The sequence below is a fragment of the Lissotriton vulgaris genome, chromosome 12 (genome assembly GCF_964263255.1).
Source record: "Lissotriton vulgaris chromosome 12, aLisVul1.2, whole genome shotgun sequence".
NCBI classification, from domain to species: domain Eukaryota; kingdom Metazoa; phylum Chordata; class Amphibia; order Caudata; family Salamandridae; genus Lissotriton; species Lissotriton vulgaris.
This window is the reverse complement of record NC_141700.1, coordinates 660,991,092-661,567,807: the sequence shown is the minus strand read 5'-3', so window position 1 is coordinate 661,567,807 and position 576,716 is coordinate 660,991,092. Positions and strand designations below refer to the sequence as shown.

The 576,716-nt window shown below is 44.7% G+C and overlaps 1 protein-coding gene across 1 annotated transcript; it reads right to left on the bottom strand.

Annotated features, from left to right (window-relative positions):
- Nucleotides 1-94,186: 94,186 nt before the first annotated feature.
- Nucleotides 94,187-382,092, bottom strand: WFDC1 (WAP four-disulfide core domain 1). The gene is made up of 7 exons (XM_086945836.1): nt 381,677-382,092; nt 235,309-235,504; nt 211,344-211,427; nt 171,701-171,841; nt 169,197-169,238; nt 111,970-112,044; nt 94,187-94,763 (listed from the first exon to the last, which is right to left on the bottom strand). The coding sequence occupies exons 1-6, from the start codon at nt 381,824-381,826 to the stop codon at nt 111,986-111,988; spliced, it is 672 nt and encodes a 223-aa protein (XP_086801962.1). The 5' UTR covers nt 381,827-382,092; the 3' UTR covers nt 94,187-94,763; nt 111,970-111,985.
- Between the last annotated feature and the right edge of the window lie 194,624 nt (nt 382,093-576,716).

The following is a 576,716-nucleotide window of genomic DNA, read 5'->3' as shown; positions in this document are numbered from 1 at the left end:
TTGTACTGGGGTGAATGTAAGACATTGTTCTTCATTCTGTCCATCAACTGTGTTTTTTGCAATTTTCACCCCGAGTGGGCTGGGCATGCTCAGACGTGAGTCCTAGGCTCTCCACATCACTGGAGTCAAGCTATCCAGGCTGAAGAAGGCTGATAGCCAGAAACCGGTCCTTGAATGCTTGATTCCGGTCTAGGAAAGACATGGCTTGGTAGTTCGGGCTGGACTGTTCCCATGAGGCACAGGGTCAAGGCTGATTTGCATATAGCCAGTGTCTGACCTAGGGTGGTGTGGAGTGCAAAAAAAACGATGGATTTAGGCCCAGATCTTTGTACTGGGGTGAATGTAAGACATTGTTCTGCATTCTGTCCATCAACTGTGTTTTTTGCAATTTTCACCCCGAGTGGGCTGGGTATGCTCAGACGTGAGTCGCAGGCTCTCCACATCACTGGAGTCAAGCTATCCAGGCTGAAGAAGGCTGATAGCCAGAAACCGGACCTTGGATGCTTGATTCCGGTCTAGGAAAGACATGGCTTGGTAGTTCGGGCTGGACTGTTCCCATGAGTCACAGGGTCAAGGCTGATTTGCATATAACCAGTGTCTGACCTGGGGTGGTGTGGAGTGCAAAAAAACGATGGATTTAGGCCCAGATCTTTGTACTGGGGTGAATGTAAGACATTGTTCTGCATTCTGTCCATCAACTGTATTTTTTGCAATTTTCACCCTGAGTGGGCTGGGTATGCTGAGACGTGAGTCCCAGGCTCTCCACATCACTGGAGTCAAGCTATCCAGGCTGAAGAAGGCTGATAGCCAGAAACCGGTCCTTGGATGCTTGATTCCGGTCTAGGAAAGACATGGCTTGGTAGTTCGGGCTGGACTGTTCCCATGAGGCACAGGGTCAAGGCTGATTTGCATATAGCCATTGTCTGACCTAGGGTGGTGTGGAGTGCAAAAAAACGATGGATTTAGGCACAGATCTTTGTACTGGGGTGAATGTAAGACATTGTTCTGCATTCTGTCCATCAACTGTGTTTTTTGCAATTTTCACCCCGGGTGGGCTGTGTATGCTCAGACGTGAGTCCCAGGCTCTCCACATCACTGGAGTAAAGCTATCCAGGCTGAAGAAGGCTGATAGCCAGAAACCGGTCCTTGAATGCTTGATTCCGGTCTAGGAAAGACATGGCTTGGTAGTTCGGGCTGGACTGTTCCCATGAGGCACAGGGTCAAGGCTGATTTGCATATAGCCAGTGTCTGACCTAGGGTGGTGTGGAGTGCAAAATAACGATGGATTTAGGCCCAGATCTTTGTACTGGGGTGAATGTAAGACATTGTTCTGCATTCTGTCCATCAACTGTGTTTTTTGCAATTTTCACCCCGAGTGGGCTGGGTATGCTCAGACGTAAGTCCCAGGCTCTCCACATCACTGGAGTCAAGCTATCTAGGCTGAAGAAGGCTGATAGCCAGAAACCGGTCCTTGGATTCTTGATTCCGCTCTAGGAAAGACATGGCTTGGTACTTCGGGCTGGACTGTTCCCATGAGGCACAGGGTCAAGGCTGATTTGCATATGGCCAGTGTCTGACCTAGGATGGTGTGGAGTGCAATAAAACGATGGATTTAGGCCCAGACCTTTGTACTGGGGTGAATGTAAGACATTGTTCTGCATTCTGTCCATCAACTGTGTTTTTTGCAATTTTCACCCCGAGTGGGCTGGGTATGCTCAGACGTGAGTCCCAGGCTCTCCACATCACTGGAGTCAAGCTATCCAGGCTGAAGAAGGCTGATAGCCAGAAACCGGTCCTTGGATGCTTGATTCCGGTCTAGGAAAGACATGGCTTGGTAGTTCGGGCTGGACTGTTCACATGAGGCACAGGGTCAAGGCTGATTTGCATATAGTCAGTGTCTGACCTAGGGTGGTGTGGAGTGCAAAACAACAATGGATTTCGGCCCAGATCTTTGTACTGGGGTGAATGTAAGACATTGTTCTTCATTCTGTCCATCAACTGTGTTTTTTGCAATTTTCACCCCGAGTGGACTGGGCATGCTCAGACGTGAGTCCCAGGCTCTCCACATCACTGGAGTCAAGCTATCCAGGCTGAAGAAGGCTGATAGCCAGAAACCGGTCCTTGAATGCTTGATTCCGGTCTAGGAAAGACATGGCTTGGTAGTTCGGGCTGGACTGTTCCCATGAGGCACAGGGTCAAGGCTGATTTGCATATAGCCAGTGTCTGACCTAGGGTGGTGTGGAGTGCAAAAAAACGATGGATTTAGGCCCAGATCTTTGTACTGGGGTGAATGTAAGACATTGTTCTGCATTCTGTCCATCAACTGTGTTTTTTGCAATTTTCACCCCGAGTGGGCTGGGTATGCTCAGACGTGAGTCGCAGGCTCTCCACATCACTGGAGTCAAGCTATCCAGGCTGAAGAAGGCTGATAGCCAGAAACCGGACCTTGGATGCTTGATTCCGGTCTAGGAAAGACATGGCTTGGTAGTTCGGGCTGGACTGTTCCCATGAGTCACAGGGTCAAGGCTGATTTGCATATAACCAGTGTCTGACCTGGGGTGGTGTGGAGTGCAAAAAAACGATGGATTTAGGCCCAGATCGTTGTACTGGGGTGAATGTAAGACATTGTTCTGCATTCTGTCCATCAACTGTGTTTTTTGCAATTAACATAGTTAATGGTCATGTTTTTTAAAGTTGTGGCTTTTTTGGTACGGCTGTGGACAAACTCACATGTCAGTGCTGTTTGTTTTGTTTAAGATGCAGACTTTTTTGCACTGAGCCTCTCTTCCTTGGATGGCCTACTCAGGGGTTCACCTCAAAGTGCTGAGCCATCCTGTGAGTGGAAATCACAAGAGGACTTGATCATCTTGGGTTTGTCTGTCTTTATAGAGGACTTTTGTGCCCTTGTTAAGTATGATCTACTCCCTGTCGTGAAATATCCAGAGAGGGAATTTAGTACCTGTCGGCCACACCCAATCGGATTCATGAAGTATACGTTATGTTATGTTATGTTAATAACACTTCTATAGCGCACATACCTTATGAAAATGCACCCCACATAATTAAAGGATACAGTATATTTTAGATTAGTGATTGCCCCCCGGAGTTAGGACTTCACAATGAATGGCAGTGGAATGAATACACCCTGCAACTAAGGTAACTCATCACCTCATACAACTGTTCAGCACTTCTTGTTTTGATACATAATATAAACACGTTTGTAATTATAGGCACTTGGCACTCTTCTGGGAGGAGGGAACTGTTCCAGTGAAGGAAGCTTGCCTCGTATTTAGACACACAAAGAATGTGACCAAACCGGTTGGGTGGAGAGTTTGGACTGCTATGAACAGCTATGAAGAGGGTTTTATAAGGCAGGGTTCTTCTATGCTGGAAAACCTTCCATGCTTATCATACACTACCCCTCTTTTTCTGTTTTTATGGCCATTTTATTGATGTATGTATGATACATTGTAACTTTGTGCTTTTAATATTACGTAGATTGCCGTAATTGCTCTTAAGTTCAGAAAAATTTTATTGAAAGAATGAGATAAGCTTACAAAGTATGACAAAGAAAATAACAAGCAAAAGTATACATCAAGATAATTAAAGCTATTAATATAAGCTACAAAAAGAAACATCAAAAATTGAGACTAAATATAAGCAAAATTGGCAACTGGTATGATATAAGGTAATAAAAGATATACCCGTAATTGCTCTTAGAGGTGCAGTTTGTTCTAGCTTAGTTTGCACTCTGAAAGTACCTGAATAAATAAAGACAGATACATATTCTGTAATACAATGTCTGCACATTAGGATTCCTAGAATTTCTGCGTCATTGTATGCACCTGTTTTGCTTCACTCCTCCCTCTGCCAATGTTTCCATGCTCACACTGTTAATTGTATTCTTTAGTCAATTGTTCTGTGTAACTTTGTGAGCACCACTTGTGTATTGTATTAATATTTTTTTTCTAAAACATCTTTGTAATAACAATCGCTTTTGGAATAATTAGCATCGGTATCTTTCTGTTATTTTCTTACCGTTTCTCTGTCTCTATATTACTTTATGTATAATTTTATTGATATTTTGTTTCGTATGAAGTGATACCTTGACCCATTGTAGCTGTTATAATATTTGTTGGCCTCAGGTTCTGGGATACAGGTCTGCCCCTGTTTTTGTAATCATTATAGGGCATAGATAAGGCAAACAGCAGTGTATTAGGTTGGTTTGCAAGCAGGTCAATAAATAGGGCACTCCAGTAGTCTAATCAGGTGTTCACTATTTACTAGAGCTCTGGATACTAAGATGTGCTTTTTTAATGACCATTTTTTGACAAATATTAGTTGGTTGAATGAAGATTTGACCACTGCTCAAAATTGGAAGTTGAGGATTAGGTTAGTATCTACCTAGGTTTTAATATTGTTTTGATAGGCAAAATGTATCCTAAAGAGGTGTGACGGGTCATACCATTTCTTTTCAGAAGGTGGAGAAGAGCTAGTACTGGATCTACGGTTTATACCTGTTGTGTTTTGGATTATTTTCACTGATCCAGGCTTCATTTGCTTTTAGATCAGTTGAGATGCCTCTGAATTGATTCTGAAATGCAAATGTATATTTGCATGCCATCTGCTTAGGAGTAGGACATGTAACTCTGGGAGCAAATGAGGTCAATGAGGGGATTTAAAAATATCCAAGAGTAAGCGAGACAGTAGGGGACCACAAAGTATCCTACAGGTCACTGGGTATGGGGGAGGCAAAGTCTCCTACATCACCTTTTTATGACCTGCCTTTGAGGATGGATTTGAATCACACTTGTCAATATATGACAATACAGTGACATTGTGGGCAGAGTATAATAAACTAGTCGAATTCCTGGGCCTCACTAAATAAATCTACCATTGGCTGTGGCAGGGTAGTAGTTGTCATTATGCTGGTGCCATTTTTAGCAATAGGAATGTAATCCAGGGCTAAAGGTATTTCTGTGAATGCATACTTGGGTCTGCAATAACATGGGTTATTGGGTGTGTACTTCCACCAGGAGATGAATGTTCTGCCTTAGTTAAATGATGAATTCCATGTTAGAAACTGAAGTTATCCGCTCCACATATCCTGTGGTGAGGTGCGGCCACCTGAAGCCTCCCATGTCTAAAAACTTCTCAAGCAGACCCACCAGTACTTCACACAGACACCACAAAGATTTAGACCAGGCTACGGACGATCTTATCTTGTGTGGTATTAGTCTTGCCTTTTTCTACTTTGTAAACCTTTAGATGGGTATACCCTCATTTAAAAGTGATCAGCCAGCTGAGATGATACCCCCTGAGATGTGCTCCTCACAACAAAGCCCCACTCACAGTGCTCCCACCCCTCACCAAGTCTTAGGTAATGGGGCCACTGGGCTGCTAGCAGAATACATTTATTTCCCACAACTTCAGTCCACTGCCCATTTTTCTAACAGATAACAATATAACCAAGCAAAGCACTAAGTCAAGATTGCCATACATCAAAGGAAACTAATACAGATGGAAAAAAAGAAGTCGCCAAGCTTTGATTTTGCATGCCCATTGGAATGAAGGAACTAAATCACCCAGCAGCCCTTGACATTGGGCGGTGTTTGATGTGTAGTACACCATGATCCACAATATGAAATGGCACTATCAGATCCATGTGAATGGACATGGAAAAGCTCCTTTAACTGCATATCAGAGCTGGCTTTCTCAATCAATAGCGGGGGTAGACTCAGTAATGTTTCAAGAAGGATCCTTCAATGGAAACAACACCCAAAGGAGGCCCCCTTTCTTAAAAGATTCTTGAGTGTCACAATTTGTAACCTCCAAGATACAGGCATAATCATCTACTGCTGTAACATATTGGTTGTCACATCAATGGGATTATAAGTGATGTTTGGGGACCTGGCCTGCTCGAGTCCAAGATGGCCACATTGTTTGTGGACTCTCACTGAAGCACCCATTTCTCACCCTGTTGGCGTGATGTGAATCCTAAGCTGCCGAGGACATTGCTTGTGGGGTAACCTCTGGCAGACTGGGCTGGGCAGCATTTTGGCTGCTTTGGTCCTTCTGAGAGTACTTAAGTATGCATTGGGGTGTGTGCTTCATCCATGTCAGTCTAAGTGATCTTTGATGTATTGGAGAGATGCAGGGGTGGCATGCTCGGAGACTCCCTGTTGTGGAATTCCAGCAATGCGATACCCACATAAACTCCTTATTCTGCCTGCTAAACGGAGATGCAGCTTAACGTATACCTTGAGAAGGTTGCCCAGTCTTGTTTCCTTTGATTCCTGTTTATGGTTACTGGTCTCGACTCGACTTTTGAAGCTGCAATTTATCTTAGCATTTTTTCATTTAATTCCTAAAGTCTGGGTGTGCTGGGATTATGCCTGAGTGCAATGGGTACCTGAGTTGCAGCCCTATGCCCTATCTAGCCAAAATTAAACTTTTATTGTGGCATATGGCGACAAAGACAGGCGGCTGACCCTGAGCCAAAAATGTCAGGGTCCAGGCATCATTACTACTGACTTTCCGAGGACTATCAATGACAATAGGGAGCTCCTTTGCGAAGGGGGCCCCCTCTCTAACAGTAAACCATTTCAAGATGGCCGCCCACCGTTTCAAAGATCTTCAGTACAATCACAAGTAGTTCTGTTGGACATCATTTAACATCTTTCAAACATCATACTATGAGGCTGCACAGCAATCCCCTTTCACGCAAATTGCTTTTTTCCCAGGCTCAGTGTTTGTTTTGGAAGTGTTTAAAATGCGCAGTATGAACAAAGTCACATTTCTTAAATCATTAGGTCAAGTTTGGACAGGATGTGCTTGTGCAAAAAGTAACAAATACAGTGCTTTTGCAGTACAAACGAGTGCTCCAAAAAGTCCTATGTCAAATTGTATCAAAGTTTGGCTAATTTACACTTGATCACATCCTTTGTATGTCAGGTCACTGTTATTTACATCTTTCCAACAAGGTGTGAGCAGTGCACACTTTATTTTGTAAAGCATCAACCTTTTGACCCCTGTAGTCCATATGTGTTACTAAATCATCCAATGGGATCTCCCTCAAGATTAAACTAAAGTATAAGCCCATCCTGTAGAGTATGAATAAACCAAAATTTGACATGGGCCAAGTACAAAACAAAATACTTCTCTTGTGTAAATTTTACATGGCAGTAATCCTCCTGATATGTATATGCCTCACCAGGTAGCATCATTGATTCAATTCATTGTAAGAAAATTATAAGAACATCTTTTTGAATTGGCTTGAGAGATACCAATGCTGAATAGTATGAATACATGAAATTCATTTACTGGACTCTGTAAATATTCTGTATTGATATGTGGAAGAGCCACGGAGGGGACCCTCAGTGGATCAACCGTCAGAAAAATTTGTGAAAACGTCACTAACTGCTAGATGCATCAACGTTCGATTTTGCGAGTCCTTAATTACGAAGTTTAAGGATTCGCATTTAGGGACTCGCAAAATCAGATGCATGTAGGATTTGCTAAAATATTAGCAATTCCTAAATATTCCTTATCTGCGACTCGCAGAGTGTAATTCGCAAATAAGGAATGACATCTCATTGATTCCTATGGGCCAAGAGGCCCGTAGGAATGAATGGGGAGGCATTCTCAATTTGCGATTAGCAATTAGCTAATCACAATTTGAGAATGCAATCTCAAGGGTGACGGGTGTCCAAAGGACACCATGTTGCACCCCTTAAATTGACCTGGACACTGGTATTGCGCACACACATGTCCCAAGGACATGTGTGTGTTTAACATACTAGAAGTACAAATTATGTCACCGGGTCTAAACAAAAATGTGGTACTACTAACAGTATGTGAGTGTACTTACATCTATGTGTTTGTAAGATTAGGTAGGCACCTCGTGAGCCTTAACAGGGTACCCATCAGTCACCACTCGGAACCGCCCTTCATCATTTGGGATTCCTGTATAGCCATTTGTTAGGAACAGCACAGTAGAGGAGATGTTGAACCTCTGATGTTACTAATGCCGTCCTGTATGGTCTGGGTCTCACAGGCTATTTTGAAGCTGGAAACAAGAGTGAGAGCGACTGAATGTGCAGTGCATGTGGTGAGAGTGAAAAGTGAAACTAAAATTGGGTGAGAGGGCAAAAAAATTTCTTTATTCCATGTTATGCCTGCTCCTCCAATGTTAAAAAGCAGTGGGGTAAATTAAACAAATATTCACCCAGATGTATTGGTCAACATGTTTCTGCAATTAGTGGACCACAGAGTCCGTTGCATTCATCAGGACCTATCTTGAGCTGAAGCTACTGCAATAATGTGAAGTAATAAAAAAGTGACTACAAATATTAATCTGCGACCTTAGTGGAGATCACCTGGATCCTTTAGGTGTCATCTGATTCCGCAGTTGTTGTATGTCACATTGTAGACAAAGTGGAAGGCTGCGCCTCGCCTGGCAACGGCTCAGGATACGAGGGAAGCACCGCTCTGTCCGTCGGTACCTCGCCGCCTTCCTCTGAGCCGATGTTTAACATACAACTTTGAAAGATGTACTTTAGTGCATTTTCAGAGTTTTCGCTATTTACCATGAAGTTTGATTTCCCGGTAAATAGCGACCCCTATCAGCCAAATCGCTAGCTATTTCACATTCATGCATTGCATTTAAGGAATCTCAATTTGAGATTCCTTAAATGCAATCGCAAATAGCGATTTATGCATTTGGGATGATGCATCCCAAATGCATAAATACCGGTCGCAGAGGAGCAGATTCTGAGAATCTGCCCCTTTGCGAACTGTATTTTGCTTGATGGATCTCGCTGTAACATCCCTCTCTCCTGGAGGCGACATGTAATGGCTAATGGTGCAAATTAACTTCATCCACCAGATGTATGAGCAATGGTTCCAATTCAGAGTGTCACAGATCATGTACAAAATAAACATAAAAGAAATTAGACTAGAGGTAAAAATTCTGCAAGGTCAGGTAGGTAACACATCAACATGGGTGAATACTGCTACACACTAGACATATCTGTTGAAATGAAAAGCCATGGCACCTACATCAACCTGCATGGTAGAGGAAAAGATACACAATATCTTCTTCCTTCAAGATGGCTGACTGATGACCGCGCACTAGTGCTACAGTGTATCTACTCATCTGCCCCATGAATGACAGCGCACCGGCAGGGAGAAACATCTCCACTGGGTTCCGTAACACCATAGTTAATGAATGCTGTTGCTCGAGACTATAATGTAATAGAGAATCCTAATATATAATAGATTCCTTGTACATGTCAAATATTTTGAAAACAGTTTCAGGAAAACAATGTAAATCATTGGTCACTGAGCATTTTTCAAATGTCATTAGGCACATTAGACTTCTAATATTTCTAGACCAGTTCGCATATTCATCTAATAAAGAAATAAACAAACACTCAGCATCAAATATCACACACAATATTTCCATATTACAATAAAGATATAATTCAAAATCGTAAAAAATGTCTAATTAGTTGACAACGAAAAATATGAGAAACCATTGAAAATGGCATTCCATTATTAGTTACAACCACAATACATATAGGGGTTGTGCCACTAATCAACCCAAGATACATGTGATCCGTTCTCAGTGCAATCATAGAGTGGAAATGTATAAAAAGAGTTCCAAAGCCAATTAAATGGGAATGGTCTAACATCCACAGTAAAAATATGGCACTGTTAAATAGTTTCTCCAAACTCATTCAGTCCATGCCATTATGTGTCTAAAGTATGTATCCACTTGCACTCTCTCATACTCAAAATTGAATTGATGTCATCACCCCTGGAATTGGGTTTGATTTTCTGTAATAATAGTCATCTGATGTCCAGATCACTGCATCCCAAGTTCATGAAATGCTCTACTAGCAGGGCATCTTGAGTTTTGCAACAGGTCAGAATACAATGTGGTCGGATTAGAGTCTTGATTTTGTGTACCAGATCACAGGGGTACTTGAGCACATGGATTGCTTCTGTGCTATTTCAATTCATCTGTTGTGTAAAAACACATTTCTTATCGTTGTGCTTGGCTTAATTGTGAATTAATATCCCTCTACAGTCGAAACCACAGGCTTTTTAGCCCCCCACACTTGTATCCCATGATAGGTAGTAGGCTCAGATGCACCCATAGGTCCAGTTGCTCTGCAGTGTACAATAATGTGCTCACCACATAGTCCTCCACATTCTTACCCTTACTGCAAGTGAAAAGTAGACTCTCTTGTGTGTCTAGTTCAAATGCTCAGTAATTACTTTTTTGATGTCATTGCTAAACGTGCAAAAAGCAGTGTGGCATGCCACTCTATTTAGTTTTTTAGGTCTCGCCTTTTCCATTCCGAAGGAATGGGAAATGGCGAGAATTCAAGTGCTCAAAATACTCGTGAAACCATGGGTTTTTTCGTGCGGTTTTCTTTGAGTTCACGTGGCCACAGGCACGGGCTTTTGGGACATAAACTTTCAGGCCATCTGTTCCCCAGCTCCAGCACCTCCCCTCTCTCTCCCCGCGCGCAGCCTTACTTTGATTTCTCCTCCCCCTCCCCAGCCAGCTTCCCCCAGGCTGTGTTCCCTCCCACCTTTCCTCCTCTCTGTCCCTTCTTTTTAGGTTTCGAACTTGGCGAGGGGCACGAAAGTGCCCCTCCCAGTTGAAAACTATTGTCTTCAGTATGGATGTCGGCCCCGCCTCTGCCTCTCATTGGCTAGCTCCATAAATGGAGGCTAGCCATTGGGAGACAGAGGCTGTCAATCGCGCTTTCTCTTGAAAACGCGATTCGGGGGCGTTTCTGGTGCTTTTTTTAAGCCCCGCCCCTTTGTCCCGGGCCGCGCTGCGATTGGCTGCCGGCCCGAGACACCCCCGTGACGTCATTCCAGGGCCGCGCTGTGATTGGCTGCCGGCCCGGGACACCCCCGTGACGTCAGCCAATCACAGCGCGGCCCGGGACCTGACTTGTTTTCGTTTCTTTTCACATTCTTCAAACACGCCCCCTAGTCTAAAGGACGTCTTGATGTGATCCGTGGGCGTTGCGTCTGTGTCTGTCTCTCGCCTTCAGCTCTTTCTGAAGCTGCTCGGCTCCGCTCGCCCCCCCTTCCCTTTGCCCGCAGCCCTCCTCTGTCCTGCTCTCGCCCCCTCTGCCCACAGCCCTCCTCCGTCCTGCTCTCGCCCCCCCCCCTTCCCTCTGCCCGCATCCCTCCTGAACCGTCTAGGTCATTTATATACCGGTGGTGTCGGTAGAAAAACGGTCAGCTGACAGCCCTACTTTGTTCGCAATTTCTTTACGGCCCGCTTAAAAAAAAAATGTAAAGACGTTCACATGACTTAACCCCTCGTGACTACACCTCTTTTCTGCTGTCACACCTTTGCCCACAACCCAATGTAAGGCATCCCGGAGTATTTTTGTTTCCCATTTTCATCGTTGCACGTGCCAAAAAACAAACACTTTTCGCAGGCCGCTGTGACGTATTGTGGCACGTGTCACGTGCCGAGTTTCGGTCCCAATTCTTTTTCGGATCACTGGGAAGCCGCCGCGCTGAGCAGAGCCTATAGGGGAAGTCTTGAAGTCGCTGGAGCTTCTGTCCAAGCAGGTGATGCGCCTCGGTAATGGTACTCAAAGCCCCGACTGCGCCAGCAAAGGTCGGCCAACGGCTTGGAATATTGTCTCGGACAATCCTGTGTTCGTTACTGGGATTTCCCGGTAGTCCTTGTACCGTCTGTTCCATCCTCCACGCGCTGCTTTTTGCGAGGGGGGGAGGGGGTCGGGTCGTGAGTGTGTCCCCGAACTGGGGCCTGATGGCCACCAATGCCCTTTCCGGTTATTTTTGGGGTGGGTGTGTGTGTGGGGTGGGGTGGGTTGGGGGTCCTTGACCGTGGTTACTTACTTCCATTGTATTGCCGGGAGGCTCCTTTTTTTCTAACTTTCAATGCTCCTTTACAATTTAATGTGGCGTTCAAAGAATTATTTGCAATGTTTCTACTTATTTACTGGGCTGGTATGGGAGGTACAAATACTTGATTTATATTATTTCTTTTGTGTCGGCGCCTTTTGGTTGAATTTCCGTAAATATGTTTCCTTGATTCCAGCAGACCCGATTCATACAGAAGACCCCTGAATTGTAAAGCCCAAAGTGGCTTTAATGTAGTTTTTTTTCTGCTGGATATTGTTCCCATTTCACTATAAGTCAATGAGGGACAAAATTCCCCCCGATTATTTTTTTAACTTATTCCTCTCACAGCTTTCCAGATGTAAATAATTAATTTACTCTCTTAATTTCTATGCAGGTAAGTACTTAATCAATAATAACTCAATCGAAATGAAGGAAAACAGAGTCCGTGGTGTAAGAGTTTCTAAGGGTTTTATTCCTCATAAAGGAATCAGGATATCATGTTCTGACCACCACACAGGATGTCAGAAGGGATAGATGAGCGCGCCGTCGTTTATTGACAATACATAGCTTATATACTTGATTTACATCATAATGTTCAATGTAAGAGGCGTAACAGCTGAGAGAAGACAAGATAACAGTATACACGTGGTGCTAGTACATCATCAAGAGGCGTAAACTAGGCGTGTGTGCTAGAAACGTCACTGATAGGTGACGCAAGTGGGTGGCACCAAGGGGTGGTGCTAACAGAATGTTGCAATGTCAGCGGAAATCGGAAGCTTGGATGCGCGCGCAGCTGCATGACGTGTGATAGACGGGGTGCAGGGGACTTGACATTTACACTGGCGGAAAGAGACAGAAGTCTGGCATGTCAGATCAGCTTGTGCTTCTATCATATCCGATATCTGATGTTTAGGAACTAAGCTATCTGGGCAGAAAGGTCTCTAGAGCAGAAGCTATTCTATACTTGCTGTGAGTGCGTGTATAAGCGCCTGAGTGTCTGTATGAGAAGCGTGGGGGCATGGGGCCTTCCATGGAAGCATGGCAACAGAGGCTATGAATTACTTGCATAAAGACAGGTCGGCCCTTTAGCCCTGTAGCTGAGGAAGGATGTTTACTGAAGCTAGCAGGCTGGAATGTATCTTCGGAAAGGAAAACAGATAACTCGAAGGTTATAGTCAATCTTGGCAGGCAGCAGGCTGAGCTGAGCACGGAGGGCCGCGCTAGAAGTAAGTCAGAGTTCACGGGTACGGGGGCTGCTTGGGCAGAGGCCCTCGCAGTCAGAAGCCAGAAAAGAGGCTCGGTGGCAGAGATTCAGGGCCTACTTTCAGCCAGGCTGAAAAACGTAGGAGTACACTTCAAAAAGACGTTGGCATAGCATACTTAGGAACGGACCATCAAACCCATTCATGGTGGGTCTGAAAGAGGACAAGTTAACGTTGGACGCAAATGTATTTGCGTCTTCATAGCTGGTACAGGAGGGAAGTTACATGCACTTTTAACTCGTACATGGAGTCGGTGGGGTACTCGCTAGGGAACACAACATGACCATAAAATTTATATTACCTCATTCCCTCCTTGTTCCCTACGGACCCTTCATGATATATCGATCCTCATAAATCGATCAGTTTGTTCTTGTAACATTATATGTTCGTCTTTCTTTCTTTGACTGTTTGAGAGGCAACTGGAATGCTCAATGCAGGATGTGGCACACAGTCCACATATCGCTGGCCCACACTGCAGGCACAGGCAACAACTGAATACTATAACAAGGCCAATGCCTAGGAACGATAAGATCTTCCATCCCCAAGCTGTTAACGTAGTCCAGAACCAACCGGACCAAGTCCAGGTGCCTGGATTCTGATGTATCTGATTTGCAATTTTATGTAAACGGGTGATAGCTTGGTAGACAGATGGTGCGTTTTGTGGAATGAAAACACAGCAACTTGACCCGATGACCTTACAAGCTCCACCTCTATCTGCCAAGATGACGTCAATCACAAGACGATTTTGAAGGACAACAGTCCGTATAGCAGACTGCTCCTCTGTTAAGTTACCTAGAGCGGAGGCAGTTTCGTTCACTACTGCTTCGAGTGTTCTCGTTAATCTGCGTATTAATTTACTGTTTTGGACAGGTCCTAGGAAGAAAAAGAATCCTTTATTGAAATCAGTGTACTGTTCCCATGCCGTTTCTGTGTAGTCGACAAGGGGAATATCTCTTTTGGGTCTATTCGGTGCTAGATTCGTATTTCTATGGTAATCAGGAGGAGCTAGGAAAACAGGTGGCAGAAGGAAGGCAATGTAACAGGTACCATCCCAATCTGGAGGCAAACGTATGTATGCGGTATGACCACAAACAAAGTAGGAATGACTGATAGCTTTAAAGGACGATTTACCATGGTCACTGAACTCGACCACAGTAGTGCATTTACTATGACCTACGTGTACTGAACCTTTCTTGCTAATACATAATTCACCTGTGACTGGTAGTACTAACATATGGGGCAGAACTGGAGCAGTTTCAGATTCAACAGTGAGGATCATAAGGCTAATTGTGTAATTACCTAATCCATATACTTCATTTTCTAGATCAGTTCCTATTCGAGTGGGAAGTCCTTCTTGATCAGGATAACAGACGTTGAGCAGGACTAAGTTCAAGTTTCCCCAAACCCAGCCCCCATCGAAAACAGCAATATCAGGATCTAAAGAATTAATTATTTTAAACCATGCTCCACAGGAGCCATTGTGAGTGAATGGGTACGGAAAGAGAGGCAGAGCTCCCTTGTAATTCTGGTAGGGAGGGAGTCGGCCACATATCCAACAGTCTGTAGCATTATTTGTCTGATGGGAATGGTGTAGCATACTAATGAATGTATTGTTGCGCAGCGCAAGTCTGTAAGAGAGTTCATGTGCAGGAAGTTCACTAAAAGTGTGTTCAGCAGAGACATTGTAAGCAGATTGTTCACGCCTGAAAATAGGCCAGTACATAGGAAGCAGAATGCTGGCAATAATAATTAGAATACTCAGAATAAACATGATTATTAGTGTCACTATGCAGTGACTACGAAGTGATTTGCAATATGTTCTTCTCTTTTCCTCTCTCTCTCTAACTCGATCTAGGGGATACATGTCAGAAACTATTTAACCGATTCACCTAAGGGAGGACTTAAACAATTAAACTGTCTGACTTGCTAGATCGAAGCTTCATTCGGTAAAGTTCTTGAGGAGTCTTTTCTCTTTTAGGCACAGTAACGTCTTGTGCTTCAACACAGTCTTTGGTGGGGGTGGACGAGTCAGAGTCCTGTTTCAGTCCGTTTTTTAGTTCATTGCATAGTTTGATGTGACTCGTGTGGACCCACCCCTTTCTCCCCTCGATTTTCACGGCGGTCCTAGTGGTAAGCAGAACGGTCTTTGGAGACTTCCAGCGGGGCTCCAGCGGACTTTTCCGGTCGAAATTCCGGACGACTACCAGGTCACCTGGGCGGACCTCATGCGCCTTTACATCGGTGTTGTCAGGGAAGGCTGCGGCAACCTGTGAACGACATGATTGGAGTGCAGACATCAAGGAGGCAAGGTAATCTGTCAACATGTTACAATCAATATCAGTGATCTTTTTCGGAACGGGCGTCCCCCACATATTCGGCGGTCTGCCAAAGACCACTTCGTACGGGGATAGCCCTGATCTCGAGTGGGCGACCATCCTCATGTAGAATAGTGCCACGGGCAGGGCGACTATCCAGTCGACCCCTTTTTCCTGACAGATCTTGGCAAGACGGATTTTTAGTGTCTGATTATGCCTTTCTACAAGGCCAGCTGCTTCGGGATGTCGGACACAGTGGAACCTCCACTGATATCCTAGCAAGAGGGAAACTTGTCTCATCAGCTCGGACGAGAACGGCTGTCCGTTGTCTGAATACACGACACGGGGCAAACCGTACCGTGGGAAGAATTCACGAACCAACTGTCTGGCAGTGGTCGGAGCAGTGTAGTCTGGGACTGGGTATGCTTCGGTCCAGCGGGACAGAGCACAAACAATTACAAGGACATACTTAAATCCTCTACAGCTATTCATCTGGATATAATCCATCTGGAGGACTTCAAAAGGGTGATCGGGAGGATGAAATCCACCTTGCTCAACAGGGACGCTTTTACCTGGATTGAACTGACAACAGATCATGCAAGTACGCACTTTCTGTTTTGCTGCTGCTCGTAAGTGTTTGTTGTACCAGAGATTCTGTAAACTGTCTAACATGGCTTTCTCTCCAAGATGGGCAGGACTATGTGCTGTATTTATCATGACTTGAACCATTGAGTCGGGGAGAAACCATATAGATTTTCCCTTCGTCACCCAACCTTGATCTGTCTGAATCCCTCCTAGTTCAGTCCATTTCTTTATCTCCTCTGGAGTAGCATGTGTCTGGATATCAATTACATCTAGGGCGGGATCTCTAACTGCCATACACTGGGTCTGGACTATTGTCTTTGTCACATCAGTAGTCTGGGTGTAAGTCAATGCTGTATGTTTTGCTGTCTGGTCTGCCAGGTCGTTACCCTGGGAAACAGAATCTGTGACTTTAGTATGTGCCTTACACTTCATGACTGATATGCCCGAGGGCAAATGTATTGCTTCTAACAGTGCTTGAATGAGGGGGCCATGTTGTATCTTGGCCCCATGGGAAGTCAGAAAACCTCGTTCTTGCCAGAGGACTCCGAAGTCGTGTACAACTCCGAAGGCATAGCGGGAATCTGTGTATATGTTAACATTTCTGTTCTTGGCTAGAATACAGGCTCGAGTCAGAGCGATGAGCTCTGCTGCTTGAGCAGACAGGGTGTCAATACGATGTGTTTCTTTAATTTCAGTTTCAGTGGTCACGGCGTACGCGGCCACTAATTCTCCTGTACTTGTTCTCATGCATGAACCGTCCACATAAAGTGTCAGGTCTGGATTTGTCAATGGGACATCTGTTAAGTCTCGTCTAGGCTTAGTTACTGCATTAATTATTTCTATACAATCATGCGGAGCTGGATCTGTCATAACTGTAGGTAACAGTGTTGCGGGGTTCAGGATGCTGCAACGTCTGATTTCTATGTGTGGCTGGAATAGTGTTAATTCATAACCTGTCAGTCGTGCTATAGTTAAGTGTTGAGTCTGGGTTCTGTTTAACAAAACCTCTACAGAATGTGGTACTTGAACTGTTAACTGATGACCTAAAACAATTGAATCACTTTGTCTTATTGCTAACGCTGTTGCTGCTACTGACTTTAAGCACGCAGGGAGTGCTTGAGCTACTGAATCCAATGTACTAGAAAAATAAGCACAAGGCTTATGTGAACCTGCTTGGTCTTGAGTGAGGACAGACAACGCTGTGCCATCACGTTCTGTAACAAAAAGTGTAAACGGTTTGCTGTAACATGGTGTCGCTAAAACTGGTGCTTGGCATAAAACTTTCTTTAATTCTTCAAAAGCTTGTGTGTGTTCCTGAGTCCAAGGGAGGACAGTCGAAGTCGCTGCCTCCTGTGTCGTTAACTGGATGAGTGGTTTAGCTAGAAATGCATACTGGGGGATCCATTGTCTGCAGTACGAGGTGAGGCCTATGAAGGCCCGCACTTCCTTTTGTGTCTTGGGTTGCGGCATGTTCACAATTAACTGAATGCGATCGGGAGTGAGCTGTCTCCCCACTTTGGACAGTAAGTGACCCAAGTACACAACTTGCTGAACACAGAATTGTAGCTTCGAAGGAGACACCTTGTGTCCCTTGTCGGCCAGGAAATGTAAAACTGTCAGTGATGCTTTTTCACATTCGGGCTCACTTCGTGCGGTGATCAGCAGATCATCGACGTATTGTAGTAAAGCGGTGTTAACTGGCATTTGAATACAATCTAGTTGTCTTTTCAGTGCTTGACTATAGATGCTGGGGCTTTCTGTGAATCCTTGAGGTGCGCGCGAAAATTTGAAACTGCGTCCATTTAAACAGAATCCGAAGAGATATTGGCTCTCTGGATCAATAGGCACGCTGAAGAAGGCGTTCTTGAGATCAATTACAGTAAAGAACGTTGCTTCTGAATCAATAGCAGTCAAGAGAGATGATATATCGGGGACCACAGGATACTGTGGGATAATGCATTTATTCAATTCTCGAAGATCAATCACCAGCCGATATACTGGCGGTGCATTGGGATCAGTACGTTTAAGAATCGGAATGATGGGTGAGTTACAGATATTGGAGTCGGTCTCGACGACCACTCCTTGGGCAATGAGCTCTTCAATGATTTTCAGTAAAGCCGCTACAGCATCGGGTGGTAACTTGTATTGTCTGATTCTGGGTAATACAACACCTGCCTTGAGGGTAACGCGGTATGGTGTAATGTGCATACATCCTACATCAGTTGGGCCTTTTGCCCACAAGTAATCAGGTACATTTTTCAATCTGACGTCAAACTCACGAAGGACGTAATGACCCTTGAAATCCCGCAGAAAGAGTCTAACTCCCTCCGGGGAGCAGCATATTATAGCCCCTAGAGCCTTCAGTGTTTTAATTCCTAACAGATTTTCCGGACATGATTTTGTTAGTAACAAGTCTGTAACGCGTGATAATGGACCCACAGCCAGGGGAACTGGTTCTGAGACTTCATTTACAATAGGTTGTCCTGAAAAACCAAGGGAAACATTTTGTGAGCCTGAGAGGGGTGCCCCTGGAACTTCGTCATGACTTATTGTAGTGCGACTTGCCCCTGTGTCAATTAAAAACTTTCTATCTTTCCCCAATACTTGACTGTGTACATAAGGACCTTCTTGATCTACAGGAATCTCGATAAGAGGCAAGCCACCTTCCCTCTCTAGGCTGTTTCATGTATATCGGGAATATTCGGGGTAAGCAGACTGGGCATACTGGTACATCTGTTGTGAGACTTGCTGAGTTGCAGCAATGGGCTGTGGCTGTGGTACTGCTACGGTCTGTGCTGTCTGTGCGGATGCATGCATGGGCTGTGTATTCTGTGTAGACTGATGCTGGTTATGGTCTTGTCTAGGCGGATGCGGTCTCTCTTTAGTTTTACCTGTCGCTATGTTATGTTTCAGAACTGCACATTCGTGTACGTAGTGACCTGGCTGCTTGCAATAATTGCATGTCCCTTTAACAGGAGCTGCAGCGTGACTTGTCTGGGTCGTACCTTTCCTGTGACTGTCGGATGGGACCGTCTGGGCTACTAACATTTTCATTTTCGTGTCTTTCATGCGCTTCTGTTCCTGATCTTGTTCTTCCCTAATTCTATTCTGGTGATATTGTAACATTTGTAACATCTGGGATGGCGTATTTGCTTGCCATGTACTCTCGACTTTATACACTCTATTTTTAACTAACGGTAGGGAATTCTCGACTAACTTTGATACAAAAAGATGTGGGTACGACTCGCTACTTGGCTGGAGGCCACTATTGATAATAAAACATTTCTCGAATCTTGAATAAAAGTCGCTAGTATCTTCATCATGTTTCTGTTTACAGGACGAGATTGCATCCCAATCCTCCTTTCTAGTTGTCAATAATCTGGGCAGGACCTGTACTATTAAACCTGGTAATGCTTTAGTTTTGTCCCCAAGGCCTAACCCTGGAACCCGTTTCTTTTCTTCATCCTCTATTTCTGCCCAGGCAATCTTTGCGTCTCCCACCTCCCAGTCCTTTTCCTTTAATTTCTCGAATATACCCGTAGGCAATAATACTTTCAACATTTTCATGATATCATCATATGTGTAGTCCCCCATCAGTAACATGTCTTTGAGCTCTCTATGAAAACCTGCAGGGTCTTTATCATGGCACGGTACTAATTTCTTCATTTCTAACAGTTCTAATTTAGTTAGAGGCGTGTGTACATACACGCGTTTCAAAATTTTATCCTCACCCATAACAGGGTGCACTTCTCGCAAGGGGTTCTGACTTTCAATACCACCCCCGCACTGCATATGGTACATTTTCCTTTCTGGAGGTGGGGCGGGAACATATTCAGGACTTACAAAGGTGTCATATCTGCGTCGTTGTTCTAGAATTATTTGAACTAATTTAGTGCTTAGGCCTCTCCATCTATCCATCAGTAGTGTTTCTAGTGTCTCATGTAAGGGACCTGGATCGGAATAATGTTTTCTGTACTTAATGAGAAGGTGCTGAATCATATATATACCTGCTAATTTCTGTTCGTCGGGGGAGAGGTTCAGAAATGTCTGTGCTACGGTGTCATCATTATATATGTCTGCATTTTCGGCCCATGATACCGCTGATCGGGCTAATTCTTGTTCATCCATAGAATTGAGTACATGGTACCCAACTCGATCTCGAAGCCGTTTATCAGTTTCCTGGAACTGATGTTCAGCAGAATTCGGATTCGTTAAGGCAGAGAAGAAAACTCTCTTGCTTTCTGGACGGATACCCTTCCTAAGATAAGTTCCCTTACCTACATATGCTATAGTGCTTGTAGTCGGTTCTAGTTCTTCAGATTCTTCTTCCTCCTCGGAGGGAGCCTTTTCTTTCTCTTTCTCGTGTACTGCTATCACTGCTTTCTTAATCTTTTTATACATGGCCTCTATGCAATTTTGTCTGTCATGTTTTCCATCGGCTATATTTTGACCCCACTTGTTCAATGCATCTAATTCACTCTGATCTGTTCCGGGCCTGTCTCGTTCTCTTATTAGACAATTTATGAAAAATCGTAGTATCAGTGCTTGCATGGTAACTTTCTGTTTCTCCAGGGCATCCTTAATACTGTCGGGGTCCTTTCCCGTTTGAACGAACTCATATATTCTATCTAGGTGCTCCTTCATTCCTGCATAACATAACAAACTATCAGTAGCAGATCTTAACCGTAAAGACGCTAATATCATTAAGTCGTCCTGTCCAGGTTCTGGATCATATCTACAAACTGACATATTTTCTTTTAGTGCATCAAGACGGGATGAATTAGAAGAACGGGGGGATCTGTGCGTAAAAGGACTCTGCATACCTCTGAGATTTAATCTGTGAGTCGGTGGCGGGGTCTGGAGACCCGCGGTCGCACCTCCTGAAGCGGAAACTTGGGCATTATCTCTGTGTGTAGTCAGTATCTGAATTTGTCTTTTAGTAGGATCTGATTGAAGTGGTTTCGGCAGATCAGTTTTAGGTGAGGGAAGTGGCGGAGCTGGCGGAACGGGACTAGTCTTTTTCGGTGTCGGCTGAGAGTGATCTTGGGGGGCAGTACCACCCCCGGCCCTGTCAGTAGGCAGGGCACGAACAGGCAGATTGGTGTAAGCTGGCGCTACATCTTCGAGATATGAATTTAGGAATATGTCTTTAGTAGTCTTATGCATTACTTTAGTTGGAACTAATGGTGACGGCAAATTTTTCGGTATTTCTGAAATGGCGTCAGGGGTACCATCGGCCAAAAGATACATGTTGTTCACTTTGCCATTTAGGATACGATCTATTTGTTCTACTTTTACTCGAATTCCCTCAGTAACTAATTCGTTTTCTTGGGCCTTTTCTGATTCTTTAAGCCTGTCTTCTCTACGGAGGGCTCTATCAGCACGCTTACGTGATTCCTTACGCCAAAATTCTATGGCGTCTTTCTGAGATTGTCTAGCTTTCTTTTTCCGTAATATTTCTTCTACCTTTATGATGCACTCGGCATCCCATGTTCCGTTAACTGGCCATCGGTATCTTTCCTCTAGGTGCTTGGTATAATCGGTCCATAACTCTAGATACAGGATGGCGTCTATGCCATGTTTATTGTACATGAAATTACCTGGAGTGTCCCTAGGGGGGATCGGAATCTCTTCCTCTAACATCCCTTTCCTAGTTCCTATCTGCTTTAATTTGTTGAAAAACGGCATTGTGCCTACTTGATACTGAAATGCTTGATCCTTAATACTTAATTTCGCCTGTAACTATTTAAACAAAAAAACACAATAATACACAAGAACAATCACATTCATACCACGACATTAATCACATGAAACATTTAAAGACATAGCTAACTTCCCCCTACTCTGAATGTACCGCTCAACGATACAGATACACTGCTGTAACAGTGCAGAAATTCGGAATACTTTATATACTGCTAAACAGTACAGATACACTGCCTAAAAACAGTGCAGACCGGACTTGCGTACCCAAACCCGTCTAGATACGACCCAGCAATGGTACTCACCGGGAAGCACGGAAAACAGAAGGCCTCGGAAACTCGACTGGACTCGACTCGGAACTTCGGAAAACTTCGGAAAACTTCGGAAAACTTCGGAAAACTTCGGAAAACTGGTGGGCCTCTTCACACCTCGGACCTTGCTTCCTTCGGCTGGGCTCTGGTCGGGATCCTCCGCACTCCTCACCGCCTCGTCTGGGCACTGATCGCAGTCTTCGTCACCTCCGTGTGTCAGAGGGGGATGCAGGAAATCCTGCCAGTACACGTGTTGTCCGTCTAACTGATGGCAGGGGACACGGATTGCAACGCACCTTCCGGCGCGTGAGGTGGGGGAGGGGTCCCTATTCGGGCGCCAAAATGATGTAAATAATTAATTTACTCTCTTAATTTCTATGCAGGTAAGTACTTAATCAATAATAACTCAATCGAAATGAAGGAAAACAGAGTCCGTGGTGTAAGAGTTTCTAAGGGTTTTATTCCTCATAAAGGAATCAGGATATCATGTTCTGACCACCACACAGGATGTCAGAAGGGATAGATGAGCGCGCCGTCGTTTATTGACAATACATAGCTTATATACTTGATTTACATCATAATGTTCAATGTAAGAGGCGTAACAGCTGAGAGAAGACAAGATAACAGTATACACGTGGTGCTAGTACATCATCAAGAGGCGTAAACTAGGCGTGTGTGCTAGAAACGTCACTGATAGGTGACGCAAGTGGGTGGCACCAAGGGGTGGTGCTAACAGAATGTTGCAATGTCAGCGGAAATCGGAAGCTTGGATGCGCGCGCAGCTGCATGACGTGTGATAGACGGGGTGCAGGGGACTTGACATTTACACTGGCGGAAAGAGACAGAAGTCTGGCATGTCAGATCAGCTTGTGCTTCTATCATATCCGATATCTGATGTTTAGGAACTAAGCTATCTGGGCAGAAAGGTCTCTAGAGCAGAAGCTATTCTATACTTGCTGTGAGTGCGTGTATAAGCGCCTGAGTGTCTGTATGAGAAGCGTGGGGGCATGGGGCCTTCCATGGAAGCATGGCAACAGAGGCTATGAATTACTTGCATAAAGACAGGTCGGCCCTTTAGCCCTGTAGCTGAGGAAGGATGTTTACTGAAGCTAGCAGGCTGGAATGTATCTTCGGAAAGGAAAACAGATAACTCGAAGGTTATAGTCAATCTTGGCAGGCAGCAGGCTGAGCTGAGCACGGAGGGCCGCGCTAGAAGTAAGTCAGAGTTCACGGGTACGGGGGCTGCTTGGGCAGAGGCCCTCGCAGTCAGAAGCCAGAAAAGAGGCTCGGTGGCAGAGATTCAGGGCCTACTTTCAGCCAGGCTGAAAAACGTAGGAGTACACTTCAAAAAGACGTTGGCATAGCATACTTAGGAACGGACCATCAAACCCATTCATGGTGGGTCTGAAAGAGGACAAGTTAACGTTGGACGCAAATGTATTTGCGTCTTCATAGCTGGTACAGGAGGGAAGTTACATGCACTTTTAACTCGTACATGGAGTCGGTGGGGTACTCGCTAGGGAACACAACATGACCATAAAATTTATATTACCTCATTAGCATGGTTCTCTCGAACGTGGACGTATGTGACGCCCTTTTGTATTTAGAGAATAATACAACTAGCAGCTAAAAATGGCTTTCATTTTAAAAATATATGAACTCTGTTAAAGTTGTGAGATGGTTTCTACAGGCTTAGAAGATACGTTTATGGCATATGTACAAATGGTGTTAAAGCAAGGCCTGCCTTAGGAAGGGTATTTTCGAAGGCTTTTCACCCCATTCTTTAAAGGGGAGAAGTGCAACTGCAAGGCCCATGATTCAAAGTTATATTGGTTTAAAATTCTGAGTGGCTGAAAGTGCCACATATAGAGAGCCACTTAGGAGCTAAGGTTGGTAGGCAGCAGAATATTCTTAGAGATCCCATTAAATGAGTGGCAGCTTCCTGTGTGCAGGAGGAGAGAATTAGACTCTGCCAAGACGTTGGGTTTATTAGGTTCATTCTAACTCATGATCCTTAGTGGATGTAGTCTAGAGATGTGAGAGGTATTCCGATGGCCATACAAAGTGGGTGTTTTAAGATACAAGAGACCGGTTCCGTAATTAATTATATCTTGTGGTCAGCCTAAATTTGCCAATTCCTGTGATGTAATCGTGGTGTGTGCAATTTCTTTAAAGAGTTTTTTAGGTTTCGAACCTGGCGAGGGGAAGTGCCCCTCCCAGTTTGAAAACTATTGTCTTCAGTATGGATGTCGGCCCCGCCTCTGCCTCTCATTGGCTAGCTCCATAAATGGAGGCTAGCCATTGGGAGACAGAGGCTGTCAATCGCGCTTTCTCTTGAAAACGCGATTCGGGGGCGTTTCTGGTGCTTTTTTAAGCCCCGCCCCTTTGTCCCGGGCCGCGCTGCGATTGGCTGCCGGCCCGGGACACCCCCGTGACGTCATTCCAGGGCCGCGCTGTGATTGGCTGCCGGCCTGGGACACCCCCGTGACGTCAGCCAATCACAGCGCGGCCCGGGACCTGACTTGTTTTCGTTTCTTTTCACATTCTTCAAACACGCCCCCTAGTCTAAAGGACGGCTTGATGTGATCCGTGGGCATTGCGTCTGTGTCTGTCTCTCGCCTTCAGCTCTTTCTGAAGCTGCTCGGCTCCGCTCGCCCCCCCCTTCCCTTTGCCCGCAGCCCTCCTCTGTCCTGCTCTCGCCCCCTCTGCCCACAGCCCTCCTCCGTCCTGCTCTCGCCCCCCCTTCCCTCTGCCCGCATCCCTCCTCCGTCCCGCTCTCGGCCAGACCCCCCCCGTGTTATTCTTATAAAGGACATGTGTCTCAGTCCAGGAAAATAATCGGAATAACCATTTCTTATCCGAGTATCCTTGAAGCTACACTGCAATGTGTACTCCTCAGCAGATCGCTCCAATCTGAAGCATAAAATCCCGAGCTGGAACTATAAAGTATAATTGTAGACTCAGACTGCAAGCATTCATCATTTTCCGTGCTACAATAATCATTTTAGCGAGTGGGTGATGGGAAAGGCAGAGAGCAAGGAAACGCGCCCCACGCGCTCAGAAGCATTTTGCAATCATTGAAACTGCCGGCGCATTTGCTACATGAAAAGCAGTAATCTCGCCCTGCGATGCCCGAGGATACGGAATGCCGGTAGCTGCTATCGCGTCACCGGCGTAGCTAGGGGGGGGGGGGGGCGAGGGGGCGAGGGGGGCGGTCCGCCCCAGGCGGCACCATTTTGGAGGCGGCGCCCGCGAGGCACTGCCTGGCGCGCGTCCAATTTGAACAGAAACTGCTGCTTTCAGCGTGCAGCGCACGCCACTCCACCACCACCTAGAATAGGCCCGTCGCATTGATTGCATGCAGCTTTTGAAACACGCTCCCAAGCGCTAGAATGGTAGCAGTCGGTAAGTTTACTCGTTTCAAGAGTCGGCAAATGCTTAAATATGATACCAAATAGAACTAAAAACAAAATCGGATTTATTAATTTGTAACATGCCATTTCTGTACTTGTTTACTTTTAAGAATTAGCCATGGATCAGCGCTAGAACACATTTAAAAGTGCTTTTTATTTATATTTGTTCTTTGAAGTACGTACAGATAAAAAAAATATATTTAACAGCTTTAGGTGATTTTTTTTTTTTGCACCAACGGGAACAACAAAATATCTACCCTCTGTTCTTTTCATCCCTGTAGCAAATGCTTACTTGCTAGGGTGCAATAAAGTGCAATGGCATGGGGATGTGAGACGTTTTATGATGATTGATTTACTTTTATGTCTTCTGGCCAGATGATAGGTTTATATCAGTATCTTATCCTTCCATTTCAAGGAATTTGAAGCAGTGTCAAGATATTTTGGGGCTTCCTTTTGCTCAAATGGGTTTAATTGCTAATGTTTGTTTTCTTCGTCTTCATTGCTTGACTTTGCTCGTGAGAAAGTGTCACTCATAGACGTTAAATGTCACTCATAATTACACAGAAATTATGAAAATGTCATACATAAGCAATCTGAAACCTTGGCAGCTATGCTGTCGTAGGTCTTACCAGTGAAGAGGCCCCACCTCTCTGCAGACACATTTATGCACTACCACACAAAACAAGCATTTACAATGCAACGGTTTCGCCTTTGGAAAAGTTTGAGCTATTGGCATTGTAAATGACAACATTTGTATTTATGTGTTGGTTTTGAAAACAGATAAATAAATGGCATTGTCATTTACATTGCAAATAGCTTTAACATTTCCAAAGGCGAAACCGTTGCATTGTAAATGCTTGTTTTAACTTGGCTTTATACGTATTTTTCATGGGCCTGCCCACCGTAGCCTTGCTGTGTGTCCGGCAGACACTCTGCTGTTTTAATGGCCCATTTCCTCTCCAGGGCTTCTCCAGCGCCTCCTTCCCACTCTCTCACTCTCCCGCCCCCCACCCGACTTGTTCTTGGCGTCTCTTGCCAGCTCGAGCCTGCCCTAAGCACGGGCTCGTGTTACACGCCACTCCCTCGCACGGCAGCCAGACCACTTCCTAATTACAATGCCGGCATGTGATTAGCAGGCACCGTAGCAGGCTACCCTGGACACGGCGAAGGACCTGCGCACGCACGAGGCGCATACCCAGTCATTAGGCAGCTTCTCGCCTTTCACTCGGCACAAAGGCGAGCCGCCATGCTCCTTTGTAGGGCCACGGCCTTGCCTTCAAACTACTCCCTGTCCAGGATGGCACTGTGAACGCGTCCTTGTAGCGCCTGACACGACAGCCACTGCCAGGTGGCGCTTTAGAACTGCAAGTGTCATGTTCTGCGGCTGGCTGTAAGCATGAAACCCGTGTCAGGCATCGACGGCTTCCTCACTACACATGTGCTGCATCTGTATACAGTCCCCCTCCATAGCCAGGCTACCTCGCTTCAGATGGATGCCTGATGCGTGCCTGCAGCTGCACACAGCTCATTTCAGATGGTGGCTCTTTCGTTGCATACGGGCATCTTCTGTAGGTACACAGTGAGTCTCACGTCACATGCCAGTCAACGTTGTAAGACCAAAAATAAGATCTGTCAGGTTTTAAAACTACTAATTAGCATAAGGATGACAGCAGAGAAAATTACACTTGTTGGTCAGAGGGTGATGTCACATAAAAATCCTGTGTTTTTATTCAACTCAATTAGTCTGCCCAAACCTTCCGTAAAAACAGAAACAGTAGTGTTGGCAAGCATGGTAATGCATCACGTGTACATGCAGACACTAACGTGTTAGGCCTCATTTTATATGTGCTGGCGATGCAGAGACAGGGCGTCCACGCTGCACAAAGTTTGTGTCCTTCTCTACTGCGTTTTTTTTAACCCCAAGTTGCTATATCTTTATTACATTTTCGACAAAAGGTATCAAGCCCAAGCCTCCAGAAATGGACTATCTGAGTTAACTTATTCAGCTGGTATGTTATGGTCGCAAAGTTGCAAATTCAATCCAATGAGTTGTCGGCGCAATTTCGTGTTAGAGATGTTTTTAATAAAACGTGTACTTTACTATTGCGCAGAACTAGCCTTCATGCAATGGAGCACTTTAAAATATTACACAGCACCCCCCAATAAAGTTATTGTCCCTATACACATATTTTAGAAGATACCATTGAGATTCAATATGGAAGCAATACTGAGACATTGTGGGTGGTCCTAGTTAGTGAAATTTAGTCAGCCACTATAATTATGACAGGGAAAGACCAGATTATGCAGCAAATCGCTGTCCTTTTTTACACTTCTAGCACAGTCTGAGCAAAGATTATGCTGGAAAATGCTGCTGCCACCAGGGCGCACAGTTCAGTTGTCCTGAGTATAGTTTATGATGTGTTTAACTTCTTTATAGAATGCCAGTAACCTAGGATTAAGTCTCTGACGGTCCAGCATAGAATGTCGTTGTATTGGAGCAAGGAATGTGAGGGCTTCTTTCTTATTCTGCCTTCTACATTGAACTGCGTTTCCCACCTATAAGATGCATTTTTGGAATATTATTTGAGTAATGTATTAGTTAAATTACGAATAACGACTTTGAAATATAGAAATAACGAGAAAGAACCTCTGCCAAGACAATGCATAATTGAGAAGTCGTTGTAGGTTTGTTAGATTGCTTAATGCATGAAAGAATCATGGAATGCACGCCTCCCTGTATAAGGGGGGTGGGGGGCAAATAAACATGAATCGAGCAGTCCAATAGTAATGCTTGGGTAGGAATTCATTGAAATTATCAATTTGTCCCGTAGTTTAAATAAAACCTCCAGGTCCATAATAAACCTACTCTACAGCCAAATAGGTTTTTTTCCCATTTGCTCCTGTTTGATGGGATCATTGAAAACCAGCATTGACATAGCAAATAGAGCTCGCCTTTGGAACCTTATAAGTGGTAGTTCCAAATTATAATGCCGTAAATACAACACATATTGCATTACAAATGCTATAGGTGTCACATTTGAGAAAGTTAAAACTATTGGCATTGTAAATGACAAAGCTATTAATTTAGCTATTTTCAAAACCAACACATAAATAAAAAATTCGTCATTTACAATACCAGTAGCTCAAACTTTCCGAATGCGAGACCTACTGGCAACGCCAGTGCTTGTCCTCCTTCTGTTTGTTGTGTGTTATTGCCGGGGGTAGTATCAAGTGCAATTTCTGGTGGGATAGGATAACTATTCTTAAGTAATCTGTTGATTAGGATATCCAATTCCTTTAAATAGTCTTCCCTCAGCATGCAATTTTTTTTCTTACTCTTAAGAATTGCCTTAGAGGCAAGTTGTCCCATTAGCTCCTGGTCGGAATGGCCAGAATACCTAAGAAGCTTGTAACATTCAGTTGGTTTCCAGTATATAGTTGTATCTAGTTTATGTCAGCTACTTTGATAGTAATGTCTATAAAATCTATAACACTATCACTGCGGGTTATTTTGAATTGTACGTCACTAAATCTTCCATTTAACCAGAATATTAATGTCTCCAGTTCAATCATGTTGCATATCCAGATGAAAATGTCATCTATGTACCTTTTACACAAGGCAACATCATTGGAAAAGGGGTTTGATTCAGGGTATATGTGCATATCTTCATAGTTGTCCATGGAAATGTTAGCAAGATCCAGAGCAAATCCAGCCCCCATTGCCACATCCTTTGTCTGATGGTAGAAATGACCCTGAAAGACAATTAAGTCTGTGTTTACCTATTTGGGATTTGGTCTTTTATCAAGGGTAACTCCTATGAACTTAAGTGCTCTCTGTGGTGGGATTTTGGTATTCAGTGAGGCAATGTCCATTGTAACTAATAAGTGGCTTCTGATCTCAAAAGGATAATCCTCAATTTGTTTGATGACATCATTAGTGTCTCCTACTTATGCTCTTTTTTCTGACACAAAAGCTTTGTATAAATATGTCTTTGTTTTTGCATAGTATTTTAAGGATGGATCCACAACCGAGCACAAAAGGTTCTCTGAATGGTTTGTCAGAATTCTGTTCATTTTAGAAACGGTGTATATGGTTGAAATTCTAGGATGCTCCTTATTCAGGTACTTGTATTCGAGTGCACTAAGGTATCCATTAGCCAGGTCCCTTGTCTTTGACTAATCTTATCAGTTGGCAGACTCCTGTGTTGGGTATGATCCTATTCTAATACAGAGTCTTTGCACATTCCATTGTTGGAAAATCTCATTCCTATAGTCCTCTCTATCCTGAATGTCTATAGCACCACCTTGGTATGTAGGCTTAACCCCTATACTGGTATTTTTCTTAAGTGCTTGCTGTGTCAAAATTTTTGACATGCTTGTATTATACTTTATGTATGTGCTCTTATATAATAACTGTGTAACATCATCCAAAACTACTTGTTGAAAAGACATTATCTCATGTGACATCAAGGGGGCTATTACGATGTCGGCAGTCCTGCGTCTGCCCAACACCGTATCAGAACTGGGACCAAGCTCTGGTCGGCGGTCCTGACCCCCTGGTTAGGATGCGATGGAATACTGTTCGGTCTCATTCCAACATTTCCCTATGGGAGCATGTATTACAGCCGTAAACTGGCCGTAGTATATGCTCCCAAAGGGAAACGGAAGGTGGTGTTAATCCATGCACCCCATGGCAGGCACTTTGCCTGCATGCCATGGAGGCACCTCAAGGTGCCTGCCATGGGTACAGGGATTAACAGGGGGGCACCAGAGGTACCCCTCGACCCCCAACCGGAGGTCGCGCACACAAGGGCGCCCTGCTAAGGGGCCCCCAAAATAGCTCTCCGACAGGCTTTCCATGTTGAAAGACAGAGTATTGTAATCCGAAGGGCAGAAAGACCACCCTTTTGGATTACGGGCCGACCTCCGACTGGCCAATGGGCTCCCTGAGCCCATCTGAAGCCAGCTGGAATGACCAGCCGCTTTAGTTTCTGACCGCCAGCATTGCAATGTGGCAGTCGGAAAGTAAACTGAGATGCAGCCCGGAAAGGCTCCGACCATCGGTTCCGGGCTGCATCGTAATTGGCCCCTCAATTTGCAGGTGGAGTAAATGAAGATGGGGGTCTTAGCTCTGCAGCATTCGTTTACCTTGGTAAGGGTGTTGGTTCTAATAATGTCTCAGTCTCACCTTCGTGAAGAAACTGTGATGCTGTCTTTTTTCCAGTCAGGACAAAGGAGAAGCCTTTGATTTCTGATTGCATTGGTGTGTACCACCTGTAATACTGCTGTTGGATCTGCCTCACCCCATGGTTCTCCTGATTGTAATAGCTCTTTGATTTCCATCCCCTGCCTCTGCCACTGCCCTGGCCTCTGTCCTGTGCCCTGCACCTTTGTGGTCTCCGTCTGCAATCACCCAAAAAAGGAGACCTGGTAGGATTCTTTATAGTCATTTGAAGTTGTCTGTGCCGTGGAACAAAGTACTGTCTGTATGTTCTCTGTTTCTGAACCACTTTCTAATGATGTCAGAAAAGGTGATATACCGCTTTGGTGACAGCTTGCCTCATTTCACGTCTCCCTTGATATCTTGTTGATAATAGTCATCCACTAAAAATAGATAGGTGATTTTTATCATAATTTTCAGACCCTTCTCTAATTTCTCCAATACCTTTGAAAGTATATATATATTTTAAGTCTTTAATTGTCTTTTCAAGTTTTTCCAGTGCCTCTTTCACATTAATGCCTCATTGTCTAATATTTCTTGTTTGATCTCTGCAAATTCATTTGTCAATTTCTGTACATATTCTAGGACAGTGTTCAGCCCTAGCACCATCCAATGCCCAGAACAATTATTTGCCACAAAACTGATCTCATCAATGAATTTGGGGTCATTGATAAAATGGCAGGCTCGTTCTACACCTGTAGACCAATAGGAATTATATTACATCTCTGAAAGGCAAGCATTTCAAGATGACTAGCTGCCATTTCAAGGGCCCGCACCGAGCCCAGGAAACCTATAGTTGCCTCTGAAATTATACAATTAAAGTCCACAAATCGCACCCACAGGTGGTTTGTCATCAGAGGAGGTGGGTGGTGAGACGATTTTGGTGAGTGATGGTTCTGAGGGAGATTAAATTATGCTGCAGGGTGCGAGAGCTTTAATGTTTCTTTGGTACGTTTGGAACTGGACAGCTAGACGCACTGCCCATATGGCCCACTGTAAGATAAATCACTATGAGGGAACAAACTATACAAAAGCTTCATTACTGTGACACCTGCTACCCTTGTGTGTTTACTGTAGTGGACCCCTGGATCTTGGTGTGCAATCTCCCACTCTCTCCATACCCACTAGGTGCCCTAGTGGACTGTACACCAGTGCCCTTGAATATAATCTCTTTGATTTGTTCTGTCTGTGAGGGATCTCACATGCACGTGTTCATAATTGGTGACACGCTGGGCCTTACAAGCTGTAATACTTTTCCTCAAATACTGCTGGTGTCGTGCCTCTTCCTCAATTACTCCTGGTAAGTGACAATGGCTGAAACAAGGGCTAAAGAGGCTACAAGTCAAGAGTTATCAAAGAGACCAAATCAGAGTTGAAGGTAATGGAACTTGTAGTATGGCAGACAGGATATCTGTCACTTGTGTGACAGAGTATCCGATCCAGCAAGATCGCAATCAGGCCTTGAGTCTTTGTCAATGTTTAGTACTGCCAGACCTCCTTCCCTGTGTCATCAGAAAATGCTGTCTACTGGCCCCTGTTGTGTAAAGTTCCATTATAATATGAATACAGACTATGTATCTGTGTTTATAACATGTATGTTACGTGAGTGTGTTGCACACGTATAGTAGTAGGACTGTGTTTGGTGAGAGTTTGAGTACTGGGATTAGTGGCATCGATTTTGGATGGTCCCTGATTCAGCATCCCACAACATGTAGGGGGGATTCAACTTCTCAGACAGTGAAAGTGAATTGACTGCAGTTCCGTGACAAGCATCTGGAGAATCATAGACTGAACTGAGGAAGAATGAGTCAGGGCTACCCTTAGAAAGTCAATCAATACCTTGTTGGAAAAATTCTATTCAGCACTTCTATTTTATAGGTGGTAGACATGAGGGCTGGGACTTCAATTTCTGTTGTAGACAAGAGAATTTTGTGGCAGGGACTTTCCTTCTGTCTGACCCTGATTACTGCTTCAGGTAGGCCGATAACACCAAGGCGCAGAACTCTCACTCTTCCTTTCACCCATGTTTTGGCTACTTCTTGGAGCCAGAAACATTGTGTTGTAATTTTACCCAGACTTAATAATAAAAACTTCCATCATTTCACTGTGGTCCTTGCCAGTCGTTCTCCCCCTCCCATTTCCTTTCCACATGGTATGTACGTTTGGAATTCTGATGCAGTACTTGAAATGGGGTCTCTAGTTGCCAGTGGTTTGTACCTTGTCCAAGAAGGGACACTCACTCTCAAGGTAAGGTAGTTACACAGCTAAGATAACCCCTGTTCAACCCCTTTGTAGCTTGGCACGAGCAGTCATGCTTATTTCAGGGGCAATGTATACACACACAGTAACATAGTGAAAACACTACAAAAGGAGTTCACACCAGTTTAGAACAATAGCCAATATTTATCTGAATAAAACAAGACCAGAATGACAATAATCCAACATACACAAGTCAAAATATCACTTTCAAAATATTAAGTAAGTTTAGTCCATAGAAATCAATTGATGTGTTCATTTTAGCACAAAAGTACCTTGGATGTGTCAAAAATCAAAGATGGGGCAAGGTGCAGGGGAGATGAGGTGCCAGAAAAGTCAGATGCTGAAGTGGCAGGTCTGGGAGATGTTTTAAGGGCTACTCATGTGAGTGGCACATTCAGTGCTTCATGCCCACTAGTAGCATTTGATTTGCAGACCCTGGGCAGCCCTGGTGCACTTTACTAGGGACTTACTAGTAAATCAAATATACCAATCATGGATAAACTAATCACCAATACAATTTAGACAGAGAGCATATGCACTTTAGCACTCGTTAGCAGTGGCAAAGTGCCCAGAGTCCTATGCCAGGTCCATTCGATGGATCACATTTTTTAACTCCTATTTAATAGCTATAGGTGGAGAGAAGTTTTCATAAGTGTGCAAACAGCATATTGTATTGCTCAATCTGGGGGTACAAGGCAGGAAAGTGTATTCATGCAAAAATAACAGTTGATAGACAGAATGCAGAACAATGTCATACATTCACCCCAATACAGAGATCTGGGCCTAAATCCATCGTTTTTTTGCACTCCACACCACCGCCACGTTCAGACATGGCCATATGCAAATCAGCCTTGACCCTGTGCCTCATGGAAACAGTCCAGCCCAAACTGCCTGTTCCCATGAGCCATGAGGCACAGGGTCAAGACTGATTTGCATATGGCCATGTCTGAACTGGGGTGGCTTGGTGAGCAAAATAACGATGGATTAAACCCAGATCTGTGACTGGGGGTGAATGTTTTGCCATTGTGCAACATTCCGTCCATCATCTTGTGTGTTTTGCAGGAAAGTGTATTAAGACATTGTAGAACATGACTGATGAAACTAGTGGAGAAGAAGATGTGTTTCAGTCCACGTTAAGTAAAATGGAAAGTAATTAACCGCATCGCTGCTAGAGAGTTTCCCCTGCTGTGCTGGACAGCAATAAAAACGGGTGTGGTCATGACGAGCTCAGCTCGTAAGGAGCACACGAGCACTGTGCTGCAGACGAGCTGAGCTCGTCATGAGCATGGAAGGGGTTAAAAAAATGACATGTTATAAAGACACAAATTCTTTAATACGACACAAGGGAAAAATAAAAAGGTATTAACATACATCACAGCACTTAAGGATATCTCAGCTACTTGCTAATTTGGCACCCTCACAACTCTTTAACTAGAGACCAAATTCTAAGATATACTAATGATAAGAAAGTTCAAGAGAAGTTGTTATCATTTAAATTCTCTCTTACGAAAGCCTTTAATAGTGTCAAGAGTATTGCGCACACAGCTTTATGTGTTATAGAAATAAGATTATTTGAGGGCACACAAAAATCAATAATGAAGTGAACAATCTCAATGAGGTTGAAGAGGTGTGTAAGGTAAAAGAAATACAGGCAACGTACTCTACATTCAAAATTGGTGGTAAGCATAAGTGTTTCAATTGTGGTTACAACAATCATGTGGCCAATAGGTCTAAATGTCCTGCAAAGGATGCAATTTGCTGGAAATTGAATACAATAGGAGATTTTGCCCAGTTAAGTAGGGAAAAGATATAAATATACATATTGTAGAGAATACTTAGGAATGTGAATAGCAGGACAAAGGGTGATTTATAGTTCAAGTTTCAGAGACTGATGCAAAGTGCCATGCACCACTTGCGAAATCTTTATTAGGTGGAGTAAAGATAAACGTATAAGCTAATTTGTGTTCCACATATACATTTACAGGTAGCAAAAGATTCCACGAGAAAATGGGGGATAAAGAATATGTGTCATAAACCCTAGATATTAAACCGGGGGGGGGGGGGGGTACAATACAGATCCCATTCCCTGAGAGGGCATAGTTAAAATGCACATCTCTTTTAAAGACAGTCACACAGTTGGTAAGATCTATGTTACTAAACTAGGGAGTAATTTATTGGAGTAGAAACACCAGACAGATTTAGGGATTCAATTAAATCCCAACAATGAAGAACACTTTATGTTGATAGACAGATTTGTGGTGGTATAGGACATCTGTTATAAGTTCTGAGAAGTGTTTCCTGAAAGGTTGGGCCTAATAAAAGGTGCTATGCACAAGATTAATCTGAAAACTGCTGCCTTTCCAGTGGTGCACCAGACTAGACCTGTTCCCTTACTCCTGAGGGCACAGTCAAATAAATCTCGACAAATTGGCTGGACAAGGAGTCGTAGAAATGATTAAATGTTCATAGTGGTTGGACCCAATAGTACTGACATCCAAGAGTAGGGGTAAGGAGATATGCTTATGTGTGATATATGGGTAGATTGTTATCTCTTTCCCAGATTTAATGAAATGCTCAGTTTCATACATGATGCCAAGTACTTCAATGTATTTGATCTATCATCTGCATGTCACCAGGTAATACTACACCCAGAGTCCTAACCCCTAACCTCGTTTGCTGTCCCTTTTGGAGCATATACGTTTCTTAGAATGACTTTTGATTTGGCCTCCACAGCGGAGACTTTCCAAAGAATTATGCAGTACATCTTGTGTGAAACTAATAAAGTCATGTGCTTCCAGGATGACATTTTAATGTATGGTTCCGCCGAAGAGGAACATAACAGCAACCTGCAAAGTGTACTTCACAAACTACATGATGCAGGATTTACCAGCAAAAAGTACAAGTGTAACAGTGGGGTTACATCCACATCCTCTGAATATTTGTGCCACGTAATTTTCAGTGAAGTCATAAAACCTAAAATAAACCTGATAGATGCTGTTAAAAAAATACTCCTTTCATTCAAATAAAGAAATTCATTATTTCTTGGGGTTAGTGTAGTTTAAAGGCACATGCATGAAAGGAAATTGCATTCGCAAACGGTGCGAATCGCAAAATTCGGCCGTTTGCGAATGCAATTCCCATTTTTGAGATGCATTAACATTTTTGTAATTTTCGCAATTTAAGAAATCGCAAAATTGCGATTTCTTAAATTGCGATTGCATTTAAGGAATCTCTAATTGAGATTCCTTAAATGCAATGCATCAAACTCTAAAACTTTGCAAATTCGCAAATAAGGGGAGCAAATTACCATGAAGTTGACCTTCATGGTACTTTGCGAAAACTTTAAAAAATGAACTAAAGTGCATTTTTCAAAGTTCCATTTTACACATACACATGCCCTTGGGGCATGTGAGTGTGCAAAATGTACTTCTAAGCAGATTTCAGCGGTGCAACAGGGTGTCCTTTGGACAGCCCTGCACCTTTGAAATTGCATTCTTAATTTGCGAATTTCTAATGGTGAATTGCAAATTAAGAATGTCTTTCCATTCATTCCTATGGGCCTCTAGGCCCATAGGAATGGATGGGGAGGTATTCCTTAATTGCGATTCTCAATTAGAGAATCGCAATTAAGGAATTTTAAGAAATCGCTTTTTTTATAGCGATTTCTTGATGCATTGCAGTTTGCAATTCCTTAATTGCGATTCCTTATTTTTCGCAATTAAGGAATCACAAAATGCAATATTGATGCATGTGCCCCTATATGTCTAAATTTGTAAAATATGTTGCAGTTCTAATAGAACCTATGAGAGCCTTACTCAAAAAAGGTACACATGTCAAATGGAATACTAAAAATGTTGAATCATTTGAAAAAATAAAAAATGCTATTGTTAGTGCTCCCAACATAGGAAACTTTGATGTGACGATGAGAACAATACTTACCACTGATCTTAGTAATAAAGGTCTTGGGGCCACTGTGTCCCAAATGTGTAATAGGTCAGACAGAATTATTGCATTTGCTTCAAGAACCCTTATATGCAAGGAACTTAATTACTCCGCTGTCGGAAGAAGCCTTAGCTTGATTTTGAGCAGTGAACATTTCAGGTTTTACCTTTGAGGTTTACCCTTTGATTAAAGGACAGATCATAAACCTCTGGTCTTGGTCTTTTCCACAAAAGACTTAGAGAAAACTATGCCTAGGATTGGAAAATAGATTTTTGGTTTACAAGGATTACATTTCAAAAAGGTATATCTTCAAGGTGAAAGGAATGGGGTAGCTGACTTCTTATCGAGAAGTTCATTACATCATGAAATCGTGATTTACAATGACCCTGATTTTCCCATTTTGGGCAGATCAGTTCCATCTTTAACTAAACTGAGTGGGAAGCTGCCATGTCAAAGGATGAGGATGCAGCTTCAGTGAGAGAGAAAATAGTAAAAGGATGACCAGAAAAAATTAAGAAGATTGCCAAGGGAATTTCAGCCATTTGGGAATGTTGCGAATTAGGTATCCATAAGGGGAAATGCCCGGTGCCCGCTACTGCCAGTCCGGCCCTGGTGCCATGGCCTAGCAGGAAGGATAGAATATCTTTGTTTCTGCCCCTCATGCCAATGCACATTTAAAATAAACTTACTGCGAGGGAGAAAAGCTGCATTTACATAACTGGTTTGCTGAGTAAATACAGAGGACTCCACGAGCCCCTTTCATCACCGAGCCCTCCTTCCCCCAGCAGAGCCCGTGTCGAAACTTCAAAGCGCTGATGAATCCAACTGCCTGAAGCAGGAGTCATCTCAGGATTTGAGCGCTGGCAGGTGAGGCATAAGCAGCTACTGGATGACATTCACACTGTAGTAGGCAATTTTAGATGACAGAGAAGAGAATCAACATTGTCTTGCCTCCCATGAAAGTAGCTCCCTCCGCACTGCAGTAGATATGCTGCCTGCAGCAAGCTAAGCTCTACAGAGATGACTGGACAATATAGCCAACTGATGCAGACTGTGCCCCACACTCAGCTGGCCAGTGACGACAACAAGCATTCAACTCCACATAATTCAACATGATACCACATAAGCGGCATGCAATTCCACAACACACAAATATACATGGCATAATTCCACTCCACACCACATAATCCCATGCAACACAATTAAACTCCAGATAACTCCACCACACACAATTCCACTCCAACCTACATAATTACACTTCATGCCACATTACACTCCACATATATCTATTCATATATATATATATATTCGCTGAAAAAACCATAGGTTATAGACCATATATAGTTAGGAATTAGCATTTACAAAACCTTGAAAATTCACTGAAAAAACCATAGGTTATAGACCATATATAGTTAGGAATTCGCATTTACAAAACCTTATTTTACTCCCACAAAACCATTGAAATTCCATATATAGTTAGTTGCACTAACTATATATCGCGCACCCGCAATCCACTGCTGATGATGTCACATATTACATCATTCATGACATGGTCAGTGACATCACTGATGACATCACTGATGACATCTCAAATGACATCACTGATGACATCTCAAATGACATCACTGATGACATCACTGATGACATCTCATTTGACATTACTGATCACATCACTGATGATATCATTCATGTGATAATACGATGAACCTCTTCAGACTCTAATATAACCTTAGATACAATCAGTGTAAACAGACACTCACAGACTGTCACTCATCCATGGAGTTACTCACACACCTAGTCAGTCATGCAAAGAATCAATCACACCTCCATTTCCACAACTATACAGTTATACAAACTTTACTTATTCAAACATATACTAACACATATTTACTCTCTTATACAATCCCTGATACAAGTTCACAATGATCCATACAGCCACTCACACATTCACTGGCTCTTATGCACAGTTATTTATATATGTCAACTCTCACATGTACTGTGTTTGACATATGTACTTACTTTGACATGTAGCACTGAGATATCCATTCACTCACCAATACACTCATGCACACAGTCAACCGCCCATACAGCTGTTTCCACATGCACTTTTGAAACCATACATCTAGTGAATCAACTGCTCACACATCTATGCACAGAGTCATACACCTCCCAGCCACCCACACACACACTCAGTCTCCCATACAAATACTTGGGCAACCAATCAATAACCCATATAGTTACTCATATAGCTACTTATCAACACATGCAACAGTTTACAGAACAACAGACATAATGATGCACAAATTAAGACAGTTTAGTCACTAACCCATGCACTCAGTGAGACACATTTAATCACTCACTCATACAGTCAGTCATGCACCTACTAAATCCTTCATCCAGACACTTATACATCCACTCATTCTTCAATATGTAAGACATATTTTAACTTTACAGAAACATACAGTCACTGGATGTTGTCATCAGTGATGTCATCAGTGATGTCATTTGAGATGTCATCAGTGATGTCATCAGTGATGTCACTGACCATGTCATGAATGATGTAATATGTGACATCATCAGCAGTGGATTGCGGGTGCGCGATATATAGTTAGTGCAACTAACTATATATGGAATTTCAATGGTTTTGTGGGAGTAAAATAAGGTTTTGTAAATGCGAATTCCTAACTATATATGGTCTATAACCTATGTTTTTTTCAGTGAATTTTCAAGGTTTTGTAAATGCTAATTCCTAACTATATATGGTCTATAACCTATGGTTTTTTCAGTGAATTTTCAAGGTTTTGTAAATGCTAATTCCTAACTATATATGGTCTATAACCTATGGTTTTTTCAGTGAATATATATATATACATACATATATAAACATATATCATCTGTATATCTATATAAATACAAACATAAATGCATGCATACATATACTTATATGCATACAGATGCATGTTATTCACATGAAAGTTGAAAAAACACTAATAAAAGCAAAGCTAAAAAGCCACCTCATTACAAACAGAATGGCTTTAACTTAAACGAGGGCGAGATCTATTGCATTTTCAATGCTTGTTTACTTTGGTTCCATCAAGAAGGCATTCAGATGTGTCACACATTTGCCATAAATTCTGAATGTTAGCACTCTAGTTGCACATTAGATCACTGTAGTAAAGCTACTGCTCACCAGGGACGTCTGCTGCTGGTATTCAAAGTGCATGTTTCAGTCTGCATGTCAGAATTTTTTTTATGAAATAGAAGAGGATTTGAGAAGTCACTCAAAATGATCCCTAATTTTTCTTTCTGAAGCACTAATCATACTTTCTATGGCAAAATTAACCCCCTCATGTTGTTCCTTTTTAAATTGAGTGTTTTCAGACTTACCACTTCATTCCAATCAAGATGGCTTCTGGTGTGCCATACTTTTGTCATAAGTAAGACTGTTAGCGCTCTAGTTGTTCTTTAGAACACTCTGGGACATTCTGTCATTGGGCTATACTTGGGGTACTCCTGGGTGATATTTGGGCTACATTTAGGCTCTTTTGTCTCTGGTGGCCATCTTGGGAGACTGTATGTCAGAATTTTTGAATGAAATTGAAGAGGGTTTGAGAAGTCACTCAAAATGTGCCCTAATTTTTCTTTCTGCAGCACTAATCATAATTCATATGGCAAAATATACCCCCTCATTTTGTTCCTTTTTAAATTAAATGTTTTAAGAGTTACCACTTTATTCCAATCAAGATGGCTTCAGGTGTGCCATACCTTTGTAATAAGTAGGACTGTTAGCGCTCTAGTTGTTCTTTAGAACACTCTGGGACATTCTGTCATTGGGCTATACTTGGGCTACATCTGGGTGATATTTGGGCTACATTTGGGCTCTTTTGTCTCTGGTGGCCATTTTGGGAGACTGCATGTCAGAATTTTTTAATGAAATAGAAGAGGATTTGAAAAGTCACTCAAAATGTGCCCTAATTTTTCTTTCTGCAGCACTAATAATACCTTCTATTGCATAATATACCCCCTCATTTTGTTCCTTTTTAAATTAAATGTTTTAAGAGTTACCACTTTATTCCCATCATGATGGCTCCAGGTGTGCTATACCTTTGTAATAAGTAGGACTGTTAGCGCTCTAGTTGTTCTTTAGAACACTCTGGGACATTCTGTCATTGGGCTATACTTGGGCTACATCTGGGTGATATTTGGGCTACATTTGGGCTCTTTTGTCTCTGGTGGCCATTTTGGGAGACTGCATGTCAGAATGTTTTAATGAAATAGAAAAGGATTTGAGAAGTCACTCAAAATGTGCCCTAATTTTTCATTCTGCAGCACTAATCATACTTTCTATGGCAAAATATACCCCCTCATGTTTCTTTTTAAATTAAATGTTTTAAGAGTCACCACTTTATTCCAATCAAGATGGCTTCAGGTGTGCCATACCTTTGTAATAAGTAGGACTGTTAGCGCTCTAGTTGTTCTTTAGAACACTCTGGGACATTCTGTCATTGGGCTATACTTGGGCTACATCTGGGTGATATTTGGGCTACATTTGGGCTCTTTTGTCTCTGGTGGCCATTTTGGGAGACTGCATGTCAGAATGTTTTAATGAAATAGAAAAGGATTTGAGAAGTCACTCAAAATGTGCCCTAATTTTTCATTCTGCAGCACTAATCATACTTTCTATGGCAAAATATACCCCCTCATGTTGTTTCTTTTTAAATTAAATGTTTTAAGAGTTACCACTTTATTCCAATCAAGATGGCTTCAGGTGTGCCATACCTTTGTAATAAGTAGGACTGTTAGCGCTCTAGTTGTTCTTTAGAACACTCTAGGAGGCTGCAGTAGAACACAAAGGAATCAACTGACAGTCTCTGTCCTTGTTGGATGTACATGTTTTACTGAGAATGTCAGACTTCATTTTCACATGACTGAGAAAGATAATGTGAATTTACAGAAAATATGCTTTCAGTTTTGCTTATAGATCCCCTTCCAAACCACTGTGGGAAAATCATGAGATATTAGTTTTCTTTCAAACAATATTCATGATATCACAGCAGAAGGTTTTTTCACATGGTAAAATCACCTTAGAACCCACCACAATTCCTAAAACGAGTATGGTACCATCAACAAATGATTTATAATGTAACTAAAGTCCTAAAACCCTCTATTAACTACAATGCTTTTTAATGAGGTGCTATCATGTATATTGGTCCCAAGATGGCTGCCAACACTTCTTGGATGAAGTGCTGACAGCCAATCAGATCAGATGTGTGGTTAGGCTCCGCCCAGATATATATCTTTTTTTGAACCTAAATTACTCAAAATCCACTGGAGCACATATATTGAGACCTAGCAAAGGCACATCGGGCTAACAGTCCCTACAATTTTGCCAAGTTTCGTGCAAATCCATTCAGCCGTTCGAGCTAAAAGTGAGGCCAACCGCCCTATGGAAATTAACATGGGAAAAACGCGTTTTGGGACCCCCCTTTGTTCTCGGCCCCCCCTTGATGAAACCCCCCCAAATTGTCAGGGGCTGCTCAGAAACAAAATGTTCCATTTTCCTGAAAATTTCAGCCAATTCTGTCCACAAACGCCAAAGTTATTAGACATAGAATTTTCAAAAATCCCATAAAGAAAAAATCCTAACTATATATACCTACTGGCGACCGCCAGTAGGTAATATATATATATATATATATATATATATATATATCTACTTAGCTTCAAAACACATAATTACACATGCCAAAATTCAAGTTGGCATCATGCCACATAATTAGACTCCTTATAATTCCACACTACACCATGCCACATAATTACACACAACATCATACAATTGCACAACACACAATTTAATGCTACACAGTTCGATACCACACAACATAATTACACTCAACATACAACTGAACACCACATAATTCAACTCCACATGATTACACTCTGCAAAAAATCCACTCCACAATACATAGCAACACTCACATAAATACACTCCACACCATGCTTCATAATTCCACTCAGCATAATGTCACTCAACACAACAGATTTCCACACCACAGATGTCAAGTCCACAGAATTCCATTCCATACCGCCAGTGCTTGAAATATAAGTGCAAATACTCTGTATCGGAGTACCTGCTTGTTTCTGAGTAGTACCGGTACTCTCCAATTAAAAGTATATAATTTCTCTTGAGAAGTGCTTGTACTCTCCCTCTCAAAATTAAAAAGTGCTGGTACTCTGTACCGGACAGTACCGGCACATTTACAGCACTGCATACCACATAATTCCACACTAAAACACAAACCACTCACAGACATGCGAGTGACCCCCCTCCGCCCAGAGCCGGACTGGCTACCGGGCGCTTTGGTGTGCTGTCATGATTTCGTTGATGGGGACCTGCGTGTGCTTAAAAACATTTGTTTTGCTTTGTTTATTTAGAAGCACACGCAAGTCCCCATCAACGAAATCAGCCCCCACAGCGGAGAAATCAGCCCAGAGTTTGGCAGCACAACAAAATGCCTGGTAGCCAGTCCGGCCCTGCCTCCGCCTATGGCTTTGCACAGGCACCAATACCTACCCCTTTTGGGTAATCAGACTTAGAGTTAGTTTATTTTGAGACCTGAAACATGCACGTTGCATTTCGTTTTTGTCATCTATGATTTCAACACAACATCATGTACTTCCCTCTTCATGTGTTGCACTTGTTGCCCACCACCCTCCCTGTTGTGCTCGCCCGTGTTTTCCTCCCATTGTCTCTCGTGCAGTGGTGAGGCTGCAGAGTCGGAGGAGCTCTTTATAAGCGCGCTTATTCCTTACTTCCTCTGCCTTCTGAGGTTGCACAGAGGTTGGATTTTTGTTCATTTTTGCGCTCCTCTTGTCGGAAGGGAGCTCTGCGGTAACCCAGTGGCTTTGAAAGTGCGGGTTTTGTGCAGGTCTTCACTCCTGACAGCCTTGAACCTTCTATATCCAAATTCAAAATTTCTTTATTCGGCATTTTACAGGAACACCATAAAAGTACAGTTTAAAATAACAATAGTGTACATTTTAAAAAGAATACGAAGACTATTCCTATTACAATTCATTGAGCCCCCGTCCAACCCCCACATGTTACTCATGATTTCGGCGGGGCTTCCTTCCACTGATCCCTCTTGTCTCTCTTAATTTGACTGCTAACCTTAAAAAAATCGTTATAGAAAGTAGGGTCAAGGGGTCTTGGGCCATTTGTAAATATAAAAGGGCCACCTTAGTGTGCCTAAATTTGTTTTTTTTCAGCAGACTGACTATAAAGCGGCGCCTGGGCAATAAATAAAAGGGGCATAATAGTACAAAATGAAGGGTATCCTGCGGAGATCGTTGATCGCAGTCGCAGGGACCCTTGGATTCAGCTGAACTAGTAAAACCTACCGGATCAGCCAGTAGATGATGTAAAAGGTTGAGCCTAAAACGTGTGATTAAAAATCTGTACTGAGCATTATGTATAAGGGGCAAGGTAAGGTTCCATTCCTTTACAGGTCCTCACTAAGCCGTGAGCTTTGACTGACTGTTTGCCCCATTCCCTATCTTCTCTAGATGAGGCTTTATAGTTAGAAAACATCTCCTTCACCCTGTCCTGATCCCGACCTATAATTCCGGTCAGGTTTAAGAAGAGATCCTTACAGCCAATTTTTTCAAAAACGACTTTTATATGCTTCAGCCATGGGATATTCATTCCCCTGTCCCTACCCAGGCAATCCGAGATTATATGCCTGGTCAGCATGGCTTCTGGGTTAACCCAGATCTTTAGCCATGCTAGCAAGGGCCTAACCTGCACCGTCTCCCCTATAAAACTCCATCCAGTTCTTCATGAGCGATGTAAGAGGGAACGCACTGTGGGACTTTGAGGAGCCTTCTCAAATATTTGTTCTCCTCGACCTGCAGTTTGTCGGAATCGACGAACCCCCATAGTTTTGCCCCGTACACAGCTTTAGAGTAGCAGATTGAGTTGTATAGCTTCATCATTTGTTCCGGGGATCACTGTCCTAGTCTGTGGCCAAAATTCATAATTACCCCTGTGCTAGACACTAACTTATTGCATCGCTCCTCAATTAATGCATTAAAATGTAAACCCCTATCAAATAAAATGCCCAGGTACGAGAAGGACTGCACCTTCTCTAGGCTGTGTTCACCTATTCTATAATTAAAAATTTTCCTTGATTTAGTCCCTGTCTCCATAACGTATGACTTGGTCAGGTTGGCAGACAGATCTAAATTATTCATAAAGTCCACAAAACCATCTATCAGTCACTGTAGTCCCAGTGGAGTGGGTGCCAACAAGACCGCATCGTCTGCATAAAGCAGGACAGCGATTGCTCTTCTGCCTACTGTAGGTGGACCCATATTTATGCTTCTTAGGGCTTGATCTAGGCACTTTATATACAGAGAAAACAAAAAACGGAGCCAAAATAAACCCCTGCTGTATACCACTAGTGCAAATAAAAGGCTCAGTGCTTCCGCCCTCTAGATTGTACCTAACTTTGGCCGAGGTGTTCCAATGTAGGGCTCTCAAAATCATAATTCTAGTGCGACATTCCACCACCCCATCCACTCCTCGTTATCATGTGCCTCACTATTCCCCCGATTATAGAGCCCTCTAAAATGCTCCATCCACTGTTCGGGCAGAACGTTGGATCCTATCTGCAGGCTATTTACATCTTGAAATCAGGGTTTGTTAACTATCTTCCAAAAGGTGGTCATATCTTTCCTTTCGGCAGCCCCTCCCAAGTCCTCCCAGGTTTGAGTTTGGAGTGCATTCTTCCTGTGCTATACTGCCTGCTTCTAAATTAACCTACATTGCCTAACCCTGTATTTGTCCCTTGGGTTAAGTCTTAGGGCAGCTCTTAGATTTCTTTGTGCAAGGGAGCACCCGCTATCAAACCATCTGGGATAATTTTTAGGCTGGCCTGTCGTCTGCAAGAGACCATCTATCAGGCGGCCTATTTCCTCAAATGCCTCTACTAAGGGTGGTCCTTCCACTGCTAGGTCTAGACATTCCTCTAGGAACTGTTTCCCCTCTTTCACAAAGGACCTACAGAAGCTTTCACCATTAATCCTTGACCATTTCAGGCGCCTGCCCTGATCCGTAGCCTTCTCTAAGTTTGTCCCAGCCCCCCTCCTTGTGACCCTACTTGCATTTATCTCTGCTACCGACAGTATTAGAGGGTTGTGGTCGCTAAAACCGCTCAACTGTATTGAGAATCCCAATAGCCACTTCTTAAGCGATTGGGACACTAGTATAAAATCAGTATAGGAGCTACAGCCCTTTCCTTTAAAGGTAGCATTGACCAGCTTCTTAGGCACAATGTCCAATAGATCCATCGAATGTTCAAGTATGTGACCTTTCATCGCCCTACTCAGCTCCCTGCCCTCCAGCGTATGCTCGAAGTGTGGTCCCTCCTCCAAACTGCATGAGGTCCAGTCTTCTTTGATGGGTAACAAATTTGGGCACAGATGACAATTAAACTCCCCCGCTATTAAAAGCATGGGTACAATTGTACCCTGCTTCTGCTCAATCAACAAACTAAGTCTTTCGTCAAGCTCTCTCGCTCTGGATCCTCCCGCATTATAGAAGTTGACGAAAATGATATTGAGGCCCCTATTTTCAAACCGGAGGCCTATCATGTAATCTGAATTCCATTTTAACCCAAATCACTTTCAAACACAGGTCTACGAATATTAAAAGACCACCCCTCGCTCTTCCGGCCATGGACTCACTTGCCGGAACCCCAAACGATTTATACCCGGCTAGATGGAAATTAGTGTGGTCTACCTCCCAGGTTTCCTGTACACAGATTATTTAGAATTTATTAATGAATTCAAACCATTCCTGGTTTTGGAACTTAGCTGACAGACCTGCTACGTTCCAGGATACTAATTCAAGGGATCTCTCTGGAGGGTTTGGGGGGGAAAGTACCTATAACAGGCCTATCACTGCTTTGGGGAACCTCAATCCTAGGTGGCCTTGTTTTGCCAATGGCAGGCTGGGTCACGTTCGAGGTAACACATCTTGGATGCTCCTCTACCTGCAGTTTTACACTTTGGAGGGGCCACATTTAACATGTTTTCTTGGCCTGATTCCTCTCCCTGTAGTCAGTCCACTTTGCTAAGATGTCTACCCCAGTGAAGTGGAGCATACTTATTGAATAATGGGAGTGCTGGCCCTCCGCCCTCCCTCTGGGGGGCTACCTGACGACCATGTATGTCTCCGCCCCCAGGTACTGCTGACAGAAACTCGCTCCTCTCCCCGTCAACCCCACCTCTCATCCTACATGCCTGGCCAATCCTATCCCTGTGGTACTCATAATGCCCAGAATCAGGCATATGATCTGGTGGAGTGTAAAAATAGCTTAAATTCCAAGGCTAGATAGTGGATCATGGATGTGTCCGACAAACATGGTCCGCTGCCTTAGGATCTTTAAAATTAATAACCATGCAGTCCCCTGCTATATATTTTGTCTTACATCCTACCCAGCTCACTCTCCTCACCAAAAGAATCTTACACTGTACATCTCGGGGCAATGGTCTGTTGTTATGTAGCCAGTGCGTTGTCTTGTTTTTAAGTTGGTCATAGGATTCAACTTTACTGTGTTCCAATTCAGGAACACCAGTCAAAACAGCAACGTAGGGTGTACAATCTGGGGGTAGATCTAGGTGGGGATGTTCTTTGCCTCATTCCCTTCCCTGTTGTTACTGCGGCTTGCCCCATATGTCTCTAGGGGAACTATGTTACCACCACTCACAGTTCCACCCCTTATCTTATTGGGGCCTATTAGTTGCACAGCCTGATCCACAGTGGTTGAAACAGTGATATTCGGGCAGGCTGCAGGGTCCCTTCCTCCCTCCCTCATCGACTCGTTAGCATGACCACAGCTCACTATTTTGTGATCAATACCTCCCAAGGTAAACATTATCAGTCCTTCTGATTTTTCAAGCCTGCTCTCAATTAATGAGAGTCTTTTCATTAGGGGCTCCAAAGAAGATGTTATGAGGGCACCTATTTTTAGCCAATACACTTCCTCAGTCTGCAGTAGTCCAGTTACAATTTCATCCATGCCATTTACTGCAGACAGAGATCCCTGTGAGACTTCAATAATTGGAGGGTCTATATTTGGCGGCTCTCTCTATTTACTTGGTTTAGAGATCTTAGGCTTCTTTCCCTTCTGCTGTTAACCTCCTCGTGTGCCTCCTCGTTTTCTCTTAGAGGCGACCCCCTGCGAGTAATCCATAGATTGTAAGGGCTCTTCGTGAACTTCTGCCACGCACATAACCCTGCTCTTAGGTAAATTTGGCAATGCGCTGCATGGCAGTGCTGTGGGGTTCGAAGGGTCTCCATCAATATTAAGGGATGCTAAGGTTTGCTGTGGATTTACATTCACGGTCTGGGAGCCATTGGCAGGAGCAGTCTGGCAGTGACTTTCTGGCGAGCGCACATTCATGATGCGCCCCAGAGATGATCTTTTTGAAAACACGTGGCCCATAGAAAGACGTCGCTCCGTGATGGCAATCTCATGGGCAAGCACAAATGTAGCCCTCGTTATGAATTGGTCGAGAGTTCCTGCAACATACCCAATTCCGGCTGCTTTCCTCCCTCTCCCCTCACCTGCTGCCATTTTAGTTCAAAAAGAAAAAGAGAATTGATATTGGCTCGGATATATAAGACCACTTACTGGAAAAGCAGGTCAACCGTTGATGCCGAAGGCCTTAGAGGGGATGCCCAGCCCAGCCTCTCCCTGTCTTGAACGGGCTCAAACGGGCCCGCCCTAGGCCCGGACTTCCCCGGCGGTCACCCGCGCACGTCCTGCGTAGTGTATAGAGTGGTCAATTATATCGCAGCTGCAGGTAGGCGGGGCAGGAGTGGGACAGCTGATGTGGGCCCGTGTGTTCCTGGGACCGGGAGTCCTTCACGTTGCCGGTAAGCCCCCACAGAAGTCTCCAAAACTGCGAAGCATCTCCCGCAAAGCGGGAGGCGTGAGACCTTGATATGCGGCTGCAGGTAGGCGGGGCAGGAGCGTGACAGCTGATGTGGGCCCCGTGTGTTCCTGGGACCAGAAGTCCTTCACGTTGCCGGTAAGCCCCCACAAAAGTCTCCAAAACTGCGAAGCGTCTCCCACGAAGCGGGAGGCGCGGGACGTTGATATGCGGCTGCAGGTAGATGGGGCAGGAGCGGGACAGCTGATGTGGGCCCCGTGTGTTCCTGGGACCGGGAGTCCTTCACGTTGCCGGTAAGCCCCCACAGAAGTCTCCAAAACTGCGAAGCGTCTCCCACGAAGCGGGAGGCGCGAGACGTTGATATGCGGCTGCATGGAGGCGGGGCAAGAGCAGGACAGCTGATGTGGGCCCCGTGTGTTCCTGGGACCCGGAGTCCTTCACGTTGCCGGTAAGCCCCCGCAGAAGTCTCCAAATCTGCGAAGGGTCTCCACGTTCTATATCAATGGGCTTCTGCTTTTCCAAACTCTAGTTGCCTGCTACCAGTCTCCCTTACCACAGTAGTAGCAGCCTCTTTGCTATTGCAGCACTTTGATGTATTGCAGGTTAAGTGCCTTGAGTGGCCTTCTCCGTTTCTCGGAGCTCCCTTTTGTTATTGATTGTTGAAGTCTGCTTGATCGGGGCACAGGATGTGTTGGTGAAATGTAGCTCTGCTCCTGCATATTTTGGCACTAGATGGATCTGGACAGGACAAAGGGTTAGGTGATCTCGAGTAGCACAAACCTTGAGTGCTGATAAAATCTACAGTTTATCGTGTGGCTCCTTCCCCTGCCACCTCCACCCTCCCATTATCCATGTCGTCCACCCTACATAAGAAAAGAAAAGCGCTATAATGTGTCATAGCGCTTTTATTTTTGGGGCCTGTTGGCCTTATTGTGTCTTCCTTATGTCACAGCGTGGAGGTGTGCGCGGTGTAAAGGAGCCCACACCATAGTCAGATTGCAGGCTGTTAACTCTTTGTGGTCACGTCACGTGACTCTTCTGTACTGTGGATATGCAGGCAATTTACTGAAATCGGGTCTAGACATCTTTAGCCTATAACGTGTACCGCGTCGACAGTGGCGGATTAAACCCTGTAGAGACCCATAAACAGTCGAAATCGCGGATCTCCCTCCCAAATGATCTCCTAATGCCTTTTTAATTTTACCAACACCGTTCTGATTACATAATGCCACTGTGCCTGCCAAAAATGGATCACTGTGAATGTATTTCACTCCACTTCCCTCTACCTGAGATTGTTAACGTGGCAGCAGCCAGGTCATGCCAGAACACTTCTTAGTACAGCAGGACGCATATTCAAGATGCGCCTTTAACCTTGCCAGATTGCAGTATGATGGGGTAACTAGAGTTGTAATACATGGTAATTAATAAAAGGCTGCTGTGCGACTTCTTAGGCAGGGCCACTGGAATTATGCGATTGTGCAGCTGCTGCGTTTTTTCGCATAGTTAGGATTTGTCGCATTTGCCATATAATCCATCATCTGCTGCATAATCTGCAGATTAAAAAAAAAAGTTTCTAGCTCAAACGGTTCAAAAGTTGCTAAAGATGCAACAACGGGTGTTGCCGCACAGTGCAACGCACTTTGAAAAGGAAACAAATTGCATTATGCCACATAATTTGCCCCTTCTTGCTGCATGATATGGCCCACCCCTGCCACAGAATTCCAGTGGCCCTGAGCTTAGGTCAGTGAAACCATAAACACTTGTGTATAGTTCAATTAAGAGTTGAATGTGCAGGGGCGTACTTGCTTGATGGCTGATGGTGCTGTAGCTTTGTGCTCATTGATACAGTAAGCTAAGGATTATACTGTGTGCTTGGTTGCTCAGTGGTAGAGTTGTAGCGCTTTTTAAAAATAACTTTCAGTCATGCTGCACAGACGCCGTGCTGCTGTACAACATGGCTCAGAAAGACATTGGCAATGCCAATAGCTCTTGCATAGGTGAGACCTATTGACTTTGCCGTTGCTTGTTGTAATTTACTGTTTTCAGATCAGTAAGCCATCCCAAATTATTAGATCGCCTGGAAAATAGGATGGGCTTATCGGGAACTGTACTGAAATGGTTCTACTCCTTCCTAGAGAACAGATTGAAAAGATTCCTGGTAGACAGCAAGCTATCCCCACCATCTCCGATTCAAATTGGAGTTCCACAAGGATCCACACTATCCCCTTCACTATTTAACCTATGCATCAAACTATTAACTGAAGTACTGCATAAGGCTAACATATTCTTTCACATGTATGCTGACAACACCCATCTGTATATGAAGATATTATCTCCGGAAGAGATTAACACCATGAACCAAGGACTCAAGAAAACCGTTGAATGGCTAGCTGACAATCCTCTTACGTTCAACTCACAAAAAAACAAATTCCTTCAGATCTCCCCTCCTAAAAGTAAAGCCAAGATTGAAGAATGAACCAGGATGATCACAGCACTAAATGCTACCCCGACTATAGTTGACTCAACCAAATCCCTTGGTATCACACTGGATAAATATCTAAACCTGCAAGCACACATCAACACAATGGCAAAAAACGCTTGTTTTCATCTGAATTACCTCAGAAAACTGAAGCCACTCATTGATCCCGGTGATCTGAAAATGGCAGTCCAGGCACTGGTAATATCAAGAAATGAGTATGGATGCACAACTCTCTCAGGACTCCCTAAGATCTCAACAGCACCCTGTGGCATCTTGAGCATCTTGGTTATGCAGCCTGCTGCTAGGTTGCCACATGCATTAGAATGCTCTGTACAGATTCTGTAGTTGTGATGTTTAGAGTATCTAGGCAGTTGAGCTTGGACCTTGCTACTGGTGACTCTTTATCCTGTGGATGGGATCCTATTCTACAATAAATACTTATTTCATCTTTAATCCACGTTTGAACTTCTTTACACACCCCTAAAAGCTTGTCTCATTGCAGCAACTAGACTTCTAACGGGAACAAAAAAACAAGACCATATCACTCCTTATCTGAAAGCGCTCAACTGGCTACCATACGAAGCAAGAATAGAGCTAAAAATTGCTTGTATCACACACAAGGCAATACACCACAAAACTCCACATTACCTAGCCCATAAAAGTACGCTATCCGGAGGCAGTAGACCCTCAAGGGTATTGGAGGATTTACTACTGAAACCAGCATTCTTCCGTAAGAAAAAAACTTACGATAGAGCATTCACAGGAGCAGCAGCAAGGATTTGGAATTCGCTCTCACCAGCCACGGCCCGTGGAGGGAGTTTCGGTGGAGCGGAGAGGCGGGTGGTTGGGTGCTAAAAACTGGAGAATGAATAATTGAAGGTAAATAAACAATTGAATTAATAAAACAAATTTAGTAGCACGCCCTGCATTGCAAAATGTCCTTTGTGTGTGTGCTGTAGGGCTTTGTAGGCGTGTGTGAGGAGCCATAAGGTGATCCTTTTGTTGACTGGGAGCCAGTGGAAGTCTCTCAGGTGGCTGGTGATGTGGCTGCAGTGGGGGATGTTGAGGATGAGTCTGGGGGAGGTGTTCTGGATGCTTTGCAGTTTCTTGAGGAGTTTCTTGATGATACTGGCGTAGAGTGTGTTGCCATAGTTGAGTCTGAGGCTGATGAGTGCATGGGCGACTATCTTTCTGGAATTAGTGGGGATACACTTGAAGATCTTTCGGAGGAAGCGTAGCATGTGGAAGCAAGATGATGAGACTGCATTGATCTGGCAGTTTATGGTGATTGAGGAGTCCAAGATGATGCTAAGATTTCTTGCGTGGTCTGTACGCGGAGGTCCAAGATATGCAGGCCACCAGGAGTCATTCCAAGCAGAGTCGGTGGAGCCCAAGATAAGGACTTCGGTCTTTTCTGAGTGTAGCTTGAGGCAGCTGTCCTTCATCAAGGTGGCAACAGCCTTCATCCCGTCTTTGCATCTTGACTACATTTTAGTTGTTTTTTTTTAAACGTATTCTTTAATTTTTGTCTTTGAAGGATGTGTAATCCAGGTTTACTGGATCTTCTTTATCTGTTGCTGTATTTGATTGTACTTTCTGGGATGGATGGGCACTTTTGTATTGGGTAAAACAGTCATTCCACATATTTCTGTCGGCCTTCAGATTGATTTACTTACTGTTTAGTGTTGTTTCCTTGTGTTATCCTTGTGTCAACTCACAAAACCTCCCCCTTGTTTTGTGATTGGGCTGCTTCTCCAGCATTTGTCTTTGTGATACTGTTTACATTTGCCTGCAGCTGTTCTTGCTCTGTTCTACTTGGAATTCATTTCCTGAAGCAGTTTCCTTATGAAAGTGTCCAGCAATTGTACTTTGGGTGTTTTTTGAGGCTTCTGCTGCATTGCAAGTTCCTTCAGGTAGCTTAGTTTTGTCCTCAGGTCTCTTCCTGATAGTAATTGCTTCCAGAGCACGAGCACCTGAACAGTAGCATAGCTTTTTCTGGAGCATGAGAGGTGGAAGGGTGCCTCATCACCACACAAAAGGTTAATTTGTTGCTTGTTGATACACAGTTGCGACAACACTATTTGGGCAGTGTTCGTGAGCATGATCAAACTTGTCACAAATCTGACAGAAAGTTGGCTGTTTGGGATATTTAAAAAAACATTTGATTCGGCCAATCATGAAAGAAGTAGCGGGGTACATGGTGCCACCAAAAACATTTTTGTTAGATTTAGAAGTCACAAAGTACTTTCTTTTCCAATTTCAAATGCCCATATGGCTATTCAATTCCATCCCTCCTTTAAGTGTTAGCAGAATCTATACAAGAACATGTCAATCTCGTTTTCTGGGAAAGAGCAAATCAATGGAAAGTCTTTTGGAAGATGCAAATTTGTAATCAAGATGTCATTCAACTCTGGTTTTTTACAATTAAACAGAAGGCTTCTCCAAAAAGTTCGCAAATAACTTTCAATAGCAAAAAAACCCCAAAAACCATTATACCGCCGCTAGGGCGCTTACTGATCTCTCCCACACCACAGTCTCAGATTTACACCATCCGTCTGGGCTTTTTGTATAAACATCCATTATATATAGTTCCAATACATATGACCTAAGCTGCCCCACAAAGGGTATTTTGACCATACCTTGTCAGTTGGCCAATAACCTTGTTTCCATTTCTAACAGGTTTCCCCCGTTGGAGGAAATGGAGTCCTGTGACTGACTTTCTATTCCTCCTAATTCTTTACTGTTCCCTAATGAGTTGGAATGTGTTAAAACAATAGTACCATCCGCTGTATCAACTGAGGGGAGCAGTCTCTTGTATTAGACCTACAAGGTATAGACACGCCGCCAAAATCACATAGTGTATTGTCTTTAATCCAATCGGTTGAGGCTTCTTTTCAGGAGCCATCTGGCTGCATCACGTTACTTTTATGGAACATAGTGGGGTATGAAAATAAGAAAGATAATTTGCATTGGTATAAGGAGTTGATGATGAACTTGGATATTATTTTTTTCCAGGAAACCTGGGTTAAGCGCTGTATATTTGTTAATGGCTATTGTTCTTTTTTTACCCCAGCACTCCTCTCACCTTCAGGTAAAGCTAAAGGAGGCTTACTTACCCTATAGCCAACAAGATCCCATTAGGTAAGGTTACCTTTATGAATAATTTGCCGTACTTCCACATAATTGTAGCTACACGGACAAGTAAAACTGATCTAATGCTGATACATTTCTATAACAACAATTTTACTAATCCTACTCAAATGGTTGAAGAGCTGGGGACAACACTGGAGGATTTGCTGTTTCACCACCCAAGACCAATTTTTATCACTTGGGCTGGAGAGTGTAGCACACATTCATGCAGTAGAACAGATCAATGCACCTGTGGGGTAACTGATTGTAGTGAGTCTTTAATTACCCATTTTAATAATTATAATTATGGTAATGTCTTAAATAGCATTCTGTTGACCTGGGATTTAGTGATATAGACCCTTTTCACCTCTCTAAGAGTCAATTGTTTCCAACTTTCCAACAGTCTTGAATTACCTCAACAATTGATTTTATAATTATTCCAGCAAATTTTCAGAGATATGTTAAGAACCCACTGGAGCAGTTGACTGAATTTAATAACCATGAGGAAATAGAGCTTGCTCTATCCCTTTTGCCAGCCCTGAAGATAGCAGGACCGGATGGTGTCCCGGTAGATAGGGGAACGGTAGTTCAGTACTAAAACGTAGCCCTAATTGCAGCCAAATATGTCTGTGCCAAAAAGGGGCAGTTTTACTTGTCCGTTGCCTTTGACTGTGTGAGCCACATTAAACTGTCGGATATCATGGAGTCAATGGGCATGAATAACTCCATAATTCTTTTTATTAGAGACCTCTATAAAGACACAGGGGCAGTTTTTAGATATGGAAAACAGGGAGAACGTACAAAATCGTTTAGAATTGAAAAGTGTGTTTGACAGGGAAGCGCATTCGCACGTTTTCTTTTCCAGTTATATACCAATGAATTAAGAAAAGATCTTAGGACTGAATGCAGGATGTTCCAGCAGTAGGTGGTTTATCTCTGACCACTCTTCTTTACGCAGACGATGCGGTCCTTATGGCTAGAACACCATTGGCCTTACAGCATTCTATGGGTATATATTCAGATTATATGGCAGAATTGAGACTGTTTGTAAATAAATTAAAAAACCTTTGTTATAGCAGTTGGTACCAGAAAGACAAAATTAATGCCCCTACAATTGTCTGGAGAATACTCGAACAAGTTGAGAATTTAATGTACTTAGGAATATTTTTGGATTCCAAATTAAATTGGTCTGCAATGGTGGCAAAAAGGAAATGGTCAAGAAAAACAGAAACTATTCTTTGTGGGACGCACTTTTCACATGCCCTGACGGTGCAATTTTTCGCTTAAACATACAAAGCTTATTATACAACTGTAATTCTAAAGCTTCACAATCTGTACATAATAATTAAACAACATAAACATGAATGTTATCACTCATGGACGAGTCATCAATCTTCTTTAATCTTCTTATATTTATTTCCATCAAATTAAACTTGTAGTATTCATATCGTTGAAATCATGCCAAACACATAGTTTATGACTTCTTCATAATTCCCAATGCATTTCGGTTAAATAACTTTCATTAGGGGAATACTACAAATTAACAATAAAAATGAATCAAAAACGAATCCTGATTCCAATCTAGGGATAGGGATAGACCCCAATTCACCACAATTGCGGTGTATGTTGTTAACATGCTCACCGAGGAGTGAATCCAACAGTGCAACTAAACCTAATGTGAAATTGAATGTGAAACCTATGTAGCCAAAATAAAATGTCTTGCACAAAGGGGCCTATTCCGATCCTGGAAGAAAAAGTCCGTACGATAATCATCCGGAGCCATTGCCGTACGATTCGTACCCGTCCGTCTGAGTCGCGTAGTACGATCCGTATTCCGTCAATCCGTCCGAATCGTCGCGATCTGTAGGTATTGCAAGGCTGAAACAGTGAACCGTACGACTCGTACACATGCCGTATGACCCGACGAGTACGATCCGGACCGGGGTATGAGGACGTGATTCGTACGGTCCACGTCAGGAAGGGCGATTCGTACGGAAAAGCACACAATCACTTACACACTGTACGTTGCGTACACCCCATGATCGCAGGGGTATGGTGCGTACCCCTGCAATCTTGGGGTGTACGCACCGTACTCCGCGATCGCAGTGTGTACGCACCGTACACCCAGCGAACATGGTGTATGGTGCGTACACCTCAAGATCGCGGGGTATGGTGCGTAAACCCCAAGAACGCAGGGGTACGCACCATACCCCTGCGATCATGGGGTGTACGCACCGTACCCGGGGGGCTGTTCTGTACCTGTTTTGGGGCGAACTCTGCTTTTACGGCTGTTTTCAGCTCCCGTAGAAAAAGGGTTGTACGGTGCATACCCGACACGAATCGTACTTGCCGGGTCGGAGAAACCAGCCACGAACCGTACAGATGTCGCGTACAGCAGGTTCCGAGGGAGATTTGTGCGGAGATTCGAGTCGTACAGTCATGCTCCTGGTACGAATCGTACTTCGTCATACGTACAGGGGACATTGCAGGGTACGATTCGTACAGGAAAAACGCTCCGAACGGCTATTTGGATCGGTTTTTCCCGAATCGGAATCGACCCCAAAGTGTCCAAAAAACCTGTCTAAGAAACCATGCTACACTCACCAATCATATGAACAAACAACGAAAATCCTGAAAAATGAGTAAACAAATGATATACAAACTCTAGTGAATACCTATCTAAGCAGTCCTACCCGATGTCTCAAATGAAACCTCTCCATACCTGCTTGCTTTACCCGCTCGCTACTCCCAGCTGTGTGTTTTCCCCGAGTCTTCAAACCAGCACAATCAGTAACGTGTATTCTACAAAGTGAATAAAAGTACACATCAATGTGTAGCCCGCTCGTTTGCTAGTTATATCGTTTGGTGGTGCAATTTTATCTTGCTAAATAAGTATCCTTAGCTTTCTAGGGTGCTGAGATTTGGGGCACAGCACAAGTGGATGTTTTGCAGGTTGTGGTGGATACATTTATAAAATGAATATTGTCAATCCCACCCTCCTGCCCGAGTTATATTGTTCATAAAGAACTTGGCCTCTCCTTTATAACCGATTCCATCAAATTCGCCCCACTTTTACTACGGCTTAGAATTTAGAAAAAGGAATTCTGTTAAATTAAATCAAATGGTGCTAGGAGATATATTACTCTTGACCGAGCATCCAGTATTCCTTGGTTTGCTTAGGTCAAGCAGACCTTTAACAATCTAGGCTTAGGGGCCCATTGCGATGTCGGGCGGATTGCCCCCTCCAGGCTGGCGGTAGCCACCGCCAGCCTGGAGGGGGCAATCCGCCCGCCATCCACACTCGTCTACACACTCATACTAATATGGCGGAGGGGACCTCGGTGGCAGGAAAGACCATCTGCCGCTTTTTGGCCCCGGTCGTGGTGTCTGTCAGACACAGCCTGTCATATTAGGATGCCATTGTACTAATGCCTTTCCGTGGCGGCATTGCCGCCACGGAATGGCATGCGGTCTTCACTCTGGGGGCCCCCTGCGGGCCCCCAGAGTGAAGGAGGAGTGGGGGTTGCACACAGGGGGTACCTGTGGTACCCCCCTTCATTTGCATAAACAAAGCGGCAGGCACCTCGCGGTGCCTGCCGCTTTGTTTATTCAAATGCGTTTATGCATTTATAGCATTGTGGCGGGCGGTGCAGAGAGCACCACCTGCCACAATGCTATAAATGCAGGATGTGCCCGCCACTGTGGCGGGCACATCCTAATATCCCCCACGGGACCCCCGCCCTAATGGCGGGCGGTCCCGATTTCCAACAGGATGGCGGGCGGACTTTGTCCGCCCGTCATCCTAATGAGCCCCTTAGTGTTTCGGTAAGATTCACCATGCCACTGTCTGCTGTATCCCAAACCGAAGCTAAGAGATCTTTTTTGTCAAGTTTGAGCATGATAGATGGCAACAAAACCAAATAAAATTAATGGTTTTAACTTACCAATCATTGCCCTTGGTGGCAGTAGGACATGCCTCCTACCTTTCCTTTGTCTCTAATAATATACACTGCTTTCTATTGATTAGGATAAGATTGAATATCTTCCCATTAATGGAAGGCTACCTGTTACAAGTATTCCCTCTTAATCAATTGTCTCCATGCCCTTGTGATGAGGGATCTATTCAATCTCCTTCCCATATCTTAATTTTTTGTTTGTTTTATAAAACGGAGAAGAACAAATGTATAATTCCAATGTTAAGAAAATTGAGCATATTCTCTTATTCCTGAGCTCTTGCAGTAATTAACATACTGGAAACACCTTTTATATGTTTTATGACAACAAGTTTTACAGACTAGGTTGAGGTAATCTGAAAGAGGGGTAGTTCAATATGAAGTTTTAACCTACAATAATATTTCTTAAAGCTTGTTAGTGCAATGTTTTAGCGCTATTTTTATTGTGTCCCATATCTGTCTTTTGCTCTTATGAGTACGTATGTGATACAGAAGGCCGATTTTTAACATTAAAACAGCTTTGCTGTATTTTATTCTGTCATTTATATTATTGAGCCATTTTTAAATGTTTGCACTTTTATGCATTTATCAAATGTGAATAAAGTCGATTTGATTGATTGATTGACTAATCATCATAAACCAGCTGTTGGTTTATTATTTATCCTACAGACCACAAGCACAAATTGTTAGAGTGCCTGAGTATATACAAATGTCTAGGTTAGAGCTTCACTATTTCAATAGTGTGAAGAATATTTGAAGAACTTGCATTTTTGTTGAGAGGGACACTTAGAACTTGAGGTACTACATGTTTGTAAAAGACGTTTCAAGCTATACCTCCTGACCCGCTCAGGACATCTATCAACAACTTGAGCAATAACAGCTATTTAGGGGCCGATTCCGATCTGGGCCGCAAGGGCACCAATGTGATCCGGACGGAAAAACTACGAGCAGTTCGTTTGTTTTCCGCCCGACTCGTACAGCTGTACGAGCGAGCATGTACGATGCGAGCTACGTGGGATTCACCGGCCGAGTCATTTCTGGGTCCGAACGGCTCCGTACATCTCGGCAGTAAGCTAACCATGTCGTGCAATGAATGCGATTTACGACAGAGCCAGTATGATGCACACGTTGGACAGCCGGTTCGAGCCGAAGTTTACGGCTGTCAAAACGTCCGAGACGCTGCCTTTGGAGGTCCACATCGGACCCCCTGTCACCCGCGGCCTTACGACTCGGACACAGGTGGAGACCCAAGAATCTCCCCAACACAGGTGTGTATGGTGCAGATGGCACCGATGCGTACCCACTGTAGGGGGCCCCTTTGTGCCAGCCGTACCCATTCAGACAATGGGAGCCCATGTACACGGCGTACGACCGGCTCCTATTGACTTCTACAGGAGTCCGGCTCGGTGGGAAAACACTCCGGATCCGGCTCGGTGGGAGAGCTTTCCAACCCTGATCAGAATCGGCCCCTAAAAGAGTCTTCAAATGGAAAGTGAGATATAGTAACAATCTGTTATATTGCAATTTTGTGTACAACTAGAAGCAGCTGAAGCTAACTTGAAAGGGACATTTTGTAACAGCGTGTAGGACTGCAAATTGTTGTGGACTTCATGCAGCTGGATCTGACTCGAGAGGAACCTTTAGTAAGCAATAGAACCTACTCCATATTTGTGGAATTCAGACAAAATATTGAGTAAAAAATATTAAGATGCAGAAATGTCGAATTTGAATATCGTGATCTACAAATATCATGATGCAGGAATATTGTTGAGAAGAATATCGATTTTCTAAGGAAAGTAATATCAAGTAAAAATATCTATGTTATTAATATAGGTTAAAAGAATATCTATGTTGCTAATATTGATGTTAAAAATATCTATGTTGTTAATATTGTTTACAAAAATATTGTTGTTAATAATATCATTTTTCAATACTTTTTCTGTATTTAAGTATCTGCTTTAATTGTATATGCTATAAATTGTTTGTGTAATTATTACTTTTCTAATATAGTTTAAAAAATAATTATTGTTTTAAAATGTTATATAATTTTTTATTGTAATGTTTAGTGTTGTAGCAGGTTGTGGGGTTTGTACGGGTACAGGGTAGGAAGTTATTTATTATAATTAATACGTTTATTTAATTAGTAACTATGCATTTGATAATTAATTATGCAAATTGTGTAATTAATTCATTTTTTTCGGTTGTATATGTGGTGGGAGGTAAATTAATAACAATGTATGTTAATTAGTAATTATTTAATTGATAATTATGTAAAGTATGTAACAAATATTTAATTTAATGTTATATTTCAGGTGCAGGTTGTGTTTGTAGGGTTAATTGGTGGGAAGTTAATTAAAATACCTAATTATTAGTTACTTATTACATAATTGCAAAATTGATAATTATGTTCATTTTTTAATTATTCAAATTTTTAGGATGTATTCTAGGTGTAGGTTGTTGGGTTTGTAGGGGCACAGGGTGAAAAGTTAATTAAGAAATACTTTTTGATACTTTGTTGTTAATTATTTTATTGATAATTATGTAAATTGGGAAATTATATTTGTTAAGTTGTATTTTAGGTCTGTGTTGTTTAATTTGTAGAGGTATGAAGTGGGGGATTATTTACATAATAATGTAAAATGATGTATTCTTTTATTTAAAATGTTGTTATTTACTTTGTAATATATTGATTGTGTTAGCATTTTAATTTCAATTCTAATTTAATTGGTGGCTGTTATGATTATGGTGTGGTATGATGAAATTAATATTATTTGTTTTAATTGATACACATTATTAAAAAGTGTCATACTTATGTAATTTGCTTAATTTTTGTTAAAATGTAGTCATATAATTTTACAAATTAATTATTTATATTTTTTGTTATTTAAAATAGTTGTTAAAATATGTTGATTGAGGTACACTAGTCTCTCTGTACTGTAGCACAGAATGGAGTGGGAATAGTAAATGTTACCCCTCTGGGGTTAAACACTTTCTCTAAACATATTTATTATTTATATATTTTCATTTTTTTAATTAATATTGCTAAAACATATTTTATGTGTTTCTATATTTAAATTTATATTATATATATATACATACATACATACATACATATATATATATATATATATATATATATATATATATATATATATATATATATATATATATATATATATATATATATATATATATATATATGTATATATATAATATATACACACACACACAGTTATGTAATTTCAAGATATTTTTAGTAAAACTTATTTTTATGTACGAGCGAGCATGTACGATGCGAGCTACGTGGGATTCACCGGCCGAGTCATTTCTGGGTCCGAACGGCTCCGTACGTCTCGCCAGTAAGCTAACCATGTCGTGCAATGAATGCGATTTACGACAGAGCCAGTATGATGCACACGTTGGACAGCCGGTTCGAGCCGAAGTTTACGGCTGTCAAAACGTCCGAGACGCTGCCTTTGGAGGTCCACATCGGACCCCCTGTCACCCGCAGCCTTACGACTCGGACACAGGTGGAGACCCAAGAATCTCCCCAACACAGGTGTGTATGGTGCAGATGGCACCGATGCGTACCCACTGTAGGGGGCCCCTTTGTGCGAGCCGTACCCATTCAGACAATGGGAGCCCATGTACACGGCGTACGACCGGCTCCTATTGACTTCTATAGGAGTCCGGCTCGGTGGGAAAACACTCCGGATCCGGCTCGGTGGGAGAGCTTTCCAACCCTGATCAGAATCGGCCCCTAAAAGAGTCTTCAAATGGAAAGTGAGATATAGTAACAATCTGTCGTATTGCAATTTTGTGTACAACTAGAAGCAGCTGAAGCTAACTTGAAAGGGACATTTTGTAACAGCGTGTAGGACTGCAAATTGTTGCTGACTTCATGCAGCTGGATCTGACTCGAGAGGAACCTTTAGTAAGCAATAGAAACTACTCTATATTTGTGGAATTCAGACAAAATATTGAGTAAAAAATATAAAGATGCAGAAATGTCGAATTTGAATATCGTGATCTACAAATATCGTGATGCAGGAATATTGTTGAGAAGAATATCGATTTTCTAAGGAAAGTAATATCAAGTAAAAATATCTATGTTATTAATATAGGTTAAAAGAATATCTATGTTGCTAATATTGATGTTAAAAATATCTATGTTGTTAATATTGTTTACAAAAATATTGTTGTTAATAATATCATTTTTCAATACTTTTTCTGTATTTAAGTATATGCTTTAATTGTATATGCTATAAATTGTTTGTGTAATTATTGTTACTTTTCTAATATAGTTTAAAGAATAATTATTGTTTTAAAATGTTATATAATTTTTTATTGTAATTTTTAGTGTTGTAGCAGGTTGTGGGGTTTGTACGGGTACAGGGTAGGAAGTTATTTATTATAATTGATACGCTTATTTAATTAGTAACTATGCATTTGATAATTAATTATGCAAATTGTGTAATTAATTCATTTTTTTTCGGTTGTATATGTGGTGGGAGGTAAATTAATAACAATGTATGTTAATTAGTAATTATTTAATTGATAATTATGTAAAGTATGTAACAAAGATTTAATTTAATGTTATATTTCAGGTGCAGGTTGTGTTTGTAGGGTTAATGGGTGGGAAGTTAATTAAAATACCTAATTATTAGTTAATTATTACATAATTGCCAAATTGATAATTATGTTCATTTTTTTATTATTCACATTTTTAGGATGTATTCTAGGTGTAGGGTGTTGGGTTTGTAGGGGCACAGGGTGAAAAGTTAATTAAGAAATACTTTTTGATACTTTATTGTTAATTATTTTATTGATAATTATGTAAATTGGGAAATTATATTTGTTAAGTTGTATTTTAGGTCTGTGTTGTTTAATTTGTAGAGGTATGAAGTGGGGGATTATTTACATAATAATGTAAAATTATGTATTCTTTTATTTAAAATGTTGTTATTTACTTTGTAATATATTGATTGTGTTAGCATTTTAATTTCAATTATATTTTAATTGGTGGCTGTTATGATTATGGTGTGGTATGATGAAATTAATATTATTTGTTTTAATTGATACACATTATTAAAAAGTGTCATACTTATGTAATTTGTTTAATTTTTGGTAAAATGTAGTCATATAATTTTACAAATTAATTATTTATATTTTTTGTTATTTAAAAGAGTTGTTAAAATATGTTGATTGAGGTACACTACTCTCTCTGTACTGTAGCACAGAATGGAGTGGGAATAGTAAATGTTACCCCTCTGGAGTTAAACACTTTCTCTAAACATATTTATTATTTATATATTTTCATTTTTTTAATTAATATTGCTAAAACATATTTTATGTGTTTCTATATTTAAATTTATATTATATATATATATATATATATACACACACACACACAGTTATGTAATTTCAAGATATTTTTAGTAAAACTTATTTTTATATATTGTTTACTTGTTATGTGTAATTAAAATGAAAATATTTTTGATTTTTTTGTAGTTTACGCTCACACATATATATATATATGTATATAAATAATCGCCATATTACTAGATTTAAAAACTATTCTAAGATTATAAATAATACATGTTAAAGTTAATATTTATTTAATAGTTTTATATTACAATAAACATACAGACTGATATATATGTGTGTGCCTGCTTAAAGTATATATATATATATATATATATATATATATATATATATATATATATATATATATATATCCAAGTTCCTGGTCGTCAATGTAAGACGAAAAGATACAGGTACGGACCTCTTGAAAACCTCTCAGCATTAATCGACCAGCACGCAGTTTCAAGGTGCAAAGCAGAATGTAGATTTTAATGGAAAAATCTTACGACAAGTGTCAATCCATGACACGTTTCGCTTCACGAAGGAGCTTGGTCACATGATGTGCCCCAGAAAGCATTACGTTTTTATAGTCAATATAGAAGGCTTAGTTAGCACCACAACCACAGCGATAGATATAAACACAGGCTAAATGCAAAAACGGCCTACAAATATATACATGATGGTATTGTAGGTAAATAACCCAAAAACATATTGCAAATGCTTCCTTAATCCACTGTATGGAATATTGTAGTGTAATATTTAAAGAAACAGAAAAATATACGTTCATGTAAATACACAAGGGGTTATATACTTTACAAAAAGCTAATTTAAAAAAATAAATGACCATAGTACACAATATGTATATTGACAAGTGTCACAATAAACAGATCTTGTAATTGAAATGGCAGAAAGGCTTAAAAATACATGGAGCACAAATGTAAATGAAAAATTGACGGCAAGTGCCTATATTCAATTCCACTTAGAAGAAAGACAAGAGAAATAAATAAACTTGCTGCATGGGAATGTCTAATCACATCAAAAAAGAAGATTATCAGATTGTATTATGTGCAATTTCACAAGTTAGTACCATGTGGAATCATCAAAAAAGTGCAAATGCCACCTTGAATGATATTTGCGGAAACGACGACCCAGCAGTGTTTAAAATCAAATGCAGTGATGGAATTTACTCAAATATACCTAAATAAGCCACATTTGAATCAATTGCCATAATTGTGAACATCAGAAAAATGTTTATTAAATCATCATGATAGATTATAAAGCCACAGCATTATAGTCAAAAGTCCTTGCGTGATATAAAGTGGATAAAATAAGTGCAAAGATAGTGCATAAAATATTATTGATCATTTAGTAGCAAAATGGAGGCTAAAGTACGAAGCATCTTCCTAATAAATTAAAAATTTCATTTGGACAAAAATGTATGAGTGTCAACAGGAGCACATATCAATGTATGTGTGTATGTTTAATCGTCAATTTTTCAGAGAAAATTACTGCTGTGCAGGGAAAAAGACCTATATATGAGTAAAGCTCATCAGGCGAGAAAGATACAGATAGACCGAAAATAAGGCAAACTCTAAAGAAAGTTATGTAAATCTTCAGTTATGTTTAAACCGTTTGGAGCTCTAGTGTCGAGGGATAGGATGAAATGGGTTTCTTTTTGTCCGAGGATCTTTTCACGAGTTCCACCCTGTCTGGTGTTGGGAACTGAACTCAAGACAGTATATTCAAGATCTTTTAATTGATTATTGTGGATGGACTTGAAATGTCTTGCCACTGGATAGTTGTTATCTGAATTCACGATGGCCCTAATGTGCTGCAAGATGCGTTTATGGATGGGGAGCTTAGTGCTACCTATGTATTCAAGTTTGCAGGTACATTTGAGTTTGTGTACCACAAATTCTGACCTGCATGTTAAATATTCTTGAATAGCTATTTTGTCCTCACTAAAAGCTGTCGTATAGTGGGTACCGTTCTTTGCAAAAGTGCAAGCACGACAAGACGTGCATTCAAAGAAACCCATTTTGCAGAGCCAAGTTTTTTTTAAAGGAACCTCAGGCATAGGTCTGTTTAGGGCATCACGCATTGAAGTTGTCCTTCTGAATGTAATGGCTGGCTGACTAGGCATAATCGGACTCAAGATATTGTCAGTCAAGACAATGGGCCATTCAGCGCAAATGATGTGATGATTAGCTCTTTCTTGGGCACAAAAGGTGGTGACAAGGCGCACTGAACATTGGGTTGTGTGCATGTCAGGTTCCTTGGACCTAGGTAACAAAAGGTCATCCCGAGTACGTAGTTTGGCTTTTGCTAGGGCTTGGGCTAAGACTTTGTTCTTATAGCCCCTATTGCGGAATCTTTGTACAGATTCTGCTAAACAAATGTCAGCAGTTGCCGTACTACTACATATCCGACGGATACGAATAAACTCTCCGTACAAGATGCTGTTGATGGTATGTACGGGATGTGCACTTTGGGCATGAAGAATGGAATTGCCCGCCGTGGATTTCCTATGAAGCCTAGTATGTAGCATGTCTTGTTCAATATAGAGTTGTACATCCAAAAAATCTGCCAAACTGTCATTTATGGTGGTCGTGAATTTAAGATTAAGTTCATTGCTATTGATGACTTGAACAAGTGCCATAGCCTCATCATTAGATCCTTTCCAGATTATACACACGTCATCGATATAACGCCAATAATGGACAATGTCTTGCCACCAGTGTCGGTGGGTAGCGCCGAGCACGTGCCTCTCCCACCAGCCAACGTGCAAGCATGAATAGTTGGGGGAGAAGCACGAACGCATGGCCACGCCACGTAACTGCTGGTAGATGTCATTCTGGAATCTAAAGAAATTGGTATTGAGACAGATTTGAATCATTTCAATTAGCATTCTATTATGGCCACAAAGGGACACATCACAGCTATCTAGAAAATACTCAGTAGCTCTAATGCCATGATGGTGATTAATGGAAGTATATAATGACTCTATATCCATCACCACGAATAGATAGTCAGGACACCAGTTTACACTCTTGATCTTAATTAAAAAATCTGTGGTATCTTTCAAATATGATGGTAAGTTGGTTGGAGAAAAAAATCAACATATTTGGAAATGTTCTCATTGATGCTGCAGAGATTATCGGGTGACCTGGGACAGGAGTAAACAGTTAATGGACTTTTGGGAGGAAATACAGGATTGGAGTTATCGGATGTTCCACGATCAAAAATTTGGATTCTTCTTTGGTGAGTAAGCCAGTTCTTTGCCAATTGTAGAGCTTCTTGTGAGTTATTTCCTCACTCTAATGCATTGCAAATTGAGTGGACTTGGCATAACATGAAGAATCAGACAAATGTCTTTCCGCCTCGATTAAATAACCGGACCTAGACCACAGAACAGTGTTCCCCCCTTTGTCCGAATTTTTAATGATGACATCATGGGTACCCTGTAATTTCTTAATCAGTTGATGGTATTGACTGTTGTTGTAGTCCGTCTTTCTGACTTTGTTAAGAACTTTCTTGTTAAGATCTTTAAGTTCCACAATAATCCTGTCACTAAAGACATCTACAGTGTCCTTGGGCATGAGGGGTAGAAAAGTTGATTTGGAGCGAAATGGACTTGGTGCTATTGTATTTACATTGATAACTTGACTGACTTTCGGAGCAGTTTGGAACTCAACTTCAAAAGCTAGGTCATACAAATTCTGTAAACCGGAAATGTCGCCCACTTGCATAGGTGTTACAGAACTATCATCCGAAGTGTTGATTGGTGTTTTTTTGCGAAATGAGTTAAGCTGAAAGTATTTGATAAGCTTAATCTTGCGGATAAATTTGAAAGCATCTATGCAGGTCTGATTGTATGAGAATCTATTCTTTGGGCAGAAGGTAAGTCCTAAAGATAAAAGTTGTTCTTTCGCTTTGCAGAGTGTCACATCTGTCAGGTTCACCACTGTATTCTCTACTAAGGCCGTTATTTTCTCCAATTCCTCTTTGTTTTGCCTTGCGTAGAAACTCTGTTTGCGCCTGTGTTTTCTGTTGCGCCTACTTTTATTGGTGGATTTCCTTGCTTGGGCTGAGGTTTGCGGGGCGCAGGGAATACCTCCGGTCCTCGCTGACAAAATTTAATTCATCTATCAATGAAAAATTAGCCAGTCCTGCCAACCCTGGATGTGGTATTCCAGGTCTGTTATCATCGGAGTCACTGTTGGAGGTTAAGGAGACTACATCTATCTCACCTTCTGCAGGAAACATTGCACTTGCTCCTTCTGTTTGAATGGGAGTTTTTTTAGTGTTACCTGTAGGTGCCTTGCGCTTGTAATTGTCATATTTACGCACAAATGTGAAGATTTTGCCCGTAGCATAATCATTTTGGACGCGGGCAAATTTGAATATTTACCGCTCCTTGATTGTTTCTTCATGTTTCCTAATGCGTGTTTCTATCTCCTTTTTACTTTTGTTAATGAACTCCGTCTCCCCGGTGGCCTCCAAAAGGGAGTTAATACAATCTATTTCCACTAGAAGAGCATCGCTGTCAGACTCGGCATATTTGATTAGAATATGAATCATATTCATTGAACTTTGCAAATTGTTTTCAGCACACTCTTGCAACATTTGAGGGTTTGGATTCTCATATGTTGGCACAATCAGCACACGTAAACCTCTAGTCACACGGTTTGCATCTCTATATTTCTCCAAGGATTTCTTCTCCCACCACTTGGATAATCTGCTGGGTAGCAGCTTCTCTAGTGTTTTCAATAAAGTTTTGGCGTCATTGTTAACACAAGTGGTGGCGTCAGTGCGTTGTTCATTGACAACCACAGGAAGATTTTCAAACAGCGCCTCCGCTGCTGATTCTCTAGTCCTGGGCGCGTCATATATATCAGCTCGTATTGTCCCAGTCACTCTCCTGCACTTCAGCCGGACATGCTGAGAAACGGACACCAAAAAGCTTCGTGGTTACAGCAGGTCTTAATTTATTATAGCCACAGTCAGACGTGGTTTGAATACCAAAGTATCCTTGTTCACTAGCGGAAACACAGTCCTCTTTCTATTTTTTGCTGTGTTTTTTCAGTGACGCTTTCACCCCATCACATGGTACAAAGACATAGAAAAAACGCACTTAAAGTCAATCCTTATATCGTTGCTAATGTGCCCAAGTGAACACATTAAAACACATTTCTGACAATCATTATGCAGACATCATGTGGGTTAATGATTATATAGTCCTTAAATGCAGAGCATGGTACCAGGTACTAGTCATTGATTTTGTATATGACTCTAACTGAAACATTAAACTGATTAGCCATTAAAACCAGTAATATAATAAATATATAAATACACATAAATATATAAATTTGATGGTATTTAAATAAATAACAATTCCATATATACAATGATTATGATATCAAAATTATTGTTATTCAGTTCACTTGTGTACCATTGGCAAAACGGTATCTTGGAGTAAATTCCTCTTTCTTATTGATCCCAAATAGGCTTCAATGTAGATGTGCAAAGATAGCGTAATGTGCAAAAATTGATGCCTAATTCAAAAAGCTACAAATGGTATTGGCTATAAAGTGCTATAAATACAGTACCAAAAATTGTGCAAAATGTGCAGATAATATGATTATATGTGGAGAGGATTAAAAGATATACATATTAAAAAGTCAATATGTATATTCAAATGTGATATTAAAAAACTGAATCATGGGAAATCGGGACAATTGAATTGCAGCAAATGAATGTTTAGTTTTTAATTTTTAATTTTTAACTTAACTCAGCTTGAGTGACATTTTGTTTACGGGGTCTGTTTTTATAGAAAGTTATGAAGATCCTTCATATTATTAAGCCCTCTGGGGTGCTTGCTGTCCAGTTCAAGAATGAACTTGGACTCCAATTTTCTTAATGCCTTTTCTCTATTGCCACCCCTAGGATAGTCTGGGATTGCAGTGATCACAAAATATTGCAGGCATTTTAGATCATTGCCATGCACTGCTCTAAAGTGCCTGGCCACTGGGTACGTCGTATCGTTGTTGACAAGAGCTCTCAGATGTTGGAGAATTCTGACATGTACCTGTCACTTGGTACTGCCCACATGATGGAGGCCACAGGTACATGTCAGAACGTATTCGGCGTATTCAATCTTGCAATTGTACGAACCATGGATTTTGGTTTCGTAAGGGCTGAACGGAGTTTTGCATTTGGTTGTAGAGGTACCAAATTTACAGGCCCTACATGATGTGCATTTAAGAAATCCTTCCCTGGGCTTGAGCCACATGGTTTTGGTGTTTTTGGCAGTTTCTGGATTGCTACGCACTATCTGGGATCTCATGGAAATTCCTCTGCGGTATGTGATGGTTGGAGTATTTGGTATCTCTGGAGCTATAACAGCATCCGTCAACATTATGGGCCAACTGTGGTTTATGATAGAACGAATTTGGCGGTGTTGTTTGTTGAACTTGAGAATAAGCCTGGGTGTATTGTTAACATTTGTAGGCTCTGCGATAACAGCAGGGCGGTCTAAAAGAGCTTCCCTAGTTCTCACGTTAACTTTGCTCAGTGCCTGATTGAGGGTGGAGGTCTTGTATACTCTTTTGCGAAATCTATATATAATAGATATATATGTATATAATTTAAACATTTAGTTGCCAATTAGGATGCGTCCCCTAAAGACTCTGACCGTTCAGGGCCCCTTCATAATGGCCCCCTTGGTTTCCTTTCTGGTCACCTCAATATGATAGGAGCGATCAGAAAGGAAACTGTCTGGTCATTCCGGCTTGCTTCCAAAGGCTCAGAGAGCCCGTCCTCCAGTCAGAAACTGGCTAGTAATCCTAAAGGCGGGTCTTCTGCCCTTGAGATTACAATGCAAGTTTCAGGCATGGTTTCCATGCCAGGCTGTCAGACATGGAAGCCATGTCAGAAAGCATTTTGGGGGCTTCCAGCATGGCCCCCTTTGATGCACGGCCTCCGGTTGGAGGCCGAGAGTGCACCTATGTCCTTACTACTATATGTATGTAAAGATGATATTTTTGTTATTGATATTTTTGACACAATATTTTGGTATCACAATATTTATGGTTCGATTTTGTGTTAGTGAACCAGTCTTCTCTTTAGATGTCCACTAGAAACCAGCAGATGTCAGCATCAACAGCATAATCATCAGTAGCGTTAATAATGGTGATAGCTGAGGTTGCCATTTTCCTCTCTTGTCCCATTTCTTTTTTCGCACAAAATTGCTAACCACAATATCACTATTGTACTTGATTGTCTGTGGCTACAGACAAGTTCAGAAACTTACACATCTCCTGTTTGATATGGAATTCAAGTTATTACAGTCTGACACTTTGATCCTATTTTGCACTGTGTGCTTCTGGTTTAAGCACATGCCAATAAGAGAAGCAATTTGTGCTGTTTTTTCAGAAAGGTGCAGCACAAGTGGATCTATTAACACCACCTTGCTAATTGCTCCTCCAGGGCTGTTTGCTGTACTTTCTACAGAAAACAACAGTCATGTAAAAAAAGCTCCAATTGATCTCAGCTATAGTTGATAATTTAAGCTGCATTGGGGCCCACTCTTTTTCCAGTTAGTTGCTCTACTTTCAGGAAATAAAATTGGCACTACAGTTACTTGTCCCACATCTCATGTCCAATGCTCCATTTTCATGTACGATTAAAGATGCTACAATTTTGCACCCACACTATTTGCAATACCCAGGTCAAATTTGTAGTTGAACACATAGTCAAACCATGATTATCCAGAGTTTGATAAGCTATGGGCATTCGTTAATTTATTAATTTATTTATTTACAGTATTGAAGGTCAAGCCAGATCCACCACTGCAGAAGAGCGTTTTGCATGGAAACAGACGTATATATGAGTAAATAAATATATAGGTAAATGTCAATGGGATCACTGACAGAATATCGACAGTCAAAATATCGACTTGCCAAAATATCGAGGTAAAAATATAGAATGCCAGAATATCGACTTCCTATCTACAAACAGGTAAGTACAATAATATCGACTCCAAAATATCGATAGGAAAAAATATAGACAGTCAAAATATCGAATTTTTTTAATATCTTAAAAGTAATTTAAAACTAATATAATAATAAATATAATTAATTTAAACATACTTAAAATACTTAAATAAACTTAAAATTCATAAATAATTAATGAAACTTAAAATAAATATATATATTTTAAAACATATATATATCACGTGATCAAGCCGAAAGGTGAAACGCGTTGTTTCCTGCCATAATTAAATTCTACGTGCACCAGCAACTTTGGAGTGTCGAGTACGTTCCTTTCTTTACAATGGGAATTTGGATTGAATTTGCGGGGTGACTGGGAGCCCTACCTCGGCCCACCCATAAATTACAAATTATATTTTAATTAATTACCAATTCATAATTAATTAACAATTAATTCTTAATAAATACCAATAAATAAAATAACATATTTAATTGTTTATAATTAAATTACTTCCCACCCTATTCCTCTATAAACCCACAACCCGCTACAGAAAATAAATTACTAAAATTAACATATTTATCAATTAATCAATTAAAATTAATTACCAATTATATTTTATTTACCAATTAATAATTAATTACCAATTAATTCTAAATAAATACCAATAAATAAAATAACATATTTAATTAATTATAATTAAATTGCTTCCCACCCAATTTCCCTATAAACCCACAACCCGCTACAGAAAATAAATTACTAAAATTAACATATTAATCAATTAATAAATTAAATTTAATTACCAATTATATTTTAATTAATTACCAATCAAGAATTAATTAACAATTAATTCAAAATAAATACCAATAAATAAAATAACATATTTAATTTAATTATAATTAAATTGCTTCCCACCCTATTCCCCTATAAACCCGCTACAGAAAATAAATTACTAAAATTAACATATTTATCAATTAATCAATTAAAATTAATTACCAATTATATTTTAATTAATTACCAATTAATAATTAATTAACAATTAATTCTAAATAAATAAAAAGAAATAAAATACCATATTTAATTAATTATAATTTAATTACTTCCCACCCTATTCCCCTATAAACCCACAACTCGCTACAGAATTTTATTACTCAAAAATTAAAAATTAATATTAACTTACCTTAAATTCGATATTTTTGTTGTCTATATTCTGTCTAGTCGATATTATGTCCATTCTATATTTTTGATTCAATATTATGTCCATTCTGTTCGATAATAACATTTTCTAGTCGATATTTTGGTAGTCTATATTATGTCTAGTCATTATTATGTCTATTCTATATTTTTTACTCGATATTATGTCTAGTCGATATAAAAAACTCGATATTTTGACTCTATACCATGTCAATGACAAATAGAACTTGAATGTAATACAGTAATAGGAAGAAGGTCATCATCCTTTAGATGAGCAGGGTAAAAATGTTATAATATCTAATATGAGGGAAGTTCAATGGGAGTAAAATAGCAAGGTCAAGTTCACACACTACACGCATCAAACTGATGTAACAAAAAAGGCTTTTTAAAGTGATTTCAGAGCTGGTCTTCAATCAATTTCCTATACGATAATCAAGCAGGTATTCCAATTTGAAAGTGACATCTTGATGGTAGGAGGAATGAAGTTCCAGACTCTGGTCTACTTGCTGAAAATGCTTGTTTGGTGTTCTTGATTTCTTGATGGTTGGCAACCATGAATACCCTTGTCTTGAATATGAACATAAAACATGATAGTCCCATATGCTGTAATACATAGGTTACCTTGGCAGAATTTAGCATCAAGATTTCCATATTACAGGGGGGCGTGGCTTGGATGCCGAGGAGGTAGGCAGCGTGAGCTCGGAGCTCCGTGCCCGATCCCGGAAAATATCCTGAAAATTCATTCGAACCCCGAGATAAAGGACATTATCCGGTACTAGACGGTACTGCGGAGGGTCCGGGACCCGCGGAAGACGACACCGAGCCTTCCCGCAGCAGTAACTTGACTTCGAAAGCTGAACTCGGCCGAGAAGTCGCGGACCCCAAAATGGCGGCGATGGCATGAGATCGCTTGTGACGGAGACATCTGCCCGGAGACCCACTGAAGACCGCTCCCGGACACGCTAGAGGTGCTGGCGGCCGCGTCGCGCCTCTCCCCAGGTGCTGGTAGATCTTTGGGCGCGCCCTTGGGCGGTGGTTGAGGACCGTCTCCTGATTGGGGCGACGACGGTGCGACAGTGACTCGGAGACGAGAACCCCGGATCTCGGGCACAACTGACGCTGGCCGAGCCACGACCGCTCGGTGCATCCCGCCTCTTGGTGATATTTCTGGACCTGAGAACCCGGCCGGAGGACGGTGCCCGGCGACGCTCGGAGGGCGACCAGGAACATATTTGAGGACCACCGCCCATCCCGGCCCAGATGGGGAAACCGAAGGGGAAGGGGGATGGCGCGACCGACACTGAGGCGGCGGAAGGAGCGGAGAGAGACCAGGCGGCGTTACAGCGGATGCAGGATCGCATCCTGGAAGCCATCGCCACCACAAAGGATGCCCTGCAGCAAGATATAGCTCAGGTGGCAACGGGCTTGGGCCTCCTGAAGGCCGACCACGACAAACTTAAGGACAGGGTGAAATCCGTGGAGGCGACGGTTAAGGACTTAGCCCCGGCCCAGGCAACAGTGAAGGCCCAGATGGCCGACGTGATGGACCGTCTGAAGGTACTAGAAAGGAGGGCCGAGGATGCTGAAAACAGGAACAGGCGCAACAACATACGCCTAGTGGGCCTGCCGGAGAAAATTGAAGGCGACGACATGGTGGGCTACTTGGACAACTGGCTGCGGACGGAGGTGGCACCTGAAGGCCTGTCCCCCTTCTTCTCTCTGGAGCGGGCTCATAGAGTTCCGGCGCGTCCGCCAGCCTTGGGCCTTCCTCCTCGCCCGGTGGTGTTCAAGTTGCTCCATTACCGGGACAGAGACTGGCTTTTACAGAGGGCGAGAGAGGCAGGGCCCTTTCAGGTGGAAAACAACAGAGTCACCATGTTCCCGGACTACACGTTTGAGACTCAGCGACTTCGGGCAAACTTCTTGTCCCTCAAGCGCGAGCTCCGCCAGGAAGGCATCAAGTACTCCCTGTTGTTTCCTGCCAAGCTAAGAGTGGTGGTGGACGAAAAGTCTTTATTCTTTACGACTTCCGCGGATGCATGGGACTGGTGGGATACTTATAAGGCAGGAACGGACGGTGCTAAGGCCAGGGAGGAAGAGGCCAAGATGGAAAAGCCGATCAGACAGTCCCAACGGATCAGAAAGAATCGTAAGAGGACCGGGAAACCATCGATGTCGCAGACGGAGGCGGAGAGGCAGGCGGCCCTACAGGCGGTGGTGGACTTATCTAGAGCAGCCAGGACTCAGTCTGGGAAGGGCACGGATTCGGAGGCCCCGGGAACAGGCTCAGTGACAGGACAATCGGAATTTGGTGGAGCCCGGGGCCCTATTGTGACGCCGCAGACCTCGGGAGAGATACTGGAGGCGTGTTGAACTGATTTGGCGGAATGGACTCGCTGGTTGGACACCGGGGCGATGGACCCGCAGCAATGGAAGGACATTGATTGAGGTTTTGGGGATCTGTAATGTGGGGATTGTGGGGTGGAGCGCGCGGGGCTGATTTGTTGGAGGTCTTATAGCATTGAGCCGCGCCTTACTGGCCCCTAAGGTCATCGCAGTGGGGACTGCGAATATTACCACCTTTCCTTGAGGGGTGGTCGGGAGTGTTGGTTTGGATGGGGGTACTTCCAGTTGCGGGGGGGCCTGTCCTGGGGGGGTGGGAGTTGCGAGCTGTTGGGGTTGCTCACGGGGTTGTAGTTGTTGGAGGGCTTTGGCTTCCTGTTTGGAGAGGGTGGGGGGGAGGGCCCGTGGTCGCGGGACTTAGGCGAACACTGTTCTTTGCTGTATGGTCCGGTTGTGTAGGGGGGAATGGATAGTACTGGAGCGTTGAAATGTGTGACCTGGAATGTGCGGGGCATGCAGTCCATGACGCGCAGACACAAGGTCCAGGCGTACCTCAAGCGTAGGGGGGTTCACATAGCGTTCCTGCAGGAGACGCACCTAAATAAGCAGGAAGGGGCGGCTCTACAAAGGCGCTGGAGGGGGCAGTTATTCTACACGACATTCTCAGCATTTGCGAGGGGGACATTGATTTGGATACGGGCGGGGGTCCCCTTCCAAGTCTCGAAGTCATCGATAGACCCAGAGGGCAGATATGTGGCGGTGGAAGGAAGGCTGAGAGGCAGGATGATATCGCTCTGCAATGTGTATGCTCCTAATGTAGACCTGCCCGCTTTCTTGTCTAACGTCTCGGGCAAATTGGCGGGTTACTTGGCGGGGCCGGTCCTCCTGGGGGGGGACTTCAACTCGGTTGAGGATGTGCTACTAGATAGGTCCCATCCCCCGCTACGCGCGTCCCCAGCACATAGGATCGCCAAGCGTAGATTAGAATGGCAGGAGAGCTGGGCCCTCACGGATGCATGGAGGGCGTTACACCCCACCACTAGGGATTACTCCTTTCACTCGCACCTGCATGATTTACATGTGAGGCTGGATGCGTTTCTTTGTTCGGAATGTGTGCTCCCTGCGGTGGGAGGGGCGGAATACTTGGCAAGGACGATATCGGACCACAACCCCTTGTTGATGTCTCTGGAATGGATGGTGACTGTTAACTGCGTGCCAACATGGCGCCTGCAACCTGACACCCTGGACGACTTGTTGTTCAGGGAGGCCCTGAGTGACCGTATCGAGAGATATTTTGAGGAGAACAGTGGTTCGGCGTCCACGAGGGCGGTTGAATGGGATGCTTTCAAGGTGGTGGTGCGGGGACACTGTATTGGGCACACGGCAGGAGCACGGAAGACTCTGTTGGATGACTTAGACAAGGCTGAGACAATGCTGAGGGATCTTGAGAAGAGGCGCCCGAATCACCCAGAATTGCAGGAGGGGCTTAGCGGGGCGCGGGAGGGGCTGGCGGTAGAGCTAGAGCGGCTGCGTAGCTTTGACCACAAGGCGTACGTGACGAGGGCGCATGCGGAAGGTGATAAGGCGGGGGCGATGTTGGCTTGGCTTGCTAACCCTATCCGGGGGGGAGGGCCGATCATGAGGATACAGGAGCCAGGGGAGGAGCCTTGCCACACCCAACCCGGGATCCTGAACAAGTTCCGAGCTTATTATGAGGGGCTCTATCTGAGTGGTGATACGGGAGGGACGGAGGAGCTTGAGGAGTTCTTGGACGGGCTAGAATTGCCGCGAGTGGAGGACTCGGAGGCAGAAGAGTTAGGGCGGCCAATCTCCCTCGGAGAAATAGGTTGCGCTGTAAAACAGATGGCTAGAAACAAGACCCCGGGCCTTGACGGTCTACCGATCGAATTTTATGGCAAATACCTAGAGCATCTTGCTCCACGGCTGCGCGACGTATACAATGAGGCGCAGGAGAAGGGCCGACTCCCGGGCTCTATGCGCGAGGCCCTTATGATCCCACTCTTGAAGCCGGGCAGAGAGGGTGCGGCGCTGTCCTCATACCGTCCGTTATCTATGTTGACGACGGATTACAAAATCCTCAGTAAAATTCTGGCCAACAGACTGCTAGTGCACATGACGAGCCTGGTTCATGGTGACCAGTGCAGTTTCATACCGACACGCAACACCACTCATAACATCCGCAGACTCACGAGACTGATGGGTGTGGACTGGCCAGACACCGTCTCCCCATTTGTCCTATCCATCGACATTGAGAAGGCATTTGACAGCCTCGAATGGGGATACCTGTATGAGGTGATGCGCCGCTTCGGGTTGGGAGACGGATATATACAGTGGACCAAGGTCCTCTATACTGAGGCGGTGGCGAGGGTCCGGGTGGGTGCGCTGATCTCGAGCCAATACCCGATCAGGCGTGGCACTAGACAGGGTTGTTCCCTGTCCCCGCTACTGTTTGCGTTAGCAATGGAACCCTTCGCTGCGGTAGCCAGACTGGGCCGCCACTACGCAGGTTTGCCTTTTAGGGGGAGGCCGCACCTCATCTCCCTTTACGCGGATGACTTGTTGATGTTTTTGGCCAATGCCGGCGCCGAACTTCAGGGGGCGCGGAGGCTACTGGAGCAGTTCGGTAGGTTATCGGGCCTGAGGGTCAACTGGCCTAAATCCTGTCTGTTTCCCCTGAGGCCGGGAGAGCCGTGCCCACTCACTGCTCAGGAACTCCGGTGGGAGCCGCGCTGCCTACATTATCTAGGGGTTTATGTTTACCACACCCCGTCTGACCTGCTGGACGGCAACGTAATTCGCTGTATTAACGCCCTGCGTGGATCTATGGACTTCTGGGCGACTCTACCGCTCTCTCTGGCTGGTAGAATTTCTCTGCTTAAAATGATAGCCCTGCCCAGGCTTTTGTACTATTTTAGGACACTGCCGGTATGGATCCCGAGTTCGGTTTTCAAACGCCTGAGGTCACTGATTATAGCGTTCCTGTGGGGCACGGGTAGGAGACGCATAGCGCTCGGCACGCTGCTACGCCCCAAAGATGAGGGAGGTATGGCAGTGCCGGACTTCGAAGGATATTACCTCGCTGCCCAGCTGCAGACTTTTACTCAGGAGGTGGCAAGAGTTTATAGAGGTCCCGAGGACGCGAGAGTCGAAGGCACCCCGCGACACGTTCTGGCTTATATCACGCTGCACCAGAAACTCCGAGTGGGAGACCTGACGGTCGAGGAGCAGACTTTCCGTCTATGTTGGGACCGGGCCCGTAAGCGGGCGGGTGTCCGCCTTATGTACGCCCCCGAAATACCGTTGGGAATGGTCACTGCCCTCCCACATGGAGGTGACTGGTCACGCTTGCTCGGGTGGGAGGAGGCGGGAGTACACGTGCTGGGTGACCTCTACGAAGATGGGGTGTTGCTGCCGTTTCGGGACCTGCAAGAGAGATTTGGCCTACCGAGGGGTGACTATCTGCTGCACGCAGCAGTCACAGGCGCCATGCGAGCCCACTGGGGGGAAGGGCTGCAGGAACCAGGTACCTCAATGGCCTGCCAGTACGCCATGATGGCGGCGGGAACCTTTAAGGCCGTCACATGCCTGTACTCGCGGATGCAGCGGGAGGCCTTGCAACCTCTGGCAGCCCTGAAGGCCAAGTGGGAGCTGGACCTCCAGGTGGAGATACCAGACACGACCTGGGGCCAACTGCTGAGGAGGGCGCGGAAGAGCTCGAGGAATGCCAGGTTCCAATTAATCCACTTCTATGTTATCCACAGGGCTTACCTTACGCCCGGGAAAATCCAACAGTACTTTGGGGCGACCGACGCTGCTTGCCCCAGATGTAATACAGCGGGGGCGGATTTCTGTCATATGCTGTGGGATTGCCCCTCTTTAGGCGACTACTGGCAGGAAGTTGGACGGGCCCTTAACGGGGCGACGGACAGGGATATCCAATACACTAAGGCAGTTGGCATCCTCCACTGGTTCCCACACACACCTAGAAATGCGATGTCTAGTAAGTTTATAGATTTAGGGCTTATCCTGGCCAAGCGGGAGATCACACGAAATTGGAAGTCCAGAGTGGGACCCACGTATAAAAGATGGTATGGGGAGTGTCTGAGATGGGCTGCGTGTGATAGTACCCTACGATACCAGATGGCCTGGAGGTCGAATGACGAGAAAGCACTGGAAAGGGCGACTGCATGGGAGGTGATGGTGCAGGCGCTCAGGGATGTGGACGATGAGGGGCAGGAAGGCGAGAGCGACCTAGACGGAGCAGACCCTAACACTATACAGGAGAACACACCTTAGCGATTGTTTGCTTCCTCCTGCAACACACCAGGCACTGATACATGGTTACTCAAGCGCAGCGCGACCACGGGGGAGGGCGGATAGGAAGCTGGTTTGGAGGGATGTTGGGGTACCGAAAATTGGGGAGGGGGAGGGGCGTAAATCACAAAAGCATTCCAGGGTTATGTGCACAATGAAGCGGTCAGACAATGTAAGAAGTAAGAGACCAAGACGGAGATGAGGCTGCCCACGTCGCAATCGGGGAGAGCCCCCCGGGAGAACAACGAATGTATTCAATTGAACTGGTCCGTGTCATGCTCATTTTGCTGAATATCTTGTCTGTACTTTTATATTGGTGATGCAATAAAAATGATGTTATAAAAAAAAAAAAAAAAAGATTTCCATATTACAGAGGTGACATGCAGTTTTGTACAGACCAAACATTGCATTGGAAAACTGATGCAAAAGATTGATTTTATGCCAAATAATTGATGCACCCTCAGGCTCAGATAATTCCTAAGGGATCAATAAATGTAAACCAATAATATCTTATATGAAAATATTTAAATGAGAGCCATAAAATGCTGTATAACATTGTACATAGGTGCTCCTACAGCACAGTGCACGTGGTTTGTGAAAAGGTGACTGATAACCAAAGAACCAGGCACAGCAAATCTTCAAAGTAGGCGTTTTGGCTGTTCAATGAATGTTGTTATAAGTGAGCTTCTAATCATTCATACTGCGTACTTTAAAATCAATAACAGACAAAGGGGCTAATTTAGATATTGGCGGACAGGTTACTCCGTCACAATGGTGATGGATATCCCGTCCACCTAAATATAAATCCCATAGGATATAATGGAATTTATAATTTGGCGGACGTGCTCTCTGTCATAGTTGTGACGTAGTAACCCTTCCGCCAAGGCTCTAAAGCAAGCCCAAAGTCTATGCATCTACTATTCGTCCTGTCCATTATTGTTTCTTTGGGCACACAGTGCCACCACTTTTATTGCCTTGCCCTGATGAAAACACTTTTAAATGTATTCTCAGGTGACTGAACATCAACTAAACATTGATACTTGAGTTTTGGACTGTGTCCATTATTGGGCATTATGAATTATTCGAAGCTTTGGACATTAAATCTTATAATTTTAGAGCTCATGTACCTTTTCTTTGCTATTCCTTGTTGCATTGTTCATTCTGCTCTACATTCCTTTGTAGGTCAAGCCTAGGCAGCGCGCATGCGCTATGTGGAAGACCTGGTGTAATCCCTATACGCAGTGTAATCTCGAATGGTGCTCGCTATTGGGTCTCTCCAGCAGTGTTCTGCTTGCCTGGTCCCTTATTGGCTGATGCTCTCAGACGCCATTTTCGTTTCATGGCAGGGAGCACCGACCAACTACAGTTTAGTTACGCTGCTTGGCTGTATCTTTTCATTTAGGGACTACTTCATTGGGTTTTTTTTTAATCGCCATGGCGCCTGGTTCACAAACGCCATGCGCATACACTTATAATGCACCAGCGCTTTCATCTTTATTACTTTTGCATTACCATTTATGTGCACAGCCGCCAGCCGTGCTTTGTTTAAGCAGTAACATGTGCAACACGTTTTAAACATGGTAGATGCTGAGACGCTCTTTTCAGCATAATTCCGTGCACTCCACCCTGAGCAATTTTGTGCTGTTTCTCGATCTGGTTACATTTGGATTGTTGCGGTACAGACCTAATTTTTAAAATAAATAATGCATAGATGCATGTATTTGTTGGGCAATATTGCTATGTCTGGAACTTAACTGTTTAGGAACTCGGAGCAGCAGAGAGAGCCCGGGCACAGCCTGGCGCCGCTGGTGGCACGTCTGGCAGCAGGTGGCAATTATGCGTGACAATGCATTTCAGTGCGGTGATGCGGATCACCGCACTGAAATGCGTGAGCGTCACACCTGTTGGGTGACGCTTGGCAGGACTATAAATGTGTTCGTGGCATACCTTTGTTCTGTTATCAGCCTGCAGCGAGGTGCTCCGGTGGCCGGTTGCATCTTTAAAATGCACAAACACACATTTCTCGCCCCGGCCAGTCCTGTTAGGCTAATAAGTAGAACAGGAACATCTGCCAGGTGGCTCCTTTTAATACAAGCACTGTTATTAGATGGCCGGCCAGCGCTCTGATGCAACACATATTTGAACTGGCTGCCTTCCTTAACACGCGCAGCTTCGTGTGGGGAATAACCTTTCTCTTACAACGGCTGACAGCAGTTGCTGCACTGTCGGTTCCCCGAGAGATCCTGTCCATTGCAAAAAACCGAAGCTCTGCCAACAACTTCTGCTTTGTTTCGCAAGAATAATCGAAACCAGTATCTGGAGAGCACAGAACCTTTTTGAAAGCATCCCAGCTAATTTTCCAGTAACTTCTTCGGCAGAAGCACGCTAACAACTCTTCGATCTGAAGTGCACTGTTATGAAATGGCCTCTGATTTGCAGTGAAACGATTTATATTTAGTGATTGGCTCTACATTTAATTATTGTTTTAATAAATACATTTTTATTACGTAAAAACCTAAGTGCTTACCCATCGAACTTTTACCAAAGCAACAATTTACTTGTTTCCCTCACTTTAAAATTGAATTCCTGTTGTAATCCCCCTATAAAAGCATTAACACTGGCTTTTGAAAGGGTGTGATTGCCTGCTTTATAAATTAGTTTTAATATGGCTGTAACGTCTCCGTGGTCCGTGATTCAAAATGGCTGACACTGGAGGTCTGTCGAGAATTTCAGTGAGGCACTTGTTCTCGATCAGATGCAGAAAGCAAGTTTGCCTTTTCATCACGGAGTTGCCATGTGGACAGGTCGAGTTATTGCCTGCTTTGATTCTCTGGAGGTAAGTGTAATGCCCAGCACAAGTCAGCATTCTAGTGCTGAGCCTGTAACTACACTGAACACCCACCCACCACTGATGTCACAGGTCATGTGACACAGTACCAATAAAAGAGGCCGAGCGCACGTGCTCCGGGCCAGTTGCACCATACATCCAGTGTGTCCTGCGTCTGTGCGTGAGTGCTTGCCAGCATGAGGGCCTAGGGCCCACCACAGCCCTTTACAATGGCGACGAGGGTAGCTGTGCCCATGCGTGCCAGCTAAAAGAAACATCGAGGAAAAGGGAAGAGGAGAGCTGCCTGCATCGACAGCACACCCCCTTTGAAGCGTGCCAGCCGCCGAGAGGCCCACGGGGCGTGTGTCGAGCCCCGGGCCTGAAAGGAAAAGAGAAGGTGACCGGGAGCTCACTCCGCACCTCTGCAGCCTGCCGTAGCCCGCCCTGCCGAGGCGGTGCCCCGAGAAAGACAGAGAAGCCATCGCGGTGCCCACCCGCATGAGAACAGGCCCGTCGGTCGAAGGTGAGCCCAGAATGTACAGCACCAAAAGCGGAGCCCACCCGCTATGAGCCACGAACACAGACTATGCCCCCTGAAATGAGAGCGGCGCCAGCAATGACTTTAATTAAGCAAGGCTCGCGGAGCCCACCCGCGGCCTGCCTGTTGCGACGCGGCGTCAGCCGCAAATGCCCCCGTTAATTAAGACAAAGCTCACGGAGCCCACCCGCGGCTTATCTGCAGCGACGCGGCATCAGCCGCTCTAGCCCCGTTAAAGAAGCAAGGCTCGCGGAGCCCACCCGCGGCCTGCATGCAGCGACCCCGCCGCGTGTGTGATGTGCGGCGGCGGGGTCAGAAACTACCATAGAGCGCCCGCAGCGTGAGGGGAGCTGCCAGGCGCCAAATAAGTTAAGCGGAGCTCACCCGCAATCAACCGGAGTTAAAGCGGAGCCCACTCGCAAAGCACTGTCACCCCCACCCCACGCCGCGTGTGGCTGCAGCGGTGGGGGAAAGGAAAGAAGAAAAACTAGCACCCGGCCCGCAGCCAGCAACAGCATCAGTGCACCACGTTCACAGCCGCGGTAACAACCCTGCACGGCTACACACCACACCGTGCCCCCGCCCCCCCCCTGCCTGCGCGAGGACAGTGACAGGCTGCCGCAGGCAGAGGAAGGTGACAAAATGCGGGATGTGGCCGCAGGGAGGAAAATGAAATGCACCCCCACCTCCTAGGTCCCCAGCAGGAGTGAAGCGCCAGCAGCGGGAACCAAGCTGCTGGGACCGATCCGGACACGTGAAGAAACACAAGAGACTCACCACAAGGAGGAGAAGAAGCCTGCAGTGGAGTCGAGCAGCATGTGTGTCCCTGGTGACAGGCAGAGGCCGTACCTGCATGCCGAGAGGGTCTCCAAGTTCACAAGAGACACGAGAGTGAAAGCTCATCACCGGCAGCAGTGAGGAAATGGAAACACTGCCACCTAGTGGGCATTATCAAGATATGCAGCAAATGGCGAAAACGAGCCTTTAGCAAAACAAGGAACTGACACCAGTAAGAAACAAGCCTGGGACAAAGTAAAGGGGACAACAAGCTGTGACAAGCCAAAAGCACAGCGCAACAGCGCCCAAAGGAAAAGCAAAAAAATGAACACAGCCCAGCCAAGGATGTATAAGCCCCAACATGTAGGAATTGAGCAAATGATGGCAGAGTGAGAAGCTCCAATGAAAGAAAGGACATGTAACCCGTTCGGGACAGATCTGCTCCAGGTACCAAGGAACAGCCCGCAGCATCCCTGAACACCTTTGCCCGAGTGACGCACAGAGACTGATAGAGAACCACCTGCTGGCAGGTGGCTACTCGCAAGAAGAGAGGAACGCGCCACAAAGCACAAGGAAGAACGATTTACAAAAAGGGGGTGGTGATGAACAGAGTGTCTGAGTTAAACAGACCACTCTTACCCAGTCCAAAGATCAGGGCTTGATCCATCACCGTTATTTATCTCACTGCCCCATCCCAGCTCAGAACCTGGCTATATGCAAATCAGTCTGTCCCTGGCCCAGTGCATCATGGGAACAGGGCAGACTAAACTACCAAGCCAATTCTTCACCAGAAAGGAGACAAGCTACCGGGGACCGGTTTCTGGCATTTCAGCCTTCTTCGGCCCGGCTTGCTTGAATCCTGATGGAGCAGTGAGAAAGGGACTCATGTCTGAGTATACCCTGCCACACCTATAGTGGCCAAAAACGATTTACAAAAAGGGGGTGGTGATGAACAGAGTGTCTGAGTTAAACAGACCACTCTTACCCAGTCCAAAGATCAGGGCTTGATCCATCACCGTTATTTATCTCACTGCCCCATCCCAGCTCAGAACCTGGCTATATGCAAATCAGTCTGTCCCTGGCTCAGTGCATCATGGGAACAGGGCAGACTAAACTACCAAGCCAATTCTTCACCAGAAAGGAGACAAGCTACCGGGGACCGGTTTCTGGCATTTCAGCCTTCTTCGGCCCGGCTTGCTTGAATCCTGATGGAGCAGTGAGAAAGGGACTCATGTCTGAGTATACCCTGCCACACCTATAGTGGCCAAAAACGATTTACAAAAAGGGGGTGGTGATGAACAGAGTGTCTGAGTTAAACAGACCACTCTTACCCAGTCCAAAGATCAGGGCTTGATCCATCACCGTTATTTATCTCACTGCCCCATCCCAGCTCAGAACCTGGCTATATGCAAATCAGTCTGTCCCTGGCCCAGTGCATCATGGGAACAGGGCAGACTAAACTACCAAGCCAATTCTTCACCAGAAAGGAGACAAGCTACCGGGGACCGGTTTCTGGCATTTCAGCCTTCTTCGGCCCGGCTTGCTTGAATCCTGATGGAGCAGTGAGAAAGGGACTCATGTCTGAGTATACCCTGCCACACCTATAGTGGCCAAAAACGATTTACAAAAAGGGGGTGGTGATGAACAGAGTGTCTGAGTTAAACAGACCACTCTTACCCAGTCCAAAGATCGGGGCTTGATCCATCACCGTTATTTATCTCACTGCCCCATCCCAGCTCAGAACCTGGCTATATGCAAATCAGTCTGTCCCTGGCCCAGTGCATCATGGGAACAGGGCAGACTAAACTACCAAGCCAATTCTTCACCAGAAAGGAGACAAGCTACCGGGGACCGGTTTCTGGCATTTCAGCCTTCTTCGGCCCGGCTTGCTTGAATCCTGATGGAGCAGTGAGAAAGGGACTCATGTCTGAGTATACCCTGCCACACCTATAGTGGCCAAAAACGATTTACAAAAAGGGGGTGGTGATGAACAGAGTGTCTGAGTTAAACAGACCACTCTTACCCAGTCCAAAGATCAGGGCTTGATCCATCACCGTTATTTATCTCACTGCCCCATCCCAGCTCAGAACCTGGCTATATGCAAATCAGTCTGTCCCTGGCCCAGTGCATCATGGGAACAGGGCAGACTAAACTACCAAGCCAATTCTTCACCAGAAAGGAGACAAGCTACCGGGGACCGGTTTCTGGCATTTCAGCCTTCTTCGGCCCGGCTTGCTTGAATCCTGATGGAGCAGTGAGAAAGGGACTCATGTCTGAGTATACCCTGCCACACCTATAGTGGCCAAAAACGATTTACAAAAAGGGGGTGGTGATGAACAGAGTGTCTGAGTTAAACAGACCACTCTTACCCAGTCCAAAGATCAGGGCTTGATCCATCACCGTTATTTATCTCACTGCCCCATCCCAGCTCAGAACCTGGCTATATGCAAATCAGTCTGTCCCTGGCCCAGTGCATCATGGGAACAGGGCAGACTAAACTACCAAGCCAATTCTTCACCAGAAAGGAGACAAGCTACCGGGGACCGGTTTCTGGCATTTCAGCCTTCTTCGGCCCGGCTTGCTTGAATCCTGATGGAGCAGTGAGAAAGGGACTCATGTCTGAGTATACCCTGCCACACCTATAGTGGCCAAAAACGATTTACAAAAAGGGGGTGGTGATGAACAGAGTGTCTGAGTTAAACAGACCACTCTTACCCAGTCCAAAGATCAGGGCTTGATCCATCACCGTTATTTATCTCACTGCCCCATCCCAGCTCAGAACCTGGCTATATGCAAATCAGTCTGTCCCTGGCCCAGTGCATCATGGGAACAGGGCAGACTAAACTACCAAGCCAATTCTTCACCAGAAAGGAGACAAGCTACCGGGGACCGGTTTCTGGCATTTCAGCCTTCTTCGGCCCGGCTTGCTTGAATCCTGATGGAGCAGTGAGAAAGGGACTCATGTCTGAGTATACCCTGCCACACCTATAGTGGCCAAAAACGATTTACAAAAAGGGGGTGGTGATGAACAGAGTGTCTGAGTTAAACAGACCACTCTTACCCAGTCCAAAGATCAGGGCTTGATCCATCACCGTTATTTATCTCACTGCCCCATCCCAGCTCAGAACCTGGCTATATGCAAATCAGTCTGTCCCTGGCCCAGTGCATCATGGGAACAGGGCAGACTAAACTACCAAGCCAATTCTTCACCAGAAAGGAGACAAGCTACCGGGGACCGGTTTCTGGCATTTCAGCCTTCTTCGGCCCGGCTTGCTTGAATCCTGATGGAGCAGTGAGAAAGGGACTCATGTCTGAGTATACCCTGCCACACCTATAGTGGCCAAAAACGATTTACAAAAAGGGGGTGGTGATGAACAGAGTGTCTGAGTTAAACAGACCACTCTTACCCAGTCCAAAGATCAGGGCTTGATCCATCACCGTTATTTATCTCACTGCCCCATCCCAGCTCAGAACCTGGCTATATGCAAATCAGTCTGTCCCTGGCCCAGTGCATCATGGGAACAGGGCAGACTAAACTACCAAGCCAATTCTTCACCAGAAAGGAGACAAGCTACCGGGGACCGGTTTCTGGCATTTCAGCCTTCTTCGGCCCGGCTTGCTTGAATCCTGATGGAGCAGTGAGAAAGGGACTCATGTCTGAGTATACCCTGCCACACCTATAGTGGCCAAAAACGATTTACAAAAAGGGGGTGGTGATGAACAGAGTGTCTGAGTTAAACAGACCACTCTTACCCAGTCCAAAGATCAGGGCTTGATCCATCACCGTTATTTATCTCACTGCCCCATCCCAGCTCAGAACCTGGCTATATGCAAATCAGTCTGTCCCTGGCCCAGTGCATCATGGGAACAGGGCAGACTAAACTACCAAGCCAATTCTTCACCAGAAAGGAGACAAGCTACCGGGGACCGGTTTCTGGCATTTCAGCCTTCTTCGGCCCGGCTTGCTTGAATCCTGATGGAGCAGTGAGAAAGGGACTCATGTCTGAGTATACCCTGCCACACCTATAGTGGCCAAAAACGATTTACAAAAAGGGGGTGGTGATGAACAGAGTGTCTGAGTTAAACAGACCACTCTTACCCAGTCCAAAGATCAGGGCTTGATCCATCACCGTTATTTATCTCACTGCCCCATCCCAGCTCAGAACCTGGCTATATGCAAATCAGTCTGTCCCTGGCCCAGTGCATCATGGGAACAGGGCAGACTAAACTACCAAGCCAATTCTTCACCAGAAAGGAGACAAGCTACCGGGCAAAGCACAAGGAAGGTCTGCAGTAAAAGACCACGAAGGGCAGCAACCTGCCCGCCGTCACATCCTAAGAAGTACACAAGCCATCACACCGCCGAGGAAGAGACAAGGTAATGGCGCAGGAGCGCGCCAGAAGCACAAGAACGCGACAGAACCTAAGAACAGGGACAGAAATCCCAGAAGCGCGCCAGGAGTGCAGCGACTCCTCACAAGATATTCAAGAGAACGCGCGACAAGTGCGCCCATAAGAAGATCACAAGAATCGCAACTAGCACCAAACGGAAGAAGCACGACCAGGAGAAGATCCATGGAGTGGTGACGCAACCCTCCAGAATCAAACACCCAAGAAGCATCTACGCCACGCCAGAAGAGAAGACAGCAATGCCTAGTGGCCACAGGCCATCGCTGCAGCAGAATGGCGAAAGTAAGAACACCCCCACACAAACCAACGATGGTTCTGGAACCCAGCACCAGGACGTGCGAAAGCGCATGACGCAAATGCGCAACAGTGCGGACAGCACTAGCCCAAAGCAGCAAGTCGCAAGGGACCACCCGAAGAGCGCACCCAGTTGCGCACCAAAGAAAGTAAACTGCGATGAAAGGAAAATGGCTGCACAGCCAGCACGCAGCATTGAAGATTCAACACAGAAGCAACCTGACCACTCAGCCTGGTCACAAAGCACGAAGTCGACCAGCCAGATGGTCGCACCAAGAATCCTACCTGCCGGACATCGGCAGAAGGGACCAGCACGAGGTCCAAGAAGCTCAGCACCACGAAGCCTACCTGCCGGACATCGGCAGAAGGGACCAGCACGAGGTCCAAGAAGCTCAGCACCACGAAGCCTACCTGCCGGACATCGGCAGAAGGGACCAGCACGAGGTCCAAGAAGTTCAGCACCACGAAACCTACCTGCCAGACCTCGGCAGAAGGGACCAGCACGAGGTCCAAGAAGTTCGGACAAGGCGCGGTCCGAGGACCTGGATCCACGAACTTCAACCACACAAATTAACGAAACCGTCAGGAAGAAGATGTGAAGGTCGCGACGCTAACCCTGGAAGTGAGTGACAAGAAGACAGTGTCCTAGGACTAGGACAAGACCAGGAAGACACGTGCAGAATGCGCGCGCTGCAGGGGGAAGCCTGGCCAGAGAAGATGAAGAAGATTGGACCAGAGTACGTCGCGAGAAGAAAGAGGAGGAAGAAAGATCTAAATGGCCACCGCCACTAAGAAGATAAGGAGGAAGAAGTAATCAGAGTGGCACGACTGTCAGGTTAAGAAGAAGGAAGAAAGAACAGAGTGGCCGCCGCCACTAAGACAAGAAGAAAGAAGCCACCCCTGCGGAAAGAAGGAAAAGAACAGGCACTGGAACACCTGAGTGCAATAGAAGACAAGCCTGGCAAGAGCACCGGCAGCGCAGAACAGAGACAACCACCTACGAGCCATCCATCCACACGGCGATCGCAGAAGAGAGCAAGATAGACTGTTGGCGACATCTACCTCTGGGGTCTGAGCGGAAGATTGGATGGCGAGACTACTCAGGTCTCCGGAAGTTGAGGACCTGACCTACCTCGCACCAGCCCGTGGCAAACCAGAAGCAGAGACCTCGAGGGACTCTGGTGGCAGCAAGTCCCGCACGAGAGACAGACCTACTGAAGCATGTCTGCAGGACCCAAGAGGATGCAAGCCTCGCGAGCAATGAAGAGAGTCGACAACTCAACCTTCAGGTGGAACTAGGACACAACGGTGAGGCTCGTGGAGCGCCCTGCTCACGGCCCGAAGGCTATGGTAGAGCAACGCGACCAAAAACACCAGTCCAGTGGAAACCTGGCAAAGAGGTCCTCCCGAACATCTTGTGGCAGAAGAAAACCGGCGAGAGGGGCATCCTAGTGAGAGGGATGTTCGCACCTACTCTTTTCACCTGCCAAGAAACACACTGAAGCCTGCCCGGAAACATCGCGCAACCAGCATGGAGAAAAGAAGCTGGAAGACAAACAACAACCATGTCATCCATCTCTCTTTAACTATTCATCACCAAGAGAGCAAAGCAAAATGCAGGGCTGAGAACAGCGGACAGACAGCACAGACAAAGAATGAACCCGCCGAACAACTGCGAATCGTGCCACCAAGAACTGTTTAATCCAGAACACAAGAACTATACTGCCTGCGGCTTGCAAGCAGCCAAAGAGACTCGTTTTGAAAGCGCAAGTCCAATGTTATTTTCTGTGTTTTCTTTCCCCCACAGGTTTTTGGACTTTTCACGTTTGGTTTAATTTTTAACCAATTTGGGGAGGGATGTAATGCCCAGCACAAGTCAGCATTCTAGTGCTGAGCCTGTAACTACACTGAACACCCACCCACCACTGATGTCACAGGTCATGTGACACAGTACCAATAAAAGAGGCCGAGCGCACGTGCTCCGGGCCAGTTGCACCATACCTCCAGTGTGTCCTGCGTCTGTGCGTGATTGCTTGCCAGCATGAGGGCCTAGGGCCCACCACAGCCCTTTACAGTAAGTAAGATCAGTATCATTTGTTTTCCATTCTTTACTTGCTCTCTTCTACCTCGCCGCACCAATCAATCTTTTGAAAGTGGAACAATGATACATGCAATTATTAATGTCAGGTTCTTCCGCAAGTAGAATGTTTAGTGGAACTGAATGCACAGGGCGTTAATAGACTTCCAAACATTAACAATTTAGGTCTCAAATTTGTGAAAATTTGAGGCATTGGCATTGTAAATTATTTATGTGTGGTGCTTCTCGTAAGCAAGTACTATAAGTACAAAGTGCGTGTTTACGCACCACTTGCAGGTTTTAAAAATACATAAATAAAAAGGCATTGTAATATACAATGCCAATAGCTCAAACTCTTGCAAATGCGAGACCTTTTTCATTGCAAATGCTTGTTGTATGTGGAATTTGCATAGCACATTATACCAGTAGCAGTAATGAAAGAAGCAATAATGTGCAGGAAACACCCACCTGTCGTCACCAAAGGGAGAAAAGCCAGGTTTTGAGTTTTTACGTAAAACTGTGCGGGAGCTGCTACTATCAATGTTGGAAGGTAGCGCATTTCACAAGTTGACGGCAGCTACCAAAACGGTTCAAACTCCCCACCTATCTTTCTGCATCTTAGAGTCTTCAACTTCCTAAGAGAGGACAATCTCAACAGTCTGTTAGGAATGTACCATTGGAAAGACGATCTAAGGGCAAGCGGGCCTTGCGTGTGCAGGGCAGTGTGAACCAGACACAAAGCTTTAAACGCCACATGCTTTCTAAGAGTAATCAGCAGCCAGAGAAGAGACCAAATGCCCGCCCTAACCGAAAAACATTTAGGGACATCCAGAATCAAGCGCACGGCTGCATTTTGAGCACTCTGAAGTCTGTTAAGGGTAGGTTAATTGATATTTACATGCAGCAGGTTGCAGTATTTCAACTGAGAGATAACCAAGGCGATAACCTCTGCAACCCTAAGCTGGACAGGAATAAAAGGAAATGCCCTTTTCAAGATTCTGAAGGTCTCAACTACAGACAGCTTTAGCTGATGTTAAAGACCTATTGTCTACAATAAAATATAACACAGAGTGTGCTTTGAGCAACCCTTACACCTTTCTGGTATTTTTCAATTGTCTCTTTATTATTTAATTGGCTTTCCTTCCTATTTTTGTCATTGGCCCACCCCTGAAGCATTGCCAGTTTAATTGCTTCTGGCTGCATTAGTTGTGTTATTTCATTTCATATCTCAGGTGAGTAATTTTTTATTTTGCTTTCAGAAATCTATTGGAACAGATATCCTCTTGTCTTGCTGTCTTAACCATCCACTTGTACTTCCTACCTTCCCTCCACCGTCCGTTTCCTTCTTTCTTTCTTTCTTTTATTTATTTATTTAAAGAGTTTTATATAGCGCTGGCTAGACCCGGAGGTATCAGAGCGCTTTACATGAGAATCAACAATGTAACATAAAAAGTTCAATAATTACCCAATACATCCCCAAAAATAGGCAATACAATTAGGAGAGGTGAGAAAGGAGAGAGAAAAGTAGTGGAGGGGGCAGGGGAGGTGCGAAAGGGAGGAAAAGGGAAGAGACAATACAGAGAGATGGATAGAAGTCTGTCTAAAGACCGACTGGGTAGGTGAAGACCAAGGAGGGAATCCAGGTAGCTCCATCGGGCATCAGACAAAAAAGTTCAGTCTCAGTACAGCTTTGCCCATACTTGTTGCATCTTGGGATATATTTATGAGCCTTCTACAGTTCAATCTAATTTTCCCAACTGTCTGTGTCTATCAATAAATAAATCCATCTATTTATAAACCACCACAACTCCACAGACGCGTGAACGTGCTGTTATCAGCAATGGTCCTCTGGATCTTAAAACAAATTCATTTTTCATGCGTCCCTGAAAAGATGGGCTTGAGTTGTCTAAGAGTCTTATCTCATCTGTCAGGTCATTCCAGAGTGAATAAGCAATTGTTGGGTCAGGCCAACCACCAGACTTTTTCTTTTGCTCCCAGTTAGAATTAGTAGTATTTTTAGTAGAATAACTTTTGGGTCCTTACAAGTGGATACATCTGTAACCCATGTGCACCATGAAGTTTTAGACTTTCCCGTAAAAACTCTTTAGAGTAATGGTTAAGATATTAATTTGGATTATAGAGGCAAATCAATATCAGTACACTTAGCACCAGGGAGGACATCTTTGTTTTAATTATTAAACTGGTAACAGCCTGTGCAGTTGAATTTTGGAGCACCTGCAGTCTCCTGAAATTAGCTTTATGGGTCTGTCCAAGCAGAGATTCAAATTTACCCACCGTAATATCTATAATACTATCTTGCTAACTTAGGTCTGTTCTGTTCCTCCAAAATATAACATACACTTCTCAAGAGTTCTAGATGGTAAATTGAGTAGAAAACAATTATGCTTGTGTGGCTATCCAAGAGCAAGCAGGAGTCTATTGTTACGCCAAGAGTTTTTGCCATGTTCTTAATTTGGATCTCTGTCTCGCCCACTTGAAAGAGGCTGTGCTCTACTCTTCTTTTCTTTGAGCATACATTATGGTCTCTTCCTCAAAACTCACCACTAGTCTCATTGAGGCAGACTCAGATTCTATCCATTTAGAAATGGATTGTGGAAAATACGTCCTGTAAACTCGTATGATCCTGGGGTGGGTAATTTGTCTGATGTAAGTCAATCAGATGCATGACCATCTAAAATGTGGTATCGTTTGTATGTTTAAGCTAGACTCAGAAATACTTTTTTTGATGCTATTAGATTAGTTGCTCAATACTTTAAACAAAACACTTTAAAGTCTAAGGCAGTTTCAGCATTTACACTAAAGGGTAGGTGAAAATGAAATTTTCAATAGTTAATTGGAATTATAGCTAAATATCTTGTAGAATATGTAGGGATATTAAGGAATGGGGTAAAGAAAGGGTGCCATTGGTGCCTTTCTATATTATTTGCAGATATTGTCTGACAAGGCTATGATGAGTGTAATGAAAGAAGAGCAAAGGATGGCCAATAGGATTTGGTGCTGTGGTGCTATTTAAGTTCTAGCTATTTGGTTTGCAAGACCATATTTTCTGCACTCATGTGACTACTGTTAGTTTTTTTTGGTGAAGTTAACTTCTCCAACTTGATCCATGTCTGCAAAGCATGGTCACATTTTGATCCTTTCATTTTTCAAACTACTACTTTTTGTTGAATAGTCTGTGGTCTGGTCATGCTAGGTGCTGAATGACTAGGATATAACTGTACTGTAAAATCAAAGTTTATTTTGACAATAGTCTATAAACCATACACTGGGATATAGTGCAGCCTATGCCCCTGGTATCAGAAGAACAGATTTCCAGACAATGGGGGGGGGGGGGTGGTTACCTTGCCATCAATAATGTAGGCATGCAATCAGTAGCAGTCGTTGGGTCCAACTCCACATGCTTGGGATTCTTTCTATTGCACACTGGTAGTCTTGATCCTCTCTCCCCCACTCAACAAAGTCTAGACAGGGTCTTGTAGCTTTTCAAATTGGTCCTGTGTAGGATGAAAGCAGACATTCCAGCATATACGCCTATACATGGAAGCATCAAACAACACACCAAATACAAACACCTTGATGTAAGTATGCAGCATTTATTATAACAAATATAAAATAGGACCCTTGATGTTATGTTGTAAGAGAGAGGATCGTTTGATGAGGATTTCTTGCTAGCACCTTGTAATTGCAGCGATACATGTAAACAGGTGCAGTGTGAAAGGAGGTGGTGTTCTATAGGGTCCAGGAATTGGCAACTATGGTAAACACACTGCATCTCCAACGTTGAAATCCCTCAGTGTTAGTGCTGCGATTGTTTCATTGGGGAGATTCAAAGGGATTATTTGATCTTCTTTTGCATCCACTTTGTAGCAATAGCAATCAAATGTACTGTAGTGGAGTAGGTAGGTTGGTTAATATATCGGTGCCTTCAACATGTAGAAGAACTCTTGGACATTAAACCCTCCAGATTTATAGGATTTCCATTGTCCAGCGTTGACAATTTGTAGTAGCTCAGCTGTGGTCAGAGACTTCCTGTGAATGGATATGGAAACACAAAGCAGGTATCATAAGACCATTTGGACTGAATGTTGAAGAGGTTCATGGTGGCTTAGGTTTGAGCTCTGCTTCTTTGTTTAGCTTATTTTGGCCATGTGCTCCTGTAAGAATATATCAAGAAATGCATTAGTAAAACTGCCTTTTCAGTCCTGTACATACTTTTAATAATGACACTCTAGCAGATAAGGAGTAGCTGATTATTCATGCTGGGACACTACACACCACATTTTGAGTCGGATGTTTAGTTGAGCACTAATTAAAAATCCTCACAATGTTGGTAATGTTTGGAGAAAATGCTGGAATCCGAGGGGAAGCCACTAGTGGACTTTCTTTCACCCTTGAAATAATTCCACCAAAATGCGTCCTCAATGCTCCCACCAGAATACTTATGGAATTAAAAGGAATGATCACATCTTTCCTGCTTTATAAACTTTACTCCATTTCCCAAACACAACTAAATTAGGATATTATGAATGATCCACCACTCCTTGAATCATTAAGGTTCCTCCTTCCATGCAGAGAAACTTCCTTGGCATTGACTTCGTTTCTAGCACACTATCCCACTCACACTCCACTATCAATCCAGTCCCATCTCCTAGTCAACATTCCCTCACTGAACTAACAGCCCACTCTACAAGGGTAAACACTCCCAAAGTCCCATCAAATGTGTACTATAATATTCAAAGTGACCACACTCCCTTTCAATGCAGTACATTTTAATCATAGATTTTAACAACCCTTTAATATACATTATCCACTTTAAACATTTTTCCTCATTGCCCTACTTCCAGATCCTTGGATATCACATAGCATTTGAAGACTTAAAGCCAGAAAGAGAGAACTGTTCCCCGTGTGGAGCTGAAAGAAGCAAACTTAAAGACTCAAGAACTACAAACAAGCCTTATGCACACCTTATGGTGCCTTTACAATTCCAGGATGTCCTACTTTCATAGCCTTATCATCTCACTTAAACCTCTCCCACGCTGACTTGAATGCACTATCAATAATCTACTCTTCGCCCCCCACAATGATCAATGACCCATCCTTAGAAGGGTGCCAATTTAGCGTGTGAATTTTGGGACTTTTTCGGTTCTCACACTATCAAACCTTTCATCCTCATTCCCAGTGTTGCCCTTTGTCCATCCTTTACATTCTGCTACTTTGTAACATCTGGTGCATGCCCAACATGCTTTAAATCAGCAGTTGCCCCTCTTCTAAAACACTTCCTGTTGATCCAAAGTCTTTTTGCAACTATCACTTTACATCTCATATCCCCTTTTATCTCTACGACAAAGGGATGATTGGTCTTCAATCACCTCAAGCAGTCTACTTAATCCTTCTAATGGATTTGCAATACTTCCCACTCCGCACAAACAATGCTGTAACCTGTATCCAACTTTATCTTCAATGCTCTTCATAACCGGTTATCTTGCACCCTTATACTTTTGGACCTATCTTCTGGTTTAATTTCAAACTTATTGATCAAACTACTCTCCTTTCTAGACTCAGCAGGCATCACTAACCCAGTGCACAATTGTTCACCTCATACGTCTCGAATAGCTCATTCTAAGTCACCTGTGACTTACAGACAGCAACACCAACCCCACTTGGAGTGCTTGTCTTACAAGGCTCTGTAATTCACTCTTTCCTTTTCTGTGCTCCACAACATTTTCCTTGGTGACATTGCCTTATCATCCAGGTTCTCATGAAATGCCAATGCCAACGATCCCTAAATCTGTTTTGCCTTTCGTACATTTACGTTTTTCCGTCATGTATTTTAAACTGCTTCAGTGCCACTTAACATGGTTAGCACTATGGTCAGTCATGCTGTACTCACTCTACTTTCTTATCATTTCAAACTCTATCCAATTTGAATCTGAAACGGTAAAATGAACCCCTTTGTCCAGTGACCATATGGTTCTTTTCAAACCGGCCATAAAAATGCAATACTTCACAGTGTCGGCCTGAAACAAAAAATAGGCCCCGGCACCAAAATAAAAGTGGCCCCCATTAAAAAAACAGATAGCTAAAAAAGTTGCCCGGATGCAAATCTTGGTATGTTTAAACTTATTTGTGGTAAAATCTGAGAAATAAACAGTAAAACCCGTCTACCTGACCATAAAATATCCCCCCAACTGCTAAAAAACAAAAACCTGCCCATACTGATCAGTAGAGCTCTCAACTACCAGACACCTTCAGTAGAGCTCTCAACCACCATACACATCCAGTAGATTTCTCAACCACCAGACACTGCCAGTAGATGTTCAACCACCAGACACCTCTGGTAAAGCACTCAACCCCAGACACGTGCAGTAGATCTCACAACCAACAGACATCTGCAGTATATCTCTCACCCACCAGACACCCCCATTAGATCTCTCAACCACCAGACACCAGCAGTAGAGCTCTCAACCACCAGTCACCCACAGTAGATCCCTCAACCACCAGACACGTGCAGTATATATCTCTACCACCAGACACCCATAGTAATGCTTTCAACTACCAGATACCTGCAGTGTATCTCTCAGCCACCAGAGACCCGCAGAAGAGCTTTCAACCACCAGATACCTGCAGCAGAGCTCTCAACCACCAGGTACTAGCAGTAGAGCTCTCAACCACCAGGTACCAGCAGTAAAGCTCTCAATGACCAGACACCTGAGTAGACCTCTCAACCACAGGCACCTGCAGCAGATCCCTTGACCACCAGACGACTGCAGTACAGCTCTCAACCAACAGCAACCCCCAGTAGATTTCTCAACCACCAGACACCTGTAGTATATCTCTCACCCACCAGACACCTCCAGTAGATCTCTCAACCACTAGACACTTGCAGTAGAGCCCACAAGTCACTTCCAGTAGACCACTCATCCTCAAGACACCTCCAGTAGATCTCTCAATAACCAGGCAACTGCAATAGATCTCTCAACCCCCAGACACCTCCAGTAGATCTCTCAACCACCAGACACCTGCAGTAAAGGTCTCAACCAGACACCTGCAGTATATCTCTCAACCACCAGACACCTGCAGCAGAGCTTTCAACTGCCAGACGCCTGCAACAGATCTTCAACTACCAGACACCTTCAGTAGAGCTCTCAACCACCAGACACCTGCAGTAAAGGTCTCAACCAGACACCTGCAGTAGATCTCTCAACCACCAGACACCTGCAGTAAAGGTCTCAACCAGACACCTGCAGTAGATCTCTCAACCACCAGACACCTGCAGTATATCTCTCAACCACCAGACACCTGCAGCAGAGCTTTCAACTGCCAGACGCCTGCAACAGATCGTTCAACTACCGGACACCTTCAGTAGAGCTCTCAACCACCAGACACCTGCAGTATATCTCTCAACCACCAGACATTTGTAGTAGTACTCTCAACCACCAGAAACCTGCAGTAGGGCTCTCAGCCACCTGACACATCCAGTTGATCTGTCAACCAGACACCGCTAGTAGATTTCTCAACCACCAAACAACACCAAGGGATCGCTCAACCACCAGACACATCCAGTAGATCGGTCAACCAGACACCTACAGTAGATCTCTCAACCACCAGACACATCTTGTAGCTCTCTCAATCACCAGACACCGCCAGTAGATTTCTCAACCACCAGAAACCTCTAGTAGAGCACTCACCTACCAGACACCTACAGTATAACTCTCAGCCATGAGACACCTGCAGTAGATCTCTCAGCCATCAGACACCTCCAGTAGTTCTCTCAACCACCAGACACTCCCAGAAGATGTTCAACCACCAGACACCTCTAGTAGAGCACTCAGCCATCAGAAACATGCAGTATACCTCTCAACCACCAGACACCTCCAGTTGATCTCTCAACCACCACTAGTATATTGCTCAACCTCCAGACACCTGCAGTAGAGCTCCCAACCACCAGACACCTGCAGTATACCTCTCACCCACCAGACAACTGCAGTATAGCTCTCAGCCATCAGACACCCAGACACCTCCAGTAGATCTCTCAACCGTAGACATCTGCTGTATATCTCTGAGCTACCCGACACCTGCAGCAGAGCTTTCAAATACCAGACACCTGCAGTCGTTCTCTTTCTCTCCACCTCAGGTGCCTGCAGCAGATCTCTCAACCACCAGACACCTCCAGTATATCTCTCAACCACCAGACACCTTCAGTTGATCTCTTAACAACCACACTCATCCAGTATATCTCTTAACCACCAGACACCTGCAGTAGATCTCTCAACCACCAGACACCTGCAGTAGATCTCTCAACCACCAGACATCTGCAGTATATCTCTCAACCACCAGACTCCTGCAGTAGCGCTTTCAACTGCCAGACACTTGCAACAGAGCTCTCAACCGCCAGGTACCAGCAGTAGATCTCCCAATGACCACACATCTGCAGTAGATCTCTCAACCACCAGACACCTGCAGTAGATCTCTCAACCACCAGACATCTGCAGTATATCTGTCAACCACCAGACTCCTGCAGTAGCGCTTTCAACTGCCAGACACCTGCAACAGAGCTCTCAACCGCCAGGTACCAGCAGTAGATCTCCCAATGACCACACATCTGCAGCAGATCTCGCAACCACTAAACACCTGCAGTATATATCTCAAACACCAGACACCTCCAGTAGATTTCTCAGCTACCTGACACCTGCAGTACAGCTTGCAACCATACAGCACCTCCAGTAGATCTCCCAACCACAAGACACCTCCTGTAGATCTCTCAACCACCAGATTGCTGCAGTAGATCTCTCAACCACTATACACCTCCTGTAGATCTCTCAACCATCAGGCACCCCCAGTAGATTTCTCAACCACCAGACACCTCTAGTAGAGCACTCAACTACAGACACCTGTATTATATCTCTCAACCACCAGACCCCTCCAGTAGATGCACACGCTTTTGGACATGGATGCATTAACGATGTTGCTCGACTTCGGAAACAATGCATCACCTTCAACAGTGACGCATCCCCTCCTTTTTGCAATGCACTATCCTTGAGTTTCGATGCAGCCAAGGTACTGTCAGCGGGTGTGTGTACCCCCTGAATTTGGCCCATGCTTCGTCGCGGTCGGACTGAACTTTTGGATTTGCCTCTTTCAAAAACCAGACACCACCAGTAGATGTCTCAAGCACCAGAGACCTTGAGTAGTGCTCTAAACCTCCGGGCAGCTGCAGTAGATCTCTCAAACACCAGACATCTGTAGTAGACCTTTCAACTACCAGACACCTGCAGTAGAGCTCTCAACCACCAAGCATTTGCAGTAGATCTCTCAACCACCAGACACCTGCAGTAGATCTCTCAACCACCAAACATTTGCAGTAGATCTCTCAAACACCAGACACCTGAGGAGATCTCTCAACCACCAAACATTTGCTGTAGATCTCTCAACCACCAGGCACCTGCAGTAGATCTCTCAACCACCAAACATTTGCAGTAGATCACTCAACCACCACACACTCAAGCACACAAAAGGCGAGAATGGGAACTGTTCTATTATCTTGTAAGTATGTTTATAGCATTCCACCTGCTCCAGTATTTACAAAAATGTAATTGTCTTAGAAACATATGCCAGTTGTAGCTAATTCACACCACTACTGGAATGACTGTACTTTATGCTAATTACCCCACACAAGTACAATAAAATGTTACCCTTATGTTTTTGACAAGATGCGTGGCAAATGGAAGAGCTTAGAATTGTTAAGTCCTCGATGACCATGATGTATGTGTTGTAAGTGTAGGTATGTGTCCCGATGGCCTGGACCTCAGTCGGCCCTCCGGACCTTTACATGAGGCCTCCTGATGAACAGCAACAGTGGGCTGCTATCTACTGGACTCAGCACTAACAATAAAAATATATTAAAGAAACAGCAAGCTTTTATTGCAAGGTGAAATGGTGTTAAAGAAAGGAAGCCACTAGGGAGTCCTGCACCACTTAACTATGGGAACACCTTTATTTATTAAAGACATCTTGCAGCAAAAGTGTAAAAAATGCTAAAATTTATTTAAAATGTAAAACCCCATATTTAAGAAACATGCAGAACCTTTTCACCTTAGTACATCAGATTTATCAGTGCACTGAAAAGTATTACGTTAAAAGTGATAGTCTTCAAACATGAATTTAGAAACATTAATTCTTATCACAACCCTGACAACAATGCTAATAGTGAATTAAAGACGCAAGTCAGTTGTTATGCGCACTCTTTAGGTGGCCTGGGTTCCTATTTTACATGAACAACATTATAGTTTATTAAGTCCAACATAGGAGAGGTTTTTGTACAGCGGAGTTCGTGAAGTCATGTATTTCAAGGTCCTCTTATATGTGATCATGAAGAAAAAGAAAGGAGAGTGATATAAAACAGTTGCCTAGGATCACACAATTTGATAATGTGGGGAAGCCAGGATTAATCCCAGTTTTTTTTGTTTCACTTTGTTCAATTCAGTCACTATATATATATGTTTTGCTCCCGCTACACCCACCTTACCACTAATCCCCCCCTAACCCCTTGCCCGACCGCCACACCGATGGCATTACTGCGGCCCTCTGTCACATCACTGACCAAACATTTTGGCCCCTGGGAAAAGTTTTTCGAGTACCCATGTGTTGGAGAAATTCTGCTCATGGGTCTTTAAAAAGGTGTTTACACAGACAGTCTTTGGTTGGGGATTAACTATTGTATATTTGTGTAGGGTTTAACAAATTACCCATGAGCGCAAACAGAATGAAGAACACTAATTGTGTCACAGTGATACACTTCCTTAAGCAATGGGCAGACATTACAAAGAAGCTCTGTGTTACTTGTTGTTCCACCTCACATATGGTTGTACGTGTAAGGCAGCTACACTACATAGCTACTGTATGTATGCAGTGACCTTGGCTGCCCTATTTTACAGCTTAGTTACTACAGCAACCCTTTGCAAACCCAGCCAAGAAAAACACAAGAGTAAAACCTGTTCAAAGTTTGAGCACGTCATAGTGATCGGTGGTGGCTATTTTCTTTTAGAGACTCCTTCTTCAGTAGGCTGTGACATTTAAGATCACTCTCAAATGACGAAAACAGATGGGAACATTGTTCTAATTTTACCTCATATCTCCCATTCGTTTGCAGCTGCTTGGCGGGTGAGATTTCAGGATGTGGTCTCTTGCACAGCAACAATCACTTCAGGCAGAACCCCAAATTGGCATTATTATTAGAGCCTATTTGAACCCCTTTGTTTAAAGCACACTGGGCTTCGCAAATGATGTATTGCTGGGTTTTAGGCCTGGCATCTTTTGGCGTGGTTTCTTTTGACTTCTTTCTTGCATTTTGACCTCCTGTTTTTAATGTGCTCTGAAATTCATTTCAGCTTGCTTTAGGACTCTGTATACTTTTTCACTGCTGTCAAGTGCAAAGAGCTGTTCTTCTCTGAGGGACTGCCACTTTGCTGCTTGTTTGCTGTATTATCCTGCTGTCTGCTGCTTCTTGCCTGTGAGTGAGAGGACTGGAGTGGACTATCAACATCCTGCATCTCTAAAGGTTCTCCAAGGGCTTGTTGGGCTTGCCGTCTGTTTCTGAGTTCTCATGGATATCAAAGACTTCACCTGCATTTTGCTACCAGCACCTGGGCTCCCCTGCTGTGAATCCTGCTCCGTCATGTGGTGCCAAATCCAGTCCTGGGCCTTTGGAAGTGTGTTTGGTGCGGCAACCCAAGAAATCAAAGCATCAACACCGAAGCGTTGTTCTGAACTGGTGCATTTCTCTGGGGTATCGCAGCATTGCTTCTGCCTGCACTGAAGCCGTGGACACCGCTCGCTGTCTACATGACGCAACAACCACGTCTGACAATGTAGCCTGACTTAGCTGAGGCAGTGTGTCTGCATCATCACTGCTGTACAAGACTTGAATGCCGCATCGCTGATGTCTTTGATGTCCGCCCCCAAACTCCGACGCATCCCCGGTCCTGGCTGCTTCGCACCAATGCATCCCTTGTGTGCTGCATGCATCGCCTACATTCCAACAGTTCAAAATCAACATATTGGCCAAATGCACAAGCTTTTGGACATGGATGCATCAACGATGTTGCTCGACTTCGGAAACAATGCATCATCTTCAACAGTGACACATCCCCTCCTTTTCGCAACGCCCTATCCTTGAGTTTCGACGCAGCCAAGGTACTGTCAGCGGGTATGTGTACCCCCTGAATTTGGCCCGTGCTTCGTCGCGGTCGGACTGAACTTTTGAATTTGCCTCGGTCAAGCACAGCCAGATAGCCTAGTTGGAGCTATTGGTTTCCAAGCACTGCATTTTAGTTTAATCCTGCAAAATTCATAACTTGACTTGTGCATGTTGGTTTTTTATCATTTTGGTCTTGTTTTACTCAGATAAATATTGGCTATGTTACTAAACTTGTATGGATTACTTTTGTGGTGTTTTCACTGTAGTACTGTGCATGTGTGCACAAATACTTTACACATTGCTTTTTTAATTTAGCCTGACTGCTCTGTGTCAAGCTACCAGAGGATGAGAACAGGTAAACTTTTAGTGTGTACTACACTTACCTTGACTAGGATTGTGGTTCCTGCTTGGACGGGGTGCATAACTCTGTCAACCAGTAACCCAATTTATAACATTGGTGATCAGCGGTGGAATAGAACTTGAATTAATTTGTGCATTACATTCAGTGATTGGTATACACTGCTTCCATATCTCAGACCATCACGTTCCAGTACACTTTCTTTCTTTTTTGGCAGCTTTTTGAGTTTTTACAAGTAATGTCTCAATCTGGAGAGCCAAAAGCTGTACCTGCAGTATTGGAGTTTGAGCAGGAGAAGTTGGAAACCTACGCTGGGCGGAATTTGCGAAATTTGCTACTGCAAATTATCGCAAAATTGCTCAAAGTCTACGCGAGCACGTAAAACCTTTGGGAAGACGCAGAAATTGCTTTTCCCGCCCGGTCGCGATGTGTTTTTGCGTGCTTGCGGGGAAATTTATCTTCAACTTGCCCATGTGGTCACTAATGGGCGCAGCCATCTTGCTCGCGGTGCTTATTTCCTGTTCCGGGTCGAATGACGTGTTCGCGATCGCAAACTGGTGCGGGATTGCGCAACCGGCTACCAACAATCCAACATCTCGTGGTGCACGCAAACGGATAGGAAAACTCGTCGGCGAACGCAGGGACCCGTTAAGTCGCTACCACACACGCAAGAACGCATTTATAAAGCGGGAACAAGAAAATACTTCCATTTCGCGGCAGATTGCGATCGTTTTCAGATTTTCTCGCTCTCCGCAGAACACAAAAATGTCAAAACATCGCAAATTCCGCAAGTGGAACAAAATCTACCGCCCAGGCCTAAGATTGGTGACCCAGATCAAAGGTTTCTGTAAGGATTTCATGTGTCCTTTTAAAGGCCACACTAAAAAGAAGGAGCATCAAAAGGCGCTGAGGGCCTGGTTAGCAGCCAGGGATGCAGCTGTGCAGCCAGAGGAGGGAGATGATGTTGTGAATGATGGGGAGTAAAGTCTGCATCTGGAGTGGCTGGCGGAGCCAGCCCCACCTGTGAGGCAGGAGCTCAGCCTGATTTGAGGGAAGGCTCAAACCAGAGCAGGCAGCATTGTTTCCTCTAAAGGCCTGACCCCAGAGGAACTGGAGGACAGGTGTGAAGGAAGGAAGCTCATGTTGGAACTTGCAAAACTCAAATTGGATCTGGAGAAAAAGAAATTGGCCCTGGAGGAGAAGAACATTATTTTAGCTCAGGAGCAAAGCTTGAGAGAGCTGGATTTGAAGGCCAAGAGGGCTGAGTTCATCACAGATAGTATCAGCAAATCTTCAGTGTCCTCTGAAAAGAGAGTACACATACCCAAGGGTCTGGTGCCTGAGTATGGAGTGGGGGATGACATAAGTTGGTGGTTTGAGGCCCTTGAGAGAGATTTGCAAATGTTCAACATCATTGAGAGGGAGTGGGGGCAGGTTTGTGGAAGCATATCCCAACTGATGGGAGGTACACTTAACTGACCCTAAAGGGGAGTGACACGCTGAGATATCCCACCATGAAGGAGGCCCTTACCGGGAAATATGGATTGACCCCATAGAAATAGAGGCAGAAGTTTAGGGACAGTGTGAAACATTCCCCACAGGCCTGGGTGGATTGTGTTAATTATTTCTGCAAGGCACTAAATGGATGCGTGAAAGTCAGTGAGGTGACAGAATATCAGAGGTGGTACAATTTGATTATACACAAGCACATGTTCAGTCTCGGTTTTTACAGAGCTACACCAGCCCTTCATTGACAGTAAATCCTCTAACTCTAGGGAGCTGGCTATGGAGGCGGACTGCTGGGTCAACACCAGGGTCCACAAGAAGGTATCTAGGGGAGATCCAGCCAAGGGTGGGCAGGGTCCCCATCAGAAGAAGGGGGGGACAAAAACAAAAGTAAGCAGTTCCCTAAAGGGCCCTAAGCTAGTACCTAGGGTCAGGTTTCCCAACACCCTACTGAAAAGAAGAAATGGTTCCCTGCACGGAAGCCCGCAGGAAAGGGACCCCTTAAGTGTTTTGTATGTAATCAGAAAGGGCACTTTGACGGAGATCCCATGTGTACTAAGTGGACACAGCCTCCCACCAGTGAGAAGTCACTGGGGATGGATAGTGTAGCGCTTGGGTAGGAGTTGGTCCCATCTACTGGTGGGGATATAGCTGAGGTTACCCTAGTGCGGCTGTGTGACAGTGAAATGGTACAGATGTCCCTCATGCCTGACAATTCTAGCAAGTAGAGGCAGTGGGTTACCATTAATTGGAAAAGGGTGGAAGCTCTGAGAGACACAGGAGCCAGCATGAAGTCAGTCTGGTGTCATCTGGTATCTTCAGAGCAGGTAAGCCTTAATGTGGTCTACCAAATTATTGCTGTAAACAACCGTCAATGTTTAGTGGCAAAGGTTGCATTTGATTGGGAGGGTCTCAGGTCCCTTGAGGGTAGCTGTGAGTCTGCCCATGCCTGTAGATTGTCTGCTGGGCAATGACCTGGAGCAGACCACCTGGAAGGAGGTGGAGTTCAAGTCACACTTGGAGATTTTGGGGTTGCCTGAGTGGGTGTGCCTGACCACATGGCAGCACGTGAGGGTGATCAGAAGAACCTGGAGCCTGAAAGAGTGGCCCAGGTGCCTTCCAAGAAAAGAAAGGGCAAGGGGCATGGAAACCCACTCCTGAAATTCCCAAGGTCCAGGAGGAGGCTGACCCTGAGCGGGACGCCCCGGAACCTACAGGGAAAGAACTGGCTGAACTGAGGAACCAGCCTGAGCTGACCCATTGGCAGCAGGACGGAGGTCCCTCCAGGGAGGAGTTCAGCGTGGCACAGAGAAGTGCCCTACTCTTGTAGGTCTTCGGTGGAAGGCCAAGGCCCAGGCAGCTGGTGACACCTCCGGCAAACACCTGATTTACTGGGAGCATGGGCTCCTGTATAATGACCTCTCAGTTTGGTGAAGGAGGGCTGGGAGCAAGCTTCCAGGAAGCTACTCCAGGATGTATTCAGCTACGTGTTGGCGTTACCTAACCTGATAGCCCGTTGCTACTGGAAACTCACCCAGGAGAATCTGGAAGCTAAACAGGACATGAAACACTAGTATGGCCATAATACCACTCTAGTTGAGTTTCAGCCTGGTCAAAAATTGTGGGTAATGGTGCCCGTGGAGCCCCGTGCTCTGCAAGACCACTGATTTGGCCCTTTTGAGGTAACAAAATGTCACCTACCAGATGAACTAACAGACTCCTCGGAACCCTGTAAGGGTCCTGCATGTGAACTGCCTCAAGTCACAGTTTTAGAGATCGGAGTTGACCATGCGCTTGGTCACTGATGATGGGGTGGAAAGGAGAGAGAACCTCTCCCTGACCACCTGTCTGCCAAAGAGCTGGATGGGTCAGTAGAAGGTGTGAGCCTCTCCCCTACCTTGGCTCTAGAGCAGCAGAGAGACTGTCACCAGCTGTTGGGACAGTTTACATCTCGATTGTCAATCACCCCAGGAGTCACCTATTGGTGCACTCATGATGTGGATACGGGCGATAGCCTGTGGGTTAAGGACAAAACGTACATGTTGTCTGACAGATTCGGGGCCAGCATCAAGAATGATGTCTATAAAATGCTTTCCTTGGTCCAGCCCAGTGGTTTTGGTCCCTAAGGCTGCTCCGCCCTGTGTCACACCCAAATTACAGTTCTGTGTGGACTACCGTGGGCTCAATGCAGTCATCCAAACTGACACACACCCCATCCCCAGATCTGATGAGCTCATTGATTGGCTTGGAGCTGCCAAGTTCCTCAGCATGTTTGATTTAACATCTGGGTACTGGCAGATTAGCTTGACCAAGTGGGCATGAGAAAGGTCAACGTTCTCAATGCCAAAAGGACACTATCAGTTCTGTGTCATGCCTTTCGGGTTGAAGAACGGCCCTGCCACCTTCCAGAGGTTGGTCAACCAGATCCTGGGTGGGCTGGAGAACCTCAGTGCCACATGCCTTGATGACATTGCAGTCTTCAGCTCCAGTTGGGAGGACCATTTGTACCACCTCCGCCCGCCACCACCGCCCGCGCCAGGATACTCCCCAGTAACAGAGCGCGTTACAAAATGGTTTATACTTATACTTATACTTACCTCCAAGAAGTGCAGAGGGCACTGCAGAGTGCATGCCTCACTATCAAGGTCAGTAAGTGCCAGATAAGGCAGGGTTCTGTGGTTTACTTGGGACCCCAAGTAGGAGGCAGAAAGGTGTACCCCCTACAATCAAAAATTGATACCATTCTGGCTTGGACACCCCAAGACCCAGACAGAAATGAGAGCCTTCTTAGACTTCACTGGCTGTTACAGGAGATTTGTCAAGGGATGCAGCACAATTGTTGCCCCCTTGACAGAGCTGACTACCAAGAAGCAGCCACATCAGGTTATCTAGACAGAGGCATACCAGACCGCTTTTGACACCCTGAAGGAGGCCATGTGCACGGCCCCCATTCTAAAGGCTCCTGATTTCTCCCAAGAAGTCGTAGTGCAGACTGATGTCTCAGAGCATGCCGTGGGGGGTCGTGCTTTCACAGCTAAATGAAGAGGGCCTAGATAAACCTGTAGCCTTCATTAGTAAGAGGTTACTTCGCAGAGAACAAAGGTGGAGTGCAATAGAGAGGTGGAGTGCAATAGAAAAGGAAGCTTTGCTGTGATAAGGCACTGAAGAAGCTAAGACCCTACTTCTAGGTTCAGACAGATCACAGGCCCCTCAGATGGATTAATGCAGATGAGGGGTGAGAATCCTAAACTGTTGAGGTGGTCCACCTCACTACAGGAAATGGACTTTATGGTAAAACACTGTCCTGGAACAGAGTAGTTCCCCCCACTTTCTGCTGAGGGGTACATGTTTTAGACCTGGCGTCTTTCTGCTTTCTGACCTCCTGTTTTTGACTGTGTGCTGAACTTCGTTTTTGGCTAGCTTTAGGACTCTGCGCATGTGCTCTGTGTCTAAAATATAACGGCATTTGGTTTTTCTGTGATTGGCATATTTGATTTACTGATACGTCACTTGTAAAGTGCACTACATGTGCCCAGGGCCCGTAAATCAAATGCTGCTAGTGGGCCTGCAGCACTGATTATGCCACCCTCTTGAATGCCCACAGCGCTGAGACGCCTTCGGGCATTTGTTCGCGCTTTACAAATCGCATAAATAAATAAATAGCCTTTCAAAAATGTCTCAGGCCTGCTCCTACGGAGCCTGTATGTGCAGTTTAAACTGCCAGTTTACCTGACGAGGTAACCTACTTATCAGGCCAAACATTCCTCTTTATTACACATAGGTCAACCCTAGAGTAGACGCTGGTTGCTTCATCTAGTATACAGTATCTTTGCATGACGTCGCTTACCTGTCTCCTTCACCGCACTGGGCTGTTAGCAGTCTAGTGGGGGCGTGTTGGGCACGGCAAAGACCTGGGCTTTTCATCGCAGGAGGAGCTTTAGCGCGCTGCCTGGGGCTTGCCAAAGCAGGAGGAGCTACAATGTGAGTTGTCTACTGAGGAGCCTATGACAGTTTGGAGTTTGAGGCATTTCACACAGCGTGTGCGATGTCAGGTGAGGTGCACCTGCATTTGGCTTACTCCTTAGACTTTACAGATCTTCGCAGCAAGATTTCCTGCACTGGCAGTGACTGCAGTTAGTTTCTATTGGATGCGAGGTGAAGTGTTTTGTCAAGAAAAGCAGGTACTTGTCAGACCTCTTAAAGAGCAACATATATTTGAGATCCTTGGTATATAATAGCTGAAAACCTTGCAAGTCTATACTGTATAACAAGTAATTTCTTATAGTATTTGTTCTACCTTATTTTTTTTACCCTTCTTGTGAGAATGTGTGCATCCCATACTTTCTCTTTAACACCACCACAGCCGTTTTAAACAGGAATGGGGAATCCACCTATTAAGTGGAACCAATATTTCCTGAATTATATTGATAATATTGAAGATCAGGAGCTTTCACAGGTAAAAATATATATATATATATATATATATATATATTGCATTTGTAAAGAGATTATTGTGCATAAAGTAATGGAGAAAAAACCCCGAACAGGGAGTGAGTCGGATGTGTTCAAAAATGCTTTAGAAGATTTAGACAAATATTATTCCACTTCTGTTTGTATAGCTATAGACAGGCATCGTTTTTTTATGCGGAAGCCAAATAAGGTGAAACTTATGGAAGAATATGTGTCTGCCTTGAAGAGATTAGTGTTAACCTGTACATTTGGGCCCTTGCATGACGAGTTGATAAGGGATCAAATCATTATGCATGTGAATAATGAACACATTCAAGAAAGACCCCGGATTTATGGAGAGACTTCACTCAGTGAAGTAATTTCGGAGGTTAACCCCTTGCATGCTGATGACGGCCCCCAGCCGTCATGCACTACAGTGCTCGTGTGCTGATGACTGCTGGGGGCCGTCATGACCGCACCCGCGATCGGAATGTGCCGCACAGGCACAGAATCGCGGCAGTATGCAAGGGGTTAAGGAGGCTGAATTTTGATAAATTCTAAAGATGAGTGGAATGAAGTTGGTTGCAAGGCCAAACAGACAAAAAACAAGGAAGTGCGTAATCAAGTGGAGAGTAAGAAAAGTGCCAATACACAGCCTTCTAAACCACTCAGTGAGTTCACGAGTTCAAACCATAATAAAACCAACTCAGTTTTCTGTCCTTCATAGGTCAGTATTTGGGAGCTGTTTAATCCTGTAATAGTAACAACTCTTTACTTTGTTTAGAATTAGTAGATTTCTAGTATGAAGGGCAGTATAGCAAATGTAAGACTCCCCAAACTCTTTTCCTCACCCTCATTTTACATACTCAAGCTTAACCACATATTTCTAGAGCCAGAAAATTTGAATATATTACTTCTATCCTGTCTGCCTTTGACTGGCTCCATCCGTGGTTGTCCAACATTTTTACACAAGAGTTAGATCCATGCCAGAACTTCAGGATAACCACTGGTTATGAAAATGATTAAAATGTAGACTTTTTGTTGCTAAACATAGCCTATGTGAATATCCTAAATTTTTTCATGAATAATGTCCCTTTGTACCAATGTTGTACAACCTTGATTTTAAAGGTACTAATAATTTCTTAGTTTTATTTATCTCAGTGTCAGAGCTATTTTTCATCTATAATAGCCATCTCTCTGCATGAAAAACAAGGCTTCATGGTGGCTTTATGTCTCCTGCACCAAAATTGGTGACACTGCGGGATATCTCCTCATGTAAAAAAGGCAACAACTCAAGACCAACTTTTTTCAGTAAATACCCCTAATTTTCCAAATGATCTTCCTGTCTGCTTCCGTTTCTGTCATACATACATGTATATGTACAACATGCACGTTTAATTAGGTTTCTTCAACCTTGTTTTATTTATTTTTGTGTTTTTGTATTGCCATTCAAAGAAATAAAACATCAGCAATGAAACACAGTAAAACGGAAAAGAGTTGAATCTAGTGCATACATTAAGGCGAGTTTAAAAGTAAGGTTTAGAGACTGCTGTGATGAGTTTAGGAATTGTGAATACCTGAATTCAGACAAAACGGCGTTCTGCGAATTTGGCGCCCGAGTCAAGAATATCCACTCACCCAAAGTCTAGCATCTAATCATTGGGATCAACAGGCATGTACACTTGGAGGAAAATGGGCAGTGTTTCCAACCCTCTAGTAGCCAAACCGAGTTTGGCAATAGTGCAAACCATGACATTCAGCAATTAATCCATCACACTTTTTTTTTATAAAACCATTCTTTCCAGCAACGTTTATTTGATGATTCTTGCAGATCTATGCCGATGTAAATAACGAACAACTGTATTTTTCTCAAAAGTCCCATATTAGGATTTCCTAATGACGACGATGATTGTTAGAAATTGAAGATATTCTGATTCAAAGCCTAGTGTCTCAGTTAACAAACATCATGTCTTCTCGGAGCAACTAGTTTGAGGCCATGCCTTTGAGAGCTAATTTGACCTATGCTACATTACAACCAAAATATGGCATTTTCGGGATTTCAGAACTGTAAAAGGAAATCAAAAAGAATCTCTGTGATTACACCACAGCCATTTCCTGGTGAAGGCTCATGTATTTAATTTAGTGCCAAAACATATTGATATTGCGCAGGTTAGATATAAAGTACTGACTATATGACTCTGTAGCAGTGCACTACATGGTCTACAACAATACTATTATGAGTGCTTGTAAACTGATTTAATGTGTAGATTATTTTTTCCCTGCATGTATGAATCAATGCAAAAAGTGAATTTGATTTGTAACATGCACTATGTGCCTTGAGAATAAGTGGACTCCATGTTACCTGGTAAATGACATAGCCCAGTGATTGATTTTTGCAGCTGTAATTAGCAAAATGTGTTTATGTTTTCCTGCTGAGTCATATAGGTGGTTCAGTGTGTCATTATTGGTGGTTCAGGTTGGAATAACTAAAAGAGTTGAGTGGAAACCAATCTGGACGGAAGGGAGTTTTTTGCAAGACGCCTTCTCTGTATCCCATCTTAATAGAAATAGAAGACAAAGGGCTGTCTCATGTCTGTCTTTTCTCGGAATTGGCTAACAGCCCGAGAGTCTAAGATTTTTTCCTTCAGGCGGGAACATGAGAGTAACAAGTACTGCCAAGAAAGGTCAATCTGCCCATGTCTTTCAATGCCTAGATCTCCAAGCGCATGCAGAAGGGCACAGCTGCACTGGCAACAGTAGACCATCTTTAGTTGTAGCTGCTTACATGGGAGCCTCTGTACAGAGAGCCAGAAGATGACTTTACAGGTGCCAACTCTTCACTCATGCTTACCTGGACAGGGTCTTGGCTAGCCCAGATGCTTCTGTTGCTGCTTCTCGTAGCCAGCCACGTTATGTGAATTACTTCCTGCAAAAACAAGGGTATGTGATCAAAACAAGGAATTTAAATTGTATTCGGAGACCTTATGGCCCCCATGAATAAATTGTGGTCTCCTGTTCTGGACAGTAGATGTTCTTCCTGCCATTTAAGTGGATTGCCATTTTATCCTCAATAGGTTGGCAGAGGAGATGCCACCAAATTTTGAGTTTTCCTCCATCAAAGCAATTGTACTTTCTGTAGGAGGAGGCACTTTTTGGGGAGAATTACTCCTGAAGAAAATCCACCAATGGCCATCACTTTTGGCAGACGTTCTTTCACAAATAGTGATACTGGTGAAGAACCTCTAAAGTGGAGGGCACATTGGTAGTGCCAACATATTTAGTCTTCGCAATACGCTAGATGTGTTTCCCAACATGTAAAGGGTGCTATAGTCAACTTTCACTACAATTTCACCATCCTTTGATTGGAAGATTTTTGCATGTTAACAACTCCACAGGTGGAATTACCAGGCATGACAAACTCTAAGGACGCCCTTCAGAAATGTGCCATTACTAAGGCATTCAGTAATCCTTCATCCAATTCTGCTACGCATATTCCAAATTTCTCCCAGGTACAGGTGACATTTTAGCTTCAGCCAGAATGTTCAGGGGAAATAAACTGCCTCTTCAGAGTTCCCTCAGAGCTCGTAATCTCGAAGAAGCTGCTAACTCGCATTAAGGTCCCATCGGAATTAGGCACCTCTTCATCATAGGGTGCTAGTGTAGTGGACCTTAATGCAAGAAGGTAAAAACATAAAGAGTGGCAAAAAACTAGCTCAGGACAGGAAACAGCTAGATACATCACATAGCATAGCTTTGAAGAATGTGTGATTCCATTGATCTATATGCAAGATAGTCTTTTCTATTGCGTGTTTTTACCTTTAAGCAAACTACTGCTTCACATCTTGGATTGGCATAAAACCAGATAGACAGTTTTCCCCATTCTAGTCCTTTTTGCTATTTTGACAGGGGCATAGATATCATTAGTGCAGCAGGTGCATGGCACCAGGGCCCAGGAATAAGCGCCTTCTGAACTCCAATTTTGATTGTCTTTTACTTCTAATCTAGGTCAGAAGTACCCATTTTCCTCACTTGCACTAGAGATTATGGCACCTGTAGGAAGGGGGAGGCTCTAGTTGGCGCAGTGCAACACTAGCGACAAGCAGGGACTCTCTCTTCCTCGTCAGGGCTGAGGGTTACCTTCCAGACAACCTCTGCTTACCCTCTAGGTAGTGTGGCTTAAGCAGTCGTAGGCTAATCTTTGGGGCACATAGGGTTAAACACTTGCAATATTACACCATCACAACCAACCCACCACACAATGACACCAAACTGTATTCTGTAAAAATATATATCTTTATATAACTTTCAAGCAGGCTTGTGAATACAGTTATCAAACTTTCAAATAGCGGTTCCAAGTTACTTAAGTTTGGGTTGCCACAGTTCTTTCCAGCAATAAGCGTTCTTTAGGGCCTTCTGCCCAATTCAACAAAGTTCTTGTGGAGCAGGCGGCTTTCAGGGGAGCTGTCCCACGTCGCATTGCCTTCCCGGGGTCGCTGTTCGTTGCGGCTCTCAGCCGAGCAGTTCACGGGTCATCCGGGGCAGCGGTGTTCGGTGGCGGCAGGGTCCTTCCTTCGGCGTTCTCTCCAACCCGGGAGGCGGCGGCTGTTGTGGTGGCGGCCGGTGGCAGTACGGTCCCCAAGTGCAGGACGTACCCAGCCAAGGGCCGGTTGCAGCTGCGCGCTCACAGCTGGGCTGTCGGGCAGGATACCGACCAGAGGGGGGTTCTCACAGGGCGGTTGTCCGTCTTTGCAGGTGGGCTGACGGCTCGAAGCACAGTCAGCTCGGGAGCTTGGACCGGACGGGTCCTCCTTCGCTTTGCTCTCGGTTCCCGGTGCAGATGCGGTCACGGTGTTCAGGCCAGCGGCGGCTGGACCTCACTTTGCTCTCGCTGTTGCCTTGGGTCCCGGTCACGGTGTTCGGGAGGATATCGATGCCTTGGATTACGGGGAGCGTGGCAGGCTTGCCCAGTGCTCCCAGACCCCTCTGTCAGTACTGCAGCGATAAGCAGCACACACAGTCGCTTTCTTCAGGGGGTAGCGCCCACTGGTCCTGGGGCGCTGGTCAGGGGGCAAGTTCAGCAGCAAGCCCTTGGAGATCGTTTCAGCAGAGTTTGGCACAAAGTCTTGTCAAGCAAAAGTCTTCTCGCAGTCTTTCCTTTTTCCTCTCCTTCGGCAGCAAGGCACCAGACACAGGCAAGAGACAGCACTCTTCCTTGTCCTTCACGGTCCTTCTCGTCGGGCAGAGTTCCTTCTGTAGCCCAAACCGGATCTAACTTTCAAGGAGCAGGGCTCCTTCTTTTATACGGTATTTCTTTTGTTCTCGCAGGCCAGGGGGGCCTTTGCATAGCCACTCTCAGTCCTTGAGTACTCCGGTGGGTGTACTCCGGCTTCTGCTTTCAATGTGAGGGGCAGGCGCATCAGACGCCCCACAGGAGGTGGAGCCAGCATTGTGCGGACAGGGGCAGCCAGAGTACCTTGTTGATGGGGCTTCGCCCTTCCTGGGCCAGGTGTCGGCTGAGTCATCAGTCGCTCCCCAGGAGGGTGGAGCCAGCATTGTGGTGGCAGAGCACAGCAAGATTTCGAGTCAAGAGGCACTCCTACCTCCCACTAAGGTGTAATCTGCGCATTCACCACCTGTCATCCCCCAGCCCTGTCACTCACACATCCCAGACAGTCAGATACACATACCAGCAGAGGCGGGCTGAAATGGTTAGGCAAGCAAATGCTAACTTTCTAAAAGTAGCATTTGCAAACACAGGATACTAAAATAAACTTTACTAAAAGAAATATTTTATCATCCTGAGTTTAGGCATACTAAACACGACTCTCTACCATGCTCCCTGAGCCTGCTGGGATTATAGGGTGTAATAATTCCAGCAGCTCAGTCTGGCCTAACGGGAGCAGGTAGCCTTCAATAGTGAAATACGAATTTAGTTGTAAGTCACTACTAGGACATGCCATACACATCAGGGCTTGTCCTACCTTACACCTACAATGCACCCTGCCCGCAGGCCTACCAGAGGGGTGACTAATATGCAGTCAAGGGAAGGTTCAGGGGCTGGCAAGTGGGTGCACTTGCCCAGCTAGCGTGACAGTACGAGACTGCACGCGGGTTCTGCGGTGGCAGTCCCCAGACACATCTTACGTCTGCTTCTGTGGGTGGCGCAACCAGCGCTGCAGGCCCACTAGCAGTATTGGCATCTCCAAGCCCCGGCACTCCTAGTGCACTTTACTAGGGACTAACAGTAAATCCAATGAACCAATCATGGATACCAATCACATGTACAATTTACAGTAGGGAGCACTTGCACTGCGGCACGGGTCGGCCGTGGCGCAGTGCCCTGAGTATCGGAAAACCAGCAAAACATCAGAGGCACATCAGCAAAAAGTGGAAGGGAAACTCACGCCAAGGTGCCAGGTCTAACATGTGTCCCCTCCAGCTGAAATATGGGGGGAACTACTCTTCCCCAGGGAGTTCCACATCACTAAGGCGGAAAAATCTGGACAGACCATCAGCATTGGCGTGATCTGTGACAGGGCGGTGTTCCACCGTAAAGTCCATACTCTGTAGAGAAATGGACCACCTCAACAGTTTCGGGTTCTCACCCCTCATTTGCATCAACCATCTGAGGGGCCTGTGGTCCATCTGAACCCGGAAGTGAGACCCAAACAAGTAGGGTCTTAGCTTCTTCAGCGCCCAGACCACAGCAAATGCTTCACGCTCTATTGCACTCCACCTACTTTCCCGTGGAAGCAACCTCCTACTTATGAAGGCTACGGGTTGGTCAAAGCCCTCCTCAGTCATCTGTGAAAGAACAGCCCCTACACCATGCTCTGAAGCGTCTGTTTGCACTATGAATTCCTTGGAGAAATCAGGAGCCAGGAGCACGGGCGCCGTGCACATGGCAGTCTTCAGGGTGTCAAAAGCCTTCTGACAGGTGTCAGTCCAAATCACATTCCTGGGCTGCTTCTTCGAAGTCAGCTCTGTCAAGGGGGTCACGATCGTGCCATAGCCCTTGACAAACCTCCTGTAATACCCAGTGAGCCCCAGGAAGGCTCTCACTGCAGTCTGGGTCTTGGGGGGTTCCCAAGCCAGGATGGTCTCGATTTTGGGTTGCAAGGGTGCTACCTTGCCACTCCCCACTTGGTGTCCCAAGTACACCACGGAGCCCTGCCCAATCTGGCACTTGCTTGCCTTGATTGTGAGGCCTGCTCTGTGCAGGGCCATCAACACTTCCCAGAGGTGTCGCAGGTGTTCTGGCCAGGTGCCACTGAACACCGCGATGTCATCCAGGTAGGCGGCACTGAACTCATCCAGTCCAGCCAACACCTGGTTGACCAATCTCTGAAAGGTGGCAGGGGCATTCTTCTCCTCCGTTGTGTCTTGCTCCGCGAGGGCATCTTGATCCTCCAGGGCCTTTCTGGACTCTATCCAGGCTTTCAGGGCCTTGTAGAGCTGTGGCTTGTTCTTGCAACCGGTGTGTGGAACCTTGAGTTTCTTGCAAAAAAACTTCAGCTCCGTTCTGGAGTATTTATCCAGCTTTGTGGCGTCCCACTCCACCTCCAACATCTCAGAGGTCGTGGACTCCGCTCCATCCAGGCTCTTCGTGCCTGGCATGGTTTCCACACTCGGAATCTTCTTTCGGCAAGATTTCAAAAGCAAAGTCTGTGGCTAAGTAACTGGACTGTAATCACTGTGCAATGGTCAGCAGTTAAGGTATAGATACTGCAAGTGTAAATTCGAAAATCCTCACCGCTGCGTCCAATGTAGGAAGGGGGAGGCTCTAGTTGGCGCAGTGCAACACTAGCGACAAGCAGGGACTCTCTCTTCCTCGTCAGGGCTGAGGGTTACCTTCCAGACAACCTCTGCTTACCCTCTAGGTAGTGTGGCTTAAGCAGTCGTAGGCTAATCTTTGGGGCACATAGGGTTAAACACTTGCAATATTACACCATCACAACCAACCCACCACACAATGACACCAAACTGTATTCTGTAAAAATATATATCTTTATATAACTTTCAAGCAGGCTTGTGAATACAGTTATCAAACTTTCAAATAGCGGTTCCAAGTTACTTAAGTTTGGGTTGCCACAGTTCTTTCCAGCAATAAGCGTTCTTTAGGGCCTTCTGCCCAATTCAACAAAGTTCTTGTGGAGCAGGCGGCTTTCAGGGGAGCTGTCCCACGTCGCATTGCCTTCCCGGGGTCGCTGTTCGTTGCGGCTCTCAGCCGAGCAGTTCACGGGTCATCCGGGGCAGCGGTGTTCGGTGGCGGCAGGGTCCTTCCTTCGGCGTTCTCTCCAACCCGGGAGGCGGCGGCTGTTGTGGTGGCGGCCGGTGGCAGTACGGTCCCCAAGTGCAGGACGTACCCAGCCAAGGGCCGGTTGCAGCTGCGCGCTCACAGCTGGGCTGTCGGGCAGGATACCGACCAGAGGGGGGTTCTCACAGGGCGGTTGTCCGTCTTTGCAGGTGGGCTGACGGCTCGAAGCACAGTCAGCTCGGGAGCTTGGACCGGACGGGTCCTCCTTCGCTTTGCTCTCGGTTCCCGGTGCAGATGCGGTCACGGTGTTCAGGCCAGCGGCGGCTGGACCTCACTTTGCTCTCGCTGTTGCCTTGGGTCCCGGTCACGGTGTTCGGGAGGATATCGATGCCTTGGATTACGGGGAGCGTGGCAGGCTTGCCCAGTGCTCCCAGACCCCTCTGTCAGTACTGCAGCGATAAGCAGCACACACAGTCGCTTTCTTCAGGGGGTAGCGCCCACTGGTCCTGGGGCGCTGGTCAGGGGGCAAGTTCAGCAGCAAGCCCTTGGAGATCGTTTCAGCAGAGTTTGGCACAAAGTCTTGTCAAGCAAAAGTCTTCTCGCAGTCTTTCCTTTTTCCTCTCCTTCGGCAGCAAGGCACCAGACACAGGCAAGAGACAGCACTCTTCCTTGTCCTTCACGGTCCTTCTCGTCGGGCAGAGTTCCTTCTGTAGCCCAAACCGGATCTAACTTTCAAGGAGCAGGGCTCCTTCTTTTATACGGTATTTCTTTTGTTCTCGCAGGCCAGGGGGGCCTTTGCATAGCCACTCTCAGTCCTTGAGTACTCCGGTGGGTGTACTCCGGCTTCTGCTTTCAATGTGAGGGGCAGGCGCATCAGACGCCCCACAGGAGGTGGAGCCAGCATTGTGCGGACAGGGGCAGCCAGAGTACCTTGTTAATGGGGCTTCGCCCTTCCTGGGCCAGGTGTCGGCTGAGTCATCAGTCGCTCCCCAGGAGGGTGGAGCCAGCATTGTGGTGGCAGAGCACAGCAAGATTTCGAGTCAAGAGGCACTCCTACCTCCCACTAAGGTGTAATCTGCGCATTCACCACCTGTCATCCCCCAGCCCTGTCACTCACACATCCCAGACAGTCAGATACACATACCAGCAGAGGCGGGCTGAAATGGTTAGGCAAGCAAATGCTAACTTTCTAAAAGTAGCATTTGCAAACACAGGATACTAAAATAAACTTTACTAAAAGAAATATTTTATCATCCTGAGTTTAGGCATACTAAACACGACTCTCTACCATGCTCCCTGAGCCTGCTGGGATTATAGGGTGTAATAATTCCAGCAGCTCAGTCTGGCCTAACGGGAGCAGGTAGCCTTCAATAGTGAAATACGAATTTAGTTGTAAGTCACTACTAGGACATGCCATACACATCAGGGCTTGTCCTACCTTACACCTACAATGCACCCTGCCCGCAGGCCTACCAGAGGGGTGACTAATATGCAGTCAAGGGAAGGTTCAGGGGCTGGCAAGTGGGTGCACTTGCCCAGCTAGCGTGACAGTACGAGACTGCACGCGGGTTCTGCGGTGGCAGTCCCCAGACACATCTTACGTCTGCTTCTGTGGGTGGCGCAACCAGCGCTGCAGGCCCACTAGCAGTATTGGCATCTCCAAGCCCCGGCACTCCTAGTGCACTTTACTAGGGACTAACAGTAAATCCAATGAACCAATCATGGATACCAATCACATGTACAATTTACAGTAGGGAGCACTTGCACTGCGGCACGGGTCGGCCGTGGCGCAGTGCCCTGAGTATCGGAAAACCAGCAAAACATCAGAGGCACATCAGCAAAAAGTGGAAGGGAAACTCACGCCAAGGTGCCAGGTCTAACATGTGTCCCCTCCAGCTGAAATATGGGGGGAACTACCCTTCCCCAGGGAGTTCCACATCACTAAGGCGGAAAAATCTGGACAGACCATCAGCATTGGCGTGATCTGTGACAGGGCGGTGTTCCACCGTAAAGTCCATACTCTGTAGAGAAATGGACCACCTCAACAGTTTCGGGTTCTCACCCCTCATTTGCATCAACCATCTGAGGGGCCTGTGGTCCATCTGAACCCGGAAGTGAGACCCAAACAAGTAGGGTCTTAGCTTCTTCAGCGCCCAGACCACAGCAAATGCTTCACGCTCTATTGCACTCCACCTACTTTCCCGTGGAAGCAACCTCCTACTTATGAAGGCTACGGGTTGGTCAAAGCCCTCCTCAGTCATCTGTGAAAGAACAGCCCCTACACCATGCTCTGAAGCGTCTGTTTGCACTATGAATTCCTTGAAGAAATCAGGAGCCAGGAGCACGGGCGCCGTGCACATGGCAGTCTTCAGGGTGTCAAAAGCCTTCTGACAGGTGTCAGTCCAAATCACATTCCTGGGCTGCTTCTTCGAAGTCAGCTCTGTCAAGGGGGTCACGATCGTGCCATAGCCCTTGACAAACCTCCTGTAATACCCAGTGAGCCCCAGGAAGGCTCTCACTGCAGTCTGGGTCTTGGGGGGTTCCCAAGCCAGGATGGTCTCGATTTTGGGTTGCAAGGGTGCTACCTTGCCACTCCCCACTTGGTGTCCCAAGTACACCACGGAGCCCTGCCCAATCTGGCACTTGCTTGCCTTGATTGTGAGGCCTGCTCTGTGCAGGGCCATCAACACTTCCCAGAGGTGTCGCAGGTGTTCTGGCCAGGTGCCACTGAACACCGCGATGTCATCCAGGTAGGCGGCACTGAACTCATCCAGTCCAGCCAACACCTGGTTGACCAATCTCTGAAAGGTGGCAGGGGCATTCTTCTCCTCCGTTGTGTCTTGCTCCGCGAGGGCATCTTGATCCTCCGGGGCCTTTCTGGACTCTATCCAGGCTTTCAGGGCCTTGTAGAGCTGTGGCTTGTTCTTGCAACCGGTGTGTGGAACCTTGAGTTTCTTGCAAAAAAACTTCAGCTCCGTTCTGGAGTATTTATCCAGCTTTGTGGCGTCCCACTCCACCTCCAACATCTCAGAGGTCGTGGACTCCGCTCCATCCAGGCTCTTCGTGCCTGGCATGGTTTCCACACTCGGAATCTTCTTTCGGCAAGATTTCAAAAGCAAAGTCTGTGGCTAAGTAACTGGACTGTAATCACTGTGCAATGGTCAGCAGTTAAGGTATAGATACTGCAAGTGTAAATTCAAAAATCCTCACCGCTGCGTCCAATGTAGGAAGGGGGAGGCTCTAGTTGGCGCAGTGCAACACTAGCGACAAGCAGGGACTCTCTCTTCCTCGTCAGGGCTGAGGGTTACCTTCCAGACAACCTCTGCTTACCCTCTAGGTAGTGTGGCTTAAGCAGTCGTAGGCTAATCTTTGGGGCACATAGGGTTAAACACTTGCAATATTACACCATCACAACCAACCCACCACACAATGACACCAAACTGTATTCTGTAAAAATATATATCTTTATATAACTTTCAAGCAGGCTTGTGAATACAGTTATCAAACTTTCAAATAGCGGTTCCAAGTTACTTAAGTTTGGGTTGCCACAGTTCTTTCCAGCAATAAGCGTTCTTTAGGGCCTTCTGCCCAATTCAACAAAGTTCTTGTGGAGCAGGCGGCTTTCAGGGGAGCTGTCCCACGTCGCATTGCCTTCCCGGGGTCGCTGTTCGTTGCGGCTCTCAGCCGAGCAGTTCACGGGTCATCCGGGGCAGCGGTGTTCGGTGGCGGCAGGGTCCTTCCTTCGGCGTTCTCTCCAACCCGGGAGGCGGCGGCTGTTGTGGTGGCGGCCGGTGGCAGTACGGTCCCCAAGTGCAGGACGTACCCAGCCAAGGGCCGGTTGCAGCTGCACGCTCACAGCTGGGCTGTCGGGCAGGATACCGACCAGAGGGGGGTTCTCACAGGGCGGTTGTCCGTCTTTGCAGGTGGGCTGACGGCTCGAAGCACAGTCAGCTCGGGAGCTTGGACCGGACGGGTCCTCCTTCGCTTTGCTCTCGGTTCCCGGTGCAGATGCGGTCACGGTGTTCAGGCCAGCGGCGGCTGGACCTCACTTTGCTCTCGCTGTTGCCTTGGGTCCCGGTCACGGTGTTCGGGAGGATATCGATGCCTTGGATTACGGGGAGCGTGGCAGGCTTGCCCAGTGCTCCCAGACCCCTCTGTCAGTACTGCAGCGATAAGCAGCACACACAGTCGCTTTCTTCAGGGGGTAGCGCCCACTGGTCCTGGGGCGCTGGTCAGGGGGCAAGTTCAGCAGCAAGCCCTTGGAGATCGTTTCAGCAGAGTTTGGCACAAAGTCTTGTCAAGCAAAAGTCTTCTCGCAGTCTTTCCTTTTTCCTCTCCTTCGGCAGCAAGGCACCAGACACAGGCAAGAGACAGCACTCTTCCTTGTCCTTCACGGTCCTTCTCGTCGGGCAGAGTTCCTTCTGTAGCCCAAACCGGATCTAACTTTCAAGGAGCAGGGCTCCTTCTTTTATACGGTATTTCTTTTGTTCTCGCAGGCCAGGGGGGCCTTTGCATAGCCACTCTCAGTCCTTGAGTACTCCGGTGGGTGTACTCCGGCTTCTGCTTTCAGTGTGAGGGGCAGGCGCATCAGACGCCCCACAGGAGGTGGAGCCAGCATTGTGCGGACAGGGGCAGCCAGAGTACCTTGTTGATGGGGCTTCGCCCTTCCTGGGCCAGGTGTCGGCTGAGTCATCAGTCGCTCCCCAGGAGGGTGGAGCCAGCATTGTGGTGGCAGAGCACAGCAAGATTTCGAGTCAAGAGGCACTCCTACCTCCCACTAAGGTGTAATCTGCGCATTCACCACCTGTCATCCCCCAGCCCTGTCACTCACACATCCCAGACAGTCAGATACACATACCAGCAGAGGCGGGCTGAAATGGTTAGGCAAGCAAATGCTAACTTTCTAAAAGTAGCATTTGCAAACACAGGATACTAAAATAAACTTTACTAAAAGAAATATTTTATCATCCTGAGTTTAGGCATACTAAACACGACTCTCTACCATGCTCCCTGAGCCTGCTGGGATTATAGGGTGTAATAATTCCAGCAGCTCAGTCTGGCCTAACGGGAGCAGGTAGCCTTCAATAGTGAAATACGAATTTAGTTGTAAGTCACTACTAGGACATGCCATACACATCAGGGCTTGTCCTACCTTACACCTACAATGCACCCTGCCCGCAGGCCTACCAGAGGGGTGACTAATATGCAGTCAAGGGAAGGTTCAGGGGCTGGCAAGTGGGTGCACTTGCCCAGCTAGCGTGACAGTACGAGACTGCACGCGGGTTCTGCGGTGGCAGTCCCCAGACACATCTTACGTCTGCTTCTGTGGGTGGCGCAACCAGCGCTGCAGGCCCACTAGCAGTATTGGCATCTCCAAGCCCCGGCACTCCTAGTGCACTTTACTAGGGACTAACAGTAAATCCAATGAACCAATCATGGATACCAATCACATGTACAATTTACAGTAGGGAGCACTTGCACTGCGGCACGGGTCGGCCGTGGCGCAGTGCCCTGAGTATCGGAAAACCAGCAAAACATCGGAGGCACATCAGCAAAAAGTGGAAGGGAAACTCACGCCAAGGTGCCAGGTCTAACAGCACCCTTGCTGCAACACTGTTGTTTTGAGTACAGAGGCCCAAAATGACATTCTGAGTGATGCAACCTTGGTAACACCAGCATAGGAAAAAGATAGATGATGGGTGGTGGTACTGCCACTCCTCCCGGTTGTCTAACACAATACCCTGAAGACCCTCTGGTGCAGGAGAGCTTCATGGATCCCCCCCATTTAGCCCAAGGCGAAATAATATGTTAAATATAGGACACTCAGGCCCCTCATCACATTCTGCAGGGGGACCCCATTATTTTGCATTATGCCAATGACTCCACCCATGCTCCCATACCTCTGCCCTGTTCTGCCCCTCTGCAGAGATGTTACTCAGTGCATATCCTTGCTCCACAGCCTGTGTCCTGTACCCAGATAATGCAGGAGGCTCCGGAATATGGGAGCAATCTGCATCCTCCCAACTGAAGTCCTAAGAAGTCTGATTAGTAGGCTAAGGGATGGCACAAGGAGTTTGACTTTATATATCTGCCTTTGCCTCTAAGTTTGCAGTTGGTCTTGAGAGGACCTGCTACGGGAAGGTTTGCTTTTCCCTGTAGCTGTAGATGGACTACAGTGCGGCTTCAAGTCAAGCCATGTTGCTGTGGTCACATGGTCTCTGTGAGCCAGGGTCATGACACACTAGGCAGAATGCATTGAGTGAGCTGAAAGTAGGGAGAACTGACTCAGGTGAGCACATCAATGATGTGCATTCCTTCGCCTTCCTAGGGCCTGATATAACGGATGTATGTCATTACAGCGCATGCTTTTACTCCGCATGCCATTACAACGCAGTTTTTACAACGCAAGTCGTTACAACGACTTGCGTTGGGGGCGCTGGATAGTGGAATAGTTTAATTTTCTATTCCAACTCCAGTCCCCCTGGATAGTAGGGAAGGTGTTGGATAGAAAATTGAACTATTCCCTATCCTACAGCACCCTCCAGCGCAAGTCGTTGTAACAACTTGCTTTGTAATAGCTGTGTCGTAATGGTAGTGCGGAGTAAAAGTTGCGTTGTAAAGGATGTTTCCCGATATAAGGCAGTAAGTGGGCCATGGGTGGTGGGGCCACCAGCCAGTGAGAATGATGTAGGTGGAGCCTCACGGGGGCATGAGGACTGTCTTGAATCTGGTTCATTGGTCAGAATGTGCCACAGCTCTTAGAAGGGCAGCTTTGACTCACGTGTGTGCTAGTCAACCCTGGCACATCAGATGTCACCTGCCTCAAGTGCTTTTCTGAGCTCACTGGACAATGTATTACCGCACCTCGGTGGTCATTACACACAACATGGAAACACTTCGCACATAGGATCAAAACAAAAACATCCTTCCAACTACACATGCTGCAGCATGCTACTAATGTAGGTAAGCGATTCAGCATCCACATAGGGGTATTATGCGAATATAAATGCTGCAACACAATACAATGCAATGTGAGAAAACCCCCTAGAACTCTCAAATTGGATGAATGTGTCCCAGTCTTGATGTGAATCAAAATAAGGACCGTCTTCCTTGGAGTAAGGGGACTGGTTGAGCACACTGAATGGAGATGAATGAGATACTGGGGTGTGAAATACGTATATGTACTTCGGACTTCCGGAGGGCTGAGGTTATGTTCATGTAAATATATAGATTTTTGTGTAGCCAGCAAGACTATCCATGCTAGAGTCCTGTCTTTCAGAAATACCATCTGTAACAAAGACATATACATGGCTCATAGTCAATCATTTCACTTAAACTTCACAGCTCCTATACAGGCAGTGCCTGTTGGAGGCACTGCGGGTACAAGTTATGTTTTTGGGATGTGGAGACAGCTTTTACACAGAGCCCCATCTGCACACTGAAAACAGGCAGGGGAGCTATTACTGTTGTGGGAAACAAGTGAGTGCCACTCTAGTGCATGCTGGTCACCCTTCCGCCCCACCAGTGCTGTTGGCGGTTCAATATTGGGAATATAGCAGAAAGTTTTATATGGTCGATAGAGTATTTTGAATATCATGTTATCATCAGCCCTCTCTGCTCTCTTCTTCTCTTGTTTGGGAAAAAGTACAATATTTGCCAACATTTGTAAGACCAATATTGCTTAGTGTTGAACTTTAGGTAGTTGTCTGGATTTTTGTTGTTTCTGGCAGGTATCACTCACCTCTATTACATGTACATATCAGTTGTGCTGCCATCACCAATCAAACCTGCAATAATTATTAACCACATCGCTGCGGCGCTTATTTTTCCGCTGTGCAGCTTTTTTCCAAAAGCCGCGTTAGATGACGAGCTCAGCTCGTCATCCGCACACGACCACCGTGGCTGATGACGAGCTGAGCTCGTCATCAGCAGCGAAGAGGTTAAAAATCCAAATTCATATTTGCCAAAATTGCTAGCACCACACTGCATGCTCTGAAACCAGGCGGGGTGGAGTTCATGCTTCATAAGACAATAAATAAAACTCCATAGAACGAGGGGTCTGATACAGTAATCATGAATATGGAGGGAGGAACTTGCATTCCTGCATTATGTATGTGTTTGGAGGTAATGAAGCGTGCACGTAAAAGCTTACTCACTAATTTACACAAAGAGATACATAAAATGCTAAGAAATCAGTGAATTTGCTAAGCGTGGGAAAAAGCAACTTAAATGGTCCATGGTAGAAGAAACAGCAAAATATGCTTACCTAGGTTTCAAATTGGGCTCGAGGGCCTTCCATGCGGCACAAAAGAAGTTATTAGATAGAAAGCAAATGCACTAAACTTTTCTACTCAATTTAAAAGTCTCCAGGGCCACAATCTTAAGCTCTCATCAAGGTGATAAAGTCCAAATTGATCCTGACTTCATCCTACAGGGGTGAGATAATGCTTGGTTTAGATGCAAATCTCTTAGAGAAGCTCATAATATGGACATATGAAGGAGTGTTCCAATCACACCTTGATCACAACCTACCACCCCAACAGACAGCTGAGGTCGACCCATACCTTTCAAGTCATCAAACCCAGGTTCAAAAGAGAAAGGAGTGGAGGAAGAATGTTCTCAACAAACGCGGCAAGGCTCTGGAACTCCCTCCCAATCTTTATCCGCTCAGAACCTAACATTCTGCACTTCCAAAAAAAACTAAAAACCTTTCTCTTCAGCAGATAAAATCGACCCGCCCCACACACCTGTATGTTGCTAAGCGCTAGGACGCCTGCGGGTAGCTATCGCGCTATACAAAAACCAAATCCAATCCAATCCAATTGCTGGGGTCTGCCTGCCGAGCACAAGTCAGACTTGAATTTTCCCTGGTAAAGCAATCTTTAGTCAGTCAAGGGGCCTTTGCAAGATGTTGCCACAAAAGTAGGAAGGCCCCTAAAGATTTAATGGCACACTATTTCAGGACCAAAAAAATCCTATAAAGGGGGCGTGGATATTTCAATAAATATTTGCAGGATATCATCGAGAACCTTGGCCTTAGTGAACTATGGAAACTGGATACAAGCGAGCAAGTATTCAAGAAAGCAATGAACAAATGTATCCGGCTAAAGAGTTGATTCAAGGGTAAAATGACAATAGAGAAGCAAAGCAAGCACGTGGATGGCTGGTGTCAAACTTCTATGATGCCCAGCAGGAACAGTCTGATTTTGATGCAGCATAGTCAGTGACCGTGAAGAGGAAATTCATGGTAATGAGAAAATGTCTTATCTAGGCCTGAGCAGAGTTTGTGGAATTTTACTCTGAGGAACTCCGCAAAATGCCGGAAAAACTCCTCTGCACTCCCTGGAGTTCCGCCAGTGGCCGAGTCTGTTAAGTTGCGCTACTCTCACTGATTTTTAATGCCAGGAGTTTGTCCTGTGTTGTAAAATCAGTAGGAACGGCCCTACATATTGTGGCAGAGGGCGCTACTGCTTTCTGCCTCTCGAGTAGACATTCTACTTGAGGAGCAGCTTCCTCAATGTGAACCTCAGTTTTCTCAACACAAGAGGTTGCGGCCTGCCGCGACTGCCCGCTTTGAGAAATATCGGCAGGAGGAGGTCGAGCAAGCACGTTTTTTCTCGTGAGCGCTCACCAACATAACGTTGGCAAGACGCTTGAGAGAAAAATCTCAGTTCTGCGTCACTTCATAGAGATTTTTAGAACTCTGCGCTCTGCAGGGAGCACGGAGTAGGAAAAGCTCCACGAACTCCGGTGGCAGAGCAGAATTCTTCGCCCACCCCTAGTCTTCTTCCCTTCCTGGACTTTATTCCAAAGTGGCAGGAGGAGGGTCGCTTGGAGGGTAAGAGGTGTTGTTTGTATCATCGGACAAAGGCAACTTTTCCACACATCCTCTGCCTCTGCCCTAGTTTACTAGGGCACTGGAGAGCCCTGCTACGTAAAGACTTTCTAGCCCAAAGAATAAGGGGGCATATTATCAAGGGGGTTTATCTCTGCTTTTTTGGCTTTAAAAGCCAAGAAAGCGGAGATAAAATTATCTCCCTATTACCTAGCTGTCGCTAACACCAGTTAGCGACAGCTAGTAGGAGATAGCGACCATCTTGGGCCCAACTTTGCATGTCAGTGATATTTATCACTAATGACATGCAAAGTGGGCGTGCCAAGATGTTAGCGACTGAAAACAGTCGCTAACATCGCTATTTCCTATTACCAACTTTTGGAGATATTCGCGCTAAGCGCGAATATCTCCAAAAGCTAACACCTGCCCTGAGCAGTTCTTAGCCATGTTATCCAATGCGAGGTGGATAACATGGCTAAGAGCATTATCTCAGTAATGCATGAATATCGCTGACTTTTCAGCGATATTCATTCATTTGCGGCGATTTTTATCGCATTTGCGATAAACCTTGGTAATACCAAGGTTTATTTGCGGTAAAAATCGCAGCAGCTCAGCGGTAAATTTTTGTCTCTAACCAAGCAATAGCGATAATTATCGCTATTGCTTGGTAATATGCCCCAAGAACCTGTAGGTCAGCAGCTGTGGAGGTATTAAACATATGAATTCTTAAGTCGACTATTCCGTTTTTTGCGATTTTTAAGGATCAGATTAGGGGGCTGGTCAGTCCCAACCAGTGCCCCACTGTGTTTTTCTCCATGAAGGGTGTTATCAGCCAGGCAAAGCTGGGCGCAATGGTCTTGTGATGGGAGCGCAAGGAATACTTCCTTCTGTCCTGTCTGTGGGGTCCCCAGATCTATGGTTGTGGGGGGAGGTATCTATAGGAGCTTGTCAAAATATTAGTACAATGTTTGTGTCATTAGGTGATGTTTTCATTTTGCGAGACCCAAAAGTTGTGTACTATATTCCCTGCTTGGTTAATGGGGCTCCTATGCTTATACTGTTTTTATGTCTCTTTATGTTCATGCGGGTATTATGTTACTTTGCTCATTGCACCTTATAGGACGATATCTGTGTGGCTTCATTCCATTCTTTAAAATGTGCAGTTACTGTGGAGGGAGGTAGCAATAGGAGATTTTCCAAAATACAAGTCCTGTGCATATCTCATCATATGAAGTCTTGAATTTAGCGAAGCCTAAACATTGTTCCCCAACTGCTGCTATGGTTAATTAGATTTTTAAAAGTTTTTAAGTCTGTGTTTGTATTTGTTTTTATTTTTAAATGGGCTTTATATTGTGGTCTTTTGTATTCTGTATATTTATGTTTTTTATTAACTAATAAACTAAATGTCACTTAAAAAAAGACACATAAAATGCAGCTCCAGATTTTCAGTGAAAGGGAAAACTGTGTGCTTGCATCACACAACCATGTATTCCCATTTGTGCATAGTGTGTGATACAGCAGGGCCTGGGATGGAGCGGGCGGAAGCTTTCCATGTCCCATGCCTCCCTGGTACCCATCTGTGCACACATCTTTCCATCGGCTCTACCTCCCTGTGCCACTCTGGTGCACTACTGACCCTGTCCCCTCACTTCTCATTGTTTGTTCTCTCCCAGTGCCTCCAACGACTTATAGTGCACATGGGTGCTCCTTTCTTACCTTACTCTTGGAGTCTCAGTACCAGGGGCGGCTCCTCCATGTGGGCAGACGAGCATCGGCCCACTGCTTCCTCGCAGTGCGAGAAGCAGAAATGCAAAAAGGTATATATACCATTTTATGTTTCTGCTTCTCGCACTGCAAGAAAGCAGAATAAAGGTTCGATTGGGGGAGGGAGGGTCGGAGAGGAGTGGCTAGCCCAATGTTGTAGACGCTGACTGTTTGTTCAGCAGACCAGTCATGCACTGTGTCCCTTTTCTCCAAGTAGGAGGCATGCAGCCTGCATAGAGAAGAAGGCCTCCCAATAGGCGCCTGTGTGGTTGGCGTCCTAGCCAATCACAGCGCTGCAATTTGCAGTGTTGTGATTGGCTTAGGGGAGGGGGGGGAGGCTGCCTGCAGCTGCTTCCTGCAAGGACAGTGCAGATGTGTTGTGTAGTGGTCCTGGAACAATGGTCTGAGGTGGGGTGGGGGTGTTGCCAGAGAAATCCTGAGTAGTAAACCAATTTACGAATGCCAGGATTCCTTTTGTGAATTCCTGACAGGCGTAAATAAAGACATTTTACGGGGTAAAACTATGTTTTTGGCTGAAAATGGCCTTGAATTTTACCCAGTGAATTGTTTGGAGTAGCAAATGAGTTAATTTTAAATGAAATAGGACATAATGGAATTGGAGAAATAATAAATCAAATCAATTATATCATAGTATGCATTATATTAAGTAAACTTAAATGGTGTTTCATATTTTATTTTGAATCTTTTACATCGTTTTTCTCGTCCCTTTTCATAATTATAAACCAAATGCTTATCCAGCTGCTAAGACAATTTGAGGATACCTGCACAGTTCAATTTTATAACAAATGTTTTTATTTACCCATATGATAAAAAAACATGTGTCACAATGTAGCATCCTTTCATACATGCTTGCATCCCAAGGACAGTGCAACTAAGTTCAAGGACAGTTTTCAGTCAGAGAAAATAAAATAAAAAAGCTTGCTAAAATAGTTAATAGTGTGTCAGAACGTTGCCTGATATTTTAACCTATTTTTGAAAACACAGCAAATGCTGCAGAAGAAAAATTGGCCACTTGTATTGTTTATTGTTTATGCATACCTTCAGCCTCTCTCCACTATGCAGTTGCTTGTCTGCCTCCCCTGCATATGCAAGGGGTGTTCTTTCAGATCTTCTATACCCCTTCCCTCACAGCCAAGTAATGTTGTAGGCTAGAACAGCTTTCTTCGTTAGTTTGCCATCCCCAGCCTGTGACTAATTGACGTCTCAGGACCTCAGGACTTCACAATATGGCTGATGAGTGGTGACCCGTACGTCATCCTGCCAGAGGACCTGCCATTCCTGCCTTGATCTTTAGGAGTGACCGTTTTCATGTATGGAGCAACCACTGGTAACCAGTTGTGAGGCTGGGGACCGCAGTCTCTCTTAATCACCATCCACTCTGCATTTCTCTTCATACCCTCTTTCTCCGTGTACTACCTGGGCCCTCTCATGTTCCTCACTTTGTTCTTGACCTCCTGCTGTACTGTTCTATTTGTGAGGGTTGCTTGCAGTGTGGCCACCCATGCCGTACCTTGCACTGCTGCTGTCCTGCTGTACCTGTTCTATCCTTTCACGGCTGCTGTCCTGCTGTACCTGTTCTATCAGTGAGGGAAGCTTGCGGTAATGCTACTTACGCTGTACCTTGCAACGCTACTGTCCTACTCTGCCTGTTCTATTTGTGAGGGTTGCCTGCAGTGTGGCCACCCATGCCGTACCTTGCACTGCTGCTGTCCTGCTGTACCTGTTCTATCCTTTCACGGATGCTGTCCTGCTGTACCTGTTCTATCAGTGAGGGAAGCTTGCGGTAATGCTACTTACGCTGTACCTTGCAACGCTACTGTCCTACTCTGCCTGTTCTATTTGTGAGGGTTGCCTGCAGTGTGGCCACCCATGCCGTAACTTGCACTCCTGCTGTCCTGCTGTACCTGTTCTATCCTTTCACGGCTGCTGTCCTGCTGTACCTGTTCTATCAGTGAGGGAAGCTTGCGGTAATGCTACTTACGCTGTACCTTGCAACGCTACTGTCCTACTCTGCCTGTTCTATTTGTGAGGGTTGCCTGCAGTGTGGCCACCCATGCCGTTCCTTGCACTGCTGCTGTCCTGCTGTACCTGTTCTATCCTTTCACGGCTGCTGTCCTGCTGTACCTGTTCTATCAGTGAGGGAAGCTTGCGGTAATGCTACTTACGCTGTACCTTGCAACGCTACTGTCCTACTCTGCCTGTTCTATTTGTGAGGGTTGCCTGCAGTGTGGCCACCCATGCCGTACCTTGCACTCCTGCTGTCCTGCTGTACCTGTTCTATCCTTTCACGGCTGCTGTCCTGCTGTACCTGTTCTATCAGTGAGGGAAGCTTGCGGTAATGCTACTTACGCTGTACCTTGCAACGCTACTGTCCTACTCTGCCTGTTCTATTTGTGAGGGTTGCCTGCAGTGTGGCCACCCATGCCGTACCTTGCAATGCTGCTGTCCTGCTGTACCTGTTCTATCCTTTCACGGCTGCTGTCCTGCTGTACCTGTTCTATCAGTGAGGGAAGCTTGCGGTAATGCTACTTACGCTGTACCTTGCAACGCTACTGTCCTACTCTGCCTGTTCTATTTGTGAGGGTTGCCTGCAGTGTGGCCACCCATGCCGTACCTTGCACTGCTGCTGTCCTGCTGTACCTGTTCTATCCTTTCACGGCTGCTGTCCTGTGGTACCTGTTCTATCAGTGAGGGAAGCTTGCGGTAATGCTACTTACGCTGTACCTTGCAACGCTACTGTCCTACTCTGCCTGTTCTATTTGTGAGGGTTGCCTGCAGTGTGGCCACCCATGCCGTACCTTGCACTGCTGCTGTCCTGCTGTACCTGTTCTATCCTTTCACGGCTGCTGTCCTGCTGTACCTGTTCTATCAGTGAGGGAAGCTTGCGGTAATGCTACTTACGCTGTGCCTTGCAACGCTACTGTCCTACTCTGCCTGTTCTATTTGTGAGGGTTGCCTGCAGTGTGGCCACCCATGCCGTACCTTGCACTGCTGCTGTCCTGCTGTACCTGTTCTATCCTTTCACGGCTGCTGTCCTGCTGTACCTGTTCTATCAGTGAGGGAAGCTTGCGGTAATGCTACTTACGCTGTACCTTGCAACGCTACTGTCCTACTCTGCCTGTTCTATTTGTGAGGGTTGCCTGCAGTGTGGCCACCCATGCCGTACCTTGCACTGCTGCTGTCCTGCTGTACCTGTTCTATCCTTTCACGGCTGCTGTCCTGCTGTACCTGTTCTATCAGTGAGGGAAGCTTGCGGTAATGCTACTTACGCTGTACCTTGCAGCGCTACTGTCCTACTCTGCCTGTTCTATTTGTGAGGGTTGCCTGCAGTGTGGCCACCCATGCCGTACCTTGCACTGCTGCTGTCCTGCTGTACCTGTTCTATCCTTTCACGGCTGCTGTCCTGCTGTACCTGTTCTATCAGTGAGGGAAGCTTGCGGTAATGCTACTTACGCTGTACCTTGCAACTCTACTGTCCTACTCTACCTGTTGTATTTGTGAGGGGTGCTTGTAGTGTGGCTACCCATGCGGTTCCTATCATGGCTACTGTTCCTGTTCTGTCCTTTCACAGCTGCTCTGCTGCTGCACCTGTTCTATTTGTGAAGGAAGTTTCCAGTGCTGTTGCTTATGCAGTACCTCTCTGTGTGGGGTAGGTTTCACTGATGGTGCCTGTGCTAAATCTCTTATGTGTACGATGAAAGCTTGCACAGCTGTTTTCCTATTGTATTTTTGAGGGAAGCTTGCAGTGCTGCTTTCCACGCGGTACCTTGCACGGCTGCTGTATGTGTTCTATTTGTCAGGGATGCTTGCAGTGCTGCTTTCCACGCTGTACCTTGCACGGCTGCTGTATTTGTTCTATTTGTGAGGGATGCTCGCAGTGTGGCTACCTATGGAGCGCCTTGCACAGCTGCTGTGCTTGTTGTATTTGTGAGGGATGCTTGCAGCGTGGCTAGCTATGGAGCACCTTGCACGGCTGCTGTGCTTGTTGTATTTGTAAGGGATGCTTGCAGTGTGGCTAGCTATGGAGCACCTTGCACGGCTGCTGTGCTTGTTGTATTTGTAAGGGGTGCTTGCAGCGTGGCTAGCTATGGAGCACCTTGCACGGCTGCTGTGCTTGTTGTATTTGTAAGGGATGCTTGCAGCGTGGCTAGCTATGGATCACCTTGGACGGCTGCTGTGCTTGTTGTATTTGTGAGGTATGCTCGCAGCGTGGCTAGCTATGGATCACCTTGCACGGCTGCTGTGCTTGTTGTATTTGTGAGGGATGCTTGCAGCGTGGCTTGCTATGGAGCACCTTGCACGGCTGCTGTGCTTGTTGTATTTGTGAGGTATGCTCGCAGCGTGGCTAGCTATGGATCACCTTGCACAGCTGCTGTGCTTGTTGTATTTGTGAGGGATGCTTGCAGCGTGGCTAGCTATGGAGCACCTTGCACGGCTTCTGTGCTTGTTGTATTTGTAAGGGATGCTTGCAGCGTGGCTAGCTATGGAGCACCTTGCACGGCTGCTGTGCTTGTTGTATTTGTGAGGTATGCTCGCAGCGTGGCTAGCTATGGATCACCTTGCACAGCTGCTGTGCTTGTTGTATTTGTGAGGGATGCTTGCAGCGTGGCTAGCTATGGAGCACCTTGCACGGCTGCTGTGCTTGTTGTATTTGTGAGGGATGCTTGCAGCGTGGCTAGCTATGGAGCACCTTGCACGGCTGCTGTGCTTCTTCTGTTTGTGAGGGATGCTCGCCGCGTGGCTAGCTATGGAGCACCTTGCACGGCTGCTGTGCTTGTTCTATTTGTGAGGGATGCTTGCAGCGTGGCTAGCTATGGAGTACCTTGGACGGCTGCTGTATTTGTTGTATTTGTGAGGGTTGCTTGCAGCGTGGCTAGCTATGGAGTACCTTGCACGGCTGCTGTATTTGTTCTATTTGTGAGGGTTGCTTGCAGCGTGGCTAGCTATGGAGCACCTTGCACTGCTGCTGTACTTGTTGTATTTGTGTGGGATGCTTGTAGCGTGGCTACATATGGAGTACCTTGCACGGCTGCTGTACTTGTGAGGGATGATTGCAGCGTGGCTACCTATGGAGCACCTTGCACGGCTGCTGTGCTTGTTCTATTTGTGAGGGATGCTTGCAGCGTGGCTAGCTATGGAGTACCTTGGACGGCTGCTGTATTTGTTGTATTTGTGAGGGTTGCTTGCAGCGTGGCTAGCTATGGAGTACCTTGCACGGCTGCTGTACTTGTTGTATTTGTGTGGGATGCTTGTAGCGTGGCTACATATGGAGTACCTTGCACGGCTGCTGTACTTGTGAGGGATGATTGCAGCGTGGCTACCTATGGAGAACCTTGCACGGCTGCTGTGCTTGTTGTATTTGTGAGGGATGCTTGTAGTGTGGCTATCTATGGAGAACCTTGCACGGCTGCTGTACTTGTGAGGCATGCTTGCAGCGTGGTTACCTATGGAGTGCATTGCACGGCAGCTGTGCTTGTTGTATTTGTGAGGGATGCTTGCAGCGTGGCTAGCTATGGAATGACTTGCACAGCTGCTGTGCTTGTTGTATTTGTGAGGGATGCTTGCAGCGTGGCTAACTATGGAGTACCTTGCACGGCTGCTGTGCTTGTTGTGTTTGTGAGGGATGCTCGCAGCATGGCTAGCTAAGAAGTGTCTTGCACGGCTGCTGTGCTTCTTCTGTTTGTGAGGGATGCTCGCCGCGTGGCTAGCTATGGAGCACCTTGCACGGCTGCTGTGCTTGTTCTGCTTGTGAGGGATGCTCGCAGCGTGGCTAGCTATGGAGCACCTTGCACGGCTGCTGTGCTTGTTCTATTTAGGGATGCTCGCAGCGTGGCTAGCTATGGAGCACCTTGCACGGCTGCTATGCTTGTTGTATTTTTGAGGGATGCTCGCAGCGTGGCTACCTATGGAGCATCTTGCAAGGCTGCTGTGCTTGTTCTATTTGCGAAGGATGCTTGTAGTGCTGTTTCCCACGCTGTACCTTGAACGGCTGCTGTACTTGTTATATATGTGAGGGATGCTTGCAGTGTGGCTACCTATGAAGCGCCTTGCACGACTGCTGTGCTTCTTCTATTTGGGAGGGATGCTCGCAGCGTGGCTACCTATGGAGCACCTTGCACGGCTGCTGTGCTTGTTCTATTTGTGAGGAATGCTTGCAGGGTGGCTAGCTATGGAGCACTTTGCATGGCTGCTGTGCTTGTTGTATTTGTGAGGGATGCTCGCAGCGTGGCTACCTATGGAGCACCTTGCACAGCTGCTGTAGATGTTCTATTTGTGAGGGATGCTTGTTGCGTGGCTACCTATGGAGTACCTTGCATGGCTGCTGTACTTGTTCTATTTGCGAAGGATGCTTGTAGTGCTGCTACTCACGCTGTACCTTGCACGGCTGTTGTACTTGTTCTATCTGTGAGGGATGATTGCAGTGTGGCTACCTATGGAGTACCTTGCACGGCTGCTGTACTTGTTGTATTTGTGAGGGATGCTCGTGGTGTAGCTACCTATGGAGTACCTTGCACGGCTGCTGTACTTGTTCTATTTGCGATAGATGCTTGTAGTGTGGCTACCTATGGAGTACCTTGCATGGCTGCTGTACTTGTTTTATTTGCGAGGGATGCTTGTAGTGTGGCTACCTTCGAATTTCTACCATGTTCCCTTAGTCAGTTAGGATCGTAAGAATGTAATAATATAACTGCCTATTCTAGCCTATGGAGAACAGGTAGCCTTCAATAGTGAAAAACGGAAATGGCTGTCATTCACTATTAGGACATTTTACACACACCAGAGCATGCCCTCCCTTATACTTACAATGCACCCTGCCCTTGAGCCTACCATAGGGGTGTCTGATATGAGGCAAAGGGAAGGTTCAGGGACTGGCAAGTGGGTGCACTTGGCCAAGTCGACATGGCAGTACTAGACTGCCCACAGGTCTTGCAATGGCAGGCCTGAGACACACTTTACTAGCTGCTTCTGTGGGTGGCACAACCAGTGCTCCGTCCATTACCACCCCCTTTTGTCCGCTTTTGGCCGCCATAAGTGTGGCAGGGTATGCTCAGACATGAGTCCCTTGCTCACTTTGCCACTGGATTCAAGCAAGCCGGGCTGAAGACGGCTGGAATGCCAGAAACCGGTCCTCGGATGCTTGTTTCCGGTCCAGGGAAGGCATGGCTTGGCAGTTCGGGCTGGACTGTTCCCATGAGGCACAGGGTCAGACTGACTTGCATATAGCCATGTCTGAACTGGGGTGGCAGAGTGAGCTAAAGAACGGTGATGGATTAAACCCAGATCTTTTGACTGGGTGTGAGTGTTTGATTGGTTCAGATGCTCCGTTCATTCCCACCCCCTTTTGTACAGCCCACCAGCCGCATCTGATTTACAAGCCCTGGGAACACATGGTGCACTGTACTAGGCGCTGACAGGTAAATCAAATAACCCAATCATGGAATCACCAATTAGTACATCAATTTAACATAGGGAGCACTTGCACTGAGGCACTGATTAGCAGTAGCACAGTGCCCAAAGCATAAAACCAGCAAAAACATATCAAAACAGAGGAGGCAATCCATAAAAAATGGAAGGGAGACTCACGCCAATGATGCAAGGTCTAACAGACGCTCTACTTATACAGCGCCACGACTCACGAATTTGGAAGCAACAACTTGTTTATGGAATGAAATGGTTAAAAAAATGGTTTACTATGACAGGAGAAAAGGCAATTAGATCAGAGTTGTTACTTTGTTAGATAATATTATAATGTACTCTGGTCTTAAGCTGTGGTATGCTGAATTGTGTTACATTATTTTGTGTATTACTGCGTTGTGTTGTGTTATGTTACCTTAGTTTGTTCTGGGGTAATGACATTTTACTGAAAACTTTTTTTTAGACAAATGTTTGGGGGCACCTTTCACAATCTTGAGTATGCACTCTGTCGTTTCTGCAGTCAGCCAGGATTTTCTTGGTGTACTTACATAAAGACGGTTAGAATAATCAATCTCAGAGGCAAACCACCTGAGAAACCTGGGCACAGTACCTATTCCCACGTCACTGACTTCCAATGCCATCCTCAGATGTTTGACCACAGTAATTTGTTCCCACACCCACACAAAGGGCAGGTAACGCACATGGGATGGGCACAGAGAAAGCCTGACGCAGGACATGCTGAACCTTGAACAAACAGAGCTATGCACTTACTCAGACTGTCTCAAGGTCAACACCCTTTCCCTGTTTGGGCAGTAGCAGGGTGGGAGCACACTGCTGCACATCCCAGCACTCAATTTGTCCCAAAGCATCATGGTAAATGTAGTGCATTATAACACTTCCTGATGATGTAGCCTTTAATTTTTTTACTGTGTTGGTGCAACTTGTGCTGTGCAATTCTACACATGTGTTTCTGGATTCATTCCTTCATTAGTAGACACCAACAAGTCATTTTAGGGTGCTGGAAATGCTGCCCACAGTCTTCTCAGGTCTCTGTACTACTCACTGGGCGCAGGGGCATCAACACGAGCTCATCAGCTCAGTAGTTCAAGAGCGCTTTTGTAAACAGAAGGAGGGTGGGAGCACACTGCCTCACATCCCAGCACTCGGTTTGCCCCAATGCATCATAGTAAATGCAGTGCATGATAACACCTACTTCCGTAGAATTCTTTCTCTATTTATATCCATTCACACAGCCTTGGTTGGAGGACAACAGTAGTTATCTGGGCAAATACAGAAATCCCAGCCAAACAACAATAGGCCAGTTCATAAAGGCACACAATGAAGTTGCATATATGTCGCTGGGAAAACAAATGAAGACGTCTGGCAGTGGAATCAGGGACATGCTGTGGGAGGTAAACTGTAGTGTAGTTCCTAGTTTCCCACTAGGCCCTGCGCATTGGAATAACATAAACAGTAGTATCGACGTAGAAGTGCGGATCTTCCAGGCCTCCACTGACTATGCTAAACTTAATTGGGTTTGTTACCAACTAGCTCAGAGGTCACTGGAAACTTTCTTCACTGCATAGGAAGTGATCAGCTTCCCTGGCACAGACAAGAAGGGATTCAGCTTTCCAACAACCGTGCAACATGACAACTTTGCTCCTCAGATCAAGAGTCAATCTCTAGGGTTGTGTGAAACAATAGACATTTATTTCACTCAGTCAGGTTAGTGCAGTTTACTTTCACGATATGTAGAGAATAGAGAGACGGGCGTTTGTCAATAAAGGGTTTTTATTTATTGAACAGTCTTTCTTCTCGTACAAGAGAAATGTATTGCCACAATTGCAAGACTTGTTATTATAAAAAGTACGTACAGTAAGATAAGTATTGCAAGATAATACTGTAAAAGCATTGACATGGTTTCTTAGCCATACAATGGTTTAAAAGTAATAAAACATATATACAGTCATATATACATTATGCTAAAATACTCAACTGGTGCTTCTAACTAAGCCTACCCCGGTGTGCCTGACCTAAGCCTAACACGTGGAAGGGGAGTAAGTAAGTAGCTTTAAGTTAAGTTGGTTTTGCCAAGGTTTGCTTCAAGAATTCTCATCTAAGGGTTTAGTCAACACCATACCTCTGAATAGAATGATGGAGGTCTGGTATCTCCTTCAGGAGGCACTCGGTATCCCAGTCACCCGCGAGGGCAGACTAGAAACGCTGGAGCTGGATTTCTCAGCAGAAGAAAGGCCTTAAGCAATTGCTGGTGTCCCATTGCTGTTGTATGCTGTATGTAGTACGCTGATGCTGCTGCTGTCCCTTTGGTGGGGAAGCTACTGATACCATTATCGCTGCTAAAGCGCGAACAATGGTGTGGTGAGCTTAGGAGCTGAACAGCCGTCCCTCTGCGAAGAGCCCAGCAGATGCCAAGCTGCCCGCGGACGCTGTCCCCCCTCCTCCTCCTCGACGCGCTGAAGAGAGACGCTGCCTTTCTTCTGCTGAGAAATCCAGCTCCAGCGTTTCTAGTCTGTCCTAGGCTTAGGTCAGGCACACCGGGGTAGGCTTAGTTAGAAGCACCAGTTGAGTATTTTAGCCTAATGTATATATGACTGTATATATGTTTTATTACTTTTAAACCATTGTATGGCTAAGAAACCATATCAATGCTTTTACAGTATTATCTTGCAATACTTATCTTACTGTACGTACTTTTTATAATAACAAGTCTTGCAATTGTGGCAATACATTTCTCTTGTACGAGAAGAAAGACTGTTCAATAAATGTTAACCCTTTATTGACAAACGCCCGTCTCTCTATTCTCTACATATCGTGAAAGTAAACTGCACTAACCTGACTGAGTGAAATACATGTCTATTGTTTCACACGACCCTAGAGATTGACTCTTGATCTGAGGAGCAAAGTTGTCATGTTGCACGGTTGTTGGAAAGCTGAATCCCTTCTTGTCTGTGCCAGGGAAGCTGATCACTTCCTATGCAGAGAAGAAAGTTTCCAGTGACCTCTGAGCTAGTTGGTAACAAACCCAATTAATTTTAGCATAGTCAGTGCAGGCCTGGAAGATCCGCACTTCTACGTCATTACTACTGTTTATGTTATTCCAATGCGCAGGGCCTAGTGGGAAACTAGGAACTACACTACATGGCGCACAACAAAGATGTGTTCATCGAGAATTTATGTGTACTAGAAATCTGAGGCTAGCGTAGGCCAGATGGACTCTATCTGAGAGCCAGGTAGCACTGTAGAGGCATTTGCCAATTTGTATTTTGCAATTTTATCTCACATCACATGCGATAATTTCGATCAGAAATATTGAATGGTGGTTGCAAACAGCCTCCCTTTGGTCATATTCAGTTGGCGACAGCTTAAAACAAGATGGCGGGTGTCACATGCGCTTATGAAGGCGGGACACAATGCCTGGAAGAGCTGTCCAGCTCCCATCTTGAGGGTTTGGAGGAGCACGGCAGAGAGCCTGAATAGCTCCTGGCATACAATTCACTCTAATAGAGGAATAAACAAGTACCTGTGGACTATAGATTAGTGTCTGTCAATCTGATAAAATCACGGAAATAAAACAAATAGACACAAGGTGATATGCCTGCCTGCTGTCCTTCTAGTACTTCAATCAGCCGCATTGCTGGGTGTCATACTGCTTTCCCTGATGTCGTAGTATTACTCGTCCCTTTGTTTGATGTGGAACGCTCCACGGTTGTGCTATGTGAAGTGCTGAGTCTTGCATTGCAGTTTTGGTTGGTTACTGCTGTCATAATCTCCATACATTTTCTTTTTTAGCTATCCCTCTTTTCGATTACACATGTTCATTTATTTAAGTGTACGCTACAAATATAAATGCACAATTTTTTATGTCGGTGCGGTATTTGAGTCATCGGAACACGATCATTTTGCTTTCTTGATTTATTTTTGCATGCTTTTGAACTGTTGTTCTTGTAATTGTTTTTGCACAATGAACACGACTCCATAGAAATTGGTATCTTTATTTTTGAGTCATTACTTTCAAACAGTAAACACGGTTTCACAGTTTTAAGAAGGTGAAAGGACAGGGGGACTTTTTATTGTTGTTTTTTAAAAAAAAAAATGTTCAACAAATGTTCAGACTGAGTAAATGCACTGTAACGAATCATTATTACATAAATACGAACTTCGATCGAGGGATTTCAGAATAAGGGTCTTTGCTGAAGGCTGTGGGAAAGGCACATTGAGTCTTCCAATGAGCTTCTTTGCCAGTTCAAAGACAACATAGTAACTGAGAACAGACATAAGGACAGCAGCTGCTGTCTTGTTGAAGAGCACAACTTTTTTAGAAGGTATGAGGGTGATAACCATCTATGAGACTAGATCAGATTAGTTAACTAAGGGAGTGGTTGGGGTTATCAATGTAGAGAAACCCTAAAATAGAATGTTAGAATATTTTCTATTGTTATGCCTTTGAACAAACATTATTGATTATCTTGCTTTTTATCATAATAGTTACTATTCATATTGTATGAACAAGGATAGGATGGGGGCGTGGCTTGGGCGCCGATGGCGATGGTCGCCTGAGAGCTCGGCTCCGGGACTGAGCCCGGGATTATCCTGTTAATCGGAGGCCGCGGGGCACCCTAGCCCCCGCAAATCGTCGTTCGGCCCGACTGGACCCTACTGAGACACCTGGCATAGCCTGGACGGGTGGTGATCCGCCCGAAACTCGAAGTTTGTGATCCCGAGGAGAGCGACCCAACATGGCGCCCGGACCCCTTTGTCCCCTTGGACGGGACCATTAGCTTGGAAGAACGTCGCTGGTCGCGGCGGGCCCTCCGCTCTTTTGTCTTCCTGGAGAGTGAGGAGTTGGACTCTGCCCGGCTGAGACTCTGATATTGGTGACTGTGCCTGGACGGTCGGAAGCCCCTACCATAGTGAACCCCGGCACATGGACGCCTGGGGGTCCTGACGGTGGTGCCGACCCCCGACGCGGCGCTTGGCTGCATCCCCCGATCGACCCGGTCCCATGGGAAGCACAACCCCCTGGCGCCACAAAGTCTCTGGTGGTGTGGGTGGCCCTTGCTCCGGATCCCCGTCAACCAGACGGGCCTACCCGGTCTGGCGCCGAGTGTCTCCGCCTCCCCAGTGCTCTCGGACGACACGGCGGTGGCGCGAGCCGAAACAGTGGAGATCCACCTGGCCCTGGAGAAGAGGATCGCCGGCCCCCACCCCGAAGGCCAGCAATCGGGAGAGTTATAGCCGGCGCCCGCACTCGGTGGCACCTTCATCTGAGTCCACACTGTGCGCTTCCCGCGACATGGGGAAGCCGAAGGGGGCTAAGGGGACTACCCCGGCCGTCTCTGACTCGGAGGCCCCGGACAAGGAGGGCCTTGGAAACCCGGGAAGCGCTGGTGGCGCGCCGTTGCAGCAACAGTTTGATCGCGTCTTGGAGGCGATTGCGACCACACGCTCGGCCCTTCAGCAGGACATTGCCCAGGTGGTGACGAGCCTGGGCCTCCTCAGGGCGGATCACGGCAAGCTATCGGACAGGGTCAAAGAAGTGGAAGGCTCGGTGAAAACCTTGGAGCCGGCGCAGCGAACCTTGGCCGCGACAATGAAAGATGCCCTAACCCGGATTTCTGCCCTGGAGCAGCGAGCGGAGGATGCGGAAGGCCGTAACAGGCGCAACAACATCCGAGTGGTAGGACTGCCGGAGAAGATCGAAGATGGCGACATGGTGGCCTACTTGGAGGCCTGGCTCCGAGACACGGTGGCCCCGGAGGGCCTATCCTCTTTCTATACCCTTGAACGAGCTCATAGAGTCCCAGCAAGGCCACCGCAACAGGGCCGTGCGCCGCGACCAGTGGTGGTGCGCCTCCTGCATTTTCGCGACAGGGACCTCATCCTCAATGCTGCTAGACATAATGGCCCCTTCAAGGTGGAGAACAGCCAGGTGAACATCTTCCCGGACTACACCTATGAAACCCAACGCAAGCGGTTTTCATTCCTGGCGGTCAAGCGCGAGCTCCGGAGCGAGGGTATCCAATACTGGGAAAGATGGTTTCGCCTCCGCATCTCACCCAACGGCGGAGCCGGGACAGCGACGGCGATCTACGAGGGTGCGAAATCGCCGGGGCCGATCGGGCGGCCCTTCCACTGCGGAGACATCATCGGAGCGGAAAGGAGTACTGGAGGTGTTATCTGCACTGTCTGGTTCACGAGATGATACCATTGCGGAAGAAGAGAACCCTGGTGACGAGGGGGCATCGACGGACTCGGAGAACTCGGTGACGGACAGCATCGGCACACCGGTGATCACGCCGAAATCGGTTGAGGACCTTCTTGATGGACAGGGTTGACGGGGTGAGCTGCATCCTTTTGGGTGGGGGCCCGTAGCGGGGGTGGCGGGAGCCGATGGTTCAGCATGATCTCAGGAGAAGCGGGGGGTGGGGTGCCTTGCCTTTGCCCCGAGGGTTTCCGTTACTGTTTTGGGCTTGCTTTAGTCCTGGTAGCCAGGGCATCGAGGGCCCACTGCCACCACCCAGCCCGCACCTGGCCCTTAAGGCCTTCCTACGGTGGCGACCGTAGGATTAGTTGGGGACGAAGGGTTTTCTGAGGGCATAGTTTGGATGGGAACTAGATGGAGTTGTTTGGGTCCTGTTCTGGGGAGGGTGGGCTGGGGTTTGATTAACATAAGAGTTGTTGAGTTTTTGTTGGGGGAAATGGCCGCCATCAGTGCTGGGGTGATTGTTTTTCGCTCTTTGTGGGGACCCAGATGGGGAGACTCGGCACGGACAGTATGGGACAATGGCTGACGCTGCTAATGTAAAGTGTATCACTTGGAATGTGCGGGGGCTTCATACCATGTCTAGGCGGCACAAAGTCCACGCTTATTTAGTGCGTAGGGGAATACAAATGGCGCTGCTGCAGGAGACCCATCTGAACAAGGCGGAAGGGGCGGCGCTACAGCGTAGGTGGAGGGGGCAGGTCTTCTACACGTCGTACTCCGCGTATGCCAGGGGGGCGCTCATCTGGATTAGGGCTGGGGTTCCCTTCCAGGTCACAAACTCAGTGGTAGATCCAGAGGGGCGCTACGTGGCCATCTCGGGCACTCTGGGGGGGAGGGACCTGAACGTTTGCTGTGTATACGCTCCTAACATAGACCAGGTTGCCTTCCTTTCTAGGTTATCGGGCTCGTTGGCCCACTTTTTCACAGGGCCCCTCCTGCTCGGGGGGGACTTCAATTCGGTAGTGGATGTGGAGACCGATCGCTCGCACCCGCCCCTCCCTGATTCTCCGATCCGCCGTGTGGCTAAAGGTCGTAGGGACTGGCAGTCACGCTGGGGTCTGACGGATATTTGGAGAGCGCAACATCCCGACGCTAGAGACTACTCCTACTTTTCGGGCCTACACGAGTTGCACGTTAGGCTGGATGGGTTTCTTGGCTCGACTGAACTGGTTTCAGCGGCGACCCATTCCGAATACTTGACCAGGACCATCTCGGACCATAACCCCCTCCTGCTGGCCCTTCGCTGGTTTCCGGGGGCGCCGGCGGTGCCCACCTGGAAGTTACGCCCTGAGATCCTTGAGGACACTGTCTTCAGAGCGGACTTAGGTGATAAGATCGAGGAGTATTTCGCGTCCAACGGGGGTTCTGCGAGCTCGAGAGCGCTGGAATGGGACGCTTTTAAGGTGGTGGTGAGGGGCTATTGCATCACCAAGAAGGTAGGTATGAGGCGGGTTATCCTCGATGACTTGGACGTGGCTGATCGGAAGCTTCGTGAGCTGGAACTCCGCCGCCCCGGGCACCCTGAACTCCAGGGACGCACGGCAGAGGCGAAGGAGGCGGTGGCGGCAGAGGTCGAGCGGCTGCGCTGCTTCGACTACAAGGCCTATACGGTTCGGTCCCTCGCAGAAGGGGATAGATCGAGCGCATTGCTGGCATGGCTGGCTAACCCTACGCGCCAGACCTCACTGACGACGTCCATGCGCATGGCAGACGGGACCGTGGTGCACACTCAACCGGGGATCTTAGACTGCTACCGGCATTACTATGATCAGTTATATCGCAGCCGGGCTGCCAAAGACCCTGCCCTCCTCGAGGACTATCTGAGGCCCCTGGAGCTCCCAGCGGTGGAGCCTGACGTGGCGAAAGCCCTGGGGTCCGATATTGAACTGGGGGAGATCCGCAGCGCCATTAAAAAGATGGCGCGAAATAAGACCCCAGGTCTAGACGGTCTTCCTGTGGAATTTTACGCGGCCTATGCCGACCTCTTAGCGCCGAGACTGGTGATCGTATATAGAGAGGCGAAGAGGCTTGGCCGACTACCTGGATCGATGCGCGAGGCCCTGGTGGTTCCCCTCCTCAAGCCGGGGCGGGACTCGACCGACCCGGCGTCCTACCGTCCCTTATCGATGCTGACGGTCGATTATAAGATTCTGCGCTGCATCTTGGCCTCGAGACTGCTGGGCCACATGAGCTCCCTGGTACATGAAGACCAGGCTGGGTTCATCCCCAAGCGCAACACGACCATGAACATCCGTAGGTTGTTCCGCTTGCTGGGTGAACCGCTTGTGGACGCTCCGTGCCCGGTGGTCCTATCGGTGGACTTAGAGAAGGCATTTGATAGCCTGGAATGGGACTACCTGCACACTGTGCTGCGGCGGTTCGGCCTCGGCGAGGGGTTCATAAGGTGGACCGCGGTCTTATATACCTCCGTATCGGCCAGGGTTCGGGCGGGTCCGTTAATTTCCTCGCAGTACCCGGTAGAAAGAGGCACGAGACAGGGCTGCTCATTATCCCCACTTCTCTTCGCGCTGGCGGTGGAGCCTCTCGCACTGCTACTTCGATCGGGGGCTCATTACAATGGCTTCTGGACGCCTTCGGGCCCGCACCACATATCGTTATATGCCGACGACCTGTTGCTCTTCCTTGAGGACCCAGTCGAGGCCCTACAGGGAGCTGAGACGGCGCTCACGGCGTTTGGGGAGGTCTCGGGCCTACGGGTGAATTGGGCTAAGACATGCCTTTTCCCGTTTCGCGGAGGCACCCCTAGTCCAGCCCTCCATAGAGAGCTTAGATGGGAGCCTGACTGCTTCAGGTACCTGAGAGTGTATATCTATCATGACCCATCTGACCTCCTGGACGGAAACATTACCAGATGCAGTCGAGCGCTACGGGGCAATATGGACTTCTGGGCTACGCTACCGCTTTCGTTAGCGGGACGGGTCGCTCTCCTCAAAATGGTGGCTCTTCCCCGGCTGCTGTATTACTTCCGGGCGCTACCGGTTTGGATCCCGCCAGCCACATTTAGGCTCCTACGGTCGATGATAGTCGGATTCCTCTGGGGCTCGGGCCGCCGAAGAGTGGCCCTTAAAACCCTGATGCGGCCAAAAGCCGAGGGTGGGCTCGCGGTGCCGGATTTCGAGAAATACTATCTGGCGGCGCAACTCCAGACCCTCACCCAGGAGATTGCCAGGGAATTCCGAGGCCCAGAGGACAGGAGAGGTACGGGGATGGCCAGGCATGTCCTATCCTTCATAGCTCTACGCCAACGTTTGACCTTGCAAGACTTAACGCTGGAGGAGAGGACCATTCGCCTGTGTTGGAACCGGGCCCACGCCCGGGGCCAAGTGCGAATACCATATGCGCCTGAAATACCGTTAGGGATGTTGACGGCCTTGCCCCATGGCGGTGATTGGTCACGATTGGCGGACTGGGAGGACGCGGGGTTGCAGCTGGTCGGGGATCTTTATGAGGCTGGGGGACTCTTGCCCTTTCAGGAGCTCATTGACCGCTTCGAGATTCCCCGTGGAGACTTCCTGTTGCACTCGGCCCTGGTCAGAGCGATCCAGGCGCACTGGAAAGGCGGACAAGAGGAACCTCCTACGTCTCCGGTGTGCCAATATGTCATGATGTCTGCGGGCACGGTGAAGGCGGTCACCTGCCTTTACGGTAGATTGATCAATGAAGGGCTGACCCCCCTTACGACCCTGAGGGCCCATTGGGAGGCGGACATAGGCAAGGAGATCCCGGAAGCGACCTGGTCTCAACTCGTGCGGCGAGCTTGGAAGGGGACGCGCCACGCCCGTTTTCAGTTGGTCCACTATTATATACTCCATCGGGCGTACCTGACCCCGGCGAAAATCCAACAGTACTTCGCCACGGGCTCGGCAACCTGCCCCAGATGCCCGGAGCCGGAGGCAGACCACCTCCATATGTTGTGGGCCTGCCCGGGTTTGTCCTCTTACTGGGTGGAAGTGGGGAAGACCCTGACGGAGGTGACGGGGAGACACCTATCGGTCGATGCGGCGGTGGGACTTTTGCATTGGTTTCCACATACCCCCAAAAACAAAATTTCCAGTAAATTTATTGATTTGGGGCTTCTTCTGGCCAAACGCGAGGTGACCAGGAACTGGAAGGCACGAGCTGGTCCGACTGGTAGCAGGTGGCACAGCGAACTCTTGAAGTGGGCGGCGGGAGAAAGCACGCTGAGATACCAACTAGCTGGGAGACAGCGTAACGAAAAAGCACAGGAGGCAGCGCTAGAATGGGAGACACTAGTGCAGGCCCTCAGGGACTATTGCGCCCCCAGTGACTCTGATAGCGAGAATGCAGCGCGCCCCGAGTCCCGATAGGCGATTGAGTTTTTTGCTTCTGATACGCTCCTCTTGGGTCCTCTAATGAATCCTGCTGCGGTAGCTACCATACACTGATGGCGGGGTTGGGTTGGGGAGGGTTTTCTTTGTTATTTAGTGTTTTGTGGGTGGGACTTTCCTTTGGGTTTTGTGGGCTTGTTTAGAAAAGCAGATGACGGATAGTGGATCATCCGGACCAGCTTTGCTCTCCTGCTGAGCCCCCACTGGATTTTGTCGCCCGACATTTGGACTATGGGCTGAACGATAGTATATGAAAACATGCTGCAGGGGGTGGTTGGGATGCAGTTAATTGATTTTATTGAATTTATGATGCTGGTCATATATGTAACAGTTTGCTGATTCCTGCAATAAAAATATATTTCAAAAAAAAAAAAAAATGAACAAGGATAGGATTTATTTTGTATAAATACTGAAAATATATTACTAGTTTCCTTGTGTTCGTGAGTGTGTCTATTCATGACGACTGTAGTTTATTAGGGACTTTATTTTTCTTGGCACTTTGTCACTTTAATTCTGTAAAAAATCATATATCTCAAGATCCCCCTATTGGACTTTTGTCATTTTGGTAGTTTTTTACTCATAATTGTTTATTCTTTATTTTAAATTTGGTTGTGGAGTTTAATTGTGTTTTTGTGGTACCTTCTACTGTTTTTACACTGATTAGATATTTTCCACATTACCTTTGATTTAAGCCTGACTGCCAACTCAACACTTCCAAACCTGAGCCTTAGGATCGGGCCTACCAAACCCAGCTGGGTTGCTTGCCTGTACTGCATGCCCCCGACTCAGCTCACCCACCATTGCAGGCCAAGTAAATGTGTCTCTGTACAGCAGGAGATGTCGCCATTAGATTCGGGACCCGCTGCTAACTCTGGGGATTTTTTGGCCCAGCCTGTTCTGAGCTCCGCCTGCTTTATCTGGCTGGCCCGCTTCTGCCCGACCCTCTGACAGATCTTCTAAGCCACACCACTATCACACCAGCCTATATTACTGCTGTCTAGCTACCGTCAGAACTTGTGCACCGCTCCCCCTGCCTGCGATATGGCTGGGCTCCTACCTCAAACCAGCTCTCCCCGGATCGCGCTACAACGCGCACATCCCCTTGGGATTCCTGTCCTTTGGAGCCAAACCTACCTCATATGTTCAGCTCCCATCCTGCCTGGCATCCATTGAGGGCAACTCTAGGCCCATCTTTCGCATAGAGAGTTCTGGGGCCTCCTCCCCTATGGATATATCAATTTGTTGCAAGTATGCTTTACCCCTCCAGTGGCTGCCCCACACATTGTGATGCCCTGTGCCTCCAGACTGCATCCCTTCACTGTCAGTCCATTGCATCCAGACTTCAGGCCAGAAGCTTATAGATATCTTTTTTGCGCCCTGTGGCCGGACGGCCCACCACCAATGCTCACTCCTTGCCAGCATCTCTTCCAACATACACTCCACCTTCAATATGGGGCATGGCAATCCAAGTCAACTAAGCTCTCTTTTGAGCAAGTTAGGAACTCAAAATTTATGCCTATCAATCGCTGGGCCAATATTCAGTTGAGCCACCATCTCTTTTTGTCGATGTAGGAAGAAACCAAAATATTTGGCGGAGTCATCACAGCAGGTTAGGGTGCATTCTAGTGTGCTTTGTTACATGGCATCCGTAGGAGGAAAGTGCTCTGATTTATTCTAATTTATGGAGAGGACCGAGAGACACCCAAACCGGATAACTCCACAGATAAGAGGAGTGAGGTTAACGGTAAGTTCATGGACAAATAATAAAATGTCATCAGTGTTATGGATACCAGGAGAGGTCCATGTCAAAACCGGAGGCCACAGTGGAGTTGTCTAAAAAAGTGAGAGTGACAAGAGGTCCCTCATGTCTAGTTTCCCTGGACACTGGGAATAGGTCGGTAATGGAACCATGAATTTGTAACCGGGCCACAGAACTGGAGTATAGTAGCATGATAAAATCAATAAACCATTGTGGAGGACCCATTTTGGCCAGCCTTGCTTTCATAAAAGGCCATTGAAGGGGATTGAATGCCTTTTGAGCATCAAGAAAGGTGCTTGCAGCAGGAAGGTTAGGAGAGATGTGATTCAGCACAGCGAAGATGATCCGGAGGTTAAGGTTGGTGGACCTATGGGGAAAAAAGCCAGTTTGTATTGGCAAAATAATTTTTTCCATTAAAAGTGCAAGGCAAACGGTGATCATTTTGGAGTGGATCTTATTGTCATTTTTGAGAAGTCAGAGCGACCTGTAAGACATGCACAGGTGAGGGGCTTTACCGGGTTTAAGCAGCAGTGTTTTTACAGCCTCTCTAAGAGTGGTGTGGGGGAACCAGACTCAAGGGACTCCACCTGGACTTCTAGAAGGTGGGGCGCAAGTATGTTCTTGTAAGCCTTGTAAAAGCTACTGGTTAGATCTTCTAACCCCGTGACTTTAGAGCCATCCAGAGCGTTGATCGCTTGAATGTTTTCCGCACTGATGTAGGCGCTGCCAGAAACTGCTGATGACTGTCCATCAGCCAGACATTGTGCAGGGGGGCTGGCTAACTCCACTCCGCTGAGGAGTTGGAGTTTTGTTGAACTCCGTGTTCTCAACGGAGCGCGGAATAGGCAAAACTCTGCAATCTCTGCTGGTGGAGCAGAGTTCTCTGCCTGGGCTTCATGTTGAGGTCTCCACAAATTGGCTTAATGTTGAGATTTAACACTCCGTTAATTTGACGATATGTGACTACTTCATCAGTTTGCAGCATTTTCTTTATTACTTTTTACACCATCACCAGTCAGATTTTGAGATACTTGATAATCATTTTGTTACCAGTCTATTCAAGCGCTTCAATTAAATCATCAAATGTCTCTATCCAAGTAGTCAATCTATCACCAATACTTTGATTTTTGGAAGTATGGAACGATGGGGGTCGTTTCAGGAAAGCAGCAGTGTTGTACCCATTTCTGGGAGTACTCAATAATAAAAGCGGGGCTCTCTCTTACTCTCTCTGCTGTTCATCTTGAATCGGTTTAAGTGAACCATCTCCTTGAGATGTGCTGGCCTCACAATCATCCTTGAGGGCTTTCAGAAAGACAACCTTGGTCTTTGCCTCCTTTGGAAAAGCAACGTTCCACTATTTCAAAGATATCGGTGACAGTTCTGATTCTTTCCCACTGCTATGTTCCTGTTCTGACCACCTTCACAGCCCTTTAGTCAGCTTGACACGACCCACAAGTGTTGTTAGCACACCCCCTGTGCTTTTCCTGGGTTGCAGCACTTGGCAGTGAGAATGTACCAGCTCATTTTACTCAGGTTCTGTTGAGTAAATTACAGTTTTATTCTTTGACATAGCTTTGGGTACACGTTGTCTTCACCACTCAAGTTGTAACGTTATTTTGCAACTTGTGATTATTAATAGCCACTCTTTGAAAACTTGGTTATATCTGCCTGTAGCATTGACGCTCCAATTATGTATGACTGTATATTTCGTAGCAGTGTGGTACCTTTATGTACGGTCCATTGATCACTTTGCTACTGCATTCAAGCCAGCCTGGCTGATGAGGGGTGTTACCCCGAAACTGGTGCAAGGATGCTTGTTTCTGGTCCAGGAAAGACCTGGCTTGGTAGTTCGGGCTCCAATGAGGCACAGGGTCAAGACTGATTTGCATATGGCTGGATCTGAACTGGTATGTTTAAAGAATGGGCCAGCAAGGGATTTTGTTTGAAAAGTATCAATTTCAGCAAGAAAGGGGGACTCAGGTTGAATGGGGTACCCACAATATCATTAGTTAGTAGCTGGATATAATTTTTCTAATACAGTTCAATGAGTTACCACACTAACACAATAGATTGAAATGAATTGAAAAAAATACAAAAACCAGGTTGTTGATTCAAAAGATTATTATTTTCTTTAGAAAAGGAAAATTCAGTCAATGTTAAAAATAGGGTACAGAGAGATGCATTTGGGACATAGAAGGAGTATCTTATGTGCTCCAATCAAACATCACAAAATAAGTCTATGCTGCCACAAAATAGTAACACAATGATTTCAAATCAATACAAGAAAATCAATGATATCTGATAAGTAGTAAGCAGGATTAGACTTGGTAGATTCCCATCACCCCATTTCCTTGTGTTTGCTTTATAATAATAAATAATAATTTTGTATTTGTATAGCGCACATATCACCCCCCGGGGGGGTCTCAAATCGCTTGTACGCATACCGCTGTGGAACCCATCCTGGCTTTCCCTGTGAAGTGCCCACTCCTGGGCACCCCCCAAGTTGAAGCCAGGCATCCCAGAGCTGTTGGGGCCGTTGTGGATATTAAGCAAGCTATTGCCCAGAGTTGCAGAGTGGGACCCATGATTAGAGTAGGCACCGAGGCGAGAATTATCGAGTCCGCGGACACTGAGCCCAAGATGACAGAACATATCCAGAAAAAAACGATTTCAATTTCTGGTGGAGTCCAGTTCACCAGCCCATTGGACCCAGGGCAGCCCCCACTTACACTGCTTAAGTGGGGTCCTTCTCTACAGCTCAGTCGAGCAGCCCGGCATTCTGGTCGTCAAGCCTGTATCCTGCAGATTTCAGCCAGGAAGCTTAGGCTCTTTCTGAGCCAAATCCAAACATTGGTCAGATTATGAGGTGTGCATTGATTGGAGTAAACAGTAATTGCAGCAACACCTGCAGATCTTAAATACAGCTGGTACATTTTGTGCGCCAACATCTTATAAGTTATCTAGTGGCACAGTTTCAAGTGTTTCAGTTTGGCATTCGTAAAGCAAAAGAACGTCACATTTCAGCTATACATCACCTTGCATGAAATTGTTGGCGAGGAAGGAAGAAATATGCCAGTGCTCCTTAGAGGTGGCAGATTATGTGCACCACTTGTTGTACAAAGAAAAGATCAGTTTCTACAGCTACTGCTGTGTGTGAACATCCGCTCGTAGCACGCAGTCTTGCACCCAGATATAAAAAACAACCTGTTCTTTAGAAATATTTAGTGCCAATCCAAAGGCACTTACAGGGTACGAGCTGAACCTGTACCATATCTATTCAACTAGTGATTGCTACACTTTGCGGCTGGTCCTGGTTTATTCAAAGTCTTCTTAATTTGTAGATGGTGTTTGCTATCTATTTTATGAAGCCATTAAAGATGTTAGTAATAACTCATTGAGTTGTCTGGGAAAGTGTTCAGCTACTTAATCAAAATTCCTCCTCTGGTGTGAATATTGTCCCAGAGCCCTCCATTTTTGCTAATCTTGTTCCAAGTTCCTCCATTTTTGCTTTACTTTGTGAATATTATCCCACACGCCTCCCATCTGCTTTATTTCCTGCATGCACGCACAGAGTGTATGAGCAGCCGCCTTGGTGTCCTCAAGTGTCTGAGACAATTAGCAGCTGGGAAGGATTTGGTAATTTAATTAAGCCACAGGGATAGAAATGTCTTCAGTGAGCAGGGCGTTACAGTCTAATTTGAGGATAGTAAACATTGCAGCAGGTCAGGGATCTTAAGGTCAGCCAAAATGTTGCCTACCAAAATTTGGGGGGAAATCCGCCAAAACACAACAAAACTGGTTGCAAAAATATGTCCTCCAACCCTACTGGTATCATGCTTCACAGTGACACATCAACATAGAATATAGAGGAAACATCAGAACTCAAAAAAGAGTAAGGGGTCCATTAGGATGACGGGCGGACTTTGCCCGCTATCGTAAATCGGGACCGTCAGTCATAAGGGTGGGGGTCCCGGGGGTGCCATTAGGATGTGCCCGCCACAGTGGCGGGCACATCCTGTGTTTTCAGCATTGTGGCGGGCGGTGCTCTCTGCACCGCCCGCCACAATGCTGAAAATGCACTTTCACATTTTCATTTGCAAAGCGGCAGGCACCGCGCGGTGCCTGCCGCTTTGCAAATGACAATGAAGGGGTGTACCACAGGTACCCCCCATGTGCACCCCCCAACTGTACTTCACTCTGGGGGCCCGCAGGGGGCCCCCAGAGTGAATACTGCATGCCTTTCTGTGGCGGCATTGCCGCCACGGAAAGGCATTGAAAAATACCCATTATAATATGGCTGGCGGTGTCTCATAGACACCGCCACCATGTTATCCCTTTTCCGCCCCGGCCGCAAGGCGACCGGGGTGGAGAACAGGCGGGCGGGGTTTCCCACCGCTGCGGTCCCCTCCGCCATCGTAATATGGCGGGGGAATGCAGGGAAGGATGTCGGACGGATTGCCTCCGCCAGGGTGGCGGTGGCCACCGCTACCCTGGCGGAGGCAATCTGCCCGACATCCTAATGGACCCCTAAGTATCTCCACAATTACACTGTCATCAACATCACTGCAACTCGCATACAGTGCTTGCAGGTCCTACAAGCTTGCTCCTTTTTAGGTCTCGGCTAGCCAGCACTCGCGCTGTCAGTCAGTTGGTCAACTTTATTTCGGTTCGAAGGACCATAAAAGTGCACAGTACAAAGATATGTTAAATAAGTAAAAATTCATAGATAATGCAACTCATCCCAATGGCAGCATAACATATTAAAAGGAAAACTCAAGTCGTAATACATCAATTAAGAATATTCTGCCCCAAAAGCTAAGACCAGTGGGACAAAAACCTCAACAAGACAAAGCTTCAAAACGTGCTCCTGAGGGGTCCGCTGTGTCACCTCGACTTTCTAAAATGTTTTCTAATGAGGGCAGCTCAGTGACTCTATGTGATGCCTAAAATAAAATTATGCTTCTTCGTTCTTATACAGAAAAGATTATTTTTTTTTGTACTATGGAACTTTAGACTGTTGAATATCTCCCATCGATTCCAATCATCATGAAAATGTTTTGGTGAATTCTTCTGACAATTAGACATGTTGTTTACCCACAGTGGGCTTCCAGTTCGCCCATAGCTTATCATTGGTTTGCTTCAGCGTCGCTCCCATTTCCTTTGTTCCGATTTCTCAAGGCATACCTATGTCATGTTCTCTACTTGTATGTGGCCCTTCCCTAGAGCATGGACCAAGAACTTGGGACCTTCCACTGCTCCCGTTTTTGGAACTACTTTTTTGTGTTTCAGCACTCCATATAAGTGCTTGTGCTTTTCCCTGTACCCCCAGTCCATTACTTCTAAACTTTCAATCGCCCACTCCCTGTTTCATTAACTCCTCCCCACCTGCCCTTGTTTGTGTTGCATATGCGAACATTGCAGTTTTTTTGATATATAGCGCAAACTTGACCTGATAACTGAAACTATAGATGGACTTTTCATCTCCATGCCCTCTCTACACAAGCTCCTCTCCCATCAAGGAAATCGTCTCTACATGTCAGTTTTTAACCTCACTCCCTCATCTTGGCACTTTTACAACATTTTTCGTATGCATAGTAAGATCAGCAAGGTAAAGGAGCCTTAACTTCAATGTTTACACAGGTAATAGCGTTGCAAAAAAAGTAAACAAAAGTCGACGATCGTTTGCCTATAAGTGTCCCGCTCCAACTAACTTTAAAGTTCAAAACACAGAGGCTTCAAGAATTATGCACGCGCTGCTTTAGTTTCTACATGTCATTAATGACACAAGCTGCTGCAAGCTGTTCTGGCGGGACTCGGTCTGATGTGGCCTCCCGTAATGTGTGCAAAGCAACTCCTAGGCACTAGATCAGGAAACTGTAAAACAATCTGTGTCAAGGAATCATCTTAGAAGCATCTCGAGACTTGGTGAAATTAAGCTTCTCATCTATTTTTTCTACCTCTTAGATTATTTTCTTTAAAAAAACATATTTATTATATTTTTTTAGCATAAAGTAACATCAGCCGTACTGGCAATTAGGATACATCGGCGAAGCATATTATTTATTGCAAGTCTCAACCATATACATTGCAGTTGGATCTCATGATCATGGCATAGGAAGATAAAACTAATACTACTGCAGGAGCTGAGCTTGAGCCTTAACACCTACAGAGAATATGAACAGGGTTGAGGCATACAGTCCTGTTTCGTACCATCCCATGGTGGGATGGGGGGGGGGGGGGGGGGGAGAAGAGGAGGGGGTGAAGGAGCATGCCATACAAAGGGGGAAGCGCCATTTTAGAGAATTGCAGTACAAAGAGCTGCACAACATTCGCAATCAGGCTGACCTGTCATCATCCTCAGGAGGAGGGTCTCAGGGTGCACTGAGCAATGTATCCCACTCTGCTGCAATGGGAAGCTGTCATTGGCTCCACACTTCCTCCCAAGGCAAAGAAGGTGCCTCTGCTATCCTTCATTGCAGTCACCCACCGCCAGTACTCCACACCAGGGAATGCTGAGACCTTCTAGAGCACAGCGATGATCTGCTTAGCTAGTTAAAGTGCAATAATAATGACGAGAGTAGAGGCTCGCCCCATTCTACGATACCTGGAAAGACTCATCCAGCGATTTGTCATACTGTCCAAGTCCCCTCCACCCACGGTGTTCCAGCTGATGAACAGTTCCAAAACATATGTTCCATATCTGTCACCGGGGCCTGGAAACGAGGGTATATTCAACGAATTTTATCTGGTGGTAAATACGCCCTATGTAGTACATTAAATGGTATATTTTGGAAGAAAGCTTTCCGTGAAACCTTCCCAGGGTACAATAGGACCCAGTCACATTCCTATTGGCTTAACACATGTCCAAAATCCCCCCCCCAGGCCTCTTGCAATGTGCCCTACAGGTCTTGAGTGGCATAAGGGATGGCTTTAGTCAGCCATGCAACCAGTCTCCTACCGTTGCCCATGGTGTAAAGGACTTGCATGAGGGGGTGAGTCACGGGTCCCAAATCATTAATGCCCCACGTGAGCTCCATAGTCAACACAAGATATGTGTGCGTGCACCAGGAATTGCTCCACTGTGAAACCGGTTTGTTCAGTCAGGATATCAAAGGGGATCAGGGCTCCATATTGAAACAAAGCGCTCAGCGTATCCACCCCTACCACCTCCACAGATGGCCAATTCCTCTCTGCCGAGGTCCGATCAAAATGTATGGATGGAGCCAAGAGGTATCTCCAGGGCGTAGTGCGGCATCTCAGGTGCAACACTCATATGCCACTTGAATGAGGGCGTTCAAGGCCATGGGAAACACTCAACGCGGAAGAAATTGTTCCTGTTCCCACCTCAATGGCCTCTGCCCTGTCCCCAAGCCTACCTCTGCAAGATGGTGACCAGCTAGCCAATACGTTGGCCACTGCAGTTGTGCCATCAGGTAGTAGTGCTCGAACACCAGAACTCCCAATCCTCCAAGCTCCGTCAGCAGTTGTAACTTGGCCAGCACCACTGTACACGTTGTCCCATTTCACACTAGCCCACCCAAAATTGAATTCAGTATCCTAAAGGTGCCACGGGGGACAAGATTGGCAAATTAGTAGAATAGTATAGGAGCCTCGGTAGCATAACCATTTTTGAGAGTGCGACCTGGCCTTCCACCGTCAGCCGATGAGAGCACCAAAAGGCTACCTGGGGTCATAGGGAGGAGACTGCTCTCCCAAGATTACCCTCCAATAAGTCCTGAGGTATGTGATACATATTTATACCCAGGTGGTGAAAGCTGTGTGCTCCCACCAAACAATTTGCCTTCCAATCGCTATGGACCACGGTGGACAATCTGGATGGAATGGAAACAAAAAAGGTATTTTGACAGTTCCCCCCAAAACGTGATGAAGCGTTAAATTCAAACAATATATATGTGATAGCACCAATGCCGCTACAGATATACCTAATGTGCACAAGTACGTCATAATCATACAGTGAATCAGCATGCAGGATGCCACCAATTGGTATGGCCCAGTCACACAAAAAGCAGTTAGGAGAGGGGCAGACCTGCTCTGTGCCCCTGCTCAGCGAGATAGGTTTAAAAATATGCAGATCAATCCGGGCTCTCACTGCGGGGGTAGAGTAATTTGATCATCCATGATAACCTGTCATTTATGTCTATTTTTTGCAGAACCACAAACATTTATTCCCAGTCCAGGGTATCAAAAACCTTCTCTAAGTATAACACTAGGCATACCACATAAGGGCACTGCCTCCAGCTTCTGGTAGCAATCTGTGCAATCTGCAAATATTAAGGGTAGTGGATCCACCAGGTAGGAATCTATTTTGATCAAGTTTGACCAGTTATGGCATATATTCCATTAACCACATAGCAAATAGCTTTCTAAGTGTCTTATAGTCACAACTATCAGAGATAGAGGTTTGTAGGAAGAAACCTCCAACGAGTCCCTTCCCGGCTTCAGGAGAGAAACAAGTAGTTATTCTCACATAGATGGGGAAAAACACCTCTCTTCAAGGCTAGCAGTATAAACTTGGACTAACTTGGTAGCCAATAGGGCTTCATATGTTTTGTAAAATTCGACCCCTAGGCTGACCAACCCCGAAGTTTTGAGGTAGGAGAGTCTTTAATTGCACCGCGGGTCTCTCTTCCACCAGTGGGATCGATGACAATGTAACAGCAGGCAAGATATCACAAAAATATTAGATTGCCACTGCATTGGCCCCAGGATAAACAGGGCCCGGTAATGTGCACAAAAATCTGCATATATTGCTTTCTGAGTGAGCGCCACAAATTTTGGGGACAGACGGAGAGTGGTTCTTGGATCCGTCGGGGGGTAAGAAAGGTAGACGTATGGATACCTCCTACCAAGTATAAACTTTTTTCACATAATTGTATCCAAACCCATAATGGCTCCTAAAGCCTCTAAAACTCCTATTGGTGGTATTTACTGCTGTTGTGGAAAGGAAAAAATTCCTTTTGTTGTTTAACCCTCACACACCCTATTGGTGTCATGCTTCATCATCCGTACCAGTAGCGCTCTACATGAACAATGCCAACAGGCAACCCAGTCTGTCCCCCTCCTTATGGTGCCTCGCTTGGTACACCCTGTAGTTTACAGAGCATAAGGATTCTAAAAGGTGGGCAAGATGGTCCCATGCTCCAGTCAAGATCTCCAGAGCCGCGTCCCCGCTCAGTACAACCCTCTCAAGTTCACCCAATGAGGCCACCACCCGGGCTACTTCACGACTGATCTCTCCCTGTGCCCCAATGATCGCATGCATTCATTGGCCCCTTACCACATTATAAATGGCATCCCATTCTACTAATCTAGTGGTGGCTGTCACGTTATTTTCCGTTCTATAGTTGACTAGCGTTTCCCGTGTTGCTTCCTAGAGGACAGTGTCCACCAGAGCTGCAGGTTGCAAGTGCCAGGTGGGTACTGGAGGCGTAGGCTCTCCCCACGCGGTGCCCAGTAAAGAGGACAATGACTGGAAAGGCTCATCCCTAGGTATTCTGCTGCCATTACCTTTAGCTGTATGGTGGAGTGGCAGAGGAACCTATCCAGTTGGACTGGGGGAATGGAGGGGTGGTATAGTAAGAATATTCTCTGGTGTCCAGGTATATCGCCCTCCAGCTCTCAATCAGTGACCAATGCGTGGCCCACTGTGATGAACTGGATGCTGAGCACAGAGCAGCCGAGCAAGGGAGTGGTGGGTGTGATCCATCCTACTCAGGATAATATGCACAATTGAAATCCACTCCCAAAATCCAGGGTAAATGAGCCCATCTAATCAGTATGGACAACACATGTGCCAGGAATTGTGCCTGCACAGTGTTTGACACATACACACTCACCAGTAGTATAGCTGTACCCTACAGTCGGCCCTCCACAAATACATACTGACCCTCTGGGTCTACCAACATCAACATACCCGTAAAGGAGACCAAGGTCGCATCCATATAAGCATCTCCCCTTGTATATCCCAAATATACTGTACCAAAGCATCTTCCCCTACATCATGTCTGAAGCCTGAGTTCCTCCCAATTTGCCATATGTGTTTCTTGTAAGAAAACAATATTGGTCCCCATCTTTTTAACTTATTGGCAAGTAAAGTTCCGTTGTCTTGCAGTTCCCATACCTCGGACATTCCAGGTCAAGAATGTCAATCTAGTCATTTTATAATCACTAATAGTGTAATGTTAGAGGGCAGCAACAGCAAGGCAGGGGTCCCCAATTGCAGATGGGTCAAAACTGTTTGCCCTCACCCACCCGAGCTTCAACAGACACATGCTGCAAGGCTCAATAATAATGAGAAAACAGAAAAACCAACCACCCTTCCCCAGGGCACCAGAGTAATATCCGGCTGCCCTAACAGTGAACCATAAATCCTGCAAACCTGGCTCTTCCACATACTTCATGAGAGTACCATTACACCTCACACAAACAATGGAGTGGGGTTCACGGCTCTGCAGTGCAGCTGCATCGTAGAGGTCAGCTAGCAGGGCCTAAGGAGGAGCGGGAAGACCCAAAAGGGAGAATAATGGAAGGAGATCAGTTACATCTAGGTGGCCATGCGGTGACCGGCAGCCAAAGGTTAGCAGCGCCCTAGTACCTCAGGGGCATCAGCAATCTGGGGATGAGGGGTGGGTCTGAGAAAGTACAGCCCTCAGTCATGGTCAATGTCATCTGCTGTCTCTGGTGTTACCTTGGGGGTGGAATGAGGCCATACTAGATCAAGTTGAGTCTGACTCCCCCTGACAAAGCCTTCCCAGAATCATCAGTGACAGGATCCTCATTCCTGCAAGTACTCCAGCCAAAGTAATCAGTGCATGCATATGCTCCTGTTGCAACTGCATTGACATTGGAGCACTGGTAATTGGCTTCGGATGTTAAGGTTTTTTGCATTTATTTCAGGGTGGCAGTGGGAGCCCAGCACCATTGGCAGGTTCTGCCTCCGTTGGCTAGCAGCGCCACTGCTCCACTCAATCCCAGGCATCCACTGGCTCTGTGATGAAGCATGTTTTTTGGTGCACTGTCACTTTGAGTTTGCGGTAAAAAGCAGTGAATATGTGAGGCCCACTTCCCACAACATTTTCTTTATTTCAGGAACGTAAGCTGTCTGTCACTGGACCAACAGCTTGTAGTTCGGGAACAGGAGGATTCTTGCATTCTCAAAGACAAGCAGACCAGAGCGTCTAGTAGCCCGAATTATCGTGTTCCTGTCTCTGAAGTTAAGGAGCCGTGCCACCACCAGTCTTGGGGGGGCTGCTGGTAGAGACTGCGCAGGCACCCATTGAGCACACTCTTTGGCTAAGTAAGGAGATAACCCTTCTGGGGCCACAGTGGTGAATAGCCACATTTTGAAAAACGTAGTAGGGTCCGTCCCCTCCTCTCCCTCCGGGAAGTCAAATATGTGGAGGTTATTGCGCCTCAACCTCCTCTCTTCATCCTCCACTTGGCCCCGCAGGAATCAAAACATGAGAGTAAGTTCCTCCACTTGGCTAGTAAGTTCCTTGGTGGACGGTTGGAGAGATTGTATGGACAACTAGGCTTGGGAGACTCTGGCAGACAGCTTTTGCTGGTAATCTCCACGGAGGCCTACCTCCAGTGCCACTAAATCCACTCTCCCACCCAGGTTGGTTCTGGTGTCAGAAATGGCAGTGAGAATCTTGCCCAGTTTTACGTCCATAGGTTTCGGTGTAGCAGAAGACAACAGCACTGCTGTCTCCCTAGCCTCATGCCACCGTGATCATCTTGACCGGGAGGGAGAGGGCTCAGTGCCATTACACTTCATGCTACAGGCCTCACAGCAGCCCTCCACTTCTCCGGCAATGCGGCTGCTTGGCCCATCCCTGCCACTGCACGCTGCCATGCTTTGGCAGGTGGCCACATTGCTCCCAGTTTGGAAATGGTCTCTGTGGTGCGGCTCAGGCCTTCTTCTCTAGATTTACTTGACTGGAGCTCCCACACAGACCCTAAGCTACCGTCCACGATCCCGTCAGCTCCCCCACCGACCAGATAGACGCTGACGTTGGATCTCACACTGGAACAAGGAGATTAGACAACTTGTGGCTCTAAGCCACACCCCCCTCTTAACCTCTACGTTTTGCCAGGAATCCGGCTTCAGTTTCAGAGCCCAGTTTATAGAGATAACAATCATTAATAAGCTGCTGGGAACAAACAGGCTGTACTGCTTGTTAAATCCCGAGCAAATGGCAGTATGTGATAACATTGTCTTTGAACCAAATGCAAGGAATGTTGCTTTTCTAGAGAAAGGAAAGGGCAAGAAGGACAATGAGCATGAAGCAAAAATGTATCAGAGTACAGTGTTAAAGATAATGCTTAACCGGTGGATAAAAAAATAAGTTCTTAAACACATACATAAATAAATAAAATAATAATTTGAGGGGCCAATTTATTTTTACTCAGAAGGCCATTGCTCAGGCTGCAGAATTCTGGGGCACCACATACCAAGAATGCCTACTTTTAATGTCATTTATGCCTCTTCCATCTCCACATTTCCTACCTCTGTATCTTACTCTCTGGGTTCTTTTCCCATCTCTGCTTCTTCCATTTGTCACTGTTTTTCTGTGTTTCTCTTTCTCCTTTTTTCTTCTTCCCACTTTCTCTCTCCTACTCTGGTGTCCGGGAGTAACATTGTTTACATCGTATGCAATAAATCGCATGCCATTACAACGCGGTTGTTACAACGACTGCGTTGTTACATCGCAAACCATTACAATGCAAGTCGTTACAACAACTTGCTGTAGGGGGTAGAAGGTGTTGGATTTAAAATCCAACATCTTCCCTACTGTTGCACAAACTGGAGTTTGAATAGTAAATTATACTATTCCAACATCCAGCGTCCCCTACAGCAAGTCGCTGTAACGACTTGCGTTGTAATGGAGTGCAATGTAACAACGCAATCATTGTAACAACCGCGTTGTGATGGCATGCGATGTATCGCATGCGTTGTAACGTGACCTATTCTTGTCCGATGATGAAAAATAAGCTACAGCCCTCAATAAACATTGGCAAAGCCAAAAGGTCTAACTTATGAGTGCTATTGGCTTTGGCAATGTTTGTTAGCCATGCTGTACAACAGCGCAGATGCTTTGCAGTGTGTCTAAAAGTGCAATGCGAGGGCAATTGGCTCTCATAATGTCTTCTAGTCATGTTGTATAGCTACATGGCTGCTGGTCAACATGGCTGAAAGTCAGTCAAAGAAGCGCTATGATGCTATTACACAACATGGCTGACAGACGTTGACTGGCAAAGCCAATAGCTCTTACTCTATTTAATCTTTATGTGACCCCTCTTTCCTCACTCACCCAATCACTCGGCAATCGATTCCATACTTATGCAGATGACATCCAGATGATTGTTAGACTAGATGAGGACACAACTGGGACTGCTCACAACCTTGGACATTGTCTCCATGAAGCTTCAGGAAAGATGACCTTAAAATTGTAATTGTAATTGCACTTATGATGCGCTCAGCTACCCACATGGGGTCTCCCGGCGCCACTTGAGGTAGCAATGACATGAGTCCATCAGTTATCATTGAGGCAAGAGCCAAATTTTTAGATGTTTGCGAAATTTCATCAAGGATGGTTCTAGTTTCAGTGCAGCTGAGAGAGAGTTCCACAGTTTAGGAGCCAGACAGGAGAAGGAGCGTCCGCCTATTCTTGTCAATTTAAAACGTGGAATCAGAAAGTTCCCTTGAGAAGAGGATCTGAGAAGACGAGATGGAGAGTATAGTTGGACAAGAGACTGGAGGTAGGCTGGAGCTAGCCCCTGCTTAATCTTAGACATGAAGCAGAGGGCCTTCAATTTGATTCGGCTTTTGATGCGGAGCCAGTGTAGATCTTTAAGATAGGGGGAGATAGAGGATCTCCATGGGACATTGCATAGGAAATGGGCGGCCGAGTTCTGAACAAGCTGGAGTTCCCTCTGGGACTCCACGGTGGCTCCAAGGTAAAGCACATTGCCGTAGTCCAGGCGCAAGGTGACCAAAGCCTGGACCACAGTGCGCCTTGTCGAGTCCGGGAGCATCCAGAGGATTTGGCGAAGCCACCCTAGGATGGAAACTCTGACTACTTGGTGCCGCATAGAGAGCGAGTCATCCAGCAAAACCAAGGTTCCGTACCTGCGCAACAGGCAGTGTTGTGGGCCCCAAAGATGTTTATGCTTGCCCAGAATGACCACCTCCGTCTTATCTCCATTCAGTTTCAAGAGGTTAGTCTGCATCTACTCTGCCACTCGGCTAAGCCTTTGTTTGAGAGCAGACGGGGCACACGGTTTAGCCGAGGAGAGGGAAAAGATGATTTGGGTGTCGTCTGCGTATGAGTAGAGGGAAAGACCAGCGTCTTCCACGATGGTTGCCAGGGGCCTCACATAGATGTTAAAGAGCATAGGGCTCAGTGAGGACCCCTGGGGCACCCCATACGCAGACGAGCGAACAGAGGAGGAGGAGTTGGAAGAAATGACCTGGAATGAGCGGCCGCTCAGAAAAGAGGACAGCCAAGCCAATGCAGGACCAGTCACCCCGGCCGTCTTCAATGCTTTCAGAAGGACAGGGTGCGAAACCGTATCAAATGCGGTGCTTAAGTCTAAAAGAATAAGCGCCGAGGTTTCGCCCTGGTCGAGGCGAGAACGCAAATTCTCAGTAACCCCCAAGAAGGTGGTTTCCGTGGAAAAATGGGTGCGGAACCCAGATTGGGACGGGTGGAGGAAGCCTGTAGTCTCTACATGGGAGGTGAGATGTGTTTTGATGTGCCTCTCCAAGATCTTTGAGAACATAGGCAACAAGGAGATGGGGCGGTAGTTAGAAAGTGTCTTGGGATCCGCACCAGGTTTTTTCAAGAGCGGAACCCCCTTGGCTCTTTTCCATTCATCCGGGACAATGGATTCCCGTAATGAGGAATTCAGGAGCTCTTGAATGACCAGGAGTAGATCAGGGGAAAGCTGTCGAACAATATCAATATTTATTGGGTCCAGGGGTGAGCCTGAATTTACCTTGGCCATGCAGTCCCGAAGCGAGCTTTGATGAAACTGGGGCCACTCTGAAATCTGTAACACATGGGATGGAGAGCCATGTGTTCCCAGAATGGTAAGGTCAAGAAGTGTCCTGGAGGGAGCAGAAGATAGGGAATTGTAGATCGTGTCGACTTTAGATATAAAAAAGTCGGCAATTTCATTACATTGAATTTCCCCCAAAGCAGGGGGGGGTAGGAGAAGTGTTTGAGCCTGCTAGCTTCTTCACCATTGAGAAGAGAACTTTCGGCCGACTAATGGCACTGTTAATAGACTCCGAGACATGGGAGGCTTTCGCCTTTCTGCAGGCTCGGTGGTACTGCCTAAGCTCTGAGCAATATGTCTGTTTATCACTTAGGGTGTATGTTTTTCTCCAGGATCTCTCCTGCTGTTTACATTTGGATTTCAGAATTTTCAAATCGTCCGTGAACCACGGAGCTGGAGGAAGATGTGTGATGGGTCGTCTGGAGCTTAACGGCAGATGGCAGTGAATGTTAGAGGTCAGCCAATGGAAAACTTCCTGATTTAAAGAAGTACACATTAGGTTAGGGTCGGGCGGCTGGCAAGCAGTGCGGCGTTAAACGCAGGAATATTCAGCTTAGTCCAAGCTCTATAACTGCCCGTAGTGCCAGAGAGAGTCGCTTTCCTAGCGCTCTCTACAGTCAGGCTAAAATAGATGGCAAAATGGTCTGACCAGTCAAGGGGAAGAGCAGGGGCACTGCAGTCAAACAAAATATTTGATATAACTGGATCGAGTAAATGACCAGCCTAGTGAGTCGGGCCCTGGTTGCGTAGTATTAGGTTAATGGCTTCACAGTCAGATAAGAACATACTACTTAAGCTGTTTTGAGTGTCTTCTAAATGGAGGTTCAAGTCCCCCAGAATCGTGAAATTGGCTGACTTCAGCGCAAATGGGGCTACTCGCTCGGCAAACAATGATAGCCACTGAGTAGATTTATCGCGAGGGCAGTAAATAAGCATTCCCGATAGTGTCAATTGAGGGGAAACCGCGAGTTTAAACAAAGTGGCTTCACAGTCGGGGAATGGAAGAGCTTCCAATTGACAGGAGTGAGTAGCCTTAAAAATGATCGCTATCCCGCCATCTTTCCCAGAGTCTCTGTCTTGTCTAACGATGACATAGCCGGGTGGCAGGGCACTAGCCACATCCGGACCAGAACTGGCATGAAGCCAGGTTTCTGTCAAGAACAGAGCATCTGGTTGGGCGGAAGTTAGGAGATCGAAAATGTGGTCTCTGTTTTTTGGCAGAGAGTGGCAATTAATGCTCCAAAACTTGTAGAGTGAAGTTGATGGCACTAAGGGCACAGCATTGTGACTGAATACAAAGTTGCAGTGTGGACATTTCTCCAGGTCTTTAGCTGCTAGGTCGAGGGGCAAGCAGGTGGGAGAGTTACCTCTAATCCGCTTAACTCCTCAGATGAGTATGAGACAGGGTTACGATTTTCTGCTTTGGCTTGGACAGGGTTTCTGGCCGATGGGCGCTCTGGGGGGCGCGGAGGGCGCAGACGGGCTTGCCTTTGGCGCGCCGCCGGCACTCCCGCTCCACGCGTGCGCTGCGCGTCAGCACCATGCTATGAGTTTATAGTTTGATTCCCTGCAACCACTAGATCGCCAACCCTGCCCAAAATGGCCGCTCTAGTGTGTCAGTGCAGGAAGTGAGGGTGCGGTGGCCTCGAGAATACTCCCTCCACTCAAACAGCATGAACGGCTGCGGTGGAATGGGGAGAACGAGTGCACAAGGTGTGTGGGAGACTACGAGAGTATTTTAAAAAGGTGAGCGCAGGCTCTACAAAGTCTAAGTCACAATGTTTAAAATGAGCGCGGGCTCAACAATGTTTTAAATCACAGAGTTACAAATTTTAAAATACAATTTTTTCCGCTTTCAATCCGAAAAGAATAATGAAGTGCAGCAGAGCGCTAGCTCCAAGGACCCAAGCCCTACAATGCTTCAGGCAAATGTCCTTATTCCAAAACTGTAATAAAACAGAAATTATTGTGTTTGGGTCAGCTTCTGCATGCACCAACGGGTGGTGGTCTGAAACTTTAAGGGCTCTGGCATCTCTTTGCCCCATGCTCGATATCGACGAGTAATGATTGGCACAAGTCTATATTTCATAGAACACGTCAAATCCATCTGCACCACTGGTTTCCATCTCCTATGCATTATTAGGACAATATTGCCTTACCTACCTCCATACTGTTGGAAAGATATGATGCAAGTGCTCATTCTGTCTAGAATGGCCTATTATACTGCTTTGCCGGTTGATTGGCCTAGACATCTTGTGCACACATTGCAATTGCTTCAAAATGCAACTGCAAGGATGAATCTTGGGTTAAATAGGAGTGCTTCCCTCTCTAGCCACGCGCAAAAAACTTCCCTGATTGCTATTAACTAAAATATGTTATTTTAAGGAGCTTATGTCTCTGCCATAAGACAGTCTATGACACCGACAAGGATATATATTTTACAAAAAGGGGGTGGTGATGAACAGAGTGTCTGAGTTAAACAGACCACTCTTACCCAGTCCAAAGATCAGGGCTTGATCCATCACCGTTATTTATCTCACTGCCCCATCCCAGCTCAGAACCTGGCTATATGCAAATCAGTCTGTCCCTGGCCCAGTGCATCATGGGAACAGGGCAGACTAAACTACCAAGCCAATTCTTCACCAGAAATGAGACAAGCTACCGGGGACCGGTTTCTGGCATTTCAGCCTTCTTCGGCCCGGCTTGCTTGAATCCTGATGGAGCAGTGAGAAAGGGACTCATGTCTGAGTATACCCTGCCACACCTATAGTGGCCAAAAACGATTTACAAAAAGGGGGTGGTGATGAACAGAGTGTCTGAGTTAAACAGACCACTCTTACCCAGTCCAAAGATCAGGGCTTGATCCATCACCGTTATTTATCTCACTGCCCCATCCCAGCTCAGAGCCTGGCTATATGCAAATCAGTCTGTCCCTGGCCCAGTGCATCATGGGAACAGGGCAGACTAAACTACCAAGCCAATTCTTCACCAGAAAGGAGACAAGCTACCGGGGACCGGTTTCTGGCATTTCAGCCTTCTTCGGCCCGGCTTGCTTGAATCCTGATGGAGCAGTGAGAAAGGGACTCATGTCTGAGTATACCCTGCCACACCTATAGTGGCCAAAAACGATTTACAAAAAGGGGGTGGTGATGAACAGAGTGTCTGAGTTAAACAGACCACTCTTACCCAGTCCAAAGATCAGGGCTTGATCCATCACCGTTATTTATCTCACTGCCCCATCCCAGCTCAGAACCTGGCTATATGCAAATCAGTCTGTCCCTGGCCCAGTGCATCATGGGAACAGGGCAGACTAAACTACCAAGCCAATTCTTCACCAGAAAGGAGACAAGCTACCGGGGACCGGTTTCTGGCATTTCAGCCTTCTTCGGCCCGGCTTGCTTGAATCCTGATGGAGCAGTGAGAAAGGGACTCATGTCTGAGTATACCCTGCCACACCTATAGTGGCCAAAAACGATTTACAAAAAGGGGGTGGTGATGAACAGAGTGTCTGAGTTAAACAGATCACTCTTACCCAGTCCAAAGATCAGGGCTTGATCCATCACCGTTATTTATCTCACTGCCCCATCCCAGCTCAGAACCTGGCTATATGCAAATCAGTCTGTCCCTGGCCCAGTGCATCATGGGAACAGGGCAGACTAAACTACCAAGCCAATTCTTCACCAGAAAGGAGACAAGCTACCGGGGAGCGGTTTCTGGCATTTCAGCCTTCTTCGGCCTGGCTTGCTTGAATCCTGATGGAGCAGTGAGAAAGGGACTCATGTCTGAGTATACCCTGCCACACCTATAGTGGCCAAAAACGATTTACAAAAAGGGGGTGGTGATGAACAGAGTGTATGAGTTATTTTAAGGAGCTTATGTCTCTGCCATAAGACAGTCTATGACACCGACAAGGATATATATTTGGCATTTTAATTTTCTTGGTATCAACCATCACAGGACTTAAGGTCTAAACATACATGTCTGGCTAAAACTCCAACATTTCTGATTTCACGTCAAATCCATCTGCACCACTGGTTTCCATCTCCTATGCATTATTAGGACAATATTGCCTTACCTACCTCCATACTGTTGGAAAGATATGATGCAAGTGCTCATTCTGTCTAGAATGGCCTATTATACTGCTTTGCCGGTTGATTGGCCTAGACATCTTGTGGAAAAGCCTCGGTTGGACATCATGACCTGCACAATCAGTCAGACCTTCGGCACTTCACTAAAACATATCTCTTCCTCAAATACCTAACTTCAACACTCATAGTTGGCCCTTACCAGGACAATAGTGTTTCCCTGACTGCATAAGTTGCCCCGTGAACAGGAGTGTATCCACATACCCTCAGCATGTGCTTGTACCCCCACATGTACAAAGCACCTCGAGACGTACATCTTTATTGCACTCAATAGAAGAATCAGATGAATGTCCAATATTGGGATAGTAATACTCACCTGCCAATTTATCCTAATAAATGTATCATTTATCAACTTATCATCAAATAAATATATATAGGGATGCACATATTTACTATTTGAAAATCCATATATAGTAACCTTGACAATTTTTTGGTGCTGGTAGTCAAAAACATGGATACAATATTTTGGAAGTGTAATATTGAAACCTCAATATTGTGGTATAAAAACAAAGAATCAATAACAAATAAATCATAAGCAATAAGCATTTAAAGTTAAACTTTTTGACCTCTGGTTATTTCAAAGTTAAGTATACAGATAATAGTCTTTAACAAACTTATAATTAGGTGCAGAATTACCCAATCACACATACCCACCCTCATGACCCACTGTTCTCAGCCATTTTGTTTCAATTGGAATTTTCACAGGAATAGCATATGCACGCACATAAGTACCACTAAGACCCAGACACACACAACTTCAACAAGTGCCTGGTTAGTCAGTCCTGCGACATGACTCTTAAGGACCTAAGGCGCACACCACTTCAACAAGTGCTGGCCTAGCCAGTCCTGCAGTATGAACCCAATGCCACACTTTCAACAATTCAAGAAAGGCCAGCTTCTTGTGCTAGGTTGAACGTGTAAAGACGTTGATTCGTTTGATGAGTTTAATAAAACAATGCTTTCAGATAGAACAAGTCACATAATTTTAAACTATATTAACGATACCAATGATTATTTGCCAGCCATCATCTGTTTTTTCCATTTGAGAGTGTTCTAATCCCCTGAACCGTTTAGTTAAGGAGCAGTCTCAAAATGTAACAAATATTGATAAATGTTAGTCAATGTGTATAAATATTCTTACCTAAATGTTCCTTGTAATATTTATGCCTCAAGCTGCGTCCATCTAAAAGAGGGGAACACAATTTGAGAGACATCAGTGTTAGAGGTCACAACAAAGTGATGTTTGTGTCCCTGTTTGTGTTTTCTAGAGACTGGGAATCAACAGAAAAATGGATCAGATACACTGGGAACTCTATGTGGACAACTTCAAGTTCTGCATGTTTAACTCAAGGATCTACTTTCTGTAATGTCTCACAACCCTGGAGGACCAGTGTGAGAAGAGTGAGGTCACATCTTGTGCATTCTGGTACTTTTCCGTCCTCCACTGTGCACCCACGAATAAGATAAGCATGATCATGGCTGGCGTCCTGACACCTCTCCCTACATCCATCCAACCTCCAAAGGGAAAAAACAAATGAAGACCTCTCCTCTCCGTAAGAATTAAAGAGTTGAAGGTGCATCTCTTTAAAGAAGACTACATCATTGTGTATTAGCAGTCGACAAATTAGCAGTCGACAAATTAGCTACAGTGGAGTGGTGTGGCTCACTGGTTAGAGGCGGCAGATCCGGAAGCAGAGAACGGCCCGGGACCAGGGTTCAATTCCCGACGCGGCAGGGTCGTGGACCAGGGTCAACGGACTCGATAATTCTCGCCTCGGTGCCTACTCTAACCAGGGATCACATTCGGCAACTCTGGGCATTAAGCTTGCCTCATCTCTACAACAGCCCCACACAGACACTGAGGATGCCTGGTTTCACCTTGGAGATACCCAGAAGGGACCATCTCACAGGGAAAGCCAGGACGGGTTCCCCAGCGGTCTTCAGCGCCAGGACACCCCGAGATGGGGTAACAGTGTGCTTTACAAGTATCATCATTACATTTACAAATGCACTGCCTCTTGGCAAAGGCGCACTATAGAAATACCACATACATACATGCATACAAGTGACAGTAGGGTGATAATGGATTTTTCTTTATGCACTGCCCATTTCTTAACTTTGGGTGGAATATGATACTAGCAGAATACCTTCTGCTGTAAGTGGCATATACTGCCTGTCACCACCAGCTAATGCCATGAGCGATGGAGTATGTTATAATTAAGTAATCCCATCGTACATAAGTCCCCAGTGTCATCTGTCAACCATCTCGCTCATGGCTCCGCCCATTCAAAAACGCAAACATACAAAACGACCTGGTGTTTCCTGTCAACCTACATCCACACTATCAGGTTGCCTTCTTGCAGCCTCATGTGACAGCAGGTGGATCCCTTCTCTCTTTACAAGAAAGCAGGTAGCACCCAGCTTGCTCAGCAGTGATTCTGTATTACAGACATAACAGTTGCCTATCTTCACCATCTCTTATGTCCTAAAGACCTGCAGGAAGTAATGCAATCTTGGGAAGATGGCGCTGAAAGCTCTTTTAGTTTTGCTCTCTTCTTTCATTTTTAGAGACATAGAGAGGTGAGGAAGGGTGGTGCTGGCAGCATTTGCAAGTGTTGTTGTCCCATCACATCCTAGAAACTGAAGGAGGCAAAGGGAATTTGATGTCTGAAGTGGCAGCTTTGACCATTCCTCAGGTCCCTGATACTTGAATATTTGTAGAGGTGGAAAACAAAAGTATGGAGGAGACAAGCAGTTTCTCAATATGAGTCCGATAGACACCTTTCCATTAGTTCTCTTCAGGCTTTAGAGAACTCATGGAGGTAGGAGAAGGCAAAAAGGTTTTTACATAAAGAACCAACCTATCCTCTGATTCCACTGAGTCCCTGGTTTTCAAAGGGAAGATGGTGATGCCAGAATCAATAACCTTTCCTTTTCAGGCAAGGATGAGATGGATGAGGTGTAGGAGGCACACGCCGGAAACATCTGCCTTTACTATGGTTACTTTTGGACTTGAGAGATCTGCAGTAGAGGAATAAGGTGAGGGGCGTACTACCAGTATCACCTGATTTTCTTCCATTACTCTTAGGTCCTACAAACTAAAAGTTGGTGGAGTTAAAGGAGTAGGTGCAAGCAGCATTCACCTTTTTTATGATGCCGTTGGGTATCTGGAGACCCAAAGGAGAGCAGGCGTGGGTATCTTGGGCTCGAGAGATGACAAGGATGTAAGCAAAGGCAGCTGCAAACCGACTAGTTAGTTAAGTCTGAGCACCAAGTTGTATGCTTCTACAATATTGAATCAATATACAATGGTTCTAAGTTATCACGTGTACTTCAATGTGCAAGATTGGATGCCTTGGCACAACACATACTTAGACCAATGACTTTATTACTATAAGTAATGAGAAGTGCACGACCAGGATCCCGGTGCCCTAGAATCAAACATATAAATTGCTCACCTTTCAGGTACTCCCAAATGAGTACGGAATGGGAAAGTGCAGAAGTATGCAGAGGACATTTGAAAACATCAAATTGTTGAAGTTTGGGTATGACCTTAAAATTTATAACTGGAGGCCTGACTAATGTCTCTACTCTGCAGGGTTCCACTTCAGCTCAGCATGAAAAGTTCTTTCCTTGATCACTAACCTGAGTTTCCACGTTGTTTGATACATTGGCCTCTGTTAGGGATCCCCTCCGCTGGGTTGCCAGGGTTTATGATGTGACATTCGTACCCGGTGGGACAGTGAAGAGGCTCATCCCCATCTTCAGTTGTGCTGCAGGCTTCAGCTGTAGGTAAAACAACTCACATTAGGATGCTGCTGACCTTGACCACAAAGGGTCCATGATCAATTCATTTGGATATCACAGGTGTGCACCACAATGATTCACATGGAACTCCACAATGCAAGGCAACAGAACCCTTTAGTTTCCACAAAGACAAACCACACAAGCAATAACCACAGTGCTGAACCAGATAGACCATTGAAAGCACAGATACAGTGTTTTTTATTGACACTAAATACTGGGGTTGAGAACATTTCTAGTCACTCTTTAAGTTGATAGATAGGAGAAGTGAGACACAGAAAGAGAAAGGACTGTCCAGAATCAAATGATCTGGTCAGGTGTAGAATTTAGGTCCCTAGTTTGACAGTCAAGGAATAAGCCTGTGGACTTCCTCCCTCTCATTGGTGTCAATGGGACAGGAAAATAAAATGACTATGAAGTGCCTGTTGGTGGACGACCTCATTGAGTCAATAACATGTAGATATGTTGTCAGAGTTCAAAACTCCATTTTTTTCATGAGAAGTCCAGCGGCTAGTAAAACACACATTACGCATTTGTTTTTGATTGAACTAGCATGAAACAAAAGTGTAAAAAATATACCAATTTCCACCCATCCAACCTATTCAGAAATATTGATATTAAAATAATATAAAACATAACCTAAAACATAACCTAAAACAGCACAACACAATACAACATGTACTGGTGAAGCACACAAGCACCCCATGAGGGATCTTGGCACTGATTATATATGGGAGTTTCCCCAGCTGTACATTATAAGGATATTGCAAGTTACGGAGGAGTTCCAAGACCATATAGAGCAACGAGGATGAAGGCATAGTTCCTTTATAAGGTTATTGAATGCCGAGGTGACTTGTAATATCCTTATCAGGTACAGCAGAGGGTACTTTATTCCTTACAATACATGTTCACACCTTCAATTGTCCTAAAAACCACTGAAATCTTTAGTGTGTATTGCTTTCAAATGAAAGAAAGCGCATGTTTGCAACATGAAATAAAAATAGAATCTCTATAGAAAAATCAAACATATCAACAAAGCTGTTTGATACTTTTTGGAAAAAGATATAAGAATTGGTTTAACACAAGTAAGTTTTTTTCTTTTTAATGGTTCAAAAGCTTGGAATGTGTAGAAACATTGCAGAAAAATTCTAACTTTTCTATAATTACTTATGTAGTGATAAAAATAAACTTGTTATCATACATATCATCTTTCTGCCTCAGTGCAGATAGAAAAACAGGGCAAAAGAAAGAAAATTCATGTTTCGAAACGGCTGATTCCATTAGTCTCTGTGACTTGCATTGCTTTTCTCCTTGATTGATGGCTCTGGCAGCAGGCATTGTGACATCAGAACTCAAGTGTAATAAGGTATTACAGCGAGTCACCTTGGAGTTCCATAACCTTATTATGGAACTCCGCCTTTGGCCTTGCTACTCTAAATGGCCATAGAAATCCTCGGGGACTTACAATATCCTTATAATGTATTGTAGGGTGCACTTTATCCCACATATATTCAGCAACCGGTTGTGTCACACGTTGCCAATTATAAAGAAATTAGAGACAGGCTTTTAATAAAGAGACTGGAGAATCCCATGCATTACATGCATTTGTTGATACCTAACTCAAGGGTACTCATTTTACAGACAACAGAAAGATGATTCCTACTGAGATTTTAACATGTGATTATGAGGTCAAACAAAGATTCCTGAAGTGGATGAATTTATTCACTGAGGTGCCAGACTCAGTCAATACCAAGTACCTCCGCCACATACCATAAAAAACCTTACGAAGAGGAAGTGAAGCTGGCACACGATGACCAAAGAGAAGCAAAGAAATTAGTGCAACAATGACACCAACCAATGGTAAGCAAATGGGGGGGCCTAAAAGTGGAGAAGTGTGGCTCACTGGTTAGAGCAGGCAGACCCTGAAGCAGAGGTCAGACCCGGGACGAGGGTTCAATTCCCGACGCGGCAGGGTCTTGAGCTCAAATGTCCATGGACTCGATAATTCTCGCTTCGGTGCCTGACCTAATCATGGGTTCACACTCTGCAAATCTGGGCATTAAGCTTGCTTAATCTCCACAACAGCCCCCCCACGGCGGGATGCCTGGCTTTCACCTTGGGGATGCCCTGTAGGGGCTATCTCACAGGGAAAATCCAGGACGGGTTCCCAAGGCAAGCGCGGAGATACCCCTTCGGGGGTCGATTCTGGCGCTATATAAGAAACATAATAATAATAATAATAATTAATTAAATAACAACCAAATGACAGAGCATGCCCTGTCTCAGATGAGACCTGAAAAGGAGGAGAAATGTCGTTAAGGAATTGATGAAGAAGAAGGTAAACAGGCTAGGAACTGATGAAGTAGAAAAGAAAGACAGACTAGTAAAGTGAGGGAGCCAAAGCAGGTAGGACAGTGAGGTAGTGGGAAACGAGTGGAGGAAAGTAAAAAAAAAAAAAAGACGGAATAGGAGAAAGGGTGGAATTGAGAAGCAGAGGAAGACACAAAGGAAGAACGATGTAATATGGAAGAAGGAAGGGCCAAAAGGGGAGGAAATGCAGGGAGGAAATGGAAAGTAAGGAATAAAGTAAGTAGGCAGGGGGAAATGGTTAGAGGAGAGGAAGAGAAAGGTTCTGAATGAAATAGAGAAAAGAGGCAATTTGAGAAAAGGGTGAGGGGAGATGTGGTGTAGTTGGTGGTAAAATGCCTACATTTTAATGTGAGGTCTAATCTTGACTTCCCAATCTGACTAGCGTGTGTGTACTTGGACAGATTACTTTTGGGGCAATTCACAAAGTTTTATTTCCAAATGTAAGAAGAACTTATATGCCTGAAAATCTACCAGTGGTTGTAAAGTGCTTGTCCGGACTCAAAGAATCAGGGTGAGTCAATATTTCCGCTATTAGAATTGTTTTATAAACGCCATCCGCAGACTTAAATGTAGGAACAGTGACAGGAAAGCTGGGATTGCAAGATAATGGTTGGTAAGCATGAAAAATGTATTGAACACCTCGAAATTCATAACTTTTGTATATTCACAAACATTTTGTAGGTGAATGCACACACATATCCTACTTTATCCCATTAAAAGCGGGAACAGGTGCATTTCAGAAGTCGAAAAGGAGCGGTACATCATCACTTAATAAAAAAATTGTATGCAGGAGCCTAAAGGTGTTTTCAGTAGCGGGGCACTACCACATGCGGCGGTTGATCGAAATTAAGGCAGTCTAGTCTTTTTCTATCTCATGCTTCTTTCTTCCACCACCCTACAATTCCAGTCACTCTATCAGACTCTTGCAGACTCTTTTTTTCCCCGTTTACGATCTTCGCCGCTATTCCACCATCTTTCTCTTCCCATTCCTGTCTCGCTTTTCTCTCCCTTGCTTTGGGTCAAAGTGTGAGAATCGAAAAATAGGTCCTAGCCTCCAGAAATGAGTTCCGGTGCCTTCTACCCACAACCACTTTCACAAACTGAACACTGGATACAGCCAAGAATTGTGTAGGGAAGATATTTTCCCTAGGAATACTAGAAAAGTGCCTCAGCTCATTTCTGCCAGGCAGACTCCACTGAACCATCCACTGAAGTTTTCCTGTTGGATAATATGCATCCCTGGAAATCTACCATTTGAGCAAATTTCCATGCGTACCTATCTTGGACTGTGTGCACTAGCACCAAGACTAAATATATGCCCATAGTGTACAGAAGTCTATGCTCTATACATGTACACACCCAAGGCACTTCATCGCACTGCCAATGTTGAGGTTTGCCACACTTAGGGTTGATTATGAAGAGGCTGAACACCAATCTTCAGCACTACATCAAAACAAATTTACAGGACTTGAAAGGAGAAAAGGCATCTGATCCCTCAACCTTTTTTGAATGTTTGTTATTTGCCCCTCTAAAGTTTAACTCTGCTTGGTCCAAGTGAAATAGAGAGAGTCTTTCTTTCAGGTATTTATCCACTTCCATCGTATTTGTGACCGCTGTAAAGAATTTTTTAAAGAATTTTTCCTAAGTGCCCCAAAAAAGACAAATTGCTCAGCAGATGCAGACCTGGGTTTCTCCAGAAGAAAACCACCTACTAAGGCTGTGGGAAAGCTAGTTATCACTAAACCATGCACCCCCACTTGACATATAGCTGCCCAGGAGGTATGGAGAGGAGCTGGCAGAGTATAGGGTGTGCAGGATCCTAAGAAATTGTTCATTTGTACACTGGAGTGGTGTATTAGCACTATTTCATCTTTACATTCCATAACATTGATTTTTTGTGTACTGTATTAAAAAAAACTGATGTTTTTAAAATTAAGAGTACGGGAATATTTTTCGAATTAAGAGTAAGGGTCTGCCACGTGTCCATTTGGAACAAACAATGTGATGGAAGGAATGCTTGACCAAATCTCACCTTATGGCCATTGCGCAGGCCATATTCCAGACCATTCTTTGTTGCCCACCATGCCACTCTCGACAGAGACCAGCCATATGAAAACAAACATTACTCGTGCTCCAACAGAAACTATCCAGCCCAAACTGCCAGGTCGGGACTCCTCCAGATGGCAATGAAAGAAATACTGGCTGGTTTTAGCCACGTTGGGCCTTATCAGTGAGGTATATCTTGAGCTCTATTGGCATCATGAGCACAGTGCCCAAGTTTGGGCATAACCGTCATACATAGGGATGGCTACTGCAACAAACAAGGTGATGGAAGGAATGCTTGAATTAAACTCAACCCATTTCGATCGCAATCGGCTGCATTCCAGTCCATTGTTTTTTGCCCCTGATGCCACTCTAGACAGACAACAATATCTGGTGGAGGAGTTGGGGGCCAAGGAGATGGCTTATGCTGATGACACCCATCTGCTTTTTACCTTGGACAAAGATGCACATTCTGTACTATTGGTTCAACATTGCTGATCCTCTATTTTCAAATGGCTGGCGGAGGCGCAACTTAAGTGCAATGAAGAGAAATCAGAGATCTTGCTATTTGGAAAATTCCCCCCTAATTTTAGAGACCAGCTCTGGCCTCCTGAGTTCCCATTGTCTTCCCCATCAGGGAAGAAAGCTAAAAATCTGGGGGTATGGTTTGATGAGAGTCTCTTTCGACAGACATTAAGAAGCTGGCTGGTTGTTGTTTCGTCCTGCTTAAAACTCTCGGTAGATTTTTCACCCATTTACCTCAGGTGGCGAGGAAAATGGTCACTTGTGCACTGATTCTGTCACGGCTGGATTATGCCAATGCACTTTATGCTGGCTTCCCTGGTTACCTGTTGAAGAAGTTACAGGTGGTTCAAAATACGGCAGCCAGACTCCTATTGGACATTGCGGCTAGGAAAAGTGTTTGACATCAGCTGGGTTCTCTCCACTGGCTCCCCATGGTCGATAGAGTTAAATTTAAATCATTAGTTCTGGCCCACCGTGCTCTTCACGGTTGCAGTCCTCTTTACCTACAGAGAAGTTTTTCCTTCTATGTTCCTGTGCGATTCCTGCGATCTTTGTCCCTATGCTTTGCACAGGTTCCTCGTTTCAAGTTTCAGAGGCTAGGGGGCAGCTCCTTTGCAAGGCTGCTGTTGCATGGAATGCCCTTCCTCTTGCCCTGTGTACTTCCCAGGACCCAGTGGCCTTTAAAAGGAAACTTAAAATAAATCTATTTTCTTGAATTTCACTTTCCACACCCCGCTAGGCAGCGAGCCGGGACACTCATAAGTAGCTGTGCGTGTTACAAAATCATGCTATGTAACATAACATAACAACAGCCATGTGCAAATTAGTCTCAAATCAGTCTTGGTCCTGGTCCAGTAGCAACAATCGGGTATGAACTGCCAGGCACGATAGATGGGAATACGAGCGCCCCAGACCGGTTTCGTCTAGATAGGCCTAGTCAGTGAGGTACAGCTTGAGTGTGTAGCTTTCATTTGCACTCAATTCCAGACTCGCCTCCAGAGAACCGGTACTTTACCCACCATGATTGTAGCCTTGAACGGCAGGGGGAAATCTCCCCTGCTGCTGTGCCATGCCACAGCAACTGTCCATTTTTGCACATCTATTTCTTTAACTTCACCATCATTATACTAGAGAACCTAGAGAAGTCCATTAAAAAAAAAATCTAAGTTATGGGAATGCTCATCTCACAACGTCACACAATCATACTTTCATGTAGTTGAAGGACAGTTGGAAAGCATGGAAAAGATAGCTGTGCCTGCAGCGTGATGAGGCCACGGATTTCTAACCTGTAGGAGTATTGAAACAGAGCATCTAGAAAGGACACTTTGACTGCATGACTTAAGTAAAACACAGAATGCAAATTGAACCACAGACAAGCAAAAGATGACTCTAAAAATTAGATGAATGGGATTGCTAATTTGCATACTTGAAGGCTGCAGAGAGACAGCACATGTAAGATGCAATGTTGGCTTTTTCAGCCATGTCAGAGTGGAGACCAGCTGAAGCTGACAACCAGTATTTACGTTGCTTAGAGATGGATGTATGACGTAACAACGCATACTTTTTCAACGCACACCATTACAACACAATTTTTACAACGCAGGATCCTTTACAACGAAAGCCTTTACACATGACATTACATAGCAGATGCTATTACAACGCATGCCATTACAACGTAAGTCTAGGTAAGTTTATTATTTTTTAACAAATGTAATTAATAAATATCTACTTAATTTTATTTATTACATTTATTAAATTATTTTTTTATTAATATATTTGTAAATATATTTATATATTTTCTAAAAATAGTGTAGGTGTTTAAAAATAATATACAAAATCCAGTTAGTGTAAAACCCAAACCCAGCCCTGAACCCTAAAAATACCTCTGTACAACATAACCCAAACCCAGCCCTGAACCCTAAAAATACCCCTGTACCCTATAACCCAAACCCAGCCCTGAACCCTAAAAATACCCCTGTACCCCATAACCCAAACCCAGCCCTGAACCCTAAAAATACCCCTATACCCCATAGCCCAAACCCAGCCCTGAACCCTAAAAATACCCCTGTACCCCATAACCCAAACCTAGCCCTGAACCCTAAAAATACCCCTGTACCCCATAACCCAAACCCAGCCCTGAACCCTAAAAATAGCCCTGTAGCCCATAACCCAAACCCAGCCCTGAACCCTAAAAATACCCCTGTACCCCATAACCCAAACCTAGCCCTGAACCCTAATAATACCCCTGTACCCCATAACCCAAAACTATATATATAAAATTACTTAAATTAATTTATGTAATTTATTTTTAATATTTTTTAAATTGATTAAAAAAAATTTGGAATTAAAAAAATGTTTAAATAAAATGATATACTTACCTATACTTACGTTGTAATGGCATGCATTGTAATAGCATCTGCTATGTAATGTCATGCGTTGTAAAGGCATTCGTTGTAAAGGATCCTGCGTTGTAATGGTGTGCTTTGAAAAAGTAGGCGTTGTAAAAGTTGCGTTGAAACAGTTGTATACCCTTAGAGATGATCAGACTCGGTGTGGTGCACCCAATTGTCATAGCCAAGTAAAAAGAGGTGCTCTTAATTCCCGGACCAAGCAATCACTGAAGAGTTGGAGCACATGTAAAGGATGGGGCAGGGGAGAGGAGATATGGCCTAACCGCCTGAGCAGTCAACCTTGGAACTGGGGATCATGCTCGAATCACGGCGTGAACTCAAGATCCTGTGATTATGGGCATATTACATAATCTCCCCGTTCCTAATAAGAAACAAATCTGACCTTGTGTAATGTAATCTGGTGCTCATGCAAAGCGGTGGGAAGCCTTATGACCAAGTTCATGCTATATAAAAACACAAACATAAATTTAAAAAAAAAAGATTTGGGGGGGATTTGTGAAAGCCGTCATTAAATCAAGGCCGTATCATAACACAGATGTAAATTTGTCACGATTACAATCATTGGATTCTAATTTCCAAATCAATTCATTTTTAGTTTCAAATCTTCAATTTGTTTCCCTAAATACCTGAATGAGGCTCCGTCAGCGATTCGGGACAATTATTCACTTGCCATAATCAAAAGTAACGTTTACCTAGTCTCTACCTTACATATGTGCCTATGAAGGTAAAGGGGGCGCACATCAAAGAGATTCTGTAACTTTGCTCCAAGGACTCAATTTTCTAAGATGTTGGTGGTAGTACCAGTGAATGTATGAACATCTACTGCGGGCACGCCAATGCTTGAAATGCAATCAGAGTTTCCGCATGGCCACAGCCCTCTAATAACTGAAAACTTTAAGGTTCTGGCAGTACGCCAGGCACCAAAGCATTTGATAAATTCCAAAATTGAAACCTCACATCTGTACACAAACGCATCGGAAAGTTGCATCAATGTGCTTAGGTCTTGAACGTCACTAAGCAATGTTCAAACACACGGTGTGCCAAAGGAATCAGCATTCTACAATAGGGTGGTTGACCAAAAGGGAACACATTGTACACAGTGCAAAAGGCATGACGTTTGCTCTGCACACATTCATTCCAGCCTAACTAGGGAGAACTGTGCCAACATTGACATGGAAATTGCAGAGCATATATTCCAAACTCAATGGTGCGTTCAGATGAATACATTCCCATCCTTTGGCAGTTACGGGGTGGACAGCAGTAGATGTTGGGAGGGTACATTTAGGGAGCAGTAGTCTGGGTAAGAGAAATCTTACCCTGTTACATAAAAGGTGCAAGTATTTGAGAGTAAGCAGTGGATCGGAGTTGTGACCTGGAGCTGGGGTCACTCCTTTGATCAGTCATAGCATACAGGAGTATAAAGGAGACTCACACACACACATACGCACACATACACATGCGTGACACAGTCCTAAACTATCCACCTTGATGACAGATCATGAGCTTATGGCACTAGTTTCTTTTCAAAACTTGTGAACCATAAAGAGCTGCGGCAGGAGTCTCCAACTTTTTCTGTAGTGAGAGCTACTTCTGAATATTAAAAAAATATTGTGAGCTAATGAAGGCTAAGCAACTCACACACTGTTACTGGAGAACCCCCAGCATAATCACATCTTGCCACTTCAAGGGGTAACATCCCTAGAAATGCACTCAGAAGTGTGACAGCATAGGATAAAGGGAAGCCTTGTGCCGTGCTGGTGAATTGACTTTTTGGTCTTGAAAACAAGGCAGGTATGTAGGATTGCCACCTGACCGTCACAGTACCAGCACCACCCGGAGCAGCATTTTCATTCCAAGACCATAAATGTTAACTCAACCACATTTGGCAGATGGCATACTCTTTTGTCTTATTCAACCACTTGACAAACAAAACGCCTCCATGGGCAATAATGGGTTCACCCATATTTCAAACCAATATCACCCTCCAAAAGCAGTATTCATTCTTCATTCACCTTAATGGCATCAGCCTCTTAAATTTCTGCCTTCACCTGCATTTTTGAGTGACATGGATGCAAGACATGCTAAACACAGAGAAAAAACATTAAAATACATATTCACCATTTCCTCTGTTCAATGTTGTTTGAATATCTGCACTAAAGGCCTCAGTGCCCATCCGTTATACCAACAATGAACACTTAAGTAAAGTTGATGTGATTTTAGGATCCCTTCTAAATTACACCATTCCTTTGCAGAACAAGCATTAGCAATGCAAATAGGTCTGGGTTTAAAGGGATGTTGTATGGTAATGTGCATCATTATAAGTAAATAGCATGGGAATGTATATGTATGACTGTGGAAGCAAAGAATTGTAGAATAATATTGGTGTAAATTAAATGGTCAGGTGACAGCTGCACTGTCAAGCTAGACCGAAAACTCTATGTAGATTAATGACTGCTTTCCTCCCATCTGTGCTGCTACCAGAGAAAAGCATCGTAAATTATCTAGTTATCTAAGATACGTTAAATATCATTACAACACTATATCTGTGCCCCTTAAAATTCAAGCTCAGGCAGATGGAAAAATAAACATAATGATCACAGCTGTGTAGAGGGCAAGCACCTTTTTGTGGAAGTACTCAACTTCTGCCCAATCAAAACACGTACTCATGGATCTCAACATTTGGGCGGAGCCAAGCCCCTGTCAATTGATGCTCACATAATTGCCTGGTGACAGTTGTGCTGTCAAACTACTCCATAAAAAGGGGGTACTTCCTGAAAATAATTTTTTGCACGCAAGGAATTGTTACACATACGCACACAGAAAACTTGGTCTCTATGCACATCCAGGGTGGCCTTCGACCACACTGCAATACTCCATAATGCAGAGTTATAGTATGCCATAGGCCTCACAACATCTAACCCTATGAAGCAGTAGAGCTGCTTCATAGAATGAAAGACACCCATTTAGTGGCTAAAATGCTCAACACAAACTCAGAAAACCTAGGTCCAATCCTGACTTCCCTATTGAACTTACTGTTTGATACTGACCGCTGCAAATAATTTCATAATGCTTCCTTTTAATTCATTACCATACGCCAGCACCTTGAAATGCATGAGTTCAGGGTGTGCACTGAGCTAAAAACATTTGTGTTCAATTTAATAGACAATAAAAGCCTTGTAATAAAGTTACTCAATGGATTACCAACAACCAATGCCACATACAGGCTGCATGTGACAACTCACTTACCTCTTGGTTCATTAATAACATTATCAGTTGGGGTGGCGGTTGGTCATGATTGTTTCTAAATTCAGGTTTCAAAACTATCACTTCTAAAAAAAACAAAATGCCTCCCATTGCAGTGATAAAATAAGATGCACCAAGAGAATATGCTTCTACATGTTAATGACATTTGTTTTTCTTCATTTTAAAGAGAACTTCTCATTCATATTTTTGCATGGCATGTTGTATTTTTCAAATGGCAAACAGTTTCATGGCTAAGAGCCTCTGCCCAAGCCTGACCCCAATCTCCCCTGTCCCCATTAATATATTGTCTCTCCTAGTTCTATGACACAGTGAAACATTTGTACTGACAAATATTTTGAACACTGGAGGAGCAAAGTACTTTTTTTTAAATGACAGACTTTTGAAGTGAAGTATTAACCTTATGTTCATTATGCCATAAAGTTAACACGTAATGTAACATTTCTCCTATTTACTCCTCGCTCAGTGGTGTAATGTAAAATGATGGGGCCGCCATGCAGAATGTGATTTGGGGACCATGAGTCTCCAATATCTCACAGATATCCATTGGCCTTGGGAAGAATGGGGCCCCCTGAAGGATTTGGGGCCCCTGCGCTACTGGGGCTTTATTTTTCACGTTCAATAAAGCATCTCAAACCCACTGTCGGATTAAACCCTGTGGAGGCCACTAGGCAGACAAAGTTTTGGGGCCCCCTTCCCACCTGATTTTTTTTTTACACACTGACAGATGCAAGAAGATGAGCTTTTAAGAGACAAATTGTTATGTGAATTTGATGTCTCTGCTTTATGTACTTTAAGCTGTTATTCGGTACATTACATTAATAAAATATATTCTCTATAGAGCCTTTAATGTAAAGTTTTCGTTTATTTGAGTTGATTCATTTTTTTCTATCTTTTGGAAACAATTTTTGATAAAGCTTGATGATAATTTTCTTTCAAGATCAAATCAATATTATTTTGATCCATTGTTGCAGGGCCCCTTTAAAGGAGCGGGCCCATAGGACAGTGCCTACTTCGCCTATTTGGTAATCCGGAACTGCACAGGCCAGGCTAAATATGCCAAAAAAAATCATATTCAACATTCTTTTTTAACAAAAAATCTCACAAAAGTGGGTGGGTCAAGCGTGGTCCAAATTCAGGACCTGGCTGCTCCTGCTTTCAGCCATTGTGACACCCTGGGCCATAATCTTCTGCAGCACAAAAAGGATCCATGGTTCTGGGCCTCTTCCGAAACTCCCGTACTGGGTTCTCTGCTGTTTGCTCCTTTGGCCTATCAGTCACAGAAGCGGACCTTACATAAGGTTCGGATGTCAGGTCTGTCGCTTCGATCTAGGCCCACAACACAGGTTGTGCAAGATGGATTCCAGCATGGTTCAGCAGCAGTAGAAGGAAGGTATTGTGTCCCAGGTGAACCGTCCTTAATACTGGTTATGTCAGCTTTTGGGAACTGCATTAGCTGCCTTGCCTGGGCTTAGCTCGATTCAGCCAGTGTGAGCAGCTAGTTTGGTGTGGCAATCTGCAGTGAATAGACCTGAATTAAAAGACAGATCTAGTTTACAATCATTGTAATGCTCACAATCGAAAGGTTGGAGAACTTTGCTAGGTCAAAGCTTGATGATAAAAAGTATAAGTCCATGTCCCCTAAAATCATTGTTGGAAACATCACCTGCAACTACCTGGGCAAATTAGGTACTATTGTTTTTTCATTGCAGAAGCTGGTGCTCCCGCAACCATATAGGACTGTTACTTGTTCCCCGGACATTGTTTGCCTGGTTCCTCTGGATTAACCATTCCTTCTGATCTTCATTACGGGACATGGATCTTGTTCTGAATCATTGTGTATTGTGTGCGTTTTAGCTCTGCTCATTTATTGTTTCATTTCTCAGTATTCATTGGACATGTAATCATACTTCTGTGATGAAAAAGTAGAGTAATACAAATTATCCTCCTCTCTTTTAATTAAAACATGACTTTCCTTTAGGAAAATCTGCATGTCATAACAATGGAATACAGTGCAGCAAACAGGAAACATAGTAAAACATGGTGCAGAAAGGAGCTGTGGCTGAAGTAAACAGAGTGCCATATCTCTCTCTAGCTATATAACATAACATGTTTATTTGTAAAGCGCACGTTCACCCCAACGGGGTCTCTTGGCACTGAATAACAGATGTTTATTGTTACTCAACTCAATGGTACTCATTTAATCGACCTCAGATGGATGAAAGGCTGAGTGGACCCACCGGGATTTGAACTCTCCTTTACTTACAGTAAAATAAAGAGGACCATTTATATCGAATTGGATGCCAGTTTTATCATACTTCTGGGTCGGTGGTGTTAAACACTATTTGAATTGGAGACTTATCGTTTAAGGTACCCTGCCCCATATAGTTTTTGCAGTTGCCAAGTTTTTAACGGCCATGTGGCAGATAAGGGGAAAAATACTAAAAGAGTGATTTTCTGTAAAAAGTGTTATGAACTGTAATAAAATAGAGTTAAATGCCTCCTCATGCCCAGATCCTACAGGGAAATGAACTAGTTGTGAAATGCACCCTGCCATGTTTTTATTGTGTGTTTGATGTGTATTAAATGTTTTAATGAATCTTTTATGGTCTCAAATGGCCAAAATAAAGAATTTTTGGATTGGATTGGATTGGTTTAAGGTATTGACAAAATAAATTGTTAGACTCACCATTGAGCAGCACATAATAAATATTAATATAGGTCATTCCCTATTCCTACAGTTCATCCTCACTCTTGGCTAGATGTAACGAATGCTCTACAGCCTACAGCAGATACAGACAATACTTGATCATCAATTTAGGAGATATAAGGTTAATGTTTAGAAACTTCTTCAAACACTTATTTTTTAAAGTTGATCACTGGGTGAAATTGTTCAATCCGAATTGCTTAACCTATGTGGTGGCTACTCTCTTTCATTTCCTTTCTTCCCCCTTTCTTTTCCCAATCTTTTTTCCAACAGGATACTTTATTCTTCATTCAACTCTTCACTTATTAATGTGAAATTAATTTAGTCACGCTGATTCAATCCACTGTCTTCGAATTCTATTTAAATGTAAACAATAAGTAATGCATGCCCTTCTGGCGGCATAGAGTCTAATATGAAGTAAGAACCACGTATCTGATTTATAATATTTTTTTCTTAGAAATCAACTTTGATCAATTGTGGCCCATTTTCCTGATGAAGGCAACGCTCTGTGCCGAAACAAGCGTCGAACACAACAGTCCATTATTACTGTGCCACATTGTTTCTCCACAATTATGAAAATCAGACACTAATTGTTATTATTGTCCTTGTCAAAAACAAAGAAAATTGTGATTTTTATTGTATACCAGTTCTATATTGCATGAATGAAAATGAATGAATGAGTATAAATGGAGTGCTGTTTTAGCATGATATGATGTTTTCAGTATTTAATCGACCATTAATAAAAACATTTTCTATCTTGTGAAGAAAAACATAAACTGTTGGTTCTCCTTTGTTTTTTTGTATATTGTTTAATCTATTGTTGGAATCTTGTGTTGTTGGTATTATTGTTGCCTTAAGTCTGTACACTAGATTCATTAGCCCTGCCTTAAGGAACTGTACCTCATTGGCAAGAGGCCTCTGTCTTTACAATATATTAGACCACCATAGTTTGGTGGTAAGAAGTTAGACTAAATAAAAAATTATATATTTGATCATGTAAAAAATAAATAATTAACTTGATTTAAAAATAATTGAACTATACGAATAAACTTTTAATGCAAAAATGTAAATTATTTTAAATTAATACAAAATCATAACCATTAGTATGCTTACTAAATATTGAAATGCTAGTGAGAGATTTCTTTTAAAGTATGATTAAAAATAAAGTATGTGTATATATATTATACTTTAAATATTTACTTTTTAAGTAAACATTTAGGGGCAGATTATGATGTGGCCCGTAAAAGCTCCGACCACATCGTAATGGGCCGTGCAATTTCTTTTCCGACCGCCTCATTATATTTGCCTTAAGTCTGTATACTAGATTCATTTGCTCTGCCTTAAGGAACTGTCCCCTATTAGCAGGAGGCCTCTGTCTTTACAATATATTAGTCCACCATCGTTTGGTGTTAAGAAGTTAGACAAAATAAAATATTATATATTTGATCATGTTAAAAATAAATAATTAACTTGATTTAAAAAGAATTGAACTATACGAACAAACTTTTAATGCAAAAATGTAAATTAATTTAAATTAATACAAAATCATAACCATTATTATGCTTACTAAATATTGAAATGCTAGTGAGCAATTTTTTTAAAAGTATGAATAAAAATAAAGTATGTGTATATATATTATACTTCAAATATTTACTTTTTAAGTAAACATTCAGGGGCAGATTATGATGTGGCCCGTAAAGGCTCCGACCACATCGTAATGGGCCGTGCAATTTCTTTTCCGACCACCTCATTATGTTGGAGGCGGTCGGAAACCAGCCAGTCATTCTGACTGGCTTCCAACAGGCTCAGAGAGGACGTCCGCTAGTTGGAAGCTGGCAAGTAATCTCAAGGGCGGGTCCTTCCGAACTTGAGATTACAACCACAGTTTCCAACATGGTTTCAATGACGGCCGTTCCAACATAGAAACCATGTTGGAAGCATGTTTGGGGGCCCCCAGCAGGGCCCCCTTTGGTGCATAGCCTCTGGTCGGCAGGCAAGGGGGCATCTATGATGCCCCCTGTTGATCCCTGCACCTTGCGGCAGGCACCTTGAGGTGCCTGCCATGGGGTGCAGGGACGAACTGCACCTCCCTTTTCTCAATGGGAGCTTGTGTTGGCCATAACACGAGTTCCCATTGAGAAAAGTTGAATGCGACCAAACAGTTTTAGGTCACATTACAATAGCACGGTCGGGGTCACCTACCCGGTGTTGGTCTGTTCCATGACCGAGTTGGTGTTGGTCAGAAGGAATTCTGCCTGACATCAAAATACCCCCCCAAATGTGTTAATTTGCTGTAATATTTTATTAGTTCTATGTTAATAAATATTTTAATTTAATGTACTTATTTTGCACACAATGCTTGGATCCAAAGCATTTTTTTAGGGGCCAGCCTCAGGTGTTGCCAAATACAGAGGTTATAGAAAACCAAGGCTGCCTAGTCCTGAATCCACTTCACGCCTCTTTCTTCCACCACCCTACACTTGTCTTTATCTCACTCTTGCAGGTTCTTTTTCATCCCTGCTTTCTTCCTTTGTCATGGTTCCCTATACTTTTCTTTTGCATTTCTTCTCTCATTGGTGCCTCTCTCCCTTGTTTTGGGGCATAGTCTAATGTTAGAAAATAAGTCCGGGGGTTAACGTTTTTTTCCAATGTGTAATTTTGGGTAGAACACAAACAATGCATACTACTGACCTTTTTGATTAATATAGTCATAACGAATAGATTAATGATGTTGCATTTAGAACACTAAGCATAATGTTTAGTGTGATTATTTCCGTAGTTTAATTATGCCACATTTTCGTAAGAGTCATCATTTAATTAAAATGGCTGTCATTTCTAGTGTTCTGTTCATCTTGCTCCCGCTCATGTCACCTCCCAATCATCGTCCCTCTTCTACCTTCACAGTTTCTGTGGAACACAGCACTCTGTGACGCGATTGGTTATTTTCCTTAGAGAGCTTGTGTTGTGAATATAACTTTCCATTGTGTTCCTGATGAATCATTATGAAGTACATTCCCACTGGAAGTAGACTTGCTAGCACACTAATGCATGAATCTTTGTAGTTTACACCTCAGGATTACTGTTGCAATGGAAGCTAATGGAAGGAGCCTTTTACCTTAAGAAATGGGTTAATATTACAGATTCTTTAATTACGATCATGTTTCTAAAAGGTCCAATGTGAGCTAACAGTAGTCATGTCATGCTGATTCTGCAGTTTTGCTAATTGTTTATGCATGAAATGGGTATAAATCCATGGTTTTAGTGGTGTGGAGGAATGCTTTACTTTTTTATTTATTTTTATTTATTTTATTTTGGTATTTATAGAGCGCGACACTCATCCCATGGGATATCACGGCGCTGTAAGACTACTGAGACTCTGTCCGATTTAATTGTGAGTTTTCCTTTACCCTACAGATGCTGTGAGTACTCTTTTTGGGTTTGACAATTAGGACTTTAAGATACTTTACAGCTTTTTAGGATTTAAAAGATTGTATATTTCTGATGTTGAACTCTATATCTGAGCCTTTATGCCATTTTCTGTGTTTCTCTGTATTGTCAAGTTTGACATTTTTGTAATAAGATCCTTTACCGTTTATTGATCTAGAATCTAGTTATTGAGTGGTTCTAGTATCTGTCTGATTTTACTCTGCTAAATTGCTTGGCCTGATGTTGTGGAGTGCAGTGGCTCATCGCAAGATCAAGGGTGCTGGATCCGAACCGCCAAAGGTAAATTTTGGGGTGGTCAAAATTTTGGAATTCAATAAATTATTGGGGTTCGGGCTTTCCACACTGATCCCCAAAATGAATGGCTTTGCTTGCAACCACTAGCACAAATTAAACACTGTACTATGCAATTACATTAGGCACACACCGAAGTGTGAGCAGACAACAAGCATTGTACTATAATTAAACTTCAGGCAGGAGTGTAAAAAGGTTGCTTAACTAGAAGAAGTTCTGTTCTACAACAGATGTGTGCACAAGTTATGTGTGCTGTATTACCTCTTTGATCAGTCAAGGCGACACACAAAACTGTCTGCAGTCCATGAAGCATGAAATGAGGATTACATGAAACAATAGGCACTCATAAAGGATAGTTAATTGAATTACACAGGCTACAGTGTCATTCTATTTGTTTGCAAGCATGACGGCCTTGATAGATCAGGTTTCTAAGCACTACCTTATATGCATTAGCAGCAGGTTTCTTCCAATCCGAAAGTCTTATTTCTGGGTGGTCCCCCTGTTAAGTAAGGAAACAATTGCAATGGTCATAGGTGGTGTGCTATAAACAGTTACTATGTTCTTCTTTCTTATTCCTCTTTCCTTGTACAGAGGAGCTCTGAATAGGTCGTTGTATATTACAAAGGTGTGAGCTAACAAAAGGCGTCATTTTCTGTTTGGAGAAGTGATAAATATCTAGGCTTAAACATTTGGCAGTCATTCAATCAAACAGGACTTGTAAAGCACAGCTAATCATCCGTGATCGTAATCAGTTGCTCATTCAATTGTCTGGAACTCTAAACACTGTAGTGCTTAAAATTACTGGACTGGGAGTAGCTTCTTTCCATGGTAAAAGAAACAGGAGTCAAAAGCTAGATGAGGTGGCTGCCACGCCCCCTGTATTTCACATATTATGACAATAAATTACTAGCGCCAGTAGTGTAACACAAAGTGATGGGGGTGCCCTGCAGAATGTGATGAGGTGTCCTGAGTCTCCCATATCTCACAGATATTCATTAGTCTTGGCTGAATGGAGCCCTACTGAAGGGTTGGGCTCTTCCCGCCGCAGTGTGGGCCTTCGATACGCCCCTGACTAGAGCTGTGCAAAGCGGCAAGGACTGCCGACTCGTGATTCTTCTTTAGTATGCCACGTTCACTAATTGCATAGATGGCAAGTTGTTTTTTTTAAACGCAGAAAAAAGGGCTTCTCTGCGGCTGTGGGAACCTTTCCACTATGGTGCAGGGCAGGAAGCAGAAGGAGCTTATGTCTTCAATGGCGCCACTTTCCTTCTCCCTTCCCCAATACCAGTTCCCCAACACCAGAAGATCCAAGGTGACCTCTGGAATAGGGAAATGGAGGAAAAGCAGCTGAACAGCTACTGCTATTTTCCCTTGTTTCTAGTCAGCCTGATATCCTCTCCTGGTTGGGTAGATCATCCAGCTGTAGATATTGGTAGAATTTCATCTACATCACCTGGGGCAAATAAGGGAAGCTACCGCATATCGATTTGTGATCTCTGAAATCACTCAACTATTCAGGTCCAATAAAAAAAAAATCCCAAACCCTTTAATTCACTCACAAGTGGCAGTAGGGCTTTAAGAACTATTGCTTGCCCAGGCCCTTTTATTTATCTAATAATGTATGTATTTATTTTAAGGTTTTTGTAAACAACTGCATGTAACTTTAAAGTTACTTCAAAGGTCTTGTGGCGGAGGTGGTACAAGAATAAAATAGAATAAGGAGAGGGAAGAAGTTAAAGTAGGACTAAATGGGTAAGTACTTTGCCCATGTCTTAAATTGTGAATTGCGCATCTGTGCAGAGCTCGGATGACACAACTCTATAAACAGCTACGTTTTCAGACATTTCACATGTTAACCTAGTTATTCGAGAATGACTGTTTAAGAATTATGAAATATAAGATTCATTCTCGTCTACAGCCCACTATGAGTAGATTATTGCAACCATAGGTTGATAACATTTCATCAATTTAATGCGACAGTGACCTTTAATTTCCGGTGCCCAAATCCCCTCCTTCTCTCATCACATTACATCCCCCATCTAATACTGCATCTTATTTTCTCAGAGACGCTTAGTTGCTCCCTGTTCGTCTCAAATCTGTATAGGTTTGCTTCTTTTCTGTTAAAATCGGGCTGTACAAAATTTGTAAATCTGGTTATCTAAATTTCGATAGCTTGTCAATTGCATGAACCCTGTAAAGTGTGAACAGAAATATCAGGTTCATTGTGAAGTGAAAAGAAGGGTGTGTAGTATTAAAATCTATAAACCCTAACTTTTTTCATAAAAATTGCCTTTTTTTCATTGAAAGTAACATCGATAAACAGTTTCTTGTTGGCAATTTTGCCCAAATGTCACAACTTCATCTCTGGAAATCTTTGAAGATGAAGCCAAAATACTACACAACCCATGTTATCGTCAAACCTGGCCTCTTCTTCTCTGAATGAATATATATATATATTCATAAATTACACGAATAATAGTACTGAGAATTTATCAATATCAACAGAGATTCTTGAGATGATTTGATCTATCTTTCTTTCTTTATATTCTTTCGAGGAGTCATTTAGTACAGCAATACGGCACATGTTTTGCACACACTTGCGCTTCTTCAGGGCTGTCAAACATAGAAATTACAAATCAGTGTTACTAATACTGAAAATAGGCACTAAAACTCAACATAAGTTATAATACAGACGTTTCCCCAAAACATGAAAGCATCTATTTAACAGGTATAAAATTGTAAAACCAAACTGACTGGTCCAGCACCTGAGAGCCGCCACTTGGGTGTAAGGAACTTGCTGCAGCTGGGTGCAGAAGCTGGTTGGGGAGCCTTGTATGTCCCTAAGGCTCAGATCAGGAGGCCATCAGACTAGTCCTTGGAGTCACTCTGGAGTCCTGGGTTTCAAGATGAAGTTGAAGGCCCAGTTCTTCCCCAGTCAAAAGGGCAGCAGGTCAGCACAGCAGGGCAGCAGTTCCTTTGGAGGACTTTAGAGCAGCAGTTCAGCTGAGTTGCAACCCTTGTAGCAGCAGAGCAGTGCTTCTTCCTGGCAGAGTATCCAGAGGTCCAGAAGTGTTCTGAATTGGTTGTGTCTGAGGTCCAGTATGTATGAACAGTTGTTCCTTGAAAGTGGTGAGAAGCTTCTAGAGGCAGGTATTTGAAGTGCACAGATGCACTGTCTTCCTGACCCTGGTTCCGAGTTATTCAGAGGGGGTAATAAGCCCTTTTGTGAAGGCAGGACACAGCCAATTCAAGTGTAAATGGGGCTTGTTCCAGCTCTTCCCACCCATCCTGCCAGTGATGACCCATCCAGTCACACCTAAGCGCCCCATTTTGTGTGGGTGTCTAGTAGAAATACACAAAGCGCAACTGTCAGCTCCATCAAGTCATGTGAGCCAGAGAAGGGCTGCAAGCACCAAATGGCTAAAGCAAGAAAATGCCAAGTTTGAACAACCAAAAAGGAACCTCATCTGTTCCCAATACAAGCTGCAGAGCCTCGTTCATGAATGAATCCAATGAATCAAATTCACATTTTTATCTTCTTTTGTACATGTTTAACACTGTGTCTTTTCACTTTATTTCAAAATTCTTCAATTCGTTTATCTTTTCAAATCTCCTTCAAGCGTTTTCACAAAAGCACAGGAGAAATAAGTGTTTCCACATGTCACAACTTTATTAAAATTACCCTATGCATTTCGGGATTATTCCCTTCGTCTGAGGTAAAATACCAGAGTTCAAACAAAAGACCATCAGCATAATTGTGACACTCCTAACTGATTAAACAGACTAGATGCAACTCAGTTGCTCTGTATGTTTTCCAATTAGAATTGTTGCTAGCAATATGACAAATGTTAATGCCCAAACACTATTCTATTTCATTGGTGATTCCTCAACTCAAAGAATAATCACTGTAAACCACCCACACACCTTATTCTCCTATTACACCGTGTGACTGAATTAAAACGCCCAATGCTTGAATGCTGGCTTTGATCCCATCATTACCAACGATACTCCTTTCCAATACCCTTTGAAGGAGTATTCATAAGTGCGCTTACCGTGACAAATGTTTAACTGCATTATTCTCGTGAACCCATCTCACTCAGTTCAATGAATTTCAACAGTTTTAAAATACTTCATTCAATGCGATAGTGCTCAAAAATTCTCAACTTAATTTGCAATTCTTTTCATTTTGCTATATTTTAACATATCACTTGTAAAGGACTCACAAGACTATTTTCGAACATTATTTCAATAGGATTGCAAACAACAGAGCAATATTGCTGTTCAGTTTGTTACGATTTTCTGAATTGTGAGATCCACAGTGCATTTTAGTAGTAAATCCTTTTGTCGTTCAACAAGTACTGATGTAACAAAAATCAACATTTTTCACAAATATTAACAGCTAGAGTATTCCTTCAGTTTTTGTTGTTCAAGTATCATGCAGGTTGTTAGAAATTGGGGTCTCTAGCAGGCAATGGTTTGCACCTTTGTCCTAGTAGGGACCCTTCCTTCTAGTCAGGATAAGGGGGATACACTTCTGAGATAACCCCTGTTTACCTCCTTAGTAGCTTAACACACAAGATGATGAACGGAATGTTGCACAATGGCAAAACATTCACCCCCAGATCTGGGTTTAATCCGTCGTTATTTTGCTCACCAAGTCACCCCAGTTCAGACATGGCCATATGCAAATCAGCCTTGACCCTGTCCCTCATGGGAAAAGTCCAGCCCGAACTGCCAAGCCATGTCTTCCCTGTACCGGAATCAAGCTTCCTAAGTCTGGTTTCTGGCTATCAGCCGTCTTCAGCCAGGATAGCTTGACTCCAGTGGCGTAGGGAGCATGGGACCCACGTCTGGGCATACCCTTCCCACATAGGGTGAACAGCAAAACACACAAGATGATGGACGGTATGTTGCACAATGGCAAAACATTCACCCCCATTCACAGATCTGGGTTTAATCCATGCTCAGACGTGAGTCCCTTGCTCAATTTGCCACTGGATTTAAGCAAGCCTGGCTGAAGACGGCTGTAATGCCAGAAACCGGTCCTAGGAAGCTTGTTTCCGGTCCAGGGAAGGCATGGCTTGGCATTTCGGGCTGGACTGTTCCCATGAGGCACAGGGTCAGACTGATTTGCATACGGCCATGTCTGAACTGGGGTGTCAGTGGGCTAAAGAACAGTGATGGATTAAACCCAGATCTGTTGACTGGGTGTGAGTGATTGATTGATTCAGATGCTCCGTCCATCACCACCCCCTTTTGTACCGATTTGTTCGCCATAAGTTGGCAGGGTATGCTCAGACGTGAGTCCCTTGCTCACTTTGCCACTGGATTCAAGCAAGCCTGGCTGAAGCCGGCTGTAATGCCAGAAACTGGTCCTAGGAAGCTTGTTTCCGGTCCAGGGAAGACATGGCTTGGCAGTTCGGGCTGGACTGTTCGCATGAGGCACCGGGTCAGACTGATTTGCATATGGCCATGTCTGAACTGGGGTGTCAGAGTGGGCTAAAGAACGGTGATGGATTAAACCCAGATCTGTTGACTGGGTGTGAGTGTTTGATTGGTTCAGATGCTCCGTCCATCACCACCCCCTTTTGTACTCCTTAGTAGCTTGGCAGGAGCAGTCAGCTTATCTCAGAGGCAGTGTTTAAAGCATTTGCACATAACCAACAGTAATACAGTGAAAACACTACCAAAGGACACCACACCAGTTTCGAAAAATATCCAATATTTTTATATATCCAAAATAACAAAAAATCAACATACAATACTTTGAAAATATGCGCTTTGCGAATATACTTTAAAAACACAGTTCCTTGAAGTCTGTAGCTCCGTCTTGTGCCACCACGGTGCTGTAAACAACAGAATCCAACAGTTCCACCTAACCTTGTTGGTGAGGGGTGTCGACAGACTCGTAATCAGTACCTTTTGTGTTGCAGCCGACGCGTTGGTGCGGTCCGGTCATGGCACCCGTTGCGTTTGCAATGTGAAACGCAGCAGTGCGGCGTGCAGTGCCCTCAAATCACGGTGCAGGCAGCAGCTCAGTGACGGTTATCCAGCTGTGTCAGTGAGACCAGGACTGCCATGTGGAGCGAAGTAGGTGCTTGTTGTGATGCTGACAGATCATAGTGCAGGCAACAGAGCCTGTTGCGGGGAGCTGGCGTCGGTTGGTCCGTACTGTGGTGTGGGACAGGGTGGTGCATCGTAAGACTTACAAGTGGTGATCCCAATCCACGATGCCGTCACGGAAGTTGTGGTAAGCATTCAGTATCGGCGTCGGTGAGACCAGGATGGCGAAGTGAAGCAAGGTGGTGCGGAGTGCGGTACCATAGGTCCCGGTGCAAGCAGCGTCTCGGTGGCGGCGGTTGTCAGTGAGACAAGGGTTGCAGTGCGAGATGCGGACAGTGCCCTCTGCGGTGCCTTCAGGACACAGAGCCAGTGACGGAGTTGGTTGCTTTCCCCCCTCTGTCATAACTGCAACCACGGTTCCAGAGGCGGTACCCAGATGTCGGTGAAGTCTTTGCAGTTCCTGAGACTTCAGAACAGGAGGCAAGCTCTACTTCAAGCCCTTGGAGATGTTTAGCACAAGTAAAGAAAGTTCAGTCCAGTCCTTTCACTGCCCATGGCAGAAGCAACAACTGCAGGCCAACCCAGCAAAGGGGCAGTACTCCTCCTGGCAGTACTTTCAGCTCTTCTTCTTGGGAGCTTTCTTTATTCCAGTGAGTCCTAAAGTCCTGGGGTCTGCTCCCCAATATTTATACTCAAAAGTCCTTTGTTCTCTCAGGCAGAGAGTGTCTGGGCTTAGTCTAAACTAGTTTGGTCCTCTCTGACCCATCTTCCCAGCAGGAGATGGAGACAGCATTGCCTAAAGCAGACCAGGTCTACTCAGGTGCAAGGGAATAACCTCCCATTACTTTAAATGCAGCCCAGGTCTATTCAGCCCAGCCATGACTCATACAGGAAAGGCAGGACATACATCGACCCCCATGGTGGCCGTCTGAGTGAATGCACATCCCGAGCCCCTGTCATTCAAAAGCCATACAGTCAATTCACAAACCAGCAGAGACACACAGGATGGCTAAGCAAGAAAATACCCACTTTCTAAAAGTGGTATTTTCAAGCACACAATATAAAAATCATGCTTACTAAAAGATGCATTTTTATATTCTGAGTTCAGGCATACGAAACTCATCATTCTATCTTGGCCCAATTGAAAGTTATATTTATAAGATGTTACAAATAAACTCCCATTCTATCCTATGAGACAAATAGCCTTTTTAATAGTGAAAAACGAAATACAATGTATTTCACTATCATAAAATGTCACACACCTCAGTACATGTCCTACCTTTCACATACACTGCCCCCTGCCCATGTGGCTACATTGGGCCTACCTTAGGGGTGTCTTACATGTAAGTAAAGGAAAGGTTAGGGCCTGGCAAGTGGATGCACTCGCCAAGGCGGCATGGCAGTCACAACTGCACGCAGTGACTGCGGTCACAGGTCTGAGACACCTTTAAAAAGATGCTTGTGTGGGTGGCACAATCCATGCTGCAGGCTCACTAGCAGCATTTGTTTTACAAGCCCCTGGCACACACAGTGCACTGTACTATTGATGTAAAGGTAAATCAAATAAGCTGATCCATAAATAAAATTTACATGGAGAGCATATGCACTTTAGCACTGAATAACAGTTGCAAAGTTCCCAGAGTCCTAAAACCAACAAAAATAGGGTCAAAAACAGGAGGGCAAAAAGTCTGGAATTAAACCTGCTGAAAAAGCCAAGTCTAACACAGGTTATAAAGTTAAATGATGCTGCCAGTACAAGATGTTTCTAGCAATTAATCACAATGGTATGCTTACACACAGTGATCTATAATTTTTCTCACATATGTTTCCTTTAAATTCTGATAAATTACAAAAATTATCCTATTCCTAAAGGAGCAAAGAAACACTTTTCAAATGACAAGGTCACACTCTCAGAGAAATCCCTTGATCCAACAGTACTCTATTGTCAATATGCAAAGTTATCAATTCTTTTTGCGCAAAAATGTATATGTAAAAAAAAAAAAAAAAAAATATATATATATATATTATATATGCACAAAGTAGCCAGACTGCAACTCCAGTTCCCAAGAACGGAACAGACGACCAAAACGAATCCAATATAAGGCAAAAAAGATTTTATTGAGGCAAACTTGGCAGCAAAGCGAACTGACGCGTTTCGGGCGGATGCCCTTGATCTCAGTCAATATATATACCGTTGCCACTGGATAGTAATATTTAGGTCAGCATTTCCATAAGAAATGAGTTTTTGTGTTGCTAATAACGCTGACACCTTTTGACGAATCATCACGAAATTTCACAAAAAATTATCTTTTTTACCTAGTTTGTGAATGGAAAGATTCAGGGTGATCAGTCACGCAGAGGCTGGGAAAAATGAGGCTCCAAATGCAAAATCCCCATCCATTTTCCATAGACTTCCTTAAGAAGCACTACCACAAAAACAGTGGAAGGACACCAAATTTGGCAGAAAGCTAAATCTTAGTCCGCGGATTTAGCTTTTTGTGATTTGGTGTAAATCCGTTCAGTAGTTTTTGGAAAGTTAAGGTGCAAAATATTTGTATATCCAGATGGTTGGGTCAGAAAGAACTGTGCGAGTGTCTCGCAGGAGCACCAATTTAAAAATAAAGCACTCTGAATGGCCCAGGGAGCTTTTTCTCATTGCGCTATCTTGGGCCTGCGGTAGCCAGACTCCTGCAGGATTGAGCACACTGATTTTCTGCCAGCAACATGAGAAAGATGTTGCTGGCAGCTGTTACAGGAATTGGAGACTAAGTCCTGAAGTAAAAAAAATTAATAATATTCAGGGGCAGGGAAGGGATACCCTGTCATCAGTGTTGTCATTTGGTGTTGTTGTGACCCGGAAGCAGTTCTGCTTTCATTCCTCCATGCTCTATGCTTCTTCAAACATATGGCTGGCTCCTGCAGCTGCACTATGACTTTGGTGGGCTTTGTGCAGCAAAACTAAGGCAGCAGCTGCAGCCTGTAGGAGCTGCTGCAACCACAGCTTGTGCCTGAAAGGGTTCATCAACGTCTCTGTGCAGACTCTGTGTCGGACTTTAGGAGTATGTGGAGTCATGAATCGTGTCCATGGTACTCCTCACACAGATATTTTACTTTCGGCCTGCATTGTATGGATGACTAGCGACCCTGTCTGCAGGTAGGTTGCTCCCCCACGCCGCACAGCACCACCAGTGCAACTGTGTGCCTCTGCTGCCTGTCACCGCCGCTGCCACAGGTTCGAGGCCCCTCTGCCTCGGTAGTCTGGTACTGCTGTATTTTGTTTTGCTGCCTTGCCTAATTTTGTATCGCTGCCTGTGTATTTTTTGTCCACTTCGTTTTTCCATTTTCTCTGTGCCCCCTGTTTTTGCCTTCTGTGTCCCTTGCTTCGCCCGTTCCCGCCGCTGAGTCCCCTGTGGCCCGCCCCCCTGTTCGCCCATTCGCCACCCCGCTGCCACCGTCCAGCTGCCCCATCCTCCCACCTCCTCTTATATGGTGCCCGCTGCGCAGTGAGGAGAGTGACCCATGACCCTGTCTTCAGGTATGTCGCTCCCCCATGCCCCACAGCGCCACCAGTGCAACTGTGTGCCTCTGCTGCCTGTCACCGCCATTGCCTCAGGTTCGAGGCCCCTCTGCCTCGGTAGTCCGGTACTGCTGTATTTTGTTTTTCTGCCTTGCCTAATTTTGTATTGCTGCCTGTGTATTTTTTGTCGCCTTTGTTTTTCCATTTTCTCTGTGCCCCCTGTTTTTGCCTTCTGTGTCCCTCACTTCGCCCGTTCCTGCCGCTGCGTCCCCTGCGGCCCCGCCCCCTGTTGCCCATTTGCTGCCCCGCTCCCGCCTCCTAGCTGCTCCTCCCTCCCACTATATGGTTGCCGCCCATCTGCGCCTCAACCGCACCCAGTGCCCGCGAAAGCCATGACGCCCAACGCCGCTACGATTCCAGCACCCTCCACGCACTCAACACCAGACGATCACACACCTGTTTCCTGGCCGCCCCGAGGCGCACCCAAGGACCCTTCTCCTGCTGAAGCTGCAGCTTCACAAGCCTCCGTGCCGCCAAACCAACCACTGAGAAAGGACGCAACCACCTCAGATGCATTCTACTGAACACCCGCTCCACACGCAAACAAGCTGTCGAACTCTGGGACCTGCTCGACACATCCTCTCCGGACGTCGCCTTCCTGACAGAGACCTGGATGAATGCCTCCTCGGCACCCGACATCGCCATTGCCATCCTGGACAGCTACAAGATCACCCACAGGGACCGCCCCAACGGAGTAGGAGGTGAAATTGCCATCATCCACAAGAACACCCTCAGGGTCTTGTCCAGCACCGACAACACCCTCAGCACAACCGAACACCTGCACTTCCAGATCCACACCGATCCCAACACCACCCTCAGAGGAACTCTCGTCTCCAGACCTCCTGGACCCGGTCTCAGTTCAGCGACTCCATCGCCGACTTCGCCAGCATGCACACCCTCACCTCCACAGACTACATCCTCCTCGGAGACCTGAACTTCCACCTTGAGAACAACAACACAAACTCCATCACCCTGATTGACAACGTCACCAACCTCGGACTCAGACAGCTCGTCACTACGCCCACCCACTCCGCCGGCAACACGATTGATCCCATCTTCTTCGCAAGCCCCCACGTCACCTTCAGTCACACCACCGAACTCCACGGGACCGCCCATTTCTGCATCCACTTCACTGTCCGGAAACCTGCCACGCACCACCGCACTCAAAAGATCCCCTTCTGCAGCTGGAGGAAAATCACCTCAGACCAGCTAAACCCCACTCTTGCCCGAAACCCAAACGCTGACCCCACAGACACCGCTGCCCGCAACCTCAGACGTTGGATCGACAACTGCGCCAACACTCTTGCCACGCTCAAGAAGCCCTCCAACAGACACTAACAAGAAAGCCAGCTGGTTCACAGCAGACCTCTAGGCCTCCAAGCAAACCTGCCGCACACTAGAGACAAAATTGCACCGCGAACAGGCACCAGACAGCTACGCATCCCACAAGAACGCTATCCGCAGACACCATCACCTCATCAGATCCGCCAAAAGGGCCTCCTTCAAGGACCGACTTGACAACAATGCACACAACAGCAAAGAGCTCTTCAACATCGTGAAGGAACTCTCCAACCCCAGCTCCAACACCAATGACATCCCACCATCACAAGACCTGTGCGATTCCCTCGCCACCTTCTTCCATCGCAAGATCACAGACATACACAACAGCATCAAACCTGACCGCCCCAACAACCAATGACACCTCAGACCCCACTGTCACCACCCACATCGATCCCCTGCTCACATGGACCAACATAAACGACGACGAGACCATCAAAATCATGAACACCATCCAATGCGGCTCTCCGTCAGACCCATGCCCACACCACATCTTCAACAAGGCTAGCGCCACCATCACACCCCATCTCTGCAAGGCCATCAACATCTCCTTTGAGACCGCGATCTTGCTGGGGAGCTGGAAGCACTCCGAGATCAATGCCTTACTGAAGAAACCCAAGGCGAATCCGAGGGACCTCAAGAACTTCCAGCCCATCTCCCTGCTTCTGTTCCTGGCAAAGGTCATCGAGAGGACCATCAACAGACAGCTGACCCGCTACCTCGAGGAGAACAACATCCTGGACCCGTCCCAGTCCGGGTTTCGCAGCAACCACAGTACCAAGACTGCCCTCATCGTCGCTCCCGATGACATCAGGGCCCTGCAGGACAACAGCAAAATCACGGTCCTCATCCTCCTGGACCTATGAGCCACCTTCGACACTGTCTGCCACCGCACCCTATGCACATGCCTCCACAACGCAGGGATCCGAGACAAGGCTCTGGAATGGACCACCTCCTTCCTCTCTGGCAGAACCTAGAGCGTCCGCCTCCCCCTTTCTATTCTGAAGCCTCCAAGATCATTTGCGGTGTACCCCAAGGATCATCCCTCAGCCCGACACTGTTCAACGTCTACAAGGCTCCACTCGCCCACGCCGCCCGACTGCACGACCTCAACATCATCTCCTATGCTGACAACACCCAGCTGATCCTCTCCCTCACCAAGGACCCCCTCACCGCCAAAACCAACCTCTAGGAAGGAATGAAAGCCGTCGCCGAGTGGATGAAAAACAGCAGCCTGAAGCTGAACTCTGACAAGACAGAGGTCCTCATCCTCGGCTCCACCCCCTCAGCCTGGGATGACTCCTGGTGGTCTTCCCCACTAGAAGCAGCACCAACATCCACCGACCATGCACGCAACCTGGGGTTTATCCTCGACTCAACACTCTCCATTACCCAGCTAATCAACGCCGTATCGTTCTCCTGCTTCAACACCCTCCGCATGCTCCGCAAGATCTACAGGTGGATCCCCACTGAAACAAGAAGAAAGGTCACCCAGGCCCTCATCAGCAGCAGGCTGGACTACGGAAACGCCCTCTATGCAGGAGCCTCGACCAAACTCCTGAAATGACTACAATGCATACAGAAAGTCTCTGCTTGCCTGATCCTCAACATCCCGTGCCATAGCCACATCACACCACAGCTGAGAGACATGCACTGGCTTCCCGTCAACAAGAGGATCACCTTCAAGCTCCTCACCCATGCACACAAGGCGCTCCACAACACCAGTCCGGCATACCTCAACAGACGACTCACATTCTACACCCCGAACCGACAGCTTCGCACCACCGACTTCACCCTCGACACCGTCCCCCGCATACGAAGAGTGACCACCGGCGGCAGATTGTTCTCCCACCTCGCTGCCAAGATCTGGAACACCCTCCCTACCCTCCTACGCAGACCCAGGACCTACTAAACTTCAGGAGGCTTCTCATGACCTATCTTTTCGATCAGTAGCAGCACCCCCCCTCCAGTGCCTTGAGACCCTCACGGGTGAGTAGTGCACTTTACAAATGGACTGATTGATTGATTGATAATATGTCATGAGTGATGTAATATCTGAGGTCACAAGCAGTGCATACTGGGGCGTAAATTATAGTAAGCTCTGCTGACTATAACAGGTGAAATCCTGTGGTTTTTTAAACTCCAAGGTTCCATAGGGGAGGGCGCCGGCCTCATCCCAATAGGAAGGGGGGGATTCTTCTTCCTCAGTTGTGCCGGTGCGGTCACTCCGCCTTCGGGATTCTGCCAGAATCCCGAAGGCGGAGTGTAGACGCCAACCCTCCCCCATGGAACCTTGAAAAGATATGGTTGAGACTGCGAAACACTTGCAGTGACCACATCAAGCACCTGATGTAAAGGACCAGACCCTTGTGAATGGGATTAGGAAGCAGCCACGGATGGATACATGTGACTTGGCGGACCTTATGATTAACCTTGGAGATAACCGAAGACGCCCTGCATCAAGAATTGTTTACACTGACTACCCTGATCTTCACATGGCAGTGTGACACCACTCTGGTACTGAGGTTGCCCTCCCGTCCTGAAGAAGACCCGCAAGCTGAGGCTCCCACTAACCCCTAAGCATTAAATCAGGTCGAAACGTCGTTGCCCCTATATACCGTCTTGGACCACATATAGCTTTAACCTGTGAAAACGTGCTACATTGGACTTTGACTGTGATACATTATTGAAAAAAGTACTATGTGTGAATACTAAATGTGGCCAAGATATCAGTGACTGGGATCAGTGAACCAGTACATGTCTCTCCTTGTTTTTTAAAATATCACTAACTTTTGCTCTTTTCACTCACCCTTTCAACTCTTGAGCACCTCTCCTTTTGCACGTTCCTAGGAGCCTCCTCTTGATGCACTAAAAGTGTCAAAAAATAATTAATTGACTTTCCAAATGATTATGAAATTTGGTGGAATAAAAATGTGTTGTTTCCCCAACATGTTAGTCTGGGTTGTTGCATTTTCAGTCTAATGTTTATATTGAATACTGTGAGCAAGTAAGGGAAGCTCAAAATAAGGAACTCAGAATTATAAGTTTGATTTGTTCTATCATAAGTCCAGGTCTAGGACCATTGTTTTTGATAGTAATGTACCCAGCAACAATATAGGCACTAGTGTAAATTCTGCGCAGACATATTATCCGGTCACCTCCAAAGCCATAGGCACAGTATTAATGTTGAGCCTGGACCCCGATTCTGCTCAATATCTGGGCATTTAGTAGTCTCCGGGGCATTGTGTGCAAGTAGGTGTTCCATCAGGGGATCCCATATGTCTCTTGTTCTGTTCATGAGCAGGAGCAGGGGGTAATAAGTGTCCAGGTATTCTTTGCAATATGAGAGGTCATGGAGCCATGTTGCCCCCACACGTGTCTGTTTCTTCCCTCAGTTGCAAGCAACCTTCCTCTTTGCCATCTGTAGCGCTATAGACATATATCTGCGTACTGCCCATGGTATATTGATTGTGCATCCCATAAGGGCCAGTGTGGGGGATGGCGTGACTGTCAGACCAATTATTTCTGACAAAACCTGGAAAATATTAGTCCAGTAATTAGCGGGCACAGCCATGCTCCATGGATAAAGTCTGCATCAGCGGCGTAGCAGCGGGTGCATCTAGAGTCTGTCCTTAGCCTTCATGTATATCAGTTAAGTGGAGTGCAGTAACCTGGTGCAGAAACATAGTGCATAATATTGAGCCCGCTGTTGGGGGCCGTGGCCCTGGTCTACATGCAACAGTATATCCATTCCATATTATAAAACCACCTCTTCTATATCCACCTCCCACGCTCCACAAGCGGTAGGTGTTACTAGTGGGGTCGCTGTCTGTGTTGTTCTGTGTAATATAGTAACCATGAGCTTGCAACACTCAGCTGTGGGTCACCAACGAAACCCACCAGGGCAAAAAAAACATTTTTTAAAAACCCACAAAGAAAAAGGCGGATCCGCAAATCCGGTGAAAATTCCCGGCCCAGGTACCACTAACTCCTCGACAGGCCCTTGAAAATGAAAGGAGGAGGGTAATGCGACACCCCTTCTGGAGCCCTTCTGGGCCTGGAGAAAGCCATCCCCTAGGGCTGGGCTCCATATCTCCGCGGTGCCCGCCCTCGAGAGATAGCAGTTTGCTTTCACTTGTAAGTTCGCTCCCAGCGGGCCGGAGCAGGAAAACTGCTCCCTCTCGCTGAGAGCAGACTTTTTATCTGTTTCCCTGCCCACTGTCAAGTGGGTAGGAAAACAGATGAAAACAAAATCCCACATGCAGGGAACATCATTTTCTGCTGCTCCCTAAGTGTGGGAGCAATGACTGTTCCCACTGGAGGTGGGAAGCCAACTTGGACAAGTGGCATTAAGGATCCCCTGCTGTCCCCAATGCTGGAGACTAGGTGCCTGGGGGGGGGGGGGCTCCAGGACACCAACACGAAAAGGCTGGACCCTGGAGGATGGGATCCCCAGGGCCGAAGTCTGCCCAGGGAGGGCACTGCACAACTTGCTTCCCTCATTGATTTTTGGCCAGGCTCCGGAGATGGGGTCGCCGGGGACCAAAATCAGCCCAGGGAGGTGGGGGCACGCTCCCCCCCACCCCCTTGGAAAAATATAAAAACAGAGACCTTGGGTCTTCCTTTGAACTAACCTGGGAATGCAAATGCCCAAAATCATCTGCAAGCTCCGCTCGTTTGGCCCCACCCCCTTTTCCTTACTAGTATGCAAAGGCCTTCCCACCTTTTCACACGTTGATGGACCGCTTACCAAAAGGCCCCCTAGCGCATTTTCTGCCGATTTTGCTGAAGCGTTCTTGATGCAGAATAATATGGGGCTATCTCCAACGGAAAAAAAACAAGCAGTTAATTCAGATAGTTAGGAGTAAGTACCCTTGTTTGGTGTATATTCGCCTATTTGTAGTATTGTTGTTTTCTTTTGATGAGGATTCATATTATCACTGATCTGTGGATGAAGACTTGACAGAAACAATCACATCCCCAAAATTACATGCATACAAGGTCACTGGAAACATTACTTTGTGGTCCTTCACGCAGCTGTAGTGAAGAAAATGCACTAGACATTTACCCAATGAGATAGTGCTTACGAAGTAACCAATAGAAAGTACTCCCTTTGGGTAGACATTTTTGGAAAAGCTATGGACTCTTCTAGGAAACAAATTGCTTCCATTCTGGCCCTGATGCTCATTTCACAGAAATTAAACCTCAACAGGAAGCACTTACAAATATAAACACAGCAGGTACCACAGTTGAAGCTCCACCTCCGTAAAGCACAAATGATCCTAACTACTTGGGCTTGGAGAAGGCAAAGTAAGTGTGTTTCCTCTCTTTTTCCATGTTGAAAAACAATCTGAAATCCGTAATAGAGGTGAATGCATTGTTGATCTAACAGAGCCCAATCTGATCTGCAGTGACTGTGATGAGTGGTTTATTTCTTGTCTTGAGAGCAGAGTCCATGGTTCTCCCTTGTAATTACCCTGAGTATACAAATACCCCAAATCATCTGCAGGGTCCGCCTGTTTGGCCCTGTCCCGTTTTCCTTAGAGGTATGTAAACGTCTTTCCACCTTTTGTTGACAGGCAGCTTACCAAACGGCCTCCGAGGGAGTTTCACCCTGATTTTGGTGATGCGTTCTTGATGCATAAGAATTTTGAGGACATCTCCAGCAAACAAAGAAGCACTTAGTTCATATAGCTAGGAAGAAGTACCCTTGTTTGGTGGAGATTCCCCTCTTTGTAGTCTCACCCTACTCTAAAGATACATGTTATCACAAATTTGTGGATCAAGCCGTGTGCCCCGGCTCTCAGAGCCTTAAAAGGCCTAGGGAAACCATCCCCTGGGGCCACATGTCATTACAAATTAGAGGAGGGGTGTGTACCCCATTTTCTGAGCCCTGGAGGCCAGCTCAATTGTGGTGTCCCAGGTAGCCCACACCCGGGACATGGTAGTTTCCCTGATCAGCACGAGGACAGAAACATATGTCTGTTCTCACCTGATGTGAGTGATCAGACATGCCTTCCTGCAGTAGCGCCAGCCAGGGAAGGCATGTCTGCTCTCACTCAGCTAGAGATTTAAAAATGCTCCTGTAGGTAGTAGGCAGAATTCTATATTCCAGCCCGAGCTCCTACGGGCAGGGAAACACCGTTTGCAGCCACCCAGCAGGAGCATACAGAAAAAGCTGCTCCCACTGGGAGGGGGGAGCAATGCGGGCTCAAGCAGTATGAGGGGTAGTTGGCTGGGGCCACAGGAGCCTTGGGGCTCTCCCCACAGTCCCCAACTTGCTGATTGGTGGATTCCCCAGGTGGACATCCACCTACAAATAACATATGCTTCAGGGGATGGGGTCTACAATAGGTTCAGGGAGGGGGGGCTTGCACTCTCCTCCCCTTTAAGTTATGTCCGGATCATTATAATTATGTGAAAATATCAGTTAAAACATACCATTTTAAAATGAGCAGAACAGAACCACTGAAATCCATCAGTTATAGTTTTCTCAAGTAACTATAACTTGTGCCCTGAGGTTACTATAACTCATACGCTTGCCATACACTGCTAATTACCCCACATATTACATCACTCATTATATCTTCAAGACATAATTGATAATGCCACTGTGCATGGCAAGGCGTGAGTTATAGTTACCTTAGGGCACGAGTTATTGTTACTTGAATTACTAGAACTGCTGAATTTCTACAGTTTTATGTCTGTAAAATTTGAACCTAACTATAATGTCCCTGTAAAGTTTGGTTACTGCAGATCCACGTACCAATAGCAATGCCGTGATTGGCTGCCACCAGTTCAACCAGGAAGTGGTGGCAGCCTTCTTCGGATTCTGACTTGGTCGAGTCCCAAGAAAAAGGTTAAAAAAAAATACACACGAGGGCAGGGTAGAAATACCCTGAGCCCCCAAGGCCTGGTCCTGCACTTGCTTTTTTTATCACCCCCTGAGTGGGACAGGTCCCAGGGTGGGACAATAGATATATTTGGGGGGAGGGGGCATGCTTAGACCCCCTCCCCTTTAAAAAACAATTGGGAGGGATGCACTGGGCCCCCCTCCTGGACTGAGTTCAGCCCCAGGTACCTCATTCCCCGGGGCGTGTTTGTATATAGAATGGGGAGGGGAGGCCGATTTGGAACTTGAGGACTCCATACCCCAGAGACCTGCCCCAACAGCCAAAGGGTGGGAGGACATATTGCCCCCCTCCCAGAGCTAATAATGGCCCTGGAGACCCCATGCCCCAGGGCTGGCTCATATGCTATGTTTGGGGTCCCTAATCTCGGGACATACTGGTTTCCCTGCCTGCCCTGGCGTGGGCCGGGAAACATATGTTTGCTTTTGTTTGGCAGGAGCAATTTTTAAAACTCCTGCCAAGCGGGAGCAAACACAAAGTCCTCTCCCAGTGGGCAGAAGCATGAAAAATGTTCCAGCCTGCTGGGAGCAATCTTTTCATCTGTTTCCCTGTCCGCTTCAGTGTGGGCAGGGAAACAGATGCAGGGAGCAGCATTGCTAGCTGCTTCCTGTCGCTGGGAGCAATGCTGGCTCCCGCTGGTGCTACGGGGGCCTTGGAGCTCCCCCAAGGTCTTCAACTGTAGTGTGTTGGGTGCCCTGGGTGGGCATCATGGCACCTACCCTTTATTAGCCCACTCCAGGGAATAGGGCCTTGGGTCGAAATCAGGCCAGGGAGGGGTGCCGCTCATGCGCCTCCCTTGTTGCAATATGGCCGGGTGCCAGGGGTGAAGACCCTGGGCTGAAATTGGCACAGGAAAGGAAGCTGCCTGCCCCCTCCCCTTTTTACAGTATGGCCAAACCCCGGAGGATAGGGTACCCAGGTCTGAAATCAGCCTGGGGAGGGGGTATGTGAGCAAGTGAAGTTGGCCCCTCTTTTTCTGTGGGTTAAGATCTGGACCAATAAGGAGACGAGTCAGGATAGGGAGGTCATAGAGTCTTGAGAAGGGATTTTTGATTCCCTGGCTGGGCTATGTGCAAAGCATCCTAAAAGACGTATCCACAGATGATGAGCAGATGGCTTAGCTCCAATTTCAAGAACTCAGCAAGGCACAGAGGCCACTTACAGAATCTAATATAAACTCTGTGGGAGATGTTATCATGGTATTAGTGCCAGATGAGCCCATGCTGTATTTAAAGTTATATCTGACATGCTGGGAAAGATCTCCTTTTTTTGTTTTAGGATAGGTACAGTGTGGGCTTCCATGTTTTCGAAGGATCAGAGTGCCTTTGGAAGCACTGCATTGGTTTGCCTATGTGATGGGCTGTCTGATCAATTTTTTATGCACTTTTTGTTTTTCTGTGAACTTTGTAGACCTTTTTTACATCCTATTAAAAACCTATTTTAAAGTGTTTTAAGTGCAGAAAGTGCAGGGATGCGTCACGCTACTTGCAGTTTTTAAGCAATTCCGACTTTTGTTCTTGAAAGTGGCAGTAAGGTCCTGCTGACTTCCTGGCTTTAGTTGTCCTTCAGAAGAATTAGATCCGAGGGGACGGTATTTTTCTGTTAATTGCAGGGGGCCTCTGCTTTTAACTTATAGAATCATAGCACAAGGTTTTTGATGTCTGTATAGCTGTAAATCTGTAGGTTATCCTACAATTCACCGCTCTATTATTGCTGTTTTAGCATTTAATTAACTTACCATTATGCCTAGGAATGTTAGTCAGGTCACTCAAATGCTGCTGTTTCAACTGCATGGACTTTGTCTTGATGGTTTGTTCCTGTGTTGACATGTGTACGCTGAGTTTTAAGCTTTGGTTTATTGCTTGTTGTTTTAAGTGTACGCACTGTCACCTGCATATCACCCGTGTCGCTGCAATAATCATTTTATGATGTATCCCTTTTTCTTTTATGATTTTAACTTAAAATCGAATAAAGATGCAATTAATTGAAATCTGCAACCTCATATATACATATATTGTATATATACACACACCTATATATACATATATATATACACACATACAAAGTCATGTAAACATTTTAAGCATACTATGTGTTAAACAGGATTAGAACATTGGAATGTGGAGCACTCCATTGAAGACACTGGAGTTGCTCCATGCTTCTATGGGCCGGTGAGGGTCTGCAGAGCTACATTAAAATATTTTACAAAGGCCTCTCGGAGCTCGAGGGGATTTAAATCCCCTCGAGCTTTGTTTTATTTGTTTGAACATTCTGCCCTCTAGTGGCAGAATGTTCTAATAGCCTTATAGCCGTTTGTAGCAGGGCTATACCAGCTATTAAAGTCCCGGTCTATTGTTAAAGTCCCTCGCCTTCGGCTCGAGCCTTTAACGCAGGAGCGGCCCTTTAATAGCCGGTATATCCTACTATGTCGGGCTATAAGGCTATATCAAGGTCTGTGGACGTGGCAGTGGTCTTCAGTTTGTCTCAATCACATCTGTTCTTCACATCACTTTTTTGTGCAGTCTCTCAGACTCATATGCATTTTTCTCCTGATATCTTTCTGAAACCCTCCATCTGCATATCTAATACCTCATCTCTTTCCTCTACATCACCCTCTTTTCACTCTCTCTCTTGCACATACTTCCTTGCATCTACTCCCATAAGCTCCCACACACACAACTCCCACTAATCTGTAAGTACTGGCTTTTCTTTATCTTTTGCCCGTGCAATATTTCAAGTCATGTAGTTCCTTCTGACATTTTTTGCACAGAATGACATTTACAGTAATCACACCTAACCATTGCTCTTGTGCTCTGCAGAAGGACCAAGGATTGGATGAGCATGTATTCTGAACTCCTTTAAGTACCAGTGAGCCTTTGGCCTGAACTCCACAGCCATAACCTGATCTCAAACTGATACAAAAGGCAGCACTTTTCTCAGTATGCTCTATACATGAGTAATATTTTGCATGAAAAAAGTACAGAAACACAACATCCCCCCAAAAAAATATCAAATACTCATAGGGAAGTAGGTAAAACGTGAAATGTAAACAGGGACAACTTAGTATTCTTAGGCTGAAAGTCCAGGGTCCATTTTGGCTGGCTGCAGCTGTCGCGTTGCGGTGGGGCACAAGGAGAGACCAGGGCAACTACAGATGGGGCACCGGCCTCACCAACACCTCCAGTGGGGCCTCTATCAAGAACCTAAAGAAAACTTAAGGTTCAGTGTGCTACTTCCACTTTCCAACCCTCAGTAACTTTTCTCACACTCATGGAGGTCACGAATTGGGAAGCTTTGCAGAGTTAGATGTGCAGAGGGTGATGGTTAGATCTGGGATTCAGGCATCCTCAACAATGCAAAGAAACACATAATGACATGGTCAGCAGCCTCCTATGCCATGCCGAATTTTCCCCATCCCAACCTAAAAACACTGCTTAACATCCTGCCACAGTTTGTGCCCAGTTTTAGGTGACTGGATATTCATTACACTTAAGAGAGAGCAACTGAGACCACCCTTCTCCTGATGTCTAGGAATTTGGCAGCAGTATGGCTCCCTAGACCAGCATATCCTCTATCTCGACTTGAACTTTGATTGTATTTCTGTTTGCTCAACCCTTGCAGTCATGGCATGTTAGGTCCTGGTATAGGTTTAAATCTGGAAGCACAATGAGGAGCTTACTTTCTGTTTTGATGCTATTCATGCTTAATTTTCCCTGGCTAATTTGCCATTTTTTATTCATTTATACTTCCATTGTTTACCTATTTTCATATGTTTACATACGTTATTGCATATTCCTAGCAATAGCGTCTTCTTGGCTGTCTGGAGTCATGATGTTTTGAAATTGCAAGGGAGCCAGTTTGGTGCCACTTTGAATTCTACAGATAAACCCACATTGCGATTATTCAAGCTGCTAAAATTCAGGTTCATTTCAAACTGCCAGTCTAGCTCTATCTAGCTCTCTCTTGGCATGGTGTATAACAGGATTTGGACTTGCAAACACTCGTTACTGACTAGAGGAAGAAACGCAATACCCAGAGAAATGTGAGCTCCATTGACCAGCAGAAAACTGAACGTTCCTCCCTTCAACAAAGCGGAAGCAGGAAGTCAAGTGTTCGAATCTCCTATACTACCGAGGCTCAGCAATTTTTGTAATTATCACAATGTGTTATTTTCAGTAAAAGAACAAGTGTTGTATTTATAAAGAAACGCGAGTTATATCCGTTGCCTTTTGAGAGAGCTGTTGCAGGAAGAAGGGTGAAGAAGGGAGGCTGGCAGGAGACTGGGTGAGGCCCCCTACCCCTAGGGCAAGTGTCACACGACAAAGGTGGGTGATTTAAGAGGCATGGTATTGGACTTCTGTGACTTGGTCTCGAAGGTCGCTGCTTGCTCCACACAATTACCACTCTCTTTGTGAAACGTTTGCCTTTTAGATTTGGAAATGCCCGGACACCTGACCCTGCACTGTCCAGCCTTGTAAAGTATCCTATTGCACTATTCATGGGTCTGTTTATACATTGTTAAAGTGAAGGGCTGTCTTACCTTGCAGCACTTCCTCTGGTCCATCCAAGAGCCAGCCGTTTCCTCCCAGCCACCGAGGTTTGGGTTGCACCAGCCAGTCAAGCACTGAAAGAAAAAAGACACACGCATGCTTAATTTCTCAAGCAGACTTTAACACCTTGGATCAGAACAAGTCTGTATTTCCTTATTGATTTACATCTGTGCTTATTGGGGTTTGAATAAATGAGTAAACGACAGCTGATGTATAAAACCCCTTGCAATCTGCACAGGCAGATCCATAAATGTACACACAATGTATGCTTGTTGCATCTTCTCAAGAGGGAATTGGGCTGTTTCGCTGATCTGAATCAGGGGAAACATCCTTTACAACGAAACTTTTACGGCGCAAAGCTATTACAACGCAGGTTTTACTACGCATACCTTTACAACGCATTACACTGAGGGGCGCTCTAGGATAGGGAATAAGTTTAATTTACTATCCAACACCTTCCCTAGTGTCCACGGGGACTGGAGTTGGAATAGTAAATTAAACTATTCACTATCCAGCACCCCAAAGTGTAATGCGTTGTAAAGGTATGCGTAGTAAAACCTGCGTTGTAACATCATGCGTTGTAAAAACATGTGTTATAATGTCATACATCCCTGAATCAGTCGCAGCTCGTTGCTATATTATTTAAGGCCACAAAGTACTATTTACCTTGTACTAAATCAGACTTGTCAAAGGTGAAAGCACACATGCTGATTAGGTAAATGCTGATCCTTAAGTGATTGAGACTCAAGTTTACATCAATCATTCCAGTTGTAATACACAGTCATTGTAACCCAATGCATATGAAGTTTCTTTGGTGGTCTAGTAGTATTAAGGGTTGGTAGAGATGTATAGATTACACATGCAGTAGGGCCAAGTTAGCAATCATTGGTCTTTATGAAGGCAAACAATGTTCAAGACTTTGCCAGAGGCAAACTTTAACCTACATAGAACACAGCAATTGATTATTCCCTGCATCTGGATCTCCCACACTGGAATTGCAGGGATATCTGACAGTAGAGAACTACAGAGAACAACACTGCTGCAGAAAATCCCATTTCACTGCATTGCTTCCAGCAGGGGCAGCATTACATGCATGACAGTAAATAAACTTCCAACCCATGGCATTTGAGCATCCACAACTCTCCAGTACCAAAAGACCCTCTGTGAGAAGTCTGGGTCTGATGGTACCAGAACAATCAGGGGTTACTGGCCCCAACTGTGACCTTTAGCTTATAGTGCCTAGGGACCTTTGCACTGCAGACCATGGGACCTGGAACCAAGCACACCTTTTAGCTCTTGACTCTCAAAGTAGAGAGGCAGAGCAGTCCAAGCCTGACTCAAGTAGGTGCTTGAGGGCCAGAAACTCAGCACTCAACAAAAAAGCACTCTATAAATCTATGTCCAGTTAGTAATGTTTCCTTTCAAACTTCTATAAGCACAAGTAAGAATTACCCACTAAGATACAGATATGTACAAAATGGCAGATGGAAAAAAACAGAACTGTTCAATCACCTACCATGGAGCCATGTCAGCTAAAAGGGGTGCAGATAAACAACGGTTGCATTGATCAACTAACCCCTAAATGCAGACTGGGTCCTGTAGGCCTGAGGAAAGGTTACCATTTTGTGCACCAGCAGACTCTGACCCCTAAAGTCACAATATGAACATATAAGTTAATTGCAAAAAATGGTCCACCGAGTTATATGTAGTCATACCTATGTTTTATCACAAATTGTTCACCAAACATCCTACAGTGGAAACATTGAGCTTTCAGTAACACAGAGAATTGCAGTGTTGTCACACAAATATGCAGAAATTATGATTTACACTGTTACTAGGCCATAGTGTGAATCATTGGATTACTGGTTGACTGATGTCTGAACCCTGGTCAAGCGACCATCACAATCCTTGTCAGGGTAAGGCACAAGCAAACCTCAGATTAACATGTGGTCAACCTACTGGTAGCTTGGCACAGAGCAGTCCAGGATAACTTAGAGGCAGTGTGTAAAGTATTTGTGCAACACTTCACACAGTAAAACAGTGAAACCACCACACAAAAAGATCCTACACCAGGTTAGAAAAATAGAGTAGAATTTTAAAAATCAAAAATGACCAAAACAACAAATATCCAATCAGTAGAACCCACATTATGATTTTTTAAAGAACAAAGTGAATATAGCACCAAAGAGCCCAAAGCACCAATTCGGGATTCTGGTCGTGCTGGACTGGGTGAAATTCACAAGTTCAGGCTGACTGCAATTGAATGCAGGCTGGTTACAGTCTGATGTTTCTCCAGCTGAAGGTTTACCTTCTCAAGTTTGTGCCAAGAGTCCTGTTCATGTTGCAGAGTGCTGAAAGGAACAGGAAGAGCGCTGGGGGATGCTGTTGGCGAAGCACAAGGAACTGGCCGGCTTTCCGTGTGGGTGTGGCTGGAGCTTCTTGGTGGCGATCCCTGTGCGCGGTCAATGCTGCAGTGTGAAGAGTCAGGTAGACGGAGCTTTGTACTGATTTGCGGCTAGAGCGTCGAGGTCTCAGTGCAAACGTGCTAAATGGTCGTGAATGGTCGTAAAGAGCCCAAAACCTTGATTTCAGCAGCTGTGAGTCACACCAAAGGTCCAGGACCTGAGAGGCTCCACTTCGGGGTCCTGGGGCTGGTTATGGATGTTGGGGAATCTTTTATATCCCTGAAGCTGAGATCAGGAGGCCAGCAGGCTCGCCCTTGGAGTCTCTCAGGGATCTTAGGTTCAAGATGAAGATGCAGGTCCAGTTCTGCTTTCCCAGGCAAGAGGGCAGCAGGCCAGCACAGCAAGGCAGCAGTTCTTTTAGAGCAGTTGTCCCAACAGAGTAGCAGTCCTTGTAGCAGCACATTAGTTCTTCTTACTGGCAGAGTATCCACAGGTCCAGACATGTACTGAAAAGTTGGTGTATGTAGTCCAGTATTTATACACAGTTGTACCTTTGGAGTGGGTAGAAGCTTTTAGAGAGCATGCCTTTGTAGTGTACAGGTGCCCTGCTTTCCCTGTCATAGCTCCAGAGTAACTACAGGGGGCAGCAGCTCTTTGTGTGGAGGCAGAAAACCACCTATTCAAGTGTAAGTAGGGCTGCGCTCAGCATCTCCCTCCGATCTTGCCAGTGACAAATGAACAAAGCCTAACTGTCTCCCAGAGACAGACTGTAGGCAGCAAATGGAAAGGAAAGAAAATGTCAACTTTCTAAACGTTGCATTTTCAGAATTATAATTTAAAATCCGACTTCACCATAAGTTAGGAATCTAAATTGTGATACCAGAGACACCAAACATGAACTGGCAACCTGTTCCCATTTGAAAATTACACTTATAAAACGTAATAAGGTAACTCCATTGTTGTCCTATAGGAGAGGTAGACTTTACAGTGGTGAAAAACAAATGTAAGAGTTTTTCACTACCAGGATATGTAAAACTTAAAAGTACATCAACAACATTTTGAATACACTGCACTCTGCCCTTCTGGCTGTACAGGGACTACCTCCGGGGTGACTTATATATTTAAAAAGGAAGTTTTGGCCTTGCAAACTGTTTCTTTTTCCAGGTCGAAATAGCAGTTTAAAACTGTACACACACAGGCTGCACTGGCAGGCCTAAGGCATGTATAAAGGGCTACTTAAATGGGTGGTATAATTAGTGCTGCAGGCCCGCGTGTAGCATTTAATTTACAGGCCCTAGGCAGAGGTAGTTCCACTTTAGTAAACTGATTATGCCAATTGGTTAGAAGTCAATCTCACAAGTTTTAAGGAGAGAGCACACGCAGTCTAGCACTGGTTGGCAGTGTTAAAGGGTACAGACTTCTAAGGCCAATAAAAATGTATTGAGCAAAAATTGAGAAGTGGAGGTAAAACATTTGGGGGTGACCCTGCAGAAAGGGCCATGTCCAACACATACTTACTGGCTTAAACACAAATTCAACAATGAATATTCATCATACAGATTTTTTCAAGGGAAGTCCAAATTTTTAATATTAATTTTGCTCATCTAACAATTTGTCAGTGCGCAAAACATTATCGATCACACAGAATTCCAGGGTATACTAAAAGCATAGTCCCAGGAGTGTTTGAAATATGCCTAAACCTCTCTCCTGTACCGGAGGTATTACTGTAACACACTGGAAACTTAGGGTGCCACTTTTGTCCTGCACATTAGGCCCTTATTGGATGACCTCCTGGCAGCCCTCATTATTACTAAAACACTTTGTGGTACCCTTGCTACTTGAGGAGAGCTATGGATATATATGAAAATTAATGTATTATGTGGTGCTCCTTCACCTGAGACCTTTCCGTGTTGCCTTTTGATGTGACCAGTTAATACTTGTTTCTTTTCTTTTATTAGATTGTTTTATGTGCCAGCTTTGGTGCTTTTCATTGCAAGTGCCCCTACTCTTTGTCAATACCCAACCACTCCGACAGGGGCACTAAACCAGAAGCTTTCTCAAGGCTATCTGGTCTTTCCTCTTCTCCATCAGACCAAAACTTGTCATCTTTAGGCGGGGCTGGGAAGTCTGCTGTTTCTGCTTTTTTGGCTCTGAACAAGGGGAAAGGGAGAGTGATAGCTGCAACACTCCTCCCACTGAGAGGGCCCTCCCTCTGGAGAGGGCCACAAAGGACAGGCCTGTATTTTTCAAAAATAGCAGAGGCCCAGCACACCCGAGAGGGAACATTCACTCGTACTGTAGTCCATTTGGCTCAAGGTGCTGTGAGCCATCAGTTTACTCAATGAGATCAGTTTTTTGCTGTAGTCAACCGGAAAGCTCTCCATCAGTTATCTGAGGCTCTTCCAGGCTGATTGTGCTGCATTTTCATCTCTGGGCTTGTGTTGTCGTACTCCAGCTACCATGAATACTCTGAGAGGAGGCTCCTGAACCCTAAAGTACTGAGAGTGATTTCCTTAATCCTTTTCCTAAAATCCCAGGCACCACTGCTTCCACATCCTTCAGCAAAAGCTGGCTGTAAGAGTTTGGATCTTCTCTCATTCCCACCCCAGGTAATCTCTTGACCTGGTATCTTCCTAGCAGCAGCACTTAGGAAGACCACTCTACCTGCCAACAAATCCCAAGCTGCCAGGCCTATCAGCCATGTGCATGGTGCCTGTGTGTTCAGCCGGAAGATGAGGTACCCACTCTGAGCCCATTCACTATTAGTAACAATCCACAAAAGTTCAAACAAGCCCCTTTTTTTCAAGGGTCCCATGCAATTGCACCCTCCACTGGTTTTGGGTGTTATAAGGGGAGCTAATTTTAAAAGCTCTGGAGATAGATTATAAGAGAATACCCAGATGTGGATTTTGTGAGTTGGTCCTTCACTACAGACAGGGGGGTCATCCAGCACGTGTGTCTGTCCTTCTCCTGTTCTTAAATGTTCTTTTGTGTGCATTGGTTCTATTTTTCAAGTGGAGAGTTCTAGAAAGTGAAACTAAATATCCAGTCTAACGATGCAATGTCACCCTCCACCCCTAACTGGAGCTTTTCAGGGATCAGCACACTGGCTGCCCCACCTCATTGTTCATCATTCTAGAAGAACCCACACAGTGGCTTGAAGATTTCCCCTCCATCCGAGCCAGGCTCTGTCAACTTAGGTTTGATTTCTTCCCTCACGCTTTAACCCCTTCACTGCGGCGGCTATTCCGCCGCAGTGCTAAGGGGGAGGTGGGGCCGCGTGGCGGTCCCGTGCTCGTGACGGAACCGCTCCGTCACGGCACGCGGGTGAGCTGTGCTTGTGACGGAATGGTTCCGTCACGGCCCTGCCCGCGCTTCAGAACGTCAGCGAAGGCGCGGAATTCGCGCCGCTCAGGCGCAGCGAGCGGGCTGTGACGGAACAGTTCCGTCAACAGCACAGCCCACCCGAGGCTCGTGATGGAACGGTACCGTCACGAGCATGGGAGGGGTTAAGGAAACTCCCCTGTGGTGATGGTAGTGACAAGTGTGTCTGCCAACCCTTTGCCCCAGCGTTAGCACCTTGCCAGAGCTAGTGAAAAAGGTGCAGCTAAACAACTTATGGAGATGTCACCCCCACCTTCTTCCTCTTCCAGAACAAGGGTAATCTTGCAGAATGGTCCCATTATTATGGGGGGTGCCTTGCAGTGCCTGCTGGCCAGAAAAGTAATTCGCTATTACTGCAGAGAAGTGCAAAGTCTGAAATCCATTAGGGTTTTCTGAGAGAAATATGCACATTTTTAAGAGTACAAAATAAAATGATATAGAGTAAATCTAGATTTGAACGGAGTTTGTGACCAAGAATTTGATAGAAAAAGACACATCAATGGCCTTGGTATTGCAGGCCAATCGAAGGTTTAGACACACTTTACTCAAAGTGCAAAAACTGTTTAAACACTGTCGATTTTACACTTGGAGCATCTAATTTTGATTTCCCAAATGAATTAAAAGGTTTTAGTTGGCCATAACGAATTAAATCTGGATACCATCTACCACAGTTCTACCTGTGGATAGTTGCCAGGCTAAGCCAGACAAGAAGTCTATTTCACTTCCTCTACACATGTGAACACATGTCTGAACACAAGTCATACACAACATGTTTGGTGCCCTTTACCCTAGCTGTACCAAAAGGATGCCCTTATTGTAGGCACTAACAGCTGAAGCTCAAATCAATTTTTACCTGAAGCTTGAAGTAGGTGAGACACAATCAGGGAGACTAAGAACACATGTCCAAAAGCAAAAAACTGGGTGGTTTCACAGGTCGGAATCTGCTCCCATATAGCCATTCTTAGTTATTGTATTCTTCCTAGTTGTCTAAACACTGACAATGAACAGTTGTTATTCTGTGGCTAGAGAGACAGCCAGTGGTGGAGAATCATAGTGCTTGGCTATTAAGCTTGAGTCTCTGAACAAAAACAAAAATGGTTTCCAACTACTGTAAAGAGACACCAACAATTCCATTCTTTAACTTTGCAAGCTTACTTTTTAACAAAGCTTGCAGACTTTAAAAGTTGCACTTTATAATCCCTTAGTTATTGTGTGTTTCCCCAACATCTAAAAAGTGAAGGCCCAGTGTTGTTGGCGCTCACTGCAAAATATCAGTCTAGGTGGATAGTACATCTTTCAGATAGCTTCTAATTCTCTAATGACAACATATGCAGGCATGATTCCCTCTAAGCTAGGCAGCCATTTTCCTACTCCTCCCACCATTTATGCTCAACAAAGACAAATTCATTATTTACAATGGGAGCTCATGTAACTGAGGAGGGCTAGACCACACCAGTCCTTCTAGGGCTTAACCTAAGAGAATTTGTTCCCAGTATATTAATCCCACATACCATGAGGCTGAATGATCAGTAAGTATTAAAACAGAAAGCATTAAATGAATTGAGACACATTTTCTCTTTGGCATAGTAAAATAGGCCATGAGCATTTTAACGCCTTAACCGCGGCGGTTTTTCCGCCGCGGTGCGGGCGTTCTGAAGAGTGGGCGGGGCTGGGTCGGCCATTGACCGACGTCAGCACTAGGGAGGTAGTGCTGCTGTCGGCCAACGGCCGACGGCAGCACGCAAGGGGTTAATGACCAAACAAGAGCCAGATGAAAACATGTTGGCGTTATTAGGTCTCATAAGGACCTCTGACTCAAAGCCTCAAACAGAGAGGATGGGCCATATTTGTGCATCTCTTAAACAAAGTTAGTATTTCGAGCACCTACAACTGCATGCCAGTTGTGGTGAGATTGTTATGCTTTAATTGAAGAAAGTAGATAGCGCAATACTCTACCAATGCGCCATCGTGCCACTTCAATAAACATTGTTATTAGACATTGGGTTGTTGGTTGAGGGGGAGTGAGCCCTTTCAAGAAATAGCCACAGTTCTTATCAGATTGAACAACAAAAGTCACAAAATTAACATGTGCTTAACCATCTGGTAGGTTGGCACAGAAGCAGAGAGGCTTAACTTAGTTACTATAACAAGCTCATATGTAATTCCAAAGCAAACTACTGCAGGACGCAACTAGAGAGTGCCAAATCAGAAAGCTTTTCAAAATCATCAAACAGCAAGGTAGTGGCAGATCTCACCACCGTAAACCTAATGTGACACTCACAAGTGATAATGATTTCCCCACTCATTTAATTGAAAAAACAACGAGGATTGAATCAGATCTACAATTTGTCAATCAACATCCCCTAAGCTTGGTCCAAACTAGTGTCCTCCCTATGCCTCCTTAGATGTGGTCCTGTCTCTCGAATTTCATGACAAAAAAACAATGCTGCCTGGATTAACTTCAAACTTTCTGATGAAGCTGAGTTACTCAAGACAATAATATCAATTTAACCCTCCAACCACTTCAAAGATCCTCTACCTCTCCTGCTTTTTGTATAAATACCATATGGATACGCGTTTTTATAGGTTATTTATATCCCTCTAACAAGTGTATCATAAACTAAAATAAATATTGTGCAACAGATGCGCTACACAAGTTGCTGCAAAGCACTACACAATTACCAATACACAGCAACATAAATGGCGGCGAGATCACTGTTTGGCGCCTTGGCAGAATTCTGGAGAGCTGAGCCTAGGTCTGTCCTATCTTCAACCTAGACGCGCCCCTGCACCAACTCAAGAGACTGATATCAGGGCTGAAAGAGAGAGCTGGGAGTCTTGGAGGGGCAATGGAGGTATGGTGGACTGAAGAGGACACCAAGGACAGTGGGCGAGGCACTAGAGCCGATGGGGAGATGTTGGGCCTCAGTGGAAGTATCATTTTGGTATTGTGTATGTCATATAACAGTATGAACTTGAATAAGTTGTCAATGTGATCATCTGAAGATACTAGAAAGAGGCTAGGGAGAAAAAAATAAAGGACCTAGGATGATGCTAAGGGCAGTCTGAAAGACAAAAGACAGAAACATGACCTGGGATTAGCTTTGGAGGACAATAGGCTCTGTGTCCTGTTACTCGAAGAAAGCATGTGGCATGCACAGGCGATGTGTATCTTTGAGTGGTGTGGTGGTTGCTGGGGATGAAAACACTGGCAACTCGCTGGCGCAAAGCCTGTGGTCTGCATGCACCATCTGCCAATTTGACAAGTGCCTCCCTGACACCATTGCCAGCCCCAATGATCATAATTGCCGATATTCACTGACCAAAAAGAGTCATACTGTTTTTTTTAAAACTAAATCTCATCAATTTAACTTACTAGCACCCAGGAAGTCACCTATTGACACCGTATTTTCCCCAGCATATGTATTTCTTTTTGCCCTACCTCTTTTCTTAAAACCTCCATACTAGTTTTTAATAAGGGTGTGAGAAGTTAGAAAATATTTTCCTTCGAAAACGTATAACTTTAAAAAATGGTGCAGTGCCCGTGCACTTCCTAAAGTTTACTAAATCAAAACAAATGTAGAAGGAGACACCACACAACCCTACTTTTCGCGTCACAATATTTTTTTACACCAACCTTTTCCTCCAAGCAAAGTTGGGTGAAGTTCAAAAAAGCAAAAAAAAAGTTCCTGTTTGTGTTTTATTTTCTGTGGCACAATGCCTGTTCCACCTTTAGGCCCAAGGCCTATTTAATGCACTTGCTTACATAAAATAAACAACAAATATCCATCTATTTCTTATCCAGGATATCACACAGGCTTCAATTGTTACATAAGGCGGCCAGTCTTAGGTTTGGCCTGGAGAAAACTTTAGCTGTTGCCATGAGACTTTACAAAAAAAACAAAATATACATTACATACAATAGAGAAAGGGGACATTTGGTCAGCCTTCCTTTGCCATCTGCTAGCTTGCTTGTCAGTCCAAAAGTGGATCTGCTCTGAGATGGTGTACATTTAATTGGAGAAGGGTGTGATGATTGTTTTCCTTGGCTTTCTTCTGAGCAACACATTGTATTTCCTTTGTCTTTACTAGACTGATTAGGCGTTTGAAGTGCCTGTTCTATAGAGTGACACAATTTTGCCAGTGCACTTAGAATGGAATTTAATTAATGTTTTCTTTCCTGTTAGTATAGGAACTACTGTTTTGTTGACATGTTTATGATGTACTTTTTATTGTGGGCGAATTTCTGTTTGTTTGGTTTAAATGAGACTTTATTGAAAGGTATGTTGTGAATCCTATTTTGAAGTGTTACTTTGTGTTTTCAGTACTGGTGCAAGAAATACTTTCTGCTGGTTTTATTCTTTTGTATTTAGGCTTGCGGCACATTTAGTTTCTTATCCAAAACACTTACAGTTGCTTTATTTCCAATATTTGCCAAGCATGCTGTAATATATATATTGCACATGAATGCTTTCAACTTTATTCAAGTATTGCGTATGTTGTATTTGTTTAAAGTATGTCTCACGAGCACTGAAGTTAATCTGTCACGGTGTCCAAGCTTGCTGGAAACTAGAGAAGAAAGGGCACAGTGAACAGACTCCGGACAGCCACGCCACACACAAGGACGCCATCCGCAACCACCACCACCCTATCAGGGCTGCCAAGAGGACCTCCTTCAAAGACCGCTCGACAACAATGCACACAATAGCGAGGAGCTCTTCAACATCGTGAAGGAACTCTCCAACCAACACCGACATCCGCCATCGCAAGCCCTGTGCGACTCCCTCGCCCCTTTATTCCACCGCGAGATAGCAGACATCCACGACAGCTTCAACACCCAGAAAGCCCTGACAGCAACACTGCAGGCCCTCCGCTCATCATCGACCATGACCTCCTGCTAGCCTGGGCCAGCGTGAGCATCGATGACACCATCAAGACCATGAGCACAATCCACTCCGGCTCTCCGTCAGCCCATTCCCGCACCACCTCTTCAACAAAGCAAGCAGCTCCATCGCACCCCACCTGCGGAACATCATCAATCTCTCCCTCAAGACCGCAACCTTCCCAGACAGCTGGAAAAATGTCGAGATCAACGCCCTAATCAAAAACCCAAGGCAGACCCAAGAGATCTCAAGAACTTCCGGGCCCATCTCCCTGCTCCCGGTCCCGGCCAAGGTCATCGAGAAGATCGTCAACAGACAGCTAACCCAATACCTCAAAGAGAACAGATTCCTGGACCCTTCCCTGTCAGGGTCCTGCAGCAACCACAGCACCGAGACTGCCCTCATCGCTGCCACCGACAATATCAGGACCCTGCTGGAAAATGGTGAGACCGCAGCACTCATCCCCCTAGACCTCTCCGCCGCCTTCAACCCCATCTGCCGCCCCACACTACGCTCACACCTCCACGCCGCAGGGATCTGAGACAAGGCTCTGCAATGGACCACCTCCTTCCTCTCCGGCAGAACCCAGAGCATCCGCCTCCCCCCATTCCGATCCGAAGCCTCCGAGATCATCTGCGGCGTACCCCAGGGATCCTCCCTCAGCCCGACACTGTTTAACATGGCCCTGCTCGCACACGTCGCCCGACAGCACAACCTCAACATAATCTCCTACGCCAATGACACTCAACTGATACTCTCCCTCACCAAGGACCCCATCACAGCTAAAGCCAACCTCCACAAAGGAATGAAGGCCGTCGCCAACTGGATGAAGATCAGCCGTCTGAAGCTGAACTCGGACAAGACGGAGGTCCTCATCCTTGGCTCCAACACTTCAGCCTGGGACGACTCCTGGTGGCCGACGGCACTGGGGGCAGCCGAAACCCACACAACCTGGGAATCATCCTCGACTCAACGCTCTCAATAACCAAGCAAGTCAACGCCGTCTCCTCCTCCTGCTTCAACACCCTCTGCTTGGATCCCGACAGATACAAGAAAGATAGTCACCCAGGCCCTCATCAGCAGCAGACTCGACTACGGAAACACCCTCTATTTGGGAGCCCCTACCAAGCTCATCAAACGACTACAACGCATCCAAAATGCCTCAGCACGACAGATCCTCGACGTACCACGCCACCGCCACACACCCCCCACCTGAGAAACCTGCACTGGCTCCCCGTCAACAAGAGGATATCCTTCAAGCTCCTCATCCACGCACACAAGGCACTCCACAAGACTGGCCCAGCCTACCTCAACAGACAACTTTCCTTCTACATCCCCAACCACTAGCTACGCTCCGCCGACCTCTACCTCGCCACCATCCTGCGCATCCGAAGAACAACCACCGGCAGGAGATCCTTCTCCCACCTCACTGCCAAGACATGGAACTCCCTCCCACTGAGCCTATGACAGACCCAAGACCTGCTGACCTTCAGGAGGATACTCAAGATCAGGCCGGGACTGGCCGTTGCGGGCACTGGGCAATCCCCCGGTGTGCCGCAAGGGTGGAGGCTGGTTTTGGGCCCTGGGGGCCGTTTTTGTTACAGGGCCGTTTAGCTGCAAAAGCGGCACTGTAACAAAATCGGCCGAAAACCGGCCCCGCCAAAGAGCTCGGTCGCACCTCCAGGGGGCCGGCCGAGCACTTTGCCAGGGCCGGTTTTATTTCTCAGTCCGGCCCTGCTCAAGACCTGGCTGTTCGACCAGTATTGGTCCTGCCCCACCCCCCAGCGCCTTGAGACCCTCGCAGGTATGTAGTGCGCTTTATAAATGACTGATTGATTGATTGTCCTTGGAAACGCCATACTGAGCGTTGGACTCCTGGCAGCCTGGCGGCTCCGGTCATGGGTGTTTCCTACTTAGAATACAATCTTAAACGTACCTGCTTCTTCCGCCTCTTCACTACACACGCTTTTTGCAAAGGACTTTATTCACCATGTGAACTGGCACGTTTGAGAGATATGGCCTAGTGGCTTGAGCAGATGGCTTTTGGCCTGGGGAACCAAGTTCGAATATCCGCTGTGCTGCAACATTCTGTGATTCTTGAAAAAATAACTTAGTCTACTCGATAGAGTGATTTAATGCCATTTAGCAAAGTTTGCGCTATATAAATCTGTAAAAGCAAACAACTACAAATCTAAAATAGAATAAGGTAAAAGTATCACCGTTCCACTTCATTATTCATGACTGTTGTTTTAGATTGTTTTTTAGGTCTCACCTACGCAGCGCACATGTGCTGCATAGGTGGGGACCTCTTGAAATCGATTCACTTTTTTGCCCCAAAAACTTGAAGGTTTTGCATTGATTTCAATGGCAAAGCGTGCACGTTTGGCGATTCCCTTGCGGGATCGAGCGACGCCATCTGTTAGTAATTACCGCGCTCGCTCCCGCAAGGTAAACGCTGCGCGTCACTGGTCTCGGCCGCACTCTCCCCACCCCTCCCACTTGTTTTCATTGCTGCTTGTTTATTATATTGGTCCTTTCTTGATTTGGCCTTTAGTTCTTAGCGCTAAGAAGCCAGTATATGCTAGCACACTATAAAAATTCAAATCAAAACGTAACACAATGTAGAAAAACATAACATCCCCATGCAAAACAGTATCTGCTTTCCTGGGAAGGACCTCCTTGATGTTTAATCCCTGGATATCTAGAGTAACGGCTCAGTGTTTGCTTGCTCTCATTGTCAGCACACTGTGTTGCTGCATACTTCACGATTTTCAGTCACTGACTGTGCAGCACCATGACTTGGGACTAGCAGCCCATACTGAATAGCTCATTTATCGGCAGCCCCGCCACACACACTCCCCTCTCGTATCTGCAAGCAACATGTACATTTTACGGAGGGGGCAGTGCATACGCTGCCTTTGTGAACGGGACCGCCGATTGCAGATGAGCATCTTGAAATTGTCCAATCAAAAGCCTTTGTTTCACTTGGACCCGCAGCTCTTTGATGACCTTACCATGCTTGTTTGCTTTCACGCCCCGTTAAGTATGTTGGGGTGTTTGGTGGTGTCTTGTTCCCAGAAATAATGCCGGCCCGTGTAACACCCAGCGATGGGGGCTGGTTTGATCCCTCTACCAAGTTCATTTTCTTTAATGTGGGTGATTTGCACATACAATTAATAGCAACAGATTTGGCTGGGTCTTTCCTCAGGAGTTGTTATCTGTGAGTTGTATCTGAATGCAAAATATCACATTACTTCAATGAAAATAAGTAAGCATTGTGGGTTGCAGGTTTAACCTCGCCCAAGCCCTGTGCTCCTATGCACCAGGCTCACTAGCGAGGTGGGCCTCAGTAGCAGAGGTTTATTTTGTTACAAGGTTACCACCATGCGGTGTTGATGACACAAAGTTTTGTTGTCAGTCCGGAAACTGTTAATTTTGTTTCATATTTTTTTCTTGACAGAGCCTTTTTTTTTATAAGAACCGATTCGCTTTTTAGAGATACACACTTGTAACAGCACAACTCAAATATTTCAGGGCTTCATCACCCAGGAGAATCTTTCTGTTTTATGGCAAACAGGCATAGCCCATAGGTCTCGCCTTTTGGACCTTATAAATGTTTAGCCATGCAACACTTGATGTTGCACCAAGGATATTGTGCTGGATAACTAAACACTAATAAAGACCCAAAGGTGAGACCTATTGGCTATGCCAATGATTGTTCTTATATTGTAATATGTTCCTATACTATATGGTTCGGTATTATTCTTTGTATTGTGTTTCATATTTATGAAAAGTTCTTTCAATAAAATATTTTGAACATTAAAAGTATCACCGTTCATGTCTTAAGCTTCAGTTGTGTTTACTGTAAATGTGTAACTACGAAGAAAGCGCTTGATCTTTTACAGTGAAAGCACTCAAGGGTTATTGATGAAAGAAAACAGCATTACTGGGTTCCTGTAACATTGGTTTTCATGTGCTATCTTACTTTTTGAGGGGTAAATAGCACAAAAATGATAAGGGATCTTCGCAATGGGTGTGTAATTAAATCAGAAAGTCAGAAATTAGAAAACATGCAAGTGGACAAAATGGCTGACCCAATATATTTGTATATGTATGCAAATGTCAGAAACTTGGCTTAGTGACTGTGCTGTGATGTCAGCTGTGATTAAATATTTCAGATTAGATGAAAGTGCTGCTACTTGCACATTTGTGAAACAGCTTCTTTGTTTATTGTTATATGTCTTTAGGTCCTGAGGTCACAGCGCGCACATTAAGATAACTATTTTGAACATTAGTTCAGGTTCATGTGTTTAAAATGGTGTTAAAATGTAAGCCATGTTGAGCATCTAGTTTTGCAGTGTTACATTGTGTTCTCATTCACATCTAAGATAGTGCTTTTTTACAGGTTTGACTTTTAACTTCATTGTGGGGTAGGTACTGTGCACATAATTTGGTTTGCTTATGTGAGTTAAGGGAATTTGTGCTGCTCTATTAATTCGTTTTTGGAGGTATGTGGCTCAGGGTCTTAGAGCATACCAATTATGCATTGTTTCAACCATCTGCTAGTGTATCAACATATTTAAATTCAGTGCTGGTTTCTATTAGGCATGGATAAAATTTTGATTACGCAAGAGTAATTTCAGTAATTATGCATTACTCTTGTGATGCGAAATTTACAAAATTACGTGATTATGCCAGTTTAAGTAACTAAAAGTAATTTGGGGCAAAAATCCTACTGCTAGTGCACAGCAACAATGATCTAAGAGAAAGTAAAGAACTGCTGTTTACTGCTGTTCATGTTCTGTAGCATTTAGGGCTATTTTCTTAGCATACATTGAAACCTCAGGCCCACTTGGTCGCAAATGTGCATGTTTTTACTAAGAAAATAGCGCTAAATGCTGGATTATGCTTCTCATGTAATTACACATAATTACAACTAATTTTGCCTTAATTACGAGTAATTCTGAAAGAGAGAATTACGCCAGTTACGCCCACCCTTGGTTTCTATGCACTGGGTACGTGTGGCCAATGTCTGCTTTTTCTTATACAATATTGGTGATATAAGACAGCAGCTCTGAGAGACAGCAAGATAATATGTTTTAATAGGACTACCAACTGGCAGTGCTTCCACTAGGGAATTCTTCAATAATGTGCTGGGTTTAATAAAAAGAAATGTTGCTTGCTGTTCTCCTCCAATGCATAACTAGTGCCTGCCATGGATTTGTACAAAAGGAAGAAAATGTGGCGTAGTGACCAGAGCTGCCAACTTTGGAACTGGGCACTAGGTTCAAATCCCGGCTTTTGCTGCACATCCTGTGATTCTGGTCAAATCGCTTAAGCTCCTTGGGCCCGATTCACAGAACTAACTTAAGACAAAATCCTAACCTTACTACTTTTGGTATACACAGAAGTTAGGATCATAACTTAAGTCTGTCTTAAGTCTGTCTTAAGACAAACTTAAGATAAAATCCTAACTTCTGTGAATACCAAAAGTAGTAAGTTTAGGATTTTGTCTTAAGTTAGTTCTGTGAATCGGGCCCCTTGTGCCTCAAAATGTGTAACATTTGGGTTTCATGTAAAGCGCTATAATGCCCTCAGTCCATGTTTTGACTCATTTTTGTGTTTATGTTAAACTGCATAGGCCAATGAACCATGTAAAAAAATATATATATTTTTTGTTTTTACACGGTTCATTGGCCTATGCAGCATTTCAGGCTAATAGCATAATAATTACTTATTATTTAAACAAACAGAGTGCATAGTGGGCATACTTTGTTGAATCACAATATTTCGAAATTAAAATGCTTTAGGCTGCACCATGCTTTGTGGCTGTTGATTGTTAAACAGGTCTATAAGAGTGGTGGTGTGAGGTAGCCTCACAGGCTAATATTAGTTCATTGATTACTCATGTTGTAAAGCAGTCAGTTTTCTTCTTCTTTTTTTTTTTTTTTACATATTTCGAAATGTGTTGCTTATTGCCTATATTTTTTGTAAAAACTATATAACAGAATTGCACGCTTGTCAAGGTTAAGATTTATTGATTTTACCTATACCTTTTATACATACGCTGTAGTTAAAATGTCATGTTGAGTGAATGGTTTAGATAAGGCATATTGCTGATTAGATAAACAACCAATCGGTTACATTTTCCCCCATATGTGCTATTTTGATAATGCATTTCAATAAACTGTTCCTCTAGAGGGTAGAAAGGAATTCAATGGCAATGAATACACGTCAGCACTCGCCGAACATAGCATCCTATTGGCCCAGGAGAAGCTGGAGCAACTCAGGCTTGTTTGTCTACAACTTCATATATCTATCTATACCACCTACTTCATTCAAATTAGAGAAGCATCTAAAACAGGTCTTACTTAAACCTTTGACATATAGCTAACCTGGGTGGCACACCTTACTCCTTGTGAACAGAAACCTTGACATACACATTTTAACATGCAGAATAAATCAAAACAACCTCAGGCGATGTACCAACAAACGGAACAGTGTATCATTCTTATTCAAACACTTGAGAGTTTAAAAAGAATATTATTGACAGAGAAATACAATTAGCGAAAAAGTGCTTGTCCACTATTTATTTATTTGTTTGTACATTTTATATAGCGCAAGCTAGACCCGAAGGTGTCAGAGTGCATCACATGGTTCGTACGCCCTTCTGTGCTCTGCCTGGCCCTGGTTTGGGCCTTCCGGGTGTTTTCCTCCTCTGGTTTGCTTCTATGTTGGCTTCTGGCGGGTCCCTTTGGGTTGTTCTCTCCGCCTTTCGCGGTGTTCTCTGTTGCCTTGGGTATCATTGCCGCGTTCAGTCCTTCGTGTCGGGCATGGTGGCTCAGTGGACTGTTGCTTCTGCTGTGGGGGTCAGACATGAGTCCCTTTCTCACTGCTCCATCAGGATTCAAGCAAGCCGGGCCGAAGAAGGCTGAAATGCCAGAAACCGGTCCCCGGTAGCTTGTCTCCTTTCTGGTGAAGAATTGGCTTGGTAGTTTAGTCTGCCCTGTTCCCATGATGCACTGGGCCAGGGACAGACTGATTTGCATATAGCCAGGTTCTGAGCTGGGATGGGGCAGTGAGATAAATAACGGTGATGGATCAAGCCCTGATCTTTGGACTGGGTAAGAGTGGTCTGTTTAACTCAGACACTCTGTTCATCACCACCCCCTTTTCTAAATCGTTTTTGGCCACTATAGGTGTGGCAGGGTATACTCAGACATGAGTCCCTTTCTCACTGCTCCATCAGGATTCAAGCAAGCCGGGCCGAAGAAGGTTGAAATGCCAGAAACCGGTCCCCGGTAGCTTGTCTCCTTTCTGGTGAAGAATTGGCTTGGTAGTTTAGTCTGCCCTGTTCCCATGATGCACTGGGCCAGGGACAGACTGATTTGCATATAGCCAGGTTCTGAGCTGGGATGGGGCAGTGAGATAAATAACGGTGATGGATCAAGCCCTGATCTTTGGACTGGGTAAGAGTGGTATGTTTAACTCAGACACTCTGTTCATCACCACCCCCTTTTCTAAATCGTTTTTGGCCACTATAGGTGTGGCAGGGTACACTCAGACATGAGTCCCTTTCTCACTGCTCCATCAGGATTCAAGCAAGCCGGGCCGAAGAAGGCTGAAATGCCAGAAACCGGTCCCCGGTAGCTTGTCTCCTTTCTGGTGAAGAATTGGCTTGGTAGTTTAGTCTGCCCTGTTCCCATGATGCACTGGGCCAGGGACAGACTGATTTGCATATAGCCAGGTTCTGAGCTGGGATGGGGCAGTGAGATAAATAACGGTGATGGATCAAGCCCTGATCTTTGGACTGGGTAAGAGTGGTATGTTTAACTCAGACACTCTGTTCATCACCACCCCCTTTTCTAAATCGTTTTTGGCCACTATAGGTGTGGCAGGGTACACTCAGACATGAGTCCCTTTCTCACTGCTCCATCAGGATTCAAGCAAGCCGGGCCGAAGAAGGCTGAAATGCCAGAAACCGGTCCCCGGTAGCTTGTCTCCTTTCTGGTGAAGAATTGGCTTGGTAGTTTAGTCTGCCCTGTTCCCATGATGCACTGGGCCAGGGACAGACTGATTTGCATATAGCCAGGTTCTGAGCTGGGATGGGGCAGTGAGATAAATAACGGTGATGGATCAAGCCCTGATCTTTGGACTGGGTAAGAGTGGTCTGTTTAACTCAGACACTCTGTTCATCACCACCCCCTTTTCTAAATCGTTTTTGGCCACTATAGGTGTGGCAGGGTATACTCAGACATGAGTCCCTTTCTCACTGCTCCATCAGGATTCAAGCAAGCCGGGCCGAAGAAGGCTGAAATGCCAGAAACCGGTCCCCGGTAGCTTGTCTCCTTTCTGGTGAAGAATTGGCTTGGTAGTTTAGTCTGCCCTGTTCCCATGATGCACTGGGCCAGGGACAGACTGATTTGCATATAGCCAGGTTCTGAGCTGGGATGGGGCAGTGAGATAAATAACGGTGATGGATCAAGCCCTGATCTTTGGACTGGGTAAGAGTGGTCTGTTTAACTCAGACACTCTGTTCATTACCACCCCCTTTTCTAAATCGTGGGGGTCTATGACGGCCCCATGGTCGCTGGTTCATTTCCCAGCGTGTCCACTCTGCCCATATTCCGTCTTAGGTTGGTGGGTGAGTTCCATTGTGTGGGGTCGCATCTGTCATTTGTTGTTCTGTGCCTGGATGCCAGTAGTGGTGCGCGTGCGCCTTACACTTGCACGTGGTCCCGGACGACCCCCATGTCTGTGTATCCTTCGATGGTTCATTCTCGATTTGTTCAGTGTACTCCTGCATCCTGTTCGAGTGGCCTGTGTTCGGCCTCTTGGCTGTAGCTTCAGCTCCCGATGGGTCCGCTCAGCCTTTCATCCTTTTGAGGTTGGTGATATGAGTTCCATTGAGTTGGGTGACATTAGCCGTCTGTTATTCCACGGTTTGCGTGCGCTTTACTCATGCACGTTGTGTTTCAGTTGACCTCGGCAGGTCCCTTTGGGTCTCTGTTTGGCTTGGGTTTCGTTGACACGTTCGTTTGGTCGGCACTTGTGGTGTTGGTTTGCGGGCCTCGGCTTCGTTGTTTGCTGTGTGTCCCTGTCTCCTTCCTGCCTTGCTGGCCTGCGTTCCCTTATTCCTCGGGTCTCCTGTTCCTGCCATTGTGATGCAGCCTGTTCCTTCGTGGCCGTCCTCGGGGGGTTCCAGAGTGTGTCTGCTATGGGCGGCCTGCGGTTGGCGCCGTTCTGTCCGTCTCTGGGGTCCGCTCTGTCTTGGCGGGTGACTCCTGCGCCCCCCTGATTTTCCTCTCTGCCTGCCCGCTCTGGTTGTCGGGTCTTGGGCTACCCTGCTCCTGCCCGTAGGGTTGTGGTGCTCTGCTTTGGGTGGTGCTTTCTTGGCATACCGGGGTTTCGGTTACCCCCCTTGTTGGGGTGTGCTTTCTTCCTGCCATGGGGCTGTGACTCTTTGGTTGGTTCTGTGTCTCTGGTATCCTTTCGGTGCTGTCATGATTTCTGGTCTTGTTGCTTTTGGCTTCGTTTCCAGGGGGCTGTGGCTCTTCGGTTGCTCTGTTTGGTCCGGGGGTTCGGCGCCCCTCTCTGGTGGGGTGTGCGTTCTTCCCTGTTTTGTTGCGGGGTGGCTTTTTGCGGTCTCGCTGGTCCTTCTGTGTCGAGCTGCCTTGGTGGGGCCTTCCTCGGGTCACGTTTTGATCTGGCCCTTCCTTGGTTCTTTTTGCCCCCGGCCCTTCCCGCTCTGTCTCCTGGTACGGCTGGGTTCCTCCTTCCCGTGTGTTGGTGTTGCCTTCCTGGGAGCATGCTTGGGTTCCCGCTCTGTGCTGGGTCGGTGGGTTTCCCTGTGGGCGTTTTTTTTCCCATCTGGCTTCTATTTGCGTTCCTTGGCTTCTCTGGGGTTTTCCCCTGCCTTGCTGGGGCTTGTTGGTTGCGTTTCTGGTGGGTTTGTCCCCTGCCTCATGCTCCGGGGTGTGTGCAGGGTTCGCCCCTGTTGACTTTCGTCGCATTGGTGCTGTCCTGCCTGGGTCATTTTTGGCTCCGGCCCTTCTGGCCCTGTGTGCTCTTGTTCTCATCGGGTCGGGCCGTTTGGTGCCTGGTTCGGGAGTCTCCGGTTTTGGCTCTTCGGCCTTCTCGTCCGGGCTCCCGGCTTTGCGCTGCCTAGGGTCCCTTTTTGCTCCCCTGGGTGCGTCTCCATCTGCTATCGGCGGTTGTTGGCTTGGACCCTGCTGCTCTTGGTCCTTTGCTTTGCCTCTTGGGGCGCGGGTTTTGTGTCCTGCCCCTGCTTTCTCTTTCCCTTGCTGGTTTTTGTTTCTGGCGGTGCTGTGGGGTATCCTGGCGGGGCCCTGCGCTTCCGGTGTGGGTGTTCCTCATTTTCTTTCCCCTGGTTTTAGGGTCCCGGGTCCTGTTGGCTCTGGTGGCTCCCTGGGATTCTTGTCTTGGCTCGGACTCGTCTTCGCCCTGCCCTTCGGTTCTTCACGCCTTTGGTGTGTTGCTGCCGCGCTCCTGTGTCAGTCGGTTCTTCTTTGTCTCGCTGGGCTGGGCCTGGTTGTGGGCTGGCTGTCTGTTTGGTCCCCTGGGTGCTCTCTTCGGCGGCTCGCACCCTTCTTGTGTTTCCGCTGGGCCGGTTTGCTTGGTCCCTGTGCTGGGTGTTTCCGTCCCTGGCCGGTTGGCTGCTTCTGCCTCTTCTTCTCCCTTCTGGCCGTGGGCGGGCCTGTGGGTTTTCAATTTTTTCACCTTTGCCCGGTTGGTTCTCCTCTGGGTCTCTTCGGTGTCGTTTCCGGCTCCTTCCTGGGTTCGTTTTCCCTGGTGCCTGCCTGGGTTCTCTCCTTGGAGTCGCGGTCCCTTCCGGGGGTCCTTTGTGTGACGGGGGTTGTTCCCCTTCTGTTTCTTTTCGGCTCCCTTTTCCATTCTTCCGGCTCTTGCCTGTCTGTTGGATGGCTCTGGTGCCGCTTCCCAGTTTTTCTGGTTCGGCTCTCTCGCGGGTTGTGGTCGCCCTTGCGGTATTGCTGTGTTGGACGGACTGGTTGTCTCTTTCCACTGTTGATTTTTTTGTTAGGTCGCTGTGGTGGGATGTCCTCTGTTCGTTCGATTCCTCTCTTTGGACTTTTGCTCCCCTCTCACTTTGTGCTGCCTGTTGGGCTGCCCTGGTGTGTTGTTCGGGCCTGCTCGTTTCTGTTCTGGCCCTGGTTGCTGTTGCCTTTTTGGCTCCGTGCGGTCCGGTCCCGTGCCTTTCTCTGCCTTCCTTCGGTTGGGGCGGTTTTCCTGGCGACTCTTGGTGTCTCTGGGGTCCGGTTTGTTTTTTCGGCCTTCCCGGTGTCTTCGGTCCCGGGTTGGTTCTCCTACTCGTGGTTGCCTCTCTCCTGGGTGGTCCTTCCACACGTACTGGTCTGTTGGGTTTGTCCTCTTTCGTGGTCATCCCCTTCTGGTCTGTTGGTTTCTTGTGAGTTTCCATGAAGCCGCTTGGCTTTGGTATGTGCTCACTATGTAAGTCATGTGGCGAGGAAGACTAACGAGGAGGTAATGCCCCGGTAATCTTCATTACTCCGAGTATAGTCTTCCTCGCCACATGAGCTCCCATCCCTCCCTCCCTGTCTGGCTTTCGGCTTCATGTTGGTGCTTGGTTGTTTCAGGCTGATGGGTTGGGCCGGCCCGCCTCTTATAGCGGTCAGGTGGTAATGGATCGGCCATCTTGGGAAGGGATGGGAGGCATGGGAGGCTGACTTTTTGCTTTGGAGGGTTCTGGTGTGGAGCTGAAGCTCACTATGTAAGTCATGTGGCGAGGAAGACTATACTCGGAGTAATGAAGATTACCGGTAAGTAACCGGGGCATTAGCGATAAAGTGCTTGTCCACTATTTATTTATTTGTTTGTACATTTTATATAGCGCAAGCTAGACCCGAAGGTGTCAGAGTGCATCACATGGTCGTGAGCGAATCCTGTGAATCAGGAACACCATAATCATATGAGGCGGGACTTAATACATAATAGTACATGACAGCACAGTAACAGAAACCATGATAACAAATTCAAGAGGATCGGTAGACAGCATAAGCAAACAAGCAAATAGCCAACTATGGTTCAGTCCTGAGAACGAGGATAGTAAACCCGGATCAGAGGTCTAAGAATTAATGTATTTGTTGGGGAGTTGTTTCAGGTCTCTTTTGAAGCCAGGGAAGGAGGGGTTGCATCGCAGGTCGCTAGGTAGAGATTTCCATATGCTCTGAGCATTTTCAGAAAAGAACGAGACTTGGTAGATGATTTTTATTAGATTGGGAGGTAGGAGCAAGAGTGTGTTGTAGCTTCTCAACGATCTAGAAATCCCTACTTTCGTAAGCTTGTTTTCTAAGTAGTTTAGCGAATGAGAGTGAAGGACATTGTGGGTGGGACAGGCAGTCTTATAAGTACACCTTCCTTCGATAGGAAGCAAGTTGAGGCTCTTGAGAGCAGGATTGATGTGTTCAAACCGTTTGACATCAATAATGAGCCGGGCTGCCATGTTTAGAACTGATCTAAGGGGGGGCGAGGTAAGATTTTGGCGTAAAGTAGTCAATGGTTTATAACCAAGGAAAAAATACTGTGTTTCGCCCTTCTTATATACTTCTGGGCTTCATCAGAAAAGTTGTGTTAATTCACATTTTGTACATATTTGCACCTCAAACATTAAGTGATAGAGCTAATATTACTTATAATCCATCACTTGAAGTTCCGTGTATCTTAGAAGTCCCCAGTCATATCTAATGGGACTTTAAGTAACACAGACGTTAGAGGCCCAGCAGTCACTCGACCCATAACATCTTTTATTTATTTAGTCCAATCTGAAAACTCTGTGATAATCTGGCTTTACCGCAAGTACATTTAAGACTTGGTACCTGGTACATAATTGTCCAGCTGGACCAGTACCTTTGCACTAAGGTGTTGCAAGAAAACCTAGGAGGCCTGCCTAGTTTTCAGATTAGTTGCCTATGCTTAAGTAGTGGTCACTTTTAAATGTTTCCACGCAGTGGGGTTATTCATCCTCTACTCTCCTCAAGTAGCATCTTACATCATGTGGCCATAAGGGACAGTTTCCAAAGACACCTATCTTTTCTTGACACAATGTTTAGGCAACCGATTGAGTTCCTAGAATTAATTTAAATGTCACTGCAAGTCTGTATTGTATAATGCACCCTGAACTAAGCCTTCAACAAATGCAGGATTCTCAAAAAATTCTGATTTTCATGTGACCCACCTGGGTGGGGTCTTTACTGACTCACCTGGTGTGGGCTCTACTGACTCACCTGGTGGGGGTTGTACTGATTCCAGGCATGCGTAGATGCACCCGTTGAAGCAACACCGCTTGTGTCTTTCGCACTCCGAGTCTGACCTACAACTGGGCACTTCGCACGCCCTCTCCGGTAGGGTTTGCGGTGGAGGGGGGCATCGGTCATTCTTCTGGTAGTGCGAGTTGTGTGCGTGAAGAGGGTATTCATAATCCTATCCAAAGATGAAATAAAGAGATACATAAAAATAAATAAAAAAAACAAGATGCCAATTATGATCACATAAGCACACACACCTGCCTTCTAATGATAGATTTGTGTACTTTTTCCATCTCTTCATTTCTCTTACAAATACATCTTGTAGAAACTGGGGATTAAGTTGCCTGTCAGTGCTCCAAGGCAGCATTGGCAGAGACAAACACAGCATTTAACATAAACAGGAAAGCAGTTAACAGTATTTTGAAATAAAACTGTCTCCTACGTAATATAATGAGGTGCAGGTGTTCATCTCATAACATAGGCCTTCTCACACAAAGCACAAAAAAATCCTGAAAGCGTTTTTTCAAAATAGGAAGTCTATTTTCGTGTAATCAAAGCCTCATTTCACATCCAACTCATTTCTTAAATCACTGCACATTGAAAAACAAGGCCCATAAACAAATCCCATGTTTGATTGTGAACTGAATACAGATGTTTTTCGTGAAATGAATGCAGTTGTCAAAGGTGGCAGACTGCAGCTCGCCAGACTTCAGAAAGTGCTCCCACTGCTGTAAACCGGCCAAAGCATGAAACTGACAAGAGCCTTGGCTAATGCAACATCCTGCACAGGGGCTTAGCTTGGTCAGTAAGACTGGGAGGGTGTGAGCTTCAGATTTTCTGACAATCAGGCTGGGATATAATGTTTAACTACATTATAGGACAAGTAGGGCGTATGAGAGCAGCTTAAAGGGCAGGGGAAACAGAGATGGACAAGGATAGGTAGGAGTATTAAGAGAAAAAACACAAAGGGGCATATTACCAAGGGGGTTAATCTCCGCTTTTTTGGCTTTAAAAGCCAAGAAAGCGGAGATAAAATTATCTCCCTATTGCCTAGCTGTCGCTAACACCAGTAAGCGACAGCTAGTAGGAGATAGCGACCATCTTGGGCCCCGCTTTGCATGTCAGTGATATTTATCACTAATGACATGCAAAGTGGGCGTGCCAAGATGTTAGCGACTGGAAACAGTCGCTAACATCGCTATCTCCTATTACCAACTTTTGGAGATATTCGCGCAAAGCGCGAATATCTCCAAAAGCTAACAACTGTCCCTGAGCAGTTCTTAGCCATGTTATCCAATGGGAGGTGGATAACATGGCTAAGAGCATTAGCTCGGTAATGCATGAATATCGGTTACTTTTCAGCGACATTCATGCATTATTGCCGATTTTTATCGCATTTGCGATAAACCTTGGTAATACCAAGGTTTATCTGCGAAAAAAATCGCTGCAGCTCGGCGATAATTTTTTATCTCTAACCAAGCAATAGCAATAATTATAGCTATTGCTTGGTAATATGCCCCCATATTTGGTAAATTAACCGATATTCTGAGATCTTTCAAAACAGAGAGGGAGTATGTGTGCATTTTTGTCTGTGTTTATGTAAACATCCTTGGTGAAATACGACTGACGTCTCACAATACCCGACTAACAGCACCTGTACCAAACTATTTATCAAAAAATACATTCATTAGGGGGGTGTTTCACCCCAAACTCCCCCTGATCATGCACAGTCACAGTGGTCATCTGTGGAAGGCAAGAGATACGAAGGCTAAACAAGCAGGAATCTGACATATCAAGGCATTTACCCTTTCTCTGCATGGGTGAAATGGGTTCATGCATAATGACAAAAGTTGCTTGAGTGTAATTTAGACTTTGACAACACAACTACATGAACACACATCCCAAAAAGCCCTTCACAGGTTCCTGGTGTACATAATTGATGGTCCTTTACACCAATCTTTGTACAGGCCCTTTTGGGGCTAGGGTGACTGCCTCCCTCCAGGTCATTTCGGACACTGTTTCTAGTCATGGACTTGTGTGATAACCTAGGGCATGTTGGGTGTTATAGTTTTGTTTTGTTTGCATTGATTTATTTAGAGAAACACAGCTGAAAATATAAATGTGTAGGTGAAACGTTCATGATAGGATACAGTGTCTGTAATGACCTGGAGTGAGGTGGCCACCCTCATCACTAGAAATAAACATTACACCACCAGAAACATTTGACCAGCAACAGCATATTTGATCCCCAAACATGGGTCAGTCCAGGGTGCCAAACTGTGGACTTTCTCGAACCCTTGCCTGACAAACCACGTCCACTTCACGAAAAGCTAGCATAATCAACAGTTAAACTTTTTAAAACAAGCATTGGAAATGCAATAGGTCTCGCATTAGGAAAGTTTGAGCTATTGGTCTTATAAATGACTTTTTTTTATGTATGTGTTGTTTTTAAAAATATCTAAATTAATAGCTTTGTCATTTACAATGCCAATAGGTATAACTTTCACAAATGTGACACCTATAGCATTTGTAATGCAACATGTTTTGTATTTACATGACTTAGATGTATTGATATTACAAATAACAATGGCTTTTAACTTTTTTAAATAATTATTACTTAAATAAAAGTGATTGTAATTTATAATAGCAATAGCTTAAACTTTTGTAAATAACTTTAGTGAAGATTATGTTCAGTGTATTTTATTGTGACGAAAATCCAAGAACATAAGTGAAATATTAACATCTTTTTTGACATTTGTAATAAAGCTTGAAACATTGAGAGAACATATTTGAACCAGTGATGCTGTGGTTGCGCTGAGTGATGCTGTGGGATGCGCTGAGTGATGCTGTGGTTGCACTGAGTGATGCTGTGGTTGCACTGAGTGATGCTGTGGTTGCACTGAGTGATGATGTGGTTGCACTGAGTGATGATGTGGTTGCACTGAGTGATGATGTGGTTGCACTGAGTGATGCTGTGGTTCCACTTAGTGATGCTGTGGTTGCACTAAGTGATGCTGTGGTTGCGCTGAGTGATGCTGTGGTTGCGCTGAGTGATGCTGTGGTTGCGCTGAGTGATGCTGTGGTTGCGCTGAGTGATGCTGTGGTGGTGCTGAGTGGTGCTGTGGTGGTGCTGTGGTGGTGCTGAGTGGTGCTGTGGTGGTGCTGAGTGGTGTTGTGGTGGTGCTGAGTGGTGCTGTGGAATGCGCTGAGTGATGCTGTGGTTGCACTGAGTGATGCTGTGGTTGCACTGAGTGATGCTGTGGTTACACTGAGTGATGATGTGGTTGCGCTGAGTGATGCTGTGGTTGCGCTGAGTTATGCTGTGGTTGCGCTGAGTGATGCTGTGGTTGCGCTGAGTGATGCTGTGGTGGTGCTGAGTGGTGCTGTGGTGGTGCTGTGGTGGTGCTGTGGTGGTGCAGAGTGGTGCTGCGGTGGTGCTGTGGTGGTGCTAAGTGGTGCTGTGGTGGTGCAGAGTGGTGCTGTGGTGGTGCAGAGTGGTGCTGTGGTTGTGTGCAGAGTGGTGCTGTGGTGGTGCAGAGTGGTGCTGTGGTGGTGCAGAGTGGTGCTGTGGTGGTGCTGAGTGGTGCTTTGGTGGTGCTGAGTGGGAGATAGGGAGAGGGAAAAAAGGAGAGCAGGGAGAGGGAGAGGGTAAAGAGATGGAGAGAGGAGAGAGAGGGGGAGAGAGGAGAGAGAGAGGGGGAGAGAGGAGAGAGAGAGGGGGAGAGAGAGACAGAGACGGGGAGAGAGGAGAGGGAAGAGAGGGAAAGGGAGAGAGGGAAGTGAGGGAAAGGGAGAGAGGGAAAAGGAGAGAGGGTAGAGGGAGAGAGGGAGGGGAAGAAGAGAGGAGGAACAAGAGAGCGAAGGACGGAGGGGAGAGAGGGGGGAGGGAGAGAGGGAGAGAGAGAAGAGAGCAGGCAGAAGGGGAGATGGGGAGAGAGAGAAAAAGGAGAGCAGGGAGAGGGAGAGGGTAAAGAGATGGAGAGAGGAGAGAGAGGGGGAGAGAGGAGAGAGAGAGGGGGAGAGAGAGACGGAGATGGGGAGAGAGGAGAGGAAAGAGAGAGAAAGGGAGAGAGTGAGAGGGAAGTGAGGGAAAGGGAGAGAGGGAAAAGGAGAGAGGGTAGAGGGAGAGAGGGAGGGGAAAAAGAGAGTGGGAGGACGAGAGCGAAGGACGGAGGGGAGGGAGAGGCGAGGGAGAGAGAGGCGAGGGAGAGAGGGAGAGAGAGAGGAGAGCAGGCAGAGGGGGAGATGGGGAGAGGGAGAAAAAGGAGAGCAGGGAGAGGGAGAGAGCAGGGAGAGGGAGAGGGTAAAGAGAGGGACAGAGGAGAGAGAGGGGGAGAGAGAGAGGGGGAGAGAGGTGAGAGAGACAGAGAGAGAGGAGAGGGAAGAGAGGGAAGGGAGAGAGGGAAGTAAGGGAAAGGGAGAGAGGGAAAAGGAGAGAGGGTAGAGGGAGAGAGGGTGGGGAAGAAGAGAGGAGGAGGAAGAGAGTGAAGGACGGAGGGGAGAGAGAGGGGAGGGAGAGAGGGAGAGAGAGAGGAGAGCAGGCAGGGGGGGAGATGGGGAGAGGGAGAAAAAGGAGAGCAGGGAGAGGGAGAGGGTAAAAAGATGGAGAGAGTAGAGAGAGGGGGAGAGAGGGGGAGAGAGAGGGGGAGAGAGACGGAGACGGGGAGAGAGGAGAGGGAAGAGAGGGAAAGGGAGAGAGTGAGAGGGAAGTGAGAGAAAGGGAGAGAGGGAAAAGGAGAGAGGGTAGAGGGAGAGAGGGAGGGGAAGAAGAGAGGGGGAGGACGAGAGTGAAGGACGGAGGGGAGAGAGAGAGGCGAGGGAGAGAGGGAGAGATAGAGGAGAGCAGGCAGAGGGGGAGATGGGGAGAGGGAGAAAAAGGAGATCGGGGAGAGGGAGAGAGCAGGGAGAGGGAGAGGGTAAAGAGAGGGAGAGAGGAGAGAGAGGGGGAGAGAGAGAGGGGGAGAGAGGAGAGAGAGACGGAGAGAGAGGAGAGGGAAGAGAGGGAAAGGGAGAGAGTGAGAGGGAAGTGAGGGAAAGGGAGGGAGGGAAAAGGAGAGAGGGTAGAGGGAGAGAGGGAGAGGAAGAAGAGAGGGGGAGGACAAGAGCGAAGGACGGAGGGGAGAGAGAGGGGAGGGAGAGAGGGAGAGAGAGAGGAGAGCAGGCTGAGGGGGAGATGGGGAGAGGGAGAAAAAGGAGAGCAGGGAGATGGAGAGAGCAGGGAGAGGGAGAGGGTAAAGAGAGGGAGAGAGGAGAGAGAGGGGAAGAGAGGAGAGAGAGAGGGGGAGAGAGGAGAGAGAGACTGAGACGGGGAGAGAGGAGAGGGAAGAGAGGGAAAGGGAGAGAGGGAAGTGAGGGAAAGGGAGAGAGGGAAAAGGAGAGAGGGTAGAGGGAGAGAGGGAGGGGAAGAAGAGAGGGGGAGGATGAGAGCGAAGGACGGAGGGGAGAGAGAGGGGAGGGAGAGAGGGAGGGAGAGAGAGAGGAGAGAGAGAGGGGGAGAGAGAGACAGAGATGGGGAGAGAGGAGAGGGAAGAGAGGGAAAGGGAGAGAGGGAAGTGAGGGAAAGGGAGAGAGGGAAAAGGAGAGAGGGTAGAGGGAGAGAGGGAGGGGAAAAAGAGAGTTGGAGGACGAGAGCGAAGGACGGAGGGGAGAGAGAGGCGAGGGAGAGAGGGAGAGAGAGAGGAGAGCAGGCAGAGGGGGAGATGGGGAGAGGGAGAAAAAGGAGAGCAGGGAGAGGGAGAGAGCAGGGAGAGGGAGAGGGTAAAGAGAGGGAGAGAGGAGAGAGAGGGGGAGAGAGAGAGGGGGAGAGAGGTGAGAGAGACAGAGAGAGAGGAGAGGGAAGAGAGGGAAGGGAGAGAGGGAAGTAAGGGAAAGGGAGAGAGGGAAAAGGAGAGAGGGTAGAGGGAGAGAGGGTGGGGAAGAAGAGAGGAGGATGAAGAGAGTGAAGGACGGAGGGGAGAGAGAGGGGAGGGAGAGAGGGAGAGAGAGAGGAGAGCAGGCAGAGGGGGAGATGGGGAGAGGGAGAAAAAGGAGAGCAGGGAGAGGGAGAGGGTAAAAAGATGGAGAGAGTAGAGAGAGGGGGAGATAGGGGGAGAGAGAGGGGGAGAGAGACGGAGACGGGGAGAGAGGAGAGGGAAGAGAGGGAAAGGGAGAGAGTGAGAGGGAAGTGAGAGAAAGGGAGAGAGGGAAAAGGAGAGAGGGTAGAGGGAGAGAGGGAGGGGAAGAAGAGAGGGGGAGGACGAGAGTGAAGGACGGAGGGGAGAGAGAGGCGAGGGAGAGAGGGAGAGATAGAGGAGAGCAGGCAGAGGGGGAGATGGGGAGAGGGAGAAAAAGGAGATCAGGGAGAGGGAGGGAGCAGGGAGAGGGAGAGGGTAAAGAGAGGGAGAGAGGAGAGAGAGGGGGAGAGAGAGAGGGGAAGAGAGGAGAGAGAGACGGAGAGAGAGGAGAGGGAAGAGAGGGAAAGGGAGAGAGTGGGAGGGAAGTGAGGGAAAGGGAGGGAGGGAAAAGGAGAGAGGGTAGAGGGAGAGAGGGAGAGGAAGAAGAGAGGGGGAGGACAAGAGCGAAGGATGGAGGGGAGAGAGAGGGGAGGGAGAGAGGGAGAGAGAGAGGAGAGCAGGCTGAGGGGGAGATGGGGAGAGGGAGAAAAAGGAGAGCAGGGAGATGGAGAGAGCAGGGAGAGGGAGAGGGTAAAGAGAGGGAGAGAGGAGAGAGAGGGGAAGAGAGGAGAGAGAGAGGGGGAGAGAGGAGAGAGAGACTGAGACGGGGAGAGAGGAGAGGGAAGAGAGGGAAAGGGAGAGAGGGAAGTGAGGGAAAGGGAGAGAGGGAAAAGGAGAGAGGGTAGAGGGAGAGAGGGAGGGGAAGAAGAGAGGGGGAGGATGAGAGCGAAGGACGGAGGGGAGAGAGAGGGGAGGGAGAGAGGGAGGGAGAGAGAGAGGAGAGAGAGAGGGGGAGAGAGAGACAGAGATGGGGAGAGAGGAGAGGGAAGAGAGGGAAAGGGAGAGAGGGAAGTGAGGGAAAGGGAGAGAGGGAAAAGGAGAGAGGGTAGAGGGAGAGAGGGAGGGGAAGAAGAGAGGAGGAGGAAGAGAGCGAAGGACGGAGGGGAGAGAGAGGGGAGGGAGAGAGGGAGAGAGAGAGGAGAGCAGGCAGAGGGGGAGATGGGGAGAGAGAGAAAAAGGAGAGCAGGGAGAGGGAGAGGGTAAAGAGATGGAGAGAGGAGAGAGAGGGGGAGAGAGGAGAGAGAGAGGGGGGGAGAGAGACAGAGACGGGGAGAGAGGAGAGGAAAGAGAGAGAAAGGGAGAGGGTGAGAGGGAAGTGAGGGAAAGGGAGAGAGGGAAAAGGAGAGAGGGTAGAGGGAGAGAGCGAGGGGAAAAAGAGAGTTGGAGGACGAGAGCGAAGGACGGAGGGGAGAGAGAGGCGAGGGAGAGAGGGAGAGAGAGAGGAGAGCAGGCAGAGGGGGAGATGGGGAGAGGGAGAAAAAGGAGAGCAGGGAGAGGGAGAGAGGAGGGAGAGGGAGAGGGTAAAGAGAGGGAGAGAGGAGAGAGAGGGGGAGAGAGAGAGGGGGAGAGAGGTGAGAGAGACGGAGAGAGAGGAGAGGGAAGAGAGGGAAAGGGAGAGAGGGAAGTGAGGGAAAGGGAGAGAGGGAAAAGGAGAGAGGGTAGAGGGAGAGAGGGTGGGGAAGAAGAGAGGAGGAGGAAGAGAGTGAAGGACGGAGGGGAGAGAGAGGGTAGGGAGAGAGGGAGAGAGAGAGGAGAGCAGGCAGAGGGGGAGATGGGGAGAGGGAGAAAAAGGAGAGCAGGGAGAGGGAGGGGGTAAAAAGATGGAGAGAGTAGAGAGAGGGGGAGAGAGGGGGAGAGAGAGGGGGAGAGAGAAGGAGACGGGGAGAGAGGAGAGGGAAGAGAGGGAAAGGGAGAGAATGAGAGGGAAGTGAGAGAAAGGGAGAGAGGGAAAAGGAGAGAGGGTAGAGGGAGAGAGGGAGGGGAAGAAGAGAGGGGGAGGACGAGAGCGAAGGACGGAGGGGAGAGAGAGGCGAGGGAGAGAGAGAGGAGAGCAGGCAGAGGGGAAGATGGGGAGAGGGAGAAAAAGGAGATCAGGGAGAGGGAGAGAGCAGGGAGAGGGAGAGGGTAAAGAGAGGGAGAGAGTAGAGAGAGGGGGAGAGAGAGAGGGGGAGAGAGGAGAGAGAGACGGAGAGAAAGGAGAGGGAAGAGAGGGAAAGGGAGAGAGTGAGAGGGAAGTGAGGGAAAGGGAGGGAGGGAAAAGGAGAGAGGGTAGAGGGAGAGAGGGAGGGGAAGAAGAGAGGGGGAGGACAAGAGCGAAGGACGGAGGGGAGAGAGAGGGGAGGGAGAGAGGGAGAGAGAGAGGAGAGCAGGCTGAGGGGGAGATGGGGAGAGGGAGAAAAAGGAGAGCAGGGAGATGGAGAGAGCAGGGAGAGGGAGAGGGTAAAGAGAGGGAGAGAGGAGAGAGAGGGGAAGAGAGGAGAGAGAGAGGGGGAGAGAGGAGAGAGAGACGGAGACGGGGAGAGAGGAGAGGGAAGAGAGGGAAAGGGAGAGAGGGAAGTGAGGGAAAGGGAGAGAGGGAAAAGGAGAGAGGGTAGAGGGAGAGAGGGAGGGGAAGAAGAGAGGGGGAGGACGAGAGCAAAGGACGGAGGGGAGAGAGAGGGGAGGGAGAGAGGGAGGGAGAGAGAGAGGAGAGCAGGCAGAGGGGGAGATGGGGAGAGGGAGACCAAGAAGCGAGTTCCTCCTGCAAACTAGCTTGAAAAGCCAGAGCTCGGGGTGTGGTGGGTTGAGTCTGCACAGGCACACCATGCCGAGCAGCTGCAGCCCTGGCAGGGCGATGTAGTAAAAGTCTGTGTGAATCCTGTAAATATAGTACCTTTTCAATTCCCCTGGGACTGTACTTCATTACATTGTGTTCACAGCAACAAACAATATGAGAGTGGGGGCCAGTGACGGACGGCACGCTGTTCCTTTAAATCCTTTAAAAAATATTTTATCAGTACTAGCCTTCAGAATGTCAATCCATGCAAACCAATTTTGTGCAGCAATAAAATCAGGGTTTAGGAGGATGAAGAGGGGTGAAACTCCTACAGTGTGAAGTCTCTGTGCATGCACTGTCCAGACACAGCAAAGTATTTAAAGAGTAGATCTCTTCATTACAGCCGCATGCTGCAGAACTCTTGTAGGCACAAACACAACTAATGAAAAAAATAAATAAGCAAGTGCAGCCGAAGCGGACAGCGCTTGTGCAACTAATTAAATAAATAAATATACAAGCACAGCCAAAGCAGACCACGCTTGTGCAACTGATTAAATAAATAAATAAACTAGGGCAGTGCAGCAATAAAATCAGGGTTTAGGAGGAGAAGAGGGGTGAAACTCCTACAGTGTGAAGTCTCTGTGCATGCACTGTCCAGACACAGCAATGTATTTAAAGAGTAGATCTGTTCATTACAGCCGCATGCTGCAGAACTCTTGTATGCTTTACAAAAAGAGAGACCCACACTTCATAATATTTCAAAAAGTCTTATTCTAGTCGAAATGATAAACAAAACCTAATATGTTTATCTCGGCAATTAATTGCGCTTTTTATTCGTATATTTAGAATGAGAGCTACTGTTTTTTTAGCAAGAAAAGACAATATTCTTCACATACATAGCCACACAATCTTGTTGTCTTAATTGTACAAAAACATATATACAAAAGAATGGAAAATACAGTTATTACAAATCATTACATACTACAAAACATTACATTCAAAAAGGAAAGATGTCAAATTATTTCAAATAACATCATCAAAATACTAAAGGATAAGTATAATTCATTTCTAAATACTAAAGTGTCATCAATCAATGTGAATACGTAGTATAGAATAGATGTCAACAACGTTTTCAAGGAATAAGGCTTAATCCCCTTTATCAAGAGCGTTTTCAAAAAGTAGGACTTAATCCTATTTGCCGACGCGTTTCGAGTGTGGGTTCCTTGTCCCCAGACTCTCATCAGGGCCAAATCAATCCTTTTCCCAACCTTTATCCTAATAGTGAAAAGACAAAACAAATTGTACACACTTATTAAAACCGCTTCCCTCAAACTTCCTAGTCTCTGTGTTATATGCATGCTTAGCAAAAAAATGCCATACCTCAAGACTGTAGAGGTAAAGGTCACTCTTCAAGCTTGTGAATGAAGCTGTGTGCACGCTTCTAGAACGAGAATTATTGTGTGTTTATTAGCTGAGAAAATTCCACGTTCATTTCTCTTAAGATATATAAAAAAAAAAAGGGGCAGGACATTCATACCTGCGGCTGAGTATCACAAAAATCGGGTGTGTGAGCTGTTTGTCACATCGATTTAAAACGGGATCACTCGTATTTTCAGTTATCTTTCTTTCTTTGAAAAGAGTAACCAAATCGTCCTGTTATGGCTATCTTTACATGTTTTTGGTTAATAGCCATAAATTTCCTAAGTAAACCGCCACACTACTCACCGTGAGCTTCCTCACGTTGGTCGCGGTGTCTCTCACCAGTCTTGCCTCGCGGTAACCGTTCACTATTTGCTGCGAATCTGCAACGTGAAAGAACCCGTTAGGGCCGCTATGCCAATTACAAGGAATACGAGCGTTCGAATCCAAACCAGGGATCAACGCTTACCTCTATCCTTTGTTAGCATTACTCTCAGCGCACTCCTTGTTTTGGTTCACCATTCTTGGTCAAACAGGCAGCCGCCTGTTAGTTACTTTAAACTTTCTTGACCAATCCAAATCAAGCATTGTGATGAAACCACGGTAGTGCATTCTGGGAGTTGTAGTGAATTGAGCGACTCATGTTAAAGTCTCTTTAGAGTCTGTTCAATTCACTCATGGAATTGAGTCCTTTGTTAATGCTGTCAAATCTCATTATTAGGTACGCTTCCTTGCGCAGCAGGGCCTGTTCCACATTTGGTGATCTATGTTTTGGATCTATGCTCGCCAAAACAGTCCAAGTGAATTCAGTTTCTTTGTGATTTAAAGCCACGAAGTGGTCAACCATTGGTGCATTAGGTACTCTTTTCTTTAGTCTCGACCGATGCTGTGAAATTCGAATGTTCACCTGCTGACATGTTTTGCCGATATATATTTTATTGCAAGCACACATTACTGCATAGATGACGTTCTTACTTTTGCAATTTGTATGCGTATCATGCCTCCATTTAATGCCACTATGGCTGAATTCATTTCCTTCTATAGCACTACTGCAGGCGACACACATACCACATTTGTGGTGTCCGGTAATGGGTTTAAGATTCCACTTTGATATAAGGTCACTCTTAGTTTTTGGAACATAACTATCTGCCCGGATGATTTGCTGGCCGATACTGGGATTTTTTTTCATAGCGAAAATTGCTCTTTCCAAAGGGTATTCAAGTCCCTCTAGCAAATGCCAATTTCGCAAGATAATTTGCCTGAATTTGTTAGTATGAGCCCCATAAGTGGTTACACAGACCAATTTATTTAGTTCCCTTTTCGGTTTGATTTTTAGAAGCTCCTCTCTAGGAGTATATCTCGCTCTTTTTTTTGATAATGTGCACGCGCATTTTAGGTCAATGCGCTTGCGCATTGACCTAAAAGCACACGGGCACAGCACCAAATCGCCAGTTAGTTAAAGTCTGTTTAAAGCCCTATAGTCTCGCTCACGAGACCTAAAAAACTAAACTAGTCGCAGATTAGGGGTCACAATTGTAGACTGTCTGCTGGATCCCCACTTATTTCTGACTAGTCTCTCACTTCCCCAATTCCTCCACTAGCACACAAACCCTGCAGCATGCCAATCATAGCGCCCTGAAGTGATTGAAAGGAGGCATGCAGTGCATTATATAATGCCTAAATAAACAACTTTAGTCTCAATAACATATGATAAAAATCTACTTTTTCTGTGAGATTGGTGTATCTGGCTCCCAAAAGATAAGATGTAAGTCACAATCGCTGCCTGACCTACTGAATGATTCCTAGGCTGACTGATCATGGTCTGGCTGAGTGACTAGCTGACTCATTCAATAGCAGGGTAGACCTGGATATTCTGCCACTCTGGCATTTCCCCGATAGACTGCAGCCTAGGGGGATTTTATTTTAGGGCTGGTCGGGCTGCCATGGCCCTACCATGTCCCCATAGCGCCATTCTACACACAGCCTCCTGGAGTGACGGGCTGGTGTGAGATATTTCTACATGGTTGATTTCGGGTTCAAGCCTGCCTGTTGAATAGATCAAAGAAATGCCTTGGCCTCGGGCAGCAGAGGACACCAGGTTAACCCTAAAAAATGGAAAAGGAGCAAAAGTTGCTTTGGATGGGATGAGTTGACCATGACATTCTGATCTAAATGTTTGCATCATTTGCTGAAATCTAAGCCAACTCCCTTGCAAGGTTCTAATCCTTCCCCAACTCCAGATGACATTTTTACCGGGGTGCTGCAACCATTTTTTGAATCAGGGTGTTTGGCAAGGGTTCTAAAAGAATCCTGGTGTTACTGAATTAACAAGTGCAGCAAATGGACACAAAACTAAGTGGGGAACATGAATTAGTGGAGATTATTTCTGAGGCTGATTATATGAGACCTTTTGTGCGAAAATGTGGCTAAATGGTGCATCGGAATGCAGTATTCTAAATATCTGGATACATTGTGCCCATTTTGTATTCAAAGAGAACTTAGAGTGGCTTTAACTTCTTATGCACACCTGCATAAAATACATGTATATTGGTTTGTTTTGCTCACTCTACTTTGAAAGTTGCAATTCAACAACTTCCACAATTAAAATGCTCAAATTAGCCTCTTTTAAATAGTTGTAAGATTTAAAAAGGATCCACATATTACATTGATGTCTGCCATGCAGCTTACTCTTTCCCCCTCTATAGGACCTGAGAACAAGAGTGACACACGTTTGTTACCAATGCCATCTCTTTGAAGCCACATTATATATGACACGCAAATATGCAGTGACTTGTTAAAAGTTGTTCTCTTGCCTCAATTACCACTGACCTGTCACTTCCTTTGAACAAACTGCTCATATTGCTGTCAAAAGAGAAGTGACCGAATGTCCTCATTGTTTTCCATGAGCTGTGTAAACTGCCTCCAGGTCTGGGGAGAATGACGGCTGACTTGTTCTCAGGGGCAGGCGGATTTTGGTAGTCGACAGACAGGACTTGCTCACCCACATCCCCACCCCCCGGCCCCCTTAACACCCTAGCTGCTTTGGAACGTCCAGCTCCAGTGCTGAACGTTCCATTGCGCAGGTGCAGTTGGAACGTCCAACGGCAGACGGCAGCACTCCCGAGGTAGTGGTGCCGTCGGCCGCTGGACGGGCGCAGCACTTAAGGGGTTAATTATGCCACTGCAGGAAGCGGCAACTATATGAAGGAAGGATTAGAATGAAGGCAGCTGGCAGCCCCTGTCCTGGTCATCATAATAATGACATCCTGTACATGTGGCCATTTGATCTCCCACCACTCAGTGCTTAGTTTGAAAAGGGGGGGCCCTTGGCCCCCCCGCCCGCATGGCGGTGCGGCGATCCCCTCTCCCCTTGCCTCCTGGTGGTGTGGGGGCGTGATCTCCCGGAGTCCAATGATGACACGGGAGGTGTGCGCCACACCACCGGTCGGCCGGCACCCAATCCCTGATCCGGGAGGCGTGGTGCAGTCTTCCGGGTCAAAGGGGCGGGCGTCGAGGGGTGAGGGGAGGGGGCGGCCCGCCCTCTCCCCGCGTCCCCGGGAATAAAGGAGGGGGGAGCGCTCAGTTGGCCCTTCTTGTCGCCTGACGCTCCCCCATGCTGGTCGTGCCCCGCGCTCGGGGCCTCCTAATTTTCTGTTTTATCTTTTAGGTCAAGGATTGCTGCTAGGAGTGTGTGGTAGTGCGACATTAGAAGCAGACAGATGGAGCGTGGATCGTACGGACCGAAACGTTCAAGTGGTATACCGGTGTTCAGTGGATCTGTAGAGTACGGGACGTAGAACACGCAGGACGTCGACAGTAAGAGGAGAGCGGAGGGCTTGCATTTCATTGCTTCATGTGGCCGCCGGTTGGGTCTACGTTAGAGTTTGGCCACCCCTAACAATCGGAATAGCCGGTGTTGCGGTCGCAGTTGCGTGGTGCTCCAAGCCCCCGGCGCATACTCCGTCTCGTGAAGGTACAGGGTGCACGGGTTGCGAATCCGAGCAGTAAGCGAGTCGATCAATAGACAAAATGCCGGGAGCCAAGGGTGCAAAGGGGACAAAAATGGAGTTGATGTTGCAGGCCATGATGCGTAAAATGAATGCCATGGATAAGAGATTGGATAAGGTTGATAGCCTAGAGGCTCGCGTGATGGAAAGGATTGATGATATCCCAGGCCCACGCGGTAGACCCAAGCGGCAGATTGCTGCGCCTTTGATGAATGGGGATTCCGATTCCTCGCCTAAAAGGAGCAAGTCCAAGAGATCGAGGCGCAGTGCACCCGCTCCTGTACCTGTGGCTGTGCCCAATACCCTGGAGCCGGTAGGCCTGGCTCCCATGGCACCGGCTCCTGCCTTGCCATCAGGGGCCCCTCCTGTCGGGCCGGCGCAACCTGCCCCTGTTTGCCCACTTCTGTTGCCTCCCGTGCCGGCACCCATGGGGCCCCCCCTGCCGGATGGTGAAGCTCCGATCCCACCCGAGCTAACTGCGCAGATAGCGGCTTTACTTCCTTGGCTGCATGAGGGGGGTATGATGCCCTCAACACTAGACCATGCCGCTGAGGCGGCCAAGATGGTGGAAAAGATTAGGGCGGGGACAGTTGCGAGTGGGGCTGCGGCCTCTGTTTCTCCTTCTTCTGCAGGTTTGGATGCCGCTCGACCGAATGGAACCAACGCGGGACCTGCACCAGTGTCCGGTAATGGTAAGGAGGTGGCCCTGCCTCTCTTAGGGGACGGCACGATCCCGTCTAGGAGCGAAGATTTAGCGCAGCATGTTTCTCGGGCGGTGAAAGAAAGGATTTGGGCGGAAAAGTACATATATATTTTCTCTTTGCTATTAGACAATAGGGAAATGGAAAATGCCAAAATGCTTAAAGAATGGATGCACCCTAGCGAATGGAGAGTACAGTGTGCGAAGTTTAGGGTGGAGGAAACTCTGCGCAATTGGATCAGGGCCTTCTCCATCCTTACGGCTATCACTGTTGAACGCCCTCCAAATGTACATGCGGCAATGGCTTGCTATCAGAGCAGGATTGTAGGGTGGAGCGAGCAGTATCCTGGGGAGGCATGGAAGGAATATGATATTAATTTCAGGAAAGCGAAGGAATTTGACTTGTCATTGGCATGGGACAAGGTTGACTCGTTGTCGTGGCATAAGCAGTTCTCAGGGAGCACGGCCCCTGCTCAGCCCACTAGTGTAGCCAGTGTGTTCCCCGTGAAAACCCAGCAGCCCTTTCGTGCAGCACCGGGGAATGAGTTCCCGGGGAAGAATAGGGGGGGCGGCGGGGAAAGGAAGGGTGTGTGTTGGGACTTTAATAAGCGCTCCTATACAAGGCCGGCCGGCACATGTAGATTCAGACATGCGTGCGCAATCTGCATCCCGAGACAACATGCAGATCGAGAAGTGGTAATCAGAGTCAGAGAGGGGGAAAGAAACCAGAATAGCGTAGGATGCATGGTTGGCCCCCCCCCCATTAATGTCCTGGCAATGATCCCATGGTTGAACAGATACACAGACCACGCTGCAGCTGCCTTACTACAGGAAGGTTTCTCCCATGTTTCCGGATCCCGGCAGGGGGATACACAGGCAGTGCACACTGTAGGAATCAGTTATCAGTACAACATAATCCTGCAGTAGTTATGGCTAAGATTCAAAAGGAACTGTCCTTGGGCAGGATAGCTGGGCCATTCCTGGAAGTCCCAGTGCCCGATTTTGTGTGTTCACCATTGGGTGTAGTCCCCAAGAAAGAGAAGGGCGAGTTTAGACTGATCCACAACTTATCGGCACCAAGAGGGACGTCCTTGAATGATGCAATAGACGAGGGAATTTGTAGTGTGAAGTATGCTTCCTTTGACCAAGCAGTAGAGCTATTGTGGGGGTTGGGGCGGGGCACTCTCGGGGCCAAATCGGACATTGAATCTGCCTTTCGTCTATTACCGGTACATCCTTTGGACCACCACTTACTGGGTTTCGCTTTTGATGGAAAATTTTACATGGACAAATGCATGCCTATGGGTTGTTCGATTTCTTGTGCATACTTTGAGACTTTTAGCTCTTTTTTAGAGTGGGTCATGAGACAGTCCACGGGCCACAAGCAGGTCATGCATTATTTGGACGACTTCCTTTTCCTGGGAGCGGCGGGGACTCGGAGTGTGCCTGGGCATTGCAGGAATTTTGCGTGCTCATGCGGGCTTTCGGGGTTCCGCTAGCGCCTGGGAAGACGGTTGGCCCGTCCACCTGTTTGGAATTTTTGGGTATCGAGATTGATTCATTGGAAGGGTGCTTCAGGTTACCCAAAGACAAAGTGTTTAAGTTCAGGGCGGCCCTGCGCCAGTGCCTACTCAGAGATAAGGTTACCTTGCAGCAGCTACAGGAGACGGTGGGTCAATTGAACTTTGCATTGCGAGTCATCCCAATGGCACGCCCCTTCTCTCGGTCGATTGCCCAAGCTATGAAGGGTTTGAGAGAGAAACATCACCGCACTAGGTTGTCAGCCGAGGTTCGCCAGGATATGCGGATATGGACGGCATTCTGGAGGACTTCAATGGCAGGAAAGTGTGGCCTGGCCCCCCCACGACATCAGCAGAGTTGGGTTTATGGACGGACGCTGCTGGTAGCGTGGGCTTTGGCGCCATCCTGGGGACCAAGTGGGTCGCCCAGAAATGGCCTGAGGAATGGGGTCGTGGGGATTGACCACCAACATCGGATTCCTGGAACTATTCCCGATATGGGTAGCACTGATGGTCTGGCCGGAGCGCCTTAGCAATCAGTCGGTGGTGTTCTGGTCGGATAACATGAGCGTGGTAGAATGCATTAACCAGCAAGCGGCACGGTGTCCATTCATACTGCGCTTGGTAAAGGAGATTGTGCTACAATGTTTGAAATGGAATGTGACTTTCAGGGCCAAACATGTGCCAGGCGTTCTCAACAATGCAGCTGACGCCCTTTCTCACTTTAAAATGCAGGTATTCAGGCAGCAGCTTCCAGCAGCAGACCCATCGCCAGCACCTTTTCCGGTTGCTCTCTGGTGGATTGGTGCCCCAGACTACCGTACCTCGTGGCATCTATCTTAGCCCCCAGGACCAAGACAGCATACGAAGGGGCGTTCTTGTCTTACTGTACTTTCTTAGGGCACAATTGGGAGGCTAGCTGGGCACAGGAGGACAGTTTTGTTGCATACCTAGAGTTGATGCACAAGGAAGGGCACTCGGTGGCAGTCGCAAACAAGCACAGAGCGGCAGTTTCCTTCTTCGCATAAGCCAAGGGCGTAAGGGACCCTACGAACACATTTGTAGTGCGATAGGCGTTGAGGGGCTGGCGTCGCATACAGGGACACTCGATAGATTCGAGGAAGCCGATTGGGCTGGTAAGGCTCACAGCCCTGTTGTTAGCACTCCAGGGCGTCTGTAGCTCGACATGGGAGGTGCTGCTTTTCAAAGCGGCGTTCACACTAGCGTTCTATGGAGCTCTAAGAATAGGTGAGCTAGTAGCTGCGTCAAAGGGTGACAAAATGGGCGGCCTTCAAGTGGACTGTGTGGTGATACGGGATGATACAATGTGGGTAACAATTCAAAGATCGAAAACTGACCAGGAGGGAAGGGGGGATACCATAGTGCTTCACCGGGCTCGGACCAACTCTTGATGCCCAGTCTCGCATGTAGAGGCTTTTAGAAGGCAGCGGGAGGGTACGCTGGGGGGGGCACTATTGTGTCACATGGATGGTACACCTTTGACCAGGTATCAGTTTAGGAGAGTCCAGGATCTGGCAGTCGCAAAAGCAGGCCTGGATCCCACAGAATTTGGCTCCCATTCTTTCAGAATCGGGGCAGCAACTGAGGCAGTCGTAAGGGGACTCCCAGTCGAGAAGGTTAAAAGGATTAGGAGATGGTCTTCTGAGTGTTACAAACGCTATGTACGTATTGACATGTTGTGACATAGCCAGATGACTCACGCTTGGTATCTCTTGGTTTTGCAGTTTCTCGAACCGGGAGAGGAACTCGCCGAATGTCGGCAAGAAACATCAGCTTCGCAACGCAAGCAACAAGAAGACCGACGGACAGTGGTGACTTGGATCGTGGGCCACTCTTATGTTCACGCGCCAGTTGTAACCAGTCCGTCTTCCACTCCCATGACCACACCACTTATGTGTACCTCGGCATTTTTTACCCCTCTAAGATGTCTGCCGAAACACGCTCCACTGGGAATTGGTCCATCTTCTATTTCCACCCCGACTGGCCCTTAAGGACAGCCCACGAGTCATTGCAGTACAGCGGACTCGCGCTGCCAGGAAAGGGGTAGAAGTCCATTGCGCTTCACCCCATCCCGCCGTTGCACAGATCCAGCAACCAGGTAAGCGAATTGTGGTTAGCCAGCCTAACAGAGGATTCCAACTAAAAAGGGAGCCTCCCCCTAACTCCCGGTTAACTTATAATTCCCCAGGATTCTCGTGGGAGCTACCCTCTCCCTCAACACGGCGTGTTCTGGATCCAAAATCCCATCCTACACGGCTACTTCACACTTAGCCAGGTAAGCCTCGCCATTCCCGCCAATCGCGACAGCCCCCCCGCCCCATAAGACGCGCTAATGGTAATTATTGTTTTACCATGCAGCAACCGGACTACCGAAACTCCCCCTCCGGCTTAATCAACAATCCTTGAACTGAATGCGTCTACAATCCAGTAGCGCTAGGTAAGCCTTCACATCCACCGCTAATAGTTGCTAGACACCCACCCCGATTGTTATGCTTACAATATGAATTACTCACCCTACAGCATCTTGTTTCTTGCACCGGCTGTGAACTTTCTCGCCCGGTAGAAACACCCCCGACCCCATGCAGCAACGTAAGCATCAAGGCACTAATATCTAGAAACACCCCCGACCCCATGCAGCAACGTAAGCATCAAGGCACTAATATCTGTTAATAAGTCGCAAGCCAATTTCCCGAATACTCTAATCCAAAAAGGTAACGCCTAACTTCCTCACAATTTTCACCATCTCACTGCACACTCACCACAAAACACGCACCGTGAAATCAATCTTCCCGATCCTTTCGGACACAGCGCCACCATAAACCACTATTGTTTGTTCATGTCACAGCACCGTTATTTTCACTTTAGACTTGAGCAACACGGTTGTGAATGTCACAATTTTTGGATTCCACTGCGCCGTTAGTCTCACTCCAACCTATTGTTAAAATTCTTATAAATATCACCACCACACTAGCTATAGATCAGCGAGGTAAAATGTGTGAGTGGCCTGTTTTAAAACCTGCACCGTTGCCTTGACGTAATATTCACTCTTGTGTATGATTCCATGTTCTAGGCGTATGCCTCAAAACCTGTTTCTATTTTTCCCCCCTCTTTTTTACAGGCTTCCGCATGGTAATGCAGGTATTATTTGTAAAACTGTCCTGATGATGGTCCCAGTTTATCATGAGCCTTTAGGGATCGAAACGTCGACGCGCTATGCAGTGTAACATATGATATAATATGTATACTTGTAATTGTTTACACTGTAGGGTGAATTTGTTGAGAACATTTTCTATTGTATTTGCAAGTCACCCCTTGGCTCAAAAATTGTTTCCTGCCTGAAAAACCTCCTTCCTTCTTCTATCCTATGCCTTGTTCTGTTTTTTCTAACCTTTTGGGATAGGTACAGGACTGTACCCTATCTCACCACTTACTTTGGTCCTTCTTGGATCAACAAGACTTTATACCATTCCTTAAATAAACTCACGTCCGGCTGGGCGCTGAAATAATATAGTACTGATTGAAGTCTATATTATTATTCTATTGCTATATTGAAATCCTTAGGACCCTTGTTCTTTGAAATAAGTTACCTAACCCACGGTCCGAAGGCCTTTATTGGGTTCCCTTGTTTTCTAAAAACAACTCTTATGTTCAGCGCGCAAAAAATGTATTTCTTTCAGGTGACAGGATGAGAAGGGCTGAGGAAAAGGGGTTCTCCGTTTCCTTCTTCGGGAGGGGAGGCTTGGGCATTAGGCAGTTCAAGGACTACTTTGTGGAAATATTATCTCAGCAACCCGCTCCCCCGTCAGTGGTTATACTTCACCTGGGGGAGAACGATTTGACCAAACTAGGGAGACGCATCCAGATAGACGAAATCATATCCACTGCGGGTTGGGTGTCTAGAACATGCGCGGGTTGCACGGTAGTCTGGTCGCAACTTATTCCTCGTTGGCAGTGGCGAGGGGGGGACTCGGTCAAGGCGTTGAATCACTCGGTAAAGAGGATCAACACACAGCTGGACAAATTATTTCGAGCCCCCCGGTTGCAGACGATTCCTCACGGGTGTATTTGGGGGGAGCATTTCTACCTGCAGCTCGGGGTGAACTTGTCTGAGGCTGGGAATGTTCTGTGGTCAAACATCATATTAGCATGGCTAGAGGGATTTGCGAGGTGAACATGACCTTTCTTAGGAGTAGGAAGGGGGAGGCCAGATCGTCGGATAACAATGCTGGCCTGTGGCGGTAAGGTGATGACCGGTGAGCAGCTATTTTAAGGTCTGAGGGGGCGGCATCATCCTTTGGAGGTGTCCGCCCAGGGGGGGGAGGGGTCACTGGCCCCTCCTAGAACTTCAGGGGCAGCTGGTGACACACGTTAGGGCCCTCCTTCAGTGGTTAAATGGAGTTCACGGGGTGGACCGAGTAATTAACGGGCTCGGCTGCATGGGTGGACCGAGTAATTAACGGGCTCGGCTGCATGGGTGGACCGAGTAATTAACGGGCTCAGCTGCATGGGTGGACCGAGTAATTAACGGGCTTGGTTGCAGGGGTGGACCGGGTAATTAACGGGCACGGCTGCGCATGCGCTCCTGCGTAAGGGCGCAGCTTATAAGACCTGACACCGGTTAGCGACCTTGCCATATGGCCATAAATGTTAATATGCAAACATTTTCAGATGAGGATGTTAGATTCGGTTAGGAAACAAGCTGTATTAGAATCTTGTTAAGGCTAGCCAATCACACTTGTCGATATGAATGTATCTAAATGTTCCTGAATATTTTTGCATAAAAATTGTATATTTTGTTTAACAATTTTTATTATTTTGTATCTTAATAAATACGGCCGGGGGGTCTTGCGACCCCCACCTTCCAAAGACAAATCCTGTTCCGTGTCGTTGTGTTCTTGGTTGATGTGGGTATACAGGGAGAGGGGCGGTAGCCCTCACTGACCATGTGAGTCAGTGGTTTCCGGTGCTCAGCATCAGCACTTAATCATCAACACCAGTGCTTTACATGAGCAACAGTTAAGGACAAATTCATTTACGTGGAGATTAAGTTATTTGCCCAGAATCGCAGGATGTTGAGCTGATGCCGAGAATCAAACCTTGTTCCCCAGGTGTGAAGTTGGCAGCTCTGGCCATTACGCCACATCCTCTCCCCACTTTCATGGTTAGTAGTTGGCACTGTTGTAGGCAGCGCTTACAGGAGAAATAGTTGTGCAAGCTGCCTCCTGACGAGAACCCCAGCACTTACTATTTTTTAATAAATTAACCACTGCTGCCATTTCTGTATAACTATTACTGACCTGGCTGCTTGACCCTCTTGGGCATAAGTGAGTAAGGCGCACAGCTTTAGCATAATATATGACACTGACCTCTTTGTGGTGTTTGCAGCTTGGAAGAGAGAGATAGTACTGACTTTCAGATCAAGAATGGGAATTGGTCTATTCTATGTGCACTAATTGCGCCTCCAGACTGCCAGGTCATTTTTGTTGGCAGCGCATGAACGATAAAGGTTTGGTAGTGGCACATACATCTTATTTTTCTAGTTAACCCAGTTAGTAGTGCTTTGTGAACCAAATATGTATATTATTTTGATTTTCATGATTTTCCAGCAAGTATAAGGTGCCTATTATGAGTGGCCTGTCAATCCCCCGCCCCACCCTACCCCAACGCAACAGAGAAGTGTGGCTCAATGATTAGAGCGGCAGAACCTGATGCAGAGGTCTAGCCCGGGACCAGGGTTCAATTCTCCGCCTCGGCGGGTCTTGGGCTCAAAAATTCCACGGACTTGGTAATTCTTGCCTCGGTGCCTATTCCAATCATGGAGTCCCACTCTGCAACTCTGGGAAATAGCTTTCTTAATCTCCACAACGGCCCCCACAACGCTAAGGATGCCTGGCCTCCACCTTGGGGGTGCCCAGGAGTGGACGCCTCACAGGGAAAGCCAGGATGGGTTCCACAGTGGTATTCGTACAAGCGCCTTGAGACCCTTGCGGGTGAGTAGTGCGCTATACAAGTATCGATTTTACATTTACCCTCTGAAATTAATGGGGGAGAACTGAATTATTTCCTTTTTCTTGTTTTTGAGGCATAGCATGTAGGAATCAGTTTCCTCACCAATTCGCCTAAAGTTTATCCACGGCATTTCAATATGGCAATCAGCCTGCTTTAGAAGGTCGAGTTTACAGGTGAAAAACACCAGACCGGCCATTTCCCGTATGACTTGCAAGCATGTAATACCAGGAAGCAATTTTTATTGCCCCTTTATTGCCCCTTTGTCAAAACTGGCCCTCACGGATCTAAGTCCTAGGGGCCTTATTTATGAAGCTCTTGCGCCGCCGGTGCGTCACTTTTAAAATGGGAAAAAGTGACGCACCGGTGGCGCAAGGCCTTCATAAATAAGGCCCTAGGTGTTTTAAACAGTGCCTTGGCCTTGGCCTTTGTCAGGAGGCCACTGCAGCTTGTACCACCCATTGGCCCTGTCAGCGCCGCCATCACAGTACCTACACAACTACTAATCATCACAATGTTACAAGTGTGACTATTGAGACTTTTTGAAGCCCCAAAAGTGATAAGAATTGCTTGGACAGTCTCTAAAGCCCACAAACAGCGCCACAATGTGGCATCTGTCATAAGTGCTGGCGTTGACAACTACGTTCTGGTACGGAGCACCAGAAACCATCGGCTCAAATCAAGCATTTGTTTTGAAGATCCCATTAAATTGTTTGAGACTTGTGGCCATTGTGTTATGTCCTGGCCCAGAAGTATGTTCACTAAATGTGTGACTTTGTTCCTAGGATCAGCCCTGTAGCAGTTCATAGTTGAAAACCTACTTTTTTTAAGCAGAGAAAGAAAACCCTGGTCACACACTTTGTCCCCATAACCAGATGCACCAGATATTTAAGCACTAACTTATGTCTGAAACTTGTTACTTAGTGTGATGTGTGCATGGGCTTTGCACCATTTGCCATGACAGGATACAGTTTAGACCCTTGTGAAATTGTATTTACACCTGCACAATTTGAATTAGTTGAACCATTTCTCATTATGCATGTCACCTGACATTCTGCCACTAAGCCATGTTATGTAATTATGTGCCATCTGTGGTAAAAATGTACTGTAAATGCACCAGTCACAGTAAAACATTACTTTAAATGCACATGAACAACAGAACACTAATGGCTGTTTATCATGGCACCTTGGGGCATATTACAAAGCTATAGCGATAATTATCGCTAAGCTTGGTTAGCGGGCAAAATAATATCGCCGAGCTTCGCCTATTTTTATCGCTTAGGAGCCTTGATATTATCAAGGTTTATCTCCTAAGCGATAAAAATCGGCCGAAATGCATGAATATCGCTGTAAAGTCAGCGATATTCATGCATTACCGAGCAAATGCTCTTAGCCATGTTATCCACCTACCATTGGATAACATGGCTAAGAACAGCTCAGGCCAGGCGTTAGCTTTTGGAGATAATCGCGCTTAGCGCGATTATTTCCAAAAGTTGGTAATAGGAGATAAAGATGTTAGCGACTGTTTCCAGTCGCTAACATCTTGGCACGACCACTTTGCATGTCATTAGCGATAATTATCCCACTAAAGCGGCGATAATACCCTTGGTAATATGCCTCCTTGTTTTTTTGAACTGTTACTGCAGAGCGCATCATCGTGTCAAAAACTGACACATAGACCCATCTATCACTAAAATATAGCACTAAATGATGTATTCGCATTTTATGTAATTACATTGCATAACCACTTTTGACCCCCTAAAGGGTTCATACAAACATAGGCTTTGTCAAAGGCTCAAAATCCACAAACAAAATGCTAAGCACATACTTTGCACAAAATGCAATCAACCACAAGAACAGTGTGTGAAGGCACCTATTGCTGTTGATAAAACATATTCACTGTGACCAATAATCACTGTTAACATTATTATAACAGTAAAGCATTTAAAAATGAGCAAAACATGTGTATGTGTACTTTTTATACACTTTCCAACAATGAAAATTCAGTCATAAAAATTGTCCCTAGACGGCATCACATTCTGATCACATAACGTGCAACCATTGACTTAGCAGCTTGAGGGCGCTGTACAATATGTACCTTCCTTAAAACATCTTCCGGTCACAATAAATGCAACCACAGAGGAAGCCACTAGAGGGTACTGCACTCCCAGCTGTAGGGCCCAAACTCTAGCCGTAAGACTCATTTGAAAACATTAGGAAATCCTAGAGAGGTCTTGGTTTTCTGACCCCCCTTTGAGAAATGAGTTTAGAGTTTTTCAAAAACTTTTAAGAGAGGAGCTGCTGGGCTCCTACAATCCCCCTGTGCTTCCTTTATTTCATTGATAGTGTCCCCTATTCATTTTTAGGGCCACAACAAGCAGAAAAATATGTAGATGCAAAAGCTCCAAACGGATATTATGGGGCGCTCACGCCGGAGAAGTAAATACTTTACTATCGATTCTCCCACTGCTTTCGGGAGAGCCAGACTGCTTGTAGGTGGTCTTGCGCTGTGGGGTTCTTTTTCTGGGGGTGGGTGCCCAGTCCCACCTGGGACCCCCCTCCATAAGGTGAGTGAAGAGGTGGGGGCTGTGGGGAAGCCCCATGGACCACGCGACTGTGGCTGGCTCTTCATGCCCTGCCTCTTGTTTTGGCCAGTGTGGGGGCCAGCCTGTTCTCGTTCTTGCCCGCCCCTGCTGGATGTGGGTGGGAGGGAATCTGCTCCCTGGTTCTCTGCCCCCCTCAAATCACAGGCACGTGGGGAATGGGGTGCTCTCAGCTCTGTCGGAGCTTGAGGCGCTGGGGTTGAGGTCCCAGGGCACCAAATCAGTTGTGCGTCAGCCCCCGGGAAGATGGGGATCTGAGAGGCAAAAGTGTAAATGGGGGTGAGGGGGCATGCATTACTCCTCCATGGACTAATAAAATAATGAAATCCTGCACTGACCCTCGGCCCTGGCCCCCCGATGGTAATTAGTGCCCAGGCAGAAGAGCCCCACATGCTCCATCCAGCAACGAGGTCAAAAGTTACCAATCTTAAAAATGCCATAACAGAAGCCCCGTGGGGCCGATCTGGATGAACTTGGGCTCCGTTTACTCTTGTTGATGAGCTCTAGCCACCAGGTGTAGGATACATCACTTCAAGCCGTGTAATCCACAGAGAGCTGTTTCTCCTGGCTCCCTGGGCCAGGATTCTTCCTGATCTTCTTCTGTGGGCGCGGAAGCCCAGGCTTTTCCCCATCTGGTCATCAGAGGGTGAAAGGGGGACAGTCAAACTGGCCCTTGGGGAGTCCCACTGGTCCTGAGGCATAGTCCTTAGTCCTTTGTAGGCATCAGGGAGTTTTTTACCTTCCAGTTGTCCATGGCGACCATAGGGTCCAGCAGCGAAGTGGAGAGAAATCACCAAGCAAGAGGGAGTTTCCCCCTTGTGCAAGAGTTTTTAAAGGGGAGGGAACGCTTGTAGAAGCCAGGCTTGCTTGGCTAATCCTAGGGTGCCATAGCACTTTTCCACCGCTCTCCCAAACTTCTTCCAAAGCATGCTGGGACAGTTCAAAATGGTGCCATCCAGGAATCACTAGGCACATCTCCTCTGTGGGCCTGATTCCACCATTCCACATCACGACCAGAGCCTTTCTTACTAACTCTTCAAAGGGAAGCCCCTCCTGTGTTGGCTCCAGAGTTGTGGCCAGCCGCGGTCCATGCAGGTAACAGCGGTGAGGCGGTGAGGCTGTGTAAGTGGAGATTCTGAAGGACAATGCCAAGGGGAAATTATTCATTCAATTTTCTCTCGACATTGTCCCTCAGAATCCCCGCTTATGCAGCCCCACCGCCCCACCGTTTTTACCTGCACGAACTGCGGCTGGATCTGGCCTCCCTCTTTTATTCAGTGGACTTGGGCAGGCCCATCCCTGGTACAGTGTGACAGCTAATTGGTTGATACAGATCCTTCAGTCCCACCCTATTCATCCACAGGAGCTGAGTGAAGCACTGTTAATTGCTCCCTTTGTCTGGGGAGGCCTTTGTTCCTAATGCTGGAGAGAATTGCAATTAACCTAGCACAGCAGGGCGACACAAGGTCTACGCTCTGACCATGAGCTGAGCCAGAGAAATATAGCAAATTCTGGATGACCCACAAGTTGTACAAATCTCTTTGTGGAACTTGCATATTTGATTTTCGTGCAGAGGCTACACCCCATTTTGATACGTCACTGGTCTCTGTAGGCCAAAGAGAAATAAAACTGCACTCTAAGGGAGCTTTACCACCTGTGTAAAATAAAGTGTCACCACAGACACACTGAATTTCCCTATTAGTGCATACTCACATTTTAAGGCCTACCTCATGTCAATATTTAATCCAGCAGAGTCCTCTCCTTGCCAGGCTACCTGTGTGCAGTTACTGGGCTGCGCATGACAGTAGTCCCACACCTGCATCCCTCACATGTGTGCACATGTGTGTGCACACATGTTCACATGTAACCAACCAAGTGCCCTTTGCTCTTGCTGCATTGCAGGGGCCTTATCTAAAAAGACGGACCCTGGCGGTAAACACATGCTATCCATTTGCCATGTGATCACCGTGGGTAAGACATGGGGTGAGACTCACCCACAGTAAAAAGTCTAAAACTGGGTGATCTAAGAAGTTAAAAAATCCGGGCGTACTGAATGCGCATAACCCAATTGCAACATGTATGTTTTGGCAGTTGTTTGTTTCAAGTGCTTTGTAGGGTGCCTCATGTCCATTCATTTTCTTGGAGGGTTGACTGGTGGTTCCTAGCAGCACTAGAAAATCTGCTGTGTTAATTCATCATTGAACCCACCAAGTAAATATCAAGAGATGGGACTAGGGAAGGGTAGAAGGTCACAGTTAAAGGTTGTTAATATCTTAAAACAAACATCGGAAAGGCATCATTTAAAAGGGTTGCATTGCCAACATTTCTCTGCAGGCCCGCTGTGCCTGTGATAGACACTGAATACAATCTACTACTTTGTTAGTAAGAAAGTAATCACACCCTCCCATCCCAGCAGGCTACAATTGTAATGATCAGTACCAGCAGTTGCATCAGGCCCGCAGTACTACTAGTTATGGTACACTGAACACACAAACGTTGATGGGAGGCTGCTTACAGTAAGTCTAACCACTGGCAATCGCTTGGGGTAGCACTCCAACCCATTGTTCCTTTGCTTAAAATGCCACCTTAGTTTGGACCCAGCCATATGCAAATCAGTCTTTACTCTGTTCCTCATGAGAACAGTCCAGCCCAAACACAGTCAACTCAGAAGCAGTTTCACCCTTGTTATGGGTTCATCAGTTGGCCACAGCTTGATTCCAGTGACACAGGAGCATGGGACCCACGCCTGGACATACCCTTACCACTTAGGACAGTACATTAAACACACAGAAGGTTCAGGGAGGACTAGGCTTGACAGGTCGGGCTGGACTGTTCTGATTGGAGCAGGATCACAACTGATTTGGGTACAAACTGAGGTGACACAGTGTGCAAAATAACGATAGATGGGATGTGGTCCGGAGTAATTACCAGTGGCTGAGATTCATTCAAGCATTCCATTCATCACTTTTTTGTATACTTTATTAGAACATTGGAATGTTGGGAGCTCCATTGCAGACAATGGAGTGCTCCCTGCTTCTACTGGCCGGTAAAGGCCCGCAGAGCAACATTCCAATGTTCTACAAAGGCTTCTCGAAACTCGAGGGGATTTATATCCCCTCGAGCCTCGAGAACCCTTTGTTTAATTTGTTAGAACATTCTGCCCTCTAGTGGCAGAATGTTCTAATAGCCTTATAGCCCTTCTTAGCAGGGCTATACCGGCTATTAAAGTCCTGCAGTCTCGTTAAAGTCGCTTGCCTTCGGCTCAGGCCTTTAAAAATTCAGCAGGCCTTTAATAGCTGGTATAGCCCGCTACGGCGGGCTATAAGTCTATAGTAATGATACACAGTACTAGCTACTAGCTACACATTTTAGCATGGCAGATATATACCTCAAGTAGAGCATTAACACTACTCCACAGCTGGGCTGCTCTACATTTAATAGGCAGGAACAGTATTCTCTCCTGGGCTGCTATGATAGTAATAGACAGCATCAGAACTTCTTACGAGGGCTGCTATATTTTAAGGTGACGGTACCAGAAAGTCGTATTCAAGCTGCTGTATGTTAGCTGGGGCAGCACCAGCACTTTGCTTTGGTTCTGCACACACTTTTCAAAGGGCAGCGCAGATGCTTCTCTGCAGTTATGCCATTAAATGAGAGCGCACCAGTACCTTGCTGTGTGATTTCTGTACAATTAAAGCTTCATCAATTTGATCTAAATAGTTTCCATACTTTTTATTTATTTTTAAACTGCCCCTGAACTCTTGGGTTGTCGCTGGTTGAAAATGGAGAAGTTTCCCCTTTACTGTGAAATGAGAGAAAGGGGAGGCTGCTAAAGCAGAAACAAGCCTTCTCTCTCGGGGGTGCTACATGAAAGAAATGTACATCTGTACAATTGGTTAATCTGTAAATCTGAAGGCTGCTTTGAGGCCATTATAGGATTTAATTGATTGATGGAATCTGGAATTTGTTCCTTTAAAGGAAACCTTTATTAAAAAAAAAGTTTGCACTAGCTACAATCAGCACATTTCCATAGGACACAGTCTAGGGTTCAAATCTGTGGCGATCTGGGTACACCCACAGACATCTGAAGTGATCGCATTAACCAACCAAACTGTCAGAAACGAAAAATGCATCTCCCACAGATGAATGAAATGAAATGAAAAGAGCATTTGTAAAGCGCGGTAGCCTCCCTGAGGCGTCATAGGGCTGAGGACAAATGCGTGTGAGAGGGCAGAGGGAGCCTATTCTACTTGTTAAACAGCTGAGTTTTGAGCTTTTTCCTGAAGGACAGTAAGTTGGACTCAGCACGTAGATGGAGGGGTAAGGAGTTCCAGAGTTTGGCCGTGTTGTAGGAGAAGGAGCGTCTGCCACATCTAACCTTCTTGATTCTGGATACTGTGAGAAGGTGTGGGAGGGTAGATCTAAGATGTCTGTTTGGTTGGTAGGGGGTGACCAGTGTGTGATTGATAGTGGCACCTGATTTCCAGAAGGCTCGATGTGCGATGCATAGGGCCTTTAATGTAATTCTCCTTAGAGATGTGTGCATAATGCAGTTACCTGTAGGGCAAAGGCTAACAACATATTTACAGAATATTTTGTCCTTTTAGCCACCTCTCTGACCTTGCCTCCACAGTGGCTGGTCACGCCTCCATTGTACTCCGGATTATAGGTCCCATACTTTTCTTTATGCACTTCGACCCTGTTAAGAGAGTCAGCCATTGAATGAGGCCACACTAGATCTCAAAACCCCAGCTGACATCATCAAACAAAGAACAACCTAGAACGCCTATTTTTGCTATCTGTTAAAGATGCAGGACTGGGCAACGAGAAAGGTTTTATTGGGTGGCTTCATTAATGGGACTCTACCAGCAATTCTCTGCAGGAAGCACATACTTAGTAACTACGTAACCGCCCCTTTTCAGGAATTGGAAAGATCAAACAGACACAAATGCAACATTTGAAAAAAAATGCATACCTTAATTCCAGACATGAGAATATGAGGTTTCTTTATTCAGTCTTCTTTAAAAAAAAAAAAACCTGCATTTGATATTTAATATATTTCATAAAATTCAGACTATACAAAGTGAGAGCTCCTCCTTTCATCTCGCGCTCACTCAGATACTTTAACCTCTCTCGTGCTAAGCACGTTGGGGTCACATGCAGAACAATCAGCCCTAAGCGTATCTCTAAGTGCACACATGAGACAGACTCTATAGGGGGAAAGGTTCCATCAGCATGACTCACAACTCACACAGGTATGTGCTGGTGTTGGCGACTGGCATCGGCATCGAGTGCTTGGCACTACCTCCTGTCTCTCAGCATCAAAGAACATCTGCCAGGCTGTGTCAGAGTGGCAGCTACCAACCCCCGGAGCTTGTAATTCTGAGAGAGCATCCATAGCGGCATAATGAAAATGATGCGGCCCGGCTGCAAAATATAATAATGACGGGTCCCCGAGTCTCCCGCATCTCACGTATAAGGTGCATGGGCCCTCCCTGAAGGGTTGGTGGCCCACTGGAGGTTTGGACCCCTTCCTGCGCAGGGGCCTGCGGTATGCCTCTGAGCAGCCTGTCGCCAGTCATCCTTCTGCCCAATCTCAGGCTTATCTGCGGAGGGCGAAAAGGGAGTCATTTTCTTCCCTAGACCACGAGCTTTTTCAAGGACCACCCACATTTTGCAAGATTCTCATGGCTTTCTTTATCAATGAAGAAGCAGGTAACATGACGAGGTCCACTAGGTGGCGCCAGAATCTGATCTATCCTGTTTTATTTTTTTCCTACAGAATACATTTGTAAAATTTGAAACAGGTTCTCCACTCTTATAAAGGCCCCTACTTCTATATGATGGTCTTATGCTCGCAAGAACCACTAACATGGCTGCCCATTAGTGTATGCCTCACTGCCCTAGCGCACTCTGAAGTCACTGAGCCGCTATGGCCCAAAAAGTCCTCCTGGGTGGAGGATTGATGCTGGAACTCTGTTCGGAGGCGTCTCTGATCATAGACTGCCTGCCTCCAAGTACTCTTGCGCTGGACCTTAAGAACAGCTTTCTAAGGAAGCAAGAAGCCAGTGGCGGCTGGCAGGGAATGGGAATGATGGGCGGTGCGGGGCGACAAAAAAATAAAAAGAAAAAACACAAAAAACACTTACCCTTTGCGAGGCACCGTCTCTCCTCAGCTTCTGTACCTTCACATTTCGCCTTCTCCTCAGCTTCGGCAGAAGCAGAAAGCATATGTTCTCCCTACCCTAAGCCAATCACAATGCTTCAAAGCAGCCTTGTGATTGGTCGGAGCGCCGTGGTTCGACGCTCAGACTTGGACACGGAGCATGGGCATGTTCCCCACCAGGTTGTGTAAGGCAGCCTGGCAGAGAACATGCAAAGTGCGCATGACTGGCCGGCCAAACCATCATGCGCACTTAGAGTTTGCCACCACTCCTCCCCTGTGACCCCAGCCCCACCCTAACCTAGTCCCGTAGAGAAAAATATAATGAGAATAAGGGGTTATTATTTTATTCTTCCTTTCTGTTGTTCTGCGAGCAGTGGGGCGACGCTTCTCCGCCTTAGCGGAGGAGCCACCCCTGGGAAGCATGTCTGCTGTTTCTAGTTGATGTACCAAGGCAAATCCATTTAGATGTACTGCTTTTACTGATGGTGATGGTGACGTGTTTTTGAGGGTGTAGAAACATTCACTTTTAGTTATCTGATATGGCCTGTGTACTAGTGAGGACTGTATTTTTGTGCCCTTCGTGCTGGTGGAGTGCAGAAAATAATTTTTGGGGAGCACCGGAAGTTAACATTAATCATAGGTGAAATCCATTAAAGTTGCTTTGAAACTACATAAAATCCAGGAAATATATTGCCAAGTATACTTGAATGATGTTATTGATTTATCAATAATAAATCTACCAGATGTGGTAGCTGGCAGGCTTTTTGCTAGCTCTGCTGTAAATATGTCGGTGCATCTTATTTCCAACTTGTTTGGACTCACTGAAGTTGAATATGAGTGTCCGCACAGGTTTTGTTTATCATTCAAAGCTAGGGTGAACTCTCTTCCAATTGTGTATCAGAAAGTCGTTTTGATTCTCAATAATTAATAGTAGGAACTCAACCCTGTTAATTATAGGCCTGTGGCACACCCTAGTGGTAGGAGATGTGAACGGCTTCCTGTGTTAGCATTCTCTTCATTTTGATGGTTCAAAGCCGAGGTCTCCCTCCTTTTCAACAACGAGAGCTACTTCTGATCGATTTAAATAGTCCTGATTTACTTATGACTTTGATCATTTTTGCAGTAGTGACCACATTAAATTCCACCACAATAGTGACCACACCTTGCCGGGTTATAATTAGGGCCACTGCAATTATGTGATTCAGCGACCGCTGCTTTTTTCGCATGATTATGGATTTGCCAAATTTGCCTCAATCGAGTCCTCTTCTGCATAAGCTGCAGATCAAAAAAAATAGTTTTGAGCTCAAACGGATCAAAAGTTACTAAAAATGTGCCGACATGGGTCCACGCGCAGTGGAAGGCCCTTTGCAAAGATTAACTGGTCATCTTTCAGTTGTTTTCTTTGTATTTGGTTGTTAAACTGTAGGGGTGGGCGGAACTCACAGAATTCGACTCAGTGGAAATCATAAAACTCTGTGAGATTCCACAGAGTTCCGCCAAGGGACGAAAATAGGCTTATCGCGCTGATCGTGTTGTGGTTTAGCCACAAAGTAAGAATTGCCTCTGCTGAAAGAAAGCAAACACCATCCTTTTTAGTATAAAGGGAAGTGACAGATTGTTCAAGCACTGTCTAGCTCTACACTAAGTTAAGTCAAGTGTATTACTAGACTGTTGAAGCCAGACAGTCCCTGGGTCACACTATCCTTCCTGTTATGTTGGAGGTACTTAATGCCTCAATCTCCACTAACACGGTCCCACCAGCATGGAAAGAGGCTAGAGTGAGGGCACTCGTGAAGAAACCTAACATGGACATAAATAACTTCAGTAATTATCGTCCCATTTCCCTGCTCCCCTGGATCAGCAAGATACTAGAGAAATATATCAACAGTCTTTTGACCAATTTTCTAGAAAACAATCAGCTGCTTGACCTTTCACCAACGGGTTTCCGCCCCAAACACGGGACGGAATCTGCTTTGCTGGCAATTCTGGAGGAAACTAGAGGAATCTTAGATCGAGGAGGATCGGCGGCTGTCATCCTCCTCGATCTAAGCGCTGCTTTTGACACAGTGAATCATGAAATCTTATTGCAGCGTCTCTATGACATTGGAATCCAGGGGGGAGCGTTGAAATGGATCAGGTCTTTCCTGAGTGATAGAACCGTTCAGGTTTTTGAGGGACATACCACCTCCACCAGCAGACCTTTGGGCTGGGGTCCCGCAGGGCTCCTCGCTTAGCCCGACGTTGTTTAAGAGCTACATGAGGCCGCTGGCTGGGATCGTCCATCCATATGGTATTAAGATCATTACCTATGCAGACGATACCCAGCTAGTGGTCTCTCTGACTCGGGCCGAGGGCTCTGCGGCCATGGTGGATCTGGCAGGCTGCCTGAGCGAAGTGAACAGCTGGATGACCCTGTTTTGTCTCAAGCTTAATGGGGACAAGACAGAGGTCATGCTGTTGGGAGGCTTGGCTCCATCTTCGGTGGACTCGATTTGGCCAGCCTGTCTGGGCCTCCCTCCAACTCCCAAGAATGCCATTAAGAGCCTGGGCATTTGGCTGGATAGGTCCCTGACTTTAGATTATCAGGCCACCAAGCTATCGGCCACCTGTTTTGGCCTTCTCAGAATGTTGAGGAGGATACTTCCCCTGTTACCATTCAAGGCCAAACAAACCGTTGTACAGGGACTGATCCATTCCAGGCTAGATTTTGGAAACGCACTCTATCTTGGAGCCCCCGACTCCACATTGCGAAAACTGCAAGTTATTCAAAACTGTGCGGCCCGCACCCTACTGCAAATTCCCCGTAGGCTTTCTGCTAGACCTGGACTGAAAACACTGCACTGGCTCCCGGTAAGGGACAGGGTTAGATTTAAGTCCCTCTGTATTGCCCATCAGTCATTCTGGGAAACAGGTCCAGCAATTAATCTCCCTCTAATCACCCCGTACTTCCCTAGCAGACAGCTGCGTTCAGCCAATGCATTTCTTGCTATCGTGCCCAGGGTCAAATGCACCAGAGCGGGAGGCCGTTCTTTCACCCTAAATGTGGCCAGGTTGTGGAATACTCTCCCACCCCACTTAAGGTCCAATCCCGACCTAACCTCCTTCAGGAAACAACTGAAAACCTTTTTGTTTAATAGATAGGCCCTCCCCATCCTCTTGTGCTATCCGCCCAACTGTAAGAGCACCTCTCAGTCACAGCGCTTGGACGCCTCCGGGCAACTATCTGCGCTTTACAAAACCCATTTTCATTTTATTTCATCCCGGTAGCACAAGACTACCACAAGCGATAGGTTCTTGGCCAGCCACGGTATACACCTGTTACAACGCAACTTTTACAACTACCTACTATTACAACGCAACTTTTACAACGCATACCATTACAACGCATTGCGCTGGGGGGCGCTCTAGGATAGGGAATAAGTTTAATTTACTATCCAACACCTTCCCTAGTGTCCACGGGGACTGGAGTTGGAATAGTAAATTATACTTACCACTATCCAGCACCTCTAAGCGCTATGCGTTGTAATGGTATGCGTTGTAATGGTCGCGTTGTAATGGTAGGTAGTTGTAATGGTATGCGTTGTAACGTCATACATCCCCAGCCACAATGCAGACTTCTCTATCACAGAGCTGCAGGTGCTGGTATGCTTGACTCTCATGAAACCTCAAACTGAAAACACAAAACACCTCTTCAAATCCACAGAGAAACAAATTGGTGGCATCCTCCACAATCTTGAAGCACATTTCGACTTCATCTACTTCTCACTACTGTTGTAATCAAAGAAAGTCCTTAGGCAGAAAGGACAGGGTTCTACACAAGTACAGGAAAGCATTATTGTTGTTTTTCCATGGTGGCTGCATATTTACATATATATTACATAGAGGTGCTCAGAGTGTAATATGCTATATATTGCCATTGCTTAATGTGGCAAGCCTTGATTAAGTCATAAAGCCCCTCCCTCACCAATGGTAATAATTAGCATATGATGATCTGCACCTATCCATATCCATTTTATGTCACAGTATTTTTTCATGTGGTCCTGTGGCAACAAAGGGCATTTAATAAAAATCTGGTTGCAAAGGATTCTATTTGTGCAGTATGGTGACATCACATTAAAGAGTCCTCGGTACTGCCAGGATTTTTTGCCCCCCTGTGTGAAGTATTATTTTATGAAATCTTTGAGGAAGTAAAAAGTAGGTTTCTCATGTCAATTTTGCCAGAATGTGGTAACAATAATATCTCAAAGATGTCCTTTTTACTGTTTTAATACATTTTCTAATGTACATATATTAGTATAGTTGCTCTAAATAACATGTGTTACTGGGCCATATTCGACTTCACTGCCATGACACAAATGTATAGATATCATACATAAAACAAAGAGGCACTCTAGGTGGACAATCAATTATTATTATTATTGTATTTTTATATTTAAGTTTATAAAGCGCACAGCTACCCGGAGGTTTCCCGGCGCTAAGAACAGGTTGAGGGCAGAGTACCGGCAAGATTAAACAAGAAAGGGGCGATCTATTGGTTAAACAACCACGTTTTAACATCCCTGCGAAAATTGTGCTTTGACCGGGGTCTTTTTTTCTTATCAACAAACCCAGGTCGGAAAACATTGTCTTTTTTAGTTTGCACCATTATAGAGGAATCAAATAATTGATTGTCGATTTGGAATGCCACTTTGCTTTATAGAGGAAGAGTGACAGGAGTGGTTTTTACTTAGAAGCAGGTGAACCACAACTGGTTGAAAGTAAAGTTGCAGCAAAAGTGGAACCCTCTGGACAATATATATATATATATATATATATATATATTCACAGAAAAAACCATAGGTTATAGTGGATATATAGTTAGGAATTTGCATTTACAAAACCTTGAAAATTCAATGAAAAAACCATAGGTTATAGGCCATATATAGTTAGGAATTAGCATTTACAAAACCTTATTTTACTCGCATAAAACCATTGAAATTCCATATATAGTTAGCTAACTATAAGCGCTAACTATATATCGCGCACCCGCAATCCACTGCTGATGATGTCACATATTACATCATTCATGACATGGTCAGTGACATCACTGATGACATCACTGATCACAACATCCAGTGATTGTATGTGTCTGTAAAGTTTAAATATGTTTCACATATTGAAGAATGAGTGGATGTATAAGTGTCTGGATGAAGAATTTAGTAGGTGCATGACTGACTGTATGAGTGAGTGATTAAATGTGTCTCACTGAGTACATGGGTTAGTGACTAAACTGTCTTAATTCGTGCATCAGTATGTTTGATGTTGTGTAAGCTGCTGCATGTGTTGATCAGTAGCTATAAGAGTGGCCATATGGGTTATTGATTGGTTGCCCAAATATTTGAATGGGAGGCTGAGTGTGTGTGTGGGTGGCTGGGAGGTGCGTGACTCTGTGCATAGATGTGTAAGCAGTTGATTCACTAGGAGTATGAGTTCAAGAGTGCATGTGGAAACAGCTATATGGGCGGTTGACTGTGCATGGGTGTGTTGGTGAGTGAATGGATTTCTCATTGCTACATGTGCAAGTAAGTACGTATGTAAAACACAATACATGTGAGAGTTGAGATATATAAATAACTGAACATAAGAGCCAGTGAATGTGTGAGTGGCTGTATCGATCACTGTGAGCTTGTATCAGGGATTATATAAGAGAGTAAATATGTGTTATTATATGTTTGAATAAGTAAGATGTGTATAACTGTATAGTTGAGGAAATGGAGGTGTGATTGATTCTTTGCATGACTGACTAGGTGTGTGAGTAACTCCATGGATGAGTGACAGTCTGTGAGTGTCTGTTTATACTGAGTGTATGTAAGGTTATATTAGAGTCTGAAGAGGTTCATTGTATTATCACATGAGTGATGTGATCAGTGATGACAAATGAGATGTCATCAGTGATGTCATTTGAGTTGTCATCAGTGATGTCATTTGAGATGTCATCATTGATATCATTTGAGTTGTCATCAGTGATGTCATTTGAGATGTCATCAGTGATGTCATCAGTGATGTCACTGACCATGTCATGAATGATGTAATATGTGACATCATCAGCAGTGGATTGCGGGTGCGCGATATATAGTTAGCGCTTATAGTTAGCTAACTATATATGGAATTTCAATGGTTTTATGCGAGTAAAATAAGGTTTTGTAAATGCTAATTCCTAACTATATATGGCCTATAACCTATGGTTTTTTCATTGAATTTTCAAGGTTTTGTAAATGCAAATTCCTAACTATATATCCACTATAACCTATGGTTTTTTCTGTGAATTTCATTGGTTTTTTAATAGCAAATATGAAAAGCTTTAAAATGTCAAGTACGTGATAGATAAAAACATTTTCGTATTTATGCACGCTGATGTGCTTTGAACGCTGCCCCCCCCTCCCCTCTTTTGCCTTAGTAGTACTCTCTCTTTGCAGATACAGAAGGGTAGTTAACGCAGGCCTTTACCCCCGTTGTAATCCGTCGTACCTCCTTGTCTCTCCATTTGATTGATTGTTGTCCAAGCATTTACTGTTTTAGAATTGGTTCTCTTTGGATCATTCTCTATTTACAAACAAGCACAAAGTCGCAATACTCTGTTTAGTCTTTGCAGATAGTGAAAAATCGTGTAAAAAAATAAAAGTAATCGAGCAAAATCAGTAGGCCACTAATTGGATCTCTTTTTGACCTCGCTAAAATAGAAATATTAGGAACAACCCTTCTTGAGAAATACGAAAATAGTGAGATGAACTGAGCTCCACACCATGAGGGCTGCAAGACAGCTCGGCTCCATCACCCATCCCGCACAAAATAATGACAAACCCTATGCAAATATTAAAAATATAGACAACACACCAGCAAAGAAACAGGGTAAAACATTTTATTAAAAAACTATTTACATAACGTTGGTTTATAAGATGATGTCAGTAGTGGACCGATGTGTGAATAGATCGAAAACAGCACAAGGCTCCAAGATCCGGATAGCAAGCTCCTGGATGTTGGGTGCCATAGTTTAGAGTTCTGAATTTCAGCCTTTTTCAATGCCTGTGCTTTGTTGAATCAAAATGGCGGCTTGACACAAAGCTGACTCAAGCGTTGCTACTGATGCTATGCAGACCAAAACTGGTTTTCAGTTTGTACATTTTTCTAGATTTTTCAATCCAAGTTTGGTTGACTTTGTAGAACGATGGCTTCAGATTTTCAACATACGGTGTGGTGGCGCTCACTGGGAGGGGGCGCTTCGCTCCTGCCCCCTCCCCAAGTAAGATTTTCATACGTGAAAGTACGTTAATGGTTTTGGTCCCTGAGATGCTTCGATGTCACTACCATTCTCAAATAGCATAAGTTCTAGATGTTGGGTGCCATAGTTAAGAGTTCTGAGCAGCGCTTGTAACACTGTCTGAAGCTTATTTCCACCTACTGCAGCTTCACTATTCTCAAAGTAAGTGAGTGTCGTTTGTGGACCTGACTGCATTAGAAAACAATGTGATATGTTACCTTCCTAAACAGCTTGACGGAGGCCCCTGAGGGGCGCTGTGATGGCCATGGACTCGGAGAAGACGCTTGGCTCCGACACCCTCCCCAAGTCTTATAGCACTGGTGTAGCCTGAGATCGCCCCCGACATAGGCGGCCGGCTCCCGGGGTCCGGCGGTACTTTTTGCCTTTTGATGACTCTTCAATTCTGGACCTTGTCCCACAATCCGTTTGACCTGAAGACAAGCTGTAGTGGGGCGCCCCTTTATCGTTTTAGTTGCCATTCCGCCCGCTTTTGCTACACTGTGCCTCTTCCGCCATTCAGCTGTTTTCCGCCCGCTCTTGCGACTACAGCGTCTCGCTCACCATGTAGTTGAGATGCGCCCGCTCTTGCGGTGCAGCGATAGGCGGCTGCCACAGGACTCTCAAAATGGCGGCCGGCTCTTCGGTTTTGGGCCTGGTCCACTAAAATGGCCCTGGGACTCCTTGGAACTCGGACGCTTGTCTGCTAGGGCTTGGGTCCCATTCTCGAAAAGCGTCCCCTCAGCCGTGAAGATTCTACAAAAGTCTTGGGGGCCTCCGACTCCCGCAGGCTTCTGGTGGGGAGCGGCTGCCATGATTGCTCGTGGAATGGCCACGACGGAGCTACGAGATGGTAGTGGTCTCATGCTGACGCCAGCTTTAGTCTGAAACATCCAGAAACACTGTAGACTACCAATTCGATCAGTTCCGGTAGCGCCCCAACATGACCCGGAAGAGAAGAACTTGCCCTCCCCTCTTTGACTGATGGTTCTTGTTGCCTGTCCCCTCTGTTGTCATTTAACAGAACTTTTTGGACTGCTGAAAGGGGTTGTGTTCTGAACGCTGGTTGGTGGAGACATTTAGACTATATTCTTGACCTACGTTGTCGCGTAATGCGTTTTATGACACGCCGCGTTAGCGCACCCGGAAGTGATCCGAGGCGCGGCGCGCAGCGCGTAACGTAAGCATAACAGGTCATGTGACTTGTTAATAAAACTTTTCATTGGTTCATTTTACTTTTGTTAATTTAATGATGAAAAGCTTGGTCATATGACCTAAAAATTACGCTTTTTATTATTTTCGAACAATATTTTTTTTTCAAACATATGTTATAATATTCCAAGCTAATGTACTTTCCCGGAAAATTTACAACTGTCTTGCAAGTAAAATATATTCCTTTTTCGAGAAAAAGGGCGTTTCTTCCTTCCATGACGGAGCCGTTGAGTAAAAGAGATTCGGCCTGCTGTCTTAGTCGCCGATACGCCTGATTATCAGATTCTTATCGATCACTTTATGTTGCAGACATGAAAAACACAACTGCCCTTGACCATTTATCTTTACTGCGTTCCTACATATTATACCTTTTATCCGTCATGTAATTGGACTGCTTTATTTCACTTGCCTTTTACTGATTCGAAAACAGTCACTAAAAGTAAAAACTTTACAAATGAAAATACTACTACCGTGTTTTGTTTTAAAAACCTTTATTGTGAAAATGTCAGTATACAAATACGGGCCTATAACCACGTGGGCCGGCCACGGAGCAAACTCAAATCGTATATGATGAGGAGACATTTACACTGTAGAAGAACGTAACGAGCGGGCCATTAGGTGACAAGAACAAAGGTGTCTAACAGTTGCGGAATCGGTGGACGTACATTTTGTAATTAAAATACGACAGGGCCACTTACAATAACATTTTCTAGATATACATTTGCGGGCAAAGAGTTACGAGTCCCATTTATACCGGCGCCATTTTGGGCGAGGCCGGGCAGGTCCAAGATATAGTCAAAATGTCTCCACCAACCATCGGCCAGACCAGAACCCCTTTCGGCCCTTTATGTTACAAGATGGTGTCTTCCATTCAGAAAATATTGGTGGCAGCATTTTGAAAGGAAACAGAAACAGCCGTTCTCCTAGTGAGTTTCACATTGTTACATTTAGGAAGAATGTTGAAGAGTAGTATGTGGAAAATCTGAAGCCATTTTTCTACAAACTCTCAATCAGACTTGGATGGAAAAAAAAACCTGAAGAATGTACAAACTGAAAACCAATTTTTGTCTGTATAGCACCAACAGTAACGCTTGAGTCAGCTTTGTGTCAAGCCGCCATTTTCATTCAATCAATAGCGTCCCCCTGCACACATTCAGGGACCTGGTCGTGTCTTCAGATGTAACGCATTGTAGGAAAAGAAGCAGAAAGGAAAAGGAAAAAAGTTCCGCCGGACCTAGTGAAGCTGCAGCAGGTGCAAATAAGCTTCAGACAGTCTTACAAGCACTGCTCAGAACTCTCAACTGAGGCACTCAACATCCAGGACTTGCCATTCGGATCTTGGCGCCTTGTATTTTTGTTTTGTTTTTGATGGAGGGGAAAGAACAAAAAACAGACATTGAAAAAGGCTCAACAGTGCAGGGCGCCTTGTGCTGGTTCCGACCTATTCACACATCGGTCCGCTACTGACATCACCTCATAAACCAACGGGGCACCCCACGCCGACTTTCGGCGCAGCATTGTAGGATGGCCACACCAGTGCGGCAATTTGCTGGACACCACCTCGGTGCCATCCAGATCTCGGCGCGTTCATTCATTCAATAGCGTCCCCCTGCACACATTCAGGGACCTGGTCGTGTCTTCAGAAGAAACGCATTGTAGGAAAAGAAGCACAAAGGAAAAGGCAACAAGTTCCGCCGGACCTAGTGAAGCTGCAGCAGGTGCAAATAAGCTTCAGACAGTTCTACAAGCACTTCTCAGAAATTTCAACTGAGGCACTCAACATCCAGGACTTGCCATTCGGATCTTGGCGCCTTGTATTTTTGTTTTGTTTTTGATGGAGGGGAAAGAACAAAAAACAGACATTGAAAAAGGCTCAACAGTGCAGGGCGCCTTGTGCTGGTTCCGACCTATTCACACATCGGTCCGCTACTGACATCACCTCATAAACCAACGGGGCACCCCACGCCGACTTCCGGCGCAGCATTGTAGGACGGCCACACCAGTGCAGCCACTTGCTGGACACCACCTCGGTGCCATCCGGATCTCAGCGCGTTCGAGTCACTGTGCCGGAAGAGTAACCGGAACTCAGCTGAACACGCCGTCTTTCGGCGCAGCATTGTAGGATGGCCACACCAGTACGGCAATTTGCTGGACACCACCTCGGCGCCATCCGGATCTCGGCGCGTTCGAGTCACTGTACCGCAACAGTGACCGCAATTCAGCTGGACACGCCGTCTTTCGGCGCAGCATTGTAGGATGGCCACACCAGTGCGGCAATTTGCTGGACACCACCTCGGTGCCATCCGGATCTCGGCGCGTTGTGCTGCCTTCGGCCTATTCGCACATCGGTCCGCTACTGACGCCGCCTCACGTGCCAACGGATTTTCTACGCTTTTTGTAGCCCTATGTCGCATAACAGGTCATGTGACTTGTTTATAAAACTTTTCATTGGTTCATTTTACTTTTGGTTTCCTAAAGATGGAAGGCTTGGTCATATGACCTAAAAATAACACTTTTCATTGGTTTAGAACATTTTTTTTTCCCAAACGATGAAAGCCCCACCTTGTTTCTGGATCATTCAGACTGAAGCTGGCGTCAGCATGAGAGCACCACCATCTCGTGGCTCCGTCGTGGTCATTCCGCGAGCAATCATGGCAGCCGCTCCCCACCGGAAGCCTGCGGGAGTCGGGGGCCCCCAAGACTTTTATACAATCTTCACGGCTGAGGGGACGCTTTTCGAGAATGGAGCCCAAGCCCTAGCAGGCAAGCGTCCGACTTCCAAGGTGTCCCAGGGCCATTTCAGTGGACCAGGCCCAAAACCGAAGAGCCGTCCGCCATTTTGACAGCCATGTGGCAGCCGCCTATCGCTGCACTGCAAGAGTGGGAGCAACTCCACAACATGGTGAGCGAGACGCTGTGGCCGCAAGAGCGAGCGCAACTCAGCTAGATGGCCGCCACCTGGGGAGACCCGTTCACGCCGCCTCCCCCCCCCCCCCCCCCCCGGGCCGCCGCACGCCAATTTTCGGAGCAGCATTGTAGGATACCAAAACCAGTGCGGCAGTTTACTGGACATCACCTGGGTGCCTGTCGTACATGTTGTGTCAGCCATGTGACACTGGACACAGACCGCTACTGACGAGGCCTCCCCCCGCACCACCCGGGACGCCCCACGCTGTTTTTCTGTGCTGCATTGTAGGATCCCTAAACCAGTGCGGCACCCAGGCGACATCACCTGGGTGCCGTCCAGAACTCTGCACGTTGTGCTGCCTTGGGACTATTCGCACAGCAGACCGCTACTGACGAGGCCTCCCCCCGCCCCACCCGGGACGCCCCACGCCAATTTTCGGAGCAGCATTGTAGGATCCCTAAACCAGTGCGGCACCCAGGCGACATCACCTGGGTGCCGTCCAGAACTCTGCACGTTGTGCTGCCTTGGGACTATTCGCACAAAAGACAGCTTCTAACCATTGTTGCTTTTTGTGTTAATAAATGTTTAAATGTTTTTAGTTTTTGTTCTGTTCATTATCGTTAAAAGTTAATAAAGTTTTATAACCTTAATTTGTTGGAGTGTTATCTATTTTTTGAAAAACGGGTGAATGGGGCCTTGAATCGGGTTATTGTCATGTGTGGGCTTTGGAAGTGTGCTGCTGCAGGATCGGACATTTCAAACTCAAATGCACGTTCTTTTTCTTACCTTTCCGAAGCATGGAGCGCAATAGCAGGCAGAGAAAGGGTGATGCACGTGTTGAACACTACCTGACCTGGCAAGTTGCTGGCAGTGCCCCCCCGCCCGCTCCTGAAAGAGGGCACACACACACCGCCGCCCCGAGTACTTCACAAATCTTTAAAAGACCATGCGCTTGTTCATGAGGCTTAAATGGTTTATCACCTCTTCTAGAACCCCTACATCGACCCTCTGACGTTTCATGGAAAAATTACCATGTAACACAATACCAAGCCCTGTCAGCTGAAACCCCCAAGGAATCGTGGGGCATATTATCAAGGGGGTTTATCTCCGCTTTTTTGGCTTTAAAAACCATGAAAGCGGAGATAAAATTATTTCCCTATTATCAAGCTGTCGCTAACACCAGTTAGTGACACCTAAAAGGAGATAGCGACCATCTTGGGCCCGGCTTTGCATGTCAGTGATACTTATCACTAATGACATGCAAAGTGGCGTGCCAAGATGTTAGCGACTGGAAACAGTCCCTAACATCGCTACCTTCTATTACCAACTTTTGGAGATATTCGCGCTAAGCGCGAATATCTCCAAAATCTAACACCTGCCCTGAGCAGTTCTTAGCCATGTTATCCAATGGGAGGTGGATAACATGGCTAAGAGCATTTGCTCGATAATACATGAATATCGCTGACTTTTCTGCGATAATAGCAAGGTTTATCTGCGATAAAAATCGCCGATGTGCGGCGATAATTTTTGTCTCTAAACAAGTTATAGACAAAAATTATCGCTAGTTGTTCGTAATATGCCCCCGGGTTTTTGCTTGCAGAAATCGGGAGGCGGGAGACTAGCACTGAAATCAGTACTCACACGCCTGAATCAGGAGGATTGGCATGTCTGAATTCTCTACAGCTGGGGCCATAAACTACATCCGCAGGGGTAGGTGATAGCCTGGGACCAGCCTGGCATCTAAAATGGCTGCCGTGCACGACAAAATTGTGGCATTCGAAAAAAGGCAAGATGGCGCAGCCGCTGGAAGAGATATATCAACATATATCAGCCTCCTCAGCCACCCTCAGGAAACATAGGGGATTAGGATATGTCTCCCGCACCCCCTTATACCTAGTACTTTAATTAACGAAGCACAAAATGGCGAATTCCCGTTTCGCTACCAGTTTGCGGCCCAGTTCGCGGCCCGTGAAGCGCTTCTACCGTGAAAAATCATTTTTTTTTTATTTTCCCCACGGGACCCTTTAATAACCCCAACAACATTCCTAGGGGGTCAAGAGGGGGATACCTTGCCCCCTTTCATTAAATTCCCCCTTAGTTTTTCACCTTTTCTTCTCTCTCGATCCTACCGAGAGACAAGATGGCGGCCGCTCCGGACTGTCACGCAGCAAAAAAAAAAAAAAAAGCTCACGCACAGCCGCTGGAAGAGATGTATCAACATATATCAGCCTCCTCACCCACCCTCAGGAAACATAGGGGATTAGGATACGTCTCCCGCACCCACTTATAACTAGTAATTTAATTTACGAAGCACAAAATGGCGAATTCCCGTTTCGCTACCAGTTCGCGGCCGCGCTTCTACCGTGAAAAATCATTTTTTTTTTATTTTCCCCACGGGACCCTTTAATAACCCCAACAACATTCCTAGGGGGTCAAGAGGGGGATACCTTGCCCCCTTTCATTAAATTCCCCCTTCGTTTTCCACCTCTTCTTCTCTCTCGATCCTACCGAGAGACAAGATGGCGTCCGCTCCGGACTGTTTAGAATGTTGACAGACACCGGAGAGCCAATCAGCTTTCTGCGCGCAAAGTTCCGATAAGCGAAAAGTAAGCGGACCGGATCGCTGCCCAGAGCGCTGTTACAGATATATATCTTGGTTTGAACGTTAATTTCTCAAAAACTACTGGAGCACATATATTGAGACCTAGCAAAGGCACATCGGGCTAACAGTCCCTACAATTTTGCCAAGTTTCGTGCAAATCCATTCAGCCGTTCGAGCTAAAAGTGAGTCCAACCGCCCTATGGAAAAATGAATGGGAAAAACGCGTTTTGGGACCCCCCTTTTTTCTCAGCCCCCCCTTGACGAAACCCCACCAAATTTTCAGGGGCTGCTCAGAAACAAAATGTGCCATTTTCCTGAAAATTTCAGCCGATTCCGTCCACAAACGCCAAAGTTATTAGACATAGAATTTTCAAAAGTCCCATAGGGAATTTATCCTAACTATATATACCTACTGGCGATAGCCAGTAGGTAATATATATATATATATATATATATATATATATATATATATATATATATATATATATATATATTACCTACTGGCGGTCGCCAGTAGGTATATATAGTTAGGATTTTTTCTCTATGGGATTTTTGAAAATTCTATGTCTAATAACTTTGGCGTTTGTGGACGGAATTGGCTGAAATTTTCAGGAAAATGGAACATTTTGTTTCTGAGCAGCCCCTGACAATTTGGGGGGGTTTCATCAAGGGGGGGCCGAGAAAAAAGGGGGGTCCCAAAACGCGTTTTTCCCATGTTAATTTCCATAGGGCGGTTGGCCTCACTTTTAGCTCGAACGGCTGAATGGATTTGCACGAAACTTGGCAAAATTGTAGGGACTGTTAGCCCGATGTGCCTTTGCTAGGTCTCAATATATGTGCTCCAGTGGATTTTGAGTAATTTAGGTTCAAAAAAATATATATATCTGGGCGGAGCCTAACCACACATCTGATCTGATTGGCTGTCAGCACTTCATCCAAGAAGTGTTGGCAGCCATCTTGGGACCAATATACATGATAGCACCTCATTTAAAAGCATTGTAGTTAATAGAGGGTTTTAGGACTTTAGTTACATTATAAATCATTTGTTGATGGTACCATACTCGTTTTAGGAATTGTGGTGGGTTCTAAGGTGATTTTACCATGTGAAAAAACCTTCTGCTGTGATATCATGAATATTGTTTGAAAGAAAACTAATATCTCATGATTTTCCCACAGTGGTTTGGAAGGGGATCTATAAGCTAAACTGAAAGCATATTTTCTGTAAATTCACATTATCTTTCTCAGTCATGTGAAAATGAAGTCTGACATTCTCAGTAAAACATGTACATCCAACAAGGACAGAGACTGTCAGTTGATTCCTTTGTGCTCTACTGCAGCCTCCTAAAGTGTTCTAAAGAACAACTAGAGCGCTAACAGTCCTACGTATTACAAAGGTATAGCACACCTGGAGCCATCGTGATGGGAATAAAGTGGTAACTCTTAAAACATTTAATTTAAAAAGGAACAAAATGAGGGGGTATATTATGCAATAGAAGGTATTATTTGTGCTGCAGAAAGAAAAATTAGGGCACATTTTGAGTGACTTTTCAAATCCTCTTCTATTTCATTAAAAAATTCTGACATGCAGTCTCCCAAAATGGCCACCAGAGACAAAAGAGCCCAAATGTAGCCCAAATATCACCCAGATGTAGCCCAAGTATAGCCCAATGACAGAATGTCCCAGAGTGTTCTAAAGAACAACTAGAGCGCTAACAGTCCTACTTATTACAAAGGTATGGCACACCTGAAGCCATCTTGATTGGAATAAAGTGGTAACTCTTAAAACATTTAATTTAAAAAGGAACAAAATGAGGGGGTATATTTTGCCATATGAATTATGATTAGTGCTGCAGAAAGAAAAATTAGGGCACATTTTGAGTGACTTCTCAAACCCTCTTCAATTTCATTAAAAAATTCTGACATACAGTCTCCCAAGATGGCCACCAGAGACAAAAGAGCCTAAATGTAGCCCAAATATCACCCAGATGTACCCCAAGTATAGCCCAATGACAGAATGTCCCAGAGTGTTCTAAAGAACAACTAGAGCGCTAACAGTCTTACTTATGACAAAAGTATGGCATACCAGAAGCCATCTTGATTGGAATGAAGTGGTAAGTCTGAAAACACTCAATTTAAAAAGGAACAACATGAGGGGGTTAATTTTGCCATAGAAAGTATGATTAGTGCTTCAGAAAGAAAAATTAGGGATCATTTTGAGTGACTTCTCAAATCCTCTTCTATTTTTTTAAAAAAAATTCTGACATGCAGACTGAAACATGCACTTTGAATACCAGCAGCAGACGTCCCTGGTGAGCAGTAGCTTTACTACAGTGATCTAATGTGCAACTAGAGTGCTAACATTCAGAATTTATGGCAAATGTGTGACACATCTGAATGCCTTCTTGATGGAACCAAAGTAAACAAGCATTGAAAATGCAATAGATCTCGCCCTCGTTTAAGTTAAAGCCATTCTGTTTGTAATGAGGTGGCTTTTTAGCTTTGCTTTTATTAGTGTTTTTTCAACTTTCATGTAAATAACATGCATCTGTATGCATATAAGTATATGTATGCATGCATTTATGTTTGTATTTATATAGATATACAGATGATATATGTTTATATATGTATGTATATATATATATTCACTGAAAAAACCATAGGTTATAGACCATATATAGTTAGGAATTAGCATTTACAAAACCTTGAAAATTCACTGAAAAAACCATAGGTTAAAGACCATATATAGTTAGGAATTAGCATTTACAAAACCTTGAAAATTCACTGAAAAAACCATAGGTTATAGACCATATATAGTTAGGAATTCGCATTTACAAAACCTTATTTTACTCACACAAAACCATTGAAATTCCATATATAGTTAGTTGCACTAACTATATATCGCGCACCCGCAATCCACTGCTGATGATGTCACATATTACATCATTCATGACATGGTCAGTGACATCACTGATGACATCACTGATGACATCTCAAATGACATCACTGATGACATCACTGATGACAACATCCAGTGACTGTATGTTTCTGTAAAGTTAAAATATGTCTTACATATTGAAGAATGAGTGGATGTATAAGTGTCTGGATGAAGGATTTAGTAGGTGCATGACTGACTGTATGAGTGAGTGATTAAATGTGTCTCACTGAGTGCATGGGTTAGTGACTAAACTGTCTTAATTTGTGCATCATTATGTCTGTTGTTCTGTAAACTGTTGCATGTGTTGATAAGTAGCTATATGAGTAACTATATGGGTTATTGATTGGTTGCCCAAGTATTTGTATGGGAGACTGAGTGTGTGTGTGGGTGGCTGGGAGGTGTATGACTCTGTGCATAGATGTGTGAGCAGTTGATTCACTAGATGTATGGTTTCAAAAGTGCATGTGGAAACAGCTGTATGGGCGGTTGACTGTGTGCATGAGTGTATTGGTGAGTGAATGGATATCTCAGTGCTACATGTCAAAGTAAGTACATATGTAAAACACAGTACATGTGAGAGTTGACATATATAAATAACTGTGCATAAGAGCCAGTGAATGTGTGAGTGGCTGTATGGATCATTGTGAACTTGTATCAGGGATTGTATAAGAGAGTAAATATGTGTTAGTATATGTTTGAATAAGTAAAGTTTGTATAACTGTATAGTTGAGGAAATGGAGGTGTGATTGATTCTTTACATGACTGACTAGGTGTGTGAGTAACTCCATGGATGAGTGACAGTCTGTGAGTGTCTGTTTACACTGATTGTATCTAAGGTTATATTAGAGTCTGAAGAGGTTCATCGTATTATCACATGAATGATATCATCAGTGATGTGATCAGTAATGTCAAATGAGATGTCATCAGTGATGTCATCAGTGATGTCATTTGAGATGTCATCAGTGATGTCATTTGAGATGTCATCAGTGATGTCATCAGTGATGTCACTGACCATGTCATGAATGATGTAATATGTGACATCATCAGCAGTGGATTGCGGGTGCGCGATATATAGTTAGTGCAACTAACTATATATGGAATTTCAATGGTTTTGTGTGAGTAAAATAAGGTTTTGTAAATGCGAATTCCTAACTATATATGGTCTATAACCTATGGTTTTTTCAGTGAATATATATATATATATATATTGTTTTGTAGGATTTCGTTTTGATAGCATTTCTTATCTGTGACAGGCCTGTGAAACGCTCCGATTCACAGTGCACTGCTGATGCACTTAAGAGTGCGCGTTCAGTAGTGTGTGAACTCGAGTTTCCCTACTTTATTTTTCCTTGCAATATTATATAGCGCGAACTCAACAACATGACATGAGCACAATTTACATTACAGAAGAACACATTCATTTGTGGTAGGCACGGGGAGACAAAGCGATTTGCCTGGAATCACAGGATGTTGAGCTGATGCCGAGATTCAAACGTAGCTCCCCAGCTCTAAAGTTCACAATTCTACAACTTGTGGCGGGAGGTGTGTCTAAAAGTGTATGTAGGTGCCTGTCATCAATGAGAGAGGCCTGTGCATTTTTCAAATGGGTGGTGAAAAAATATGAGTATGTTGCTAGAGATGTGGGTCGCCGTCCCACCAATGTACTTACCGGGGGAGGGTAAACTCTCATTATTCCGCAACTTTCTTTCCGCATACCATCACTCCGCATACTTTCATTACGAAAGTACCATGACTCCGCAATGCCATTATAACGCATGACATTACATTTTATATGCTTTTACCACGCATACATTTACAACGAAATTCGTTGTAAATGCATGAATGGTAAAAGCATGTTTTTTTTATATGTTTGGATAAGGTAAGTATGGGGATAGGGGTGTATGTTTTGGGGTTCTGAGGTATATGTTTTGGGGTGTTTGGGTATTTTAAGGGTTCAGATATAGTTTTGGGTTATGGGGTACAGGGGTAGTTTTAGGGTTTAGGGATAGGTATGGGTTTTTGGGTACAGGGGTATTTTTAGGGTTTAGGGCTAGGTTTGCGTTTTGGAGTATAGGGGTATTTTTAGGGTTCAGGGGTAGGTTTGTGTTTTGGGGTACAGGGGTATTTTAAGGGTTCAGGGCTAGGTTTGGGTTTTGGGGTACAGGGGTATTTTTAGGGTTCAGGGCTAGGTTTGGGTTTTGGGGTACAGGGGTATTTTAGGGTTCAGGGGTAGGTTTGGGTTTTGGGGTACAGGGTTATTTTTAGGGTTCAGGGCTAGGTTTGGGTTTTGGGGTACAGGGGTATTTTTAGGGTTCAGGGCTAGGTTTAGGGTTTGGGGTAGAGGGGCATTTTAGGGTTCAGGGGTAGGTTTGGGTTTTGGGGTACAGGGGTATTTTTAGGGTTCAGGGATAGGTTTGGGTTTTGGGGTACAGGGTATATTTATAGGGTTAAGATGGGTAAGTGTTTAAGGGTGTTGGGGTATTTTAAGGAGTAAGGGTGGGTTATGATTATGGGGTGCAGGGGTATTTAAAGGGAGCAGGGTGGGATTAGTTTTTAGGTTGTAAAGGGTAATAACATAAAATAATAAATAAAAATAATATAAATAATGCAATTTAAAAGAATAAATGTTTTAATTAAATTTAAAAAATTTGTATATATATATATATATATATATATATATATATATATATATATAAATACACATATATACAAACATATATTTGATGTACTTTTACAATGTATATGACTTTACCACACATGCATTTGCGTTATAATGGCATGTGTGATAAAGTCATAAGCGTTGTAAAAGTTTTAGACATTATATCTTTGCGGAGTAATAGTCCTGCGTTATAAAAATTGCAGAGTGATGGTATGCGGGATGTTGGTTTGCGTAATATCATCACATATCATCAAGGTATTGGCTTCCTGCAGGTCGCACTGCGCTGCGGTCGCGCTGCTTTTAATTCTCCTGTTCTGCATTTGCTTTATTATTATTTCATTTACCCTTGTTTTTAGGCGCTCTCTTTTGGGTAGAATCCCTTGCCCCCTTACCTGCATCTAAATAGTAAAACCACCGCCGTTTGGCGGGTCCGGGTCCCGGGGTTGGGGCGATGGGCGCCATCTTGCCTTGGGCTGTGTAGGCTTTTGCACGGGCGCCATCTTGGAGCGTCTCTTCGCTCGTGCTGACATTCGCCTCGACTATTTAAAGTCGTCCTCTCCCGCGCAGCGGGAATGCGCAGTGGGACGCCGTCGCTTAGCCGGAGTCGTGCCTGAGTCCTGCCCGTCTGCGCCCGTCCGCGCTTAGGCAGAGCGGGACGCAGCGGACTTCTGGAGTTCCTGTGAGGTGGGCGCGGCATTCTTCGGCATGTTCGTGTATGCCAGTGATACTCTGCGGGACATAGGCCGTTCGATTGTAAGTTGCAGTCGTCCTCCTTTACATCCTTTGGTTGGTCCCTACCATTGCGCATGTGGCGGGTTGTCGTTGGATTCTCCTATTTCGATCCTTCGTGGAAAATCTACGGTCGCTCTTGGTAGCAACCGCCCCGGGCATGCCCTTCGCATCTTCAGTCTTAACGCCAGGTCTTTGGTGCAGCATCATCAGGACGTGTTTGACCTGATTCAGGAAGAAGCCCCGGACATCGTGGCTATCACAGAGACGTGGCTGAAGGATGACGATGCGGCTATTATCAATCTGGCATTCCCCTCTGACTTCTCTGTCTTTACCCTGAATCGATCTACTAGGGGAGGTGGCATTGCCCTTGCCATGCGCTCCAGTCTCACTTGTAGTTGGTCTGGTCTGACCATTGCGGGGTGTGAAAGTGCGGTGTTTAAGATTCTGGTCACCCCACATTTTTCACTCTCGGGTGTGGTGGTCTATCGCCCCCCTGGCAGTGATGTGACATTTAGAGCTGCCTTCCCCGACGTGGTCAGTTCCTTGGCAGTAGGCTACCCCAACTTTTCCATCTTGGGAGACCTGAATTTACATTTTGACAATCTCAGCATCCCTTCGGTAGGCGGTCTTCTTGCGGATTTGGAGGCTCTTCAGCTTGTGCAAATGGTTCGACAACCTACTCATACAGGTGGCCATATTCTAGATCCGTTTTTCACCAACCTGACAGACGCTTCTGTCACCGCCGTTACACCCCTTGGCTGGACGGACCACTCTTTGGTTGCCATTTGTACCCCCTTGCCGGGAAGGACTACCACTCTCCCTGCTAAGTTGGTCGCGAGGCGGCGTTGGAGGAAATTACGGCTAGAGGATCTACATCGTGTCCTCGCCGCGGAGCCACTGGAACCTTCAGTGACTGTTGACACTGGTTACGATAAGTTCTGCTCCTGGATCTCCAAGGCGCTTGACGCCCTGATTCCTATCACCGCTTGTAAGACCAGCTCCAGGGACTCAAGCCCGTGGTACGATGGCGCCTTACGTTCACTCAAGGGTAGTTGTAGGCGAGCGGAGAGGGCTTGGCGGAAGGCGTACGATATCGGTAAAAAAGCAATCTATCTCGCCTCCGTCAAAACCTATCATCGGGCTGTCTGCCGAGCACGGGCAGCTTATTTCGCTGCTGAATTCAGCAACAGCTCCAACCCCTCCAAAACCATTTTCAAAGTGTTGAAGGATCTCTTAGCAAAACGAGCCTGTGCTCCGACGACTGGCTCCACCACTCATTGTGAGGCTCTTGCTGTGTTTTTCCTGGAAAAGGTCCAAAACATCTACAAGACCTTTCCCTATACTGGCCCTCCTGTTGAGCCCCCTATTAACATCTATGGAGATGCCACTTTGCACGTGCTGCCCCCGTTGTCTTCTGAGGCGTTTGACCTCCTGGCTCAGCAGGTTAAGTCGGGGTCCCCCGCTGATCCGCTCAGACCGACTCTTTTTAGAGATCAGTCGTTTGTGGGCCGGGCCGTGGTTCACTCCTTGATTAACCTCTCGCTGGAGTCAGGTACGGTACCCGATAGCTGGAAGCGGGCGGTGGTCTCTCCCATTTTAAAGAAGCCTTCGCTGGATCCAGAGAAACCCGAGAACTATCGACCCATCTCCCTGCTCCCGTGGCCGACCAAAGTGTTGGAGGCCCATGTCAACAAAGTTCTATCGGCCCACCTCATCCAGGCTAACATCTTGGATCCCACCCAGAATGGGTTCCGTGCTGGCCACAGCACGGAGACCGCCCTTCTCTCCATGGCTGAACATCTTCGCACAGTGATGGATGCGGGGCAGACAGCGGCGCTCGTGTTATTAGATCTGAGCGCCGCATTCGATACTGTCTCGCATCCTATCCTGTTGCATCGCCTGGAGGAGAGTGGGCTGGGTGGCCCTGCCCTCCAGTGGTTCCGGTCTTTCCTAGACGATCGTTTTTTTAGCGTTGCCATCCCACCGTTCCAGTCCCAATTCCATCCTCTGAAACAGGGGGTTCCGCAAGGCTCCTCGCTGAGTTCCACGTTGTTCAACCTTTACGTGAGACCGCTGGCTGAGGTCGTCAAGCAATGGGGCATGACCATGGTCTCATATGCTGACGACACTCAGCTAGCGGTTACGATCAGCGGGGATGCGGACCGGGATGCCCCCAGGTTTCAGAGTGGACTTAGAGCGGTGGCGAGCTGGATGAAGAACAACTGTCTCCAGCTCAACGCTAAGAAAACGGAGATCATGATCGTCGGAAGGAGGCCGGATCTTTGGGGGGACAGGTGGTGGCCGACGGAGCTGGGACCGGCCCCCATTCCGGTCACAGAACTAAAGAACTTGGGAGTATGGATGGATCCTGCTCTTAGTTTCGTGGGTCATACGAAGAGAACTGCGGCCTGCTGCTTTGGCATACTACGGTCACTGCGTTCCGTTCTGAAGTTTTTTGACCATCGTACCAGGCAGCTGATAGTCCAGGCTACAGTGTTATCTCGCCTGGACTATGCCAGCTCGCTTCTGGTAGGGATCAACTTAGCGGAGGTTACCCGCCTACAACGCGTCCAGAACGCCGCGGCGAGAGCCATTGTTGGCTTACCGCGTACCTGCTCTATCTCCGGCACTTTGAGATCACTGCATTGGTTGCCTATCAGGGCAAGAATTCAGTTCAAAGTGCTGTGTCTGGCGTTCAAAATGTTGAGGGGTGTGGGCCCTCAAATTCTTGCAGACCTTTTGTCCTGGTATGTGCCTACCCGGTCCTTGAGATCGTTGGGTCAAGCACTCACAGTGATCCCCCGATACAGGCTGTGTCGGGTGGGTGGTCGATCTTTCCGGGTTAGAGCGGCCGAGCTCTGGAACTCCCTTCCAGTAGAGATGCGGCTGCTAGATAATCGCTTAGCTTTTCGCAAAGTTTTAAAAACTTTTCTGTTTTAATTAAATTGCCACTATCTTTTCATCTGTTGTGTTTCCTGTAGGTGTTGCATATTACCTGCCATGCGCCAGGACGCCCCTTAGCTGGGGCAGCTGTGCGCACTACAAATGTATGTAACATAACATAACATAACATATTCCCGGGGGAGGGATAGTCCCTTTCTTGCTATTTCCGTGGAGGCGGGCCTTGTGTCCGGATGTGCGTGGCGTGAGGCCTGTGCGCAACAGAAGTGGAAAATCTCCAGTGTGCGCTTCAGGCGTCACCGGAAGTTAAGGCGAGATTACATTTCCTGCACAATGGCCCCTGTTTGCGCTCCTTCCGGCCCTGGGGAATAGCGCCATGCCTGACCTCCATACGGTAAAGCAGGTGCACGTCACTGGGAGCGAGGGGCAAGCACACCCGGAGCTGGAATGTACAGAACCTGGGAAGAAAAAACAATGAAATATTGGGCACAACGTTTGCTTTTTTTTCCGTAATCCTGCGCCCCGCACACGCCCACGCCCCCAGCACACGCTCACAGCACATGATATGAGACATGGCATGAAGGGCGGAACATACCACACGCCCCAAGCATTTGTCACGCCCCCAGCACACGCCCACAGCACAACCCAGACATACCCACAAGGGACTACTTTGCTGGCACGGTTCTTTTACCTTTTAAATGTATATGGTGGGCGTCTGCATAGCCTATGTCCTTCTGCTGCAACTGCCCTTTCCAACGCTGTATTGGGTGTTGTGATTGGTGCTGTGGTTCCTGAGATTACCCGCCTCAAAGGTTTGGGCTCTCTCTTTATTATATTAGTATATATATATTCCCGTTTTCCTTGTTTGCTTTAGCATCCACCACACCATTGCTACGCCACTGTACAGACAAATGGACTATCATGGCTGAATTTTGCAGTAAATGGCTCCACACTCTAAAAACACCTTCCAGCTTGCTTTTAGACCTGGGTAAAATCTAAATTATGCTGGCAAAATTCCTGAATTTCTCATTATGTGCAATTCATAAAATTACTTGAAATTTCAGGTTCCACAATTTTGCATATTTTTGACTACAGGAGAATGGTTTGCACTTTAAAGGCTCTATTATGAGTCAGACCACCAGACTCGTGGTGGTGCGGGGGTGGATCCAGCCATCTCTGCACCGGTGGTCCTACTGCCTGATTGTGACCTGGACCGTCCGACCGCCGTGATACCTCCTGTTCTGCCAGGGAGCCGATGTTCGATGGAGCGGTGGCACAGTGGTTTGCACTCCTTGGTTGGCAGGTGTGGACATGTGTTGGATTCTAAAATGCTAGGACCCCTGGGGGCTGAGACATTTTTTCTTCTGATCCTTTCCAATTGTCCTCTGTGCCTGTAACCAGTGCTTAATTTCTGTGAAAATTAGTTCAGGAGCAAATGATTTTCTTAGGAGCCTATAAGCAGTGAGGCCAAATGATGGGTTGACGGAATACCAATATTGACTTTCCTGGATCCCACCTCATGCCTCTGTTTTCCACCATTCAATAATTTCTGTTTCTGAATCCCTCCTTCAGGTTCTTTTCATCTGCATTTCTCCCTCTGTCATGGTTTTCCTATCTTCCCCTTTCACCTGTTTTCTTATCTTTCCTACCTTATGTTCTCCTGTGCTGGGTCAAAGTCTGATAATGAAAAATAAGACCTTTCACCCAGAAGTGAGTGCCAGTACCCACCACGCGCAACTCTGCTATGGTAGCTTTAAAGCTTTTAAGGTTGTTATAAAACACCTATGGGTTAAAGAAAGACCAAAAAGAACATTTTCATTCATGACCAGACAAAAGAAATAGGAGGGAAGATTATGAGATAATTATCCTTTAAATCTGGGTGCTCCATTCAGTCGTCCTGAAGTAGAAAATCACTGAGAAAATGGATATGGGTGTGGGGCAAACCAATCAAAGTTCCTTTGACTGAATACTGTTTAATTTTCATATGTTTCTTCTCTAATAGCAGACAATTAAAATACGTGCCGGGTGGCTAAAATTCACTGATCCGTGCCAACAGTGCCCAAATTTCATTGAACAAACTTATTTGTCTCCCCATGTTTGAGTCAGTAGACTTGGTTCTAAAATTTCTGCACCATTGAAGATAAGAGATGGGTCTTCAGTCATGATGGCCATCACCATAACAGAGCCTGTTAACTACATGAATCCTATTTGCCTACTGAAACAGCTGGAGGAACACCTCTTTAGTGGCATTGGTGAAAACACAGCAAGTGAAAACATGCTTATGAGAACTTTCAGCCTTGTCAAAAGTCCTGAAACCTGTACTAAAAACTTTCACCAAGCAGTAAACTGCTTGGCTTTATATGTAGCTGCTAGGAGAACAAATTCCCAATTGTTGCATCTACAGTATGGAGTTATTGCTTGTGGTATTCATGAGAAATTGACTATTACCTCTCTTCAACCTATATGTTCACTTCATCGGAATCCACCTGTCACACATGAGCGTAGACCTTCTCACCATCAGCTGGATGCACATGTCAACGCTCTAATGAAAATAATTGCGATGGTCGATTTGTAGGATCGTAATTATCTGAGTCTTTATGGGACTGATCCAAGCCAATCAAATAAACTAACGTAAGACAGAGTTCAACGTTAAAACTTATACTCTAATTCCAAACTAAGATCACTATAGAAGGTAAAATATGGTTTTATAAATCAATAGCAATCAATGTTTAAATAATAAATCAACTTCAAATATTGTGAGAGGATCAACATAAGATCTACCTCCAAAGAATGAAAATTAAGTATAGTTCATCAAGAAGACTAACATAGACCTTGCCTACAGAGGAAAACCAGAAAAGGTATAAATCAATGAACATACTACTGTATGGTCTGCACAGTTACAAAGGCAAAGAAAGTGATAGCAAGCCTGGCACAAATTCATAAACATCATCTTATATATATATATAGGTTTTTAGATAAAGAATCCACACACATTTCGTGCTCAGATGTAATATAATAGGGCAAAACTATAAATGTTGCATTCTAGTAAGCCTATGGATATTCTAATACATATGATGCATTTATTAAGATTAATCTAGAAACACCTACGTTTATGACAGATCAATGGATGAGGTATGCATAGCAAATTAAGGAAATTACATGACGTTTATGCGTTACAGAAATACAATAAACAGTTCAAGTAATAAATAGTCCCTTGGAAATGCTCCTGAAAGTTACAAAGACAGGAGCGTCCCCGACATGGTTTCCTCAAGAGGAACACAGATTAATACAATGTATTAATACAGGGACCATAGAATAGGCTTCTATTTCACTTATTTGCTAAAATGGAATTGCAAACAGTAAAATACATACATGTGGAAAAGTTCATTGACATAAAATAAAAATACTCATTTCTTTCGCAGATATTAATATATCAAAGTAAGCTGGCTGTGGCCTAGACATGATAACTTAGGTTTATCTTAAGTAAGCATTATTTTTTCTAATAACAAAACTAACACACATGAGTTCTGAACACCTAAGTCAATTTAAGAATTTTAGTCAATTGCTTAGACCTAACCATGGAGACTTCTTGGCAAGCTGTCCACACTCTATATATTCCTTTCTTAAAGTCTTTGATGTATCCACAGAAAAAGACTCAAATATCAGAGTCGATGGTGAGAGTGTTTGCTGTCTTGTTATTAAGCAAGAGGTTGGGACATTAATTCTTCCCCTTCTCTTAACCTATTTAAACAACACCAATCCGTAATTGTGCAACTTATTAAGATTGTGGGCACTGGTACTCATGTGTGGGGATTAGTATATCTTTTTTTCATCACACTTTGACCTAAAGCAAAAAAGGCAGAAAAGGGTGAAAGGGAAGCTATGCAACCAGTGGAAAAGCAATAAAGCAGGGATGCAAAAAAAAGAACCTGCAAGAGTGAGATAAAGAGACGGGACGTTTAGGGTAATGGAACAAAGAGGCATGGAATGGGATCAAGACTAGCCAGCTTTGGTGTTAGAAGCTTGCCTGGTATACGATGTACACTAATTAAAGTGGGCACCTTGCACCAGTCCAGACAACCCTTATGGTGATTTAAGAGGTCTCAGACAACCTTTAGAAAGATACCCAAGTGGTAGCTATGGAGAGCAGCCTTCAGCTTAGTCTTGAAGGAGTGCCAAACAGTTTCAAGTTTCATTTTATTATGATAAAGGAACTCTTTATGAGGTCCACATAAAAGACAAAATATACATACAAAAGCAAGTAGCACGTAAAATGTCAATTAAACACTAAGAACAAATCAAAAATTACCATCTTAATACAGGTCCAAAAAACATTTAAAGAAACTGTACAGTTTAAAACAAAACATTTCATTAGGTGGGTTAATCAAGGCCGCCTGAAATGAGGAAGCTGATAAAATGTTGAGTTGTAGGCAAATTGGTCTTAACCATCTACGCCTAAAAGGCATCAGGGCAGGACAAACAAAAATGACATGATCCAAGTCCTGGTCATACATCTGACAAAGATCACAGAGTGCTGAATGGCCATACCATCTGGCATAAAGAGCTTTCAACGGAAGCAGGTCTTGTCTTATTAAGTACACTAAGCGTCTAACGCAATGAGAGATGTTCCAGGACATATAAGGTTGAGCTTTCCGCAAAATACAGGACTCAATAACAGGAGTACAGCCTTTTTTCAACAGCCGGAAATCTCTGTCCTGACTAAACCCCAGTTCCCATGTGGCGGACTTCAAGATGGTTTTTAATTGATAAGAGGATAAAGAAAATAAAGTCTCTTTATCCAGTTTCAATTGTGCCACGGCAAATCTGAAATTTTTTACAATCAAGGAATAGTCATTGAAGTTTCCCAGCAATTCATTTTTTATAAGATGTCTTAAGGTGTTAGACTCACTTTTTGCTATACCTACTACCCAACATATGATACTGGCCAAACCTTGAACCCAGCTACTGCGTAAGCCCAGTTCCTGTCTCAGGGAAGCAGTCGAATTTGCTGTACTAACAGATAATACACTGCGCAAAATTTTTCCTTCCGCGGAGTTTAAAAAACTCCACTTTTTTAGGTCAATTAACTCTATTCCGTACAACAGGGAGGCAGGAACTTTCGCTCTGAATACATCTAGGAGAATAGAAAAATGCCTTCTACCTGTGGCTTTATACAAGGATACTAAGCTCTTTCCCTGTGAAATAGCCTTCCGTGAGTTATTGTCTATATGCGCTTTGTCACTTAGATTATTTGTGACAATTTTGCCAAGGAAGGTGTAGGATTTCACAATTTCCAATTTTTGACCCCCCACAACCCAAGGAAAGTTAGGAAATTTAGGTTTGTTCCTACCAGAGAAACACATCACTTTACTTTTTGTCGTGTTTATCAATAGGTAATAGTTTTCAGCGTATTCAGAAAGCGCTTGCAAGCGATTATTCAAGCCCTTCGGGGTAAGATCCAGAATTAAAATGTCATCTGCATACATAAAGCATGCAATCGGAACTCCACCCAAAGACGGGGCAATACCAGCGCAAGTTGAGAGTGCAAGAGGTAAATCAACTGTATAAAGGGAAAAAAGCAAAGGAGCCAAAAGGCAACCTTGCTTTAACCCATTAGAAGTAGGAATTATTTTAGATAAACCACATTCACCTCCCAGCAGAACTCTGCACCAGGTATCTGAGTAGAGGGCGCGAATTAACTTAATGAGAAAGGGGGGCATCCCTAAGTCAAATAACTTTCTCCACAGCAATATTCTATCCACTTTATCAAATGCGGTGGAGAAGTCAATAAAAGCGCCATATACCTGCCCACCACGGACTTTCACATATTTTTCCGTGATAACTTGCAATGCCGTCAAGTTATCTAGAGTTCCGTGATTTTGCCTGAAACCCGTTTGTTCAATAGGCAGGATTTTAAACTCAGTTACCCATTGGTTCATTAAGGTAAGAATACATTTTGCGAAAACCTTACCAATAGCATCAAGCAAAGCGATTTGACGGTAATTTTGGGGAAGATCTCTTGCCCCTTTTTTATATAAAGGAACAATGATACTTCCTTTCCAGGAGGGGGGGACTATTCCGCTAGAAAAGCAAAATTTTAACACTGGAAAGAGGATTTTGCTCCAAAGTTCACTCTGTTGTTTTAATACAGAGATGGGAACTTCATCAGGACCCATCGCACCAGAGGAACGCATGTTCTTAATAGCAAATTCAATTTCCTTTTCCGATGGACAATCAAATACACATGAGACAAAATTAGATTCCACATTATATAATTGTGAGTTATTGTTACTGTACAAATTCTCAATATATTGGACCCAAATCTGTTCCTCAATGGCAATAGGTGTAGGACTGGCTCTAGTACCACAACCCTTGCCAATTAAAGACCAGAAAGTCTTGGCTTGGCCGTTATAAGAAGCTTCCCTCAGTTGTATCCAAAGAGAGTCTTCCTTATTGCGTTTTAAACGGGCCTTAAGCCTAGCCCTCCTTCTTTTTAAAATTGTCAACTTATGGTTGGCTTCTTGGGTGAATGATAGATATTGCCCCCTTATTACTTTATTTATTTCTATATTTATAGCCCGCAGGGGATGGGGGACTGCTAAAGGTTTTTTCACACAGGGTTTCTTTTTCGCTATGGAAGTTACCAATTCTAAAAAGTCAGCAAATCCCAACAGCTCTCTCCCTTCCCAGAGAGGTAAACTCTCGACAGTTAAATTCAAGAGGGACACCAAACTATCAAAAGAACGAAAATTCCAGAAACATTTCCCAGAGTTGGAGTCAAAATTCACCAGATCCGTATCCATACTCCAAGAATCCACTTTCGGAGGACTGACGGAAACTGTAAGCATCAACACATTGTGGTCACTAAGGTTAGACTCAATGACTTTCATATCTTTCAACAGGGAAAAGAAAGCATAATCTACAATAACATAGTCAATAATAGATTTTCCCTTATTTGATGTATGCGTATAAGCTGCCGGGGTGTCAGAGGGGAGCCTCCCATTTACTATTAAACAATCAACTTTATGTAGGCCTTCTAGGACAAGTTTACCTCTTTTGTTAGTTTTATCTTTAGCAGGGAACTGGGCCGATGGTATATTCAGAGACTCTTCCCTAAAATTGTTTCTAAACAAATCCAGCCCACAATTGGATATATTGCAATTCAAATCCCCAAACATTAATACATGAGGAGACTGGGTAGTATCCATAATTTTAGTTAGAAAAGAGAAAAGTGTTTTTAAACCATCATTAAAGCAACAGTTTGGGGGAATATAGATGTTTATCACAACAAGCGATCTATTAGGGCAATCCTTAAATACATCTTTTAAGGTTATTGCCTGAAACAATTTCCCTGGGTCAAGATAATATGAGTAATTCCATTTTATTCTATTTGTTAACAGGCATGCTATTCCTCCCTTTGCGTGGCCTCTTCTGGAGGAGGTTGCGCTATTTTCCAAAACAAAGTAATCTTTTTCTAGAGATAATCTACCTTCCACCCATGTTTCTTGTAAACAGATTATATCCCCCTTTAGGGAACGCAAGAAACATAGTTTCTCCTTATGATCTTTAAAACCTGCAGTATTCCAAGAGATGAGCTTCAGCTCCCTGTTAAAAATTTGAGTGCGGTTTGGGGCAGGAAGCAGATTTACTCGATAAAACTCCTGGTAACCAACTCCATTTAGACTGATCATCCTTCACGGTTTGTTTAAGAGGAGTGCCAAACAGCTTGTTTTACCAGAATAGAACCTCGTAATACAGATTAAATGAAAAGAGAACCACAAATTAGTTATAAAATATGTATTTATTATATAACACTAGCTAGTACATTACAGTATCTCCTGCACGGAGATAGACACAAAGCACACAATACTTGAGTAAAGAAGTAACACTAAATAGCGCAAATACACAGTAGGCCCCAGTGGTGGACCAAACCATGTATTAAAAAAGTGGTATAAGAACCACGACTCAAGTCAGTACGATGCTGAGAGGACATAGAATTGCTGGGACCCCGAGGAACCACCCAAGGTGAGCAGATAAGGACCCCAGGAAGTGTGTGTGCAGTGTGTGAAGACAACAGCGTGCTCCGTACAAGTCTATGTGCAAGTCAGGGTTTATGGACCCTTCCAGTGGACTTCGAAGAAACCCCGTGGAAGACAGAAGGTTGGAGAGCCACCCCACCCATGGATACTGAAGTACCAAGTTACCTATCCCAGGGAAACCAAGTGCATAGGGGTGAAGTGGTGTTGGAAACCGCCGTCAAACCCAATGGAGGACTTAGAGAAAGTGCTGCTGCAGGAGGGGGAGAAAGTGTCCATTTAAATCCAAGCATGCATTCTTGTGAAGAGTACCTGAAAGCAGAGGGGACAGGGTCTGGGACAGTTAAGAGGGACCAGGGGCTCGGTAGACGAATGCCCACCGATGTCGGGTGCCTCAGGATAGTTGACGGTGACCTTGACTCTGGAGCTGCGGGGACCAGGCAATGTTGAGGATGACCAGGAGTCAGATGTGAGCTGTCCCACAAAGGATGTCGAGTGGTGAGGGGTCGATGTCCGGCGGGAGCACCAACAAGCTTTGGCAAAAGCACCCCAAGTGAACGGTTCAGACCAGCAAAGACCAAGAGATCCACAACAACCAGGGGAGTCAGATAAAGCCTGGAGCAACCAGGGAAGCCCAAGGAAAACAAAGATGGCCCTCAATTGGACCCGGGGGTACAGGAGTCGCGAGAGGACCTCAAGCAGCTTCACAAAACAATAGGCTACGGACCACTCGATGTGAGGTGGTTAAAGATCTTTGTAGGAAATGTTGCCAGAGGTTGGGGCTACTTGGAGCCCAATGCAGGTGCCACGAAATTACCAACAAGCACATGCACTTGCAAAAGCACAGGATGCACATGGGCCCGAGTATTGCAGCCCCCACAAGGGATATTGACCTCAAACTCAGTGAGAGGGCAGCTCAGACCTTGAGGGACATAGAAACCCACCTTCTGTGCTGCTGTACTCTTCGTAATCTGTAGGAGCTCAGGCTCAGCAGACCCAACAGCAGTGTTGCCGGAGCAGTGTTCTCCAAGGGAGATTATCTTCAGTTATTGTGGATGTTCCACAGGTCCTACACGGATCCTGTATGGTGCACAGGCACAGACGATGCAGCAGACTAACAAGGAGACAAAGTCAGGCCCAAGTGAAGTCCAGAGTGCCCAGACAGTCGAAGTGCAGTGGTTTCAGTTCTGAATCTTGTACATGATGAATCTAAAGTCCTACAGGCAGGTAAGCCCTTGAGTACCCTAAGGAAAGGGTTGGAAAGATTCAGGGGACCCTACCAGGGGAGAGTCTGGACAGGGGGGAGGTTATTCCCATGCACTTTGTCCAGTTTCCCGCCAGAGCCGGAACCAACAGCTCCCAGGATTAGTATGAACTGGACGATGCACAGGGACACCAAATGTGCCCCTCAAGCAGACTTTCAGGCGCTGACAAGGGCACCCACCCAGCCCTAAGACACTAAATCCTGGGACAGGATGCCTATTGTCCTGCCTTCCCCTGTTCGAGCTTGCCTCTGTAGCAGGGGAGCAGAAATGTGTATCTGGTCGACAGCAACCATTTTGAGCTGTCTGGGGCTAGAAGGCTGGTACCGGGAACACATAGAGCCCCACACGGAGGGAGCTCCCAGTGGGTGGAATCATACATCCCACACTGGTTACAAATGTGGGCATATGATTACAACATGTTTGACACCAAACATGATAGGGTTTGTTGCAGCCATTTTCGAGATGGTCATCACGCGGTCACGAAATGCTCTTCTAAACAGGATTGTAAAGGCTTGCTATAGGGCTGACTTGAAGGTGTTAAATGCAGTGACCCTTAGATATAGTAAACCTCTATCTTTAGTAAGTGGTGCATGCACCAACTTACACAGGCTGCAATTGCAGGCCTGTAGTTCCATTTTGCACGGTCTCTCGTGGGTGGCATAATACATGCTGCAACCTATGGGTGACTTCTGGGAGACCTATGCCCTGGGTACATGGGTACCATATACTAGGGGCTTACAAGGGTACTCCAGTATTCATTCTAGAGTGTACCTAAGTACATAGCATAACCGTTTAGGAAGACAGCAGATAGATGGGGGTCCTGATTAGCAGGATCCTTGTCAGACTAGTCAAAAACAGCATCACATCAAGCAAAAAGTGGGGGTAACCATAAGAAGCAGATCCTACGTTCCTACACTTGGTAATCAGCAACCCAGATATTCAATGGCAATGTTGGCAGGCTCCCAAGAAATCCATTGGGCCCCTGTACCGCTTATTTTTCTCTAAATTAAGCACTGGCCAACATCTTTCTTATCTAGTAACCCACATAGTTGGCTACATATGATACAGTTCCATGGTCAACAGGATTTCGCAGAGTTGAGGGATAAAACAATAGGTCATATTCATCATAATGTGGAGCATAGTATTGTATCTGTTACCATCAACATCAACTAAAGGTGAAAATCTAGTCAAAAACTGTCTTTTTTCACTTGCCTCCTTAGAAAACCACTGGTGAGTCTGTTGTGCCTCAGAGTAAGGTCGCCGAAGGGCTACAATGGCTGTGTTGTTTCATTGTCTGGTGCTTTTACTGAAATATCAAAATGGTGACCTCCAGTCCCTGAAAGTGAGCCCCTTAACTCATTAAAGACCTTGCTAGCTTTAGTGCAAGATATTTAATTTGCCATCTGCTTTTTAATAACCAACCTTTGATGTCTTTGTGTTTAATAGGGAAGATATGTTGATCTTATATTAAAGAGTGACTCATTAACTTCCCCATGAACAAAAAGTCAAGCAGGATGGCTAGGGATCCCCCTTTCGCATCCAGCAGAACTCAATGGCGTGAGAATGTCTCTGACTGAACATGTAGAATAAGATATATCCAGGAGCACTAGAATTATGCAGTGGAGGACCAAATTATGTGGGAGGGCTAACTAAAGTATGCATCAAGAAAAGACAAAATATGCTGGATAATACAGAACTAAGGGGCCCATTAGGATGTCAGGCGGATTGCCCCCTGCCAGGCTGGCGGTAGCCCCCGCCGGCCTGGTGGGGGCAATCGGCCCAACATCCTCTCCTGAATTGCCCCCTGCCATATTAGAATGGCGGGGGGGACCGCAGCGGATGGAAAGACCGTCCGCCGCTTTTCAGCCCGGTCGCCTTGCGGCCGGGGCGGAAAAGTATTAATATGGTGGCGGTGTCTAATAGGCACCGCCAGCCATATCAGTATGGGCCAAAAGAGATGCCGCCGCCACGGAAAGGCATACGGTCTTCACTCTGGGGGCCCCCTGCGGGCCCCCAGAGTGAAGGAGGGGTGGGGGTGCACTGTGGTACCCCCCCAGCATTTGCATACATTTTTAACATTGTGGCGGGCGGTGCAGTGAGCACCACCCGCCACAATGTTAAAAATGAGGAATGCGCCCGTCACTGTGGCGGGCGCATCATAATGCATACATCGGAACCCCCACCCTTAAGGCGGGCGGGCCCTTTTACCGATGGGATGTCCGCCCGCCATCCTAATGGGGGCCTAAGTGTGGCAGCATTATTTTGTTGTCTTTGTTCTTTTAACACACATTAATTCCATTTGGGCAAGAATATCATCTCGTTAATACCAGGTTTACTATTAAATACAGTAATCCGCAACTAATGGATCATCAGTTAACTTTTGCAAAGGGTATGCCTCCGTGTGATACTACTACTGTTGCATTTTTTTGTGGTAACTTGTGACCCATTTGAGTTATAAACATTTTTTGTTGAAATCTGCAGAATGTGGTGTAAATGGTGGATTATATGGCGGGTGTGATAAATCCACAATGAGATAAAAAAAGTCCCGGCTGCAGAATCGCATAATTTGAGTGGCTTTGGGTTTATTTAGGTTTATTGATTACATATATATATTACATATACAAAACAGGGGAAAGAGACTGTTAGAAATGACATCGTTGCATGGTATTCTCCCTAGATGCCTTCCTTAACCTAATTGCGCTGATCCCATTTTTGTTGGCTTTATCAGTGGTCAGTAGAAAAGTGCAGGGACTTTCCCTTCCTAAAATTATAATATTGGTATACGCCTGTTTAGCACCTTTAATTTACTTATCACTCCCTAGTAGATGGCACTACATGTTTCCAGCAACTGCAAATTAAATGCCACTAGTGGGCTGCAGCACTCAGTGTGCCACCCACTAAAGGAGGACTGTAAAACACAGCTCAGACCTGCCATTGTAGCCTCGGTGTGCAATTGTAACTGTTATTTTGATCCGGCAAAGTAAACCTTTTGCCCAGCCTTAACTTTTCTTTTTAATACTTCTAAGTCACCCTATAAGTATACCCCGAAGGCTCTTGGAGCAGGGTGCATGACATTTGAAAGGTAGGATATGTACATTTGAAGTTTCACAAGTCCTGACAGTGAGAAACCTCCATAGTAGTTTTTCACTGAAACCAGACTGGCTCGCATATAGGGTACCATTGGTTTACTTATTACATTTAATAAGTGATAACTTCAGTTTTGGAACAACTACAAAAATACTCCTTCCACACATTTGAATTATAATTTGAAATAGTCTTTTATGGGGAAGTGAGATTTTAGATTACGATTTTGAAAATGCTACTTTTAGAAAGTTGGCATTTTCCGGCCTAAACCAAATGTGGCTCTCAGCCGGTGTCCAGAGTCTCATGCCTGTTAAAGGCTCTCCTGTGGTGTGATGTATATTCCTCCCAGACAGGGCCGGCTCGAGGGCGGTGTGACCGGTGCCATCGCACCAGGTGCTGGCTTCCTGGGGGCGCTGTGTTTGAAATTTAATTATATTTTTAAAGCTCCTTCTGCCGCATCCTTTTCCTTCAGTAATTACCAGGCCTCACAAAAATGTCAAGGTAACTCCTGTCATTAATGGTCTTCCTGGAGAGAGTTTGGAGTTTTGTATAGTTTATGTTTTGACTTATGTGAAGGTAGTGTAGAGGGGAATGTGCCCGCTACAAAAAACATGTACCAGGCAGATTACAGAGTGCATACAATGGTAATAGAACAGCAGGTTACTGCTTTTAAAAGAGACATCCTTTTGTTATTTGCAGTTTATAACTTGAAGTCCTAATATAGAACAGTGAGCTATTAACTTTCATTATAGAACTGCATACACACTGCAAAGTATACATTAGAGCATGGATTAATGTTGCAAATGGGTTAATTTGGGTAGAAATCAATTCTTATTATTAAAGAAACCTCCCAACTATACTGTTTATTTTTCTGCTCAGTTTGTGCTTCTCCACACCAAGCACTTCTAAACTATACTGCCTACCAGTATGTATGACATGTGACTACTACACGTTTAGTCCTTTGGCTTATGTAACATTTCTTATACACTGATTTACACACATATGTTTGATTGTCTCTATGAAATGTGTGTGTGTTGCAAAGTGCTCTGACATCCTTTATTGGTATGAGTGGCGCTATATAACTAATTCAATGCATCTGAGAGATAGTAGTTATGGAGATTTGGTCACTTTTAAAGGATGCTAGTGAGAGAATCTGTGGTGGAGGTGGTCATTGGGGCCGCCAACTAACATTGTTGCACTGTGCGCCACCAGCGCTAAAGCCGGCCCTGCTTCCAGACAGTTGACAATGACCTGGGTGTGGGTAAAGGGGACTGTTTCCTGAGCAGGATGGCCTGGGGTTATACCCAGCCCGTCCTGAGCTTCAAAGGGTAGCCTTAGAGTTGTTCTAGCCCTTTTCTAACTTCAAAAGATGCCCACCCTGACACTAGAACTGGGAAATACAGCTCGCATCTGGGTCTGCCTACTCTTTGTTTCACTAGACAGACTGGAGTCAAACCCAGGGAAAAGGAAAGAGAAGGTAAGATCTGACCTGAACCAGTTTTAGGGTTAGACTAACGGGTGAACCCACACACAGGCTGGCACTGGGCATAAACCTGGGTATATATATGGCACCCTCAAAACCTGAAATCATAACACTCCTGGACCTGAGGAGTGTCAGAAGAGGGACTACCCTGCTGTCTGATGAGACAGCACTGGACCTGGTTCGTCCAAGGATGCCAGAAGTGACTCCAAGGGTTACTTTGGCTGACCTCCTGTTTGAGCTACAGGCACACAATAAACCTTCAGTGGCATCTACTGCTTCCCAGCGACCAGACCCAACTGGGTCTGACCTGGTGCCCTCTACTGACCTCCATGGTAGTGAGTTCTGGCTCCCAAATGCTGTCCTAAAGGACCTGGACCCTTGGCTAGAGTCAGAGTGTACTCCATCCTGCTCAACTCAATGTTCTATCAGATCCAACACAGTGTGGTACGGAACGATGCAGGGCATCGATCTGCAGTACCTCACAACTCCTGAGAAGTGGCATCACTTGATCCAATGCAGTGCATTGCAGAATGACGCAAGGCCTCACATGAAGCACCTCGCATCTCCTGATGGGCAGCTTCATCAGATCAGACTCCAAATGGTGCAGCACAACACAGACCCTCGCATTGCAGCACTGTGCAGAATCTGATCAGTTGCTTCACTGGATCAAACGCATACCCTCTCATCGCAGTGCAGTTCTTGATCAGCTGCTCTATGGACCAGAAAGTGCAATGCAGAGCCTTGCTTCGCAGCACCCCCACACAAAGGACCAACGGTCCAACTCCCAGTGGTATCAAACCCAACCAGCCCTCCATTGTGGCCAGCCTGAACTTTTTGACTTTGTCTTGGTTCGGCATAACAAGATACCTGCAGCTGACACTTTGCGTCTTTTTGGCACTATTTTCACCATAAACTCAGAAACTCATAATTACTGTTCTACTGATTGTATTTTTGTCATTTGGTGTCATTTTATTTATTAATATATTACATTTTTTTAAATTGGTTGGGAATTCCTCTCTTCGTGTGTTTTCACAGCATAAATACTTTTACTCATTTCCTCCAAGTTAAGCCTGACTGTTTTTATGCCACTCTATAAGAGGGTTAAGCACAGGTTTATTTAGTGACTTTTGTGGTTCACCTTGACAAGGATTGCAATTATTACTCGAGTTGGGCTCTTACCTTGCTCAACTAATAGCCCAATTTCTTACAGAGACGTATAGCTGTATTAATTTCCCATGGTATCTGAAATACAGAAGGAAAGGAGGGAACCCAAGCAGCCTAAAGGAGAAGGGTAGTTATGCACATTTAGCCAACGAATAAATTTGCGCATGAGTGGATCAGTTAAAGAAGGATCAAAGGCAAATACAAAGGGGTTGATTCAGATTCGGGAAAAACCCTTCCGAATAGCTGTTCGGAGCGTTTTTCCCATACGAATCGTACCCTGCAACGTTCCCCATACGTATGACGTAGTACGATTCGTACCAGGAGCTGGACTCCGTACGAATCGTACAGAGACCGTACGAATCAAATTCCCGTACGAATCTCCCTCGGAACCCGCTGTACGCGACATCTGTACGGTTCGCGGCTCCTTTTTCCGACCCGGCAAGTACGATTCGTGTCGAGTACGCACCATACAACCTTTTTTCTTCGGGAGCTGAAAACAGCCGTGAAAACAGAGTCCACCCCGAAACAGGTACGGAATGCCCCCCCCCCCCCCCCGGGTACGGTGCGTACACCCCAAGATTGCAGGGTACGCACCGTACCCCTGCTATCATGGGGTGTACGCACCGTACTGTGTGCAAGTGATTGTGTGCTTTTCCGTACGATTCGCCCTTACCTGACATGGACCGTACGAACCCCGGTCCGGATCGTACTCGTTGGGTCGTACGGCATGTGCACAAGTCGTACGGTTCACTGTTGCAGCCTTGCAATACGTACGGATCGCGACGATTCGGACGGATTGACGGAATACGGATCGTAATACGTGGCTCGGACGGACGGGTATGAATCGTACGGTGATGGCTCCGGATGAAAATCGTACGGACATTTTTTTCCAGGATCGGAATCGGCCCCAAAGTCTACCATGTTGGTTGTAATCAATACCAAAATAAATTAATACAGCATCAGTGTGCATGTATGTGCTTGGCATTTGTAAAGGTCTGACCTAGACAAAAGGCATTGGAGTATTGTACAGGGACGAGGGAAAGGACCTTATCAATAGGTTTTGATCGGAGGAGGAATCAGGTTCTGAGAATGGAAGTGACCTGTTACTGCCTTGTGCCGTAAATTTCTTTGAGGAGGAATTGCTCGCAATAGTTTCAGAATAAAAACCAACTTATCAGGAGCTGGAGTAGGACTGGATGTTGTCCCTTGATGCCAATCGTTTGTATGTGCTGAGAGTTTGAAAAAAGGTTATATTAAACCTTTGTTCACTTATTTCTAGGGAGAAGTGAGGTACAATTCTTGCACAAGGTATTTCTGCAAATTTATATTTTCGTGTGAGTTGAACCGATTTGCCATAACAGAGAGTGCTACTGTGTGACCGAGAGTGATTTCCATGTGGTTAATTGGACCCAGATATGTTAGTGTTAAATTTTTGCAGGTCATGGGTCACAGGCAGAATGGCACCCCTCAAAACAATATGGGCCTCATTTATGAAAAGTGACGCATCGCTGCGTGAAAACAGCGCATCATGTCGCAAGGAGTTACAGATACGTCAGTATTTCTGACGTATCTGTAAGCGCAAAAGTGACGCATTGCTGGAGTGTGTCACAAAAGTGACGCAACTCCAGCAATGCGCCCTTTCACATGGGGAAAGCCCCATGTGAAAGGGCTTGCGTCAGTCTTACGCCTGCTGTGAGGCAGGCGCAAGATTTTGACGCAACAACGTCCTAAAAGTGACGCAGTGAAATCTCATAGATTTCACTGCGTCACTATTACGAGGCTTTTTGCGGGGGAACGCCCCCTCTGCATACATTATACCTGACGCAGGTATAATGTGGCGCAGGGGTTTAAAAAGTGACGCATCTACCTAGATGCGTCACTTTTTAAATATGGCGCAACGAGGTGCATTTTTTACACCACTGGTGCGTCACAAAAAGTGACGCACCGGCGGCGCAAAACTGACGCAAGGCCTTCATAAATAAGGCCCAATATATATTTTCAGACGGTAAGACAAGTGATTGTCACGCCTTCTTAATCAAGAGAAACGTAAGAGAAGGCAATGAAATTGCATACTGCTATAATTTTTATAAAGCACAGAGAAACGTATGAAATGGTCAAGATGTTCTCCTCAGAACAAAATATATTCGCGTATCACCTCAAAATATATATGGTTTATGATTCCTTGTTATAACAGATTTGTAGTTAATTAGAAAATATCCGTGAAATACCACTCAACAACTTGGCTTCAAATGGGAGGGAAGGCCAGTCCCTGGAAACGAAATAAAGTCATGAGTGGGGTAGAATGTTGATTTCGTACAACCTAATTTAATGGTACAAGGTGTGCTTAGAGTCGAAATAAAGAGTGAAAACGTAAATGTTACACTGATTATAAGCTTTCGCCTGAAGCATAGCATCATTCCACTGAGAGGTCTCCTCCTTAAATCATTACATTGTGTATAATGGGCAGACACTTGTGCTATGATCAGCATAGCGAGTTAAATTTCTTAACCACATAGTGCTAGGAATTATGGAAATCCGCTTTACTGTTAGCAGGCTTTTGCGCAATACCAGGAATTTCCACTAGAGCGCAACCGTGCACCGTACAATGACACATCATGAATTATCTTCCTTCTCCCGCTCTCGTGTCCAGTTACAAACAAACACGCGATCGCTTCCATATACCCACCCACAGTAGAGGCACAAGCACAAACACACAGCAGAAGTGGTCGAGCCAGCAAGTTAACAGGGAGAGACGAGCCAGAGCTGGGGCACAGACCAGGCTTGGCTTTGAGAGAAACGTTATAGTTTATTGGAAAACAAACAAAAAAAACAATAAGGTTTTTGTATAATGCACACCTTGAACACACATCTGATGGAGCTCTCAAATGTGATAATGAAGAAAAAGTAGTGGTGAAAAATATTTGCCGACGATCACACATTTTAATCAGGCAGGGAAGTCGGGATTTCTTGTTTTACACTGCTTTGGCCTCTAGATGGGAATCTGTTTCTCCATTGTCTGTTATACATCAAAGAAAAGTTTGTCATCAAAGCTTTGTCTTTATTGACACACGAGGTGAGACGACAGCCTCAGTGGCGTGCAGCAGCCACATGAAAGCTTGGCTCATTTTGGGCCAGAGGGGTCAAGAGGACCTCAAGCTGAGCCAAAGCCAGGCATCTGGTCCGAGCCCTCGGTGGCTCTCCTCGACACTAAACATACACACAATCCCTGTGCAGCAGCCCCTACAGTATCACAATTCAAACTTTAGTGAAATAGCTAGGAAACTCACTAGCACCTTTTTCTTCTGATATTAAGGTGATTGTATTTGTTTAAACGAACCCCACACACACACACACAAATACAGACCAACTCACATGGTGCCACAGATAGTGGCTTCCTTCACAGGGTCACACAGTCAAGCGGTGAGGAGCAGATATCACATGGTGGCAGGGAAAACGAGCTGGAAACCAGTACACAGAGTGGATTTCCGTCTCCTCTATGAGGCTTTGGACCAGCTGCAGTCCATGCAGGTAACAGTGGTGGGCCGGTTGGGCCGCGTGAGGGGGTATTTCGAGGGACGATGCAGAGGGAAAAATAATTATTTATTTAATTTTCCTTCAGCATCGTCCCTCAAAATCCCCCTTCACGCTGCTTACCACTGTTACCTGCACAGACCGCAGCTGTTTTGGACAGCACGATGTCCACAAAGGACATAAGCCCCAGCCAGAGGAAGCTTTTTTTTCTTCAGGCGAGGGTTTGGGGGGACCGGGGGGAGAGGGGGGGGGGGGGCAAATGTGCCTCTTAGATACTTTTTCATACAAGTCCTCGCCTCCTCTGAGGGCCTGCCCTTTATACAGTGTTTTTAAAGGTCTCGCCGACGCAACACGCACGCGAGGCATAGGAGAGAGACCTTTAGCCATTGGCACAGCTTTCCCAGCAAAAACGTGCACGCGCTGCATTGCTTCCAATGGCAACGAGGGCCCGTCTGGCGACTCACTCGCGGGAGCGAGCAGCTGGCGCCATATGTATACAATTATTGCCTTGCTGCTTGCTCCCGCGAGATAATCGCGCACGCCCCCTCCTCTCTCCCCTCCTGCCGCGGCAGGCGCGCATGCTTCTACTGATTGAGCTGCCCTGGGCTCGTGACACTGGCGTGTGACTGGAGCGCCCTTTTATGACCAGCTCGCACCCAATGCCGCTGCCTGTATCACAAATGCATTGGAGACTTTATCTGTTCGGTTGCCACTACTCCCTTTGTTTCCTTGGTCAGTGGACACAAACCGGGGTAAAGACAACCAGCAAACCGCTGTTTCTGTGGACAAAACACCTCCGATGAACGGTCAGTTTCTAGGGTCATCTGGGTGGCCAGAAAAACAGTTGGTCAGGGAGTCACCATAGTCTTATCGTACCATTCCAGCACACCAGTTGGAGGACTCACAGAACGGGAATGGGCAGTATGAATTTCGTCAGTACTTTGGAAATCTTCCAGCTGGAAATCTATCCGGGCCTCACCTATCCTGATTTCCCTACTTTAAAAAAAACTCTGAACAAAGTGTCAGTTTCGTCAGCAGCTGCCTGGGTGTGGACCGGCCTCATCCTTGTGAGACGGGTGTACAAAAGAAACAACAAAGCAGCCTTTAAACTCCCAAGGAGGGGGCCTGTCACAGCGATCAGACAAAGGTGCCTTCTAGCTGTGGGAATCGCAGGCTTCCAAAGACGTGGGAGGAACACAGCACAGCTGAATATGCCCTGTAGAAACCAAAAAAGAAGCCTCAGCCAGTGTCCCTGCTCCCTTGGGATCCCTGAAGAATCGACTTAAGATGTCCACCGTGGGTGCCCTGTGCTTTCAAAAGCAGTGACTTAAATAAAGAACCACAAAACAAGACCAAGCAGAGGATGGGGAGGGTAGTAGAGAGACTGCCTTTAATATTTACCAACTTGAAAGGTACGCATAAGTAGCATCTGCCCATCATGAGGTTTCTGACGTTTATAACAATACATAGAGCACCTCTGTTATTATAGGCCCTGCCCCGATCCTGATGCTTTTTTAACCGTCAGGCGTACTCCTTAGCTGTTTTTCCTAGGGATATAAATCCATCTTTAAGCATTTTTCTGCAGTTTCTTTCACTTAAAGATGCTTTGTGCCCAGACACTGTGAATGCTTCTCCTGTCTTACTAATCCATTCTGCCCAGTACTCTCTTTCAGACTTTAAGGCTGGTATCTGTCAAGATCAGCTGTGCCCAGTATCCAGACTCAGAGTCAGAGGGTGCTTCTCATAAATTACCGTAATCCACTGTGTGCTGTGCCCTTCTTAGAGGCTGCTGGTGCATCTCATGTCCCTCAGAGCTCCATTGTTGTCAGTGCCCCTCTTTCAGGCCATATGGGTGGTTCCCATGTTGCTTGATGCTCCATAGAGCCCAGAGCCCAGAGCCCATATGTCAGATGTTGCGGGTGCTTCTCCATCATTTTAATGATCCTCTGAGAGTCTGCCATCTTCCAGACTTGCCGGGAGCAACTCATATCTGTCAATGATACATTATCCAAAGTGCTGCTATTTCAAACTTTGCAGGATTCCTTTGTGTATTTTAATGGATGGTTGAGAAAAGTGTCTCACTTACGCATCCTACCTGGCGACACTGGAGCTTTTTGCCACCCAATACATTGTGAGATTTTACTGCCACCATACTTGGTGTAGCGATAATGGAGGTATGAGGTAAAGTATTGTAGGTGATTCAGCGAAGGTGCTTCGACTTGTTACCTAGCTTCTTTGCGCTTCAATTTTTCAGGACAACCCCGGTGCTGTCACACTGCTCACACGAATGAGCCCTGTGTGCAGACCGCTCTGCCAAGTGCCGCTCAGGGCGGTGCTGCTTGCCCGCCTTGCATGCGAAAGAGGATTTTATTGATAGACAGAAGCAGACAATGTAGTACATGCCTTCCAGTCCACTGTGTAGCGTTTAATCATCAGTAAAAGTTGGTCTTAAATTTGTCTGATATTTCAACATGTCATTCACTGTGAAATATGTCTACAACTCAAACTTAGCTTGAGGCCTTTCAAACATATGAACCCCATCCCCATCTCCACATATACACTAGTCTTTTCATGACAGTTTGGGCTCAACATGGAACACAGAGAGACTAAGTGACAACTATTATTTCTAGAGTGGTTTTTCTGAAAACTATTCCCAAAAGAGTTTAGTTCCAATTTGGCATTTTTCAATTCAGTGTACTATCTGCGTATGTGAATCACTGTCTGAAAAAAAAACCTCTAAGTGTAGGTGTGGCCCTTTGGAACTTCCCCAGAAACAGCCTTTTGTTTTAGCATGGAATGGGTATGTTTCTTCTTAATGAGGTGGGATGGTTGCACACCTTTGCGCACAGACAGGCTGAGTAAGCAACAAACATGAGTTTAGGCTTTGCAGTTCGCCATCAAGGGAATGCAAACAGGTGAGAAATTCGTAGCCCAGAAGGGCTTATTTTAGACATTTTGGAATCATCAGGTGGGTGACATGAGAAAAGGGAATAAAGAAACTTAAATTTGAGCTACTTGTAATAATTCTGCTGTTAAATGTGAGTGGCTGAAATAAAACGAACTACTAAGAGGAGTCCCACTGTGTTAGAGTTGGCTATCCTCCCAGTGACCTTTTTATTTCAAGGAAAACAGTGAGTTTTCTTAGAATAATAATAGCCAAGGAAAATCATAATAGTTTACATAGGGTACTTAAAATATCTACTGATCCAGAACCCTGATTTCTCTGTAAAATGCCAGTTGTGAGAAGTCAAAGCAAATCAAATTGAGGCCTGATTATCCCATTGCATCAAGAATTTGCTCAGGCCTTGAAAAGGTTTTGTCAAAAACCCTTTCAGAGGGCCACGGAGAAAGCAGGGGTTACTATGGATTCTGAGTAACTGAGCCAAGTATCCATTCTACACTTGACTCTGATGGTATGCATGGTCCAAGCAGTCCAAGGCCCAAGGTGTGGATACCGTATAGTGAACACTGGCTCACAACTCAAAATGTTCCCTGCAGGGGCAATACATTATTGTCCAGCCAAATGCTGACTTTTATTAAACAAGCATTTGCAATGCAATAGGTCTTGCATTATTAAAGTTTGAGCTATTGGCATTGCTAATCATAATGCAACACCAATAGCTCAAACATTCAGTAATGCAAGACCTATTGCATTGCAAATGCTTGTTTTCTTTGGTTGGCAAGTCTTCAAATATGATGTAAACTTCTTAGATGCATAATTACCATTGTGATGTTTCTCAACTATAAGCAGCCCAAAAATCCTAGCTGCTACTGCTGAAATAATCTTATAAAGGGGACGCCAACTCACCTGGAGGGGACTGCAAGTCCCATATTGCCCTGCTACAGCCCGTAGGGCCCGAGAGGAGGGGCCCAGATGATTGTTGCGCTACATAGCGCTGAAGGACTGACTCCCGTGGGTGCAGGTCACGCCAGGCCATGTCTGGGAGAAGACCAGGCCCGTCTTCGCCAATTAGAGGCTGGGCTGGACCCACTCTCTTTCTCTGGTGAGCCTTAAATATATTATTTATGAGATTTTTTAAGACTTCATTGCCCCTTCTTGCTTCTTTTTTATTTCACATGCCAGTGAATCTTTTAAGCAAAAAGGGTTGTTAAGATGGGGAAGCAGAAAATGCTGGAGGGATACAAGACAATGGCACCCCGTCCTCATGTCCTGGCACCACACTCAACTCATTTCTGGCCAGAGCTGTAAGAGTTATTGCAAAAGAAATTGACTTGGTGGAGAGACGATTATCTCTGGAGCAAGGAGCTCCCTCTCTTAGCACTCTGCCTTCCTCTTATTCTGAAGCTGCTAGCGGCCCAACCAGAGTGTTTGCATTATTCACTGATCAGCCTGAAGTCACAACTAAAGGCAGGGCTGGCTCTAGCCAAGCTCTACAAAAGCTTCCCTGGGCTTCTAAGCTATCACTGGACAGAGGCCCATCCGCTAAAAGGAAACATCACGTAAGGACCATTGGCTGCTCCAAGGGTGGGGCTACTGACAAAAAGGCAAAAACTAAAGCGAAAGTTACCAAAGGCACTGTGGGCCACAGTGTTTCGGCTCGGCCAGCCTGTTGTATTTGTTCTGCTAATTCTGGGGTTGCAGTTTGGGACCAACTGTTTGATACATTTAATTCGAGTCAGTATTGCCCCTCAGCAGAAACAAATGTGAGCCTAGAATCAGCTATCTTAAAACTCTTCAGCACTACTTCCACTGGTTACAGTGTGGTGGAGTCAATGACCAGCTATTACTTCCAAGGCAAAGGAGGGCCACAGCAGGCCCCAGTCTTCACGATCTGAGGGAGCCAGAGAGGCCATTACATGAAATGGAAGCTCCCGCTCTGATCAGCCAGCTGCTAAAAATGCCACTAATCAAACCAGTGAGAATATGGATTCTAATGTAAGCAATACGCAATGCAGTTTATATACCACGATCGCCAATGCCACTTGCCTTAATCTCCCTCCTGAATGTAGCCCATATGTTGTGGTCCTAGCCAATGTAACCTGCTTGACCGGAACCCAGGTGGACACTCATGCCAACTTAAAAAATAAAATCTGCCATTAGCTGAATAAAAACATGGACTTTGGGTATGCGGAATCCAACAATATGTTGTTTGTTAGAAGGGTGGGGTGGATTGGTTCTTCATGTAAGCAGTTGACTGGGGATTGTGTGGGTATTGACTTCAGGAATCTCTCATCAAGTTCCTAATTCTGTTGCACTCTCATCGTGCAAGTGGCTTCCTTAGGAACAACCGTATAACTGCCCTACCAGTAGGTTACTTCCATCATCACTTTGCCAGGTTTCAATATGTCCGGCAGGAGGTTCCTGAGGCCAGAACCCAGACTTCAATTCTACCCACCTCCAACAGATTCAGCGCCCTATCTGGTATGGAGGAACTGGATTGACTGGGGTTTGATGATATGGAATTGGTGGGTGATGATGCAAGTATTGGCACTGATTTACCAGCCACCAAGGAACAGTCTGCTGAAGTGGGCCAATGTCCTGTCCCTCGGACATCCCTAATATCCTGGAACATTGCTAGACTGAGCTTCAAACTAGAAGAGTCCAACGGGCTGAGCTTCATTAATACATATGACATTGTAATGTTGCTGGAGCCTTTGGTGATGTGGGAGCTCACTTGGGATGGGTATGAATCTTATCGTTCCAGCTACCTGTTGTGATGGTGGAAGACCTTGGTGGGGGCTGGCAATCATGGTACAGATGGCGAAGCTATTTGCGTTTACCCCCATATACTGTAACTAATTTGGGATTCAGATGCTGTGGATTGATCAATCAAGTTGCTTTAATTTCTTTCTGTTAAATTTTTGTAATATAGTGATGGAACTGAGCTGCCAAATAATGGCTCGATTTAATGCCATAGGAATTCTGAAAGTTAGTGCTATATGCAAATTAGATGGGCTCAGTGATTATAGGTGGGTATTTTCATGCCAAGCTCTGCCTGTGTAGTACTCTATCTGACCCCTGTATGGTGGAAGCCCCAGCTGCGTCTGGTCGTTTGTCTGATAGTAGAGAAATAATACTTTTAAATTATCTGTTGGCCATGAACTTCTGCAATTTGGCTGAAATGGGGGGAACCAAGAACTATATATTCTGACCTTTATAGGCTGGGGCTAAGGCACTATCATAGACTATTTACTTATCAAGCATTTTGGCCACTTGCGTAACCACGTGGGGTACTATCACCAGTGGTTACAGCAATGATAACCCTATATAAGTGTTTTTTAACAGGCCAATAGGACACCAACCTGCCCCACTAAAAGGAGTTGTCAATCTGGCTGGTAAGGATAAGGGCCTCAGACTCAGATGGAGGGGGTCAGATATCCCTTCTTTATTAGATAATGTTGTACAAGCAAACCTGGGTTTGATTACAGATCACCTGCTAACTGAAGATTACCCACAGTTGAAGATAATTACCTCCTTTGAAATCCTAAATAAATAAATTAAATCCCTTCTTACAACTAGGACCAAATGTATAGCTACCTCCAACCCAAGATAGTTTGACAAGGATTGTAGAGATGCAAACCAAAAACTCAGGGACGTGTTAAATTCTAGGCCTAGACATGAGAATAGTATGATTGAAGTGAGACATTATTACAAGCTTGCCATGAAAATGCATAAGATGTTTCTCAAGGAGGAAGCTTGGAATGGACAAATACGTTCTTGTAAAGAAAAGGACCCCCAAAAATTCTGGGCTATTGAAAATGACCAGCGTCAGCCCTAAAACAAGAGTAATAATACGGGTTTGAATATTAGCTCCCAGAGCTGTGTTGACCACGTCAAGCATATTTACTCCTTTGAGAAAGCCCCCTCCCGAGTCTGTCGAGCCAGCCTCTTCCTTTCCTTTAACCATCAGGTTTGATCTTGCAGAGATAGTAAAATCTATCTCCTCTAGTCCCTCTAAATAAAATGCCTTTGATTGATTGGATCAGATGAGGTCTCCATGGATCTCTATAAAGAAAACATTGACTTGTGTGCTTCCATCCTTACTAGCACACTGAATGCTGTGGCATCTTGCATGATTCCAGATTCCTGGCAGCATACTATTATAGTCCCAATCTTGGGACCAGACTAGATCCCCACTGTTACAGGTTAATTTCACTGCTCAACGTTGTGGTCAAGGTCTCAGGCCAGGTGACTATGCATAGGATGAAGGATTGGGCCCAATATGGATTCAGGGAAGGTCTGGAGACACAGGAACAGTGTCTTAACCTCATTTTAATAGGGGTTAAATATATGATTGCTATAAAAAGCCAGTTATACCTTGCCTTTATGGACCTGAGAAGTGCATTTGATAGAGTCAACCGATCGAATTTATGAGTCATTCTCCAACGGATCGGTATCCACAGAATCTGGTGGACTTCCTATGTGCACTGAACTATGAGAACTCGGCAAAGGTGAGGTTTGGTATAGATGGGGAATGAGCCTTTCTTTTTACTTTGATGGGAGGTGTTCATTAAAGGAACATTCTCGCAAAAAAGTTTATTTTTAATGTATATTAATGATCTAAGCCTTTTTCTTGTTAGCAACTGCAATGTGCCTATATGTGCATACATATCATATGATCATAAATATTAGAACATTGTAAAGTTGGGAGTGCCATTGCAGACAATGGAAAGGGACAAGTCCCATAAAGTCTTGTATATGTCTTCTGCTCCAACACTTCCATTTTATTTATTTATTTGCGGGTTTGTATTGCGCTAGATTCGACTCCCGGAGGAGTATCTCTGCGCCTTTGGCAGCCACAACAACAAAGGGGGAGGAAAACCAGGTAGAATGTATCTTAAAATTGGAACAAAACGTTTTAAGTTGTTTCCTAAATGATAAATGTTCTGAGCATTGTCTGAGAGCTCTGGGGAGACTGTTCCATAAAGATGGCCCAGCCACAGACAAAGCCCTGTCACTGTGTCTAACCTTCTTTGCCCGGGGGACACATAGTAGGCCTTGGTCACTGGACCTGGGGGAGCGTGTGGGAATATAGGGAGTGAATTTGTTTACTAGATATGCAGGGCCGAATCCATTAAGGCTTTTATGAATTATGCAGCATGCTTTGAATTTGGGTCTTTGTTTAACAGGCAGCCAATGAAGTTTCGCCAGCAGTGGTTTGGAAGGAGTTCGGGGAGGGGCATTTAGGACCAGCCGAGCTGCAGTGTTCTGAACCACTAGGAGTTTTGCCAGAGCTCCTTCGTTAGCAGACAGAAACAGGCCATTGCAATATTCTATACGGCTTAAGACAAGAGCCTGAACCAATGTTTTCCTGACTGAGTCACGGAGTAGAGGGAACACTTTTCGTAGAAGGCCAATTACGTGGAAGCATGAACCCACAACGTAATTGCTATGCTGTTTCAGTGAGAGCTCCTGATCCAATCGGATTCCTAGGTTTTTTATGACCTGTTTAGGTTCTGGAACTGGTCCAAGGTCTTGTGGCCACCAGTCCGGGGTCCACAGGAGTTTAGCCTCTCCGAACAGCATAACTTCGGTCTTCCCGACATTGCATTGAAGGCAATTGGATGACATCCAATGTGCCACAGACTTCATACCCTGGGAAAAAGAGTTCTTAATCTTGGTGGTAAGGGATTTGAAAGGGAAGAGGAGCTGAGTGTCGTTGGCGTAAGACACCGGAATAAAGCCATACGTTCGCATGATATTGGCCATGCCACATAGATGTTGAAAAGGGTGGGGCTCAAACAAGAGCCCTGTGGCACCCCTTTTGAGATCTAAACCTCCTCTGAGCGATAGGCACCCAAGGTCACATGTTGGGTGCGGTTGGATAAGAAACTCTTTAGCCAGGCGAGGGCCTTATGTTCCAAGCCAATGTTGGCTAGCCGAGTTGTCAAGATGTTATGTGACACAGTGTCAAACGCCGCAGACAGGTCCAATAGTACCAGGATCACGGAAAAACCCTTGTCCTGATACATATGCAGGTCGTCTGTGACTGACATCAAGGTGGTCTCGGTACTGTGCTTTGGCCTACACCCCGATTGGGATTAGTCCAGCCCTCCTGCTAGTTCAATATAGTGGGACAGATGACGATTGACATGCTTCTCAATGAGCTTGCCTAAGAGAGGGAGCAGGGATATTGGACTTAGATTGGCTAGTTCTGTCCAGGGGATTGCGGGGTTTTTCCTGATTGGTCTAATCAGAGCCTTTTTCCACTCATTGGGGACTTCCCCTGTGTTTAAAGAGAAGTTAACGAGTTTTGAATCCCAGGACCTAGATCATTGGCAAGCATGGGCATTAATCTTGCAGGAATGATGTCAGTTGGGCATCCACTCTTAATCTGAGAGGTTAACGATATTACCTATTCTAAAGAGATAGGGGGAAACAGGTCAAGGGAGTGGGTGGAAGAAGGGGGTTCTACAGCTGTCAGAGGTGGCGACTTTCCTCCACTAAAAGACTGAATTGAGCTAATGATTTTATCATATATCCCATCTTTTTTTTTGGGTAAAAAATAGCAAGATCTCGTCACAAAGTTGTTGTGACGCCAGCTCAGAACTCTCACAAGCCATGGGTTTCACGAAAGATTGCAGGATTTGATATAGTACTCTTGGAGTGTTTCCCACAGCCATGAGCTGGGATGCAATGTGATTTTTCCGGGCAGCGCGAATTGCTTTGTGGTGGTGGTGGTGAGGGAGTTCCAATGACATTTTTTGTCCTCTGCCAAATGGGATGCTCTCCATTTAATTTCAAGTTTTCTAGATGCTTGTTTTAGTGATCTTAGATACTCTGAGAACCAGACTTCTTTCTTGTTTATGTGCTGGGCGAGACTTAAATTGTTTTAGCGGTGCGATGTCATTTACTGCTGCAGCAATCGCCCCTTCAAATTTAACCAGAGCAGTCTCAATGTTCTCAGTAGGGATCAGGGTGGATTCTACATATCTGTCTTTAAAAGACTCCTGAGTCATTTTGTGCCATTCTCTCCTTTTACTAGGTAAGGTAATCCGACAGGCTGAAGGGGGGTTCACAATAGGAGTATAACATTCAATAATGAAATGATCAGTCCACTCTACTTGATAAATATAAAGATATTGCTTGGCTGGCATATATTTATAAGTGCTCATCAGAACTTGGACGCCCGGAGATTTTCTCCTCCCCGCTTGACCTAAAAAAAGCAGACCTAGCCTGGGTCAAGGAAAACTTTTACAAACTTAAGTCCTTGGAGAGAGAACAACTCCAGTTAACAAAACCCATGGTGCGAGCACATTATATGACAATCACCTGTATAGCCATCCAACCGTATCTTGCCCTAGTTAACATTCCATTTCACAGGTGGCTTCTGGTTAAGTTTAGATTTAACCAGATTTATTTGGTACTCTGTGACAGACAGGGATGGTTCAAGCCTGAGGATGCACCTGTATGCAAATGCGACAACTTCTCCATTCAAGACAATATGCACCTTATGTTGTTCTGCCCTTTTTACCATGCTCCTAGGCAGAAGTATCTGTTACCCTTGTTGAAGGGTAAAGCTTTTACGCAGGTAAAACCAGCTCTTCTGTTTTTACAAATACTTGATTCGCCTTTGGTAATGTTCAGTGTGGCAAATTACCTCGTTGCTGCCGTTCGGATTAAGAAGAGGAAACTACAAGCTTAACAGTGGCGATTGAGATGTACGTGGTATACCTTGCTTTTTGCACATGATGAGTCCTTTTTAATCTGATCTTTTTACTGTTTTTAAATTGTATTGTACTGTATGACATTTTTTAAACTTGTACTTGGATTGTCTTTTAACTGTTGTAGTATGCTTTTATGATTTTTAACAAAATCGAATAAAGTGGTTTTTGACTTGACTTGACTTGACTCTACTTGAGATGGAGGCAAGCATTTAATAAGAGGGGAGTTAGACAGGACCAAGTCCAGGGTGTGTCCTGCCTAATGTGCAGGGCCACTATTCGCTTGTTTCAGTCCCAGTAGGGACAGATCCGTTAATAGGGATTGTGCCTCATTGCATTCTGCTTGTTCACTATGGACATTGAAGTCACCTAGAAGCAGAAAGTCACCATGTGTGTTCATCTGGTTCTCTTTGGTTAATAAAGAGCATTCTACCCTCAGTGGGTGGCATGTTCTAACATTACAACACTTTTGCCTCAAGCTGCTGAGAAAGGATTTCTCCCTCTTTATAGGCCCTTATTGGACACTGGATCAGGGTGAGCTTTAAGTGACCATTACAGGGACTTTAAATGACTGGGACGACCCTCAGCAGTGAGCTGTAATGCAACAATATAGCAGTAGGTTGCTGGTTGCTCCACTGAAACAATGGAGTAGTAGGCAGGTCAGCTCCACATTCAAATATTTGTCAACATGTATCTTCAGCTTTAATTTAGAAAATTCTACCCCCAGCTTTTTACACTACATTGGCTTTTGTGTCACAGGCTATTACAAGCCCTCCTCCAAGGCTCGGGCCTGGAATTTGGAGAGGCACCATTTAGTGGCTGAAAAGTCTTCGGCAGCGGGCTATAATGCTATATTATTGCCTACCCAATATCCTAGTCAGTCAGATGAGCAAGACTCAGCCACCATCCCCATCTTTACATAGTGCTTGAGATGGAATCTGACTTCAATTGACACAGCAGACCCATAGCAGGTCCAAATATGATTCCCGAGCCTCTTTTTTTGTCGTCTGGCCTTACCTTGGTGCTCTCAAATCAATTCATAGTGGCTGAACAGTGACATAAAAAGCGTTACAATACCATAAATGTGTCTGTGCCTGACCCCACACACCTGCTTAAGTGCCTGGATACCCTCACAGGTGAGTAGTGCAATAACAGCACACAATAACATAAAATAACATAACATAACATAACATAACATAACATAACATAACATAACATAACATAACATAACATAACATAACATAATACAACATAACCGAAGGATACATTACCAGGCTTTAATGTGCTAATGTGAGCAAATTGGGTTTTCTCTGTGCATCCCGCATCTTTTTGTGCCTCAGTCTGTGCCCTGCTTTTATTCCTTTTGCGTATAGTGCTGGTGCCACGCAACACCACAAGCTCGAAAAATAAAAACAGGTCTAAAAAAAATATGCAGTACAGAAAGGAGGTTGCACACAGACATGGAGCAAATTGTCTGTGTGCCTTTTGTTTGTACGTGTTGGCACAATAAAGCCAGACCTACTGCCTTTGCCAAGGCTTTTTGTTTTTATTTTTAAACTGCAGCTGCTGAATCAAAGGCATTTTAATGTTTTTTCAAAGACTTGAGTGAGAGCAACATAAAATGGCAACCTTATTGGCTTTTCTTTTTGCATATCAGGACAGGCTAATCACATGATGGCTGCCCAAATGTCTCAAAATCAACAACAACAGCTGTGGGTCAATTTGTCCTAAACTCAAACACAAACCCACCAGCAACTGGGAACCTTTCTTGCAAAATAAAATAGTTCTAGATTACCAAAGCCTTCTAAGCACTGCATACAAAAGCAATAAAGTAAGATATCAATTAAATCACTGAGTGCTGTGCTCTCCCTCCGGTGAAATATATAATAAGATTGACAGAAATGCAATTATACTAACTAAAAAACTGAAGACAAGGTATATCTTATGAGAAATGCACAGCTCCCCTTTGTACCTGAATTTCCTTTTTGTAATAAGAATCTTTTCGTTTTTTTGGTTTTAGAATTACCCTGGCCGGAGTTTGCAAAGTAGCGCTACGCGTAGCTACACGAAGTGCACTTCGCACTACGTACGCTATGCGTAGCTACGCGAACAGCGTAGTGCGGTAGGGAAAATGCTGTTCGCACTGATTGCATAGTGCGGGATGCTTGTCCGCACTGTGCAATCATTGCAAACGGCATCTTGCACAGTGCAAGCGGTCGTTTTCTGACGCTCGAGTAGCTTTATACTCAAGCGGCAGCGTTCTCTACGCAGACTGGTAGTTTCTCATCGCAAGCGGTCGCGAGCATACGCGACCACTCTCAATGAGAAACCTGACCTCCCCGCTTTGAGAATCTCGCTGGGAGGTTTATTTTCCACGCTCGCGATCGGCAACTTGATGTTGCTGATCACGAACTAGGAAAAAGTCTCGCAAGGATGTTGATTTTGCTTGCTCCCGGTCGCCAACTTCACCTTGAGGACCGCGAACAAGCAAAAAATGCCTGCTAAGCTATGCTACGTGTTTTTGCACTGTGCTACGTGCAATTCGCATAGTGCTTAGTAGCGCAAACTACGCACGCTCCACGAGCATAGCGTAGTACTACGCACAGGGTTATTTTAGAATCCCTTTAATGATTCTGCCCCCACGTCTAAGCCTTTCAATCCCCACCCCAGGCTCGTCCAATTATTTCTTGCACCTCCTCTTCCAGCCCTCCAATTCCCCACACTCTCCACTTTTTAAAAATAGTTTTTGGGAGAACCTTGCAACTGCACATGCTTCATACTGCTACTGTGCCACTGGCCTCTCCCAATTTGATTACTTACCTTTTGAAAGTGGCTGTCTGCCATCTTGGAATGGTAAATAAAAAGTTTTAAAAAAAAATTCAAGATGGACACCGTTGCAGAAGGATGCGTGTGCACATATGGGCCATTTTAGAATGTTTTTTTCTTAATGAGAAAAATTTTAGAATATTTTTTTCTTAATGAGAAAAATAATTCCAAAATTTCTGCTCGTGCATGCCTGCTGACACCCTTGCAGTCATCTCGTCTTCAAACGAATAACAAAAAAAATTCCATAATAAACACCTTTGTGTACATGTGCGCTCTTTCTCTTTTCTTTTAGGCTTTGCACGATTACAAAACTATCAAGCACTGGCAAATCAAAGAGCTCAGCACTTGCTTCTAACTGGTTTTCCCAATGAATGTGTTTATGTAGCTTTAATATATATATATATATGTTCTAAAAATGCAAATAACTTTACATGAATGAGTCAAGCAGGGATGGTGTGTCAGAAATACTTTTATCAACCTTTAATTAGTCTTGCTGTTTGATCAGCACTGTATTATGAATTTGTTTATTATTAGGCATAAACCTGCGTTTCTGCACACACTCTTGGCCACATTCCATGGCTGTCGTTTGTGTTTTGCATCCACCTCTAAATCTCATTTTTGAACTCAACAGGCTTTTTGCATTATAGACAGCTCTTGAATTCTGGGCAAAGGATTATAAGCACTGCAGCGAATCACCGGTGTCCTGCATCGTGCATAATGCAACAATAGAGCTCTTTACTTGCACTGAACACACATTTTACTGCTAGCACATGGTTCCACAGATGCTCTTTGTACAGGCCAGATGCTGACATTACACCCCCACAAGCAAAGCTGAGACCGGGTGAAGGTTCCTGCTGCTCGGTTTGGGGTAACAGAACATTTACATTTCGTTTCTGTGCCTTGCATTGATGTCACGTGAGAACTAAGGTCGGCCTATCCTGGGGCCTTATTTATGAAGGCCATGCGTCACTTTTGCGCTTACAGATACGTCAGAAATACTGAGGTATCTGTAACTCCTTGTGACATAATGCGTCATACATTAAATATGACGCATCAGGAATGTCGTAAGGAGTGCGCAGTGAAAAGTGACGCATCACTGTTTTCACGCAGCGATGCGTCACTTTTCATAAATGAGGCCTGTGCTATTTACAGTGCTTAGAATCAACAAAATGCATTTTCGTAAAAAACACATTTTTATTGAGAAACGCTCTGCTATTTTAACTGTGTGAGTACAATCTTACATCATAATGAGAGTGTTCCTCTATGGGTGTATTTTCATTGACTGAATGTACAGTATGTCCGACGCACCATCCTCCAGTGTTTGTTCTACAATCAGGTCAAGGGATTTTGTAGCTGTGTGTCAAGTTGGCTGTTACCAACGTCGTGCACTTTGGAAACTTTGATAAATTCACAAAGTTTTTTAAAACGAATAGCGGGTGAATGGTCTTGCAAAAAGTAGGTCTTTCTTAGAAACAAACATGCTAAAATAGTTTCCTGCAAAAGATTTCTCTCACAAAGTGTTTTTACACAAGAAATTTCGACCTTAGGAAAAGTTTGGCTAAAATAAACTTTGTGACTTTGTGATGTGAAGGTTGCAATATTTTCAAAACGTTTTGGGCAATATAGTTTCACAAGTACCTGCTCATCTGGGCCCTTTATTCTACATCAAAAAGGAAATGGGTTACGCCCAAATACAGGAACTATTGAGCTATGACCGGTCCAAGTGTTTTATGGGTTTGGAAATCAAGGCATCTTTTTTGCATGGAGGAAGCGCCTGAGTAACAGTTTGCTACAGCGTGGACAAGTGCCAGCAGATGACAGTGGATTTTAAACAAGCCCACGTTATCAGGTAATGACAAAGAAAACAATAAAACATGAAGAAGAGCTTCATGTTACACCATGCAGCTACATGATATGTCACATACATGTGAACTACAAATAATAAAGAAGTAAAAGCTAAAACAAGAGTTGTGCACTGTGGAGAACTTTAAAGTCAATGTCAGGTAATGTGGGAAAATAGTATTCCTAATTGGGTACTGAAAAGTGTGAGACAAGAGGACTTAGGGTATTTAGGGGAACCTCGCGGTATGAGGTGGTGTCAAAACAATAAACATTTGAACATGTTTTTAGAGGTTTCTTTGAAAGAAATCTTTCTACTGTTTGGAGGTGTGGAATTCCAAACCTTCCATGCATTATTTGAGAAGGATTGGCCTTTTGAAGGCGGAGGGAATCAGCGCTCCAAAGCGCTCATTGGCCACGTGTAGTGGGCAGTTTCTGGGCCTGTGCTCAGTGATAATGATTCAGAAAAGGGGGTGGTGATGAACAGAGAGTCTGAATTAAGCAGACCACTCTTACCCAGTCCAAAGATCAGGGCTTGATCCATCACCGTTTTTTAGCTCACTGCACCATCCCAGCTCAGAACTTGGCTATATGCAAATTAGTCTGACCCTGGCCCAGTGCATCATGGGAACAGGGCAGACCAAACTACCAAGCCAATTCTTATACTGAACATAATAGAAGGACTGAGGTACATTGTCCTTTATGGGAATTAAAACTGAGTATTGCCACTTTATGTATTGATAAAATGTGCCAGAAAGTGCAATCCATTCTTTTGACAACACCAGACGCAAGGTTACGTGATGTATATAAGAACCCCCTTAGTGGTGCTCAAAAATAGCAAGCATTTACAGTCATTGCAAGTTCTGCATAGAGAGGGCAAGCTCCCGCCATAATGGTGTCCGAATCTAAGATAGCCTGAGGTTGCAAGACCAACAAAATCATATGTGGAATAAATCTAGCCCTGGGAGATCTCCATTACCAAACATAAGTAGTGACAAGGATTTTTGACTGGTGATTGCAAACAGACAACTGTGGTTAGGTGCAAACAAAACCTAGTGGACGAAGGAGCGTGGACCATGAAAACCAACTTCAAGGACAACTACTACAACCACTATCCTAACAACCTCACAACATTCATATTAGTACTAACTTAGAACATGAGTCTTAAAAATTGTAGGTGGGGTTCTTTTATCTCTGAAGAGTCCTTAACGATGAGAAGAGCGTTACAGTGCCCCTGCCTCATCGCCAGCTTTGGTAGTGTGAACACATGTGACCACAGTCCTAGGAAATTCTCAAAACCAGATATGCTATTTTGAGGGTAGAATATTTTGGCAAGAGATAAAGAGTCCTAAGGTAAAACTTCTTATTTTCAGGGATATATTAGGGAGGTGAGGCTACAATAAAGATTATATTTGATCTCCCACTACACAATTTTAGCAGGCAGGGACTCTAGTTTCATATCAGAGTATCTTTAGGTTACTCTTTCTTTTCTAGACACTACTCCCTGGACTCTATTCCTAAGACATCCTCTGAAATTACTTGAGTCAGTCTACCATAGACAAAGAATCCCATCTTAAAACAGTAGGGGATTGATTATGAAGCATGTCTTCTAGGGTTGGTGATTGTCCAGCATGCATTCTTACTGTTTAACATCCTGATTGCACCAATGCATTTTATTCGAATGCTCTTCGTTTGGTCTACTGGTGTCAGCATTGAAAATGGCAGACACAAGATTAATAAGTGCATTGGCTAAACTCCATTCCTGAAACATTGCGATTGCATACCTCACTCGTTTAGCCATGCAAAGGTCTGGAATTCCAGAGCCTCTTAGTCTTGCCTAAAATGGGAACAAACAATTTATTAGGAAAGACACATGTTGGTTTGTTATATTGAGGCTAAACAAGAGAATGGGGATGGTTTGGTAAAAAATGTACTAAAGTTGAAAAAAATACTCCCTTTCTGGAATGCCATTTCAAAGAGATCACACAACTGTTAGCCCTCAAAACCTCAAAAGAAGTTGCATTACACAATATCTTAGCCAAAAGGAACCAGAGGAAGTGGATAACAAATCCTCATATCAGTTAAAGCCTAATAAATACCTCTGGATTTGCAATGGATAAATGGTCTTAATGGAAGTTATAAGGTGGTGTATGGGGAGTGGGTCACAGCTGAAATACCTAAATGAGGTCACTAATAACATTTAGGGTCTAATTTAGATCTCGGCGGACAGGTTATCGTATTATCCAGCGTATAAGATGACTTTTTAACCCTTGAAAATCTTCTCAAAAGTTGGGGGTGTCATCTCATGCAATTTAACGTTGTGAGGAGCTGCGCCCATAGATTGTGCCTTCACATCTACTGTGCCATAAGAGGTGAGAGAAGTGAGCCTCACATGGCATTCTGCCCTTTCCTTCCGCTGTGTCAGATTTTCAGAAATTATTGCTACAACATTTAAGGCTGATACTTTATAGAATCGTACAATTTCTTAGCTTTGAACTTATTTAAGACATTTTTAGCACACATTTTTGCAAAACGTAGGTGACTTGAAATTAAAACAATAGCAGTTTGATTACGGAGGATCCGTTGGAATAGGTCCATAGTGGTTAGCTAAATAGTCTATACAGAGCAGCCCACCACTGATCCTAAATAGCAGTCACTGGTTATTACAGTTGCTAGTTCGGTAAAAACTATCTTCCCTTTTTAAGCTTCAGCAGGATGTTTTTTCTATTCCCCATTTCTAGATGAGATAAAAGCAGTTTATCCAATCACTGATGTAACAAATAAATGTTTTAGTTACATTGAAAAAATATAGAGATTTTAGCAAAATCGTAATTGCATTTACAATTATAAAATTTAAAAATGCTAATCAAATTCTAATATTATTGGCTTCTGTACCTTCTATACATTAATTATATCTCTCTTTTAGGTCATCTTAAACATAATGAATTACTTGAGTTAATCTGCCCTTAAACAGTAGTTTGGGCTGCCTCATTATCACTTGGAGTAATCTTGGTTCCAATGTTGATCTGATCCTTGGAGCTAAGGGTTCACTCAATTACATAAATTAGATTGTGGGAATCAGCTACTCCAGCCATGTCCATAAGATAACTGTAGCATCTATGGTAAAATCCCTGTTATCAATACCCTAACCCTTTGCAACACGATAGAGGGGTAGTCTTATACAGCGAGTATAGCACAAACCCTATATTTTAGCAAGAAAAGTAGGGGGGTCGTCTTATACCCCCAGTCGTCTTATACGCCAGAAAATACGGTACTTCACCACACCGGTGACGAACATCCTGTTCGCCAAAATATAAATCCCATTATATCCTTTGGGATTTATATTTTGATGGACAGGATATCCGCCACCGTTGTGATTGGCTAACCTGTCTGCCAAGATATAAATCAGGGGTTAGTTTGATACAGGGTCCTCCATGCTGGTTCTTGCTGTCACGTGTGGTGCCCAAAATGCCAGTATTGCTGCCCCTGAGAGTGGCAGAACTTTGGAGCTGGCTCAAGTGAAAGTCTAAGGGACACAGTCATTACTGTGAGTCCCAGTTGCCATCCTTAAGTGGACCCTTCCAAAAACAGTCACTCAATCAATCATAATCACCATGAGATGACAACAAATCTGATCAATGTCCAAATTTCGTCAACATTTTCATTACAGACTCACACAGTCAATAAGGCTTATTTATCCCTCTGAGGAAACGTCTGCATTTTACATCTAGTGATTCAAATCCAAAATTAACTGGCGTAATTCTAACCAATATTTAATTCTGAAATTGCTCTCATTCAGAAGGAAAGTAAGAATTTTTACTACAAATCAGATGAAGATCAAAGACTGTGTTAAGAAAGTTGTGAACTCTACGCGCAAACTAAGCTGGACACCCATTTCTCCTTTACGAAAAAGTTTTAAAATGCACATGAGCTCCACAAACCAAGGAGATTTAATTGACAATAGTCTGCCCTGCCACATATAGGTGGAAGCTGATGATTAAGCCGACAACATCTATGAATACCTATCTAGAGCAGATGTAAGTAACAAGGTTGTCATTTGAACAAGTGTAGGAGGTTCACAATGTGACTTCAAGAATAGAAAAGTAATTTCACTGCAAAATATCCAATGTATGCCATAAAAAATTCAGAATGGAATGCCATGGTGATTTAAACCAGAATAATAACAGCAACAACAACAATAATATTAATTACTATTATTGCTATAATCAAAACACAGTATGTATACACAAAGTATGCATTATCTTTCAATTGTATTAACAAATGTAATCACAAATGTAAGTAGACAGTAAAGAACAGCAAATGTTCTTGTTTGACACAGAGTACACAATTAAAGCATTTAACTCATTAGCAAATGTGCTTGCAAATGTTTTTAACCCCTTCCGTGCTCATGACGGAGCGGTTCCGTCATGAGCGCCGGTTGGGCTGTGCTTACGGAACCGTTCCGTCATGACCACGCCCGTTCTTAAGAACGTTCAGCACAGCGCGAAAATTCACGCCGCGCTGAACGGGTTAAACTAAGTAAACTTCTATTTGTTACATCCCATTGGGATCCCTTACAGTGAAAGAATTCTTTTTTAAACTGACATTTGTTGCCATGATCACATTTTCCTTCAAACTTTTCAAGTTTAGGACAAATTAGTTTAGTAACTAATGCAGTGAGTGTGCTGCAGACTTGTACACTGGGACGAATGCTTTCCATTCAGCCCTACCAAACTTGTAATCTTCAAAGCGCTGAAGGCCAGCCAGGCTCTGAGAAGGCGACTAGATGTTTATCATCAGACTGTTACACAGCTGTAAATATCTCATCTGCGATATTTTTAATATTGTTTGATGTGTAAAACAAACAACAACCTATGCATTCCAATCATTAGGACAAAAACGATACCCTATGAGAACTTAGAAATGTTATAAATAAGTAAAATCACAACTGAGTAAAATCCCACAAACCTTAAGCCTCGAGGAACCGAGATACCCATTGACAGAGACTGTCTGTAGTGCATATTTCAGGGGGAAGTGTGACATACCTCTGTAAATACCAAAGAGCTACAATGTTTAGTAAAACCCCATTCGAGCTTCTGTGCGAATTCCACTGCCACAACAATTTACATAGTGATAAAAGAAGCCAGTACAATTTCTCTGCTGTCCAAAACTGAAAGTTTGGACTAAGTTTAAGTAAGAATCAGTTGATTCCATTTCCAATGATGCAAAAAAGTGAAATAACAGTGATAACACGAGTTAAAGAAATGTTAACCATTTTAAATAGAGCCACATCCCTTTTCCTCTTTTTTTAGCCTTAGCGTGAAAAGATTGATGCAATATAGACTATGTTTTCGACCCTGTATACAAGATACAAAAATGGCGAAAATGGATTTGCTCCCTGTCTTGCACCAGTGCACATTTTACATCATATGACCTTAAAACTCTTTCCTAAAGGGAAAAGTCACTGGAAATTCTGGCAGGTTTTCTAGTCACATCTTTAAAGCTATGCTACCTAACTTTAAGGCCAGTACGTGATTCAATCCAATAAGCACATCACAGCAGCTGCCAATCAGAAGTGGCTAAAAAAGAAAGAGGACAGCAGAATGCGGTGTCGGTGATAAACAACTCAACAAGTACTCACTCGAGTACTTGGTCGAATTAAGCAAAATCATAAAACCGAGCCTAGGACCCGCAGGAAGTCACAAAGATGACCTTCAGCCAAACACTGCCTAAAGAGAAAAGGAGGCTTGCAACAAGCAAACAAAGAGAGGGGAGACAAAAAACATTGGATGTACTTGTGAGGCTTGCAAAACACAGCAAAGAGCCTGCAAGTATGGCTCAATAACAACACCTCAGAATACTTTGCCAAACTGAACATTCTCACATTTTGGGCCATATGTACAAACACATTTTCCTATAGACACAGAATGGGTAAACTCCTTTCTTACATCTGGCCCTTTGCACTATATATGAGCGATTGCTTAGAGATATCCATTTCCAAAAGGAAATTGGCTAGAATTGACAATGAACGACTAAAGCATATAAAATGCAATACCAAAGAAAAAAAACATGGACACAAAGAAGTACCAGGATAGAATTGAAAAATAATTAGTTTTCACCTGCATATGCACACACATGGCAACAATAACACAAAATTGTGAGTCACAGCCCATACATGGCCAAGTGCTCAAAGTCATGATAACATTGATTGGGCACAATCAAGGCTTAAATAACTTTCACTGAAAAGAGGGTCTATGCAGCAGTGCGTGTATGTAGGGCAATACGGTCTCGGTGATGAATACACTCAACAACAACAATTGCCCTTGCGATAACCCACTCATCAAGCTGAAAACGTCTCCAACCTGATTGCAGGCGGAATGTCACTTGGAAGAATGAGGATCTGGAAGCAACCACAACAGAGGATGGCACCTCTAACCACATCGCAGCATTATTGCCTTCTCATCCTTGCACAGTTCAATACCAGAAACTGCACACGTCTGTGGTATGTCCTGTATGCCTGCACAATTTCCTATGTTCCTGTCAATCCTTATTGTTTGCATTTGTCAGGTGCACATCACCATTGCTTGGCAACTGTTCCTGGATGGTCGGTGTTGCAGGTGTTGCCTAATAACCTCACGCCTTAGTAGCCGTGTTGCCCCCGCCAATAGTTGTCGACCATAACCCAAGATGAGGAGTCACCAGTTGTGGCAATGTTTTGTAGCATGAGCCAGACTTCCTTCCGACTTTGGTCATCGGTGCCTTGCTTGGCTAATACATACACCATTAATCCTTGTTGAGTACTCAAATACGTCACTCGGTGTTTGCACATGTACCCTTTTGTATTTCTTCTTTTGTGTGGTTGGTTGGCTATCATTTGGTATTAGCCAAGTATCCAGCTGTTATCCACTGTAATTTGTGCGAAACACAAGAACGGAGTCCCAAGAGTGTGGTCTTTCATTTAGAGATGGTGGGCGTTGTTCTCCTGCATTTGTGCACTACTTAATTGAACAGTTTGTCTTTGTATTCTTTCCAAGACTTGACTTCATCTAAGATGGGGCGATCTTAACATGATCTCTGGAATATTGAGTAAACAGTGAAACATAGGTTAACACCATCACAAACTAGATGTTGAGGCTAGTCAATCCATTGAGGGTGAAACAGAGGAATGGGCACCCATAGGGCTTCTTAAAAGTTATATGTTTGCAAGTGATGGGATCATAGTGAGGCGAAAGCCACAGATGCCATGGGCACTTCTCTGTGCTTGTTGTATATGTTGCGGGGTGTGGGATGGTGACAAAGCATTTGATATGTGGTTTGAGAGTACATGATTGTTAGGACAGCCTTACAGATGAACTTTTGTAAGATGCTGGTTATTTCTCCATTGATACTCTGCAGCGTATGGAAGAGTTACTTATGTGGTCTTTACATGATATGGCTTTCTGCGGGTATGACATGGAGTCTAAAGAGGAATAAGGGATCACTGATAGTGTCCCTTTTAAGTTTGAATCTCTTAAATAATTCCAGGTCATTGTAGTTTTAGAGCATTGTTCTTTGCCTCAATCTTATTTTCTGGTTGCTCTGCTCTTGAGGTGTCATGGCAGCAAGCAAATCTGTATGTGTTTGAGGCTTCCACTTTGGGTGATCCATGTCAAGGACTGTTCAACCTGTTCACAGGGCATGTTTGCAGCATTTAACTAAAAATCCATTGCATTTTATGAAACACCTCTAGGTAGGGGATGCTAAGTCTTTCTTACAACCACAATAAGCAACGCATATTAATGACCTCAACTCACAAATTCCATGGCAAAACTTCAATAGACGACAGTTAAAGTTCTGGCACAAAACCTAAAATGATAGTACAGTTGCAAACTAGGATTAATGTTGACCCTCCAGTGTAACCTTCTTGACTTCATATATTAGATCACATATCTTATTAAGGGTGAAACTGGTGATATCGCTGTAGACCATTGAGATTGCCTTCCCGGTATCAGCCACATATAGTGCAAAGGGCCAGATGTAAGAAAGGGTTTTACCCATTCTGTGTCTATAGGAAAATGTGTTTGTACATATGGCCCAAAATGTGAGAATGTTCAATTTGGCAACGTATTCTGAGGTGTTGTTATTGAGCCATACTTGCAGGCTCTTTGCTGTTTTTTGCGATCCTCACAAGTACATCCAATGTTTTTTGTCTGCTCTTTGTTTACTTGTTGCAAGCTTCCTTTTCTCTTTAGGCAGTGTTTGGCTGAAGGTCACCTTTGTGACTTCCTGCGGGTCCTAGGCTCGGTTTTATGATTTTGGGAACACACTGGTGGTTTTTGGTACACCTCACACACCAACAGGCCCCTTGGTGTCATGCTTCATCATCGGGGTCCTCGCACCCCTCTATGGGATGCGGCGTGCTGCGACCTATGGTTGCGTGGGAGCACTTACAGTAGCTATGTGTGGTGTGGGTGAGGGAATTTTAAGTGAGTGCTGTGGTGGGGTTTTATAGTGGGTGAAGGTTAAAAAGTGCCTGGCTCGTGGGGTACAAAAACTTTATTTGGTCCCCGGGTGGGTACTAATAAAAAGGTGAGCGGAGGTATTGGCGTGACCTATGTGCGCCACCTCCTATGTGTGTGTCAACCATTTTCGGTGTAAAAACCTCTTCTTCAGGACTGGGGTACACAAATCCCACCTTACTCACGTTTCTCTACTTTTTTAGGGTTTCTATATACTAAAAAAGTGAAAATATACAAGTGCAGGTAATTGAATGTACCTATTGGATAACCGCTATTTAGCTGACCTGTAAAGGAAAAGGACAACATTTTTTTTCAGGTGGTCCGTTCCTTAAAAAACCATAGGCGTGTCGACCCGTGGATACAGTCATAAAAAGGTGCGGTTCGAATTTCTAGACACGTTGGTGTCATTCTACACATAGAGAACGTGCCTGTAGTGAAAATATATAAAAAAGACAAATACTAGACATACACACACGTTACATAAAACACACACTCTATTTTTAGGCGATTCGGGGTTGTAGTTAGCCCCTGTGATTATCGCTGAGTCATAAACATATTGTGGGAAAATATACTGTGAGGCTCACAGTGGGCATGACATACTGTTTTGTCAGGAGCCTATTACTCAATGTGACTTCAAGAATAGAAAAGTAATTTCACTGCAAAATATCCAATGTATGCCATAAAACATTCAAAATGGAATGCCATGGTTCTTTAAACTATAATAATAACAGCAACAACAACAATAATATTAATTATTATTATTGCTATAATCAAAACACAGTATGTATACACAAAGTATGCATTATCTTTCAATTGTATTAACAAATGTAATCACAAATTTAAGTAGACAGTAAAGAAGAGCAAATGTTCTTGTTTGACACAGAGTACACAATTACAGCATTTGATTCATTAGCGAATGCGCTTGCAAGCGTTTTTAAACTAAGTAAACGTCTATTTGTTACATCCCAGTGGGAGCCCTTATGGTGAAAGAACTCTTTTTTAAACTGACATTTGTTGCCATGATCACATTTTCCTTCAAACTTTTCAAGTTTTGGACAAATTAGTTTAGTAACTAATGCAGGCTTGCACACTGGGCCGAATGCATTCCATTCAGCCCTACCAAACTTGTAATCTTCAAAGCGCTGAAGGCCAGCCAGGCTCTCAGCTGGTGACTAGATGTTTATCATCAGACTGTTACACAGCTGTAAATATCTCATCTGCGATATTTTTTATATTGTTTGATGTGTAAAACAAACAACAACCTATGCATTCCAATCATTAGGATAAAACTATACCCTATGAGAACTTAGAAATTTAATAAATAGGTAAAATCGCAACTGAGTAAAATCCCACAAGCCTTAAGCCTTGAGGAACCGAGATACCCATTGACAGAGACTGTCTGTAGTGCATATTTCAGGGGGAAGTGTGACATTCCTCTGTAAATACCAAAGAGCTACAATGTTTAGTAAAACCCCATTCGAGCTTCTGTGCGAATTCCACTGCCACAACAATTTACATAGTGATAAAAGAAGCCAGTACAATTTCTCTGCTTTCCAAAACTGAAAGTTTGGACTAAGTTTAAGTAAGAATCAGTTGATTCCATTTCCAATGATGAAAAAGAGTGAAATAACAGTGATAACACGAGTTAAAGAAATGTTAACCATTTTAAATAGAATCACATCCCATATTCCTCTTTTTTTATCCTTAGTGTGAAAAGATTGATGCAATATAGACTATGTTTCCCACCCTGTATACAAGATACACAAATGGCGAAAATGGATTTGCTCCATGTCTTGCACCAGTGCAAATTTTACATCATATGACCTTAAAACTCCTTCCTAAAGGGAAAAGTCACTGGAAATTCTGTAAGGTTTTCTAGTCACTTGTTTAAAGCTATGCTACCTAACTTTAAAACCAGTACGTGATTCAATTCAATAAGCACATCACAGCAGCTGCCAATCAGAAGTGGCTAAAGAAGAAAGAGGACAGCAGAATGCGGTGTCGGTGATAAACAACTTAACAAGTATTCACTTGAGTACTTAGTCGAATTAAGCAAAATCATAAAACCGAGCCTAGGACCCGCAGGAAGTCACAAAGGTGACCTTCAGCCAAACACTTCCTAAAGAGAAAAGGAGGCTTGAAGCAAGCAAACAAAGAGAGGGAAGACAAAAAACATTGGATGTACTTGTGAGGATCGCAAAACACAGCAAAGAGCCTGCAAGTATGGCTCAATAACAACACCTCAGAATACTTTGCCAAACTGAACATTCTCACATTTTGGGCCATATGTACAAACACATTTTCCTATAGACACAGAATGGGTAAAACCCTTTATTACATCTGGCCCTTTGCACTATATATGAGCGATGGCTTAGAGATATCCATTTCCAAAAGGAAATTGGCTAGAATTGACAATGAACGACAAAAGCATAGAAAATGCAATACCAAAGAAAAAAAACAAGGACACAAAGAAGTACCAGGATAGAATTAAAAAATAATTCGTTTTCACCTGCATATGCACACACATGGCAACAATAACACAAAATTGTGAGTCACAGACCATTCATGCCCAAGTGCTCAAAGTCATGATAACATTGGTTGGGCACAATCAAGGCTTAAATAACTTTCACTGAAAAGAGGGTCTATGCAGCAGTGCGTGTATTTAGGGCAAAACGGTCTCGGTGATGGATACACTCAACAACAACAACTGCCCTTGCGATAACCCACTCATCAAGCTGAAAACGTCTCCAACCCGATTGCAGGGGAATGTCACTTGGAAGAATGAGGATCTGGAAGCAACCACAACAGAGGATGGCACCTCTAACCACATCGCAGCATTATTGCCTTCTCATCCTTGCACAGTTCAATTCCAGAAACTGCACAAGTCTGTGGTACGTCCAGTATGCCTGCACAATTTCCTATGTTCCTGTCAATCCTTATTGTTTGCATTTGTCAGGTGCACATCATCATTGCTTGGCAACTGTTCCCAGATGGTTGGTGTTGCAGGTGTTGCCTGATAACCTCGTGCCGTAGTAGCCATGTTGCCCCCGCCAGGAGTTGTCTACCATAACCCAGGATGAGGAGTCACCAGTTGTGGCAATGTTTTGTAGCATGAGCCAGACTTCCATCCGACTTTGGTCATCAGTGCCTTGCTTGGCTAATACATACACCATTAATCCTTGTTGAGTACTCAAATACGTCACTCAGCGTTTGCACATGTACCCTTTTGTATTTCTTCTTTTGTGTGGTTGGTTGGCTATCGTTTGGTATCAGCCACATATTCAACTGTTATCCACTGTTATCTGTGCGAAACACAAGAAGGGAGTCCCAAGTGTATGATCTTCCATTTAGAGATGGTGGGAATTGTTCTCCTGCATGTGTGCACTACTTAATTGAACAGTTTGTCTTTGTATTCTTTCCAAGACTTGACTTTATCTAAGATGGGGCGATTTTAACATGATCTCTGGAATTTTGAGTACACAGTGAAACATAGGTTAACACCATCACAAACTAGATGCTGAGGCTAGTCAATCCATTGAGGGTGAAACGGAGGAATGGGCACCCATAGGGCTTCTTAAAAGCTATATGTTTGCAAGTGATGGGATCATAGTGAGGCGCTTCTCTGTGCTTGTTGTATATGCTGCGGGGTGTGGGATGGTGACAAAGCATTTGATATGTGGTTTGAGAGTACATATTTGTTAGGACAGCCTTACAGATGAACTTTTGTAAGATGCTGGTTATTTCTCCTTTGATACTCTGCAGCGTATGGGAGAGTTACTTATGTGGTCTTTGCATGATATGGCTTTCTGCGGGTATGACATGGAGTCTAAAGAGGAATAAGGGATCACTGATAGTGTCCCTTTTAAGTTTGAATCTCTTTAATCATTCCAGGTCAATGTAGTTTTAGAGCATTGTTCTTTGCCTCAATCTTCTTTTCTGGTGGCTCTCCTCTTGAGGTGTCATGGCAGCAAGCAAATCTGCATGTGTATGAGGCTTCCACTTTGGGTGATCCATGTCATGGACTGTCCAACCTGTTCACAGGGCATGTTTGCAGCATTTAACTAACAATCCTTTGCATTTTATGAAACATCTCTAGGTAGGGGATGCTAAGTCTTTCTTACAACCACAATAAACAAAGCATATTAATGACCCCAACTCACAAATTCCATGGCAAAACTTCGATAGACGACAGTTAAAGTTCTGGCACAAAACCTAAAATGATAGTACAGTTGCAAACTAGGATTAATGTTGACCCTCCAGTGTAACCTTCTTGACTTCATATATTAGATCACATATCTTATTAAGGGTGAAACTGGTGACATCGCTGTAGACCATTGAGATTGCCTTCCCGGTATCAGCCACTTGTCTTCACATTCCCAATTCCATGCCCTTACTTGCAATACCTTCGTTATTCATTCATCACATTCATACTCACCAGATATCCACTCTCTTGCTCATACATCTACTCACTAATTCACCCAATTATACACTCACTCACTCACTTTACAGTTCAGTCTTTCACTCACCCACTGCTCAGAGCCTTCCATTTACTCACAAAATCCCAAAGTCAAATATCCACTCATTCACTCACTCATCCACTAACCCGTCAGTGATTAACTCAACCAGTAGTTTATATATTCATTCACTCACTTCTCACTTATAAACCTTCCTATCCAACTACTCACTCATTCAGTCACTCATTTTCCAATTATTATTGTCTCAATTATTTTTTGACAGATTAGCACCTGGGGTAAAAAGATTGTTAGATTAGAAATTGGATGATGGGATCTATCTATTTCTACTGTTGTTTGACCTCATTCACGATGTAGCATAATGGGACTAGTAAATTATGATGTAATGTGTGAAATAATCTACAATATTACTTGTAAAATCATGACCAAAGCAGTGAGGGTGGAGTTAAGGTTGGTAATAAAATGTAACTTCCAAGTACGAATTTTAGCACTTGTATTGCTATTTATTTTCATTGGGGCATGTTTAGAGCACACTACAGGGACCAGGCTCGTCCTATAGTGATGGTAAGGCCTGACTGTACCAAACAAACACAATCTCTGTGAGGACCAAGTGCATTATGGGAAATAGTTGTGAAGTGCGTTTTGCGTTTTGAAGTAAAATCTGTGCTCATCATATGTGTTGATGCAGAAACATCTGCTCTGATCCTCTGCACAACAGGCACCTGCATAAAAAGAACATGCATGCTTCATGGAATGTAATGGTTGCTCACATAATTACACATAATTACCAATGTGGGTGTGTGAGTGACTGTGCACGTGAATGTAAGAATGCATGCTTTCATGTGCAAGACAAAGCAGAATATAATTGCAGAATGGTTAGACGGATTGTGTGAACTAACTATATCCTGAATTCCAGTTACGAATCCTTCCATTGGCTCGTGATATTTCCCTGACCTCATGTCTGCTCCATGTACAACTTGTTCTTGCCATGAATAGAAAATGCCTGCATGGCTCAGAAAGGGAATATGATCGAGCCCTCTGAAAGCTGCCTTGGCGAGCTCCCACTCTGCTCTGTGAAGGCAATTTGTTTTATTACACAGAGATGGACATCTGCTGTGTACTACCACAAGCTGCAAGAAGAAATTGTTTTCAACATGGCTGCCAAACAATGAGTAAACTCTTCTTTCATTTGGGAGTTAGATAAAATCCAACTCACTCTACATTTATTTGCTTAAAGGGACTGTATGGACTGAAAATAACACTAGCGCGTAAAAGCATTGAAGATTTAACAGCAAGGCGCCAAGCGATCCTTCAACAAGTCCCATACTTCTACTGATGACTTTGACTTAACATATGATAGCATAAATTATCAAAGCACTATTTAGTGTACTCAAACTTTTCGTGTCAACTTAGCGCCAACTGATTGCTGAAAGGGAGAAACCCCACCATCTTTTTCTTATTCCACCAATAAGAAGTAAAATGGAGGTTTAAGGTAATTAGTCACTGACTGTCATTAAATAAGTCATCCACTTTTACCTGTCAATAACATATGTAGTAAAGATCCTCTTTTTCTATCCAGGACTGGTCTTTTGGTCCCGATACCATCAAATCCACCAAAAAACGCACACTTCTACCCATAGGTTTGGCATTAAGATGTTTAGCATTAATGATTCATTGAAATTTATGTTCTTCATATTGTCCATCTTAAACCTGGAGGTGTATCAGAGATGAGGAGAGATGCTTGGATTCATAGGCTGTTTCAGAAGTGGCACATGGACTCCTGGATGGCACCTGAGGTGTACGCGTAAGATGTACTGCAGCACGAATGATGGCTCTTCATTGTAGAGGAGAAGGTGTATTTAGGTTTCAGGTTGAAGGAGACCCGTAATAGTTTCAATTTGGTAATTAACGATGGAACAGGTTGTCGCTGGATGAAAGCAGGTGTGTGTCAAGGATGACGGTCAAAGAACCGCTTGGTGCACTCTTTAGACTTTTGTAACAAGGATGTAATTATCACGTATCCCTCTGTGAGGGAATATGTTATATCACTGGAGTAAGGGGCAAGATATCACAAGGGAAATGGCACAGAGAAAGGGGTCATAGATGGATGATAGCCATAAGAGGTGAAGTGTGGTGCACGCTGCCTGCCGGTTGAGCAGCGCCATGAAAATCTAACTCAGCCATTCATAGTAGCTCCATCCAGTTCTGCTCCTGTTGTGTACATAAACAACACAGGTATTGCTCAGCTGTATGTGTGCTCTTTTCTGATTGTCTATCATTCGGAGGATGGTAAGCTTAACACAATTGGATTTCCAACAGTTTCTTGATCTCTCTTCATGATCTAGAGAGTAATATGGTCCTCAATCTAACACGATTTTCTTTGGAAAGCCAAGATGCATGGAACATGTAGTAGACACTCGGTGGAGCAGGAATACTGGAAGTAGGAAGGCCATTTACAGATATTTCAGTTTAGAGATCGTTCGCAGTCCCAATGGCGGTGTACTCAACTTCCAAAAGAATGGTTTGACAAAATATATTGAGCATGTATGCCCTAAACAGCAAGAGCCCAAAATTCATCAACAGCTACATCAACAGATACATTCCCACCCGTAATCTACGCTCCGCCAACATGCCCCTTCTGAATACTCCTCCCTTCAGACTCAAACGCACTGGAGGGGTTAGGTTCGCCTACTTAGGCCCCAAATTCTGGAACTCTCTGCCTCTGGAGATCAGATCCTGCCCAAATCTCATGAGTTTCCATAAACTGCTGAAAACTTGGCTATTCAAAAAGGCATACCAGTAACATCTTGACACCGGACCCAGTCCCCTCAGAGAAGCGCCAAGAAACCAACCCGGTGTACGCGCGCTATAGAAGAAATCTTTAACATAACGTAACATAACATAACATAACATAACATGGTGTTGCCAGTGGGTTAAGCAACTCTAGTGGCATTTGTGACATGATTTTGGATCATGCCCAAACCATGCTACTGCTCATTCAGTCATGTATGTCTCTTTTTTATATTCCCACGTGTATATACCAAAATGCCCTGCTCTTTATCCAATGTAACAATATTGAATGAGCTGTTTTTCCATTTCTACTCGAGGGAGCCATACTAGGTGCTTGTGAAAATTATTATGATGAAATGGATTAAAAGATATCTATCACATTTCACTAAATAATGCATTCACCACTTGCATCAGGGTTTATGTAGGGAAGAGTGTACCAATCTCTGTGATGATATCCTTTTAGCTGGTTTGTTGAACTGCAGCAAGTGTGTGGTGTGATGCAGGGGCCATATTAAATACAAGGTGCACTTTCCCTGTTTGCGCCACAGTGCAATTTTAAATAGGTTACCATGAATGTGCTGCCCCCAGGGCAGCCGTAAATTCATGCTGCCCTTGGGGCAGAGTATTCAAGTGAAATATGGATCGCTGCATCAAAATTGCTGCATGTTTGTTTCACTGTGCAGGCGCTAATCTGCCTGCCCTTTAAATAGGGAAGAGAGATCCCTTTGCAGGCAGCTGCATGAGTGTCTGCACCCACCTGCAAGGGGAAATCTGGTGGGATCCATGGGTCCCCTTTTCTCCCCTCCATAGGGCTGCCTTTAGGAGGCACACAGAAAGTGCAGCCACTTTTTGTGGAGTACTTTCAGTGCATCTTCTAAAGACATGTTTGCCTCTGCACCCTCGTGCATTAATGTGGCACAGGCACAGAGGCACGGTGATTCTCTCGTTTTCATGGGCCACACTCCTATGCAAATGAGATAATGACCTTTAATAATAGCACTGGAGCACATGTAGCGCCAGCTGTATCTGTAGAAGTGCCCCGCAGGTGCATAAAATGGGCGCTCATGCCCTTTGTGCCTCCCAGGGCACTCTGTGTTATATGGCCCCAGGTGTTTCTTGATTGATCTGTGTGGGAAAGTATTTTTAAATACGCATTTTTATGTGCTCTTCCATTTCCCATGCATGTGCTTTGCAGTGCTATTATTCCATAGTTTGGCTACATTGTGGCCAAAAGGCCACCCTCCACTTCTCGCACTTCTGAAGCTGGGAACCACAGCCCATCTGGCATTGGTGGATCGAAGAGTTCCACTCGAGGTGCAGGGAGTGTTCTGCACCCCTTGAAGTTTCCTGGTTATGGCTTTTGGTGACCCCGGATAAAGTGAGTTTCCATAGTCCAGGTGAGAAAGGATCAATGCCTGGGTCACAAGCCTTCTGGACAGCAGGGTGGAATGGGGGGCGATGTAGGATTTTAAGAAGCACTCTCAGAATTCCATAACAGCTGGCTGAAAAGTTTTGTCGCATGGGCTTCTATAGACAAGGATTTGTCCAGCCAAACCCCCAGACTTTTTATAACCGCCTTGGAGGCGGGACGCATACCAGGCAGCCTAGGTTCAGTTGGCGAATTACATTTTTCCCTCAAATAAGAGCTCAGTTTTATCCCCACTTAGCTTGAGGCATGACCTGTTCATCCAGCTGGCTTGCTATCTCCAAACAGGAGCCCAAGGCAGCAGATTGGGGACCTTGTCCAAGAGTGAGAGAAAAAAACATTTGTGAATTGTCAGCCTATGAATTTATGGAGATCCCAAATGGCAATTTAATGTCTAGCAGTGCACACATATATACGTTGAAAAGCGTGGGGCTCAGTTAAGAGCCCTGAAATGAAATGAAATGAAATGAAAGTGGGTTTTGTAAAGCGCATTACTACCTAAAGGCCTCGTAGCACTGCCCTGTGGTACTCCATGCTTCAGAAGGAATATATCAGAGGCATAAGATCCATCAAAGACCTGGAAGGTCCTATCCCTCAAGAAGGCATCCAGGTCGAAACCCTGTTTGGGTTGGGTGAAGAATGTTATTAACTTCTAAAAATTCTGAAAGGGACTGCTTAACATGTTTTTCTAGTACTTTGCTCAATCCAGGGAGCAGCGTGATAGGTCTATAATTTCCTGGACCGAGAGGCTCCAAGTTAGACTTTTTAGTAAGACTTTTACCATGACGTGTTTTCACGCCTAAAGTACTGTTCCATTCCAAACAAAGTGGGGAAAATGTGTTCTACCGCTTGGGCAAAGATACGTGGTGGAGCAGGGTCCAGCGGGGATCCCGATTTAACTTTGCCAAAGAACTGGAAATAGATTTTTTGGACTGTACAAAAAAGTATTCAAAATGTCAATTGTATCACACCTCATAATGAATAACCACTCTTTAAGGCATCACACTGACCACAATTGCCTTTTTTATAGGCTTTTCCTTCTCCTCAGAAGCTTGTATTTTGCTCAATTTTGAGCATGAAAATTTCTCTAAACATACTTATTTTAGTTTCAAAAGTGATGATTCACATCCAACAGTCAAAAGATTAAACATTCAAAACATCACTATCACTGACCATTTGGAGAAAGTTCCTAATTTCCGGGGTCATCTTTTTTATCCTTGTAATAAAGAAAAGTACTTGAAAAAGGCAATAAAAGGTGGGCTTCCGGATGAGCAAGGGAAATAGAACAGCCTCATATTTCATGTAGGGCCAGGGAATGGGTCCATTACAGGGGAACATTTTCCTGGTAAAAAAAGGCATTTTCAATTTCCACAAAATGTACTTTACAGAGGTCTTCGCTTGCTACCAAAGATATAGGGATGGAGAGGTTGGCCAGCACATCGAAGAAAGTTGAAGACTTATATGCATTCTGTATTTTGTGAATACTAAAGTGTACGTTTTGTAGAAACCTCCACTTATTTTTACAGTAGGTATTTGTTCTTAGTTTTGTGAAATTAGCCAATTGAAAGCTTCATGGAGTGCTTGCATGTGCACCCCATTACTTTTAGGTCCAGCTGTCTACAAGTTTATATCTGGCAATGCTACAGCATGACTACATTTTGAAAAGCAACTACTTCTTTAACCAGCAGACTCAACCGCAGCTGCTATCATTCAGCCTGATAACATCTGCTGAAATCTATTAGTCAATGTTTTTGTCCACTTTGGTCTAAGAATGTTGGCAATACGATGGACCTCACTCTAAAATGTTAATAAAACCTCATAACATTCACGTTTATTTATCCGATATAAAGTACATCAACTATATCCTTAAAGTGACTTAGCCAACTGGAATCCTTTTCCTTCACCCAAATTTATGGGTTCCACAATTATCATTTTAGATTGATTTTAATGGTGTATATTGATATTGTAATTTCATGTTGAATTCATGCAAAATTAAAATGTATTGCTTGTGGCACATCATTTTGCCTTTCAAATCTGTTCCTTCTTACAATAGCTTTGTCAGTGAGACACACAGGAGGTCATTAATTGAACTCTCTCATTGAGATCAACATCACTAATTCAATAGTATCCTCTGCACCTGAATTCACAGACAAACACGTTTACCTCACTTTTTATAAACATTTCTTTAGACCTATAGAGTTGTGTGAATTTTAAATACTGACAACTAAGCTGTGTAAAATTGCTAAGTTGCTGGATTTCGCTCACCTTTGCTAGTCCAACCAAGGACCAACATATATCAACAAATGCCTGACCTTCTACCAACCAACCAGACACCTTCAATGTGCTTCGTTCTCCCTCACACACATCCACTGATCCACCGATCCAACAGCAGAGGTTGCTCCTTCTCGCACCTGGCAGATATGGCATGGAACAACCTTCCCCTGCACCTCGGGACTGCACCATTGCTCCAGCAGATCAGGAACAAACTCAAGACCTGGATGTTCGAATGAACAACCCATTGCACAGCAGCTAACATCTCAGGTGCCTCGAAACCCTCACAGTGATTTTGCATGGGAGTATTCTCCAAATAAATATATGTTTTGTGTTTTTTTCCCTGAAACTCCTGCCATCACAGGTTTTACTTCTGACTTTTAAAATAGTTGTCTAGTTTCTGAAGCTTCAAAATTGGCAAAGTTTCAAACAAAAGTTTCTGATCTGAGCAAAGGCTAGAGTCTCCAATTGTACCCACTGGTAGTAACTAGACACACCCTACTCAACACTCTCCTTGCCGTACCTAATTTTTGCACATTTTGGCTTCGATTCTTAAAATCTTTTAGTTTGTAAATCTGGTATACAGCTTAAAAAAAATATGGCTCATATTACAAAATACGAAACAGGCGTACATGCACATTTAGAGCGGAAACACTGTTGAATGTCTGTCAAGAGTTCAGGCTAGTACAGGCTAGTTCAAATGTCAACAAAACTGACTCAATCCTAACTGCTAACTGATTTAAGTATGAGAAAATGCGGTCAATTGTGTACAGAATACAGAGCAGATGCAGAGAAGTTAAAGCCAATGAAAAGTTTTAAAAAAAAGTATAAATATTCTAAATCTAGGCATATGTAAATGTACACCATGCACACATTCTGCACATGGTATTTTAGGGAAATTGGTTACATAAGCATTCATGCCCTTACCTTACCTAGAAAATTTGCACCATGTACAAACTAAAAAAGTACCCAAACATGTTTCTAAATTAGCCTAATACTTATCTATTATCATTTAGATAATAAAGAGTGTAGCTACAACTGAGATCATAGGATAGAACATAGAGCCACTCCACTGAATTTAAATCAGTTGATATGTGAAAATATAGGAGCGATTACAGCAGAAAATAATAAAGATGCTTACTAACTCAGTTGTCAACATATATTGTGACATATGAACATTTTGTAAGATAGTAATCAGCAAATTTTATTGCAAACGACAGGCTTAACTTTATTGAAATGACAATTTTACACAAACTATTGTACCTTTTGCAATATATCCCATTCTATGTCCCAAACTACTTTTTTAATCAACTAGAACCAGAGGCTGATACCTTTTATTTCAAGTAAAAAAAAAATGTTACCTGATAATAACAATTTTTGCCAAACTCATTAGGCGGGGCCTTGGCAAGATGGTGGAACGATTATATATTTTGCAAGCATGTCTAACAAAAATAAAATAAAACAAGTTGCCACCTACACCTGATGCTGTTTGCTTTCAATAAATCTAAATTGAAACAAAAAATACCACATATAATTTTAACCAAACAAAAAAACTGCTTTCTAACAGGTAGGCGTACTTCAAAAAGATATAGACACCCTTTATTGCATGTCACAGGAAAATATGTTTCTATCGAACAGAGTTCATAAAAAAGACAAGGGAATAAATAACGAGAATAGAAAATACTTGCAAAATATTGTAATTGGCCAGCAGTCCTGGCACTGAAGTGCAGTTCTGTTTAGGCAGGTGTGCACGTGTGATCAGAAAAAATGCCATTGCTCACAGTGCAATATATTGAATGACAAAGTGGGCTAACCTATTGCCCCTTGCTGTATGCCGTGGTGGGAGAATCCAAACTATGCATGACACTTGAACAGACCAATGGATGAAGACCGCTGACCAAAAACCCTTGTATGTAAGTACATGTATGTATACTTTAATTTATGATTGTTTTTAATAAATGAGGCAGCGAGACCGCAGAGTCATCTCTGGGCAAGAAGTAAAAATGATGGGGGATAAGACACACTATTTTTGTGCAGCTCATTTACATTCCAGCTCCAATCTAACAGCCCAGACTGAGGTGAAGCGATGTAGTATGTACCCAACCCTACATACCAAAAAGATCCAGAACGAAATATATTCTGATGTAATTGCCATAAGTGTTTTAAAAGGATAACACTTAATTGTATCTTTGCTATTTTGGAAATCTTTCTGAAATCTGCACATTCTAGTTCAATGATGCACATCATATTTCTGCATATGAGCAGTCATTTTGCTAGACAAATATACACCACAAAGGGGACTATACAATTGCAATGCAAACTGGGAAGAAATTCAACTGAATGCCTGCGTGAATATTAAAAGAAAGTCAGCAAGAGGAATTTACAGTTTGTGGAAATGTACAACACTCTTCACTAAGTCTAACAAAAAGAACGTGCATAACACTCACATCCCTGAGACCTGCTCCTCTTTAATGTGCACGTCTCTTCTTTTCCCATTTCAAATTGTTCTTTGGGGTAAACTTCTCTATGTATGCTGAAAATATCCAGAGTATGGGTATGGGATTACATGTTTTGTATATCAGCTCATAACGCCTTGAAAGTGAACCCAAATAAAACACAATTTATTATTTATGGATATATAAACAAAATGTGAACGACACTTGGACAGACCAATGGATGGATTCCCTCTTTGGTGTCCTTACCATGGCAATCTTCTGGCCTGAGTTACTATAGTTAACAATTTGGGGTTTCAATTTGAACAATAGCAAACCACGAATCAACACATTAATTTGACCACTGGAGCCTCTTATTCTGTCCTTCCTACTTTGAGAAAAATGTTTCCCTTCTCCCCAGGATCACCCAGAAATCTGTGGTTAGTATGACAATCTTCTTAAATTGGTTAGAGGACGTTCTTGTACATAGGATTTTCCCTAATTCCTTTGCAATGACAACCAATGGTGCAGAACATGGTTGCAAGAGGAATTCTGGAACGTTTTTACAGAGAACTCATCACCAGGTTAAATCTACTGGCTTATGATCCTGAAGAGAGTGGTCAATGAAGCTCTCTGACATTGTGTGCCAAAGCAGGATGTGGTGCTCCATTCATGCAATCTAGGAACTGGTTATATGAAGCAGCCCAAAAAAACACCCCTCTGGTACTTCTTCTGGTTAAAAAAGCTAGAGGTCTGGAAAAGGAAAGATGAGCAGTTTCAAATTTAGTTCCCAAACTATTTCCATTTCTTCCAAAACTATGGCCGTAACTACATTGTAGTCTCATCATCATGCTTCAACACCCTGTGCATGCTCCGAAAGATCTTTCGGTGGATCCCCACCGAAACCAGAAATACGGTCACCCAGGCCCTCGTCACCAGCCGACTGGACTACGGAAACGCCCTGTACGCAGGGACCACTGCCAAACTTCAGAAACGACTACAACGCATACAAAACGCCTCCGCACGACTAATCCTCGACATCCCTCGCCACAGCCACATATCCGCCCACCTGAGAAACCTGCACTGGCTCCCCGTGAACAAGAGGATCACATTCAGGCTCCTCACCCACGCACACAAAGCACTCCACGACATGGGCCCCGAATACCTCAACAACCGCCTCTCGTTCTACACTCCCACCCACCAGCTCCGATCCGCCAGCCTCGCCCTCGCCACCATCCCCCGGATTCGCAGAACCACTGGCGGAGGAAGATCGTTCTCCTACCTGGCAGCCAAAACATGGAACTCCCTTCCCCCACACCTGCGAATGACCCAGGACCACCTCACCTTCAGGAAACACCTCAAGACCTGGCTTTTTAAACAGTAGCAGCACCCCCCCTCCAGCGCCTTGAGACCCTCACGGGTGAGTAGCGTGCTCTATAAATGTTTGATTGATTGATTGATTGATTGATTGTGATCCACAAAGGAGCAGTTGAATTAATCATATGAAGTTTGTATATCTCTACAAAATCATATCTCTTAGGTTAACATCACACTCATGCATGTCAAGGGCGTCTCTTCCTAATAGTGAGTCACAGTAGGATGTATGAATGTTTTGCGACTGTAATGCGGTCGAGAAACATTCGCAGTTTACCACCTACTTCAAGTAGGTAGTAAGCCAGTCCCAAACAGGAAGGGGTCCCCATGGGGCTACTTCTACTTTCTGAATGGTTGCAAAACGTTTTTTAAAGAGCAAGAAGTGGTCCCATGGACCACTGCCTACACCTAAAAAACGAAACTGAAGCATGAATTTTTCTTTTTGAAATACATCTTGTTTTCCTTTAAGGCAAACAGGCTTCATTTAAAAAAAAAAAAACATTGTTTTATTTAAAAGCAAGCACAGACATGGTGGTCTGCTGTCCCCAGCAGGCCACCATCCCTGTGTTTTTTGCGATTCCCAATGGGTCGCAAATAGTGACCTACCTCATGAATATTGATGAGGTAGGTCAAGTGCGACCCCATTGGGAATCACTAAATGTGTGAGACACATTAGTACATTGCATTTAGCGACTTCCTAATTGCGAGGTAGGAAAAGTCTCAATTAGGAATTCGCAAAATGAAATAGTTGTACCTATGGACGTTCATAACTTCTTGTGATGTTGTATTCTTTAGAGATGCAACTCATTACCTGTTTCCCGAATTGGAGGCGTGTTGGGTCAGTAATGATGGTTATGGGATGTTGTTGCAAATCAGAAGAGCATAGTGGAAAAAGGGCAGTTTCCCAATTTTTTCTAACGTGCATTTCTTCGTTTTCTTTTTGGAAAGGTATTTGCGGAGGGTGTCCCAGGTCCCACCTGAGATGGTTAGATTTTCAAGCAGATAAGCAGTGGAGTAGTCCATGATGACCTATTGAAGTTTCAACTGGTCTTGAAGGTGATGCAGCCATGCAAGGTGAACTAGTGGGGTTCTAGCAGGGTAGGGGTGATACGGCTGAGTTTCTGCAGGCCCTTAATTAAGCATACTACAGCATGTGAAACGTCTTTCAGGGAGACCAGCGTGGTGTCAAGAAATGCCCCCATGGAATGAATATGAGACCTTAAAGTCCAATTGTAAGCAGGCTAGCTAGGAGGAATAATTTCCCTTTTTTCCATTAGGGCGAACAGGTACCATGCCAACTCAGTCTTTTTGCTGATGTGCTTCTTGAGTGAGAGGTGCCACGGTTCTCCATGTTCTCTCAGTTCTGGGAAACTGGAACCACTTCACATACCCAACATTAGCACGGCCTGTTATGGTAGCACCACAGTTGCTGTAGAGATGAATTACTTCATCCAACAAAGTGCCTTTGCCACCCCTACCATTTTCCATTGTCTCTAGCTATTCCCATAGATTTTTGTTTTTTGAATGGAATTGTGGGCTTTCCATTCCATAGGGATTGCTCACACTGCTGAACTGGTTCTTCTCAGAGGCCTGTTTGTAAGTCCCAGGAATGCACAGACTCCATTGGTTCTCCACAGGCAGTCCAAAGGGGGAAACCCTCCATGTTGCCTTCAGGGCAAATCTTTGTTGGAAGCATCTTTTATTGTTCATTTATTTTTAAACTTAGTTTTACTCAGGAGAATCACCTTTTGGCCACCCTATATGTTAAATTCAGTCCAGAGGCTCTTGGCGTTGGAGAACTTTTAGTAGTTTTTTAAAAATAAATGTGATGTTCACAAACATTAATCATAGTAATCATTGGTCTAAATCTTTCTGATCATTAGTGCAAGTAGAATACATAGGTTATATTAATGTACAGAGTCACTCGCCTTTTTTTATGGTCAAACGGTGGGTTATTTATTTGTGAAGGGGGGACTTCCAAACTTCAGTAACACACCCTGGTTGGATTTCATTACAAGTCTCAAAGAAACTCTGCTCAACCCTCGGTAGCTGTGGCACAAGAAATGTCAGAGAAATGCATGGTAAGATTATGCAGTACTAACAAAGTCAAAGAAACAAACAATAAAAAAAAATAGAGATACATATAATGCCCAATAAAACAGAAATATGATCAAAATTAGATAAGTGTAGCTAGAGCTATGAATTTTTAAGGCGTTTAAGCAAAAAGTGTCTGGAAATAGTAAAGCACCAATCAAAATTGGCAGTTCACAACTGACTGAGACTCATGGAGAATTTGAGGCTGACCGTGTATGAATGTAAGTCAGATACACCAAAGGGGTCATTCTGAACAAAGGATTTACCTTAGGACTAAGGGGCTTATTCAGGGTTTGGTGGAGGGGGTACTCAGTAGCAAAGGCAATGGAGTACTCTCTCAGAGTCGGGTGGAATTGAAGTATGCCAGCAGCACAGACAGCCATTTGACCACCTACCAGATTTAGAGTGGGTGGTCAAGCGGCCAGTTTTCACTGTCAGTCACCACCAGGTACAACCTGGCCGCAAGGGTCTGTGAAAACTGTAGATTGACACCCCCCCCCCCCCCCACACCATGGGAGAAACCTCTCAAGGCAAGGGTGTTATTTTTTTTTTTTTACTTTCAAAAATAAATCCTGCCTTAGGATTTTGTTTAAGAAAAAAGGTTTGCCTTATGGCTCCGTTATTTTGATGGGTCTGTCTGTCAAATGTTGACCGTAACTGCTGTGATTGCTGGGCTGGTGGGCATCTCTAAATTTGGCAGTTGGCACTCAGGGCGATGGAGTACTTTACTCCTGTAAATTCAGTCCGATGAACTCTAAATCAGAATCTATGTCTCCGAGATAGAAGACAAAATCCTTCAGCAGGACAAAGTCTAAGTACGATGAAGATCCCTTCAAAGTTGGATACGTCAACTTTAAACTACCACTGAAGATGTTGGTTTTGGCACAAAAACTCCAAGTGGACGGATCAAAGCTGAATTTGGAAGCAGGCATGGTCTCTTTGTCCCTGGGATCGATTTGCCTCTTTAAGTCTTTCTCACTTTTTCAGTTCTCAAAATCCTTCAGCAGAGAAAACCAGGAAGCCGCAGATGGGCAGGGCTCCACTAGGTCAGATATCTTCTTCACGTGATTCCACTGAACCCCTTTTCAGTGCAGCAATATGCTCCAGGCATGAAAAGCCTTGTTTTCCTGCATGCTTATGTTGCACCCCGCATGGGCATGCTGCAGCATGTTATTCTGTCCTCTTTAGATTGAAAGAAAATACAATTCACACTTTTCCTAAGCTTCTGGGAGAGTTCGCTCTTGGGTCCACAGGTCCTCAGTGCAGACTTCTTCTAAGCACTGCATTGCTATCAAGCCAAGGCACCTGCTACTTTCAGTAGTCTGGGATCAGCTGGGCCGTTTTGGAAGCAGAAACCTTCTGCTTTTTGAGTCTCAGGAGCAGGTAAATAGAAGCTGAGCCTTATGACCTTTGGAAAGCAGTTTGAGTCCCTGGTTACCAGGAAGAAATCAGGACACTCATTTCTTCCAGAATGTCCTTCTTCAGGCGCAGTCTTACTAGATCCAGGAATGTTCAGAGGAGGTGGTGGTGAGGTGCTAGTCTTATCCTGATCACTAGCCAGTGATTAGATAATTTTCCCCTAGCAAATCCTGGCTACTTACTCACCCTGTGCCCGCCTTCTTTTGCAGTACTTCCTCTTTTCTTTACTGTAAACATTCCCAGAAGTCCTCAATCAACCAGTAGCGTTTATGGCTTTCTGCAAAACCACTCTCCTAGCTATGTAAGGGCTTCTCCCCACTGGCAGGGTCCAGATTATTCTCTCCCCCGCTGGGGTAGGTGCAAAGGGATCCAGGAGGAATCTGGGAACAAATAGTAGCAGCACTATTTGGCATCTTCAATTCAAAAGTGGTAGTGTCAATGTTGTAATATATTCCCAGATAGCTAATCACTGCTAAGTGGTCGCTTTTTTGACAACTCCTGCCTTCCTGGGTTGGGAGGCCAGTCTATTTTCCTCTGACAAGCCGGGTCATTAGCTCCAGTCGGAAATTCTTAATGGCCTATGAAAGTGTTATAATTAGCAGAACTAGATTTAAGACACTTCTGGCTCTGGCATCCCAAAGTACAGTTTGATAAAATGTTCCGCTTAAGTTACAAAAGATCTGATAGTGATTTCAGCATCAAATCAGATTTTGAAGACCAATTACAAAATATGTTGGGATTTTCTTCTAACATTTGCCAAGGCAGATTTTCTCAGCTTTGTTAAAGTTATACATAAATGTTTTTGAACATGCATTTTACTGTAAGAATAATGCTTGCTAGATAGCTGCCCACAGAGGACAGTCCCAAGAGCCATCATATCTTCTAGTCCTTCCTGTGTTTTAACCTATAAAAAAGTAACAACCGTGGTTTCACACCAGAGAAACCTCTGGAGAGTTCACCTGAGCCTATAAACAGGAGCAAATGTTTCTGCTCTCACAGTCCCCTCTATGAGGAGAGTAAACGTGAACCAGCCTAATTAGTTATATCTGTGATATTATAAGGATGCACTAGGCTAAATTGGCTGAGTAATTTAAACAACTGTGCAGTTTTGGAAAATAAGTGGAAACTACTCTGCAGTTCACAGAACATTGTGTGGACTGAGGACCTGTGTGGACCCCTGAAGATGCATTTACAAGTATGGACTCTTCATGCTGACCACTAACTTCTGGCTAGAACTAGTCCTGTGCCACTGCTGCTGCTCTTGCCTGCACTGCTGATAACATTGCCCTATATAGAAACACCCAGCCCAGGAGACTTCCTCCGCTGACAGAGGTCAGAGATGCTGATTTGGAGGTCAGTGTTTTTTTTAACTGAGACATATTTCATTTACATATGACTCATTAAGTTTAAGGACAATTGTGGCAATCGACATTTTGATAGGTGAGAGGTAGTGTACTTTGTCTTGCTTCATAAATCACAGGTAAAGTCATAGAATTGAAATACATTCCATAAATTCATATCACAGCCAAATTGTTCACCTTTTCTGGATCACTTTGGCATCCAAAAGCAGATGCGCCGTGGCGGTGCAATATTAATGAAGCGTCCCACAGATCAAGGCTATCATTTGCCAACAATTCAATCAGAGGATATTTTGGCTCATAGATTCAGCCACCCTGACGCCTCCTTTGCTTTTCAGATTAGTCAATAACAAATGATTCCTTTTTTGATGACTGCCAAGATTTAGAGTGTTCCCTTTTCATGAGCTTGGAGCCAAAAACAAAGAGACTTGGAAGCTAACTATAGGCTCTAAGTTTGAACCATTATTTAAGTCACCATATTTTTAGCTTACATATCATGAAGCATACTGCAAACATATAAAGTTCTATGGCTAGCAATTAAACAGATAGCTTTTTCATTTTAAAGAAACATACAAATGAAAATGTAGTACTTGATTTATTTTGTACTGCGAATTTTGGTGGTGAATATATGTCAAACGCTTATGAATTTTGGGCTGGTCCAATTTCTGGTTACTTCATTTTTCTCCTGCAGGTAAGAGAGTTCCTTAAAACAATTATTTAGGCCTTGTACCATTTTCTGTTGTTAAAGAGAGGGGAGAAAACTCCCTCCAAGCAAGGTGCACCCATGTCAGCAGAATTCCACCATGATCTGAAGAAGTCCTAAGAGCATTCCTCAGCAGCTCTGTGGTCAACACTATGAAAGACAGTACTGAAGTCAGTGAGGACACAATGCAAAGAACTGGACTCTTGGTCTGCTGCCTATTTCTCCAGATAGCTCAGAGTGAAAGCATTGTGTAAGGTTGATCAAACCTTCTTAAAGCAATGCTATTCAACTAGTCAGATGGCTAGATTATCTCCTAGAGCTAGAATAGGGCAAGGAATATCTTCCTGAAAATCTTCCTACCCTGTAAAAATGAGCAGTCAATCAAGAGTGATGAGGCTTGCCTAGTTGCCCTTTCTTGGGCATAGGGGCCAAGATTCCTCCTTTGCAGCAAAAGGATAGCACCAGTCACACCAACAAAGCAAAAAGCACATTTTCTCACCAAGCAGAATTATGGTTATAGACAGCATATGAAATGCAATATGAAAGGAGGGTATTAAATCCAATGACACTTGTTACATGGCAGACCTGATGCCCGTCATGTTTGTGATGGAATACCCTTTCCGCCGAACTCTAAATGAGATCAATGTCTTGCGGTAGACACTTTCCACTAGTCAGGGCACTTGCAGGTATCTCATGTGACCTTTGAAAGCGAGGTACGCCTTTGCAGTCAATTAGTACTGCAAAATGTATTGTGCTCATTTTTGCAAGATTTTACCCCCAAGAATTATTTTGTGCACCCCCATTTAGAAGACTCAAGCCGCGTATTATTCCTAATAGCAGTAAGTTATGCCACCAGTAATTGTCAGTGCTATTGAGTTTCAGATCTGCTACCACTCTCCAGCAGAGCACTATCATTCCTTACATACTGCACCATTTTGACCTTTTACTCAGTTGTTTCTTATCAATACTGCAGCACTCCAGATATGGAGGGTTTTTCACCGAAGGGCCATTGCCAGGTCTTTAGAACGTTGGCCCTGTGAGCTGTCAGTCAAGGCTCAATGAATTCAGTCTTTACATTATTTGACAAATAACTAATAGTATTTTTGATTGCAAACCTCCCTACAACACAGGGGGCATCTCTCTATAAGCCCTCCATTGGTCTCTAATATGTGTGAAATCCACCTACACAAGGATCTGAGCACACACAGGAAGAATAAAGCAAGACATTAAGGGAGAAATGATTGCACTCCCAGTGTCCCAGTTGAATTTGGGTGCACTAAGGCTTATAGACAACTGGCTCTTTAGTTTTGACCTGGTGCTAAATTCTACACCCTAGCTACACCACTGCTACCAGCCAATACCAACGCTTCATAATGCCCACCAGAGCCAGATTCTCACACTTATCACTACATCATTATCTTACAGTGTCCACCTATGCCGTCTCCTCAGACAGCCGGCCAGGGTCAACTTGTCAATTACATTTATTTAATATAATGTGGAACTCTGATGGAAGTCCACGTAACAAAATGTCAAATATACAAAATGCAAAAATAGAACACATAACATACATCACAATAATATATAACTCATTAATACAATACTAAAAACATCTAAAAATGTAATTAAACGTGATGCAAACCAATTCATTAGGTGGAAACATTAAGCAACTACAGACGTCCTTTACTGATCAACTAATTTATTTAAGAAACACTGGCCTTAGAAAGTGACATTGTGCATAGTGCAACACAGGGCAGGAAAATATTACATGAATTAGTTATTGTATATACATGTGACACACCTCACATAATCTCTCCCTTTGTGGGGCTGTGCCAACTTGTCACACAGCCCACCAGCAGCTGACACTGCCCAGCAGTACCAGTTCCTCCTATTGCACACAGTTCTTCCCTTCGGGTCTTATAACATTGTCCTCACTGCCTGCACTCCCTCATTCTTCTACTGCAGAGTTCATTCTATCATCTTTCCTGCATTTCTCTTCTTTTAACCTCTTCCATCTCATTCTTACTCGTTTGTATTGTCGTATCTCTTTGCCTTTCTCCTTCTCTCCTGGTCCTCCATCTCCCTACTCCAGCCTCCTCTGCCACAAACTGCCTCAATTCCCATCCTGGAGGACCTTCTACCTGAACTATCTGCTCAGCAGGCTGAGATGTGCCTGTCTACTGGTTATTTGCAGAGCAGAAGTCTGGGTGAGGATGTAGGTGAGGAGAGCCCTGGCACAGACACCTGCACTTGTAGTCCAAGCACCTGTGCAGTGAAGACTTTGTTAGGGCAAATTCATTACTACTCAAATGCCTTAGATTTGTACTTCTCAAGTAACCTTGAGTTAGGTCCTGCATTTTGCCCACATTCCTATAGGGAAGGGAACAGCTCCTTACTATGGGCCTCATTCTGGTGCCCCCGTGGATTTGTGACATCTGGTAAATACCAATAACATGGGTTGCGGCATTCACTGGATGCCGTATTGCCTTTCCATCCCAAGTTCCACATCATTCAATAAGTAACAATGTCATAATACTACATATTTTCCCCATTCCCAGGTGTCGATTGGTGTGTTTTCCCACACATATTTTGCCAGGTTTTACCAGAATAATTTGTGTGCAGAAAAACTCTTTGAACTGTAATTTCATGCAAAATGTAATCCTGATTTCGACTCAAACTCCCGTTTGTGCTCGATTTGGAATGACTGGCCAAAGGAAAATAAAGATCTTTATGTTATCTAATTAGGAGAATGCATTTTAATGTAAAGCTCGAACTGGACTGCCATGTTTGAAGGACACTAGGACCATGGAGAAGCAAGCAAGGCACTAAACGTCAATTCCTGTTTGGTGATGGGAAAAGGCAGGAAGCAAGGAGAACCAAGGGCATTACAGAAAGGGATAGTGTAGGGACTGCTTGGGAGGAGATTCCTCCTCCACGTGTAGAGGAAGAAGTGATAGACAGGGACCGAATAATAAGGAATAACTGTGGTACAGCATTTAATTGTCAGTGTACCCTAGATATGTAATGCCCCTCCCCGTGAACCGGCACTGATTGTAAAGTGACTATAGGACCAAGCTAACGCATCTGTAGAACACCACCGATACTTTTCACTATAACAAAGTCTGAGTTGTTGGCTTTGTCAAAGTTCTTAAAACAGATGAATTCATGCCACTTTTGAAAACTCTGAAAATTCACAACTTCATTCATTTTTTTTTAACCAAGCTTTGTTTGAAAAGTAAGTGAAGTGGTTCTACAATGACAAAAGAAGTTTGTGGTAGAGTAAAAAGGTAGGTTTGCCAACAAATTAACAGGGTGAGGCGAGCCAGGGGTCTTGCTGGGCTCTTAGACCTCTGCATGTGGCGAGCCGTGAAAATGTTTGCCATGTTAATCAGTCACTTAAAATGTCTCTTAAAAATTCTGAAAAGTGCAATTCCTTACCATATGGAAGATTTGACAATGATATGCCAAATTGTCGTCTATTAAAGCAAACACAATAGGTTTTTGTACCGCTGGTATTCTGAACTCATGTATTTGAAGGTGCTTTGTATGAGAAGAAGAAAAAAAAAGGAATAAAAGAAAAAAGAAGGAAAAAGAAAAAGGGTAAAAAGAAGGGAGACAGAAGGAAAAAGGAGAATAATGAGAATAAAAATAATAATAATAATAAAATTATTAATAATGCTCTGTGTTCACCTCTTTGTTATTGGGGGTAGATGGAGGGTGGCAGGCAGAAGCCACATTAAATCTTGGCTCTTTCTAGACTCGAGGTTCCAAAGGGCTGAGCCAGAGCCAAGCTTAACCTTTTCACCTCTATGGTAGAGTGAGTATGGAGCAACAGTTTGCTGTAAAAGACACACTGAGTTAGAATACTCTTGACAAATAAAATGATGGGTGGTGTAAAATAATGACACTGAACAGTGTGAGGTTCCTACTGTGATGGGCAGTGTGAAGCGCTGGTATTGACTGCCATCACTGTGAGATGACTCGGGAGGGATGGGTGAATTTTTATGACCTGGATGGTGTTGCTTGCATACAAATGTAAAATATAAAGTGATAAATTCTAATAATAAAAAGAAACTACATTTTTTCATTATAATCTATATTTCGTATTTTGCATTTATTCAGTTTCTTTCAAGAACCGCCTTATGAGATATGAGGTTATGGGTATTGTTCCCACAATCCTGGCTCCTTTGTCGGTTTATGTTGGACATTTTTAGTCAGGCTGCCTATACTGAATACTTACACTGTGCAGAATACCAAAATGTTTTATGAAGATAATATATTGAAATTGGTCGCAGCACTTTACCTCAGAGAAGGAATGTGTAAGGAAGGTTAGTTTTTTACGGCTTCTCAGTCTCAATCAAATGAGTTCGACTTTCTGCCCCAGGCAAGCTTTAAATGTGGGTTGTTGATGACACATTACATTACTATGTGCATTCCCTGCATTTCAGACACACTATGTCCTTGGACCACAGGCCCTGGGGCAAAAGATATTTTTCAACATATTCTGGTTTTTACTGATAGCAAACTCGATATTCTCCTGCTAATCTACTAGCAGCACACTAGCTGCCCTGAACATCACATTGATAAATTCAATTTTTAGGTCTGGCTTGTCAGCACAGCTGTCTGCAATACATATTGTTACAAGTTACTTAAAATATACATGCACTTGGCTCCACCCAGATGAGTATTTCCCTCTCACCTCTTCCTATTTGCTGTTCGGTGGTTCACTCTGGAAATGCTTCCACTCAAATGCACGAGGGACTATTTTATAGCATGAAAAGCGCCCTCTATCCTCACTCTGTTTGTTATATTCAGTTCATTATCTCCTACATGCATTCTGTACAAAAATCAACCTTTTTCGCTACCTATTTCCGAAGCATTGGCAAAGCCAATTTCAGGCTTTAATGTCATAGCCAGCATTTATGAATACAATGCTTGTTAACAGCCTACATTGTCAAATTAAAGCAAGGCCTATTGGCTTTGCCAATTGGTGTTAATTATGGCTGGTGGTAAATAGGTGAGGGCTACTCTACCAGTCCACACTTGGAAGCTTTTCTGCCTCTTGATATGCCCATAAGAGCGTTAAAGCCTAACTGTTGTAAGTAGATTAGGCAGGCAGCAGGACACGTCTTCAGGTTATTAAAATAGATTTATTAAGATATACAAGATAAGACAGCAGAAGACAGCAGAAGCATAAACCTCACAGCTGACCAGACCATCAACTGCCAAGACTGGAATCTTCACATACCAGCAGAACACTCCTAGGTACTATGGGAGGTTGAGAAGATAGAAACACTAAGAAAGGACTACAGACACCAAGTAGTCATATAGAAGTAAGTATAAATATACAACACTAACCAACTTGCGGAATTAAAACACTGACCTCCACAGCTAGTCCCTTCAAGTCGGCACCGTTTTTCCAAAGGAAGGACCTGGAAAAAGTGATAAAATACCCGACTGGATGTGTTTAACCCGTGTTGACATTTAATGATGCCCTATATTGAAAGTATTGAAACCATATAGTGGTAAGCAGGCCTTTAATTGGGCCGGGTCCTGCAGGTGCTCAGCACCAGCAGGTCTATAAAGCAGGTGCCGAGACGGTCCCAAACTGGTTCTCCATTTTTGCCCTCACCCTCAGGGTGAAAAAAAATCTTACCTCTGCAGCAGGAGCACCCTTCACTGACTTTGATGTAACTTCAAAGAAACTCGTTATAGTTCTTTCATAGTCTCATCATGTCAAAACTGAAGCCTTTGCAATGTTATATACAACAAAGTAGTAGTTGGCACTTATTTATCTTAGGCAGCTAAGAACCATGGACAAAGCCAATAGTCCTGGCTTGTTGGAGGTGTAATGTTACTTGTTGTATGTATGTTATATCTGGATGCAATGAAAGAAACGGCACAATACCAGTTGAGTGTCACACTATGCTAAGCACATATTTTTAGTTTATGTTTATGTTTTTAAGGCACGCCCCTTTGAGAGAGACACCCCCCCTCCCCCCCCCCCCCCCCCGGTTTTTTCATCCCACTTAAATCCTTGGTGGTAAACCACTCAGACTTTTCTTCAACAATGTGTCAGTACGACCGGTACAGCTGAAGTCCATCAAAACTACATCTACCAGAATGCATTGGTTTGTTTAAATAAGAATCCCGAACTGGAAACATAAATATGACTCGGTAACTCGAAATTCAGCACTACAAGTAAAGAAAGAAACCTGTACAGGATGAGCGACACTTACATAAACTGGAGAGCCCAACTTTCTCCCCCCAGCTTCCCACACCCTCGCCTCTTCATGCCCCTGTTGCCCTTTGGCAGTTAAAAAGGAAACGGGCAGCTGGGAACAACTTGTAATATGAGCAGAGTGGCATATTATAGAAACGGCTGGACGACAATAGACACTTCTGAAGAGGAAAAAACATCTGTCAGCTGTTTGTGCACCAGCCTGCCTGGCCCCGCCCCCGCACATGAAGGGTCTTCTTCCTCTGCGCCTGTCGGAAAATGTAGTGTATCGTAGCCTATAATTAGGCGGACGTGAACACATTAATACCAGGAAATCCACAACTAGGAAGTCTCTGAACATTTATAGGAAAAGAAACGTCAGGAATTTTCTTTTTCTTTTGTACTCCTAAGAAAACTGAGGCACCTAGTAAACAAGCCTGGAGCACCCACCTTTCAGCTAAACGCGTGTTTCACAAAAGTTGGCAAATTCCGCACAGTTAGTGCGCAGTTTGTAAAACTTTGTGGCGCACTAGACTGGGGCGATGCGGGACGTGCATTAGCAGCTCACCCACGCAATGTTTTCTCATTGCGCCTCGGGTATTGTAGTTCTTATTTAAGAATGATGATAAAAAATGACAGCAAATCCCAGAATGCAAAGCAGAAAAGCATACTGCTAAGCAATTCACGATTAGACCTAAAATACCCCTGAATTCTGGTGTAAAGCTATCAGCTGACACCATGTCACCAGGGCTTCAATGGTACATTTCTTGTTTTTCCTTTTCCGAATAATATTTACACATGTGACAGTCCAATTAAAATGAACCAGGATTGAAAGCCGCAATAAGCATCAGGTTGGTAGTGGAAACCCCAGGACTCTAAAAACGTGTCTCTCGCGCCGTGGGGTTTTCTGATACCTTTTAATCATTGATTGGTCAGTCTTATATCGTATGTCTATTACACACTGAAAAGAGTAAAATGGGAAAGACATTATTTCAACATTATTGAAAGAACAAAAACGTTTCTGAAGCAGATTAAAACGAATTTTTATTACCACCCATATCTGAACTTGGATGGTTCCAAAATTTGCCTGGAGAACATTAATGATAGATCCGGTACCCATCGGTCACTCACACAGCTACCGTCATCATATGCCAAATTACATGTCAAATTTCATAAAAAGCTCATTTGTATTTCTTTAAATTTGAAAAAAGCACAATTATAGGCTAAAGTGCTCAACTACAGCTTTAAATAACCAGCAGAGCCAACATTTGCAGTTTCAAGGGTTCAAACGCCCACTGCAAAGCTTCCCTAAGCACAGACTTAGAGCCTTCTTACGAGCATGGCGGCCCTATATCTGCCATAGTCATGGTAGCGGTCCAACCACCACTGTGGGTGGGCCTGCCGCATTTTGAGTGTGGCAGTTGGACCGCCGACTATGGCAGGAACCAGGATCCTGAGGCGGTGGCGTAGAAAAGGGGCATGCCTGAGCATATACTGAGTTGCATTTCCACTGCCATAAAAAGGGTGGCAGAGATGCAACTATGGGGGCCCTCACAGGGCCCCCTGCCACCTCTCGGCCTAGTGGTGCATGCAGGGGAGGCACATGTTGTGCACTCCAGGAATTGCACCCCGTTTCCTGCATGGTGTGGCATGCACAACATGGTGCATGCCACACCGTGCAGAAACGTGCTGCAGATGCTGTCATGGCAATAGTCTGCTGTTAAGTATCTCCTCTGAGCCTAACACAGCCTACGCCTGCCCTGGATTCAACTCAGAATCCGGTGGAGGGGCGCACCAAAGACACGGCAGTGCTCCTGAAAGCGCAGTGTTGCAGAGCTGCAGGGAGCCCGCCAAACTTGTTCAAAGGCCCATAGTCTTCATTGCCCACTTAAGTCTCCCACTTGCAGGAGTCGCCACAAATGCACAGTTACCTTCCAATAGGCCAATGTGCCCCTTAATGTATAGAGCACTGTTCTCATGTGGATCAATGGCTCTAAGGCAGAGGTCTTCAAACTTTTTGATGCCGAGACCCCCTTATAAAACCTTTTTAGGCGTAAGGACCCCCTTCCGACAAAAGATTCTAAAAACTGGTACTCCTCATCATAAACAACTATCAACAACCATAAATGCGCCTGTTAGACCTCATCACATCCATCCATCCATCATTCATTCACCCACACTTCCACACATCCATCCATCCTTCATCCATCCACCCTTTCATCCTTCCATCCATACAGCCATCCTTTACCTATCCACCCGTCCATCCACACACCCACCTTTTCACACATTCATCCATCCATCCATCATTCATCCATGCAACCTTTTATCCATCCATCCATCCTTCATCCATCCACCCTTTCATCCTTCCATCCATACATCCATCCATCCTTCATCCATCCTCCCTTTCATTATTCCATCCATATATCCATCCACCCTTTCATCCATACATCCATCCTTCATCCACCCACCCTTTCATTCATCCATCCACCCACCCATCCATCATTCATCCCCCACCTTTTCACACATCCATCCATCCATCATTCATCCATGCAACCTTTTATCCATCCATACATCCATCATCCATCCACCCTTTCATCCTTCCATCCATACATCCATCCTTTACCTATGCACCCGTCCATCCATCCACCCATCATTCTTCCACCCACCTTTTCACACATCCATCCATCATTCATCCATGCAACCTTTTATCCATCCATACATCCATCCCTCATCCATCTACCCTTTCATCCTTTCATCCACCCTTTCATCCATCCATCCTCCATCCACCCACCTTTTCACACATCTATCCATCCATCCATCCTTCATCCATCCATCCACCTTTTCATCTTTACATCCATCCACTCATCATTCATCCACCCACCTTTTCACACATCCGTCCACCCTTTCATCCTTCCGTCCGTCCATCCATACAGCCATCCACCCTTTCATCCATGCATCCTTCATCCGTCCACCCTTTCATCCATCCATCCACCCATCATTCATTCACCCACCTTGTCTGTGCCTTTCTCATGGGGGGTCAGTATCTCTCTGCTTCGTCTTGATATGATTGTAATGTCCTTCTGCTGTCCTTCTGCTGTTTACTGTGTATTTGTAAAGCGCTCTGATACCTACGGGTTAAACTAGCGCTATATAAAACGTTAAAAGTAAAAATAAACCCTCAGCTAAGTCCATTGAACTCAAAGGACTACAACCTCCTCCCCCACTCCCTTCCCCCCCCCCCCCAGCTCCTGTATGTCAGCCTGGCTGAAACAGCTTGGACACACACAAAGGCACACCAGAGTACTATCACAGGTCTTTAAAAGACCTTTACTTAACGAGGCTTTGATGTTTTTCACACCTCGGTGTGAATTAGGCGGCCTCCGCCTTGAGCACCCTCGATCAGCCGGACGCCAGGAAACTGCACTCTGGCAGAATCTGCGACCCCCTTCCCAGGACTCCACGACCCCCCTGGGGGTCGCGCCCCACAGATTGAAGACCTCTGCTCTAAGGGGTCCAATAAAGAATCCTCATGCACAGATGTATTCTTGAATCCTCGTTGCAGCATCCCTTTGCTAAGGCATGGATGATATCAGATGTCCAGTGCAGTTTCTTAAAGCACAGATTTATCATCAAATTCCCAGCTAGAGAGGGGTGTGGCATGACATTGATATAAAATGACTGCTTTATAAACCTAGGCCACTATTTATAATTTTTCACACATCGCAACACAGCAGTCCACCTTGCTCTGCTGCGCGTAAGGGCAGGAATGCACCGTATTTAACATTATATGGTGCATTCCCGTACTTTCCTAGCACTGATGCACTTTTGGCTGCCTAGCACCAATGCAGACACCCGTGTGTCATGGTACAAAGGGGTACAAAAGGGGGTGCTGATGGACGGAGCATCTGAACCAATCAAACACTCACACCCAGTCAACAGATCTGTGTTTAATCCATCACCGTTCTTTAGCCCACTCTGCCACCCCAGTTCAGACATGGCCATATGCAAATCAGTCTGACCCTGTCCCACATGGGAACAGTCCAGCTCGAACTGCCAAGCCATGCCTTCCCTGGACCGGAAACAAGCTTCCGAGGACCGGTTTCTGGCATTTCAGCCGTCTTCAGCCCGGCTTGCTTGAATCCATCATCCCCTTTTGTATCGCTTTGTTCGCCCTAAGTTGGCAGGGTATGCTCAGACATGTGTCCCTTTCTCACTTGGCCACTGGATTCAAGATAGCCTGGCTGATGAGGATTATGAAACCGAAATCGGTCCCAGGATGCTTGTTTCTGGTCCAGGGTAGACATGGCTTGGCAGTTCGGGCTGGACTGTTCCATGAGGCACAGGGTCAGACTGATTTGCATATGGCCATGTCTGAACTGGGGTGGCTGAGTGAGCTAAAGAATGGTGATGGATTAAACCCAGATCAGTTGACTGGGGGTGAGTGTTTGATTTGCTCAAATGCTCTGTCCATCTTCCCCTTTTGTATCGCGATGGTACAAAGGGGCCTGCATTGTAAGCAGGACTATTAATGTGCAGGAAAATCACCTTGCTGCACAAAAACAATCTGAAAAGAGGCATTTTTCTCTTTCTACGTGTGCTGCAGAATGCAGAACACATAGAAAGAGGAAAACGAGGAGGAATAAAGATATTTCTTCTAGTTACACCTCACCAGGGAAGGCATGGCATTTTGACGCATTCCTAGGTCTACCACTAATGTTAAAGCTGAGAATGTGCCAAAATCCATGAGTGGATGCGTGGGAACACCCAAGGTCCACCCACGCAATGCCTCCCTGAACAAGTAAAGCAAGGCAGCAATTTGCGCTGCCTTGCCTTAGTCTAGATTTTTCAAGCCATGCTCTGCAATGCAAGATGGCCTTGCACGACTTGATAAACCTCACTTTGGTTTTGCATTGTCCTTGCAATCCCTTGATTGGCACATTGGGGATGCAAAACCTAGATAAATCTGGCCGCAGATCTGCAAGAGCTACACTGTACACAAAGCGTGCATATCTATATGTATAGAGTGAAAATACCACCTGTGAGCCCGCGTGACATTCCCACATTAGATGCCCTTCTGAGCTTTAGGTACAGTTGTGTGTGGTCTGTGTTTGAGACCGTGGCAATGCACCTTGCCTGCTATGACCAGCAACACCTGCAACATGTAATATGTGTAAATTGGTTTCAGTGAATATTTGCCATTTGCACATCCTAATTAAAGTGTCCTGATTTTATTGATCCTATTAAAATCTTTGTTTCCAACACACTTGAGAAGTAGGAAAACACTTTGGGGCTTATTAGGATAGCCGATTTTCCGCATCCTCTGGGCCGGCGGAAGCCACCGCCGGCCCGGAGGATGCGGAAAATCTGCTGCGGACCCATCAAAGACCCACCGCCACATTAGGATGGCTGGTGGGTCCTGGTTTCAGTCCGCTGCTTTTCCACCGCGGTTGGCTTAAAACCGGGGCGGAAAAGCTCTATTATGGTGGCGGTGTCTCTCAGACACCGCCAGCAATATTAGGATGGGTTACAAAACATGCTTTTCCGCGGCGGGCCTTCCGCCGTGGAAAAGCATGTGGAACTTCACTGCAGGGGCCCGTTGCGGGGCCCCTGGGTGAAGGGGGGGTGGGGGGTGCTCATGGGGGGTACCTATGGTACCCCCCTGCATTTGTATGCAGTAATCGGCATACACCGCACGGTGCCTGCCGCTTTCTGCATACAAAAGCAATGTATGCATTTTTAACATTGCGGCGCGTGCAGCTTGAAGCCGCACCCGCCGCAATGTTAAAACTAGAGGATGTGACCGCCATGGTGGCGGTCACATCCTAATTGCACAGGAGGGAACTCCGCAGGCCATGCGGAGGTTCCCTCCTACTCTGGGGTCGCGGACGGACGCAAGTCCGTCCGCGATCCTAATGGGCTCCTTAATTTGTGCTTTCCTAAATGTTTATTTTTTTTCAGTGTTTGTACAGGTCTTTATAAATATTAACATTTTGTTCTGTGATACATGAAAACAGCAGCCTTTCCTTTCACACCCAGAGCAAGATTGTCACATACTTCACTTTACATAATCTTCACACTTTTCAGTGGGAGAAAGAAAAGTAAACACCAGTATCCATGCCAAAATAAGTAGCACTTTGTCAGAAGACTAGACTGACTAGGCTTACATTTGACCCCTGCTTCTGAGCTCACAGCAAATGTGACAAGTTAAAAACAAAATGTGAAGGCCTCTTTATTGCCCATTCACCTTCTGAACTACAGCATAGTTATTTTGGGGGGTGCTACAGCACCCCATGTACCTCTAGTTCCAGCACCTACTGAGGACATCACAACCCATGAAACAAAGTAAGTGTTTGCAAGAGCATATTCCTGATTTCTGCCATTTGAAGGTCAGGCGGCGTGACATGACAATGGTCGTTTTGTAGCACAACTAAAGCAATACCTCTTCAGATCATTTTATTACTATTTCATGTCCATCAATGCAGGGACTCTACTAAGGCCATTTAATTCTGCTGTCCTCTGGTAACAAAATATTCTGATACACATTCTGAGGTGACTGAGCTTTGAACCATGATGGAAAGTTTATTTACAACTTGCATAGGTGTACTTGATAGGACATTATAAATGTAATTTTGTGTGGACATACTCAACACAACCTTGATGTTGTTAACAATTGTTGAAGATGCCCCATGTTTGTCACCTGCATTTCTTCTCCAGATTAATCAGTGGAACAAAAGGAATGTCCTGGGGCACCTAATCCAACACCGAAGACGACTTATAGGTTATGGGGACCGATAAGTGGGATTTGGCAGTCGAAAGGACATTGCATGCATTCTACAAAAAAAACAGCAATCAAAGTTTACCTGAAGCTGTAAAGACGAAATGGAAAAACAACACTCTCGAACTCCAAGGACTGCTCATCTTAATCAACTGAGTACAAAGGTCAAGTGAATGGACTTTTCACTCTTCTTAAAGGCTCTGAAGTGATCTTCTACTAGATATTACCCAATACCTTTCAGTCTCTGTCTCAAGACACCATATCACAGCACCAGTCGCTCAGGATAGCTGATAAAACCCCCAATGAGGCTTACTGGAGAAGATGTGCCATGCCACTGTGGCTCACGCTGCCGCCTTTGGAACCTGGAGACCCTGGATCGAATCCCAGCCTCATTGCTAAACTCAAAATTGTGTGATTCTGACTAACTAACTCAACTTCCCTGTGTGCAAAATGTATTTGTGTACTTCCCACTTGCTGTATATAATCTACTTCTGACCCCCATGTAAGGTAGAGTGCTCTGTTGCTTCCTTTAACCCCTCCCATGCTCGTGACGGAACCGTTCCGTCACAAGCCTCGTGGACTGTGCTGGTGACGGAACAGTTCCGTCATGACCCTCTCGCCGCGCCTGCGCGGCGCGAATTCCGCGCCTGCGCTAACGTTCTGAAGCGCGGGCGGGGCCGTGACGGAACCGTTCCGTCACAAGCACAGCTCACCCGCGTGCCGTGACGGAGAGGTTCCGTCACGAGCACGGGACTGCCGCGCGGCCCCCCCACCCCCTTAGCACTGCGGCGGAATAGCCGCCGCAGTGAAGGGGTTAAAGTTAGGGCCATGCTCGGCCCATAAAGCCATTTTTGGTCAGGCCCCAACCTACATTAAGGAACGCCTGGTGAACTATGTGCCGGTATGCACACTGCGATCATCCACAGCAGGTTTTGCTGGCTCTTCCAAGAGTCAAACTGGCATCAAAAGTTGGCCGAGCGTTCTCACTCCAAATTCCCCGAATCTGGAATGAACCTTCAGAAAAACTCTGCCCTCCGTTCCTCAAGATGTATTTCTTCAGGGAAGCTCTGGTTACAGTACAATTCTGCCTGGGACTCTTGTGGCTATCGGAGTTTTCTCTATAAGCGCTAAGAGACCAGCAGGTGATTACACGCTATATAAGCTGCAATTAACATAACATAACAACATAACATAACATATCAATACACACGTTGAGGAGGAGGTGAGCTACCTGTGTCTCTCCTGAAATAAAACGTATCCTTTGAGAGTACAAATATGAGACAGCAGCTTCTGACATGGAGACCCATCCTTGCACACTCAACCTTCCCCTGTGCATTCCAGTTAATTTGAATGCTGTTAATATAACAATTATGCCCAAACTATAATATGTATTGTAGATGATCCCATTGTGTACTCCTCCCTGTTTGATATCTAAGCTTGGTGCATGCTTCTAGAGATCTGTGTGCAGACACAGACATAAAGCGAGGGTAAGGAGTAGATCCTTCAGAGGAAGCAAATCAAGGGGAGGTTTCACTTGGTATTTCAATAATGGACGCCACAAGAGGCCAAGACTCTTGATAAAGCAGCTTGGCAAGAAGCAGGGAGCATCTGATTGCCCCCTTTAAATGCAACTACTAATTATCTATGACTAATTGTCTATGTCTCGTAAAATGGCAAGTGTTCTGAATTACTGGAAAACATTGCAGCCTAAATTAATCATATTCAGATTAGGTATCCTCTTTTTAGTGGTATATTTCATGTAAGGAAGGTATGACAACATGTGATGCTTTAAAAGCACTAAAGAAAAATTGCATGTTAACAAGAAAAACAGATAAGCAAGGGAAACTAAACGAAAATGTAATTTTGTGAACAAGTGCTAGAAATCCATGAATACCTTTTCCCAGAAGCCATCTCCTTCACCAACCTGTGGAACATAAAAATTGGAATATAAATAGAGAATTTTTGGCTTACACTGGTTACTATACAGAGAATTACGTTTATGCTCACTATGTTCTGTGTGTTTGTGTTACTGTGTGATTAGGATTTGCATACATTTTACAACCCATCACCTAACGATTAAGGGTAATTCTGATGGCTTATAATAGGAATCCTTATCTTCATTTTTATTTTACTTTGTTATGTTTATTAGTTTCAGTTTTTCTCCCACCTTTCCACTCAATGTACATCCCAGCATAGGGGCATGGCTGTGATGACAAAGAAAGTGGCACTGATCCCACAACCTGGCATCCTAAAACATCCTGCAACACAAAGATCTGTGGCTGGAAACGACGCAAAGATGTTCCTCACCATCCACCTAAATTAAGAGTCGAAGTAGCCTCAACAGAGGCACCTACCGGCCTCAGCCAGGATGATGTGTGACAATTTCAGTCCAGTAGTCTGAGCAGGCAAAGGAGACTTGAGGTGGAGGAGATCTTCCAGAAATGAGGAGAAGATAGCATGGTTGGTGGTAGGATTTAGGGGTGGATGAATGTCCTTGCTAGTTGCAGGAGACCACGCAGAATTGGACTGGTAAGCTGCAGGGGGATTCTGCTTCATGTCAACATTCAGCCTTAAGTTAGGGGCTGATTCATTGTTTTTGTTGAGGCTTGATGTTAAGGTCCTCCCACTCACTCTTACAGTGGGCTGAGACAATGGGTGGAACTCTGGGGTCTGCGGAGGCACCACATGGAGGAGATCAGTGGCAGAAGAGAACAATCCTACTTTGGTGTTAACCCTACTTTAGGAAGAGCTTCAGGGGGCCAGAGATTGATGCCTGTGGCCAAACCCTCTTTCGGTGGACTAAGAGAAGTCAATAACAGGTGGACCAAACCACCATAGTTCACACAAAGAATAAAGAGGTGCAGGCAGCACCACGGAAAAGGTTCACCACCAACTAAAATCTGTATGTCACTAGACAAAGGAAAATCTTACACTCAGTGACTAGGGTAGCTGGCAGCCTATACAATTCTTAATTGACTTAGTGAAGAGAACTGCTGTGGGCGATAAAGAGAGTCAGTGGCTACATGTCGACAGACATTGTAATTCCTCAGGTGTACTGACTTCAAAACCCATGTTAGGAAATACCCCCACAATCCAACTGCTCGTGCTTCTTTCCCTCTCGGCAATACCTTTGGGTGGCTGAATGTTGGGTGGGAGGACAGACATGAATAGTCTGTAAACAGGAATGCCAGATGAAGCTGGAGTGCCTTGTGATGTCACCTACATGAGACATCCCTAGTGACAAGCTCCCTACTCAAAGTCATTGAGATTTATTGTGATTAAGTTCCAACACCATGCACACTAAAATAAATAAGGTCCCCAAAGGAGACTAGCATGAGGCCACAAAACTTCTGACCTATGACCAGCAACATATCAATATCTTAGGTTTGCAGGTTGCGACTAACCCTGGCAAGCTGCTCCCCTCGGTCCAGAGAGCTCTGTTTGGCACTACTGTGAGCCATAACCACATAAAGTTTGCAACAAAGTGTATCCAGAAACTTGACTGAAATATCGACTGGTACCTGACTCACCTTCCAGTCCGGGACAGATATGATGCTCAGTTAATTCTGACAGAGAGACCCGTGACCCCATTACCATGTATCCCCAAAAGTATAGCAAAACCATGGCTAAGGATTATATGGGGAGCATTCCCAACCAATGGAAATTAGACAGAAAAGCCCACCATTGTTCCTCGGTGGGGGGAGTTCCCTCCTTCTCTCCAAACTGGGCATCTGCACACCTATTTTCAATTACATACATGGGCACCGTCCTGCGGGCAATCTAGTAATCATCAACACTGGAAAACAAAATGGGCAATGGTGGATTAGAAGCAAATCCACAGAGACAGGAACTGTGCCATTCTGTAGACAGGGTCACCGAGGCGGGCGGCCACATTTCAGAAATGGAAAACTCTATAAAGGAACTCCATAGAGGATGTGGAGGGGAGACGCCTAGAGCGTTTCCCAGAAAAGTGGCCATGTGGAATCGTCCCATCGGAGAAACTCTCCAACTGATTAATTGTAGAAAGGGCACAACACTCCTTTCAGTAGCAACTGCCTTGAGGCTTCCTTCACTCAGTGATAATGAAGATCTTGAACTACAAAGATATAGAACTACTTAAGAACTAGGTTCTGTCCAGTTTGAGTCAAACTGCCTCACACTATTCCTAGAATGCACTAAGAAGGTTCAACTGCAAAGATACTCCTTTGAAGAGGGCAAACACACACTACAGGCGATGAACATCTGCACCATGTCATGCTGACGGTCATCTTCCAGGCCACATCTTTTTATTTTGAAATGCCAGAATCAGCACAGGAGTGAGTAGAGGATACACCAATGAGGTGACCAAGAAAGACTGAACATAATATGCATGCAACCTGGACAATAGATGCAAAGGCTAGACCTAAGCAAAGGAACAGCCAGTCCCAAAACAGACATCCCACAAGACGTGCACCCAGAGGGCCAGCAGAAAGACACCAATTGGAACAAACCCATGGACCTGTCCTGCCTCACTCAGACATCTCCATCCTTGACGAAGAATTAATCCAGCACAATCCAATGGAACTGATGGCATGTCCAGCAACGGAAATATAAGATCCCTTAGAAAAACAAATGAAATCTCAACAAATGAGTGATTCTTTGTCACTGTCAATGGCTGTATAGACTCCTTTCTTTGGCACTCTCCAAGCTGGCCTATAGTATGCCTAAAAAAACCAGCACAGAGAGAATGTTGGCCCTGTGGCCTCAGGAGCTGTGACTGAAATGTTCTCCTTCCTTCTACTACAGCTTTTTTCTCACAGGCAGTCTTGCTGCCTACAGTTGTTTGACAGACGCAGAACTGTTGTTTTCATGTTTTATGCTTTATATTAACCCTGGGCGAAGAACTACGCTCCGTTCGCGGAGTTTGCGGAGTTTCGGCAACTCCGCGCTCCGCGGAGAACGCGAAGTTGTCGAATACTCCGCAAACTGCTGCGTAGCGTAGTTCTCGCGAGCTCAATAGCATTTTCGCGTGCGCGAGGATGCTTGTCAGTAAGATCGAGTTGCCGAACACGCAGAAACTGCAATCTGGCACAGAATAACTCGCGAACACGTTAGTAGTGACCGGAAATAAGGGGACACGAGCGGGCGGGACAAACCTCATGAGTAACTTCGCGCGCTACACATCCCGAGCATGCAGGCAATCAACCAATCAATCAATCAATCAGGATATTTGTATAGCGCGCAACTCACCCAGAGGGTCTCAAGGCGCTTGGGGGAGGGGGGTCCGCTACTGCTCGAACAGCCATGTCTTGAGTTGCTTCCTGAAGCAGAGGTGGTCTTGGGTCAGGCGGAGGTGGATGGGGAGGGAGTTCCAAGTCTTGGCTGCCAGGTAGGAGAAGGATCTTCCTCCCATGGTGGATCTTCTGATGCGTGGCACGGCGACGAGGGCGTGGCTGGTCGATCGTAGCTGGCGGGTGGGAGTGTAGAAGGTCAGGCGGTTGTTGAGGTACCTGGGGCCCAGGTCGTGGAGGGCCTTGTGTGCGTGGGTGAGGAGTTGGAACGTGATTCTCTTGCTGACGGGGAGCCAGTGAAGGTCTCTCAGGTGTCCGGAGATGTGGCTGTGTCGGGGGATGTCCAAGATGAGTCGTGCGGAGGCGTTCTGGATGTGTTAGAGTCTTTTCTGGAGGTGGTTCCGGTATAGAGGGTGTTTCCGTAGTCCAGTCGGCTGGTGACGAGTGCCTGTGTGACCGTCTTCCTGGTTTCGGTGGCGAGCCATCGGAAGATCTTTCGGAGCATGCGTAGGATGTTGAAGCATGATGATGAGACGGCGTTGACTTGTCTGGTCATCGAGAGGGAGGAGTCCAGGATGAAGCCCAGGTTGCGTGCGTGGTCCGTTGGTTTGAGTGCGCTGCCCAGGGCATTGGGCCACCAGGTGTTGTCCCAGGCGGAGGGTGATGATCCAAGGATGAGGACTTCCGTCTTGTCTGAGTTCAGTTTCAGGTGGCTGTTCCTCATCCACTCGACTACGTCTTTCATCCCTTCGTGTAGGTTGGTTCTGGCGGTTCCTGGGTCGTTGGTGAGGGAGAGGATCAGCTGGGTGTCGTTGGCGTAGGAGATGATGTTGAGGTTGTGTTTGTAGGAGGGTGGATACCTGACTATGGTTGCCCCCAACTTTTTGCCTGGTGTTTTGCTGGTTTTCCGACTTAGTTGACCTGGGACCCTGCTATCCAGGGCCCCAGGCCTACTGCTCTCTCTGTAAAATGGATTCCATGTACCTTAGGTACATATCTAATTGGTACTGGGCCACCTTATCAGACCCTGTAACTCAGTGCATAGGTGTACCCAGGGCCTACCAGGGGCTGCAGCATGTATTATGCCACCCGTGGCTGGCCATCTAAATCTGACAACTGGCTGCACCACAGCTGGGGCAAGGTGGTGTAATCACCCTTTGCTTTAGATATAGTATTCCTATATCTAACCCTAAAATGGACACATGTATTCCTATCAGTCCCTCCTATGGCAGGCCTTATCAATCCTGAAGGCATTATGTGAGATGGTGCTCTGGCATGAGCTGAGCCCGTCTGCAGCTTGCGGAACCAAGTCCTAATAGCTGTTCCATGATAACGCGTACCATATACTCTTAAGTGCCTTATAATCCTCGCGGTTATTTGCCAACTTTGGTATCGCTTTATCAAAACATGTCGAGTAAGGTGTCATACGAATTGGAATACTAACCCCTCGCCAATTCTGGTGACGGGGTTAGCATTCCACCCTTCTAGAGGGACAAGACATGTATGTAACTGTGAACCCCGGTTAAAGTTAACTCAAGCCTCAGCATCACAAAATGGATGCTGCCACCACGGACACAAGTCTGACCTCTTGCTGCTGGGAGTCCTTCCAGCGAGGAGAGCTTGGACAAAGGGTTTCCTGTCAGGGGCGGTGCTAGCACCATCCCAGACAGGGTTTTGTGTATCCTGGGTAGGCAGGGCTTTACAGGAAGGTGACTGCAAGTGGCACCCCAGTGCTCAATATGCATCTGCCGGCTAGAACCAGTTCCAGGGGCACACCAGCCCCTGAGCTGGGGAAAGTCCGGCAGGGGAGAGGGGTGTAACCACCCCCCCTTCCTGGTCCCACCCATGGGCAGGACCTAGTCGCGTACCAGCCCCTTTCTTTAGAATAAAGGTAGGAGCGGGGACCCTTCCAAATTAGATCATCTTTGAATCCTGAAACTACTTTCTACGAAAGGAACTCAAGACTTCTCCCTTGTGACTAAGGAGCAGTCACCCTGCACCCGCAGGCACCATCTAAGAACACTGCGGTTTGCTGCACGTCCTTCCTCCGGAATCCGACTGACCAGCACGACGAGACCCGGCTTCCCTGGCACCTCTGACCTCTACCTACATCATCAGGCCAGCTGAGATCCGTGGGTGTGACGAGACCTCGAGGGACCGGCCATCTTCAGAACTGTACGACGCTTATCCAGCACGACCGCCGAGGGATCCTCGAGTGAGTGCTTTGGGGTTCGAGAAGCCCTAACCCTGAGCAGCTCCAGCACCGAAGTCCAGCCCCCCAGCATCCACCAGATCTGCGTGGGGCCCTTCTGCTCTTTGCTGCTCACCGCGTTGTCCGGCTACTTGCCTGCTGGCTTGTGGCCCTCTTGCCGATGCACCACAACGACAACACCACTGGTCTGGTTGCTCCAGACTGGCCCTTGCTCCCCTCCAACAGAGGAGCACCCCGGACCCTCCTGGTCCACTCCAGACGCCATTTTAAGTCCACCGCGTGGGCTTGCATTTGCCAAGACTTGTTGCCCCAATCCTGGGTCCAGCGACGTCGACAGCAGACACCATCGTGGGACAGCTCGCACCTCCATCCTGGTCGCCGACAACGCCTCCTTGTCCGTGAGACTGCAGAGCCCAGCGTCGCCCATTCACCTGGTCGAGGTGACTCCATCCGGTGCCATCCTGGTGCCCATCTAATCACTGGCTAGTGATTCATAACTTGGTCCCCTCTGCTTACAGGTATCCCCCATCATCGATCCAGGCTTGGATCACTCCGAATCTCTTCACTGGTCGCCTGCCAGCAACTTCTTCTTTCAGGCTCCATAGACTGCAACAAGGATTCCCGACGTCTTTCCAGACCTATGCAGCCGCAGCCCCTGGGCTAGGTAACCTCAGCATTTCGGTGTTCCAGCATAGCCTCACTATCCAAGGGTCCAGATCCTTTTTCGTTTCAGCTCTACCTAGTCCGATTCGTCCGATAACACTAACTTTACGAAATCTAGCATCCATAGACTTTGTCCCGCATCCCGCGTGAGAGTGCACACTCTGCACCCGATCCCCCTAGGCCTCCTGCTAGTAATCTGAAGGCTCAGTAGTTAAATCCTAGCGATCCTAAACTCTATTAGAGTAGTACTTACCTGCTAGTAATTTCGCATTCCACTTTTTCGTGCCCCTCGGACATTTGTGTAAATTGTGCAACTTGAAGTATTTTCGTAAGAGCTTTGTATTGTGCTTAGCACCCTGTCCTCATAAAGAGTCCAGGGTTGTTGTGTTCTAAATAAATATCCTTTTATTTTCATAACAACTTGTGTGGTGTCCTTTCACTTGGTGTTCAAGGGGTATATGTGATGGTATAACAGCTGGCTTAACACGCCCTCTAGAGTCTAGCCTTAAGTCTGCTCTTGTCCATGCTACTAGGATAGCTGGTCTATGGTTGACTTACAACCAATCATCAATAAGGGTTGTTTGGACTGATACAAAGTGCTCACTAGAATAGTGAACATTATATATCAGGCCAACTTCTCACAGTGTTGGCGTACGATGGCTGCGAGGGGGCTCATGTAGACGTTGAAGAGGGTGGGGCTGAGTGATGATCCTTGTGGTACGCCGCATATGACTTCGGTGGCCTTGGATCTGTACGGGCGGAGGCGGACTCTCTTGGTTCTTCCGGTGAGGAACGAGATGATCCACTCCAGTGCCTTCTCTTGGATTCCGATGTTGCTGAGGCGCTGCACTAGGGTGCGGTGGCAGACCGTATCGAATGCTGCGGAGAGGTCCAGGAGGATGAGGGCCGCTGTTTCCCAGTTGTCGAGCAGGGCTCGGATGTCGTCAGGAGCTGCGATGAGGGCGGTCTCGGTGCTGTGGTTGGCGCGGAAGCCGGACTGCGAGTGGTCGAGGCTGGTTGGGCAAGCGCAATTGGTGATCCACTGTGTGAGGTTGTTGGCTGCTTGGTTGGGGTCCGTTGAGCTGACGGGAGGGTTCTGGCTCAGTGAAGTGGTGAGCTGGTCGGTGGTGATCTTGTTCCAGTTCCTGCGGGGAACCTGTTGCGGGTGGTGGTGAGTCGTGGTCTTTCTGAAGCTGAAGTGGACGCAGCTGTGGTCTGTCCAGTGGAGTCCGGTGGAGTGGCTGAAGGAGATGTACTTGCTGGAGGAGAAGACTGGGTCAAGCGTGTGTCCGGCATAGTGGGTGGGGGTTTTCACCAGTTGCATGAGTCCGAGGTTGGCGAGGTTGTCCAGCAGGGTGGTGGTGGTGTTGTCGTTGTTGTTCTCCAGGTGGAAGTTGAGGTCCCCTAGGAGGATGTAGTCAGCGGAGGCGAGGGCGTGCGGGCTGATGAAGTCTGCGATGTCTTCGCTGAATTGTGTGCGAGGTCCTGGGGGTCTGTAGATGAGGGTGCCTCTGAGTGTGGTCTTGGGGTCCGTGTGTAACTGGAAGTGAAGATGTTAAGCGGCTGTGAGGGTGTCTTCTGAGTTGGTCGTGATGCGGATGGTGTTCTTGTGGACGATGGCGATGCCTCCTCCTGTCTCGTTGACGCGGTCTCTCCGGGTGATCTTGTATCCGTCCGGGATGGCGACGGCGATGTCGGGCGCTGAGGAGGCGTTCATCCATGTTTCCGTGAGGAAGGCGACGTCTGGAGATGTGGTGTCGAGCAGGTTCCAGAGTTCCACGGCGCTCCCGAAGACGAAAAATGGCTTGCGAACGGGTCAAGCAAGCTACTACGCATGCTCGCGGAGCTATGCGTAGTTCGCGGAGTGCAAGTGCATCTTCGCGTAGCTCGCGGAGTGCGGCTACGCGAACTACGCCCAGGCTTACTTTATATCATTCTTCTGACATCCTTACAAATAATCAGCATCACTGGAGATCTAAATGAAACTACACAAGAGATGTGTCACTAGCAATTTAAGTAACTCTGCAGGAATGTCAATGATTTCTCAGCAAAGTGAAAAGGGGGGCGGTACTGAAAACTGCAAAACAGTATTGTCCGGAGTTCCTTGTGATCTAGGAGATGTGCTTGCTAGGAAGAACTGCAAGGCCCTTTGTAGATATGTGTTTGGCTGAAAAGCTGTAAGAATCTTTATGTAAACAGAAATAGCAAAAAAAGGAAGGAAGGAGACTTCATGAATATTATAGACAAAGTTTGCATAACTAGATATGCTTCCATTTTTGGTTCTCTAGCATCTCATATCAGTGTAAAGAACAAATATACACATACCTTGAATAGTAAATTATATTCGTTCATTTAATCGTTGCCAGTGAACAGAACCCAATAAATCTATAAAGCAATGGTAAAGAGATAAACAAATATTTTTGCAAACTTTGTCTTTAATATTCATGAAGTCTCCATCCTTGCTTTATGAGGGGTACATAGCACCCAGAAATATTATGATCTCTGCATATGTCTGAGTCTAGCCACATTTGTTAATACTTTGATAAATCACAATAATTTTGTCAATTTACTTATACCATGTAAAAGTGTTTTCCCAAGTAGAATAGATGAATAAGGAATGATCTTTGCGTCTGTTCTAATAATGATCTGGTTCTTGTACTTTTCAAAAATATTTGTTTTCAGTATTGTAAATAGTGTTTGTTTATGTACCTTGTAGTCCTGAAGAAGTCCAATTGAGGAGAAAACGCGTTTTTGAATTTAAAGGACATGAATAAAGAATAACTTTTAACAACACAAGATCTGGTCGACTTTTTTCATTTTTGAGAGAACTACTGTTTATTGTAAACCCTTTGTACTGTTGATATTGTCTAATGAACATTTGGAAGTGTGCAGAGCTATTTTTGCTTATGTTGTTCTAGAGTGATCAAGGAATTTGTTTTCCCTTGCTTCTCTATTTTGGGACCTAGGGGATTGTGTCCTAAGCCCACTTGCACCTTATATTGTTGAATATTACTAGTCAGAACGTTAGGACTGGTGCAGGCATTAATGCTTTGATCCCCATTTCTGTGTGCAAGAATCTTTATGTGACACATTAACTGATTTAAGACATTTTAATTTACTCATGAATAAACGTGGACCAACTACATGTTAAAGAGATATGCATGCAGATAATAGTAGGGTATATGAAATCATATTCATTTGAATAATATAGGCTTATGTTTATTAATCAGGCTTAGGGTAATCATTTCAAAATGTGATAGAATGTTAAAAAATATGTACTCATATGTTAAATTCCTAACCATCCTCATGGAAATAGTAAATTGTTGAAACATTTATTGAAATCTAACATATTTTTGATGAACCTTACTTAACTTATTTAGGGTTTACTTTCATTCCGAATTCCATCTTTTGTATATGTGAAATTGTGCACCAAATGAGAAAAGTAAAAATTTAACTACAAAGTCAAATTGAGTGTAAATATCATGAAATCTTCAGATAATAATCTTCATATATGTGCTAATATAGAAAACCTGAAATGAGAATAATATTTTATGATCTGAAATAATTTTACATGTTGATAGTTTGAAATTGCAGTAAAACGACAAAGTTACAATCAATCTTTGCAAACAGATTATTAACATCTTTGAATGCTTATGATTTGAAATAGTCTATTAGAATATTGATTTAGCTTTATGAAACATATATTTAATTACTTTATTTGCTGTATATTCTTAAATTACCTTCATTCTAAGCCTGCATTTCTATTATTTTGCTCTGTATTATACTTGTGAGAAGCTTTCCCAAACCTACAATGTGAAGCAAAACTGTTGCTTCCTTGAAGAGTTCTCTTTGGCTTAGGAGTACTGTTTGCAACAAAGTTGACACTTTGGGAACATTTGCTATGGGAAACTGTCCTCTTGAACTCACTCATGTGCCTGCTGCTAAATGATCATTGTTTGGAGGTTTACATATGCTGGATGACTCTACAAATTATACAATAAGTACCACCTATTTCTATTATATGTTTCTTCCTTTATGCCTCATGACAATCATCCTATATGAACTGACCAATGAACTGAGTGGTCTGACAAGATGAGGAGACCAAGCAGGTGTCACCTCAGAACTAGAGGACAAATGGCGTACACACGGGTGGAGACTTCCTTTGGTGTAAACATGTATATTTTATTTTTGAGAAACAGCGCAGACACCCGACCAGATGAGCCAGGGAAAACCACCTGCTTCAAACTTCCAAACAATAGAGCCCTGGGCACAGAGCATAGAACCTAGCTACGTGCCATGCCACGAGCCCGGCAGCCAGAGGCAAGCTGTGCACAAGCCAGCATAAACATAACAACTACATTATACATTAATTGATCGATAAGGGACACACACTCTCTCTCTAACAACTCTCTCAGACTTAACCCCTTCCATGCTGATGACGAACTCCAGCCGTCATGCACTACGGTGCTCGTGTGCTGATGACGGCTGGGGTTCGTCACGGCCCGCCACTGTACGTGCTGTTTACGGCACACCAGGGGAATCGCGGCCGCATAGAAAGGGTTAAGGACTCAAGAGATACTTCTTTTGATTTCATGCATCTTTCCATTGGGAACTATTTTGCTGACTTGGTTCTTGCTCATTCCTTTTGCAAACTCCGCTCGCTCCCTTCACTTGGGCTAACACATGTGCTGTGTGCGCCATACTTGGACTCTTCCTTGATGGGACACTACCTGTGAGCTATCACGGCTCATGTTCTAGATGAGCTTTCCAGAACCCTTTGTCCCTTTATGGCAAGCCCAAGTTAACTAAACTATCCTGTTCTCTTTAGGTCATAAATGTTAACTAATAATGTGATGAACTTTATTTGAAATCTTTGATAAAGTAAACTTTAACTAGAAACCTGAGTCTATAGTTTATCATGACTTGTCTCTTTGAAATGATTGTGCATTCTAAATTGATTTATTAATGCCAAGGAGAGACCAGCTTAGGGAAATCTCTGAGTATCAGATACTAATGGTATTGCTTTGTACTGCCCTAGCAGAATTATTGGTTTGTATGACTTTACTCCAACTTAATTTCTTCAGAAGGTTTGAACTTGCAGTGATAATACTTTACTTGTATAATCTGGTTTTGAGAGTCATATTCATAAATCTAATTGTTAGTTTATAAGTTGGTTATCCAATTCTTGATCCTCATTGTATATCCGAATATTAGATCTCCCATATCCAGCTCCTCTTTGGCACAAAACAAGATCAATCGGAGGATCAAGTGAGGGTTAAAAAAGTTAAGTAATTTAAGGAAATCAGAGATAAAGAAAAAGGGCTCAGTATCCGCTGGAACAATAAAAACACACGGCAAGCTAGTTTGCAGCATTTTAGCTGCTACCGTAATATGGAGTGGAAGAATCGGGCTTTGCTGAAGTCCCTATCACAAAAATATGTTTGTATCAGGGCAAACTGACGAAAATGGATAGTGGAACCAGCCAAATGATACATATATATTACTTACACATCATTTTATGGGATTCAGAGATATTTCTTCAAAGCAATCATAATCCACCAAAACCCCCTTTTAAAAAGTAGAGCACATTCATTTTCGGCACTTTTTATCGTTTGTATGTAACAACATATAGAGAACAGGCTGGTTTTTTGTCAAACACAGACCAGTAGTTAACATTTGAAAAGTAGAGGAAACATATTGTATCTGACTACATGAAAGCCATCACCAACGGAATGGATGCAAATACCCTAAATCCTATTGAAATAGGAGTTATTATCATCGGTAGTGGGTTGCACTGATCCACTGCCTGGAGACCAGAAGATCTCAGTCATAGACACTCTCCTTCCAACTCTGTCAGCAATCTAGGAGTTCCTCCTTAGGAGCACATCCTTCCTCCTTAGGAGGGTCCATCCTTCCAGAACAAACCCATTGTCCAAGACACTCATTCTATCAATAGTGGGCTTCTTCAATGCGTTACCCCTTGGACTCTCCATCCGATTCTCCCACCACACTACAACGATTCAGAATGCTACTGCTCGCTTAATCTTCAGACTCAATGGACACATTACAATCTCCAACCTTCTTGGATCTCTTCGCTGGCTGCCCGTTCACAAGAGATACATTTTCAAAGCTCTGTTTGGTCTCCCAAAGTGATATTAAATTCCTCTTTTCACTCTGCGTCTCCACTTTTCATTCATTACTCACCTTCGAGAACCTTACGCTCCAGCTCAGCCATCCTCCTAAAAATCTGCAGATTTTGCAAAACTCAACCCGTTCAGGGGCGGCCTTAGGCATGTGCAAGCTGTGCACCTGCACAGGGTCACCAAACCCCAGGGGCCGCCACGCCAATATATATCCTTAATATAATAATCCTCTGAGGATGGATACATATTTGCGTGGCTGCCCCCGGCAGGGATTTGGCGGCCTCCGACTCTGTTCCACTTCCTAACACCCTGACCCCCCCTCCTTAGCTCTGGGGGGGCTCCGCACCCCACCCGGACTCCTCTTCCGGGGTCCCCTACCTACGCTGCCTGCCCAGGGCCGCTATGAACCTAGAGCCGCCCCTGACCCGTTGGCTGAGAATTCTCTTGCTGCCAAAGCCTAGTGTGCACTTCCGACCCACTTATGTTCAAAAGGTTTTTGGACTTCTTTCCGCAAACTATTCTAGCTAGTTTCTCTCAAACTCCTTGTGGTTTTCCTTTGCCCAGTGCCAGGACGCCATCTTTCTTCCCATTTGTGAGCCTTACAAAATCTTAAAATCAACCAGATTTATTCACATTGATTGGATCTTGCATCGGGCTGGCGCATGCGCAGATGGCCATATGACTTGCAGCCATTTTGTGCGAATGGTTGAGTCAGAAGTTATCTTTAATGTGCACTACTGGAGTAGGGTAGGGTGGGGTGAGTATAGTTTGATCTGGATATGCTATTAATGAATGAGTCTCAAACTAGCACGGGGTAAAAGCTCTAGGGTTGAACATTAATGTATGGGTTGAACAGATGACCAATGGAATTAATCAATTAACATATATTTGTATGTGAATATATGAAAAGGTGAATGTATAAAACACAGGTCTACAGGATAACATAACAAAGCATGTGTATTTGAAGTGCAAGCTCACCCCCTAAGGGGCATCTTGGCACTGAATAACAGTTGTTTATTGTTAACTAAACAAATGATACTCATGTTATCGACTTCAGAAAGGATGAAAGGCGTAGTGGACCCTCCGGGATCTGAACCCGTGACTACTCATTTTATCGACCTCAGAAAGGATGAAAGGCTGAGTGGACCCGCTGGGAATTGAACCTGTGACTACTCATTTTATCAACCTCAGAAAGGATGAAAGGCTGAGTGGACCCGCTGGGAATTGAACCTGTGACCATCAGGTCGTACAAAGGCCCCTGTAGTCCACTAAGCCACCAGGATAAACCCCTTGAAGGTTCTGGGTCGGAATCAATGATTAAATGAACCAACGAAGAAATGAATGCCTCCATTTTAAAATAAATCGCAAGTGGATATACCTTCTCTAGGCTCAAACTTAGATGAGTGCGCGAAAGAAACCACTGAAAAAGAGCAGGTCAGCTGAATGCATCTTCTCCAGTCAATAACATTCAGTGACTGAACGAGCGTATATTTAAGTGCACACTGTTATGGATTTTTCCTAGGTGCTGATGTTGAATGTGAACATACGCATTAATACAATTACATAAGAATTAGCAGAGTTCTACAGGGTAAACATTTTCTAGGCCACAACCTGGAATTATTAATACGCGAATAAATACATTTCTGAAGTGCGGTTGACACATCTCTCAGGGATACATTTGAACGAATGAATGAATGTGTATCCTTATATAGTGCATCGCATTCGCAGCGAGGTAAACATACGCACTTCTTACAGGATTATATAAATGGATAGCCAGCGTCACCTTCACGTCATCTACGACTGAGGTCGTAGTGCGCGCTGTACAAGACACAGCCCCCACCCACGAGGGACAGTACCGTCCGTTGCTCGCGCTGCTTCTAATGCTCAGCAACTCACCCCGCGTTTCTCTGAGTATGACATTTCCAAAAAGAGTAGAAACGTACCTCGTATTTCTCGGCTAGTTTGGGATGGAGCGCGCGCTTCCGGAGAGTTCTGGCACAGCCACCGCCGCTGAGCAAGAGGAGGGCGCTGAGCAAGGTCCCCAGCACATGGGGGCCGCTGGCCCCGGGCCACCTGCGGGTCCGGTGGGTCATTCCTCTCGGGATGTGCAGGCGATGGAGAGACAGGCGCCACTGGCCCTCTGTAAGAGCCCGGGTTCCCTGGAGTGCAGCTGCACCTTTCTCTATGTGCACCCTCTGCCAAGGGTTGCAGGAGGCCGGCCGGGAGATCACCGGCCCGCCACCTCACTGAAGTCCCCGGAGATCAGATGAGGCGCATCCCTGCACTGCGCCGAGCTGCTCGCCAAAGCCCGCGTCCCCGCGCCGAGCACATGCCGCTCAAGTTCAGCTCCGGGAGGATTATTTTTAGAAAGTCCCCCGGCTGCAGAGGCAGCCCCACATCTGGCCCTGCGAGCAGCCCATTCAAAGGCAGAGCATGGGATCGGATGACAGCTGCAGGAAGGAGGTATTATCCGGCAGAGGGGTGGGCTGTCTCCGGCGGGGAACTCTCCAACTTTGCAAGCTTCACTTCATACCTCTGTAAGAGGGCATGTATTCCAAAGGTGGACTGTGAACTGGCTTATTGGCAAAAGAGAGAATCATAGAGCGGCCCTACTCAGAGGCTGGCCGGGCTGGGGAGAGGTGTGTGTGTGTGTGTGTGTTTGTGTGTGTGTGGGGGGGGGGGTCACTTTCTCTTACAATGTGATGATAGGAGGTCATCTTATCCAATTGGGGACTGATCTGCCTGCAGAAGCAAAACACAGCTTCGGCGAAATTTTATTAAGAAAATGAGGGGAGGGGAGGATTAAAAAAAATGTACGGATTAGTTTACACTGGTGAAACACACCTGAAAACAAGTGAGACCACTTTTGCTCCGGCCCCCTGCCCCTGCTCAATACGCATATATTAATGGGAGGCACCCACTGCGCCAGTGGCGGCAACGAGCAACGCAGAAACTGCCCAAATCGCCCCCCAGGCTGCTCAAAAAAGCAGCCCACAGCTGGAATTCTGATACTGGCCCCTCAGGCATTGCCCGAGTGCCCGCGTTACCATTCCGACGCAGGTCCAAAGGTGGAGTGGCCGGCAAAGGCGATTGTTCAGAAGGGGATCAGAGCTTCTTTGCGGCTGGTAGGTCTGTGGAAAACTGCATCTCACAAACGTGAGAACAGGAGAGTGTCTTATCCAATCGTAGACTGCAGGGGAGGCAGATACCAGAGTTCCAAAGCCACAAGTTCTTCTCAGACGATGGTAGGGCTTGGACTAAAAGTCATACACTTGTCATGACATTTGACGAGCTTCTGAGGAGCCATTGTAGTTCAGGGACCATCAATTACAGGCCAGTCCGGCAAAAGGTTGAGACCTCTGGAGTGTCAGTGGGGCTGGGATATTCAGTTGTACATCAGGCTTTTAAAATGCTGGGACCTTTGGATGTCCAGTAGGAATGTGCTTCTGCAGAGTTGGTTGTGATAGAGTCTTGTGCCTCTGTAGATGTAGTTGGGATAGGGGCAGAGTCAGTTCCATGCCAGGTTCAGTGTGGTGCCTATGAGGAACAATCAACTATGTGTCAGACCTCGAGAGGGCAGGGCAAACAAAAGGGCAGTGGGGCTGGAATAAAAGCAGTCAAACTTTGTTGGACTTGAGCCTCTTTGTATTTAGGACTTTGTGCACTTTAGCACTGCTAACCAGTGTTAAAGTGTGTGTACTCTCTCCTTTAAACATGGTGAAATTGACTTCCACTCAATTTGCATGTTTAATTTACTTGTAAGTCCCTAGTAAAGTGTAACCACATGTACCCAGGGCCTGTAAATTAAATGCTATTAGTGGGCCTGCAGCACTCATTGTGCCACCTACTAAAGTAGCACTATAAACATGTCTCAGACCTGCCATTGCAGACTGCAGTGCAGATTGAAACTATAAATTTAACCTGGTAACATAAACCTTTTGCCATGCTGAAACTCATCTTATTACATTTAATAGGTGCCATCTTTTGATTGGGAGCATGAAGAAATGTCATGTTCAGACTCAAATGAATTGCAATTTAAAGTCCTCTTTAATGGTTAAGTTGGAATTTAGATTACAATTTAAAAAATGTCTCTTTAAGAAAGATGGTATTTTTCTATCCACACGTTTCAAAGGCCTTCGAGGAGATTCCAGCTTCTTGGGCCTCTTAATGACCCCCCACCATTAAGAATGCATATTCAGTTCTGACAATTTGGGCAGCCACGGCCCGTGGAGGGAGTTTCGGTGGGGGGGGGGGAGGGGCAGGGGGGGGAGGGGCAGGGTGGGGGGTGCTAAAAACTGGAGTATGGATAATTGAAGGTAAGTAAACAATTTCATTAAGAAAACGAATTTCGTAGCGCACCCTGCATCGCAAAAGGCCAATCAGCGTGTGCTACGAAATTTGTTTTATTTATTAAATTGTTTACTTACCTTCAATTATCCATACTCCAGTTTTTAGCACCGCCCACCCTGCCCCTCCCCGCCCCGCCTCTCCGCCCCACCGAAACTCCCTCCACGGGCTGTGGCTGAATTCAGACTACGTTTGGACAGGATGGACCATATGGCTGTGGGGGAGAGCCATTCTTTACCCCACTTACATTTCAAAGGGCTTCCTCCAGCACACACACAAAATAAACCAGACACAAATATTTTGTCACCCTAGTCTTTTTGCAGCCTGACAGAAGAAAGAAAGAACTTTCCAGAACCTGATGTGGGGGTAGTCTAGAAGATTCCCCCACTTCAAAGACTGGCACCACGTGAAAATATTGGACCTTCCGACCAACTCATCAATGCACTCCTGGGCCTCCAGACATTATAGAAAAAAAGGACTGCCTTGTTCCCCCAGAGGACTGTCCTGCTGCTTGAGGCCTGCCTTGTTCCGTCCTGCTGCCTGAGGCCTGTCTTATTCCTCAGAAGACTACCCTGACTGCTTCTGCAAGAGGACTGCCTTAATGCTTGAGGCTTACCTTGTTCCCCAGAGGATTGCCCTGCTGCTTAATGCTAGTATTGTTCCTCAGAGCACTGCCCTGCTGCTTGAGGCCTTCCCTACTCTCTGAGAAGGAAGACTGGACTTGCTCCCTTCATCCCAGGCTAGCTGAGTGACTCCAAGGGTCATTTGGCTGACCTCCTATTCTGAGCTATGTGGTAAATAAAATATATTACCCTGTCGGAGTTTCTATACTTAAACAATGGGTCATGCATATAATGAGAGGCAGAGTCCGTGGTGTCCGATCCAAAAGGGCTTTATTTCAGTAACTCGAGTTAAAGGAGAATCGGGTTCCATCACCACTAAGGTTCAGGAAGGGTCTTCTGATCTTTATTCACAGAGTACATTATTTATACATTAAGCATACATTACATTGCATGGAGAAGGCGGAGCGCTCCAGGCGGAGCAAGGGAAAGAGAGAGATAAGAGCATATGGGCGTGCAAGAGGGCGTTCACTTGAGGAGTCATAGGTGAGTCATAGGTGGGTGGATACATGGAGGGGGTCTGAGTGGTCAGCTGGAACCTTTACCCTACTTGTGCGCGCATCTTGGTCATGACGTGCAACTAACGTGTAACTGGGGGAAGCTGGGGGGAGCTGACTTTCGATCTAGTAGAGAGACCTTCAGTGTCAGGACAACCTGCACGTCTGGTATTATCTGATATCTTAAGTTTGGAGGATGTATTATCTGAAGTAAAGGTCGCTTGAGCAAAGGTTGCTCATCACTAAGAGCCAGTGTGTGCATATATGTCTTTGTGCATTGCGTGGGGGCCAAGGGCTTTCTATGGATGCGAGCTCTGCAAATCATTTAAACGGAGACAGAAAGGCTGGGCTCTATCTCTGTAGACGGGTTCTGTTTACCTTCTTCACTAAGCAGGAATGTGTTTCTGTGGAGCGGGGCAGATAACTGTGAGCAAAATACTGTCTTGGCAGGCCGGGCTGGGCCCCCTTTCGGCTGAGCAGGATGTATGTGAGAGGTCAGGTATACGTAGCTAAGCTGCAGCTTTCAGAGTGTCTGGAGGCATGGAGCCTGAATTCGGGTCCTGGCTCGGCTGAGCCACAAAACGGGTTCATCTCGTCTTTTAAACGTGCACAAAGCAAATACATTGGCAACATAGGCCTCAGTGCAGAATTAACGCTTCTTTCATGGAAGGCTTGGTAACTGACATTCTAACATGGGACGGAAATGCAGAAGCATCATTATTACAGGCATGAGAGGGAAAGTGCATGGATGATATATACATACACTAAACGTGGGGTACACGCAGGGGACACATTGACCACGTAAAATTTCTATTTCCTCATTCCCTCCTTGTCCCCTACTGTGCCCTTCAGGACACGTCTATATTCATGAGACCGTATATCTGATCATACAGCATCATTTGTTCGTCTTTTTTCTTTTGTATACGTGGATGGGGAATACAGGCAGTGGCACACAAGCCGCAAATCGCCGGGCCACATTGCAGACAGAGACAGCAACCGAATATCATAAGCAGTATCATTCCTAGGAACGACAACACTGTCCATCCCCATCCCGATATTACACCCCAGAGCCAACTGGACCAAGTCCATGGGTCTTGATGCATCTCGTGAACTATCTTGTGGAGTCTTGTTATTGCTGCGTACACAGAAGGCGCGTTATTTGGAATAAACACGCAACAACTGGAGCCAATCACTCTACAAGCCCCGCCCCTATCTGCCAGGATGACGTCAAGAACAAGGCGATTCTGAAGAACAACAAGTCGCATGGCAGACTGCTCCTCTGTCAAGTTCGCCAGGGCAGATGTAGTTTCATTCACTACTGCTTCTAGAGTTCTTGTTAACCTGCGTATGAGTTCACTGTTTTGGACGGGACCTACGAACCAGAAGTATCCTTTAATGAAATCTGTATATTGCTCCCAAACTGTCTCAGTCTGATCAACCACTGGGGAATCGATCTCCCTCCTGTGTCTAACATGTACTAGTCGTGAATCTCGATGATAATTGGATGGGGCCAGAAAGACAGGCGGCAGCAGGAACGCTATATAACAAGTCCCACCCCAATCTAAGGGCAGACGTACATAGGCTGTCTGACCGCAAATGAAATAGGAATGGCGGGAAGCTTTGAAAGTAGACTTTCCTTTATCATTAAACTCGACTACAGTATTACAATCACTGTGTCCCAAATGTACTGATCCTTTCTTTCTAACGCACAATTCACCTCTTACTGGTAGGACTGATATAAACGGTGAACCTGTATTTTGGTCGGACTGAACATTCAGAATCATAAAATTAAGGGAAACATTTCCTTGTTTGTACACTTCATTTTCTAGATCGGTCCCTTTCCTCTGTGGAAGACCGTCTTCGTCGGGAAAACATGCCTCGTTCATAACGGTATTCAAGTTTCCCCATATCCAGACACCCTGAGAAACTGCAGACTTTCTGTCTAGTGATGACATTAAAGCAAACCATGCTCCGCACGAACCATTGTGCGAGAACGGAAAAGGAAAAAGGGGCAGAACTCCCTTCGTTTTCTGATAAGGTGGGAGTCGGCCACATACCCAGCAATTTGTTACATTGCTGGTCTGATGAGAATGGTGCAACATTCGAATAAAAGTATTGTTGCGCAGGGCTAATCGATATGACAGTTCATGGAGTGGCAGATCACTGAATGTGTGCTCTACGGTGTCATTAAAGTAAGGATGTATACGTGAAGAAATAGGAGGAAAGAAAACATGTAATGCCAAGCTGATACATATTATAGTGATGCACAGAAGGAACATAAAAATCAGAGTTACTATACATCTACTGCGTAATGTCTTGCAGTACTTTTCTTTCATTTCTCTCTTTTTACTATTCTGGTCTACGATCTTATACATGTCAGGAACCTGTCTAACCGATTCACCACCTAGTGGACTTAAACAATTAAACGCTGTCTGACTTACTAGATTGTAATTTGGACCTATAATCTTGTTGCAGAGTCTTTTCTAACAAAGGGGGCTTTGAATCCGTACTATCAGCACTGTCCTTAGTCTTGATCAAAGTTCCAGTATCTCCAAAGAATTTCTTGCAGTGTTGGGCATGCAGCCATCCCTTGCGTCCCTCGACCTTGACGGCAGTCCTCGTGGTGAGCAAAACTAACTTCGGCGTTTTCCAGCGCGGCTCGAGGGGGCTTGATCGATCAAAGTTACGAACGTAGACGAGGTCACCAGGGACGATGGTCTGCTCCTTGACTTGAGTGTTGTCAGGGAAGGCGGCGGCAACCTGTGAACGACAAGAGAGTAGTGCAGACATCAAGGAAGCCAGGTAATCTGTCAGCATGTTACTGTCAACATCAGTTATTTTTTTAGGCATAGGCGTACCCCACATATTCGGTGGTCTACCAAAAACCACTTCGTAAGGAGATAGGCCTGTTCTGGAATGAGCTACCATACGCATGTAAAAGAGGGCAACCGGCAAGGCTACCATCCAATCCACGCCTTTTTCTGCACAGACTTTTGCTAATTTCGTCTTAAGTGTCTGATTATGACGCTCGACAAGTCCAGCTGCTTCTGGGTGTCGTACACAATGAAACTTCCACTGATAACCTAACAGAAGGGATACTTGTTTCATTAATTCAGAGGAAAAGGGCTGACCATTATCTGAGTACACGACACGGGGCAATCCGTACCGTGGGAAAAACTCACGTACCAATTGCCTGGCGGTGGTCACAGCAGTATAATCTGGGACTGGGTACGCTTCTGTCCATCTTGATAGTGCACATACAACTACCAGGACATACTTGTAACCTCTACATCTGTCCATCTGGATATAATCCATTTGGAGGACTTCAAAAGGATGGTCAGGAGGATGAAATCCGCCGTGTTCCACTGGAATGCCTTTGCCTGGATTGAACTGGCAACAAATCATACAGGTACGTACTTTCTGTTTCGCTGCTGCACGCAGGTGCTTGTTAGACCAGATATTCTGTAAGCTGTCTAGCATTGCCTTTTCCCCCTAAGTGTGCTGGACTATGTGCTGTGTTTATGATGACTTGTACCATAGAGTCTGGGAGAAACCATGTAGCTTTGCCTTTTGTCATCCAACCTTGGTCAGTCTGGACCCCTCCTTGTTCAGTCCATTTCTTTATTTCGTCTGGAGTGGCATGTGTCTGTATGTCGAGTACATCTTGTGAAGGATCCCTGACTGTCATGCTTGTTGTCAGTAATGGTACCTCTGTCTTTGTCGTGTCTGTTGGCGTCTGGGCTGTAAGTTTAGCTGTTCGGTCTGCCAGGTCGTTACCCTGGGAAATGGTGTCTATAACCTTCGTGTGTGCTTTGCATTTCAGGATGGCTATGGCTGCAGGTAAATGTATTGCTTCTAACAAAGCCTGAATAAGGGGACCATGCTGAATTTTGGCCCCATGAGAGGTCAAGAAACCTCTCTCCCTCCACAGGACTCCAAATCATGAACAACGCCAAATGCATATTGTGAATCTGTATATATGTTCACTTTCAAGTGCTTAGCTCTAATGCAGGCTTGTGTCAGAGCGATGAGCTCTGCTGCTTGTGCTGACAGTGTGTCTATTCTGTGTGTCTCTATGATTTCAGTATCAGTGGTCACAGCATATGCGGCCACTAACTCTCCTGTGCTTGTTCTCATGCATGAACCATCTACATAGAGTGTCAGGTCAGGGTCTGGCAGTGCAATGTCTTTCAGGTCTTGTCTTGGTTTCGTCACTGTATTAATTACTTCCACACAGTCATGTGGTGCAGTGTCTACTGTGCTTGAGGGCAAGAGTGTAGCAGGGTTGAGAATATTACATCGTCTGATTTCTATGTGTGGCTGAAATAACGTCAGTTCATATCCTGTCAGTCTCGCTACAGTCAAGTGCTGTGTCTGTGTCCTGTTCAAGAGAACTTCCACTGCATGTGGAACCTGTACTGTCAGGGGGTGTCCTAACACTATGGAGTCACTCTGTCTTATAGCTAGGGCTGTTGCTGCAACTGATTTCAGGCACGCAGGCAGAGCCTGGGCCACTGGATCCAATGTACTAGAAAAATAAGCACAGGGCTTGTGCTTTCCTGCTTGATCTTGTGTAAGGACAGATAATGCTGTTCCATCTCGTTCAGTGACAAAAAGCATAAAAGGTTTGCTGTAACAAGGAGTCGCTAAAACTGGTGCTTGACATAAGGCTCTTTTCAATTCTTCAAATGCCAGGGTATGTTCTTGTGTCCAAGGGAGGACAGTTGAAGATGCTGCCTCCTGTGTTGTCAACTGTATGAGTGGTTTGGCTAGATAGGCATACTGGGGAATCCATTGTCTGCAGTATGAAGTGAGGCCAATGAAGGCCCATACTTCCTTTTGTGTCTTAGGCTGTGAAAGGTTAGCAATTAACTGAATACGTTCTTGTGTCAGCTGTCTACCCCTCTTGGACAGCAAGTGTCCAAGGTATACCACTTGCTGTGAAAAGAATTGCAACTTTGAAGGGGACACTTTGTGTCCCTTGTCTGCCAGAAAGTGTAAAACTGTCAGTGATGCAGTTTCGCAGTCTGGTTCTGATCGTGCTGTTATTAAGATATCGTCTACATATTGAAGCAGTGCAGTGTTGGCAGGCATATGAATACTGTCTAGTTGTCTTTTTAATGCTTGACTGTAAATGCTAGGACTCTCTGTAAAACCTTGGGGAGCCCTCGTAAATTTAAAGCTTCGTCCATTTAAACTGAATCCGAATAGGTACTGACTATCTGGATGAATTGGAACACTGAAAAAGGCATTCTTCAAGTCAATTACAGTACAGAACGTTGCCTCAGAATCAATAGCAGTCAGTAATGAAGAAATGTCTGGGACCACTGGGTATTGAGGGACTATACATTTGTTCAATTCTCGAAGGTCAACCACTAGTCTGTAAACAGGTGGTGCATTAGGGTCTGTTCATTTAAGAATAGGGATGACAGGTGAATTACATACATTCAAGTCAGTTTCCACTACCACTCCTTGTGCAATGAGCTCGTCAACAATTTTTAGTAAGGCTACTACGGCATCAGGTGGTAACTTGTATTGTCGGATTCGTGGTAATACTACTCCTGTCTTGAGAGTGACACGATGTGGTGTAATGTGCATGTAACCTACGTCAGTCGGACCTTGTGCCCATAGACGCTGTGGTACATTCTGGAGTCTGTGATCAAAATCTCTCAACACATAATGTCCCTTAAAATCACGCAAGAACAGTCTTACTCCTTCCGGAGAACAACATATAACTGCTCCTAGTTCTTTCAATGTCTTTATACCAAGCAAGTTTTCTGGACATGACTTAGTAAGTAGCAAGTCTGTGGTACGTGACAATGGACCAACTCCTAGGGAAACTGGTTTCGATACTTCGTTAACAATAGGCTTTCCTGAGAATCCCAGGGAAACATTCTGTGAGCCTGAAAGGGGTGCCCCTGGAACCTCGTCATGACTGATGGTAGTTCTGCTCGCCCCTGTGTCAATCAGAAATTTTCTGTCTCTTCCCAATACACGACTATGTACATAGGGACCCTCTTGATCTACAGGAACCTCAAAAAGGGGCAAGCCAACTTCCCTCTCTATGCTGTTTCATGAAAACTGTTGGTATTCTGGGTAGTCTGACTGTGTGTACTGGTACATTTGTGTCGGGGCATTAACAGGTGGCGGTGGGGGTGGTAAGTTCGCTACTGTCTGGTTTGTGTTCTGTGGGGTGCTGTTCTGCCTAGGAACGTGTGGTCATTCTTTTGTCTTGCCTGTAGCTATATTGTGTTTCAGGACAGCACAATCTTTTACAAAGTGACCTGGCTGTTTGCAATAATTACAGTTCCCATTAACAAGTGTCGTGCCCTTTTTGTTCGCATTGGCTGGTACCGATTGTGCAACCAACATTTTCATTTTCGTATCTTTCATGCGTCTCTTTTCATGATCCTGTTCCTCTCTAATTCTGTTCTGGTGATATTGTAACATTTGCAACATTTGCGAAGGGCTATTTGCTTGCCAAGTACTCTCAACATTTAGTACTCTATTCTTGATCGGGGGTAAGGAATTCTCTACTAATTTGCTCACGAAAAGATGTGGATATGATTCACTACTGGGCTTAAGGCCACTATTAATAGAAAAGCATTTCTCGAATCTAGAATAGAAATCACTTGTGTCCTCTTCTTGTTTCTGTTTACAGGCTGAAAAAGCATCCCAGTCTTCCTTTTTAGTAATCAATAATCTCGGTAAAACTTGTATCAGGAGTTCAGGTAGTGCTTTAGCTTTGTCCCCAAGACCAACACCAGGGTGCCGGCCTTTATCCTCTGCTTCCAATTCTGCCCAACTTAACTTTTTCTCTCCCACTTCCCAGTCTTTTTCTTTAAGCTTTTCGTAAATACCAGCAGGCAACAGTACTTTCAATAATTTAATAATGTCAGCGTACGTGTAATCTCCTATGCGTAGAATGTCTTTTAATTCTCGGTGAAACCCCCCCGGGTCTTTATCATGGCAGGGCAGCATCTTTTTCATTTCCAGTATTTCTAATTTCGTTAAGGGTGTGTAAACATACACTTGTTGAAGCTCACCCGCTGCATTTTTGACGGGATGTACCTCTCGTAGGGGGTTCTGTCTGTCTATGTACAAGTTCTTTCTGTCGTGGTGTGGGGCAGGAAGCATACATGTGGTCAGAGAAGTCAAGTACTTATGTCGTTGTTCCAGAATGACATTAATTAATTCAGTACCTAGGTCTGTCCATCTTTCTAGAAGGATGTCGTCCAGTAATTTTAACAATGGACCGGGGTCAGAATACTGACTCTCGTACAACGTTATCAAATGTTGAACCATGTAAATACCGGCCAAACGCTGTTCGTTTGGCGGAAGGCTCAAAAAGGTCTGAGCCACTATATCACTGCTATAAATGTTAGAATTGGACACCCATTGGACGGCTGACCGGACCAATTCCTGTTCGTGTGGGGTGTGGGGTCTCTCGCTCTCTACCCGTCGTTTCAATGCTTTTTCGGTAGCTTGGAATAGATTTTCAAGGGAATATCTTTCTTTTATAGCATGTCCCTGTTTGCGGTAGTCGAGACACTTGGGCCTGTCAAACTGTCGTGCTTTGCCTATGTAATTCATTTTGTCCTTTTCCTCGTTTTCTGGGTCAGCATCTTCCGATGATGACTCATACTGCCCATCAGACTCTTCCTTGTGTATTTCTACGATCTCCTTTCGTATTTTCTTGTACATACTTTCTGTCTGTCCCTGTTTATCATGCCGACCGGCAGCTATGTTATCACTCCAATCCATCAGTCCTTTCTTTACCTCTTTGTCTGGTTGGTCTTGTTCCCTGATCAGACAGTTATTCAAAAAACGTAAAATGAAGTTCTTAACCTCCACCTTTCTGTGTTCCATGGCCTCTTCTATACTCTCGGGTCCCTCCCCCATTCTAATGAAACGATATATTTTATCTAGGTGTTCCTTCATGTCTGGTAATGTGATCAAATAGTCGACGGCATGTCTTAATCTTAGTGAAAACACGAGCTTTGCTCCCTCTCCTGGTACTGGATCGTATATGCAACGTGGGATCGTTACACCTACATACTTAAATGGTGTTGATGTCATTTGTGGCGTTCGTGGTGCTAGCCCTAGCTGTGTTCGTGTCGTTGGCGGTGTTCGTGGCGTTGTCGGTGGCCCCCCTCCCACTGCCCCGGGACCTAGGTCGTCTTTCACGATCTGCTGGAGCGGAAGCTGTTGGAGCTGAGCCGCTGGTGGGGGCGGAGGGAACTCTGCGTTCACATAGTCCGGTGCAGGCTCTTCTAGATAGGAGGAAATAAAAGCTTCAGAGGCTGTCGGCTTCTGTCAAGTCAAAAGATCTTTATTCGGAATAAAAACATCCATAAAAGTACAGGCTTCTGTCTACGTACCCTAAAGGGTACTGGTGGTGGCGTATGCGACCTACGCGATTTTTCTGAGGGGGTCACTTTAGCTAGTTCTTCTGAGAGGACGGGATAAATACCAGCAACAAGAGCATTTCTTTCTCTTTCAGCCTGTTCTGCCTTGACCCGTTCCCCCTCCTCCCTCAGTTCTTTTTCTTTGGCTTTTTCCGCTGCTTGTTTACTTCTCTCTGCTTGGTGGAATTCTTTCTCTGCTCTCCTATGTGACTCTTTACGCCATAACTCAATGGCATCTTTCTGAGACGGTCTTACTTTCCTTTTCCACAGTGCTTCCTCTACTTTCATAATGCATTCAGAATCCCATGTTCCTGAGGCAGGCCATCTGTACTTTTCCTCTAAATCCTTCATGTAATCTACCCATAAGTCTAAAAACAATATGGCATCTAGCCCGTGTTTCTGGTACATAAAATGACCAGGTGTGTCTCTGGGCGGGACGGGAACTGACTCTTCGAGTATTCCTTTCCTGGTCCCTATCTGACGTAATTTCGAAAACAGTGGCATGTTGGAACCAACTTAACGAAAACACAATATACACAAAAATACTCTGACTGAAACAATCATTCACACTACAACACTAAAACATTAAAACAGATACGGTTTGACTGATACATGAGGAAAAAACATGAACTTGAAAACAGTTAACTTTATGTACTGGAATACAGTACAGCCATACCGGTCTCGTAAAGAGACACGTCTTTACCGTGCCTGTGCAAAGAGACACGTCTTTACCGAGCCCAAATAAATGAACCCGTCTTGAACTTTATGCGTTCCCTATAACGGTACTCACCGGGAAGCAGAACTTGAAGGCCTTGGAAACTTGATACTGCGTGAACTCGATACTGCGGTACTGCGGTGCTGCGCATGCGCCTCGGAACAGGTGGGCCTCTGGAAACCTCGGACCTTGCTCTCTCACGGCTTGGGCTCTGGTTGGGATGATCCGCAATCCTCACCTCCTCGTGTGGATGCCTGGTCGCAGTCCGTCCTCCTTGTGGGCCTGAGGGAGTAAGCAGGAAGACCCGCTGTCGTGTACACTTTGAAGTCCGTCACGGCTGTAGAAGGGGGCAAGGGCTGGACCTACATCACCGGCGTGTGGGGAAGGGGACTAGTTCCTGTTCGGGCGCCATAATTATGTGGTAAATAAAATATATTACCCTGTCGGAGTTTCTATACTTAAACAATGGGTCATGCATATAATGAGAGGCAGAGTCTGTGGTGTCCGATCCAAAAGGGCTTTATTTCAGTAACTCGAGTTAAAGGAGAATCGGGTTCCATCACCACTAAGGTTCAGGAAGGGTCTTCTGATCTTTATTCACAGAGTACATTATTTATACATTAAGCATACATTACATTGCATGGAGAAGGCGGAGCGCTCCAGGCGGAGCAAGGGAAAGAGAGAGATAAGAGCATATGGGCGTGCAAGAGGGCGTTCACTTGAGGAGTCATAGGTGAGTCATAGGTGGGTGGATACATGGAGGGGGTCTGAGTGGTCAGCTGGAACCTTTACCCTACTTGTGCGCGCATCTTGGTCATGACGTGCAACTAACGTGTAACTGGGGGAAGCTGGGGGGAGCTGACTTTCGATCTAGTAGAGAGACCTTCAGTGTCAGGACGACCTGCACGTCTGGTATTATCTGATATCTTAAGTTTGGAGGATGTATTATCTGAAGTAAAGGTCGCTTGAGCAAAGGTTGCTCATCACTAAGAGCCAGTGTGTGCATATATGTCTTTGTGCATTGCGTGGGGGCCAAGGGCTTTCTATGGATGCGAGCTCTGCAAATCATTTAAACGGAGACAGAAAGGCTGGGCTCTATCTCGGTAGACGGGTTCTGTTTACCTTCTTCACTAAGCAGGAATGTGTTTCTGTGGAGTGGGGCAGATAACTGTGAGCAAAATACTGTCTTGGCAGGCCGGGCTGGGCCCCCTTTCGGCTGAGCAGGATGTATGTGAGAGGTCAGGGATACGTAGCTAAGCTGCAGCTTTCAGAGTGTCTGGAGGCATGGAGCCTGAATTCGGGTCCTGGCTCGGCTGAGCCACAAAACGGGTTCATCTCGTCTTTTAAACGTGCACAATGCAAATACATTGGCAACATAGGCCTAAGTGCAGAATTAACGTTTCTTTCATGGAAGGCTTGGTAACTGACATTCTAACATGGGACGGAAATGCAGAAGCATCATTATTACAGGCATGAGAGGGAAAGTGCATGGATGATATATACATACACTAAACGTGGGGTACACGCAGGGGACACATTGACCACGTAAAATTTCTATTTCCTCAGCTACAAGGACTCAAAAAGCTCCAGAGGCCTTCCTACAACTTCCCAGCTGATCTGCTACAACTAGAAATACATATATGCTGGTTTCTGCTGGACTGAGTTTCTGATGCCCAAGATGTGCCTCCCCTGTTCCTGGACTCTAGGCTGGCAAACATGGAGCTCCTCCTGTGAAGAAAGAAGAAATCCTAACTTTTTGGGATCTCTATTAACAGGTCAGTTTGTGCCGAATCCTGCCATCCATGATGACCAACAATGCAAAGCTCCCAGTGAATCGAACTCTCTTTGTGCTACAGCAACTGTCAGCAACAACTGGCAATGGGAGATCATAAACATCAAGCGTCAGCGACGACAATGCCCAGCCTGCTCTTCGTCCTACAGTGTCGCCCATCTATGACACTCTCCCTGCTCCTCGCCGGCTTCTCCACCACAGACTGGACTCTGCGCACCGGACTATGGGAAGGGATGTTTTTCAGCAGGGCTCACCTGGTCCCTGTATCTGGCCTGCACTCCACTGTGTTTGGCCTGAGCTTGTGACTTTTCCTCGATATAGCATGACCAGATGATCTTGAGTGGCATTTGGGGGCTTTTAGGTGCATAGATCTATCTAAAACTTTTAAATTTCATATCTCTTGTTCTCCTGATTGGATTTTGTTGCTCTGGTACCATTTTATAAGTTAAGATTTTCTCTATGTTTTTTTTACATTGGTTTGGTATTTCTTTTGTGTTTTGCTTTCACTTTAGTACTGTTTTGGTGCTGCATAAATACTTTACACATTGCCTCTAAGTTAAGCTTGGCTTCCTTTTGTGCCAAGCTACCAGAGGGTCAAGTATATATTAATTCAGTGACTTTTGTAGTTAACCCTGACAAGGATTGTGGTTGTTGTTTGAGTATGGTTTCACACCCCTCAACCAAACAGAACACTGCAGCTGGCTGCCAGTGACAGTAATAAAAATGTAATGAAAATGTTATGATTTGCACTTGTCTGTCAGTCACTACCACCTCACCTTTGGGGACTGGCGGCCCAAGGCTACACCAAGAATTGGTTTTATAATACAAAGCAAAAGTGCTCATTGAAAAGCAGACAAATGAGCGCCTCCTGTAAGTCTGACAAAACGCCTGAACTCTTTGAGCACCTTTTCCATAAACTTCATGTTTGATTTTTCTAACCAATTAGTTAGTGGTAACACTAGAAAAAATCAAGTTGAGCTCTGCAGTGTTATTTATAAATAGGTGTCCACTAGAGCAAACCTTAAACATCACCAAGCTATCTTTTAGACGGAGGCTCAATAAACAAACAAAATACAAAACATCAAAAGAAAAGCTTCAAAATTACAATAAATTACGCAGAGACCATAAAAGCACATACTTAATCATTGCTTAACTTTTTTTTATACTACTGATATATGCAACTGCATTTGTTAGTGGTGTTTTTTTGATGAAGGTTTTGTAAAGATGTGAATTCGTTTCTTGTTTTTTATTTTTTGTCCTGCATGTATGTGTTCATTTACCTAATGGTGCTGTTTGTATGGACACATTGTCTAAAGTTGCATCGACCTTGAACAAGTAATACCATTGAACTCGATAAGGATTAGACAAAACCTGAATATATAGACAATATGGAAGTAATTCCTCTTTTTCTAGTATTAAACGTTGCTTTGTTATTTGTATAGTTTTGTAACCTCAAGCTGTCCAACCATTTTGATGTGGATGGGAGATTGTGCTTATTTGTTCTTATAATGTTTTCTTTGGTGCAATTTTGTAAAACCTGCGCATTATGTGATACTTCGCTTTTGGCAAATGTAGAATAATGTTAGTTGGGTCAAATTTGACCTATGTCTACAATGATAAAGTGCCAAAAATACACAGTTTTCAGCAGATTATGATCGGTTGTTACAAAAATATGAGAGAAGCTAAAACAATTTGCTATCTGATTTCATTTATTTAATTTAGAAAAATTTGAATTGGATGATAAAAAGTTAACAAGAGTTATTCATAACGTTTTACCAAGCAACCTCAGATTAAAAAATATCAAAACTATCCAGATTTTAAAAGAAGTTGTAATTATTAAATAACTTTAAAAGTGCTGCAACTGTTTAGTTGATCAGCATAACGGTTTCTCATAACGATGATCAACCAATCTGAACTTTTCGCCAAGTTTAAAATGTATTTAGGTATATTTTTTGGAGTTATGTTCTCTTCATTTCTCTATCACCTCTAACCATTAGTATGGCAACGCTTTGCTAGCAGTATGCCTATGGTGTAACACTGTGCGCATGAGGGAGTTAGGTTTATGCTTAATGTGTTTTGTTTGTCCAATGGATTTTTTTTGTGTAAGTTGAAATGTGTTGTTCTGGGCTGTCCCGTGGAAGGAAATGAACGCAAACAGTACAGTCTAGCTTATAAAGTTATGAATTTTTGTCTCACAATGAGTCAAGTCAAACAGTTTGAAACAATATGGACTTCAGAAAGCAACAGGGTTGCGAATAATGGCACATGTATACAAGAGTAGACAGAAAATACAGACATTTATTTACCTACAAGCCGCATACAAGTAAAAACACAGACAATTACAAACACACACAAGCACTTATTGCAGGCATAAAGGCACACATACATATGACTAGATGGATGGCATGTGAGTGTTGGGGATGATGGTCAGGAAGCATGAGTGTAACGTTAAAATGAATGCAAGGGAGCGAGGTATATGTTTAATTGATTAGGCACATCTTTGCAAGGTAGCCTTCTTGATTGATATTTTGTTGACTATGCTGTTTTGGGTTCTCCTGCTTGTAGTGAGCCACCTGGCACCTACTCAAGTTGATGAAATGCATGCACGCCGACGGCAGGGCATGGCCAGAGATGAATTAATAAAAAAGGTGAGGTGACCGTTTGAGGGCATGCACGTAGCATCACCAGCTGGCTCCATCTCCTATGTGTGTGACGGCAATCCGTGAAGACCTGAGGGCCTGCCTGGACAGAATGGGAACCTCAAATTGGCGACAAGAAGGGGATCGTCCCTATCACATGCTGAAGTCGCACCAACAGCTGTAAGGTCGACGGCAGCAAGATGCTGAGCAAGAAGGAAAAGCGGACCAGTTGATTGGAAAACAACAATCATTTGCAATGCAATCGGTCTCACCTTTGGGACCTTATATGTATTTAGCTAAATTTAATGTGACCAAGAAACGTACAGGTACACTGCTGGCTGCTACACTGCAGAGGACCTAGGGCTAGTAGTATTTGCGAAACAAGTCCATCAATGTCATGTGGATATCTTCTACCAACCACCGCAGTCAATGCCTTATTTTATCACCGCAGTACAGGAACTGCTGGCCACCCTGATAGTCAACAATTCCTCAGTTTTGGTACTAGGTGATTTTAACTTTTGGCCCACTGATCCCCATGAAGACCTTATGCACAAAAACTTTACAGAGCTGCTTCTTAACCTGAACTTTACCTCACATTCTCACATCCCAACACACACAGGCGGCCACATCCTGGACCAAGTTTGGTCAGTCAATACACCTATTTCCCCTCCTGTGGCTACCCCCTGTCTCTGGTCCGACCACTCCTTTATCTCTTTCACCTTTGACCAAAGTCTAGCTACGAAAACCCCTTTCCCCAGTAACACCTGGGCACGCAATTGGAATCATGTGGACTTTGCCACACTTTGCTCTTCCCTCTCAGTCTCACCTCCCACCCTTGCAGGCCTTTCCCCTCGCTCCCAGGCCTCCACCATCAATAGCTGGCTCTCCGCAGCATGCAACCAAGTTGCCCCCCTCAAACGCGTCGGAACTCGACGCGCACACAAAGCTAATAGATGGTTTAACACTGAGCTCAAGAATAAAAAACTTGCATTAAGGCAGGCGGAGCGTCTTTGGAGGCACGGTTACTGTCCCACACAAAAACTACAGTCCATTACCCTATTTCAGGAATACAAAAGAGCCATCCTTCATGCAAAATCTGAACATTTTTCTTCCAAGATCCTTCTCGCCGAAAATAAACCTAAGGAAATCTTTACTATAGTTCATGAACTTGCCTCTTCCGATAGAGTCACTCTCAAACCAGTTCCCTCACAATCCCTCTGCAATTCTCTTAATGATTACTTCATCGAGAAAATCGCAATCATCAAGTCTAATATTCCCTCCCCGTCTCCCTCCTTTCAATGTCTCCAACCTCCGCTCAATTCTTCCCTTTTAGATCAATTCCCTTTGATCTCTAAGGAAGTCTTCCTCACCCTGTTAATGAAGGTCAAATCAGGATCCCCCTCTGACATCTGCCTGGCCCACATAATGAAAGAGATCTTCTCTGCCTGTCCACAACCCCCACTAACTTTTCTTAACAACTCCCTCATGCAAGGAATTGTCCCTGAATCGCATAAACCAGCAAAAATAATCGCCATCCTAAAGAAGCAAGGTAATGACCCTTCCTCCCTCTCTAACTATCGCCCTATCTCTCTTCTTCCTTTCCTGGGAAATATTCTAGAATGCCATGTTACCAAAGCTCTCAGCACCTTTATTGAGGAAAGCTGCTTTTTAGCACCCCACCAGGCTGGTATCCGTCCGTCACACTCCACAGAATCTGTCGTACTTTCTGTTCTGGACGAGCTTAGAGGGGGTGCGGACGTCAACTCGCCCCAGGCGCTGGTTCTTCTTGATCTGTCCGCCGCCTTTGACACGGTCAACCACTCATTCCTTCTCGACCGTGTCAGAGGTGCCGGCATCAGGGGACCCGCCCTGGCCTGGCATACCTTCTTTCTAGGGAACCGTACTCAGGCTGTTCAGCTGGCAGACTTCTAGGCTTCTACACGTGCCGTCCACTGTGGGGTACCTCAGGGCTCTTCCCTTTCTCCCCTCCTCTTCACTCTCTACATTCTCCCCCTTATATCTGCCCTGCAACAGATGGATGTCTTGGTATCCAACTATGCAGATTATCTCCAGCTGATCTTTAATCTTTCCCCACTCCCTGCTTCCATTCACAATTTCCAAACCACCATGACCTTTATAAGCTTACAGAAAAGATAGGTAGTAGTGTTCCCCAAGGGAAACGTCCACACAACACTCTAGAAAACAATCTGGTTATATCTACAATTAGTACACATTTGGTAGTCTGACTCTTATGAGAAAAAGTTTTAAACAAAAGGGTGCTACAGAGACTCAGGGCACCTACCACCTAAAGGTGCCGTCAGTACACACTGGATGTGTGTCACATCAATTTAAACAAATTTTGAGAATCCATTGACAGCACTCCTGAGAGTTAGTAATTCTAATAATGACCTTTATAAGCGACTGGATGAACTGTAATCACCTCAAGTTAAACCCTGATAAGACCGAACTGGTACTTACGGGTGGCAGTTCCAGCCCCTGGACCTCCACCTTCTGGCCCTCTTCCCTTGGTCCCCGCCCCCTTCACCCTCTTCCTCTGTAAAAACCCTGGGGATCAAAGTCAACAATGACCTCACAATGCGCTCACAGATTAGCACTGTGATCTCATCATGCTTTCTGACACTCCGCACCATTCGCAAGATCTCCCGTTTTTTTTTCTTTTGCAGCCCTCAAGCTTATTCTTTTGGCCATGGTCATGTCACGCCTTGACTATGGCAACATTGTGTACACTGGCTCGCCCGCCTATGATCTTCGGCGCCTTCAGCTTATTCAAAACCATGCAGCTCGATTGAATGACAGACTTCGCAAATTTCACCCTGTCACCCCCTTGTTAAAAGCCCTGCATTGGCTTCCCATTCTTGAGCGCTCCTTATTCAAGATGGGTTGCATGACTTTTCAAGCCTTGGCTGGCACTGCACCAGCCTTCATTAATTCTAAAATTAAAGCATATGTCCCCAACAGAGACCTGCGCTCCTCCTCTCAACTCTTACTATGCGTTCCCCGCTTTGGGAAGGAGAAATCAGGGGGCCTGAAGTTTTCCACCTTGGCTCCGTCTTTCTGGAATGCCCTCCCAATCACTATCAGGTCCATTCCAGCTTACTCTGATTTCCGTAAAGCCCTTAAGACCTTCCTCTTCTCACAAGCCTTTTTACCCTAGTTGACCTTTCCTGTTCTTTCGGGCCACCCGTCCTTAGTGCCAAGAAACCGCCCGGTGATCGAGAGCTCTATAAATCCCTTAACTTCAACTTCAACTTCATAACATCCTAGACGAGTTTCCTATGTAGTTTCGATGGATGGGGTGCCTGAAAGATGTCCAGGTTAAGCTACATATTGACAGCACAATTCGTCCAGAAGCACTGCGGCATTGGAGGGTACCCTTTCATCTTCGACCCCAGGTGGAAAAAAGAGAACTTGAGCAACTGGAACGTGCTGAGGTGATAGAAACAGTGAAAGGGCCAAATCCATGGGTATCCCTATGGAGGATTGCACCCAAACAGCCTGGCACACTATGGCTATGTGTAGACATGAGGCTACCCAACAAGGGCATGCTGAGAGAATGGTATATCACGCCAACCATCAAACTGGATCTGACCTCTGGGTACCACCAACTCATGTTGGAGGAGTAAAGCACGTACATCACCATGTTTTGTACTCACGTGGGGCTCCGGAGATTTAAGAGCCCCAGCTTTGATGTACCTTCAGTGGCCAAAGTATTCCAGGGAGCAATAAGGAACGTGCTCTCAGCACTGATTGGGTTACTCAATGTCAGCAATGACATCCTCATATTCTCCACAACCCAGGAGGACCACCATGAAAGATTAAGGACCCCAATGCAACGACTGGTGGAATGCAGATTAATGCTTCATCAGCAAAAATGTCCGTTCAACGCCAATGAGGTCGACTTCTTTGGTTAAAAATTTTTGAGTGGAGGTTTGCAGGTGTATCCGAGGAAAATAGAAGCAATCAAAGGCTGCTGCAATTCCTTGCAATCCGTCGGTGCACCGCAGTTTTCTGGGGATAGTCAACTACTGCGGGAGGTTTATGCGGAACCTGGCCATGCTCGCTGAACCCCTGAGAGCCTTAACTCACAAGTATGTCAACTGGGAATAGAGCATCAAAGCGGCACGGGTGTTCAGAGATGTCAAGTATGCACTTCTTCAGGGAGCTACAAAGGCACACTTTGATTCCTTGCGGAAAACATAACTAATTGTGGATGCTAGACCAGTAGGGATGGGTGCAGTGATTCTGCAAGCAAAAAAGGAAGAGCGATAGAACCAACATTGCAAATCGAAGACCATGTGGTCATCAAAGATCATCATCCAGGGTGGAAATTCATTACTCTGTGTTAGAGAGAACCATGGGAATATGGTGACTGTCTAAAGAGGAAACACCGAGGTCGCCAGGAATGCACCCTGGTTCGGGAGAGTTTCCCAGGAAGTCGTGACAGAGACTTTAGGGAATGATTCCTGGAATGAATTGGATGCCAGTAGCACGAATAAAGGACTTGGAGATATTCAAAAACGAAAAACCAACGGCAGACTTGTAGGTCTGCACCTCATGTTTGTTTCATAAGTGTAACGTCCTGCACTCTAACTCTCCAGCACCAGCCGTTGTGTGGTGCCTATGTGTTCCAGTTCCTTAGGTGATGAAGTGAGTGGGGGTGCACCAGGTATTGAAGTCCAGACACGGGTGTATTTTCAAACTCTTTATTTCAATATAATCTTTTGTGCAATAGCGCATACAGCTCAGCCAAAGCGTTTCGTTCCTAGACAAGGAACTTCGCCAGGGCTGAAAGTTAACACATAAAAAAAAAACAAATCAAAAGATATAAAGTAACTCCAATTAAGATACAAATGGCACAAAACTCTTACGTATGACAGCTTAATAAATACATTAATAAAAAACATTATTAAAAACACATACACAAGTGAATACTTCGAGACAAGAAAATCAAACCATGCAAAGAACAGGAACAAAGATGAGAAAACACAATAGACAGCATCGTACTCTTTGCACACACGAATTTCGTTGTAAATGTATGCGTGCTAAGAGCATATAAAATGTAATGCCATGCATTATAATGGCATTGCGGAGTCATGGTACTTTCGTAATGAAAGTATGCGGAGTTTTGGTATGCGGAAAGAAAGTTGCGGAATAATGGGTGTTTACCCTCCCCGGTAAGCAGGTAAGTAAAGGACTTAATTAGCAAACAATAGGATATCTACTGCCCTAAAGTGTTCCACATATCGTTTTCATATAACAAATGACGTCCAAATAGAGCACATGATAAGTACAATATGAGTTTGAAATATAATTTATTTTTGATATTTTTAGAAAATTATTATTGTATCCATTATTTTTTTCTTTCTTACTTCATAAAAATTTTCAAGATACATAAATTTTACATAGACAGAAAAAAATTACAAAAAGACATATATATATAACGTAATTTTGGTCGGTGTGTTTACAGATGTAGGCAATATGTTGTTAAACCACACAACGCGCGTTTCGGCCTGTAGCCTTCATCAGGTGGCCGTCCTACATATACGACACAAACATTTACAAGACAAAAAATTACACAGAAATTTATAAAATGTCTCATGCGGTTAATTAATCTCAAGTAATCACTTCTATTTTAGCTCCTCCACTGTTGACTCTTAAGGGAAGAACCCAAGACTTTATTTGTATTCTTGTGTTCATCTTGGAACGTCGTTAATGACTCCTCATTTCGATGTATTTGTATGTTGTCATATAACTTAGTTTTTATCGGTAACGCAGTAGCGTGGGGTTCTGTTTTTGGGCGACTTCAATGATTGATGCGATCTTTAGATTCAGAGAACCTTTAGTGCCTTCTAAATTACTTCTCTCGAATGTGTTCTTCAATAGGATTGAACACGCTATAACTTGGGGATTCTGTTCCAACACGCTCGAAGTGATGATTCGGCCATGGGTTGAAAGGGACTATTTCTACTTTCTAAGTCCATATATTCCATGATAATCTGCTTCTCTATCTGTATTCTTCTATGGACTTGTAGTAATGTGGGGTTAAGTGGGGTTAACTTTTACCGTCGGATACGCGTGACCGGTTAGCAGAGAACCCCACATTACTACAAGTCCATAGAAGAATACAGATAGAGAGTGCCTAATTAGGTAATTTGCTAATTAGGTCCTTTGCTTACCTGTTTGATTAGTCCCTACAATTAGCAAACTCAACAATACGTAGGGGTCCCCTGTTTACAAAACAATACCCTCCCCGGTAAGTACATTGGTGGTACAGCGGCCCACATCTCCAGCAACATACTCATATTTTTTCACCACCCATTTGAAAAATGCACAGGTCTCTCTCATTGATGGCCAGCACCGACATACACTTTTAGACACACCTCCCACCACAAGTTCTAGAATTGCGAACTTTAGAGCTGGGGAGCTACGTTCGAATCTCGGCATCAGCTCAACATCCTGTGATTCCAGGCAAATCGCTTTGTCTCCCCGTGCCTACCACAAATGAATGTGTTCTTTTGTAATGTAAATTGTGCTCATGCCATGTTGTCGAGTTTGCGCTATATAATATTGCAAGGAAAAATAAAGTAGGGAAACTCGAGTTCACACACTACTGAACGCGCACTCTTAAGTGCATCAGCAGTGCACTGTGAATCGGAGCGTTTCACAGGCCTGTCACAGATAAGAAATGCTATCAAAATGAAATCCTACAAAACAATATACTACTGGCCGGCAGCAATTCATACCCTGACAACGTCGGGACGGGCTGCTAGTATCTTATAAAATAAAAAGGCAGTCATATTGTTTAGGCCACACTTTGACTTAGTTCTGCTTTTTACGGTAAAATCTAGCGTATTACTGTTGTTTTATTTTACATGGAGAAACAAGGCACTTTAGGTAACTGTAGCGAGGTAGGGAAAAGTAGTTTTATTGATTACATAACATATTTTATCTTGGTTTTATTGTATTATTTTTAGTCAGATTTTTTTCTCACTTTTATTTGTTTTGTATTATTTGCTTTTATATAATCTGTAGCTATATGATTATCTGTTATGTTATGTTATGTTATGTTATGTTATGTTATAACGCTCTTGTATAGCGCACGGCTACTCGAAAAGAGTGTCTCGGCGCTTTCCACCTGCAACTCAGAATAAAAATAACACAACACAGCAAAAAGAATAGGAAAAGAACTGAAACTGAAACAGTAAGAACAGCCTAAAGATTAAAAAGCCAGGTCTTCAGGCTCTTCCTGAATTGGAACAAATTGGCAGTGCTGCGCAGCGAAAGAGGAAGCGAGTTCCACAGCTGGGGAGCTTTGCAGCTGAAAGAGCGCCCTCCCGTGCGGGCCTTCCTCACCCGAGGGACCACCGCTTTGTAAAGGGATTCCGAACGCAAGGAGCGGACTGGTCGATAAAAGGCCAGTCTCCGCCGCAGGTATCCAGCCCCTGATCCAAACAAGGCTTTGTGCATCAAGGTCAGGGATTTAAACTGGATCCGCTTCCGGATAGGCAGCCAGTGTAGCGCCTGTAGCAGCCCTGAGGCTCGGGCTCGTCTACGCAGGCCAAAGATAGCCCGGGCGGCAGAGTTCTGTACCATCTGTAGGCGCTGAACTAGGTAATCAGGGAGGCCTAGAAAGAGGGCATTAGCATAGTCTAGCCTAGAGCCGACGAGAGCCTGCACAGTCATACGCCTGTGCTCCTCAGACAACAGGGGCAGGAATTTACGGAGCATTTTCAAAATTCCATAACAGGTGCCAGCCAGAACCAGAATATGTGTTCGCAGCGACAGCTGGTTGTCCAGCTTGACACCCAGATTTTTAGCCACCAAGGAAGACTGTGCAGGAGGGCTCATGTCGGATGGCCACCAGTGCTGCCACTCCGGATCGGCAACGCAACCGAAGAATAGGACCTCGGACTTGCTTGAGTTGGCCCTTAGACTGTTCCGTTGGAACCAGTCAAAGACCAATGTGAGACAGTCCCGAATTCTCCCTCCATCAAACTCCTGGTCTTTCCCGCATGTGAAGAGGAGTTGCGTGTCGTCGGCGTAGGAGACGATCTGGGCCCCATATGCTTCCACCAAGGCCGCCAACGGGGACATAAAGATGTTAAACAACGTGGGGCTCAACACAGAACCCTGTGGAACCCCAACTCCCAGTGGCGGCATCTCGGCAGAGCTCTGGGAGACCCAGACCGTCTGGCGGCGGCCTTCAAGGAAAGATGTGAACCACCTGAGCGCCTTCCCCCTAAGGCCGATGTCATAAAGCCTCGCTAAGAGCGCCCTATGGGGGACGGTGTCGAAGGCCGCCGATAGGTCTAACATGACCAACATGGCCCTCCCGCTGACATCCAGAGTCTCCCTGATGATCTCAGTGACCTCTAGCAATGCCGTTTCCGTACTAAAATTAGGACGGAAACCGGATTGGGATGGGTGGAGCAGATTGTTGGCTTCCAGAAAGCTCGACAGGACACCGTGGACGTGTTTTTCCGTGATCTTCGCGAGGGCCGGAAGAAGTGAAATTGGCCTATAATTGGCCAGAACCTCGGCGTCGAGACCCGGTTTCTTTAGGAGGGGGATCACCATCGCTCTTTTCCAAGAGCTAGGGACCCTCCCCTCCCTCAAAGAGGCGTTGAGGATGGGATTAACCAGCGGGTTCACCACCGCCGCCATCCCAGCCAAAAATTTGGCGGGGCAGGGGTCAAGTGGCGAGCCAGATTTCAGATTGGCCGGCAGCTGCCTGGACACATCGCTGGAAACAGCAGGAAAATCAGACAGCACCGCCGCCGGTGTGTGCGGCGATCCGCACCCAGCCCCGGTGACGCCGCTTCCATTCTCCGGTCCTTCCACAAAGGAGGCCTAAATCGCCTTGATATTATTAGTAAAGAAGCCGGCAAGATCACATGCCCACGTATCCGGAGAAACTAAAGAGGGCGATTGGGAGCTAGGGGTCGTGAACTCCTTCACAATGGTGAAGATCTCCTTACAGGAGTTCGCAGATGCCTTGATCCTCCTAGCCAAATAGTCCCTCTTAGCTCCCAGGATGTCCCGATGGTAGGCCTTCACCGCCGCCTTATAGGCGAGTTTAGCCTCCCCATCATACAGACGGCGCCAGGCCCTCTCGGCCACCTTGCATTGGCTGCGAGCCACACGAAGCGCCTCCGTAAACCACGGTGCAGATTGCCGTGCCGCCGTGGACCGGGGGGCTGCCTTGGGGGCCAGATCGTCCAGCCTATCAATGAGCCATAGCTGCAAAGCCTCAGTGTCGCTATCCAGATCGCCCGAAAGGTGGCATGGGTGATCCAGAAGCGCCTGTTCCAGCATATCAGGTGTCACTCTGTGCAGCGCTCTCGAGGCCGGTCTAGACAAGACAGAGGCACTGTTGTCCGGCCGCGCACTCTCCAGCACCGAAAATCTGATCAGCCTGTGATCGGTCCAGAGCACCGGCAGGGTGTCAACCTCCATAAGAGGGACAGATGAAAACACCTGATCCAGGGTATGCCACTTCTCATGAGTTGGCCCCGACACGAACGGTATAAGACCCAGTGGAGATGTAATATCCAACAGTTTGACCGCATCCGGGTCGTCCGCTACGTCAAGGTGGAAGTTGAAATCACCGGCCACGACGCAGTGCTGAGAGGTCAGCACCAACTCAGAGACAGCTGTCTGCAGATCTTCCAGGAAGGAACCCACAGGGCCTGGTGGTCTATAAACCAACAACCCCTTCAGAGCCTGGCCCGGGGACAGTCTGAGCGTGAAGGCGAGCGACTCAGCGCTCCCGATGGAATTCAGGGGAAGCACAGAGCAGGAAACGCTCTTTTTCACCACTACCGCCACTCCCCCACCTCTACCCTTCACTCTATCCTGCCGGAAGATATTGTACGCCGGAGGAATGGCTGAGAAGACATCCGGGTTGGAAGCCTCTCCCAGCCAGGTTTCGGTAAGTAGCAGACATAGGGGATTTTCCCTAACAAGAAGATCGTAAATATGCAGGGCATGGCAACCTACCGACCTCGTATTCAGCAGCAAGCAAAGATGCAGAGCGCCAGCTGTTACTGGACGAGGGACATTGACACGGGTCCAGGAAGGCGTCCAGCCACAACCCGGGCAACGTCGTTTACCCTTAAATCGCCCCGGGAAGACGACGCGGCAGGAGCTGGAGTGGCCCCGCATATCCCGCAACATCGCAGAGGTGTAACAAATCATCTCAGCCAGAGTGTCGCCAACCGGCGTCCCCCGCCGCCACGCCGCCTCCGGGACGCTGACGGGCGCAGACGGGCAGGACTCCGGCACGACTCAGGCTAAGCGAAGGCGTCCACCTGCGAGTCACGCTGCGCGTGAGGGAGCGACTTTAAATAGGCGCTCCAATCAGCCCTGAGCGTGCGAGTCCGCTGGCTGAGGTGTCCCAAAGAAAGATGGCGCCCAAAATGACCCCCAGGACCTGGACCCACCGAAATGGTGGTGCTTTTCAGGCAGAGAATGCCGTTTTTTAAATGCAGGTGAGGGGCGAGAGGGGCGCAGGCTGCAGGCAAGCAGGCTAAAAACAGGGGGTAAATAGAACCGAAAACGAACCCAAATAAAAAACCAGGAAGCATTAAAATACTCTGCGCTAGTAACAGCGCGAGCGCAGCGATGTGGTAGATATCTTGGATATCTTGCTCTTTTATGGCCATTTAGGCCAAAATAAAGATATTGATTGAATGATTTATATATTTTTTTAAACGTTAGTCTCAATGGTGGGATGGTAACCGCCCTACAAGAATGAGGACAAGTGTAAGAGGTACTCCAACGAAACGGAGTCCTGTGTGGGGCCGCCCAGAGCTTATTGATGTCTGGTGCCAGTTTCAAGACCCCTGCCACCAAGGATACTTCTGCAAAGGAGGGGTCTGTACAAACATTGTGATTGATGGCACTGTGCAGTTCATGTGCAACTGCCCACAGGGAATCCGAAGACAAGACTGCTCCCTGGTTTATGCATGTGCAACCAACCATCATGCCACTGGTGCTCACTTGTATAACTTGGAATGATCACTACAATTGCATCTCTTCCTCAAGTTATCAGGGTAAGATTGGTGCAGTGTTGTGAATGAGAGCCACCCACCCTTGGAACATCTGCCAAAATGGTGGCATTTGCATTAATACCTCGGCTCCTTCAAGTACGAGTGTTTAAAGTGGATAGACTGGACAGATGTATGAAAACATTTACGTGCATTGTTCACCATCACAAAGCATGAAAGGACCTAGCTCTGCCACCAGAGGTGTGTGCAATGCCAGTGCTTTGGAGAACTTTTGAGTTGCATGGAGTGTGGTGCTTCTCTGGGTCACTGGCATTCTCCTGGGTGTAGTGGAGAGGAGAATGTAATGCTTCTCCTGGTGCCGCTTTCAGCAGTGGAGCAGGAAGCCGCAGTGCGCTTCTCGGCTGTACCAGCCTACAGGTGGGTCGACCCCCTTTTATTTGTGGCAGGGCTTTCATTGGTATATTTGGCCCCTTTTTTCCTTCTTTCCACCATTTTGGACGGATTCCTGGTTCCCTGCTTTTCTGCTCCACACCCAGTGGGTGAGCAAAGCATTCTCCCTCTCCCAAGTTTGAGGTTGGGGTGATGCCTTATGCACATGGTTGACACTTTCTCTGGACAGAAGGCATTGTGGATGCATTTGGAGGCTCTGTGGACGTTTTAAATAATACCAACAGTACATGGCATTGCAGATCGTCTCATGGGCAGCACCATCAAAAAAGCATAGCCCGCTGGCTTTGGTAACAGGAGACACCAGGCCTTAGGCAACCATGCCTGCTAATCCAGGTCACAACTGAATACTCAGTTCCAAGGGCAAATCATTAACCCTGGGCGGAGGACTCCGCTACGCCCACGGAGTGGGCGTAGTGCTGCCTACTCGGCCCATTGCGAAGTAGGCGTAGCCGGCAGCACTACGCCCACTCCGTGGGTGTAGAGGAGTTGGCTGCCACCCGCCTCCCTCCAGCCTTCCCATACTACTTTATTTTTGTCACCAGAGCGATAATAAAGTAAATACAATGCACCGCCCGCGCATGCGCATTGGGATCCAAGACGGCGCCGCGCGATTAGAAGAGGGAGCCCTGGACTCGCGGACAAGGTAAGTGCGTTTTATTTACTTTATTTTCGCTCAGGTGAAAAAATAAAGTAGTAGAGGAAGGCGGGAGGGAGGCACGTAGTGGGGCTACGCGGAGTGCGGAGGTGGGCGTAGTTTCTCGCCCACTTCGCGTAGCTCCGCGAAGCCCCACTATGCCTGCTACACCCAGGCTTACAATTCATGATTATCATTCATTGTGACCCATTTCTATATTTTGTGGGTATTGTCTGACCATGACTTTCAACTAGATCTGGAAGCCTGTTCAGAAAGACCTTAAAATGACTATCAATTTTCTCACAGATTTTGACTCTCTGAAGGTGGCGTTTCAGTAGGGGGCTGTTGGTTGGTTCTGCATGCCGTCACTTGTACCCACCTCATTGGCCTGCGAGGTCACTTGTTGGTCTGCCGAGGGCGTTGCATCCGCTCAGTTGTCTGGACTACTCTGGCCCTACAACTTTGGGCATGGTTGGTGGTCAGCTATTTCTTTTTTTTAATTATTATTTTTTTATTGATTTTATGGCAGTGGAAAGTTGAACACAAAAATAGAAACAAAATACAGAATGCAAAATATACAGATCAATCACATAGGTAATTCATCGAACAAAATAGACAATAATATTTCACAAGGTTACGGTTGATTCAACTAGCAAAGAGAGTTATAGCATAAAGAAAGAAAAAGAAACATTAGATCCAGTTACTAATCGGAGACCATCATTTTTGGCCGAAGATCCTCTTATTTCTCCCCTTCAGTTTATACACCGCTTTTTCGAGCTGATAAATACTTAATAATTTCGATTGCCAGTGATGGAAAGCCGGGGGGTCAGTATCTAACCGTCGAGAGGTTATGCAGTACCTATAAACAGACATGGTTATACATAATAAGCCCTCTTCTTCAACAGTTTTATTACCAATTTGATCGGTTTGGATTCCAAATATTACTAATTCTGGTGTTAATTTAAATTATGTCTCTAAGATGTGATTTAGAAAGCCTTATATCTCTGTTATAAATTGGGTTAATTTTAAACAACCAAAGAACATATGAATTGTGTCCGCGGCCATGTGTCCACAACGGCTACAACTGATACCCTTTTTTACTTTCCATTTCATCAATTTGGCCGGTGTATAATACAAATTAAAAATAGACATAAAATGCTGGCTTTAAAAAGAACCGTTGATTATAACTTTATTTGCTAATTCTATAGACCTATTTATGTCAACCGTCTCAATTCCGAGATTTCTTTGCCATTTATCTGTATATACCACTAAATTATCTTGTATTTTATTTAACAACAGTTGATATATCACACCAATTTTTTTTTTCCTACAGCTTTCTAATACATCTATTTTACCCATTGAATTGGTATTTAATACATTTCTTGACTCCAAAAAACTCAGAATTTGAAGATACTTAAAAAAATCTCCTCTTATAAGGTTATATTTATTCTGCAGCTAAGAGTATGGTACAAATTGCTCATCTTGATACAAATCCCCTAGTGAGCAAATCTTAAGTTCATTCCATCTTTGGATAACAGGATCTCTAAAGATTTCGGGGAGGAGGGGATTCTTCAAGAAGGGTCTGTAATAGTTTAGATTTATGCAAAAATTAAATCTTTTTTTGAACTGTGACCATATTTGAAATGCTGATTATATAATTTTAAATTTTGATTTTTTATAGTAACTTGGTTCAATCAATCTTAACAAACACTGTTGAGCTTCTTTTTCCAAAAGCATTTCATAAATTGAGGGAGTAGTTGATTCATCCAAGTAGAAGTCTGACAAAATTAATATACCCATAAGCCTTAATGAAACTGCCCAATAGTATAATCAAAAGTTCGGGATCACCCATCCTCCTCTTATTTTTGGTAAGGTACACCATTTAAGTGATCTTCTGGCTCTCCGATAGCCCCATAAGAACCTAGAGGTAATTCTATCTAATTTATTTTAAAAAACTGAGGGGAACAGCAATGGTATGGTACGAAATAAATAAAGACATTTGGGGAATATAATCATTTTAATTACATTAGTACGACCATATAGACATAAATGTAAGTTATTTAGTCTCTCGAGAGTTCTATTGGCAGAAATTAATAGAGGATCGGAGTTAAGTCCTACAATGTCTTATACTTTAGCAGAGATCGTCACACTAAGATATGAAGCTGTAGTAGAGAATACAACGCCTTCGGGTCTGCCTACAGCCGAATGAATTAACTGGGTTTTCGAGATATTTAATTTATATCCTGATAGCTTGCCATATTCCTGGGCGAGTTCAATAATTTTAGGTAAAGATGAGTCAGTATCAGAAGTAGCAATCGCAACATCGTCCGCATATGTGAAAACTTTATGTTCTATCTGGTGTAATATACGGGGGGATTCCAATTTCGTATATTAGTTTGTTCAGATAGGGCTCAATATATAACGCGAACAACAAGGGGGAACAGGGACACCCTTGCCTACTCCCCCTTTGTGATCGGATAAGGATCTGACGTTTCCACGGCTAACCAAATTGTGGCTTTAGGATTGGTGTATAGTGCCTGAATAGCATAAATATATTATTTAGGAAACCCCTTCCATGACAGCACAGACCATAGGAACCCCCAGTCGACTCTGTCGAAGGCTTTTTCAGCATCCAACAGAACAACGCCGACTGGGGATCCCGTGGCCTGCGCCCAATCCAATAAAGTAATAATCCATCTGATATGATCAGTAGTATCCCTTCTTTTGATAAAACTGTGCCGTATTTTTGACACTAACGCAGGCATTATATCATTCAGTCTATTAGCTAATATTTTCGAAAAGATTTTGCTATCTGAATTTATTAAAGAAATCGGTCTATAGGATCCTGATTCAGTGCCGTCTTTTCCCTTCTTTTTAAAAACTACTATAGTGGCCAGAGACCAGGAGGTAGGTGGGTGTCCCTTAAAAGCCTGTTGGAATATCTTAAGTAATTCAGATTTTAAAATATTTCGAAAAGTGTGGTAGAATTCTCAAGGATTTTTATCCGGCCCCATCGCTTTGCCTGGTGCTAAACCCAAATAGCCGTTTCAATCTCATCCCATGTAATAGAAGCGACTAGTAGTTCATTATCTACTTCTGTTATAGGAGAGTTATCAATATTGTTTAAATAATCCAGCGGATCGTTGACTATATTTATTTCATTATCTGTTTTATTATATCATGATTTATAAAAATCAGTAAACGCTTTTAGATTCCTAGCTTTAGTTTCTTGGGTTGCTCCTTCTAAGTCAATGATTTTTGTTATCTCATTCAGAGCAGCATTTTGTCTTAGTCTTTGAGCTAGGATTTTACCAGTTTTTTCATTTAATTCATAACATTCTGTTTTATGTTGTTTATATTTGGCTGCGACCTGGTCAGCTAAATAAGAATATGAGATAGCTCGTTCAATAGTTAGGGATCGTTGAGCTTCCTCAATATCATGCCCTGTTTTAATATTAACGGCAAGTTTTAGTTCAGCTTTCTTTACTTTATCAATTTTATACTTAAATTGCTCCTGAGTTTTCCTCCGTTGAAATTTAGAGTAGCTGATGGTTTCTCCCCTTAGTATTGATTTAAAAGTATCCCAAACAGTTTGTATTGAAGCTGTCTCATTATTATGCGAGAAGAAATCTTTAATAATTTTAGCCATATGCGAAAGATAATGTTCATCTAATACTAAACTCCTTTAAAATGACCATTGATTATTGAGATTAATACTCTGAGAGGGTACTAATAGTTCCAGTATAAAAGGATTATGATCAGAAACCAATTGCGGTATAACGTCAATATTCGCTCTCTCCATAAAAAAAGAGGAAATAAAAAAATAATCTAATCGAACAAACTTTCTGTGTGGAGTCGAGAAGAAAGTATAGCCAGGGTCAGAGGGTCGCAGTTTGTTCCAAACATCAATCAATCCATTCCCTAGTACCAGTTCCCTTAAAACACGATAAGTCCTAATCTTACGGCCTTTATAGCTGCTAATAACTCTAATGTTACAATCGGATTCAATGTGAACATTTAAATCGCCACAAAAGATTATGGGTTGACCCCAGGACGCAAGTTCAGAATTCATTGCATTTAGCACTTCATTGTCGTCCACATTTGGACCATATATACAACAAACTGTAAACTTAATGCCCTCATTTATGATTTCTACTAATCCCCTATCTCCCCCATTTATCGCCTAAGGTTCTTACACATTTTCCAATCCCTTGTTTCATGAAAATAGCAATTCCTCTTTTGACCCCAGTCTGCTTTGAACAAACTAGAAGTTCGAGACCCAGATTCCTCAATACATTCCGTTTATCCCAAGAGATATGAGTCTCTTGTAGGCATAAAATATCGAGACGTAACAACTGAATTAACTGACGTACAATCCCTATCTTTTTTGAATCTTTGAGGCCATTAATATTCAACGTACATATTTAATTTTTTTTATCTAGAGTTATTCCTTCTCTCTCTAGACTCAAACCGTGTAAATATAATAGATTGATCTGTTTTACTGAGTAAACCTTTACAACTGCCACTGCCTTACACCCCCACCACCACCCCTTTCCCCCACACCCCCTACCCAACAACCAACCCCCCTCCCCCATCCCCAACATATGAGGCTCAGGAACTATCAGTTCCTGTCAAGTATGGGGTGTCGTGCCCCCCGCCTCCGAGGATACTGAAAGGAAAAACATATTATAACAGAGAGGAGAAAAAAAAAACAATAAAAAAGAATCAGCTTTGTCCTTATTCAACAATATCACAACAATAATGTATTTCTAAGCCAGAACCCAATATAGTTATCTTCCTAGACCCTTAAAGATCATAGGGAGTCTAAGTATTCCTTGGCTTTAATTTCTGATAAAAAGCATTTAGTTTGCCCTTTCATAACTATTTTCGGTTTAGCTGGATTCTGCAAAAACACAGTAGCCCCTTTATTTTGAAAATCTGGTATCATCTGTCGCAGGTGCCAGCGCTTGGACACTGTGGCCTGAAAAAAATCTGGCCTTACGAAAAAGACACAACTCTTAGCAACTACTTTTTTGACAGGCCTAGCTAGGGCATACATTTCTTCTCTAGCAAGAAAATTATTAAAGCAAAATAGTATTGCCCTGGGGTATTCCTCCTCCCCCGGACATGGTTTCCTTGTATTAAAAGGGAATCTGTGAGCCCTTTGTATTTCTTTGGACCAGTCCCATGATGTCAGCTCAGGTAAGGCTTCTGTGAACAGTTCAATGATAAACCTCCTAGATCGGCCCCCTCTTTTTTCTCGGGTATTCAGAGAAAGCGTAAATTGTTTCTGCGCGCCTGATTCTCTAAGCCCGACAATTTATATGAGAGATCGTCCTTATGGGCTTTGATATTTTCAATTTCGTGCTTCTGAGACATTGTCTCTTCCTCTAACGCTACTATTCTTGCCTCAGCTTCTGTAACTCTGTCGGCTGTTTCAGTAGAAAGTTTGAGTGCTCGCTGAACAGCATTCTTTACCTTTGAACAAGTTGCCTGGGTGCGCTGATTTTCTGCTTTGCTTTCAGCGCGGTGAATCATCATTGTATTATATATAGTGGTTAGAGTAATCATTGTAGAATTTTCAGAGACATTCGCAGAAATACTCTTGTTGTGCTCGGTTTCGATACTAGGTGTAGGTCTCTTTTCTTCCACTGATTTTGTGGTTACTGTGCCATCTGTTTCTGTACATAATTCAGTATCTTTACGATTGCCACGTTGTGAACCTCTTTTCCTTCGTCTTCTGACGGTAGAGATACTGATATTGGACAAAATTGGATTGGGCCTTAGCTCCTCCTCGTCCTGATCAGCAGAACTGCTCCCTTCGGTATAGTCGGCCCAATCTTTACTGACATTAGTACTGTCGTCTGACGAATGGTCGGATAAAGAAAAAAATTCTCTACTGCTTCCTGCAGCCCGGGTAGTTCTGGTAGTTCTGGCGTTGACTCAATATCATTTAACACCATTGTACTCGGTTGTTGAACAAGTGCATCGGAATTTCCACTCATAACCACGTTACTATGCGGTTCTTTGAAAACTCCATCTCCCATAATGCCACTGTTCTCGCTGTTCTCACACAACAATTCTTTTGAGCCTGGATTTATCAGAATAACAGTATTTGTGTTTGTTAGACGGACCGGGAGGGTCGGCCGAGATTACGGGGAGAGGTCTCCAGGGAGAGCCGTCTCCAACGACTGTACAGATAAGTAACTTCCCCCCCACAGACGGACACCACACAAGATTGAAGGTTAACGAGACTTTATATGCACTTCTTAGGTTACGTTGATATAATACAAGGAGGTCTGGACTCAGGGGTCCCCTCGGTTCTGATCTCTGGTTGAGGAAAAGGGTAGCGGGACAGTCTTAGTTACCAATGAGTTCAATAGCTCTCAATCCTCGAGCTCGGCGTGGTTGCTGATCGGGCCGTGGAGGAGCCAAGCAGGTCCCGAGATGGATGAAGGATGGTCGACGGGCCGTGGAGAAGCCAAGCAGGTCCCGAGATGGATGAAGGATGGTCGACGGGCCGTGGAGAAGCCAAGCAGGTCCCGATGCAGATGACAGTTACAACGGTCCGCGGCCTCGCCAGCAGATCCGGACGACGGTGAAGGATGAAGGTTACGACGGCTGTGGCAGCGCCACCAGGCAGGATGATGGTGCACAGGACAGAGCTACGGCAGCGCCAGTAGTCCGTCCAGGATGAGTTCTTCTTTCGTCTCTCGACTCCAAGATACAACTGCCTTCCTGTTCTGGAGCTGCCCCAGTTATAGGGCTGGCGTGCTTTGATGTCCGGACCCTCGCACTTGGAGGTCGGGAGGTCCGGGATGAGGGAGTCCAGACACCCAGCAGGGGGGTGGAGCCAGCGCCCGGGGAGGCGATGGGCGAGCGGCACTGGCCGGGGGAGAACCATCGACACCTCTTTCTCCCATTGACTGGCCAAGTAGCTCGCTCACCTCCTGGGTGGAGGGTGGTGCCGGAATGTCTGAGGCCGGGCTAGGCCCAGGGTTGAGGTCGATCGGGGGCCAGGCGGCCTCGTGGCGAAGTGTCCAAGATGGCGGCCCGGGCTGGGCGCGTGGGTCGGCCGTGGATCGGACCCACGAGGTTATCATGCTCGGGGGCAGGTGTCCCTGAGGGGACGTAGGACGTGCAATGGTGGGGTGTGGTGCTTGTATGACTGGCTCGGGCTTGGTCGAGCCGGGGGAGAGCGGCCCGTCACGTGGCCTGTCCAACATGCGTCCCCCCCAGCTGAAGGCGGGGAGAGTTACCCATCCTCTTGGGGACTCTCTTCGTCGAGGCGGAAAAACCGGGACAGGCCATCCGCGTTGGCGTGGTCAGACCCAGGCCGGTGTTCAACGGTAAAGTCCATACCTTGCAAGGAGATGGACCAGCGTAGCAGTTTTGGGTTTTCCCCCCGCATATGCATCAACCACTGCAGGGGTCGGTGGTCAGTCTGCACCCGGAAGTGGGTGCCAAAAAGGTAGGGTCGGAGCTTCTTGAGGGCCCATACCACAGCGAAGGCTTCCCTCTCTATGGTGCTCCAGCGTTGCTCCCGTGGTAGGAGTCTCCGGCTGATGAAGGCCACCGGTTGATCAAGGCCTTCGGTGTTCACCTGGGACAGGACCGCCCCAATGCCCTGGTCGGAGGCGTCCGTCTGGACGACGAACTCCCGGCTGTAGTCTGGGGCCTGGAGTACAGGAGCGGAACACATGGCGGCCTTTAGCTGTTCGAAGGCCGCTTGACACTCTGGGGTCCAGTTCACCTTCTTGGGCTGATTTTTCGACGTGAGTTCGGTGAGAGGCCCCACGATGGTACCATAGTCTTTCACGAACCTTCGGTAGTAGCCCGTGAGGCCCAGGAAGGCTCGCACCTCAGTTTGAGTGTTAGGGGGTTGCCAGTTCTGGATGGCGGCAATTTTCAGTTGAAGAGGGGCCACTAGACCGCTTCCCACTTGGTGTCCGAGGTAGGTCACTGACCCTTGTCCAATTTGACATTTGCTGGCCTTGATCGTGAGGCCAGCTCGCTGAAGGGCTTGCAACACTGCCTGGAGGTGGTGGAGGTGCTCGGTCCAGTGGTGGCTGTACACAGCGATGTCGTCCAGGTAGGCGGCGCTGAACTCTTCGAGCCCCGCCAGGACCTGATTGACGAGCCGTTGGAAAGTCGCTGGGGCATTTTTCATGCCGAAGGGCATGACCGTGAAGTGATAGTGGCCATCGGGGGTGGAGAAGGCAGAACGTTCTTGTGCTCGGGGTGTGAGGCCGATCTGCCAATAGCCTGCCGTTAGATCGAAGATGCTGAGGTAACGGGCAGCGCCCATTCGGTCGACCAGTTCATCTGCCCGGGGGATGGGGTGTGCGTCCGTTCTGGTGACTTCATTCAGGCCCCGGTAGTCGACACAGAACCGGAGTTCGGGTGTGGTTCCGGGGGCGGCTGCTTTGGGGACCAGTACGACCGGGCTGGCCCATGGACTGTCGGAGGGCTCGATGACCCCGAGCGTGAGCATCTTAGTTACTTCCGCCTGGATGCAGGCCCGTACCCGATCAGGTACGCGGTAGGCCCGGTGGCGGATAGGAGGGCTGTCTCCGGTGTCCACATCGTGCACACACCAGGAAGTGACACCTGGGGTGAGGGAGAACAGGCTGGCAAATCGTGATAGGAGGGCTTGGCACTCTTGGCGTTGTTCCTGGGTGAGGGTCTCCGAGAGTCGGACCCCATCCACGGAGCCGTCTTGCTCCTGGGTCCGCAAGAGGTCAGGGAGAGGCTCGGAGTCGTCCTCAACCCCGTTGTCTGTGGCCATCAAGAGGCTGAGTTCTGTTCGTGCAAAGTGGGGTTTCAGTCTGTTGGTGTGGAGGACTCGGAGCGGATTCCGGGCGGACTCCATATCGATCAGATAGGTGGCGGGTCCCTTGCGCTCGATTACCTTGAAGGGTCCCGTCCATTTGTCTTGGAGAGCGCACGGTTCTGTGGGGGACATTACCCAGACCTGTTGCCCCGGCTCGAATTCAATAGATGAGGCGTTCTGGTCATACCATCTCTTCATGTCCTCTTGACTGGCCTCTAGGTTGGCTTTCGCTAGGTCTCTGAACCGCTGGGACTGGTTGCGGAGGGTGAGGAGGTACCGGAAGACATCTGGAGGACTCTTGGCCGGAGGCAACTCCCAGCCTTCTTTGATCAGGCTGAGTGGCCCCCGTACTGGGTGCCCATAGAGCAGCTCGAATGGGCTGAAGCCTAGGGACTTCTGTGGGACCTCCCGGTAGGCGAAGAGGAGGCACGGCAGCAGCACGTCCCACTGGCGACGGAGGGGTTCTTCCAATCCCCCGATCATCCCTTTTAGTGTGCGATTGAACCGTTCAACAAGTCCGTTTCCTTGGGGGTGATAGGGGGTCGTGAAGCGGTAGGTGACCCCACACTGCTGCCAGAGGGACTTCATGTATTTGGAAATAAAGTTCGTGCCTCTGTCACTGACGACTTCTCGGGGGAACCCCACACGGGAGAAGATCCCCATCCGGGCCCTGCCGACTACTGGGGCTGTGACGGTCCGGAGAGGAATAGCCTCAGGGTAGCGGGTGGCGTGGTCCACTAGTACTAGGATGAAGCGATGGCCTTGTCTTGTACGTGGGTCTAGGGGTCCCACAATGTCTATTCCGACCCTCTCAAATGGGGTTGTGACTACGGGAAAGGGTTGCAGGGGGGCCTTTAATTTGCGGCCGCTCTTCCCACTGGCTTGGCACGTGGGGCAAGATCGGCAATGCTGGTGCACATCGTTTCTCATTTTTGGCCAGAAGAAGTGGGTCACTAGGCGGCTGTAGGTTTTATCTTGTCCCAGGTGCCCTGCCAGGGGGACATCGTGGGCCAGATTTAGCAGGAAGTCTCTAAAGCGGAGTGGCACCACTAGTACTCGGTTGGCCCCCAGCTCGGCGATTCGTTGCTCGCTGTACAGTAGGTCATTGTCCCAGTAGACCCAATGAGCTCCGGAGGTATCCCCTGCGCTTTGGGCGAGCGCTTGTTGTCGGAGTCCCTCAAGGGAGGGACAGGTCTTCTGCTCCTGACGAAATTGTTCTTGTGTGGGCCCCCCTTCTTGAGCCCACTGGTCGAGATTAGCAAGGTCGGAAGGTTGAGCAGGTTCGAGGGGGATGCACTGGTCGGGGGTCTCGGCGGGGGCGACCGGAGGCGGAGGCGCCGGCCATTCTGGTTCTTCCGGGTGATGGTTGGCACGGGCGGCCATAGACCGGGTGGTGACGCACGCCCAGTCTGGGACGCCCAACATCCCCAAGTGTTCTTTTCGCTCCACGGCTGCCCACGGGGAGCTTTCCAGGTCATTTCCGAGGAGGCAGTCCACGGGGGCGTCGTCTCGGACCGTTACTTTCAACATGCCGGAGACCCCTCCCCATTCAAAGGGGACGCAGGCCATCCGACACAGACTCTCCGAGTTGTCGGCTGATCGTACAGGGCAGAGAATGTTCGGTAGATATTGCTCTGGGGTCACCAGATGACAGCGGACGGCTGTCACACTGGCCCCGGTGTCTCGAAGGGCTTCGGCCCGTTGTCCATTGATGCTCACCCATTGGCCGTACTTCTGGGTGTTAGCGGGTAGGGGGACCCGCGGGACCATGTCTCTTCCCCCTAAGCACGCGAGAGTCATGGCGGCTGGCTCCCACCCTTGATACTCTTGCTCGTCTGTTTCTTGTTCCTCGGAGATCTGTTCTTCCCCTAGTGCCGCGGCGGTCACCTGGCGGGGTCTTGGGCTCTGATACTGCGGGCAGCTTGGGTCATTTGCATAGTGGCCGACTCGTTGGCATCGGTGACATGTAACATTGGCTCTGTATCCCGGTCGCGCCGGGGTGCTGCCCCGGTTGGCCGGGGGGGTGGTGCTGGTAGCGGGGGCGGCCGGAGTATTGTCTCTTCCTCGCCCTTGGCCCCCTCCTCCTCCTCTGGATCGGTGGTGACCATTGTTGTTCCTGTTCTGCTCGTAGGACCCATTCCGGCCCACTCGGGTGATCTCCCACCGGTCAGCTTCGGCTGCGAGCTGCCGGGGATCGGTTAACTTGCTGTCGAGGAGGTGTTGGCGTAGTTCAATGAAGCAGTTGTTGGACAGATGCTCCCATACCATCAGATTGAACAACTGCTCGTAGGTCGTGACGTTGTTCCCTCTGATCCAGCCTTCGAAGGCTCGGCTAAAGTACGTTACATAGTCCACCCAAGTTGTACCTGGAATGCGTGTGCAGTCTCGGAACCTCTGACGGTACATCTCGGGCGTGAGGCCATAGCGAGTGAGGAGGGCCGCTTTCATATGGTCGTAGGAGGTCATCTGGTGGTCTGGGAGCTGTAACAGAGTATCGCGGCCCTCATTGAGGAATTTGCCCCATAGGCCGGCTCCCCAGTCGGCTCTATCGATCCGGTGCGCAGTCATCGCGATTTCATATGCTTTAAACCATTGCTGGATGTCGTCTTCTCGAAAATATTCTCGGACCACATCCTTGGGGATGTGCACTTTTTTGTCCGTGGTCCCGGGGGTGGACGGTCTGTCGGGCACCCCTAATTCTTTATTCTGTTTGCGCAGGTTGATCTCGGCTAGGTTCCGCTCGTGCTCGTACGTTAGTCTTTTTTCCTCGAGCTCCCTTTGCCTCTGTTTCTCCTCTCTTTCTTCTCGGAGGCGAAGGTGCTCTAAGTTTATTTTTTGCTCGGCCAATTTGAGTTCTATGTCCATCTTGAGTCGGGCCATTTCAAGTTCGTGTAGTCGGGCTTTTTCTCTTTCTTGGATCTCGTCTTGCGAGAGACCCGTTCTTTGCTCTTCAGGGGCCGTGTTGGTCTTTTTCGCGGTGCTTTGCTCCGGGGCTTCGACATCCCCGGTCTCTGCCCAAGATTCTAGGGCATGCTTAAAATCGTCCTTGGTACTTAGTCCGGTGGTAGCGATACCTAGTTCGATGCAGAACTGCTTTAGTTCACGATGGCTGTATTCCTCTAGCTTTTCCATTTGGAACTTCTCAGTTGATCCGCTCTCTTTAGTCGACATTGTTGTTCGTTGTGGGGTGAGCTACTCTCTGTACGTTATGCGGTGATTCGGATCGCGCCGCTGGCCACCAATGTTAGACGGACCGGGAGGGTCGGCCGAGATTACGGGGAGAGGTCTCCAGGGAGAGCCGTCTCCAACGACTGTACAGATAAGTAACTTCCCCCCCACAGACGGACACCACACAAGATTGAAGGTTAACGAGACTTTATATGCACTTCTTAGGTTACGTTGATATAATACAAGGAGGTCTGGACTCAGGGGTCCCCTCGGTTCTGATCTCTGGTTGAGGAAAAGGGTAGCGGGACAGTCTTAGTTACCAATGAGTTCAATAGCTCTCAATCCTCGAGCTCGGCGTGGTTGCTGATCGGGCCGTGGAGGAGCCAAGCAGGTCCCGAGATGGATGAAGGATGGTCGACGGGCCGTGGAGAAGCCAAGCAGGTCCCGAGATGGATGAAGGATGGTCGACGGGCCGTGGAGAAGCCAAGCAGGTCCCGATGCAGATGACAGTTACAACGGTCCGCGGCCTCGCCAGCAGATCCGGACGACGGTGAAGGATGAAGGTTACGACGGCTGTGGCAGCGCCACCAGGCAGGATGATGGTGCACAGGACAGAGCTACGGCAGCGCCAGTAGTCCGTCCAGGATGAGTTCTTCTTTCGTCTCTCGACTCCAAGATACAACTGCCTTCCTGTTCTGGAGCTGCCCCAGTTATAGGGCTGGCGTGCTTTGATGTCCGGACCCTCGCACTTGGAGGTCGGGAGGTCCGGGATGAGGGAGTCCAGACACCCAGCAGGGGGGTGGAGCCAGCGCCCGGGGAGGCGATGGGCGAGCGGCACTGGCCGGGGGAGAACCATCGACACCTCTTTCTCCCATTGACTGGCCAAGTAGCTCGCTCACCTCCTGGGTGGAGGGTGGTGCCGGAATGTCTGAGGCCGGGCTAGGCCCAGGGTTGAGGTCGATCGGGGGCCAGGCGGCCTCGTGGCGAAGTGTCCAAGATGGCGGCCCGGGCTGGGCGCGTGGGTCGGCCGTGGATCGGACCCACGAGGTTATCATGCTCGGGGGCAGGTGTCCCTGAGGGGACGTAGGACGTGCAATGGTGGGGTGTGGTGCTTGTATGACTGGCTCGGGCTTGGTCGAGCCGGGGGAGAGCGGCCCGTCACGTGGCCTGTCCAACAGTGTTATCTCCAGTTTCTTTAGATTGAGCTGTTTCATCTGTATTGTTTCACAATTTAGTTATTTCAGAATGAGAAACATTTTTTTTCCTGGCTGATTGTCTTTCGAATAATACCGGGAGTGTAAGAACTGCTTGCTTTGAACTATTTAAACTTCGGACGGCAGATTTGTTCCCCCTTCCAGTGCCATTACCAACAGCAGTTTTAGGAAGTCTCTCACCTTCGGTGTGATCAATGCCTTCGGCGTTTTCTGCTTCAGCAGCTTTTGGCTTGTTGCTCCGGGTGAGGACTTTCACCTGTGTCTTTGGAGGCATTTTCTTTTTACGGGATCCTTGTACCATAGAGCTCCGAAAGCCGAGGACTATCGACAGGAAACGCCACAGCAGAGCACGCCATCGGAAAAGCAGCAAGTCGGCCAACATTCGCGAACCATAGACCAGGGGTGGTAACAGGTAGGCGCGCCTCCAGCAAGTCTCCAGAAGCAGTTCTCTTTAGCAGGTAAGGCAGGGAAACACACCGCGTGATTCCCAGTAACAAAATATTATCCTGATCAGAACTGTTGAATCGCGTTACTTCATTTCGTTCAGGCCGAGAGAAAAATCAGCGCTAAAACGGCTAGAAACGTCCTTATCTACTTCCTTGGACTCGGAGCAGAGGGCTGAGCTGCTCACACAGCCCACACCACGGCCGCCATCTTGCCCCAGTCCAATGCCGGTGGTCGGCTATTTCAATGCACCTCTTTAGGACTCCTCTGTCGTAGAGCACTGGGTTCTGGACTTGGTTTGGCACAGGTGATCTCTCGACTTAGCCTCCCTGCCTCAGGTTTTGGGCTGTGTCCCTTCTCCCCTCCTGCTTGGGTAGCTTTGTGAATTGTTAGGGGGTGTCATCTTTTGTGTTTTTCCATACAGCAGGCGTTGGGTCGCATTCTTCCGGTGCTCGCTCTCATGACACTCCTTCTTACACAAGACTGTTCATTTTTGCACGATATTGCTGCACTACATCATTCCTCTGAAGTCTGCACATTCCTAGTTGGCACCCATTGCTTTGCAAGTTACATCTTTTCAAATGCCCCTCCTGAGGGCCTTCCTTCGGTTTCTCTGTTCAGCGATGATCAGAAGAAACACAGAGGCCTTCCTTTTTCCTGGTTGGTCTACATATCAACATTCCTTGCATTCCTCATTGTTGGTGCACAGTCTCTGTTGGACCCAGAACTTTATGGGGCCTAATTCCTCTCTGTTCTGGGAGTCTTGATGGCCATTGTATTTTTCTTGTATGGACTCCTGGGATCGGTTCCACATGGGCTTATCCTCCTTCAGTCCTCGGATCCTGCCTTGCTGGTCTTGTCTCTTCCTCTTCTGGTTCTAAGGACTTGAGGCCCTTGCATCTTGCAGGAGGTCTCTTGGTGTCCTCCCCCTCCTTTGGTGGTTTGGGATAGCTAGATGTTCTCCCTTCTGGCTGTGGTCTTTTATCTACCGTTCAGTGTGTATGTCTGCCAACTAGAGGGGGCTCTGAGCTATCTGTTTGGCTCTCCTGTCCTTTATCATGCCTTCTGCTAAAGCTGTCTTGCTCCAGTCAGCCTGTCCCTCAGTGTCCTCATTTTGTGACAGGGGAGGACGGTGTCCTGTCCCTATTGGTCATTTTGGATTGGCTCTTCTTTTGAGGCCTGGCCATCTCCTTAATGGACGGTCCTTTCTGTTCTGAGACTTCTGTCCCTTTTGGCAGACTGGTGTAGCAGGGTGTTGCCCTCCCCCAGCGACTTCTCCTTCTCCCCTATTGTGTGGCCAGTTCTTTCTGAGGTGTGGATGTCTGGTGGTGTATCTGTTTGTACCTTCACTCACATCTCTTTTTCCCTACTGGTTGCTCCGGGAGGTGGGAGCCGGACGTATGGGGGATGGATTTTCTGTCCTGGTCTTGGTCAGTGAGTCTTCTTTTGCTCACTATCTTTCCCTTTCCTCCTGAGATTTTGTGTTCAGGTAGTTGGAGGTGGGGTCTTCAATGCTACTGGTGGCTTTCGCTTGGACCCGATCCTCCTGATTTCCACTTCTTGGGGCTGGAGGGGCAGGCAGTGGCTGTTCCCCATGGTTCTATCTCCTTTGGTTTTCCATTTCTCCGTATCCGGTTTCATGTTCATCTTACCTTGCTGGTCTGCAGGCTGCACAGGTGGCTTTCCTATTTCTGAGTTCTTCTGTTGCCGTCTCTTCTTCCAGTCAGACCTCTCCCAGGCCTTACACTGGCCTTCTTCAGCTCTTCCTAGGTATCCTTTGGGCAGCGGTGGGGAGAGGCAAGAGTAGTTGCCTCTTACAGCTATTCTTCCTCTGGCTTTGCAGTTTCTCCTGATGGTCTTTTCCCTTGGGATTTGGTCCTTCTCCCTCGTCACTACTAGGAGTGGCTATCAGGGCATTTGGGCTCCTCTGAGTTCTTTGGAGGATCCTCTGGGGCTGGTATCACACAGTTTCCAGGGATTTTTGATCTTCACTCTCAGCTTTCCTGGTTAGTTTGGCCTGGGCTCCTCCTGTGGTTTTCTATGCTCTGCATTTGCCCTTTTGCTTTCGGCCTTGTTATTCAATGGATTTCTGGTCTCTCACAGTGGAAGAGTTTGTTCTGCTGTTACCTCAACGAGGGAGATATGGGATCTAGGGATTTTTTTGTGTGGGTCTCCATTCTTGCCTTTCTTTGCCATGTGGGTGGTTTTGTATTTGAGACTATTTTTTTCCCCAGATTGCACTCTTCTTTTCAGTTTCAACCAGTGCGGCTTTTGCCCAGTTTTTGTCCAGTTTCTCGGTCTCCTGAGATGGTTGTCTGGTTTACCTCGTTATCCAGAGAGCTGTTTTTTTCTGGTGTGGATGGCTCCATTCTAGTGGGACTCCTCTTAATGTGTCGCCCTCAGGCCTGAACCCCTCCCCCCCCCCCTTGTGCTGGTGGCTCCTTGGCTGCTTCCAAGTTTGGTGTTCCTTCCCCTTTGAAGTTTCGGGTTGGTTAACTCAAGCTTTGTCGCCTTCCCTTACTGAATGTTCGGGGGCTTCTTTGGTCGCCTTCTGCCAGGCAGCCTTTTGTGGGTTCCCCTCTACATTTCCCATGCTTCCCTGGGTTGTTTGGAGACCTCCTGTGATGGATTAATTTTGGGTCTGCAGTTCTGTCTCCTGGGAAGTGTTTGTTGTTTACTTCTTCCTACTTTTGTAGGTTGTTTATTCTATGTACTCAGTTGTCCTGGATTTTCTTGGCTTGGCTACATCTCACGTTGTTAGGACTCTTAGCAAGAGGAATAAGGGGGTAATGCTACAATTACTTACCAATAATTGCATTACTCTGAGATCTTAGCTTGCTTAGATTCTTCCCTCCCAGCCCTGTGTGTCCAGGCCGACTGCGTGTTCGGGGCTTGCTGACGAAACAGGAAGTATGCGTGGGAGGAGCTTTTATGCTTGAAAAAGGGTCAGGGGAGGCACGGAGACCTCATATTGCTAGGAATCTTAGCACGAGAAGGACATAGAGTAATGCAATTACCGATAAGTAATCAAAGCATTATCAGACACATGGCAATGTCACTGAACTAGCACCTCAGTGACCACATTGAAAGCTTTCCTGCTCAGCTTCCCCATTGCCTATCTAGAGACGCCCCCAGACATATTTCACGTGGTACAGGCTCCCTTGTCTACACGGGCTCTCTAATTACAGAGGGCCGAAGGACCGTCCGGAGCACGTGAGAGGCTTCAGAGGCCGCGCAGTGACCGCGTGCTCCTAATCTAAAATGGCACCTCTGTAATTAGCGTTCATTATTGTCAGGGGGAGCGTGGTAGAGGTTAATCAAAATGTGAACATCAACCGAGGTCATTAAAAATAACGAGCCCCACTCCTGATACAGTCCGACAGCAGAATGTGTGCAAAGCGCTGCAGCCTTTTATCAGCAGCGATTATGCGGGCCGATTCCCAGCGTCTCCCCACCAACCATGATCTGACTAGAAAACCATTAAGCACCTTCTTCCTCTTCGTGTTAATGGGCATTTATCTACAGATTTCATTTGCAGGAGCTGAGAAAATCCAACCAACCCCCGCTGGCCCTACCCAGGACTATGACTGCAGTGCCCAGAACGAGTTCCACTGGAATAAAATAATAATTCTTTGTTTTATCTAGCGCTTCAGAGCACACGTGTCACGTGTCTAAGCGCTGTGAATAAAAGATAGCAGCGTAACACAATTTAATGTCACTTCATTTACCAGAAGGTTGAAAGGCTGAGTCGCCCTTGCCAGGAGGATTCAAACGAGTGACTCTAGGAACACTGTATGTTTCTGCTGTAAACTTTGAACTCCTGCGTGTTCCGGTTTTAATTCTTTAACAATATGTTGCGCCTCCACGGACTCAGGAAATCTAAGAGTTGAGTAGCATCTGATTATTCTTTTGACCTTGCAAGACAGTACACCCGGAAGTTTCTTCTCTCCACCATCTTGCTTGTAACTCGAGTGGCTAATGGGTAGATAGAAACTGTAAGCAGAAGGCTCATGACGACATCGGACCCGAAAATAACTGAGGGGAGAAGTTTGAAGAAATGCAAAAGACAGTGGTGCTGGAACCATTTGAACCTTCAATGTTGCATCACAAAACTTATAGCAATTGCGAAAAATCAAAGCGTAATGGCCAGAGCTGCCGCCTTTGGAGCTGGGGAACCAGGTTCGAGTCTAACATCCTGTCTAACATCCTGTGATTCTGGGCAAATCACTTAGGGCCAGATGTAGGTAATTCCGATTTACCGACTCTTAAATACCGACTCATACCGAATCAGTATTTAAGAGTCAGTAAATTGGAAGGAGGCAGATGTAGGTAAAAAATTACCGATTCTGTAAGAGTCGGTATTTACCGATTCTGTAAATACCGAATCTGTATTTCCCATTGATTCCTATGGGCCTTGAAGCCCATAGGAATCAATGTGAAATACAGAATCGGTATTTACAGAATCGGTAAATACTGAATCCTGGCAGGGGGAACGGGGTGTCACTTTGACACCCTGTAGCACCCCAAATGCAGGCTTGTGTGCCATGTGGCACACATACATGCCTTAAGGGCATGTCTGTGTGTCACATGGCATAGGTGTACATGCACAGATGTGCATGTACACTGGAATTCGGTATTTTACCACCCAATAGGACTGGGTGGTTAAATAAGAAATCCTAAGGGCCTGTGGCACTGCAAACTGTGCCACCTACATATGGATTTACAGAATTGGTATATTTACCGATTCGGTAAAATACCGAAGTGGTAAATTTACCGAATCAGTAAATATACAGATTCTGTAAATTCTGACCCACCTTCATCTCAAAAGCCAAATACCGGTCGGAAACGGCCGAAATCGGCCGTTACCGACCGGTATTTGGCTACCTACATCTGGCCCCTAATCTCCCCTTGCCTACCAAAAAATGAATGTGTCCTTGTATAATGTAACTGGCGCTCATGTAAGGTGCTCCAATATCTTGGGGACGAGTTTGCGCTATATAAAACTGCACCCAAAAAAAGACAGGTATACTAAAAACACATGTGCTATTCAGGAGGAGAGTGCTAAGGTTGTGGTGTGTAGCTGGTGGTGCATTTTGAATCACTGTTGTGGTTGCACCTTGTCCGTTGAAATGTCAACCAAATTTGCATAGACACACAGTTTAACTAGTAAAACTATATAGCACAGAAACGACAATGTATGCAAACAAGATTTTCAGCAAATATTTATCATATATACATCCCTGAGTAAAATGTCTTGATTTGTTTTGATCCTATTAAAATCTTTGTTTTCATCACACTTCAGAATTACAAAAAAAAGTGCTAATTAGATCTCTCCTAATTGCCCTATATATTTTGAAATATTTGTGTTGTTCATTTACAGGTTTTTAAGTGTTGTGTGTTAAAAATAAAACTGACATCCGCAGCAGTGCTTCCCACACTTTTTATAACCACGACCTATTTTTCAGGATCACAAACTTTCACGCCCCGGTTCTCTTCAATGGGCATTCTGTACCCCAGCAAGATTGCCATCTAGGTCATTTTTACAAAATCCTCTCACTTTGCAGTCAGAGAAATAAAAGTAAATAGCAGTTTCTAAATAAGCAGCAATTTTGTCAGAAGGCATAGCCTGAAATTTGATCTAGGTCTTTGAACACACAGCAAATGTGACAAGATAAACCCAAAGGGCCAAGTTTATGAAAGGTTTTGTGTCACCCTGCACTAGGCAAGGGGATGCAGGTTGAGGAAGAACTTAAAATGAGATTTACCAAGCTAAGCAAGGTCATCTTGCGTTACCCTGCATGGCTTGACAAATCTAGGGTAATGCAAGGCAGCACAAATCTCTGCCTTGTGTTACTCTGCTGTAACGAAGCATGCCATGGGTGAAACATGGATGTTCCTATGCATCCACCTATCCATCAGAGGCTTCAAGCAGAGGTTTATACAGACCCCCCAGGATAGAGCGGCATGAACTAGTAAATGCAGCAGCACAAATCAGGAAATTTAGCGGCACCAATCTGGGAATTTAGCGGCATTATATTTTGGTTTTTTTTCGACAACAAACACAGATATCTTATTGTTTGAGTTATTTTACAACATGGAGCTATGTATATTTTGTTTACTTACAATTCAGGTTATTTGTTTTGGTTAAAAGGCTACATATAGGACATAACTTGTTACTGAATAAATGGCCACGGAACATGTATGCTTGGCATGTTAATCTTGGCCAAGTATGTCCAGTTCTTCTGCGCACTCCTAATCTAGCCCAATATTGTGCTGCTAGTTATAATGCAAAAACAATAATGGCCGGATGGCTTGCTCTGAAAGGGACCGTTGTCTGGATGACAGAATAATTTTGTAGATGCTGTTGCTCCTTTCAGCATCTGCAGAACTGGTCACACAGTTCTTGTACACAGCTGCAAGTTGGGAAAGAGCTGGAATGCGGTCACCCAGCCCACGCCAAAAGAGGTCAGTGTCAATCACTCCAGAAACAGATGCCTGCACTGCTTCTGGGCCTACATTTTCAAAGTAGAGGCGAAGCTCCTGATCGGGAACTTCGCTCAAACCAGGGATGGCTGAATATGCACTCTTCTCAGTAGGCAGGATGCAGAGTCACGCAGGATTGAAAAGGCACACTGGTTTCAAGAATTGTATGCCTGGCTGGGCCTCCTCCATGTATTTGCCCACCTTTTCCAGTGAATATTCAAAAGCTTCATTAAGCTGGGCTGTTATCTTTTTTTTCTGTGCCAGACTTAATTTTGCCCCTGTAGTGGTCTGTAGAAATGGTGTAGTGACTCCACCGTGAGGACTGAATTGTTTGTTAGGTTCATGTGGAGGTCCTTCAAATAATCATATACCTTCATGGTCACTGGTGTCTGACTCTGGAATAACTCCATCAGGTTTAAAATGCTTTGGCATTTTTCGGCCACAATGTCCAATTGGACTTTAACGCAGTTTCTTTGGTCGCTGTTCAAAATTTTCTGTAGATTTTCAAGGGAATCTGGGGGAGACTTGCTGAGTTGCTTCTCAGACTCAAAAAACCCAACATAGGCCTCAAAGTGCTTACAGTGGTACTGGACAGCAGCAAACCAAGAATTCCAGCGGGTACTGCAAGGGTCAGGTGCCACCCGTGCTTTCATCCCATGGTTCTCAGCAAGATGGTGCAGCTATCTTCTCTTTCTGCTACCGGCCATAAAAAAGATGCGCGAGAAGTACAGAAGGGACGCATTTAGCTCCACAAAAGGCTTCCTAAATGACTCTCCAACAAAATTCATTATGTGTGCCAAGCAGGTGATCTGTATGGAGTTTGTTTACAGATTCCTCAACACTGTATAGTATGCCTTGAGCATGTATGCCGAGTTGTCAGTGTTAAAGGAAATAACGTTCTCGAAGTCTATGCTGTACTCTGTGAGCACCTTTACAACAGCTTGCGCTACAGTCCCATGGTTGCACTGTGATAGGAAGACTGTGTCTACCAGGTGGGTATGGATCTGACGGGCACCCTGCGGAGAGACTACTGCAACTAACACATTCAATACACACCGCCCTTCGACATCTGGTGTTTCATCAAATACAACACTGATCTTCTGATCTTTCAATAGTTCTTTCAGCTCGTTCTTGGCTCCTATATATCTCTCTGGGAGATAAAGTTCTTGAAGCTGATGACTTCCAGGTATCGCTCCACCATTCCGTATTCGCTCTTGGAGAAACTTGCGCAACACAGGGTGGTCGGTTTTGCTCAGCGGAATGTTCAGCGCTGTGCAGACATTGACCCACTCGCTTATAATTTCATGGTTTGAGGCACCTGCAGCTGTACTCTTTGTGAATAGCGAGTTCACAGTCATCTGACGTGCACGTTTTGGCAAAGATTGAGGGTCAAAAGCATCTGAACAGTACTTCAAGTGCTTTTGAGACCGCACATGTATATCCACAGTGTGTTTCCGGATGTGGTCCACCGCCACATTGAGCACATTGCAAAACAGCACGCCACCATCAGCATGCATCACGGTACTGTAGTCTCTGGCCCGATCTGCTGCGGTTATCTGGGTAGGCAAATGTGATCAGTGCTTCACAGGCTGCAGAAACTTCTCCATCCTGCTTTTGTTCTGATGGCTTGTTGCTCCCTTGGAATACAGAAGATCTCGGGGTTGTGGTGCAGTCAGTTAGCTCACCTACAAATAAATTTGGTGTTACTAGATGCATTTCAAGGGGGGGAAAAGGCAATTGTTGAATGGTAAGTAAGAAAGCACCGGGGATCAATGATTACAAATGAATGCAACAATGAAGCACTACACATGGTTAAAAATTGGAAAACTTTTTAGGCCGCAGCTGCAATGGGAAATGACGAACGGCGTTCATCAAACAGTGTTAAAACAGCATAGTAAGTCGCCTACAAATATATTTGGTGTTAGATGTGTTTCAAAGGGGAAAAAGACATTGCAATTGTCGAAAAAACCTAAGGCAAAATGTTTTCCGAAAAACAAGCAATCCTGGCCCTAAGTGCTTGCAAATAAAAAATACTATGACAAAGGTTGCATGGCTGGAGAAAATGGACAAAAAAGAGCACGATCAGCTAAGAAAGTCAAACCTAAGTGCCGAAAACAAATTTGTACAAGTGTGTTTTGTAGGAGCACATTAGCTAGGCGTTGACACTCAGGGGAGGAGAAGAATAGGACCAGTCAGGTGCTATCTGGTATGTACGGAAAATCCTACAATTGCCCAAACCCAAAATAAAGGTTTATGAAAGTCCCCAGAAGTGTAAAGAACCCCAAACTTACCCGCGCTGTGCAGCAGGCGGCCCAATTCTGGCGCTTGAAACAGCAGTTGCTTTCCCCATAGACACTACTAAAAAATGTGCCCTCGGGGCTCGCCTCGTGCCCCATGTGTGGCGGGCCCCCACAGAATGTGGCCCCTGGGCCCGCCGCACACTGGGCACGCAGCGGGACCCGAGGCCCAATGCATTTAAAAAAAAATTTGCCCCCGGGGCCCACCGCGTTCCCCGTGTGCGGCGGGCCCCCACAGAATGTGGCCCATGGGCCTGCCGCACACCGGGCACGCGGCGGGACCAAAGGCCCAATACATTTTTAAAAAATTTGCCCCAGGGCCCGCCGCCTGCCCCATGTGCGGCGGGCTCCAACAGAATGTGGCCCCTGGGCCCGCCACACACCAGGCACGCGGCGCGACCCGAGGCACAATACATTTTTGAAAAAAATTGCCCCCGGGGCCCGCCGCGTGCCCCATGTGCAGCGGGCCTCCACAGAATGTGGCCCCTGGGCCCGCCGCACACTGGGCACGCAGCAGGACCCGAGGCCCAATGTATTTAAAAAAAAATTGCCCCCAAGGCCCGCCACGTGCCCCATGTGCGGCAGGCCCCCACAGAATGTGGCCCCTGGGCCAGCCGGACACAGGGCACGCAGCGGGACCCGAGGCCCAATGTATTAAAAAAAATTGCCCCCAGGGCCCGCCTCGTGCCCAATGTGCGGCAGGCCCCCACAGAATGTGGCCCCTGGGCCGCCGCACACCGGGCACACGGCGGGACCCGAGGCCCAATACATTTTTCAAAATATTTGCCCCCGGGACCCGCCGCGTGCCCCATGTGCGGCGGGCCCCCACATACTGTGGCACCTGGGCCCGCCGCACACCGGGCACGCGGCGGGACCCAAGGCGCAATACATTTTTCAAATACTTTGCCCCCGGGGCCTGCCGCGAGCCCCATGTGCGGCGGGCCCCCACAGAATGTGGCCCCCGGGCCCCCCGCACACCAGGCACGCAGCGGGACCCGAGGCACAATGCATTAAAAAAAAAATTGCCCCCGGGGCCCGCCGCGTGCCCCATGTGCGGCGGGCACCCACATACCGAAGTCCGAAGTCGCCAAGCAATGTGGGCAGCTGCCGCAAAATCCTGGGAGAGAGGCTCAGCCTCAGGAGCAGCAGGAGCAGGGCAGCAAACAGGACACAACAGGTGAGAGGCACAGGTGAGGGTGAGGAGGGTATACGTGCAGGGGCGAGACCGCCCTGACCTGAGACCTGAGAAGAGACCCTTTCTATTGGCTCCGTGCCGACGAGATCACGGAGCCAATAGAAAGTGCCGGATTTCACGGGCAGTTTTGTAAAAATCGCGGCATTTTAACAAAACTGCCGATTTCGCGTTGTTTTTGCAAATCGCGAAATCGCGAAATCCTGAAGGGTCTGTTTATAGAGCGCACTACTCATCCGTGAGGGTTTCAAGGTGCTAGGGGGGGTAAACAGCTCCGGGTCAGCCAAAGAGCCCGGTCTTGAGGTCCTTCTTGATCCTGTGGAGGGTTGGGGAGCGTCTGATGTTGACCGGGAGCTCGTTCCAGGTTCTGGCTGCGATGTAAGAGAAAGCTCTCCCGCCGGTTCTGCTTATGCAGGGGAGGTCGGCGGAGCGGAGGTTTCTCTTGGGTACGTGGAAAAATACTCGGCCTTTGAGGTACTTGGGTTCGATGATGTTGAGGGATTTGTAGGCGTGGGTGAGGAGTTTGAAGGTGACCCTCTTCTCAATGGGAAGCCAGTGGAGGCTTTGTAGGTGTTGGGTCATATGTTTGTGGCGCGGTGTCTCTAGGATGAGCCTAGTTACAGCATTCTGGATGGTTTGGAGCTTGCATTGAAGAGTTTTGTTGATTCCGGCATAGAGGGCGTTGCTGTAGACTAGTCTGCTTGTAATGAGTGCATGGGTGACGGTCTTTCTGCAGTTGGGGGGGATCCATTTGAAGATCTTACGGAGGATGCGGAGGCAGTTGAATTGGTAGAGGTAGCGGTGTTGATCTGGCGGTTCATGGAGAGGGAGGAGTCGAGGATTATGCCGAGGTTCCGAGTGTAGTCTGTCAGGGTGGGTGGGCTCCCGAGGGCAGAGGGACACCAGGTGTTGTCCCAGGCGGAGGTGCAGGGCCCAAGGATGAGGACCTCAGTCTTCTCGGAGTTGAGCTTAAGGCAGCTGTCCCATGCAGTCTGACACATTCCCAGATTTGCCAACACTGGTAGACCTGGGAATGCATCAGAATTGAACGCCGCCCCTCCAGAGGTGCAACAAGGAGAAATATATTTATTTCTCCTCATTGTTTCCTTGTTCCAACTGTGCTGCATTGTGCAGCAAATGTAGAAAGAGAAAAATGCCTCTGAGAATTGTAGGAATCCGGCCTACAACGCAGGCACACTTGCATTATAGTGCAAGTATGCCTGGGTTGGTGCTAGGCAGTAGTTTGTGCGCCAGCACAGGCAGAGAGCAGGAATTTTCTGTATAATGTTAAATAAGGCATATTCCAGCCATCTCCCTTTCACGCCCTGCAGCAAGGTGACTTGCTGCGTTGTTTGAATATTTGTTAAATAAGCACCAAATCGAAAGGCATATTTATTGCTAATTCACCTTCCGAACTCCAACATGGCTATTTTTGGGGGTGCATTCCTACTTGCAGCATCTGTGGTAAAAAGGCAGCTCTTCCCACTCAGCCCTAAAACATATCCTAGAACCCTCATTTTAAGGCACCTCCAGTATGCGGGCTGAGTCTATGTTGCATAGTCCCCTGGAGCCCTAGAGAGACCATAAGTGCTTGCTTTATAGCAAATGAACACGTTTGAGTTAGTTCATGACCGCGCTACTAGATGTAGAGTTTTGAGACACGCCCTTCCTTTAAATAGTCTGACTCACAGAGAAGCCGTGCTTGGCTTTCGCTTTCCAGAAACCTGACTCCATGCCCCTTCCTTCCGAGTCCAGCGTTTGTTTCCCCTAACTATTCCTGAGACTTGTGTTCCCTGATTCCTCCTCGGAAAGTCGTTTTGCTGGAGACTCTTGAGTGCAGACGGTACCTTTGTTTGCACTTCCCTCATTTGTTTCATTTCCGGGTTCGCGGCCGTGCCCTTTGCCCTTACTATGACGCTGCCACGTTTGTCTATTGTGAAGGATTCTGTTGGGATGCATTGTACCCTTCCTCGTGCTAGGCGCATGTGACAGCATTTTACTTTACATGCGCGATGCGCGTTTCATTTTCATTTTGTGTGGACCGGCCAGTTACTTTGTAGCGAGCAAACGCGCTGTGCGCTATTGTATGACCTCTTCTATTCCAACGCTGGGAGGCGTTTTTTGACTGCATTTGTTTTGTTGTGCGCCTGACCTCCATTTTGCCCTTCCTCCTAAGTGGAGTGTAGCACATTATTGTGGCAAAGGAGGTCATTACACCAGAAGTTGTCCTGTCAAAACCTCTACCACCCTTAAGTCTGTGGCTTTGACTCAAGAGTACGCTCCCTTGTTGGGAACCTAGAAGGCTTGAAGGAAAAGGAGACCGTTCCTTCAAGTTGTCAGTTTCTTAAGGTCTCTCAAGCAGTAGCCAATATTACAACTTCTGTGGCTTGCCATTTTACGTTGTCCGTTACTCTCATTGTTTCCACTCAACGTAGAAAGGCTCTATCCATCCTTCTTGATTCCGGGGCGACTGGGAATTTCTTAGACATTCACCTTGCTCAGACTCTAGGAATCCCCTTTCTGCCCAAGGCCAAACCAGAACCTATTAGGGCGGTGGATGGAACAGAGCTGTCCTCTGGTTTAGTACCATATCATACTCCTGCAATGACCATGGTATGTAGCAACGGACATTCCGAAAATCTTGTTTTCGATCTGATTGATACACCAAATTTTGGGGCCATACTTGGTGTTCCTTGGCTACAAGTACACAACCCCCATATAGATTGGAATTCCCGCAAGGTCACTTTAAAATCCCAGTACTGTAGGTTGCATTGCTACAAGGAAGCCAAAGAGTGGGAAACCCCGTTATGTTGCGCCATGGAAATGGTGGGAGAGAATCTTCCTCACATATATAGCAAGTACAGAGATGTTTTTGATGAAGTCAAGGCCTCTGCTTTACCTCCTCACAGGAGTTATTATGATTGTAGAATCAACTTAATCCCTGGAGCCGAGCTACCTGTGAGTCGAGTATATGCATTAACTGAACCTGAACAGAATATCTCCAACAGTATATTACAGAGATTTTGGAAAAAGGGTTCATTCAGCATTCCACTTCCCCCGTATCATCTCCCATCTTCTTCATTCCGAAACGCGAAGGTGGATTAAGAGCATGCCTAGATTATTGCACCTTAAACAAAGTGACTATCAAAAAAAGTATCCCCTCCCACTCATTTCCGTCTTATTAGATCAAGTGCGTGGGGCCAAGATATTCACTAAACTAGATCTCCGAGGGGCCTACCATCTGATAAGAGTCAAGGAAGAAGATCAATGGAAGAATGTGTTCCGAACTAAATTCCGATTGTACGAATACTGCGTCATGCCATTCGGTCTCTTCAATGCCCCTGCGACTTTTCAATTTTTTATTAATGACATCTTACGTGAATATCTTGACCTATTCGTGATCGTCTACATAGACAATATACTGATCTTCTCAAAAACTGAACAAGAACATGTGGAGCACGTTAAGAAGATCTTGCAGAGACTGAGAGATAATCAGTTATTCGCTAAACTGGACAAGAGTGCCCTCCACACTACTAGAGTCAAATTCTTAGGATTTGTTATCTCACCAGAGGGCATACATATGGATTCAAAGAAGATAGAAGCCCTGGTCAAATGGCCTAGTCCTGGCAATGTAAAAGAGGTTCAATCCTTTCTTGGGTTTGCAAATTTTTACAGACGTTTTATTGGTCACTTTCAGACCTGATTGCTCCCATTACACGGCTGCTTCGCAAAGGGGTTGCTTTCATATGGTCTACTGAAGCAGAGCAGGCTTTTTCACAACTCAAGACAAAATTTACTTCCGCACCCATCATTCGTCATGCTGACAATACACAGCCATGTTACGTAGAAGCAGACGACGCCTCTCAATATGCTGAGGGGGGAGTTTTGTCTCAACGTAATCCTGCAACCGGTTGTTTACACCCCATTGCCTACTTTTCCAAGACACTCCTTCCAGCTGAACAAAATTATACCATCGGATAGCGAGAATTATTAGCAATAAAACTTGCGCTCCAAGAATGGAGACATTTTTTATTGGGGTCTCCTCACACTGTTACCATCTACACGGACCAACGTAATCTGCAGTTTTTTAAGTCTGCCAAGGCGCTAACCCCAAGACAGATGAGATGGGTCCTGTTCTTTAGTGAATTCGACTTTGTCAGTACCTATCGCCCAGGACCCCAGCACGGGAAAGCTGATGCATTATCCCGGCTGGTATCAGACAAAAGAATAGAATCAAATGAGCATCGTCCACTCATTCCTTGTCATAAGATTGTAGGATTAGGTGATATGGGTGATCAAACCACTCCCTTCTTGACTCAGTTAATGACCGCCTTTTCTGAAATATCTCCCATTGCTTGGCTGAAGGATCCACAACACATATCAAAGACGGCTTGTATCCCCATGACACTAAGATTTATGTGCCTATTGTAGAATTGACATAACAGATAATTAAATGGTGTCATAACACCTCTCTAACAGGTCACCCTGGTGGAGGAAAGACGGTGCAACACTGTCAACAATGGTTTTGGTGGAAAGGTATGAACAAAGATATTTTGGCCTACGTCTCGGCATGTCCTGTATGTGCTAGACAAAAGTCCTTACATACCGCCCCTGCAGGATTGCTTCAACCTGCAGACATTCCTAAGTTCTCTAGCATTCAGTCAGTATGGATTTCATTACAGACCTACCTAGAGCACAAGGGTACAATACTATATTGGTGGTTGTAGATCTGTTTACAAAGATGGCTCTCTTTATTCCGCTGAAAAAACTGCCCTCATCCAAAGAATTGGCACAAGTGTTAGTAAAGCAGAGGATCAGATTACACTGTATCCCCTCTGTGATAATAACAGACAGAGGGGCCCAATTCATTTCACGTTTCTGGCAAGGATTATGTACCTCCTTGGGAATAGATCATAGACTGTCCACTGCGTACCATCCGCAGACAGATGGGCAAACTGAAAGTACCAATCAGACCCTAGAACAATATCTACAGTGTTTGTTATCCACCCTTGCCTCTGATTGGGTACAAGCCTTGCCCATAGCAGAATTTGCATACAATAACACCACCCACTCATCCACTGGTATCTCTCCTTTTTTCTTCAGCCATTCACATCACCCTAGATTCCTCCCCTTTCCCTTGCCTCTCCATTTAGACAACATCCCTGCAATTCAAAAACACCATGCTATCCTTTTAGACATTTGGGAGGCAGTGAAAATTGAATTACAGACAGCTAAAGAAGCACGCCCCCTTCCTTCCGAGTCCAGCGCTTGTTTCCCCTAACTGTTCCTGAGACCTGTGTTCCCTGATTCCTCCTCGGAAAGTAATTTTGCTGGAGACTCTTGAGTACAGACGGTACCTTTGCACGTTTATTCTCTGACGCGCGACCACTGTTATAGAATCTAATTGAATGGTCGCGTTCTAACTTCCCACATTTGTTTTATTCCCGGGTTCGCGGCACACCCTTTTCCCTGACTCTGACGCGGCCACGTTTGTCTATTGTGTATGATTCTGTTGGGATACATTGTACCCTTCCTCGCGCTAGGCGCATGTGACAGCATTTTACTTTACACGCGTGATGCACGTGTAAATTTCATTTTGTTTGGACCGGCCAGTTACTTTGTAGCGAGCAAGTGCGCTGTGCGCTATTGTATGACCTTCTCTATCCAACGCTGGGGAGGCATTTTTTGACTGTATTTGTTTTATTGTGCGCCTGATCTCCATTTTGCCCTTCCTTCCTAAGTGGGGTGTAGCGCGTTATTGAGAGCTCCGTTGGGGATTTTATGGGCTCGCTAGATTTGAAGGTTAATAGTAAAAAATCATACGTTATGGTGGCTAGTAAACGCCATAGGAGTATTAAGCTATGACCCTTTTTTGGTAATGGAGCTGAGGTTACCAAGGTCCCTGTGTTCACTTATTTGGGGGTACATTTTGATGAAAAGGGTCCTGGGGACCCCAACAGAACATAACGAGTAATGCTGTAGCAAGGTCCACTGCAGCATTGATGGGCTTTGCAAAGTGGCTGGGGGCAAGACCGATGGAGGCACTCCTGAATGTATATAAAGCTAAGTGCCTGGCCATAGCTACTTATGGTGCTTCAGTTTGGGGTTACACATCACATGTGGCAGAAAATAAATTCTTGAGATCACTTCTGGCTGTACCCCAATCTACCCCTACTTATTCGCACCACACGGAATTGGGACTGGGCTATGTAACTGATCAGCTGAAAGTTGCCCCGCTCACATGCTGGTTAAAAACCTGGTTGAAACAAGAAATCACATTGAATCATCAAATTTTACGTGATTGTCTTTTCCTGGATAGGGTTAGCAGGGTGCCGTGGTTAATGTATATTAAAGCTATGTTTACTAAAGTTGGGCGCCCTGAGCTTTACAATTCACCGGACTCTATTACCAGGGAGGACATATGCTGGACTAAGAAAAATGTTCTTACTATGTTGACAATGGAACGGGAGGAGTTAGAGCTCTTTAAACCATGTGTTAAAGCCAATTATGTATTGCTAACCTCACCTTCCCTCGAACCATATTTAAAAATTGTCACAAGACCTTTTCATCGCCAGCTTTTAATTAGATTTCGGTTCAACTTAATCCATTTGTCCCTTGGTGTTTTCCCTAAATGGTGTAAACCTGAAAACAGCGATCCCTGTAGTTGTGACAACTTTTCTAGACCAGACACAATGCCCTTTATAATGTTTTGTGATTTCTATGCGGAGATTCGTAAAAAGTTTTTATTGCCAATTCTTAGAGAGGCAGGCTTTATGGAAGTCAGGCCCGCTCTTACTTTTCTCCAGATGCTAAGTAGTACCCGTGTTATATTTTCTGTTGCTAGCTTTCTGCTGGCTGCTGTACGAATCAATAGCAAAAGATTAACTGTATAGAATATCCCTGGCTGATTTTAATCTGATGTTTTACTTGGGCTTTTAACTGTTTTTACCTTTGTGTGTATACTGTTTGTTATTAGTATTGATTGAATGTATGAAGTTACAATGCATACTTTTACCACGCATGCCTTTACAACGCGTTTTTTACATCGCAAACCTTTACAAAGCATAGCGCTTTGGGGTGCTGGATAGTGAATAGTTTAATTTACTATTCCAACTTCAGTCCCCGTGGACACTAGGGAAGGTGTTGGATTGTAAATTAAACTTATTCCCTATCCTAGAGCGCCCCCAGCGCAATGCGTTGTAATGGTTTTCGTTGTAAATACCGCATTGTAAAGGCACTGCATGTAAAAGTTTTGTTGTAAAGGTTGTTCACTGTATTGATTGAATGATTTTATATATTAACATGAATGTTCTTATATTGTCTTTTATGATTTTAATTAATCGAATAAAGTGTTTTGACTGACTGACTGAGAGCTCCGTTGGGAGCTGAGTGACAGAGATTTTGCTGTAATTTTTTGTTGTTGTTGTTTGGAAACAGTCAGTTTAAGTCGACTTTGTTTGATGACATTCTGCTGCCTGGCTGGAATAGAAAGAGGCGTTTTATCTGCACTGCTGATCACTGAGATTTTTCTTTTTGACATCCGGAGAAGTCCAGCCGGTAAGGGACTGTGAGTTTCCTATAAAGCAAGCACTGATACTATTGTGAATGTTACACGGGAGGGGAGGAAATTACTCATAGTATCTTTATTGTTCCCCTGTAGGTTTTACCTCTCCTGGGAATGGGTGAAAGGCAGCTCTCCAAACTACAGTCACTGCAAAATGTCGCGGCAAGAGTACTGCTGGACCTTCCAAAACGCCACCCAACATCTAATCCCATACGCCAACTCCATTGGCTTCCAGTCCGTCAAAGAGTACAGTTCAAGGCCCTCTGTCTAGTTCACAAAACCTTAGTTGGAGGAGGAGCCGAGGACATTAAAGCTCTCTTTCTGCGCTATGTCCCAAGCCGAACACTAAGATCTGGCGGCCTGGGCCTGATCACCACCACGAGAATAAAGAAAGCACGCTGGGGAGGCAACTCTTTCTCATACGAGGCAGCTAAGCTATGGAACACCACGTCCATCAAGCTTCGCCTAGAAACTAATAAGAGTTGTTTCAGAAAGGCATTAAAGACCTGGCTTTTCATCACGGCCTCCTTGACATGGCCGCTCTCTTTCCTCGTCATCGCCATCCTTCTTCTTTACTAACCCCTATGTTGTATGTCTTGTGAGTGCCGCGCACTTTGTCTCCCTGTGCTGAAGGACCGGGTTTTAGAACCCAGCGGCGTCAGGGAAACCGCCCGATGCCTTCGAGTTCCCCTGCCTTGGCAAACAGAGACACGGGACACTTCTTGATGATGTCAAAGACCACAGTTTATTGGCTGCAACCAGGAACAGAGGTCTACGAAGCACACACGGCTGGTTCGCTAGAGACTGCACAAATTCAATGAGCGGAGCGTGGTCTTTTATGCCAAAAATCAAGCCTCAGGCAACATTCCAAATTTGCATTGGGTTCATACAAACTGACCAATAGAAATGTGACATTTTGAAAATAGCGTATGACGACAATCCCACTTTCCGTTGTCCAGCCCACCAGAAATGACTAAGCACATTCCAATATTCTTGTTCGATTAGGCCGTACAAACCCACCATAAAACCCTCAACCCAAATCAGTGATGATTTCGTAAAGGAAGGAGCAGAAACAGATTGGAAGTGAGATAGAAAGGTGGGAGCAGTGTACCATAAACTTCGGCATGTCCTGCTCTTTGATCTTTATCTGACCAGCTGCTTAACAAGGAACTGGCTCAGCGAGGTCAGCCTCGGGCAAGGGAGTCAGTTCGGCCAGGTCATTCAGAAGTCAGCTAAGGTGTACGTGTCCCAAAGACTCGGTCGGCCGCAGTCATCGGCCTATGTGAGGGCAACCACACAAAATGGCTGCCGTACACAAAATGAAACCCGAAGGTTCAAACGGAATCTTTGAATACGTAGTGTTCTCATTGATCGATTAATGCGAAAACGCTCGTACACACTACACTCGTGATTTGCGGTCTGCTGACACCAAAATCGTTTATTTCCGACGATCTTTATTGAACGGGTTCGGAACCACCGAACCTCACCCGCAAACTACGGAACTACAGTGCCTCAACGAAAAAACAAGCGTTGGCAAAGCTAATAGGTGTCCTATTGATCATCAGCATTTTTGCTTTGTTAGCTCTCGTTTTATTTTGTCATGGTCTATGCAAAACGTTATAGTTGGGTAACTGCAGGGCCCTCGTTTTCTAAAATAAACATTGACTAAAACCAAAAATATTGTTTTGGTTTCAATAAGCACTCATTGCTATAATATTTCCCAGGTACTTAAGGGAACTACTTTTCGCCTAGGTGTTCTATTTATATAGTGGTAGAATGTCATCAAGCACAGTAAAGTTTGCTGACGGCATAAAGGGGCTGACTCATTGCCCGAGACTGTAGTGGTTGGAAGAGAAATGTGCATGGCATAACAACAGACAAACAGGGCTGGCTTAAAGTACTCATAAGTGAAATATATTATGCATACATTTTTATCAAAATTAAATGATCAAGACTAACGCCAGACCTAAAAACAGTAACATAATATACATTGGTCATAAAACACAGTAATAAAGGGGTCACGATGTGTTATAATGACAAAACGTGTATAATTATAGTTAAGGCTCCCAGATTTTATGGATTTTCACAGAAAAAAATTGTTTTCTGTCTCTTTTAAGTGACTCTCAATGCTGCTTTTATGAATTATAGACCAGCAGCTGAGCAGATGGACAGCATGGGAAATAAAAAAAATAGGATGAAATGTCTTTAAGTAATGGCATATGTCAACATTCATTTATAGTATAATGCTAGTATTTACCAGTGGATGTACTGTTATGTAATATTTGACAGCTTAAATAGCTAATACACGACAGACATGAAAGTATGAGTGTCCGTCTATCAGTTAAATAAATATGGAAATGTACAGTTTTGCAGCTTTATTTATACACAAAACACAAAATAAATATGGATACATAAAGATAAAATGGCCAAAAAATAAATAAGAATAAATACAGACAGAAAAGTTAACAAATAAATACCATAAATCCGGGAGCCCTAATTATAGGTCAATTTAAAAAGATGTTATTTCCCCATCTGATTATTCGTTTGACTACTGCAGAATGCTAAATATACGCTTTTTTTTTTAAAGCTTGTAGTCTTCCCAGTTCTGCACACCAGCACTTATTTTTAATTCCAATAAGGGTGGGGAACCAAGACTTGAGCGCCTAATTTTGAGAAGTGATGTAATTGTATTCTGTAGCACCAGTGAGAAGTGTTTGATGTCTTTCGACAGAAGATCTGATCTGAAATCATCCACACTCCATGAACCAGGTGGCTGGGGATCTGGGAAACCAGTAAAAGTTGAAAGGCCTCCATGCGATTCCACTTAGGGACCAGCAGAGAAATGAAGGTAAAAATGTAAAGGTCACACGCACATTGCAGACAGTTTCAAAGACAGGAGCGCACATGAGCAACTTAAATCTTATTTTATAAGTTTATGATGTGGAAAATATGGATTGAGTATAGGCCTTCTGGGCTGCAACACCTGTCTTCTATCAGGAGGAGCAATACTTCAGCTAAAGAAACTTTCAGGTTATGCTGTACAATATTAACCAGACATTAAAAACTGCCCTGCCACGACTTTGAAAACCCACATCCTTTTTATTTTTCAGTAGATCTGGGAGAGGCTCCAATTGGAAAGTGAGTCTGGATAACTTGTAACAAATTACCACATGAAGAAAAATAAATAATAATTGACTTTGGGAAATTAGAAACTAATGACCATGTGAAATAAATTAATAAAGTGGTTTATAGAAATAGAAACAAATGTATTTATTACGTATTACTTTCCATGCGCCAAGAAAAAAGAATAAATAATACTGGCCTGTGTTAAAAGAGATGGTTAAGCTGAGCCTGGAATGTTTTAAGTCCAAGAAAAAAAATTAATGAAGCTCTGTAATTTCCTAAATTCCAGGAATTTGACATTGCATTTGTTACACAGAATTCAAAATAATGTCTTTATCTTTCTTGGCATATTTATGCCACGTTTGTGGCAATAACAGCACAGGAGCATGGGGTGTCATTAGAGGTAGTTGTTTTTGGTGCTATTTTATTTTTTAGCAAAATGCGTCCTCACGTGCAGAATGCATAAAAGCACACATTTTGTACTAAAATAAAGACCTTAGCCCCTTCGACGCTAATGACAAAGCCAGCTCGTCATGGGCGTTACCTGCGCGGATGACGAGCTGGCTTTGTCACGTTACGCGGGATTTTTGAAAATGCCGCGCACAGCGGGAAAAGCCGCCGCAGCGATGCGGTTAATATTCCCACATTTTTGCTTAATTACATTGTAGCAAATTACTCAAATATTGCACCACTCCTAGAAGCATTAACACAAGCATTCTTTGCACAGTCAGTGAAAGGGAAGGAGTAATTGGCAGTGGCTGCTTCCCCGCTAAGGCGGAGGAGCAGTGTAACACTGCTTTGCAGCAGTGAAATAAAGGAAACATAAAATGATAATAACTCAATGTTATTATCATTGTGTGCTTACCTGCTGAGGCAGCTTTGAGGGTGGAGCGGGCCGGGCTGCTGACACAGGAGCAGGGGGAGGAGTGGTTTGCCCACTCCAAGGGCGCATGAATGTTTGGCGAGCAGTCTCAGGCTGACAACACATTCATGCGCACTTTGCTTGTTCTCCAACCAGGCTGCATTACAGTCAGACTCTCCCTATCTGTCTGAGCACCATACCACGGCACACAGACCAATCGCAATGTTGCATTGCAGTGTTGTAATTGGCTATGGGGAGCCTGGTACAGACAATGGAGGAGAGATGCAGAAATCAGGTACCCCAAATTGGTGCCGACCGCCACTGGTAATTGGTATCACTCACAGACCACCTGTGTTTTCCCCAGCTGTTAATGAGCAGCATGTCAGGTGTAATCTATTCTGTTAGCTGACAGGAGGAATTGCATGATGGGCATCTCCTCCCCTGACAAGATGCATGTTTCTGGGCACACCAATACCATGGGAAGTGTCAGGAAGATCCCGCAGTGGGCACCTGGCAAATTGGCAGGAATTAGATCAGCAGAAGTCTGATCTAATTCACTACAGCTGTCTTCCTTCCCTCACCTAGTACTGTAATCCTAAAAGTGATTTGATGTCCCCAGATTTTAAATATCCCCAAGGTGCTCTTCTTTATCTAGTAACATAGGTGGCCAAAGCTTGTGGGCTAAAAGGATTTCATTCCCCACTGCCAGGGGTCTGGTGTTCATAAAATAGCATGACTTCCTCATGTGGTTTGTCTATCTTTGTATTGCGTGATCTGGGTTGTTAGAAATTGGGTTATTGATTGAGGGAGGTTAAACTCTACTCAAGCAGCAACCACAATTCTTGCCTGGGTGAAACTCAAGCAAACCCCAAATTAACCTGTGCTCAACCCTCTGGTAGGTTTGCACAAACGCGCTAAGACTTAACTTAGAGACAACGTGTAAAGTATTTATGCAGCACTTTAAACAGATTTAAGTGAAGAATAGTGCCTAGAAACATAAAGCGCCAACTGTGGTAACTGGTCGCACTGAACTAGGGCAAAGTCACAAGTTCAAGCTGACCATGATAGAGCATGAGCCAGGGACCAAGTTTGGCTCACTGAACAAAGTACCTTAAATCCTCGTTGCAGAGCATTGCGTGATCCTGCGCCAAGAATGTGTTGTGCAGCGGCAGTTCCAAGGAACTGCATACAGCGAGGCAAAACCCTGCATCAGAAATGTATCATGCAGTGGCAGTTGCAAAGCGGCCATTGATGAGGCTTGCGATTGAAGGTTCTGTATCATCATTGAGAATGTCGTCATGAAAGGCTTGTGATGCAAGTCCCGCATTTAGATGCATTGTGCAGCGGTGTTTCCGAGAAGCTGCAATCTGCGATGCAGAGTCCTGTGTCTGGATGCATCACCCAGTGGCGGTTCTGAGACTAATATGTGAGAAAATGCTTTACACTGTGTCAGTTCTGTCCCAGAGACCCCAGCTCGGCTGGCACACCACCTTCAGATCCACTTTCCAAGAGTCCAGGACTGGGGTGGCACCACTCAGGGGGCAAGACTCACAACTGGCAGAGTCCAGGAGTTGGGTTCAAGGTGGTTGGAGCCTTTTCTGTACCTTAGGCTCTAATTAGGAGGCCAGACAACTAGCCCTTGGAATCACTCTGGTGGGCCTGGGTTTAAGATGCCGGTCCAGTCCTTCTCACTCAGGCTGCAGAGCATCAGGGCAGCAACACAGCAGTCCTTCTGAGCCTTCCAGGCGCTTACTAAAGTTTTAGGCCCGAGGGGCCCACTTTGAAATTGGAGAAGCTTCCAGAAGTTGCCACCCCTAGAGGTACTTGGCATTTCCGGCCTCCGTACCCTGGCCCCAGCTTTTCTGGGGTCACAAAAGACTAGTGTCAAACCCTTTATGAGTGTACTCAGGCAGATGCTTTGTGACGTGGAAGTGTGGTAGGTGACAGATCCGGCCCCTATCAGGTCAGAGATGGCCCATCCTGCCAACACCTAATCCCTCTTTGTCTCACTGTCTGGGAGCAATACACAAAAACCAGCTACCTTCTACACCTAGTTATGTGACCCAAGATGCAGGTTGCAGTCACTAAATGGTTAAGACACGAAACTACCAACTTTCTAAAAGTGGCATTTTCAGAAATGTTACTCCAAATCCAACTTTACCATTAAAGAGGGTTTTAAATTACAATTCCATAGAAACCAAACTCAATCAATATTCTTACCTACTCCCAATTGAAAGTTGCCACCTATTAAGTGTAACAAGGGAACACAATGTTATCCTCACAGTATTGAACAATTAATGTACTATTTTGTCACTACCAGGACACATAAAAGTTAAAAAGTACATGTTCAACCTTTTGAATACACTGCACCCTGCTCTTTAGGCTATTTAGGACCTACCCTAGGGGTGATGTATGTGTATTAAAAAGGAAGGTTTAGGCCTGACAAAATGTTTATTTTGCCAGGTCAAAAAGGAAGTTTAATGCTGCAAAAACATGCTGCAGTGGAAGTCCCGATTCATGTTTTAAAAGGCTACTTAAAGGAGTGGCACAATAAGTGCTGCATGCCCACTAGTAGTATTTAATTTACAAGCCCTGGGTTCATGTAGTACCACTTTACTAGAGACTTAATGGTAAATTCAATGTGCCAATTGGGTGTAAGCCTATTTTACCATGTTTTAGGAAAGGAGCTTATGCACTTTAGCACTAATTAGCAGTGGTAAAGTGCACAGAGTCCTATGGCCTCCAAAAACAAGATCAGCAAAAGGTTTGGGGAAGACCACCCCAGGACCGGCAGGTCTAACATGGAAGAACTATCAATTTGAACTTGTACTATATTGTCAGTTCATCTGTACAGTTCCTCAAAAACCATATTTTAAATGATGAGCTCGCGATGGGCCTTTTCTATTCCAGTCAGTTTAAAGCCAAAGATATTGCTGGTCATATTGGGTTTAGGTCTGATAATCTAATAACTTTCAATCATGATGTTCACTCAAGTATGTCCAATGTGTTTATGATTGTTACATGGCCCAATAGATTTCGGTGACTCCTTCATCAGAGTTCTAGAAGTGCAACACAATATTCAAATTTACATCAGCTTGTCCTTGTTATCAATATGTTACAATGCATCCTAGGGAAGCTACTGGGACCTCCTACCAATCCTCTATTCACTCCTTTTCCTAATAAAAACAAGATGTTCTCGAATTAGGCACCTTAACTCTTTCACTGCTGAAGTCTCAGCACAACTCTATGTTGAAGCTTTTTTTAAAAAGTGGAATTTGGTTGCTTAAAACCATGTAACTCCTTGGTCTCTTTTTGCACCCATACAAAGAATATATGTATAAAAAATGGAATGGACTCCACTTAGTATGTGCTGCAATTATTTTATTTTGTGCTTCTTGCCTCTATACCGCGTTTTGGGCTACCCAGAGCCCTTGATCACAAGACATGCTCTCAGTTTTTTCCCCTTTTTTAAGGTGACATAGTGCTTATAGTGACAAAGGATACAAAAAACAGACATCCGTTCGATCTCTGTTTTTGTCTGTGCTTTTAACATGTATCTTCGTACATAGAATTAAAACATTTTCATTACAAAATGTGTTAAAATATAATAAATATTACTGTATAAATACACATATATAAATATTGTACATATGTTAAAACATATAGGTGACAATTGGAAAAAGATAGTGCATCTCATATCTGCTTAATGCATAAAACATTCTTTTTCATATTTTTTTTCTTTCTTTTTGATGAATCCTCATGTGCAAATTTGCTACTTTAAAACAATGTTTGTATAAATACATTTTGTTTAAAACAAATTACACACGGTATAAAATCAAAACCAAATTAAAGCGCCAACTGTTTAAACTGTCTATCTTTCCTTTAAGGGCTAATCTTTTCTAATCCAATGTTCACCATAAATTGATTTAGTAATCCTTTTGGAGCCCAAACATTTTCTGTAATTGGGTTCCTATGTTCTATATACATTACATAGTTAGTGCAAAGCGTGCTCTCAAAGTGCTAAAGTGCTAATATGATGACTACTATAAAAAAAATTATATTCATCGATAAAGTGACACCGTGCTTAATGTGTTTGTTGTTTTACAGTGTGCCATGAGCCCATGCACACCACTAGTAAAAAACAGGATATCTTGACGGAAGAGGGGACAGAATAAAATCTTACAGTATATTTGCATGGATATGTTGTCAGTATAAGTTAATCATCTTATTGCCAAGTATACAGATCTTCAGTTGTGTTTAATCCGTATTGACTCTTGTTATCTGACTCTAAGATATATTTAGTCTCGAGTCGTCTGAGTATTGCCTCTCCTCTTCTCAATTATCTATTACATAATACTTCAACTGATTGAGATTGTTGTTGTGAGTTTCGTTGAAGTGACGGAGTACCGGATAGGAGCTATCCTGATTGTATATATATATATATATATATATATATATATATATATATATATATATATATATATATATATATATATATATATTTTTTTTTTTTTTTTCACGAATCAGTTCTGTATGAAATGATAGCCCGGACACCTTTTCTGTGCAAATATAATAGATTTAATGGCAACAACAACGTGTTTCGGCGGTTAAGCCTTGATCACGCTTAACCGCCGAAACGCAATGTTGTTGCCATTAAATCTATGCCCGGCTCGGACCGCCCGCCGACAGTGCTTCTCCACTACCAGCACTCGTGAAAAGGATATATATATATATATATATATATATATATATATATATATATATATATATATATATAAATATATATATATATATATATTACCTACTGGCGGTCGCCAGTAGGTAGTTATAGTTAGGATTGTTTTCCATAGGAAATCCTCAACATTCTATTTGGAATAACTTTGGCCCTGGTGGATGAGTCTTTGCGAATTTCTCAAAGAAGATGGCTAGGTTCGCTGCACTCCTTCCCTGAAAGTTTGGGGGGGATTGGTCAAGTGGGGGCTGAGATATAAGGGGGGTCCCAAAACGTGTTTTCTCCATGTTATTTTCCATAGGACCTTTAGACTCGGCTACAGTTCGAACGGGTGAATGAATTTATAAGAAATTTGCCAAAACTGTAGAGTCTTGTTCGCAGATTACGCTTTTTTTGGAATGGTGTAAATCCGTTCAGTAGTTGTTGAGAAAATTAAAGTTAAAGTCAATTATATATCTATAGGCGCGCACCCAAGCGGCTGCGCGTGAGCGGTACTTTTTTTTGGCTGCGTGACGTCTGTTAACGTTCGATTCGAAGGAAATCAGGAAGTTTTGTCCGCCATTTTGTCACTGCGAGTAAATATATTGTTCATTTCAAAGCGTTGAAACATGGAAAGGGGAGAAGGTAGAGATTGTCTTCCTGCGTAGGTTTTCTCAGGGTGTGCAGTAAGGCCCTTAAACGCGAAAAGATATCATTTTTCTCCGAAAAAAAATACGGGGTGCGCGCACCCGGTCGCGCACACCTATTTACAAGAGTGTGAAAATGGAGGTAAATCAGAAGTTTGAGTGCTTAGATATAAGGTGGCTCTGAAAAGAGCCCTTGTGTTAATTGAGTGTTTTCTGCATTTATAAGTAAGTACCGATGCAGAGCCTGATGTTGCAGAGGAAGATTCTGTTTCCCTCATTCGTGAAATGAACACCGTCTCTCCTATAGACGTCTTGCATGTGGTAGCACAAGTTGTTGTGGTAAATAGAACCCATGCTATAATCTCTGAGGAACGCAGAAACAGATTTATTTACATGTCTCCTTGCTTTCTCAAATTGTGCACAATGGTGATTGGACCAATTCCATTTCTGTCTTTGGCATATATTGGAATATACCAAGGCAGATCGAGGAAAAAGTGTCATCAATTGTCGAAAGGTGTCTTTTAGAAGCATTTCCAGACCTACCCCAGTGATTGTGCCTAGATCGTTCCCACCACAGTGCACAATTATAAGGTCTGGTTCTGGGAGATGCATAAAAGTTTTCACCAATGGAATCAATTGGTGACATTTCAATCCTCTTTTGGAAATCCATGTTATGTGTACATTTGGTAAGCTGAGGTTGCAAATTCGTCTGCTTACTGCATATTTTTCACTCCAGTGAATATAACTGTGTCCTATTAGCCAGACCTTCATTTTCAAGGGATTTGTAGTCGTCCTCCGATCGGTTCTGGAAGTGGAATGGTAGTTAGAAGTTGAAATTTTAAATAAAGAAAAAGGAAGAGGCTGGGTGTGGTTAAAAAAATAAAAATTATTGGTTGATTGTAACAAGTGGAGAGTGAACAGGTCAATGTTTATGTTAAACGAAAAGTACTATTGGGTGTGAAAAAACAAGACATGTAACAGAGTTGTGGATTGGCAGGTGTTTCTGGAGGGAAAATAGTGTTCTTAGTTAGCTGTAGAACGTTGAGAGATGAACTTTTGACCTGTGCCTTCAGCAAGGTGCAGAATGAGGTGTAACCATGGAAACAGCCGGAGATGGCAGTTGGTGATGGGTTCACTCTTTGGTGCCTCTGCATCTGAGTCTGTTCTCTGGTGGCTGGCGGACAACTGTTTGTTATTGTGGAGATGAAAGGGTGATAAGGAGAGAAATACGACATAGCGTCTGGCCTGTAGAAGCGTGGGAGCAGTGATTAACTCTGAGTAAAGCGGAACTGTGTCGGTGCTTAGTAACAGTAAAAAAAAAAAATGTTAACAGTGGTATAACTGTCTTTACTATGCGCGACCTACTAAGAAAGAGTTCACGGGCCGTATTTGGCTTGCAGGTTCTAGTATCAGTAAGTGAGGTCGAGAAAAGAAAATATTCAGGACTTTATTTATGAAGGCCTTGCGCCACCGGTGCGTCACTTTTTCCCATTTTAAAAAATGAGGCACTGGCGGCGGAAGGTTTACATAAATAAGGTCCTCCGTGTCTACAGTTAAGGTTATGTGGAACCCATGAATAGTTTTTCAATATGAAATCATTTCAGTTGAGATTATGGATTAAAAGAGAAACCGTGAATATTTGAAATGTTTATTTAGAAATGTACTATTTTAAAGGCAAATCATTATGTAATCTGAGTACAGAAATTGCAAAAAACACAGTAATTGGTATTGTCAGTAGTACATAGAATACAAACGCTATAGTTGAAGAAAAATGAATATAGTTGGAAAAAAACATTGTACAGTCTCATAAGGAAGTATATTATATTTTAATAAATGGAAGAAGGTTTCTGGCCTTTCAGTTTAGGAACGATATATGAAAATGCAAGTGGTTATACATCATTACTTTATGAATCAGCTGTCTAACAACACAAAATCATAATGTCCACTGTTAGTAAAGCAAATAGGTCTGTTCTTCAAAAGAAAATATGGAAAATAACGTGAAGAATATAGAAAACCAAAAGGAAATGAGGACGTCAATGGGTTGTTTGAGAGTTATTGAAGCATTGTTTAGGCAAAATAGGTAGTTTCTGCTTGTAACAGGAAATCAGTTTTATCATTTGAAATTATGTCAGCTATCCAATGGAAAAGAGTAAAGCAGTACTGATGATCTGTTATAATCGGAGCCTCTTTTACCATCAGAGGGCAGCTCGGTGGGTTTTCGATGTAGCTCGCTGTTAGGAAAGAGTTAACCATCCATTGTGTAGGCAAAGTGTGCAGCAAGTGCCTCTAACATGAAATCATTGTTATCATCTGAAAACATGTCAGCCATCCAATTGAGAAGAGGAAAGGAGCATTCATGATCTGTCATTATTGGGGCGTCTTTTACCATCATAGGGCAGCTCGGTGGGTTTTCGATGTAGCTCTCTGTTAGGAAATCTTGCGCCGCTGCGAATATATTCCAATGACCCAGAACTCCTTGTATCGCTGCAAAGGCCATAAACCCTCCGTTGTAGCAAAGCTGTTCATGATTAAGTAACGGATTCATGAGGTGATTGTAATTCGGTTCAGGAGGTACCAAATTGCAGAGACATAAATCCAGGGCCCACGTGAAATCACAGCTCAGGCAATGAAATACAGGCTGCACACAGGTGAAATACGAATATCGAAATGATAATCGATATGATGCATTCAAAGTCGAGAGTGGTAAGATGTTGTAGTAGTCAAGCATCCTCTGGCGAAATAGTTCTAAGTGGCCCGGCTCGTTTGCGAAGGCAGGAGGGACATCCTTTTTGAATTTCCCAAGATGGTACAGGAAACGGCGCAGCACTGCCGGTTGTATAGCAACTCCACAGAATTAGGTCGCCGGCTATGCAGTGGAGAGGAGCAGAATGACTTGATACATTTTCTAGGAGTCTAGTCACTTATATATTGCTTAGTGGTTATTAAAAAAGTAGCTTTTTTTGAACTGGAGGATGCGTTAAAAAATAAGGGAGTGATTTGAGGGAGTTGTAAAGCAAGGTCAATTTTTTTTTACATCAATGCTGTTTTCTGTGAATGTTAGCTTAGTGAAAGATATGTGTGTGAGCAGATGCAACGTTCAGTTTTAAATGTGACAATGGCGGTCTTGTTCATGTCTTCCGATTCAAGGTCGGTATTCGCTGCCAAATACAAAGATTAAGAAACGCATGCGTGGGGTACATAGTGTGCATTCTTAAAGGAAAGTAAATGAAGGGTTATTTTTACCGCGTTAGCATTGTCGTTTAAAAAGTTATAGTGATTTCTATTATATGTGAAGAAAGTGTCACTGATGAAGACTGAAAATAAATCCTTATAAATGATACGGACTGGTGTATTTTAGAAAAGGTTTGTAACATTACATGAATTGTGGAAAAAAAATAATGTAATTGAAAGTGTATGGTTTGAAAATGAAAAGTAGAGGTTTATAGTTCATGTTTTGAAAGCAGTTCTAGAGGGTCAGAAGAAAGTGTATGGTTTGAAAATGAAAAGTAGAGGTTTATAGTTCACGTTTTGAAAGCAGTTCTAGAGGGTCAGATGCATGATAGATTTATTAAAAATAGAACATGTTTTTAAATAGTATTTTGGAAAAAATATGTGCCTTTATGTACTATTTACATTATGTGCCTGTTGCGTATTCTTTGAGTTTTAGTAATCCTGTGTCTTATAAGTTTTCTAGGGGCGGTTTGAGGTTCATGGTGGGTTTGGGCAGGGAGGGTAGGTTGGGGGTTTGTAATAGGGGGTTCGGCTGGGGTGGAGTGCGGAGTTTAGTGAAAAGTGAGGGGGGCGGGGAGTTAGGGTGTTTGGTAATGGAGCAGAGTCAGAGGACGCCACATTTGTGTTATGGGCTGCCACGGAAATATGTATTTATTCTCAGAGGTTTATTATATTAAGGATATATATTAGCATGGTGGCTCTTGTCGTTTTGTTGTTCTGTGTATGCTTATAATGCTGGCTCTGTAGTTTTTGTTTATGGACCTTATTGCGACACACAGGGGATCTACGTTGCACAGTTGGAGATCAGAGACTTAGGAAATAAAACTTTATGATTGTAAGGGCTGTAAGCGATAGAAATCGCCCGTTCTCGGTGTAAAAAATATCACCGCTATTGGTGGTATTTTCTACGGTGTTAGTACTCGAAGGAGACTAGTAACATATATGTGAAATAAAATTATGTAATAGGCTCAGCATTTTACATTATCTTGGAAAACAAAAGTTGATTTTACATAGCAATAAGTCTCTTATAATTAAGGGACGGAGTGTATATAGTGCTATTTAGTACTCTGCTATGTGATTAATGTCGAATATTTCATAAGAGGAGACTTTAAAAGATTTACGATAAACTGGTTTTCTAGGGAAGTGGGTGGAGTGTTCCGTGTAAATTGCAGAATAGAAACTAGTAAGAACCAATTGGAAGTGTTGTTTTAAAGTCACATGACTGCACATGCGTGTCTCGACGCGATAGGTGGGTGCGTGCACCCGGTCGCGCACTATAAGAAAGCGGCGAGAAAATATCAGCTAATATGCTCTTCAAGCTTGTTTTGGTACAAAGAGTTAGTTCTGAAAAGAACTTTTTTTTTTTTTTTTTTGGAAACAAGTGTTATGATGCTTGTGATATCTTAAAGTTGCGACGACATTTTTCAGTATGTCATACTATCCAAATAAAGTGAAGAAATTTAACTTTTCTTGGAGCATTTATGACTCTCAATTATTTGTTTAATTAGAGTAAAGCTTTGCTCTCCGTATACAAGAAGTTCTCCACAGTTCGTGCATTTCATGTGCACGTTCGCCAGATATGGTCTCAAGTCCATCTCAGCACTCGATGGAGATACAGGTCGTCCACCGGAAGATGTGTTGATTACTTCTGATGGTAATAGCGTGGCCTCCGTTTTTCTTGTCAAAGGTGGTCGCTCATTTTCATCAGATTCGGAAGATGAATGCGGAACGGTAGCCATTGTACCGAAGTCTTCGGGAAGATGTTCGACGTTGTTGTCTCTTGAGAGTAGAAAAGAAAGTGATGGTAGTGGGTGGAGTGCTGCGTGTAAATTGCAGAATAGAAACTACCAAGAACCAATTAGAAGTGTTGTTTAGAAGTCACATGACTTCACATGGGAGTGTCAGGTCCTGTAAGCGATAGAAGGGTGCGCGCACCCAGTCTCGCACTAAAATAAAGCGGCGAAAAAACATCTTATAATATGCTCTTCGAGCATGTTTTGGTGGAAAGAGTTAGTTCTGAAAAGAATTTTTTTTTTTTTTGGAAACAAGTGTTTTGATGCATTTGATTTCTTAAAGTTGCTATGATATTTTTCAGTATGTCATACTATCCAAATAAAGTGAAGAAATTTAACTTTTCTTGGAGCATTTATGACTCTCAATTTTGTGTTTAATTAGAGTAAAGCTTTGCTCTCCGTATACAAGAAGTTCTCCACAGTTGTTGCATTTTATGTGCACCTTCGCCAGACATGGTTTCAAGTCCATTTTAGCACTCGATGGAGATACAGGTCGTCCACCGGAAGATGTGCTGATTACTTCTGATGGTAATAGCGTGGCCTCCGTTTTTCTTGTCAAAGGTGGTCGCTCATTTTCATCAGATTCGGAAGATGAATGCGGAACGGTAGCCATTGTACCGAAGTCTTCGGGAAGATGTTCGACGTTGTTGTCTCTTGAGAGTAGAAAAGAAAGTGATGGAAGTGGGTGGAGTGCTGCGTGTAAATTCCAGAATAGAAACTACCAAGAACCAATTAGAAGTGTTGTTTAGAAGTCACATGACTTCACATGCAAGTGTCAGGTCCCGTACGCGATAGGAGGGTGCGCGCACCCGGTCTCGCACTAAAATAAAGCGGCGAAAAAATATCTCATAATATGCTCTTGGAGCACGTTTTGGTAGAAAGAGTTAGTTCTGAAAAGAACTTTTTTTTTTTTTTTTGGGGGGGAAAGAAGTGTTATAATGCTTTCGATTTCTTAAAGTTGCTACTACATTTTTCAGTATGTAATAGTTTGAAAATGAAGTGAAGAAATGTATCTTTTCTTGGGGCATTTGTGACTGTCAATTTTGAGTTTAATAAGAACGAGACTCTGCTCTCCATACAAAAGAATTTCTCCACACTTGTTGCATTTCATATGCACCTTCGTAAGATATGGTCTCAAGTCCATCTCAGCACTCGATGGAGATACAGGTCGTACACCAGAAGATGTGCTGGCCACCTCTGATGGTAATAGCGTGGCCAGGGCTCTTGTCGATGCTTTTGCATAATGCTCAGGATGCCCCTGCATGGTGTGTGCAGAAAAGGAATATTTTTTATTTGGATTTCCCCTTGAGAGCTCCGAATTGCATATTGTGCAGGTTACTTTTGGTGCATTCACTTTCTTTTGATCTTCAGGATAAGTGAAAAATTGCCACATGAAAGATTCCTTTTTTCTTCGGTGGTCGCTCATTTCCTTCAGATTAGGAAGATGAATCTGGTAGGGAAGCCATTTCAGCAAAGTCTTCCGGAAGATGCTCGACGTTGTTGTCTCTTGAGAGTAGAAAAGATTGTGAGGAAAGTGGGTGGAGTGCTTCGTGTATATTCCAGAACAGAAACTACTAATAACCAATTGGAAGTTTTGTTTTCAAGTCACATGACTTTACATGCTCTTCTCAGGACGTGTAGGCGGTGACACTATGTAGTTTCGAACGTGATTACATACTTAGGAACTAGCATTCAAAAAAACTATGAAATTCACTGAAAAAACCATAGGTTTTACACACGTTATAGTTAGGAAGTAGCATTTGAAAAACCTATGAAATTCACTGAAAAAACCATAGGTTTGACACCAGTTATAGTTAGCTGGAAATTTTACTGACATAAAACCAATGAAATTCCACGTTATAGTTAGTTGGACTCACTATAACTTGCGCGTGTAATGCACTGCTGATGACATTACATATTACATCACTCATGACATGGTCAGTGACATCACTTATGACACCATTCAGTGAATGTGTGTCTTTCTAAAAAATAAATATGTTTTATATATGTATATGTAAAGGTCGAGGGAAGAATAAATGTTTAAATTATTGTCTTAATGAATGTTTTTTTCAAAAAGAAATGATTGGATAACTGGCTTATTAAGTGTACCTTAGTGAATACATATATTAGCGAGTAATGTTTAAATATTTGATTATATGTATCAGTATTTCACTTTGTGAATAACTGGTTGCATGGATTGATGAGTACCTACATGTGTAGGTATTTGGGTTCTTAGATGTTTTTTAGTATCAGTATGAGTGTTTCTATGGTTTTATGGGGGTATTACTAATCACATAGATGCATGAATGACTAACTCTCTTTTTGTATGTGTTTAGAAGACACCATATGTGCAGGACTGTATGGGTGGTTGAGTGTGTATAGTTTTATATGCAAATAAATGGATGTTCAATAGTTTATTTGCATGTGTGAGTATGTGTGTGAGTAACTTTTGGATGATTGTCGGTGTGTTACAGGATGTATAGGTGTATCACTACATATGATGAGTGAGTATATGTATGAGTGACTATATAGAACTGTTGGTAAATGAGAGAATGTGTATATAGATGGTGGAATTACTGAATTGGTTGTTGTAACTGGTATGGGTATCTCCATTTTTTTGAAAATGTTAATTTCTATTTTCCAATGTGTGTTTTAAGGGTTACATTACACTTAAAGGAGGTCTGTCATCAGTGATGTCATAAGTGATGTCACTGACCATGTCATGAGTGATGTAATATGTAATGTCATCAGCAGTGCATTACACGCGCAAGTTATAGTGAGTCCAACTAACTATAACGTGGAATTTCATTAGTTTTATGTCAGTAAAATTTCCAGCTAACTATAACTGGTGTCAAACCTATGGTTTTTTCAGTGAATTTCATAGGTTTTTCAAATGCTACTTCCTAACTATAACGTGTGTAAAACCTATGGTTTTTTCAGTGATTATATATATAATCAGAGCTATGTATTGGTGCAAACACCATCTCAATATCAATATCTCACTATAGCCTGCAGATATAATGAAAAATGTAGGCATATTTTCAATGTTTTCAACACTTTTCTTAAATATTATTCTGCATTTCTAAAAGGCACAAATATAAATCTTTTAAATCAAGGAAATTTTCCACTGAATTGCTTGGCTCCAACAATAACAATGTCAACTGTATCTATAAGTTATGTAATATTAGCACAGATCACGAAATGGTGGCATAATCACTGTTTATTGTGAAATGTTCATTTGATGATGGATATCAGTCAGCCAGTCAATTTCCTTTATTTAGCTATATTTCTTAGCATATAAAGTAAAATAACCAAAAAATGTATATTAAAACGCAATTACAATAAAATATATCAACCATCAATACAAACTGGTAGTAAATATCTTTTAGTAGTGATGTTATTAGCACTTTCAGATCCCTAAAACCAATAATTAAAATTACATAATTAACATTTCTTAAAAAGGAATAAAGTGTCCCTAGGTACACACTTAATGAAGTGTCTCTACTCGCCTTTTCTTCTGTGCAGTCCAGAGGAAGGAAGCCAATGAATAGCACACCACAAATCTGTCAGTAAGGACCTCCCATCACCAAGATATAAAGACAAATTGTCTATGGAAAATACATTACTAGGATAGCCCAACATCAAGGGAATATAATGGAACCGACACCTCATTAAAATAAACCTTGGCTTGAGGTTAAACACTGTAGCTAGGTAAGAATGAATGTGTTTGAGATTTTGGGAGGACATTGAGTACAGCTTCACTATTGGTTTGTTGGCCGCAGTCTCCCTTCTGTCAAAGTTCATTTTCTGAAGAAACATTTCTTTATTCTAGCTTTAGAGATGAGCACGTAGTTAGTGGGGTTGTCTTACAGATCTGATAAACCAATATTTTTCAATGCATGTTAGACATACCTCAAACACACAATCTTGTTAGCTAAATCCTGATCTAAACATTCCATCAATATATTCTGGTTCAAGCTAACTGTTGACCTACGCCAAATGGATTGCGACAATAAGAATGGTGCAAGACGTATCGTATCAGAGAGGTATGAAACATCTAGCTCTGTATGACACATATAGTTTGAACAGTTACATGGAAGAGCTAATTGCCTTTTAAGAAAAGCATCTTATTTTTGCTGCAGGAGACCATTTTCTACAAAACCCCATACCCCTGACCCATACGTGTCTACTGAAGTAGCTTTAGCTACATACACTTGTAATATTTCAGGTATGAGTCAAGTTCCAAACGTTTTAACAAAAGAAAAAGGGGCTGCTATACTTTTCTCCATTTAAATTTCCCTGCTAGTTACATGTTTCTCCAGATATACCGTCTGCCGAATAAAATGCCCAGATAAGAGAATGTATCCACAACCTTCATATTGCTTGAGCCTAATCTCAAATTTTAGAGTTTCTTCGGGGGTGCCCCTATTACCAAAACGTGAGATTTTAATTCAGTGACCCGTAATTCCAGGCTGTGCATAAATCTTGTTTTCTGATCTATCAGCTTTAGCAGTGCTCTCCCAATACTTGCTATGAGGACCATAAAATCTGCATAGAGGTGTATTTGAAGAGGGACAGAATGAAAGTATGGCACATCTCTTGTTGCCCCTGTCAGCACTGCCACCACCCCTTTTGTATGTAATGAGAATAAAAAATGGACCAAGATTCACCCCTGCTCAACCCCCCTGCCGATTCTAAATGACCTAGTACACTCTCCGTTCTTCCCATATCGCACATAAGCTGTGGCCTTAGAGTAAATCTGTTGAATAAAATCAATAATTACTGTATCTATCCCTATATCTTTCATTATTTGCCATACCTTTAAGTGGGAGACACAGTCAAAGGCGGCCAATAGGTCCATAAAGACCAAACACATTTTTCCTTTTCTTGCTACCAAATACTTAGCTATTATCATACTTAGATTGAGGCATTGCTCGACTGTCCTTTTCCCTTTTTTGAAACCACATTGTGTCTTAATAAGGGCATCACTCTCTTCTACTCACTCCTCTAACCTATTCAATAAAAAACAGCCTATTAATTTGGCTATGGTATCCAACGAGGAAATGGGTCTATAATTACTCATAAGGGCCTTATCAACCTTCTTGTAGATAAGGATTATTATAGTTTTACCCGTGACTCTGGTGGGCCCAACTTACCAAAAGCATTAAAGATATTAGTAAGTAATGGGGCCCAGAGATTTGGAAGTTCAAAAAAGCAATCTATTGGTACCCTATCTGGGCCTGGAGCCTTGGCATTATTACATTGGGCTAATCCATGCCTGACCTCATCCAAATAAAAGACGAGGCTGCCCTGCTGTCATATCGACCTCTGAATGGGTGGGGAGGCTAGATGCTCACCTACCAACCCAAATATATTTGAGCAGTATTCAACCCAAGTTTTTTCTACAATATGGACATCTATTGAAGGTTCGTTTTCTTTTTTTAAGAAAGGGGCTTTGATCAAATTCCAGAATTCCTTACAATCTTTCTTTAGTGTGGCAGATCTCAAATTCTCCCAAGTATTTTTTCTCAGATCTCTTAGCCTCAAACTCTGTGCTTCCTTATACAGTGCGGGGTGAGAATCACACAGGGTGTGAATCACACTCTTGTCTCGGGAGATGACCTTTACATGGCGGTCATCACACCGAGATGCCATTACAATGCGGTTGTTACAACGACCACTTTGTTACCATGCAAAGCCATTACTACGCAAGTCATTACATCGACCTGCAGTAGATGGCACGCAAGCATTAGGAATAGTATAGTTTACTATTCCAACACCTTCCCTACTGTTACATAGGCTGGAGTTGGAATAGTAAATTATACATTATTAATGTCAGCGTGCCATCGATGTAATGAATTGCGTAGTAATGGCATTGCTTGGTAACAACGCGGCTGTTGTAATGACCGTGTTGTAATGGCACGCGATGTGATGACTCGCGTTATAACCAGTCATATTCTCTTGTCTCTGGGAGTTGCCTTCAGTGCATTGTGTAAACGTTTTGAAGCTCGTGAGGAAGAAGCATCAAACCACCCAGATCTCGAGGAGGGTTTAAAGGAACATTGACTCACCAATTAAGTTTTGATTGCAGCCATGAGCATGTTAAAGCATTCCAATAAGGTACTTTTCCCCATTTTAATATAGATCCATTCCTTCCAACTAAGACAGGTTTTTTTTCAATTTCCTCCTGTGTTTTTCTATTGGCTTCCCATCTCAGAGTGAAGGTGAGGGCAGCATGATCGGTAAAATTAAACACATGGTTACCACTTCAGTCAGCAAATAGCCCACAAAATTGTTTTTACTATACAATCAATAGTAGGACCTTTTTCCTGACACCCAAAAGTCTTTTGTAATAGGCCCAAGCGAATATCAACATGGTTCCTAATCTCCAAGTTCCTAACAATTAGTATCCTATTAAGTGTGTTACCATGATTACTATGGATGAAATGGAGAATCACCTCTCCTTCCTCGTCAATTAATCTGCAGATCGGTTTATTAATCGAATAACAACAATGGGCATTAAAGTCACCTAGCCACATCAAATGAAGATGTTTTGAGTGAGCCTTACACAAAAAGTCTATCTCCATGCCAGTGCTCCGACCACTTCTGCCAAGTCACCATTACAATTAATATTAAAATAATGAATTGAAATCCAATCCAAACATTGCGGTCTTCACACAGCAGAATATGAAAATAGGAGAATGAATTCCAGTAATGTAAGACATTTATGCTTGCTGTATTGGCTATCAAGGTTAAAGGTCACCTTCTTGCATTTCTTGCTCTTGGTGGAGTAGCAAGTGTTTGATATGAGCTGTACCTTCTAAAAAACATGACTAGTTTCCCACGTTTTCTGCATACATAATACATCGAAACCTGCTGCCTCCCTGTGCTAGTCTGGATTACCCAGTTTGTGTTTTAATCCATAAACGTTCCATGAAATAAATAATAACTTTTGATTACTCTCTTCTCAGTTTTTGCTCCTCCTCGGGTGGTTTCAAATTGGGTTCATCCGAGCCAAGTTCTTTTCGCAACTAATATTGACTATCCAGTCAATCACTGGTTTCCAAACCTTCCAGTGGCTCATATCTATTTCTAGTTCTAACCCCGTACCTATTGAAATCTGTGTTGTGCTGTATATGCCGGGGGAAATAGCTGGCACTACTATTACTGGCCCACCTGATACTTCTAATCCCCAGAGGTGTTGGCTGGTAAAAAAAACAGCCAGGGGGAGCAAATGGATCTGAGTGACTGTATTAGAGATATGAGATAGTCTGTTCAACAAATCCTCCACCAATTGCCTGTTGTCAACATTTATGACTACCCAGTCACCATCTATAGTTTTGGGGGCCATGCCTATCCATAAAACTTTTCTGGACATTATTATATGGCCATGTAGAACATAGATCACCCTAGCATGTCTAGTTAGCCAATGAGTAACTGTTGTCATCAGCTGCTCTGTGGTCTCAGGTTGCATATAGTTTAGTTCCGGACTATTAGATAGCATCAAAACATATGGGCAGGCTGCATGCAGGTGGTGGTGGGGGGGGGGGGGTAATTCAAACTTTGGCCCCTTAGTTTGCCTTGTTCGACACCCTTCCCTCCCTCACCTACTGCCCTTTAGATTTCAATGTTGTTCCCTCTTAGACCAGGTAAATCAAACCCCTTGTTCACCTGAGCTAGGGAAGTACTTGTAGCGAGCACTGCCTGAGCTTCAGAGGCCTGAACCGGTTGACAGACCCTGAGAGATTAGGTGAAGGGTCAACAAAACGGGTTTGCTTTCTCATTCCTTCTCTCCGCCTATCTCCCTCTAATCCCTGAGCTACCCTTTGAATCTTCTGAGGATCTGAGGAACTTTTGAGGCATCCAGGGAATCCTGTCCCTGGATGCCCTGATCACCCTTTCATTCAGTTGCTCGCTCAGTGTGTGTAATGAGTAGCACAAGTCTCTCTTCTATTTTCTCTAATCTATTCAGTATTGGCCCAGGCTTTGTCTGGACGGAAGACCCTGCTACACGCTTTATAGCATGAAGTGGCCATGGCCTCCTCCTCCCCAGTGTCTCAGCAGAGCAGCCTCCTGGGACACTGAGTCAACGTGAGGATGACTGCAGTATTTTGTCCCAGGGTCAGTGGGCAGTGAGGGGAACCTGCCAACTCCAAACATTTCTGAAAACTAAACCACAGGAAACTCCACAGAGATGCGGATTGCATGAATCCCAGCCAGCTTTATTACCACAAATGCCTTGCAAATAATAACCTAAAGGTAAATAACCACAGTGTCTTCATTTTCTGTGACAGAGAACTCTAGAAGTTTAGGAAAATAGGAAACAGTCATGTCTTCCAATATCCGCACACTTTCTTTGATAAAAACAATACCCCATATGTGTGAGTGGGTCTATAGCATGGGGAAGAAATAGAAGAAAGTAAACAAAGTGATGGAGTGGTTCTGGAAGAACAGGCAGGCCAGGCTAGGTCCCCAATAAAAGGAAACATGGAAACACCAGTCTGCTTTTTGCCACATCAGTAGGCTGTACCTTGAGTCACAAGGCACGGTGTGCACAAGACCCATGTCCAGGAATGCCTGCTACACTTAGGGTGTGGCACTGTACAAAGCAAAAAGTAGGAATTCTTGGCTTAATCTCAATCACTGGCAATTACTCAGGAACGCACCCTAGCATATCATTTTGATGCCCACCATGCCAACCTAGACAAGAACCAGCCATGTGCGAATCAGTCTTTTTCTTGATCCAGTAAAAATAGTCCAGGATAACTGGCAACTGCAGGAAAGAGTCACTGTCCCTTTACATCCATTGAGGTTTTAGATCGCAATGTTACTGAAACGCCCAGAACTATCCAGCTTTGGAGGGGCGGAACTGCTCTTTGCTCTAGGGGCACGAATATAGATCTCACACCTAGAAGATATATGATCATAGTGGACTTTTCTTAATTCATCTCCAGATCAGAGTTCCAGATGTGGGGCTCTAGAACAAAGAAATATAGCCTACTGTTATTTCTGTTTAATCTCTGATTTATTATTATGGATTAAAACACTTGACTATTTGCATGCAAACCAGCTGGTATGATTATTTTGTAGACTGCTTGCATCTAGAGGCAACTTAGTTTATACAGTGCACCTAGTAAGTATAATATACAAATAAATAAGTAAATGTTCCTAATAATATTGGTAAATAGCATCTGACACTAAACAGTAAAGCACTAGGAGCATTTCATTTTGTATTGTGGTAAAGTTCAAGCCCTTTCTGTAACATAGGATGAACTTGAAAACCGTCACTGCATTGTTTTACATTGTTTTCCTTAGAAATAACAGAAAGGTCCACAATTTACCAATCCTACAATTCAACACTGCCATTTCAACAGGCACCTGGTTGAAAAACGTCCTCATTAAAGACTTTTTACCCCCCCCCCCATCAGTTGACAACAAGTGTCTGAAATGAATTTCAGTGGGCATTCAGTCTTGAAACTCCTCAAGTCAGTTATCATTCTGGTGGCGCTCAAGGACCCTTGTCATCTCAACCATCAACTTCCTTCACACACAACACCAACATTACACTTCTGCACATCTTCAGTGGTCTGGGCACAATTACTATTTCTAATCACATTATAGTACACCTTTTCAAATGAAATTTTTTCCCAAATCTATCCCATTCCTTGTCAGCAGGAGTGCATGTTTGTCTATTTACAGCACATGATTTTGAACCACATCAGCAGTCGGTGGGTGTGTGCTCACCATATCTGTGAACCATTGTCTTTAAAATCCCTTTTAAAATCCAACTAGTTTTCATTAATAGTTTTCATTAACTGCTTAAAGACTTCATTTGTGACACACCTTCCATTCAATTCCTGGGGGGAGTGAGGCATGGAAGGGGTTACGCAATCCTACTTCAAACTGCTTTAACCATGTATGTAAATTATATCCCGAATCACAGGCCCCATGTGTTTTAAAATACATCATTTAGTACTCATTTAACAAAGCATTGTTCTAGTGAATATTCCCATTTTTACTATCACAATATGCTTGAATGCATACATTTAACCACTCATTCCACAACAAATATGTAAAGGAGAGCCTCAAGCCTCTTCTATTCTATTCCACTCCAATCAGACCTCCTGGTCCAATGTACTTCATGGTGCACACATATACCCTCATTTTCCCAAAAATACCTTGCAACAGTGCACTCAGCTGTTTTCAGGGCTGGCTTTAGCAATGGTGGCGCCTGGCGGGACAATCTTTTTTAGTGCCCCCATGACCTCCTCTTCAGATTCTCTCACTACCACCCAGTAAAAGGACCCCTCATCTCTCAAAAGCCCTTTTCTCAAATACATTTCATTTGTTTTACCCCCTTCAACACTCATGACGGAACGGTTGGGCGTCGGTTGGGCTGTGCTGATGACGGAACCGTTCCATCACGACCACGCCCGTTTTGGAAACTTCAGCACAGCGCGAAAATTCGCGCAGCGCTGAAGCGGTTAAAGTGCTGGTAATGACTAGCTTTATTAATCCGCTCAGCTATCCACATAAAATACAGATCTGTTCTTTGCAGCAGGAATATTAACCCGCTGTGCTACCTTAAAGCGAGACAAAACTGCCACTAAACAAAACTCCCATGTTTCTCTCTAGCAGGACCATACATCACAAGAGTTATCTTGACATTTTTATTGCTACCTGAAATCTGGACACACAAGAAGCTCTGCAACAGCTGCTTTTAATCCTACATTATTGCTAAACACAGCACACCCCAAGGACAGTGCCCCCACCCCCAATTCAGCGTCCAATGTTGCCACACCAGTCGCACCGCCCTAAAGTCGGCCCTAACTGTATTTCGATTCTTTTCAATTGTCAATGCTACTGGCCGAAAGTCTTTCAAATCTTAACATTTTATAACTCTTTCTCCCAAAAATTTATTGGGGAAAACGTTCAAAATTCCTATAAAATTGTCCTTACATTTTATTAGGTGGTAAACGTATTATTGACCCAGTGTGCTTTGAAACGAGCTTAGTTTATGACCCAGGTTCCTCAGAAATTCTAAGTAGGGAGAAGTCTCACCTCCCTGTCAAATGCAGTGCAGTTTAGTGTCATGGTCTGTTTGCTAATAATGTGGCAACATGTTACTTTTGGTAGTATGAAACAACGAATCATAAAGTATCAAAGAACTACGGTGTTTCACAAACTGTAACTGTAATGTATTCATTTCTTACTAAGAAACAGAGGAGAGAACGGTGCCCTGACCCCAGACTTCCCCGCCAGCCCTTTTTAGGGGATTAGGCCTGATGCCTTTTAGTTCAAGGCTGCGCCATAGCACATATGCTCTATTAATATGTGCTTCCCTGTATTCCAATTCAGTCCTTTATAGAGCCAAATATTTCCCTCGGAGCGTTTCAAATAGATAGCAATAAATTCCAGAACTTCAGTCCCTGCATCCATTATCCGGTCTAATTACCACGCGCTGCACAGAGTTTTGTGAACTCCTGTCAAACTCTTCTCCCAAGGCTCCTAACTTCCTTGACTGCTGGCAATTGTAATAAAGTCCCCGGCACTTCTACATGTATGATTTATGAGAGCACAGTCCCCCGGGGAGCCTGGATCCTCTGCGAAAACTAATGAAATATCTGCTACCCTTATCAGGAGGCATGCCTCGCTCACTTATCCTATCTCCTTCCAAACTCCAGCTGATTTCACCAGAGATGAGGCCAGGGGCTGGCCTACCTTGTAAACTGGAACGGCCAAGCGGGGAAATCCACAGAATTCTGCTCATGTGCCCTACAAGAACGTGAGTTTTTTTAGTTCTTTGGGTGGAACACCTTAGAAAATATTTCTAACATTATATCATGGAATGGAGAAGGGAAAAGGGGCGCATGCTAGCGAAACGGAGAAGACAGAAAATAAAGGGAGGAAGAAAGAGAAACGCAGAGAAAGATGTATAATTACAATGTATTATAAGCCACCGAGCAAATACAAATGATTCTCTGGGGTTATAAAAAGTATAGACTTAAAAGATGACGTGGATGTTGCATAAAATTAAATATTTGAGTGTATAAATCAAGAGTCACTATTTTGCAAATTTAGAAATAGGTTAGCAATTTAGAAGTAAATTCACAAAAAGTGTAAGGCACACCTGTAAAGCAGTATTTTGCATATCAAAAATTTGCATGCGCATTTTACTTGCACACTGGTTGCAATTCATTGATGGGTCTGGCATTGAGGGGTAGGGCTTAGGAAGCTACACACAGAGTCCAAGTCACTCTATCCTAAATGAATACTTAACCGCTGGCATCTTTAATATTCATTGACTCCTTTGAACAAGGTGACTCAGGTCTAAAGGGAGCATTTTCCAGTATATGGACCTCAAAATGCCTGTTCATGTGATAAATAGGTTTTCATGATAAAACACCTTTACAGGTAGGAATGACATTACATACATTAACATTAGCTACCTACAAGAACTCTGGTGTAATTAAGCTTGCAATACAGGCAGAGGACATATTTGTACCAAGTGTGCAGTGTCCCTCCTCCTGCATGAGACCAGCCCCAGGCACTCCATATAGCACACACGATTCTGAGAAGGTGATGGGAGAGTGTGATGTAGGGCGGTACCTGCCTTTAGAGGGAGTTGCAATTAAAATCTCCAACATAAATCTGTGAATACATACTGTTGAAAGCTATTTGCAATGTTTGTCATCACTTCATTCATTGAACTGTCTCCGGGAAAGGTGGTGACAAGGATCCTACCTTCTGATCCGGCTCTGGGAGAATGGGAATAGTCTTGTGTATGGCTCTCAGGGATGGACTCTCAGCTCCTTGCACAAACACTGCTCCACAAAAGGGACAATGGTCACAGATGGCCACTCTGCAGATGCACAAACATGTTGCACACATGTACAACATATTGCGCTTCTGTATTTCCTTTATGCAAATGCTGTCCTGTATACATTCCCCTTAAATTGCTATTTACACATGTGTCAAACAATCAATCAATCAAGTGGTGCTTGTATAGCGCAGCTTATCATCTGTGAGGGTATTCAGGCGGTGGGCTGCAAGGTTTCAGTAAAAAAAAAGGCCTTGGGCCCCTGCCTGAAGTGTGTCAGCGATGCTGAAGTTCGGAAGTGAAGGGGGAGGGTGTTCCAGGACTTGGCAGTGAGGTGGAGAAGGAGAATCCTCCGGTCGAGCAGCAGCAGATGCGCGGCGCCGGTGCGAGGTGAGCAGAGCAGAGGTTTCTGGATGATTGGTGGAAATTCAGCCGATGGTTCATGTATGTAAGTCCTTGATTATGGAGGGCTTTGTAGGCATGGGTCCTAGTCTGAATTGACATCTTTACTAGATGGGGAGCCAGTGGAGGGTTCTCAGGTGTTGGGTGATGTGGGTCGTTATGGGTAGGTTGAGGATCAGTCTGGCTGCTGTGTTCTGGATCGCCTGGAGTCTTCTCATGAGTTCGCCGGTGGTGCCCGCATAGAGTGCATTGCCGTAATCCGGAATGCTGGTGATGAAAGCCTGCATCACTGTTTTCTTGATGCTGATGGGGAGCCATTTGAAGATTCTGTGGAGCATGCGGAGAGTGTGAAAGCAGGCTGAGGAGATGGCGTTGATCTGCCGTTTCATGGAGAGTTCACTGTGCAGGATAATGCTGAGGTTGCGGGCGTGGTGTTTTGGAGAGGGGGTAGGTCCCCATCTGATGGCCACCAGGAGTCGTTTCAGAGGGAGGCGTGGCTGTCAAAATAAGCAGTTCGGTTTTGACCATTTTGAGCTTCAGGCAATTGTCCTTCATTCAGGTTGAGACATTCTTCATGCAGTTCTGAAAGTTCGATTTCTTTGTGGTGAGGTCCGCTGAGAGTGAGAGGACGAGCTGGGTGTTGTTGGCATAGGAGGTTATGTTGATGTTGTGGGTTCTGACGACTTGTACTAGCAAAATCATGGAGACATTGAAGGGGGTTGGATTGAGTGATGAACCGTGAGGGACACTGCAGATGGTGCATTTGTAATGTGAGGTAAAAGGAGGGAGAAAGATTATCTGGGTGCACCCCATGAGAAATGATGCCATCCATCTGAGAGTTTGATTCGGATCTGGTGTAGTCGTTTGATGAGTGTGTGGAGGGAGATGGTGTTGAAGGCTGTGGAGAGGTCAAGATGGATCTGGGCGGCCGATTCTCCTCTGCCAAGTAGGGTGCGGATGTCATCTGTTGCAGGGATAAGGGCTGTCTCGGTGCTGCAGTTGGCACTGAAACCTGACTGGGAGGGGTCAAGTAACTCGTCTTTCTCCAGGTGTTCGGTGGGTTGGAGGCTGACAGCTTTCTCCAAGACTTTGGCAGGAAGTGGGAGCAGCGAGATAGGGCAGTGGTGCTGAAGATCCCTAGGGTCTGTGGAGGGTTCCTTGAGAAGGGGGTCTGACCTCTGAGTGTTTCCAGGCATCAGGAAAGGTGGGTGTGGCAGTGGAGGTTTTGAGGATGTTGGTGAGCTTGTGGCTGATCTTGTTGCTTCCGAGGTAGAAGAATTGACGGGGGCATGGGTCAGAAAGTGCTCCAGAGGGGATGGAGTTCATTAAGGCAATAGTGTTCCGTGTGGTGAGCTGTTCCCTGGTTTTTAGGCGGTGGTCAGAGGCTGTCGTCATGGGAGTGGGAAGCTGATGAAGTCAATAGGTTTGGGAACGACGTTTCTGTATATCATGGGTATCTCGTTGTGGAAGTATACTGCAAGAGTGCTGCAGAGTTTCTGTGAGGAGGGATCTGTGGCTGATGGGCAGGTGAACTCTATGACAATGGTGAAGAGTTATTTGGTCTGGTTGGCATTGGCCTTGATGCGGTTTGTCACGGTATCCTGTTTTGTGACTTAAAGTTAGTGGTGGTGGTTGCCGAGGGCAAACTTGAAAGTGGCTTGCTCAGTGTCATTTCTGCTGCTGCCCCATCTTCTTTTAAGTTGTGTGCATCTACGTTTCAGTACTCTGAGGTCTGGGGTGGACCAGCTACCTTATTTGGAGGATCTGTGCATTTTGGATGGTTTGGTGGGAGCGCTAGTGTTACAGGTGTTGAAGTTCTCTACTGCCTGATTTAGGTTGGTGGAGATTTCAGGCTGGGTGAAGCTGAGGTTGCCAGTCAATTGGTGCAGTGTAACTTACGTCCAGCTGCAGAAGGGGGCCCTGTGGCAGTTGGAGTTGGTGCTGGGTGGTTCAGTGATGGTGAAGTGGACGATGGAATAATAGGACCAGGTGAGTTCTGTGGTGTGGTTGTATTTGACTAGGGTGAAACCGGGCCTGGGTTGCTTTTGTTCTAGTCTGGGAGGGCTTTGATTGGCAGTTCAGACTAGACTGTTCCTATGTGGAGCAGGGTCAAGACTGATTTGTATATGGCTGGGTCCAATCTGAAGTGGCATGGTGAGCAAAAGAAGGATGGATTGGAGTGCTACCATGAGCTTTTGCCAGTGGTTAGACTCACTGCAAGCAACCTCCCATCACCTTATGTGTCTATCATGTACCGCCCTAAGTTGCATGAGTATGCCGAGCTGTGGGTTCATGGTCACTGCCACTAGAACCAAGCAGTACCTAGCTGATGAGCCCGCAACAAGGGCGAAACCCGTCCTGGGTTGCTTGTGTTCCAGTTCTGGGCGGACCTTGCTTGACAGTTCAGACTGGACTGTTCCTATGAGAAGAAGGGCCAAGATTCATTTGCATATGGGCGGGTCCAATCTGAGGTGGCATAGTGGGCAAAAGAAGGATGGGCTGGAGTGCTACCATGAGCTATTGCCAGTGGTTAGACTTGTTGCAAGCAGCCTCCCATCACCTTTTGTGTGTTTCACCCAAATTATTGTAGCCTCTAAAGTTGATCTTGCCACTCCTCAATTGAATTTTTAATCCTGTATGTCTGCAGTTGTTGAATGGCTGGAAAAAAGTTCACTTAAACAACAGTGGCAAAACAGAGATTTAAATTTTTGGGGGTGAATATTCTTTATAGTATTCTTTGTGTTGGCCATTTGCGCTTTGTTCCACTCACTCTCTAGTGAAGTCTGTCAGGAATCTTGATTTTATCTTTGGTCACTTTGTCATTTTTAGATCAATTCAGTTTTTCCTCCACTTTTTCTCTTCTTGGGGATCTTAGTAAGTTTGACCACTTTCTACCTAGTGGGCGTAAAACTATTGATGTATTATATTGTCTTGCATCCACTGCTGAAACCTATAACAAATTATAAAAAATGCAGCTGCCTGCCTTGTTTTGGGTCTTCAGACTCAACCTTTTATTTCCTCCCACGTTTCTGTTCTTCACTGTCTTTCTTGTGATAAATGGTCTATTTTCAAGTCCCTATGTATGTGTCATTGTGCCTTTCTCAGACAACAACCTACTTTTCCACAGCAGGCGCTGACTCCATACCTCTAGAGCTAGATCTTTACACTTTGCCACTGGCAATCTTCTGCAAGTTCCCAAGATTGAGATAAGACACATTGATGGGTGATTATTTTAATTTCTGCCAAACATTGGAACTCCATCTCTCTGTCTGTCTCTTCACCTCATCACTAATCATCTGTCCTTCAGGAAGGAGTTGAGAACTGAGCTATTCCCTCTATTCCAAATTTTCTTTCTGCTCTTTACCAGTTTTTCCTAGATTCTGGTACTTGTTAGTAACCAGGTAGAGAAACAATGTGCTATATAATGGTTTTGAATTCATTCACCCCTGCATTAAAATGATAGAATGATCAACAGACATACTTTTTAAATAACTATATAGTATTCGGAAAATTATAGAGTAGAACATTTTGAGATGCAGAAATATCACATTTTTAATATTGTGATCCACAAATATCGTGACGCACAGATATCGTTGACAAGAATATCGATGTCAAACGATCTATGCTATTAATATCATTTACAAAAATATTCATGTAGTTACTATCGTTGTTAAAAATATCTATATTGATAATATCGTTTTCAAAAATTGTTAACGTTGCTAATAATATCATTTTGTTAATTATTTTTATGTATTTTAGTATGTGTTTTAAATATATATTTTATAAATTGTTTGTATAATTATTGTTAATTTTTTTAATATAGTTTGTAAATTTTTGGTTGATTTTCAATTTAATTGTTTATTGTAATTTTTAGTGTTGTGGTGGGTTGTGGGGTTTGTAGGGGTCCAGGGTGAAAAGTAATGAATATTATATGACTTATTTATTCATTTTTAAATATTTAATTCATAATTAATTGGGTCAATTATGTCATTATAATTTTTTTAGTTATGTTTTTGGTGTGAGTTGTGGGGGTTGTAAGGGAGCAGGGTGGGTAGTAAATTAATTCTAATTAATTAGGGGCCGATTCCGATTCAGTAAAATGCCCTCCGAATAGCCGTACCGAGCTTTTTTCCCATACGAATTGTATGCAGAACCGTACCAGTACGTACGATGTAGTACAATGTGTACGCAAAGCAGTTCTCTGTACGAATCGTACCAAAGACCGTACAACTCACAAATCCGTACGAATCGCATTCAGAACGCGCAGTACGCGATGTCCGTACAGATCGAAGCTGCATTTTCCGACCCAGCGAGTACGAATTGTATGGACAACACTCCCTATGACTCTTTCTCTACGGGAGCTTAAAATGTCCTTAAAAGCAGATTTCGCCTTGAAATGCATACGAAATGGACCCCCCCAGGTACGGTGCCTACACCCCATTATTGCAGGGATACGGTGCATCGGGGTACGGTGTGTACACTCCTGGATTTCAGGAGTACGGTGCGTATATCCCCGTGCGTACACTCCATGATCGTAGGTGTATGGACCATAGGGGTACGGTTTGTACACCCCAAGGTCGTTGGGGTATGGTGGTACACCCTGTGCATACACCACTTGATTTTAGGGGTATGGTGCGTAGTGTTGCCCTCCGTACGAATTGCTCATACGCAATGTTTACCGTACGAATCGCGTACTCATTCTCTAGTCTGGATCGTACTTGGCGTGTCGTACGGCATTTTTACGAATCGTACGGTTCACTGTGCGGGTCGATGTCATACGGATTTACCCTTCATTTTCGTATGGTTCACAATGATTCGGACGTATTTTCTCAAAACAGATCGTACTACGTGATTCAGATGGATTCGTACGATTCGTACGGAAACTGCTACGAATACAAATTGTCGTACGGATTCATTTCCCGAATCGGAATCGACCCCTTAATAATTAATTTGTAAATAGTATCAATAATTTAGTTGATAATTAATTATGTGAATTGTGTAATTATCATATATATTAATTTATATTTTAGCTGTGTGCTATTTAGTTTGTAAAGGTACAAGGCAGGAAGTTAATTAACTAATAATACATTTAAAATTATTTATTCATTTATTTAAAAATGTTGTTATTTATTTTGTAACAGTGTGTTAAATTAATTTCTAGAGTGCACGTTTACCAGGGGGTATCTTGGCGCTAGTCCAATCGAACGTCTAACTAAAGCACACTGATAATCACCTATTAACAGTACTAATATGAAGAAGAAGGCCTCAGTATCTGGAATTCAAAATCAATCTAAACCCCCCCAAAAAAGCGGGTACATGTCTGCTGAGTACAGGAAGGTCTCTACAGCTACCCACATGGGTTTACATTGATTTTACCATTGTTGGAATGCATGACAACTCACGGTAGTAGGACTGTGGCACTACCGATACCAGAGTGCCGTGCGAGCGGCCACGCCCACTTGAGCAGGTGTCAGTATGGATTTCAATAGTGCCTCGCAAACTGTCTGTGCACGCCAGCAGTCTTCATGCCTTTGAGGAAGTGCTACAGCACGAAACACGTCAGGCTTGACTTTTGATTATAGCTGTGTACTTTGTTCGTCTCAGCAGCAACACTTTCATTAAAGTTGAGCATATTATTCCTGTGTGGACCCTTCTGTCTCTTGGCAACTTTGTGATTGAATATATATATATATATATATATATATATATATATATATATATATATATATATATATATATATATATATATATATATATTTGAAAGCAATTATAAAGTTAAAATTAATATTGTTTAAAATAGTTTTCCATTATTTATGTGTATATAAACAGACACACTTTGGCATATATGTGTTTGTTTAAATTAGTAAATATTTATATATATGTTTAAATATTATTTAAAAATATTTCATTTATATTATATTCATCTTTTAAAAATGTAAGTTTTACTTAAACTACATATACAGTAAAAAACTGAAAATTAGACATGAGTGGGAGACCAAGTGGGGAGAAACTGTCTGGAGGCGCTGAAGAGCAGGAAAAACTTACTGAGAGCGAATGGATCACAGGGTAGGAGAAAGAGTCTCGAGCATGTTGCAGTAGAGATGCAACTGTGGGAAAAACTAAAGAGGGGTCAGGGATGGGGCAGCAAGGAGGTGTGGGGCAGCCGCAGGAGCCGCTGGAGACTTAGCCACTTACTAGGTTTTTACGTCTTCTTTTCCATTCCAGCTCCTATGTCACTGGTTGTTTAACTCTCCAGATGCAGCGAGTTTATTTGCAGTCCCCATCCCATCCGGTCTTGATCCTTCAGAGCCCCCAGGTCAGTTTCCAACATCCCTGCCCACCGCCGCCACCCATCACCGCTCCCTTTCTCTCAAAGGCGAGACACAGGGATAATCTTCTGCTTGTGCGCTACCCAGCTCCCTCTATGCTCATACAGGCTTTGGCTGTCGCAACTAACCTGTCATTTGCCATCATGGCCTTTCCCTTTTCTCCTTTCAACCACTACCACTGGTCCACGATTTAGTATTTTTATTCTCCCCCACAGCACTGTTTCCTAACTACCTGTAACCTGGTCCTGATGATGGCCTAACATTGTATATAGGCCCAAACGCCGTCAACTTTCACAGCGTAATTTACGGCGCCTCTCTCGACATTTCCCATTTAAATTACCTTGTATTATCCTCATTCATTGTATGGGCATTACAACGAATACACATTGAATATACAATATGTTTTGTTTGCACCCCTTTTCCGCTGTACATACTCCCTCACGTGTCACCAGTGCCATTCACTACTTCACGAGCACTTGTGCAGAGTATAACACAGGTTACATGTCATTCAATGTAACACAGTGCATTGTTTATCTTTAAGTATATGACTAAATATATACAAAAGTCTTCCAATTGCTACATGTCTCTGCAAAATATTATCTCCCTGCTCTCCCTTCCATGCTCACAGCAATTAAGGGGCTGATTCCGATTTCGTCTGGAAGTGCTCCGAACCATGTTCAGAGCCCTTCTGACCGAATCGGTCACTCCCGGTTGGATTCCTTTCCGACCAAGCCATTCCGATGGGCTCGGTCGGAAAGGAACCCGACTCAGATTTCCGGATTGCGGACGACATGCTCGGAGAGCCTGTCCGCAGTCCGGAAATCCTCCAGTACCCCCCCGGTCGCCTCTGTATGACCGAGGGAGTACGATGGCAGCTTTTCACTGCCTTTTCGTGCCGGTCTGTCCAGCACGAAAAGGCAGTAGGTAGCTGTCTCTGGGTGCCCCCAGCAGGCCCCCCATGGGTGTGAGGCCACAGGATGGTGGCCTGGGGGCACTTATGGTGCCCCTCCGTTGATCCCTGCACCCGGTGGCAGGCATCTTGGGGTGCCGGCCACAGGGTGCCGGGATGAACTACACCCCTGCTTTCTACATTGCCAGCATGCTTTCCATTCGGAAAGCATGCTTGCATTGTAAGGTATACGAATACGACCGAACCCTGTTCGGTCGCATCGTACTAGCAGGGCTGTAACCGACGACAGCAGGTCGGTCGGTTACAGCTCCTGCCCGATGTCGGACAGACTCAGGTTCATCCGGCATCGGAATAGGCCCCTAAGTGTGATCCCTTATAAGTTGCCTTACAAATAATACCCTCAAAGACACTGTTGAATGTTACTCACCTATACCCTAGTCTCTATCGGGTTTATGGGCTACCTGCTGTAGTTTGTTACTGCTGGATGGGGTGATTTGTCAAGTGGGGGCTGAGAAAAAAGGGGTCCCAAAACACGTTTTCCCCATGCAAATTCCCATAGGGATTTTAGACACGACTACAGCCCAAACTGCTGAATGGAATGACACTTAATTTGGCAGAAAGATAGATCTTGGTCCAGAAAAAGTGCTTTTCATAATTTGGTGTAAATCTGTTCAGTAGTTTTGTAGTTATTAAAGAAAAAAGATGTATGTATATCTAGATCCACATGCCAACACAAATGCCGCGATTGGCACACTTTAACGTGAGAGAAAAGTTGTGGCTGTCATTTTGTGAAGTGGGCCACAGTTCCCAGGGTGGGAAATAAAGTAGAAGTAGGATATAAGGCATAAGGATAGATCAATCCTGACCCAATGGGACTGCTGGAGGTGTCTGTGAGAGACCTATCATGAGGAAGAAATTGTTGAAAAATGTTTGATGTGAAAGGATCAGTTGATCTACTGCAGCATTCAGAATGGCCCTGTGTGGATTTGCAGTGGATCTATGGATCCCAAACCCAATAAAAAAAACACATGCACCCACTCACAGATCCACTCACATACTCTCTCACACACCCACTCACACACCACCCATACAGTCACTCACAATCCCTCTCACACACTCATACAGTCATGGATACATCCACTCAGAGACCCAGAGAATCACTCACACACCCACTCACAGACCCACACATCCACATATACAGCCAGTCAATTATTTTTTTATTTGGTAATGAATTTTTTACGTTGGTAATTAATGTTTTTATTTGGCAATTAATTTTTTTATTATAATTAATTTTTTTAATTGGCAATTAATATTTTCAATTGGATTCTTTTAATAAATGGAAATAATGTTTCCTAAAAAGTATTTTTTGGTATAAAAAAATCATTTTATTATTTAATATTGTTTAATTGTTAATCAATTTTTAATAAGTAATATGTTTTTTGTTATGAAAAAATATTTTATTGTCCAATATTTATTATTTGGTCATTAATATTTATTATTTAATATTTATTGTTATTTATTGTTTATTTATTGTTAATTTATTGTTAATTAATTATTCAATTGTATTTATGGTTTTAATAATTATTAATGGGTATTTGTAAATGATGTAGAGTTCTTCAAATATTTAAATTATTAATTATTTTAAATACAAAAAGTATTTATAAGTATGTTATATTTAACTTTTTACAATATCCAACGCTTTCCCTACTGTTGCACTCTCTGGAGTTGGAATAGTAATTTTCACCCCTACGCTACCCAACGCCTTCCCTACTGTTGCACTCCCTGGAGTTGGAATAGTAATTTTTACCCCTACTCTATCCATCGCTTTCCCTACTGTTGCACTCTCTGGAGTTGGAACAGTAATTTTTACCCCTATGCTATCCAACGTTTTCCCTACTGTTGTACTCTCTGGAGTGTGAATAGTAATTTTTATCCCTACCCTATCCATCGCTTTCCCTACTGTTGCACTTCCTGGAGTGGGAATAGTAATTTTAACCCCCACGCCATGCAACGCTTTCCCCACTGTTGCACTCTCTGGAGTGGGAATAGTAATTTTTACCCCTACCCTATCCCACGCTTTCCCTACTGTTGCATTTCCTGGAGTGGGAATAGTAATTTTTACCCCTACTCCATCCAATGTTTTCTCTACTGTTGCACTCTCTGGAGTGGGAATAGTAATTTTTACCCCTACGCTATCCAACGATTCCCCACTGTTGCACTCTCTGCAGTGGGAATAGTAATTTTTACCTCTACGCTATCCAACGCTTTCCCTACTGTTGTACTCGCTGGTGTTGGAATAGTAATTTTTACCCCTATGCTATCCAACCCTCTCCCTACTGTTGCACTCTCTGGAGTTGAAATAGTAATTTCTACCCCTACGCTATCCAACGCTTTCCCTACTGTTGCACTCTCCGGAGTGGGAATAGAAATATTTACCTCTACGCTATCCAATGTTTTCCCTAATGTTGCCCTCCCTGGAGTTGGAATAGTAATTTTTACCCCTACGCTATCCAACGCTTTCCCTACTGTTGCACTCTCTGGAGTGGGAATAGTAATTGTTACCCCTACGCTATCCAACGCTTTCCCTACTGTTTCACTCTCTGGAGTTGGAATAGTAATTTTTACTAACCCTGGGCGTAGTTCGCGAAGTAGCGCTACGCGTAGTAGCGCGAAGTGCACTTCGCAAGCTACGCGTAGCACTACGCGAACTGCGTAGTACCCTGTTTGCACTGTGCAAGATGCCATTTTTAATGATTGCACAGTGCAGACAAGCATCCGGCACTGTGCAATCATTGAAAACGGCATCTTGCACAGTGTGAACTGTAGTTTTCTGCCGCTCAAGTACATTTTTACTCGAGCAGCAGCTTTCTCAACGCGGACTAGTAGTTTCTCACCACGAGCGGTCGCGAGCATACGCGACCACTCGCAATGAGAAACCTGACCTCCCCACGTTGAGAATCTCGCCAGGAGGTTCATTTGTATTTGTAAATGATGTAGAGTTATTCAAATATTAAATTATTAATTATTTTAAATACAAAAATGATTTATAAGTATGTTATATTTAACTTTTACAATATCCAACGCTTTCCCTACTGTTGCACTCTCTGGAGTTGGAATAGTAATTTTCACCCCTACGCTATCCAACGCTTTACCTACTGTTGCACTTCCTGGGGTGGGAATAGTAATTTTCACCCCTACGCCATGTAACGCTTTCCCTACTGTTGCACTCTTTGGAGTGGGAATAGTAATTTTTACCCCTACCCTATCCAGCACTTTCCCTACTGTTGCACTTCCTGGAGTGGGAATAGTAATTTTTACCCCTATGCCATCCAACGTTTTCACTACTGTTGCACTCTCTGGAGTGGGAATAGTAATTTTTACCCCTACGCTATCCAACGATTCCCCGCTGGTGCACTCTCTGGAGTGGGAATAGTAATTTTTACCTCTACGCTATCCAACGCTTTCCCTACTGTTGTACTCTCTGGTGTTGGAATAGTAATTTTTACCCCTATGCTATCCAACCCTCTCCCTACTGTTGCACTCTCTGGAGTTGGAATAGTAATTTTTACCCCTACGCTATCCAACGCTTTCCCTACTGTTGCACTCTCTGGAGTGGGAATAGAAATTTTTACCCCTACGCTATCCAACGTTTTCCCTAATGTTGCCCTCCATGGAGTTGTAATAGTAATTTTTACCCCTACGCTATCCAACGCTTTCCCTACTGTTGCACTCCCTGGAGTTGGAAAGTAATTTTTACCCCTACGCTTTCCAACGCTTTCCCTACTGTTGCACTCTCTGGAGTGGGAACAGTAATTTTTACCCCTACGCTATCCAACGTTTTCCCTACTGTTGCACTCTCTGGAGTGTGAATAGTAATTTTTATCCCTACCCTATCCATAGCTTTCCCTATTGTTGCACTTCCTGGAGTGGGAATAGTAATTTTCACCCCTACGCCATGTAACGCTTTCCCTACTGTTGCACTCTCTGGAGTGGGAATAGTAATTTTTACCCCTACCCTATCCAACACTTTCCCTACTGTTGCACTTCCTGGAGTGGGAATAGTAATTTTTACCCCTACGCCATCCAACGTTTTCCCTACTGTTGCACTCTCTGGAGTGGGAATAGTAATTTTTACCCCTACGCTATCCAACGATTCCCCACTGGTGCACTCTCTGGAGTGGGAATAGTAATTTTTACCTCTACACTATCCAACGCTTTCCCTACTGTTGTACTCTCTGGTGTTAGAATAGTAATTTTTACCCCTATGCTATCCAACCCTCTCCCTACTGTTGCACTCTCTGGAGTTGGAATAGTAATTTTTACCCCTACGCTATCCAACGCTTTCCCTACTGTTGCACTCTCTGGAGTGGGAATAGAAATTTTTACCCCTACGCTATCCAACGTTTTCCCTAATGTTGCCCTCCCTGGAGTTGGAATAGTAATTTTTACCTCTACGCTATCCAACGCTTTCCCTACTGTTGCACTCTCTGGAGTGGGAATAGTAATTGTTTCCCCTACGCTATCCAATGCTTTCCCTACTGTTTCACTCTCTGGAGTTGGAATAGTACTTTTTACTAACCCTGGGCGTAGTTCGCGAAGTAGCGCTACGCGTAGTAGCGCAAAGTGCACTTCGCAAGCTACGCGTAGCACTACGCGAACTGCGTAGTACCCTGTTAGCACTGTGCAAGATGCCGTTTTTAATGATTGCACAGTGCAGACAAGCATCCAGCACTGTGCAATCATTGAAAACGGCATCTTGCACAGTGTGAACTGTAGTTTTCTGCCGCTCAAGTACATTTTTACTCGAGCAGCAGCTTTCTCAACGCGGACTGGTACTTTCTCACCACGAGCGGTCGCGAGCTTACGCGACCACTCGCAATGAGAAACCTGACCTCCGTGCGTTGAGAATCTCGCCAGGAGGTTTATTTGTATTTGTAAATGATGTAGAGTTATTTAAATATTAAATTATTAATTATTTTAAATACCAAAATTGTTTATAAGTATGTTATATTTAACTTTTACAATATCCAATGCTTTCCCTACTGTTGCACTCTCTGGAGTTCGGAATAGTAATTTTCACCCCTACGCTATCCAACGCTTTCCCTACTGTTGCACTCCCTGGAGTTGGAATAGTAATTTTTACCCCTACGCTATCCAACGCTTTCCCTACTGTTGCACTCTCTGGAGTGGGAACAGTCATTTTTACCCCTACACTATCCAACGTTTTCCCTACGGTTGCACTCTCTGGAGTGTGAATAGTTATTTTTATCCCTACCCTATCCATTGCTTTCCCTACTGTTGCACCTCCTAGAGTGGGAATAGTAATTTTCACCCCTATGCCATGCAACGCTTTCCCTTCTGTTGCACTCTCTTGAGTGGGAATAGTAATTTTTACCCCTACCCTATCCAACGCTTTCCTTACTGTTGCACTTCCTGGAGTGGGAATAGTAATTTTTACCCCTACGCCATCCAACGTTTTTACTACAGTTGCAATCTCTGGAATGGGAATAGTAAGTTTTTACCCCTACGCTATCCAACCATTCCCCACTGTTGCACTCTCTGGATTGGAAATAGTAATTTTTACCTCTACGCTATCCAACACTTTCCCTACTGTTGTACTCTCTGGTGTTGGAATAGTAATTTTTACCCCTATGCTATCCAACCCTCTCCCTACTGTTGCACTCACTGGAGTTGGAATAGTAATTTTTACCCCTACGCTAAATTCCCTACTGTTGCACTCTCTGGAGTGGGAATAGAAATGTTTACCCCTACGCTATCCAACGTTTTCCCTAATGTTGCCCTTCCTGGAGTTGGAATAGTAAGTTTTTACCCCTACGCTGTCCAACGCTTTCCCTACTGTTGCACTCTCTGGAGTGGGAATAGTAATTGTTACCCCTACACTATCCAACGCTTTCCCTACTATTTCACTCTCTGGAGTTGGAATATTAAGTTTTTACTAACCCTGGGCGTAGTTCGCGAAGTAGCGCTACGCGTAGTAGCGCGAAGTGCACTTCGCAAGCTACGCGTAGCACTACGCGAACTGCGTAGTACCTTGTTCGCACTGTGCAAGATGCCGCTTTTAATGATTGCACAGTGCAGACAAGCATCCGGCACTGTGCAATCATTGAAAACGGCATCTTGCACAGTGTGAACTGTAGTTTTCTGCCACTCAAGTACATTTTTACTCGAGCAGCAGCTTTCTCAATGCGGACTGGTAGTTTCTCAGCACCAGTGGTCGCGAGCATACGCGACTATTCGCAATGAGAAACCTGACCTCCCCGCGTTGAGAATCTTGCCAGGAGGTTTATTTTCCACGCGCGCAACCGCAACTTGATGTTGCTGATCGTGAACGAGAAAAAAGTCTTGCTGGGATGTCATTTTTCTTGCTTGCGATAGCCAACTTGACTTTGAGGACCTCGAGCAAAATTACCGCTGCACTATGCTACGCATGTTTGCACTGTGCTACATGCAGTTCCCATAGTGCGAAGTAGCGCAAACTTTGCAAACTACGCGAGCATAGCGTAGTGCTTTGCCCAGTGTTAATTTTTAACTAAACGCTATCCAACGCTTTCCCTACTGTTGGATTTTATGGTGTGGGAATAGTAATTTTAAACCCTACGCTATCCAACATTTTCATTACTGTCGTTTTTTTGGGACTTTGAATAGTAGTTTTATTTCTTTAGCTATTTAATATTTTGTGTATTATTTTAGATAATGTAGTATATAATCAATTTTAAAAATATTGAAAGTATATTAATTTTTTAAAATGTATTAAACATACATATTTACTTTTTATATATGTTATTGTTTTATGTATGTAGATGTATTTGTAATTTATAATATTTTGTAATAATATATAAGTTACTAAAATTATTATTAACACTTATTATTAAGTAAGTATATATTATATATTTTATGTATTTGTTTAATTAATGTTTTATTATTATATATGTATTATTTATTAATTTTAAACACCATTTAATATTTTTAACTATGTTTATTTTATTTATAAGTATTATTTACTTTATATTACACATTTTTTTCACAGAAAAAACCCAATATTTTTAATTACGATATTTTTAACATCAATATTTTTTTCTCTATATTTTTGTACTTACCATGTTGTAAATAGGATGTTGCTATTCTTGCCTTCGATATTCCTGCGTCGATATTTCTGTAGGTCGATATTTTGTAGGTCGATATTCTGTCAGTGATGCGCTCTGTGTTACCGGCCTGGCGGGCTGCATTGCGGCACACCAAATGGACACACACACTGACCGAATGTACACCCTTGTGGCAGGGGACCTGGCTCAAAGAGGTTAGTGAGCTGCAGGGCTTCAGGGCTTGGAATCTTATAGGCATTTCACAAATAGGAGATGAATAGGTGGGGGATCACATGCGTTCCTTCAGCGACCACTAAAACAGATAATCCCTGTATCAATCACAATTCTATAGGTATCTGCAACTGCGACATGCCCTTCACATGCACCTTACAATAGGTATACGGCTTCCTGATCACAGCCCGCCTGAGGGTGAGATTTTGTTTGGGGACCTGGGTAAGGGTGGCATCTCCCGCATCTATCGCACACCGATCAACAATACCCCAACTTCCCTAGACCGACTGCGGGCTCAGTGGGAGGGTTGGGTGGGTACCTTGGAGGAACGAGGATTGATGTGGTGCCCTTATGGCCCCTAGAACGGTCACCGCATCCTCTAGGCTATGCTTGGTGCAGCTCTATTACTTACACACCGCATACTTCACCCGGTGCGCCTTCACCAGGCGGGATTCAGCCTGACCTCTGCTTGTACTAGGTGTAGCCATGACCCAGCAGACTTCCTCCTTATGGTATGGGCATGCTTGACGCGGTTCTGGTGGGATGTCGAGGAAGAACTCACCGAGGTCTTAGGGTGGGAGGACCCCATAACCTAAAACACACGATCCTGGGCATCACTGATGGGTTGGATGGGTCTCGGAATGAGAAGTTGTTTTTCACTACAGCTTTTGTGGTTGCCAAAACGGACATTGCGGCCTCCTGAAAATGCCCTGAACCCCGAACCCCCGAGTGTTGGAAAATGGCGGACTGGGGTGGACTGGTGTGCCAAGCAAGAGATCCTCATGTATGAGGCACGTGGGTGTCCCAAGAAATACCGTAGGGTCAGGGGGAAATGGTTGGGGGTTGTGGCTTAGTCATAAAGGGAATGTCCAAATTCATGCTGTTTTGCTTTTACTAGTGTCTGTAAACTGGCTAGCGCAAACTCTTCTATGTAATCCTAGATTTTCATGGTGTAGTGTTGAATGGCTGGTGTATTCTTTTAATTCCCCAAAATCAAAAAACATGCGTTTATCAAAAAAAAATCATATATGTCATAGAACATGTCATGAATAATGTCATATGTGAGGTCATGAGCAGTGCTTGGAGGGGGTGCAAGTTATAGTTAGTGCTACTGGTGTATTTTTTCGTTTTTTTAGTTCAAAATGTTAATGGTGTCATTGACAAATTCACCTAACTGTAACGTTACTTTAAACTTTGGTTTTTACAGTAAATAAGGACCTGTCTGGAGACCAGGCCCTGCAGCCAAATCCCCTCCATACAGCTAACCCCAGGCTGCATCCAGACTTCAGCCGTGCACAGTGGGATGTTGGCCATCGTCCTGGTCTTGTGGACCCCATCTCCCAGGGCTATTAGTTTTTTAGTTTAATGTGAGGGGGACCACATATCCCTCTTCCCCGAGCCTCATTATGCCCTTGGGAACCCATTTTCCAGGGCAGTGTATTTTTTAAGGGATAGGGGCACACAGACCCTCTCCCCGAACCGTTATCGGACCCCAACCCCTGCGGTCACTTATTTAAATAAAGGGGAGGGGCCACTTTACCACCCCTGGAGCGTTGTTAGAGCCTGGGATGCAGGTCAAATGGCCCCATCCCCCAGGGACACTCTTAAGTAAAGCAGAAGGAGCATGCAGCTCACCTCCAAGGGCTGATTTTGGCACCAGGGACTCCATTCCCCAGGGCCTGGTGTTCTTTTGAGAGTAATGAGGGGCACACCTTTCCCATCTACCAGGACTGATTTTGGCCCAGGGGACTCCATTCCTAGTATCCTTCCTCATTTTGTGGGTGAAGGGGGGCATGTGGCTCCCCTTCCTTAGCTGAATTTGGTCCCTGGGACCCCATTTCCCATGGCCCAGCATGATTGTCATGGGGAACGAAGCACGTGGCCCCCCTCCCCGGGCTACCTTCAACCCTGGGGACACCAGGGCCTGGCATTATTTTCAAGGGGAGAGGGGCATGCAGCCTCCTCCCCAGGCCGGCTTTAGCCCCAAGATCCACATTCCCCAGGGCCCTGTTTTATGTTTAGGGGAGGGGACATGCAGTCCTCCTTCCTGGACCTGTTTCAGCCCTGGGGACCCTATCTCCCGGGGCCCAACATAATTTATTAGGGGTAGGAGGCACCCGGCTCCCTATAACTTGCACACTTGCCATGCATAGTGATTTCAGATGTTATCAGTGATATTACAGAATACGTCATGAGCGATGTTATATGTGAGGTCATAAGCAGTGCATCACAAGTTAACCAATTTTACTTACTTCAGTTAGCTATCAGTGTTATCAGTGATATCACAGAACACGTCATGAGTGATGTTGTATTTAAGGTTATACATGGTGCTTGGCAAGTTGACAAATCATAGCTACTTCAGTTAAAAATAGCAGGTGAATTTCATTATTTTTTTGGTTTTAAATGGAATTTTTCAACATTACCTTAACCTTTGTTTTTTTCACTAGATTTCTAATGTTTTCTTCATTGTAAGTAAGGTATTAACATGCTCAACTATAACATCATTTTAACCTATATTTTTTCAGTGTATTTCAAGGTTTTTCAAAAAAATGCTATTTAATATTTTATTACCATGCCTCTCTATGTTAACACCACGCATCGCATGGCCTTTGGCAATCCACGTAGTGGGGTTGAGAGCAGGGCAGGGCTGGCCTGCGCCCAGACCCTGCACCCAAACCCCATGGGCACCCAACCTCTACCGTACATGGTCTTCGGCATTGGCACCTGCTTGTTGCACTTTGTATTGTATTGTATAACACACTTATAAAGCGCATTCTGTCACCCGACGGGCATCCTGGCGCTGAGATCAAACAGGTCCTGAAACACGATCAAAGAAGGATCATAGAGCAATTATCCTGACCTAGGAAACAAATGAGTTTTAAATATTTTTTTAAAAGAAAGGAGGTCTCCTGAGCATCTGAGCGACTTTGGTGTTGAAGAAGGAGCTACAAAAGCCTGTGTGGCCCCTTCTATATATGCAAAAAGCTGGCACACATTTTACGCAGGTGCAGTTATGAGGGGGTAATTAATGTTGATGGGAGAGTGGCATAGGGGCTGTTGGGAGGAGCACTGACTCTTCCCCAAATGGGTATGGTGCATAGTTAGTTAGTCCCCTGAGGTTGCCACTCGCAAATGGAGAAAAGCAGCCTCTGGAACAGCTCAGGTATAATCCTAAAGCAGGGTGCAGTAACTCACTGCTCTTGCATACAGGGCCATCTCTTCCTCTTTCAAATGCAGGGTGGGTTGCTGCCTGCACAGTGAAAGGCAGCCCAGTAGCTTCAAATACCCACCTTTATGCCATTTGCTAATGCATTGCCCTCAGGGCAGGTGCAAGTGCAATGCTGCATTGGAGCCAACACATTTAGTTTAGTAGGGTACATTGCCCTGATTTGCATCCCATGCACCAACTTTAAGGTGCACCACAGAAAACACTAGGGCAATGCACTCTGCTTGTAATACAGGCCCTGTGGGCATAATACACTAAGGGCCTGCCTGATTCACAATGGCAAACTTACACTTTCGTGTAGGTTTATGATTGCTTTCTTATTCACAAAGGGATTTACGAGTAATATATTTATGAGTGCATATAAAAAGATGGCCCCATGCAAATGAGGAAACACTTTGCCATTGTGATTATACCATATTACAGACATGGGTGCAGAGGCAAAGGAGATGTTAGTCAATGCACTGAGGGGACACACAGTCAGTGCACCTACTGTGGACCCCTGGATACTGCCTAGTGACCGTGTGCAGTCAGTCACTGATTCCACCTACAAGGGGATCTCTATTCCCCTTTCAAATGCAGACTGTGTTGCCACCTGCACAGCGAAAGGTGGACTAGTGGCTTCAAACAGCTAATATGTCTTTCACTAATGTGCCTTTTGCAGATCTGGCACGGTTTTGCACCTTTTGTTGTGATTCATAAAAATACCCTACTCTGCACCCAGTACACAGTATTTAATATGTAGCTCCAGGTGGGGCAGCGCTTTGTATCAATAACACTGTCTACTTGTTGCATTAAGGACCCTTCCTTTCTGCAGCAGCTTCACTCGTCGCTGACTGTGATTAATTCTTTAGTTCAGGTGTCAGCTCCTAAGGAGTGTTTTGGTTGCCAGCTCCTTAAAATAACTGTATAACTGTTCATCATAGCCCCATGGGCCCATCTGCAGAGGCAATTGCATTCTAACTCCACAATTCCCATTACTGTGAATGGTCCAAACACAGACCCCCGCCTTGTATCTAGGGCAGCGAAAATCTCTCACTCTAATGAAGACAGTGTGTGGAGGCAGTGGAGGTAGTAGAGTGGTTTGATGGGAAATGCTGAGGATGTGGTTGAGGGAGTCCCCACCTTAGACGACAGTGTGGTGAGTGCAGACGTGCGGGTGGGTGTGTGATGGGGGTTTCGTGCTTTTGACATAGGGAAGTTTACTGTTTGTACTTTTTTGAAAATTAAGCCAGTGAACACATTTAGAGAAAAAAAACCCTTAATGACCTGTTCAGTTACATGTGTAGTGTAATGCCATGCTTCCTGTGTGGATGTGGCAACGCATATGTGAGCAGCACAATTTGCAACCAGAAAATTGGGACCCAAGAACTTTGTAGTGCCATTAAGAATCTGGACGTCATTCACCTCTTCACAGAAAATTATATCATATAACACAAGCAGGATAAAACATTCAATTTTAATCGCTTGAAACAAATCCCAGCAACCTACAGATGGGTCAATAGAGAACTGAAATTGACAAAAAGTGGAAGTTACTGGATCACATAGCTCTGCTCTGCTGATCACCCCTGAACAAGGACCCAGAATTTCACAGATGCTTGCAATGACCACGAACTGAGATCAACATATGATTGTTTTACATACCAATAGCCTATTCATAGTACTATGTAACAGTGGTGTTACCATAGGATAGGGTGTCTCCATTCTGCAGGCTAGAAAATTAACACAAATGACATAATCACATAAGCGGGCACCTTAGTTTACAAACAGAAATAATAAATTCCATATTTGTGCTAACTAAAAGACTAAGGCACAGATGTAGGTAAATCTGATTTACCGACTCTAGAATATCGAATTTTACCGAATCGGTATTCTAGATTCGGTAAATCAGATGTAGGTAAAAATTCGGTAATTTTTACCGAATCTGTATGATTCGGTAATTACCGAATCAGTATTTACCGATTCGGTAATTGCCATTGATTCCTATGGGCCTACAGGCCCATAGGAATCAATCTAAATTACCGAATCAGTAAATACCGATTCGGTAAAATTACCGATTTTGCAAGGGTGACAGGGTGTCAATTTGACACCCTGTTGCACCCCGATTATGCCTTGTGTGCCATGTGACACACATACATGCCCTTAGGGCATGTCTGTGTGCCACATGGCACAGGTGTACATGCACAGATGTGCATATACACTGGAATTCGTTATTTACCATGTAATAGTATTACATGGTAAATAACGAATCGGTAATGGCCTGTGGCACTGTTTTCAATGCCACCTACATCTGTATTTAACAATTCGGTAAATTTACCGATTCGGTATTTTACCGAATCGGTAAATATACCGATTCTGTAAATTAAGTCTACCTACATGTCAAATCCCAAATACCGGTCGGAAACGGCCGAAATCGGCCGTTACCGACCAATAATTGGCGACCTACATCGGGCCATTAGCATGATCAATAAGAGTGCTTTACGCAAATGAGAGAACTCTCCTACATCACCCAAAAAATATAGACAAAATGTGGAAGTGGCATACTCACACTCGAGAATATTCAGTGCGGAGTCAACAAGCATGTAAGGCAATGCTATAGACACAAGTTCCATATTTTCCTCATCTTGAAAACTTTATTAGTTTCCAATATCGACAGTGCTAAAAATGGAAACAGGTTGGCGAGGAACCTCCCACATTTGGAAGTTGGGGCAGTAGCAGAAAGGCAGTGGAATCAGGAAGTATAGAGTCCTGAGGAGCAGACTCAATGCCAGTCAGCCTATGATCTGCCAGTGCAGACAAATTATTGTTTGTCATCTCAGTCCTTGACAAATGGGCAGTAAAGAAAAATGCGAAAGAAAAGATGTTCTGGATTACTCTGCTGGTCATGATCAGACTCTTTTTGGCTGCCTTAGGGCGTGATAGCATGCGCTGCAGACGTTTAAGGGCGCCATAACAAATAACACAGGAACTGTGCTTCAGTAGTCCTGAACCCAATATTACTGATCCTGTTGGTACTGGTCATTTCAGGATGGTGGACTAATACTGCATTCCGGGATGTCTTCTGAGTGTACCCTAAAAAATGAGGAATTACTTCTTGAGCATCACGCCTATTTCCTGTGGGGATTCCCATATACAGCCCTTTTCCCACCCGGTGGAGGGAAAACTAGGAGTGAGATATTCCTGCATCTCTCGTCATTTCCGATTCAACCACAAACTCAGACTTTGACTGGATCGGAAATGAGCACTTGAGTGTTCGGCAAGTTTCAGAGTATAACATTAGCAAGACAGCGTTGGTGGTAATGCCCTTAATCAAGAGATCTGTGCAATCAATCACTGGTCACAAATCATAAAATAGCTTAGGTGGTTGTTTGACCAGCTGTAGAACACTAAGTAGAAGTTGTAGGTTTTGTTTCCCAATAAGAGAATTCAGTTGTAGAGATGCTTGTGTAACCAGTAGGCCTCAAGATCAAGTTGTGGTACAATAACTCAGTAGATTGTGCAAATTCTGAAAACACCTAGGGGCAGACTAAAAATTCGCAAAATGGTATGTGGTAGGGAAATTGCATCGCTAAATTAAAAAATGTGTGATTCCTTAATTTTGTGTAAGCTTTTAACACCATCCATGCTGGTGACGAGCTCAGCTGAGCTGTACTCATGACGAGCTGAGCTTGTCACGGCCATTGGAACGTTTGCACGCGGGGCTAATTTCCCCACTGTGCTGAACGTTCTAAAAACGGGTGCGGCCGTGACGAGCTCAGCTCGTCATGAGGGCAGTTCCGCTGTGCCTCAGGACGAGCTCAGCTCGTCACCAGCATGGGGGCGCTGCGCGCGCTCCCCCCCCGCACAGCAGGTGAAAACGCCTCACAGAGAAGGGGTTAAAGAATCGAAAATTGCGATTCCTTAAATGCTATTCAACAAGCATTACATTTTTGCGATTTTTTTCACAAATGCACTTTTTGGCATTTGTGAAGGTGCCAATGCCATTTGGTGCACATACATGCCCTTAGGGCATGTATGTGCACCATATGCGTACACATGTTCATTTCAGGGGTGCATCAGGGTGTGCTTATGACACCCCTGCACCCTTGAAATTATTCTCAATTTGCGATTCTCAAATTGCAAATCGCAAATTGAGAATGACTTCACATTCATTCCTATGGGCCTCCTGGCCCTTAGAAATGAATGCGAAAGTATTACTTAATTGCGATTTCGCAATTTTCTAATTGCAATTAAGGAAAACTAAGAAATCTCTAAATAATTGTGATTTTGTACATACATCCCTTTTTGCAATTCTCAAAAAGCGATTCCTAAATAATTGCTATTTGAGAATCACAAACAAGGATGTTGATACATATGCCCCTTAGTTCTCACATTTAAGGGATAAGTTTAAATACGTGCAGGTTTTAACTGACTTTTTCATTCATCTAAGTTCTGTAAATTAGCACCATTGAGTTGGACACCAATTTGCATCTAATGTTAAGTTCCCAAAGAAATGTAGTATTATTGCATGCTGTAAAATATCACTTATTAGTGTAATTGCATGCATATATATCTTCAAATGACATAACACTTGAGAAAATACCAGCTTAGTTTATTTTTTGGCCACATTGTGAAAAGGAATAAAGATTCTGCAGAGATATGTACAAACGTCAGTTGGAATATATTGGACTTCCAGCACTTACATCCTAGGCAGGTCAAGACTTTGACAAAAGGAAATTGCAGCTTGTGCTTAGACTGAGTGAAGCAATTGGAGCCAGACTCTGGTGGGGAAAAGAGACTCCTTCCTCCTAGGTCCCCTTGGAGGCTGCTGCCCCACTCAAGATCATTTCTCTGATCCTACTCTCTGGCATCACTCAACATAATCATATGAAGTTAAAATAAAACTAGATTGCCTCCAGCAACATGGTCAGAATGTCGCTTGCATTACATGTAATTATATTCTATAGGCTTGACATTGTCCTGCATAGGTCAATATCCACACAGGTGTCTCAAGATAAAATTATTCAGAATTAGGATTTTGTATGTACAGGCTGTCACGATGTTACCACTAGTGTTCCCCATAATGAGTGAGAATCCTCTAGATTTAGCAATGATGGCTGCCGATTATGCTATTATTGTTGCAGCTATTACCATCTTACGTACCAGCAGGTTCTGTATGGGGCTTTGCATGTCATAAAGATTGTAAGGTAAAATCTGTCAATATTTATTGGGGCAAAATGTCTGCTATTTATGGTAACGTATGGATTTTGGTGCAGAAAGCAGCAAATTATGCATGTTGTTCCACAAAAAGTTATAATTGGGTGGTTTGGATCAAAACCCCATATATTCCAACTTGGCAGAGTCGGATTTTATCAGGAGCGATAAATGTCACAGCATTTACCAGACCATTTTCATTGAGGGCCGAAGAATTTAACCTCTTCCATGCTCACAACGGCTCCCGTTCGTCATGAGTCATGGTGGGAGTGTGCTCATGACGGCCAGGAGCCGTCGTGGCCATGCCCGTGATTGAAATGTCTAAACTGCAGCGGAATAACCGCAGCAGTGAAGCGGTTCGGTGGAATTTGAAACTGAAATGTGTGGCCCTAAAGTACATGCTTTACCTTGCATCCGTGCCCTGTAGGTTGTTTCCTTGTGATTTTGGGGGCTTTAGTCCTTATGTCTTAGGGATACTATCCGTTTATTACACTGCTATCTGAAAAGAGCTGTGGAAAAGATTTTGTTAGAAGGCATTAGTTCCATTAGTTAAAAAAAAAAACCCACCTACTTGAAAGATACAAGAGACTTGCTGTTACAGATTTCTGACATTTATTTTGATCAGAGCACCATGCTTTTGGTGGGACTGGACGTGGAATCGTTATATACGAGTCTCCCACAAGACAATACTCTTCAGATGCTTGAAGATGTCCTGTTCCATGAAGACTGGAGTTTCCATACCCCAAGACACTTCATCTTACAATGCTGCAAACTAGCGTTAAAAGAAATTTTTTTTGAATACGAAGGGGTTCTATATTTACAAAACCATGGAACTTCAATGGGCAGCGCTTTTGCCCCTTCGGTGGCCGGATTGTATGTGAGCCAGTTCGAGGACCTACATGTACTCAACGAATCAAACCCGTACTCTTCCAGTATACTATACTGGAAGAGGTACATAGACGATATTCTCCTCATATGGGACATCAAAAACGATCTCAACCTCTTCATCAATTGGCTGAATGAGTGTGACCCCTGGTTAAAATTCACGTACACAGCAAATGACTCTACAATTGATTTTTTGGATTTAACCATCTTTGTGGAAAATCACAGTCTACAAACCAAGACCTTCACTAAACCCACTGCGAAAAACAGCCTACTTTCCTATAAAAGTTTTCATCCCAAACCACTAAGAGACAATCTTCCATACAGCCAGTTTCTTAGAATCAAGCGAAATTGTACCAAACATGAGGACTACAAAGAACAAGCATTGGTACTTAGCAAAAAATTAAAAGCACGTGACTATACCCAAGCTACAATTCATAGGTGTATGAAAAGCGCCAATAACCAACCGAGAGAATGTCTCCTGCAGGTTCATCCCAAAAACCATCCACCAGATCTAGTTACATGTGTAACAACTTTCAGTCCAGCCACTTACGAAATGCAAAAATTGGTGAATAAAAATTGGAAAATCCTGACGACTGGTAAATTTGAATGGCCAAAACCCCGGTTCGCCAACAGGCGAACAAAAAACCTACGAGACACCTTGGTTCACACTCGACCGAGGAGAACACAGCAAATGGAAATAACAAGAGACCTCACGATGACCCCAGTTACAGGCTACTACCCTTGTGGAAACTGTATAGCCTGCAAGTACACAACCCCTTCAAAACAGCTACAACTTTCAGAGAACCTCATTTGGACCCAGAGACAACACACAAACTGCAATTCAACCCACGTAATTTATATGGCTAACTGCCCCTGTGGAAAAGTCTATATCGGAATGACCTGCCGAAAAGTAAAAACACGTATAGGGGAACACAGGAGTAATATCAGGCTAAAAAAGACCACCACCAAACTGTGCGCTCATTTCATTGAGGCAGGACACACATGTGAAGAAATAGGTTGGACTGTAATTGAAATGCTTACAGATAAAACACGTAATGCCGAAAAAAAGCTATATGAAAAGGAGCAGAGATGGGTGAATCGCCTTAAAACTCACATCTGGGGCCTTAATGATAATATACCGCAGCACCAGTTTGCATAAACCAACTTTGTGTAGCCAGCCTCCTTTCTGCATCTGATTTAAATTCACTCTAAACTAGAACATACTGCTTATGATTCTCCCTTGACAACTGCTAATATAAGATTTATCATACTGTAAACTGCTCCATTTTAAAATATACATTCACTGCCCGTGTCCTGACGGATCTTGACATCGCCCTTTGTAGTCGATAAAGTTTTCTCATTCAATCAGAAACAATCACGTGTTTTGCTACAAATACGTGTCCCGGACGTCTACCCTTAGTCCAGGGGCAGAGTCAGCACGAGTGGCGGAAGTCTCCTCCCACGCGGGTAATGGCGGTGTAATAGCGTTCTATCCCTCACTGCAAACTAACGGTAAGGTGGCCTGATACTGATACATTTCCTGACCTTTCTTTCCCTGCTCTGTGGCTAATTTCTAGCCGGTATCCCCTGACAAAGCCTCTTGATACTTAACATTAGGTAAGAATGCTCGCATGCCGTGAACGCCACCTAAAATAACTATTTGCAGTAACGCTTTTTGTTAAGACTTGTCACGCCTGGTAGTATTCAATCTCATAAGTGAGTGCATGTTAAACGCATCGCGCTACCAATAGTATTATATGCAACTAGAGCGCTCGCACGCCCTGAATATAAAATAAAATAATAACGATCTTTTCTTTAACCATCTGCTCTGTTACAACCTATTCGGCAGCAGTCCCTTAAAACAATACAGGACTCTCTGTCGCTCTACACTGTCGCTCACATCTAGCCTCTCAGCCCTTTAGCCTTAACATGTTCCCTCTCTAAATCCACATCAGGAATGTCTGTATTGTAAATACTTAAGACGAGACTATTACGTACTCTGGTGCCTAAATACACACAGCTAAACGATAAATTGTATATTGTTTTCCTGTTTTTGTCCCTCTTTTACAGATTATAAGAGCTAGACTGGCCACTGACAATTTAACCAGTAAGCCATCACAGTAACTGCACAAAAGGTGTAAGTAACTATTCTATGTTTGTATGTTTGTTTAGTCCTGACGAAAGCCCTGCAGACTCCGTTGAGCCATAGGGGGCTGAAACATGTCGACACCATTTTCTAAGTTACACTTCTAGATCCAGTTACTCGATCTAGCACAAGTACCAAACATTTTATTTTTTAGATCCACACTCAATAATAAAATCCTGGAGCGTGGACCTAATTTTAATTCACTTTTTTGGGGTCATTTTTTACTTCACCTTTCTTTTTGATCTCTGGACACTGCAACTCTAAACCAGAGGAGCCTCTGGATGAGGCAGGCACCTAGCACGTTTTATGGTATTCAATGATAACTGCCACAACTACAATGTAGGGGCGGATGAAAGATATATACCGCAATACCAACAAAACATTGTGTTTTTGAGGATACCATAATAAGTCTAACCAAAAGTTTAGAATTGTTACAAGTGTCCTTTTTCCGCACCTGATTACCTCCATACTTGCCCAGGGGAAGCAAATGGACACCTACTCCTCCTCCCTATCCCATTGATTACTGAGTATATTAAGCAGCGCGCAGCTGCGGGAGATCTACACAATATCTAAGAAGATATCTACCTCAGGATAAAGTAGAGTGGAACAATGGAAGGCAACCTTGGACTGAGTTTCGATGAGAGCGACATTGACGAAATACTGGCAGCACAGCCACTTTTACAAAATTCAGATCTTACGGAGGCATTGGCACAAACAGACAAATGGGATTCACTCTCTGAAAAGAAAAGAGAACAAATACGAACCGCCATCCACGGTATCATCATGACCGCATACCTCAGACACAAAACAGCACTTAGAGGCCTTTGGGTGAATAATGCACCAAGAATTTTTCTACATGATCTGGCATTCCGCAGAGATTGGTCTTCCATCTCATGGAAGTGCACCTTGGACTATCTCGTACTAATCATTAAAACAGCTAAAAGGCTGTCTGAAGCATTACTACAAGAAATCCAAACATTGGAAAATGAACTCAAAAAAGGCATCAACCCCTGTTCCATGAAGACTGGAGTTTCCATACCCCAAGACATTTCATCTTACAATGCTGCAAACTAGCGTTAAAAGAAATTTTTTTTGAATACGAAGGGGTTCTATATTTACAAAACCATGGAACTTCAATGGGCAGCGCTTTTGCCCCTTCGGTGGCCGGATTGTATGTGAGCCAGTTCGAGGACCTACATGTACTCAACGAATCAAACCCATACTCTTCCAGTATACTATACTGGAAGAGGTACATAGACGATATTCTCCTCATATGGGACATCAAAAACGATCTCAACCTCTTCATCAATTGGCTGAATGAGTGTGACCCCTGGTTAAAATTCACGTACACAGCAAATGACTCTACAATTGATTTTTTGGATTTAACCATCTTTGTGGAAAATCACAGTCTACAAACCAAGACCTTCACTAAACCCACTGCGAAAAACAGCCTACTTTCCTATAAAAGTTTTCATCCCAAACCACTAAGAGACAATCTTCCATACAGCCAGTTTCTTAGAATCAAGCGAAATTGTACCAAACATGAGGACTACAAAGAGCAAGCATTGGTACTAAGCAAAAAATTAAAAGCACGTGACTATACCCAAGCTACAATTCATAGGTGTATGAAACGCGCCAATAACCAACCGAGAGAATGTCTCCTGCAGGTTCATCCCAAAAACCATCCACCAGATCTAGTTACATGTGTAACAACTTTCAGTCCAGCCACTTACGAAATGCAAACATTGGTGAATAAAAATTGGAAAATCCTGACGACCAGTAAATTTGAATGGCCAAAACCCCGGTTCGCCAACAGACGAACAAAAAACCTACGAGACACCTTGGTTCACACTCGACCGAGGAGAACACAACAAATGGAAATAACAAGAGACCTCACGATGACCCCAGTTACAGGCCACTACCCCTGTGGAAACTGTATAGCCTGCAAGTAAACAACCCCTTCAAAACAGCTACAACTTTCAGAGAACCTCATATGGACCCAAAGACAACACACGAACTGCAATTCAACCCACTTAATTTATATGGCTAACTGCCCCTGTGGAAAAGTCTATATCGGAATGACCTGCCGAAAAGTAAAAACACGTATAGGGAAACACAGGAGTAATATCAGGCTAAAAAAGACCACCACCAAACTGTGCACTCATTTCATTGAGGCAGGACACACATGTGAAGAAATACGTTGGACTGTAATTGAAATGCTTACAGATAAAACACGTAATGCCGAAAAAAAGCTCTATGAAAAGGAGCAGAGATGGGTGAATCGCCTTAAAACTCACATATGGGGCCTTAATGATAATATACCGTGGCACCAGTTTGCATAAACCAACTTTGTGTAGCCAGCCTCCTTTCTACAGCTGATTTAAATTCACTCTAAACTAGAACATACTGCTTATGATTCTCCCTTGACAACTGCTAATATAAGATTTATCAGACTGTAAACTGCTCCATTTTAAAATATACATTCACTGCCCGTGTCCTGACGGATCTTGACATCGCCCTTTGTAGTCGATAAAGTTTTCTCATTCAATCAGAAACAATCACGTGTTTTGCTACAAATACGTGTCCCGGACGTCTACCCTTAGTCCGGGGGCAGAGTCAGCACAAGTGGCGGGAGTCTCCTCCCACGCGGGTAATGGCGATGTAATAGCGTTCTATCCCTCACTGCAAACTAACAGTAAGGTGGCCTGATACTGATACATTTCCTGGCCTTTCTTTCCCAGCTCTGTGGCTAATTTCTAGCCGGTATCCCCTGACGAAGCCTCTTGATACTTAACATTAGGTAAGAATGCTCGCATGCTGTGAACGCCACCTAAAATAACTATTTGCAGTAACGCTTTTTGTTAATACTTGTCACGCCTGGTAGTATTCAATCTCATAAGTGAGTGCACGTTAAACGCATCGCGCTACCAATAGTATTATATGCAACTAGAGCGCTCGCACGCCCTGAATGTAAAATAAAATAATAACGATCTTTTCTTTAACCATCTGCACTGTTACAACCTATTCGGCAGCAGTCCCTTAAAACAATACAGGACTCTCTGTCTCCCTACACAGTCGCTCACATCTAGCCTCTCAGCCCTTTAGCCTTAACATGTTCCCTCTCTAAATCCACATCAGGAATGTCTGTATTGTAAATACTTAAGAAGAGACTATTACGTACTCTGGTGCCTAAATACACACAGCTAAACGATAAATTGTATATTGTTTTCCAGGTTTTTGTCCCTCTTTTACAGATTATAAGAGCTAGACTGGCCACTGACAATTTAACCAGTAAGCCATCACAGTAACTGCACAAAAGGTGTAAGTAACTATTCTATGTTTGTATGTTTGTTTAGTCCTGACGAAAGCCCTGTAGACTCCGTTGAGCCATAGGGGGCTGAAACATGTCGACACCATTTTCTAAGTTACACTTCTAGATCCAGTTACTCGATCTAGCACAAGTACCAAACATTTTATTTTTTAGATCCACACTCATTAATAAAATCCTGGAGCGTGGACCTAATTTTAATTCACTTTTTTGGGGTCATTTTTTACTTCACCTTTCTTTTTGATCTCTGGACACTGCAACTCTAAACCAGAGGAGCCTCTGGATGAGGCAGGCACCTAGCACGTTTTATGGTATTCAATGATAACTGCCAAAACTACAATGTAGGGGCGGATGAAAGATATATACCGCAATACCAAAAAAACATTGTGTTTTTGAGGATACCATAATAAGTCTAACCAAAAGTTTAGAATTGTTACAAGTGTCCATTTTCCGCACCTGATTACCTCCATACTTGCCCGGGGGAAGCAAATGGACACCTATTCCTCCTCCCTATCCCATTGATTACTGAGTAAACTCCAGGTTATCCAAAATGTTGCAGCCAGAGCCATTCTCATGCTGGGTGCTAGAGAACGGATCTCTCCCTATCTAAAGAACTTACACTGGCTTCCCATTCGCTGCAGAATCCATTTTATGGCCCTGGTATTAGCCTTTAAAGCACTGCATGGCACTGGAGCCACTACATTTGGAAACAGGTGGCCTTCTATCCCGGCAGAAGTTTAAGATCGTCCAACAACACCAGATGATGGTGCCCAAATTTGCTCGCTCTCAATGAGGAGGTTGTTCATTTCAAGTACAGGTGGCCCGCCTCTGGAATAAGCTACCTATTACACTCAGACAATCGACTGATGTATGGCTCTTTAGGAAACAACTTAAAACATGGTTATTCCATGAATAACCCACCTAGAGAGTCTGCCCTGAAACGGTTATGCATGGTCTGCTGAGAGCCAGGACACTCTATTGAGCAGCTGTGCGCTTTACAAATACGCAGTAACAATAACAATAACACAGTCTCTGTCTTTGTCAGATTTACCAAAGTGTCACCCAATGCTGAACTGCATTGCATGACAGGGAGAGAGCAGGAGAGCACCATATGTACAGAGGGATGGCCTTCTCCTTCCCTCTCTAGCGCTGGCACCGAAATGTGCTTCCGAGCACCACTTACACACACATTCGCGCCTCAGAGCAAGGGTATGTGTGTGTGAGTCTAGCATAGGGTCTTAAATTGGAGTTTAGCATAGTCTAGTATTTGTACTGGAAGAGTTCCTTTCTAGTACAAAATACTATGCGTAGACAACTTTTAAAACTTCCCCTACTTTGTATGTTTACTGTACAGTGCAGCACACATTGGAAAGTAGGAAAGGAGAAATGAAAACATTTATCTTTTAACGCTGGATTTCAAGTAGCGTTAATTTTTTATGCAAAACCCTGTCTCATATTTTTTTTGGTAGGTAGGGTTATGTGTCAAAAGCCATGAGCCGCTGCTTGGGAACATCCATGTACCACCAATGGAATGCCCCCATGATGCTATGTAACGCAAAGCAGTGCTTTGCACTGGTTTGCTTACTTATCAGACTACTTTCCATCCCAAAACATGTTTTGCACTGTAAAGGAAATGACTAAAAATCATTTTGTACTGGTTTGCGTCACTTTTGTGACTCAAACTGAGTGCAAAATGTTAGTAAAACTGGTCCCTGGACTTTCTGCTTATTTCATATACAGACTTCATGTAAGTAGATTATCAGCTTCTTCTTAATACTCATAATGTTTATGTTTTTGATTATGCGTGCTGTTCTACATATTACAGACCTTGTGTGATGGGCTATAAGGGACGGAATAAAAATATTAAGCCAATGTGCAAGGACTTATCTTCAATTTCTGTCACTGCTTGTGCAGTATTTGCACAGCAATCTAAACAGCTGAATAAACACATGGTGCTCTTCTTCCTCCTTCTGTTGACATTGAATTTTAATATACAAAATACCAAGCACAAGGCTCTCATGCTCATATTTCCCTCTTGCCTCTTAACGCCTCTTCTTCACATACTTCTGGTTCCTCTCTTTCCATCTTCCGAAGCCCCCCTCGAAGATTCAAGGTATTCTTAGGACAGCATAATGGCGCTATTTAAATATGATATCACAACATGGTACTTTTTTTTAAAGCGTAGAGCTGTGTTTTTTGTAGAAATTGTTAACATAATGCATTAATTAGGGGTGTATGACTAATTCTGTTCTGCCAGCGGAGTTTGCAGATTTTTGCACACTTAGGGGCTGATTAGGATGGATGATTTTCCGCATCCTCCGGGCTGGTGGAAGCCACCGCCAGCCCGGAGGATGCGGAAAATCCTCTGCGGACCGACCAAAGACCCACCGCTACATTAGGATGGCTGGTGGGTCCTGGTTTCAGTCCGCCGCTTTTCCGCCGCGGTTGACTTACAACCGCGGCGGAAAAGCTGTAACATGGCTGGAGGTGTCTATCAGACACCGCCAGCCATATTAGGATAGAGTAAAAGAGATGCTTTTCCAAGGCGGCTTTTCCGCCATGGAGAAGCATATGGAATTTGACTTCGGGGGGCCCGTTGCGGGCCCCCTGGGTGAAGGGGGCGTGGGGGTAAGCATGGGCGAATTTTGCGAATCTGGGGTTCGCGAATTTTGCGAATTTGCGAACTCGCAATCCGCAAAATCCGCGAATTCTCGCGAATTTGCGGATTTTTTTTTGTGTTCACAAGGATTTTTGCCAGTTCGCGAGGATTTTGTACCAGTTCGCAATTGCGAACTTACATGTCGGCTCGCAACGGTCGTGATTATGTTGTTTCTACATCTGGTTCATCATCACAGGTTCCCAGCACCCTCTGTTTCAACCCTGCCACCCTCTGTTTCACCCATGCCACCCTCTGGTACATCAATGCCACCCTCTGGTTCATCATCACTGTAGATTATGGGGGGGAAAAGCAAGCACACCTGCCCTGCTTCAAATGACATGAATTAATTTGGGGTTGATTTATTAATGTGTCACTGTTTTAAAATTCCAGTCTGGCACCTGCTTACTTATCTGTAATTTGCTTTCTGTTGCAGTGCAATTTTTTTTTCCAGGACCTTTGTGGCCTACTTGTAGCTATTCTATGAGCCTGCTGTGAGGGTCAGAGCAGGGTCATACAATTGTTGCAACTAGCACCGGAATTGGGAATTTGCTGATTTTTTTTTGTGTTCGCAAGGATTTCTGCCAGTTCGCGAGGGTTTTGTACCAGTTCGCAATTGCGAACTTACATGTCGGCTCGCAACGGTCGCGATTAGTTTGTTTCTCCGTCTGGTTCATCATCACAGGTTCCCAGCACCCTCTGTTTCACCCCTGCCACCCTCTGTTTCACCCATGCCACCCTCTGGTACATCAATGCCACCCTCTGGTTCATCATTACTGTAGATTATGGGGGGAAAAAGTAAGCACACCTGCCCAGCTTCAACTGACATGAATTAATTTGGGGTTGATTTATTAATGTGTCACTGTTTTAAAATTCCAGTCTGGCACCTGCTTCCTTATCTGTAATTTGCTTTCTGTTGCAGTGCAATTTTTTTTCCAGGACCTTTGTGACCTACTTGTAGCTATTCTATGAGCCTGCTGTGAGGGTCAGAGCAGGGTCATACAATTGTTGCAACTAGCAACTGAACTCTGGAGGGGCCCCAGTCAGGAAGCACTACAGCGAATGGTTACTAATGATGAGTTTGAACTTTTGCACCTGCTGAAAACTCGTTTTTCTGCACAACAGCATTACAGCAACTGTAATGCCCCAAACAAGCTTACTTGTGAAAGTTGATTTCTAATCCAAAAGTGATCCAAAGAAAGTCAAAAGGCCTCAAATCCAAAAAAGTGCAGGCAAATGTCAACCTGAGGAGTTATTCTGATACCTGCATTTAATTTTGGAATTTGCACCGCTGTTTGGCGGCTCGTTAGCTGGACTGGGGTTTAGGCGCCATCTTGGGAGGGGAAGTGCCGGAAAGGGATGCCATCTTTGTTGGCGTTATAGCTCTTGCTAAAGACATAGCACGATTGGGTGCTATTTAAACGTCCCCCCGTTGACGCACAGCGGTGACGCGCAGCGGGCGCGCCATAGGGGCGCCGGAGGCTCGCCAGAGGCGAGCCCATCTTTGCCCATCAGTGACCATCCGGGACCCGGGGCCAGAACCCCTGGTCCAAATTTGTCCTACTCCAGAGGTGAACTAATGGAGTTTAACTTAGGTAAGTTTCAACTTGATCAGGGCTGCATACATCTGTTGGCTCGGGAGGGCTTGCTGATTTCTCCAAAGAGCACTATAGCGCGGCTGCGCCACTCCAATGCTTATGTTTTAAATTTCGGTCTGCTGAATACGCGTTCTCTGCAGGGACATAAGTTGGAGGTCTTCTCACTATTGGAAGACGGGGAGCTGGATGCCCTTGCACTCACCGAAACTTGGCTGGAGGATTGTTCGGCGCCGGATTTAGTGGCGGCCTTACCAGATAATTATCTGGCACTCCACTTCAATAGGGAGGGAGCCAAAAAAGGAGGGGGAGTAGCTCTTCTCTATCAGGCCCGTCTCCGCGCCGAAAGATTTCTATCAGAAACCTTGGGGGCGCAGAGATTATGGGAGTAAAGCTCAGACAGGGGGCGGCGTGCGTGGTGTTCCTGGTGGTATACCGTCTGCCTTGGGCTTTGCCAGATTTCCCGGTGCTATTTACCAGACTGGTTCAGGATTTGCGTTCGAGATATGATAAAATGATTGTTGTCGGAGACTTCAATTACCATTGGGAAAAATCCCCTAAAGAGGGGCAAGCACTACAAATTGAGGAGGCAATTTCCTCCTTGGATTTTACTCAACAGGTGAAGGGACCGACACATGAGAAGGGACATATGCTTGACTTAATCTGGACCACTATGCCAGTCCAGGGCGCTACAGAGATCCTGCCATGCGCCTGGTCTGATCATTCTTTAATAAGAGGTAAAATTCTTTTGAACGGCCATCCGTCCAAGCCGGGGGAAGGTTGGAAAATGGCCCGGAAGTGGAGAAACCTTGATGGGGAGAAAATGACGTCTTTCCTAGAACAGTCTCCTTCAATAAAGGAGCAGGACGCTAATATTGATGCCCTTTGTGGACACCTCCACCATAAATTGGGGAGAGCCATTGAGCTGGTGGCACCCCTTCGTAGGGTGAAGAAGGTGGAAAGGGGAGCTGGGGCCCCTTGGTATAATGACTCCCTACGTGACATGAAACGTGGGGTAAGGAGGAAAGAACGTGCATGGCGGAAAGAGTATGACGCCACTGCCAAGAAAGACTATATGTCTTCCTTAGCGACCTATAAATTAGCCATCCAAACTAGGAAGGCTGTTTTTTTTGAGGAAAGAATAGTTGCAGCTAGGAATCCACAGAAGGAAATCTTTCGGGTTCTGACAGAGCTCAGGACAAACAAAGAGCAAAGCACTGAGTTCACCCAGGAGGATTGCCAGAGGTTCCAGGACTTCTTTGTGAATAAGATTTCCGATATTCTGGGAGAAATTGCTGCAACTACACCCCTCGATTGTCCTTGCCCACCTGACCACACTGTTCCGCCGGACCTCATTCCGTTAGTTGAGTTCCCCTCAATTTTAAAGCAGGAATTATTCACGATCACGGACCGAGTCAAATCCGGTTCACTGGTGGATCCATGCCCGCCTGAAGTATTTAAGTTGGCACTACCAGGCATCGAGGAAGAAGTCTTGCATTTACTGAATACTTCCCTTTACACAGGACAGGTTCCTCTAGCTTTTAAAGAGGCTCGCCTGATTCCTCTACTAAAAAAACCTGGATCGGACACAAAGTGTTTGAAGAACTTCCGTCCCATTTCCCAGTTGCCTTTTTTGGCTATGGTGATTGAGCAGCATGTGTTGGTATTGCTCTCAAAACATCTAGAGAGCAACAACCTGCTGGAGGCCAATCAGGCAGGGTTCCGTGCTAACCATAGCACGGAACTAGTCATGCTATCAAACCTGGATGAATTGAGGAGTCGGGCTGATATAAAAACACCGAGCGCCCTGGTACTACTAGATCTCTCCGCGGCCTTTGATACCGTGTGTCATGAACAACTTTTGTCGCGGTTGAGGTCTTTTGGTATCAGGGGCACAGCTCTGGCATGGCTCACATCATTCCTGCAGGGCAGGACACAAAAAGTACAGTTGGGGGACTTGCTATCCACCTCCGCGCTCATCACTTGCGGGGTCCCACAGGGCTCTGCCCTGTCACCCCTACTTTTCAACATCTATCTGCAGCCATTAATTGCACTCCTGAATAGGATGGACTGCCTAGTATATAACTACGCCGATGACACCCAGATAATCATCCGGCGGGATGAAGGTCCAGGAGCGTCTACCAGGCTGCCACGGTTAATTGGATGTCCAAAAACTCCTTAAAAATCAACCCGGACAAGACGGAAGTGTTGCCCATTTCCATCACGGGCAACCCCTGGAACGAGAAATTCTGGCCTGTGGAGCTGGGTGTACCACCGAAACCGGCGACCGCAGTTAAAAGTTTGGGCCTGTATGTGGATGATAAACTCTCCATGGAAAAACAAGTCACTACGGTTGTGGGTACCTGTATTGGCTTGATGCGACAACTGAGAAAAATGTCTGCACTACTCTCTTTTTCCACCTTGAGACATGTGGTTTTAGCTATAATCCTGGATAGGCTGGATTATGGAAACTCTCTGTATATAGGGCTACCCCAGCGGCTGCTGGATAAGTTACAGGGGGTTATGAATGAGGCAGCCAGGATGATTTACAAGAAACCCAGGACGGCCCACTCGTCCCCTCTGATGCAGGAGCTACATTGGCTCCCGATTCGGCAGAGGGTTGTATTTAAAGGACTGTGTATTGTACACAAGGCGCTGTACGGGAATGCACCAAGATATCTGAAATCCCGCCTATCTCCATATACGCCGAGCAGGACTTTGCGCTCGTCAGATGCTACTCTCTTATCCCAATCCCGATTTAAATGGGCCACGGTGGGGGGACGTGCTTTTTCCAAAACACTCCCAGCTCTGTGGAACAAACTGGCCCCAGAATTAAGGAAGGAATGCAATTTGTTAGCCTTCAGAAAAAAGTTAAAAACTGTTCTGTTCAAGCAAGCATGGAGCAGCCACTAGGTGCACTGCTAAGATCAAGTAAAATGCCAAGCCCCACTATGTAACCTGGACAATCAGCGCTTAGAGACCCCGGTGGTTATAACGCGCTATACAAATTAAATAAATAAATAAATAAATAAATAAAAATCATCATTTTCAGAAGGTCTATGCTGCTTGCTAGGGGATTTCTTGTGCAGAATTGCAATTTTTCTAATTTCGCGAGTGCGAGATTGTTGCTGCCCGCCGCACCTACATGTTCACAATTGCAAACTTACACTGCACGCCGCAAAATTGTATCACCAAGAAAAAAAAATCCGCTGCGTGCGAATTTGCGGATTTTCAGTAAATTCGCGAGCGTTCGCGAATTGCGAATTTACCGAAAATCCGCAAAATCCGCGAGCGTAACGGATTTTCAACCCATGCTTAGGTGGGGGGTGCACATGGGGGTACCCATTTGTATGCAGAAATCGGCAGGCACCGCGCAGTGCCTGCCGCTTTCTGATTACGAATGCAATGTATGCATTTTTAACATTGCGGCGGGTGCAGCTTGAAGCTGCACCTGCCGCAATGTTAAAGATAGAGGATGTGACCGCCACACTGGCGGTCACATCCTAATCTGCACGGAGGGAACGCCGTTGCCCATGCGGACGTTCCCTCCTACTCTGGGGTCGCGGACGGACTCAAGCCAGTCTGCGATCCTAATGAGCCCCTATGCGCGGAGTTCCGAAAAACTCTGTGGTGCAGAGCAGAGTTTTCTCTCTCACGTGACTCACAAATGTTAAGTTGCCATGCGTGGGCAAGAAATATCATACACTGGACACAAGCCAGTGGAGAGAGAGTGGAAAGAGAGTAGAGAGAGAGACTGACTGAGATACTGACTGACTGAGAGACTGACTTAGAGAGAGACTGACAGAGAGAGAGAGACTGACTGTCTGAGAGAGAGACTGACTGACTATGAGAGAGAGAGAGAGAGAGTGACTATGAGAGAGCAAGAGACTGACTGACAGACAGAGAGATAGACTTGCAGAGAGAGATGGAATGCCAGAGAGAGAGAAACTGACTGACTGAAAGAGAGAGACTGGCTGACTAAAAGAGAGAGACTGACTGACAGAGAGAGAGAGAGAGAGAGAGAGACTGACTGACTGACTGACTGACAGAGAGAGTGACTGAAAGAGAGAGAGAGAGAGAGAGAGAGACTGAAAGAGAGACTGACGGACAGAGAGAGAGACTGATGGAGAGAAAGAGACTGCCTGAGGGAGAGAGAGATTGAGTGGCAGAGAGAGAGAAAGAGAGAGAGAGAGAGGGAGAGAGAATGACTGACAGAGAGAGAGACTGACTTAGAGAGACTGACTGACTGACAGAGAATGACTGACAGAGAGACTGACTGACAGAGAGAAAGAGACTGACTGACTGAGAGAGAGAGACACTGACTGAATGACAGAGAGAGACTGACTGACTGATAGACTGACTGGCAGAGAGAGAGAGACTGACTGACAGAGAGAGAGAGAGACTGACTGACAGAGAGAGAGACTGACTGACAGAGAGAGACTGACTGACAGAGAGAGAGAGACTGACTGAGAGTGAAGGAGAGTCTGATTGACAGAGAGAGAGACTGACCGAGAGAGAGAGAGAAAGAGAGAGACTGACTGACTGAGAGAGAGGGAGATTGCAATGAAATTGGGGTTAAAGTGTGTATGAAGCTATGCAATGCCTCTTAAGATTGCTATTGTCCGCTAAAAAACGTGTTATCGAAATGTGCTCTTTGTAGTTACATCTGCAATTGAAATACAGCATTGTCACATTGTCTAATGTTGTGAAACAGGTTTGATTTTTTTACTGTAGGCCGACCCCTTTTGACCCCTCCCCTACAGGTGCAGCCCTCGGCCACAGACCACACTGTAATTTTGGCCCCCAACAGAAAGTTTGTGAGTACCCATGCACAAAGATCATCTCCAGGTGAGATTTCTCAATGCAGGCAGTCATGGCAGGTCGCTACCGATTGCGTTGATAAACCTGCTGCTCGAGTAGAACATCTACTAGAGCTGCAGTAAAAAAGCAGTGCCCTCTTGCGCTACACGTGGTGCGGTTCACACTGAATTTACAGTGCAGGACAAACTCCTGGCACTAAAAATTAACACGGGCAGCGCAACATACTGCAGTCTGCCGCTAGAGGAACTCTGCAGAGCATGATAGAGTTTTTTTCTGCACTTCACGGAGTTCCATGTAGCAGAACTCCACTAACTTCATTTAGGCCTAGCATTATTGTCTCTTTTTTAACCAATGTTCCCATGTCTTCTAACACTTTACGGTTGCCGGCTGACTCCATGATTTCGGGACTCCTTGGACCTCATTCCAGTCTAGGCACTATACCTATTTTTGGGTTCAAACAGGAGTTTGTGCTTGAATTGGGATTACAACTGTAGAGAAATTGGATATTCTGAGGATCTGTAAATGCAAGATTTGCACCATGAAAAAATCAAGTGAATTTTGAGATTGTGCACCTTGAAACTGAGGGAAACATGCATTGTGTGCTTTAATTCCAATTCAGAGATTTATTCAATTTTTTTAAAGATGCTTTCAGCTAAACTGCCTTTTCACACATCATTAACATAAAATAGCAAGTTTAAAAAAAAGGAAAACAGGGAAGGTAAAGGAGTAGGAAAATACAGTCAAAGAATGAGAAAAGAATAACAAATCTCAAAAATGTTAATTTCTAAATTCCTTTACATTATTGTTTTTAAGTTTTATTCTATTGGACGGCGTTTCAGTTCTCTTGTATGTTTTCTCTTCTGCCCGGAAAAATAGAAACACAATTAGTTTCAAAAACCTTCACATTCTTAGTTTTAAGATTTAAACTTGTCGACAATTACAGTTCTGAGTTCTGGTCTCTTGTATTTGTTTCTATTCTCTCTGAGCTTTAGATCAAATACTGACCCATGAGTCTAGTTACCTAGGTTAACTCACTAAGCTAGTAGAATACAATCTCATCTTCAGTCCAGTTGTCCTTTGGTTGCGATATTCTTGATCATAATTTCAATGATCGATTTGTCTTGTTGACCATTAGAGTTAATGGGGTGACCGTGTGTCCCTCAGAACCTGGGTATTTATGGTATAGCAAACAATTGGTTCTGTTGGGTAATACAATTGCTGTGTTCCATGTAATTAATACAAAAGCAACAAAATCTCTCAAATAATTTTCAATAAATGTAAATACATTTTTGAAAACACATGTATGATAAGAACACACCAAGATTTGTAAAAAGCAGTTTTTTTTACTCTTTTCTTATTTACAAGAACATTTAATATGGCTGTCATGAACACAATTGCGATGTAACAAAGGTGAATGTTGTGAAATTGAGTGAGAAAACCTTGACAAGTGAAGTATATATCAGACATACATGAGTGACATAAATGTATTTGATTCACAATTTCTGTCCTGACCATGGATTTATAATCTGAATCTAAGACCCAGTAAAGTTTTAAAAGTTAGGGTCAAGGAGACTGTATGGACATTAATGACATTAACATTGACATTTCGACCCAGAAAACAGCGCAGAGTGTTGTGCGTCGCAGTGGGTCTTCCTCAGGGCTGTAAAAGACGGTGTGGACAGCCACATATACAGATAATCCAATCAATGGATTTGAAGGAAGCAGTGGCCCTAGCAATAAATTCCACTTGAAGTTGGAAATCTAAATTCCTGATCCACATATGGTATCCAAGGGTAAGGAGATCACTTTGCTAGGGTCCAAAGGATTGAAGACATCCAACATCCGGACGGCATCGTAGTGTGCAATGATTGCTTTAAATTGTAGATAATCTCCACCAGCCGGTTGGAGTCTTGTGATGTTGAGTTAATTTATTTATTACCACCAAGATAAGGTCGGGTACTTCAAGATTTATCAAGCGACTGAGAATTCCTTCAACAGTCACCTTTGTTGCGCCACAATTTAATTGTGTTCATGACAGCCATATTACATTTTCCTGTGAATAAGAAAAGAGTAGAAAACTCAGATTTGTCTTCTGGGCATGTCAAGGAAATGACCTATATCTTTTATCTGGCCACAAGTGCACTTAGCTACAGATTAAAGTTTCCTTTTGTTTGGCGGAGGCATAAGTAGAAAGGTGCCACTTCTTGGCCTGACGTATAATCTCTCCCTGGGATAGTCACTGTCCTCGGGTATTGTTTGGGATGTTCCGATATAGCAAAATGACGTGAAAGATTTGCTGACTTGAGTTTCTCCAATCCTTGCATTTGCCACTGAGTAGGAGTTTAAGAAGGGTACAGTTGTATTTGTTCAATTTTTTGGTCATTGGGAACAAGATTGGTTTGTAGGTGACATGATAAGCCCAGGATGTTTAAATAATTAGTTTAGTGTTTCCTCCATGCTCTTTCCACTCATTTTTCAACAATGGTTTTATTTTCCAAGCAGCAAAACACAATACAGTGTTTAAATTGTGCACCAGGTAATTACTACACCCAGTGCAATTATTTGATTTGAAATTCATGGGTGCACAATTGATTGGTTACCTGGGTGAATTAATGATCTTTGTTTCAAGTCCTCAATACATTCTATGGCTTATTTGTCTTCCTTCAGCTCAAATTAATAAATAGGGCAAACATTTCCAAAAACAATCAAGTATATCAAAGTCCTCATTACAAGTACACAGGAGTGGCATTCCTGAATGGGAATACCATTTACGTATTCTATAAATTGCCTACTATTTTTGTACCAAAAATTATCTGCTAAAATCACAGGTGGAAGTAGCATACATGCAAACAAAATTACAGCCTGGCACCTACACACCCTCTCCAGCACCACGGGGGGCAGGGCCATAACCCTAGCCCCTGCAACCCCAGCACCACAGTGGGCAGTCCAACCCTTCAGGGGTCTCCCAACCTATCAGGGGTCCCCTATTCAGCTTAAAGCAGATGAATATTTGTGAGTTATGGTAGACTCAGGGGTCTCTCACTGCATTCTGCAAGGGGAGTCGGGGACCTATAAGTTTGCATTATGCCACTGATTGGGGGGACCTCTCATCTGGGCCACAACTTCCTACCCCCATCAGCAACGTTTGAAGGAACGGACAACATCTCCGATAGGCTCAATAAGCCAACCGGGCATTGGTCGGATCGTAATCCCTACAATGGGGGTGGTGCCTGCACATGCCCCGCCATGGGGATTATGATGGCCCTTTCCGATAGCATTTTTGTTCTCATACTAAACTCAGATGCTCTAAAACTGACCAAGAAAAAACTTTACCAGAAGAGCACAAACGTTTCAAATAGTTACCTTCAGGGTTCTGAGGCAAAATATTTAGGTTCTTATTTTTTTATACAAATATATGGGCCCAAAAATATAGCTAGTGCAGAAATATCCTGTCACGGAATTTCATTGTCATTGTCAAAAATACTATATGTTTTTTGGTGTATAATATAGTTTGAAATAATCTATTTTTCATAAATATAATTTTAAAATATAGTTCTTGTGTACTTTAATATATATAACAATATAATGTAGGTACAATATTATGTTAGCTTAAGTTTTGTTAGTATAATTGTTATTACATTTGTGCAATCTACTTTGCATTTTAAAGTGTTTAATTTGTAGTTTTTCAATGGAAATAGACATGTAAAATGTAGTAGGGGTTTGGGGGTTTGTAGGGAGATAGTGTGTGGAGTAATTTAAATTGTTATTACTTTAAAATATTGTTTATTAATTATTGTATTATACATAATATACATAAAATATGTAATTGATTTATAATTATGTAAACTATTCAATTGCTTAATAATTATATCATGCATTTAAGCTTCAGTTTGTAATTTTAATGCTTTTGAATTTTTTTTAATTTTTGATGAATTATTTTCTTGCAGTAGCGGGTTGTTGATTATTGTTGAAGAACAGAATGGGGATTTTTTAAAATAACTAATAATTTTATATTGATAATGATTAATGTGTTATTTCTCATTAATTATGAAATTGATTATTAAAATTTTACAGCATATGTTTTTATTATTATTTGCACTTTATATTTTAGTAGCTGTTTGTCAGTTTCGTAGGGAAGTTATTCAAAGTATAATAGCTTAATTTTAACACTGATCAATTATTAATTTTTAATTATGTAATTGACGATTCATTGTGTACTTCATATATCAATGTTTACGTTTTCGTTAGCAATTAATATTTTGTATAAGGTTGTTCGTTTTTTGCAGAGGAATAGAATGGAAAGGTATTGGACTCTGGGAGCTCGCTCAACTTCGACACTTACCTGTGGACTTGCCCTGAGCCGCCACTGCCAAGAGTCTTGAGGGGGCATTGTGCGAGAGGGAACCGCCACCGCCGAGAGTCACTGGGGGCCATTGTTGTTGGACAGGGACGCCGGAGGCAAGGAGAACTGTGTCTCCCAGCGTCCCTTGCCACGTGCTCGCTGCTGATGCACACATTGCAATGCAAAATTACGGTCAGGCTCCCGCGGCCCGGGAGCTCGCTCAACTTCAACACTTACCTGTGGACTTGCCCTGAGCCGCCACTGCCGAGAGTCTTGAGGGGGCATTGTGCGAGAGGGAGCCGCCACCTCCGAGAGTCACTGGGGGCCATTGTTGTTGGATGGGGACGCCGGAGCTAAGGAGAATTACGTCTCCCAGCGTCCATTGCGGCGCGCTCGCCGCTGATGCACACAGAGAGTGCCAGGAGGCGCCCAAAAGGACGGTCGGGCTCCCACGGCGCGGGACGCACGCGGGCGTGCCGGGCACTGCCCGGGCAAAGCCCGGGCCAAGGGCTGGTCCATCCACGCCCGTCGCAGCCAGGAGGAGGCAGGGCAGAGCCACCACCTTTTGAACAGGCTAATTGGAACTCTAAGGACATGGTCAGTGACTGAGACTTTTTATTTAATTTTCCTTTTAATTTGAAAGTTAGGAATTTGAGACCTAAGTTTAACAATGAGCAAGATTAACCAGAAGGGTTCGGGGGGCTCGGGAGTTGTTGGAACACTTGATGCATTTTTGGTTAGAGCAGAGTCTGTCCTAATGCATGAGATTGAGCTCACCCAAAGGAGGTTATCTCTAGAACCTAGCAGAGCCTCCATTGGTGTCTCCTAACATGTTCTTTGTTAAATAAGGAGACATCTTCTGATTCGATGACCTAATTAGCTTCTGGGACCACTGCAAAACCAATAGTTCTATCCAGCCCAGCCAGTGAATCATCTGATACTATTTTGTCTCCAGAGAGAGTACTTACTCATCAACAGTGACAAACCCAGACAAATAAGGGGGAGTCTGAGGCTTTAGTTTCATCTACGAAAAGGAAGGCGGGGGTGTGCCGCCTACTATACATCAGGCTAGCAAAGTGGCTAAAACCAGAGGGGGTGTACGTGGGAAGAAAGGTCATGCTCATGAGGCTAATACCCCAAAAGGTTTCCAACCCAATAGCTAGTAGTTCCCAGGTTTGCCACAATTTGTTGTCTAGTGATTTGGAGGATAGGCTTTTGAGTAAACTTGAAGCCTAGCTATTGGTTGCCTTGGAACCCCTAGTATTAAAACTCGATGATATTGCACAAAGACTGAAAAACATTGAATGTCACCAATCTGTGTTAAAATGTAATTTATCTGATGACAGGATAAGTGGCTTTGTCAATCCTGTAGGTGTGTTTATTCCCATGTCAATCCCGCCAAACCCCCCCCCCCAGATAAACATATGGCTGCAAATATTGTCACTCAAGCCTCCCCACTAAACTTGGGTAGCATCAAAGCTTCTGCTGATACAACCCCATGTGGGAGGGAACCATCTGGGAATACCGATAGAAGGATGCCACAGGGTGTTCTGGGTGGTCACACCAGCAAAGACAATCTTAACTTGCCCCCAGAGGCTACACCTTATACTATTGTACTTATGAATGTACCCCCACTGCAACCCGGCCTAGAGGAAAATTGGGTTTCACTTAGAAATTAGGCTCTTCACCTAATAAATGCTAAAACTGGGCTGGGTGGTCATCTATTTAGGGGTTTCAAAATGGTACGTAGAGTTCCATGGATAGGTAAATCGAGGAAATTAAGTTGTGGCGATTGTGTCGTGGTAAACTTTGGGACCCCCCAGATAGTAAAGACCATATTAGATAGAGCAGGAACAAGCGATCCAAGTAGGGAAGGCATCAATATCTTACCCCTTGTTTTTTTGTACCAAAACTCTCCAATTTTGATTAGGGGTGGGCTGGAAAGCAATATATTGACACATGCTCAGGGAATGTATGAGTCTTCTGTACCAACCCACAACAGATTTGAATTCTTCATGAACCTAGAGGATATAGATTTACTCGAGCCTGCAATTATAGATAACACCATATCTGGTTTGGGTGTATACAGTGGGGACCCTAGGGGTTTGCATCTTTGTGGTAGTGGTGAGGAAGCCCCAAGCGTATCCCAATGTAGGATGTCATCTGCTAATCTGAGTCTTTCTGTACCTGATAGTGTACGGGAGATTGGTAAGGCTTGTACGTCTAACATTATTGATAAAGCTTCAGTGTCTTGCATGCTAAATCCCTTTCAAGGAGCCGAAAACAAAAGTGAAGTTCTCACTGAGCCTTGTACTGTCCTAAAAATAGTCTCCTGGAACATCGCGGGGCTTACTAGCAAAATGGCTTCCACCGAATGGATCTAATTTATTGAGAAACTAGATATAATATGCTTCCAAGAGACATGGGCAGTAGATCGGGTTTTTTGCGAGGGATGTATTAATTTCTCCAAACCGGCTATACAGTTTAAACGTGGCAGACCGAAGGGGGTTTGACACTGTGGATTAGGCAGAATCAGGAATTCAAGACAGAGGAGATTGCCATTGATTCACAGGATATTCTCATTGTTAAGATAACTCAGGATGGCTCCCTGGACGTCTTCCTTATAAATATTTACTCTAGGGGTCTCCAAGGCGGTAAGGCCTCGAATATTATAGCCCAACTTGATGTATTTTTAATGAATCACAGTGGGCACAGCAACATTTTATTAGCTGGGGATTTCAATTGCACTTATGAACCTCCTGACTGCGAGGACATGAATTCTTTCTTAGAGGAGGATGATCAGTGGTTGATTCCACCCCTGGAACTTCCTCCCATAAAAAATGGACCAGTGCTGGAATACAATTGAAAGTATTTTGCTTGGAGCATGGGTTGAGGGCGGCAAATGGTCGTACAGTTTCTGATAAATTGGGGATGCCAACTTACATTAGTGGGCATTGTTCTAGTCAAATTGATTATTTTATCATAAATAAGGAGTTTTGGTCAAAATTGTTGGACATGGTGGTAGTAGCCCGAATAGAAAGTGACCATAACCCACTTTTAGTTACTTTACGGGCTTTGGAGCTAAAGCATGTTAATGCATTGCCATCTTGTGTCGATTTTGTAGAAGGCCACTTGTCTAATGACACAAGATGCCTTAACTGGGCCAAGATTGCACTCAACCCTGAGAAATTGCTAGATATTAGCATTCTGGTAGCTAACACCTTAGCTGTTCTACGGGATGATGCTGTACAGGAGGTCCATTTGGATAGAGTTGGCCAGGCTCATGAGCATCTTTTTAACCAACTTAATTTTTTTTTATAATACAGAATAAAAAAGGCCCCACTTCATCTAACCATAAGGCTGCGGCCTGCTATACCTCGAACTGTCGCGAGGCCTACAGGACTCTGGCAGCGGCAATTAGGAACAAAGAACGGGAAACCATTAAAGAGAAGAGGCAGGCTTACAAGGTAGCACAATTACAGGCCAAAAGGGAGTGGGATGAAGCCCATTGGGCAGATTTGCTTAGTGCATGTAATGGGAGAGATATGACAAGATTTTGGCACTTGGTGAAGTGGGGGAGTGGGGATCCGAGAAATGTGCCAACAAACCATGTGGAACCGGACCAGTGGGTCCACCACTTTAAATGCCAGTTTGCAAAGGTTTCGGGCCCTCAGGTCACTTTTGTAATGCCGTCTCCTCCCCCTGCTCTCAATATTACCAAGAAAGAGGTAGAAAATGCTTTCCTTCAGGTCCCCAAGGGCAGGGCTCCGGGTCTTGACTGCATTCCTGCAGATCTTTTTCTCCAAGATATAGACTCCTGGGCAACGTATGTACAAGTGCTAATGAATGCTATCGATGTTGCGATTCCTAGTTCCTGGGCAGGTGCAGTAATCCTCCCTATTTTTAAAAAGCGGGACCGCTCCCAGCCAGGTAACTACAGGCCTATAAGCCTGATCGATTGCATTCAAAAGGTATCAGCCTGGGTGGTTCTAGCCAGAATGCAGACTTGGCTGGAGGATTGCCACATCCTCTCCGATTTACAAGCGGGGTTTCGACAGGGCATTAGTACAGTGGACCAGGTTTTAAGGTTTGTCCTCATTTACTGGTGTACTGTTACCCTGGGTAAAGGTTCAATTTGTGCTGCTTTTGTGGAGCTTAGGTCTGCTTTTGACCTAGTCCCTCGCCCGAAACTATGGCATAGCCTCATAAAACTGGGTATGCCATTGGATATTCTGGCTTTTGTCATTAAACTCTATACGGATAACTATGCCCAAGTTAGATGGAATTTGGCAGGTAGTTCAACAGAAAAGTTCCCCGTAGAGTAGGGTGTAAGGCAGGGATGTGTATTGGCTCCCACTTTATTTTCAATATGCATAAATGGGGTACTGGAATATTTTGACAACTACCCAACGGATGCCCAGAGTCTGGCAGGAAAAAAGATCCCTCTGCTAATGTTCGCCGATGACACCCTCATTCTCTCTAAAACAAGACAGGGACTACAACGTGCCCTCTCGAGATTTGAGGAGTTCTGTGCAGACCATGACCTTGTTGTCAATGTAGACCAAACAAAGTTTATGGTTCTCCAGAACTCTAATAAATCCATCGGTGAAGTTAGAATGCAGGAAGGCTCATTAGAGCAAGCAAAGACTTTTTCATATTTAGGGGTACATATTGACAATGGAGTGGTGTGACTCACTGGTTAGAGGCCGCAGACCCGGAAGCAGAGGACGGCCCGGGACCATGGTTCAATCCCCGATGCGGCAGGGTCGTGAACCAGGGTCAGCGGACTCGATAATTCTCGCCTCAGTGCCTACTCTAACCAGGGATCACACTCGGCAACTCTGGGCATTAGCTTGCCTCATCTCCACAACGGCCCCCCACAAACGCCGGGGATGCCTGGTTTCACCTTGGAGATACCCAGGAGGGAACATCTCACAGGAAAAGCCAGGACGGGTTCCCCAGCGGTCTATAGTGCCAGGACACCTTGGCGGTCACATCCTGTATTTTTAACATCGCGGCGGGTGCTGCTTGAAGCAGCACACGCCGCAATGTTAAAAAAATGCATGTTTACCTTTGCATACACGAAGCTGCAGGCACCCCGTGGTGCCTGCCGCTTCGTGCACGCAAAGGCAGGTGGGTACCATAGGTACCCCCCATGTGAACTCCACCCCCCTTCAACCCTGGGGGCCCGCAACGGGCCCCCGAAGGCAACACTGTATGCATTTCCACAGCAGAATTGCCGCCGTGGAAAGGCATATGACCGCAGCTATCCTAATATGGCTGGCGGTGTCTGATAGACACCGCCAGCCATGTTAGTGCGTTTCCGCCGCGGTCGGAAAGGGGACTGCGGCGGAAAAGCGGCAGACGGAAAATAGATCCCCCAGCCATCCTAATCTGGCGGGGGGTCTTTTTCCAGTCCGCAGCGGATAATCCGCATCCTCCGGGCCGGCGGTGGCTTCCGCCGACCCGGAGGATGCGGATTATCTGCAATCATAATCGGCCCCTTAGTTGGAAACCGCAAATAGACAGCCTAACGGTGAGACATGCCCAACTTTCTGGTGCGTTGCTCAAGGAGCCTAGATCCTCTGATACTAAACCTGTAGCTCATATTCTCCAAATCTATAACTCTAGAATAAGTGCATCAATCCTATATGATGTAGAACTATGGGGGTATGCAAATTTGGAATCTTCAGTGGTGGGTCAAAATACATTTTTAAGATCATTGATTGGCCTTCTGCAATCGACCCCACTGGTCCCCTTATATTTAGATCTGGGTTGCCAGTCCATTAAGGATGTTGCACATTATATGTGACTAGTATATTGGAGGAGACTCTGGATGACTCCAGAGCTGGCCAACTATGCCCTGGCCTTGTTGGAAGTCAGGGAGTTGGATGTAAACAAGAACATTGCATGGTTTAGTAGTGTTAGAAATATTCTTTATGAGCTGGGGTTAAGTAGTTTGTGGACTTCCCCAGCAGCAAGCGCATTTTCAAGTAAAGCAGAGCTAAAGGCTGCCTATTGGCACATGATAAATTTCAGACGGTTTACTATTTTTTCCACGTCTACCCTGTCCAGCACTTTTCTGGAGATCAAACACAAACCAAAAGTGGAGCTGTATTGAGACTTAATCACCTCTACATGTGATAGGAATCTATTCCATTGGTTTAGAGTGGGAACTCTACCCACCAAGGCCTTTACCTCGAAATGGTCTCTCTAATTCAGATGTAAGTAGTAGTAATTACCCTTTCTGTCAAGACAAGGAAGAATCAATGCCTCACATTTTTTTTGCATGCCCTGCATACAGTAACCCGAGGCGACGCTGGCTGAAACCTATTTGTTTAGCCATGGGTATCAGGTCTTATATTGAGGTTTTTAGATTACTAAAAACATCAATAGATGGACCCATTATGATAGCGACAGCTTAATTTCTGGGTCCGGTGTGGGTGATCCAGTGAACTGAAGGGAGATATAGATAAAGTTACTCCCATGTCTATCAACTGAGATTTTTTGCAATTTTTTTAATTTTTTATCATATATGATGATTTTATTTTGTGATGAGATGCTCTTTTATAGGCAAATCTTTATTATGTTAGCTGGCCATCAAACGCGGACTGTTTTAGAGTTTTTATTAAATTATTTATTGTCTTAATGATGATTGTTATATGTCCTTACACCAAACAAGTATGGTTATAAAGTGATATCTGGGTATGTTTAACCCGGACTTGATGTTTGTTTGTGATAACTTTTGTGATTTTTTAAAAATCGAAATAAAGTTTATAAACTGAAACTGAACTGTATTGGACTTATAATATAAGTGAAATTAATTGTTAACATGCAATTAAATAATTTATAAATATTTATGTTTTTTATTGTTATTTGTTTTATTTTCTAATTTAGGGTCCTATTACGATGCCGGTCGCAAGAGCATCCAACTAGTATTGTTTCAGGAACTAGACCGCCCAAAAAAGAGTTGAAAACCCCGCATTCCGAATTATGATGCGACCGCCTTCACAGCGGTCATAAAGTGTATGTTTACTATTACGGGCCGGAGCACAAGCAGCAATAGTAAACATGCACTTTTTAAACATTCCTGCACTGTGTGGCAGGCACCATGTGGGAATGTCAAGGGGGATCATAGTGGAGGCCACGGAGGGACAGTGGCCCTGCTAGGGGCCCGCAAAGTCTGTTTCAGTCTGCCTTTCTATGGCAGCCAGACTGCCATCGAAGGGCAGACCGAAAGGGACATAATAATCGCTACGGCAGTGCCTGATCAGGCACCACCCTTATTGCAGGGGATACATTCCGACCACTGGGCCAATGGGCTCTTTGAGCCCATCTGTACAGCAGCAGTCGGTGCCTTCACATGCTGCCTCTGACCTCCGCATCGTAATGCGCGGTCGGACCGCAGGGGCAGATGTCAGTCTCAACAGACACTCGGTTGGGATCAGAACTACATTGAAATGAGGCCCTTAGTGTCAACTGTCTTTAATAATAGTTTTTGAATGATGATTTTTCTTAGTAGTATTTAATATGCATTTTTTTATTTATATTGTATATTTGACTTTAGGTATTTACATATTTTGTACAAAATTATTCGGATATGGATTCTTTTTTGTAGTTCCTCCAAACTCCTACATTTCCTGTGCTGGTCATTATACCAGAGTGTGAATAGTAAACCCCTCTGTAGTCCAACACTCTTCCTACTGTTGCTTAGACTGGAGTGGCAATAATAAATATAAACCCTCCGCAGTCTAAAACTTACCTCCTCTTCCTTGCCGTCTCTCTCCTACATTGTGTGATGATTGCGAAAACTGTGCATGCGCCCACGCCCACGCATGCACATTTCTTGCTGTTTCTTCAACTGTGTCTCTTGTTTGGTGTAAGTTAAAACCAATCTTGTAAGTTCCCCTCTTGATTGATTTTAGTAACATTGTCTGAGTTTATCTCTTCCCTTTTCCCCATTAGGAGGTCAGATCCAGCACGTGTTCTCGATTTGGCAATGACGGCATCAATAGTTTTCAGATGATAACCTCTTACCAAAAATATCTTCTTGCTTTCATTTTTTTTTACATTTAGATCTGTTTCACGCTGCAGATTCTCCAAATCCTTAACATTTCACCATATGGAATACTGTGTATTAAGTGCATAGGATGTGAACATACATGTTAGAGTTCTCTGGCTACTTAAGGCTTTAGAAAAAAACAGCAGAGGAGAGCTCACAAAGTGGTGGGAGATACGATCCCTAGAGAAATATAAGGAAGTGGGGCGAGTGCCACGCGGACTCCGCATAATGTTAGTATCCAGCTTCGAAAACCCCAATCCCCTCCTGCTAAAAGACTGGGCAGAATCCAATTTGGAAGCCTCGATGCGTTTACTATGTTTGTTGGTAAAATATGCTCGGATCGCGAATCTTGATGAAATAACATGCATCAATGAAGAACTGTCTAAAGAACTGTACAATCAAGACAGGAATCACATTGATAAAACGATCGGCGAAATGAAGGAACGCCTAAAGAAACAAGAGAATGTAATAAAAACTCGCAAAGCCTATAAGTTTGCTCGAGATCAGCAAGACTATCAACAAGGGCGCATATACACCTTTGCGCGCAAATTCGATCAAATAAGAAGCCAACGCAATTCTGCCACATCTAAACCAGTAGCTGCAACACGCAATGTCGAGGCGGGCACCAGTGAACCAGAATCAACAAGTTCTGATGCGAGCCTGGTTCCAAGCGAAGAAGACTCAGATGAAGGCACCTCAGGTGCAAAACAAGGGGATATGGGGCAAATGTCGCTGGGAGAAGAAATGGAATATGTGAGATTACAACGCAAGGCATCACTTCGCCCACGGAATCAAAATACCAATCAAGGAAAAGGCGCAATCAGCGCCGCAAACAGCGACGGCGATGCTCAGCCGCCAAAAGGAAAATCACAGAGGAAAAAGAAATTTTGGAGGAACAAAAACAAACAATAGTGGATAATACAATTGTCAACTTGACGGACATAGATCTCAGCAAAGCTGAACAACAACTCTTGGCACTTGGCCTATCTTATGCTCCGGAAAGCAACTTCAATTATGTAAATACTCGGATAGACATTTTCAAATTCATTCGGAAAATTAAATTAAAAAAATATTATGCAGTAAAAACGGGTTTGGCAGCAAAAAAACAAATGGAAATCACACCAGCTACTGCAAGAACGGGAGTACAAACAAGAGACTTGGGATTATTGAGAAACTTGCGTAATTTAGAGAATGCAGAAACTGAGGAAATCAGCACCCAAGAACTGGCCAGAGAGGAAGGGTACAATATCAACCAACCAGCTGTAAGCCCATTCAAGCCACCTTCAACCTTTAATCCCATCATGCCTCGCGACTCCATTGATGTATTTGCAGACCGGGTGATTGATGAAATCGAAAAATTACAAAAAAAGACAATGAAAGCTAGTAACAAACGAAATGACAAACTGCAACCATATGTCACCCTTATGAAAAAATTAAAGAATGAACAGACGATAATAATCAACAATTCGGACAAAGGGGGCAATGTGGTTTTATGGAGTAAAAATGACTATATTGAAGAAGCTAACAAGCAATTGGGAGACACCTCCTGTTACTCTAAAATTGATATGGCCACAACCAAAAAAATCAATGATTCTTATCGACAGGACCTGCACAGATGGAAATGGGATGGTCTTTTGAGCAAAGATGAGTTCAAATTCCTCTACAAGGAGCATCCTGTTTTACCCAACATGTACTTAATACCTAAAGTACACAAACAGCAATCACCGGTGCCTGGCAGGCCGATTGTATCGGCTATTAACAGTGTTTTTGAAAACACCTCAAAGTACATTGATTTTTTTTACAGGAATATGTGGTCGGACTTCCTGCCTATATCAAAGACAGTACTGACTTTCTCTACCAATTGGGACAATGTGTTTGGTCTGATGAGTATTTACTCATAACATTGGATATATCTACCTTATACACCAGCATAGTGCATACAGATGGTTTACGCGCTATGAAGTACTATTTGGACAAACGCCCTGTTGAATTAATGGAGCACAGCCTAATGCTCATGCATATGACAGAGAAATGTTTGAACAATAATACTTTCCTGTTCAACAATGATGTGTTTCGCCAAACAAGAGGGGTCGCCATGGGGTCATGTTTCTCCCCCAGCTACGCGGGGCTCCACGTAGGCTGGTGGGAGGAACATGTCCTCAAGGTGGAACATAAAGAAATGTGGTCCAATAATGTACAACAATACTGGAGATATATTGATGATATTTTCATTATTTGGAGAGGGACTGAGAAATTGGCCAGGCAGTTTATTGATAACATTAATGTGAATCACTTGAATCTCCATTTTACAGCAAACATTAGCAACACCACAGCTAGTTTTTTGGATGTGAAAATTGACATCATGGGGAATGAGATTGTCACCAGCCTATTCAGGAAGGAAACTTCCGGCAACTCAATCCTACATGCGTCAAGCTTTCACCCTAATCACACCATCAGGAGCATCCGCTATGGGGAGTTCTTACGCATCCACAGAGCCTGTAGTTGCCCCATTTTGAGAAACAAATGCCAACAAGAAGCTAGGGCACGTTTGATCTGCCGTGGATACAAAACAGCTTTGTTAGATTCAGCTATGAGGAGAGCCAACCAACTTGTGAGATTGGATCTATTGCAGCCTGATAGAGACAACAATGTCAATGCCACACAGTCAGGAGACACCAACACTTCTAGACTTGTCACAGGATATAGCCGCCAATCTAAACAAATAACTAAAATCATTAAACAGCAGTGGCCCATTATTCTATCAGATCAGGTGCTCAGAGACATCATGCCTGTTACACCAACTGTGACATTTAGGCGAGCATATACCATGTGCAATGACTTGATAAAGAACAGTCCCGAGACCATAAAGGCCAACAAATGGTTGTCCCCACGCAGGGGTTTCTATTGTTGCAGCTCATGCAGAGCTTGCAAATTTGGCGTAAACACAAGAACATACACCACCCCTTTTGAAGTCAACCCCGTCCCCCTACGTGACCATTTTACTTGCCGCACGGAATTAGCAGTATATGTCCTCACCTGTAGCTGCAATTTGCAGTATGTAGGTAGCACCAAACTACCGGTGCATCAACGAATATTGCAGCACCTCCGTGCAATTTTACATGCCGATCAGAGCTATCCGGTGGCCCGACATTTCCAAATGACACATAATAAAAACTTAGCGCATTTGAAATATTATGTCATTGATGCTGTAGCCACCAATAGGAGAGGAGGGGACTATGAGAAACAACTGCGGCAACTTGAGTCACGTTACATAGTTCTCCTCAACAGTAAGAGCCCGGGGGGTTTAAATATGGGGGAAGACTTACACAATTTCTTGTGAACTGTTCCCAGCTGTCTGTACTACTACTAGCCATATCAGTAAGGGCATCAATAATAATCTTATTACCATTAGAGAAGAGATCTCACGTCCACCTATCTGTACATACATGTGATGAAACTTACAACCCCACAGTCGATAAGATGATGACTAATAACAAAAAAAAATTTCACTTTATATGTTTAGAGCACTATATGCACTTTAACCAGTACTCATTTATTTTTCCTCAAGTCAACACTAACACTATTTATGCACCTTAATGAATGTAACACACCTATCATTATTCATGTCAGCAATCTAAGTCGCCTAATGTAGAGGAGATATAACTGAGATCTAGCATATCCAAATTGTACAACGATTTTACATGTTTATATCGTTACATTTCTAGTGAGTCCTTGTGGGTCCTTTTGTTCATTTATAATATGACTACATGAAATCAACCTGTTCGTTTCAATCTATGTTTAGCGTGCACTTTTTATATGGTGTTGTTATTCATTAGCGTATTTGTACAAATGATAACTACGGCATTAGCCGTTGTTTATGACACCAACTTATATGATAAGATATATCAATTCATTGAAATGGATGGTTTTATATAACATACTAATATAAGAACATAGGACCCTCGTTGCCATCATTAGGATTGTCAAAAACTCGTCAAATCAAAAAATGTACGAATTCTAACAGTGTAATATCTAATGTGTACATTCTAGCCAGTGGGTAACAATGGGCCAACGTCAAAGTTATGAATTATTTGTGATAATGACTGACATCGATGGTATTCTTATTGAAGGCTAGTGAAGATCGGATATTTGAATCAAAGGATTATATTTTTGTACACATACTGAACAGTATTATTGAATATCATTTATTCACAGAGCCCAATTTTGTTACAAATTGACGTTCAATGATAGACTTGTCACATCACATTTTGCATGTCTTAAGATGGCGCCCACATTTGTAACCAAATAACATTGCAAGTGAACTATGAGTCCGGTTACTATGTCTATGACCCTCTTGGCGCGAAAATGTGCAATTGACATGATTTTAAATAGTGTGTTATTTCATTCTGTCATTTGTCAGTGAGCAAGGGCATGGACGTGCCCGAAACACGTCTGATGACAGCTTTTCACCCACACGATGAACAATAAAAAACAGTTGGATATCTGACCTCGCCTGGGCGTGCTGATTTCTGGTCTGTGTGCCTTTCTGTGCAGCTAAGCACTCGTGTAGACGGGCTGGATACACATATATATATATATATATATATATATATATATATATATATATATATATATATATATATATATATATATATATATATATATATATATATATATATATCACACTTCCAATAAAGCCCACAGTTGAATGAGCAATCACATTAACCAGCACCATTTGGAAAAAAAAACCAGCTTGAGGGTTCAAAGTCGTATTATTCTGTCCAACATTGTCCACCATTTTGGAATTTCAATTGTACACACATTTTTAACAGTATAAACGTTGTAAAATAATGGCAGAGAAACTATGGATGAAATTTCATATACTATAATGGTAAAGTACCCTTACATGAAACAATAAATATTATAATCACCAATGTCTTTCAGCTCTTCGTAAATTAATTTGGCACACATTCTGCATATAGAATGATTATCATTCTGTCAAGAAGAGCCCAATCTGCTTACTCAATACTTCTTCTGGCATTGCTAATTCAACAGATCGTTTTGCATGTACCTTTTATTTCTTATTGTTTTCAGGGTATTCATGTTACTTCTTGTAGATTATTATTAATATTTGTAATAAATACTTAAATAATCGAGAACAGTTAATTATTTAAATAAAGTGCAATGTTAGAGTGTGCCACATGCTTTTTGCTTCTCATAGAGAAAGTGGAGGTGCTTTTCAGAGAATACAATGAGCCTATTATGTAGCACGTGAATACCTTACTCATTGTAAAATGCATGGGCTTATTTCATATGGATGCATGTAAAATACAACACACCCAACATGAAAGTGCAAATGCCATCCATTCAGATGTATATATTAGGTGCAACGTACCTTCCAAAAATTGCAACATTGCTTCTACTTCATAAATTGCAAATGCTTAATTAAGTGCAACCTGTCTTCCACGAAAGTGCAACCAATTAATTCAAGAATTTTCATAAAGTGCAACGTGTATTCATAAAGTGCAACATGTCTTGATAAAACATAGAATAAGGGACCATTTTGTATGGATACCTATAAAGTACAGTTCATCTAATTAAAGTACCCATTGTATTTTTGTTCAAAAATGTCCTGCTTTTCTTTTTTATTCTTTCAATTGTATTTAATCACTGTGACTATTCATTGTCATATTACCCCACAACTTCAATATTGCACATTACCCTAAACACAATCAAGGAAACATTTCTAAAAACAATTAGCTGCCATTGGAATTTAAAAGCAAGGTGGGAAGTCACTCAGTCTTGACAAACTCAAAGTTTAATGTAGCTGTCTAAAATTCTGAAAAAATGTATCAAAGATTCCTAGGAAAACTTGCCCTTCTTTTTCATGTTCCCCGGAGATACTTTAGATGGAAGTGAAGCTCTGTACTCTGTCCCCATTAATACAATTCATCTCGATTCAGTCCTTCTTAGGGTCAACTCTAACACCTCCTCAAGGTTTCTTGTGACATGTTGTATAACGTAGAACTTCACATCCTTCATACTCTCACTGCACATCTCCCATATGTGCTTGGCCACTTCGTATGAGAAGTACTTCTTCTTAATAGCACATAGCTGTTATAATATGTGTAACTTAAGGTTATTAACAGTACTCCCTACCTATATTTCCCACATCCACATTCAAGCACATAAACTCAATATGTCATTTCAAAAGTTATCCATGCCTTTATTTCTTGTCTATGTCCATGTTGGAGCTCAAAGTGGGTTTTATTCTGTCCATGACATCCTGCTTTACATTTTTGACATCTCCAGAACCCTTTCTTTTTGCATGATAGCCAATTGGATGCCTTTGCCGTCTCAAATTTACAAGTTGTCATATGGCTTCCAATCCGGAGGTTCCCTCTTGATGCTGTTTTCTTGTAGGTTACATTTGGATGGTCAGGTAGCAGTTCTTTAAGAGTTTCATCCATCCTAAGGATTCTCCAGTTTTGTTCAAGAAGCTCTTTTATTTTATGAATTGATCTATTGTAGTCCATTATGTATCTGATTGTTTCAGAACTATTAGTGCGCCTTGATTTTTTCTTTTTGGCTGCTAGAAGATCTTTTTTTCTTCTCTTTAGCTCTTTTTTTAGAGCATCATTCAATACCTTTTTAGGGTACCCCCTGTCCTTGAACCTCAGGTTCATTTCATCAGTTTGATGGTCAATTTGGCCTGAGGAATTCCCCATTGGGAATGCCCCATTTTAGCACTTGTTGATGGCCACTATTTGATTGTAGAATACTTTACAACTTGTTAGTTTCCTATGGATTTTTGTACATATTTTATCACTGATGTCCAAGTAATTGATATCCTTTTCACTGATTTCATGAGTGAACTTAAGTTCTTATGGATTTTCCTTTAGGGACTGTTAGAAATGGGGGTCTCTAGTTGGCAATGGTTTGCACCATTGTACAAGTAGGGGCCCATCTTCCTAGCCAGGGTAAGGAGGATACACTCCTAAAATAACCCCTGCTCTCCCCCTTGGTAGCTTGGCACAAGCAGACAGTTTTATCTCGGAGCCAGTGAGTAAAGCATTTGTGCACACATAAAGTAATACAGGGAAAACACTACAAATGTTCACCACACCAGTTTAGGAAAATAAGTAAACTTTACATAAACCAAGCACGACGAAAAAACAAAAATCCACAATACAGTAATCAAAATATGACTTTTAAAAGGTAGAAACAGTTCTGTCCAGAGCAAACTATAGATGCAACACTTTCCACACAAAGTACCTTGGATGCATCAAAATCAAACTAAGAACAGCTGAAAGGAAGGTGATGGGTTGGTTCCTTATGTGCAGGGAATATTATGCGTCGGTTCCTTACTCCAGAAGAAGTGATGTGCCAGTTTCTTACTGCCCCTCAGAGGAGGTGATGTGTCTGCTCTTACTGAAGGGGAGGTGATGCATCGGTTTCTTACTGTGCGGGGAGGTGATGGGTCAATTTCTTACTGTGGCCCAGGTGTGCTTGTAGGCTTGGCACCCCGGTGCGAATGGTTGAGGATCGGGGATGCATCGATCCTCAATGCGGCAGTGGCAACAGTGCTGCGTTGGTTCATACAGCTGCGGTCCCACGATGCATTGGTTTTTGCAGCAGCACAGCAGGGCCTGTGTCAGAAGCGGTGCAGTGATCTCGGATCCCGCATATCGGTGCACTCGAAGCAACGTGCTGTGATTTCTATAGCCGCGGGCAGGCGATGCATCGGTTTCTTCAGCGACACAATGAGGATGCGTAGAAACTTTCCTTACGGCGGCGATGCATCGGAAACAGGTGTGGATGCGTTGAGCTTCTCTTAGTTGTGTTGCTTTTCCAGCTTCCAATAGCAGGAACAACGCGCAGAGGCCCAGAACAGCAACAGACACCTCTTGGCAGGTCAGAACTCTCAGCAGGGGAATTCATGGGAGCTGGGGGTGAAGTCTTTGTATCCCTGAGTGTTCAAATCAGGAGGCAAGCTCTACTTCAAGCCCTTTGAGATCTTCCTCAAGCAGAGCACACAGCACACAGCAAGGTCCTTGTCCTTTCCTTGGCAGAATCAGCCACTGTAGGCCAACCCCAGACAGCACACAGCAAAGGGATAGCACTTCTCAGTTTTTCGAGCTCTTCTCCTTGGTAAAGGTTTCTCTTGAATTCCAGAAGTAATCTAAAGTTCAGGGGTATGGACCCAATTTTTTATAGCACAAATTCCTTTGTTCTCTAGCGGCAGAGAAGCTCTTTGCCCAGCTAAAACCAGTTCTCTCCTCTCTGGTGCAGCTGCCCAGCAGGTGGGGGAGACAGCATTGTGTAAGGCAGACCTGGCCCACTAAGGTGAAAAAAATATCCTCCCCTACTCTAAATGCAGCCCGGGTTTATTCAGCCCCTGTCACTTCAAGACAGTCAATACACAACCTAGCAGAGGCACACAGGATGCCTAAGCAAGAAAATACCTCCTGGCCAAAAGTGGTATTTTCAAACACAGAATGTACAAATCATCCTCACTAAAAGATGCATCTTTACATTCTGAGTTCAAGCATACTAAACGTTGTCCTCCTTCTTGTACCAATGGAAAGTTATATTTATCAAATGTTATAAATGAACTCTCATTCTATCCTATGAGACAGAAAGCCTTTCAATAGTGAAAAACAAATCTGACAGTATTTCACTATCAGGACATGCCACACACATCAGGACATGTCCTACCTTTCACATACAATGCACCATGCCCACAGGAGTAACTTTGGCCTACATTAGGGGTCATTCACATGTAAGAAAAGGAAGGTTAGGGACTGGCAAGTGGGTGCACTTACCAAGTCGACATGGCTGTCACAACTGCGCACAGACACTGCAGTGGCAGGTCTGAGATACCATTGAAAGGCTGCTTGTGTGGGGAGCACAAGCAATGCAGCAGGCCCACTAGCAGCATTTGATTTACAGGCCCTGGGCACCCACAGTGCACTGTAGTAGGGATGTAGTAGTAAATCAAATAAGCAATCATGGATTCACCAATCCATTGAAACAATTTACGGGGAGCACTTAAACTTCGGCACTGAACAGCAGTGGCAAAGTGCCGAAAGAATCTAGACCAACAAAAACCAAGTCCAACACACACCAAAATAACAGGAGGCAAAGGTAAAAATACTGGTGAAACCCACGACAATTATGCCAGGTCTAACAGTGACCGAATAAAGTTCTCAGAATCCTCCTTTTCACCTTCACATATAAGGAATAGGTCATCAATAAAATGCATTACCGAAGCAGACGGCTCATCACTTCCTTTGCTTTCAGACCAAGCGAATACCGGCCCTTATCAAGGTGACCCACGCATCCCTGACTGCACACTTCCATTTCCATTCTCTTACCCAGGATTGTGATGTTATGACCTGAAGAAGTTCATTGTCATAAACGAAATGCGTTGGCTGGCATTTTGTATATGGAGACTCATGAAAATAAAGGATTGTTTAAGACAACTTTAACAAAAACCATATGGCTTATTGACTCATTTGACCAACATTCTTTTCAATTTCGAGCGGTGCACCACTCCAAAAGCTTGGGTTCTTCAATTATCTGCATAGCAGCTGGCACCCAACGACCGCAGATGCTGGAGTAGCTTGTGCACACTCAACCGGATTGACTGTAGAAACAAACACAAAGGGAACATAGCAGGGGAGTGCAGTCACTGTGTCCGCCGTTGTCTGCAACCGTAATTTGCATCAATAAAAAGCACTTGTATGACAATATTTTCCAGCTTTTTCATATTTTTCTTAGCCCGCACAGTTTCTGCCTCCCACCACTCCCATTGTTAGGTTTGCAAAGGTGGATGTGAATGATGTCCCTGTTGAGGTACCTTGCTTGTGAAGGAAACACATTCTGATTGAAGCAGTAATCCATCATCTCCATTAGGATGTTTTATGAATGCGCCATTAGGTTGACTGAGCGTGACCTGCAAAAATATTAGCAAGCTTTCAGGTCATTCAAATGCTGGATCAATATGTACAGTGATACCAAGTCTACTGTGGCCATTAAATAGTTAGATTACAATGGAATCCCATGTATCCTGTTTAGAAAGTCCATTGAATCTTTCGAGTATGATTGACGGATTATCACATACATATATATTGAATACAAGTATGTCATTTTTTACTATTTAAATTTATTTAAAAAAATCGATATACTGACTTCTTATTTGATGACATTGCCTTCCATGATATCTTTGTCATTACTATTGTAAGTATTGGAAGGTGATATTTATGCTAATGATATTTCTTTGGTCATATTTTTGTGTCTGATATTTTGGTACTCGATATTTTGTGATGCAGTCCACCTTCAGTTATCTCTTACAAAATATCAAAGGTGACTTGATGGGAATGCTAAAATAGAGCTAAAAAATATCGAGAACAAAAATATCACCTTCCTGTACTTTAAATGTAAATGACAAAATATTGACTACAAAAACATAGAAGGCCAACATCGTCACACAAAATAGGTATCCCTATTGAAATATGAATATTATAAAATAAATTAAATCAAAATATATATTTACTTAAAAACACACAATAATTTAGCATAATTTGAAAACAAAAAAATAACATATAAACTTGCAAAGTAAATGTAAAAAATTATAAACATACTGCATCAATAATTACAATGATAAAATGCACATAATAATAAAAGAAAATTACTAATAATTAACAATAATTAAAACACTATACAACAAATTTTAAATATAAATATACAATAAAAGTATTAAACTACACAATACATTATATAAATAATAAAAAGAAGATTACAATTTATTTTAGAATTGGACTACAAACAAATTTAAAAAAGTTAAAAAACTAAAAATGCACATTAGAAAGTACACTTGTGGGGGTCAAATTTAGTATTCCCACTCCAAATTAAGGAACAGCAAGAACGTATTTGACTTTGAAGGAGTCCAATTTACTGTTCCCTCTCCAGTGTAAACATCAGAGAAATTATTGGATTTTAAAGGGGTCAATATAATACATTCCTATTCCAACATATGAGACCATAGGGAAAGCTTTTTATTAAATGGTCACATTTACAATTCCCTGTCCAACCTGAGCAACAGTAGGTAAAGTGTTGGACTTGGGGGGGGGGGGGTATACTATTATCAGTCCAGTGTAAACACCAGACTTGAGAGGGGTTCACATTTACTATTACCACTCCAACCTGAGCAACAGTAGGGACTTTGGAGCCTCAGATTTATAATGCCCACTCCAAAATAAGCAATTGTAGGGAAAGTATTGCACTCAGGAGGGGTCATATTCATTATTTGCACTCCAACATGAGCAAAAGTAGGGAAAGTATTGTACTTTGGAGAGATCAGATTTAGTATTCCCACTCCAAAATGAGCAATTGTAGGGAAAGTGTTAAACTTTAGAAGGCTCAAATGTATGATTCCCACTTCAACATAAGCAACAGTAGAGAAATTGATGATGGGTATTCCCCACAATTAAAATGTATATGCATAATTAAAAGTAATAAAATAAAATATATTTCAACAAATATAATTTCTGAATATTACAAAATATTCAAAAATAAATATAAATTAAATGTAACACATTAACAGTTAAGAATATATAGAAAACAAAAAATATATATACATATATATTTAAAACACTTCCCATCATTCTAACCCAAAAATCCAGCACCTATCAAGACAATTTCAAATAATGCATAGAATCATTAACAATGTACATTAACGTAATAGACTATGCTACTAAATATAAAAATGTAAGTTAGAATTGATTAATATACAAATAATTAAAAACAATTACCTTATTAACCAAACCAATAACCTAATGAACACTAAAACAATAAATTACAATTTCATTTAAGTATATCTAATGCACAATTAAAACAATTTACATAATTAATAATCAAATTAACAAATCAGAATGAAAAATACATTTATAAATGTAATATTAAATATTTAAAAAAATGTCAATCCTATTGCCTTACAAACACAACAACCTCCCAATTAATACATTTGAATAGCATCTAAACATTTTAAAATCAGAAGATGTGGGCTGTAGGTTTTCTGTAACTATGGAAGATTTTTCCAATCCCACCCTACTGCAGTACTGCAGAAGGTCTCTGTCTCCTATCACATTTGGACTTTTGCATAACCATCTATTTAGGCTTCTGGTCATTGTGGTTTTTAAACCTCAAAGACTTCAGAATATGGGAGTCAGGATGGTTGGTGGAGTTCACCATCACAAGCAAATTTCCGTTGCTCACCGCTTGTTCCATTGGCTTCCAGTGAAGCATCATGCTCAATACAAGGACTCATGTATGGTCACAGGGCTTTTTACAGTAAGAACCCTTCTTTCAAGCCCATACGTCAGGACATTATACATTGGTAACATACCTGAGGGAAGAGGCTCCCTTCCTGCTCGTGGTTGCGTACTTCAAACTCAAAGCTTTAAGACCCATCCAATGGAACACTAAATATTTGAGATTAAGCTGTATCACAGGATACTGAAGTTCTAGATAAGGTTGGACACATATCTCAACTGTTAGGCCCCTTGTTTTACAGTCTTGCCTTTTACTTCTTCCAGCACCAAAATACGTTTGGGTATATATGCATACATAAAATAAATAAATGAATTTTCTTGGGAGTGTTTTGTAATATTCTTGGTTATTTGTTTTTTTCCTTATGGAGTTAAGGGCCTGATTATGATGGCAGTCGGGTGAGCATCCAACCGTCATCCAGCCGGGCACTGGACCGGCCAACAGGGAGTCGGCAGTCCAAACATGCCAATTACTGTCCAAATGCTGTGGAGGCAGTTGGAAACATGCCTCATAGCATTGAGGCTTGTGCTAAGGCCCGAAAAAGGTTTGTAATCATCCCTGAACTCTGTGGCAGACACCATGGGGTGCCTGCCACATGGTGAAGGGATGTTTAGGTGGGCACTGGGCCCATAGCGGAGGGCCAGGAGGCAAGGGGGGCCTGCTAGGGGCCCCCAAAGCCACTCTCTGCCAGCCTTTTCATGGCGGTTTAACCTCCATGAAACGGCCGGCAGAAAGGGACATTGCAACCCCTACAACGGTGCCTGAGCAGGCACTGCCACTGTTGTAGGGATTGCAGTCCCTCCAATGGTCCAATGGCTCCTCAAGCCCATCTGATGCATGGCTGATGGTCCCTCCGCCGGCCTACCATCCACCGGCCATCGTAATGCAGTTGGCGGACCTGCAGGGGCAGATGGCAGTGGGACCGCCACCAACGGCCTGACGGTAGCAGTCCCACCTCCATTTTTATCAGGCCCTTGGTTTCATTTCTATTTTTCTTCAGCAATGTACGTGTTTATACTTTGCTTTATTATTTGATTTTGCTTCCTTTTTTTAGTTATAGTTTTTTTTCTAGAGGGTATTAGTATAACTTAATTTTCTTGTGCAATGCACATGTTTAGACTTTGCTTCATTATTTTTGGTTTTGCTTTCTTTATTTTTACCTTGACTTCAAATGTCTCTAATGTCAGCCGCAGTGAGTAGCTGTAAATATTATTTTCTATGTTAACTTGAGGAGGAGAGAGAGAAATCTTGCAGACATTTCTGGCATGACAGAGGCAGGAGGCTGGGGCTTGCTGAAATCATGAGGGAAGTGTTTGGGAAAGTGATGGATGGTGTGGGTCAGTGGTCAATGGTGGACCCAGACAAAGAAGTCAATAGGTAACAGAGAGCTGCCAGCAAAAGGTGGTTGAGGAGGGTTATTTCAAGAAGTTCAGAGGAGAGTTCATAGCAGCTAGGGTGCCAAAGTCCACCAAGACATGGCATAGTGAGTTGGGGACTACCAAACCACTGCCTATATACACAACCACTTAGTGAGTGCCAGGTTATTTTTACTTGTCCATGCAGATGTGATTTGGCTTTTAAAGAATGTATTAAATGTAAGTGGTCTTTACTATTTATGTGTGGACCATAAACTTCGCTTTCCTGGTGGAGTTTGCAGAGTTTTGCCTACTTCGCACTCCTCGTGGATCCCAGAGTACAAAACTCCTCCAAATGCTGAGTTTTTTCTTGATGCAGCTCGCCAATTTAGAGCAGGTGCTAGCCCGCCTCCTGGTGAGATTTCTCAATGTGGGTGATCGCAGCAGGCCACTACTGCTCGCGCTAAGAAAGCTCCCGCTCGCGTTGAGAAAGCTGCCTCTCGAGTCGAAAATCAACTCGAGCGGCAGAAATAAGCAGCTCCCTCTGGCGTGTTGCCGTTCGATCTGCAAGCGTCTGGTGCTAACAATCAGTGCAAGCAGCACAATGTACTGAACTCCACTGCTTGCGGAACTCCATAGAATCTTGCAGAGTGTACAGGTAACTCTATGGAAATTTCCACGAAGTGAAACTCCATGGGGTCTGCCCACCCCATTATTAACTTGCTAAAATGGCAATGATCAACCACCTTAGGATTTGGCATAATGAGGTAAACACCAACACATCTAAGACATAAAACACCATATCCCACATATTCGATGTGCTTTGTAATATTTACGGGTAATTTGTTTATGCGGGCAAGTGAACTTCATGTTTTATTGTATTTTTATAGGTGGTGTTGGAAACACCGAAAATAATGCCAAAGTAATTTTAAAACCGATAATCACAAAAGTCAAAACTACAAAATGGCATTTGATATCTTTTAAGTTGAGAGGCTGGTCTTGTGTATACTTTGTAAGGACGTTGAAATATATGTACAAAAAAGAATGAAATAAAATCATAGCAAATAAACACAAACTAAACAATCCTATTTACCAACAATGCAACACATCGAATCTTTTCTTCAGTAATGTTTCCTAGTGTATACCACTTTATTTGTGCTTTATTTCTTGCATCGAGCATATGTTCAAAGGGGTTAGTTGTTAAAAAAACGACTTTCCTTTGTGTAATAGAAATACATACTAGTGACAACCGTTCATTGGAGAGACCTCGGATTGATGCATTAATTTGTAGTAGACATACAGAGATGTGATGACTTCTTATAAGAAAGACCTTTGAAATGGAGCCTGACCTTAATGCAATGACAAATAATTGTGTTCCTCTTGGGGGGGAAAAAGAAACATGTAACTGCTTCACATGTGAGACCGTGGAAATAGAGGCTGACCTCTCTGCAATGACATGGCATTAGATTCCTGTTTTGAAAAACAGAAATATGTCACTCTTTTTCATGGCCGGACATGTACAAATGAAGTCTGACCTCCTCCAGTCCACGAGAGACTCTTAATTCTGCTTGAAAAGTTAGAGGTTGTCAAAGCCTTTACAAGAAAACACGTACATATCCGACCCATAGTAGGTACTGCACCTTAAATATTTCTGATGCGAACCATCTTGTACCTAACCTAAGCTTCTGCCACATTTCTTGATGGCACTTTTTCATGCTGGATACTATGTACCAATCTCTAACTCTGCTTGCAGAAATGTTTTGATTTTTATTAAATATTTTGTTTAACTGTTTGCTAAATGTGTGTTACATCAGAACACATTGAAGAGGGAATACAAGGCACATGAGTTTCTTCATACCAATCTGAGGAGTGCAAATCAGAGCTCCTGAATGTCTGATTGATGTCTAAAGCACCATAGGTACATCTGGTGACCAGTTTCACCTTTACCACTTAGGTCTGCTGCTGCTTTGTACCATACCTTGGCTTCCCCCGTAGGGTACAGGCATTCATCGGTTTGGGTCTCTCCGTCTCACTTATGCCACTGTACTTTTCTTTGGAACCACACATCCAAGACTGCAGCAATTTCAGAACATGGGTGCCAGGCCGCTTCTACAACTTGACAACCATGATCATCCAGTGGCCTAAAACTGCAAAACATATCAGCTCAAGGCACTCTACATTGCCTCAGAACCATTTTGTTTACTGGTTTAAGCATCCTACAAATCAAACTATGCACTTACTCGCCAAGGAGGACCCACAGAGCTAGACAGCCTTTGCTTCTGACCATCCATGTATTCAAAAAGTTTTGTTCTAGTGAGACATTCTGCATCACTGACGGCTAAACTCTGAAACTCTCCCTATGAACAAATAGGAACCCTGCAGCGCCATCTAAGCTTCTATAAAGCTGTTAAGATCTGGCTGTTCCTAAGCACTTGACAAGCCCATGCTATTAGGACCACACCTCATTATAGGCTTGATTCTTAGCCTGCTGCAGAATATTCCAAACACAGAGATCGGAGGATGAAGATATGTAGTGTCTAGGGTGGTTTTATCTGCCTTACACACTTATGCATCCCTTGCATGCCTTACAGTGGTGGCAGTTTTGCTGCAAAACGATTGTGGCACCTATATAGTCCTTTCAGATGGCACTCAATGCTTCTGACAAGCTCGTATGTACAAATATAGAAGACAAAAATGTTGTGTAATAAAAATATCCCAGCGAGAATATCAACTACAATAATATTGTGATAACAAGCATATCCCGGTAAGTATAGATTTATAATTCTTAAGTCCACATAAATGAATCTTAAAGACATATATAATGCCAAGCTTCTACATATGGAGTTAAGAAGAGTAAATGCCTACTTACCTATATATACTTAACATCACAATATTTTTGCAGTCGATATTCGGTGTTTGATATTTTTGTACCACAATGTTTAAACCTCCCTATTCTGGTACTATACCGTTCTACAAAGGTCACATTGTAAGCATGATCTTCATAGCAAGGCTAGGTATCCTCTCACACTACCTCTCTGTCTGCCACTATGGGGCCTGAAGTGATAAGAAAATAGTACAACACAATACAATATAATGTGGATAGCAAATCCTTGAGTGTGGACTTCAAAATAACATGGGTTACGCACCTTGAAGATATATGTACCATGTAAGTAAGTATGTATGTGTGTGTGTGGGAATATATATGTATATATATTCACTGAAAAAGACATAGGTTTTAGGGGTGTTATAGTTAGTTCAACATTTCACTCGTACAAAACCATTGAAATTCCCCCGTTATAGTTAGCTGTACTAACTATAACTTGCGCGCCCCAATCCACTGCTGGTGATGTAACATATTACATCATTCATGACATGGTCAGTGTCATCACTGATGACATTACTGATGACATCTCAAATGACATCACTGATGACATCACTGAAGACATCATCCAGTGAATGTGGTTTAGTTCGATATTTAAAAAAGTATTATATATATATAGCAATCTGCCTTGAAGACTGAGTGCATGTATAAGTGTCTGAATGGAGGATTTAGTAGCAATGTGATTGACTGTCTAAGTGACGAATTTAACATGTCTTAATAAAATTATGGGATAGAGATTAAACTTTGTGAATACCTGTATCACTCTATCTCTTTTGTAAACTACTACATAAGTTGGTTTCTAGCTATGTGAAAGTCTATATTAGTTATTAGTTAGTTACGTGAGTATTTGTATGGGATAGTGAATGAATGTGTGTGTGGTTGGGTGGGAGGTGTGTGACTGTCCAAAGATGTGTAAATAGTAGATTTAGTAGGTATATGAGGTTAAGACTGTATGTGGAAACAGTTGTTTGGGTGAGTGAATCTCTTTTTGGGTGTGGTGATGAGTAAATATATTTCTCAATGATACATGTCCAAGAAAGTAGAAATATAAAAAGCAGTGTATGTGACAGGTGTTGCATATAAATAACTATACATAAGACTCAGTGATTGTATGAGTGGGGAAACAGCCATCACAACGCAATTTTAATAACGCACTACCATTACAATGAAACTTTTACAACACAACATCCATTACAACGCATGCTATTACAACGCATGCCATTACATCCCAGCTGCTATTACAACGCATGCCATTACAACATAAGTATGGCTAAGTATTTTAATTAATTAATATGAATGTAATTTAATTTTAATTAATTAAATTAATTATTTCAATTATCTATAATTAAAAAAAATAGAAATTATAATATAAATTATTTAAATTTAGTAATTTTAACCCCTACACTATTCAACACTTACCCTACTATTACACCCCCTGGAGTTAGAATAGTAATTTTAACCCCTACACTATCCAACACTTACCCTACTATTACACCCCCTGGAGTTAGAATAGTAATTTTAACCCCTACACCATCCAACACTTACCCTACTGTTACACCCCCTGGAGTTAGAATAGTAATTTAAACCCATAAACTATCCAACACTTACCCTACTATTACACCCCCTGGATTTAGAATAGTAATTTAAACCCCTACACAATGTTTTGTTATATTATGTTATGTTATGTTATCTTTTCTTATAAAGCGCTAACAATCATCCTAAGTAGGATATCACGGCACTGCAGTAACTATAGTGAGTGGTGAGTTGGCTTGAGTCCTACCATTTAATCTGATTTAGGGAAAAGAAAAGTCTTCAATTGTTTCCTAAATGATAGGTGGCAGTCCATAAGTCTAAGAGCCACGGGCAACTCATTCCATTTGGTTGCGGCTATGTGGGAGAAGCCTCGCTCCCCCATCCTAGCTCTCTTCACTAGGGTAGTTCTTGCTCTTGCTGTGACTTGAGAGCGGAGATTTCTAGTTGGTACATAAAACTGAATCCTATTTCTTAGGATAAGTGGGCCTGTGTTGTGCAGTGCTCTGTGTGTTATACACAGCATTTTAAAGGTTGCTCTCTGCCTCATTGGCAGCCAATGGAGCTCTCTCAGGCAGCTCTTGGCTGAGTCAAATTTTCTTTTCTTGCATATTGCCTTGGCCGCCGCGTTCTGTACTATTTGTAGTTTGGTAAAGAGGTAATCTGCCATACCTACAAACAGGGAGTTTCCGTAGTCCAGTCTACTCATCAGTAGTGACTGAACCAGGATCCTTCTACATTCTATAGGAATCCAGGGGAAGACTCTTCTGAGCATCTTTAGCAAGGCAAAGCCTTTGCCGCAGATTGTTGACACGTGAGATTTCATAGACAGGGTGGTATCGATCGTTACTCCCAAATTCCTTGCTGTCAGTGTAGGAATTGGGGGGGGGTGCCCAGGGACGCCGGCCACCAGCTGTTATTCCACAGTTGAGTATGTCCACCGAACAGCAATATTTCTGATTTATCTGCATTCAGTTTTAGGCAATGGCGATACATCTAGTCAGACAATTCGGTGAGACAGTTTAGTAGCCTATCTTTAGGGTCGTCATTCTCATCCAGGATTACAGTTAGTTGGGTGTCATCTGCGTAAGAACAGATTTTGACACCCCACTTTCTTCCTATCGCTGCCAGGGAAGACACGAACACATATAAACAACGTTGGGCTCAATGAGGCCCCCTGTGGAACCCCATATTTTATATTCCGGTGCGGGGATGAAAAGTTACCCATGCGCACTGATTGCGTTCTCTGCACCAGAAATGATTGCAACCACCCCAATGCTCTGTCCCGGATACCTTTTGCTGCCAGAGTTTTTAATAGCAGGTTGTGTGGTACGGTATCAAACGCCGCAGAGAGATCTAATAATACCAGGGCGACTGTTTTCCCCCAGTCTACATGCATTCTGATGTTATCCAGCACAGACAAGAGTGTAGTCTCCGTGCTGTTGACCCTAAAACCTGTTTGTGAGATGTCTAATAAGTTGTTGGTTTCAGGAAAACTGGACAGTTGCCTGTTAACCAATTTTTCTAAGACTTTCGATAAATAGGGTAGTTGAGATATGGGTCTGTAGTTAGCAGGATTATTGATGTCTAAGCCTGCTTTTTTTAGTAGTGGGGTGACTATGGCGTTCTTCCAATTAGTTGGGAATTCAGCAGATTCTAGCGAGTGGTTCAATGCTTGTGTTACTGCTGGGCATATTGTTGGGGCTAGTTGCGGAAAAATGTGATGCAGACATGGGTCCAACGGGGAGCCTGATTTTATTTCTAGCATGACTTTACCCACTTCTTCTTCCGAGAACGGGTCAAAGCTGGTGCAACTGATCTGAGGGATGGATGACTCGTGGGCCTCTAGACATTCCGATTTAATGTGGGAAAATGAGGAATAAATTGTATCTATTTTCTCACAGAAAAAGTCATTCATTTTATCGCAGCCTGCTTGAGTGGGAGTCAGATTCGATGAGAGGCTTGTAGGGCTACATAGTTCTCTGACAATTTTAAACAGTTCTTTAGATGAATTTTTATTTTCAGTTATTCTGCGAGAAAAATATTCCTTCTTTGCTTTCCTAATGGCTTTATTATATAGTATGAGTTCTTTCTTATATGACAATCTGGCATCTTGAGTTTTTATAAGTCTCCATTTATGCTCCAGTGATGTGCATTTCCTTTTTATTAGCTTTAGTTCTGGCCCATACCAGTTTTCTGACATGATACGCCTGGGTTTGTTATTGGCGCGTAGTGCTGAACAGTGTTCCAGTGCGTTCATGATATAGTTCTGGAGATGGTCTATTTCGTCGTTTATACTAGTTTTTGCTGTATAAGAGTATGTAAAATGTTGCTCAAAAGCTTCTACTGTAAAAATGTTCCAACTCCTACTTTTTGCCGCTGCCAGATCTAGGGGTCTGGTGTTTTTGACAGGTAGGTTAATAATGAACTCAATCAAAGAGTGATCTGTCCATGTCATTGATTTTATCCCTTTAATGAGAATTTAACTTATATTGGAGAACATCAGATCTAATGTGTGTCCAGCCCTATGTGTTGGTTGGTCGATTCTCTGGGACAGCTGTAAGATTTCCATATTCTCCACTATCCAACACTTACCCTACTATTACACCCCCCCGGAGTTGGAATAGTAATTTAAACCCCTACCTACACTATCGAACACTTACCCTACTATTACACCCCCCTGGAGTTAGAATAGTAATTTAAACCCCTACACTATCCAACACTTACCCTAATATTACACCCCCGTGGAGTTAGAATAGAAAATAAAAGTATATTAAGTAAAATAAATAAGTGATTTAAATTAATTTAAAAAAATGTTATATTAATAAAATTAAATACTTACCTATACTTATGTTGTAAAGGTATGTGTTGTGTTAGCATCTGGGCTGTAATGGCATGCTTTGTAAAAGCATGCGTTGTAATGGATGTTGTGTTGTAAAAGTTGCGTTGTGATGGTATGCGTTGTGAATTTATGCGTTATAACGTCATACATTCGTATGAGTGACATATGGATAACTGTATACTTGTAATAGTGATTTTATAACATACTAAGTATGAGTTACTATCTATATCAATAAATAAAGTGGTGTTTGTGTAAATGTGTAGCTTAGTAAATATAAGTATGATCAACTGTTTGCATAAGTGAGTAGAATGACTGCACAAGTGAATAGGATGTGTGGTGTGTGCTGGTGTGTAATATTGATGTAGGTGTATAAGTATATTTAATAGTGTTCTATTGATCTTTGTTCGCATGTATGAGTGAATCTATAGGTAAGTGTTTAGATGTGTGTGTGTAGATGTAGGAATCACTGACTGGGTTTTTAGAAACTTGTATTGGTGTGTCAATGGCTTCAAATATGGTACTCCATATTTTATAATGAGTGTTGAAAGGTTATACTAGTGTATGATAAGATGTATCAGATTGTCACGGGGATGATGTCAACAGTGATGTCAATTGAGATGTCATAAGTATTGTCATAAGTGATGTCACTGACCATGTCATGAATGCTGTAATGTGTGACATCATCAGCAGTGGATTGCGGGCGCGGGGGGAATTTGAATGGTTTTGTACGAGTGAAATGTGCATCTAACTATAACACCCCTAAGACCTATGGTTTTTTCAGTGAATTTCTAAGGTTTTTTAAATGCTTATTCCCAACTATAACATGTCTGAAACCTATCATTTCTTCAGTGAATTTCAAAGGTTTTTTAAATGCTAATTCCTAACTATAACGTGTATGAAACCTAAGGTTTTTTCAGTGAATTTCAAAGGTTTTGTTAATGACAATTTTTAAATGTATTAATTGTTATATTTGTTTTTTTATACTGATTTACTACATTTTTTTAAAGTATTTATTTTTAGATATTTTATTTTTTAAATTACATTATAATTACATTATACATTACATTACAAAATATACTTTCTCAGAATGAATTACTTTAGTTTAAATACTTTGCAAATAGGCAATAGACTTTTAAGTACAGTAGTTACAGTTGTTGTAATGCGCAACACAATTTCAGACACAATGCAACATTGAGCTCAATATGAATTTCTAGTTACATGCAATTAGTTACTTTTAGGATTACTTTTCTAACCACAAGACTAGATCCTAGATTCAGTCCTGGGATATCTCCTTTAAACAGTTGAGTAAAAACGTTTTGGTTACAGTAGTGATTTTTAAGGAATATTATTGTATTTTAAAAGTTGACACAGAAACTTTTTCACATAGAATCACCAATGTTATCCTATGGGAGGAAATTCACTTATCAGGTAAGTAGTGTTAACGTTACTTTTTCTTACTCATTGGTGGATCCTGGATCCAGCACGGGAGCATCTCCTGTAAACAGTCGAAAGAATGCGTTTAAGTCACACAGGCAATTTTTAAGGAATATTCTTAGTTTGTGAAGATAGACAAAAACTTTTCTGGTGAAAACCACACAATGGATTCCTATGGAAGGAAATACAAGTTACTGGTAAGTACGGTTAGAATTACCTTCCAGGATGAGTACTGGGCTCAAAGAAGTAGCACTGAGGTCACTCCTGATAGCAGGTGAGTAAATCGGAATTCGTAGTTCTGCTGATTTTATAGGAATTTTTGTACGTTTCAAAAATCGACACTTAGAAACTTTTCTCGTGAAATCCACACAATGGATTCCTATGGAAGGAAATACAAGTTACTGGTAAGTACGCTTACAATCACTTTTCAGGGTCAGTGCTGGGCTAAAAGATGCAGCACTGGGTTCTCTCCTGATAGCAGGTGAGTAAATAGGAATTCAAAGTTCGGCTGATTTTAGAGGAATATTTGTACATTTCAAAAATCAACACTTAGAAACCTTTCTGCTGAAAACCACACAATGGATTCCTATGGAAGGAAATACAAGTTACTGGTAAGTTCGCTTATAATTACTTTTCAGGGTCAGTGCTGGGCTTAAAGATGCTGGAGCTTAAGGAGTTAGGTCCCGGGACATGGGGGGGCTGGACCCTTTTTCAAACCATACATATACAACTTGCTCCCCTCACACTTCTTTTTTGCTTGATAATTTAAAGCACATACATCAGGTCTACTTCTGAATATGTGGGTTTATTTAGTCTTACCCTTCACTTTTCAATTTCAAATACAAAAGTTTTTTATGTTTGAAAAAAGACACGTAACATGTAACACTTAATGACAAATATGCAAAACAAAAAGTTACCAACACTTTCAATACATCAAAGAATGAACAAAATTATAAACATATATGCACATGGTTTTCATATAACGGCAATTGTTCAAATCATCAAGTTCAAAATGCCAATATAAAACGATATTCCTTTCGATTTACTGTAAAGTCATTGAAGGACAAGAATATTTCCTATAAAGAAGGCCAACTGAATGCAAATAAATGATTCCAAAATCACAATTAGTCTTGTTTCTTTTTTGACGCGTTTCGAACCCGTTAAGTGAATGAACGGGATCTCGTCAGGGCTTTGTCACTTCTGTATCTTATCGTTCTGTGCACAAAAGAAAAAGAGAACAACACCTTAGTTCTGTTGCTCTCTCCCATTTAAAATCAAAGGTCCAGTGATTTTCGAAACGCGTCAAAAAAGAAACATTTTGAACTTGATGATTTGAACAATTGCCGTTGTATGAAAACCATGTGCATATATGTTTATAATTTTGTTCATTCTTTGATGTATTGAAAGTGTTGGTAACTTTTTGTTTTGCATATTTGTCATTAAGTGTTACATGTTACGTGTCTTTTTTCAAACATAAAAAACTTTTGTATTTGAAATTGAAAAGTGAAGGGTAAGACTAAATAAACCCACATATTCAGAAGTAGACCTGATGTATGTGCTTTAAATTATCAAGCAAAAAAGAAGTGTGAGGGGCTTAAAGATGCAGCACTGGCTTCTCTCCTGATAACAGGTGAGTAAATCAGAATTCGTAGTTCGGCTGATTTTAGAGGAATATTTGTACGTTTCAAAAATCAACACTTAGAAACTTTTCTGCTGAAAACCAGACAATGGATTCCTATGGAAGGAAATACAAGTTACTGGTAAGTACGCTTAGAATTACTTTTCAGGGTCAGTGCTGAGCTAAAAGATGCATCACTGAATTCTCTCCTTATAACAGGTGAGTAAATCGGAATTCGTAGTTCGACTAATTTTAGAGAATGTTTGTACAATGGTGAAGGAAGGGGACGGGCCCTGCGGTGACATGTGTGCAAACACGCCCTGTGGTGCGTTTTAAGCTGGGGAATTAATTCCTCTTCAATGCTGCGGTCCCCTGGGGGCCAACAAGCCCACCAGGTACCTCCAGCATGCGCCAGGGAGCTGCGTTGCAGAGAGGTATTCAGAGGCCAAGCCCCTTTTTACAACACTCGGCAACACAGCTCCGTGGCGCTTACTGGAGGTACCTGGTGGGCTAGTTGACTCCTAGGGGACCTCTGAATTGAAGAGGAATTAATTTCCCAACTTAAAACACGCCACAGGGCGTGTTTGCACATATATCACCTTAGGCCACGTCCCCTACCGTCACCACTGTGCAAACGCACCCGTGGCGTGTTTTAAGTTGGTGGATTAAGTCCCCCTGAGTCCTGCAGTCCTCTGTCGGCCAGCTAGCCCACCAGGTACCTCCATTATGCGCCAGGGAGCTGTGTTGCAGAGAGGTGTTCTGAGGCCATGCCCCTTTTTACACCTCTCTGCAACGCAGCGCTAAGTAGGCCTGCTCCTACTGAGCGTAGTGCTCTGTTTGGCTCATATATGTGTACCAGGTCTTGGAGATAGGATTGAGCTTTATGCCATATAATCCTGTGACATATTAGGAGCGCTTTATACATAACGCTCTTTCTGACCGGTAGCCAGTGTAGAGCCGCAAGAGCAGGTTTGGAGGCTGCTCTTTTTGGAAGTGCCAGTACAAGGCGGGCGGCCGTATTTTGAAGGACTTGCAAGCGCCCTATGCTTTTTTCTGTGGTGCCTAAGAGCAGGACATTTCCGTAATCCATACGGGATGTACCAATGCTTGGATCATGGTGCGTCTGGCCTCCAGGGGAAGTAAGTCTAAGGTGTGGTTGAGAGTTTTTAGCACCCCAAAACACTTTCCCACTAGGTGGCGAATGTGGCCCTCATAGGACAGTGTGGGAGTAACCCATATCCCCAGGTCCTTAGCCTCCTTACAGGGGATGGGCGTTGGGCCCAAGCATGATGGCCACCAATCCGCCGTCCAGCTCGAGTTGCTCCCTCCAATCACCATTACATCCGTCTTGGAGCCGTTAAGCTTCAAACAGTGAGAGTTCATCCATCCTGCCAGAGCCTGCATACAGGCCTTGAAATTAGATGCCGCTGTTGAAGGTGCTTGAGACAATGAGATCAGCAGTTGGGTGTCGTCGGCGTAGGAGACTAACTCCACTCCATACGCTTGCACCACTTCTGCTAGGGGGGCCATATACAAATTAAACAAGGTAGGGCTCAAGGCCGAGCCCTGAGGCACCCCTTGTTCTAAAGCTATCGCTGATGATTTAAAGGAGCCCCGTTGGACCTGAAAGCTTCGGTCCGTGAGTAACGATTTCAGCCATCCTAGCGCGGACTCGGTGACCCCTGCTTTGTTTAGACACTGCAGCAAGATGGAATGAGCTACAGTGTCAAACGCCGCACTGAGGTCCAGCCTCACCAGTGCCATGGTGTGTCCAGCATCCGCCCCTTGACGCAAGGTCTCTGTCGCTCTCAAAAGGGCCGTCTCCGTAGAGAAGCCCGGTCGGAAGCCTGATTGAGAGGAGTGTAGGAGGTTGTTCTTCTCTAAGTGTGCCATTAGTTGAGTATTGGCCACTTTCTCCGCCACTCTGGCTAGGTACGGTAGTAGGGAGATCGGTCTTAAGTACTTCATGGCTTATATTGGGTTTCTTTTTTATGGGAAGGACTACTGCTTTTTTCCAGTCTTCCGGGAGTATTTCGGAGGCAAATGAGACCTGAAACACATGCCTGAAGTAAGGTTCAAGCACCGTGAGGCTCTCTCCCAACACCCTAGGTGGTGCTGTGTCTCGAGGGGAGCCAGATTTAATACCCTGACAGATGCTGCTTAGTGTCTCTGGAGGGGGTACCGACCATGTACCCAATCTTTTTGAAAATTGATTTTGTTTGCATTACTTCCAAGACTCTTCTTTTCTTCCTCCTCTATCTCCTCCTCTTCTCTTTTTTTCTTTCTCCTTCTCTCTTTCCCCCTTTCTCTTTCCTCTTTGTCTTATAACCTTACAAAATGCATTTACTCTTAGTATAATCTTTTTTTATGAGGATATTATTTTGATATTGTTTTTCATATCACGCTTTTTTTTATCCATATCCTCTTGTTACATGACTTTGTTTTGATGTTTTACATTGTTTCTTATCTCAATAAAGCATTCTAAACTTAAAAAAATAGCTCTTATGTTGGTCTCCTCAGTTTGCTGCCGTTCATCTCCTGGTCATCCTCCATTTCCTAAGACAGAGGGAGTGTGGCAGAGCTTTCCAAGTTGTGGATCCCATCTTTTGAAATAGCCACTTTCTGAATCATTGAAAACATATCTTATCTTCTTCCTTTCCACAAAGCTTTGAGAACAGTACAATTTCCATCCTTGTATGCTTTCTGAGACGTGACAATTGATCGCCTCCAACTGGCCAGGCATTTTAATATTCATCCTGGTGACAATCGTGAAAAGAATCCCCATGTTGATTATGTACTAAACAAACATCTGTATGTCATAACACAACATGTGCAGGCATTTGAGACAGTATGGAATTTGATAGGGCCCTAGTTGAAAGAGGAAAAGAAGACCTTTTTTAGGAAAATCTGTAATAGGTACTTTGAGATGTGACAATCTTCTACACCAAAATGCTAGAGAATGATGGATGGAAAAATAAAGTATGATTTGAAAACTTACTTTTGACTTCTTGAATTTATCTTACTTAATGTTTATCAGGTGGTAGAGTAGATTACACCAAATGCAAATTAACAAAATGACTTATCAGTAAAAGTAATGCGATTAAGGTAGAAAGGTCAGTGGCAGTGGGATAACACATGTAAATAAAGTCTAATCAAGCTCGGAGAAGCAAACATGAGGGAAGCCAGTCTAGAGAAAAGGCCAAGTAGGTAATAGGTTTAAGGGAAGAAAAGACATTAAGATAAACCTGAAATTATGTAAAAAGGCAAAAGGAGAATTTAGGAGTATGTAGAGCAGAAGAAGCACTGTAGGAAGTGAATTAAAAAAGGACCGTGCAGAAGCTACAGTCAAATAGGAGGTTATGTTATAAGACTATATTATGTTCAATTTTGCATTAATGCTAATTGTTGAGCAAATATGATAAAATAATACAACGTTAAAAAAGGACAAAACTGACTGCACATGGATTGTGAAACTGAATTTAGGAGCAAAATGAGTTCATTTACGAAAAATTTAGAAGTTGGGGCGACAGAAAAACTGAGGGGCATATTCACAAGGAGCTATCGTGGAATTAACTGCACTTTATCGCAGCCAAAGTCATGATAAATTTAACCCATCATTCACAAGCAGGTGCTAACAACCCACAGCACCACTTTTCCAGTGATAGCAGGTGCAAAAACATCACCACAGACGACCCCCGCAACTATCGCTAATGAGATGCAGAGTAGGCGTTCCCGTGCCAAAAGCCGCAACAACACCACACCTCAACATTCACAACAACCAGACAGATCGGTGATAAGAACACAAAACCCATGATAAGGTGCGTTAGCAGCAGGAATTTTACACCTGCTCTGACCTGGTGCAAAGTCGGACGACAGCCTTCAACACAATAGGGAGCACAGCCCCCAGCCACACCTGAAGACAAACAGATGCCATGGAGCAACTGAACATGCAGCACAGACACCCAAGAGGACCACAACACCCAACAACACCACACCCATGCCCCCAACACCCCCCCCAGTCTCACCCCCAAACCCGGACCAAGAAACTGCACACCAACAACACGAATCACAAAACAAATATGTTGCCTCAGGTTACACAAGCAGGAATATCAACATACATGCCTGGCAAGAAAATGGAGAACCAGTCATACAGCAATGCAATCACCAACACAAAACACCATACTAATAAAAATAATAAACAACCATTCGAATGAGTTCTAGCGGGTCCACACTGGACAATCCCTAGGACACAGCCTGAAAGACAAAATACACAGAAGGTGTGCCATGTGCCCAACAAATGAAAGAGAGGGAGAGAGCGAGGGAGGGAGTAGGAGTGAGAATGCACAAGCAGTACAATGCCTTGCAGGGCACCAGGCACCACATGCCAACATATGTGTGTATGGCCATCCATACACCATGAGCCCAAGGCTGTGTCCCAATCACAGCCAGAAAGCCACATCACATTCCGAAAAAACAAGTAGTAGTCAGACAAACCTCCAGGATGAAAGCTCCATTGTCCCAATGCAGAAGGCGAGAGAACACCTGCATCTCAGACATTGGTCCAGAACGCGCCCGGAACACCCTGAGAGAGATGCCATGGCAGAGGTTGGACGACTCCCACACCACACATTGCGCAAAAGAACTATCCAACTTATCCACACCCCACACACCAAAGCCCCTGCCTGAGATACCCCTGCATGGGATGGCCTTGACTCACAGGGAACCAGCAACCCAAACTGCCCAACGTTGCACACGCATTCAAACCCTTGCTCAGGGCCGTGGAATATCCTCCACACAACTGCCGCAGCATAGAAGAGTGCGGGTTCCACAAAGCACACCAAGGCAATGGCAGGCCATACCGGGCACATGCACAACCCACATCACATTGGACACTACCGTGCACGCATGCTGCATTTACTTGGCACAGTGCCAGTGGCAGTGCTGAGGATCAGCTACCGGCTCAGCCTCCACATTGCCTACATCACCTGCATCCAGACCTGGTTCCACTGCTGAACATGCACATTCTAGTGTCCCATGGAAGTCTGCCTATCTAATACAACTGTAGATGAATTGGACTATGACTTGTGTGCACCCCCGGTTGGAACACGAACAGGAGTGTAAGGAGACATCCGAGCATAGGATGCCTTGACAAGGTGCGTATGTATTGGCAGTTGTGCATGAGAGATTGCACAATTCCTTGTTTGCAGTGACCACATAGATGCGCTACCCTATTGGGCTGTACTGCAGATTGGTGAAACGGCATGGGCCGAGCACACCTGCCTGGACAAGTTACTGGATTGGCTCACCCTGGTGTTCCTTCAACACGACAACAACGTACTATTGGAACACAATGCATATGAAGCTACGCTGGCATTCATGGACGAGTAACTACGTCCCTGCAGCCATATGGACTGTCATCCACAACACAGGTCCAACAACATGTTGCTACGTGAGGATTGCTCACATGTGCCACCACAACAGAGGATGCGTCTGCCTTTGTATGATCCCTGGATGCATGTGCACGTAACTATGCCTGTGTACACACACCTCTGCAAGGTGAGGTAGGTCCTTGGTAGTAGCAACACAGCTTCATTTGGCAATGTTGCCAATGCGGACACACTGCTGGGGGACAGCACATACACAGAACTGTGGCACGACTTGTGAACAAGTCGGACCCTTTCACCTGAGCACTGTCAGCAGAGCAGACAAAATGCACACCCCGGTGGCAGAGCACCATGCAGATCCTGGGGGAAGTGAGTCATGCCCCCTCACACGGGATAATGGGCACACGCCAAACAACACATGACTCATCCAGCAAGGCAAGTTGGGCTGGGAGCGTTGCCATCCGTGATGATCTTCGTCCATTTAAAAAAATCAATGTCTGCACCCGACATGTACCCATGCTGCGTGCAAGTGTCGTAAGCATGTTCCTGCCTGTTGTGGCCGTTGCCTCGTCAATACTGACACGCACATCCCAATAAAGTCCATGTCACCCCACTGGTGTCTAAGTGTGTGATGTGTTCATTTGACTGTCCACTCGTGTGCCACAATGAGCTTCGTCCTTACACAGGGAGGAACTGACTGACGCATGTGCAATGGTGGTGTGTCCTTTTTGCAAGTTCAACCTCTGTGAGCCAGACATTGTCATGGGATAGGTACTGGACAACATGTGCACTTACGTGACTACAACAATGTGAGTATGGTGTGCATCCCTTGACCATGTCGAGCACTGTCATACATCATTACGGAATGTGGCCACACAGATGCGTGTAAGTGGGTTTGCGACGTGCAGTGCTGTTGTCACATGTGATGTAGGGCAGCACTCCTGAGCTGCTACAGATTTGGTCACTTCTACCCACAGCCCCATTCAACACATGGACATGGGGCCAATAGTGTGGGGGGTCGTGGGAATATTGATGATGTGCAATGGCGACACAGTTAGTACCTTCAAAGTCATCCAATTTGCCATGTGTCTCAGGGATAAACATGCGCAGAGACGTAAGTTACCATGGTGTACCTTCATGGGCAATCATCGTGCCCACTTCCAGCCATACTCCCATACGTGAGAGAACAGAGTAATGACACATCTGTGTGATTCAGAATGTTTTATTCATATTTAGGTGATTGACTGAGCTGATGCTGTACATGGCCATCCAAGCCCATATCACATGGAAGCCCAGTGGTGGGCCAAACACATTCCTTTGGGGATTGAGCAGTGATTAGGAAGTGGGAGAGTGCATTCCACAGCAGGATTGCTGTTTAATTGCTCAGCAGTGGTGAAATGGCCACCCGTGTCGGGGTCCAGGTGAATGTCGCAGAGTTTCCCGGGGGTCAGTATGAGGTTTTTCCAGGGCATACTGCATAGGTCATCACCAGGCAGGGACAGGGCACATGGCAGTGATGAATGCTACTGCCACCTTTTGACACAGAAATTCCCCTCCCCTTCTTACTTCCTTTATACAGGTTCTGTGTCCGGTGTGTCCGGTGTGTGGCGGGATGATGGCTGCATCACTGTGTTCCCCTGACACAACAGACTGTGAAGGTGATGGTGTAGCATCACTGTGTGCCACAGAAACATCAGGGTTCGGAACTGTGTCTGTCAATGTTCCCGCTGCAGTCATCTGAGACCAGCTCAGTGGCAGCAATGGCATATGAAGTACAGCAGGGCATTGAGGTTCCCAGTTACTACTTGCTGGTGTCCAGCTGTGGCAGACAGACTTCCAGCCTGCATCTGCTCCATGGTCTCCATTGACCTCTGCATCTGTGCCAACCCTGTGCTCTGATCGCTGGTGCCTGTCTGACCACACAGCTCTTGTATGATGTTCATTGCCCCAGCGAGGTCTGTGGTGGCGCATGGTGGTACAGGGGGTGTCCGATAGGGACTTACGTGGTCCCTAATGGGAATCAGACACCCACGTATGGCATCGAGTTTGGCTGTAACGAGCTTGAAGCTCGTTTGCAGCTGGTCAGCCAACTCCACCTGGCAATGCCACATACGTTGTTGGAACTCCATGAATTGGTCGGGGATGCTGGGAGACAGCTGTGGTGGTGTGTGGTTCCTACTGTGTGGTCTGTGCAGGTGGTGGGCTCAGCTCGGGGCAGCTGGAATGCCCTGCTGCTGGGGATGAGGTGCGGAGGCTATCTACGATCCGTTGGAGGGTGTAGGTGCAGATGAGCAGGGGGTCCTCATCATCGTTACTGAAGATGTGTCTGGTCTGCTCTGCAGGAGGTGTTGGTTCTCCCTCTGCAATGTGTAAGGAAAGAATCAGGGTTACAGAGTCGGACATGTATGTTGAGATTTTCTGATGTATACGTTCTGACTGCATACCAATGTACATTGTGGCTGTTTTTAGGTAGTTGGCTATTTTATGGCAGTCAGTGTATTTGTTCGACTACATGACAGATGTGTGGTAGTACCCCTGCTTTGTCATCACCCAGTGTCAGGCAATGCCAGACATGAGTGGACCGTTACTATGCACGTACAGGACCTGTTGTGAGTCATGTACTATGGTGCTGGTCTTTCACTTTGTGCCTCATTGCTGTCATTGCTGTTGTTCTGTGATTGCTATGTGTGTGCTGCATTGTGATGTTGGGGATCTGGAGGGGGCCCTTTGTGCACGTTGTGGATGGGGGCCTACCTGGGGGTTCTATGTGTGCTGCAGTGTGTCAAGGCTCTCAGTGACATGTTCCACGATCATTGTGGGGGTGCAGTGTGCTACACATATTCCTGCATGTGTGCCATTGTGTCCATCTCCCCCCGCCCCCCGTCCCTGGTCATTACTCACCCTGTTTCTGTTGGGTCAGGTCGTATAGTGATGTGTCCAGGTGTTGTAAATGAATCTCGGACCCTAGTGTAATTTTCCCGATTCATGCACTTATGTAGGTATAAATGACCCAATCCTTATATAGGCATAGATAGAAATCATTACCATATTTGGACTGAGCCTATACAGCCCAAATACAGCATGGCTACTTCCACTAAGTTCCAATAATCAACAAAGATTTCTTAGAAAAACCCGCCTTCAGCAGCTAGGGACCTCCCCTTGCCTAAATACTAATTTATCTAGGAAATCATGGAGTTTTCGAAAACTGAGTCTTTGATGACGTTATTAAGTCCAATCATACATCAAACTCGGCACCTTCAAAGTATAAATATGCCTAGATTTGCCCAGACAAACACACAGTGGTTTGGAACAGATCGACTATCTACTTACCTGATGCCCTGCAGCAGCAAGTGCCGAAGGAAGCCGACACTCCAGCTGACGCACTGAGAGAAGCTGTCTTTTCTCCTGCTGAGAAATCCAGCTCCAGTGTTTCCAGGCTACCCTTGCGGGTTGCTGGAAAATCGTGTCCTGAGAAAGAGATACCAGACCTTCTTCATTCTAAACCAAGCTATGGAGCGAATTAGACCCTTAGAGAATTCTTGAATAGATTCTTGGCAGAGAAATACTAAACTTAAGCTACTCCTCACTTACTTCTTCCCTTGTACTAGACCTAGGTTCGGTACACCGGGCTAGGCGTATTTTAGAAGCACCAGTTGAGTACTTTTAGTCATTATTTTATCACTGTATGTATTTTATATGTTTTAGGTAAGCATGAGCAGATATCGCGGATTCGCGATCCGCAAATTTGCAGATTTGCGTATTCGCGGATCCGCAAAATCCGCGAATTTGCGGATTCGCGGATTTTGCAGATTTTTTTTAAATGGGGGGGTCTTCTGTGCGAGTTCAAGTGCCTCTTGTGTGTATAAATGGTCAGAGACCGATCAGAGCAGCAGATGAAGAGAAAGAAGCTCCTGGTCACAGGAACAGCACGAGGATTGCGCTCGTGAAAGTCAAGGATACAAAGGCCTCTATCCAGCATCACAGCTGATTTTCGACGGTAGATTTGGGAAGAAGGCACACCTGCCCAGCCTCGACGACGCTCACGATTGTTTTAGGGCTGATGAATGAGTCACTGAATTTGTCAAGGATACAAAGGCCTCTATCCAGCATCACAGCTGATTTTCGACGGTAGATTTGGGAAGAAGGCACACCTGCCCAGCCTCGACGACGCTCACGATTGTTTTTGGGCTGATGAATGAGTCACTGAATTTGAGCTTCAACTAGTTCCAGCGGCCATGTGTGTGTTACTATGCAATCGCACCGATGTGCGCAGGGGTCCCTTGAGTGAGCTGTCCATCCATCATCCTGTAACTATTTTAGGATGGCGCCAGCAAGCTGCCAACGCCATCCTAAAATAGTTACTAAATTAGCTTCATCAGGAAGCACTAATAGATAAAATAAAGCAGGTGCTTAAGCACCTGCTTTATTTTATCTATTAGTGCTTCCTGTTGAAGCTAACTGAAGCTAACTTAGTAACTATTTTAGGATGGCACTGGCAGCTTGCCGGCGCCATCCTAAAATAGTTACAACTTCAAGCTTGAAGGCTTGAACTTTTGCCCCCCGGATACGCCGCTCGCGGATTCGCGGATTTTCGGTAAATTCGCGGGAGTTCGCGGATTGCGGATTTACCGAAAATCCGCGAAATCCGCGAGCGGAACGGATTTTGCGCTCACGCTTAGTTTTAGGCAATTTATGGCTTAGAAACCATATCATGCTTTTACAGTACTACTTTATAATACGTTTTGTATTATATGCCCTGTACTTTATAACCAGTATTACAATTGTAGCAGTGCATTTCTTATGCTTGAGAAGGAAGACTGTTCAATAAATACTTTTTATTGAAAACGCCTGTCACTCTATTTTCTCAGCACCTCTGGTGAAACAAAGCATGCACGATTGACTGAGTAAAATAGCTATCTATTGTTTCCGCGACTCTAGAGATTGATTTCTTATTCTTGGGAAACAAAGTTGTCATGTTTATGCGGTTGTCAGAAACAAATCCCTTCTTGTGAAGTTTCTAGTGACCTGTGAGCTAGCTGGCACTCACAATTAAGTTTTATATATACGATAGAGGCCTAGTCGACCTCAGTCCTACGTCTAAACTATAATATATATTATTTCAATGCGCAGAGCCTATTGGGAATATAGGAACTACACTACACAGGCCCCCAATTCCTGCAACCGTCTCTACACTGCTGAGTGTGGCCAACATTTCATCCAGCTCATCAGTCACCTCTTGTGTCGAAGGACTTCCACCTCCAGTCGCCCTTGCTGCCTTCCTGTTGGCGGTGAGCTTCTCCTTGGTTTGGCTGTGCACTTCATGCCAGTGATGGAGCAAGGTTTTGCATATACCGAAACTTGCTTGTATTCAGCCCTCTCTAAATAACAGTAAAATATTAATCAATATATTTTGTCTACTGATATTTGCACAAACACGACATTTCTAGTATCTACGGGAAGCTCGCCTAGGTGCCTTTACTAACAGTAACTCAATTGCACATGCGTCTCGCACACTTACGTGACATGGCGTCTTCTTTGCTTTGGTGGGAAATCTTTGCTTTTGCGCACTAGAACTAAAGATGGCTGCTCTATGTTTCACATGCTAATGCTATGCTGCTGCTTGTACTTAAACTTGTTCGTCTGCCTAATCAATAATGCACAAGTTAAATTAAAGTAATGGGGTTAGAGTAGAGATAGGGGGTATACGGTGTAATCATTTATTTTCGTATTCTAATGTGTCTTTTTTTTACTTTACTCTTAGCTTGTATTCGGGCCTGAATATCCTGAGTGTCCCCATCTTTGTCAGCCCTGCGCAAGCGCATTACGTCTCCAAAATTGCTGAAGCATTGACATTGAATTACTGCCAAGACTCTTCTTACCCACGATGTGCCTGGGAACCTGCTCTGCTGACCTCTAAAAAGGAAGCAAGAAGACTCAAACAAACACAATGTATATAATTTGTATGCCAATATTCTTGGGCGGAATAAAGTCATGGGAAAGTAAATTGTGGGTGGAGATTCAATCAATATGAATCAAACTTAAATTACATCATCTTAGTATGGTGTGATGAACTCTCCTTGTCTTTCCAACCAATCACTGAACGGGAACACATAGATTTGTAACATTTAGGGGTGGAACATTGCCCTCGAAATAGTATAACTAAGGTAGGTTTAGATAGAGAAATTGTCCGACTTGTCCGAATAGCTGACCTGTCACTGACCCAACACACTCAATAGGCGATCGAGAACAGAGGTGCTGGCGGAGCACTCTTGTCAGAAGAATTGATTACCCAGTTGGGGTATTAATTGGCTTTCCTAGAGAAAGAGAGAGGGGTGTGAATCTGGCATTGCACTTAGCTGAGGTCACCTGTCCTGATCTTCACCTGTCTTGTCCTGTGGGCACCTGTTAGTCGGGAGCCTGGTCCTGGTTCTGTTTTGCCCCAGCCTGTGGCGAGGATTGGTCATTGCATCATTCTAGGTAAATATAATCTGTGTAGTATGTCCATGTGCTATTTCCCTTTCTCACCCTTCCCAGGTACCTATGTCTAAAGGTGTTATTTGATTTCTTACAAACTTTATGTCCTACTGGTTATATTCTTGTTTGTAAAGTTTATGGTCACGAGATTGTGGCCTTTATTCGTTTGACTCAGAAAACCTTACATAGATAAAGCTTTTAAAACTTTCCCCGAGTCTGTGGTTATTATAAAAAACGTAAATGTGTTTAAATACTATCTGTTTATGCTAGCTCTCTTATCCACAGGATTTATAGTAAGGTGAGAAGGATTGTTAAGTCATGGTATACAACTATAGGTCTAAAATTGAACATTTGGTCAAACTGATAGGGTGATTAAAATAGTAATTGATCAGGCAGGACTACTAGTTCAATGTGTGAATGTTGTACAGGCCAAAGGTAAGTTTGAAAAACTGAGCTAGTGGGTCCCTGCACGCTCTATCACCAGCAGCTCTTGACCTCCTCCGGTGTCCTTCTCGCCACTCCGACTGCATTGACGTTGTTGACTATGGCCTGCCATATTTCCGTTTGGATTTCCAGTGCCGCAGTGGAGGTGCCGAACAGTTGTTGGTACTGTCCTGTGACCTCTGTGACGATGGTCCGGTCTTCCTGCGGACTGAACCCTGTCATCCACTTCCTCTTGTCCTTGCCCTTCCTTAAGTATGGGATTCCTTGCTGGTCCTCCGTGGGGCTTGTGGGGTTCGACTTTAATCTGCACTCGGTCCGGGTGCATCCATGGTGCTACACAGTTTGAAAGGGTTTTTTTCTCTCTTTCTTTTATAGTGCATTTTCCCGCCTAACGTGTGGGATTACAGGCCTGTGGCTGGTTTACTCTGATTCCTGTACCGCGATTAACCTCATCACATGTTTTTTTGCGTTCGCGTTCGCATTTTTGCGGCATGGTGTAGGTTTTCAAGCTGATTTTTGCTGCGTTATCTGGTGTCTATTGCATGCTACCGCTGTGTTATGAATTCCACATTGACACGGGGTTATTTTCCCGCGATAAACTGCGATGGTGAAAATTGAGTTACGCTACTCTTGCGGTAGTCATCACACGTTCATGTGAATATAATATAAAATAGTGTGTATTCAAAAGGTGACAAGCTGATTTCTAGGGTGACCACAGTATTTTCAGAAAATGACAAGCGAAGATTGGGGGGGAAAAGTAGTTTATTGGAAAACCAAAACGAAAAACTGCCACTGTATTTTCAGAAAATGACAAGCGAAGATTGGGGGGAAAAAGTAGTCTATTGGAAAACCAAAACGAAAAACTGCCACTGGAGGACAATTTAGTTTTAGTAAATAAACATAAGGTGTTTCAAGACAAAAGGTCTTATTTTAGAAAATAGTGAACTGATGCTTGGTGCGAAATAGTTTTTACCAAAAATAGAAGGCTGGCATTTAGAGGCAAAACGTGCATCTTTCACAAAGGCTACCTGAAGTTTATTTAGAAAATGTATGAATTTCAAAAACGCTCCAAGGTGATATATTAACGATATTTTATACTGATTTGGGAGCAGTCCTTTTTTGCACAATTCAGTGGTGAACAACCTTTACATCGAAACTTTTACAACGCACTACCATTACAACGCGACCATTACAACGCAAACCATTACAACGCATTGCACTTGGGGGCGCTCTAGGATAAGGAATAAGTTTAATTTACTATCCAACACCTTCCCTAGTGTCCACGGTGAGTGGAGTTGGAATAGTAAGTTAAGCTTTTCACTATCCAGCGCCCCAAAGCGCTATGTGTTGTAAAGGTTTGCGATGTAAAAACCGCGTTGTAAAGGCATGCGTGGTAAAAGTATGCATTGTAACGTCATACATCCCAATTCAGTACAACACATTAGCTCAATTAAGGTCCCACTCCATTTTTTTGCTGCTATGGTTGTTCTTTCATAGTAATAGCACTTTCTGTTTAAAATCTATTACTTTTTAGCCACTATCTTCACAAAAAAATTGTGCTGTAAATGTACGGTTTGTGCTCTTTTAAAAACATTTTGGAAGGACGACCCCAAACCCTTTCTTGAATTTCGGTGCAATTCAGTAAATTCACCAACACTTACTGAACTATTCATAATCTGTACCTTAAAAGGTTATAGAAAGTCATCTCTAGGTTTATATGATCTTATAAAAAATTGTCTGTAATACATCTTCCCTGTTACTTGCACTATCCTTACAAAGAAAAGAAAGGGCGCTTTATCTCATATTATGTTTTCACTCTTCATCCTATGTTTCAGACTACAAGATTATAGGTTTATGCATAGATCTTCAAAATGCCAAACTTTAATTCAAAGTTTTATATTGTTCTGGAACTGCACACATTTTAGTAAAGCCCGATAGATAGATGTGCATATAACGGGTTGCGTTTAGCTTGTGAGAGGCCTTGGCTTGCGTAACAAAATTAACAAAATGCAGACGGGGTCCTTCCCAACTCTTGCCACCAACCCACGTTCTTTGGAAATCTACATTCTTGAAAGTATTAAGATCTCCGAAAGCTGTCTTCTTTCAGAACTTGTTTGGAGTGGAGATCTTTCTGGCCTCCCACTTGCTGCAGAATTTATAAACTGTCATTCACATGTCACTGACAGCTTTCATCTGTTCATGAAGAACGAAATACATATGTTCTCCTGTAAACAACAGGAGATTACAGTCTTTTTATGGCATCCCAGAACATTGTGAGCCATAAAACACGAGTCTTTTATTATACCACAAAGAGAAATATGTATGCTTTACCCTCACAAATGCCAAGGATACGGTTTCAGTTTCTTAAGATTTATGACAAAATTGTAGGCGGAATTCTACAGCCATCCTTTTTCGTCCTGAGGTATTCAGGACGAAAAGGAGGATTTTAACAAGATAATCGATATCACACTTTAAAGGCGAACTCCCAGTTGCTCTGTTCGCCCACCCACAGGTTTTGTTTATATTTCCACTCCACGAAAAGAAAGTATTTACTAAGTGTCAAGAAAACATTTTCTTCTGAATAAATAACGACCGAGATTAACGGGTATCAGCTCAATGGTTGGAGGGGCACAAAAGAGTGGATTGTGCATTCGGTTTTCCTCCCCCAGAATCGTCCTCGTCTTCCCTTCATGAAATATCGCTTAAGCACCTCATGGCCTTCCTGGACACCATTGTTGGTTTACAAAGTTATCAGTGGTGCCAGCCAAACTGGTTGACCACACAGCAACCAATGACATTAGTCTGAATTCAGAAGTCAATTCCGATTGGTTGAAAGGTGACTAAGGGGCAGATGTATCAAGCGTTTTTTTTGTCGCAAACGCTGCGAATCGCAAAATAGCAGCGTTTGCGACACAAAATAACGGGAAATGCGATGTATGAAAAAAATCGCATCGCAAAAATAAGGAATCGCAAAATTTGCGATTTGCACTACCATTTAAGGATTCGCAAAAAGCGATTCCTTAAATGGTATGTAAGAAACAAGAAAGTTTTACGAATTCACACTAAGAAATCGCAAATTACCACCAACTTGTAGTTTGTGGTAATTTGCGAATTCTTTTACAAATGCACTTTTTGCAATTTGTAAAGGTGGCATGTGACGCTCATACATGCCCTTAGGGCATGTATGTACGCCATATGCTCACACACGTCAATTTCAGGGGTGCGGCAGGGTGTCCTTAAGACACCCTTGCACCCTTGAAATTATTCTCAATTTGTGATTAGTAAATTGCGAATCGCAAATGAGAATAATTTCCCATTCCTTCCTATGGGCCTCCTGGCCCATAGAAATGAATGGGAAATTATTCCTTAATTGCGTTTTGCCTTTTACGATGAATGCACTGCCCCAAGGGCAGCCGCGTACTTGCGCTGCCCCCAGGGCAGCCGCGTACTTGTGCTGCCCCCAGGGCAGTGCATTTGGTGGAAAACAAAGTGGCAGCTTTACAGCCGCTCCTTGTTTTCACTGTGCAGGCAGTAACCTCCCTGCACCTTTATAGGGGATTAGAGATCCCCTTGCAGGCGGGTGCAGTCAGTGACTGCACCCACCTTCAAGGAGATGTCTGGGGGGTTCATGGGACCCCTTTTCCCCTCGCCAGAAGGCTGCTCTCAAGTGATGCACTTAAAGTGCGCAACCTTCTAGGTGGCACACTATAAGTGCTCCTCTGAGAGCTTCTTTGCCTCTGCGACTGCTTCTGTAATACGGCGCGGGGCAGAGGCAAAGGGATTCCCTCATTTGCATGTGGCACACCACCATGCAAATGAGGGAATGCCCCCTGAAGATAGTACTGGCACTTTATGTGCGCCAGCGCTATCAGTATTACAGAAGAGGCCGCACAAGCATCTGCAGCCGCTACTGTAATACCAAAGTGCCCTGGGGGCGCGCAAAGCAGGCGCATATGTCCGTTGTGACCCCAGGGCACTTTCTGTAATATGGTCCAAGTAGGTTCCCGGGTGTGATCTGATAGCACTTGACTTTCTCAAGGTAGCCTGTCGAACAGTCCGAGGCATTTTCAAGAAGTTGTGTTGGTTTAGGCACTCAGAATTCAATTTACACAATAGCAATAGTCAATAAATTCAAGATTCTACCAGCTCTCTACTGTAGAAATAGAAGTTCGATTACGCCTAACAGAAATACAATGCAGATCACATTAAAAAAAACAGGGAAAACAGTGTCTGACCAGAGAACTGACCTTGCACATTCCTGTAGCTCCTAAGCAATACACACTAGAATCACAGTGAGAGTGAGCGGTATTGCTAAGGTTTTCCGTTTAAGAATAAAGTTTCTGTTTTTCAAAACCCTTGCAGTCCTATTTGAGCCAAAACTAAGAGTGCCCCTTTATCTAAAGTCAAACACACCTCAAAGAATTAGAGGGTACTCTTCAAATACTAAATTAACACAGTTGTGTGGTATCTGCTGCAGAGCTTTGGTTTCAATGGGATTTAGGTATGCACTCAGGACTTTTTTGATGCACCTGCTGCAAAGTCCCAAAATCCAACTCAATTCAACATCTACTGAAAAAAACAAAGCAACCACCATTTCTTCATCAAAGAAAACAGCTACATTTGGGTTCACTGGCAATGTCCAGTATGGTGGTGATCTTATGTCCAGTCATTGGTTCCCTGGGCTTGACCACAATCACTGGAGTCCATGAGTTCAATATCTGTGTCCATGTGTTGAAGATGGAGGCCAGCAAATGTGCTAGTTCACCCTTGATATCCTTTGGATGGCACAGAAATAGGGATGCCTGTATGTCATAAGCAACTGGACTCGGATACGATTGTCCGGTGGCAGACATCTACTCACGAGCACTGGAGTAGTCAAGAGAATGCTTGAGACTACTAAAACATTTAGATATTGATCACAAGCTCAAATGATCATATATCCAGTGCCTCTTGGTCTAGAATAATAATGGCAATGCTTCTGGAATCATGGCTCATCAATGGGTCCCCCAGCAGTGGTCTGGAAAACATTTCTACAAGACCACCAAGGGAGGCTCGTGAGGAAGATACAGATTCCCACAGATATCATCGTTCTGTAAATCCTGCTGCATGGATTGCTAGCTAGAGCAACCTTGAGACTTCTGGGCATTTGCTGTCAAGTGGCAGTACCACACAGAAACTTCCAAACAGGTCCTCTGCCTTTCATTGGAGATTGGTCGTTCCTCCTGGGAGTCAGTCCAACTTCTTCCACAGGGAGGCAGATCTTTCTATCTGCACAGATGAGGAACACGCCTCCCTGGTCCCGGACTTGTGCCCTATCTGGTAGGGAGAGTAGCCAAATACAGAGTTGCTAATCCTGGATCTTCAGTTTAATTTCTCCTCTGCCCTAGTGTGCAGTCCTTGCTTGCATGTGCAGTCAAAACTAAACTTTGAACCAAGTACTGGATGGTAAATCCAGTGTTGTGCTTCCTGATGACCAGGCTTGGCCAATGAAGTGAGCTGCAGGTTTTGAATTCCTAGTGGCCACTCCATTCCTGGAGGTGCATGTGTTTAGTATGATCATCTTACTTCCTGGACATGTATCATTGAGGCCCCTTCTAGGCTGGATTAAACAGGCTCATGTCAAATGGATACTTCCCTCAAATAGGAGGCCATATCCGACAGAAATGCAGATTTGGACAGGATGTATGAAGGGAGGGCCTGGTTTGCTACAGCTACTTCAAAGGGACTGGCAGGCTACCTGCCCAGTAATAGATCCAAATGTTTTCAGGGAGGGGGGCAAGACATTGTGTATGTGCAGGCAGACTCACTGGTCCATGATAAACCCACACATGGAGAACATTAGACTCCACTATTCACAAGATCAGGCGCTGAGGAATAAACACAAACATGCCCACATTCCTACATACATACGTGCAGGCAATGTTCATACATATCCTAGACCTAACAGGTCAAAGACCCCTGTTATGAAGATTGACCAGACTTTAAACACAGAGTGTCTGCAGGTCTACTCTCATTTTGAATGTATATAAAAGGGCCTGTAAGTTTGAATTTATATAAAAGGGCCTCTACCCTTGATTAAAGATAATACTGTCACCAGCCTCTCATAGTTGGGGCAAGAGTCATCCTCGACTAGAGTGATGCACTTTGGGTCCCCCCCACCATCAGAGCCCCACTACCTTCTAGCTATTACACAGGAGCTCCCTCAATGGGTCTACATGTTTGCCAGGCTCACAGAAGTAACATATTGAATAGTGGTCCAGAGACATGAAAAGGGAGGGGGCGCAGTTTTCCAAAATCATACAGGGGACTTTGTGCCAACATGGACATTTATACATGCATAAAAGATGGCTAATTATGTCCCATTAAATGTATATCAGTGCTTCCTCTCCTCAGAGTTAATGTAATCAACAGAATAACAGCCTTGCTGACAAATGCAGGTACTGCCCATTAAATTTGCACTAAACCGGCAGCGAAGTACTGGAGTCAGAACTTACCATCAGGGCTGGCATACTTCTACTTGGCCAGTACTGGTGTTGCTCCCTTATTGTAAATGTAAATGTGTTTGTATTTATATAGCGCCTTCTACCCAGAGGTGTCGTAGCACTGTATTCATACTGCTGTGGAACCCTTCCTGGCTTTCCTGTGAGATGTCCACTCCTGGGCACCCCCAAGGTGAAGCCAGGCATCCAAGCGCTGCTTGGGCTGTTGTGGAGATTAAGCAAGCTATTGCCCAGAGTCACAGAGTGGGACCCATGATTAGACTAGGCACCGAGGCGAGAATTATCAGGTCCGGGGAGATTGAGTCCAAGATCCGCCGAGGCGGTAATTGAACCCTGGTCCCGGGCCAGACCTCTGCAGTAGGGTCTGATGCTCTAATCATTGAGCCACGCTTCTCCACTATTAACAGGTTAATAGCACGGGGGAGATACTGGTACTGTCCTATTGAAAGTACTGAAGCTCTTCTGTGAAGTCACTGTTCTGTCTTATTTAAAGTATAGTAACCGGGCTAAGAAAGAAGAAGAATGTAAATTTAAAAATATACTAGTTACGGACGTGCATCTTGTTGGGCTCCCAAGAGGCACCCAAAATGTGGATCTCTTGTTCAATTTCCATATTGTTGGCCAGCACAGTAACTGTAGAAGGAATAGGGTGATGCAGGTTCCAAGTCCTAGAAGACACCACCAAGTTGCCAAACTGATCTGTGACCAGTTACAAGCAGCCTAGTTCCAAAGTTTTCTTCCATGACAGCACTGACACAAACCTGGCACGGGTGATGGACTCACCACCGTCTTGTTCATTGTCAACGTGATGTGAGTGATGGCAGCCATAGTCTACAGCAAAGGTAGGCTTGTCAACATCAGTGCACTGGAACGGTGAGTAGTATTGATACCTAAACTACATTATTCTAACATTGAAAGCAGTTTCTGTAATTTGTTATGAAGTGTTTTGAATGAGTATAGGTGTGAATCTGTTTTGTTTTGCTTTGTATTAATCTGAGCCTGCCTTTTAAGTTTTTTTGTTGAGCTGCTCGCTCTCTGTAATTTGTCTGCATTTTGCATCAAGCTAATTTTTGAAAAAGTGTTTATTCTGTGCTTGAAGTTTAACTCATTCCTTTCCACTCTGTCTCACCTTGTCATTTCGGGTGGGCACCGTCAAACATTTCATTCTGTGGCCGCCATCTTGACCAGTCCCTGATGCGGCTTTCTTCAGTGGAATAGACTCTCATGTTTTAACACTTGGAAGGCCTCAGGCTGCTGTTAGTGGGTCATGCCTGGACTATGGAGTCTCTCGCTACAGTGCTGGTTCCCAGATCCTTTAAAGTACTAGTCAACTTACCCTGCAACTCTGCTTTTATAATCTCTTCATTGGTTTGCTGCCCATAGATGCCCAGAGATATTTAAACGCATGATGTAGTACACTGTTCACATTTTACGCCTGCACTACCTTCTTTGACCAAAAATGATACATAAGTAGTACTGGAGCTGCTATGGTGTCAGTCTCCTTGCCTTCATCTCTTGGAGATCTTCAATTTCCAAAGACCGAGGCTGGGTGGCAGGACTTTCTCTGTACTTGCTCCCTCCATTTGAAATAGATGCCATCTGGATTTTTAAAAACATTTCTTATATTCTTCCTTTCCAGGAAGTTTGAAAATAGTACGCTTTCCAACCTAGTATGCTTATTATACATGAAAAATGTTCTACTCCAACCGGATGGGTATGCAGTACTCCTCCTGGTGGCAATTGTGAAAAGAGACCTTAAGTTGATACAAAAGTCTGTAAATTATAACACAACATGTGTTGGTGTTTGAGACTGTGTGGTGTTTGATGGGACTGGAGGTGAAAGAGGTAAAGATAATTCAGCTGTAGGAACTTAATCCCCATAACTGTGGCCCTCATTATAATGGTGGTCAGACGCTCGTCTGACCATCATTGAAGCGGGATTGAGACCGTCCAACAAGTAGTCGGCGGTCCCACCCGCCATAATTTAAAATGACCGCTGTGTAGGCAATCAGGAACAGCATTTCTGCCCTCATCGTCACCACCGATGACATCAAGTCCCTGCTGGACAACGGAGAAACGGCGGCCCTCATCCTCCTGGACCTGTCAGTCGCCTTCGACGCGGTCTGTCACCACACACAACTAACACGCCTCCACAACGTTGGGATCCAAGAGAAGGCCCTGGACTGGACCACCTCCTTCCTCTCTGGCAGAACACAGAGCATACGCCTTCCCCCTCCCGCTCCGAAGCCACCAAGATCATCTGCGGCGTACCACAGGGCTCATCCCTCAGCCCAACTCTGTTTAACATCTACATGGCACCGCTCGCCCACATCGCCCATCGGCACAACCTCAACATCCTCTCCTACGCCGATGACACCCAGCTGATACTCTCCCTCACCAAGGACCCCCACACCGCCAAAACCAACCTTCACGAAGGAATGAAGGCCGTTGCTGAACGGATGAGGAACAGCCGACTGAAGCTGAACTCGAACAAGACGGAGGTCCTCATCCTCGGATCCAACCCTTCGGCCAGGGACAACTCCTGGTGGCCGACTGCACTGGGAACCGCTCCAACACCCACCGACCACGCACGCAACCTAGGGGTCATCCTCGACTCCACCCTCTCCATGACTAAACAGGTCAACGCCGTCTCCTCCTCCTGCTTCAACACCCTCCGCATGCTCCGTAGGATCTACAAGTGGATCCCCACTGAAACGAGAAGAACAGTTAACCAGGCCCTTGTCAGCAGTAGGTTGGACTATGGAAACACCCTCTACGCAGGAGCCTCGGCCAAACTCATGAGATGGCTCCAACGCATCCAGAACGCCTCTGCACGCCTGATCCTCGAAATCCCTCGCCGCAGCCACATCACACCCCACTTGAGAGACCTGCACTGGCTCCCGGTCAACAAGAGGAAAACCTTCAAGCTCCTCACCCACGCACACAAGGCACTCCACAACACTGGACCAACGTACCTGCACAGACGACTCAGCTTCTACACCCCACCCGCCAGCTCCGCTACGCCGACCTCGCTCTCGCTACAGTTCCCTGCTTCTGAAGAGCGACCTCAGGCAGCAGATCATTCTCCCACCTCGCCGCAAAGACCTGGAACACCCTCCCCATCCACCTACGGCAGACCCAAGGCCTGCTGACCTTCAGAAAACTCCTCAAGACCTGGCTTTTCGAGCAGTAGCAGCATTCCCCACCCCAGCACCTTGAGACCCTCACGGGTGAGTAGTGTGCTTTACAAATGATATGATTGATTGATTTCTCTATTGTTGCCCAGAAAATGGCCTCATCACAAGCCGCAATAGAAAACGCATGTTTTCAAGCATCCATGCACCGTGTACCAGGCACCATGTGGTGTCTGGCACATGGTGTATGGATGTTTTTGGGGGGAACCACATGAGCCTCCTTGGCCACTCAGCAGTGACCCATGGGAGATGTAGGCCCCCAAAGTCCCTTTCTGATAGCCTTTTCATGGCGGTGGGACTGCCACGAAAAGGCTGTGGGGAAATAGACATCCTTATCTTAATGGCGGTGCCTGCGCAGGCACTGCCTCTATTGTAGGGATTAGTGTCAGACGGGCAACCCGACAAGCTCCTTGAGGTGGCAGTCTGTCCCCCGGACAGCTGCGGTCCAACCATCCACATCGCAATTCGGCGGTCGGAACAATGGCCTGGATGTCGGTGGGAGGTTTTATAGTAGATTGCAACAAATACAAATAAACATACCAGATTTTGGTAGTGGAGCCACCTCTGTGAGAGCATGTCAATCACTCTTTGAACTATGCAGGCTGCCCCCGAAAATTAAACCCTTATGTTTTTATGCAAATCCAGTAACTAACTATGTAGCATTTTGTTTGTTTGCAAATCTATCACCCTCCTAAAGCATAAGAGCAAAACCGGATGCATTAGCTGAAGTATTTGCATCTGCACTTTAGGGAACACAAATTGTCCTATACCAATGTTCAAGGTCCATCACATTTAAATGTATTTAATTTAGGCTTTTATCACATGTAAGTTCTTAGTACCAATTTGGATGGAAACAGGAGCTTCTGTCCAAATTGTTATTTCTAGGTATGTGGGAATAACACCTCTGTAATATTGCAAATGCTTCCCTGCAAAAGTCCTCCAGGTACATCATGGAGGAATTTGCCCCATAAAAAACCTAGAACTATATGCACACATCTATCTGTGTTGTGTCACCAATTTCCACATATTATTTCCCATTTCAGGGGCTTTAATAAAGGACAACTTTTAATCCTAGGACAATCCCACATCCCAGAGTAACCAATACTGATGGTATTGCTAATTCTGTGGCCAAGATTTACAATAGCTTCTATGTACTGTGGTACATAGAACAAAGGACTTAGGGTCAAATGTATGACCCTTACAATTTGCATATCGCAAATTGTGTCATTTTGCTACTCACAATTTGCAACTTGCAAAATGTAATTTACAACAGTATCTCAGACACTATTTGCGATTCCTAATGGGGTCGCAAATTGCATACCTCATTAAAATTCATGAGGCAAGTGCAGTGTACGACCCCATTGGGATGGTGGCCTGCTGGGGTCAGCAGACCACCATGTGTGTGACTGTTTCTTTAATAAAGTCGTTTTTTTTTTAATGCAGTACGTTTTCCTTAACCCCTTGCATGCTGGGCACATTCCCCCTCTGTGCTGGGGGGGGGGGAGGGGGGGGGGGCGCACAGCGCCCCGTGCTCATGACGAGCTCAGCTCGTCATAAGGCACACATGGCCACACCCGTTTTCATGGGACGTTCAGCACAACAGGTGGAATTAGCCCAGCATGCGAGCGTTCCATGGCTCATGACGAGCTAAGCTCGTCATGAGCATACAAGCACTGTGCCTCATGACAAGCTGAGCTCGTCATGAGCATGCAAGGGGTTAAAGGAAAACGGGATGCATTTCAAAAAGAAAATTAAAAATTTCTGTTTCATTTTATAAGAGTAGGCAGTGAGACCACTGCCTGCTATTAAAAAATATTTTCGCATCCATCCACAAATGGGAAGGGTTCCCCTGGGGACCCCTTCCCCTTTGCGAGTGGCTTACCACCTACTTAAAGGAGGAGGTAAACTACAAGTGTTTTGCAACTGCAATTGTGGTCGCAAAACAATTGTACGTTCAAGTGCCCTTGGCACGCCCCTTCCTAATAGGGAGTCGCAAACCCTTTTTTGCAAGTCAGTAATTGGTTACTGTGAGACTGTGGGCTGGGCGGGCCGGAATAACAAGCGGGGAGGCCGGATGTAGTGTGCTATGGTCAAGGATTTATTGATGGAAAGTGAATACAAAGTCCGGAATAAAGAGTTCGTAGGGAAGAATAGTTCTGCCAAGAAGCTCCCAGCCGGGAGGGAATCTCGATGGTATGTGGATATCCTGGATGTGGTCCGTTGCTGGGCTGTTGTCGTCAGGGTACTGCCGGTCGATGGGTCTCCTCGGAGATAAATAAGAGAGAGTATAGGGGTTAGTCCCGTCCAGTAAGGACTGCTGAGTACTACCACCGTCACCGGTAAGTGAATGGCCAGGTAATGAACGTGGGGGAAGGAGGGAAGGGTAGGTAAGGATAAGATCACTCGGCAAGCAGGAGGGGTTTGTGATGGGAGTGTTCGGGATAAGTGTGGGGACTATGAATACAGTGCTCGTGATGTTACTTCTAAGTACTAAGGCTGGTGCGGAGTGCTCGTGGGGGCTCTATATACAATATCTTACAGTTAGGTACAATATTTACACTAGGGAAACACGGAGAAGGATAGAGTGTACTCACGTGCCCCGCCGTAACTCTCATCCGAGTTACGGCCGCTCTCCCGCCACCTCCGGAGGTCGCCACCAATCCTCCGTCCACAGGTCTTCTTCCTCGTTCTCTTCTCCGGTCTCCGCCTCCTCTCCGCTCTCCTCCTTCCTTCCTCTCTCCGTCGGGGGTTCCGCGCCGTTCGCTGTCTCCTGCCACGAGTCCGCTGGGCTGAACCCTGTCTCCTCGCTCCTGCCGTCTTTTCTAGTGTCCCGGCTGACTGCCGTGGTTGTACTTCTGAGGTTCCGTGACGATTTGAACCCGTGTTTTCAATATTGTCGGAAATACATAATATTGGTATCAGCGAACCGCAAATGATCCATTTAGCATATCCTGGTGTTTTCGCTATGCTACGAGCAAGAGCACTCCTGTTATGAACACATTTCTGATCTACCCACGGCATCCATCTTAGATCATGGCAGCCATTTTGTGTTTCTTGCCCTCACATACGGAATAACCTCTGATCACTTCACTTCGATTAAGGACACGTAGCCTTAGCCGGAGATTCACCTTTTTCATGACACGTGCACCTTAAACCAGATCACGCTGTAGCTGCATGACTCGACAAAGGCTGCCTCCTCTGCCCGAGGCCAGTCCTGCTAAACTGGTCTTCGTGTCCATTGTCCTGATCATGATTAGGCGGCCGAAGCCGGTAGCCTTGCCCATTTACTACCCACAAACATCTCTTATCCCGCTTTCCTATCTTCCACACCTGGCTCCGTTCCTTTCTTTCTGAATCTTTATTAGGGGGAGGTAACGAAATTTACGATGAGGCGGTCCGGCTCTTGAATGCAATATTGACAAGGGATTGTGATGAACTAGTGGGAACCCCTCTTCGTAGATGTTTGGCATCAGATTTTATCGACGGTTCCTGTGTAACACCAAATATTTATTGTTTTAGACACAAAGGTTTTGAGAATGTATTACATGTAAAGAATTCGCCCCCAGCTTAAAATTTAGTATATAAGGAGCAACCCTCTTTGTACAAGTTGAACAGGCTCCTAGACACTGCCCATGCGTAGTTTCTGTGACTTCTGTGTCCCTGCAGTAATAAACCTTTGGTCTTTGACGCCACCATCGAGAAGCCCGTGTTTCTGTTCATTTGTGCACCAAGGCAGGTGGAACTCCAGGGTCTTTGGGTGTTGTTCCCTGACACCTCTGGACGGAACCAAAAAGGTCCAGAACTCCAATTGGCGCCCAACGTGGGGCGACGTCATTCGGTACCGGTCCAAAAGCCTGAAGAGTTCGAGAAGCTTCGTGTGAAGATTCCTGAGGGAGGCGCCCCACTTCATCGGTCCCGGCATATCGCAAAAGTGGCCCGAAGTTCTCTTCCACGAGGGTTCCCGTTCAGGACGGCTGCAGTGGGCCGTTGCCTTGACCGTCGCCCTGTCTTGGACCCGAGGTGCAGTCCTTAGTACGGCGAAACGTGACGGGTTTCTCCTTGGTGACGTCTTCAGTGCCTCAGTTAAGTATTTAGTGATAGCTAGCTGGTTACTTTGTGAGGGTTGCTAAAATCCTTGATTGGTTCTTGGTTTGGTTTGGTTCTTGGTAGGATTATCACCGGTTGTTCTGGTTACGATAACCTATTTGGTTTAGTTTGGGTATCGATACATCAGTTTGTTTTGGTAGGCCTAAGTTCTTGGTTCGAGTGCACATATCTGTTTTGTGTTTTGTTTGTTTTGTGTTCCGGACTAAAAAAATGGTAAGTCGGAAAATGTTGTCTTGCTTTGGTTGCAACCGTGACTCACGATTGGAGGACTCCTGTCTGGTTCCTCCGATTGGGACTCCCCTATATGATTTATATTGTAAACATGGTGTGGGTCCTATATCTTATAATGAGGTATGGGTCCGTTACACTGCGAAGGATGGTGTCCTTAGTTGGCCACTGCATGGTAGTTTTGAACCCGAGATTCTCGACAATTTAGAAGCGAAATTGTTTAGGAAGAAAGCCCGGCCGGCAATGTTTGATTCTTTCCGTTACTGGCGAAAAGAATCCAAACAGAAAGAAATGAAAAGGTTGAAGAAAGAACAGAAAGAACAAGAAGAGTTGACTCTAGAGCAAGCGGCTAAGCAGTTGCAGGCTAACGAGTGTGAGAAGGCCATAGATGTGGCCATTAGAGAGCATAATTTAGCGATTGACAAGTGCTATCCTGCCTTGCCATCGAAAACGGCTAAGATACTGGAGGATTCCGAAAACGATCCTCTGCTATCTTATTTGTTACGGTCACCTCCACCGTATGCACAGGGTGCTACGGCTCCACCTTTACCGAATGTACAATTGCCGGTTGCTGGACAACCTGGTGTTCCTGCTCCTGTCCCTCAGAATCAAGTTCTCGTACCTCCTGTGATCAATGTGAATGTTCCTACGGCTCCTGCTCTTCCTGGATTGCCGACTTCTATACCTATATCTGTATCACTTGCACCTACTGTCCCATAAACTATTTTTCTCGATACTCCTACTGTTCCATTATCTATTCCTACCTCTACTGCGTTCTCTACGTCTGCGAGTGTGTTAACTCCACTTTCTGTTCGTCGAAGAATCACTGATTCTGTTACTAATATGCTGTCTCCTTTATATAAAACTTTAATTAAGACTCCTACTCCTGACTCTGTTCAGAGACGTAGTCAGCTTCCAAGTACTGAGGAACGGGGAATTTTAGACTCAACGGCTCTCAGATGGATTTCGAAGAGTAGAAGATATAGTACGAGAGATGTGCTAGATACATTTATGCAGTGGAAAGAACCAACGCAACGGTATGTCTTTGACGAGATGTGCTCGTTGTTACGTGAGGAGATAGAAGAAGACGATGTTGAATCTAATTTAGAAGATTTAATAAAGGTTCAGAAAGAGTTTGCTGCAGGAATGATAGTGGGTGATAATATAAAAGAAGCGATGGAACTTATTTTAAGTTTTAGGAACGATCCATCCCTTCGTTCGCCGGGAGATTTAGAAAAAGGTAAAACGAAGCTAAGTCGCCAATATCCTATGAGGGAGGTTCCTCCAATTTGGCGCGAAGCAGTGGCAGCTGATAATAATGCTGGTATTGCAGCTGTTCCAGCACAGTTCCAAAGAGTGTGGATACACATTCCATGGAAGCGAGCTGAAGTGCTAGCGGTGAAGCAGGCCTTGCCAGATCCACGTAAGAATCCTGCTGGATATTACAAGGAATTAACACAGACAGTTGAGGCTTGTATAATGAACTTAGCGGACATCGATATGTTATTTGGCAATGTAGTTCCACAACCAATTTGGGCTAAAATTCGTAGAGAGGATCATCAAGCTGCCTTAGGTGGTGATTGGGCAGCTATCACTGCAGCAGATGGTCAGCAAATAGGAGGTGCAAAACCCGAACCCCTAATTGCTAATCTTCCAGGTAGAATAATGGATCTAATGAAGACTCTGATGCCAGCATTGCGTGTTAATTGGGACAAGTTGTCCGCATGCAGGCAGAAGAAAGACGAAAGTGTCTCCGACTTCTTCACGAGGTTTGAAGAGACTTTTGTAGATCATAGTGGTCAGGACATGAGCACAGAAGGAGGACAAAGACTGTTTGTCGATAAATTTGTGCATAATTTGTTACCTGAATTATGCAATAAATTAAAAGACTCAGAAAGTGCGTGGGCTGTATCCACAACTGCGCAAATACTTGCGACTGCACAGTACTACGAAAATAGGGATAAAGAGGATAAGGAAAAATCAGAGAAGAAAACGAAAGATTTAAAAACTAAAGTTCTTTTACAACAGGCGTATCCGCCTCGCACGAATCAATCTAATACGCAGCAAGGTTCGTACCAAAGAACAGATTATAGTTCATCAAGACCTCAATATCAGTGGAATCAGTGTGCGTACTGTAAGAAAGAGGGTCACTATAAAAATGAATGTCCAATCTTAGCGCAAAATAATGCAGCAGCAGCTCAGAGAGGTCGTGGTAGTTTTGTGCAGAATTCTAGAGGTCGAGGGCGAGGTGCTATGCCTCCACAAACGAATGATCGTCCCTCCAATCACTTTGATCAACGAAATGGACAATCTACTCAGCAAAATAGATCTCAACAATATCTTGTTGAGGACTATTGTGAAATAGATGAGGGTTTTCAGCAGAATGGGTACTAGGACAGCCATGGACAAAGAGAGGGAGTAGTATCAGTTCCAGTGGATCAGAGTGGGCCTTATGTCGCAGTAGCAACATCAGGTGTAGTCGAACCATTTCTGTTGGATACTGGTGCCGCAAAAAGTTCTATCATTCATGCGAAACTCCCTGGCGCACCTTTGTCCGGCTCAACAAATGTTTCCGTAGGTTTTTCAGGCGCCCCTGTTTACAACCCGATATCTGGTCCTTTGTCTATTTCTGTTGGACCGTGCCAATTGAAAGCACCCCTGATTTTAACGACGGGCTGTAATGAAAATCTGCTTGGTTTAGATTTGTTAAAACGACTATATGCGACATTGTACTGTTCTCCGGAAGGAGTACAACTAACGTTGGGTAAAAATATCACCTCTCCGATGTACTTGTCAATGGATGCACTCCCGCCAGAGCTACGCTCACTCCCTGATTCTCTTTGGGTGACTGGTCCTAATGATGTAGGTCTCCTAGAAATTCCACCGTATGTGGTAACTTTGAAAGCAAATGTAAAATTTCCAAGAATTCCCCAATATAAAATATCTAGTGAAGGTGAGCGTGCACTTTTATTGATTGTGCAAGATTTGATTAAGAAAGATGTGATTGAAGAAACTAGAGGAAATGTCTGTAACAGTCCTGTACTACCGATTTTGAAACAAACTGATCCTACAAAACCTCCAGTGTACAGGTTTGTCATAGACCTCAGAGAAGTTAATAAGATTGTGGTTCCGCAGTTTCCTGTGGTTCCGGACATTACTGCCTTGCTAACATTGATTCCTGCTACAGCCACGTGGTTCTCGGTTATCGACTTAAAGAATGCCTTTTTCAGCATTCCGATAGCCGAAGAAAGTAGAGATATTTTCGGCTTCTGTTTAGGAGGCCGAAGTTTCAGATTTAAACGAGCTCCACAAGGCTATTGTGAAAGTCCATCTATTTATAGTCAAGCATTAAAAAGCCAGTTAGATTCCTTTGTCCTTCCTCCAGTTTCTGCCCTAGTACAGTACGTAGATGATCTTCTAGTGGCTGCCGATGACAAGGAAACTTGCAAAGCAGCTACAATTTCCTTATTGCATCATTTGTCTAATCTGAATCACAAGGTGTCACCTTCCAAAATGCAATACTGCTGTCAAGAAGTGACCTACCTAGGTCATCTCTTGTCAAAGGAGGGAAGGAAGTTGACCCCAGAAAGAATAAAAGCAATTACACAGATGAGTGTTCCACGCACACAGAGAGAAGTACGTGCCTTTCTAGGTATTACCTCTTACTGTAGGCAGTGGATCCCAAATTTTTCTCTTTTAGCGAAACCATTGGTAGCCTTGACTGGGAAAAATGTTCCGAGTCCGGTGCCATGGTCTGATGAATGTCAAGAGAGTTTTACTGAATTACGAAAAGCATTGTGTTCAGCTCCTGTATTGGGTACACCCGATTACAGTAAGCCATTCACGCTCTACGTTCACGAGAGAGACGGTTGCGCGTTGAGTGTTCTGACACAGAAGTTTGGTGATAAACAACGCCCTTGTGCGTATTTCTCATCAACATTAGATCCGGTAGCCAGAGCGTTGCCTAGTTGTTTGAGAGCTACAGCGGCAGCTGCGGCTTCCATTCGACAATCTGCTGGTTTGGTGATGAACAACATGCTAGTGGTCATGGTTCCTCATGCAGTGGATACACTCATGAACCGAACGAAGACACAACACCTTACCAGTGCGAGACTATCTGGTTACGAGCTGACATTACTAGCGAGTCATATTCAGATCAAAAGATGTAATGTATTGAATCCAGCAACACTGTTGCCGACTGATCAAGAGTCGAGTGATTCCGAGCCACATGATTGCTGTTTTAAAACGGAGGAAGAGACAAAAGGACGTATTGACTTGAAGGATACTCCGTTATCCGATCCAGATGGTACGCTGTATGTGGACGGGTCATGTTTTAAATTGGAGAATGGTGATGTGACTGCTGCTTACGCAGTAACTACTTCGAAGACGATTGTGGAGACTGCAAGAGTGAGTCAGAATTCTGCCCAAGCTGCAGAATTAATAGCTTTAACTTGAGCGTGTGTTTTAGCTGAGGGAAAGAGAGTGAATGTGTTTACAGACAGTCAGTACGCATTTGGCGTGGCCCATAGTTTTGGCCGTTTGTGGAGAGAAAGAGGTTTCATTACGTCCCATGGGACCAAGATCCAACATGGTCAGCTAGTTAACGACTTGTTGGAATCTCTAACCTTGCCGACTGAAGTTGCGATTGTAAAGTGCAGTGCTCATAAAGCAATCACGGATGATGTTGGTCGTGGGAATGCTTTTGCTGATGAAATTGCTAAACAGACAGCTAGAGACATGATGAGCAGAATGTATGTTGCTACGTCTGCAAGATGGATTGCTGAGTCTGGAATGTGTGAGGATACTATGGAAAGTGTGAAAGAGATTCAGAAAGAAGCAACTGAGGAAGAGAAACGTGTATGGAGAGAAAGTACGGGCAAGTTGGACTCGAATGGATGTTGGATTGATTTGACAGAACAGCAGCGTTGGATGTTGCCTGATGCGTATGTGCTTGCAGTAGTGACGATGGCGCATGGAGTAGCGCATATAAGTTCTAAAGGAATCTGTAAAATGTTGGCTCCGGTCTGGAAAAATGAGGGAATCAGTAAGTGTGCAGAGAGAGTGGTGAAAAATTGCATGGTGTGCTTGATGCATAATCCTGGCAAGGGAACTCCAACTCCAGCTGGTCATTTCGCTCCTCCTTCCTGCCCTTTTGAAGTGATTCAATTAGATTTTATTCACATGGACCGCTGCAATAATTTAAAATATGTCCTAGTGGTGGTTTGTGCTTTTTCCAGGTGGATAGAAGCATACCCACTAAAGGACAACACTGCCCTATCAACTGCCAAAATTCTTCTCAAAGAATATTTCCCTAGATACGGAATGCCACGGATTGTATGGTCAGATAATGGAAGTGAGTTTATAGGGAAAGTTATGCAGAGTGTGTGTGCCGGCCTAGGGCTGAAACAGAAGTTCCACAGTGCGAACCATCCCCAGTCTGCTGGTTTAGTGGAGGGTTACAATGGCACCCTCAAGCTGAAAATAGCTAAAATACAAGCATCCACAGGTTTGGCCTGGCCAGACGCACTTCCTTTGGCCTTGTTATCAACGAGAGCAACTGTACATTCTAGAGTGGGGCTTAGCCCTTATGAAATTGTTTTTGGCCGTCCGGCAAATATTTGGGGTGTGCCGAGGCCTAAAAAGTTTTGTTCTCTAGAATATCCTATGTTGATAGACTACCTTTACGACTTGACTGCTAAATTGAGTCTTATTCACCAACAGGTTTTCGATGCTTTGCCAAAGCCTCCGGAGAGTCCAGGGCATCAGCTGAAACCGGGAGACCTCGTCGTCATCAAAAACTTCGCGAGGACGAAGAACCTTCAGCCGAGATTTGTCGGCCCCTTCCAAATCCTACTCTCAACGAGGACAGCAGTTCGTGTGGCCGGACGCAAGCACTGGGTGCACGCGTCACATGTAAAG

Bases quoted from the DNA above. Each gene is read 5' to 3' on its own strand.
- WFDC1 (XM_086945836.1), bottom strand. From the start codon at position 381,826: ATGACCCACCGGACCCGCAGGTGGCCCGGGGCCAGCGGCCCCCATGTG. The intron at 235,505-381,676 runs GTACGTTTCTAC...ATCTTTGGATAG, and splicing joins AACTAGCCGAGAAATACGAG to GATTATGAATACCCTCTTCA. The intron at 112,045-169,196 runs GTAAGAATATTT...TTGTTTTTGCAG, and splicing joins ATATTACAAGGAACATTTAG to GAAGTAATTCACATAACGTG.